General features: G+C 38.0%; 3 protein-coding genes and 2 long non-coding RNA genes across 8 annotated transcripts; 2 read left to right on the top strand and 3 right to left on the bottom strand.

The window, feature by feature from the left end:
• Positions 1-5546: 5546 nt before the first annotated feature.
• On the top strand, positions 5547-137332 carry CTXN3 (cortexin 3). 2 transcript variants are annotated; one of them, XM_080372413.1, is made up of 3 exons: positions 5547-24565; positions 26822-42053; positions 133369-137332. In XM_080372413.1, the coding sequence occupies exon 2, from the start codon at positions 33313-33315 to the stop codon at positions 33784-33786; it is 474 nt and encodes a 157-aa protein (XP_080228539.1). In that variant the 5' UTR covers positions 5547-24565; positions 26822-33312; the 3' UTR covers positions 33787-42053; positions 133369-137332. The 2 variants fall into 2 exon arrangements, with proteins under 2 accessions (XP_080228539.1, XP_080228540.1); XM_080372414.1 differs by lacking the exon at positions 5547-24565 and having other exon boundaries at positions 26297-42053.
• Positions 137333-150636: 13304 nt separating this feature from the next.
• Positions 150637-181336, bottom strand: LOC308056681. Its single transcript, XR_013924914.1, has 3 exons — positions 176151-181336; positions 152490-172980; positions 150637-151944 (listed from the first exon to the last, which is right to left on the bottom strand). It is a non-coding gene; the product is annotated as an uncharacterized lncRNA (long non-coding RNA).
• Positions 181337-198375: 17039 nt separating this feature from the next.
• On the top strand, positions 198376-259398 carry SLC12A2 (solute carrier family 12 member 2). The gene is made up of 27 exons (XM_080372391.1): positions 198376-199068; positions 214935-215054; positions 217051-217126; positions 217629-217724; positions 219526-219665; positions 221194-221304; positions 224181-224289; positions 224716-224843; positions 224931-225015; positions 228965-229113; positions 234527-234634; positions 235584-235707; positions 237097-237198; positions 238409-238564; positions 239230-239329; positions 242443-242554; positions 244742-244882; positions 245066-245172; positions 247077-247156; positions 248515-248655; positions 249325-249372; positions 250921-251043; positions 251210-251321; positions 252377-252463; positions 254666-254801; positions 256259-256326; positions 257241-259398. The coding sequence occupies exons 1-27, from the start codon at positions 198511-198513 to the stop codon at positions 257374-257376; spliced, it is 3453 nt and encodes a 1150-aa protein (XP_080228517.1). The 5' UTR covers positions 198376-198510; the 3' UTR covers positions 257377-259398.
• A 476-nt stretch (positions 259399-259874) lies between these two features.
• On the bottom strand, positions 259875-277059 carry LOC308056680. Its single transcript, XR_013924913.1, has 2 exons — positions 262062-277059; positions 259875-261436 (listed from the first exon to the last, which is right to left on the bottom strand). It is a non-coding gene; the product is annotated as an uncharacterized lncRNA (long non-coding RNA).
• A 1437-nt stretch (positions 277060-278496) lies between these two features.
• Positions 278497-455937, bottom strand: FBN2 (fibrillin 2). 3 transcript variants are annotated; one of them, XM_080373133.1, is made up of 65 exons: positions 455624-455937; positions 454380-454462; positions 450600-450698; positions 449918-450013; positions 447431-447526; positions 414560-414757; positions 401449-401574; positions 391106-391231; positions 388940-389092; positions 387937-388170; positions 386944-387081; positions 379724-379843; positions 379043-379168; positions 378272-378394; positions 377083-377205; positions 371147-371299; positions 370191-370244; positions 365312-365437; positions 362203-362328; positions 353173-353292; positions 346646-346783; positions 345358-345408; positions 344757-344882; positions 341626-341853; positions 339005-339130; positions 336578-336706; positions 334364-334489; positions 333522-333647; positions 332591-332713; positions 332339-332464; positions 328244-328369; positions 327104-327226; positions 325568-325690; positions 323720-323845; positions 320899-321021; positions 320400-320522; positions 315671-315832; positions 314568-314636; positions 313769-313894; positions 312516-312641; positions 311811-311963; positions 307525-307593; positions 306863-306988; positions 305919-306044; positions 305380-305505; positions 303727-303843; positions 301714-301842; positions 301268-301387; positions 297868-297993; positions 297483-297635; positions 296856-296921; positions 296440-296565; positions 296214-296333; positions 294906-295028; positions 294355-294486; positions 292853-292978; positions 289936-290142; positions 289104-289229; positions 288389-288511; positions 288122-288238; positions 287351-287479; positions 285563-285682; positions 283676-283907; positions 282844-283003; positions 278497-280414 (listed from the first exon to the last, which is right to left on the bottom strand). In XM_080373133.1, the coding sequence occupies exons 1-65, from the start codon at positions 455845-455847 to the stop codon at positions 280040-280042; spliced, it is 8697 nt and encodes a 2898-aa protein (XP_080229259.1). In that variant the 5' UTR covers positions 455848-455937; the 3' UTR covers positions 278497-280039. The 3 variants fall into 3 exon arrangements, with proteins under 3 accessions (XP_080229259.1, XP_080229260.1, XP_080229261.1); XM_080373134.1 differs by having other exon boundaries at positions 388054-388170; XM_080373135.1 differs by lacking the exon at positions 282844-283003 and having other exon boundaries at positions 280248-280414.
• Positions 455938-537412: the final 81475 nt, after the last annotated feature.

Below are 537412 nucleotides of genomic sequence, written 5' to 3'. Positions count from 1 at the left end.
TTTTCATGTACTAGAATCAAAACAGATACAGCTTTAAAAAGGTTACAGGCAAATTTAAAATATTTTGTGTTGAGAAGGTGATTTCCAACTGTCTTTGCATTCTTCAAGCATGAGTGAATGTAGCCATGGACTTCCCTATAAAATAGGGAAGTACCTCATACAGTAGAGGAGAGAGTGTAAGTTCCAAGGTTATGTTGTATTAGTACAAAATTACAGACACTTCTGTGTTATGTCAGGGTTTTGTGGTATTAATCACAAAAACATGCTTCCTGTAAAAGCATATTCTGCAACAGGAGTGAGTGTGAATTGTGTTAATTTTTTTAAGATCTGGTGCTAGAAATTATGCCTCGAGACTTGCAAACTTCTTTTAATCTGTTTTTGCCAGTTCAGTGCAAACAGCATGTATTTGCTAAAGATCAAACTTAAAATTAACTCATGCAGTCGCTTTCTTGTGAACAATGCATTGCACCACTGAGTCAAATGCCTCTCACTTTTCTCTTGTATTTCATCAAAACTTCTCAAGGTTTTCACTTGAAAAGGCTTATAGTTTATGTGCATGTTCACGCCTTACATCTTGTGCAGTTGAGTCAATTCTGCTCTGAATGTTATAGGACTATTCCCTAATGGAAGCAAACACTAACAGGATACTAGAGGGAACTTGGGTGTTTCTTCATCTCAGGAACAAAAGAATATAGCTGTTGCCCTGTTTTTATGCTAAAAATGGAGTAATTATGTCTTCTGCTGAGAAAATGAGTAGATAAGAGGTACAGGCTTAATTAAACTCTCTTGACTGCCTGTATTTACCAACTTGGGATAGGCTGTGAGAAGAACGGTGCTAAACTGCAGTGAGGAGCACCCTGGTTTATTTTTCCCTCGAGTATCAAACAGGAGACTTGTTCTGTCTGCTTTTAGAATAGACCATACATGAATGGATAGTACTTAAGAATCATTTTCATGATCTAATTCTTCTAGTTGCAGGAACATCTATTGCAAATAAGTGATGATCGTTCCATAAGTTCTTGGAAAAGTGCAGGAAGTTGTATTTTGTGTAAGAAAGAGTATTTGGAATTCAGTAGTGGGATTCTGAAATAGCTATGCCATCCAACAAGAGGTAAAAAAAACCCTATCTTGCAGAGCAACAGGTTTAGAAAGTCATTCCGGACAGGTCAAATAGTTATCCTGCAGTCAGCAGTATACTTGAGATGTTGCTGTGGGATGAGGGAGTATATTTATACACTATGCAAGGCAGATACTGCAGTTTGGGTTTTGATAAAATGTATTCAAACCCAACCAAAATCAACGAACTTGTCTCTGAAGAGGAAAGGACAGGAGAATATTTGTTTTTAATGTAATGGAACCTACTGTAATCAATAATCACACTATTACGTGGGTTTTTTTCATCTGTAGATCGCAGTTTATTTATAAAAATGCATATCCCACTACTTAAAGGTTGTAAGCATGACAATGTAAGTTTTATAAACTCTCTCTGTCCTATGTAGATGCAGTCCTTTGTATCTGCAGAGCTTATTTTCTTGGACATTGCAACTCAGTAATACCAGAGATACAAAATTGGGGTTTAGATTCATAAAAAAGCTAAGAAAATTATAACTAGGGAGGAAGTATTTGGTTTCGGGTTTTTGAAGTGCTACAAATCCCAAGAATCTATGAGGGCAGGTTCTCTTACCACCAGTGATAGCCAAATTACTAAGTGAGCAACTTTGAACCACTGTAAATTTGGGAGTGAGCTCCCAATTTCTTCTTGCTTTCTGAGTTCGCAAGTGCAGGCAAGAAACAAAAGCCTGATGCCTGCAGATGCCATGGCTGACTTCAGGTGGATTTCAGACCTTGTTTCTAGTTCCCATCAGCTGTATAGGAGTCTACCTGTGGTGGGAAAAGTACTTTTGCCATAGCAAGCTATGGAAGACCTATCCCGTGACGAAGTGTGTAGCACGAAGCTGAGGAGGCACGGAGGGATATAAACCTAATTTAAGATGGTATACAGTAAAATGATAAGGTTGAGGCATTCAAACTGTATTTTGGGGACTCAGAGTGTGAAGTAAGGGTGGGTAGAAGTATGTGGATCAGAGCTGGTGCGAAATCCAGTCACTCAATGATGGTATGTGCCGCTGTATCGTATCTTGCCACTGTTAACTATCCAAAATAACTTCGGAAGCCACCGCATGAGCAACTTTGCTTTTCTTACTTATTCTTGAAGGACTATCTGATACTGGGATGGAAATGGTTGAACATATGCATTTACAAATTAGGTTGGTACACTGAAACAGAATGAAGACTAGCTGTTATTGGACACACATGAAGCAGTATTAGCAAAGTCCATACAATCCTTGCACCATGTGTGTGAATGCACAGTTTTGTGCAAAAGGAACAGAAACAGTGCTACCTATTTTTAGGTTCATTTCTAGTAGTAAAGTTCCTCCTAGTATGAAAGGGAAGGTTTTGTCATTTTGCCCATGAAAGACCTCTAACATTTTTGAGTGATCTATTTGATTTTCTTTGCTAATCTTAGTTACTTCTCACTGCAGCGTATTTATATTACCTACAATTTGTTCTTGTTTTCTTGATGCGGAAGCCCACCTCTCTGTCCCATTTCTGTTGAATGAAACATGACTGAATTTAGCCAAACTCTCGGTCCTTTGCTAGCTTAAATCAGTGTTGTTTTATCAATGTAAGTGTAAACAGCAGTTCATGCAGATTGAAGAAGTAGCCCCATGTTTTCATGATTTTGATCTGGCTTCATGTGAAGTCAACAGGTCATAAGGTACTTTTTCAGAGTTCTGCAGAACTGGATAATTCCATACCATTGCTCCCATACAATTAATTGAATGGAAGAAGATGCTCTCTTTGCAGTTTATTCTGACTTTTTGGCAAAACCAAAACAAAATGGGTTTGAATCCACAGATAAAAAACGTGATTGAGACTACAGGAACATAAGTTTGCAAATGTCTTATCATTTTAGGAAATTGTCACATGGAAGGGGGTGCATGCGTGTGTGTGTAGATTCCCTCAACCCTGGGTGTTTGATCTGTCTATCAGCACCCCAGGAAAGCTGAGACCCTTGTACCCGACCGGTCTGTCAGCGTCCCATTACAGAGACCCTTCACCGAACAGTCCTGCTGGATTGGAGGGTGATTTGACTGACTTGTTCATGTAACTTTGGGATGGAGGTGTGCGTCAGTATTGCAATGACATTATTTCATCTGAGGAAAGTAACTTCTCCACAATGTTTGGCTCAGCAACAGACATCTTATGGATTCTTCATGTGACAACTGCTGTGCAGCTTATCAGCTGTGTGGTGCCATCCAGTTCCCATTCCTGCAGGAGCACAGCAGAGCCCGGCCACGGGGTCTCCACTCCGCTCCAGCCTCCGTCGCTCCCATCAGCAGGTGCTGAGCTGGCAGGGTGTGCTGCTCAGGGAGCCGTGGGGATGTAGGCTCTGTGCATGCCAACCATCCTGAAGGCGATAGCTGTATTCTACCCTAGAACAGCTTTCTGTAATACTACACTTCTAGTAGGACCCAATTTTCTCTAATTCTCCCCCTCCTCAAGGTGATTTTCCCACAGAAATGAAGAGAGTTCATATGCTGCCCACCATGCTGTAGCCTCAGAAACAAATCTGGCTACTCATTGGCTGTGATCAAAACCACCCTTCTAGTTAGTGCTAGCTGAACTCGTCTGGCATTAAAAAGAAGAGCTGAATAGACACTGTTTTGTGAGAGACGATCTCTCCAGTCAGTGTTGACACATGTTTTCAGGATGAAGTTGAGCAGAACATCCTGCCTCTGCCAACACAGCATCCTTCTAACTGTGGAATTGCCTAATTACCTTTAAATTTAGTTTATAAAAGCAAGGCATATTTTTGCTGAAGTTTGAAGCCTTTCAAAGCACCTACTCAGAAAATTGCTACTTGTAGAGGAAATTCTGGCAAATTCCTCATATCTTAGTATGAATAAAACTCTTAAAATAATATAGGTTCAGTGCTTATTTTTTTATTTACTTAGGTTTGTACGGTGGGGAAAAAATTTCTTAATAAAGAATGTAATGGTGCAGTGCCACAGGCACTGTTAGGAAAACACTCAGAGGCAGAAAACCTAACAGTCTTCTGTAAGCAAACACAAACACCATATGGTTTTGCACGCTTTATGTAGGTATCTACATAAAAGTGACTGTTGCTTGCAAAAGAGAAGTGTTTCTGTCCATGTATTTTACAGTCATCCCGTTGTGTTCAAGTACCTGGAGACATTAGAGATTTTATTTTTTTATCTTTTACTTTGTTCAGTGAAGATGTAATGTTCGTGAGAGGTTGCCACTGAAAGAATCCAAATGTTTGACATTCCTCTAATGGGATGTGGGGCTGTTTGCTGAGCAAGCCAGATCACTGTACATGCAACAGCAATCCCTTCCAGTTTGACTGTGCGTGTTTTGGTAATGGCAGGTTCCCATGGAGCAAATGCTTGTGTTCACTTCCTTCCTTCTTTGCATGCGTTTAGCACTATTCATATGACAGCCTTGGTGCTGGGCTTCTGTATGAATTTTCGGGGTTGCCCATGCTGTGTAACTGGGCTGGAAGCATTCGGCATTTTAAATTTTGGAAGTGTAATCCCTTACTGCGTATTTCCTTCTGTATGAAGGGGAGATGAGCTACTCTGAAATCAGGCCTGTAATTATCCACTCCAGGAAAACCAATTCGAAGAAAGCAAGGGAAAACACAAGAGGTGCCAGACCCCTGTGTCGGGGTTTTCAGCCAGTGCAGCTGCATGTACCTGGTGTGTCTCTGCTGAACATGAATGCTTGCATAAACCTGCCATGGTCTGCTCCAGCCAAAGCCAAGGGCAGAAGGTTTTATAATGGCTTCTTCTGGGTGGATGTTGATTTTATTTTGCAAACACAGCTGATGAAAGCTTCAAAATAAAGATTACGTGAGGCATGTGATATATATGACTATTATGTGAATGCAGTCTTTGTGACTCCTAACTTTCTCGCACTAGTTGTGCTGTCTCAGAATGCAGCACTGCTGGTTTTGTTGTTTTTCAGGGTTGGTTCTGTTGTTTTTTTCTTTTAACCGGGACACTTCTATGGTTCTGTGTTCTATTTAGTTTCAAACTCTTGTTACCTGTATGAAAACATCTTCAACAAGCAGCAGAGCGCAAGGAAAAAATAATTGTGCTTCTGTAGTTTCCCAATTTGTATTATTTCAGCCGTACAAGTTTATCTTGCTGTTAACTTCTCCTCAACCTAGTCTGATTCACTGACGTTCCCTTAGCTCACCTCCATTTCTTCTTTTAATTCTCTTCACCTAGTTTAATTGGCTTTCTTCCATTTTCGGGGAAGTCCTGCTGCTGTGTGTCCTGCTTTTGGCTGGGATGGAGTTAACTTTCTTCCTAGTAGCTGGTGCAGCGCTGTGTTTTGGATCTGATGTGAGAACGACATTGACAGCACACTGATGGGTTTGGTTGTTGCTGGGTGATGTTTATACTCAGTCAAGGACTTCTCAGTTACTTGAGCCCCTCAGTGAGAGGGCTGGGGGGTGGGGGGGTGGGGGTGGGCACAGGAAGCTGGGAGGGGACACAGCCAGGACAGCTGGCCCAAACTAGCCAAAGGGGTATTCCATACCATGGGGCGTCGTGCTTGGTATATAAACTCAGAGGGTTAGCTGGAAGGATCGTTGCTGGCTGGGCATTGGTCAGCAGGTGGTGAGCAGCTGTACTGTGCATCACTTGTTTTCCTTTCTCCCTTTTCCTTTGTATTTTATCCTTTTCCCCACCTTTCCATTACAATTACAATTATTATTATTATTATTATTGTTGTTGTTGTTATTGTTATTGTTATTCTTACCTTTCTATTCTGTTTAAATTATTAAGTTGTTCTTATCTCAACCCTCGAATTTTACATTGCTTTCCGATTCTCCTCCCCACCCCTCTGGGTGAGCGGGGCGTGAGCGAGTGGCTGTGTGAGGCTTGGTTGCTGGCTGGGGTTCAACCATGACACCATGGTGGGCCTGTCATCCTCCCCCTGGATGCTGTTAGGGACCTGTGGATTGCTCCAGTCTTTGACGCTGTTTCAGCCTACCCTTAGTCTTTCAAGAACAACTCAAAATGTCAGTCAAAGCTCCATGTCTTTCAGCCCTCTACTTTTGCCTTCAGCATCTAGTGCCAGTGTACAACAGCGCCAGTGAGAAAGGCTGATCTGACAGTCACAGACAGAGGCTTACAGCTTCAGGTTGACCTGATGTTTTCCTGTGTGATTTTTTTTTGTTGTGCGCTTGAGGAAGTCTTCGTATATAGCCAGGAACTGCTGAGAGCGGGACATGCAGCTAAGGAGTAGTGATTTCACGAAAAGGGGAACAGTGTTGTTCATGCAATGGTCACCACAGCAGAGTATGCACAGGAGACAGTGTGAGGTTCTAGTCTAAAACACGTCTTTGATTTCAAAACATCATTTTTGGAAAGTTTCTACTATGTTCACATGTTTCCTGTTAGTCTTTGTCTGCCATGCTTCAAGCCTGCCAAATGATCCAGAAGGTAAAACCTGAGGACTTCCAGAGCAGTTGCATGTAAATCTTTGGCTGGATGGCTTTTGAACCATATTCGTTATTTCAGTTACCAAAAATCAGTTTTTCTGCTTATGTTTATGATATTTTCTGAATTATTTTGTATCATTCTTGAAAAGTAAGGTGGTAGAAAGGGTCAAATTGTGGTTTTGTTTTGCTGTCAAGTTACAGCTCCACTAAGCAGCCAGCAGAACTAACAGCTGTACATACTGTAGTATATGTCAGCTGCAGTCAAAGCAAATACCCTTTTGTGAACTGAATCCTGCCAAGTCCAAAAGTGTAAATGTGTTCAAAAAAGAGTAACGGAGAAGCACAAAATGCCATTAATCACAAAGGTGCCGACACAACTGTATCTCTAAATTACATCTGCTAGAAAACAGGAGGCTGTAGCACGAGAAGCATCACTGTGTGCTGAGTGATTCTTTCATTTTTTCTAAGAGCCTGCTCTTGACCAGTGTCAGAAATAAGATGTTTAGCTAGAGGGATCTTTGACCTGACCTGGCATGGCTATTGTGGTCTTATGTTGCAAGACAGCTGTTAACAAAATCCTCTTAAGACTCTCTAGAGGTTGAATAAGAAAATGGGTTTTCAAGTATTTCTTCATAAGTTTCTTAAAAACTAGAAATCAAATACTCATCCAGCCTATATTCTAGTTCTTATTCATGAGTGACTAAGAAGCTAATAGGTACTTGTTTTCTTCAACTTTACCACACTCCATAGAGCAATATCTCTATCTGCATGACCACAAACTCTGGTGTAGTGCCATTTATTTCTCTCCTTTCTTATGAAAATGCCTCCTAGCTTCTTCCTGGTTTTTTTTTTTTTTTTTTTTCCTCATGTTCACCCTTTTGCCTGCTAGTATCAAGTTGCCCACACCTGAAATATTTGGGTTTTATCGCTGCATACCAAATAGCCTGGTGCTTTCCATTCATGCCTTCTCATGCTTGTCTGATGAGATAGCAAAAAAGCAACTTAAGTAAAAGAAGAAATCTGCACCCCAAAACCTGTGCCCTAGTTTGTGCCTGATTCCTCTTGGATTTCAGATTCCTGCAGGGTTGCACTGTGGATGGAGATTCAGTGGTGGACTGGAAAGTAGCCTTGTTAGAGGAGGATCAAGGAAAGAAATGGTTCCCGTTTTCAGTGAGATTTTGGAGGATGAACTCCAGGAGGCAATCCTGCTCTATTCAGTTTTATTGTGGAGGGGAATAATTTGAGCCCATCTGTTGTACAGCAAATCCAGACCTTGATTTTCAGCAGTGCCAGTTCCCTAAACCAGCCAAAATTGCAGTCATTACAGACTTGTCTTGTACTGTCAGTTACTTGGGCAGTAAGCAGTGGGAAATGATGTCCAGGCCTAGTAAATTATCACTAAAATAAATATTTATGGAAATATATCCATCAGACAGGACTGCTAAAAGGTATTGGCAGGCATTCAGGATGTATCAGGATAAATAAAGCATAGTATAAAAAAAATTAGGATATATGCAGGGCTGATACTAAGCACAGGCAAGCGGTCTGAGTTTGGTGACTTGACAAGAGACTTAGTAGTGGAAGAAAGAAATGTGGAAGGGCTGAGGGAGGGCATGAAAAGGGGTCAAGTGACCTTGGATGTGAGAAACCGGCTCAGGGACAGACTAGGAGAAGAAGAGGAAAAGTATATATTGCCTACTCTTACTGCCACTGAAGTTTGGTAACACACCTCCCCTTGGCGTGTGTAGACTCAAACCCCCAGAACAGCTGTGGGAAACAGGGAGGCAGAGGGAGGAGGACAAATGACAGACGGCAGGACAACTAGTCAGGCGTCCCTCTCTGGGATGCTGGTGTGATGAGCGTTGCCATCGGTTTGTTGCAACATGGGACTGTGTAGCCTGAGGGTGGCATGGCAGCTGTCAGTTCCCTTCCTCTCTGGTCATACCACACAAGCCTGTTCATTTGTCAAGCTCAGCCCTAAAATAACATTTCAAGGCTTTCCTGGCCACAGAGCGGTCACATCAAAAGCACCTTTTTGTTTTGGCCCTCATGTGCCAGGCGTCATGAGGCAGCGCACAGTATGGCGTAAGCCAGCAATGCCTGTGAGTGTGCTAGGAGTTAAACATGCTTAGGGATGTGCTTGAGCCTCTTCCTTGATTCTCCTTATTTGTAATACAAATGTTGCTGAAAGACCAGTTTACTGATGCCTCTTTTAACAAAGAATCCACCTGATCTGTTCACTGACACAACACTGGGTACCTGGTAGTTACTGGCCTGGTTTAAACTGCCCCACCAAATGAAGAAGCTGTAGCTGCCCGACCTGTAGGAGCTTAGGCAAAACAGAGCAGGAATTGTGATCTCAACAAGAAATCTGATTGTTTCTGTTACTTTGTATATACACACACACATATACATATATATGATCATGTGTATGTGTAATAATTATTAAATATTTCACAGATTGCTTATAGTATGTAAAATATGTATGTGTAAAGAGGGGAAATCAACCTTCTGATCTGAATGCTTTACCTGTTTTTTCCTCTTAGACTATAAGAGCTGTGTGGAAGGGATTGCACTGTAAGCACAGTTCTAAACTATAACACAGAACCTTTCATAGTGCCTTGGGCTCCAGAAGAAGGAAGGTTTCTGCAGATGGGAAGAAGAGCTGACTTTGCTGTACTTTTCCTCTGTTAAACCAGACTAGCGTGGACATACAAACAGTGTTTTGGCCCTGCAAGAAAGACTGATCCTTGAAGTGTCCCACTGGTTTGATTAAGATGCTGCTAAATGGGATGATAACCTGTTTACGTGATTACTTCTGACACGAGAGATAGTTAATGCTTCCATATCTGAGGAGACATATAGTAAGACAAACATAGAGTTACTTCTTTTCTGCTTGTTTCTGTGCACGTTCCACAAAGTGGCCGTATGTGTTCAGGGAGCAGAAAGCTTTGCAGCAGGAATCTTGAGATTTCATTTTTCTCAAAATATGGATTTGATGCTAATTAATTATCTAGTTAATCTAAAGAACTCTTGCCAAAGTCACTGGCAAATTGTGGTTACTTTCTGTGCATTTGACACTTGATGAAACATAACCATTCATCTTCTTTGGTTTATATTTTCAAATTGAATGTTTCAGCCATAGTAATTAGGCAGACCACAGGTTGTCAGCTTGAATACAGTTAATGCATTGTTGCTGTTCTCAATAACGCATTCTGACAAGAAAACCCATCGTGGATCTGCTTTAAAGAAATACTGGTATGCTTCTTGTTTGAATTTTCATCTCCTTAGAAGACTTGCTATGCAAAAGCCAAATGCGTGTGTTCTCTGACAGGAAACACAAAGGCCAAAATGTAGTCAGTCCATAGCAGTACCTGACGTTTGCTCATAGGACACTTAACTGTCACCTGTTTTTCTAGCCCATTCACCTGAACATTCAAAACTTAAAACTTCTGACAATTTGCAAGTGGGCACAAACTATTTTACTCCTTTATTTCTGCTTCTTCACATGAATATTTCTTTAGGCCACCATCACTCTGGAGCCCACATAGGCTGAAATCCTGGCTCAGAAAAGTCAAAATGGCTGGTGACCACAATAAGACCAACACCCCCTCAAATTCTCTCTGAAAGTTAACCCCTTTTTTTTTCTGTGCATGTTGATGTAAGTGTGCATATATATATATATGTGTGTATATTTACATACTAATGAAAGATCTATTTTTTTTCCTTCTTGAGGAGGCAGTTTGTAGCCTTGTCGTTGAGGAAAACCACTGAAAAGTGTAGTACGCAGTAAAGTCTAGAGGCTGATGCTTTCACACCATGTCACACAGAGCAAAAGAGACTCCATCTTCGTTTAAGAAGGGGTTGTTATAGTTCAACCTAGGGGTGAAGATGTAGCAGCTAGCTGAACAGGTCTCTAGTGTCAAGGATGATCTTAATAGCCAAGGAAGATCTTATTGGCCAGGCATCTTATTAATGTAAATTTTTTCTTCCCCCAAAGTTGGTTTCATTATTGCAAATAGAAGTTTTAAAGTAAATGTACTGCTTTGACCTTAGGTCTTGGCTGGTGGTAAGGATAAATCTGGGAGATCTGCCATACACAAATATCCTTCCTGAGGATCTCTGTGTCTGCAGAACAAAAGCACTGGGCCTTTGGGCAAATGGTCCTCAATGCTTCTGGGCATCCAGATGGTAATGGTTCATGTGTCCAGATGATGGCACTGGAAGTCAGGGGACCACGGGGTCTAGTTCTGTGAGGAGTAAATTACTTGCATTAACTGGCTGTAGGGAGATAAGCTGTCTGCGATGTGACAAATAAATGTTAACCATGCTTTAAAAATCTGAGATCTTCCAGTCAGTCATGAATCTGAACAAAAGAGCTTAGTAACAGTAACAAAAAAGTACATTTAGCTTCTTTCAATGTTAGCAGTGCAGTAACTTCTGCCTAAAACTGATGTGTTTCAAAAATTGTTTCCCGCTGGATGTGTCGGTCCTGAGACAATACCTTGAAGACAGCCCAGTTATCTATGCTCTCTCCTGTGTCTTGGAACCAAGGTCAACTACTTGTAAAAAGTACTTTTACCTTTTGAGGGGAATGTAGTAAAATCCTATTTAATAAATATTTCTCTTAAATTGTTTGGAAATTCTCAGAGGGTGAGTTTTGGTCGAAAGAGACACAGAAGTACTTGAAAGTGTTTGGGCAGATAGTTTTAATCTGGCTGTGGGGGTCTTACAGGTAGAACTGGCTTTTAGCCAGTTTTGCTTTATAGCTAAACAAACCAAAAAAATGATTAAAAAATCAAACAGATCATACCCCCAAGATGTTATAACTTCCCATTAGCAGGGAAGATATGTCTCCAATTCTCTTATCCTTCCTTCTGTGAGGGAATCTTTTTCTGTAGATGTTTCTTTAATTGAAACATTTGGCGCTTTTCAAGGCCTCAAAGAAGTTTTTGCTTCTTTTTGCCGCCTTGGATTTTTTTTTTTTTGTTTTGTTTATTTTGGAGGGGATTTTGTAGCATGTATTTCCAAAGAAATCAAAATACACTGGATCAACAGCAGTAGACAGGTATTTTTTAAATTAAAGAGATTAATGAAAACCAGCTGGTTTTAATAGTTCTCTGTATCTCAGATTTAACGCACTCCCAAGTGCCACCTTGTAGATCTTTAGGTAATTTAAATGCATATAAAATTAGGGAATCTATGACAACTGAGTATTTAGCCCACTGTTTCAGACTTCTGGAGAAAATACTGGAAATAATGCTTACTTAGTGGAAGGTCTTAAATAGAGGCTTTAGCACATAAAAGTCATGCCCATTTCTTCCACTAACTATATTTATCGGTATCACTTCTCTTTTTTCCAACTCTGACTCCAAACTGCTGTGACAATGTCAGCCTCGCTAGGTTCAGTTCTTCTGCCAGTCAAATAATATGCAAAAAATTTGCAAACCTCATCCCTCTCTTATACAACACCTTTTTTCCTTAGATTTTGAACTAGATGGAGAAGAAAATATCATCAGCTTTCAGTATTTTCAGGGAATATGTATAGGAAAAGGCAGGTCTATTTAGTATCTCAGTGTTGTGGCTGTTTGCGAAGACATTTAGCTAGATAGAGTGTGCATTTAGCTTACAGATAGTCCATTCATTTCACTTAACTAGATGTATCTGGTAATGTTATTAAGAGCTTAGTCATCAGCCTAGGCGAATTATTTCTCTGTTAATCAAAAAGTAAATTTCAGGTTATTTTCTGTTGCTATTAATGCCATGCCTATTCCTGCTCAGGAATGTACACTTTGATACAAAACTTCCACTTCCTTCAGTGTGGGCTGGGACTCTTGGGAAGCAGCATAAAAGTGAGCATTTCAGACGCTATCTGTGGCATTTACTTCCATCCTGTCATTGCCGTGGAAATATAAGTTATGGTTAACAAACAGTCACAATACAGTCATTGAACAAGAGGAAACACCTGGATCCAAGCACAGCCAGCAAGGAAACACGTGGCTCTTGTCCATTCCAGACAAATGCTGGGAGGCTGCCTGATCCCTGAGCGGTTGTGAGGAAACCCTATTCCTAACACCATCCTTATGGGAAAAATGCCAGTGATCATGCATTGAGAAGGGATCTCTCCAGAGGGAGCACCATGCCCAACACACACAATTTCATTACATGCCAAACTGGAGGGTTTGTTTGTTATTATTTATAAAACTATTCATGTGTCCCTGGTGGCATACAGTGGAGGGGACCTGCAGGGAGGATGGGAGTCACATTCTACCCCAGTCAGTTTTTCATGTTGTCTTGAATAGGCACAAAACCCAGAGTCTGAAATCCACTACAGAGGCAAGTTTTGGGAGAAAAATACACTTCACAGCAATCTCCCAAAATAAAAGTAATCAAAATACATGAAGAGAGATTAATTTTGCTATAAATTTTCTATTCCAACAGAATTTTGTGCTATGAGTTAAATGATTCACTCTACTGCTGGTTATGTATCTATACTAAGAAATCTGTGTATGCCTTGTCACATACACTTTCAGCCCAGAAACCATTTTATGAAGAAGTCATCCTACCCCCTTTAGCACATTTCTTCAGTTTGTCATTAGAAATTGGTAACGTGGCTTCATATAAGTACTGGTAAGAAATGCTAAATAAGGAAGTAATAGTACTCCAATAATTTGAAATAGAGAAATATGAAGATTAAATAGTTCTAACAGAATCTTGAAACAAAAAGAACCAATATATCTAACCCAAAATATCTATATTTAACATGTTCACATTGCAGAATTTTTGATCTCTCATTCATTGATTACAATAATGAGTATAAAATTCAGATGCACTAATCAGCATCTCATCTTAAATTTTATGTTAGCTTGCTTTCAACATATTAAAATTATGACAATCTGAATTTCAACCAATTTCATAGGTAAAACTAGAATAATGAGACTAATCAGGTTATTATGCAGATGCGACTGTGGGATCTAGAGAGGTTGGCTCTCTCCTAATGCTAAAGTTCTGTTTACATTTCTATATTAAATTAGAACAATGTTTTCCTCCAGTCATCTGGTGTTTTTCCAGAGCTACATGGACTTTCTGAGGAAGTAGCAAACAATGAAAAATCAATATAGCAACCAACATGACTTATAGCATAGCCTTTTCTGATAGCTTGTTTAACATTTCCCCCCACAGATATCAGGAAGATTTAACTGGTTGATTTTATTGTTCAAGTAAGCATCTGAACTATCTTTTGATGTTGGGCTCACCCGTAACCAAAAAGGGCTTGTGGGACTCAGAGGCTCATCTGTGATCTCTAGAGATGGATAACCATATACAGGGGCACTGACTACCTAATTTAAATGCTTTAAGTAATTATCTGGAGTGCTTGTACTCATTCTGTAATCAGATACCTACTCCCAGGTCTTTCCTTTCACTTCTTAGCCAATTCTCAGCTTCCAGCAAGAGGTTTTTTATTTGTCCCTGTGTGCGTAGCAGGGGTCTCTGTTCTACAATTGAATCCCATTTCAGCTACTTGTGTCATCAAGTTTTCTCACTTCTTATAGGACATCATAGTCTCTCTTCACAAATATCTTTGTGCTCTGCCTCTCCTATTAGTTTTATTTTATAAGTGTATTTCAGATTTTTGTGTTCTTACTGTCTCTCGTATATGGACTGGAGAAGAAATGCTACTAGTACTATCATGCTCAGTTATTCCTAGGGCTAGTACCCAGGTTTATTCTTCATCAAACGTTATGCCACCTAAAGGCCATTGTACTTAAACTTGCCTTTGGAAAGGGCATAAGCTGAAAACAGGAAATAAATTTAGATTGTTCTTCTTTCAGATCCATCAGCTTAGTTTAAGTGACTGAAGGAGTCAGGTAGAATTCATCCATTGAGAAGATAAAGCTTAATACTATCCACCTCTCAGGAATCCAAACACAGAGCAACCTGTTGACCTTTGTTCTGTTGCCCTGCTTTTGTTGTTTTCCTCCAAGCAGAGAATGACTTCCCTTGGAGATAACCTGAATCTTCTTTGTCCATCCTCCACAACACACTTGTGTTTGACATATTCTTCCCTAGCACTGGGGCAGCACTGGGGCTTCAACATCATTTTTCAGAAAGCCATTCTGTGTTGAGATCTCTCTTGAGCCTTTGTCTGCCCAGTTCCCTTTTCTTGAGCCCTAATCCCTGTTTTGTCAAGATTTGCTTCCTTTCTTTTCTCCCTTGTTGCATAGCTATCTGTCAGTTGCTGCTACTGTCTTAGATGAGCAGCAAACCTGTTTCCTGGCTTTGCTTGTTCTTTTACTTTTCTTTGGCTTTGTGATCTGTTTTCTCTCAAAAGTTATTTTCTCTGTTATTGCTGTGCACTGAAACAACAGTTGTCTGCAGATGAGAGGATGCATCTGTAGTTAAGTTTCACCGTTTTCTTCATCACATCTTCAAGCCCATATCTAGTTTACTGTTCTCTCCAACTATATTTGAGGTCACACCTGAGCCTATGAGTTTCAACATGCTTATATGGAAAAGCAGTTTTATCAAGTACTTGCTTAAGGTTGACCTATGCCCTGCAGGATCTGTGTCCATTTACCTCTTTGGCTTGTGATGCCTTAGCAGTCCTTACTGGTTTTTGTCCCTAACTCCCAAGAAACTATGACATGTTCTGTAAAGATAGTACTCTTCTGGAAGTACATTTTCAAAACCATATTGGGTGAATCCAAAAGTATATTTATGACTTCTGGTCATAAGGACACTGGGAAAACAGAGAACATATCCACAGATACCCAGCAGATATCTTAGCAGAAAAAACACAGCCTTTCTTATTGGAGCATTAGAATTACATCTTACAGTCAGTCAGGCACAGATTCAGTGATTTATACTAAGTAGTACACAGTTCTTATTTAAATATTTGTGTGAAGCTTGTATTTGTACTATATAGGACATCTGATGTGGAATTCAGAGCACTTTCAAATAAACGTCTCTGAAGAAGTGGTGTAAGACAGTGTCTGTGTTTCTTGGTGGACAGGGACAGCAATGACAGTGATTTATGATACTGCTCTTCTGAAAAGCAGCTGAGCCCCAGAACTGCCAAATTAGATTAAGGTGCAAAGAGAAGCTCTCGAAATAACGTCATGTGGTTTCCCTCTGTGTGAGTCAGAACACCACTTGAGAGCCTCCAGCTACTCAAAAACTCACCTGCTTTTCCTTCGTAGCAAGCTAAGACAGCGCTGCCAAATCCAGCAATTTAATTATGGCTATTCGATCTTTTACTTAAAGCTCAGTTCCTACTGGCATGTCACCATGTGAGAACTTCAGGTTCCACTTGTAGAAAAATGAAAGTTCTAGCCATCAAAACGCAGAAATTAGCAGGGCAAGCAGGATCCAGATGCTCAGGATCCAACTGGCTCACAAAACGAAGGAGGAGGATGAGAAGCAGCATTCTTCATTGAATGTTAGACAAACATCTGCCAGAATAATTTGTGTAATTGGTGTTAGTGTTTTTGTTAGTGTAATTCGTTCTGCCTTAGGAGAATCTCATGCTGGTTTCAAATAAGAGGGCTGAAAAGACATCAGTTTCAAGATTTGTTTGTAATTACAGGAATAGGCTGTGAATGGGACAATGACATTTGCATCCCTATTTTTGTGTTTTACAGAAGATGTCGTTTTGGTATTTTTAGTGAAAAAGTGTGAAAGCTTTTTTGAAAATTTTCAGAGAAATTAATTTCACTAGAAAATACAGTTTCTGATGGATCAGAATTCCCTGCAGGAAACCAAGTTCTCCTGAAATAAAAGTAAATTCAGGGACATTTGATTTATTTATACACAATCTTAGAGTTTCTCATTATAAATACCTGTCAAAATAGATTCTCCTTCCCTTCTTACTGAAGAGGCCTTCACTCTGTAACATTTTGACAAGAACATGTGCAAAAAAAATAGTTCGTCTACCAAGAAACCTGCACAGCAGGTTTTTCCTGAACTGGAATTGAAAAACAATTAAAGAGAATGTCATAATATGCCCTGGCAATTGTGATAAGGAATTGGGTGAAATTTAAAAATGTTGAATTTAAAGCAAAGAGAAAGTATTTGTGTAAGCAGTTAGATTTCACTGAAATGAAAGACAATTAGGCAAGCAGCATGGCAGGATAAGCTACAGAAACAGATGATCTTGCAGCTGTTTCTAATACTTATGGTTATTGCAGCCATGGCAAAGCAAGGTTGTATTTCATGGTGTAAGGGCATTGCCTTGCTAAAAAGCAGAGAGTCTTAGTTCAGGGGAAGTGCAACCAGTGCAGTAACTGTACTGGCTTCCTCAGAGCTTTCCCTGAGAAATCTCAAATACCACTGCAAGGTCACCTGCAGTGTCAGTGCTGCAAAGGCATTAAATAAAAACCCGAAGATCTCTTGTTTGAAGGTGCATGAGGATTTTGCAGAATATATCATATGTCTTCCTGTTTGCTGGCAATAAAGGAGAGAACAAGAGTTATTGAATCAATATTACCCTTTTTCATCCCCACCTGATGTCCCACCAAACCAGATCAAAGTCACTTCAATAGGCAGCATGAGACAGATACTGTGATACCACTGCAAAGCCTGAGACACAAAAGCTTACAGTCTCCAGTTCTGTTAAGCCAGCTTCTTCCAGAAGTCTCACAATTGTTTCAATATTATTTTATCTTAGGTTTAAATGCAATTCATTAAATGTGGTTTTATCATCTGGAAATACTTAAGGACTACAAAGGTCTAAGGTAATCAGAAAGCTTTTTTGATAAAAGCTTGTGCATTATGGAGGCTCTGCTAATGAGGGCAATGAAACACGCTTCTGGTATCATTTTCGGTGTTCGTTGCGGGAAGCTTCAGTTAGAAATTGCCCCAGTACTTTCCTGCACTCTGCCTTTTACAAGGATGAAGGTCAAGGTGCTGGAAGTTGGCTTTCAAAATACTTTATCATGCAGTGGTTAAGACTAATCAGAACAATTTAAGTGTATTGAAAAGATTTTAAAAATACTGTGGACATTTTTGCAGCTGTATGATAGGTAATGAGATCTCCCAGAACATTGCTTGTTGCCCCTCTCTTTTTACCTTTTTTGTAAAAAATCTATAACATATCAGTTGTATCAAGTGAATCATAGAATCACAGAATAGCCCAGGCTGAAAGGGACCTCAAAAGCTCGTCTGGCCCAGCCTTCTGTAGGAAAGGGACCATTGATGAGATTATCCTGTCCAATCACATCTTTAAAACCTCCTGCAATGGGGACTCCACCACATCCCTGGGAATGTTGTTTCTGTGAGGTATTGTTCTCAATGTAAAAAATATCTTTGCTATTTCAAGATGAAATTTTTTTGCATTTCTTATTGCAAGTAATTTAAGAAGGATAGAGAGCATGAGGAAGACCTTTGGATACTCTTATTTTTTTTTAAATGTATTAAGCAACCTTCTGGGGATTTAGATTTAGCATATCATAATAAATTTTAAAACACCACGATCCCATTTTTCACTCTGCTGGTATGTGATGGAGAAGGCACCTCCAAAAACTGTGGCACTGGATCTTTCCCCTCAGTTTTGTACTTGTGACCTTACAGTAAGAACATCAGGAAAATGGAGCCTCTAGGAAAAGGTGAGTTTCCATTTTCTTATTCTGCATGATAGCAAACATAGACAGCTCCACCAGGGCCAGGTCACTTCACAGCTGGCAATGTGACTGCTGGTGCTGACAGGGGATGTACAAAGCGTGTTGAGAAGTATGGGTATGGATGTCTGGGAGTCTTGCAGTTTGCCATAAGGATTCTGCTCCTTTAACAGAAATGTCTTTGGTTTATGCCATGGTTACAACCTGAAAACCTTAATATACATCTGTGTTTGCACATATGCACACATCCTGTTAGCTGGTGCTTTCTTGTGGCTTCTTCCCCAGTATGTCGATACATGTAAGACTCCTGTCCCTTCCTTACAGTCATTAGACTCTTCTCTTGCTCTCACGTGTGCTTAACTGAAACCATGGTTTTGCAATTAACTGTCCTTCAAATCTCCTTCCTCCTCAGCCTTCTTTCCCTATCTCCTGCCACAGCTGCTTTTCAGCCCTCTTCACGCACGCAGCCTAACTGTGAGCTGCTGAAATCACCCTGGTCTATCATCAGCTCCCTTTCACCCTGGATCTATTACAGCCCTACTGCGTAGCTGGTCCTGGAGATAACCACAGGTGTGGCACACTCGTGGATCCTGCCATCTGTTTTAATCTCTTCCTTTGTCCATCTCTAAGGAGAGTGACTGCACATTTTCCTCCCCAGATTGGCAGGAAGGCTTAGGATTGCAGTTTCAAGCTGCAGCTAAGCCAATCTAATAATACGCTGCTGATGAAAGAGGCTGCTCCTCTGTCTTCAGGTTCTTCCCTCTGTGCCCATCTGTCTTGAGATGCTAACTGATCTGATGAGGACTTTTTTTTGTTTGTTTGTTTCATTTTTTATTCCCCATATGAATTTTCCAAACCTGATTTATGCTGTAGTTGCATAACAGCTGTGTCTGATGCAAAAGGAATGCTGGCAACCCTGAGGGCTGGAAGGTGGGGTGGTGGAGAGTTTGCCTCTTTTGGGGAGTAGCTTATACGCTGACTTTGCTGCAGTGTCAAAAGTCTCTCTTGAAGCAAGAAGTTGCAAGATAAATGGCTGGCTACAGATTTTCCCAGGAGAAAAGGTCATCAGTTCCTCGTGCCTGGTGGCTGCAGTGGAAGAAAGCACCAAGTGAGATATTGCAGGAGGAAGTGGACAAGAGGAGGCTTAACTTCCTTTCACTGCTGCCTGCCCAAAAGCCGTCTACAATAGATTAGATTCTGTTCGCGATTTTAGTAATTTTTCATAACTGCTTTGAAGCAAAAGAAAAAGGCTGAAAGAATAGCATTATTTGAGTTCATTGTTGATTTTTGAAATAAAGCTTTTAAAAACAGGAATGTCAATGGGGTTTATTGTTGTATTAGCAGTTATAATCTGATTTAAGGTTATAAATTTTTAGGTGTATTTCTGTTAGTAAATGACAGATTTGTTGACAGGAAAAAATGTAGTAGTACATAGGGAAGCTTTCATGCTTTTGAAATATCTTTTCCAATGTACACTTGAGGACTTGGCATACATTTCCCTTGCTTGTCACAGTTCAGGAGCATGCTTCCTTTGTACCTGAATCCTTCAGGCTAATTTTAATTAATGTGTTAAGGGCCTTTCAAAGGAAACTAATTTCATTTTTTACCAGATTTTAAATTAGAATTAAATAGGTTGCCCCAGTCATGAAAAATGTGACTGTATCATGAATGTAAATTAACTGCAAGGTTAAATATCTGTATTGTCTGTCTGTGTGTCTCTTTATATGGGCTCACATGCTTTTAACTTTAATTAAGAAGACTAATTTTATTTTTGGAGTATTATAAATACTGTGAGACAGGACAGTAAAAGGTAGCATTATGATATGCTAGTTATTATGGTATTTTGAAAAGAGAATTGCGTAACTAATCTTTAGTGACATGGAATCATTATTCCCACATGTGAAATATATTGTTTTCAGCCTTTGCGCAAGAAGTATCCTCTTACATTAAGTAACTGCTTTTATGAACATTTACTTAGATTGCCTGTTAATATATTCTGTTGTTTTCTGGTGCAAATACATAGTATTTGTGTATAACATTATATCAATGATAGCATTTAGCTGTGGGGAAGTAAGTTCCATTTTGACACTGTGACCTGTTGCACTACTGGGTGTGTAAAATATTCATTATGGAACTTCTGTGTTTGTTACTCAAAAAACAGTCAACTTTGGCATTTCTGGGTTAGCCAGCAGGATGACTTTCATTCCTTTAAGGTCCTAATATAATCAAAAGAGTGGATAAGAATGACTTGGGCGTTACCAGCTTCCTTGACTGGAATTCTGTAGCACATTGTATAGAAATTTTAACTGTATGGGTTTATTTAAGAGATCTACCTCTTCCTTTCATGACACACTCTCAAAGGATGACATCACTGTGAAAAGGGGCAGCTTTTGTAAAGGAAGGAGGATTCTTGTAAGAGAAAAACATACTCATGATCCCAAATTGCTCTAAAGGTCAACCATTATATCACTGGTACACTCAGCCTCTCTGCTGAGACAATCCTGTCTCGCTTCTCAGCAGAGCTCTCAGTTCTGCAAAGTTATTGAAAATCAGGACAAAATCAAACAGCAAGAAACCCAGCATCCTGCTCATTAAGCTCTCACATGTCTTTTCATACTCATTATTTCAAAGGTCTTTATGTTATGCTGAGGTTAGTTTTAAGGCAAGCTAGCTAATGTGGGAATGGAAATGTTAAGTAGCATTTATAATTTTTTAAACAATAAAATCTGTTCAGTGATGTTACTCTGTTGGTTTTTTTTTTAAAGACTTAGACATAAAATGTGCCTTGACTGACATTACTGAACTGCATTATACCAAATCACAATTCTTATTTAATGCAGTGATGTCTTTTGGATGGCATCTTAATTCAATCTCTTAATCAGCATTTTCACAGTAAAATTGCACATAGCTTGTTTAATGACTAATAAGCCTATGGATTAAAGATAGAACCATATGTACACTTTTATATATAAGGTATAAGTTTAAATCAATGTTTTTCCGGAGCTGCCAATCACAAAATACCTAGTAGTCTTTTACTTGCAGACACCATCTGAATTTTGCACAGCTGCCTGCATAAATCAACTATAGGAAGAGAAGTTTTTGCAAACCTTTATGTTTTGGCAGCAGAAGTGCTGTCATGCTATGTTAGGTGTCACTTCTCGGCTGCATTAAGACAAAATTGGGAAGTAGAGAAAACTGCAAAGGAAGTAAATTAACTTTGAAATCTTGGCTTTCATGATGAGTCATGTAAATGATGTTAGGGATTTTGCTCTTTTTTGGTATTGCTCCAGTGTACACTAAAGAATGCAAATGAAGTAAAAATAAGTCAATATTAGTGTGACGTAGATTGCAAACACAGCCTCTGAGGAACTAGGGAGCCATGAGTTAGTGCACTGAATACCATCTCTGGTTTAAGATGATGGCATATGGCACTTTATAGGTATCACACTGCACTCTGCAGTGGCTGATCCCCATTCGTGCCAGCCTTCAAAGGCACTCAGAGGTGAGTGACTCGATTTTCATTTTGTAGTAGTTTGAAGCAGGACAGGGTTTGCCAGCTTCTGTGGCAAAACCATAATGGAGATGCTTAGGAAGATGAAATGGGCACCACGGGGCACAGTTGCATGAAAGAAGCATACAAATAGGAAAGTGAGAGCTTGATTTCAAGCTATCTATATCATAGTGATGCTTTAGATACCTCCAAAGAAGGTGCTGTCACTCCAAAGTTAATCCCTGTTCCCCCTCCCTTTTTCAGATACAACCTTCCTCCCTGCCCAAACGTTTGCCGTTTTCACCTTGTTCTTAGCCAGATTTCAGAAGTGTCTGTAGATTAGGATTGTATAAACATGTCAACGTTGATCATCAGTATGTGCACGGTACTTACACTGAATGAAAAACTAGATCTCTCATGGCCTTCTTTGGCCAAGCCAGGATTCCAGGCTCACTGCTTCACACACTTGTTGATGCTAAAGATTACAGCAGTAGATGCAAACATGAGATAAACATTTATGTTAGGACAGGAGATCAGCAAAGCTACACAACCTTCAAAGTAAGTATCAGTTCTAATATGACTTTTCCTTCAGACATCTGGATATTTTACTACCTCCAACATTTTATCCTTCCCATTTTGCCCTGGCAATTGTAGATATTTGCCACCCAGGCTGAAACGCTCCACATTTTTATTGTGTTCAGTTTTACTTGGTCCCACACAAATATTTTTGATGTGCCAAACTGAACTTATGTGGGAGAGCTCAAGCAATTGCTATAGAAAACGCTGGCTAATATATGGATCACAGAGATTAAATTCCAGTGTAGAAGTGTGCTGAATAGACAAGGCAGGGAAACAGGTTTTGCCATGGCAGGTCTTGTGAGCAAACTCCAGATAGTTTTACTAATAAGAAGTTAGGAGTCGTTGCTTGCCTACTACCCTCAGAAAATGTCTAAACTATGTTGTTATTTTGAATGACCTATGCTAAGGAGGTTATTCATACAGCTTCACGTGCCTGCCAAAGAAAACTTCCCCGGGCATGCACAAAATGAGAAAAGCAATGGAGTTACCCTGAAAACAAAGCGCAGTTGACTCAGAGTGGGCAGGAATATAGCAACTGGGTTTATTTTGCAAAATGTCTTTTTTTGAGAGAGAGTGCTAGTGGTAGCACTGCAGGGCCCGGGAGAAAAAGTGGGGATGGGAACCTCTGTGTTCTCCAAGAGATGCCTGATCCAACTCTACACCTGCAGTCAGGTTGTTCACAGCACCTGCTGGAATTGGCTCATACTTCCAGCCAAATGCACATCACGGAGAAGGATGCCTCCAGATGTTAGTGGCAATTAAAGCCATATGCAGGGGAAAAGAAAGATCCAGTATGTTAAGTAACTGAACTGGTGACCTGTGGGCCAAACACACCTGCCCTACCCCCCTTTCCCAGGGAAGAAGAGAAAGGCTGGGCTGAGCTGTGCATGCTGTGAATCAGCCAAAATCTTTCTCCTTCCTTTATCTCCACCATCCCAATACAGAGTAGTGTCTTGGCATTGGCTAGGAGGGCTAGGGGGCTCAGTAAAAACATCTGGGAGAGCAGCCTCTGCAGAAAAAGCAAGTTTGCATGGTCCTTTCTCCTCCTTGTACGTATGGTGGTGGAGGACTTGCAAATGGGACACCTGCTACTGAGTATGTGGCATGTCACCGTTTGTACAACAGGTGAGAAGCAGCACTTCAGGGCTCCCTCCTCTGCCTCCCAAAAGTAAGTAACAGATCTGTGAGCAGACAAAAATAGAAGCACACTAAAATGTTGGCAGGAGTGTCTCTTGAGTTGCCGTGAATGTCTCAGGATTGCATTTATGGCTTTTAATCAAAATGTGGTTGTTTCCTGAAAGGCTGCCTTTATTTACACTTCTTGAAATGGATATTGATTTTGGAACTGAAGCACATTTAAATATTAAATATAATTATCTTCAAGTCTCCTTTTTCAGAAGGTTGTTAAGAGTAAAACACAACTTTATAGCAAAGCACATCATGGAAAATATCTTAATGATATTGGCTCAGAAAAACTTTCTTTGAAGTGCACTAAAGGAACTTTCTTATTAAATAGCTGGGGATGCAAATGCCATTACTAGTGCTGCAGGAAATTACCTGAAATACCAATGTATTTCTGATATTTATTTCAGAATTCTACATTATTTCCATTCAAAGGCATATGTGAAGCATACTATTCTCAAATCAAATAAGAATCTAGGAGTTTGCAGTCTCTGGGTTTGGAAGCCAGGATATGATGCCCTTATTGCAAGCTCTACAGGAACTGACCTTATAGCTCCTGTTAAACCCAAGCATAACACCCAAAATCTTTAGATACCTAAAGCAGCATTAAGGGGACTACAGGAACCTAACTCTGAAACTGAGATCCGAAACACTCCCTGGCTGATAACTACTTGAATTCACTATGCTGTCCTCTTGTCTTATCTCTCTGATTGACTTGGTCAGAGACATCCCAGAGCTTTTCTACTTAATTTTTAGTTCCTGCTCTAACCTTATTGGGACCAGATCCTAGCAAAAGCACCACATAGCCTCCTCTGGGGTCCAACTCACATGGCGTGGCAGCAGCGTTCAGCTTTTATACATTAACCAGGTGACTCCCAGGATTGGTTCTGTTTTGTTTTGTTTTGTTTTGTTTTAATCCAATGGCTACTTAATATAAAATGCATATGGAGTGGTAGGAGCAAACTTCTCATTCTGTGGGAGTTCCCTCATTGCTGGATTACAGATTCATACTCATACGATCTGTCTTCCTGTAAGAAATTAATCATTCCTGCTTTTCTTGCAGACTTGCTCAGTTTCTTGGAGCTGAGTGGATGACAACTTGTATCACAATGAGAATTGTTTAAAGGGAATTACGTGATGAAGTTTCTTCATAACAGAAAGGTACATGACACAAAGCACACCAGCTTGCCTAGATCACAAGAGTGATGGTACTGCAGAAATGTGCTACAAGTCTGTAAGAATTCATGTGATCTGAGAGTACTTAAATGCAAAATATAAAGCTTTTGTCTGATATGATGAAATACCTATGCAAGAAATCTTCTGGGAATGTAATTCAGCCTCTTTTGTCAAGTCCTGTCATGAATCTTCCAGACAAGGAGGAGTTACCAAACCTCGTCAATTATCTTCCAGAAGTTCCTTGCTGTAGCAATGGGGTGTATAAAGTCTAGCTTTGTGAAGTTCAAGCTCAGAAACTGGAAAATCCCCAAAGAATTAAAAAGAGAAATTATAAATTGTCTCTTTAAAGTCATAGAATAAGAGATGCTGATGAGACTAAGGGAAGCATAGGATGGGGCCTTAGGACACCCTTTTAAAAACTCATCTAGAAGAATAGATCCTGAGGGGTTCAGAGGGTGCAGATCACAGCATCAGACTGACCTGTGCCCAAGTGTGCAGTGGAGAACAAGGAGCTGAAAAACTCTTCCTGAAATGTTTTCCTGCAAAGACAGAGGTATCCCCTGATGTGAGCATAATACATTCATATGGCAGACTCCCCGCATGGTTTATACTGAGGTGTATACTTGTATAACTACTAAAAAGCAACATGTTAGCAACTGAAATAATAGTCGCCCTCACACAGAATATTTGTGTGTGTCAAGCCTAGGTCCCTGGATAGCCCTTCTTACCTGCTTACCTTGCAAAGAACAAGATGCTGATGGAGCCCTGCATGGAGGTTATTATGTGACAGCAAGAGAAGATGCTTTTTTCTTTGTTTATAGTTGTATAAAGCATGAAAAGCCAGACCAGGGGTCCTCAAACTATGGCCCATGGGCTAGATATGGCCCCCTAGGGTCCTCTATCCGGCCCCCGGTATTTACGGACCCCCCGCCGGGGCTGGGGGGGGAACCAAGCAGCCGCAGATGGCTGCCTGCCACTGCATCCGTGCCGGCCCCCTGGTTAAAAAGTGTGAGGACCCCTGAGCCAGACTGTAAGTGGGTTTAAAACAGACCACTCCCAGGGTGCATGGATGTCTCTGGTTGTCCACAAAATGACCATGTCTGCATTGTGGTGATCTGTGTGGCAGCTTTGGATCATCTCTGCAAGCGTATTTGGTCCCGTTACATGCACAGAACCACGGTCCCATGCTCCACAGCATTGACCCTGGCAACCACAATGTGGCTGGTTGTTTTAAAATAAAGGATGCTTCCAAGGGAAAATCCTCAAGGGGCAAAGAAATGAAGATCATTACTGTGAGCTTCAAAGCTATTGTCCATACCAGAAGCCTGAAGGAAATATGAAAGGAGAATAATATCCCATATTCTTTTATTGGTCCATGAAAATATGGGATATGTAAAAACTGATGTTCCCTGTCAAAAATCAAAAGACATTCTGTCACCCTAAAATGTTTTGGGGTCTGTGTTGTGTGTATGTGTGTGTGTGTCTGCTTGCTTTTAAGTAGAAAATCTCAGCAAAAAAAACCCCTTACATTTTTCAATCAGTCTGAACAACATTCTAAAACTGACTTAATTTTTCTCATGGGAAAAAGGAGCTTTCTCACTTCAGTTAGATATTTTCTTTCAAAATAAAAAGCAACGATATCAAGGGCAGCTTTAGTACATGGGAAGAAGTACAACTCCCAGGGCAAAAATCCCTAGATATATGTACAGACCATTGCAAAGTCCATTTATTATCTAAAGGAAGTACACCATTGGCATTGATACAATCCACTACATTTTAAGAAGTGTAAGGGATCGAGGTATTTGGCTGAAGATTACAAATTGTAATCAATATTAAGATTGATTGATAAAAGGAGTGTTAATTGGCATTAAAAAGACATTACTGACAACAATCAATAGAGAAGAAGGGAAAAGCACTAGGAAATCACAGGTCTGATTTTGCAAAGGTGTGGGAAACCCTGTGGGGTTTTTTTTGGTACACCTTTTGAATGTTAATGTTCTGCTCAAGGTGGTTTCAGACAGGCTGTGAGGCGACCGCTGTACTCAGCCAAGCAGAATCCATTAAAGAGTTGCTGAGGTAGAACTGAAATTACAGCCTTACTTTAAAAAAATGACAGTATTGTCAGCTAATTGCTTCTAACACACAAATAGGATTCTCATTAGAGTTTGTGGGGTTTTGTGTAAAATTCTGAACCTTCAAAAGGCAGCTTTTGAAGCTGGGTATTCACTGGTTCCTTGGCAGTCCCTGATGCTTTATGCTTAGAAATACAAGAAAAGTGCAGAAGAATGAAAACTAAAGATACTTGTAACTACCTGTAACTGCTGCAGTGGGAAATGGGTCAGGTTCCCTGTCGACTGGACAAAGGTATTTGTTTCACAGACATCGATTGTCTAATTTTGTTCATTTATTTAATAAAGTTATAAACTTCATGTTATATATGCCTGGCTAATACTGTCTATTATGTCCTACGTAGCCGGTCAGCAATAGTGACATTAGACTTTAAAGTAACAATGGTTAAATGAATGTATACTGATTATATTGTTGTGTATTTCCTGCTTATTCTGGAAAGTAAATTACAGTTCACCTTTTACTGATGCCAGAAAGGGAGTATAAAATTGATTTCTTATCATTTTGAGCTGCATATATTTTTTGGTAAAGATTTATGACTGTTAAGACAACAAATTTTCAACTTGCTGATTCATGTAGGATCCAGCCTATAAGGATATTAGCTGTATTATTTGCTTTAAAAGCTTTAGCATTTTTGGTTATTACTACCATATTTTTAAGATATTCACTGTGAAGAAGGGTTGCAATACTGATGCATGTGTATCTGTATACCGTCTTTTTAAAAGAAGAGTGTATACAGAGGAAGGAAAATACTCTCTTGGGTGCATATTTCAAACCATTGCACAGGTTCCTGGATGGTGTAAATATATTGATGTTTCACAGTTTCATACCTTCAGATCTTCACAAGTAGTATCTTGTAAAGCTAGCAATTACTTTAGCAAATGCAGTGAGTAATTCAAGCTTTTAGAATAACTTAAATCTTTTTGTATATAAATCATCCTCACACAGCTCATGTAGAGGAATTCAAATTATTATGTATATGCATTAACATGTTAAATATGAGCTTGCTTTTTAAACATTCCACGGTGCATTAAACAAAAGTGAGGTGCATGGAGAGGGTCCACAGAAAAAAGGACAGATCCTTCTCTAGCATCGTTTTATTGCCAAAAATTAACCTCATCAGCTTGCTGTAACAATGTCAACAACTGAATGGCACACCAAGGAGATCTTTTTACCCATAAAGACCTGTCCATAAAAGCTGTTGAGAGATGATGAGGGTATGTGCCTGCAAGGGAGAGGCAATGTCATCTTGATATCAAATTTGTAAGAAGAAAAGGATAATATATAGGTGAAAAGAATATTGTTGATGCATTGATTTAGACTGTGCAACAAACAAATAGTACAGAAAACAGTGTGAAGGGATGCAAGACACATTTGTCTACAAGAGAAAAGAACACATGTAATTTAATTTGTTAGCCTGGTAGTTTTTGTAATTAAGTTTTTTTATTAAAGGTAGATTTAAAATGCCAATCACAGCAACTGAGCTGTGAGTGTATGGAAATATCTTTGCTCTAATAGTTTGTGTACAGATGTTTGAGCCTGAAGAAACTTGCTGTGTGTTTTTGTAGCTAAGGAAGTGAGTAATCAGTAAAACTAGTATGGGTGGTATAGGAAAATCGTGCACATGGTCTTGGCACAGCTGTGTGCTTGTTACATTCCATGGGATATTTCATAATGGAAAACCAATTACTTCACTAATATAGGGTACCCTGCATGTCAGGCATACGTTGTGAAGCTACAGGACCTTACAGATTAGGCTAGTAAACCTTGAGTGAACAAGAAGGGCAAAATAAAGTCCCTGGCTGTTGACTAAAACCAGAGAGGATATTTTCTGTGTGTAAATGTCTTGATGTTTAATATTTTGATGTGTTTATTGCTTAATTGTAACTTTTATCAATCGAATTTTACAGGGCCAAAGGCAAGGTGGTAATTAAGTCAGAAGAACCTTATAGCTAGGTGCAGTAGCAGGGAGTTTAGCCTTGTGTCTAGCAGCAAGGCTGCAGGCCCCTGTGACTCAAAGGCTTTTCTGCTGGTCGGATTCATCCTTTGAACTTGCTTGTTTCAGAGGCATTTGTTTTATGTGGTTTACACAGAACATTGTGCAGTGAACCATTTGACAAGAAATAGCAATAAACAGATGCTGCCACTCTACATGGTGTTTTTTTGTTAAAGTTTTTAACTAAAATATTTGCTTTAAACCCATGCAAACATAGATTTTGTCAGAGTTCAGTCTGGATGCCTTCAATAGTCTCTGGAGTTACCAGTTCTTCAGTATTTTGAGAGATGAAGGGCCAGCAATGCTAATCTCTGTGTCCCTCCAATTTATTGGAAGAATTTACAGCAGCCGAAGGTTGGGTCCGGAGCTTCTGTGTGTCTGAGTATTTGTGCCATGTTACAGCTACATGGATGAGATGATACACAAGCTTATGAAGAGGTAGGATACAGAATCTGGCAAAACTGATAGAAGTAAGATGCAACTTGGCAAACTGGCATGTGATTTCCTACAGTCTCTTTGGCTGTGACTCCTCAACAACATACAAGTCCTTCATGGTAAGAATGTAAGCATATGGGACTTGTTACAAAATGCATTTATGTTGTATGTGGTAATAAAGAGGGGGCAGTTTCAACAACAGAACAAAGGAAAATTTAACTGTAAATATGTTGTTCCTAGAGGTGCAGATCTTAAAGCCATTCTTTCTGTTAATCCTGTTGTCCAAGTAAGAAGCCTTAAACTGTGAACTTTAAGGAAATCCTTTTAATGCACAGCAATTTTCAATTAAACTCAACTCAAAACAAATGAAATGCCGAAACCAGAGAAAGACTGATCAAAGGTGCTTTGAACATGTTTAACTGTTCAGAGTCCCTAGAACTTGTACCTTTCATACAAATGTGTAGATAGCTCTATCAACCAATTAATCCCATGACATTTTAACTTCCAGAATGTTAGTGGCTTGACCAGAAGAGTTACCTTTTGGTGACATTTGACCAGGCTCTATGCTCATAGTTCAGCTACTGGGCTGCAGGTGGGCACCTGACACTATATGAAGGCTTTTAAGGCTTAGGATGTGCCAATGACTAACCTGTCAATTTAATGCCACTTACGATAGGCAAGTTTTACCCTGTTTCTTTATTTCTTTATAAATTTTGTATCTCAGACCATAAACACCACTGCAGGGAGAGCTACAATTGAACTTCCTAATAGATGTGTGCACACTGGCAAGGAGAAATTATAATGACAACCTGATGTTGATAGAGTGATATGCAACTGTGTACTCATTAAACAAAGGATTAGACACATCTGCCAGGAACCTATTACAGAAATTAATTGAAGGGGGAACCTCTACATTAAAAAAAATAATCCAGGCTAGTCACGTCAGTGAAAGATAATCTATTTGTTCTATCAGTTATGATTTTATCTGAGATGGGGGGGGGGGGGGGAAGAAGCAGGTCTGCACCTAGAGGAATCTTCGTTAATTAACAAATTTTTACACAACCATGAGGCTTTTCCACACATGCTATAATGTAGCTTTGGTCTTAGTGATTGGAACAAACTGAAAAAAACCCCAATATTCGGGTTTTGTCATTATTATTATTACCTGGTTCCTACCACTTCCCTTGTAATGATCTGTATTTTTTATTTATTTGGTTTGGTTGCATGGATACCTTTACGCTGAAATGGGGATACCTATGTTGTGCATCATATTCATGCTTTCCTTTGTTGCCTTTTGGGATCTGCGTTAGAGGTGGATCTTCAAGCAGAATATCCCTCATGTCATGGGGAAGGGCCTTTTTGCCTCCCTTTGCAGATCCTTAGCACCCTACCCTCTTCATGTCTCCTGTCCTCCCTGTCAGCCTTTGATCAGTACCACCAAGGCAGGATGGAGTTCAAGCAGGCTGGAGGAACTCTTAGAAGGAGCGCAGAGGTTCTCATGCAATAAAATTCAGTTTAAGGGTATGTTGTCATGTACAGTCTGTATAGTCTCCTAGGAAAGGAATGTCTCCAGCTGGAAAGAGACTCAGGTGCCCGGTGCCAGCAGAGCTCTGCTAACACAACAGAAAGTGACAGGTAGGGAGAAAGATGTGGGGTTCGAGGACTCCCTTACACCAGTTGTTCCAGGTGAATGACCTGAGGCCAAGAGTGTGCAAGCCCACATTGCTGTGACCAAGGTGCTTCCAAGGCTAATTACTTGTGTCTATAGATATACTCAATGTCTTTATCTAGTTACCTTCTCCTTTCAAGTACCCATGTGCTTGTATCAGTGCGGATAGTTAAACATAATTTTTTTCACAAAGGAAATGGTTAATGATCTCATTTGAGTTTTAGCTTGTAGAAGAAGTGGTCCAAAGAGGGCAAAGCATGTGGTTATGCTAGATACCATGCCTTTCTGTAGAGACAAACTGCCTGCCCCAAAATGCTTGCAATCATTCGGTGTAATGAGCACACTCAGAAACCTGTCTGGAAGCCTAAAGCCTTGGAAATACATTCCGCTTTGCAATATAGTCTTAGTATTTTATGGCATATAATCTATAGCATAAAAATTAGGATTCTGAGTGTGGAAAGCTGCTAACTGTAAAATAATCAGACATCTTACCTGTTCCTAAAATCAGTCAGTAGTGCTCACTGTTACGAAAATTAACATCTAACTCTTCTCTATATTACCCACTTAGGTGTCTACTCTGATCCCAAAAGGAAAATAATGAACTGCCTTTGCTTATCACAAAGTCACTGCTTATACCTATCTTTCTAAAATGAAGTTTCTTCAACAGTGGGAAGTTACTGTATACAGAGTCCTTTGTCAATTCTAAGTCTGACATTTAAAACCAGCGTATCTAAATGATCTTTCCTGACAGTCATAGATTTTCCATCTTCTGCATTTTCTCCCATGGCTGCTAACTGTATTCAGACAATTCCTAGAAAAATATCAGGAAAGCATTTTGTAAAACACTCTGATCTATAAAAGCAAGCATAGTTACTGTATGGTGTGATTGCAGTTTTAGGAAAGACTGTTACGTGTGTAAATATGTTTGTAGCTGAGGGTATGTGCTTAAATAACATTAAAACCTGTGACATAATGCATGTGCTGAAGAGCTTTCTGAAGTCAGAATATTAGAGGCCTTTTAGAAGGGCCTTCACTGTACAGTTTATACATTTATAAATATGTATGTGTTTAAGTATGCTGTAATTTATACATAGATAAACTGTCTCAGTTTATAAATTTCTTCTTTTTTATAACAAGATTATTTATCACCAGAGTTCATTATTTCCTTCACCAGGTATCACCCCTGACCACCCCACCCCCCCCAAAAAAAAAATAATAAATCTGTCAGCTTTATGTTTCTCAAGTTTTAGCTCTCTCTATTAGACATTCTTCTGCATTTTCTATAGGCTAGTAGCTGAGGCACACTTTTAAAAGACTGGAAGTTAGCATTTTTGATCTTTATATCTTTTTCATTATAAATTAAATCAGGCAATAATAACCATACAGTTCCAATATATTTGTTCCTTTAATACTTTCTCTATTTTGTTTAAAGTACAGTTTTTAGGATAACCCTGGCAATATTTCATGTGCTTTCCTAATCCATTTATACTTACACTACTGTCACTGAGGCATGCTTATAAATCATTACTGGCTCCAATCGAGGGATGGAGTGGCTATAGTCATGTGCAAGTTTCACCTGCGCATGCTACATACTGCATTGTGTTCTTTTGTTTCCATTCCTTCCTCTTACCATTAGCACATGTTCAGTTGAGACAGCATTGTCCTTCAATCAGTTTTGAAGCCTTATTTCAGTGCTGCCAGTGTCCAGGCCTAAGCTGTGGCATCCAGCAGTGCTTCCCTCCCACTGGAAGGAAGATCCAGCGCGCAAGGGCGAGGGAAGCAATGCTAAGCAGGCACCCGGACAAACTGCGGAGGGAGCCGACGCGCGGGGTACGTGGCAGCACAGCATATGCTCTGCCGTCCAGAAACAGCCACCTTCAGTCCCAGATCCTGGCAATTCTCTTAATATGGCAGAGCTGGTGACATAAAAAACGTTTTCTTGCTCTGTTTGTAACCCTGACTCTAATTTTAAGTAAGAAGAGGAAACATCTGCCCTTGAGCTAAATTACTACTTGACTTACTTCAGGCTGCCTTCCTACATCTTCTGTAATTTCAAACACCAATTATTTATGCCTTTCATTCATAAATGCTGAAGTTACAGGCACTGAATTGTTGCTGCTTTCCGCCATGGGGACAGAGGGATTTTATTGGCCTGCAGCAGATCCTGGTCCATCCCACCTCGAAACATTTTTGGTTGTTACGTGTAAAACCATAATTACATTTGTTTTTCAAACTCCTCTCCCCCAACCTAAAGTAACATCAACTGCCATTTGTCTGTCCTGCAGGAAGACATGCAATTTGCCATTTCTGTGCACCACGCACTGGAGCAGTGTGATTGAACATCTCATTTTCTCCCTTGCAGGAAAGAAATGTTCTACCCCAGTCAAAATTATATGGTAGGTAGGGAGTGGTTACTGCCAGTTTAGGGTCTAGTGACATTTCGTACCAGTATCTGGATTCTGCACTGCCAATAGAGTGGTAAAAGATTTCTTACAGCTCTCATACATGATGCAGAGGCAAGTAGGCCCATTGTCCTGTTCTTTTCCATCTCTTTTTTCTCTGTTACGAGAAAGTTGTATTGAAGCAAACAAACAAAGGGGCTGTTCACAGTTAACATTGCTTCCCCCTTGCCCTACAGATAGCAAAGAGCATCTAAATGGTTTCTGCTTTGACCTCACCAAACTGATGATGAAAAGAAGGCAACTGTGGGATTATTCATTTCAGCTTCCTGGGATGATGGGTGGAGAGATACTCGCTGCCACTTTGCTGCCATCAGAGAACATGACATCAAATTCTAGCATGACCCTGGAACAGAAAACAACATTTGCCTTTGTGATTTTATTATTTATTTTCTTGGGAATCCTCATTGTTCGCTGCTTCCGAATTCTGCTTGACCCCTACCAGAGTATGCCAACCTCAACCTGGGCTGATGGACTTGATGGACTGGAGAAAGGCCAGTTTGACTATGCTCTTGCATAGAGACTGACAATTATGGAGGCTTGTTTAGCACTCTGATAGAGAAAGAAAAATCCTGGAATGACTATTTTGTTTCTGTTTTTTTTCAAATATTGTAGGAGTTGCAACATACAAATATGCATACAATGAACTTAATTTTACTTAAATACCAAAACAATGTAAATTTTTGAAAGTAAATTAGTGAATCTCCTCACTGGAAAAAGAAGAAGGTTGCATTAGCAGAACTTTTATTCAGATGCATTAGAACAGTATGTAGTGTATGTGATTTCTTATAACCAACTAAAAGTCACTAAAGCAAATTTTCTCTTGTGTAGCCTTTTTTATCATTACAAGAGTTGTGGAAGAAGGTGTCTTACAAATGAGGTAAAAATGTGGGTTTATGACCTGTATGTTGTAAATCAGATTTTCAAGCTCCACAAGAATCCTCTTACTCTATCTCCCATGCTCTCAAGACAATTGACGAAGTTTCCCATACCATAGATAAGATTGAAAAAGCTAGAAAGTGTCAGGAGAAAATAATTCCTCCATGTCTTCCCAGCTATTCAATGAGATGGTTTCTTAGCATTAAGCAGTGATTAAGCTACTTAATGCTAAAAACTTACTGACCGTAATCTTTGTTGTGAATACAATATGTGGTGATTTTGGCCCAACTTTGTCTTTTTGGGCCAAAACGGATTTCTATTAAGACAGGTTTCTGCATTGTTCTTACAACAGCTTATGCAAATATATTTCAGCCTTGCATGTATTTCAAATCCTGCATTACCAGTATTCAGCCTGTTTATTTGGCACGTAGGTCACACTGCATTGTTTTTGTTTCCTAATTGGACAACTGAAATATTGGTGCTAAGAATCAATAAATAACCACCACTCTTGTGACCTATAAATGTCTTTGAACATATTTGCATAATGAAAAGCCATTCCTAGAAGTCAATGTAAACAAAACCCTATCTGCATTTATCAGGGAGAGAAAGATTTAAAAGACTGCATAAAATTTAGCAGAACTGCTTGAAGTCCAAGTGGATGTTTGCAAGCATTGTTTAGCAGCATTGAAATACTATAGCGGTAACAACATTTGACATGCTGCCAAGAGGGAAAAGGCCATGCTCCTGCACACAGAAGAGTTTTGAAAAAGGTCCTGATGCTGCCAGGCTTAAACATTTTGAGGAGTGGGGAAGGGGAGGTGCATGCAGCCTGTTTCCAGACAAAGGTCTAGATTTAGCTATTTTACTTGTACTATAACAATGACAAGCAGTTGGGAAGTTTTCCTTTGTGCTTTGGCTTGCAGCCCATAAATGGAGAAACAAAGCCAGCCCCGTAGCTGGTACAGCTGTGGCTGTGCTGACTCATCGGAGCGGAGGCTCTGACCCTAGCTGCAGCACTCAGAGCTATTTATTTCCCTTTTGCTGCTTGTCCTGTCCATCAGCTAAAGGTTGCAGCTATTTGTGGCGGAGGCAGCGGAAGGGGGGGCGGCTCCGCACGATGGCTGACGGGTCACAGGAGGGCAGCCGGAGCCCCAAAGGCAGCTCCCTGGAGGGTTCACGGAGAGAAGCCAGGCTGTGACCTGCCTCCGCTGAAATACGAGCACAGCCTGGTGCAGGGGTGGTAACCTTCGAGATGGACAGGGGAGAAGGGGACTGGAACACGACTGTGTTCTCCAGGTGCCATGAGGTACTGGCTTTAGCTACACATGCCTCAGTGCCAGGACACGGAGATCAAAGCAAACTCAGACTTTCAGATAATTTCCCAGAGTTAGTGACAGCGTGGCACATTAGAAATGTTCCCGTTGCACCAGCGCTGTATAAAGCAACGTGTTGTCAATATTTATGAGGCAGCAGTAAACAGTGCTTCTCCTTCTGGCCTGGGATTTCTCTCCTGTGACAGGGTCTGTTTGTTTGAAGGCTCTCTAAATTTATTTTCTTTTGAAAGAAAACGACTTTTCCTCATAATTGCACCTAAAGAGGGAGGTGATGACTCTGGTCAAGGGAATGTAGCACAGTGTTCGAGTGAGGCAATTTGATTCTTGTGTGGAGTTTGAAAGCTGCTAACTGGGGACTATTTTGGAAACTTAGCCAGCCAGCATCTCTGGTATGTTTGCAAGAATTCCAAGAGATATTTTTGTAAACCTTTGGGATAAGCCAGTCTGTTAAGGGGAATTTAATATTGCTGGGCAGTCACTTTTAAGTCAGCCTGTCTGTGGATATTGCTAAATCGACTACAGCAAAGATAGGAAACACACCAGTTCCCCCACTGCGTCAGAGAATTTTTCCTTCGCACTCTTCAAAGTCTAACAGAAGTTTTCTGAAGACGTGCTGGCAATTCAGTTACGTGATAGCTCACTTTTCCTTTGCCAGGAGAAACCAGACTAGACTTTGAATGGACAGAGTAGTATTCCAGTCCACAAAGTACCCTCTGGCACATCACTATGCCTCACAAGAACATGTATTCACTGTGAAATTACCTGAAATATAAATGAGACTGCAAAGGGAGAGTCTGTGTTGTAATGCAGTCATGCTCAGGCAGCTTAGCAGCTCTGCATCACTCTTGTATAGGCTTTTGTTTATTATATCAGTTTCTGTAGAAAAGCCTGTGCAATCTTTAAAAACTCTTTTTAAAATAAATATTTCTTGATATAATTTAAGCAAATGTACTCTTATGTGCTGTGGAGAAAGGAGGAATATGTGTATTTTTTAAATCAATACCACATTTATGTTAGTTTGTTCAATCTAACTATAAGGAGTTTAAGTCGAAGGGCTACTGGGGAGAGGTAAAGCTGAATAAGGAGAGACAAAACCCTTTATTAGTAGATACCAGGGAGTAAAGATGATTTACTCCAATGAGGATTTCAAGACTTTTAAATGTCATTCATGACCCTTAAATGAAAGCACTGGCCTGACAGCATGGAGCTGAGACAGGAATCTGTTCTCAGCAACATCTGGGGTGCATGTGTACGAGAACTGCACGATGCTACTTCTTCACTGCAGCCAGAGGTTTGGGTGCAACTTATGCATACATGAACTACATTTAAAGGAGTCAGGATGTGTCAGGAATGATACATCCACAGAAATCCACAGCTCTGTGCATTCTGCAAGAGCCAGGGGTTACTGCTGGATATGTACATGTGTGTTTGTCCCACAGTGAAATGGACCTGCCATTGCCATGCAACCAGCAGGGTATGAGCTCTCTTTCAAAGGTAGGTGAAGCTGGGATCCAGCAGTACAGCTGTGCTTACTGGGAAAGAAAAAAAGCCCATCAACTGATTGATGCGGCTGGCAGCAGGGCAAACTTCTTCGCAACCAGACGTGGGGTTTATAGAATTGAATGGACTTCAAATTAAATTTTCCAACAAAAGAATTTTGTGTAAATAAGAGGAAATATGAATGCAAACTTCTTTTTACTTCTGCTGCTATGTTCTGCCTGCTATGTACTGTGAGCAAATGTGTAATGCCTGATTTTGACAAAGTAATCTGTGAAGCATAGTTTAGCCAGCTTTTGCCACACATGCCCCTAGAAGAAGACCTAGAGGTACCTGATGTGTGGCTCTTTGGCCCTGTGCACCTAATGAGATTGGTACACAGTGAATTGGCAGGTTTGGAGCCTAGCTTAGGAGTTGCAGCCTCTGTTCTGATCTGTAGACTATTTGGTAGGAACTTATACTCTGGTGCAAGGATCAACAAACTTCCCCATGTCAATGGCCAATGAGGAGCAGCCCACAGACCCCCAAGAGCTGCAGGAAAAAAGCTGAAAACCTTTGATCTACATCATGACTGGGTCTCTGGCCGTGACCTGAATTTTCTCCAACACAAAATCTCCTTTTTTTTTCCATCCTGGTTTATTGAAATATGCTTAATCTGTGAAACATAAAATGATGTAGTTTGCATGAAAATAAAGCTATTGGTTCCCACATCTCACATACTGCTTTCAGTGCTTCTGGATTTCCACAACAAAGTTTTGGACTTCTTTTTAACACATAGATTTGGTGTAATTTCTGCAGTATTGGTATGTGAGGCTGCCATGGCTCCCGTGCTTTTGTCAATGTCACTGTAAAAGCAGCTGACACGACATCAATTTTTCTTTCTTCCTTCTTGGCACACTAACTAATCCCCACCACGCCCTTAGGTGTCTGAATTGTTATATTCATTGTCTAGAAGGAGCAGCAATGAGTGAAAAGTCTTTTTCAAGACAGAGGTGACAAAGTCTTATTATCAGTGTTAAGGCAGGATCTACGAAGGCTTCTGTCCCACGCTGAAGTCACTGTAGAAAATGCATCCTTCACTTCTGATGTAACTGTGAAACATAGTAAGTCCTGTCACAATTTATTCTGCTTTGTATGAGCTCTTGTTTTTTACTCTGGGAAAACCAGTGGTGCAGTAGCTGTGCCTAACCTGTTACTTAGACCAGTGCAAGATCTCCAAGGGAGCTGGGGGGTCTGGTGCAGTGCTGCTGTCCCAGCAACTTAACAACCAGTACCTGATCTAGACCATACTTCCATCTTATGGATTTGATTTTCAGTAAGATTCTTTAATTTTATCTGCATTGTTTAATGTTTGCATCTTACATGTGGTATTAGAGTTTTAAATACAGAAAAGTGATACTGAAAATTACATCTAAGCAGACAACTGCTTTACACACAATGAAGTCAAGGCAAAAAAAAAAAATCAGATTTTTGATTGTTCCATATGAGGAAAAAAATTACAAAGGCCAGAAGCAGAACATTTAGGGATTACACTTTAGACTAAAGTATGTTCAATAACCCCTGGTCTGAGATAGGAGAAAGACTCATACATAATTCCAGCACCTCATCTTTGAAATTCTATGGCTGATGCTGGTGATCATTTCAGACTCCATAAATCGAAGTATACCTAAAGGTCTTCAATCTTGTGACATTAGTCACAATATCCTTGCAAGAGAAAAAGAAGCATATATATGAAGTTTTTGTAGAGGGTCACATTCTTAAGGGTTGATGCCCTATGGCTTTGGCTTGGTGTAATTGCCTTCAGCTGCGTTACTTTAGATTTACATTAGTGTAACTAAGAATTGAGCTCCACATTTCTAAATACATACATCTGCATCAAAGAATTGGTAGTGCTGTATTGACATTTAATACATGTGCATTCCATTATTTTTGTAATCAACCAGTTTTTAGGAGCAACACCATTAGCTGTTAAGCCTTAACAGGTCCTATAAATGCCATAACATTACTATGGTGACATTATGCTTTCACAGCCTTTCTAATGTGAGAAAACATATATGCATTCATGGTGTTTGACTGCTCGTTAAGGGGCCAGTCTCATAAGGCAGGCATTAAAGTTACCATTGATAGCACCATTTCTATTCTATCACTCTATTTTTTGTTAGGCTTTACAACTGGTTGAGATGTTTGTTTGTTTGGCTTTTTATTTTGCTTTTTTCAGTTGTTTATGCTTTGGATAATTTTGGGCAGTAACTTGAAAATTGCCCTGTTTCCTATACAATCATGATTTGAGGTTACTGGAATATCTTTACTAGATGTTTACTAGTGCTTTCTAATCAATTTGGATAGATGGAAAATATCTCACTTTTGTAAAGTTTAACCAGCTGTTAAAAAAAATAAATAAATCTTGCTGATACTTTCTGTATTTTGTCTTTTATGGCAAACAGCGGAGTGCAAAGAGTTTGATCATCAGAAAGGAGTGGCCATAAAACATTACTGTGTATATGGCAGTTGTGCAAAATGAGATGTCACTTCTGTTTACCATCTGGATTTCTTGGTGCCAGGAGAATGCATTACACATTGTTGCTTCTCTTTCTTAAAAATAATTGGCATAAGATCCTCTTTTTCTCTTCCTACCTTGTAATTTCAGATTTTTCTGCCTTAGGCTTTTTTCCCTGTAGTTCTCCATTTTGTTTGGGATTCCAAACAAAATGCCTGTCTGCTCATTGCCAAAGCTTTACTTCTCTCAGAAAAGGTGACTTCCAGGTGCATCAAGCAAGAAGGCATGCTGCAAGTGGGCAAGGTAACAAAATATACAGTGAAAGAATCGCAGCAATCAATCAGAACTTTAAAATGGTTGAACAATTGTGGTTTTTATCTGACTCTTCCATATCCCCATGACCTACCTGGTCAGGATTACTATTTTTAGTCATTGTAGCTTTTGCCAGTCACTTCCATTCATTATTGTTAACTTCAGAAGGTAACATGACTGGCTTGTGTACAAAAATGTAGTTTCTTTCCCTGAATACTGTAATATGTTGGCCCTACATATCTCACTACCAATTAGCGTAACACAGCGTGACGTTACCATATGATACAATGTTTGCAACTTTTCTGAAGCTTCTCTCTAGCCCACATAGAAAATGGGTGTTATTAAAGTAGAAGAATGCTTTTATACGCAATAATTAAAATCAAAGGTTTGAGGGACTGTTAGCTTTGTGGAATGTGGTTGATGGTAAATACTGGTTAGTTCATGTGTTTCTGGTTACATAGCAGCAGAGACCAAAATAATAAACAAAATCACATTTTGCTAAGTATATCCTGGAGATAAGGCATAGACAGAGAAAGTTCTTGCTTAAAACAAATAGATAATGTAGAAATACCATATAGAATGGTATATCAACACTAGGAACTCTCCAATGGGTTTAGAAAATAATTATTCACAACTGCAAAAAATTATCATCTCAGGTATACAAGTACTCCCTTCACTTCAGCGGGCTGAAATCAGCTTACATGCTTTGAAATGCTTCTTGATCTTTTCAAACTCTTTTTTATAAAACCTCAAATTTTCTGATTGCATAAATGCAGAAAAGAATCCAGTGCATTTACACAAAGAAAGACATGGTTAATTACATGCAACTAAACATGTGACAGTATTGCCTGAAGCAGTCACTGCTATGACATAATTTATAGAGCATGTTTTTCTAAGAAGATCATGAACAGCGTAAAATCCTAATACAAACAAGCACAATAGCTGCTATCTCAGTACAGTATGTCTACTTGACATCACTCCTCTACTCTTCATTGGGAGTTTATATCTATATTTGCATTACAGAGTCATAAATAGTATGATTATTGTGCTTGTAGTTTGTATAGGGGAACAAAACTGAACTCTGGAGTAACAAGCCTAAATATGGCTAGTAGACCAGCCACAGCACTAAAACCATCTTTTGGCTCAGCACTGAACAGATCCCGGATAACAGATTCAGCAGCACTTGCTAAGCACTTTGTCTACACTTGATACTGATAACCAAGTCAAAAAGTTTACAATTAAATGGGATAAACCTCACAAACATCCACATCACTCTGGACTGTAGCACTTATCATAGTCCATTTAACTCTCAGAGTAAAAAATCCCTATGCTTCTTCTACATGATAGTTGTATATTTGAATGGCTGTCATGACGTAAAAAACAAACAACAAAGAAAACCTGGAGAAGACTCATTCATTCTCTTTATAGAACAAAAGCATTGTCTGAGAAGTATGGAGTTACGCTAACGTGCAAAGGACACATCAACACCAGAGGCCAAGAAAGGATTTTTTTTATATATATACACATTAGTAGCAGCATTAGCACAAATTGTTGATAAACACACAGAGTCACAGAATCATGAAGGTTAAAAAGGTCAAGGGGAGTTCTGGTTATATGAGGCTGCTCAGGGCTGTGTCCAGCTGGGCTTTGAATACCTCCAAAGATGGAGATCCCACAGCTTCTCTGGGTAACCTGTTCCACTATTTGGTCATTCTCAGGTAACAAAAACCATCCTGTTGCAATTTCCCATGCTGAAACTTGTGCACATTGCCTCTCGCCCTTCTACTGTGCAGCTCCATCTTCTCTGCACCCTGCAGTGGGGTCAGGTCTAGGCAGCAGTAAGGTGTCACCTGAGCTTTCCCTCCTCCAGGCTGAACAAACTTGCTCCTTCAGCCTTTCCTCACACATGAAGTGCTCCAGCCCTCTGATCAGCTTGGAGTCCATGGACTTGATCCAGTATGGCCATGCCTGGGGAGCCCCAGACTGGACACAGTTCACCAGACGCGGTGTCCCTAGAGCAGAACGGAGAGGCAGCAGTGCCCTGGAGCCGGCTGCACCCTCAGCTGTGCAGCCCAGGGTGTGTTGGGCTGCCTTCGCCACAAGGGCACACTGCCGGCTTAGGTTGTTTTCCTCACAGCAACACCGTTCAGTAATTCCAAATGCATTTGCTCGCAGTGCAAGGATCAAACTGGAAGCTCAGCTGCCTGAATTCTGCTGTCATGGAGGTTATTTTCTGGGGATTTTGTTTCACACGGGCAAGATTAAATAGTAGGTGGATTTTTTACTTTTTTAATTATTATTTTCATCTGTAAGTCTTCAAATTAAAAATCCAGAGAGACAATTACAGGTAATCCAGTTTTCCTTATTTTCTCTTTGTGGACAAATACAGCAGGACTTATTTGATGATTTAGTAATGGCAATAGAAAAACAAGTCTATTTCCTTTTTATTCATAGCCCCTTCCAAATATTCCTTGCAGTCCCTACCCATTCAAAAAATCCCAGAAAGAAATCCAACAACAGAAAAAAACCCTTTTCTGAAATCAATTTCAATGGCCACTTGGGCATGCAAGGATACTTCTTGTCTTAGGATTTGTAGCTGAAAAAGGGAGGAGGACTGGTCTGCAGTTTAATTTATCTCCATAAAGCTGTTTGGTAAATCCTTTCAAGTAACTTGAGGATCTGTATTACTTACACTAATATAGTTCATTACCTCTTCCTATAGTCTTTGTAACACGCTTAGACCATTTTGTCGTAAACAACATTAAACTTATCAAATGCCAAGGTATTATGCAGCAACTGATGGCAGAACTCATCTTTTCTGCAACAGAACAGGAGAGCCTCCCATGCAATGATTTTATGAGTGTTGCTACGTACCTTTTCATTTCAGGAGCTAAATTTTCAGAGCAAGGAATATGACAAATCATTATTGCTGCTGAAATGCAAATCCACCTAAAAGTAATCATAAAGCTGTTTTCCCCACCCTGTCAAACACTTATTTCAAATGCTGGATATACCAGAAATTGTTTGGATAGGTTTTCTGGTTTTATTTTCTATGTACAGGATTTGGGCTTTCAGCATTTCCACTTCACTTATACTGTTTAGATTATATGCACCAAGGGAAACTGCCTTTCTGTTGTATATGAAGAAGTACAGCTACCATCTATAGTCTGAAAAAGAGATTTTCTAGAAAGATCTGAATGAGGCTAGGTCCACATTACCTCAGCTTCAAGAGAATTAATTTTTTTGCTCTACAGATCTACAAAATTCTTTTTTTTTTTTTCCCAGAGAAAACAAGACGATATATAAATATTTTATTGAAAATCTGTCATTTTCTGCTATTTTTCTTTCAAAAATGTGGGCTAGGAGGGGAAAAGGAAGAGGTGTGTATTTCTCAAATCATTCCCAAGTTGGAGAATAGGGCTGATGGGACATGTCTCAGTTAGGACTCACTTTCTCCCTCATTAGTTGTGAAAATCCATTATTTCTCTGAGAAAGGAATTTTGAAATCTGCAAGCTCTCCTCGGAAAAGAAAATTTCGTCTCTGTAGAATCATGGCACAGGAAGATCAATCAGTTAAGCAAATGCACTGCAGAGCAGAAGCTGCTAAGAGAGGGCAGCCTGCTCATGAGCTATGGACTGGTGAAGTAATTTTAAGTTTATTTTGTTAATTGCTATTATCAATATAGACCCCTGGACAACTTGCATTAAGTTCAAGTTCCAAAATCAAGACAAGTGTGTGAGATCTGTATTTTGACTTTGCTTAATAAAGGACTACATCTCATTTTCACTGGTACAGTTACATTATGGGTAAAGAATGTTCATGTAAGATCAGTTCTGCCTGTCTAAGGCTGAGTGTCTTCAGCTTCAGGCTGTATTGCACTGAATGCAAATTATAGTTTTAGAGGTTGAACTCCCATCCAGGAGTGCAGAGGTGGGAGCACTTACCATGAGATAGCTAGCTAGCAAACAAAATGCACATCCTGCCAGCTGACCCCTGCTTGCTCTGGGTTCAGGAGCAGAGCTGGACATGCCGGGAATTACAGACCTCAAAGTCAGCACATACAAAAGCTAAGAGGGCATCCAAAAGGGTACCATGTTTCTTTCAGATAGGATTGCCTGTCTTCTAAAAAGTCTTCAAGGGCTGCTCTTCGTAGTGACAAAATGTTTACAATGCAGAAGAGCTTTTTTACGGTCCAACTGTCAGTGTGTTTTCTATCAGGGTAATTGCAGGAGTGGCAGCACTGATACTCTGTTCTATTTGTTCATACATCTGTTCCTTTGAATTTTGTACAATAAACCAAAACTGGACTCCACAAATATCCTTCTGTGCCCAATGATAGAACTGAGGGCAGTACAAGCTGCTGGCCTGCATCAACAATTGGGAACATGGTAATTAAAATCAAGGTTTTGTAGAAATTGGAAACAGTTAAGCCTTATAGTTAAAAGCAAAAAATCCCATCTTCAACTTTCGATATCGGATCAAGCAAGTTCTTTCGCACATTGTAACTGTAAAGAAGCGTTTATTTGATTGCTTGTTTTTAGCAGCTCTATATAAATCATCTATGGATTTGGACATAGATCTACCAGAGTCTGATATCAATGTAGTATAAAGCGCCAACTTAAAGCAGAACGTATCAGAAGCAGCATGAATCAGGAAAAAAAATATTCAGGGAGACAAATGAATATTCTTCTGACATGCATGTACAAGCGAAAAAGACAGAGAAAAATACCGACTCTTGTGCCCTACACACAGTGGACATTACAGAGGTATAAAGGGGCAGGGAACAATACAATCTGACAGATCACAGAGAATTATAGGGGCATTTGACACAATACTCTAATTTGGAAAAAATGAACCAATTGCTTTTATCTGACCTAAGACTGCAGAGACTTACCAAGTTTGTAATACTAAATTTGATAGAAGCAGAAGATAAACTATAATTTTAAAAGCAGATATTTCTATTTTATTTTAAATTAATGGGATTATTCCAAATGCAGTGGAACCCATTTCAGGATATTAATTTGTATCTTTCACTTTGCCAGTAAAAATTATTCAGAAAAAACTAATCATTTGTGGAAATTGTTCCTGTTCTTGTCTAACACACCATAAGCAATTCAGTTCAGAGTACAGCTTGCTTTTCTTAACAATATTCTGAAACGTCACCCTTGTTTGTCATATCTGTTTGGCTGTGCTGAAGTGCAGTATACAATTAATTTCAAGCTAAACAATTTCTACTGTAATAACTCTGTCTGGAAACTGTATGGGGCATTCACAAGTATTCTATAGTATCAGCCACAATTAACCACTTCAGGTGGCTCAGACATGCTGGTCATAGCCTGAACATGAGGGATAGTATTCAGCTAGCCCTGGGGTTTGTGTTGATGGGCTTATCTGGCAGCAGGATAAAATCTGCTCCTTTGCCATAAAGCAGGCACTGCATTAGATGAGTCCATTTGATGATAGTTTGTAAATGAATTTATAGAAGACTTATAAGAAGACTAAACCAAAATTGGTCAAAGGCAATTTGGGACAGGAGGTTGCCTAGATGATGGAAAAAACAGACCTTTTTTTCACACTGTATCAACAATCCCTAATAATATTCCAAAAGCAGGTACTTGCACACTATAGACAAGGGAATATCCATCATATTTTGTGAGTACTTGAATGAACATTGATTTGATTTCTGTGTCTGAGGTCTTAAAAACTGAAGTGAAATAGTCATTACTAAAGTGCTTTTTTCCCCCAGTGAAGGTGTGATTAGTTTTGAGCATTACAAGAAATTTGCAGACATATTGCAGTCCTTACTATAATTTTCCTTTGACTATTAAACTTTTGCTAATGGCATTATTAGTAGTGTTCAGGCAGCTACTTTCACTTATTTTCTATACCCAGTAATTTACTTTTCCCTGCTTTTAAAAAGTTACAAATAATACAGGTCTTTTGACATTGATGATAACTTGGAAAGCAAATTTAATTTTTAATAAAAAAAAATAACAAACCCCTGGTGTACCTGATCCATTTAACTACTTCAAATGAATGTTGTCAATTAGTTTATGTATTTCCCCTTCACATTATAGTGATAATATTTCACATCTGCAACATATGTTTCTGGGTGTGTTAGATAGCTAAATTATAATTAGATAATGTAAACTTGAAATGGAAATGGACAAAGACCTCCATTTTTTATTTTTAATGTAGTTAATGTCTATCCTTAGAAAACTGGGTAAGAATCAGAAAATATAAGCACAAGCCTGTAAATTTGGTAAGTTGCCCAATTTTCAATCCTCACAGTGCTGGGTTTCAAAACTGGGTGATGTTTACAAATTATTTTCATTGTGGGACTGTATTTGGGAATGGGACAGACTTTGAAAAACTAAGTACATGCTCATAACAGATGTAAGGCTGCTGCAACTATACTCTGAGATCTCCAAGTTGACTCGTGAGGAGCTGCTCACTTCATGGTGTAAATGTCAAGGCTGCTCTGTGACTCTGTTATTTCATGACTGACTCCCTTTTTTCTTTCCCTGAGAGTAGCTTCCCTCTTCTTGCTAAATATGCAATAAAGTTCCCAAGTATGGGATTTTTTAGCAACTCTACTTTTATCCTTTGGAACTAGAAATAGTGTAAGATATATAATTGTGCTAGCACCTCTTTGCTTTTCTACAACAGTGTTTTGTTAGATACCTTTCCAGCCCCCTGTTTTGTGCTTACCACAGTTTGAGCTGGACCCGAGACAGAAAATACCAGTGATTTAAGACTTCCCTTGCATCTTGCTAATAGTGGGAACCAGCTGGTGTCTCCTTTGGTGCACAGAAGCGCAGCTATACTGCCTCAGTTTCTCTACAGCCCTATATAGCCCCAAGGAACAATTTTGTCTGCCAGAGGTAGCTGGAAAAGTGTGAGCAATACTGTGTCAGCTGCACCTCACTGCCAGGTACACACCTTCTTCTTGAGACTATGAGGAAAGTGGCTGGAGCCCATATGACTGCTTAATCCTCCCATGCCAAGGAAATGCCACAGTGAAGTGGTGAATCAAACATGCCAAGCCTGGACCAGGCCCAGGAGGCTCATGGCTGCTGGTAGAGTAGTGCTCCTCAGCATGCTCACTGCCAGTGAAAGGACAAGCTTGAAAACGTGGCCTGAAGAGTGGGAGAAAAGACTTGCAGGAGCAGGTTAGAATTACTCAGATGACAGGAGAGCAGGGCAGGCAGGAGGGAAGAGCAGGCGTGTTGCTCCTGGTGCTGACCTTTGGAGAAAGCAGCACAGCACTCTGCTGTGGAAAATAGCTTCTGTGCATTTGCTTCAGCAATGTCTTTGAACATTCATTTACTGCAACCTGAGTTCACACCAGACTCTTTATTGTCTTTGTAAGTTAAACTGAGGATAAGGTAAAATCAAATCCTTAGAGGGGAACCGTGACCTAAGGGACAAGGCAGCAGGCACCTGCTGCCACAGGTGGGTACATTGTCCAGGGATATGTTGTGTATATGCTATTATTAGATTTTTCTTTGTGTTCTCCTTGGTTTTCAGCCTCTCCTTACAAAATGTAAAATCAATGATGGTGCATCTGGACTGTAAATATGAAACATTTAATACATTTAGATAAAATTTCTTTGCCAGTCATTGACATTTATGAGAATAACTAAAGTTCAGTCTTTCCTGAGCAGAAGATTCCATATTCAAACCCAAATGGTTACATCAGCAGTACAATGATTTCAATAAAAACACTACATTTGGCTCCATTTATCATTCCCTTAAAGGCTGCAATAATGAATTAGAGAAAACAAAACAAAACAAAACAAAACAAGAAAGTTAGACATATCAGTGTAAACTAGTGTGATTATTTGCTAGGGTAACTATGACCTAAATTACTCTTGGCAGTAGTCTGGGTGTGAAAGGCATGTAGGAAAAAGTCTTTGGCTCATGCAGATTGGCTTGCCAGCCCTTCCTGGCAGTACTACTCATGCACTGATGGTAAAGGTGTCTGAATTCAGTGGAGTCAATTAGAGTAGTCCCTCCTGAACAGTTATGATAATCATGTTTGCAACACTTCAGAAACATGCATTTATATTAAACAATGAGATGCTGACCAGTTAGGCTCTGGTACAGATGCATGACAGGGTGTGAAACAGACTTCTAAGTGCTGACAGCAGGCTGATTAATTTGAAACCATACGTTTGCTGAGTGCAAAAGTTAACAAGCAGCAAGCACAGTGTTGCCACAGGTCACTCCTTGAGTGGATGGAGTATACTGGATCTCCCTGGAGAGGAACAGCCCTTTGCACAGTGTTGCTTTTAGGAAAAGGGTTAATTCCCTGGCACGGTCCCTTCTGAAGGCAAGTAAATCTGTCATGCAAGGTAAGCTGAACAGAACAAATGCTCCACTCATGATCCACAAAGCAATACTAGCAATTCCCGCAAGTGTACTGGGAACATGAGCATGAACAGGATGACACACTGGAGTGAGTAGTTTGTCTCTAACAAGTATGACTACAACATCTTGGAAAGTGATAGACAGAATCCAAAAAGACCACGTCATTATGGTCAGAAAAAATGCAACAGAAAGACAGGGAAACATAGCCAGATGGAAAGAAAAGGGAAATCAATCTTACAAATACTTACAGAGGTGTGCAACGGGACCAAACCTGACATGTACACACACACACAAAAAAAAAAAAAAAAAAAAAAAAAAAAGGTGAAGTAAAAGAGAGTATTCCTCAACACAAAGAAACCACAGGAAACCATGTGGTTATACTGAGAGATCAACCCCATCATTGCAAACCATTTACTTTTCATTAACAGAGATCTGTCAGTGCCTGACCACCATTTTAAGCTCCACCTGCTCTGGCAAAATGGAAGGTCAGCATCTGCAGTGGTGCTGGCTATTTCTGATGTTTACCAAAAACTGCATGGTGCTGAAGCAACAGAGATCTTGTACCGCTTTATGTAAAACTGTCCATTTTAGAAAGAACAAAGATTGTTTCCTGTTTCTTTGAATGTATCCTTTCAGAGGAGGAGCCATTGTTTCCTGTTTTTGTGTAACAGAAGAGTTTAAGCAAATGAAGAACTCTTTAGGATATATACTGGCTTTTTAAATGTAAATCAGTGAAGCTGCTAGATGTTCCTCAAACCACAAAAAGTTATCTGAAATGGGTGTTGTGAGTGTTGCCTTTATGGTAACACCTGCTGGCGCAGCCCAGCTGTTTGCAGTAGGTGATGGTTGAGAATGTGACAGGGGAAGTTGCACAAGAGTGCCTGTGTTCTGATACCTGTTAAGCTATTTAATAAAAGAGTTCTTTAATAAAAGAGGCTGTTAAGCATCTTTTATTAAAGACTTATCTTAAGGAAAAGGTCCAACTTGGAGTTCTCCATAGATGCCACCCAAAAACTTTGCTATCACAGCAGTAAGGACATTTTCATCACTGCTTAACCTTTCATCTGAAACAGTACAGCTTGGCAGCATCTGGTTAGAAAAGTGTTAGAAGACATGCTCAGCTGGCATGATGGGTTTCTAATCAGAAACCCTGTTCGGCTTCAGGGTAAAATACAGGTGGGAGGAAGGGGCAGAAGAGTGGAGATGTGTTGATGGGAGGGGCCAACTGGCTGACTGGTTGACACTGAGTAATGTTCCTTAGGGTTCCTAGTGTTGCTATGCAGTGGTGAGGGTTTGTAAGGACACCTCAGAGAAGGGAATAAGAAGGTGGTGTGTAGACTAGAGGGCATAAGAGTAATGGGGCTCACCTGTGCTGCAGCAAAAGGCCCTGGCTGACTGAAGTCTCTGACTTGCAGCGTTGTGGTTTTTCAGCTGGGTCAGCTGCAGATATACTTGATTCTTAGCAGAGCCGCTTTAGCCCTGGTAGGAGACAAGGCAGAATGGGTGACACAGGCTTCTATCTGAATGTAAACTGAAATCTCTGGTGTTCTGAGATATTGTGGTGGAAAAAATAGTCACTTCAACTACTTTTCTGTGAATCTCTTCAGGGTTGTGAGCTTTGCGACAAGGCAGATGGTAGAATGGAGTGAGAGAGACTCCTGCTTATGGTAGGGGTCAGTTGCCAGGATCTGCAAGTCCTCCAGGGGACAGCCTGTCAGCTCTCTGCCCACTGAGTTTACATTGATAAAGCAGAATAAATGTCTTACCCTGTCAAGCTGAGTGGCCCACAGACAGGATAAATACATCACCTGGAGATGGCATTGACTGCTCCTCCTGCCTACCCCACCCCCGCTTTTTTTTCTTTTATTTTTTCCCCTCCTCCTTCATTCCATATAGGGATTCACAAGAAGGAAAGAGGAAAGTGCTTATGGACATGGGGTTGTCCACTCAAAGTAGGCAGCTAATGAGAAAAAACTGTTGTTTTGGGATACTTTCTGTTTGTGGTGTGTGTGTGGGAATCTTCCTGAGAAATGCAGAACTACTCTATGGTTATTTGAACTTTTTTTTTTTTTTCATAGCATCATCAAAAGAGGTGTAGACTGCAGAAGAAATGACAGTCTCAGTTGTGCTGCAGCTTCAGGGTGATGAAAGTCCCAGCCGATGGTGTCTTGTGTTAGAGACTGGTCAAGGTGCAGCTCTTGGAAGAAAGGGTCTGTGGGACCTTCAGGTATGTCAGGGTTTGCATGAGGTTAGGGAGCTGTGAACACTGAGTGTATCAAGGTACATACCAAACTGAATGTATAGATGGTGTGGGATATGTTTCTTTAGGTAGAGCATTTTGGGTTTCATCTGGCTGGAGACCACAAACAGTGTCCTATACTCATGTACAGATGCTGGAGTGTGCCTGATTTTATGTACACATCTGTGTGTGCATGCATGTGTGTGTATATGTGTGTGTGTATGTATATGTGTACATACACACACATGCTGAGGTCATGCAGTCAAACAAGACTATAGCCTGCTGTAACAAACTCATACAAAATGTCTGCTGTGCTTTATCTACATCTAGGGCTAACATGCTGACTGCCTGACTGGGACTAGTACTTGGCTGTTCCTTTGCCTAAACATTTCAGGTTTGTTTGCCTCCTACTTCTGTGTGCCTCACAATTTACAAGTGGCTAAAATCCAGTTTCTCTGAGAACTTAGTCTCTTTGCAGACGTTCTCAATTATTTATGCCTTTCTTCAACAGTGAGTCTATTGTTCTTCCTCCTTGTCTGCAATGAATCTTTGTTTCCTCTATGTGAGGAGTATTCTCTGTTTTACAAGGATGCTCCATTTTTCGCAATAGCTGGTCTCAAATTACCAAAAAGCTAGACAGTTTCTGTAGGTGATGATTTAAAGAGATCTTTGTTGGAGCACATAACTATGATGCAGTGGGCACAGTAATAAACCTCACAGGAAAGAATTTACATGGGGGAAAAGAGTGGCTGATACCCCACTGAGCTGTGAACATTTGCTAACTAGATTATTCAGTGAAAATTATCCTTAAAGTAGACAGTGGTGCAAAACCTAGGTTTTTTTAGAGGTAGAATTGTGATGTGCATGGGTAGTGCCCCATGCTATTTTCTTCTTTTACCTGTCTGCAGTCTCCATTTTTGCTTATCCTCATAATTTTCTTCACAAGTGATTAGCTTTCCAGCTTTTAAAATTAATTTTAATTAACATTTTTCCTTTCTCTTTGCTTGCAACTTTCAAGCTTAGTTCAGCACAATGTTATTCTGGCCATGCTTAGTAGCAGGCAAACTTGTTATATATCATTTATGGTGCTTCCACTATGACTGTTACTTAGAAGTATCTGCTGAGGTTTTTACTTGATCCTGTTCAGCACTGATTTCTATGCTCTTCTCTGGTCCAGTTTAAATGTACTTTTCTCTTAGCTTGTGTATTACAACTTCTCTGATTTTTTTTCTTCTTGCTAAATAGTTCTTCTGTTCTGACTCCTCTCCTTCAGGTACTGTCTTGTTGCTTATCTTCAGACAACTTTCTTCAGCTGCTTTTTAGCTTTTATTATAATTACTATAAACTTTCCTGTTTGTGTTTAAAGTATTTGTGGAAATTTTCTACTCTTTTAACATTGAGTCCTTATCTACATAAACAATCCTTCCTTTTCGTATCTTCCTCAGATTGTAAACTGAGGGGGAAAGGATTTAACAGGGCATCCTTTTTTTTTTTTCAAAAGGATGTTAAAAACAAATAGGTAGAGATATCACATGTATGTTCCACTGGGCAATGTTGAAAGTCAGCTAAAGAGAACTTTAACCAAGGAAAATTAATAAAGATGGCAGAACATACAACAGGATGAAATAAATGAACACAAACAGTATTTTAAAACAAAACGTATCTTTCTCTCCACATACTTAGTTCGAATTAATGAACTGTTAGTAGCAGTTATCTAACCATTTTTAGCAGTGAGTGTTCTTCATGTTGGTCAAAGGAATATGCTGTATATGGGCCTTTTTCTGGGTATTACCTCTATCATCGAATCTCTACATAAAACTTACCAGACCATCCTTTTCCTGCAGTTCTTAATAAGTTAAGTGAACCTTGAATAGATAAAGCTAAAGGGGAAAATGTTCCTTCTGTCTACAGCCATCAAGAACAAGCAGAATTCTTGGCACATATATATACACGTATGCTTAATAATAGAATTCTTTTGCAGCTTGAAAGCAGTACAGTTGTCTAACAGACAAAATTGTTTCAATCTTAGTGTGGCTTACTCTCCATCTCAGAGTTCCAAGTTTGCTTATTTTGCCGTATAGATGGGCAAAACTGGTGTGAGTGAGGCTATATGTGCAATAAGTAACTACTGACCTTCCTCTATTACAAAGCACAAAACTGAAATGAAGAGCCAAAGTACCTTGCCAGTAAGTAACTAATCGTAAATCATGTTAAGATGCTTCTCTAGAGAATTTGAATAATTATTTCCAAGGGTGGGGTATGAATGGTCAAACAGTTTTAAATCCCTGCTCTGTTTGCAAACAATAAGTACCAGTTTTATATTAGAAGGTTTCTGTATATATGAGCTAGTCTAACAGGCCACATCATTTTCTAAGCCTTTCATTTTTTTACTTTCTAAAAGCAGCCATACTTGACTGTAAAACTATTCTTCCTGGGCTTTTTACCTGTTGACATCAGCATAATTTTTAGGTGATTTTTTTTAACCTTCTCAGCAGGTGGTTCACTGACTGCACATATATCACACAACAGATGACTGCATATCTGTAGGTCATCTGTTGGTGCTTTGAAAAGGTGTGTTTATAGTTTTCATAAATATACTTGCTAGTGGAAGAGCAATGTTATATGGAAGAACAAAGTTATACAGAAGAGCAATGAACCTCTAAAGCTGTATCTGAATGATAGTTGTATTATTAAGCAATGAAGAGTGCTGTACTAAATTTTTGTAGCTGCTATCAGTCACTTGGCACTTCTAATATTTTTACTTGAACTTTGTTCATATGTAAAACTTCACCCACTGGCAAAATTACTCTACCAAAATTGTTTTCTAAGGTTGAAAAGGCACTAATATTAATGTTGTGAAAACATAAGATAAATGCCTGCCCACTGCAAAAAAGAAGTTTTGCTGTTGTAAGTCGTTGTGTTTTAGCTACTTTAAACCTGATGTTGAAAAGTTTGTCACATAATGATATAATTACAAAAAAAGGAAGGAGGTGGTTGTTGCTTTTGTCCTTAGTAAGCAAAATAACAAGTCTCTTCTTTTGTATCGCTAGACCTCAATAGTTTTATTGCCATAGTTCCTTTATCATAATTTAGGAAAATCAGCTTTCAAAACAGACAATTAAATAGCTGTGCTTCTTTACCTATAATCTGGATAAAAATGCTAATTATTTTTAGCTAAGATTGTAGATTTGCTTCAACTGCAGTAAGAAGTCTGTTTGTTAGGAACCTTGGGATTCCTGTGTTTTAGGCAAGTCAGGAAGGCAACCTGTCTGAAAGAAATGCTGATCCAGACACTAACTGTTCAGGTAAATTATATAACTTGCTCAGGTTTCACATATCTCTGTTACTCAGACCTCTGCTTTAAAAATAAACTCCAGTCTGGTTGCCTTGAAGCTGGAGGGAGAAACTGTTAATTAGGGAGAACAATACGACAGAGCTTAATAATGTGTAAGACAATGAAACATTAGTTTCTTAAAATGCAGACAAAACCCCTGAAAAGTCAACCAAAAAGGGGTGGGAAAGGGTGGGAAACAAGGCAATGTTGTATTCTTAGAATTCGCTATGAAGACATGGAAAAATACCATGTTCAGCACACTTACTTGCCAGAAATCTCTCTTTAGACAGAGATGCAGAAAAAAAAAGTTGTCTGCTGAGCTAACACGTTGCTTAATCAAGGTTTCACAATCAGAATTACCCCTTGCCATTTGGAGAATTATTAAGTTTTGGCTGAACACATCTGACTATTGTAGAAATCTAAGCTAAGAAACCAAGCTTCGGCAATTATGTTTTCTGTTTCCCTTGATTTTTAAAATCAGTTTTAAATTTTCAGTGAAATTGAGAATGGGACTAACAATCTTGCAAGCAAGTTTACACAGAAACAGAAGGTAGAAAAGAGAAAAGGGAACTAATTAGGGTATCCTATATAACATCACATTAACTTCTTTCCTATGTGGTCAAACAGTAAGCTAAGAAGATTAATTACAAGTATGTAGATAATGTAGATCAACCCTCACTTACTGCCTTTTGCACCTGTGGAAGTGAGCTGGGTGGAGAAAAAAAGAAACAGAAAATGCTGATGGGCAATAGAAGAGCTAATAGTTGAAATTGCTGTGGTGCAAGTAAAAAGGAGAAGAAATTAAGACCTGTTTAGTTCTGCTGTCTGAAAGACAACTCTGTTGAAGCCAGTCCTCTGTGTGTAACAATAGTTACAGATGACTTTGCAGGTTTCAGCTCAAACTTGGCTGTTGGCTGCTAAGAGAGCTTTGAATCTCATTTTGGAGTCCTTTTGGCCAGTTGGTCTCGGTAAATTATGAACAGCCTATCTGATCTCAGCTGGAGCCTCCAAACTTCTTAGTAAGAATACAGGCAACAGTGGTGGGAAGGTGTATTCTTAGGAAACACCAAGCTCCACTCATGACAGAAATCCTAGCAATTGTCCTTTCTTTTCTAGGTTCTTTGAGAAAACATGCACTCTCCCTCTGAATCATAGGGGAGGAGAAGCAAAAAAATAGAGGCTTTGGATCAGCCTTACAGCTGTTGTGGGTAGAGCTCAGCAGTTTTTAACACCTTCCTCTACTTAAGAGTATGTTGAAAAGCTGTTTGCATTCTGGCTGCCAGAAAGAACTCAAACTGAGTTTCTGTCCCCTCTCACTCCTTTTGCAGTTGTTTACAGCTGACATAAGGACTCAGAAAGTTCCCTTGGCTGGCACATTTGAAGAACTATGCAGTTCTGGTTCTACAAAAAGAGAGAAAGCTGCAGGACTCCCAGTGTACTCTGCCCCAAAATTCATGCCTCACTGAATTCATGCAATCACACTTCTGAGTTTACATGTTGTGACTTCAACACAGATTTTTACATAACCCATTGATACCTCTACAGTAAAACTGATGAAGGTCAGAATTCCATCTGGAACCATCGACTACAGCAGCATATTGTACTAAGTTTATAGATGGCCTAGGGACTTTGGACTACCAGCAGTACTGACATCCTAGTCTATTTCCTAGAGCTTTTCCTCTTTAAGGAGGAAAAAGACAGTAGTTCACAGCTAGTCCAACTCTTGTTGCCAGTGCTCATAATGACAATCTCACTGTTTCAGGGCATGTGCCAAGGACAAATTTCCAATCTGATGCTATAGCATCTAATCATTGCTTTGCTTTCTTTGAAAGCAGATCTGTGCACTCAGTTTCACTTCACTATTACAGGTGAGTTAGAAAGTTCTTCAGTCCTGATTCTTATCTCACCTGTAACAGTGCAAACTAAGAGAAAGTCCATAGATGTAAATTTAATTCATTTATCAGAAAAAACCTCAAGGGTTTACAACTCTAAAGAACACCTGTTGGCAGACAAAACTGGATGAGTATAGGTATCATTCTTGAGACAGAACAGTCTGAGATTTAATGACTTGCTTAATGTTCTGGACTTAAAACTGCAGAGATTTAGAACAGATTCATTGTTCACAGCCATGCTTATGTCTCAGGGTGGCATCTCCTCTCAGAGGAACTGAGCTGGCAGCTACTCATGATGCCCTCACCAGCACCTGGTCCCAATCCTTTTGACTTATTTTTCTTCTTTTGGAATACTAAAAGTACAGCCTCCAAAGAAGACCATTTACTTACTTCTGCCATATTTACACTCATAAAAATGTTTTTTGGATTTTCCTGTATCATTTTAGATTTGGTTTCTTGAGACAAATTCTGCATGTCTTGACTTATGTTGTAGAGTGTAACAGGCATGTAAGCAGAATTTGAAAGTTTTCATCCCCTCTCAGCAGTCTATGAAATATTCTGTTTACTCCGAGCAAGCAAAACAATGCAGGTCTCATGGTATTGCTGTAGCTTTGCAGCAGTGTTTACTCTATTGATTCAGTCACTGCAAGGTTTGAAATAAATACTTTTATAAGCTGTAATATAATAGGGTTTATGGAGACTTCAGAGACTCTAAAGAATCTTGAAGGATGTTCGTAGGCTCAAAATTACATTTATAGTTACAACTTTGGGCTTAGAGTTTACCTCCTTGTCTTGTGTCATCCACAGATGGTGCCAGCATATCACAGATAACCATCTTGTGTCACAGCTGGGATCATTATTAGTTGTTGTCAGGTGGCTTTCTTCCCATCTCCCTTATAAGTGAAAGAGCATATCAGTGTGTTGTTCAGATACCATTCTCTTAATAGAGATTGATAAAAGGACTGTGAATAGCGGATGTTGCTTTGGGCATTTGGTACCTATTTTGGAGCACACATAGCCAGCATGGTAATCAGCTGAGCGGGAGACCACTAAACTGTTGTAAGAGGACATTCCTAAAGCAAAATCCCACCGCTCTTCCATATTGTGGCAGTAAAGCTATATGGTATCTAAAGATCATTTGGTATGACAGTAAACATACACCATTGTGGTCAAAACTCAAAGACAAGCTTGGACCAACACAATACAGCATAAAAGGTGCTAAAGGAAAGAAGGCCTAACAAATATTGAAAGCTCTGACTTCTGTAGCTGCTGCTGCACTGTGAAAATACGAATAATTTCTCACCAAAGAAGCCCATGAGAACTGGATTCTAGTATGATTTCCTCACTACATTCAGTGGGAAGAAACAATACTATTGCTGAGGACTTACAGTCTGAGGTTTTTTTTTTTCAAAAGATGTTCAGTGGTGCTCAGGTGTCATAAGTAGACATGAAAAACATTCTAAGGGCAATCTGAGCTTGCAGTCTGAAGTAGAAAAGTTGTGGCTTAATGGTCTCTAATGAGATTTTGGTAAGTTACTGCCTCACTTCAGCAGAGCATGAGGACATACTAAAGTCTTCTGTTGCAAGCAGGACAACTAAGTTTATAGCTACATCTTGTTGAACATCAAAAAGATTAGACAGTGATTTTGACTTATCTGAAGATATTGAGTGATGTTACTGACTTGATAATGAGTGAATGAACCCACATTAATTCTCTGTGCATTTTGAATCCATGTTATTGGATGCATGCCCCCCCACCCCTTTAAAGAACAGAAGCTTTATGCACTCTTACTGCTATAACCTTGTTTAACTTCAAAGCTATGGAATTTGTCAGTCTGTTTGTTTATTTATTAAATGTCCAAAAAAGTAATTTGTCAAATAGTCTTTTTACATGCTGTCACTTTAGATTCTTGACAGAAGATATGACAGTGTGGAAGGGCAGTTTATTATCTCACAATTTACCTTTGTTGGCAATATCAGTGTTGATCAGCCATATTTTATTTTGAAACCTGAGGTTTTTGCAAAGTATAATCAGTTTCAGAATGTTAGGTACTTATCACTCCTCTACAGTGTGAAATCTTACTTGACTTTTCAATAAACTCTACTTTTACCAATAACGTGAAATATGGAAATCAGTCGAGTTTTCTGGGGATTTGGAAGATTGTGATACCACACATAGAATTTTAAACTAAATGGATCCACAATGATAGATATGTACATGTCTTTGCAAACACAAGCTTTGAATTTACAGCTTGTGCTCAAATTTAATTGTACAGAAAGACATTCCTCTCCAAATTTGATTTCCATGTAGTCATTGTTTTGTTGAAAGTTGACTGTGAATCTCCAGTGACTTACAGCAAACATTGGCACTGTGCCCTAGTCCTCTATTGCAACGCTAATGCTAAGTTTTTGCTTTACCAGCTAATTGTGTCACATTTAACACAGGCATGGTAGGTAGCTCAACAAAAATGCTTTGCCCTAAGAGTTTACCCCTTTCATAAGGCCACTGTGGCACCCAGTAATATGTCTTTTCCTCAAAAGCAACTAAAAATTTTTCTTTTGTTAGGGTAGATTTTTTGCTTATAATTTGCCCCAGAAATGGGGGAATAAGCAACCTGAGGGATAGGTAAGATTTAGGACTGCAGGTTTCTTAGACTGTAGCCACACAATTTTAAAAAATGTCCTCAGGCAACACAGGTTTGAGATACTTATGAATGTTATGAAGAGGCTTTTCAAAGCAGAAAATACACAAAAATGCCACCCAGTGCTATACAAAATTAACATATCTACATTATTAGTATGAAAGAACTGATTCTTGTGATGAAAAATTTTCTGTTTTGGAAAAAATTACATTGCTTTCTCATTCTAAGATATTTTGAGAATTCATATGCTGCAGACCAGTAACGGAATCAAATAGAAAGACATATGGCTCTAATCAGCCAAAATGAGGCTGTAGTCATTAAATATTTAATCCTAAGTATGCTGTCACTGAAAGCAAAACAATGTAATACTGAAGCTGAATGTCTTCACCATCTTTGCCATCTATGAGTGAGTGTGGGTTGAGTCATGACAGTTCTTCTCATTGTTATGAAAGCTCAAAACATTTCTGAAGAAATATTTTTCTTCATGAAAACTGATGTTCCCTTAGTATCTCCTGTGGGGAAACAATCAATTCTGGCATACTTTTCCCATGTGTTAAATCTTAAATAAATTCTGTTTTGAAGTCAGTTTGGCAATTGTCATCTGCCTGACTTTCAGGGTGCCTGTTTGGACCTATATTTCTGACCCGTCATACGTTTTCTCCTAATAATTTTCTGTAGGACTTGCTCCACAGAGGTATTGTGCCTCTTGTAATACATAGTTTCTGCTCAACTTTTTAATTCAGTTCCATCATATAGAACAGAAGTTGTCTTTTATTATGCAGCTGAAACAAAAATACCTTTTCAATTGGCCTAGCTGTTGTTATCTTGTTCTTTGCAATGCATGAGAGATGGAGAGGAGCTGAGACATCTGGTAGATTGAAAGCCATAGCCTGAACCAATTCCTTCCTGCTTGTGAACAGATGGGAGGTAGTTTCTGCCTAGACTCATGGGGCAAAGATTCATGCAAGTTGCCTAGTATTAGCATGCTTCTTTTAAAATCTTACCACCCATTGTGGACAATTTGCAATGAGTGTAAACATTACACTATCCCGAGAAGAGAAATGAAGCAGACTGTTCACCTCCAAAAGCCACTTTGATTAGGATAATAAACAGTAGACATGGAAATAACGTATTTTTCTGTACAAAATATTGAGGCTACCAGAGCAATGCAAGACAGTTTTCTTGCTAAACGTTTAATTAAGAGCCTGAGCCCTGCTTTGTCTGTGTGACAGTTGCTGGCTCTCCTTAGGTGGCTTTTGGAGAGAGAAAATTTCCGTAAGACTCTAAAAGAGCAGTGATGTTGAAAGCAAGGGTGGCTTGTTAACTAGATGTGTCTGGTTGAAGTTACATGTGACAGCCCACGGGAGCTGCAGTTCCAGTGGGGACAGGGTATAGCTGTAAGGTCACCATGACACTAACAGCACAGACACCAAAAGCAAAGCACAGGCCACAGAGCAAGAGAAGGTGATTATAAAACGTTAAAGAGTTAAGTGATGATGCATCACCTCCTGTCATTTGCAGAAGGTTTCTCTTAATGTAGCTGGCATTCTAACAAGGCATTGTGCATGTATTGTGCTGCTGTCCATAACATCTGGTAGAGAAAATGGGGTTATGATATAAAAGGACATCCTTTTAGTTTCTTGTTACACAAGACCTGAGAGAGAAAGGGTTATTTTAGACACCTGTAAGGTGCACATAACGTGTTGTGCATAAAATCGGTTTCTGTTAAACTGTTGATGAGCTTTAATTCCATGGAGAATTGACACACTATGAGGATATGAGCACGAGTGAAACTGGTTTTCAAAGAATCCAGCTGTTTCACATATTCAGGATATCATTCTAATAAAACAGAAATTTTCAATGAATTTTTTGGTTTGAAGTTGTGAGAGAGCCAAAGACCATTGATTTAATTCCATTAAATACCTCATGTTTCTAGAAATAGGACATGAGGTTGGTCACCTAACTGAGAGCTTTATCCAAAACCCATCAAAGATGTTATAATGTTTCTCATTAACTTCACTGGTGGAAGACTTCTGTGGCTATAATGGCACTATTCTGGGACATAAAAGATTTATTATTAAAATGTATATGAAGAAAATGAAAGATTATTTATAATTATCCTTTCAAAACCTGAAATCATATGGGTCTTATGTTTTACAGAAGACAAGGAAAAACTCATTAAAATGGTTTCTATGTAAAATTCCAATTCACAGATTTGGTAAATGAATTTCAACTAGAAAAGGAAATTATTTTCATAGTGATAGTAAAATATAGAAAAAGAAATAAAAATCTCTATTGCAAGCAATACAGAAGAGCATTTTAAGATAACAAATGGAAAAACAAAAATACAGCTTTTCTGGCATGATCACTTCAACTTCTGTTTTGTTTTGCTGTGAATGTTACATAAGACTCTTTTTTAATGGTGGTATTAAAATGGGTGTACTAAGGTGCTCTCAGTATCAACAGGCCACATACCAATCCCACCTGGATCATTGTGAATCGCATGTTGCTTACAACTACAGGTAGATGTTCATTTCAAGCAGAAAATGTAAGATTTTTAGCCGTTTGCCTGCAGCTCTGTACTCACTGGTATAATATCAGGCAATTGTGATTTCAGTAAATGATTCTTCAGTTCCTGGCAGTCTTTTTGGCTAATTTTGGAGTATGCTACTTCTTTCCAGTTTGGTTGTTTTATAATACTCCAATTAGATCCATCTAACTGTCAGACTTCCAGCTTGTCTTGCCTTTCTGGTGCATGTGGAAGGCTCCGCCCTTGTAGATAAGAAATAAGCCATTTTTCAGAGGATCATTCACCACCCAACAGATGCTGCTTTCAGGTTTATACCTGTACGAATGGATTCCAACTCTAAATCCCTGAAATTTGGGTCAGCAGAGGCAGAGTTATAATGGGCTCCTGATCTTTCTTTTAATAGATGGAGGCATTTTATTTTTCTGAATTTCACAAGCTGCTTGTACCAGGGGAAAATCAAGAAACAGTAATTCACTAGGAAAACAACTTTTGTAGTACGAACCTTCATTTACATTACAGGTTTTCTGGAAAATGGGGATGTATCTATTTCATAAACAGTTTTAATTCAATCACTTCTTTATTTTTCAATTAATGATCCCAGAATTGATGTTCAGCAGAAGGTTTGGGTTTTCTTTATTTATTTTTGTGAGTAGTTATAAAATAATTACAAGGTAATTACACAGCATATCTTGTTTAGAAGCATATCTGAAAAGGTAACTTCTTAGTCTAAGGTTTAATTGCAGTTAATATGAACTTGTTAATTCAGAGAGGAGAAAGAACTTGGGGAGGAAGATTAGAATGTTTTTATGTATTTCAGTATCTTCTGAGAAATTAAGTATTTTCTCAGACACTCCAGTGGACAACCTCTGTCATGTTTACACTATGCACGACCAAACACAATATATATCTGAGCTCCTGTAGTATTAGCTTAAGGGACAGTTTTAAAATGTGTTTGGATTGGAAAAAAAACAGTGGAATATGGCTATGTGTTTGGGCATAAATATATATATTCACACATATAAACTATATTTTAAAAAACATAGCCCAGGTTTAGGGATAAATTGTGCCCTCACTGAAAGCAATGGAAATTTTCATACTGATTTCAAAGGAAGTAGAACCAAGTCCATCTAAATTAAGATTCAGCTGTGTAATGAGCAGTTTTTACAATAGAATACGTGGGAGTCTGTGGGGGTAAGCAACACAAAAACATTAACCAACTTGGAATGGTAAACAAGTGTGATTTTAATTATTAGTTTGTTGAGACTGTGGGTGGATTTTTTGGTCTTGCATTCCTCCTTTTCTGTTCAGGCATTAGCCAAATTTCAAAGAGACTATTGTTTAGGTTTATTTGTGATTCAGTTGCTGACGAAAGGAACTCTGTATTTCTCTATTTCTGTGCTTATTTACACTCTGTAAAAGCATATTTTCATCTTAGCTGTGGCATGCCAGGTCAGTTAAATAGGAATTTCAGGGGCTGCCTGGAGGTGGAAAGAATAATGACCAATCATCATGCCATGTCCCTTCCACTTGCTCTGGCAGCTAAATAGCACACTTTGTACTGTGCTGTCATTGGCAGCTACAAAGATGAAACCTCCTCCTCTCCCAAGCAACCCTTCCCCCAACATGGTTTAATTTTTTATTGCAAATAAAATCTTTGCCTAGAACTTCCAGTAGGCTTCCTGAAGTCCAGGTCTTACTCAGTTTCTTTACACAACCCAATGTAGTGACTAAATGACAGATACCGCTCTCTTTTGAAAAATCTGGTCATTTATTCCAAAACATAAACAGAAAGGTAAATATTTGGACAATCTAGTTCCAGGTTTGTAGAGTTGTTGTTTTAGAAGCTTTGATGGGCTTTATAGTTATCTAGATTTCAGGGAAAATACTAGGTGACCAAAATTCTTTAAGATTCTGTAGTTCAGCCCCATATTAATTTTAAGTACAATTCAGGTAAGCATCTTTGCCAATTCTTGCAGCTTTTCAATACATTATATTTAGTATGACAAGACATTGTGAAATTTCACCTCTTTAACCTGAGAAGGGAAGAGAATTATTTTCACTGCGTAGGCTACTACAACATCTGCCAAGTCTATTTGAGGAAAAGAAGAGACATCTGTGTTATGGGTCTTAAATAGATCTTGCTATTTACAAGCAAATGGACTCCTTCTCCTGTCCATCCATCCCTCCGTGTGGAGTGATACCTAGCTAAAAAGAAGCCCTTCACATGCAACATACCTTCTATTTTCATAGAGGTCTTTTGCAGTAGCTTAAGTAGCTTGCAAGTAATTTTCTTAGTGCCTCTTTCTTTATAGAAGGTTTTCCGTAATATAGGGTGTATGCTTCTGAGAGAAAAAAATGTTTACATCCCTTGGGTCAAGGAATGAAATGTCTGCAAGACGTTTCCAAGAGCTCACTGCTCTCCTGTTTTTGAAAGAGAAAATTGTGGCTAAACCTGGTCTGCCATCTTCCTTGCAGACTGCAAGTTATGGATAGATCCAGTACTGGGAATTTACTTTTAGATGAGTGCTAAGGACATTTTGGTGACAGAAGAGAGTTTGAGGATCAGTAAAGAGTTTGAGGATTAGGGATGATTTAGGTTTTACTTGGATGTATTTGTTTTCTGCTTTGTTTTCTATTGTCTTTCATTTTTCTGAAACCATTGTTTCATTTAAACTGTTGTAGATACTCCATGTATAGATTAAAAGGGGTAATAACCTGAAAATGCTTCATACCAGACAAGTGCATATACACAATATTATAAAGGTGTGTTTTTTTAAAAAAAACACCACACATTTAGAAGAGAGGAGGCATACTCTGCATTGACCACATACAAAAAGTAAAAATGTTAGCTTAAAGTGACTTGGTAATAAACTAATGCTGACTACCTGAAAGAAAACTGTAATTTAATGTGGAAGTGAAATAGGGAGAATCAGTTGCTATTCTTTCTAGTGTGGAATCTTTGCAAATTACCTGCTCACCTGCATCAAGATTGCCTGAGAAAATTCTTGTCGCCCTCAGCATTACTTTGATGGGGCTGTACATTTAGCCAATAGCTTGCAAATAAGAAAATCCCTGTATCCTACACAGTTCCCTTGACTCAGACGAGCACAAAAAGTACTCCTGAACTGCTAAGAGCTTAATTCAGAAAGCTCAAGGAATTGTGATAACTTGAAAAGTTTTTTTTTTTAAAAAGTACACCTCCAGCAAAAATTTCCCACTAATTTCAATTTACACATATGTTTAAGAATAGTTTAGGTATAATCCTGCTTATGAGCAGGGATAAAGTAAAAAGCTTCTCAAGTCCCTATCTTTCCCTGTGATTCTATTAGTCAAATTTTTATTTTTTCAGTTCAAATTAATCAATCTGTGTATTAAGATGCAACCAGCCCAAAACTTAAACAATCATTTCACTTCTGCTCAGGCTTCAGGGTGTTATTTGGCCAGGTCTTACAGGAAAATAACACAATGTACTAAAGCAGTTCAAGTATACATTTGTGCAAATTCAGGATTAATAGAGAAATATATTGAATTGTTTCAAGAAAATCTGAAAGAAAACATGTTTTAGCTTTCCTATTGGAGCCTAAGAAGAATTCAACAAAGCTCTTTTTCCAATGAAAGCATCATTCTTGCAGTAATTCTGTTGGGGGAAATAAGTAGAGGAGGGTACATATCAGAGGAAAAATTCTGAATACTCCTAAGATTGAGTAGTGTTCAACAAATTTTCCAATGTCTTGTTTAAATTAGCAACACTGTAAAGTCACTACTAAAATAACACAAACAAAAACCAAACCGAAAATCAGCATCTTAGGACCCTGCTGACTTTCTGTGAGCAGTGTCGTTGTTCTGCTCCTTTCTGAACTGGTGCTGCATTTAATTTTCTGCCACCACAACAACAACAAAATGTCTTAAGTAAGCCACAGGCAATCTACAGCATAGCTTTTGTAAGATTATAGTCTTTAGAAATTCTCAGTCAGGGAGTGCTTCATTAAGACAGAATAAATCAACAAAACCATTATTTTTGTAATGATTAGATTATAGATTGATAAGATTTGTGCTTGAAAAAGGAAGTAAGTTAAAACATGCGAGTCACTGCTGGAGTAGTGAACTGCTAACAAACACCCATGGGATGCAGTAATGTGTATGCTTAAAGGGTATTCTAAAGCTGCATGGTCCTTGTACACCCAGAAAACCATGGGAAACAATATTTCACGCACTCATGCCAGTACCATTCTATTGTCTTCAGATCTTCCCACAGTCCATGAACAGAGGAAAAATCCTCCAAAGTTTCAGGGTATTTTTCCCCAGTAGCCCACTAAAGCACTAAAAAAAATGTCCAAGGAAGACCTCTAAAGCTAAGGGAGGAAAAATCTTGAGAATAATTCCAAAATAAGTCTTCAAACCCATAGCCCCTCTGAAAGCTTCAGCTTTTCTGATTCACTGGACAGTGAAGACCTATACTCTGCAGGATAATTAGACCATGAAGACAAATTGTAGAGGCCTTTATGATTCAATTGACCCTTTGATTAATTTGGGATATTTTAAGTCTTTATCTGAGCCTGAAATTTTAGATCTGAGTACTTAATAATTCCTTTAACACTTGTTACTGCTTCATGCATAGACAAGTTCAGCTCAATTACTGTAGATGAATACGAAATGTACATGAATGTCATCTCAGTGTGCGACCACTCACCACCTTTTAATCTGATACATGACCTTTCTAATGATTCATAATTAGGAAATAGAGTACTAGATACCTGGAGTGATCAGGCTACTGAACGAAGGGGAAAATCTTGCTAGAGACTCTTTCTTTGGACTGTGAATGCTGCTTAGCATATAATGGCAATAAGTGGTTATACCTCTCATTTGACCTAAACCGAATCAGCTTGATATTAGCTAAGACAACCAATCTGGAGACGTGGAGGAGTTGTACTGTGGTAAGATTCATCCTAACCTGCTGCTACAATAATTGAGTTTTTCAGGGCTGAACAGAGATCGGTAGGATTGCTTCTTATTTTGGAAGTGTATATTACATAAAGGTGAAATATTTTCATAAATTTCCAAAGGGCTTAAGCTGAATTTTGTTCTTGAATAGTCAATTGGCTATTGCAGGTAGATCTAATAGGTAGTCTTAAACTTTTACACTGGAAGGTCATATGCTAAATCAAAGTTTGTAATAGTTGGTACATTTGCTCTGGTAATATTTGAGATTTTATAAAACCATGGACATTTCAGAGAATAGTATGAGCAAATTTTGATAGCCAGTAAAAATTGTGTATATCAGCCAAAAATTTCTTCAAATACATTTAACTTGCCTAGCATACTAAACCAACTTCTCTTTAAGCAAAGGGATCTCATGGGATGGATAAACAGATTTGCTGCATTTCTGGGCCTCATGCTCTGTTCACTAATATAAGCAACGGAATTGGTATTCAACTTGTAAAGGCAAGTTCCCTCAGTTAAAACCATGTAGTACTGGCAAAACATCTTTGTCCTTATGAATCAGTCTGCCCTTCTCTGACATGGATAGTAAAAGTCAAGGCCAGTGATCATTCTACAGCAATTAGTGTGAAGGAGACAAAAATAACAGGACATATGTGCAGTATATGACATTTGAGACTTCTGAAAAGTCACTTGTCTTACTTCACACTTCACAGCCTGTAACTTACTTAAGAACCACCTTCTGGCATATCTTCTGTGCTTTCTCACAATTTGAAAGTGAACACTTTCTTTTAAGGACAGTTATTGCTCACATCCTCCATGTTCCTGTCTGAAATAATGTTCTGCCTTGTAAACAATCTACAGAAACAAATTGTTCTCATGGGAAAAAGTCAAATTGGACAGCTTTGTGACAACCAGACCCCTGGAGGTTATGGGAAATCTAGCTATTAGTATGTTAGTAATGTTTTAGAGCTAGCTACTTGCTGCTGTAGAGCTGACATAGCTCTACCGAGTCCCAGAGAACAGAACTGATTGCATAGCTAAAATTCTTACCTTTAATTTTGCTTAGATTGTAATGTCCTGTTTTAATCAGCTTTTGGCCTATAATGTGTCATTTAGATCAGTGGAAGAACTTCTATTTTGCTGTTTGCTACGTGTAGAATCTGTATGTGTTGAAGACCAGCATTTTCTTATTTCTACTCTTTATAACCCCTACATTCTACTTCACATAGTGTTAAAGTGGTGGTTGGAACTCCTTGTGCAAAATTTACTTCTTATTGAGAGAGGAAGGAAACGTGGGAGCATCAAATACCTTGGTTTTCATCAAGACATGTCTTTGCCTTCTGCATTTAATCACCAGATACAGTCAAGTGTCAGGCCCAGCCTACCTGCTGTAACTGCCATACATAACCCAGGACTGGGTTGGTGTAGAAATTTTGATTTTTTTTGTTTTGTTTTGTGAAGTGGCTGGTTTTCAAAGGTTTTCTTTGTTTTACCAGTAGAGATACTAGTAATTAGTTGTGACACAACATTTCAGAATGGCTTTCAGATTCTTTCCCCCATGTTTCCTGACTCTCCCAATTTTGTGTGGTCCACTTGTGTGGTCTTCCATCACTGCATTTTCTGTAGTTTTGCTCTATTCCATCCTGCTTATCAGAGGAAATACTGGCCCGGAGTACACTAATGATTTGACACACTACAAAGGCAGTAAAAGTCTTTATTAAGGGCAAAATATCTCTGATTCCCATTACCTACTTAGAATCAAATGTAGCACACCAATAAAGTGGTGTCTAGTTTTATCTAGATGTTAGTGAATATGTGGTACATCTCACACTTCACTCCATGGCACCAGAATTATGTGTGTAACCCTGAACAGGAGAAGGCTTTTTTTGACAGAAAAAAAAATGTGTATAGCTTTTCTGGGATTTACTCTGTTTTCTGTTGAATTTTGAATTTATTTTCAAGTATTTTCACTCACTGTTTTCATTATAACACTTGAGTTTGCAGTTTGGACAATAAAATTTACTTTGAAGCCTGAAATTCAAGAAAAGGGAGAAAATTCCTGTAAAAAAATAATCTTCAGAGAAATGCCCCAGCAAGTTCCGAGATTAGTGCATATACAGAAAATGTTGTGTTTATGTAGTTCAGGTTAACTGTTTGAAGGTCAATGAAAATAAACACACATGAAAAAGAATGGAGGGAAATCTAAACCCTTTTGCAATGAGAGTTACTTGTTTAAAAGTGTCAACAGAAATGGAAGAGTGCTAGCTCATTGCCCTACTTTTCTGGACACCTGAAGATATAAGCCCCAATTACTTTCCATAATTAAAGTAGGATGAACTTTCTGTCAGGTCAACTGTCTCTCATCAGGAATGAAGGGGGGAAAAATTGCTATATCTGATTGTAAACTTTGGTTTCTTTGATTTTCTTTCCTTGTATTATTCTTCTTTCTCTTGTATATCTTTCCCTGTAAACTACCTGCTTATTCACTATTGCTTTGAAATCTTGACGTTAAAAAAAAAAAAAAAAGTTACGTTGGATATGCTTTATTTCATGCTGTTCTTTTAACTAAGGAACATTTTTACAGATATGAAGTTCAAACGTAGCATAATCTACCATGCAAAAAGAATAAATCAACAAATAATTTAACAGTGCAAGTTAAGCTTTTACAGTGAAGTTCTGGGTATGTTAATATAATATAAACATTGCTTCCGTAAATGATACTAAAATAACACAATGAGTAAATGAAATACTCTTTTCCCCATAAAAATAAGATATTAAAAGAGATCTGATCTTTGCCCTAATTAGTTATGAATGTTTGCTATAACTAATTATAAAAATGTCCTTAACTATATTATTTCAGTCAACAATGCTAAACTCTAGTGTGTTTTAGAAACTGAAGTCGAGAGTAATACAGTCACGTGAATAAAATTGAAATCCAGCTAAATCTAGGAAATCTAAGCAAAATAATTTAGTTTGCATCTTAAAAAGGGATTGTAAAACCAGTGGAAAAAATCCTTCTTACATAGAGATGCTAAATACAACCAGGCAACCAAGAAAAACAAACTTTATTTGTCTAGAGGACTAGCAGAATTCATTCAAAGCCTGTGGAAGGTATATAAAGCATTTCACTTAAATTTATGGGCTTTGAACCAGGGCTGTTATAAACTATTTCTCCTTTGTCATTCAGTCTGAATGCTATTTTTGTATACTACTGGAGAATGCAATTTTTTTTGTCCTGCTTTAAATTCTCTGACAAAAATACTCAGAAACTCACCATTGCAGGCACAGTGTGATGGATGCTGTAAACAGCTAGTTTTGTGTTTAATGTTATGCAAGGTAATGTGTTAAATACTTGCACACAGCTTAGAACATGTGGGTTTTCAAAACTATGTTACTGTTCCATCATGCTCAAGTACATCACATAGTGGCAGAGGTTTGAGGCTACAGAGTCACCATATGTGCATCCTCCTTTTTGTCTAGGTGGTAGTATAGTAATATTATTTCTTGTGTAGACCTGCCATACAGCAGGCTGTACCTAGACACTTGCTCAGCTTAAATTTTAGTGAATTGAACTGGTGGAATTACAGTACAAAAGTCCCAAACATGGCAAATACAGGAAATTAGTCCATCCCTAAATCACTGAGTTTCAGCTACTAAAGAATTTCTTCTGTGTACAGGGGTGTGCAGACAGATTTTTGATGTTTGAAAGATATTTCTTTTGTTGTCCCTGTTGGCATATGCAGAAGGAATGGATTGTTTACATTTTAAAGAATATCCATCAGTTGTGTTTCTTTGCAGTTGACACAGCTATGTACTACAGTTGAAGTCTGTATCTACTTAAGGATATTCCAGTACTTCTAGATCAGGTCAAACTTCCTCCTTCATAGTTCATACTACTTACCAAAATATAATCCTATCATGTTTTCTAAAAGTTACAAAGAGTCATTAGTTTCTGTGAAGCAAAGCTAACTTCCAACTCATTGGATTCTTTAAGGAATGTCATATATATCTGACTTGCAAATATGGAAAAAATGTGCAAGTGGAATAATAAGTAAGTATAAAACTTCATTATCTCACATTACATTAGCTGTTCATTTGCAGTTTAGTTTGCCAGGAACATTTTCTCAGAAAGTAATGACTTGATTTTCTAGTTCCAGCCAAACTCTTAATCATTTAAGAATAGTAGCAGAGGAAAGAGGGATTTAATGAAGAAGGTATTTTTAATTCCATCATCTGAATAAATATTAATTTTTTTTTTCCTCCTGCTTTGGACACTTTTTTTATGAGATGCTTGAAAGAGGTGGATCTGCTCTAAAAATAAGGTACTTGTTCCCATTGTTAGACCAAAATGCAAGCATACACAAAGACATGATGAAACATGTCCCTGTCATATGATCCTCTGAACTAGATTCTCGATGCGTTTGTGTATGCTGATATGTTACTAGCTGCCTGCATTTTGGTTGTGCAATGAGAGCAATGGAAGAATTCTATGACTGGGAAAGACACGAGCAGGGATTAATATGTCAGAAATATGTCTAAGTCCTGATTCTGGCTGCCTGTGAGCATCTGAGTGACCTGAGAAAAGAAAAGGGCAAGTATGGGGTTGGGGAACAGGTTCTGCCAGATTAGATATGGGACAGAAGTTGGCCACTGTCCTTTTATAGCATTTTTTTTTTTACATTTCTGCTTTTAAGCATTTGTCAATACCATAATATTTATTAGAAGGTATCTGATATACTATTAAATGTAGTCTAACATATTATTCATAGTTGTCCAAATACAATTTATCTGATAAAGACATAATAATTCTTGATGTGTCTTTTAAAACACAGACTAGAAAAAAGGTGGATGTTTGTATAATTTTCAGTGGAATTACACAAAAAAAAGAGTAAGATGAGAAAAAAGCAAAAAGAAAGGATGACACAAAATACATGTCAGGAAATTTAAAGAACTAGATGAGACATTCAAGACTGTTACAGACAACCCAGGAAAGACAGAGAGATATTCCAGTAGACTGAAGAAGGACAAACAGTACCTTATGAGACAGGGGGAATTTTCTTGAGATTTACAAGCCCATGAGCTTAGTTATCCAGAAATATCCTGGAAAGATATAGATCAGCTTGCAAGCATTTAGGGAATAATAAAGATATAAAAGATAGAAAGCTTCCTTGTATCAAAGAAAAAAAAATCATATCCCGTGCTTGCTAGTCAGCATAGCTACCAAAAAGGATGGGAGAAAGTCTGACTTGATTTCTGTAAGACTTTTAACAGTTCTGTGTGACATTTTCCTGAAAAACTGAGGAGATAAGGGTTCATGAAATTACAAAAAGACAGAACTACACCTGATTGTAAAAGAGCACTTAAGCAAAATTTTAATAATTTTCTGTCAGACCGGGGACATCTCAGGTTTTTGGGGGTATATAGAAGATCTGGGGACAGTCTGGTCAATTGGAAGACAATCTGGACTTTTCCAGGTCTCGCTCACAGTGTTACTAACTGCTGTAATAACAGAGTTATGACTTATAATCTATGAGCAACAATGAGCTATGTGGACTCACAAGCACAGTGTAAGTAAGTCAGAGATTGATGACAAATTACTCTAAAATCAGATAGGTGAAATTCATAAAAGGTGAGCTGCATACACATAACGTACAATATTATACTTAGGAAGCACCCTTGCAACCCAAAAAAGAACTACCCAGGTAGGAGTGCTGTAGGAAAGAATTTGTAGACTGTTGTGGATTACAAACAAAATGCGAGTAAAGATGTTAAGTGTTACTTAAGAAAAGAACACATCTCCTATGTATTAATGGTATTGCTACATGAAAGATGTGAAGGGTTACAATGCTTTCTTCTGGCAATGCCTTGCATAGGTAGAATGTCCAGTTTAAGATATCTACCATTGCCACTAGAAATAAGATTCTTAGAGTGAACATAAGTAGCAAGATAGGAAAAGATCTTTATCTGAATATCTTATTATCAGAGTATCTGTCTGAAAAATAAATACCACCAGTATAAGCATCTTTATACCACATTTCTTTTGTCCTTTTCTTCTGAGGGTATAATTCTGCATGATATGACGGTAGTTTATGTCCCTAGTTTCCAAATATAGAAATTTTCTATTTGGCTGTATAAAAAGAACTCTTGTTTGACACACAGATTTTATCACCAAAAAATCTACTTTATTATTAGTAAGAAATTTAGCAACAGTCCCAAGACAATATATGTCTAAATCTTAACAGAAACACTGTCAATAGTGAATTGTTCTTCATTAACAATGCAGTTATATTAATGCAACATGTTCCATCTCTATATTATACAGCACTTGTTACTTTATTAAACTACTTTGTAATATTAAGTTGAACAGCTTCAAAAATTTAAAGTACCAGCATCGAGAGTTTTAAGCATATTCTGTCAACATCTTTATCAGCCAAACCATGGAATTGTCAAAAAAACTTGCTTTTTTTTCCTGTTTAAGGGCTTGTAGCAGGGAAAAGAGCCTTTAAGTGCACTGTAGATAACAGTTAATATGGTAGACAAGATAGCAGTATGAGTAAGCTTTTGGAGTGGGGACAAGGGAGGGTGAGAGAGACAGTAGTGGAGAACTCCAAAGAGGAAGAATAATGAGGAATGATACAAAGGACTTTTAGTTTATTTGCTGAGAAAGTTACATGGGTTAATGGAGGAGATTTGAGGATCCCTAACTTTTTGTTTGAAATGAGAGTTCTCACTCCCAATGAAAGCCCTCTTTGCCACAGTACAGACAAGACAGTTCTGGTTCTTTGTTTCTGGTTGATTTCTAGTTCTTTCTTTTCTTCTGTACATGGCTCATATTTTTTCCAAATTATCTTACGCCTTATGAATGCATACTTTCTATTTTTTCCTCTTTTTTTTTCTTCATATGATCTAATCCATCTCTCCTTCACTGTCTCCTACCAAGCATGAGTAATCTCACTCTTTGTAATTTTTTACATCTATGATAATGATATTTGCCCTCTGATAACATTGAAGTATATTTCTCCATACAGAGTTAACTATCCCAGCTGTGTGTAAAATATGAGTAGGAGGACAGCAATGTTGGGAAAATATTATACCCAACAATTTAATCTGAATCCTGTGAATCCTTTGATTTTGTCCATAAATCTGGAATGAGATTAAATTTATTCCACTCTGCACATGGTTTCTTCACTGAAGCATGGAGTTTGTCTATGTGTCCTTCAAAGGCAGCTGAATTCCTTCCAACTCAGCTGATGCCCAGATCTATAAAATTTCTTTCATGTGAAAGTACATTCCACTTTCTTGTCTGCTTTGCCCAAAGTACTGATGTCAGTAGCATTCCTGTTTCTGCTGGACATAGCAGCTTTGAAGACCAGGACTGAAAATATGAAATTTTCCTTACAAAGAAACTGAAGTACTCCAAGCAGAGACACACTGAAAAGTACAGAACCAAACTGGGCTCTTTTATTGAACTTGAATTTGATTGTCTGGTGAAGTTTTCCAAGATCTTCTTCAGCACCAAAATTGGGAGATACATGACAAAATCTTGACAGCATAGCTACTGATGTGTGGGGTCCATGACAGCATTTCTGTGTGGTCGCTACAAAATGGAATGAAAAGTTATTCACCAGATTCTTCTCATGCCCAAACAGAAATGTTAGACTTCATACTGATAAATACTTTTCTCCAAATCATTCTACCTGAGGCCACAGAATGATCTGTAATTTTAGCACTCAACAATTCTTCTCATTATTATCCAAGAATGGTTTCAATGCAGACAGGTTTTCAAGGCAGAAATTTAAAACAAAATTATGGAGCTTAAAGAGTTATTTGGCAATTACCCAAAATAAGGTGGAACGTGTTCACAGGCTTCCTTTTCTTGTTTTTACTTCAGACTCTGCTCCCCTGACTGTACCATGAAACAGTGTCAAGGAACACAAACTGCATAAAGCAGAACTTGGAAAAATTTAAATAAGGATGGATTTAAAGTTTAATCAAATTCTCTCAGTAATCACCCACTGCTGACAGATCTGCAGTCAGTGAAAGATCTGTTTTATCTTTCTGCTAATGCAGATTAGTCCGTTCTAATCTCTTTCAAGCATTTTGATCAGTACTGTGCTCTGGGGCTTTCAGCCTATGCCTTATTTTGCCACTACAGATTAAAACATTGCTGACTGTGAATTTACTTCAGGTTTGTATATCCATATTTCATTTAATTCACTCTTTGTTCTAACGGTATGCACCATAGTCATTACATTCTAAGTACTATACTACTGGCCTAAGTCTAGCCTGAATGCCATAGAGAGAATCAGAAATGCTTCTTTTCAGCATAAGTGCTGTCTTAAAAGGACTAAAAAGACTTTCACTGTTATGAACTTTCAGCTGGCCAGTCTGCATGGCACTGATAGTCTTGAAATCCTTTAGTGATGTAAGGTCTATTAGGGAGTGTTTTCAGTAGTTTTAAAGCTTTCTATGTTTTTTGTTTGGCTTATGTACATCTTTTCAAATACAGCTTTGTTGATTTGCCAGCTCTGGAGTATTACTTCTGTCCAGCACTGATAGAAAGATATATGTCCTGTATTTGTTAAATATATTTGATGAATGAGAGATCTGAATAATTAAGGGCTTGACCTGAACATTTTAAAATTTGGATGTTTCGAACTCTAAACTGACTTTTGAGTCAGTGAGAACATATTTCTAGCTAGTTGGTGAATTTAAATTTTGAAAAGTTTATTCTTTGATTTTATTAATATATATACTTAAAAAACTGAGGCAATTTATTCATATCCATATTCAAAAATTTAGCTGTGAAAACATCAGTCTTTTGGTTTATCTCAATTTTAAAGAAAAATGAAGTTAATGGATATTGTGTATTCCTATTGAGGGCTGGAATATCTCTTTCCTGTGAAAGACAGGAAAAAAAGGCCAAGACAATTGCAGTTGCTCATCCTGGAGAAGAGAAGGCTCTAGGGAGTTCTTATTGTGTATATAAAGTATATAAAGTATATAAAGAAGGCTTATGAGAAAGATGGAGAAGGACTTTTTACCAAGGTCTGTAGTAAAGAGAACAAGGGACAATGGTTTTAAGTTGAAAGAGAGTAGATTTAGACCAGGCATAAGGAGGACATTTTTTATGATAAGGATGGTGAGACACCGAACAGGTTGTCCAGAGAAGATGTAGGTGCCCCAGCCCTGAAAGTGTCGAGGTCAAGTTAGATGGAGCTTTGAGTAACCTGGTCTAGTGGAAGTCGTCTCTTGCCAGGGCAGTGGGGTTGGAACAGATCTTTGAAGGTCCCTTCCAATGCAAAACATTCTATAATTCCATGATTCTATCCCCTAGTGAGCTATGAAATTCTCATTTCAAATGTCTTCTGCATATTACTGAGTTATTTTTAATGCATAACCCTTACATTTATCTAAATGTAAGAAAATCAACTTTTACACAATGTAGTTAGCAATAAAACAGCAAATAATAGAAAATGATTGCATGTGTTCCCAGAAGATAGTTCTGTGATATTTAGTGTTGTAACTATTTCAAAAACTTCCGTGTTGTTTATATTCCTTCAGAAATATATTCTATGAGTATACCTTAGTTATTTCTAGGAAAAAGATGTGGGCTCATACACAGTATTTATATCCAGGAGGCATTTTGAAGATTTTAAAAAAATCCAGTATCTAAAACTTTAGCTTCATTGAAGAAAGAAACTTCAGATACTGACATGTGGCAAACTGGTAGCTAGGGTTCTTTAGATATGTTTTTGGCTAGATGAGTTTTCTGTTCATGGGTCTGACATTGGCCTTGGCTTGGAAACTGATTCTGTCTAGGACTGGTGCCTTTCACTGTGAGTCCTTGATAGCAGTGCTGATTTCTTTGCATTTAGCAGATGTAGGGGAGACAGCTAAAGCTAGATGTGGCAATTCTCCCCAGTCTCAATGGAAGAAGAGCAGCTCCTGGCTTTCCTAGAAACTGGAATTCTGTCTGAGTATAGTGAGACTCCCAACGCATAACTGACTGTAAGACTGCCTGAGAGAACTAGAGGAACATTCTCATTTTTCTATTAAGGTCTTTTAGGTTAGCATAAATTTTCAGGAACCTTACTTTCAAGGTTGTCTTTTCAGAAATAGAGTCTATTGTAAAACCTTCCAGATTGCCATGTTTACCTTTGTCATATAGTGTTTGGACACTCTTGTGCTTTTGAAAGCAGTATGTTATTAAGACATAAGAAGTCCCAATCTATCAAACCAGTGTTAGGAAAACAATTTTGATGTTAACTTCAGAGGAGAGATTTGCTGGGTTGGACATAAATGGAGATTTGCTGGGTTGGACATAAATACAGCAGCCTTTCCCAGAACTGCTGGCATCTGTTAATTTACACTGACAGGAGATTACAAATTTTAGACTGTGAGTGAATTTCATTTTGTTTGCTTCTTAATCAGATTGTAGTAATTGGGGTCAACAGCACTGCTTTCTTACAAGCTGTCACCACAATTACCTAACATTTGGTATTCTGAACAGTGAAGTAGCAAACATTGTGCATATTTGCAGTACTATCTGAGTAAAAAGACAGGTCTTATATGACTGTGATTGCAAATACATATGTGACATAGCACTTCTTACTCAAATCTGATATTTTCCTTATGTGCTACTGTTTAGAAAACAAGCCTAACATTTCAAATAAGCAATGTCTTGCTGAACTAATAATATGCATGGTCTGTGCTGCAGAACATAGCAGGACTTGGCATATAAGGCAGAAAATGTTTCAACAGTTTAATAGTTTAGAAAGGTTTGCTTTGCCTGCTAACATGTAACCAAAATAACAGCCACATCTGGTGTCAAGTTCATATGACTTTTCCAAAGAAATCAAGTAACTTAGGTCTACTAATCTGCTACTGGTCTACTTATTCAGTGAAGAATTATTCAATAGGGCCTGAAATTTTTCAGTGAAGGGTTTCTAAAAAACAGCAGCTGAATCTTCCCTTCTGAAAATGCTGAAAAATTGAAAATCTGTTTTGGTGGTCGATCAATTACAAACCCTCATTCAAAAATAATCAAATCTTTTACATTACTAACTTTATAACAGAAAAGAAAAAAATATACAATAGTGTGCTATCCCTTTTCCTAAAGGAAGTGTGCCCTCTGAATTCTTGATTATACAAACTAGTTGAACAGCAGTTTGCTCCCCTTCTCCTATTCTAGTAATGCAGCTGTTCCAAAATGTGAGTATCAAATCCCAGGCTCCATTATTTATCTTGCTGGATGGCAAAGGATCAAAGAAGCTGCATCCGACCCAGTGCTATGGGCTGTCATGTGTCCAGACCAGGCAGCTGCTTTTCTTCTTCCATGGTTTTGGTCTTACAGAATGAATCATAGAATCACAGTGTTGTCTAAACTCCCAAATTATTGAACTCTGATTTAGTGCTAAACTCTGATTTAGTGTTTAGCTACATGTTAAACACTTATCTGCACGAAGTTTAGGTCAAACTGACCCTCTAGAGTTGTCAAAACTGATGAATGAAGGGACTTCTAATTAAAGGACTCAGCCGAAGGCCGTGAGGATGTGAAGATGTGAGGATGAAGGATGTGAGACAACAGATCATGAAAAGAACACCATTATCTAAGAAAGAAGCCTTCAAGTGAGGAAATTCTGGCTGCAAGAGGAGACAGGCTGATAAAGTGTTGGCAATCCACATACATCAACAGAAAATTAGTTGAAAGTAGAACAAAGGTAATTGTTGTAGTGGGAGATTGTGACCTCTGACTCAAATAGCCCCCACAAAAGATAGCAAAACCTGGCTTGGGGAGTGTGCGTAGTTAATAAAGAACTTCAGTAGTGCTATCTGAGGATGCATACTAATTTGCATTAGAAGCAAGAAACTTGTAAGCAATCCTGTGTGTAAATGATAATGAATATGTAATGTACTAGGAATATGCAAACACTTTATTGTGTATAATGTGTACCCTTAAGTAGCTTGGTGTGCATGTTAGGAGGAAAATTTCCCCATGCACCCAGTGCTGCAATAAGCCGATGTCAGTTTTCTAAACTGTCATTTGGTTTAGAGAGTTTTCCTGGTTATGATTTTTGTGACAATAGAATCATTTAAGTTGGAAAAGACCTTGAAGATCTTCAAGTCCAACCATTGGCTTGGATATAGTAGCTGAGACCAAAGAACGATCTGCAGCATTTTCTAAATGTCTAGCAAATAAATATACTTTGGATTGAATAATTAATAACCTGGAGTATGAATCAGCGCCAAAGAGGATTTTTATGAAACAAAAATCACACTGTTGCAAGAAGCTGTATCCTTCTTTCAAAAACCTCTACAAAATTGTAAAGTTTGAGAGAAAAAAGAAAAGCAGAAATGAAAGCTGTCATTCTTATAGAACAAGTGAAAGAATGTTCACCACATTTATTTTAATAAGGTGAAAGATAAAGGATACCTACCTGGACTTAAATATTCAACTTCTATTAATTTTTAATGTTTAATTAGGACAGAGTTTCTTTAACTGCTGCAGAGATGGCATTACCCTTAATCAAGTAGAGTCACCTTAAGCATTTTACATGAAGTGATTTTTTTTTCCTAAGTAGCATTAATTTGGTTGTTTGTTTCCTTTTAAATCATTATCATTACTTTATAATTATAAAACCCACCTTTTACTTTATGAATTACAGCATCTGTGTGTAGGTATACTGTTGTATGATAGATGTATAGATGTCTGTATATTCTTTGTGTAAGCTAGGCTGTATATTATATAGGGTCATCTGCTCAAAAAGCTAAGGAAGAAGTCTTTCAAGAGAATATATTTTGAAAAGAAAAAGCAAATCACCACTGGGTGCCACTGTTCTTCCTTGCCAGCTATCTTGTCTGTCACTGCAGAATGATTTTAGCTGCAAGGACATGATCCAAAGCCCATTCAGCCAGTGGCAAATCTCACAAAGAGTTCAACAGCACGTGATGGGAATCTAAAGGAACATGGCCTTTCAACAGGGATGTGCCTGTTGCATAACTATTATACAATATGGTAGTTGCTTGTGCAACAAGAATCTCTGGAATTTTATTCCACTGCTCTTCGTGGTTTTTGACAGTAGCAGCTTCCAAGACATAAGTTGGCAGGCATTTGGTATATAAAAAATTCAAGTACTGATCCTGAATTCCTGAGAAGGCAATGATAAACGTGCTGCTTAGTTCAGCAGAATCATGGGCAGACTCTTAGAAACCAGATCTTCATATGTGTAGTGAAGCTGTAGAGTCTCCTTTCACCCAGAAGGATGTACATGTCAAAGCATCCACAAGAAGCTGTAATTCTGTTTTCTATTTCTTCTAAGCTGCATTATTCGCCATGCAGTAACACTACCCTCCTCCACAAGGAGGAGGCACAGTGGCTGCAATTTAGTGATGCTGGCATCATTCTTCTCTTGGCTTCATTCTCCAATGGTAATACTGTTGATTTATGAAAGACTTAAAGTACTTAGATAAGCTATTTCCTGGCTCTGTGCCTTCCCTTTCTCTGTCTCCATAGAGCCCCAAGTCGTGAAAAGGAAAGGGAGACCATTGTCCTAAGGTTTTCAAATCAGGTTAATGCTAAATGCCTTTGGCATTTAAGAGATCTTTTCTGGATCCATATGTTATACAATGTTATCTAAATGGTACAGCAAAGCTAGAAATACAATGTTTAGAAGTACCTTAAGCAACGAAGGAATGTAAGGCCAGACTTGTAAAGATTTTTGAATGTCTGAGAATCCAAACAGTACAATTTTTAAATGCTTTAAGGTCAGTAGGAGGTAGATACACCTAGAACTTCCTGGGCAATAGCATTTCTAGCATTTGTGGAACCTGTGTCTAAAGGAATTACCTTTACTGAACTAGATATATAAACATCTACAACAGGTGCAGGAAGGTGTCTTCACTTTAGAATGGGGTTCAAAGAAGTCAGTAGAGTGGAAGGTTGCTTATATTCAGCTTTGGGAAAATAGTGACAAAAGCTCTCAGCTCTCAAAAGTAGGTGGGTGCCTCAACCTTCTCAAGAATATCTGTGTATATGAAGCAAGGTATTATTCTTATAGAGCAAGTGTTCTTATTGATGGGCTACATTTCAGCACCTAACTGAATAAAGGGTTGCATAAAGGGTTGAAAAAGAACTTCCATATTCTCCTCTGTCCTGTCTCTCTTTCTCACTGAGGTTTAGATCCCACAGTCTGGTGACACTGGATGTTTGGGAAGTTTTGCACATTCCTGCCAAAAACACAGGGACACTAGAGTTAAAAGGCAAGCATAAGGGATGTCAAAATTCTCAGTGGCATTTTAATGTTTTACATATGGATAGCTATTCCATTCCATTGCATTCCTTTTTTAAAAAGTAAGATACTTTTTGAACCTTTAGTACAGAAAATACGGTTTAGGCTTTCAAGGATTAGATGAAAAAAAATAAAAATTTATGTATAACTCCTACTGAAATCCATGTCTGGGGAGTTTTTAGTGATTGGAGTCTATGTGTTTAATAATTTTTTGTGAAAGGGAATGCAGTTTGGCATTTCTGAAAATACCTTCTATGTACTTGCTCCTATCTTTCCCAGGACAGAGTACCTCCTCAGTATTGTCTGCATGTTAAGGGTTTAGATAATTTCAAATACAATTTAGATATAATTCCTCTGTTTCTCATTGCCTCCTTTTTGTTATTCTTCATTTATTCCATCATGACGTGTATAGGAGCCAAGTTACTCCTTGCACTACAACACTAGCTGAAGACTTGGCTGTATTAATGTCAAGTTAGCCTGATACCATTTACAAGAGTCCTTATCTCTTCTCTTGAATGGAATAAAAGATGCAGTTATGCAAAACTGATTCACTTAAAATATGGGGAGAAAGCAGCAATTGTAAGGCAAAAAAGAAAGGATTGTTCTAGTTTATAGAGTGAAAAAACTCGGATGAAATCATACATAATAAGACTCATGTAAATAAGGTTAAGTGTTTCATAGGCTGTTTATTTTCTAAGACTAAGCTATACTAGTGAGAAGGGGACAAAAACGATGATTATTTCAAAAAGCAGTAAAACACTCCTTACAAAAACTGTATTTCTATGCTTAAAATTTCTGAGTGGCACAGGAACAAAGTGGCCGTTTCTTGAATTTTATTGTAATAACCTGTAACCTAATTTCAGATACACAGATCATTTGGTTAAATATTTTATTTAAATATAGATATTGTGCCTGCATTTTCATAATAAAACATTCCTTTGTTTAGGTGGGTAAATGTATAGTTTGACATAGTTGTTTGGGTGGTTTTTAATTTTATAAAAGATCTGTGAGTGATTTAATCTGAAAAGATATTTGTTGAGTATTAATGTATTCAAATATAAAACATTTCCAGTTGGAGCCAGATAGAACCACTTGTCTTCACCTTGCAATCCTTGGTGTCACTTGAACTGCTCATGTGACAACATTCTGATATGGAAAGAGACAATAGGCGTTGTTGGCCTAGCATATTAATAAATGAGAGCCACAGTGTGTGCAAACAAAGGCTGCTTCCTGGAACATTGTGTCACAAGATTCGCATGGTCAGTCCTCATGGCTTTACTCTGAGGAGAATCTCTGTTGATATCAATGACCTTGATTCTCCTCACATTAATTTTATACCACTGTAGAGACATTACATAGCCCCAAATTCTGATCTCAGTTTTGTTAGTGTAATTCAGATCAGAAATTACTTACTGATCTGAAGAGTTATATCCAGTGTTACCCTTGGGCTCTCTAAAACGGCTCACGTGAACAGGGAAAATAGGCCCAGCTGCAACTGGGATCTTTGCAGAGCTGTAATTAGATAGTAAAATCTGTGTGAGTCACCATACAAGTGGTGAGAGAAGAGCTCTTGAGGATTTTAAGCAAGTGTCCTGTTTTTCCACTGAGCAGGAAATGAATGTAAAGAATAAGTACTATATGACTGTGTCTATGAGGTTTATAACCCATGTGCTTTTTCTCTAAACTCAGAATTAAGTTACACTAAAGGAGAGTATTTTGCTTTCTTGCTGATGTGCTTTTGAGTGGCCTTCTTGCCACAAAGACTTACTTTTTGGATTGCTAAGTAATAGAAGAGAAAAGGCTATCACATAAAAGACAGACAACCAGAAGCAGGACAATTATCTTAGAAACAACAGGCAATCTGAGGTTTAACTTACACTTTTTTAACTTAACTGATATTTTTTTTAACTTAACTGGTACTTTTTACTTTCTGAACATTTGTAATATCCATTTTCTAGGCTGCTAATACACACACACACATGTGTAATTCCTCCAAAAAAATTGTTGAAAGAAAGGTCTTCGACAGCATGCCTATTACCTAAGAAAACTTGCTATAATCTGGTTAACCAGGTTTTATTCATATTGGGGGGTTAGACTAGACAATCTTTGAAGGTCCCTTCCAACCCAAATGATTCTGAAATTGGGGTGAGGTGGGGGTGGTGGAGGTGGCATACAATACTATATTGAAAGCATCTTTTAAACCCCTCTATATTTTTCTCCTCTCCATTACTCATCCATACAGCTTGCCTCCCTGTTATAGCACTACCCCATAACTTCCTTACATTATTTGTATATGAATCTAGTATAGAGTGCAGCATTGCCTCTTGAGACATTTCCTACTTAAAAGCACTTTAGTGAGAAAAGTAGCTGGAGCCAAATCTTGATGGACAACCTGAGAAGAAAAACAAAGGGAATACCTCTTTGGGAGTCCATTTTACTAGGAAGAAGGAAACTTGGAATAAACCACATCCTAGTCCTGAAATCATTCTGGGGTTTTCTACTCATAAAACTCTGCCAAATATATAGTAGAAGTTGTAAATAAAGTACATGATGCTATTGTAGACAGCTGGTACTGACTGAACAGTGTTTGTTAATTAATACATTTGCAGTCCATTCACTCTTAGTTAACACTAAAGTTTATGACAATATCCAGACAAAAGTTTCTTTTTTTTTTAAAACATGTCACTAATAATTCACCACTGGTTGAGGCAAGAGAATAAAAAGAGTATGAAGAAAAAGTTCTTACCAAGATTCTTATCTTCCTTCAGAATGACTAAATACCATAGGTTTCTGTAATCTACTTTGTCTCCAGCTTCTGTCTTTAACGGACCTGAGCAGACTGTTCAAGTTTCAAGAAATTCTGCTGTTCTTGAGAGCCTCAGAAAGTATCCAAGAAGGTTTGTTTTCTTTTGGCCTTTGAACGCTGTCAAACAGACAAGATTAACACTGAAAGAAGTAGCAATGGAATCTTCCTTATCTCTGATTTTATCATTAATTTGGTATGCCTGTGTATGCATCAGACTCCTGAAGACTTATCCAAGACCCTGGTACAGGGTAACAGATACAACACAGTAATATCGACAAGTGCAAATGTATGTAATTCATTAAAGGTTATCAGTATGCCCACATATGCATGTATTATCAGTACTCTACCTATAACCCATGTTTATCCAGTTCTGCTTGTCTACTGTGCTTCCTTCAACAGAAGACTATATCCTTGGAAAAGTTTCAGTTTATTGCTAATACAAATGAATACAAGCACAAAGAAAGGAGAAAAGTGCGCATTCACTAATAACTTGAGAACTGTCTAATTTATGAGTTATGTTATGATTTTTTCCTCTGAATTATGTTGACTCTTCTCTGTGTCATTGCAACAAAGATGAAATTCTAGGTCAAGTCCACATTAACACTTGAGTAGAATCACTCCTCTCTCCTCTTTTGCTGATCTGAATTCATGATATAGTTTTAGTTTTTAAGAAAATAAAGATAACTATAACAAAGACAAGTTTATCTCCGCATTTCAACCAGACTATGTCTCCCAGACAGCAGCAACTGTAAATCTCTGTCACAAATCTTCCCAGCTGATTATGGAATCCCTGTAAATACAGACCAACCAGATTTTTAATTAAGTGCTGAAAGCCTAACACATAGTGCCATGTTCCTATCCTGCTGAACTAACCCTCACTAGGGAGATTGCTGAGGATTCCTTGGACACTTCAGATTGTGTAATAGCTCCAGAATACTTGATATAAACAAAGATTTGTGTTTGGCTGTGATGGTACCTTATTTAGGCCAGTGCCCATTTCGACTGTTTTTTTCTCTATTTCTTTGTGAGTTCAGGCCTATAAAAGCAATACAGTATTTCAGCTGGTGCATTTCTAGGGGATTATTGTACTTGATGGGTGGTTAAACATCATTCGATGCATGCAATGATTGCCCAAATATGCACTGCCTATTGTGTTTTAGTGTTTAAATAGAACACTGGATCTAATGAGGCTAAGTTTGTTTGAAGTAAGGTAGTCTTAGCAGCAGTGTTTATATGTGAAAGTGCATAAATACTATTTCTGTAGAGCAAAGTGAAATTCCTTCTCTACAGCTAGTTCTGCGTGAACATGTGCTTAAGTTTTCTGTCATACCCAGCTGATCACAGGATCACAAAATCATAATTATTAGTGACAGAGAAACCTATTAGGTAAGTCCCGTGGGGACCAGCATAGCATCACTGACACAGTAATCTCTCATAATAAATGTAGTCACCCAGCTAATGTAAGTAATTGGAACTTTCTATCTCTATATCCAGTTAATTCTGCCTGAACGCAGGCTTAAGTTTTGTGTTATACCCAGATGATCAGAGAATCCCAAAATCAGAATTATTAGTGATAGAAAACCCTGTTATGTAAGTCTCCCAGGGAGCAGCATGGCATCACTGACACAGTAATCTCTTATGATAAATGCAGTTATACAGCTAATTTTAGTAACTGGGACTTTCTTCAAACAAATACAATACTTCTGAGGCCATTTGTATCTGATGTCACTACAAAAGAATTGTTCTGCAGCACGACTTCAGCTTTGTTACTGAGGAAGGAACGCGAACACTGGTACAGCAGTGCTGTATTTGGAGCAGCATATTGGCTTAAAGAGAATGGCAAAGATATAACAAATCAGCTTTTGTTCTTGTTTTTCCAGGCAGGATGTTTGCCTCTGCTAACTAATTACATAACTGATGGCTTTGCTTAGTGTTAAATGTCATGCTCTTGGTGGTGTGAATGGTGCACACAGATACGCTTGTGCCTTCAACACACAATATAGTTTGTGTTTCTTTCTCTTTTCCCATGGATTTTCAGGGTCAGATAAATAATTTATGTCATCTCCCATCTGAAACTTTTCAAAGAGATTTGTAGGCTGTGCCTTCATTGGAAACTAATCCTAGGTAAAATGGCTGCCAGTTAGTCTATATGTAGCAATTCAACATACAGCAATAAAACTACACATAAATATGAGTAAGCTGGTGTCATGCCCCATGTACACATTGGCCTGTCTTCAGCTATGATCAGTAGAACAAGCAGCTTATCTCAGGATTTCTAAAACAATAAATCATTGTATTATTCCACACATTTCTGCAGATGATGGACTAGCCTGCCTGCCAAATCAAGAGATTAAAGAAACAAATGGTCTAGAGCAGAATGGCTCTGCTCTCAATAACCAAAGGTATCTGAACCCCTGCTGTGAAATGCCAGTGCCCCATGGCCCAGGTCAGTTTGGCTGGGAACCACAAGAGCAATGGGGTCTTGCTTCTCCAGTACAGAGGGTGGCAAGAGGTAGATACAGGAAGGCATGACTAAATAGCTGTTTTCTTTCTCTTCTTGCTGAAAGGTGCCTGGCTGGAGACCATTAAACAAAAGGCTAAAGCTGACCCTCAGTCTGCATTTTGACTGAAAATCTGGTGCAACCATGTTCTGTTGGATGCTTACCATGGGGATCTTTCTTCCTTAAAAAACTGACAGCTGTTAAAATTTTAGGCGGCAATTATCTGAGTGCCTCTGCCAAATGACTGCTATTAACGGACCTCTGTCTGCTTGGTCTTTCTGGTACCGACTGTGAAAGAGATTCCTGTGTTACAAGGAGAGGCAAGGGAAAACCTCTTCTTGACTGAAGATGTGTAACAAACGTTTGAAGGTGTGCACATTGACCAGACTGTCAGGAAAAGGCACACCTGTATGGTGGCACCTGAACCCTTACTGTTATTCTTGGCCTTTTTGTCACCTCTGTGCATTGCCAGCTGGTTTGCTTGATCCTGTTACCAGTTCCTACTACTCTGACACAGCACTGTACAGGTTAGAGTTTCACTGTGAGAGATTAAAGCCCTCATATCAGGCCAGTGCTGAACCTAGACTCTGATACAATCCTCCTTTAGATGTGAAAAAACAGATTAATCACTTTTTATTGAGGATGAAATATGTGTTCTGTTTTACTTAATACCAGAGAGAACAGTGCAAGCAGAGAAACTGACAGCTGGAGATGGGACTGAAAATGTTGAAGTCCTGTATGAAGTCCAGGTCTCTGCTGGCAAGGCACAGTGGGTCACAGTACAGCAATAAGGGAGGAATATGTGTTTGGGAGCATGTACTTGGACACGCTTATGGAAGGGTTGGGAGGAAAATCAGGTTTTGTGATTGCAGTGTCTGCACATTTTCACAGCAACTCTCTTTTGTTATCAATATTCAGGAAAGGTAATTTGAGGTCTGACCTAGACCTCAGGGCATGGTGGCTAGGCTGACGCAGATCATTTTAAGTAAAAGGCTGCAGTAAAGACAGAATTATAAAAATACCAATCCATCCTTACAACACCTGCAAGAATTAATTGTTACTTCACTGTCTGCAGCCAGCTGTTGCCTAATCTCAGATTCATGTACGCTACATGATAGCAACTGAAACATGCTAATAGAACTAGTAGGGTAATTTTAGCTGGTAGAATGCAATAGGATGAAGCCAGAACACTAGAACTTATGTACACATACCTAACAGCGCTGAAAACCAACAACAGTGAGACCTTAAATGTCCACAAATAATAAGGACCTTAGGTTTTTGTTGGTCTGAAAATGATCTAAAGCCTAACATTCTATAACGCTTAATAAATAGTGATTTAGCATCAATTTCCACATAAATACCACTTTTTTACTTGTACTGGCTAACTTCCATCACACACAACTATTTTTAGGGTATTGCACTCCAGATGTGTTAACACATACACACGGCCTAAATTTGGACTGAAATGCAAGCCACAGACATGTGAGTCATAGAGTGGAATGACCAAAAAAATAAAAATAATCATACAGGCACCTACCTGATTCATACAGATGAGTTTTAGCAAGTAAGTCAAACTTCTTTAGTAGCCTATAAAATAAATAAATAAATAAATAAAAGCTGATTATATAAAAAAAGGTTTATGAATTTTAAGAAAACAAGAAATCTGAATACATATTTTCTAGATTATAAAACTGACTATTCCCCTGAAAAACTGATTAATACAAACTCACCTAACTCCTAACGTTAGTTGCCTGAAAGATAGATATGAAAGTCCATATTATCTATGTAGGCTCCATCTCCAGTCAATGGAAAGGTATAGATGGAAACACAGGTCTGTTCATCTTGCTCTTTTAGTGTCTAGGAACTGGCATTGCTGATTGCAGAGACAGAATCTGATTTTTAAACCAGGTGGTAACTGCTCATATGGCACAAGTTAAGTGAGAATAATCTAGTGCTCAGATTTCAAAACTAGGGTGATAGCAGAAGACACAGAAATACTGTTAATTTTAATACCTACAATAAGAAGATACAGGATGAGGATATCTAGTATTTTATAACCTGCAAAAAACCCACATACAGTATTTCAGGAAGAGTATGCAGGTTTATACAGTAATCAGCTACACACTGGAGGAATGTTTCTATGGTTAGGCTGATACAAAGTAAACATAATGTATGATAAAGATCTGTATCATTGAACCTTCTTCTACTGGCAATATTAATGCTTTTGAGCATTGGCAGTATGCTGGAGAGTATCATGTAAATTTGCCACAGTCACTATTAAAAAATACTTTGCCAAAAATTTTTTCCATAATTAGAACCCTATAGAGATTTCCATTCATAAAAGATAACATTTCAAACACAGAAGAGTACTAAGCTACTCTCCATCATCTTTGAAATGTCATGGAGAACAGCAGAGGTGCCTAAGGACTGGAGGAAAGCCAGTGTCACTCCAGTCTTCAAAAAGGACAAGGAGGAGGACCCAGGAAACTACAGGCTGGTCAGCCTCACCTCCATCCTTGGAAAGGTGATGACCTGGATGTCATGTCTAAGCACATAGAGGAAAAGGTGGTTATCAGAAGTAGTCAACATGGATTCACCAAGGGGAAGTCATGCCTGATGAATCTAATAGCCTTCTATGATGGAACGACTGGCTGGGTAGAGGAGGAGAGAGCCCTGGATGTTGTCTACCTTGACTTCAGCAAGGATTTCCACACTGTCTCCCATAACATCCTCATAGGTAAGCTCAGGCAGTGTGGGTTGGGTGGGTGGACAGTGAGATGGATTGAGAACTGGCTGAATGGCAGAGCTCAGAGGGCTGTGATCAGCAGTGCAGAGTCCAGATGGGGGCCTGTAGCTAGCGGTGTTCCCAAGAGGTCAGTAGTGGATCCAGTCTTGTTCAACTTATTCATCAATGACCTGGATGAAGGGACAGAGTATATCCTCAGCAAGTTTGTGGATGATATAGACCTGGGAGTGGCTGACACACCAGAAGGCTGCACTGCCATTCAGTGAGACCTGGACAGGCCAGAGAGCTGGGTAAAGAGGAACTTCATGAAGTTCAACAAAGACAAGTGTAATGTCCCACATTTAGGGAGGAACAAACCCATGTACCACTACAGGCTAGGAGGTGACCTGCTGGAAGGCAGCTCTGCAGAGAAGGACCTGGCAGTGCTGGTGGACAGCAAGTTGCCCATGGGCCAGCAGTATGTCCATGTGGCCAAGAAGGCCAGTGGAGTCCTGGGGTGCGTTAGGAAAAGCACAACCAGCAGGTCAAGAGAGGTTATCCTCCACTCTGCCCTGGTGAGGTCCCATCAGGAGTGCTGTGACCAGTTCTGGGCTCCCCAGGTCAAGAGAGACAGGGAGCTACTGCAGAGGGTCCAGAGGAGGGCTGTGAAGATGATGAGGGGACTGGAGCATCTCCCTTGTGAGGAAAGGCTGAGAGAGCTGGGCCTGTGTAGCCTGGAGAAGGGAAGACTGAGAGGGGATCTTACCAATGTCTGTCTACAAATATCTTCAGGGCAGGTGTAAATAAAGAGAATGGGGCCAGGCTTTTTTTCAGTGACAGGACAAGGGGCAACAGGCACAGACTGAAACACACTAAGTTCCTTCTGAAAATGAAGAAAATTTTCTTAACTTTAAGGGTGACAAAGCACTGGAACAGGCTGACCAGAGAGGTTGTGGAGTCTCCTTCTAGGACATATTCGAAACCAGCGTCGATGCAATCCTGTGCAACCTTCTCTAGGTGAACCCGCTTTAGCAGGGGATTCAACTAGATGATCTCTAGTTCTTCCAACCCTGACCATTCTGTGCTTTTGTGATTCTGTGAAGATACTACCATGAAAAAAAAACATTTAGCAAAGAGAGCTGTGAGGAAGTTAAAATGAAAAGTTAACAGGCAGCCAAAGCCTTTTATTTAACATAAAACAAATAACATATACTATAATAAAAAGGACTTTTATTTGAAAATAATCCTGGTGGAGATATACAGAAGATCTTGTCTTCACAATGTCTTGAAACATTGGGTTCTAGATCCTGACATTTGGGATATCTGATGTGGACATCCAAGTGGAATGACTAAAAATGTTATTGTGCTTATCAAAGGCATAACTCAAAGGCTAGAAGCTACTAAAATTATTTCCGCAATGACTGTCTGGCTTGTTTAAGCCCTAGCCAAAACACAGCCAATATTTGGTTATGAGCAGAATTAATGGAAACTGCGCCTAGCATGACAGCTTTTGATCAGATTGTACTTTTATCTTTTTTATATCAAAGCATTTTAATCTAAACCCCATAGGAAATAAAAGCAGCTTGCTGAGGAAAGGAAGTGGGGAGGAAGACAAGGGGGAGTAAGGGAAATAAATGAGTTTTTGCTATTTTCCTAAATTAAATGTAAAACCTAAATGAGTTTGACCAACTTTACATACTTCTGGGTCTGGAAATACCTGTTCTATGCAGGGGTTCAGCCGGTATTTTAAAAATTCTTTTATTAGTTACACTGCCAAAAGCACAGGTAGTTACTAGTGTAACTCAACCCTGGACAGGGTTTATGAAATCTGTGTAGTTTAGCTGAGGCTTGTATTTGTCTCAAAAGTCACCTGCTCCCTCCCTGTGGTGTAACATCCCCCAGACTTGTCTGGAGCCTTCTTTTTATCTGACTTTAAAGACAGTACAGATCACATTTTTGTCTGCCAACAAGTGAAGAAAATGATCAAAACTGGTTTATGAAATAAAAGAAAACTTGATACACTAATGTTCTTCTTTGTTCTTTAATGATTTGGTCCTTCTTCAGTACCTGAGGACATCCACAGTCCTATATCACTCTGCAGATCACAGGGGCTAATAAATATTTTACAGTTTATCACATTAGCCTGTAGTAACATCTTCAAAATTAAATGAAAAATGCAGCTATGAGAAAGCACTCTCTGTCTCTCATTTCTGAGTAACTTAATGTTTCGTGAGCTAAAAAATAGAATCTTTTTTATTTGTTTATCACTTTGCAGGTAAATTATTCCAATTATTCTCCATTCAGAAACTTTTTGAATAGAGATGACATTGATATGCTTGCCTTCTTATAGCACAGAGATTGATTTTAAGCTAAGGAAACATGGAAATTTAATCCAAAATGGTGGATGAGATTTTGTGAATTAAAACTCAATTCCAGGAGGCAAATAAACTCTTTAAGTATTAAACTTTATTAAATGTGGCTAAAATCCTCTTACAACAAGGGCAGCTCAATTTTGCCAGTTTTTCAGTAGCTCTAAACCAAGTTCTTCTTGGTTTGTCCCACTAACAGATAAATCAAAATTTCTTTAAAAAAAAAAAATTCTGTCGAAATCAACCCCTCTGAAGTTTGTTTTGCCCATGAATGTTTTGAAAAATGAAAAGGACAATTTAAAAATTAAATGAATTATTATAACTTATAATTAGATGACATCAAATTGGGGTTGCTCATCAATACTCAAGGGCAGGGCCACCACCTAGAGAGACCTAAACAAGCTGGAGGAATGGGCTGACAGAAACATCACAAAATTTAGCAAGAACAGATGCACAGTCCCAACCTGGGACTGAATAACCCCTTGCAATGATACAGGTTGGGGACTGTCAGACTGGGGAGCAGCTTTGATGGAAAGGCCCTGGGGGTCTGGGCAGACAGCAAGTTGAGCATGAGCCAGCAGTGTGCTGGTTGTATGAACAGGAACATGGCCAGTCAATTAATGGAGGACACTCCTTGTCTATTCAGCCCTCATTAGACCACACTGAGATACTGTGTTTTTTGAGCCCCCAGTATGGGGAAGGCATAAACAAACTGCAGCAAGTTTGGCAGAGGACACTGAGGCTGGAGCACTTGTCCTGTGAATAGAAGCTGAGGGACTGGAGCTGATTCATCCTGGGGAAGGGCTGGCTTGAGGAGCACCTAAATGAAACCTTGGGTGCCTGTGAGAGGCTATTGGAGAAACAGAGCTGGGAATTTCTTAGTGGGGCATTGTGGGAGGGTGAAGGACAAGGAAGGTGAAGGTTAGCTCTAAGAATGCCCTTCCTCAGAAGACCAGGCAAGCAGCAGCACAGGTTGCCCAGGGGGATTGTTCCAGTTCCCTCCCTCCTCAGTGGGTTATGTTTCCAAGCTGGATGAAACCCTGAGCAACCTGGTCTGACCATGGCTGTGAGCAGCATATTGGACCAGAGACCTCTGAAGCTTCCTCCCATCCTGAATTATCTTATTAGCCTCTTATCCTGTGGCCCTATAATGATTTTATTTGTTAAAAACAGAAATATTCCTAAATAAACAAAATTCTAAATATATGTAACCATTATATATATATATATATATTTATATATATATATATTTTATATATATATATTTATATATATTTAATATCTCACAAGCCTTGTAATAGAATATCCTATGCCACATTTGTGATGTCCTTGTTGATCATGCTTAATATCCCAGTTCATGTATCTGGAGTGATATATGAAAGTAGCTCGGTACTGACTGTGCAGGCTAAGAAACCCAAGGCTGTGCTCTTGTTTTCTCTCTCCATCCCTCCTCCGATGTGAAAGTTTTATTAACTGTCCAACCTCCTGCTGTTAGTTTATATGCACCAAAACAGTTTTTATTGCAAGCCCCATGTAAAAGGAAAATCACATTCACTGCAGCTTTTTCTGGTTCATCAGTCAAATCTGAGCCAAAGGAGCATGTTGCCTTTTCTGGCCCTGCTGTGTTCAGTGACACTGGGCTGCCATTAATCAAAATGGGCTGTCAGAACAAACTTGCAGACTTCAGAGAAAACCACTCTTGCAGCTGACACAGCTTGACCACGTGCCTTACTAGGGAGCTGTTAATGTACTATGGGAAACTGTTAATAAAAAGCCTAAGAATCTGAAGCACTGAGTGGTCACGCAGTCAGTCACACCGCTAGTGGCAAGCTTAGCTACCAAACCTGAAATTCTCTAGTACAAACCAGTTTTCATTTAATATTCAGTTTTCATGAAAACATGATATCTGATTTCTGCACGTTGCTCAGGGGAACAGAAAACCTGCAACACCCATCTTACAGCAAAAGCAGTTACACATCTCAGGACTTGAGCTGCAAACCCAGAAAGTTTCCAAAGGAGCAAATAGTGGAAATTTTTAAAAAGCCAAATGAGCATGTGCAAGACCTCTCTCAGATCTCCCCTCTCCACCAGACAGTGTGAGGGCTCCTCCCCCACCTAAGGTCACAGGTGGGGTGCCAGCCTTCCTGTGGCAATGCCAGAGCTGGTGGTGGCACGTTTGCTCTGGCCTCCGGCTTCCTGCCAGGTAACCCAGCCCACCCACACATGAGATACAGGACAAAGCCCTGCCTGACATGAGGCCAGAAAGCCGGCATGGTCTTGTGAATCTCACAAAGATGCTCTGACAGATTTTACAGGCAGGTGACACTGAAGGTGCCTGAAGTTGCTGTAGCATTCTCAGAGATGGACGTCTCAGTGCCCAGACATGCCTTCCTCCAAACAGCTCCTTGCAAATCACCACCATGGAGCCACCACTGCATGCCATGGCAGTGGGGTCAGCAGGGAAGAGCTGGGGACATTTGCTCCTGCTGGGTGCTTCCCTCATCTCAGCATTGCTGTCATTCCCTTGGTGCTGCAGTTTCCACAGGAGTTACCAGCTGTGAAAGGCAGTATCTGTTTTATTTTATTTGTTTGTTGTGTGCAGCATGTTGTGTTCCTATGCAAGGGTGCAATTTGGCAGCAGAAGGGGCCACAGGCTCCGTTTGTCCTTGCTGGGAAGGATGGGAGGCTCCCAACATAGGCTGGGGCTGACCCTCCACAGGGGAACTTTCTGGAAGGTGGTGGCAGGTGGAGGGGAGCCATGTGAGTAAATGACGAAGTGTGGAGTGAATCCTCAGGGACAGCCAAGCTTGCAAGCCCATGGGAAAGAGGAGGAAGCGTGTACACTGCCAGGCACCCCAGATGGGAGAGAAGGTGGCCATGGGCACCTGGCTGTGGCAGCACTGAATCTGCCACAACCCATCCACCCCCTGAATTGCTGGGCTGAGTGGAGCCAGCCAGGAGGAAAGGACATGACCCCAAAGGCATAGTGAGAGAGTCTGTTTACAGTTCTTTTACTTCTGTTTCTGTTCACCAGCCTGCGTGTGGGGTGGGGCGGGTGAGTGCTCCCCCACAGGGGAGGTGGGGCACTCCGGCATGGGGCCAGGGCCTGGCGCCTTCCTCCTCAGTTTGGCCTTGGCTGAAAATGAGAATCATCCCAAGGTACAAAAGGCTACAGTGAAAGCCAGTGTCCTCTAATCAACACTAAATCTGCCATCAATCAACCGGTTATGTGTACAGCATGTTCTCCTTGAAATAAAGAAGGCCATATTTAGGAATTGTGTGGAGTTACCATCCCGTGACAAATGGTGGAAATTTACATGAATACCCAAGAACATATTTAAAAAGTTTCACACCTTTGTGTGAGGAGTATCAGTGAGGACAGGCATCCTGCTCATCACCAACAGCAGCATCTCTAGGCCAAAATCTGTACTAGGATGATCTGAATAAAAATTAACAAACACAAAGCCAAGCCTAAGGTTAAGCTGAAAAAAATAGCATATGGGAACCCAAGCAAGGGAGGCTTAACATGGAGAAAATTATATTTGTTTGTGGTTGTTTTGTTCAGTACAGACAGCAGACAGCAGAGCACTGGGAACGGATCCTTTTGCAGCTGCACAAACTCTCAAACCCTGCAGATGAGCAGAAGGATCTGTGCTTATACCTCAGCTGACAGCAAGTTTTGTGAGGTAATGGGAGAGCTGCTTGTACAACCCACTAAAACAATTGCTGCCATATTTAACTTCAAATAGATGCCCAGTGACACTGTGTAGGTGCAAGCAATTAGCATATTCTCTGCAAGGTGTGAATTGCTCCTATCTCCAATGGCTGTAAAACAGTGTGCAGGAGAACTTACTTGAAAATCAGGTTTTTATGAGATGTGCAATAGCATTGGGGAGGGGGGGGAGTCAATTAAATTCAAATGTTTAGCAATTCAAATAAACTGAATTTTTAATGAAGGTATATGTGGGCAAAGAGGGTGCCAATTATATTAGCTCTTTGTACAGAACAGCCTTATTTCCTGTTTGGAGTAATGAGGAGTGATTTAAATGGATTTTAAAAGAAAATAAGTATCCTGAACGCAGTTCTCCATTTTTTCTCTCCTTTTAAAAAATGCTTTGCAGAAACTTAATATATCAATTATACTTTTAGCCTGCCAGTTGTAATAAGACAGAGCTATAAAATCAAGTGTCACAAAGAGTATTGGAAATAGTTACTATTAAGGCAGAATCTTTGGAACAGTAATCTATGCCAGAAAGTAAGTTATGTTTCAAGATAGCTTAAAAGAACCAAGATCTCAAGTTTTAAAAACCTCAATAACTGTGAACAAACCTCATCTGTGGTAGCTAAAGTAAAATAAAGAGATTTGTGCCAAATCCTTTTTGCCTAAGTTACATGTGTTCGTTTAAGGACAGTATTGCAAAACCTAAATATTTGTCTTCCATGAGACTAGCTATGTGATACTTCCTGCAGAACATTTCCACAATGAATCTAAAGATCCGGTATTGACTGGAAAACGGTCTGACATTAATCCAAAGCATGCAGCTTTTTCACTCAGAAAAATACTTCTAAAATGTTAAAGTAGTATTTCATAGCTGCAGATGCAAATATTTACTGAAGTTCCAAGGAAGACTAAATTTAACACTAAGAAAAAAGAAAAAAAAGAAACCATACTTTCAAGCAGGACTCACAATCTGGGAAAGATCAGCAGACCACATTTGAGAACAGATTAATTTATCCTTAGCTAATTACCCTATAAGGTTCATCTGAGATGTCAGCACCACTAACAGTCAAGACATATCACCATGGATTTTTCTGTCTGATTGATAAACTCATTCACTAAACACGTTGATTTCTGGTTCTGCATACAATAAAATCTAGCAAGTCAATAGTGCTGTTACTTCTCATCTCATTCAGATAATTTTCCGCCTTTTTGTAATCACTTATAATTTTTAGCCTCCTCTTTTTGCATCTTTCTTTCTAGTTTGAAGAGAAGTCTGGCAATTAAGACAAGTATGCACTGGTTCTTGCTCTGTTGCCTATTATTTGTATAGTTTTAGCAACTCTGACTTCAGTTTATCCATCTGTAAAACTGGAATAGTATTAAAAAATCTCTAGGGTTCTTTTAAAGTGTAAAGTCATTCTCATAGTGAAACCTACACACAGTGCAAAATGTTCTTGAACATCATAAAACTATGATATTCAAGAAATAGTTTGTATTCATTTAATTGTAGAGTGCCATGTCAAGCGTAAAATTTAATTCTGATTTGAAATATGTACAGACATCAGTCATCACTTAGCAAGAAGCAAGTACCGGTTTTGTCTTTTCAGTATATAAAGAGATTGAAAGAACTCAAAATTTCATGAGATCTTCAAACTCTTCTCATGAAATTTTGAGTTCTTTCAATCTCTTTATATACTGAAACATATGAACATTTATTACCTAATAATGTTCATATAAATATGAAAAATATTGGTCATTAAAGCTGCTATAACTAAAGTAGACCTTTTTTGACATAACTATGAATAAATGACACTTTGCTAAAACTACTGCTTGCTGCAGAATCAGAGCTTGTTTTCATTGACACTGATCATTACTGACATTGTCACCAGTCATTACTGCTGACATTAACAAGAACAAGATCACACCCTTTATACTGAAAACTCAACAGTATGCTGAATCTTAGTCAAAATATGGGGACAGCTTGTTATCAACTGAGGTAGACAATTAAAGTTTAACTTGGACATTATTTCCTAAAAAAGCAGTCCTTAAATTCAGAGCAACATAAAGCCTTTTCAGTTTAAGTTCTGGTTTTGTTAAGGAATAAGGTAAAAATGAAAACCAATTTCTTTAAAGCCTGATATAAAATATATCTTGCTACCTGCAGAATAATAATAGGCAGTGTACTCTCTTTTCAGGAGTGTAATAAAACTAGAAAACAAACATGCTTCTCACTGTGAGCAAAGAAAGAAGTACTGTTCATTAGATTACAGCAAAAAGGAAACTTTAGAGAACTGGCTTAATCATGGCAGTTGAAGAGTCTGAGAAAAGGTATAGGAACATGACTTCCATTAACTGGTGTCATGACTAGGACTACACATACAAAATCATATGCACATGAGAGAGTGTGAGAAAGAAATGTTTGTTTACTACATCAACCTTTGCCTGTGAAGGAGATAGAAATTTTTTCCATGTCATTAAAAGCATTTCAGTGGTTAGAAAAGTATTTCCTCCAACACTTTGTCCTTTCTTTATTTCCTTTTTTTTTTGAACACAACTTTCTAATAGCGAGAAATGTAGTATGACATGAGATTGGAAGAAATCTCAAGAGATGTTATGTTGTCATTAAGTTTCTGGCCCATCGTCACTCCTTAGCTTTCAACAAATGCAAGTTCAATATGTCAGGAGGACACGGGATATTAAATCTAACAGTGCAAAGTCTTTCAAACATACCCTATTGGAAAACTATAACACTGTAGATTTCATAGGTCATATATTTCTCAAAACTGGCATAAAAGAATTGGGGGGAAAAATTGTATATTCAACTGACTACATTCACTGGAATATGACATTTGAAGAAAACCAGCTAATTACTGTGAGGTGAAGCCTGCTCAGGCTACATCATGTTAAGCTTGGAGGAATGCCACAGAAATCACTCTAATAACTGAAGAGTCATATGGTGTGGAAAAGACTGGAATTTGGTACATGAAGTCCTTTTTTTTGCTTTTCTGCAGGGACACCTATTTATAGCCCCATTTTCATCCACGAATTTTGGGTATCATTTTAGGCTTTAATACTACTTAGTAAATATCTTTCCCCTGAGCAACACAGAATTGTCTCCAAAGCTGAAAACAAGAAGAAATGTATAGAAAAAAATAGCTAGGGTCATCTGTAGTCCTATTTTCAAATATTCTGAGTTTTATGCATGAGCAGTTGGCAGTTCAGGAGGAAAAAAACCCACAAAAGCCCCACAAAACCAAACCCTGTCTTCCTTGCCTCTAAGTTACAGCTAAATCCTCAGGAAGCAAAGTGGCTTTTCATAACTATATTGAGTTAAAAAAAAAAAAAAAAAAAAAAAAAAAAAAAAAAGAACAGAACAAAGACCAAGAAGCACATACATCTTACACACATATAGAAGGAACCCCTTCCTCACCAGATAGATCACACAGAAGTACTGGAAATTTCACAACAAGGAAGATTATGTACAATAAAAGGGTGGCAATAATCATACTATGTGCTGTTACTCACTTCTTGGTCTGAAAACAACCTTAACAGCTTGCATCTGAAAGTGCAAACCATTGAGTGTTGCAGATATTTCTGAAACTGTAGGCTGAAGCTATTGGACTTCCTTATATCACAGCAACTTCATCATCTTCATTACTTGTCTGGGAGTATTTTTCACATGTGATATTAAGTTTGCTTTGCACAGAGAAAATACTACACTCAAAACCTGGATTGGGGCTGGGGGGTTTAGGTTGCCAAACTAGCAGGGCCAATGCCACCTTTAGAGGATGATCTCCTTAGTAATGTCCAAGCATATTCTCCCAACAAGGAAAAAGTCAAACTTGCGCACTTCCTCCTCCCTGCCATCATTTGTATCATTAGGTCATTGCTGTATGTTTTACGCAACTGCATGATACGTGTAATTCAGTGTGATGTTTTTTCAACTTCCCCACTGACAAAATATATATAGCAGAAAGAAGCTGGACTTTTAAAATAGTCTTAATACAAATTTACTTTCCTTGAAATATTGCTTATTCTGGAAATGTTAATTGCTCTGTAAGTGTTCTAATGATAAGGTCATGAGCATACATCCTGTTTTCCTGCTTTGACAAAGTTTTTTACATATGTGACTTAAAACTAATGAAATGCCCAAATCTTAACAAGTAGATTCTCATTCATACTTTCTTTGTGCTGTCTTTGATTTACTACACCATCTTCAATCATTACACAGTTTTATATGATAGGTTCCAAAGCACTAGCGCTTTTTTCTTTTGTTCCATATGTTGTAGTAGTTGTTCATATGAGAACTCAAGAAAAAAATTTTGACGGTCGTTCATTCCTGTTATATTCTTGTTTCTATTTCGTGCCACATTTGAATCAGTGTTCGAATACCTCCATTAGACAATACTTAACCCCATCAATAGTTGATACAGTCAAGTATTCCACCTGTAATATGTAGCAGAATATCTGATTATAGGCATACAGTTGTTAAGAATAATATAGTTTTATGTTTTGAATTTCTAATGGATATAAATGCTAAAAAGTATGTTTCCTTTTAATACATTAAATTCCTTGGTGTCAGAAAACTGAAACTGTAAATCTCTGCAATTCTTTAACTGTTTATCTCCATGTGGTATGGGGAATTAACATGATGAGTTAGAGATCTGCACGCAGTTGCAGATCTGCGATCTTGTTGCGGTCGTGGAGGCATTGTGGATGGCCCCCATGACTGGAGTATTGCAGTGGAGGGATACAGGCTCTTTAGGAAGTACAGGAAGGGAAGGGAAGGGAGATTTGACCTTTATGTGAGTGTACACCTGGAGTTTATGGAATTCTGCGTGGGTATGGAAAAGGAGCTGGTGCAGAGTTTATGGGTTAGGATTTAAGAGAAGACAAGCAAAGGTGACAGTATAGTGTCTGCTATAGGCCACCCAGCCAGAAAGAAGTGGATGAGGCCCTCTACAGATGGATAGCAACAGCCTCACATTCACAGGCCCTGGTCCTCATGGGGACTTCAACAACCCCCATATCTGCTGGAGGGATAATACAGCAGGACATAAGCAAATTAGGAGGTTCCTGGAGTGCATTGATGATAACTTCCTCCTCCAACTAATTAAGGACCCAAAAAAGAGACATGCTCTGCTGGACCTCATACTCACCAGCAAGGAGAGGCTTGTTGGGGCTGTGACGATCAAAGGCAGCCTTGGCTGAAGTGTCTATGTGATGGTAGAGTTCAGGGCTCAGAGAGGAGGGAGTGAGTAGGACAAAAAACAATATCACAACCCTGGACTTCAGGAGAGTACACTTCAGCCTCTTTAGAGATCTGCTTGGAAGAGACCATGTGGGATAAGGCCCTAGAAGGAAGAAGAGCCCAAGAAAGCTGGTTAATGTTCAAGGATTAACTCATCCAATCTCAAGAGAACTCCATCCCAACAAATAAAAAGTCAGGCAAAAATGTCAGAAGTCCTGTGTGGATGAAAAGTAGGTCCTGGCCAAACTCAGAAAGGGGAAGTCCTGCTTGACCAACTTGATAAAATTGTATGATAAAGTGACTGGTCTGGTAGATGAGGGGAGAAGATTTCATTAAAGCTTTTAATGCTGTCCCCCATAAGATTCCCATAGACAATCTATTGACGTACAGGCTGGATGAGCTGGTGATGAGGTGGATGGAAAGCTGGCTGAATGACTGGGCCCAGAGAGTGGTGGTCAGCAGCACAAAGTCTCGTTGTAGGCCAGTAACTAGCAGTATACCCCAGGGGTCAATACTGGGTCCAGGCCTGCTTGGCATCCTCCTTAACAAGCTGGATGATGGGGAAGAGTGTATCCTCAGCAAGTTTATATATCATATCAAAGTAAGAGAAGTGGCTGATGTGTCTGAAGGTCATGCTGCCACCCAGAAGGGCCTTGACAGGATGGAGAAATCAGTTGACAGAAACCTCATGAATGTCAACAAAGAGACGTGCAAAGTCCTGCACCTGGAGAAGAACACCCCATGCACCAACATATGCTGGGGGGGGGGGCAACTGGAAAGCAGCTTGACAGAAAAGGGTCTGGAGTCCTGGTGGACACCAGATTGAACATGGGCAAGCAATGTGCCCCTGCTGCAAAGAAGAACGGTATCCTTAGTTGCATTAAACAAAGTACTGCCCTCAGGTTAAGGGAGCTGATCCTTCCCCTTTATTCAGCTCTGGTGAGGCCACACCTGGAGTGCTGCATCGAGTTCTGGGATCCCCAGTACAAGAGAGACATGGACATATTGAGGAGAGTTCAAAAAAGGGTCACAAGGGTAATTAAAGGACAGGAGTAACTCACATATGAGGAAAGGCTAAGCAAGCTGTGGCTGTTTAGCCTGGAGAAGAGAAGACTCAGGGTATTCCTATTAATGTATATAAATACCTGAAGTTAGGGTTCAAAGAAGACAGAGCCAGGTTCATTCCAGTGGTGCCCAGTGACAGGACCAGAGGCAATGGGCACCAAGTGAAACACAGAAGGTTCCATTTGAACATTTGGAAACACTTTTTTACTCTGAGGGTGTCCAAAGACTGGAATAGGTTGCCCAGCGATGTTGTGGATTTTCCACCCTTAGAGATATTCAGTAACCATCTAGATACAGTCCTGGACAAGTTCCAACATCTACAGTTCTGTGATTCTTAACCAGTACAATTTCTTAACTGATTTTAATGAGCAGTTAAAAAATATTCTGTATTACAGACTGTACCTTGATTGCTGCCAGCAGCAATGCTGATAGCAGAAGAATGACTATCAGAATTAGAATTTAGGTTTGGGGCCATAGTGTAAACAGTGGAGCAGTAATAAAGAGAACCCCCTAGATGTACCCATCTACACTACACATAGGTCTGTTTCATGAGTGGGTCTAATACGCATAATCCCTGGATTCTTTTCAGAGGGACCTAAACTGTAAGCTGTGCTCAAGATGCACCCCAGCCTCTAACTGAGACATACAGATGCAAAGCAACAGCTGTGGAACTTTGTGCAGCTTTGGGCTATGTGTGCAATGTGAATGTTAAGTTCAGAGGGGTAGAGTAAATTTAGTCTAAAGTTTGGGGAGCTTGACCACATGTTGATGTTGGAGGTCTCAGCAGCAACACCTTTGAGTTACAGCTTAACTCCTGTTGCACCAAGTTACTTGCTCACTTAGACATAGTAGAAATTTAAAAAGTTATGGCTAATGTCTTTAGTGCTATGGTAATATCACCCTTAAAAAACATACCAGAGTTGTCGCTGGGATTAAAAGTCACTGGTTTGGCTCAAATTATAGTGAGTTTTTTGTGACATTTCAAAACAGATTAGGAAAGCTTTTGCTTTAATGTTGCCGGAGGATAGCAGTGGCAGTTTCCTTAAAAGCAGTATAGCATTGTTTCATGGCATTATAGGACAATAATAGCATTTAGTTAGCCTCTGGAACCATCATCCATTCTGTTGACATTATCTTTTGGCTATCTATAATCAATTTAAAAATAAATAATCAAACAACAGTGTTATATAACGTGCACTTTATAACACTATTGTCTTGTTATTAAAGTTCTCAGCTGACCTTGTATGTGTAAGCAGTTACTTTAAAGCTGGTCTAGAGAGAGCTCTCAGATGAAGCTTTCATCAAATTCTCAGGGGCTATGTTTTCATTGCTCTGTTAATTTAGCTGATCTCTCGCTGAGCTTGGACATTTGTGGTCTGCCACATAGCAAAGCTGTATGGAAGTCACTGTATCCTCCAGGGGATTGTCATCACTCTGGTAGGACAAAAAATGGCTGCACTCTAGCCTATCACAGGTTCATCTACCCCATGTTCTGTGCTCAGTAGTCACAACAGTATAAAGGCATTTTGTACACACTTCTCTTTATTTCCAAGCTAGCAGCCATAGCCAGTTCAGGTGTCATTGGTTCAGATGCACCATAAAAGGTGCTGTCTTTCCATTTAATAGTCCTTGATAGATATTTCCTGTCAATTTGTCTAATCTCTTATAGACTAATTTTTTTAGAGGGAGATGTACAATATCCTGTGGCAATAAATTCCACAGCTTAACTGTATGCTATCTAAAAAATCCACCTGCTTCTTTTTAATGAAGTATTTAATAATCGTATTTAATATATATTCACTCTTGTATTATGAAAGACAGTAAATAATTATCCTTTATTTGAAAGACAGTAAATAATTATCCTTTATTTGCTATTTATGTTTAATGCATGGATTTGTAGTCCTTAATTGTATGCCTCCTCAGTCATTTGTTTTCCAAGCTGAGGTATCTACATCAGAAAACTATTGCATACCTTTGGTCATTCTTTTGCCTAGTTCTCCATAAGCTTTGGTTCTAATACTAATTTGTTTCATCCTTTTCAGGTGAGTAACATCTTAAAATCATAAGAAATGCACACAATATTCAAACATTAGGTACTGCATTATATTTGTTAAAACAGTGAGATTTTCTGTCCTGTCCCTTGCTTTGTTGTTCTATTACCAAGAACTGACATAATGTTTTCACAGAAACAGATGAACTATCATAAACTTAAAATCCCAATCCTGACTGTTATTACTTAACTTGCAGTCACTTACTGTACATGTAAATTTAGGATTATTTTTTTCCCATTACTCACTTTGCTTTTATTCTACATCACATTTCCTCTGCTATTTTATTGCCCAGTCACCCTTTTCCTTCTCTACTTCCTTATAGCTTAATTTACTGTCCTGAATAACCATAGTTTGAAGAGAAAACTTTGTCACTTCAGTATCACTGGTTTACTCAGATTATTTATTAACGTGCTGAACAGTCTGTCCCATGTCATCAGGACATACTCCTTTTCTTCATCAGAGTATGAACTATCTGTAACTCTTTACCACTTTATTGTGGGATACTTCTCTGTTGTCATGAACTCAGCAGGGGAAGGTACAGGAAGCCTCTCAGCACTGAGAAATTTACATGACAATGTCATTGCAAACTGAGCGGGTACCAAATGTAGTGAAAGTTGCATTTGGTCCAAACCTGACATTTCTTCTTGGTTTAAATACTCCTTGTAATGCCCCTGAATTGCAAAGGAAGTTCTACAAAAGCTGAAGCCTTATCTAGCCACCACAACCTGTCATGCTATCAGTATAATGACTCTGGGAATCAACTCTGTCTATAAAAGACTGGCATATTTCGAACGATCTCAGGCATTAAAGTGTTTGGTACAAAACACACTTTGAAGTTTAATCATGACCATAAACACTTACGGCTTTCTTTACTGTACAAGTGTTCAAAGATTGTGTGTTGTGTACACAGTGCAATGGCACTGTATGAAAGGCCTGGGAATTTTTTCCCACATGTTTTTATCTCATCTATATTCTCTAAAGATTTTCTGCCTTAACAGGGTATACTGTTTTATTTTTCACTGCCCTAGCCTTCACCTGTATTTGGCAATCCCTAGGTAGAAAACTAGAAATACTTCAAACTTAGTGTTCCCTCCTTCAAAAAGATGGGAGAATTTTGACACTTAATTTCACAGAATCAAAGTTCACTGAGTCCTTAAAAATTTTTAAGAGTGTAACTTTGGATCTTGCTAGTAAAAGATAAAAACAAACCCCTTAAACCAAATGGCAGCCTCAAATATATGACACTTAAAATTACAGCATATGTTTTGGTGCTGAGCAGTAGATTTTAGTTTCTTCATTTGAGGCACCCAAATATAAAAATCTAGCACTTATTCTGCCATTTGAACACCTTATATCTTAGCCTCTGCATTTTGATAATAATTTTGAGTTTGCATTTTTTGTCTTAGGGTGTAGAATGATGCATATCTGTAGTTATCATATTATCATAATTGCAATAAAAGTCTAGCTATTAATTTTTTTTAATATACAGGAAGTTAGAATTGGAAAATTAAATTATTTTGTAATCTACAGTTACAATGTTTTTGTTAGCTAAAATTTAGTATCAAGACAGAGGGCAAACTGACTGACTATATGGCGGCACACCAGCTAAAAATAATGAATTTTTATTTCCGTTATATTCCATATTTTGTTTCTCTTTCTGTACTGTTGTACACACACTGAACTGTTCTGTAACATGCATGACTACTTCAATGAAATCAACAAATATTGCAGAAATTTTAAACTAAACTTATGGGTTGATAAGGCCAAGACATTGAATACGTTGTATAATATAATTGTAGCACACATTTTTTTAATTCTATCATATAGAAAACCCTAAATGAAAGGCATTTAAGTCTTCATGGCAGGAATTTTTAATATAAACTGTAATGCTTGTCTCTGTTTTCCTCCTGAAAGGCAGGTAGCTACCTCCTTTCATTTCCATTGGGTATTCATCCAGAAGATTAATGAAAGTATTCCATTCTGAGATGTAAAGGTAAGACATTTTTCACAAAATTTCTCACTTCAGAGACAGAAAGATGTTCTGACTGAGAAGAATGACATTTTGATATGCTTGTAGATTGTGCCTGTATGATCTTTTGTCACATCTGAAATTCCTTTGAGGTCCCGAAGGCAAATTCCATTTCTGTCTTACAAGGAAATGAACTTCACAGTTTTCACTGAATGTTCAATAAGAACTGTAATAGAATTCCCAGAGTTGTGCTGGTCTGGAGCAGAATGGTATCAAAACTGTCTTCTGAAAAATTCCCCAAATGGATTTTCTGTGTGGCTATTGCTCTCGTGGTACACTGCAATGCCTTTTTGGCTTAACTATCATTGTGTGCCACAGTACATTTTAGAAAAGGTAGATCACGGATATTGTCCATAAAAGAGAAGAATATGAAAATATAGCATTCAAACTAATTTTTGTTGGAAGCAATGTAGAAACTCATGCAGAGACAGAATGTCAAACTAAAACAAAGCATTTTTGTTTCATCAAACTTCCAGATTAGCAAACATGACTTTTATCTGTTTCAAAAAGCCCTAAACTCCACTGTTGCTGCTGCTCCATCATTTCCATCCTGTCAGGTGTTAAGCTTAGGCTTCCAGAATCAACTTTCAGAGAAACAAGTCTCTGCATCCAGAAGTCCTTCTCACTTTTCTGTATGATCTCTAGAGACCTGGATACTGTTTCATGACTCTATAAATAACAATCTGTTTTGCATGCATTAAATTTATTAGCAATGCATGTGAAAATTTATATGCTAATAAAATGCAGATCTCAGGCTTTTAGCAACCTGCTGTGCTCAACCCCTCTTCTATGAAGGTTAAGTTTCTCTGCTGTGCTGCTTTGTATTTCTTCTGGATTGGTGGCAAGGAAGGGGACTTTTAGTCCCTAATTCATGTAGCAGTATCTGAAATCATTGCCATTCGTTTTTGTTTCAAAAATGAAAACCACATCCTTTTGTTTCTTTTAGCACATTTATGTACAATAGATTTTAGATTTGTTTTCACACTGTAATGCTTTGCATATACAGTATTTATGCACTTCTAAAAAAAAGTTTAAAAGAGCCTTTGCTCTTTTTTAAAGGGTGTGGCTAGTGCAAGTAACCCACTGCTGATCTTGTAACTTTATGGAGCAGACAAGGTTTTTAACACCTAATGCTGGAAGCCCTGATGGACAGAATTGCCTATCTCACCAGTATCCAAAGAGGAATTCCTCAGAAAGTCAGGAAATGGCCTGAAATTTTGAACATTAATTTATAAACTGGATTCAGTGGCAGCCAAAGGAAACCTGCCCAGCAGGAAGTAAATATTGTGCAGTTGACTACATGGGAAGAAGGGGAATGCTTCTCTTAGAACAGAGGGCCATTGAAACTGTGCCAGTTAGAAGGCTGGCTTTTGCATTATGTTGTGTGTCTTAGTATAAGTTTGGAGGGTGCTGAATGCAGGATTGTATGTAAAGAATGCAAATACAAGCTTTTCTCAGATAAAAACTAATTTAGGTTGGACCAGCCACCCTGAAAAAGACTTTTTGTACAGATGAAATTTGTAAATTTTACTTCTGTAATTTAAGTAGGGAGTAGTAAGTGATTTTGGTTCTAGATTTTTCTAGTACCATAGCCATCACCAAGGTTAAAAACTGTTGCTTCAATGTGCTATGATGGTAATAAGAAGAATAAAGACCAATGTGGATATTCAAACTGGGTTTTCAAACTGCTTTAATTATCAGCCTGCTCTCATCAGGAGCACTCAGAAGGTGGCAGTCAGAGCTGTTGCTTTACTCTCAAAAGCCATGCTTGAGGGAGAGAAAACTCCATAACCACTTTATGCTTTTCTTATTTCACTTTAAACACATTTAGAACAAAAGTAAAGCAAACAAATTACCTCCAAAACACAAATCTAACAAGGTAGGGAATGAATGCATCCTGCAATGAAGTTTATATGTGTGGGATTATCCTTCCATCCATCTTTTCCTGTCAGGCATGAAGCAGCTATATTGTTAAGCATGAAAAACACAAAGAAAAATACTGGCATATTCCTTGGTAAAAGATCCAGACAATTATCTTCCTTACTGAAAAGCTCTTAATTTAATTTTTTTTTTCAAATTGCTTTGGTCTACAGTGCAGCTCTTTCTTACCTTCTATCTTTTTTTATCATTAGGCCATGCTGGGAGAGACCGAGGCACCCATTTTCTCTTAAATGGTGTCTGCAAAGGGCTGTTATGCAGAACTGAAGTGAGCCTTACATTTGCTATTGCTTGGTAAGGTTTGTATGGCAGACTGTTGTGCAGTTAGTAAATTAGTGTTTATTTCTGGTTCTTTGCTCATTTCTCCAGGCAAGTTTGAGTTTTTTTTTAAATCATTGAAGTCATCTGGTTTAATTAGTACAGTGCTAATACCCTGTCTTGCCAGAAAAAAACAGTCATGCAGAAGTGCTCATGAGATGATTTGATTAAGCATGTGGAGTGCTGCATATAATTAATACTTTTCTATTGCCACTGGTCATTAAGTGTATGAGACAAATAGACATTTATAGTGCACCAGGCCACTTTCTGTTGGACTGACAATATATGCAAATACTATCAAAATAGATAAATCCTGTCTTGCCTCCAAAATATACATGCTTCTACTAGAAGGGAAGCCTATGTAATTGATCAGCATATTTTTAGCAAATGTTCTTATGATGACAGATTTTATATAAATTACTAAAATCCGCTGTAATTTTTCTAGAGATAAAGCATTGCCACTTTTACCTTGATGTAGCTAGGCAATTTCAACATTATATACAACACAATATCCACTTCAAATGTTGGAACTGGACTAACTATGTTGGGCCAAAAACTACAGCCTTACCTCCACAAACTTTTTACAGAAGATTGCTCATGTAGCAGTGTTCCTGCCATAGAAGTACCTCTTTGGGAGGAAAAGCAAAGTTTCAGCTTGTAGTAAGCTTGTAGGAGAAAGAAGTATGGGATGCAATTTAGCATTAGGCTTTCTGGTTTCAGGTTTTGGATGTGTACTACCCTTGTGTCTCACACATCCCCTTTTATGCTAGGGTTTACTTAAGAAATTCTATTTTCAGATGTGGAACTGTACCCCATTACTTGTTAAATATGAAGAGCTACGATGCTGTAACAAGGAAATTCCAAAGAGTCTGGTTTGGCTGTCAGGGTGTTGCCAAGCCATTTCTGTGTTCCTTGAAGATAGAGGCATGCTATTGTAAAACACTCATATTACGCATACTTGTAACACTGCTGACATTTAATTTAAAACAACACTTTTGTTAACAGTCTGGAGGGGCTGTGTAGCACACAGCTTTCCCCAGCCCTCAGCCCTTCATCATTTGACACAGAGTATTGCAAATGCATCTTAAGCACTGCAATAATATGTCTACTAGCGAGCGGGTGCTTGAGGCACTGAACTATGAAAATTTGAAGGCTTCAGAGTTACTCCAGACCGCTACCGCTCTAGAAAATTTTGCATAGCTGTAAATTACACAAAAGCCAAACGTGAGTTATCAGATTATATAGTTTTCTGTAATGCTTTTACATCACTATGATGTCTGCAACATATGGTATAGATGCCCATGCTTTACTAAGATGATTCTTTTACAATTCTTTTGCAAATACTGGTCAGAGAAGTTTTGCTTTGTTGAAGAGAGGGAAACTGTGGGAAGTCACTGAAAATCCGTTGCTCAGAATGATCTGTCCTGCATCATTACTGCATATTTGGCTGAGTGAAAGCAGAGTCTTAGTACTGTATTATACAGCCAGTGAGACCAGTTAGCCCGGTCTGCAATGCCACTTTACCTGGATATGAGATTTTTATTTGACAGTGGAAAGCCAAAAGGGCAGGATCTCTGACAGTATCAATGGAATGAAAACTTTATTCCCATAGCCTCTCATTGAACCACAGATTACAATGACTATTGTTATCGTTAACCAGCACCACAGCTGAGCAAACAGTGAACAAAGTGAATAGTAGGAAATCTTTATCAAGCAACAGTTTTAACCACTGTTTGATTCTGTCAGTGTAAGGAAGGAAGATGGTGGAAGAGAACAGTTGGACACCTATAGTTGCCACATAATTTGAAACAAAATTAGTCTCTGCAGATATAGCGATGCCTGCACTATTAAGTCTACTTCTCTGGGACTGCATATAGGATATATATTTATGTATGTAAATTTGGGAACTTCACCTATGGCCGGGGCAAGCCAGACTTTGCAATGAAAAGCCTGAACTAAGTGGCATGTGATAGGAAGAAGACTGTAGAACAGCATGGTGAAGTACTTGTGACCTTTACAGGTTATTACTTTTGCATAGCCTGCTTGATCCTTTTTTATACCCACCCCCACCCCCCCAAAATAATAATGAAATCAAGCCAACCACAGTTAATTACTAACTGTAAGGGCAGCTAAAAAATATTTATATTTGTATCACTAAACATAAGGGGATTCTGAGTTCTCAAAGTTAACTTTGTGGGTGCAAGTAATTATTCCAAATTGTAGCAAGAAAAGTCAGAGCTAATATGTCATTTAAGTTAGTTAATATGCATAGTGTGTGTGTGGGCAACTGCTTCCTGGTGGTAGCAAGGGTGCTTTGCTGGATGATCCTACCTCTCAGTCAGGTTCTTGCAGTGTTCCTATGATATCTGACCTTCATTCTTTCTTCCTAAGCCTGACCCCAGCATTGCTTTTCCTGTAAAGCTTCTCCTTGGCAGATACTCAACAGTATTGACAGAATGTCTGGAACAAATTAACAGCAACAAAACCATAGGAGCCAGCCTGAATTGATGAAGTAGTGTAACAGCACATGTGAAAAATCTGTAGGATTTTAGGAAAGTTCTTGATCCTTTGAAATCATTAAGACTCTTCTGCGGATTTCACTGGGAGATGATTTGCCACCAGGAAGAGATCATTAGCAATGACTATTTTCTTTTTTTAAATTTGCCCAGTTATTGAATCCTGGACACCAGGATTCCTCTCCCCTTTTATGCTCCCATTTTTTCTTGATAGGCCTGGTTAGGCCAACTTTCTTCTGTAAGTTCTATTGTATAATTATTATATACTGGATTTTTTTTGTTATCCCTTTTCAGCATAGAGGACCATAACTTTGGGAATTCTTTGCTAAAGATTTTTTGTTTTCTATTCCCAACAAACAAGGATTAAGTAGACTTTGAACATGACTTTGTATCACAGTTAAAAATGTATGGGAGCTTGAGTAGGGTTTTTTAATAGTGTTATATTAAATATTACTTAGATTGAAACCTTCTACTGGAAGCACAAGTATGTCTATTCAACTTATAAATATCTTCTGGTATGTAGTTTAAGTACAAGACTGCCATGACTTTTCCATTGTTGACTAAAGTGCGAGGTTAGCATTTTTACTGTTTGAGACAATCATAACTTTTTTTGTCAACACAACAAAGAACCAACATCTTCTTTACTCCATCAAAGTGCTTACGCATTTATGTCATCTGAAGAATGCAAGTTCCATCAAATTAAATTATTTACATTCTTAAAGTGCTACACATGCTAAAGTGCTTTACTGGATTGTGTTGTGGTAATTACTTCTGATCTGCTAATTTAAAGGAAGAAGGAAAGTTCATTACCCATCCATTCCAGAAAAGTAACCAATAAGCTACCAGCACTCTTGCTTTTGAATGTCTTTCTGTTTTCTTCTGCTCCTGTTAGAAACAAGAAGTTATTTAGTCTCAAATAAATCAGAAATATATCACATCAAAGCCCTTCTTGTCTTGTGTTGTGACATCAGACTTATTCCATGTCACAAATTGTTACGTGTCCTTATCTGCAGCAGTGCTTAGTATTATGGAAAAGATTCAAACTTATAGGAATAGTCACTATTAAAGGAATGTGCAAAAACATTGTGAAGGAAATGGGTACAATGGTAGTTTCTGTACCCTCTGCTCAATTCACTGTAACACAGTCTGATTAAAGTGGAATTAAATGTGGAGACAGTAGTGCCCTTATGGAAGGTTTGAGGAAGTTGTTCCATACTTACATGCTTAAGGGGTTTGTTAAATAAGATTAATAATGCTTTATGTTTTCCTGCTAATCCCAGACCATTATAAGATGGTTCTTTGCCACAATAGAACATTGTAGTCCTCCACTACTCTGTATCATACTGTATATTAAGACCTATCACATCAAAACAAAGCCAAATGAAATGACAGTTTTTAATTAGCCATATTAACAGTCAAGTCTGAGCGTCACAGGCAGGCCACCTCAGATGTGAATTCAGCACAGTAGTTTAGTTTGTATTTATCATTCTGATGAGGGACTAGACTTTCATTCTTTGAGCCTTAACCAATTTTAGAAGAGCATGTAGATGGCAAAGGGTTACAAAGACAATTGATATATAACCCTTCTGCTCCTGAAAATGTAATCGCTGCAAAAGAATTAGGTGGGGCTAGAAGAACTTGTTTGACTGCAAGGTATCATCAACACTGCTTGACTTGTTACTTCCCATGCTGGACCCAGACAAGCAGAAGTAGATCAGATCTTTCATTAGAACAGGAATGTACACAAATATGCAACAACCTTTGTCAATGACCTGACCTTTTCAGGTTAGTTTCTCTTTTCAGCTGAAAAGGCACTAGATGTTTTTAACCTATACATTAATTTAATTGTGCCTTTATATACTCATAGAGGGTCTTCATATACTTTGTGGTAAATGTGGTGTTCTAGCAATGGCTGTGAGTATGGGGCAGTTTGAGTGAAAAAGGGAAACAAAAACCCCACAACTCTGAGGTTGGTCACAGTTTGTTATGTACAGAAGAGATAAATTTATAGTAATTTCCTTTCCTTCTTACTGCTACAAAATATATATAAACAACAAGCAATAATTATAGATTTAACCATAGGTAAATTGGTTCTGCTTATTTCCCCTGACTCTTTAACATTCACTCAATTATTTGGTAATATTTTGTTCAGCAAAGAGGTTCAATGGTTCTTTGTTGTCTAACAGATTCAACCCTCAAGCCCCAGACTGTACATACCTCATGCATACTTGTCCTTCTATCTTAACAGTTGGAGTTTTTGACATGATGACCCCTCTAAGAGGGTTTCAGGTAACTTGTGCTACATTCATACCCCTCAAGTAGTACGCAGAATGCTACCCAAGCCATTATGAGGCTACTGATGAAGGGCTACCTATCTCTCAGAAAGAAACACTAACCCTCTCATCGGCATGACAGGCTTTAAAAGTGAAACTTGTCATGATGCCACAGTTAGGACCTGGAATGATTGACTTGCATATTAGATACTTTAAAGTAACATCCAAAAAATTTTGCTAAGGTGGTAATAAGTGTTCTTTGCTATTTGTAGACTCTAACTGTTTAAATCACAAAAGAAAAGAGCAGCTGAGTGCTACACTATGGAGGTCTTGATTCTCATTCACTACCTTTTGGGGCACACATATTTCCATAATGAATCAGTAGGAATTTTCCTATATGTAAAGAGTTGTAGAAGTGTCCCAAATTAGTTAACATTGCAGCACAGTAGATCAATTGTCAGAAAAAGAAGAAATGTTAACTATACGACTATTTGCAAAAGGTATTGAGTATTTCCATATTAGATATTACCTGGTTTTGTACAAATTTTGCTATCAGTTACATTCCCACCCAATTACTGCTTAATGGTTGCCCAAACAAATTGGTTTCTCCAAAAGTGTATATTTTCTCCATGGGGAAACATCTAAAGCTGATGCCAAGTTCAATATGCTGCATGGTTCACCCTTCGGTTTGCTTCTTCATTCTCTCTCTTTCTTTACTTCTGCAAACGAAACAGCTGTTCTAAGACTGCATTAAATTAACCTGTGCAAACAGCTTTATGTATTGTATCAGTAAAGTGGGAAAATGAGATAAATTTCTGAGAAAACACATACTTATAAGTGCCACTGGCCAAAGAGACCCCTAACCATTGCAACACAAATGTCTTAGTCCACACTGTGTTCCAGCTTTAAGCAAGATGCCTGCTGAAAGGCCTTCCAACATTGTATAGGAAAGACCCTTGGTCTGAGTCAATGGTCTGTCAAAGTACTCAAAGGATCATCCAACCTAGACTCTGCTGAACTGGCAATAAGTTCTTGGAATGGACATTTTACAGACCAGTCCTCTACAATTCAGAGTAAAGAAGCAATTAGTCAAGTTGAAACAGCTCATTTTGTATAATGAAAGAAGGTTGTGCAGATGACTGGAAGTAAACGTGTGTTTTTTCATTCACCTTGATTCAAATATGTATACATATTGTGCTGGCTTTGGCTTGGGCAGAGTTAATTTTCTTCATGGAAGCTGGTATGGGGCTGTGTTTCAGATTTGTGCTGGAAACGTGCTGATAACACAGGGATGTTCAGTCACTGCTGAGCAGCGCTTACACAGAGTCAGGGCCTTTTCTGCCCCTCGCCCCACCCCACCAGCGAGCGGGCTGGGGGTGCACAGGAACCTGGGAGGGGACACAGCCGGGACAGCTGACCCCAACTGACCAAGGGGATATGCCATACTGTATGGTGTCATGCTCAGCTTTAAAACCAGCGGGGAGGCTGGTGGGGGAGCTGCCTAGGCATCAGTCTGTTCGTGGTCAGCAACTGTTTTGATCTGTGTTACTTGTCTTTCTTGGGGTTTATTTTTCTCTCTTTTTGGTTTTGCGTCATCACACCCCACCCACGCCCCTTTTCCTTACAATTTATTATTACTATTGTAATTGTTATTATTATTTCTTTTTTAATTATTAAATTGTTTTTAGCACAACCCATGAGTTTTCTGTTTCACCTTTCCAATTCTCTCCCCCATCCCACAGAGAGGGGAGTGAGTGAACAGCTGTGTGGTGCTTAGCTGCCCGCTGGGGTTAAGCCATGACACATGTTTAAGCGTGCTCTCATTCATTTCACGAGGTTACAAATCTGTCTAAAATCATACATGCACTAATCAAGCAAAAGCAGTTTGGATTAATAAACTGCTGATTTCAAGATTTGGCCATACTTAAGAACTTAAAGGAACACACATTTCTATCACTAGTCCCCTTTTGACAAGCTTATGCAGGTCTGAACACGTGGACACATTTCTGGGTTATTTGTCTTCAATGCAAAAGTGAAGACAGCTGTTACAGTGTCCCCAAACCATGTGTCACAGCTGCTGTGTTTTCGCCTCATGGAATATCACACGTGGTTCAATGTTCATGCTGTAGGAGTTTTTTTGCTTCAGAAATACTACATTTTCCTGGTTTTGTTTTGTTTTGTTTTGTTTTTTGTTTTGTTTTGTTTTGTTTTGTTTTGTTTTGTTTTGTTTTGTTTTGTTTTGTTTTTACTGAAGAGATGGAAGAAAGGCAATATTATAATGGGCTGAAACTAGAGCTCCATACTTGATGAGGACTCTCTCACAGTTTCTCCCAGTACAGAGGGTCTCTCTAAGTATTGAGTTTCCCATGTGGGTGTCATGACTGGAACAGGTTTCAAAGCACTGAATATTACTTGTCTAAACTGGGTCTTTCCATCTGTGCATTCAGCTAATTCCTACTCCACTTCATAGCTGCTTGCCTCTGTAATGCTGCTACTCAGCCTACTTTTTTGGTAGTTCTGAAACTTCCAAAATGAGTCTTCAGTCCAGTCCTGTTTACTTTTTCTACTGTATCAAGGCCTGGCAGCTTCCTGTCATGCTTCAAAACTTGATAGTGTTGTACGCAAAGAAATTTCTAAACAGATAGCTCTTCTGCTGTAATTACTGTACTGAATGGCAGTTCCTCCAACAAGCTTCTGATTTTGTAGGAAAGTAAAGTCATGACTTCATAGCACTGTTATGGAAAAGAAAACTAACAGATTTGCCCTCTCAGAAAAGGGGGATGGGAAAGAATCTTTCACATTTTTTGTGTATCATAAAAACTTCAACTTTGACATATGTATACCATTTTATTTTGCATGGTTGACGTTTGAGCCAAAAATGTGTGCCTGTGAGAGAAAAAGGAATGTCTTCTTTTAGTGAGATGGGCTTTTGCAGGGTGAACACAAAATTGCTGCTCTTTTTGTATTTAATGTGTTGGGCAGCCAGCAGCCAAGCCAGTGTTCCCGTGTATTTTTCTTTATTGTTTTGTACACTGTTATGCCGGCAGTGATTCTGAAGGCTGACTGAGTCAGCAGGTGCCACAGATAGAGAATAATGGTGGAAAAGAGAAGAAAGGGCTCAAGAGCTGCTAGACATGATGTTATCTTTTTACACTCCTTGGGATGGATTAAAAAGAAATTGTATCTTTCTTCCCCCTGCTTATCAGAGGGTCTTTTTTGCTTTTGTTAAGTATACCTTCAGAAGTCTCAGAAAAGACTTTTTCTGAATGGAACACTGACTTTGGAAAACAAATGGGACTATCAATAAAAATGTTTGCATTTTTGAGCTATATTTATGTTTCCTATTGTGCTAAATTCTTACCTAATAAAATAGTTACAAAAATACAGTATACTCAAAGATACTCTTGAATCAAATTGCATATGTAAATACACAGTACTGTTCTTCATTCTTGCTCACTTTTGCTTACCTTACTTACATTAGAATCTAACCAAACTCATCAGATAACTTACAAGGACAAGACAAATAGAAAGCAGGGTACATGGTTTAGGTTTTAGGTTTGGGTTTTACCTGAAAACTAATAGCATTACTGTTGAGGTAAAATGATTTATTTTTTTTAACCTTTTTCAATTTAGATTAACAGCAGGCATTTTGAATTCAGGCTTCTTTGAATCATTTCTTAACTACTCTAAAACACTTTAAAACGAACAATGAAAAAATTAAAACAAAGCAGTCAAAGCAGGAATTTGAATGGACTAGATATTTCCCACACCATTCCCATATGTTTCACTTTAAATTTTTACTTACTATGTAAAAGGCAAGTAGAATTTCTAGCATGTAATATAATTCTCAGTGAAGAGGAAAACATTGAACAGATACTTGTTTTTAATGTGACAGTTTTAACACATATGACTTTTCTGCTTATGTTATTTCTTTTTCATCCGACACTTTTATATAAAGTCTACCTCACTTAAACAACACAGTAATTAATATCCTATGTTAATTAGATATTAATTGAAATACGCGTTCTGAATCATCTTCACAGTGTTAACAGCAATAGCTTTTCTTTTTATGTTTAGGTTTTTTTTTTTTTTTTTCCTCACAAAAAGTCCTACAAAGTCAGTGTACAACTCCAGCGTTCTGGAAATCTTTACATTCTACCGTAATTTTTCTAGTGCATCTAAACAATACCTCTGGCACAGAAGTTACATAAAGAGTGAGGTGGAAGAGTGAACAAGACTTAGTTGGGAAATTTCTTGAATAGCACAGGGACAAGTTCTAATAAAACAATTGTGAACTATTCTAAAGGATTTCCTTGTCATAGCAAACCTCTTTGAATGTAAAAAGAACAAAGGAAGCCAAGAAAATTTCTTCTCAGGTAGAAAGACAAAATGACCTCACAGTAATTCTGTAGTTTGGACAATGAAAGAGCTCCCAATTCTCTCTCATATGCACACTCTCTACAAGTGGGCTTTTGCTAACTATAATCTGGTTTGATGTTGATTTACCACAGAAACTTATACCACTAAATAAGGATTTGATGCACCCAGTTTCCAGTAAATTGCATCTTCCTTTGGATGACAGCTTATATTTGGGTAAAACCTCATATAGCTGAAGAATATCAACATTTTAAATTAGACTTTAAAATATTAAAAAGGACATTTACATATTTGATTCCTGTAATTTTCAAAAATAGACCAACCTAACTTTAAAATTTGTAGTACTCTAAGACCCCCTTTTAACAAATGAGGGAAAGCCCCCTTATTGTTGTGGGTCATCAGGCTAAAAATGTAGGGATTGGGGTTTGGCCTTATTTTCTTATTTCCAGCCTGAAACAGTGCTGGCCCTTTGAGAATATTCCACAAAAAGACTTAATTTGTCAGAAACTGGCTTTGAATATTTAAGAATATGATTAGTTTTGAGGGTTTAATCCACAAAACAGGTGAAAGAAATAATACTGTTCTTAGCTAAGGCTTCATCTTTTTGGCATGCTTAATATAATACCTATGACAGGTCTTGATAGCCAAGTGGAAGCAAACTTTATTTAAAAAAAAAAAAGAGAAAACAAAACCCTTGTGTGTTTCTGTGAATGAAACTTAAGCTGATATGGGAAAGGACTCAACTGTACTTGTGATGTTTGCTTTGGCTACTATTACAGAAAATATTCCAGTGGTGAAATCAAAGGTTAAATGCAAGTGGCAGGAAGTTATAAAGGTGAATTGCATAAGATGTTGCTGAATAACAAGAGTTTACAATTCTAGCTATTGCTTCAGTTCAGAGTGTTTTGGTGTGTTGTACAATAGTAATAGGTAAAAGACAGATTTTAGAATTTGATGTGAGAAGTTTTTCAGATTGAAATGGTACACATTTACAGAAGTAAGTTTCATTTAGAAGTATAGATGAAGGCATTTCATCAGTTTGAACAACATAGTATTATATGTTGCTTTTCTAGACTAGTGTTCCTTTTGAGTTCCACATGTTCAAGCAGTTTGGGAAACAAATGAAAGAACTATGGCTAGTACACCTTGTTGCAACTGTAGAATGAAATAGCTAAGCAAATTATTGACACTACTCTATCCCTGTAGTTTACATAGTGAATACGTAGCAATGCTGCTTCTTCATAGTCTTCTGTCCAAAACAGTCCAGAGTTTAGTCAACACTAACTTAATTATTGCATTTTTGAAATATGAAATGTGCTATGAATATATTCTGAATCTTTGATTTTATTAAATAATGTGAGTACAGGTAGGAGGCTTTTCTTCCAACATTGGCAACCCATACGCAGAGCACCTGCTGAGCTAAGATACTTGATTTTTAATGTGTCCTTGTTAAGATTTTTCAAATTAAGTGCATGCAGATAAATTTCTTTTTTTTTCTGACATGAGGCATGTAACATTCAGAACTGTGGCCCAGTGTATGGGAAGAGGAAAGGAACAGGGATAATCCAATCACACAACTTCGGAAAGGGCTGAAGTGCCAGGTTGTAGCATAGCATTGGCATTTCAAGAATATAGTTTACCTTTAATACAGTATAATGTAGTGCTGTTTTGTGACATAACTGCTACAGGTAACTCATCTCAGGGTGGGTTAGTGAATCACTGACCAGGCTGCATTGTATGAGCCCTGTAGAAAGGAGGCCATCCCTTATTTCTGGAGATGACTGAGCTAGCTATGAGCACTGCTAAGCTGAAAAGCCACCTGAGACTCACTTCAGCCTGTGAGATATATTAAGCTTGCATGACAAAGTATTTTTATAAATAAATTACATTCAGAGGTCACCATGTTAAAAGGAATGTGTTCCTATGTTATTAAATGCAAAATTGCATTTTATGACATGTATGACAGTTATTTAAAGCTTAAAAGAGTGAAGGAAGATTTTCCGCTGAAAATGGTAGAAGGAACCCTAATAAGCAAATTCAGCTAATTCACTAGTCACCTGTAAAAATAAATAAATAAACAAATAAACAAAGAATCACTCTGCACTAGTCACTATTAAAGGTGAGGGTACCATTTTAAGTATCTAATAACTTTTAGCATTTGGTTTAATTCCGACTATCCCAGGCAGCTTTTCTTCATTGTATTTAACACATTTTTAACAATAAGATTTTGCAGATCTTTCAGAAAAATAGAGCTGGATTGTAAAATTGAGATCAATTAGATGTAACTTTGCAGAAATAACATTTCCTATGGCATTTTTCTTTCAAATTCTAGGCCCATTTGGTTTAATACTTTTCCTAGAGGCAAATATGGATCTTAGCACAGCCATTTTATAATCAACCAATGAAAATTTTAAGAAGTTCATACAGAAGTAATTGTAAATAGATACAATAAAAGCTGTCAAGATGTGATTGTCTTGCAAATGTTAACTCAAGTGCATCATAATTTTAAATATCCTTTGATGCATTCCTTTATATAAATTTCACATGGGCTGAATGAATTTGAGATTCTTGTCAGTTCTAGTGATGATATTAGCATAGCTACACTTACAGGAATTTCAATTTCATTCAGCAAGCTCAGATTCTAGAAAGGGCATTTAATTTAGAAATTATATAGTGGACAAAATTTAATTTAGAATACCACATTTTTCTCCTGATAAGATTATTTCCTATTCATTCCTTAAAAACAAACAAACAAACAAACAAACAAAAAAAAAAAAAACCACAAAAAGAACAGTTGTGAATTGTTGTACAGAATTTAAACACATATATTCCTGTATCAAAGCATAACTGCCTGGAAACTGAGTACTGAAAGAAGGCCTGTAACACCAGACATTTTGTAACTAATGAAAGATACAATTACGTATTTCTCAAGACCCAATCGTTGTCTATTTTTTTTCCAGCTTACATATTCTATATGTGCAATTCATTATGATAAATAGGCTCAGCTTTGTTCAGAATTGGTTTTGTCAACAGCCAGTAACAAGAAGAGTTGATTAATAAGTACTGACCATAAAGTACTTCACTTATGTAGCAAAGAGCAGCATATGAAAATATAATTTAGCTAGTCAAAAAGAAACTGGTATTTGTCATAATATATGTTTGGTATATGAATTATATCTAAAATATTTTATTGTGTATTATAATTACAATGTTTAGGATTTTATTGTATTTTATTCCATTATTCACTAACAACCTCCTTTTAGGTTTTTTTGTGAAATAACAGCCCCCTTTTTAAAGGTGAAGCTGTGAAACTACACATTTTCTTCATTTACCTCCCCAGGCAGTGCCAGGGAGAATAGCTTTCAAGCTGTTCATTAAATGGAGTCCGCTTATTACTAACTCTAGTTTGGACCACAGCAACATAGATAATTAATTTTAAGCAGCACCTAGCAACATAATGTTTAGAACTACTGGCTATATTCCTCCTGTGTTTACAGGAAGAGTCAAAAAAAAGAACTGAAAATGGATTTTACGTCTGCAGTATTTGTGCTACATTCTACTTCAGCTTTTTGATGAGCACAAGAGTTTATTTTACTAACTTTAAATGCAGGTCTGATAGGCCATTCATCAAATAGAAATTCTGCATGGCTGTGTCCCTGTTTCTTACTACTTTGTGTACTGTTAATCATAGAGAAGTTGTAGTCATATTTCTGCATTTCAGATCATCCATCAACTGGACACTCCAATTGAATTTCCTTGAACCCATTTAAAATACCACCAACTCCAGGGTCTTTTTTATTTTCTAGGTTGCTCCAAGGCATTACAAGTTCTAAAAATTACTTCTTCTGTAGTACTTTCTAGATCAGGAAATCTCATTTGTACTTAAGCACTAAACCTGCTTCTTGGAGCTAGGCTGTTACAGAGCAGCTCTCTAACCGAGACTCCCAAACCTGAAGGATCAGGAAGATCCCTGTAGTAGACCCACTGTTTCTGGGAATAGAACAGGAGCAATTTTCTATAAAAAAATAACATCTGCCCCATTCGTAGGATGATTTGGAGAAAATGTGATAGAATTTGCTTCTTCAAGCATCTATTTCTGCAAGATATTCTACCAAAAAGGTGCACAGGATTTAAGCTTGTTTTGATGACTAATAATAGAAAAGGATAATTCTGAATTTTAAAGGCTATTCTCTTAACTCAGTTATGGTACCTACATAGAGACCTAGGTGTTTGATAAAAGAAATCAGAAATCATAAATCACATAGAGGAATTGGCTTGTATAGAATTATTGGTTTTCTTTGCTTGCCTGCTATCAGTGAGCCTGGAGTGAAAAAAAAGATAAGGAATTGCCAGCCATGCAGGTCTGGGGCCGGAATCATCCCAAGTATAATACAAAATAATTCAAGACAGAGGACCAGCCAGAAGACTCAGGGGCAGAGGAGGAAAAGGTGCTATAAATGCAGGCCTGGGATAGAAGCCCCCAGATGACATTTTAGAGGAAAACTAATCAGTATACAAAGTCTACAGGGGACTGAAGGAAACAGCAGCAAAATTTAAAACAGCGTTAAAGGTATGTGAAGAAGGAAGACCAGGAATTTGTATTTGATGAGCAAAATAAGACATGTCCAGTCCTTGACTGGAATTCAGCATTCCTCTCCAGGTGTAATGTTCTCTGATATTGTTGCCTGAGGCTGTATTATATGGGATTTATAAAGCAGCTAAAAATTCTACCATACTACCATATTAAGTTCAAATTTAACTGACAACTGACAGCTAAGAATCGCCTGCTTGTTGTGTTTCTGCCCTTTATTTAAACTTTCCCAGTTTAAATCTATTTTAAAAAAATGTTATTTTTACATACTCTATGTAGTCCTGTTGATAACTGATATGATTTTTCCACAGTGGAATTCCCCTTCAATTCAGATGAAGAACATTTCCCATTTTCCACCTACGGATTTCCTGATTATCTGGTGATTCCATACATACAAGTAAAAGCAGAAATTGGGAGTGTTTTATTCTGGGCATGAAGCCAGTGTGCTTTTCCAAATTTAGACAGTAACTTTTTGGCTTCTGTTCTGTTCTGATTATCGCTGGGGCACTAGTGGTAAGAGTCATCAATATTGCCTAACTATGTGCATCATAACAGTGAGACTTAGATTCAGTGAGAATTCATGGAGGTTTTACAAAACTTGTTTCTGATTTGTCAGAAGTGATGATGGATTGAAATTGTTTTTCACTCATGAATAACAGTTTTGGTGAGTTGTGAATTGTTCATTTGGGCAAATATGAAGTGGAGCACCCTACTGGAGAGGTTATGTACATGTCCATGTTAAAAACATAGAATGGCTTGCATCCGTATGCAATCCTGTAATTAAAGACTGACTTGGTACGTTTCCAAGTAGTAGGAAACATTCACTTCTACATTTGCTGACCTATAGCATTTAAATGAAATCTTACTGCTGTAGTGTTAATATTATGGACTTTTTCCTAGAAAAACTCATGCTGTTGAGAGGTGCTAAAGCCACCATGTTTCTGTTGAATACATTTGTTGTTAATGTACATGACTAGACAATGTTATATATATATACCAAAAGTCCTTTTAGAAAGATTTTTATTTTCAGAATGCAGCAATTTGATATAAAGAATCAATTTCATAGTTCAGAAGCCAGTTTTACATCATTCAAAGCAACCAGTTTGTTTCCACGTATGACAAAAACACATCTTTGACAAAAGGTGAATCATCACTGAAAACCATTCAAGACCTTATTCTTAAGAATTTTGTTAATAATTACCAGAAGGAACAAAGGTCTATGGAATAAAAATTAGTGATGTCAATCTCATTAATATAGCAGGATGAATGTGAATTACAATGAAAAATTTTAAAACAGCAGTGCTTTTACTACATATATAAAAATATATTTATTTATAAGGTATATGTAAGATATCTGGCAGGCCTTGAAACTGTGCAGATTTTGTCCAAGGCTTTCTTCATCTCTGAAGATCAGTGTTGTATCTCACCTGATGCCCTATAAACATGGATGTGTGTGCTTTTCCATCTTGTCACTTTAGTGTTCAGTTCATGCCTTTCTTACTTTTTTAAGAAACTGCAATGTGCCAGAAAAGTAAGAACATAGTTTCACTGGCACAACTCAAGCAGGAAACTGACCTTACTATTCTGTAGCTAAAGAAACTAAAGACTCTATGATGGAAAGCAAACCCCGACAGACCAATATAATCGTAGTAACAGTAGCACAGAAAGATCTAATTTTAAGTAACATTAAGAATAAAATAAACCAACTATAGAAAGGAGCTTACATTTAGATTATGATCTGTCCATAAAGGACCCCACTAAAAGCCATGCTGAATGTCACTAATAATTCTTGGTAGTGGAAGACATCATTGTACATCAGGACACAATGACAAAAGGTTGCCAAAGTAGAACTGGAGCTCTGAGAGTTGGTCATCTTTGCAGCCAAAAGACAGGAATGGAATGGCCGACTTGGAGGTGGAGTGCCTTCAAGAATAGGCTAGCTGGTGCACAGAGCAATGAGGAGTATGCCAGCACTTGCAAGGTAATATGGAGGGTGTCAGCAGCTGAAGTGAGAGGAAGATGGCTATGCACAAGGCAACCATAACCAGAAAATAAGCTAAAAAGAAACTGTGCTTGTCACAGTGGCTTGGACAAGGTGACAAAGTTTGCTGAACATTAACAGATCTGCTATCCATATTAAATGGTTGAAGCCTTTCTATTAGTGACAGCTAAACAAGAGACACTGTTTTGTTGATGTATTGCAAAGATTGTCTCAAAAGAGGCTTTCTTACAAAATCAAAGGAAACAGATCACTTGGAAAACCTTTCATTCTGAAAGAGTAGGGCAAAATGCATTCCTAATATTCACAACAAATGCTATAGCAAGAGTAAAGTAAGCATTAGATGATACATGTAGAACAAAAAAATATATTTCACAGTATTAAATGAATTGTTCAGAATATTTCACTTCAATTTATAAACATTCTACACTACACACGGTTGGGAAGCAGTTTATGATATGGCTGTGCTCTAATCTTGCACATGTTGATGGAACCAAAGCCTGTAATACCTACATTCAGTAATTGCATTAAAGCCCAGATTAATTCACTACCAACCCATTCACCATGACATGAAACAGGAGCAACTTTGCAAATATCACAGGGGCTGAATCTAATTATGCAGCAGATGATTTGGACTTCTGGCTTTTACGTGGTTCACTGAGGTTCCACACCATGGTTGTGTTTGTCCGCATGAGAATGCACTATAATTTGCCAGCCAAGAGAACAAAGCATGTGGCATAAAAGTGCTGGGACTCCACTATTCTTACTTTCATGTTTTACAGACTATGTAAAACTCCTATTGAGCAGATTTTCCAAAATATGTTTAAAGCATTTAATAGGTGTATCCTTTATCAACAAAGTGTAAAGCTAATTTTTTTGTGGCAATGACTAAGTGACAGACTACACAGATACTTAGGGCTTGATTCAATTGCCTTAGCAAAACTCTCTCGTTTAATTTCAGACACTGGAGAGTTTGCACAGGCCTGTCAGATATGATACCCCAAGAAAATAAGGAAGACTCAGGACTTTATGGATTTGCATATGAATGCCATGTGGGAAATCCTAGGGCATCTCAAATGTCACTAAGATGCCTGTGTTTAGGCAACTGAATCAATCTTTCTATGTTCATATATTCCTTTGACACTGGTGATCACTGGCAGCATATGAAATAATTCATTTTTACCCCTTTTGTTGGTATGGACACAATCTTACCTCGTTACAGTAGTTCTTTGTGTTAACTTCATTAAGCTTTCAACACTACCTTTGAAAACCAGGAAAATTCCAAAACAAATTGTATAAGAGCTTAGATAACAATGATTTCAAAAGAGAGCATTAATCAAGACCTAGCCCCTGGTGCCTGAATAACTTTCAAAAGGAGACAAGTTCAGTTTGTTTGCTTTTTTTTTTTTTTTTAATCAGCTCAGACTGTCCAAATTGAAATAAATCCTGGGGCAAAATAAGCTTAAAAAAATTTGAAGATGAGTTTTTAAAAAGAAAAGGAACAAAGCAAAGCAAAGAAGGTCTGTCATACTCAGTCAAAAATACTAAGGCAGCCCACACTAATCTCATCCTAGCTTTACAGTGCTGTAATGACATTGACTTCAAGAGGATTATCTTGATGCAGCTGAGAGCAGAACTTGTCCAGCACATGGTAATGGGAAAACCACCAAATTTACTTCAGAGAGATTTTTAAAATATGAAATTTTATAATAACCTAATGTCAATCGTTGGAGATACATTGTTGGAAATTTTCTTGAAACTTTTGGTATTTAGAAACTTATTGTCCTTTTTGCCATTTTTGTGACTGAAGTTCTGTTTATGACATGACAGTTGTTTTGGCAGCATCTCAGTATGATATCACCAAAAGATGACCAACTTCTGAACTAGGGAATAAACACCTAGAAAGGTTTGAATAAAATCTGATTAGATTGAAATATTGTTTAGTATAGGTAAACATATTTTTGCAGAACAGATGTTATCAATGAGTCTGTAAACAGGCATTAATAATTGAATTTATTCCTGCTTATCTGTTTATCTTTTACTATGCAAAGAGGTGTTTTTTCTGAGTATTATATTAACTATTTGATTGAAAATATGTGTTGTCATTACCTTCACAAAAAGCTATAGGTGTCAGCAGGATTTCTGTATATTCATGTGGCAAAAAATAATGTGCTGTAGCAGCATGCTGTACAGAATAACTCTACAACAGAGTAATTCACCTTTTTTGCCAACAGGGGCCACTTTCTATATACAGACATTTATGCGGGAAACTGATTATTATTTTAGATTCTTTACCTGGGTTGCCTGGTAAAATGGAACGAAAGACATTGATTAAAAATCTAAATTCTTCATTCAGTATTGGAATTATCAAAGTCAAGAAAATCTTTGTAAATGTCTGCCAGTAACTTGGTGCTATACTTTATTAGCTACTATACTATAGGGTGCAGTCTGAGAATTTATATATAAAAAATAAAAATATATATAATATTTTGACAATGTAATACACACATTTAAAAAGAATCTCAAATTTTCACTGATACTTACAAACCATAGACAGGGCTCTTTCTCTACCAGAAACACAAATCCATTTTTTTTTTTTTTGAGACCTAACATTATATTGGTTCTGCCTTCTTTTTTTTTTTTCCCTGAAAACTATTATTGTATATAATAATTTTATATTTATTAATATTGCCCCATTCTATTAGGAGAGAACTTAAAGTAAAGCATCCAACTACAGTGACAACAGAAAGTGATTCCAATGAACTATGAACTCCAATTTATACATAGATTCACCCAGCAAAAGCAGAACCCAACTGGCTCTTGATATGGCAACACAAGAAACTGTGCCCCAGGCAGCAGAATCTGCATCCCCATTATTTAGGTTCTGACTTTTCCCAGGTGATTTGCTCTTTATATGGAACCTGTCTTCTTAGCAGTTCTCCGCTTATAGCAATTTCATTATGATCTGATTGCACAGATAGGGAGAAAAAACAGGCAGACAACTTCTCTGTCACGTTTGTTCATTGGTAGCCTGCAAGCTTACAGCTGAGAGTCATTTGTAGCTGCCTGCTTTCCCAACTAGCTTCAGAACGCAGACTTACTTTTTTTACAGTTACATGAACACAGTTTTTCATATATGTGATTTTTTCACTAATCCCTTTCTGCTCTGAGCGTCTCTCCCATGTTTTGCTTTTATTATTTCACAAGAGGTTTGCCCTCAAGAGAAGTAAATTGACGGAAAACAGATCAACTGAAAATAGATGTATGAAAACTCAGTTTGTTGCTTGCCCTTGTGAAGGTCAGTGAGAATCATAGTGCCTGGGAGAGCAGATTCCCAGGCAGGCGATTGGGTGACATTTCCTCTGTGCACTTCTTTCCCACAGTTTATCGAGCTCATGAAATCACTGGGAATATTGCAGCTATCTCCTCTGTGTCTTAGGTCAAGTCCTCCAAGTCTCAAAAGAAAACCATTTCTGGCTGGTACAGGTTATTTCAACAGAACACTTGCGTCCCTTATGAACTGGGAGAGCTGTTTTATTGATTCATACATCATGATCCAGCAAACATGTGACAGTGGCAATGCGCCAGGAAGATTTTCAGAAGCACCTGCTGCTCCTGCCACTTTTTTTGAGCTTGTGACCTCAGCTGTGACAAGGAGACAGCTGAGTGCTTCCTTGTCTGTTTATACCTACCATTTCTTCTACCTTCATTACAGTTTGTTCTTAGATAATGTAAAAACCTATGAAATCTTCATGATTTAGAATCTGCATTCATTGTGGTTTTCCTTCAATTTTTGCAGTACTGCTCTAGCATCAGTAGAGCATTAGCCATGTTGGGCAGCCTGTCATTTTTTTACTATTTGGATCTGCAGAAGATTGGCAAATCTGACAAGAACAGTATCAGTAATCCACAGGCACTTTTCTCTTCCTCTTCTCAGCGCTGCTGCTTGGACAGAATCAGGAGAATTTCAGAAGGTCCCTACAAGGGGTTTTTCATGTAACTTTAATGTAGCCACAGAGACTGGAGGGAAAAAAAGGAAGAAATCAAGGCAGGAGAATTATGTTTACCCTCAAATACAGATGTGTTTATTGCAAATGCATGTTTGTGGTGTTAGTTTGCACTAATGGATTTTTTTTCATTACAGAGGAAAGAGAACTCTTTTTTGACACAAATGAAACATTTGGTTTGAATAACATCTATTTAGTAATATAGCTATTTCAGCCATGATGCTGTAAAAATACGAGGCAGAGCAAAATTTCTAGGTAAGGTAGTATCTTTTATTAGATCAGCTAGTTAGTACAGTTAAAAAAAGTAGTCAAACTTGCAGGCACACAAGCCTTTCTCCAGATTTGAAACTGCAGTCTTGAGTTCTTTCCTCCGTGTAGTATTCAAGAACTGCTCTTTAGCCACACTGATGTAGTCCTTGAATTTTAGAATATTTGTATTTCTCCTACCTCTGCTATTTAATTTCTGTTCAGTGACTGGTTCTGAAGGGCAATATAGGTTTCCTTTCTGAATGACAGATTTTAGTATGTTATATAGCCAAAATAAAATCCAGAAGTGGCATTATATCCCCTTGAAGATACTCAGTCCAATTTTTGTTTGCTGAATTTTTTCTTGGGACTTCTAAAGAATTGAATGGTGTTAGAAATGGCTTCCTCTCAAGTACAGGGTGTACTTTTAACAAGTTCAGGAAGAAAATCCTCAGCTCTTAGTTTTTTGATATATTATGTAGATATTTTTCTGGACAGAAAATTCACATTTGTGGAGACAGACTGTTCATCTCAGAATGGTGGGGGTTTTGAATAGACTACTAATATAGGCAAACGGAATGGTTCCTTCAGCCCCTGAACTAGACTGCTGGATGGTGCTGTGACCTTCTCCACTGCAACATCCCACCCTCCTCCTCCTCTCCCCTGCCCCACCCCCCACCCACAACAATTTGCTTTTTGCTGAGGCAATCTGTTTTATCTTATAGCTGTTTTAAGGCAGAAATTCTCCACACTAGCTCAAAAATCTCCAAAGTAATAGTTATGCTGTTACAATACTATCCACTCAACTGCAATTGAACTTGGAGAACAAGAGAGGGGACAATGACACACAAGATTCTTGAGCTTGCTCTTCTTTAGATTCTCTTAAAGTAGAATAAAAGTTATAGGTCTGCTTTTTGTTGTTTGTTTGTTTGCTTTTTTTTTTTTTTTTTGTAAAGGAAACTTAATTGCTTGTTCTTGTTTTTCCTATTTTTGTAAGCACTCTCCCAGAGGAAACGCGTGGGTTGTATCAAACTCCATCTGCCCCAGCTGTGATAACTGTCTTACAGACACTCCTGGCACAGAAAAAGAGTTAGGGACTAAGACCGTAGGGAATGTGTCTGAAATGCTGCCAATTTAGCCAGTTGCCTCCTACTCCTGAATTAAACTGCACTCTTATCAATCAAGGAGCTGGATAGTATGGTAGCACAGTAAAATGTGATCTGGAAAAGAACTGTTACCATGGTAAAAAACTGGTGAATCTTCATTAGAGTATTTTTTTTGCACAGGGCAGCAATTCTTTTTGCTTAATTTATAGTGATGCTTTTACAGAGGGACAGAGGGACTAATGGCAGCTTTTGAGTCATCTGATCTAGTCCTGCAAAGCAGTAATTCTCAAGCCCTGAAGAAAGGTAAAAGTGCTGAACTCCAAGGCTTGGCTATTGGTTCCCAACAGAAGGTGGGATAAGTAGTAGGGAAGAGAGCTGTTTTCTTCAGCTGGAAAGATGGTTCTGAATCTGGAAGACAGAAGACAAAGCCTCCTCCTTTCAAAAATGTATTTTATTTGAAGAAAAAAACCAAAAACAAAACCAAAAAAAACCCTCTCCATATTTATTAGTGAAAAAATGTTTCAAAAATCCAAAAAGTGTCCAAGTGCTTACTACTGTAAGCTCCAGGGAAGTAACCTGGGGCTTTGAAATACTCTACTCAAGAAATCCAAAATTATGATTAATTGTATTTATTGTCTTTATTTTTTGATGCTGAAAAGGAACTAGAATGTAGCTGCTTCACAGAAGTCTGAAGTCCATAATTTGGGTAGGTATTGCAGAGATTTGGAGTCTTAGTTGAAAAACATTCAAACATTTGAGAGCTGAGATAGAAACTTGATAAAGATAGCAGCCTGTAAGATTTCCAGGATTTCCTTTGTTCAGCTGAAGCAGGAAAGACAGTTTTTTCATGTCTGTTTCCATTTTCCCAAAAAGAATAGGAAATGAAGTTACCATTCTTTTCTTTGAGTTTTAAATTAGCTGTATCCTTTGAAATAGTTCATGTTCAGGTTGGCTTTCATTTCCAAAGATCTGCTATTCCTTTGCATATTCTATTCAAACCTAGAAGATATTCTGAACAATGTAAATATACAATCAGAAAAAAGGTTTATCTTCACTAGGTAGATTATACCATCACTTGAAACTAAGTTCTCTTTCAGAGAAGATAAAAAAAGGAAAATAGTATTAAAGCCTGCTTTAACTTGCACTATAATAAATCGTAATAAAACTTATTATTGCAAGGTAATGAAGCATTCTATTGGAAAGAAAGAGGAAAGGAGATAATCTTGAGTGTAAAATCGGAACAAGAGGAAATTGGTAGAAATTCCTCAATTCTGTTTATCATCTAAGCAGGGAATCAAGAATTTTTGTGCTAGGACATTTTGGATCTACAAGTGCCACGTGAAAATCTTGACATTTTTTCTGATTTAAATAGAAGAACTGTAGGACTTTGCATGTGATTTAGGGCTCTGGGCATCTCCCTGCTCATTTTGGTGAAGAACAGACTGATAGTCATAACTCTTTTAAGCTAAACTAGGTTGTAGCTGAAGTAGTTAAAGTTGTACCTGTTTACAACGATGTGGTTCTTGGCCTGTTATAACCATACCAAATAATAAGGGGAAAGCTGACAGAATCATGCATATTAACCTCTGGTATCTGGTACCTACCAGGAACAATGCATAAAACCCCTATAAGATTGCCAGAGATAGTCAACCCAAATTATTTCCTTTATTACATGAAAAAAACAAGTTTCTTTTATAGAAGAAATAAGCTGATTATGAGAAAAATTATGGGGGTTTTCAGTCCAAATAGACCGAAAGAATTGTCTATCCAAGTTTCAACATCTCAGCACTAAAATAGACAATGAAATAAACATGTGAATTGCATTGGGTTTGTTTTAATTAAACAGACATCTAACTAAAGAAGCCTTAACATAGGCTTCTATTTTGGTAGGACAATGACCTAAAAAGAATCACAGCGTAAGCAGTGTGAGCTTTAAACTTATATTTGTGGACTGTAATGAAACAATATGAACTCAGAAATCTTATCTCCCAAGCGCTGGGCTCACTATAGGGTTTAGGACCAACTTAAACGAAGTTGTGAAGTACAGACACTAAAGAAGAGGTGGTCATATTACCCTAATTGTAAGTTTTCAGTTCATATCTGAAATTCAGTGCTTATTTTGGATGGCAAAAGCTGTCAGTGATTAGCTGAGCCAGTCACCCAATTTTGAGGCACTGACAATGCTGTGAAAGGGTTAAATGTGTTTTCCTGTCTGAAAAAAATTGATGAGGCCTCACCCAATCCAAATATAAAGGAGATATGAGTAAAAAGGTGAGAAGAAGAACCTTGGTGTAGTTTAAGCAGGCCTGAGACAAGAGCCCTAGGGGCGTTTAGGTCTGCCATATGTTAATTGGTTTTTGAACAAAGACAAGCCCCAGGGAAGGGCAAATTTTTGCCTGTAAGACAGTCATTATGAAGTGTGACTTAGGAAGACATGTATCTATTTCCTCTTGATTTTAGTAGCATTTAAACAAGTGCTTGAATGTTTTCTTTATGGTGATAATTTTCTAAAGCAGGCGCTTTTCTTCCTAAACTTTAGGAACAGATGGGGAAAAAGGTAACAAGTACATTTTTGATGGAAAACATTAGCTTATCAGAAAACAGAACGCAGACTTCCTCCTGGTATTTTATTAATATTTGCTCCAAGAACCCTGGGTTGCATTTTTTTTAAGATTGCCTTAGCCTTGGCCTTGAGAAGCAGTAACATTTGCTGGAGTTATGACTAGGTTGTTTACTGAGCTCAGAAGCACTGAGGAAAACGGTTCTGACCAACGTGGCAGTCAATGAGAAAGTTTATAGAGCAGGAGGCAGTCTGGGGTGAGTAGACGACATGGGCATAATCTGCTCATACTGAAGAACATACTGAAGAACATAACGAAACCATGGAAAGATATATCTACTCAAGGTTTTCCATTAACAGGAAAAACATTTTTCTCAAGAAAAATTTCTTCATGTTTAATACTTATTTTGTCAGTCTGTCAAAAGTCTTCAGGCAAGCCTGATTACTGCTGAATGTCATAAAGAAATACTGCTTGCTGCTGTGAAAATACAGAGTTAATAAGCTCTTGAAATTTTTCTGTCTCCTGGACCTGCTGAGTGAACTTGAAGGTACTGCAGATATACTGTACCTGAGGTGTCCAACTCATGACTGGAGTTAGGAAAAATAACAGTCTTCTCAGCAAAAATACTAATTCTCAGGGTAAAAGTTCTCAAAACAGCAGAGATTTAATTAATGACTGTTTGTTCAAACAGTCCTGGGAACTGATTTTTATATGTGAATGAAAAAATCAGATGGCAGCAGATGAGAGTAAATAAATATAAATGCTCTCAAAACATAGCTGGAAATTATATTTTTCCATATTATGATTGAAAGTGTTTAAAAAGCACTACTGATGATGATGATGATGATGGTGGTGGTCACTCTTGATAAAGTGATAATGTATTATTATTTTTTTATCAAGGTTCACATTAGCAGGTTACATTTTTAAACTAGAATCTTTATACACAATTCAGGAAAATATAATCAAAAAAAGATCTACACTAATAAAAACATCTAGGCTTTTAGATGTGGATATCACAGACAAACTCTCATGTTGGTTACAGAAACATTTCAGGAAGAACTCAACTACAAAAGAATATGGTGACTGTAGGCTTCCTTTTTCTTTCCGAGTTGCTGGAGGAGTAGGGACCACTGCCCTATGATTAAATGCATTAAATAGCACTTGGTTTCTTTTAGAATCGAAGAGGAGGTTGAAAAAAAGCTATACATAAGTAGTTTAAATTAAATGTAAAAAATGTCAGGGAAAACTGTTTTTTTATATACATGAAAAAAGTATCCTGTATTGTGGTAGCTAGTAACACATGAATCAATAATTTCTAAAGCTCTGACATTTGAACAAAAAGATGATCCTATTTTGAAGAGTCAGATCCTGAAGTTTTTACTCAGCTTTCCATAGAAATAAGTATGTATTGACATCTTGGCATACCAAAGGGGTAAAAAGTGGGGGGAGGAAGGGGGCAGAGGGAGAGTAAAGGGAGAGAGGTAGGAGAGGAGAGGAGAGGAGAGGAGAGGAGAGGAGAGGAGAGGAGAGGAGAGGAGAGGAGAGGAGAGGAGAGGAGAGGAGAGGAGAGGAGAGGAGAGGAGAGGAGAGGAGAGGAGAGGAGAGGAGAGGAGAGGAGAGGAGAGGAGAGGAGAGGAGAGGAGAGGAGAGGAGAGGAGAGGAGAGGAGAGGAGAGGAGAGGAGAGGAGAGGGGAGGAGAGGAGAGGGGAGGAGAGGAGAGGGGAGGAGAGGAGAGGGGAGGAGAGGAGAGGAGAGGAGAGGAGAGGAGAGATCAAGATTTGGGGTGAAATTGCATACGTCTGGTCCTGACATGTTGAAGAATAGAACCTTATTCACTTTGGGTATCCTGTAAAGTTATCAAGTACAATGAAGAGCTATTAAGTGAAACTACGTGTTAAGTGCTTTTAAAGAAGAGACAGAAGTCATTAGTCTTTGCTTTACTTCATTGTGGTTTCCCAAATTGACACAAGAGCCTATGTGAGTGGAAGGACAATTGGTAGTTTCTGCAGAATACAAACTTTCCCTAAGAAAAGAAAAATAGAGAGCACAATAGTGAGGAAGTTTTTATCTCCAGTGATTTACAGAAAACATGACAGAGGGAAATGCAAAAGCCCATGTCCTTGGATTTGGATCTTAGTAAGTATGATATAAAGATTTTTATAAACAAACAAACAACAATTTATTTTCCATTTCCTCAAACAGTGTTTATGAAGTCCTCTTTCATCTGTTTACGTGGACACACCATGACTCCAACCTCAAACAACATTCCCTGAATTTATGAGATTATATACTTTCAAAACATTCATCATACTCGGCCATGAGAACTGCAAATGTTGTATGAGGTGTATGACACAAGATTAAGTTATCACATTTCATAACATAACTTTTGTATATATGAAAACCCTTTATCTTAGAAAGGAAAAAGTGATAAGATTAAATGTCCTTCACAGAGGTCTAGGAAAGATGTTTTTTTCTGAGCTTATGCAGTACTCCAGGACTTGGCCTTTGTGGCCTTAGGTATTCAGACAGTAATCCTTTCTCTTTGGTTTAACTATTTAACAGAAAAGTTCAAAACAATAACTGAACAAAGGTATTTAGTTGTTGTATTCTCTAATATATGCAAGGAACGATCAATTTCAGAGTTCACAGAAAAGGTCGAGGGACATTATAACTAACACAGATGTTTGGTTGATCAATGACATGGTAGATAGTGATGTGATTTGCAGCACACAATACTTGTTCATTAAATTAAAGCAGTGCATGGTGTATGTTGATGCAGATTTTTAGTGAAGTTACCTCAAATTGTGTTGTTTCAAAAATTACTAAATTTAAAAGGAAAAGAGTATCTTCTTTCAGAATAAAACTGTTATTGTTCTGGTTGTTTTTTCAGATGGCTGAAGCATGTTGTGGCATAGTTACTCTTACCACAGGAATGGGTTGTCTATTCTATGGACTACAGGCCTCTAGATTTTCATCATAAAGGTAATGAAAACTATGCCTAGAATTTTACATTAGGAATGCTTGTTCACATCAGTTAAACTGTTTCATCACAATCTACACTGTGTAACTGTGATTGGAAAAGACACTCTTACAGGCTTATTCTTACTTCTGATTTTCTAACCACTATACCATCACATATATGGATTATACATATTTTTATGTAAACATACAGGTGTATATATATACCTAACCATACAGGTATATACATGAAAAAAATGTACTTACACAAGTATATAACTAATATATTGTAAGTTGTATTTATATTATATATAATATGTATATTTTAAAATTACACATGCACACATACATATGTAATATTTTCAAATGGAAGAACCTAATCCAGTTGCCTTTACTTAAATAAAACTTGCTTTTATTCTAAGTACAGAAGGGTTTTTTTTCCCCAAGTGAAGACTGAAAAATCTCTGAGTTGCACGGATAATAAATATTTATTAAATGTGAATGTTAAGAGCAAGACGCAATGCTTAGAGCATCCATAGTTCTAATATTCAAGGTGTTATTGAATCACTAAATGCAGCAAATACAGGACCACCACTGCAAACTATCAGACTGGATTTTTGGAGGGTGTTTATTTCAGGAATTCTTATATAGTAAAAAAGGCTTATGAATGGAATGGGAAGACTATCTGGAATAGATTGTGCAAGGTTGTGAAAATCAAAGTTTCTTTGTCATTATTTCGACTTTACCCCTATTTATACCTCCATTTTCCTTTTTTGCAGATCCTTGACTAAGACTGACGGGTGAATATGTAAACCACATGACAATGCAGTCACAGTGCCACCCAAGAAACCTCCACAAAAATTTCAAGTGCTCTCCCCTCCTTGTAGCTTGTTGGCAGCCTTTTAGGAATTGAACCCATTTGTGAGCACAACCTCTTTCCATCCCAAGAAACTGCTGCCCTTTGTTTATTTTGTAGAATGATGCAACTGATTGAAAATTTTCCTATTCCAGGTTTATACATGCTAAATACCTTACTTACTTTGTTCTTTAAAAGTAATGCATTATTCATAATGATGCTTTCAAATCTGCTTTAATCTGCATTTATGTGATGAAGTATATGCAGCTGTGAACAATCTTTCATTTAGCTTCAAATTAATCTGGCATTAAGCAATAGTTTACAGGGGTTTATTAACACAAGTTACAGATGATTTTGATGAAGATAATCTCTGTTAACAGCTAGTCTGTTTATTGCACAGTATTTTTTCCTCCTATAGTATGCTGTTTTCTTCTTCCTTTGCACCAGGTGCAGTAAATTGAATAGAGTACTTGCATGTGCTACAGATAGAAAAAGACCCTGTTTGTCTGTCTTTATTACTGTCTTCTTCCCTAGCAAGTACTACCTTATGTAAACACATGTATGATCTAGTTACAGTCTTCCACTGTGAGCTTTGCAGCATGGATTATCTATATTGCTTCTTCATGTCGTTCTAGTGCAATGTGAGACTAATTTATGGCTGAAGACTCTTGGTGTAACTATACACTAGAATTCAAGGGGGTATATTTTGTTTGTTTTGTTTTTGAAAAATAGTGGGAATAGCAAACCAATATCCCATTAATGTAAAATATTCCTTGGTTCTGAAGAAAGAAGAAAGCATCTGAGCTCCAGAAAGAATTCTATTAGAATTTTATTTTTAAAAATGCATTAATATACATAGAATAATACTGGTATAGCAGTATATTATGGTGCAATCAAAGGTTTTCATCTGAAAGAGGGGAAATCCTTTAAAGGCTAAAATCACTTCATAAGATGATGCTCCATCTTATTGAATGTTATACTATTTGATAACGAATTATAATCTTCTTTCCCCAGATCTGTGTGCATATTAGAAATTATGGATTTTATGGCTCAGCCATGCATGAATGCAAGGACATGCATGAAAAACATTTTAACCATTCATGTTCAGAAGACAGAGTATGCATTTTGAGGAAATATCTTAGCTTCCCCTCTCTCCTTCTAACCTCTTGCTGATACTGAACTTTTTGTGCTATGTTTCCAGTAAAAATACTGCTATAAAATGTTCCTTGCCAAACCCCTAAAATAACACCCTTGTCTTCAGCATTTTAACTTTGTCTCTATTGTTACTTTGAAAAATGAACATTCTCATTTAACTGGACTGATAATTGCATGCATTATATGCATATTTTTTACCAGTAATGTTCTTTTTGTTATGATTGAATTAAAATCTTCTGTTAATTTTTCACAGTTTCTCAGGGGAAAATGATTTGAGATTTGTTTTTGAAAATTTCCACTGCCTGTGAAAATATCCAAGTATCAAACTGGAAAAGTTCATGTTGGGAAATGCTTGGCTAGTGCCTGAGTTGTAGCTTAGGGTAACCATGCTGTCTTTTCTGTGAATCAGGCTTCTCAACCTGGCTTCACTGTTTATGATATCTGGTGACCTTGAGACCACCAGAATCTTCTCCCCAAGAAGGAAAACTGCTGTGAAGATTCATAGATGAAACACAAGTTGTCTTTAGGAAAAAAGTGGGAATGTTCAAACTCTGAACTACAAATACCATGTAGAACACTGTAAGGCTTCCAAACTGAAAAATATTGATTTGGAGTTTTTCACCCTGAACTGTGAGAAGAGAAACAGAGAAGGAGAGAGGCACACCCTTCCCCACTCCCAACAGATCATCTCAGAGATAATATTATCACATTTTCTTTCCAGCAGCCCTGCTAAAACAGGGCAGTCTTTGAAGAATGAATTAAAGTCTCTTAATTTTGGTCTGTCACCTCCAGAACAGTCTGGTAATTCCAACCAGTTGCATTCTACAACCATCAGTGTAAAAGTTAGTCCTACATCTTTGGAAGAACATGCCGATCCCTGTTCCACTGCTTAGTCTATTCGAGAAGAGAGATATTTATTTGTCCTCTCAAGGGTCAAACAGAGTAAAGCATGAGCAGGTGAAGGGTACTGGAGAGACAACTAACAAACTTTTGATTCATAAACCAAACCTATGTAAGATAGGTTAAAAGGAAATAATGCAGACAGAAAAACCAAGCCTATTTTTTCAGACTTTTCAAAGCAGAACTCAGTAGTGAACGCTACCAAGTCATATCCTGTGTTTCTGTGACTAGGACTTAATCATGACATCAAAGTTATATTAGATCTCTAATCTGCGTACACGGATGTGCCTGGGTTGAACACTCATGTATGGTTTCAGCCCTTCTCATACCTCGTAAATTCATATGAGGAAGAGCCAGGAACTCTGATTTATGCTCTTTGAATTTTCTGCTCTAGGGGGTCTTCACAAGGGCTAGGACCCATTTCAGTTCTGAGCTGGAGACGAATTATTGTTCGGGTATTCCATGGCTGAGTAAAGGAAACTATACCCCAACTTGTTACTAGAGCCATTCAGTTAGCTAAAGATGGACTGGCCACATGGCACTCAGGCATGACACAGCCTGCATTATGCTGTACGCATGCAAATGAAAGAGCAGTTCTTGTCTGTGAGATCTAGTTGCTCCACACTGCTCATTCTTCATTAGTTTTGCTTTGCTTTGCTTTCACCATCAGCTGGATTTGTTATTCACAGCGGCTGACCCTACACACACACCTGAGAAACTGCAGTGAAAAAAGGGGGGTAGTTCAGTTACAAGCACAGATTACATCTAGGCATTCGTGTTTAGAAATTATTGCCTCTTCAGCATTTTAGAGAGATTCATCACTGTTGCTTTCTGATGGACCTGATATAGTTAATTTCCAATGTACAGAGTAGTGATTCCATTTGGAAGCACCACTGCACGACAATTAATTAGAGTAAGGCTTATATTTTTCAAGTGCCTGGTTTTGTCCACCTGAGTGCAATTATCAATATTATTATTATTATTATTTAATTTTAATTTATATTTTAATTTTAATTTATTTTTTTATTTTTTGTATTTTCAGCTGAAAAGTTTTGTCTTCCATGAAATGGGAGACAAAAGTTCCTGGTAACGTACCATCTCTTGTTCTGTGTGCAACAATTTTATCTGATCTTCTAAACTATGTCTCAGAAGCAATAGTGAGTAAAGTACAGCTCTGTCTGGACTACAGTGATAATGATCTCTTCTTGCAAAGGTATCTCTTGCAAGGCAGCTGCTGTCCTTCACTGTGAAATCTGCCATAGTCTCCTCTCCAACTATGTCCACTCTATGATTAATATTTGGTGCCTGGCCATAGATCCTACACTGTGAACATATACGCTTCTTCCTGTCTTTGTTTTGTTTTAACATACCTTGGTTAGTACTAGCTAAAATATTAGTTTCCTTTTGTACAGCTTCTTGTGCTATTTACCTTAGAATCTGCTTGTAATTTAACACTTCCTTTTCCTTACTTTTTTAGAAAAAAATTGTCCATATGTTTCTTTTCTCTGTTTCCTTCTTTATACAACCTGTCTGCTGGACTGGGAACAGGAATAGAATACACTGGACTTGGTTTTGGAGCTTGCTTCCATTTCCAGTCAGTCGCTTATTAAATTAAATTAAATAATATTTTTACTCTTTTATCATTATAGATCCCTGTTTCATACCACTCTTAATGGCTGTTATCCCAGCCAGTTTTTCTTTTCAGTGACTTTTCTATCAACAAAAGGAATATACAGTGGAAGTCCAGTACAGCCATTATCATACAGCAGCAGGCAGTTGCTACTGAGGGGTTAAAACCTGCCCACTATCACTTTACATTCTGTGTTTTCACTGAAGTCCCTGTTCTCTGTGGTTAAATGCCACATGAAAATGTAAACTTTCTCATATATGTTCATAGTTATGAAAGAGAAGTCTGAAACGTGACGCATTATTGTAGAAGATAGTCAGAGAAGTCAGAAAAGAAGTATAAAGATTTCAATTTTTTGTATTTTTATTTTTTGAGAACCCAGTGTTTCTAAAAGTAATTGACAATACTGTGTCCTTGACAGAGGTCTCTGGAGGTCAGATAGCAACCAGCACAGCAAATGGCTGTCTGTGACCATTTGTGACGCTGACGCCAGTGGACTTCAAAGAATAAAATATCAAGGTATGTAAATAAATCATAGGAGGCAAAGGTTTAGATTAAAAAAACAAACAAACAACAAAAAAAAAACCACTCACAAAACTAAAGCCTTTCCCTTTTGAGTAACAGGGCCCTTTCACACTTCATCCTCCTTAATTCATGGTTAAAAGAGCAGCTGGGCCTCAGAAACATATCATGTACTCTCCTTCCCTTCCCTTGTTCTTTATTAATGAAAATATTTACATAAAAAGGAATCCTTGTTTCCTAACAGTTCATCCGCCTCTCCTGTTTATTCTCTACCTGGTGTCATAGCTCACTGAGTTTTGGCAGCGTAATAATTTCCATAGCAGTCCTGCTGTGATGTCACAAACAGAGGAGTAGGATTTCAGATTTTTAATAAGTAGAAAAAGAAAGATGAATACATAAACAAAGACTGTCTTCAAGGAAGTAGCCTTAGTAGTGCACAATAAGGAAAGAAAAATAGGGGAAATCTCTAATACCTAGGCAGAACTATATAAGAACAGTACAGCTTTTTCAGACTTTTCCACACACACCCAAATGGACCGTAGGAATGTCATTGTCTTTAGTCTTCATCCTCTGTTAGGAAGCTGGTTCTGTATTTTTTGGGCAGAAGAAAGCCCTTGGAAAAGTTACAGACTTTAATGAATTAGATTTTAATGACATTTTTGTAAGGCTAAATGGCAGGATCCCACCTTAAATACGGGGCTGGATTGCCAAAATAAATAGTGCAGAGAGAATTCCTCTCAGCTGGAGACACAGCAAGGTGGGTTTGAGGTGAACTTGGGGGAGCCAGACAGTGCTGCTGCTCAGCATGTTTAGGGCTTGGGGCTGTGAAAAAAACATCAGATGTGGTTCTAAGGAGGCCATCATTTACAGTCATCTTTAAGGTTATTCTAACCTGCATTGTGGATCACATATTTCTCTAAAACAGATAGGTGGGTTAGACAAATTGGGTGGGTTAGTCAAGCACATAAATAATTGAGCTTGTAAGATTTTAATTAAAAGCGCTATGAAGCCTATGCAAACGATTAGAGTTTGAAACCGTGAATACAAACCTCCAGGCGTAGCTTTCGTACCTCAGATGTGGGTTAAAAAAAATCACCAGGGGCCAGATTGTGCCATCAGTATTCCTAGGGGGTAGTTGTTTATTTTCCAAGTAATCCCTCTGAAACTGAGCATATTTAGAACAGCAAAATCTGTTCTAAATAGCTACCGGCAACTGACCAGGTGGCAAATAAGAATCTTCTGAAAAATTATGCTTCCATATTTTTTTCATAACTGTGTTACAAATAAAATAAAACTTCAAGTGAGGTGTATTTTTACTATTGCCAGAATAATACGTCATTGTTAGCTATCCCAGTGATAGCATTTCACACAACTTCATAAATGGGATGATACAACTATAGCCCTTGGGAAATTAGTATTTGTTCCTGACTGAAGCTGTAACTTGCCTGAGAGAGAAACATGCTGAAATAAGAAGCTAAACATGAGCCAGTTTTAAGACCTGTGAAAAATAACATGTTGTTTTCCATAGAACATGAACAATAACATGTTCCACTGCACTTTTATAGATAGAGCAGGAACAGAATTTTTGAGCTTTTTGAAAAACAGTAAACAGTTTTAAAAGTCTGGTATTACACATAGTGTATTTGATTTTCCAACAGCGACAAAGTCTTATAGGAAATACTTCTTACCAAAGCACTGAATGGCATACTCCAGATGTATGTACACTTAAGATGTTCTGAGACTGATTGTTTTCTTGTGTACATTGGAGTAGAAAAAATTTACCAATCATCTGCTCTAAGGGAAAACCAGGTCCTTGGTACTTAGTGCTTTGCTGTGTGTATGCAGTGTCTTATACAAGTTCAGTAGTTAGAGCAAGGTATAAGATCAGTGCACTCTGCTACTATGACTACCCTCCATAGTTATGGTCGGTCTTGTGTCAGAAACAAAGCAGAAGCATGTTGTGCTGCAGTATGTAGCTGGATGTAAGAGCTTCCAGGAACTCCTTCTTGTATTCTTCCGCATCACTGAGCCAAAGTTGTTTGCCTACCTGTATGGCTTCTTTCTTATTTACATTTTAGAATACAAGATGTACATGCTGGATAACCTATCTGCTGTTAAAGGAATGAGTCCTAATTCACAAAAATAGAAGTTAGCCCTTGAGTGGACTGGGTAAACAGTTTGCTATCATTTTGGTTTTCACTACTGCATTTGCTTTTCATGTACATGGACAAATTACTAATACTGTGATGTGTCTACTTATGCATGCCTGTAGCCAAGTTATTGTGTAATTTGCCCATACAATGGTTTTGTCTGCATATACAACCGTTAAAATTATATTTGCAAATTAAGTATGTATTCACGTAAGCATGTGGGATAACTGTATACACATTTTTTTCACTATTTAGAATATAAATTTTATTCCAGTGAACTTTTATCTTATTCATTTATCCACCCAATTTGCATAAGTCTTCCTTCTGGCTGAGAGTTACTGTAGCCTGCAAATTACTTTGTTCTTATCTACACTAGAAAATAATTTTGCTGGCATTTTTACAGCTCTATCTATACCAAGTTGTATGATCTGGTAATGTCAAAATAGTCACACCTTCTCTTCATTACACTTCCTATTCTCAATGGTTAGAGTGCAAAGCCCTCCACAGAGATATTCCCTCTAGCTGTTTAGCTTTGGCAGCATAGTCTAATCAACCAAACATTTCCACAGCTTTTGGGGTAGTTTTCTGGATGATGCTGAATTCTGTGTTACTGTGGGTGAATTTATAGGAGTTAACACTACTAGTTCAAAGCTAGCCTATCTTCCCCTACTTTGTGCTAGTCATGATCACTTAGATGTACACAAAGACAGCAAGGGAAGAAAAAAAATGGACAATTAAATGCCATTGGGGCATTTGGGGACTTGTTTGGGGTTTTTTTTCTGGGGTGGGGTCTTGGTTTTTTGTTTGTTTGTTTTTTCCTTTTCTTCTTTTATAAGAAACGCATGTGCATTTCTTGATAAAGATGTGTCAAAGGCAAGGAAAAAAAATGATAGCTGAGGCAAATGTTTAAGTAACATTAAATTTCTTGCTGTGTCAGACTGGAAGAATCTATAACTTGTAGATCCATTACATAGTGGCAGGTGGTGGCATGTTGTAGCCGCTGGTATGTGGCCTTTAGCCATGAGGCAAACCCCTCCGTACATTTATCTACAATCAAGCTGTGCACCATCAGTTTCCCATACCAGCTCCTCTATATGTCTGTTCCGTATACATAAGCAGTCTTACTGCTTAACATTTTCTGCTCAAGGAGGAGTAGACAAAGACAGGATGAAGTAGGGACTGCAAGCTCAGCAGAAAGGGAAAAGTTACCGAGGTACGTGTACAACAAGTAGATGATCGAGGGTTATGAGACACATCCCAGATTGGGTGAAGCTAGAAAGGGACAAGAGCTTGACAGTGTAAGATGCAAATGACAACAAGTGGGCATAGTATTGGAGTTGGGGAGACTGAGGTTGCATAAAAAATGGGTATGAGAAATTAAATTTAACATATATACCTTTCTGTGTACTTGTGTTAACTAGTGCACTTTCAGGGATTGCAGGTACATGACCATCACTCATAGCATATAATCAAAGTATGCTATTGAAGCCCTGGTATAATACTCTGTGAGGTTCTTTCATTGAAGAAAATTTGTTGAAGAAGTTTGGAATTATTTGTTCACAGTAACCAAATTGTCTGTCAGCAGTAAATAGTTCAAAGTCTTCAGCCTTTCAGAAACAAACTCGGGAAACAGGATACGTGATTTAGTGTGCTGAGTAGGGAGAAACACTACATTTATTTAGACAACATGAAAAATAACAGGAAAGTAAATTTCTCATAGTGCCAAGAATCCCAAAGGATTTAAAACAGGGATTGTCTTTCCTCAGTAACATGTCTGCAGGTGCGGGTGGAAATCTCTTTGAGTAGTAGTCACAGAGTAAATTTTTCTTAACTATGGACAATGCAAGAATATTTGTTTTGAAAGTCAGAGAGTCTCTGATATGATTTTAGGGTAGTCCCGGTTTGGGTTAGATTAGATAGCCCGCTACCATCTATTCCTGCTTTAGCCAGTTTCCTTTAACTGTGTATTCCTGAAAGGCTGGACTTCAAAACTACTGCTTATGTCTCAGTAGGGGTGAGGGGCTATGTAGGACACAAAATCAGCTTAACTGACCTTTGTAGATGTGAAGTGACGTGTTGCAGGTTTGGGTGCTAATGACATCTGAGCAGAGAAAGCAGCTGCTGCAAGCTGCACTTCAAGCCTGAAGCTGCACAGGGCGTTACGGGAATCAGTGCTCCCCAGAGGTGAGATGCATACAGATCCACCATCTTCCCGTTTGCTGTGGAAAGAGGGAGTGCCATAGAAAATCCCCTGTCAGTTCTGCTGCTTTCTGTTGGTTCTTTATCTGAGCTTCGGAACAATATTATTCGAAGAAAAAGGCAGGGTTTAGCCCAGTGGAATTCCAGAAACTTACTATGTATAGTCCCTCCCAAAAATCTTGAATATTGAGGATGTCCCTGCTCAGACTGGACCGATTTCACAGACTTCAGAGGACTTTTCTGAAGAGGGAGACTTCTTTTTGAACCATTGCCATAACATAATATTGCCTCCAATGCATTACTGCTGCTGATTCCTGATGTAGCTGCATTACAGTGGTCCTGTTTGCAAAATTTTAAAACTCTTTTGGGATAAAATAGCTACACCTATATTAAAACACATATATTTATAAATCCCACAGCTTTGTAATGTTATACACCCATTAAACTGGATTTTGCCTGCAGCTTCCACTGAGCAAGCAAACTGCGAAGTGTGTAGGCAGGACGGTTCAGAGAGCAGGAGTCTTTTCTGGAAGGCAGAATTGAGTTGTTACATTTGGCAAAGCTGGAGGTTCTTTATTTTCTGACGGAATAGTTAATCCCTGGACAACCAGAAGAGATGGATTTAGGCTATGCATTCCTATAACAGCCTGTCTGACAGCTTGTTTTGGAACATCGTCTTATCTTTTTATGATTTACAAGGATTAATGAGAATAAAAAACCCTAGAGTAACAGTATCTGAGAACTCAGACTTTAAAGGATCTGAAAGAAGAGAACTTATCTGTCGAGGAGATAGTGATGCTGTGGATTTCTGGCATTGCTATATGTTTTCATCAGGCAGCTCCTCCTCTTTCACCTTCATGAAGTCACATATTGTGACTGTGCTGGAAATGCAGTTCCTGTTCTGTAATGGATGGGTTGCTTTCATGTCTTGCTTCTCTTTCATTATTCTTCTATTGCATGAATCACTATTACCATGTTTGTTCTGAGCGAAATTGTTTAGGGAAAAAAAGTATTTGGGTCTATAAATCAGAAGAATCTGGAGCTTTATGGTGCCAGGTCTACTCTTTTTTATTTTAAGAGGAGAAACTTTATTTGAAATTAAGATGAATGAGAGAAAATCCGGGATCTTACATTTTTAGAACTTGCTGAGGTCCTTTCATGGACAGCAAGCTAGTTTCTAGGAAATGCAACCATTATATTTTTTTCCAGTTGTTATCAAGTGTATTGTAACTGATCATCCAATTTATTCTGTTTACCACAGGAAATAAAGAGCCCTTCATTTGCAGATTCAAGCTTTCCTGAACAACTGTTGTTTGGATGAACTATAGATCAAGATAGAACCACTGTGAGGTGTTTGATAAAATATTTTCATTGGTTTCAGTGGAAGTTTAAGTGAGGCACTAGAGGACAATTCCTGAAGAGTTTTTAGCACAAGTTCTGCCTGATTTTCTTTCTGTTTCAGAGAATGTTCAGAACCTAAACTGGTTTGGACTGTAGCTCATGGTCCTGGTCATAAGAGTAAGTAAAATATATCCTTGCCTCTCAGTTTGCCACATCATGTTTAGAGGCATTTTTTAAAAAGTGATATAGCTAGCCATCTTTCTGTATTTGTAGTCTGATCTGGCAGAGGAGAGTCATTAAGCCACTGTGTAGACTCTTTAAGTCTCTTGTAGCATCAAATGTTGAGCAAGCAAGAGCTAGCAAAGAAATGTGCATTTCTACACATACGTTACCTTCAATGAAGCCAAGATAATTAATTGATCTTAGCATATCTAATATATCCAATATGGCAATATGGTAAAACCAGTAAATGCTGTCCTAACTGTGGAAATAGCAGTGATCATAAATGTATTTATTTAGTTTTTAATTTTAAAAGTTGTTTTTTTTTTTTTTCACAAATTAGCACTCCACATATTTTTTGCTTTGAGAGAACACTGCATGAAATTTAGTTTTATATTTTAGTTCTCCTGTAAGCCGTATCATATTTTTTTTAATAGCATCAAGTAAATTTGTAGTTACCTTATTATATGTTCTATTAAAATCAAAGATAAATAGCAATATGTGAGCTAAATATTTTTATGGCAATATTTTCTGGCATTTGCTTTAGTGCAGACAATATAATTTTTCAGCATTGTGGTGAAGAATAAGAATTAGAAAACAAATTGAGATTGTTTTCATTGGTCATGATGAAAGGAAAATATAAATAAAATAGTAGTTATGTCTAACAAAAACATCAGACTATAGAAATAACTGCTCAATTTGTCATATATGTTTACTTTTCAATTATTAATTGTGGAAGACATAGCTTTTTTAGAGCTTGTGGAAAAGGTATTCTTCTGCAGTCTTCTGAGCATACTTGCTAAACTTAAGGGATTGCTAAAGCTGGTAAATCTTCTACTGACTAATTTAAGAAGCTTCACGTACACTTACAGTTAATTTGATTGTCTTCACTATTATTTAACTAACCCATCCAAACATCATCAAGTTCTGTGTAGTGACAGAGCTAAACATGATTCCAGTCCTTCAGAACTTGCAGTTTTACAAAGATACAAATTTAACAGCTGAGCCAAAATATGATGCATCCGTCCAAATCTTGCCTGGTGAGCTCAGGGGTAATATTTAGTTTAGCAGAAATGAAGCCTGTTGTTACTGATAAGAGAGACATTGTATTCTTCACAGAGAGAGCACAGGCAGTTTAGAGCCTCTCAGAGGTTTTTGAAAGTCATTCTGCTATGCTCAGGCATGCAGCTGATCTGAAATTTATATCATTGGATCTCTGGCTAGTGGAGTAATGTATGTAAGATACAGTGCTCCAATGTCAGATGCTGTGAGGGGCATATTAAAGATACTGGAAAATTTGGAGATCAGAATTTTAGGGGTTTTTTTTATTTATTTCTGCGGTTGGCAAGCCTGCTATTTTAATGTACTCTAATTGTTCCTCTGTTACTATGCACTTGTGTAAACACAATAAAATGCAATTATGAAATGTGTAACATGTAAAAAATTATTCAAATATGTGCACTGATTCATAACACACAACTGTCTCCTACACACAGAAGATAAAACAGACTATTAAGAAAAGCCAAAAATCCTTATTCATATTCCATTATTTCTCTTTCCTGTAGAAAGTTTTATGTGGATCTGTTCAGACTGAGGCATTCTATGTAATTGGATTGTTTTTCTTATGTAGGTAAGCACAATGAAGTTTATTAAGATCTACTTATATGATTAGAATGTTAGTGCACTTTGGTGACTTACCCATATATTCGAATAGCATACAGTTAAGCAGTTCACAATGTGGTCAACAGAAAAAAAACTAAAGCCTTGAGTAACAAGAAATGTTGTGTTATGGAAATGAGTCATTTTATCAAAAGGAACAAGCAGGAATACTAGACCTTTAAGGCTAGTCTTATTTTTAAGAGGTCGGGTGTCTATATCAGTCATTTACTTCAGAGTTGCCTACAGTAATGAAATTTTGAAAGCATTTATTACAAAACTGATGTGGAGACGCTGCAGAAGTTAGGCATGAATTAATCTAGAAAAAAATGCAAATTACCGCTGTGTGCATGCTGCTACTTTCTTGAGCGAGCTCTGATGGGGGACTGAACACTTCCTTAACACTGCCAGCAACCTAAATGAAACTTCACATATTGCTTTATCATCAATAGAAGACATGCAAGGGTTTTCCACATACTGCTATATTTCTTTAGTGCAATACGCTGTCAGAAGCTGCCTACTTTCAAATCTAGTACATGCAGTAATACCTGCAGAAAACTGACGTGGCTCCACTGCAAAAGGAAAAAAAGTTAAAGCAGTGGAAGCAAGTCTGCTTAAATGTATGAGTAGTGTGGATGCTAGTTTTTCAAGTTTCTTGCCAGTGTACAAGCCAAGCTTCCCAGAAATATAAAGCCCAGCAGTAGTGAATACATGGTCTCATGAACAAGGACTTGTTTTAAACATTGGGCAGAAATATTTTTCATAGTGCTAAGCCTGCAGCTTTCACTGATTGATGTGTCACAAGGAAGGATTCCTACCAAAAATAATTATGGTGGATTATTGTCATCTTCCTCTGAAGAATATTCAGATTGATGGTATCAGAGAACAAATAATGCTTCTATAATATCCATGAAGAACAAGATACCAAATCCACCACAGCATCAGGAAGAGAATTCCTTACATTGACCTAATTTCTTTTTGCTCACGTTTGCACAGTAATACTCTAATTGAAAATTTATTTCGTATCTTGGAACTCCCAGATGCTCTAATAATGCAAGTAACTATATTAGGAAGGAATATCCACAGTAAAAATTCTCTAATTTGCTTTAAAAAAGTGGGAAAGGGCTCAGAGGCTGTTAAGCAGCTTTACCAGACAAAACCACTTTTCTGTATGTGACCAAAAGATTTTTACTCTTTTTCATGATAATTAGTACTTGTTTGATAGTGATCATATTCAGTTTTCTCTTAATAGGGAGGGTTATCCATACTAAAGAAAAATATGCAATGTCAAAGACACTCAAAATGTAGAATGACTTGTGAACAGTGACACATGAAAAATTGGACATGCACTGGTAATGTGTACTTTCCCCCAGAAAACAAACTGTGTCCTGAGCTGCATAAAAAGAAGCATGGCCAGCAGGTCAAGGGAGCTGATTCTGCCTCTCTACTACCTCTGGTGAGACCCCACCTGGAGTACTGCATCCAGGTGTCAGGTCCCCAGTAAAAGAAAGGCATGAACATGTTGGAGCAGATCCAGAGGAGGGCCACAAAAAAGACTGGGGGTGTGGAACACCTCTCCAATGAAGAAAGGCTGAGAGAGTGGTGGTTGTTCAGCCTGAAGAAAAGAAAGCTGTGGGGACAACTTGCTACAGCCCTTCAATACTTAAAGGCTTATAAGAAAGATGGGGATAGACATTTTACCAAGGCCTGTAGTGACAGAACATGGGGCAATGTTTTTAAACTGAAAAAGGGTAGATTTAAACTGGATATAAGGAAGATTTTTTTTACAATAAGAGTGTAAGAGTTGCCCAGAGAAGTTGTGGATGCCCATCGTTGGATGTGTTCAGTGTTAGGTTGGAGGGGCCTCTGAGCAACCTGATCTAATTGAAGATATCCCTGCCCATGATGGGGGTTGGACTAGATGATCTCTAAAGGCCCCTTCTAACCCAAGCCATTCAATAGCTCTATTCTACGATGGCTGTCTGTTTCGTCATTCACAAGTTTACAACCCACTTCAGTTGTGATTTCCTGTTTGTTCCCCATAACTTTGGCCTTGGAAATGGACCTAACCCGAAAAGTGTCAGATGAATTAGTGCTGCTGAGTAACAAGATGACTTGCCAGACAATGCTGCATAAAGGTGCTTTCCTTATTTATATATTATAATAATCCCTTTATTATATATCCTTATTTAATTAATTGATTGTCTGAATAAAGAGAAGACTGAAGCAATTAAGTCTAATGTACAGAATTGAACAACATGAACATTGAGTACATGTTTTCAATGTAAAATATCAAAACTTCACCTGAAGATTCCTCGCCTATTAACAAAGTGGATCACAAATCTCAAAAAAAAAAATGCTTATTGTCCTTTTTTTCTTGACCTCAGTGAATGTTAAATTGCATGGTTGAAATAAAACATAGTTTTGGCTTTGTGTTTAAGATTTTACTGAAACGTGACATAACTCAAACCGTTTGCTTTTGTATTTGCTGCTTAGAGGAAAAATGGCAGGCAAAGTTGAAAATTTCTAGAAGCTTTTTTTACTGCATAAGTAAACAGGAAATGTTTGCTACATAGGGCCAGGTATATTTACCATTAAAGTTCAGTGCATATGGTGGGAAGGACACAGATTTGCAACACAGAGAAAGCCAGCTCCTTCTGGCAGTATCTGGAGCTTTCTCAGTGCAGAGTTTATATCATTGACCTTTATTTATGTAAAGTTTGTTTTCTTGTACACTGTGTGGTGAAATGTTCAGCATTTCTTATTTGAAGCCTGCTTCAAATAGTGTTAGAAATAATAGTTCACATAAACAGATAAATTGCACAAGCTATGTGGATTTTATCAAGCTTGAGTTTCCCACTGAAGATGATTTTTCAAGTGCAACGGTAGATATTTTTTCAGCTGGTATTGTTAAAAACAAAGAGTTAGTGAACCACCTTGTCAAATGATAAACTGAAGCTTACGCTAATTGAACTGTAAAAGTAATTGCGTGTAGAAATATAAGAAGAAAGTATCTGGTACTCTGAGGAAAAATACTCTACTATTTCTATAGAATGTTCTTGAAGATATTGTCCCTGGTTTCCATGTGACTATCCTAGTAGTCTGTGAATTCCAAAAAAGAGTAGTGCTCTGGATTGTTTTGTTGTTGTTGGGATTTCCTGGTTCTAGCCACCCCAAGCATTTGCATTTCTGCTATAGCTGAGTCAAAGCTGTGAATAGACCAAATGTACTAACAGTTTATGGATTGTACAGTTCTGTTGTGGCTAACATAAACTGCAATTTCACATTTATTTGGGGGGTTCATAGGACATGTAAATGTAGCACTAACTAGTTCCACCAGCTTCACAGCATTCTTATGCCCAGAAACCAGCACAAGGCTGCCCTAATGAGCCACAGAATCAGAACTGGTTTCTTCACTTTTCTTCAGGTAAGGAATGAAATATTTATATTTTTTTAAAGAAGCAGGGAAGTACAAAATCTAGAAATCCCAAGTCCAAACCAATAAAAAACCTCGCAAACTTGCTATGATAACCCAAGGGACCATTTTTCAAGGTGATTCAGATGTTTCATGGCCTGGGGGCAGAAAAATATTGTGTTACTCCCATTGTTTTAGGTATTTAACACCCTTTAAAAAACTGACCTCCAGTCATTTGTACTGTACTTGGCTATCAGAACACTTCTACATTATTTTTCAATCTACATTTTTTTCTGAAGTTCTTAGGATACACAATTGCTGTGAATCCTGTACTTGCCACGTTTCATATGTTTTTCTTCCTGCTGTCTTCCCTGTTCTCTTCTACATTCATTTTAAGGAACTGTGGAAAGGAGTAATTTTCCACAGTATGGAAAAAAAGTTGGATACTGGATTTTTAGATCTTTGCGTTTGTCATTGTTTAAGAAGCTAGTAAATCATCAAATATTCAAAGTCATTCTATGGTAAACCCCAGAGATTCTTCAAGTTCTACTCCAAATTCCTTTCTGTCATTGTCATCATAGTTGTTAGCTGTTTGCAGTAGTGATAGCAATCTGTCTTCACATACTTGGTAGCAAAATATTCAGTGGTAAAAAATTCAGATAAAAGGGAATTAGAACTCTCCAGATACAGCTGGTGTAAATTTAACTTCAAAAATTTTCCTGCAGGAACCTACACTTGTCAGGGTTGTAACTCTTTAACCTGTTTTTTTAATTTTCTAACATGAAAACCAAAGTGACTAGATGAAAAGGAAATTTCTCACTTATGCCAAGTGAGAACAAAATTGAACAAAACTTTTTTTAAAAAAACTTATTTTAAAGGAAAGCATGACAGAAGAGCTCTGTAGAGATCTCAGACCAGTGAGGGAGAGAGACACTAGGCTTTCTTTGATTCTGTTGTCACCTACTCAAGTTTCACTGCAGCATGAGAAAATAAAGCAACTGCAACAAACTGGAGTAAAGTGAAAAGAAGATGCAGCAGCTGGCAGCAGATTTACTGATTGCTAAAATCTCTTAAAAGTATTTATCAAGAATACCAAACAGCAAGAATATCAGGATAAATCTCATGGAAACTCCTGAGAACTGGAACCTTCTTAGTTGCAATGTGATTTTAAATGAGCTAATGTCCATAGAGTTGTCAGAAGCAAAATGTATAATAGTATGTTTCCCAGCAATAAATAGATTTATTCCTGCTTTGTTATATCATTTAGAAATAGAAACCCAACAAATTTCAAAGCCAAATCATAAAAAGGAGCCTTAATGATAAGTTTAATCATGTAATTAGCAAAGGTATGAATAACCTTGGATGAATGGTATCGGTTAAACTGGAAAGAATGCGGCAGTTACACTCATTAGAGAAAGAGCTGAAAAATAAACAGAAATACTAGAGTTCAAAGTTACTAAGCAACTATGCTTAAAGGAATAGATGACAAACTATGCATTTCTCCTTGGAAGCCCTAGTTATTGAACTGACTGCAAAATTATTGCTAAGCGATAAATTAGCTTGGGAAGTTTCTTTAGATATTCTCTCAATGTTGTTGTTAATGCTTTTTTTTTTGCTTTTATCCCCCAACCTCCCCCCCACCCCCCACCCCCCACCCCTACCCCCCTGGAACACATTTCATTAACAGTAAATGTTTGTAACACAAAAAATGACAACCTAGGCAAATTGGTGGGATAATTTCAGTTAAGTCGTCAAATTTCCTAAGGATGTTAAGATTACAAAACTACATAAGAAAGCAAAAGATCCATACTTTCTCTTATGTCTGTAGTTGACTAAAATCCACAATGGAAACACCAATTAATGTCCCACCTTGATCAGACAGCATAGTGGGAGTAATTCTTGGAGAGAGAAGGTTTCATTTGTCAATAAAACTAGGACCATACTGTCTGACCCCTGTGCAGAATGCCAATGAGCTGACCAACAGCCTTACGAATGTTATGGGTTGGTCAGAGTTGCACTCTAAGCACTTTTCTTCTTCGTCTTCAGATGATTAAATCCCACAGGCTGGGGAGAGGTAGTCCTGACCACAGTTCATTGGCACCTCAAGGCAGAGGACAGGGGAGGCATGTTACTCCTTGCAAAGCAAGGTCTTTTTGTATATGTCAGCCTCTCAGGGAAGACTTTTGTTTTTCATATGATCTATTGTTCAGTGGCACAGTACAAAACATACTAAAATATGAAATCATATTCATGCTCCTCAATCTGTAAGGATAGCTTGTGCCTTCACAGATAGCAGTCCCTTTTCACAACAGTTTAAACGTAGTCTTTCTGCTACAAAGATTCCAGATGATGTAGAGTCTCTCCTACAGACTCTACAGTCTCTCCTAAAGTCTGTCCTAGAGACTAATATACACTCTATCCTAACTACCACTCATTATTATATTTATGTCTTTTCTCTGAGTCTATAGCTTCTTTAAGAACTGTAACTTCTCATTTAATGAACTATTTAATCACAGTATGATGAAGAATGTTTAGGTAGACTTTGTATCATTTTAGGGCATAGAAAGTGAGCTGTATGAAGAAGGACATTCAGACGTATCAAACCACTGAATGGATCCCATTTGCATGGCAGTTCATTTTTCTCACATGGAAAGAGATGGTACATACATGATGTCCATTGGCCTCTCTGCACTTTGAGGCTTCTGATACCGATTATAATCAAGCTCAATGTGGTAGAAAAAATACCAATTTTCCACTAAAGAAATCTGCTGTGACAGAAACTACAGAAACTTCTTTGGTAAACAAATAATAGCAATTTTGATCTAGTATCTAAATAAAAATAAAAACTGGAAAATATTTTTTAAATTCCCAAAGGCCTATTTTCATATTTTAAATGTAAGGCTTTTTTTTTCCCAAAAAAACCCCCCAATTATTTGCTTTTGAAATCTCTCACTCTATTTCAAAAGGATTTGAATTCCAAATGAATTATTTCACATTTATTAAAGTAAAATACTTATTTTGGTCCCGTTTGGTCTTACCAAATATGTGAAATTATTAAAACCAACTTTCTGATGAGGCATAACTAAGCTTCTGTTAGAAAATACAAATTCATAAACTATTAGCAAGATTTATATTCTTGCATAAAATTGAGTAACTTCAGTTAGTCACAGAACAAACACCCTGTATTCATCTAAGAATTCAGTAAATTCACAGGAAAGTAAAAGCTATTACAGAGTCAGCAAGTCTCCTGGAGTGATAAAGCATTTTCAAAGCCGCTGTCGTCAAGTCATATGCACATACTCATACTAATGAAAGGCTATAACCTCCAACTTCATTTGATGGCTCTTATGTTGATTTCACTGGGAGCCTTGAGTAACTATGACCCAAAGTTTACATTTCTAAGTACTTCACAAAGACAAGCAAGCATTAAGATTCTTATTTGACAGATACAAAAGATTATGACTTGAGTAAGGTTACACAGGCAGACAGGCAATTATGAAGCTGGGGAAAGAGCCCCTTGCAGACGTTCTCTGAAAGCCCTGTCTTCTGTATTCCCCATCAGAAATTTTTCAACTATAGGAGAGCTGAGGAACTGTTCAGAACAGCCTCTATGTACTTTTTGTACAGCATACCCACAACAATTCCAAAGTGCAGTGTTTTGATTTTTTAGAATGACTGGTTTATTGCTAGTTATCACCCAGGTCCTGATGAAGCAAACTGCTTAAGCATTATTGTTAAACTCTTTGACTTCAATGAGCTTTGAGTCAGTTGCTTTTTTGTATGCATACCCTTTATTGTGAGTGTTTTCTGATGCAAAACGGAGTCTAAGCTGGTTGCATTGCCTACTTGCATACAAATTCTGCAGTTGTTTTTTTCTTTATGGTTAGCTACCAAATTCAGAAGCATGGCACTTGTTCAGAGTGTCAAAGCAGCATCATATCACACTGCTTATTCACTAGCATGCCATGTACACAATATAACATACATGATAATGTGATCCTGTGAGGAATTTGCTACACTTAAACTTCTTTGAATCTAAAGACATCGAAATCTCTTTAAAGCAGTTATATGATAGAAACATTTTGCTTAAATGCAAAAATGTTCATACTGTTAAAGTTATTCCTCTGGTTTAAAAACAAAATGTATGAGTTGGTGACTGTAATTGCTTCTGCAGTACAGTTTAGTGCTTTAAGAAAACTTCAGCAGGGTAAGCTAAACATTTAGTTAACATATACAGTTAATAAAAACACAAAATGAATCTCTCCATTTTTACTGTTCCTATAGAAAACACAAACTTCGACCAAGAAGGACATTTAGATAATATCTTTTAAAAGTATTCACAAGGAACTCAGCTTAAAAGTCAATCTGAGCACTTCTGCAGGTCTATCACTATTTTAGTTCACAGGTATAAACAGCTGAACACATGATATAAGGTTTTCTCTATTTAGGATGAACAATCATTCTGATTGCACTCTACTCAATAATTTTTTTAATATCCTTTTATAGTTCCTTTTTTATATCTCTTTGCCTTAGAAATGTTTATTGTGAGATGAGATCATCCCAATCACCCATATATACAGACATGCTAATGACTCGTTTCAACACTTGAAGAAAGAAAACCTCAAATTAAAACATTGCACAAACCGAAAAGCCTTTGGCAGTGGGTCTTAACTACAGCAATGTAGCTATTAGTACCCTCTTTTTTAGGAAAAAATGCTTTTAATTAATACTTGGCTTATTATATCTTTCACATTAATTTCATTCCAAGTTGTTTACAAGGGAGTGAGAGTGAGATTGAAAGTGAGGGCAAGAGTGAGAGTGAGAATGAGAGTGTTTTATCAGTGACCTGGGAAATAAATTAGACTACTCATGACAACTGTTTCTCTTGAATTAAACATAATAAAAAAGCAACATTTCACAAAGATGTAACCAAATAAACAGTATGCAGAGAGGATATATGGGAAAGGCAGTTGAGACACACAAGAAATAGTGATGGTCTATGACTCCCTGAAACTTAGAAGCTATTGTCTGAGTTGAAAAATGAGCACTGTCATTAATATTAAAGTCGTAAAACAGGTTGTCAGATATGTGTGAGGGCTATGGAGAAAGTAAATGATTAAGCTTTTCCTAAGCCTTGAATAAAAAAAATGTTCATTTTTAAAGAATATGTCACTGAAAAGATATGTTTGTACAAGCATGCAAATAACCTTGCACTTCGTTGTTTTGGTTCTTTCCAAAGGAAAGTATGAGTATAACCAGTTGTGAGAAAAGAGAAGCAACACAGAAAGGAGGGACGTAGTAATTGCTTTGATTTCTAAAAATGAACTGTTTGTATACAAAACACCAGATTCATATTGCCAGATTTCTGCTCATCACTGATAGTATGGATTATTTTACTACATTATTTATTCATAAGTATGTATTTCTATTAATGGAAATGGGGCCTGATCCTAGGACTTTTGAAACTGATGCAAAGTTTTCCCTTTTTTGTGTTGCATTCACCGGATCCATCTCATGGAGAATAAAAGAGCCAATACTTGTATACGTGGAACGTGGTAACAGTTACTGGGAGGGAGTTTTGTATGGGTTTTTTGTGGTGGTGGTGGTGGTGGTGATGAGGTCCAGTTTGCTGCACAGAGGACACAGGGCTTCAGAAGGAGTTCTCATAAACTGGCTGGAACAGGGAAGGGCCTTGAAGCCTTAATTGCCCTGACCAGCCTCACCAGGCAGCCAGCCACCAGACTGCACTCACTGGCCCAGGACCTCCATTTGAGCTCAGTTCCAAGCACCCTGCTCCTTGCCTGACCTGTGCTCAGGTGTTCCTGTACTTGCAGACTGGACTTGCCAGGCTGATGTTGTCTTGCAGTTGTCTGATGACAGCTAGATTCTTGGTGGTCCCTGTTGTTGTAAGCAGCTCGCCCTGCTCACCTTGCTCAGGTACAGTCCAACTGTGGCTTTTTACAGTGGGTACCTGTGGCTCCCACCTCACTGTCTGTTGTGGAGCTACCCCACACTTGCTGTTCCCTGAGAGGAAAGTCAGTGTGTAAATCTACAGTGCAGGACAGTTGACTACGAATCTTTACAGCATACCTTATGACAAAAAAAGTAGTTATGAACATAGTAACAGTATCATGTATTTGTTGGTTGTTATGTCACTTGTAAGGGTTTATCCATGTGCCTTTGGAAGGCTATGACAGTGAAAAGGAGACTGCCACCAGAAGTCTCCTTTACCAGAAGAAGTGGGATGAAGGCTCAGGAGTCAGTCTTCATGCCCCTGTATGCCCGTTATACCGTGTGGCATACCGATGCTCACTCAGAAGAAACAAGTCTCAATGACCTGGCTTGGAAATGGCACAGAAAAAGGGTTGTATTTTTAAGGTGCCTTAATCTTCTTTGGTTAAAGGGGGTGGATCTTAACTCTTTAGTCTCCCTTTGAAGTTACAGGTCATGAGAGGACTGCAGAAGGATGCAGTAGCCATGTTAGATAACAGAAAAAAGAGAGACTTCATCTCAAAGGAGGGAGCTTTCAGCTTAGTCTAAGAAAAGATACAGAAACGGAGGTGCTAAACAGAGAAGGAGCTGCAAAACAGCATTTTTTAAACAGAGGTAATGTTTTCTTCAAATCTTGCCTACTATTAAAGCTCACTGAGAAGTGTGACAAAAGAGCTAGCGTCTAACTTGCACAGGTATGCTGGAATGAAAAACAGCAATACTGGGACCTCTCATACAAACTGCCTCAGTGTATGTGAAATACAGAAAAGCAAGCCTTCACACAAATTGCAGGGACTTGTTTGACAGCTGGAGAGAAAAAGGGTCTTGAATACAGGCTCTCTCCCAGACCATTTACAACTTGTTTTAGGGGCTCACGTGCTCTTCTGGATGCAAGTTTTTGCAGTAATTTTCTGTAAGTGTAGTCTCCTCACTGTATGTGCAAGAGTAGGCACCTCCTGCAGAACTGCCAATGGAATAGCCAATGCAGTAGCTCAAACTGACAGAACTTCAGCAAGCTTTATTGCTGTTTTTCCTTTAAGGCAATTATCACCTAAGTATGTTACAGTTTTGTTATTAAATCACTGAAATAACTCAAGATGTAGATAGCAGCCTCAGTGGGACTTTCAAAAGCTGACATTTATCTTTAAATAAATTAGCTGTGCAGAGTTTTTAGCAAGTTCTGCACAGGCATATAATCTTTAGATGCCCTAATACCTTTAAATACCAGCACCTTGAAAATATCAACACAGGCATTCAGGGACATCCTTCCAGTAAGTAATAAGCCCTCTTTGTAGAACAAAACTAATTTCTTTCTTTTTTTATTTTATTGCACATCCTTACTAATTTAAACAAAGGGGTCATTTCAAGCTTTACAGTGGGGAAAACAAAGAGGTTGGTATGAGTGCTACAACCTCCTAGAAAAAAGTGTGTGTTTCAGAGGTGGTTTAACATCTAAGTACTTAAGCATTGCTATCACATACAAACAAAATGTGTACACTTTCATATCGTCAAATTAAAACAGTATCACAATATATGGAGAATATATTACAGAATTATATTTAAATTTTGACTCTTGTAAGAAGAAAAGCTCAGATTGACATTTTTCCCCAATATGTTTCATAACTGTAGGATGGAATGTTAACTAGCTAAACCGCTCCAATCAAGTGAGAACTTTATTCCTGCTTGCTGTCTTTGTGAGTCTGCAATAATCTTGCAGTTCTCAGGACATCTTGTCTCTCTGTTAACTTCTCCCCACATGAAGTCCAAAAAATTACAGGTCTGCTATATTTTGTGTTTTAAACCTGCAAGCACTAACGGAATATCAACAGCATTTGGGATGAATTATCATTTCCCGCTTCATCCATAGCACACTTGAAATCATTTACACTTCAGTCACCAGTGTTACACAGTTCAATCACACACAGCAGTCAGTAAAGACACTCCCCTCCTGGCTACATGTCTTACAAAGCAATAGGTCCCTCTTCCTTGTCTTTTTTTTCTTTGCCAAAAACGCGGGAATTTCCTTGCAGCTTCCATTCTCAAAAGACCACTCACCCCCAGGGGCTGAGAACAGTTACCACATACTCACTGTGCATTTCCCAATAAGGAATGAAGGCAAATTCTTTGACCTCTCATTTAGCTTTCACAGTGGTTTTGTTCCACTGACAATGCATAGTCCTGCCTAGCTAGGTTCTGCAAGACTGGCTGTAAAACCAGTTTTAAGGGCGAACATTTACAAGTGGCATTGCTTACTCACTCCTTAACCTCTCAGTCAGTCAGAACCCAGGAACCAAGTATCATAGCTATGAGTTTAAAAATGAACAATTGGGATTATTAGCCTGCTCCCCCCACCACAAATCTTCTGCTCCTTGCTTTCATGGAAAGAATTATAGTGGGATGGTGTGAAGCCAGCAGCTACCACACAATAAATTCTGTACATAGCTCTTAGTGCTCTGTATTGAAAAGCAGCAGGACAAGAAAAGGTTCACATAATCCAAGCAAAGATGATCGGTGAGCAGGAGTGGTGTGGAGGTGGGAACACTTACACTGAAGCACCTCACTTTGGAAAAGGCTGAAAGGGACCCAGACGGTGGTCCGTATAAATCACTAGGTACAGGGAAAAGTTGAACAGGCAATGACTGTTGATTGTGTCTTCAAATACAAGAATTAGGAAACACCTAATAAAACTAGGGTCTGGCAGGTTCTGCTGAAACAAAAGGGAGGGAGGCTGAGTAACTTCTTGCCTCAGAAGTGGGGAAAGATGAAGATTTTCATGTATTTCAAAAGTGACCATACAAACTTAATGGATGAAAAATCCAGCAAGGGCTATTAAATATATTGTAGGAGTCCTTGGAGTGGCAGTTACTGGAAGTTGTACCTTTTAGGGGAAGTATTATTACAGAGTGAGGTTAGTGTTCTCTGTTCTTATTTTAGGCATCCAATGTTGTTGGCCATTTCCTGGACACTCTTCACTGCTTCAGTTGTTCTTTTGTGCCTCTCCGCAGATTTTGAAAAGACAACACTGACACTGCTTGTTTCTGTCATTTTTTTTAAGTTCTGCAAGTATCACTACACCTGCCACAGTCACTGCAGCACTCTGTCACTGGAAGGATACTGAACATCAAACTCTTTTCCGAAAAGAAAGGATTCGCAATAGTGCAGGTTTGATTCATTCCAGCCTTTTGGCAATAGTTATCCTTATCCCTCAGGATAACTGAGAAGTCCCCATTTCTCTCCTCCATTTTTCTACACTGCAGTGATACTCTAAATTCAACTGCTTTATCCTAATCTAGCAAAACCAGTGAGGCAAGCCCCACAGACAAGAACTGTCAGTTATGCAATGCCTTCCCTTCTCAATAAACCAAGCTGAATTTCTTTAGCACATTTACTCTTACAGATTTTAGAGATTATTTAAAAGATTCCATGCAAGTATCCATTTCTTTGTACATATTACATAGTGGGTTTTCTCCCTTTTGCAGGTAGAGTGCAGCCAGAACTCGGCTCCTTGCTTCTTGCTAGCACCTTCTCCTACTCACAGGCTTGAGGGCTGCTGCCTGAGAGGCTACCATAGAATTCTGTCCAATTGAACTTGGTATTTATTGAGATCCTACTAATTTATTCTGCCAAGAAGTTTAAGCTGGTAGCTTTACGATGAGCTAGGAGGAGAGCTGTGTGACGGAGCAACTGTAAGTAGAAAATTCTGCTGTTTCTGGTACTGACTTCAGCTGCATGCTCACATGAAGCCCTGGATCCAATGGAAAGAGGAAAGCCCCAAGAGCTGGATTAAACAGGGCCACAGCTGCCAAAATAAGCATGTCAGGTAGCTTACATGGTGGAGCCTTAAGCATTTCCCATACACACCCAGCAAAAACTAGTGAGTGTAAAGCCACAGAGGAGACACACAGATTCCTTCCGAGCTTCCCTGCAAAAGGCTAGTGGGAAGTTCCTGAAAATGTGTCTGAGGTGACTGGAGATGGTCTAGGTATTTCAAGGACAACATGCACATGCCAACGTCTGTGCTAACCTGTGGTATGTGCAGTATTGTAGCTTATCTATACATCGACCTGAAAATATTGTTGCCTAAATGCTTTGATCTTTTGGAACACAATTGAATACTATTCTGCAGCTCCCCAATTGCTATTTTCCAATTTTTCATATTTTCTTTGGCATTTATGAACATTGTAATCAAGCTGATCACATCATATTTGTGTTTTTTGTAGATCCTGAGGATATGAGGAAAACATACACCAGCTAACTGACTTAGAAGAGTGAGACATTCACTTTACCTGACAGGGGAAATCAGAAAAGCCGCCTCAAATATCTTTGGTTTTGAGAGGGATGGGTTATTTTTCCACATTCCTGTAAGCAGAGAGAGTAGCACTCCTCTTACGCATTTAATAAATGGTGCACAAAGAAATTTCCAAAAGTCAGACTAAGAACAAGCTCCAAAGTTTTAATTTTGGCTTGACAACCCTGCTCAAACTAACAGGAAACATGGAAAAACACACATAGATTACTCTGTCCTTTTGATAAATATAAGTAAATGTAGTAAAAATTCCCCACTATTTATAGATGCAGTTCTATGATTCCAAAAGTAGCTGCAAGCAGAGCCTCTAGAGCAGGCATATTCCCTACAGGACTGAAGCAAAATTCATAAGGTGTGATCACAAAATTTTGTTGTGCCTCAGAATAACTCCCTTTACTGCAGAACTCTTTTTTTCAGCCTTGCTCTGTTACTGAGACACCCTTCTCCTAACACATTGTGGGAAGAATCCTTTCAGTTGCTACCATGGTTACAAGATATAAGCCAAGGTCATTGTTTGTTATGATAGTAGCTGTGCTGAGCTTAGGTTTGGGGTTTTTTTTTTTGTTTGTTTTTTTGTTGTTGTTGTTTGGTTTTTTAAGTCAACAGCTGCTGCATGTCAGTGAAATTAAATCATGTTTGTAGCAGATATAAAGTATAGGGGGGTTCTAATTCAGGTGCGTCATGCTGATATTTCTATCTTCTCTGGGGTTAAATCTCTGATTTCATTATCACCATACTTTAAACACACCTCTAATTGTCCTGCACCATTAAAAGGATATCAGAATGGGAAACTTCAGATGTATAATTTGAACTACACTGCTAGTTACGGAAGAGAGTTAAGTCTGCATGCCTGCAAACTTTGCCTTGTTTTAGAGATGCATTTTCTAAAATTAATGACATTGCTGGCAGTCTGTACTTGGGCTTTATTTAAGTAGTATTATCCCCAGAATTAATCAGATTTATCTGATTTATTCTGGGTGCATTTGGTATCAGTCATTCAGAAGCAATTTCCAAAATGAGATCAACACAGAGACATGGTGTAAAAAAGAAGGACCCTTCTCTTTTTAACTGTAAAGTTGATTTGGATTTTTTTTGTTGATATTTCCAATTTAAACAAGTTACTTACAAGTATCTGGACTGTAAGAGTATCTATCATGTACTTTAAATGAGGCCTCTACACTAAGGACCACATCCATATATTCAGTTAAACCATAGCATAAGATGCAATGATTTATCCTATGGTCCAATGCTACTTTTTTGTTTTTCAGCCCCAACAACAGAGGTAAACCCAATTCCTAGTAAGTTAAAGCAGATCCAGCTTGCTTTATTGTATATGAACTGAGATTACTTCCTCAAGTATTTCTCAAGTGACTTAATGCTTATATTGGTTAATATTCCTGCTGCAGTTTAGCAAGGGTTTTGATACAGAGCAGAAGCCAAGGCAGTAAATGTGATATGTTGTGAAACTGGATAAGACACTGCCTCCTTTGGTGTAGTCTTTCCTAAATACAACAAACAGAACTAAAATATAAAAAGCACAGCAGGTAATATTTTGCATTTTATTTACTTTCTAACAGCTGCTTTTCATGTGTAACTTTCCAGAATATGTAATGATAGTTCTGACAGGTATTTATCACAAAAGATAAATATTGCCAGCATGTGTATTCCTCTGCAGACAATTTTCCATAATTCTGCATTCTCCTTTAAAAATGGTGTAAAACAAAATACTCTGCATCTCTAGATCAAATATGATTAGTCTCTAATCATCCACTTCCTTAAAAAAAATTATATATATACACACATATAATCAAAACTGTCCTTGTCCTTCATTTCATTTGGACATTCATGTAATACATGTTCTTAAATGCATCCATGACCTTAGTTAAACCTTAGGCTCTTATTTTCCATAATTTCCTTTCTGAAAGTGTTGACAGTAAGCCAAGTGAGCAGAGAGAATCCCTACCTTGATATATACTAAGCAGTTCATTAAGTACATCACTTCTACAGGACTAAATTATTCAGTTTCAGAAAAGTATATGGAATAGAATACTTCAGAATCTCTAAATATTAACTATCTCTTTACTCTCAAGCCTTAGCATATTGAAATATTTCTGAATGTAAACAGACTGAAGATTTGTTAGTAGGGAGAATACTGGATGACAAATTCTTGGGTAAAAGTATTTACAGGAAGATAGGAAATGAGTCAGAAAACTCCGGAAAAAATAGCTATCTTACAAGATCTGAAAAAATGTCCAAAACTTTTTTCTTTTGGTTTGTGTTTTTTTTTTTTTCCATTTTTTTCCCCCCAGCTGTAGAAAGGAAGGGGAAATGTACCAACAGGAGTTATAAATCACAAATTCCTAACTTCCTTCTTAGCTGCATACCAGCTTTGTCAGACTTCTAGTGCTAGGCACCAAAAATGGGTAAAACAGGCATTGTTTGGCTTTATTCTGTGTATTAAAGACTCCTTGATGCAGACACTGAATAGACCTTGAATAAGTAATTTTCTCTGCTTCTGAAATTCTTTGGAAATATCAATAGCACCACACAGAAAAGATTTCTGAAAGCTGCTTCAGGAGCTTTTGATATGCTATGCAGAATGCATTTTCATGCTAAGCAGAATAGCAGAATAGTTGGTAAGTAGTGACTACAGTTTTACATGCTAGAAGGAATCCAAAACGTTCATGAAAATAATATTTACTTATTTCTAGGTTTTATCTTGGTAAATAAAACGCAGAAAATGAGGACAGTTAAAAGAATATGAGCAAGTTTGAACACGAGAAAAAAGTCAAATTTAAATTCTTCCACTTGCTCTAAGAAAGGTATCGAGACATGCAAGCACTGCAAGCACTAAGTAACATTGTTTAAACTTTGGTGCTTCAAAGAACTGACTTTCTAGTTGAGGGCAGGAAGATAATATCATCCAGTACTTTCTGTTGAGATGACTTGCCATTCACATGTGGCAGTGCAAGAGAAGGATGTCTTCCTGCATTCTCAACTCTCTCCCTCTCCTTGGTATCCAAGAGTTACTAAAGCGTTTGTGAGACTCATGTTAAGATGAGTTGAAAAAGTTGCTTTCTAGTCAGAGATTTGAGGTGGATGAAGGATAGGGGAACACTGCAAATACCTTTGATGATGCATTTTTATTTTGCATATATATTTAAGATATAAGTTTGCAGACACCAAGTTGGGTGGGAGTGTTGATTTGCTTGAGGGCAGGCAGGCTCTGCAGAGGGATCTGGAAAGGCTGGACTGATGGGCTGAGGCCAACGGTATGAGGTTCAACAAGAAGTGCTGGGTCCTGCACTTGGGTCAGAGCAACCCCACACAGCGCTGCAGGCTCGGGGAACAGTGGCTGGAAAGCGCCCGGTGGGAGAGACCTGGGGGTGCTGGTCAACACCCAGCTGAACATGAGCCAGCAGTGTGCCCAGGTGGCCAAGAAGCCCAACAGCATCCTGGCTTGTACCAGAAACAGTGTGGCCAGCAGGATTAATGAAGTGATCATCCCCCCGTGCTTGGCACTGGTGAGGCCGCACCTCAAATCCTGTGTTCACTTTCTGGCCCCTCACTGCAAGAAAGACACTGAGGTGCTGGAGTGTGTCCAGAGAAGGGCAACGGAGCTGGTGAAGGGTCTGGAGAACAAGTCTTATGAGGAGCAGCTGGGCGAACTGGGGTTGTTCAGTCTGGAGAGGAGGAGGCTCAGGGGGGACCTTACTGCTCTCTACAGCTCCCTGAGAGGAGGCTGTGGGCAGGTGGGGGTCGGTCTCTTCTCCCAGATAACAGGTGACAGGACAAGAGGAAATGGTCTCAAGTTGTACCAGGGGAGGTTTAGATTGGATAATAGGATGAAAGGGTCATTAAGCATGGGATCAGGCTGCCCAAGGGAGATGGCTGAGGCACCATCCCTGGAGGTATTTAAAAAACATGGCACGTAGTGACATGGTTTAGTGATGGACTTAGTCCTGCGTTAATGGTTGGACTTCATGATCTTAAAGATCTTTTCCAGCCTCAGTGATTTTATGATTCTATGAACATGAATACAGAGAGAAAGGGCTTCTTTTTCCAGATAGCATAATTAAGTAAAAAAAACCCTACATTTGTTCCTGTGGGCAAGTTTTATTGGCATAGTGGCAGTAGAGTCATTACTGTCCTACAGAAAAGTTGATCAGTTCCTCTGTGTGGAGGAGCTTCCATATTGCAGAGAGCAGCTGCTTTTAAGGCCTTTTCTCAGATTTGGAAGATAGAAGGGGCATGGATCTTTTTCAACTATTGTAATTTGCTTTAAAAACAAGTTCTTCAAGAGTAATTAGATCCAGTCTGACATCTATATTTCTATTTTAGCAGGTCAGCTCATAGTTCCACAGTCCACAAATGCATTCAATTAAATCAGCTGGGGAACATCTCTTTCTCCTAGCCCCAAGAGAGCACCTATATCCACGCTTCTAAACCATTATTCTCGAGAAAGCAATCTCTTTGAAAAGGTGATGATTCCCTGACCACTCCATTATAAGAAGAAACGGAGAGAAACAGCCTGACTGTAGGTTAAATGACACAGATTGAGAATGAATTGAGATACATTTGGAAAAAGAAGTACATGTTAATCAAATCTCAGTTATAGAGGCCTTTTTCCCCAGAGTACCTATAACTTATTTTTATTGTAATCCTCAAGAACACATATTTCAGCTGTAAAAAAACCAGCCCAAATAGCAGTCCAGGTTCTAAAGAACAATAGATGCTTATATGCAAAAAACCCCGAAGCATACACAGATGAGTAATGAAGTTTGGTTGTGTTTTTTGTTTTTTTTTTTTTTTTTAGCACAGGCCTGCTTAGGATAAATTACTAAGATTATATGTGCTGCTTCTCCCCAAAAGCAGCATCAATAATTGAGTTGCATGCATATTTAAATCCAGAGCTGCTCTTGCCTAAAAATATCTCCAGCTTTCTTCCATTTGTGACAGTCCCAGACTGTGATTTGACAAAACAAGCAGAAAATTACCTAACTGATTCTCTGTACTCTTCTTAGTTTAATTCAGTCTTTCCAAAACTGCTTAAAGGTATTTCAGGTATGCAACCTATACCTAAGACAGTCTGTGTTCCCTTAGAAATATTACCAATTGAAAATAAATACATTGAGTATTTTTATATCAGAACAGCTCAATCCCTTCTTTTATAGTTTCCAGAATGGGGGATGATCACAAAATGAATAGCCAGTCAGTATTGTTATGTTATCATTTGGTGTGAAACCTTGTGCACGATTTTCTGCCCATCACTGAAATTATATTGTACATACAGAAAAGATTAATTTCCTCCTAGATTCTCCTCTGGTAGTCTCATGATTTTAAAACTTCCTTTAATGTGATTTAATAACTTTCCAAGGTCCTTTCTCTATTTGCTCTTGCAAGTTTTTAATCTGACTATTTCATCTTTGGATACTTGTTACCATTGATGACTTGCCTCTTGGTTGCTTAATAACATCCTGTGAAGTTAGCTGGCAATTTTCCTAACTAGGGAGGGAGAAGAGGGTAGGAAAACATTAAACTTAAAATTAACTCAGAATTGACAGCTTTATAACACTTAACAGGGATTTATTTTTTTTTCCAGACTGTTTGGCATGCAATACATTACCGGGAAGTCAAACTCAATTCTACTGCAGATCAGACCCTATGTGTTTTAACTTTAGCTCCCAGAATGCAAGAAATGCATAGCATCTGGGAAAATTTGACTTGGTCAGCATTGCATACCATCTTATCATTCAGAGGGACATTCAAGTACCATGAATATGAAACTATTGGGGTTTTTTCCTGGATTTTCTTTTTGCTTGGTTTTTTACCTGTCTTCGATTATGCACAGTAATTTACACAGTGAGACTCTATATATTTCTTATAGCTTGAAAGACTGACACAACAATATGATACTAGCAATGTAATGTATGCATTATGGATTCTGGCACAGACTTACTATTTGTTGAATAAAAGTTTCAGATGTTGGAGTTTTTAGCTTTGGATAAAGTTTAGAAATCAGTTCTGCTATTAGGCTAGTTATTAAATATTGGAATGCATATGAAAACTGACAATCCAATGACTGCCTATGCATTACTAGCAGTGCATACTACTTTGATAACTGGGTTTGAATACACTTACCTAACCATTCACCTCTCATTCTGTAATGTACGATTCCTAAATACTGAAAACTATTTAATGTGTATTTGTATGTACATCTAGACACAAATGCAGTTCTATGGAACCAAAGTCCTGGTTTCTGAAATATCTGTTTAAACTTAGTATTTCACAAACACTTGCTAAAATTAATGTAATGGATTATGCTGTTCTTTTGGCTGTTTAGCTGAAACAACAGTAGGTCTCATTAGTTAATTAATGAGAAAGAAAACAATCAGTTAATTAACAAATAAATTTATGAGTTTAGTTATAATAAGGTTCTCTTACCACCATGTGAACTTTCAAGCTACAGGATTGAGCTAAGTGGATACAGCTTTCACTTTAAAGGTCAGGTACTGTTGAAATTTTTCTTCCACAGAGAAGAGAATTTATTTTATCCTCTGAATTCTCACTGGGCTGAAACTTGACAATCAAATCCAGTTCAAATCTCTGATTTTTATGTCCCGTTGGTCTAATATGTATGCCTTTTTAGTTGTCGATTCGTGAAAACCTACAGAATTTCAGAATCATTTCTCTAAAGCTCCTTTGAAATTGGGTAATTTCTATGTATAATCACATTTCCGTTTTAATTGCTACAGGTGCCGGCCTTCTCTTTCCACCTTTGAATCAAGAGCATGTTCTGTTTTACAAGTTTAATTTAAAAGCCAGAAAACCATTTAAGATAGCTGATCATCCCAACAAATGCATACAGCTTAAAGACGGTGGTAGTAAGGAAGAGGGAGAGAGAGCTGTGTGGTGGTTTTAGTTATATAAATAAACACTAGTACAGTTTCTTGATTCATCTTTGCATATAGTGGAGCAGGTTTTAATACTATAGCAATATCTGAGGACTTCGAGCAGGACTGAGTTCCTATTCTGTTACACATTGTGCAGGGAAAGTCTGTCCACTGGAAAATGGTCTAACCTGAGGCAATAGTAGAATCCTGAAAAGAAGATAAGAAGTCATAGAAAAATTGTGATATCTAATTGTTATATAGCCAGCTGGCGATTACCTTAATGTGTTTATATACTTCTGATTAGCTTAATTTTTATTTATTGCACCTGTGAATATATAATAACCATGTCTGTGCAGACTTTGCCAATATGATAACACGCACAGAAGCCCAGACGGTCCCATCTATATTGCAGAACTGTTACAGACCTTCTCTTGTCAGCAACGACTCTCAAAGAAACACAGATAACTAATTAAAAGATTCTTATCCATGCTTGTTACAAAAAAGCTTGAAAACATTGAGGGCAGCTTTAAAAGCTTATCTTAATAACAGTAGTACTGCATTATTTCTGCAACATGCATTAACAGTTAACTCCCACATTACTGCAGCAGGTTGACTGGAACACGACAGTTTCGCTTCTTATACAATGTAAACCAGGCAAAGCTGTGCAGCTGGTAAAAATTATAAAAAATAGAAGAAGTGAAAATCCCTTAGGTTCTCTTTGGCCTTCTATCCATTTAAGGAGAAAGTAAGTCTGTCAGCATGAATTTTCCACAAAATTAAGATGGCAAAATAAAAAGAAACCATGATTCAAAAAAGATGTTGCTTCATACATTATTATGCTTTCATTTTCTTTCAGGACTACAAGGCATTGGGCTTCTGGAATTAAGATAATCTTGACACAAAAAAGAAAACCGGATATTCTTCTCGACCCCCTGCACAGGAAGTTATTAGAATGGTATTCTTTTTCAAAGACTAAACACTGGGCTAACTATGCCCCAGATTAGCACAGCAAATAATCTGTTCTGGTTGAAAGTGTTGGGCTTTAGCCTGTAAATAACCAAGCACGTTTTCAACACACAAGAATCTTGAATTGCATTAATTAATTCATGAGACATCACAGTTGAAGAAAATGTGTCCTGTTGATTAAGTTCTTGGATGGGAATCAATGGCTTCATTGCTTGGATGTATTAACTTTCTAAATATCCTCACTGTGGGTTTCATTACAGAGAACACAGTAGATTGTACATGGCTGAGTGAGATACACCCAGGAAGCCAGTCACTTAGAATTAATACACAGTCCTCCATGAATCAAGCTGTCCTGCTGGTGTTCTGCAGAAAGGGAGAGAAGGACGTACTTGAAGGTCCTGATTCACAGCTGACATTCAATCTGAGTTCTCTTTCATGTAGCATGAAATGAATATGACAGGCTGGGTGTTTGGTTTTAGAATACATGATACTGTGATAAATTGACAGGCAAGGTGATCAGACCCAGGGGAGGAAGTAAGCACATGAGGTTTTGGTAGTTTTAGGGAAATCAGATGGTTTGACAAAAACTTTTTTCACAGACAAACGGGAAATTTTTGAAACTTAACTAGAAATCTGTTGTCAGGTATATTTTCTTTCTCTTTTCTTCTTTCTGTCTCATCTTATTGTTTGATATCCTGTTGTCTCCATGCTGCAAGGGCCTAATTATGCTTGGCAAATAATATGCCATTTTCTACTGTTTTTCTAGCAAGACCTTAAAATCCTTAAAACAGGTAGGAGTCACCTTCCCAGTAACATATACTACTGAGAAAACTAGGAATTCATAGGAAATCGCTGCTATGCTGGTACATGGTGCACTACTCACATGTTTCTGTAGACTGGAATTCAACTTTTGATATAAGTCCTAAGTGAATATGAATGAAACATACTCAAAGTACTTAATAAATCTCAGAGCTGTAACTGGACATGCTTAGCAATTTCCCATCAGTAACTCCCAGTGAAAAGTGTGGACAGCTACCCAGAATGAAGCTGACCTCCGAGAACCTTACGGACATTTGGTGTAAATGACTTACAGCTGTAGCAGATGTCAAATCATTCTAAAAAAAAGCATCATTTAGTTTTCTGGATCAAAGCCGAAGAACCCTATGCTCTGCTACATATTTACTGTGCTTTGTAACATTGCTTTAGCTGATTTTTGTAGCGTCAGGAAGCAGTTTTATTTGTGTGTTTTCCCTGTGCATACCATGGATGATAAACCCTTCACTTGAAATCATCTGTTAGCTAATCTGTACAGTACCCAAGAAGGTAAGCTTTATAGCTATACTGCTTACTGCTCCCTCATTAAGTACTACTGACTGCCAGTCTAGCTTGTCACTAAAGGAATTTGAGTTGTTTAAATGTCATGAAGTTTGGATTTGTTTTGTTAATAATCAGAGGGTACCACGCATTCAAATAAAATATTGGAACTCTGGTAAAATTGTCGCATCTAAACTTATCACCCCTGTACCAATTTTCATGTGTTGTTTCTGGTTCTGAACTCTGAAAAATATGTGCTCTTATGGTACCTAACAGACAATGGAGCCTCACAGCAGCTTATGAACTGCTGGATTCTTTTAAAAATTACACTGGCAAATATTTAAGCATGGAAAGTGCCCTTTTTAGAAACTTGTTTGTCCGCCTACTAGGTTCTCATAATCTCTCTTTTAATTGCTGTACATTTATTGGATTCTGACAGAAAGTTGCAAAACACGCCTCTGATGATTGCATACATACAAACACATTTAGATAGCACTTGCCTTAAGCAATCAGTGCTGTGAAAGCAATCCTTATGTAAAAGAGGTGAAAAAACCCTGTAAACTGAAAAAGAGACAATGTTCTGTCATCTTCAGAAACTCAAAGTCAGTCAAACACCAGCCAAGCATTCTAAAATAGTGGGAAAAACCCAAGCATTATACACCAGCATTCCATTATCTTTCACAAATTGTTCTTGCAGCTTTGGACTCATGCAACAAGAAGACATGAGACATCAGTCTTATTCCTAAGTGTAACAATAAAATCATATGCCACTTGGAACATGTAATTTATTTTCTCTGTTTTATATGCAGGATAAATGTCTCTTCATGCATTAAAATGCTCTGAAATAATATGGAGCAGCACTGTGTCAGTGAAAAACTTTATTGGAATAATACATAATCATACGGGTCTAAAGATAAATGAGAAGTCAAGTATGTAAGGGTAGGTTTCTCTCCTACATTTTATTTAGCCAGCTGGAAAAAGATTTGCACAGAATGTTCTATCATCTGAACAGTTGACTTGATTGGCTTAACAGGTCAGCATTTACCTTCTTCCACAAGAAGATCAGAAGCATTCACATATCACCTTGCAGTAATTGTTAGTATTGGCACCTGATTCTCTCTTGCTCTAACAGTAGAATGTGTGAAAGAGGTGCAAGTTTTCCAAGAGGAAAAGATAGAGGGGAAGGAGTACAACATAAATTATAATTTTAGAGTAAAGGGAGTGAAAGCCACTAATATGATTAAAACAAAGAATTCCTTGACAAAAGAAAGTTCAGTGATCCGTTTCTATCAGAAGTATTAATTATGACAATGGTGTGGCTCAAACAGAGCACCTCCAGTGCACGGCAGATGCTGCTTGCAAAATCCATTAAATAACAATATGAGAAAGTGTGAGACTGGCTACACAGTAATTTGAACACATGTGCCTTCTCTCCACATGCTGGCACTGCCGCTTGCTCGAATTTAGTAATGCAGAAGATTAAAGATGCCAGTTACATATAAGGGTTAAGAACTCCAAAAGGATTTATGATCTCTGTGCAGTCTCCAGGGAGAATAAGTAGACTGTTCCCTGCCAAAACACTCCTAAGCTGCCCTGCAGTGAGGAACATTACAGGAAAAGCACCAGAGTTAGACGGGGGAAGGGGAATAGTGAAGAAAGAGAAATGCAGCTGTCAGCATCTTCCCTGCTATGTCTATTCTCCATTCTTACCTCAGTGTACTTTCTCTTTTCTTTCAAGAAATGTATTGTAAAATTGACTTAAATTTAGTGTGAAGTTAATTCGATTTAGGGAGTATCAGAAACTTCCACAAAACAATGAAGTTAAAGAACTTAGAAATAATGAACTACTAATAATAGTGAACTACTAGTGAAGGTTGCTCTTCCCTCAGTTTGTGTGCCCATTGCCAGGCATCTAGCCTAAGCCCATACTCAGAGTTTACAAGTTAACTGATGGCTGAGACAATTTTTTGTCACTCTAGTGCTCTCCTGGAGAATAGCGCTTATTAGACTGTAATTACAGATAACCATCTTTTCCGTCTGAAAACCTGGGAATGCAATTTGGTTTCAGATGCTGTCATTTAAGTATTACCTAAAGGAAAAGCTTCTGCAATTTTAACATCCAGTCTCTTGTCAAAACATAATTGTATCATCTGCCTCCCCTCCAGCCCCCGTAACTTCTGTTAAAGTTTACCAGTCAGCAGAGGTCTTTCAATAACCAATTTCTCAAAGTCTTTGCAAACGGATTGTTAAGAGGACTGAAACCACAGCTGAGGAAAAAAACCTGTGATTTTACTACAGATCTGCAGTTGAGACAAACTGTTTATGTGCCCCAGCTGTGTGAAGCCTCCAGCTGGAAGAATACTTATCTTTTTAAACACCAAAATTAAGCATCAACCACAGTTCATTCATCCTATTGCTTGCTGAGCAGTTTGATTTTCTACAGCTGCCTTCAGATTGTGGCAAAAGTAATGGTGATGGTACAGGTTTACAAAAACTTAAGTAACCCATATGATTATTTGTGTGAAACAGGTAATTTGGTTTAGCTCTTTAAAAACTGTCCAGTTGGCCTCGAAACTGCCGTATAAGAGTACATTCAGTAGGGGTCAACCCAACCTTGAATGCGAAGGGGCTGTTTATCATTACACAGCTCTTACCCATCAGTGCTGCAGAAGCAGTGTTTTGTCAGTCCCAGAAAGAGAGGAAAACAAGCCAAAGGGAGGGTTTCACTGTCTGGCGCAGGGAAGGGCCATGACGTCTTCACCTGAATAGCCTTTTCAAGCATAACACTGCCTGTCCTCACTTGTGTAGCAATTTATATCTTGTTTGCATAAGGCGTGTGAATGAGATGCATCTTTCCTGTGAAACGGGAGCATTTCTGAACAGTTATGTAATAAAGGTACTGGTGTGTCTGTCCGCATGCAGCGTGCCACAGGAAAAGGGGAATAGTGTCTGAAACTGGAGGAAACGTGAAAAGGCTTAAAACTCTTCCACAACCCCGGATTAAATTTCTGTGCATCTTTGGTCAGTACTGTTCCACTTTGTAAAACACTGGCAATAGGTAGTGCAGTCTGGTGCAAGTTATGCACAACAACCCAACTGTGACTTTGAATATGCTGTGCAGCCCTGAGTACTGCTAAAACTGGGTAAGCAGGGGAATAATTCAATACCTCTGTATATCGGATGGGCTCAAAACCACACCTTAGTATATCTGTGAAGTAATTTTCTAGTAATTTCTTTGGGTGTTTTAAGCACATGTGCATCCATGCATAACAATTCATAAACGGGGATGGGGGGGAACAACCACAGATTACCTAGATTCAGTTCTACCTGAACTGCGTAGTTTGGCACAGTTTGGGTTAAAATGGCTGTCCAAATTACTCATTGAACCTGGATCATTACATTGGAAAAGAATTCTTCTGGAAGAAAAGTAATGAGTGGAAGGTACAATCTAGTTAGACCCAGGATGCTGATACTGGTTCCAAGCAAATAGGCGGTTTCTTTCTGGAACACATGTATTTTTGGATAGCACCAAGACAGTGCCATAAGGAACTGTAGGAGGACAGCAGATTACAAGCCAGGATCTCAGAGAAAGTCAGAGGCAGGAAACAAGCAGAATAAGTCGTGGGGAGTCTGTCTAGATCCAAAAACCTCTCTGAAATGTCTCTAAAGTTGGGAACTGAGAAGATACAGAAAAAGGGAGACAAGCTAATATATTTTCAAATGATATGATGCTTTTGTTGTTATCCTCAACCCTTCTGTGCCAGAGATAACAGCTTCATAAATTTTATGACTGTTTCTGTCAGCAAATGAATTGAAGCAGTACTGCAGCATCCCTTTTTTCTTTTAGTTCCAGTGCTGAGCCCCAGTGTCAGTCCTGTCACTCTTTGACACCTGACTTGGCTCCTCTTCAAGAAAAGGCAGGATTTTTCAGCCTTGCCTGAATCCCTTTCCAGCATGGCTCCACCTCCATGTGGGCCAGAAGTCCAAGGCAGATAGCTGATAGCAGTTGACTGCATCGTGTCTCTAGCCATTGACTGAAAACACATAAAATTCAAACCAAGAATGAATATATGAAATACAGTAAAGCAATCACAAAATTATGATTAATACAGTTCTTTCCAGCACTTCACTGTTAGGCATTGAAATTAGGGTATTTGTTAAAGAAAACTGGAAAAGAATCTTAATATCCTTTCCTTCCTCAAGGATAGTGTCAGGGGTTTTTAATTTATTGCTTTAGTTCCATAGTCTCATAATCAGGTGACAGTAATTTCCCTGTATTCCCTGCCAAATGCTTCTATGGTTTTCCTGCTCTGGAGTATGTAATTTCTTGGGATTTCTTCCAACAAATTTTACCTCTTTGAAAGTTAGCTGTCTTGTATAAATTAATCATCTAGGTGATTTCTCTAATGGAAAGACAGGCACTTCCCATCTATCTTAGATTTCTGTCTTAAAGCAGAATGAATCATCCACTGGAGGTCCTTATCTCTCTCCATTAGCATAGTGTGAGAATAGACAAGTAATTTAAACTTGATGTTTAAATTTAGATGGCTAAAGTTAGGCGTGATAAATCCCACCCTTCGAGACTTCAGCAGCAGCTTAAGTTACACTTCGCTCCCTCTTATTTCCAAATAAGAATGGTTTAGGAGTATTTCTAATTGCTGATGCCATACGCTTCCTGCAGATGATCCCAAAGCAATCAGATGTGAAACTAGTTTATAAATATTTGTTGAGAACAGGAAAAGCAACCCAAATTTTCTTGTTCCTCAGAAGATTTTAATGGCATTCATTGACAGATGGGAAATTTGTTATGGATTTGGAGCAATTTCTTGTAACAGAGGAAGATACTTTAATCTTCATTGGCATTGTTTTGTAGGTCGAATCTTTTAAGCCAATTTAGCATACCTGATTGCTGTGTTACAGAACAGGCCACGTTTTCAAGCTGCAGCTATTGAGTGTATAGTAGTTTAGTGTTGAAGAAGTATGTGGTTAGAGTTTTGGTTAGAACTCAGTTTTGCTGAATTATGGGAGGGTGAGCCTAAATTATAAACTTATTATCATATAGTATTGTCAGCAATTCAAATAAATCAGTCTGTTAAGTGAATAGCTTTTGTGACTTCCCAAAAAAACCATTGTGGCCAAACACTGCTTCTTAAAGGTATTTATCATTGATTACACCAACGTCCAGAAGATATTCAGAACACACTAACTGACTTGATGATTTTTTTCTGGATTTTTCTGCCTATATCATCAAGAGTTAGAGAGGGGAATACAACACTTTTATTAATTAAAGCTCTGTTTAATGGTGGTGCTCATTTTTAGATGCATGCCATTTAATTTTCCTATGTTGAGTTCTGGTATTCCTACTGAAGTGCACAGGAACCTCGATCATCACAGGAAAATCAGTTCTTAGAAATCTTTAATTGACTTTGCAGGATCAGGGGGTGCTTTTGAAAGATCTGATATGAACGATTAGCCTCAAAACCAGCAGTAAATCTAGGAACAAAGCCTACTACTTCTCGATCTTCTATTTCTTTTTTTTTTCTTTTTTTTCCTGGTTTCTGGAATTAGCTTTCTACCACAAAATTGGAGCAATTATAATTACAAAACACCAACATCTTGTGCCTTAAATGCAGTGTGTATTCAAGGGAGTCCTAGATGCACAGATGAAATTCATAGAGACATCCACAGATCCGTGTAATCCTTGGTTTTCTTTACCTCTATAGTTCACACATTTTGGTTTTTTTTGTAAATCATTAACTTAAGAATTAATTTCTTACCAATAATGAAAAAAGCAAACGTTACTTGATCATGACTTTGACTCATGACCTTGCTCAGGCAACAAATCAAGAGCTGAGGGCTACGTAACTAAAATACATAGACTCAAAATAAAAAAAAAAGCTTCACAGAGCTATCATTTCTCTTTAGAAAATGTGTGGCAGGTAAAATGAACAAGGAAGAGCCTCAACAGTGAGTTCTGCAGTATGGTCTTTCAGTTCATCAAAAAGCATGTGCTTGACACAGGTTTCCCCTCTTTTTACAAGGCAAGAGCAAGAGAAAGTCTGATTCCCTGAGCTTAGCTGATCCAGAGAATGCAGCAATGTTTTTGTTCTTGCAGCTGGGAGAATGTTACCATCACTTGCTCCCTGAAAGTGCACTTAGTGAGAAGCACTGTAACATTTAGGAAATGTCTTTTTTTCTGAGTTTTGATTGTTTATATTACTTCAGAGCTATCTGTCATCTTGCTAAGTGATTTCATCTGAGAAACTTGCAACAAGTTAAAGTTAAGTGTCAAAGAATGCAAACAATAAGACAGACAGTGTAGAAATTTAATATTTACTCAGTGTTTTAAAATAGAACTTCTGTTCCAACATACACAGGGTTCAGATGCCACAGAAAAGGCAGAGCCCTCATCTGAGAATCAGCACACCATGCAGCTGTTCTACCCTGTGTCTTTGCCCCTTCTGCTTTTCAGATATAACGAGATTTCACAAGCAATTGCGGTTTCAGGTTAATTTACACATTGCCTTACACTTGTTAGAGTCATTTTTTTTTTTTTTTCTGGAATATTATTGAGACGAAAGATAACTGGAGGATGTGTGTAACATCAAACACTTGCAGATTTGTGTAAAGTTAAACAGTTTCTTGTTTATATTTCCCATGACTGACTGACAGAATTTGGAAACAGGCCCAAATCAATACAGTTAAATAGATGTGTTGTGTAAATATGGCCACATCCCAAAGAGAAGCATTAAGAAGCATTGGACACTAGGCTTTTGCTGATGTTTTGTATATCAGTACATCCTGTAGAAAGAAAAGATAATTATACGTGTGGCCATGTTTATGGCTTGTTTTTCAGAAATGAGAATACTAACACCTACAAGGTTTCTCGTTAATCTACTGGAATACATATTTAGACCTTTGCTTTTAGGCTTTCATTATTCAAAATCTTGGCTACAGGTATTCAGACACTGTTTTCTAAATCCATGCCTTTAGGTTGATTTAAAGAATCAGTCACCAATATTCGAGTGAGCGGAGGTTATCTTTATTCGGCAGCGCTGGGTGCATGGGGGATCGCTCCACCAAAGTCATGCACACCAAGGGGACTTTTCAGTCCCCCCTTTATACAAGCTGCTCATACCTATTCATTAACTTTCCAGGAAATTGTTTACATATTCATTACAATTCTGAGAATTCATTTACGTACCTCATGCCTGCGCAATGTCCTTGAGGAGTTGTCTCTACGCAGACTCTGTTCCTTAGCGGCCAAGTTTAAAGCCTCCATCTTCACCATGTTGCATGTACGACAGGAATCTAAGACCAAATGTCCCTTCTAAAGATAACCAACCCAAGGACTTAGCAGTCTGTGCATCCGTCATGTGGCAATAAGGGTCCTTGGACATTTCCTGACTTTTAGCTAAACATAGGTGCATCATCCTTTAGATAAGTGGTACAGCATTCACTATTCAAGGTTCCAGGCTGCAGTTCAGAATAAGGACAGGCCAAAGCCTGCACCACGGACTCCAGGCAGTCCCACAGGCACTGGTGTTTGTGTTTCTCTGGGAGCTGAGGTTCCTACACGCTACTTGGGACAGCTGGTTCTCAAAGGAATGGCCATTCAGAAGATAAATCAAACATGAGCTTGAAAGAAAAGCTTGAGGGGAAAGGGGGTAGCTTATGACTAATCTTATTCAGCCAGTTTATAGGCATGTCTCTTTCCCAAGATACTGAGCCTTCAGTCCTTTCCTGGTGGCAGTAATTATTCAAGAAGCTTAGTTTGCACCTGCTAAACCCCTGTACCTATCATTTACTCATGCTGGCTTCCTCCCATGTATTCCTTGAGTTCTAAGTGTTTTCTGCATGACTGAGTCCTCTGCTGTCTCTCACCTATTAGGGACCTGTCTTCTGTCATGATACTGTTAAGTAATAGTTATCAGGCATGTTGTAAAGGTGCCAATGATAAGGAAAGGCTGCCTGGGGCTCATGTTGTGAACAGTTCACCTGTGGCACCCATAACAGTCTATCTCACATGACCATATATGCTAGAATTAAAGCTCCTGGGTAGTCCTAATCCTGTGCCAAGAACTAGGTTATCATGAGACCCAGCAGCACCAGCAGCCACATCCAGTCCACCAACATTCAAATGAAATCCAGTGGAAGCCCCTGTCACCTGCCTTTAAACTCCCAGAGCTCTTCCCTTTGCCCCCCCCACCCCCCCACTCCCATGTTTTCTGGTGTCCAACCTTTGTGAACATTTTGATGGATGGCTCATAGGAAGATTGGCTTAAATAACTAAATTTTCAGCCTAACTAAATAATCCACTTCAGGGGTCTTGGGACATTTTGGACTTTGGTTCTGCATAACATTTTAGCCCTGGGGAGGCACACAATGCTTTCTAAATATGAAAAGGTAGAAAACCAAATGGCAGCAGACAGTCATCTGAGTAATTCTGAGGTTTTGTGCTGGGTCAAGATGGGAACGAAACCTGAAACCGCTATCACGACTTGCATGCCAGCCGCTCTTCATTTTTCTATTAATTGTGTTTGTTCCAGTAATGACTAAAGAGTAAACAAGAACAGGGTCTCACTTATCATTGTACAAAGTTAAATATGTATAAATGAGTATTGTCACTTCTTTTAGTGCTTCAAATCTAAAGTGCTCTGAGGTACATGTTGTCCTGCTTGCAGACAGCCAGTCAGTAAGATGTACAAGTATTTGGTGACATGCAAAACTGCCATTCTGGTAACATTTTACCTCTTAAACATGGAGTGCACCCCCAGTAAGTTTGCAGGCAACACAAGGCTGGGTGGGAGTGTTGATTTGCTTGAGGGCAGGCAGGCTCTGCAGAGGGATCTGGAAAGGCTGGACTGATGGGCTGAGGCCAACGGTATGAGGTTCAACAAGTAGAAGTGCTGGGTCCTGCACTTGGGTCAGAACAACCCCACACAGCGCTGCAGGCTCGGGGAACAGTGGCTGGAAAGCGCCCGGTGGGAGAGACCTGGGGGTGCTGGTCAACACCCAGCTGAACATGAGCCAGCAGTGTGCCCAGGTGGCCAAGAAGCCCAACAGCATCCTGGCTTGTACCAGAAACGGTGTGGCCAGCAGGGCTAGGGAAGTGATGGTCCCCCTGTGCTTGGCACTGGTGAGGCCGCACCTCAAATCCTGTGTTCACTTTCTGGCCCCTCACTGCAAGAAAGACACCGAGGTGCTGGAGTGTGTCCAGAGAAGGGCAACGGAGCTGGTGAAGGGTCTGGAGAACAAGTCTTATGAGGAGCAGCTGGGCGAACTGGGGTTGTTCAGTCTGGAGAGGAGGAGGCTCAGGGGGGACCTTACTGCTCTCTACAGCTCCCTGAGAGGAGGCTGTGGGCAGGTGGGGGTCGGTCTCTTCTCCCAGATAACAGGTGACAGGACAAGAGGAAATGGTCTCAAGTTGTACCAGGGGAGGTTTAGATTGGATAATAGGAAAAATTTCTTCACTGAAAGGGTCATCAAGCATGGGATCAGGCTGTCCAAGGGAGGTGGTGGAATCAACATCCCTGGAGGTGTTTAGAAACACATGGATGTGGTGCTTAGAGACATAGTTTAGCGATGGATTTGTCAGTCCTGCGTTAATGGTTGGACTTCATGATCTCAAAGTTTTTTTCCAACCTTAATGATGCTGTGAGTCTATGATTAGGCTGAAGCAGCTTATCAGTGTCTAAACCTGCATATCTCCAATAAGAAAGATCTCGTTAATGTGTAAGGAAAATGATTGTGACAAACTCTAAGTGACTAGAATCACTTTATTCAACATAAATCAACATAATCCAAGTAAATCTGAAGTTTAAAAATGCTTAGCAGCACCCGGTGTGATGTGATTCTCCAGCTCCATCTTGTTCATATTAACACCTGATTGATCCTCCTGGGAAGGGTCCCTGTAACAGGAAAAAACCCACCCACTTTCTTCTGCTCAGGTAAATTTTCAGAATATGTGCTTCTGCTTCTGCTTCACCTATTAGTTTGTAGGGCTGTTGTAAACATTTGGGATGCCCATGCACATGTAGCGAGAATGGACTCACGGTGCTTGAAAAGCAAAGACAGTTGCACAGGTACAGAAATGTTGATACTGACAATGGCTGCAAGGGAACCATCTGTCCAAGGATGCCAGGTTCTAAGGGCCATTTTATTGTTGATATCACTATCAAAATACAAGTGTTGCTCCCAACTCCCCTACTATCGGATGTCTTCAGAGGAGTTTAGTGCCCTCAGTATTACTACACATAAAACTTCAAAAGGAACATGCTTTTGTCTCCCTCTGTAAATGTTTAATTACAGTCTAACAGCATAATGTCCAGTTGACAGAAGCATGCACACATCCTGATGTCTACATTTCCATTAGGTTAGAGTCTCATATTTTATGAATGCTATGTTAGAAGACATTTAAACATCTTGTATCACAGGAAGATCACTGTACAGCATATTAGGTATTTTCACAAAGATGTGCAAAAATCCACACAATTACAACAATATTTTAGTGTCTGATAATTAAAATGCAATTTTGTAACAATATAAATATATTGCTAAGGTATGAAAAATACAAAAAATCAAACTCTCAAAACTCAGTAAATAACTTCATAGAAATTGGACATACAGAAAAGATACTCCTGCATTATAAAATGTAATAAAGCACAGAAACACTTATACTGCATTTTCCTTAGACAATGTAACTCTAAGCTTTGCTGAAATACATAAGATTTTATGTATTTCGTAATGACAAGACAGGTCAAGCAAATTGTTCATATTTGGGTCACAATACAACAAATCTAACCCATTATTCAAAACACAGCAGAATGCCTACACCACCTTAACAATTCTGCTTGACAAATATTTTTAAGTGGTTTGTTTGGATGTGTGATAGTTTGTTCCATTTTAAACATTTTTAGGAGAAAACAAGTAAACTCAGCACTCCAGAGTTGAAAAGACATGTGAAAGTACTTAACAGCTCATGAACATGGGGAAAAGATGGAACTGTTCCTATAGAAAGCCACTTAGTCTCCTTTGCAACAAAATGCTTTAGCATAAATGGCATTTTATCACCAACTAATTCTATTCCTGCTCACCAAAACATCTATCCAGTTTTAAAAGAATTTAAATATGTATAAAAATTTTAAGTTTAAATGTTTTGCTCAAAGTAACTCTTCTTCTGACACAGAATTTTACATCACTTGAATGGAAATGCCATAAATCAAACAGAAGCAGATGTCTTCTTTGACTCTGGGGATTTTTTTGATAGATCACTTTTAAATTAACTTAACTTTACTCATAGAGCACTTAGTTTGATGTTACTCTACTGAAATTGATCAGTTTTGCCATCAGTTACTCATGAGGGTTAGATTTATATTTTAAATTAAAAAAAAAGAATAAAAAATATATTGCTGTTCACAGAGTACTACACTAAAAAAACAGGGTTTGTCTGATGTAGATTTCTAACTTTTAATGATGTAGATGACAATGTTTTAATCTAATTTTCACCAAAACTTAATAAGCAGCACATTTCAGATGCCAAGTAAAATCCCTAAAGTCCAAGTTATCAAAGTACTTCATAGCCCTAACAATACCCTTCTGGCATTAACGACCTAAAATGCAAATGACATCTGCTGGCTATTTTTTAATTATGCTTTTGAATTGCTTATGGCTACATTAGAGGATATATTCCAGGCTTTAATTTCTATTAATGGATTCCTGCTTTGGAAAGCATAAAAAACACTCTGTCCTATCTAGCCTCTTTATACCTAAGACAGAAAGTTCCCTTCTTTTAGATCATTTACTCAATAAAATACAACAAAGTGCTGATCTCTTGTAATATATATGGAATATCCATGTGAGTGCATAATGTGTAGTCCTCGAAGTTTTGTGAAACCACTTGTGAGCACTCAGAAGATGTGGAAGACTAATTAATTTCAGACAGCAGCTGTATTTAATGCCTTCATAGACTTCAGTGTGCTGTAATCCTTCAGGAGCAGGTTAGGTTCAGTTCAAAGGGACATTTATTGTAGTTATCTAAATGTCTTGAGATTAGACTAGACTGTAAATAACATAAAATGAGCTTTCTTACTAGGCATCTATTTATTTCTCTTTTGATCACTCGGAAACAATTCAAGTACAATCAGAGTCTGAGCCAAAACCTGGAACTGTAGAGCTATAATGTTTACACAATGTTTTGATAACGATTATTGAATTTCAGAAAGTTCTGATAGAAGCTCAGGTCTGCTTTTGTTTTACCTCTTCAGCTTTACTGAACTGACTGAAACATAAGAAGTACCGAAGGTACATAAATTTTTCCCCCAGTTTTATGGCCACTAAGAATATAACAGCTAGTCCATATTACATGAGCTCAAATATTCTGTCCCACCACCAATGTTAAGTCCTCATCTCTTTCTACACCCAGGACAAGAAAAAAAGATGATGAAGTACCTACTTCCCTATGAGTGTTTCCATTAGAAAATGTGAGACATTTTGAAAAGTAAGAAGATGTAGATGACAGCAACAATGATTTAATCCTGAAAATGGTGTGGAATGATCTCTTCAGGAGATGGTATATAAAACCAGTTATTTTAAAAAATATAGTGTTTATTTATAAAGTATTATAATTATGGTGTAAGTAATACTGTTAAATTAATTTTTCTTTTTGTGTAACCAGGAGATAGTCTCTTAAGAAGTCTTATCCTGCTTTTCCAAAAATGTCCTTGAAAAGTATATACTGACTGCAGACATAAACATTTACATGTTGCAACTCGTGGTACAGATTTTTAAAAATTCCATAAAAACATATTACGTATGTATTGACAAGTTGGATAAGAATGTAAAGACTGATCCAGGAACATGTATCTGCTACTTTTGACACGGAATAAGCCCGACATTACACCTGCCCTGGCTAGGTAAGAGATTGTCTAGATATGAAAAGGCGTAACAAACACCAACAAAGAAGCTTTCATGTGAGAAGCCGAAGAACTATGTGGTGTGAGGGTAGGGCAGATAGAAATGTCTGCTCAAATGAGCTTTCCAAGGGCAGAGCATCAAAGCTAGTTAAACACCAGTAGAGAGAGAGCTGGTGGGAAGTCTACCATTGCTGGTTTTATTAGTAGGTTAGACAAACATACATCATGAATGTCATTGGTGCGGTTGATTTGTCTTACTTCAAAGCAAGAACTACATACCTTCTCAAAATCTATTTTTTTTCCTCCTCACCCTGCCTGTTATTGTTCTCATCATCTTAGTGCATAGCATTTTTTTCTTGGTCAAATCTGCTTCTCTAGGTCATCTTCAGCCATTGGAACTCAGGGCTGTAATAACTCTACTGCTTTCTTTCAAGACAAAATCAAGAAGAAACCAGGACACACTGAATCCAGAGGCAAAGGTTTTATTCACCAGTGGTAGAATCTGATGGAAACCAGCTCTCGTCTCACAAACAAGGTGACAAAAACCTGCCCTCTCCTATCCTGGCCTGACTGTGTCTGCAGTCCTGAGTCTCCATGCAAGCACCAACACATCTCCTGGGTTTCTGTGCCAGCCACCTAATTCTACAAGCTTTAAGAACTGAGCTGGCCTATCTGTTCTCCATAGCTAGCGGAAGGAGTTAGGACCCTCCAGTGGGCGATTATACCATGGATAGGCCAGTTGCTTTCCCCACCAATTTCAGGCTGACTCTGGGAAGACAAGGCACCTCAGCTGAATGGATTCATTCACTTCATGTGAACTGAGGCTTCTGTGCAGTAAAATAAATTAATTTCCTCAGAGAACGGGATTGCAAAACTAAAGGGATCTTGAAGTTAACCTTTAACATGAATGGCTAATCCAGTGTTTTGTATACAGAGGATAAGCAAGTTCCTAGCGTTCCCATAAGAAGAGGAGAAGAAGGTGCTTTGGCACAGTCAGGATGTAGGATGTTGGCAGCAGGAGGCAGTTCAGATGGGAGCTCTGGAAGATGCTGTTCTGTTGCTGTCTTTGGGCAATTTCCACTTGGACTAGTTCTGCAATGCAGACTTTCCACAAGGAGAAATGAGGAATAAAAGCAGTAAATTTATACACAGAGCCTGGCTCTTTGTCTGCTAGAAGTTATTTTTATGCTGGTGACTTTGTAAGGTTGGTGGTGGGGAGCAAAGAAAGACCTGGCTCTTACTGACTGTTGGGAGGGAGAGAGAGGAAGCAAAAGAAGAAAGGGAACAGCCTTACCCGACCAAAAAAGAGTGGGGACAGGGACAGGAAAGAATTTTCCCCACAAAGTTCCCAAGCAGAATACCACCGAGGAAGCATCTGTTTGATTTAGTTCCCTGAAAGTCATTTGCACCCTGGAATCTTTGGCAATAATTTGACATACAAGGTAGTTACACCTGTATTTACCAGGCATGAAATACCAAAGTACAGCATTTCTTTTGTGAAGAAGATAACAAATGACTGAGATCCGATTAGCTTGACAGTTTACAATATTTTGGGCAGACTTGTGTACCTATGTAATTTTCTAATACTATAATACCTAAATCAAAGTAACTGTCATATTTAACTAAATAATACCTACTTTCCTGCATAATAAATATTTTTTTTTCAGTTTGCATTTCTGGCAAAGTTTTAATGTAAAAGCGCTGATCTTCCTGATCTGTAAATCTTCCTGATTTAACCATAATGCCTATGAATTAATGGGCTATATTCAGTTAATCTATTGTTATGATGAACCTCTGAAGCTATTTCTGAAAAATCACTATTTTGAAGAAATGCTAGTTCATATTTAGAAAATAAATCTTAAGAAAATAAAGCTGACATAGAGATATCAACTTACAGACCCATGAACCAGGTTCGGAACAAGGCAAATGGGTATCTACTACCTAACCACTCTCCAAACCTGACAAGAATTTGAATACAGGTTATAATATTTCACAGAGAGGGCAGGACTAAAATAAACAGATAAATAATAATTCTTGACCTTGGGTGTTGGTTTTTTTAAAATAATACATTAGCCAAGGATTTCAGCATTATTCAGTTTTTATCAATTAGATTTTTAAAAACAGCACAACATACATGTAAATTAGAACTGAAACAATCTCACCACAGAATAAAGGAAAAATTAGCCAGCAGAATCTGTTTTATCTCAGTATTGTCTTTTTCCCAATATTTGCAGAATGGCTCCACTGCTAAAAAAGTAGTTCTGAAATTTGACCCATGTCCAAGTCAGAATGAAGGTGAAGAAACCAGGAGTGCCTTCAACTATGTGTGTAAATTGTTTACTGTTCAATATGACATTAATGTTCAGTATGATATTAGCCATATAATTTTGGTACATCCAGATCGTACAGAAGGAGGGATGCTAACAGCTGTAAAAGTTTAAAATGTATTATGTACCATAACTTTTTTTCCTGGATTTCTAAACTTTCTGCCTTTGGCCCTGACCTTTCTTTCCTGTGCATATTGGATAAACAAAAAATAAAATTTGTTCTGCAGAGATCTCAGTGAATTGTATTTGTATTTGTAAGTCGGTTATCTTAAAGGAATTTTCATTCCTCCACAAAAAGAATATTATTTATGAAAAGAGTCATTTTTTCCCCAGAAATGTAAGGACTTCACCATGCAAAGTATTCACAACTAACACAACATTTTAAATGTAAAGTTGTTTTTTAATTTCATTGTCTTCAGTGGTAAAATCATTAAATTATAGAATCTTTCAAACTCACTCTGGTTTCTTTGAGAAAAATCGTTTCTTTTCTTTGGGAACAAGCTGATTTATTGGGGGAAGGAGGGGGGGTTAACTGAAAAAATATTAATGAAATATCACAAGAAATGTGGTTGAAGAGAAGATGTGAATGCATGCAAAATGATTAGATTATGACATCAAAATTGTAGTTTTCATAGAGCACTGCTGAGTTTTCAGACAATCTTATTAAAGAAGGCCTTTCTAGTGTCCTCTGTGTATTTAATAATGCCTACACTTTAGTGCTAAGATACTATGGTAATATTTCATAAATTGACAAGACCATTTAATTTTATATAGTTGCCAAATACCTGAGATGTCTACACTTCATCAGCCTATTTACAGTGGATCAAGGAAAGAGTAGAGTGACAAGGAAAGAGTAGATCTGCCTTCTAAAATGTCATATTCAAGCATTTACCTATTTGATTTGGTAAAAGAAGAAAACCTGCTCTCCTGTTGGAACATGAAAATTGGTAAATGAATATTTTACTTAAATAGAAATAATTTTTCAAATTAGAAAAGTAATGGTGGCACCCATGTTCTAACAAGTAGGAATTTTGGAAAAAAAAAAAGTCTAATATTATATGAAGTGTATATTCCCTTGCATGCTGAGTATTTCCTGCAATAGCTGCAATTAAAATTTAAAATCTGCCAAGAGTTTCCCCCAAATAACAAGCAGAATATTTCTTTATATTTCCTTATATTATTCCTATACATTTCCTTATATTTAACATAACCCTGTCTGAATCTCAAAAGAATATTTTATGGAGTTCACTGTCTGTGGCACACAACTAGGCTCAGTTAATAGAAAAATAAATGCAAGGAAATTCACTTTAAGTGTCATTACTCAACTTTATTTCCAGTTTCTACTAAATACATCTCCGTACAAAAAAAAAAGCAACTAAATAATCTCTGTGAAAACATTCAAACATGTCTGGTGAGAGGTGAAATATTTTAGTCCGGAACTCTAAACATCCCTGTTAGCTTCCATTTTTTTAACCTTTTTTCCCATGTACCAAACTGCAAGATTATGTTTAATGCGGGATTCCTTTTAGCAATCTATCTGTTTGGCATGGCTCTTAAACAAACTGCTTGACTTTAGTGGACCTGGACAAGTTTAATGCTAAATTAAATTTAAATAAATAAATATACTCCTCAGTGCCTTACTGAATTGCAAGGGAGATAAACACATGCTTACATTATTTGCTAAATTGGGTGTCTAGTTATGGATATAATATAGTTATTCAATTGAACAGCTATATTATACATCCTTTTGTTTCAATACAGTACAGGTCATTAAGCAGTTTTTAAGATTCAGCGGCTTAGAGAAGTACTGAAAACTGTAATCTGTTATCTGATACCTTTCAGTCTGCTAAGGCCGAAGCTGTATTACTGGACAAAGGCCAAGAGGAAAGACAGAAGCAAAACAATATAAGAAATATAAAACAGAATACTAGCAACAGCTTGAGGAGAAACAACCGATCGGGATTCAAAATTTCACTTGTAAATGAGACAAGACAGTGACAGAATGGAGGCAAATTCTCTTATAAGGTGTCTTCGCTATGGCAGGTAGCTGGTCACACAAGGAACAACTCTGTCAGGTTTGTCATTACTGGGTCAACCAAGAGGACAAAAGTAATGAAGAATCAGTTATCCCTTCCATTACAAAACAAAACAAAAATATTCTTTTGAGAGATCATGCCACACAGGGATAGGAGGAAAATTTACTTCTTGCTGACAGAGTAAAGAAGTAAGAAATCCTGAGCAAGGCAAAAAGACAGATTTAGATGTTTTTACATTTTGACATTCTAGTTGAAAAGGATAACCAGATCTCACAATTAGAGGATGTACAGAGACAGCCGCAGGAAAGTATTTCTATTGCACTTCCTTCCAGCCCATTCTTAAAGATTAAGGAGTGCCTATGATATTAATTCCCTTTGACATAAATGGGTGATGACAATAGACTGCAATGTGTGGGGGTGATGTTTGCCATATGTTTTTTGACACAGTTTGAAGTCGCTATTTTTGAAACTGGATAAAATAAATTTTACAATATGACATGTGGGATGGAAATGAGCTATAGTTACAGCAGAAGTTCTCCTCAGTCTAAATGAACCGTTTACAGGATGTTTTGAAAATATGAACTGGTTAGCCAATCAAAGCAGCAGCAAGCTGATATCTGTTTTGCCGGAGTTTTATGTACCTTTCATTAAGGAGGAAGAAAATCAAAAGAGTAGATTGTCTTTTAAACATTTCTACCAGAACTTGCATCAGATTTTGTGCTGCCACTTTATAGTTTTCTGGAATTTGTAAAGGTACCTGATGACCATTTTTGCCACTAGGTGCCTCAGAATAGGGTTGTTTTCCTAGGAGCAAAAGCAGTATATGAAGTCAGATAATGCAAATATCATTTGGAAACCTAGTCTCTAACAGTGACCAGTGTCAGAAGCAAGCATGAGGAAATTCAGGGTGGGAATTAATACAACGATATGAGGAGAAATTCATTCTAAGCCTTGTTAGAGTTCACATATACTTTAACAGAAACAGATTAAAGTCTTTAAAATTATCTTCTGCCTCAAAACTGCTGAAGTTTTTATTGGTCGTTCAAATGGCTAGTAATTTCTTCCCACTCACCTAAGTCTACAGTATCTGTGTCAATATGCTAATTATGCTGTAATTACTTTTTAAATTAATTGATTGTCCAATTCTGGTACAAAGGTAGACTGTAGCTCCCCATTTTCTCTCTTCCATGGCGTTCCTGCATTTTGCACACATCTGCTAAGCTCCTTTCTATTTGACCTAACAGCCACAGCCTTTCAGTCTCTCATTTCCCCAATTGTAAGTACTTTTATTCCTCTAGAACTGGAAACCTTTGTCTATTACTGTTTTGGGTTGTTTTTTTTATGCACACTAATCAATTAGAACCATCTGTATGATTTCAAATGGAGATGAGTGACTGATTGAATATTATTGTAACAATGTTCTGTTGTTTTATCCCTTTTTAACTGCTGCAGCATCATGTTAGGGGTTTTCATTAAGCTATGTTGACATAATTTTGGTTTTTTTTCTTTGAATCCTTTGTGTTTACTTAGAAGTACCATGTACATGCTATATTTTCCAGTGAATTTTCATCAACATTAAATTTTCTTAGCTTTCCCAGGGACCATTCATTCAGGTCACTCTAACTTACCCTAGGGAAACAGTTCAAAAACATTTTTAAGAATAAGAAGGAAAGTATTTGGATTCTACCCTATATAAAGACATGGGGCTACTTTTTAAATAAAACTTTGGTGTAATGATTTCCAGAGGTTAGTGATAAACTCTTTGAACGGATGCAGGTGAGTCACTATCTAAGCATTTAAAGACTTCAACAGCACATACAAAAATACCCTGAGAAAAAAAAAACACTTGACCACAATATTTAGCATTGTTCAGGAATACAATAAATTATACAGCAACTTATCCTGCCAGCATATCTTAAAAAGCTACACAAAGGACCTACAACTAATATCTGTAATGCATCTGTAGTTCCAAGATAAGTTCTAAGACTGAAAGCAAGGGAAAAACAAATGCATTACTACAAACCTGTGTTTTCAGCTCCCACTACTTATAAGATTACAATGGATTTGACTGCCTTTGCTATTAGTAATTTCCCCAATGAATCTGTGGGTGGAACAAAAATGTGAAAATGAAAACTGAGAGGTTTTTTATGTTCAAAATATCCGCCTCCACTCACATACAGTAGATTTGATTCAAGCTGTCATGGTTCCATGCCTCAGTTTTCCCATTTTAAGATTGTTCAAGTCAGAATATGCTCTTTTACGCCTATTACGCTTCTTCTCCCAGCTTATTCTCTTGTGTTCCCACATTCATTTCCTGTCCTCAGGATGAAAGGAGAGAAATCATTATCAAAACTGCTTATGAGCAAGCTTACTCGATTCCCTCCCACTGACTGCACTCCTAGGTGCTATCACTCTGAAGGCTGTGCACAGGCTGGGACACAAGTACCCACCCTGTGCAGCCATCTTCAGCGGTTCAGTAATGGTCTATCTTCATTGACCAGTCTCACAGTATCTTACCCTCTGATGCTTACCAAACATCAGAAGCATCACAATTACATACCATACCTCCTCAAGTATCTGGATATGAATTAATGCTAAATAAGTAAGAGACAATATTAGTGACACGCGATGGAAGTAGTGTCATCTACATTTCCCATAGCCTTAACTTCCTAAACGTGTAAATTTAATCTCATAAAATAACATGAAGAAATATATAATGACTGGATAAATAATATTTCATGCTGCTGGCATACGGGAGACATTTAGTTCATCATATCAGAGGAGGGTATAAAGCGTTACATTGAAGCAATTAGACATCTCCCTCCCGTCTGAACTACTCAATTTTAAGTGGTCATTTTACTCTGCTTTGTCAAATACCTTTATGGCACCTATTAGTGAAAGCCTGGAGCAAAATTCTGCTTAGATTTCTAACCATCTTAAACAGCATCCTAGAATTAATTAGTATCCATCTTCCTGGCACATATTTGGTAGTAGAACGGAATGAAAAATTCTTGCAGGAACACATAGCACACATTAATCTCTTTGGCAGTTCCTACTCTGGTTCCTACTCTTGGTCAAATGCATGTTAGAACCTCTGTTGATGAGTGGTAGATATCAAATCTAACTCAATTTCACTTAACTTCTATACAGTTGCCATATAAGACTTGGCAAGTTTAAGCTGCTGGGGTGCTACATGTAAGCAGTCCACTGATTCAACATGAATATAATGCAAAGAAAGTATAATTAAGATATGACTTGGATCAAGTAACATCAGGCAATAACCATGAAAAACACCTTAAGAAACACACAAGCTAGTAGTTACACTTTACAGACAAATTGTGACAGTTTGGAACATGAGAGGTAATAAAAGAAGTTGAACAGCCATGGTCAAAAAATAAGTCTACATAAATGTTGGAAGAAGGGTTCGCCGGAGTCAAGAAGACGCTCAATATGAGTTATGCATCTTGCTCAACTTTATTAGTTTCTAACACTACTTATATAGAACCGATACACATGCATATTCATAAAGCAGAAATATAATTGGTTAGTAGTCTCTAAACATGTGCGGTTCTCACACCCCTAATTATCATGACTAAAATAAGCATTCTATCCATGTAGCTAATTGTGTTGCTGTGCTTCAGCCTTGCAGTTTGTTACTCCCTATTTTCCCATACCGGTCCCCGTCTTTCTTGGCCCTGCACCTGCTTTCCCAGCAGCTGTAGCTTGTTACAGCCACAGCCTGTTGGCACAACGTAATGACTTGGTCTCTGGATTCAAGAACAGCTCCAGGCCACCTTTCTTGTTAACTTCAGCACAGCAACTTCAGTACAATTCTGATTACAGGCCTATTCTAATACCAGGCCTGGACTGTGCAGATCTTCAGAGGTTCTAAGGCCATGCTTCTGCAGCCATTCTTCTACACATAAATATGTCAGCATCACTTGGACTACACAGGCTGTGAATGCAAAATGTCACCCTGTTAATTTCTATACTTTCCATTAGTGCTGGATTATTGTTTGCAAGTATTGGCTATACTTGGTTATATATATAACAAGTAAAATCCAAGTATTCCAAAGTAATTGGAATACTAGAATTTTCTCGGTTTCCCTTTTTTTTGAGAAAACTGTATTATAATCACCCAGATGTATTACAGTTGATCAGTATCTAAATCATGTATTTGACTCATTTTTCATCTGACAAAAATCAAATTATTTTGGACTGAGGGGGGTTGTGCTCAGGGCTGGATGACACATAGTGGCTGCAGAGGAAAAGCAGCTTGGGATCCCATAGGATTTTTTATGAGAACTTTGGGGAGAAACCAAAGGTGTGAAAATGGAGTTGAGGTGATCTGGGGAGGAACAAGGGGAAAGGAGGCAAAAAGGGCTTGTGGCAGGTAATTAGTTGGCTGGGGTACACTTGTCAGCCATGCCCTGTGGCCAGCCAGCACAGCCAGTCCAAGCTGCTTGCCACAGTCCCTCCTCACTCTGTCACTGACGGGTGTGTGTGTGGGTGGGTGGGTGGGTGGGTGTGGGTGTGGGTGTGTGCGCACGCGCGCGCACAGGTGCACACGTGTATACATGTGTGCATGTAATTGTCTGTCACAACAGCTAGCATGGGGCTGCAGCCTCAGGAGTTGTATGTCCTGGTGTCAGTAACTGGGAAGACTGGGATTCAGGGGCAGCTGGTCAGGCTGAGGGTCTGAGCTGGCTGCCAGGTGGATCTACCTTGTCCATATGTGTGTGTGTATTTTGTCACTTGTGGAGCCCCATCCTGCTCTGCTGGAGAGGGGAGCAGGACAAGGCCCTTGGTGCTGCCTGTGTCCATGTGAGTGCTCTGAGTGTCTGTTTGATCCATGTGTCCAGACATAAGTATAGGTATGTACGTGGTGTATATGTGTGCTCTGTGTGTGTCTGCCTGCTGGGAATGCATCTCCAGCTTCCCTGGTGGTTGGACCCAGGAACGTGGAGCTGAGCAGCATCACCTCTCCCAGGCTCTTGGATTTGTCAGGATATATTTGCTCACATACTTTGTTGCCTACACTTTTTTAGAACTTCTGTCACTTCACCAACCAGTTGCTACAGTAAGTACAAACTGTGCTGGGATATTTCTCAGAAATGTTAGATGGCTTTCCATAAGAAAAACTAAAAAAAATTAATAATATCTAAAACAGTATATTGTAATAAGGCAGAGCAAAATGTAAAAGTTTCCCTAACACTGAATGAAGTAGGCAAGTTGAAAAAAAACTAAAGGAGGACTGCAGCATAAGTGATTGTAACTCCACTCAACTTTGATAATTAGGGTTTATAGAGCATGAAAGAAAAAAAAAAAGAAAAATAATTTTATGGACTGACTGTCATAATACAATGGGAATTAAAAGAAAAGGACTGAAAATTAATTGTAAGAGTAGAATGTGGCTAGCTTGCTTGAGCTTCCAGAAACATAGACATCTTGTCTGTGGTTACTGGTGGGCTGCTGGCCAATCCACTTCCTTAAGCTTCTTCATATAGTGGATGTCTGCTCCAAAGGACATCCATTTCAGAAGCTAATAAATAGGATACAAAGATAAGAAAGTTGTTTTATCTTCAAGAAACATGATTAAGTAACCAAAGAAAAAAATATCACTTTAAAAAGTAAAAATTAGGAACAAAAACACTTAGATGCACCCCTGAAGGGTGAAGCAGTTCCTCATCCCTGTATTCTGGTTATCTCATGTTTATATATGGAGAATGATCTCCAGAAGTGTGATATTTGAGATGACTTCTTGCACACAGTTCTAGAGAGCAAGTAGATGAACTGAAGAAAGAACTGAATCATGCAAAATGGGCTTAGTTCACACAAGGTGTCAGGAAGAAGGTACCAGAACAGGTTCCTAGCTCATCGAGAAATGAAAGAGGAGGACCTCTGGTCAGCAAGACTGTGTGAGCTCTGTACTGAGCTACTTGGCTGCAATCTGCATGCAAGGTTTGGAATCCAAATCTGTACCCTGTGGTCTGGACTGAATAGCTACTGAGCATTCAGGCTGTCCACTTTATGTTTCAGCAACACCTCAGTGCTATCCTACAGCTTTGTCTATTATAAAATTCTTTAGAGACTGAGACATGTAGAAATGACTAAAATGAGAAACATAACAAAAAAAATTTGTGAAGAGTACCATTTTGCTTTGACGATACATTGGACTGCATAAAAAGCCTGTTTGTTTGTTTGTTTGTTTACACTTCCAGAATTGTTGCAATATGTTCATCTATATTATCAAGTTATTATTGAGGTAACTGCTTACAACCACTACAGTTTAAGATAACCAACTCCATCTCTCCTTTGAATAATTTCTTCTTCCTACCGTGTGTACATATACACTGCAATTTTCAAATCCTGGGCAAAAAAAGGAATGAGTCAGACGTTAAGTGCTCTGAATGATATATGATAATTAAAGTCCATAATTATAAGGTCTTCGCATTTAATCTCACTTGTCACATGTAGACCTTGGCAATGGTTTCTAGAGCCTGTCGGGCTTTGTTGGTCTCGACTGAACTGAGACAGGCACAAGATGAAAGGCAGTCTCTTGGATACAGAGACAACCAGAATTTTAAAGATAAACCAGCACCCTAAAATGAGACAGGAAAACTAACAAACTCAGGGCAGGGAGCAGGTGCTGATGTCTTTCCTCCAGTTACCAAAAAAGCACAGCATCTTGCAAAATTCTCCATTTTTGGATGGATGTGACATATACCTTCAATCTCACTCCTAAGTAAATGCATGGCTAACATGAGCATTAACAATTTAAATCCTTCGAAGAAGCTATCTAAAACCTATTTTGCATGTCAGCCATCGAACAGTGAATATTAGAAATACTCACATACTAGAAGTCATTAGAGTCAATATAGAGGTACTCTTGTTAACACTAGGTCAATGAAAAAAAACGCAGTGTTGTGTTAGAGCAGTGGAATACTGAGGACACACATGAACACACCAAAAGCATCATTGGAACAAGAAAGGCCCCTGTAACAGACTGTTCCACCACCACGTCCAGCTGCCAGCAAAAGGGTTTCATTTCTGAGTGTCTTAATCATAGGATTTTTCTGGCAGCTTTTCAGAAGTGTTGCTCCCATTACCTTTCTTTCTTGTAAGCTAGGATTAGTATAATATAAATACAGGTAAGCTGTCACATGACAATACAGTATTTGTTAGGGCTTCATCCAGATTTGTGGGAAAAGAAAGGCAGTAATACTTAAACACTGATTTGGAAAGACACGTGTATTAATTATAAAGGACACAATAAACAGCACAGTACTAGAATACAAATATTAACTGTGCCTCTATTTGTTATGAAACAGGAAGGAAAAAAGAAGGAAGGAAAGAATATAAGAGAAGAAACAAAAAAAGGAAAAGAAGAAGAATCAGACAGTGTGCTGATTGGGAAAATGTGACATGGGATTGTGATACAGAAACATTTTTAGATGCTAACGACAACTGTATCAAGGAGCAACTAGGTAGGTAGTACACAAGAGCAGAAATACCTCTCATTATGGTTCAGACAGCACACATACAGGACTTATTCCCAAATTTTAGCCCTGAAGGACTGCATTGCAACTGCGACTATAGCTTGTCCTGCAGAAACAAAAAGTTTGCAACTCCCCCAAAATCACCAGACCTATGCTCAACAGAAGAAAAACCCAACAAAAAGCAACTGTACAAAATGAGGAAGCTAGTCAAAGACAAAGCTGGAGAGGAGACCGAAAAGAGTTATGTTCTTACATGTGCTGATTGCTGAAAAATATCATTTTGGAGAGACAGAGCAAATTTATACTACCAATCAAGAATTACCTGAGAAAAGTTAAGAGGCAGCTGACACAACTAAACAACAGGAATAAGGCAAGTTACTAGAAGAAAAAAGTAATTCTTTGAAAAGCTAAAGCTGTGTCCTAATACATTAAACCCAAAACAGATCATAAACATGAGATGACTGCCTGAATAGAACATGCAGAAAAGAATTAAAAATTAGTAACAAATCATCCTGTACATTTATCTGGAACAGAAAGCCTGTCAAAGAGTCTGAGGCCAATGAATATTGAAGATATACAAAGAGCACTCAGAGAAGATTAGGCCCTATCAGGCGAAGTAAGTTCTTATCATCTGCCTGCACTGTGGAAGAGGCAGATGTTCCTCTGCTGGAGCCCTTCTTCGCAAGGCATGAATAGGAGGGATCTGCCTGAACAGCAACAAGACAACAGGTCCAAATGGCACTCAGCCCTAATGTCTAGAGGAACTCAAGGACAAAATTGCTGAATTATTAACTCTGACGCACAGTGTCTTAAAACCAGCTTTGTGCCTCAGGACACGAACCTTGGAAATTAGATAGTTATTTTTAATAATTTGATGGGAGATCTGTGGCTCTACAGGCCTGTAAGTCTGATGTCTGTCATCAAATCACAAGAAACTCTTAACAAAGCATAGAATCAGTGGGCTCATAGGAAAATATGATTTTTGGAGTGTGAGCACAGCTCTTGTACATTGGAAGTATACCAGGAGTTTTCTGAAGGCCTTCACAAGCTAGTAAGTAAGATTTAGTTGAAACTATTTACATGGTCTTCTGAAACACTTTTGAAAAGATCTCCTGCCAAAGGCTTTTAAGGAAACTAAGGATTTCATTTTGTTTTGTTTACTAATGACACCTTGACCCTACTGTGTTAATGTTTTAAGCAATGGTATGTCAGAAACCATTTAATTAAGAGCTTAAAGTATTTTTTTTTTCTTCAAAGTGTACTTTTTAGTATCAATGGCATTTTACTTGGCATTTAATGGGAGTCTGTGTACCTTTTATTCTCCTTCATTGTTACAGATTTTCTCACACTTCTCACAAGCCATGTGAAGTCCCAGGACATGTATGAAGACTTGGTCCATTTTTCTCTTACCCTTATCATTTTCCCATACAGTGGTCTTTCTTCATCTCCTTGATCCTTTTGGTTTTGAGAGGCCTGCATTTTCTTCATCCATCTTATTCTTATTCTTGAATGCTCTATTTCTTTGTGTTTCATGGAGACTGTGGTAGCATCCTCAATTCTTTGCTTTCTTCAAGGCCAGTATTTAGCAGTATCTCACATTACACTAGATGGATGCACATCACAAAACCTATTTGCTATGAATGCTACGTCTTGTCTTTTTCTTTCATTTCCGTAAGGTTCTCCCTTGTGTGGAATCATGTGCCCCTACTCTCTTTCCACTAGGATGATGTGCTCTTCCCTCTTAAGGCTTTTCTGGCCCATTTTCTTCCCACTAGCATACTCTTCCCACCCAGTTCCTTCTTTTAAAAAGGAGTCTCTTCTGGAAGCCTGCAGTGTAAGGGCTCTATGTGCCACCTGTTTCGCTCAGACTGGTGCTTTGTCCTCCCTCAGTATGAACGAGGCCAATCTGATCACTGATTCTGGGGATGCAGAATTGCAGCATAGGTTAAATGGCTGAGCATTGCATTACAATAATACAAAGATGAATGAGGAATAGACATCAGGCAGGCTGTGGGCCTTGTAGATGTAGCCAATACATATCTAGCCATACATATACAATGCTGTTTGATTTAAAATAGCTGAACAGCATGATACAATCCCATCATCAACAACTGTAACATGAGTATGGGATTTCACAAGCTGCTTCCTCCTCTTTCCTGTTATTACTTATTATACAGGAAACTGTCAGAAAAAACACCATTTCCAAATCTAAATTGCTTCCAAACACCTTACCATATGATCATGCAATATTTATGTCTGCTTATGCAAAATGTAAAGTAGAGGGCTTTCTTTGCACATCATCTGCTTTCTAGTGCTTTTTGCTTTGGATTCCGAACTAAAATCTTTTATCCTGACTTGTTCTCTTTATCATTCCCTGTCAAGTCCTTGCTGCCTGACAAACGTAAAAAATTCACCATGGTTTAATCTTTTATTTTGCAGTTCAATCACAGATTTTTGTTTATTCTTTACACTCTGAAAATTTGCTGAATCCTGTCTTTTTTAATCTGTTACTCTTGGGAGTTTTGCAGTCCATCAAGGAATTTATCCCGCCATTCTGAAGTGTATGATTTTGTTCTTTTTTCTAGAACAGTGTTTGAACAGGAAAGGATTCAGTGTACCCATCTTTTCAATATACTGAAGTGTCCTCAGCTCTCTTAGTCATGTACGCGTCCCTAAAATTGAAATACTTCTTCCTATAAGTAAAGAAAAAGCAAGCATTTGTTTTGTAACTCCAGTCCTTTTCTATTGGATTATGTCACCAAGTTTGTTGTTAATTTAAATAAAATAGTAAAGATGTGGTGAGCTAGAAAACGGATGTTGGCACTCAGCATTTGTTAGACTGGGGAAAAATACACAAAACTGTGTACCATTAGAAAAGAAGATATGGAAAGAAGAATTACCAACCAAAATGTTTTTGAAATGAAGAGGTGCCATTGCTTGAAAGGCCTAAATTAAGTGAATGTTTGATGATTTTTAGCAACTGAATAGGGTAAAATTGTTTAGGCACCTGTTGCTCAACTCCTGCTGTTCTGTGAGCTACTACCTTCAAGTATAAAGACAGTGAAAATACATGATGAATAACTGTCGGTGGATCCCTGCCTAACTTCTTACTATGGAAGCAGAAGGATTTTCCTTAAATCTGAGTTTTTTTTCACAGCCTCAGAGTTAACCTCACATGCTTTAATGGATTATCCAGACACTCTGACTCCACTAAGAGAGGATAGGCAGAACAACTGCATTTTTAAAATTGAAGCATCAACTATGTATACCTTTGGAGAAAGACTACAATTTAAGAGAACAGGGGCGAGCGGTTGCAACACAGTACACAGAAAAAGCCTTATTACTGACAGAGCTGTATTATTCGAGGAGAAAGTGAGTTTTACAGCACACTCAGAAGACATCTGGAGGCTGGAAGGCGAAAACAGCCCTCAAACGACCACCTATTTCCGCTCTCCTCATTTAATCCCCATTCAAGGTACCCGTGGGCAAACAGCCCGGTGCATCCCCAGCACGTACTGGTCCCCGCTCGCTCGCCAGCACACATCTTAACAGCACTCAACGCGTCCCAGCCGGACATCCGGACCCCTTACACCCGGACAACGAGCGGCGAGGATCGACACGAGGCGGCTCAAAGCGGGATGGGGGGGTTCTGCAGGGCTCCGGGCCGGCGGGCGGGACAGAGCCAGCGCCAGCGGCCCCCGGGCTCCCCGGGCCTCGGAGCCCCGCGGCCGCCCAGCCTCCATCCCGCGGACGGCCCCTCACCCGCGGAGCGCCTCGGACAGCAACCGAGGACTAGGAGGACAGCGGGCGCCGCCTCGCCCGCCGTGCGCAGCGCGCCGACCCTGCTGCCGCAACGCCGCAGGCGGGCGGGGGTGCTCGGGCCCCTCCGCGGGGTGCGGGCGGGGACGGAGGGCGCGCGAGCAGCCACACCGCCCGCGGGGCCGCGCAGCCCGCGCATCCCCCGCCGCCGGCGCTCCTCTCGCGAGATGTGGGGGCGGCCGGCGGGCTCGCAGGTTTCGACTGGCGGGCGAGCGCCGGGGCCCCGCGGCCCCCCGCCCCTCGGCGGATGCGGCAGCCATAGTGCGGGCGGGGAGGAGCCGCCGCCGCCCTCCCCCTCGCGAGCGCCGCCGGTGGGGCGGAGAGGCGCTCCCGCCGCCGCAGCAGCCGAGAGCGGGCGGAGCCTGGGGACCCAGGCGGCGGCGGTGGGGGTGCCCCGCATCTCGCCTCCGCCCGAGCGGGCGCGGCGGACCGGCGCTGGCTGGCCCGCGTTCAAGTTCCCGCCTCCGCCGAGCGGGGATCAGGTGGAGCGGCAGCGGCGCAGGGTACCGGGGGCCGCTTCCTTCCCGCCCACGCCGCCCCACGCCGGCCGCGGGCTCCGCGCCGCACCCTCTTGCTCGAGCCCTGGTGGGCTTGCCCGGCGCGGCCGCTCCTCCCCGCGTGGCGCTGTCAGAGCGGCGGGTGGCTCCTTCGTGTAGCGGGCGCGCTGCGGGGGAAGGCGTGCGGGGGCGGGAAGGCGGCGGGGGCGGAGGGAGAGCGCGGCCGGTGCGGGGCGAGAGGGGCGGCGGCGGCGGGGCCAGGTCCCGCTGAGGGGGCGCGCGGGGGGGCGGTGGCCCCAACGGCATCATCACCTGGCGCTGCGGCGGCGGGGCGGGGCGGGGCGCGCGCGGCGCTTGCGGCGGGCTGCAGCCCCGGGCGCTGGTTGGCGGTTTAAAGCAGCGGAGCCGCCGCGAGGGGCGTTCAGAGCAGCCCGCGCCGCCGCGCCTAGTGCTCGGTCGCTGAGGGGCAGGCATGGAGGACAAGCAGCAGCCGCCGGCTGGCCTCGCCGCGTCTGCGGGCGAGGAACGGCGCTCGGAGGACGGCAGACATGCGGTGGGTGGCGGAGCCCTGGGCAAGTCGGTGGGGCCCACGCCGAGCCAGAGCCGGTTCCAGGTGGACCTGGTGGCCGAGGGCGCCGGCCGCCCGGCCGAGGAGCCCCGTAAGGCGAGCGGGGAAGGCAGCGCGGCGGGGAAGGGCAGTGAGGAAGCCAAGGGCAGGTTTCGGGTGAACTTCGTGGACCCGTCCGCTGGCGACGAGAGCCCCGGCGAGCCGGGGGGCGGCAGCTCGGAAGGCGGCAATGTCAGCTTCCAGAACGGCGGCGACACGGTGCTGAGCGAAGGCAGCCTCCACTCCGGCGGGCACCACCACTACTACTACGACACTCACACCAACACCTACTACCTGCGCACCTTCGGCCACAACACCATGGACGCCGTGCCCCGCATCGACCACTACCGCCACACGGCCGCCGACCTGGGCGAGAAACTCATTCGGCCCAGCCTGGCCGAGCTGCACGATGAGCTGGACAAGGTGAGCGGCCGCCACGTACCTCCCCCCGCCTCCCCGGGCGGCCTTCGCGCCGGGCGGCCCTGGCCCCTGCCTTGTGCCGCCGCCGGGGCCGCGCTCGGCGCCTCCGCGCCTCAGGGCTGGTGGGCAGCGCTGGGAGGGAAGAAGCTAAGAGCTCGCTGAGCCTCGAGGAGGCGCACGCAGTGCTAATGCATCGGGTCAGTAGCGTCTTTATCTTTTTTTTTTATTAATTTTTTTTTTTATGGCGCAGTGGGGTGGCCCTGTCCATCTTCCCCAGATACTGTGGTGAGAGGTAGCTACAGCTGTAGGTCTGCGGGGCAAATGTTTTCTCCGTAGCCGAGAGGGATCTGTTACAGACGCCGCAGTTTTCCATTTACGGTCCATATCGCCTTCCAACAGATAGGGAATTCGGGGCCTCCGAGAGGTATTAGTAGGGGAAGGGGAATACAAACGTTTGCAGGAGATGCTAGAAAAAAAAAAAAGGATGTCCACGCTTCTAGTAATGACGAGAGGTTTGTTCACTAACTAGCTGAAAACGCATGCAGCTCCGTGCGCACGCAGTGCTGAAGCAAACTAGCCTCTGGCGTGATGCTGAAGGCTGCACAGATACAGCTGAGGCTCCTTCTCCTTAAGGAGCCTTTTTAGTCGTGCTGAGTAGCCCTGCGGGTGAGGGCGTCATGATCAAGGCTTCAAAAAATTTGAAGCTGTGTCTGTCAAGCTTTTTCTGTTTTGGCGTAGTTACCATGTTATTGGAGACGAGTTGCCGTGAAAGGTTGTTTGCATTGTAGGCCGCCTTTCTTAAAAGTCAAGCTTTAGCTGAGCCTGGAATTAATTTGATGTATTTTTTTAGATCGTGATTAAACTATCACGACTAAACTGATGCCAGATCAAACTATTGTAATGCTGCTTTCTTGCAGTTGTGGTAATTGCTTCGTGGTATTTGGCTGTGCTCCAAGAAGTCCGTGTTCTAGTGGGTTTTCCTGCTAGATTTAGCGAAATAAAGGAGCACGTGGGCTACATATTAATGAAGTGAAGAATATTCTGTTTCCAGAACTTCTTTCATCTCACCTTTCACTCCTTGTAGGTGGAGTTCAGTGAGAAAATTGATGTTCTTTTGAGACTGTCCTGTTTAATGCCATTATTAGGCAGCTCAGCGCCTCTGTACTGTGGAGTTTTTTGGGTAGTGTGGTGATTCTTTTAAGTTTTTTTTTTTTTCTTTTGAAACTGACTTCATCTGTTCTGATACAAATCATTGTTCGGTGTGCTATAGAGATGCTTACTTGCAACATCTAAGATTAGATACCAAAATAATTACTAACCGTAAGAGCAGATCACTCTTGCCTGTCAGGTCCTTTCCTGATCTAGTTGAATGATGTTCTGTAGTATGAATCTGTATTATTCCTAATCCATCTGATAAGGAATGGAAGTTGGCAATTACTGTCTTGTGCGTGCTATAAATAAACCATGTAATATATGGGAAAATACACTGTTGGGGTTTGGTTTTTTTGGGCTTTTTTCTTCTCCCTATTTTCTAACTCTTGGTCCATGATGGGGTGACCAGGTTGTTAGATACTCCGTTGTGTAAGCAGAACATTATTTGAATTTCTAAGTCTGGCAGATAGGTTTTCGGTGTGTTTATATTGCAGCAGTTGAGAAAGCTCTTTATGACGCCATTAAGACAGTTCAGTGTGGAGTCTAACTTATTTTGGAACTATAGTTTCTAAAAGTGTAATTTCCTCATAAAGAAGGAATGTATGGCAAGCAATTTTCTTTTAGCTTGTGGCATAGAAGAGCTGTAGGTGACCTAGTTAAAGGATTATTATCAGAACAGTTTCATTGTGAGCATTAATTAACTCAAATGATCAATTTCTCAAATGTCATAAATTTGTTCTGCAGTGTGTATAGGTGTCTACATTAATTATCTTTTTAAAGTCATGTCCTGTCTGCTGTGTTGTCCTTACCACCACCCCCCAAAAAAAGGGTGGGAGATACAATATGCAATTTCAGTTACATTTGATACTATACTTAAGTATTAATCTCTAAAACTGTAATGGTATATACTTCAGAAGTTAAGTTGAAGTTCTGCATAGTAAATCATCTGTTCTGTCGCAGGATGTTTAACTTCCAAAGTAATTAATGTGTTGGCAAGCATTTAGGCTTATATGAACAAGGAAAACAATGATTTTCACTTCAGATTTAGCAAAACAGTTTGCAAGATAAACTTGAGAACAAAGATATTTTTAATAAGGGTGTGTTGTGCATACTAATAGCATCGGATACCTACCTTTTTTTTTTCAGTCTCTGGAGTATAAAATGTACCACGTCTGTGATTATGTACTTGATTTCTCACACAGAGTGCTGATAACTTTTAAATCATGATGGTGCCATACTTTCATATGGAAGATGTTCACAAACTTACTATGCTTTTTTCACTGTGTTTCAGGGAGCTTATTGTCTCAGTTCCCAGAGAGTCAGCAGGAACTGAAGGCAGACAGTAATTATCTCTAGTGTTGAATAATACTATGCATTAAAGTATTTCACTGATTTTTTTTAAGAACTAGAAAAGTTAAGCTTGCCCTTTAGCTAGCTTTCTTCTAACTTGTACAGCATCTATGTCAAAGATGTAGTAGGGCAGCTGGTATAAACATCCTAGTGCAAATTTTATGTAATTGGTACTATGTAAAGACCTATTGTTATGCCCCTGCTTCTTGACCCAGCACATCAAATTTGACAGTTACTTGGTGTAAGACTGATCCAAAAATGTGTTCACCATCAGTGTGGTTCACTGTATTGAATGTAATAATTTCATCTCATGGTTAGTTTGTGCTGCTTTTTTTCCCTTTTAAAAGGTAAATAAATGTTGTGAGGCAGTGTTACAGTAATGTTGATGCTAGTGCCAATTATAGACCATATTTTTTCCTTAGTTTTGTTTACAAGATTCATATGCCTAACTCCTCTACTAATACTGTTCTCACAGAAAAGCACTGTTGGAAGGAGGTGTGCTGTTCGAAGAAGGTGCACATGCATGTGCAGAAGGTCTGCCTTTTGACAAGAGTTTGCCTTGTTGTCCTGGTAGGATGGGTGTCTTCACCACCTCAGGTTTCATGTGGTTGTTCCAGCAGTGGCTTTTCTAGTAGAAAAGAAAGGGATTGTTCTTGAAACTGGTTGTGGAAACATAGCTGGGTGATTCTTAGTAGTCTGAAGTGGATGAATTGCATACTGCTGATCTTCATCTGTCATGTTAAATTTCAAGTGGCGAATCTTGCCTTCATATAGCATTGGCTGCAGATAGTCAAAGTGATCAATCGGTTGCTTACCTAATTGGTGTGCATTAACTTTACCCAGCTTCAGAGGGATGACAGAGGGAATTTGGTGATGCTATTACAATTGTTAATCTTGTAGGTTAGGTGATGTTTTGCAGGAGCATTACTCTCCAGAGATGTAGTGGTGAGAAGATAGTTATTAATAAAGAAGTGGGAGGGGAAACAGCATACCACAGTGTTTGGGTTTTTGTTGCAGTGGTGACCTCTGACCTCTGGAGGGGGGGGAACCCTGCCTTCAGAGAGTAGGAAGATTAAAAGTGTCCTAGCTTTTCTTATTTTTTTTTCTATCTTACAGTTTAGGAATGTATGTTTTGCCTAGGTTAGCTACATCTGCAAGTAAAGCTATAGCCTGTAAAAGACATTGTATTTGTCTTCATGTGTTCCTCAATGTGTGCTATAATGTGTGGACTTTATGGTTCTGGAAGGTGAGTATTTTTAAAGTATTCAGAACTGGACTGTGTTTTAGTAATCTACCACTATCCATTAACTTAAAATTTTTCTGTATAGCATTGCTTTAATCGGGGAGCTTATTTTTATGGAAGAATAAACTTCACAGTATGAGATTCTGATTTGAGATGTCCTTTGTGCAGTCATTTACGGCTGTGATGAACAGCTGTTGTGTGAACCATGCCCTCTACTGGTAGCTTTGTTCTGTTGTTTGTTAAATACAGAGTACTCGTTGATTCCCTTGACAGACTAGGAGGTAGTGATCTCGGAGGAAGGTCTTTACACCACCCTCACCCTCCCAGCCCAAATTAAAAAACAAAGCAAAAAAAACCCCGGAGGCAGTTAAAAGACAAGTGTGCTGTGCTTCCTCCCACATAGAAATCTATGCAGTTCTCTGAATGTGGAGACAGCAGTAAGAAGGAAGGCCTTATGAATAGTCTCAATGCAGGATTCAAGAGGTTTTGTTTGTTTTTACTTGAGTTGAGTGATTTTTGTAAACTACCTTTTTGGCTTTGATTTGTATTTTCTTGAACATTGCAGTTGTTCCTGTTACGTGATAAAATGTTTAACTTAAGCACAGTGACAAGGCTGAGCTGGCACTGCTTTTTAACAAAGAATGCATTGTCTCTTAAACAACTGCTGCACCTCTAACATTTGAGGTTTTATTTGGTTTGTGTTTTTTTTTTTTTTCTTTTCTAGTTCTTGGTTTGTGTCTGCTTAGCCTGTAAAGAAAAGAGCTCAGCTAAAGATGATTCTAGGCTAGCAAGTTAGCTGACCATGTTATGTAAGATTTGCTTTATGAACTCCTTCCTCCCCTCTGCTGGAAGACTGAGACCCTCTTGCATATAGTTGATTATTATACTACCTTGCTGAATCTTGCTTACAGTCAGGAGGTCTCTTAGTTCTTGAGTTAGTGTGTTTTAATTTGGATATCTGCTTTTCCTTTTTGCTCTCTTTTATGTTTGTAAGCAGAACTTGAATTTTCTTTCTGAACTTTGTTGTACTAAATTAAAACAAAAGAAACTCTTCTAGCCTTGGTCTCTGTGTTCTTGGACATCCTAGAAGCCTTTGCTTTGTAACTGTTCTCATTTGTCACTTTTGAAAAACAGTCATCTCAATGCACCTGTACTCAGATGAGGCTTTACTAGCATCATGCAGAATGATCTTTTTACACTTTTTCAGTCTCTGTGGAGAGTCCTCACTTTGCTTATTCTGACACCCAACTTAATTACCTCCATCTTCATCTAGGGGAAAAAAACTGTACTGCTGTATTTACAGAAATAAATCATACTAGACCTCCAGAATTTGTATTTTGTAAGGACCATGTGTATTTTGTAATTTTACATTGCTTGGTGTGTGAATCTCTCTTATCTGATCTTTGTGGTAAGTCTTTAGTCCAAAACACCTGTGAATACCAGAACTCGTGGAACTGTCTCCAGCAAACTGCAAATACTGTTCTTAGTACTTAGGTTTTGCTTTGTTCCATGGAAATTACTTGAGTGCTGTTAACAGTTTAACAGCACAGGTGTGGGCTGCTGCTGACAGGGGTAAATTTTTGTGCTGTCTCTTATGGTGATGTTTGTCTTCTTGGGTTGGATGTGGGAACAGACCTGATTCACAGAAGTCAAACACTGCCCCCACCTGCAAGGTCTTGCACTGGTGAGTGTGGTCCCTTATCCAATACACCAGTGGTCTCCACAGTCTTTTGACTGCACACTCATATCAGTAAAAATTTCTGAGTGTACACCCTTAATATACATTTATTTACTTATAAATTAATACTACTGTACTGTTACGTATGATACAAAATAAAAATTAAAGGATGAGATGAAGATGAAATACTTTTGTACTTTATTGATGTTACACAAAATAGTTTCTTCCCAAACTTACAGTGGATTTTTGTGTACCCCTTGGAGTCTGCTGCAATGCACTGTGAACCCCTTGAGTGCCTACATCAGAAGCAAAGGCATTGTAATTTGCCAGAAGAGAACAGCTAGGAAGGGAAGGAAGGAGGGAGTGCCTGTTTAGAAGAGCTTGTGGGTTTTTTAGGAGCTGGTACATTGTCAGTATCAACGACTAGTTCAAGACCAGAACCTGAAAGCATAGCAGTAACTCAATAAGTTCTCTCTAGCTGGGCAGCTTATCTTTCGCCATAAGCTATTTCAGAACCAGTTAAAGAAGAAGGTGCAGAATGAATCTTCAGATAGAAATTTTCCATTTTGGTAGTGTATTTGATTGGACCTCAAATAACTTCTGTTCTTGCAGAGGAGGAGGTTGACAAGATCAGTATCTTGGGAGTAATTCAAACCAGCATACTGCATTTTCTGTTGCATTCTTAAGATTTTTTCCTGGAAAAAAACCATATAATGTTCATACATGAAGAACTGCCAACCCATTCCCCACCCCCTTTCTTGGTATAGGTAATAATAGTCACAATTTGCTCACTTATAAGACTTTTTTTAAAAGAATTGACATACCTTCCAAAATAATGAAAGGCATATGGTTCTATCTAGTTCTTGCAGCTTGAGTGCATGGAATGTCTTTGATTTATTTCTACACTTGAGCATGCTGCTGAGGTCTGATAATCTTACAGAAATTTCTTGTTATGTATAAAAACTACCTAAGATGTGTTATCTGTGTCTAATCAAGTGAACTGAGTTAAAGATATGGTGATTAAAAAAAGTTTTAAATTCCATTTTAACAAGGAAGCTTTTCTCTTGCATCTTCATTTTGCTAGTTAGCTTTCTTCAAACGAACTGCTTCTATTTCAGATTACACAGTTGTTTTTTTTTAATTCGAAGAGAATAGCAAAGTCTGTTTCAGCAGTGAATAGACTGATGCTAGGTTAATTTTTCAACTTAGTCCAAGGGTTTAGTCCTAAGATTGTTCTGAGTGATACTGCTCTTGAGGTGGAAGCATTTTGGCAACTCTAGCTTTAATGTACAAGTAAGTGCTGTGCTGCGTGAATGTACCAGCTCTGATCAGAGCTCAGGGGCTGTACCTGTAGTTTCATGGCATGATGTTAAATATCAAGAGTACTTAATTGATATTTAAGATTTATTTCGGTGGGCTGTTTAGTCTATTGTGAGACAGTAGGTTAAATGTAATTTTTCATGAACTTCCTACAGTTAGAACTAGGCTTCTAATTGAAATGAAAAGTTTTATGAAGGGTAGGGCTGCGTAGTATGGTACACTTGCTCCCCATCCTCCACCTCTTGAATAGAAAGTGCAGCATTCTGTTTTGCAGAAGTAGATGGAAGTATTCTTGCTCTTAACACCTTTCAGCTTTCATGTTAATCTTTTTTTCAGGTACAGCATAGAAGACAACTTGGGAATTTGCTGTTTTAAACAAAGTTCTTGAGCAAGACTGAAATTAATTCTTTTTTGTACTTACATACAGAACATCATATTTCTTGGACTATTCCTGAATATGCAAAACTGCTATGCAAGGTGTTTGCTAATAGGATTTAATTCAGCTCTTATGCCGTCAAATGCTCCATCTGCTTAATTCTAGAGAAGAAAATTTTATTAAACAGTTAAAAGGTCTCTAACCATTAGAGATGCATCAGGGTTATGTTTTTCAAGTAATCAAGTGAAAACTACCGGAGTTCCAAGCCTGGGTCTGTTTTCTTTAGAAGTGTGATTTCTCTTCTTATGCCGATGAATATCAAGAGGAATATGACAAGTCTGTGTGCAGTAATGAATAACTAAGTTGGTAACTATTCACAGTACAATGGTTCTTCTGGAAAGGATGAAATACATTGTTGCAGTAGGGAAACTAGTAGTTTGATTCCAGAGAAGGCAAGAGAGGAGTGACCCAACAAAAGCAGAACTGAGGTGTAGTCTTGAGGTGTGAAGCAGATAATGTATATTTCTTCCTCTTGAGCTGTATGGATTGGTTGTGCCTATGCTTGTGCAGGAAGCCATGCCTCCTTTTTTGTGACTAGAAGGTAATGGTGCAATTTCCTGTTAAGTAGAAGTGGAGAGATTGGTGAAGGAAGTTTTTGGTTGTTGTGTTGTGGGTTTTGTTTGTGTTTTGTTTTTTTGGGTTTTTTTTGTGGTGTGTTTTTTTTTTTTTTTTTTTTTTTTTTTTTTTTTTTTATGGTGGCAGACCATATTACTGTTCCTTGACAGGAAGGTCTCACTTTGCCTACAATATTTCTGGGAGTGCAGAACATAAGCATTCTGGGTCTGCCATGGTGCAACCACACTGCATAGCTGCTGAACAGAGGTCTTCTCATTTGTCTGTAATTCCCATGATCAGCTTGCCCAGAGTGTTTGTATTGTCCTGTGTTTGTAGAGGGATGTATGAATCAAGATGTGAAGATAGAGGAAGTTTTCTTTATCTTAATACTTCTGCAGAATGCTTGTTTAAGTAATGTATTTTTTTTTCTCCATACAAAAACTTTATGACAGATAGGATACTGCTGTTGCATAGCTGCAGATGTCAAAAATACTTAGCTGCCATGTCACTTGTAAAAACTACTTGAAAGGATTCCATCTGGTCACACCATACTGGCTGCAGGCTTTCAAATCTCAGCCTTTGCATGGTTATCTAGACTTCAGTGCTTTCCTCTGGAACTTTTCTTATGTAAATATGGCTAGTCCTTCTCTGTTAGGAATGCAAATATCAGAATCTGAACTTCCTGTGCTGATGTTAGGACACCTAGATCAAATGGTGTTGACACTGTCATGGTTTCGATTAGTAATCTACCTTGAGAGAGACCTTATTCTGACAGGATGCTTAGGAAAGCATTGAAACTTTTCATTTGCTTGTAAAGGGCTGTAAACTCAAAACACCTGGTGATGCAGTAGAGAAAGCAGGTAGAGGAAGGCATGACATCCCGCTCAGAATATTACACGATGTTCTGATGCCTGGATTTCTTCAGTGACATAAGTTGGTGGCTCTGGAATACTGCTATGACAAACAAGTTCACAAAGATCACTGTTTTCACAAATTGAAGCACACTTTATGGGCAGTTTTGCTGTTGCTGCATATTTGAATTGATACCAGATCTTTTCCTTCAAGCAATCCCAGACTGCAGTTTGTATCTATCACATAGTCCATAGCCTCCATGTGCTTAGTAAGCTTAGGGATCAGTAAAAAAACCTGTATGTGACATGTTAAGCAGTGGTGAGCTTTATAAACAAGGTTGCTGTCTATTTTGCATAAGTATACCACAGTGCAAGAACTCCTGAACTGAAATCAATTTCCTGTTTCTTAATTTAACAACCTTGTTAGCCTGGTTAGTGCATCATACTACTTCTAAGAGTTGGGGGGAAGAATGGATGAAAAGTTTGAAAGAATTAAAGTAAAAAGGGCTTTTAAAATCAGAATGTATAAATACACACGCAAAATACTGCTTAATATTTCTCTGTTAAAAGCACTATTGAGTTGCAAGACAATGAAATACAAGCTGATGGCAGAGACGTAGCTGGCTAATTCTTCAGTTGACATGTTAATTGTAACTATAAATTTCTTTTGTTTAAAATTGTTCTGCTGTAATCAAAATACAACATACTTTAATTTCAGCTTAAGATAACATTAACATTCAGTGTTTCATGCAATCTCTTTTAAAATCTCTGGAAGTGCCTGCCAAAAGCATTTGTCGCTATATTTTAAAATTTGTAATTGTAGATAAGGTAGTATAGCCAAACCACTTAAGTTTTGGTCTCTTGGCTGCAAACCTCAAAAGGCTTTCCTTTGAGGTGATTAACCAATGGTTGAAGTTTGTTCATGTTTGATTCCAAGGAATCCTGAACTTTAAGAACAGGTCATGTTTTATCTGGGTAATATGCGTCCTGTTGCTATATGTAAGTTCTGGGTGCCATTTAAGAAGTTAGTAGGGTGGGTTTTTTAGATTTGTGGCTGCAGTATCTTTTCAGTCCTATATAGTAGCAGCATTTTACATGTGCCTCAAACAAGGGGTGGGAATTAAAAATTCTATTAGCAAATTTGCTAATTCGTTCCTGGTTTAAAACCAAGCAGTAAACTACCTAAGATGGCTGCTGAATTTTCTGAACTGCTGTCAACAACTAGTCATTGCACAGTGACTAGCAGTGTTTCCTGAAGGTGTGTGGTTTTAAAGTTTGTTTTTTAAAGAAGGTACTAAGAAAGTGTTCAGGCAGATGGACATGTCTTGAACATGTCTTCTGCTATGTTTTCTTTTGCATGTGCTACCTGACTGGGTATTTCCCATTGGCAGCAATACTAATAACTTAAGTTTCCCATTTAACTCCTGAAGAACCAGAATCTGTTTTGCTAACTTGGCAAATCTATTTTTAACTAAAGAATTACCAAAATTTTGTAAACTATTCTAAGTGTCTGTGGAAGCTACTTTTCAGTAGCAATCTTTAAGTGAAGGGTAACTGTTCACTTGGATTATCACCCTGTTTGCAGTACTGAAGATTTAGACTATTGCATCTGTTGGTAAGGTGTAAAATGGTGATGTAATTAAGATGTAGAACTCTTTAAGAATTTGCACTTCCACTGTGCTCTCAGCAGGAGGGCTATTATGATGCATTAATCGAGAGCTGGGCACACTAGTTCTTAGATAACCATATCGCCATCCTTATCGCAGCAGAGGAGTGGTGAGGAAGAACTGGAACTACATGCAATATTAAGTTCATATCTACTAGAGATCTGATTTTTTTCTCTTGGTTTACTCATTACATAACTATTTTTCTGGGTTTATAATACTTTCTCTTCAACTGTTAACTGTGTAAAAAGGTGATAGTTTTCTCAGACTGTTTAGGGTAGGCCAGAAAAAAGAATTCTTCTAAGAGTAGTGACAGAATTAGACAGCATATGGGTTTTTCCCTTATTACTTTGCTTTTATAGGCATTGAGTTTCAGTTCTGTTATTTCCATTTCCTAGGTCTAACAAGATTTTTGTGCATTGTTTGATAGGTCTAAGTAGAAAATAGCCTTTCTTAAGAAGTAACTGTTTCACTAGATTTTGGATATTAATATTTACTGTATATTCTGGGGTTTTAATGGGAAGGAGGCTTAGGTAAATTCATTGTGGCATAAATGAAAGTAATGCGGGTATCTGAACAAAGCTTTAGGGTTAACACTTCTGGAACAGATCAGTATGAAGCAGAAAATTGCTATTTGTCAACATTGGTATTGCTAGTGTCGCTAGCTCACAAAACAGACTGTCCATGCCAGTACTGACTGTTGAGAGAGTGCTATGTAGAGTAAGATATCTTGAAAGTAATTACCAACAATATGCACTCCCTTCTGAAGCTGTTTACTTCCCTTAAAAAAAACGCTTGGAAACTCTCAGACCTGGCAGAGGTGTTTTTCAAACTTGGTATTAAAAACTCCCTGATTTGTTGTTAGTTTACAGGGCAAAGTTAACAACAGAATCTCAGCCATTTTGAACAGTGGTTGATTGGAAAAATGGTTACAAACAGCAGTCAGTGTCACCGGATCAGGTCAAAGACTGGTAAGAACTTATTTCAGTATTTAAATATGCAAGAAGAAAAATACTTTATACTCTCAGACAACCAAATTTGAGACTTCTCTTGAAGAGTTAATCGCAGGACTCCATGTCTGTGGACAGCAATGTGCTTAAAAACGTTCTATAAAGATTGAGACATTTTGGAAAGGAAACACAGTGCTCTTGGTTTCTTTCATCGCTGGTTAGATAAAAGCATTAAAGCATAAACCCTTAGGCACAAACTGGGAATTTTATGACTGCAAATGTTAGCATACTGCAAAAGCAGTGTTTAATGAACAGATATTTGATAAAGTTTAGTGTCCTACAGTCGACGTTTAATAGCTGGATTATTCTTTGCAGTATAGTATCACACTTAAATGTATTTTTACCACTACAAACTGTTTGCAGAAGTTCTCACTGTTGCATCAGAGGTAAACACCTATGTTGGCAGAATTATTCTGTCTGGTTATGCTATGCATACAGTATATCTAGCACTTAAACCTTTTAATCAGATCATTAGAAATGTCACAGGTGAGGTGGAAGAATCCAAAAGTTCCCTCCAGAGGGAACGTGGAAGACTTGCTCATCAGAGTAATGGCATTTGGAAGGGCTAGCTTAAGAAATTAGTTACTGTTTGGGACAGGTCAAATTGGGCAGACCGCTGTGGTCAGCCTGAAGAAGAACCACTTAGTCTTAGATAAAAACTTGGTGGTTAACCTGTCCTTTACTGGGGGCTTCCATGTTGTGATACTTGAAAAGAAGCAACAGCAGAATTCATGTGTTTATTCTGGTACCACCTCATACAGTTCTACAGAGCTGAAGTATGTTGCCTTTAAGATGGGATCTAGGTAAGTTCACCACAATGTGCTGCATGACATACACCGCTATCAAGAACTCTGAGTAAAGCTAAATAGCAGTTTTACCAATGAGAAACTTTTCCATGCACCAGTGTATTTCAAGCCGTGTGTGAAAAATCTCAGATCTCTTTGGGCTAATAAGTCTTTTCTCATTACTAATCCACTTCTAATAAATGTGGAGGCTATTCACAATTGCCACAAATAACTTATTGTTGTGATCCAGTACTGGAGATGAAATAGTAGATTATCTGTACTCAGTGCATTGTGATACAGCAATGGAAATTTCTGTGTAGGAGCAGAATTTAACTGTTGCTGGCCAAATTTCTATATGGGTTTATGATAGAATTGTCAACATGTAAATGTATTTTATTTTTCCTTTTAACAGTGGAAGTCAACATAACTGTGAGTGTTCTTTGGACTGATTAGATAAAAGACACTATTTTGGTTAAGAAGTTGTGTTAATAAGAACATTTCTGATCTGAAATGCTAAAACCTTCTCATTTCTTTCTCCTTTTGTTACACCCCCTCCAAATCCACAGTGTTAGTGTGTTCTACTGTTTAAGAAGGTCGTACCGAATTTGTTGTAAAATAGTGCTAGTGCTTTTTTTCCCATTCAGTATGTGACTTAAGTAGAAGCATTGTTTCCTCATGAGCACAAGCATGAAAAATAATATGCATAGTTAATTTACAGCTGAGAACATGGTGCTTTCTTAATCTTGCATTAAAGGGTTGAACTTGGAGTCTGGTGCAGTGGAAATCTTTTGTGCCCACACTTTGTAATATATGTTCTCACTGGGTGCTTTATTGGGCACCCAGTAGCACTGATAACCAGCAATAACCTTTCAGTTATTACATTTTGCATGTGCTTCATTAATATTTTCCTTAGAAATATTGCGTAGTGTGGAGAGACAAGTCATACAGAACAAAACTTTCTTGTGTTTGTAGTGTGCATATCTTGGAGCTGATCTGGTAACTGATAACAGCTTGCAGCTGATATTTTGAGTTATCTCCTTCCCAGAAAACAACAGGCTGAGATATGGGCTTGTTTGAGCACTATAATAACATGCATAGCTATCACATGATGGTTGAGGTTGAAAGTGACCTCTGGAGGTCATCTTGTCAATGTGTGCAGGTTCTACCAATACCTGGCCAGCCCTCGTCATAAACTGAAGAATATAGTTCTCTCTTACACTGGATGCTAGGATATTTTCCACCTTCTTGTAAAACTTAAACGTGCAATAAATGAAAACTTAAGACTTGTTTTTTTAAAAAAATTAAGCATTGTGACTCAGTATTACAGGTTTCACTGCTTTAGTTGCATATAGTGTTTCAATATTATAGGACGTGAAGATGCTGCTTTCTTCTAGCCCTTTCTTGATCCTCCCTGACCAGTCTTTTCAGAGAACAGTTTTACTGTTTCTTATTAGACATGACGTGCCTTTTTGTAATACCAGAAGATGTTACCAAATTGGCAGTTTTCCTGGCCAAAGCATAAAAACTGCTTAGATAATATAAATGTGAATCCCTTTATTTCATACTGTAGAATTGTTTGTTGCAAATATAATTCAATGCTTTTCTGTTGGAAATAAGAATGGATTTTTATATGAAGGAATAATAACAGTTACACTCTTGCATGCTTGACTGGAGGCTTTGTTGTCATGGTTGTGAACATGTTCATTTATCTGTCCTTTGTTTAAATGTATTTTTTTTCCTTTTTCTTTTTTCCTCTTCTTTTTCCAATTCTGAAGGGGTGGGGAAGAAGCAGTGAGAAACTTCTGCAAAGTACTGCTCGACACAGCAGAATCTCTGGTGAGGGAGACGTTAATACCTAGAAAGAGTTTTGACATTTATTCCTGCATTTCTAGGAAAGTCATCTGAAGGGCAAGTACTCAAGGGTATAGGAGCAGGACAGTATGTGGGCCTGTTCTTTGCTGTTGTGAGCTTCAGGTGTGTCCCGGGTTGGGTGAGGAGCCTGATCAGATGGCTTTCCATTTCCTCAATGACTGCTTATGCAGGTCAGCATAGGCTCAGCAAATGAGTGGCTTGTAGCTGTATATATGCAATTAAAAATAGTTTATTATTGTTCTACTTCTTGACATAAGAGATGCTAGAGATAATTCTGTGTAAACTCTTAAATGTAGAAGCATGTTAATTCTCCTTTTGGTCCTCACTGTTCTTACCACTCTAAATAGATAACACACCACTACTTCCTTGATTTAATTTAAGCCTGAGTGCCTGAATGCAGGTAGTCAGCAAATCAATAGATTGATCAGGTCAAGGGCTGTGCAAATCTTCCAACAAGTTACAGGCATTAGTTCTATTTAGAAGAACTGCAGTTCAGTAAACTGAGTCATTCCCAATTGATGTTTCTTTTTGTCCTCTTGTTTAATGTATACAATACATTATATATATATATATATAAACACATATAAAAATACATATATACATGTAACATACATTTTTTTTTAATTCTTTCTGGAGACGAGAAAACCTACTACTTAAAGATGTCTGTTAAAGATAATGATCTGGAAAGTGATCATGATTCTGCCTGCTGGTGGAAAGCTTACACCATAGGGGATCTCCAGATGTGTTGCAAGTACACCTGTTATTATGAGTGTTTCATAATGTAGAATCGGTGAGAGAAGCATGGGCATCAATCTGTACTAATGATCTTTGGATAAGGTTGACAGTGTTTTATTATTTTTTTCATTTGATTGGTATGTTTTCTGCTGATTGCAAGGGGATATGGATGAAACACTTTGTAAGTGACAGTTCTGTAAATTTTTCCTCTGGACTTTGTGCTGATGGTCAAGCACAAATACTGCTTGAGCTGTTTTGTTGAATAGTATTCTTTGAATGGTATTCAGGGTCTTTCTAGTATATTCAGTCTTTTTGCCTTGGATGACATATTCTGCTTAGAGTGCTTCCTGCAGGTTTCTTACAGCAAATGTAGGAAATATTTGAGTTAAATGTTCAGGTGTTTGCCTGGCTTGGCAAAACAAAACTGCCTCTTGGAAAAGCAAGCATGCAACAAATATTTGTATATACACGTGTATTTTTAATATGTATAAAAACTTAAGATTTCTGCATTGTAAGGCTCAGAGTTGAATTGTAAAGAAAAGCCACAAGATGGTCTTAGTCCATGGGAGTGATGTTTTTTGCATCTGTCATCTTTCCCTTTTAAACAAGGAAGAATGTCTGGGAAGAGACTTTTCTTGCTTTCTTCTCCCTCCAATGCCACTCTCCCACCTTTGTTTTTAACAGCATCACCTTACAATGAATAGTAGAATAGTTTACAGGGAAGTGAATAATTTATTTCTTGAAAAATTGATCAAATGGCAGCTAAGTCTGAACAACAGAAAATGCTATAGTTGAGACCAGTAACTTGTGGTAGAACAGTATAGGCTTTCAGATTAAGAAGGAAAACTTCCTGTGCTGTAGAAGTTGCTGCATTTGAAATCTCACAGCTCTTTTTCTAAAAAACCAGGTGTTTGTTTCTTTGGGCTGCGGGACTGATTCTTAAAAATATTTATTATTCTGAGTGCTAACAGTTTACTCTAACTGAAGCAGAATACCTAAATTGTCTGCGTAAATTGGTTTTTTATTGCTTAAAATCTGAGAAATGTGCCTCATGCAAGAAACATAAAGGAAAAGCTTAAAACATCTGTCATGTCATTCTTTAACTTTTCTGTTTGCACGAGTAGACAGGTTTTTTTTGCAACATAAGTATCAAAGACCCTTTCTACTCTGTTAATCACAGAAAAGATAATTTAAAATTATATGTTCTTTTTTTCCAAGGAGCCCTTTGAAGATGGCTATGTGAATGGTGATGAAGGCACACCAGCTGGGGAAGCAGCTGTAACTTACATACCTGATAGCAAAGGAGTGGTCAAATTTGGCTGGATAAAAGGTGTATTGGTAAGTCTGATGTATTGTACTTCAGTTTCTTACAGATACGATCTTTCTAATAATCCCTTTTGAGAGGGATTGTGATAGTGCTGTATAAGTAAAAGTTATATGCACAAGAGATGTGAAAAATGCAATGATTTTAGGAAGGATTGCTCTTACTTGTACTGAACTCTAAGGAAGTAATTACTTCAGGACTTCAGGTTTTGAAGGGATCATGGTTTCTTAGCACAGGATTTATAGTTTCAAAGTTACATAATTTCCAAGAAGGAAAAAGATCATGAAAGTGTTCATATGTAGTAGAAAAACTACATATGAATCTGAAGTGACAAAGACAAATGCAAATGGAGAGGATACACTTCATGTGTGTTTTCTTTGGATCTGTAGAGTTTGGGACAGGAGTGTTGAAAAACTTGATATTTATTTTTTAGAGAAGCGGAAAACAGTGTGTTGAGGAGAGTGCCTACCTGTATATGGCAAAACTTATCCAGGATTAAATACTTAAGTTTTGTGGAATCTGTTACAAAAAGTCACATTCTTGTAAGCTTTGGAAGCCTCAACACGAAATACAATATAGTCATGGTGGAAAATACTGACTCTGTCCCTATTTGGAGTAGTGAAATATAAAGGTGACCTGAATTTTATTACAGGTGCATATTAATTCATTTTCAGTATTTTGGCAAAGGGAAGCCATGATTAATACTTAAATTCTTGTTATCACTTTGGAAATTATACTAGTGGCTACAAATGCAACAATAGGTTAAAAGATGCACTTGAGCATTCAAAATGCCTAACGTTACTTCAGCAGGGTTCCACTATGTATTAGCCGACTTCCTTACAACTCTGGAAGTAGCCATATCCTTTCCCTTGGGAGAAGGAAAGTGCCTGTGGTAGCTGTGAAACGGGTATTACAGACATCTGTTGATGTACCCCAACCAAGGACAGAGTTGTTTATTTTTAAAGCAGGTGTAAAGCTGACTTTGAATTTCTCTAAACCCAAATTCTGTGTTGGACTATTTTTGTAAGCAACAATTCTAAGTATTAAAGAGTTATGGAATAAATGTTGCTGACCACTTTCTTCTAAAGTCTATTTAAAAGTTTCAAGGTGGATGATCTCCTTTTTAGTGGTTTGAAAGTTGCAGTTAGTACTTCCTAGTAGGCATAAACCACTGGGTGAGTATTTTCATCTCGGGTGATTTACACTTTGCAAAAGAATTTTAAGTCTCTGAAAACTTTTTACTTTTGTGGTTTGGTGGTCCTTGTCTCCTTTCTAGTCCTAATGACCAGCTAAATGTTTTGTAGAAGTGGTACCATACTCTTTAGGTAAGGACGTCCTAACACCTGCTGTTAGACTGTCTAAATTCTGTACAATGCAAACTCCATTTTATTGGGAACTAAGAGTTTAAAATACAAGGATTAAAAAAGAAAAAAAAACCTCACCCCTACCTACCCCACCCCCCCATCCTGTTGGTGTGCAGTTGTGTTGTAAGATAGAAAAGTTCTAGGACTGGGAAGTTGTGGGGTGTTTTGTCTTGTTGGGAGTGTGGTTTTTTTTCAAATAATTAAATTATTTAGTATGTTACTGCTTTAGTGCATTTTTGTGGGAGAGATTCATGGGAGCTCTGAACTCAGTTGTAGACCTCAGATTCATTGTAGACCTCAAACCTTGTTTTTAGTCATGTGTTCTGCAGTACAGATTTTGCATCTGAAAGGTTGGTGTCTAAATTTTTATTGTTTGGTTAAGACATACTACATAAGTCAGATACTGAAGTTCTGTAAGTTTATGCTCAAGGTACTTCAAGGTTTTATTCATATTTAGATTTCCTTTTATTCTTTTAATCGAACCTAAACTTGTCTAATTAGAAAAATGTATTCTTGTAAAATAATTTGAAAAGTAGCGAACAAAGACTGCAAGATAATTTCAACAACATTAAAAACTGAAATGAATTAGTGGAAATAACTGCAAGTGTAAGACCTAACCTATGTAAAATTTCTGTTTTATTTCTAGGTAAGATGTATGTTAAATATTTGGGGTGTGATGCTTTTCATCAGACTGTCATGGATTGTTGGACAAGCTGGGATTGGTATGTGTACTAATGGTATAATTTTATTTCAGTGACTTTTAAATGTCATCCAAAAGAGGTGTTGATCCTGAGCTTATACTTTAAGTGGGGGTAGAAAATGACCTTAATATTACCAGTTTTTAAGGTAAGCTACCCTTTCCAAAACTTTAAGCAGTAAGTTACGTAGACTTTTTCATTTAGCTGTAAGGTATGTAATTTAACATTGATGTTAGTAAGTCTTCAGTGAACTGTAGAGAGAAACTTTTGAACTCTGGTTATTAAAATCCGCATATAGACTGTGTAGCATATAAACAGTTTTCTTCAAAGGCTTAACTTACTATTAGACTACAGGAAATCTCTTTATCTGCAAAAGGCATGTGTTTCCTTGAAGCTCTAGGATACAGTTTTGTCCTGGCTGATTAAAGAGAACATTTATCCAGTTTTGTGAATTTGTTGTATTTGCAAGACTCATTCTTGTACATTTTAATACTTCCACCTTTTTTCCCCTCTTTTTTTTCAAAAGGTCTGTCTGTCTTGGTTATTGGAATGGCCACTGTTGTGACAACTATTACAGGACTGTCTACTTCAGCAATAGCAACAAATGGGTTTGTAAGAGGAGGTAAACCTACTTCCATAAAGCTTTCATCACTCTGAAGCATACACCTTAAGGATGGAACCTCTTCATTTTTTTTTTTTTTTACATTTTTTTTAGCATCAGGGAAAAAAGTATGGATGAAATGTAGGGAAGAGTTTTCTGAGAAGCAGTGTCTTCCCTATGTTCCATATTTGACTAAGCAGCCGTGTAATTAGTGAAAAGTAAATAATTAGCCTGCTAATTTGATTTGACTACTGACTTGCTTTTCCACTGTGGAAAAAACATTATCTAGTCTTAATTTCCAGAATACAGATGTTTTGAGACACGCATACCCAGGAGTGAATAGGGTCGTAATATTCTCCTGCATTTGCACAGGTTGGTTAAGAGCGTGCATGTGTGCTTGTATGTGTTCATGTCCTGAAGTAAAACTTGATAATGAAAAAATACACCCTGTAAAGGATAAGCTATATCTTATGACAGCATACAGAAGGACATGTTCTATTGTTGTTTTTTTCACACAAGAAATTCTCCACACTCATGATTATCTCCAGTTCTTGAGGGTGATAGTTTTCATTTGCTTTCATGGTTTATGTGCTGTTATCAGCCATTCCTGCAAAATAAGTGTTGGTGCCTTTGTCATGCTCAAACTGCTTCAATGACATTTATGAGACTAGTAGTAGTAGAAAATGTGGTGGAATTAAAATAGCAGCTTAAAAAGTTCTCTTGATGAAGAATGAAGAGAAACCCCTCACTATTGCTAAGTAAACATCCAATGAGAAGGTTCGGCTATGACTCTTAGCATTATGTCAAGCTTACTTTCTAGATGCCCTTTCTTTTTCTAAATTGCATTATACATATTGTATTTTCCTGCTCTTATGAGAGGTTTTCTTTGAGTCACTCTTGCAAAATAATACTTAATTAGAAAATTTGAATTGCTGAATGGATAAAACTTTAGAATAAAACCATAGTTGTTCCTATGAAAATCTTGCATTACAGTAATATTCTTCTTATGTTAACATTCTCATTTGCATAGTATGTCAGAGCTGGGTACTTACATACGTTTTGCACAAAAACTGTAATGCAGTAATTTAAGGATTTTGTGTTGCAAATTTTTAATGTGCACTAAATTATTTCAGATGGAGCTGGAGGACTTGTTTCTTCTAGAAAGCCTAGTCTTTAACTGGAAGAGTGTGCCTTTGCTACTTTTAAAAATTTTACTCTTCTCTAATGCTACAGATACTCAGTTTTCAAATTGTCATATGTGGAGTTTGAGGTCTTGTATCTGTCAAGCTCAAAATTAAAAAGAGTAGGCTCTGAAAAATAGAGTGATTGTTTTGAGAGTCCCACAGGGAACAGAAAATTCCCTTAACAACAGAACTTTAAGAAATGGGTTGTGGAGCTTCAGAACTTGAATGAGTTTATTACAGTCTGTTACGCCCATTTCTTGAGCTATAGCTAATGAAAACGTGTAATAGTAGAACTATGCACAAATGCTTTGAGTAGTTTGAAATAAGAAAAAAAACCCAGTAATACTGGTGCTTGTATTTTACAATTTGTTTTTTAACCATAGGTTGCATAGCTAAGTAATATGATGTGGTACATGTGTCAGGTGATTATTTCCAACTGGTGTATTTTCTTAAAAACTTGAAACATATTGCTGAAACTTCAGCATGCCTGTCCCTCAAATACTGAGTTTTTGGTTATTTTCTAATACATTAGGGAAGATAGACGCAAGAATGAATAGCGTTTTGTTTGTGTAAACTTTAAATTGCTGATTATTATTCTTAGGCTGTATTGTGTAGTAGTGTTTTTTCTTTTGTTTCAGGAGGAGCATATTACTTAATTTCCAGAAGTCTGGGCCCAGAGTTTGGTGGTGCCATAGGTCTAATTTTTGCATTTGCCAATGCCGTTGCAGTAGCAATGTATGTTGTTGGCTTTGCAGAGACAGTTGTGGAGCTGCTCAAGGTATATGGATGATAGTGGTTATATTAATTATACTGTCCTTTATGCAAGTTTGAGCTGTCATATCTAATAGTGTGTTGGGTTGGAGGGGACCTATAAAGGTCATCTATGCCCAACAATGAGCAAGGACATCCTCAACTAGATGAGGTTGCTCAAAGCCCCATCTAACCTGACCTTGAATGTCTCTAGGGATGGGGCATCTACAACATCCCAGGGCAACCTGTTCCAGTGTTTCATCACCCTCAGTGTAAAAAAAAATTTTTTCTTACATCTAATCTGACTCTCCCCTCTTCAGTTTAGAGCCATTATCCTCATCCTGTTGCTGCAAGCCCTGTCAAAAAGTCTGCCCCCATCTTTAAGCCCCCTGTAAGTACTGAAAAGCTGCAGTAAGGGCTCCCTTGACTCTTGCCTTCTCCAGACTGAACAACCAGAACTCTCTGTCTGTCCTTATAAGGGTTCCATCTGTCTGATTTTTTTTTTGTGGCTGCTCCAGCAGCTCCTTGTCTGTCTTATACTTGGGACCCAAGACCTGGATGCAGTACTCCAGGTAGGGCTCACCAGAGCACAGTAAAGGGGCAGAATCGCCTCCCTGAAACTGCTGGCCATACTTCTTTTGGTGCAGTCCGGGATACAGTTAGTGTTCTGGGCTGCAGGTGGACATTGTCAGTTCTTGTCCAGCTTTTCATCCACCACTACCCCCAAACCCATTTGGCAGGGCTGCTCTCAATCCCTTCATCCCCCGGCCTGCATTGATACAGGAGGTTGCTCTGACCAGTTCAAAGACATGGAATGAGAGACAAGGTTACTACTGATATATCAGTAAAATGCTACTGTGATTCGGTAGCTTTCTGGTAAAAAACAAAGTGGCATTGGTTCAAGTGGAAACTTCCCACACTGGTTATCTCCCTGAACAAATAAAATGTGTAATTTCTGGTAAAGTCCAAGCTAGCTGCTGAGAAGTCTCGCAGTAGAGATACATGACACAGAATTGTAACTTGTTGATGCTGAGATTCTTCTTAGCAAATTGTTCCTTATAAGTGACAGTTGTTTATATTAAAGCTTATGTTCAAAGGAATTCTGCTTATTAAAAACAATTCCTTATACTCAATCAAATACTGTTTGTCTGTGGGATTTTTTTAATAAATGTAATATTGAGAACAGTAAAACCACACTTTTTGTAGATGGGAAGAAGAGTAACAGTGAACAAGTGTAACACATGTATAGGTCCGAAGTGGTAGCAGTTGCCTTGCTGATTAATTATTTCTCTGGCAGTTGAAGACAGACGATCCTGTCTGGAGATGGGCTGTGAATAGGAATGATCATTTCCCTTTAGATCTGAGTAGAATCCTTCCATTAAGATATGGTGATTTAAAAGAAGGCAGAAAACAAATTACTTGTGCCCATACAGGAATTTAAAATGAGTAAATTTGTGGTATAGAGGTTAACTCTGTTAATAAATTACAGTCAATAAAATGCTGTCTGCAGTAGAGAATATAAATAATTGATAAAATACATGACTTTTTTTTGATAGGAAAACGGCACATTGATGGTTGATGAAATGAATGATATCAGAATCATCGGGGCTATCACAGTAGTTATATTGCTGGGCATTTCCGTTGCTGGAATGGAATGGGAAGCAAAAGTAAGGAACTTGCCTTCTTTTATTTTCTGTTTCATAATTCTGATTCCATTTTCTACCTCAGCTGTTTTATTATTTATTTAATGAACTCAGTATTGCATGTATGGTAGAAGTCAGTCAGTGGGCAGTTCTTATGTAATATCTCTCTGTCTAGCACTAGCATGTGCAGGTCTGGACAACATTTCAGACCTTAAATTGCATTTCTCCACTGGAAGCTTAAGCATCTATGAACTTAAACATCATGAAACTGTCAAGTACGTTAGTGGTATTACCCTCCTCTGGGCAACTACAGCACAAGAAAAAGTAAGAGCATTAACATGGGAATTTTCACTCACTGGGAGCTTCATATGAGCTCCATGGATGGAAAATACAGGGCTGGAGCTGAAGCCAATTTAAAGTTGTGTAGTTTCTGCTAACTCAAAACCAATGTTCTTACTTTCCCTTCCACTCTCTTCTGGTGTTATTTTCACTTGGAAACAGATTGAGGACAGCTGTGAACATGGGTGGTGATGAGTAGAAGGGGGAACCTACTTTACTCATTTTGCTATGGCTGCAGGATCTTAGGTCAATTCTGAATGTGGAAACACACACATAGATCCAAGGATACCTTAATACAGAGGTTGCCTTACTAGTTTTCTGCTCTGCGTTACTAGGCAGTGTAGTCTTTTACTGAATATGTGTCTAGTGTGCTCAAAAATAGAGAAGAGCCTCATTTGGTCTCCCTTCACATTTGATACTTGGTTCACTGTAGCTTCTTTTTTTATGCAGTGAGAGGCAACTGAAGGCACTTTTTCATGAAAGTGTTGTAGCAGTTTCTTATGCTCCTGCATCAAGATGATGATGTTACTCATAATTGACATGAGAGAGGGGTTTGCCTCATCATTGTTTTCAGCCCTAGATACAGGGGTTGTAGAAAAAGGAAGTGAAGATCAAGTGCATTACTTGAATCTACCACAGGAAGAAAAGAATCTACAGGAATTTACTTTGGCATGTACTTTTAAATCAAACAGCACACTTAAGGAAAAATATTTTTACTTTGCTCAGGAAGTCCCTCACTGTCTGAAACTTCAGTTTGTAATGGTATCTTTTGAACAGTACTGTCCTTCTTTAATCTCAACTGTTTAGTTTTTCCTTGGAATGAAGCAGTTATTAACCCTCTGGCTGCTGTCACTGAAAGTCACAAGAAATATCTTGCTTTTGCTCTTGTAGCATGAGCAATTGTATAAGGATAGCTTGCATAGAAATCCCTTTGTTTAATGTTTCTCTATCGGACCTGAACTGTGGTATCACTGCAGTGATATACTCTACTAGGAAGTAAGGTATCTTTCAAAAATCCTGTGCTCAATACAAAAGCATCAAGGCTTGTTGGCTTTGTTTCTGCATTGTGGAAGAAGGCAGGTAGGAGCAATGGTAAGCAACTGAACCTGTTGAACAAGCACTGCATGTAGGTTAACATGCAGCTTAGCATAGCAAACACTTTAATCAAGAAGGAAGTATTAGTATCTGTGATGTTCTGTGTCTTCCCCATGACTTACAAGAATGCCTTGGAAAACAGGACAAGGGGATCTATAATAATACCTTTGAAATAGATCTAAAACATCTTAAGAGAGAATGGGATTCTGAGGAAGCCTACTTAAAAAATGGCTTTTCAGAGTTTGTGCTGTTTTACCACTCAACTCCTTGTGTTGAAGTCTTAAAAGCCCGTCCTTTCAGACTTTTGAATTTAAGGAAGATACTCAGAAAATTCTCGTAGCTTCAGGGAGAAGCCTAGGTTTCTTACTGGATAAATCCACTTGTGGCAATTGCTCTGTGATAACTTCACGTTGAAGTCTCTGGGCTTACTGAAGACTTCTGTAAGTACCTAGCTGCATCCTTACACCTCTCATCTATTTTCCAGGCTTAGCAAAGGAGTAATCTAAATATGATGCACGAACTAGTCTCTTCAGGTAGTCTTCTGACTCTGCTCTTGGCTGTCGTGCCCTGTCTATCACTGTTGGTACCCCGTTATCTTCTGAGGCAGTGTGTTTCCAGTTTCAGTTCAGTCAGCAAGGCTATAGTGTTACTCCATTTTAAGTTCTGATCTAAGGCCTGGGAAAAAAATCACATTGTGAATAGCTTCCCCCAAGCCACTGGCATATGCTTTTATAAGGAATCAAGTAACACAAAAGATAACGGGGCAGTGTGATTGCTTATATAAATATAAAATCTGAACCATCTCTTCAATACCTAGATTTATCTTTGCTTACACTTTGGAGGTGTTGGATGGTTTAAAGTTCAAAGTGTCTGGTTTATAATGGTTTTATTGAACAATGGCTAAAAATCTGTTGTAATGAAAAAGTATCAAGAGAACTAGAAATTAACAAGTAACTGTGGTATTGAATATGTGCAATTGAATTTCATACGTAAGGGTTGAGAATATGAGAATGTAACAAAATAATCTAGTCCACTGCCTCAAATAGCAAACGAAAGCAGTTTGACTCAAAGAAAGTGTTATGAGCATGGTTAATAAGAGAATACTCCTAGCATCTGTGTGCATTTAGCTCTTGTGGACTTCTTCAGTCTACTCATAGCCATTACTTCTGGAAGGCTTATAGGGGAAAAAATGGTTGATTTAAGTATTTTTTCTTTAGAAGTATAACTCTGAGGGGTGCAGTAATAAATTCTCTTTTGAATGGACATTAAATTTACAAATTATTGCTAGTTCTTTATTAAAAATTCTGGTACATGTTCTTTCCAGCTTGCGTAATTATTTGTGGAAAACCAACTGAGAAGAGTGAGCTGGATTTGGAATCAAATATTTACATTTTAGAACATATCATTGAAGCTTGAATCTGAAAAAGAGCAAGTTTTCCTATCTGACTGCAATCATTATCTTTCAGGCACAGATAGTCTTACTGGTGATCCTCATAGTTGCTATTGGAGACTTCGTTATAGGAACATTTATTCCTTTGGATAGCAAGAAGCCTAAAGGTTTCTTTGGTTATAAAGGTATGTTGGAACAGTTAGTTCTGTAAACTGTCTTTGCAAAGAGGAGACATGCTGTCGTAATTATGATAAACATCTAAAATAGCTTATAGTCCTATTTAACTATAGAGACTTTTTTCCCTGATTCTTTCAGAATTCTGCAGTTTTGCTCCTTAAAGCTGTTGGGCCAAAACTTGGTCCAGCCTGCTTATATATTGATTATATTAATTTAAAAAAATGAGATGAAACTTTTTCTGGTTTAAAGGTTATTTAAGTTTACTGTGTTGACTTTTATTTTGAGTCAGTGATGAATTAAGACTTAAATATTCTACACTTAAGAAGGTCATACAGCTGTGAGTTTCAGCTTTTTCAAGGAGGTAATAATGGCTGGAGTGGGCTAGTACTGTACTTTCTATATGAATATTGATAGACTTAAATCTTTTTCTACAGCTGAAATATTTATGGAGAATTTTGGACCAGATTTTCGACATGGAGAAACTTTCTTTTCTGTATTTGCTATTTTCTTCCCTGCTGCAACTGGCATACTTGCTGGTGCAAATATCTCAGGTGATCTTGCGGTGAGTAGTGAATTGGCAAATGTTGCTCATAAACACTGAGTATACATTTGTCTGCATCACTATCCACTGATGTGATTTTTCTTCCAGGATCCTCAGTCAGCCATACCTAAAGGAACGCTGTTGGCCATCTTAATAACTACACTGGTTTATGCAGGAATTGCAGTATCTGTAGGTAAATAAAAGTTTTTAACTTTATCCTTTCACATTCATTCTGAGCGTGTGTTTTGATAGGGTTTATGTAACTTGTTATGTAAAATCATTATGTAATTGACTTTCATGCATGAGAAAGTAATAGCCAGAGGTTTCTAATTTTTATTGTTGGAAGTTCAGTTTTCAGCTGGTATTATAATTTCCCAAAATGAGTGGTGTTTTTCTGAGACTAGTGACTGCTTTAGACTAAAGATGACAAAAGACTTCATACGGATGTTTCGTCATTTGTTGCAGTTACTTATGTTAAAAGATGTACAATTTAGCAGTACGCTAATTCCTGGATTAATAAAACATGTTTTCATAAAATAATTAAGGAACAAATACTTGTATTGTTTTGAAGATGGTGGTAGTCAGCTACTTACCTGAAGTGAATTGTGGGATGATCAAACAGCTCTTTGGTGAGGATGCACAAGCAGTAATTCCCAGGAGAGGGAGTAGTGCCTTCATCTGGCCAGCCCACTTATAGAAGCATCATGTTCAGAAATTTCTGTAATTTTATTTTCATGTGGAAAGAGGAGAAACGATCATAGTTTCTCATAGCATCAGTCTTGCATAACCTCTTTTCCTAGTCTTCCTCTGTAGAAGCTGCCTTGGGGTTTGATGCTGTCTATATCAGTTTTATTCTAGAGCACCAATGGTCAACCAGATTTTTTCCACCTATAAAACAACTCTATTAACCTTAAGAAAGTAAGATTGTTATTGTCTCGCATATTTCTTGCCTGTGATTGGAAATGTTTTTATTAGTGTCAGTAAATTAATTTCTGACAGCAGTAGTCAGTGTTCTTATATGAAAGACTTTGCCTTATCTTAGCTGTGCTGCCTTTTGAATGAAATTCTCATTTATAAGAGTACCATTGATCTGACCACTAATGATACTTCTTTTCCAAAGATACCAGTCTTGCTAGTCTGCCTGTGTTGGCTAACATTGTACTGTAGCTCTGCCAAACAGTTGGCTCTAATGATTGTGCTTTATGCAGCATAATGACCTACACTTAATTAGATTGACTGCATAGACCTCTGCTACCAAATTTGAATACTTTAGAACTTGAACCCACATGACAGCACAATGTTCATTAGTACTGATTTCTTAATGGACATCTTTGATCATTGTTCAAACATGAAAAACCTCATTTTTCATATTGAAAAAGGAACAGTTTGCAAAATCAGCTGACCGTGAAAGTGTTTGATGCATCAGGAATGTCCTATCTTGGTTGCCTCCTATAACTTACACTTAGACTTAAAGGTCAGTTCTGTTGCAGAAGTCAGAGATTATGACATGTGTGGAATTCAGCTTTAAGGCATTGTATCAGGAATCAGACAAACACACACTTTTATTCTTTTACAATGGGGAATAGTATGTGGGTAAGTTTCCAGAGTAGTGATAAGCAAGGCATTAAAACTTTGATGGGGCTAGTAGATGTCACTGAGTAGTATGTCTGAAGGGGAAGATGATGTTCTGAACTTACGTCAGTAATTGCACTCTGTAGTAAGAGGGTTAAACAGAGTAGAGAAGGCTTGGAAGATTGCTTAGAAAATTGCTAGTCCTACTGTTAGAGCTAGGCAGCCTATTTCAAAAAGGTAACAGCTATGAGGAAGATGTGTCCAATTTCATATTTTAGCAAGGAACTAAGGGAGGTGTGCAGGTGGCAGGATGAACACTGCATAAGCAACTTTTATATCTAAATTCTTGAAATACAGATATCAAAGAACAAAACTTACTGCTTTATAAACAAGTGAAGCTCTAATAAAAAACCCCAGACTTCTGAGAAGGGTTAAGACATACTTTCTTTATGCAAGGAAGTAAAACTAATGAGAGCCTAACTGTAGCTGCTTGTAGCACCAGTGAAATTCAGCACTCTCAACTGCAATCTGAAGGATTCAGGATGGTAGTGTCTCTGGAATTCTTGCTGGTTGCATGTAGTTACGTGATAACTTGATACAGATAATCTCTTAACCACCTCAGGCCTATAGCATGACAAAACTTTATTCGACTTTGGCAGGAACAGGCTTATAAGTGTCTGTGAAAAGGTGAAATCATGTTTTTACAGGAAAGAAGACCTGGAGGTTCTTAGGGAAAATGTTGCCAGAATATGATAATTACAAATAAACAAAACTTTTCTGAATGAGGGTTAAATAAAATGTCTAGATTTTTACTTGCATCTAAGAATCTTCTGCCGAGAATGGAGCCTGCGCAGCTGGCTTCTGTTCTGCATTCTGTCGTAGTAAGCCTTACTATTAAATTTGTTCATAGTGCCATTGTCCCTTTCTGTCATGCTTTGTGTGTGAAAGGCCTGCTAGCCAGTTAAATCTAAACTATGAAAAAGGGAATGAGGAAGAGGAGGGCTGTGATAGTACACTGTAGCTGCTTAATGGGTTGCTCAACTTAATGGGTCTGCCACTGCAATCTATTACCAACAAAATGTTATCTAAAAATAGTTCAACTAGTAAGTATGTTGTCACATCCATTATATACTGCTTCGATGGCTAGGGCAAATACTTGGCATAGTGAAGGAGAAATTTTTTCTCATACGGACCTTTTAATCCCATTTAAAACAGACCAATCCAGCCCCTCCACATACATACAAGAAAAGGTTAAGGCAGGCAATCGGTATAGTAAACTCTCTCTGAAATTTAACCAATTGGGCCTAATAAGTAGCTGAAAAATAAATCTGAGAAGTGGAAGAATTAAGTAATGTCCACCTACCAGGACTGGGTGGTATTGCAGATTAAGTTCTGATGGCTCAGAAGCAACTTAAATATGGTATAGTTATTTAGGTATTCATTTTCCCAATTACATAGGTAACAGGGGTTGCTACTGGAGAAACTGAAACTTAAGCTTGCAGCACACCCAAACCCTCCTTGTTATTTCGCAAGTAAGTTAGGTCCTCAGCAGTCACATGGTTCTGTTCCCAGGACCTCCTTGTCTTTCAGGTTCCTAAACTAAGGAAATTCTATTGACTATTGCTCTGTAGACTTTTCTCCACTTTTTTAGTTCCTGTTCCTGCAAATATTTGCTTGTGTCCAAACAATTTGAGTACCTCAACTATTAAACCATAGAATGTTAAATAATACTTCATTTGTTTGTCCTTTATGAGACAAAAGACCATGTAATTAGAAGATTTGCAGGCTTTTTAGTACTTGGTTTTTAGTAGTACTTAAGGTCTAAAATGCTGTCTTCAGTGACCTCTTGACCAGTAAAATTAGAAATAATCATAAACTGCTGTCTTCAATTCATTTAAGTGATAAACTTAATTATATGTGGTAGAAATGGGACCATGTGTCATTGTTTTTTGCCAAGAAACCAACTTAAAATACCAGAGTCATGTAGGAGGTGGCTTGTTTAAGCATTGAGAAATGGCTTGCAACAGGTTTTCATGACAAACTACTTGATTTTTTTTTTTTTGAATGTCTGAGCCATGTTGACTGGAAAAGAAGTAACTGCAATGCTGTGCAAACCTGTCTACATACATCTGTACATACACAACAAAAATGCATTCCTCTAGGAAGACTGACAGAGAGAAACTATGAAATCAAGTGATGGTGCATAATACTGACTTCAGTTAAAGAGCTATGTGGAAACTCATGATTCAGACAAATGTTGAACTGGAATTGTGCTGTTAAAACTTTTGTGAGTCTATTGACATTGTTTTCCTCTGTGCTAAAACTTTCCTTTTATTAGACTCAGATTTTTTTCAAAAACTGAAGATCTCAGGCAAGAGAGCAGTTAGTTGGCTTGTTTGTAATCTTCATGGTGAAGATGTGCTTAATACTGCAATGTATTAAAAATGTAAATGCTGTATGTTAATGTTGCTCTGTGAAAATATGTTTACATAAAAAGGGAATTGAGCTTAACACGTGTCCTTATGTTTAGTTGAGTCTGTTAATGTCTTTTTTGTTATTGTCTGCTCTAGGTTCCTGTGTTGTTCGAGATGCCACGGGGAATGTTAATAACACTATTGTCACTGAGCTGACAAATTGTACTTCTGCAGCTTGCAAATTAAACTATGATTTTTCATCCTGTCAGACAGGGTGTCACTATGGGCTGATGAACAATTTCCAGGTATAAAAATTTCTCCTAAAGCTGTTCATTTGGCTTTTGTGTTTGTTCTTTTTTTGAATTGCATATTAAGAAAAATCATAGGCTAAAAAAGCCATACATAAATACAAGGTTTAGCTGGATTAGTTAAGCAGTACATCCTAGCTAGTATGTAGAAGAACAATGTAACTGTTAAAATTTTTGGGGTGTTTTTACAGAGGTGGTATAAATATTTGCTGTTCTTCTGAGTAAACTGCTTAGGTTAGGTGGTAGAACTGTAACTTTCCCTCTAGATACCAGAATGTCACTATTCAGTGATGTGGATAGATGTACTCAGTGTTCCATAGTCATGCACTGTAATCATAGGTAGCCTCTGTCAATAACTTGTTCCTTAATTTCTTAAGTTTCTTAGAAAATATGCTGACACTTAAAGAATGTTTTATATATTTGTCACAGTATCCTCCTTAATGGTAAGAACATTGTGAATTTTCATAAACTCTGTCTGTATTTAAAAATCCCTATAGAAGTAATGAGAATTCAGTCTTTAACTTACATCTTGATTATCTGTCCAGTGTCCATGAGTTATTGGTAAAGGTATGAAAGAAACCAGGAAAAACACACTTTTTGCCAGTTGAGTTAAACTTGCTTTGTGGTAGTCCATCTTTGCCCTAAATTTTTCTAATAGGTGTACAGAAAATTGGCTAGAGGTTAAGCTGAAACCCACTGATAAAAAAAGGTGTCTGGCTTGTGAGTTTTGATCAGAAGTACCTGTGGTGCATGTACGGCTGACAGCTTCACTTGCAAAGCTGGCTGTATCATGGTTTAACCCCACCTGGCTGGCCACTGAGCCCCTCACAGCTGCTCAGTCACTCCGCTGCCCCTTGTGGGGTAAGGGAGTGAATTGCAAGTGTGAAAGAACTTGTGCACTGAGATAAAGACGGTTTGATAGGTAGAGCAAATGCCGTGCACACAAGGAAAGCAAACCAAGGAATTATTTTACCACTTTCTACCGGCAGGCAGGTGTTCAGCCATCTCCAGGAAAGCAGGGTTCCCTGACACATCATGGTTATTCAGGAAGACAAATGCCATCACTCTAAACGTCACCCTTCCTTCCACCCCCAACTGTGTATGCTGATTGTGGTGTCATACAGTATGGACTATCAGTTGGGGTCAGCTGTCCCAGCTGTGTCCCCTCCCAGGTTCCTGTGCACCCCCAGCCCGCTCGCTGGTGGGGTGGGGCGAGGGGCAGAAAAGGCCCTGACTCTGTGTAAGCGCTGCTCAGCAGTGACTGAACATCCCTGTGTTATCAGCACGTTTCCAGCACAAATCCGAAACACAGCCCCATACCAGCTTCTATGAAGAAAATTAACTCTGCCCCAGGCAAAACCAGCACAGGGTGGAAGATCTGTTATGTGCGTGCTGAAATAATGTTGCAGTGCAGACCACTATTAGAGTAAAATATGTTTTTATAGTGGAATAACTTGAGTATATGTGGTGTTACTTTGTTCTGGTTTTGAAAAATCTGTATTTAGAAACACTTCAGAATTGCTCTTACAGGAATAATTATTCTGTAAAGTGTGATGACTTTCCTGATTTGTTTTAAGCTTGAAGGAATCCAGTATATTATCAAACATATAGCTGAGAATAGAACTGGTTTCCTCTGACTGTATCTTTTTTTTTCTTTTAAGTCATAACTTTAGTAAGGTTGCTTACCATAAATGTTGCTTGTACTTCTAAGTTAGTCAGTAATTTTCTAGCTTTTTACCATTTGGTCTAAAGAGTGCTTCTATCTCCCAAATTATTTTTGCTTCTGTCTTTGGAAAAACTAGTGGGTTTCAAATAAGAAATGTCACTTCCAAGGCCAGGGGCTGCACAGAGAATGCAGTGCCCCATATGCCCCACTCTTTGTTGAGGTTTTGAAAATGTTGTCATGGAGACTGCACAGCATCTCTGGGCAACCTGCTGCAGTGCTTAGCCACCTTCTCTGTGGAATTTCACTTGTTTGGTGTTTTTTTTTTTTTCTGTCATCCTCACAGCTTTTGCTGTGCATTTCTGCGAAGAGTCCAATTCTGCCTTTTGAAAAGTTGTCAGAAGGAAATAGTTTGCATGAGAGGCTGTCTACCTATAGATACACTGTTTTACACTTTCTAACTGAACCTGCGCTCAATAGCTCTGGATGGTATCTGTAAAGAGACTTTTTTTTTTCCTTAATATGCAAGTCACAGTGCAGGGGGAGTTGTGCTCCAAACTTGCATACCTCTTAAGCTCTTCAAACAAAAAGAACTTCTTTCTGTAGGTTTAATAACTTCACTCGCATAAATTAATCCCTAAAGTGAGCAAATATTGTTGTATTTGCCTTATAGCTTGTGAACATGCAGGTTCTGAGGCTGAAGGTGCCAGTTTACTTGTGTGCACAGCCTGATTTTATCACTGGTACGCTTTGTGCTGCACTCGATTCTTCTGGCAAAGTGTTGATTTGGGGTTAGTGTTTAGGCAGCTCAGGTTTTGAATTTGGGCAGCAAATGGGCAACTTGTAGTACAATTTAACTGTGGAAAGTTTAGATGATGCTAAGAAACTTAAAATGAGAACAGTTGGTAAGACAGACTTAGTCAGAATTGCATAGAAAGATCATCTTTAGTTTGTGTTGCAGTCTATGTAAGTGAATTACAGGTACTCACAGGCTTTGGACATTTTTCTGCTCAGTGTCAATGACATTTCTGTGCCCAGGCTGTCACCTGGTAGAAGAGTGAGTTCAGAAACTTGTTTTGGTCTCTGTAACCTCAGCCTGGAACTTCCGTGGAATAAGTTACAGCTTTGGGTAATTCAGATGCAGAATTTTATCAACTTCGGGTGAAAGTAGCATGAAACTCCATTCCAGAAACAGCGCAAAAGTTCTGCTAAAACATTCCTCCTACGAAGGAAGGCAGCTGTAAAACATTTGAAGAAAGTTAGGAGAAGGTGGAGTTGAACAATGCTTTGTCCGTATTCATTACAAAAAATTAACTTTAAAGAAACTGGTGCTTGTTTTCATGTGGCATTTTTTTCTTCTCCGCAATGGCTGGACCAAAGAACTGAAACTGTAGTCAAAGTTACAAGACTGCGTTATCCCGTATGTTTGAAATTTAAGAAACTGTCTAAACAGTAAATGCCAAGATGAGTCCCTTATTGACAGTAACTATATATCTGTCCCACCACACCAGTGGCAACGGGTCTATTTTTACTAGGTATGTGTTGTCCTAATTCTGTGTGTTCTTTCAAGGATGAAAATTGCAGTGCTATAGCTGAGTGCATACGTGGGCTGCTTGCTTGTGTGGTCATGAGGTTTGGATTATGGTGTGTGTGTGTGTGTTAGGTGGGGAGGGAGGGGTGTTTAACACCATAGCATACTAGTTCTTCTGGAACTGGTTCCACTTTTGTTCCCCTAGCTTAGAATAAGCTTCCTAATGTCTCTTGTATTATTAGTAGCTTTTAAAATAGGCAAGTATTATCTGCATATATCTTACTTAGATTTCTTTCAAATTTATAAAGCAGATGTAATACTCAAAAATAGTGTAAATAAATGGAGGCAATGAACAGGACCTGGACTTGGAAAAAAATGTGAAATCTGACTAGATTGTTAAGAGCTAAATTGCAGGTAACTGATGCAAGTGTACTAAAGTGGAGGCCTCAGAATAAGTGTTTTAAATCAGATGGGAAGGAAAGTGATAGACTTGTGCATAGATCCTGTCTATAAGAAGCCCTTTCAAGGAAGATTGATCAAGCCATCCTCGCAAGGAAGAAAATTTTCATACTGCTTCTACAAAGATTATTCTATACTTGCTTATTGCATTGCTGTAGCAAAGGCTTCTTTCTAAAATATTTGTCAGTAAAGCATTTATGCCCTTAACTTCTCTTCTAGAACTACTATGTAGCGTTGTTATGAACTGGCGTTTACAACTAACTTTTTCTGTTGATTATAAAACTAACTTAAACCTGAGTGTAGGAGGAATAGCTTAGTGTGTATGTCATTAGTTTTATTCATCTATGAGTAAAGGCCTGTCCTACTTTTTTTGGTTGTCAACTACGAATATGTCTCGGGAAATTCTCTCATTCATTACAGTACTATGACAGCTACTTCACTTGCATCTTATGCACCTGCAGTCATTTAATTGCTCTTTTTAAGCATGGCATGCCTTGAACTGACCAATGAAACCTGACGTAGTGTAGAGATTCAGTTGACTAAGAGAGCCAGCAGTCTTTGTTAGTGTGATCTGGAGAAGAATGCTAATTTTAGCCCTAGCAATATGAGTAAAACTTGTATATTGTTTCTGAGAGCATATCCTGTCTAGTAGGACTGCTTTAGAGAGATTTTACTTCAGGTGACAGTAACTTGAAAACTAAACACTTCTGCATGATCTTTTTTGCCTTCCCTCAGTCCCTTTCATGATAACTGTAGGTGAGGTTATCAGGATAAAAGAGCGAAGTAATCAGTGCAAACGATGCAGAACCTCATTCTGACACGTTGTGCTTGAAAGGCACCATGCTGAATTTGGTTCACTGACTAAACCCAAGCTTTTTCAAGGTGGTATCACATTCTTAAACACAAGGTGCCTTTAAACAGCTTAGGCTTTTGTTTCATAAAGGAAAGTACTCTATTAAACCATGATTGTTTCTTAAATACATAGATAGTTCTGCATCTTAATTCACTTGACGCATGCAAAGCTCATGCAGCTGTGGTATGGAAGCAATCAGTAGAATGGTATAAGAGGGTCTTTAGGCTGCATGGCAATTAGACAGAAACTGCTGTTCTAATTTGGAATTTATTTAATGTCCTACCAATATTGTTCTTTTACATTTAACTTACTGAGCATTTATTTTGTTAGTCATCCAGTCTACCAAGAATTGCATATTGTATTCCACTCACCAGGGTTACAAAGGCATCCTAAGATGTGATCTTGGAGAGATAGGAAGCAAGTTTCTCCTGGCCTTGTGGTTTTGCATGTAAAACAAATGTAACTTAAAGTGATGGAGATGTTGAGAAAGATAATCAGTTTTCCCAAGATGTTCCCTGATTTCAGTTGTTTTGTCACTTGGGCTTTCTGAGACTTTGTTATTCAGCAGTAGGCTAGTTCAAAATAGGTAACAAATTCCAATGTATTTTTCTTCCATAATTTATTTTAAATCCTCTTATGAACCCATGGAGACTTTTGCTATTGGTTGTTTTGACCAGAGAATTACATGGTTGGACTATGTATTGTGTGGAAAACTACCTTCTCTTGTTCTGAAATGAGGATCCATTCATATCCCCTGCTTGGTGGTCCTTTGTTCATTCATTGATAGGAATGTGTGATACTCAAACAGCTTTTAAGTGAGGGCTACATAGTATTTACTTTTTCTGTAGTTATTGTTGCCAGCCGTTTACTTTCATATTGTTTTAAACAAATATTTTGCTTCCAGGTGATGAGCATGGTGTCGGGATTTGCACCACTGATATCTGCAGGTATTTTTTCAGCCACCCTGTCGTCTGCATTAGCGTCCCTTGTGAGTGCACCCAAGATTTTCCAGGTAAGTAGGGAAGCAAACCCATTATCTTTTAAAGAAAAAATTTTATTAACTTTTGAATCAGAATTTTTGGAAGGGGACTCTGACATACTGCCATCATGGTTCATAATACTTGACATACCAGTTGCTTAGAATGGGAAAACTGTGTTACTGTTACTAAACATAGCTAGACTATAATTTGTTCCAGACTTCATGTTTCTTGTTAGTTTAGAGATTAGTTGTAAATGTAACTAACATTACAGGAATCTACAAACTCCTTTTAGATGTTGTTTGTTGTCAGTAACAGTGGAGCACATTACAAAGAGAATAGATTAGTTCACTTCTCAAACTAATCATAGAAGAGGACAGAATGAAGTAGAACCTGTAATTGTGGAATCTTAATCCTCAAAGAATACAGTATTGAAATAATTGTGTACCAGTTCTCACTTAAATAATTTAGATTGATTTTGTTGGTGTTCCTGAATGTATTTTGCTTTACCTTCTTTCAACCATTTAATCTCATTTTTTCTCTTACAAGTTCTCTTAATTGGGTAAGGCCTCAGTGTCCTCTAATGACCTTCTTTCCCAAAAGTTCAGTGGGCTGTCAAACATAGAATGGATTTTGTTGCAGAATAGAAGCACAAGTATTGATGCAGAGAACTAGTGGATGCATAGGGCAAACTTTCCACTTCCTGAGAAAACATTGCCTCTAAAGAAGGACCCTTTGTAACTGTAAGACACATGTAGTCAATTACTTACAGAAGAGCAAAGCTTGTTCTTACAGGTAGAAATTACTAAAGGATAGAATATTGGAAATGCAAAATGTCAACTTGCAAAGACAATTGAAGATAGCATTAGTACATGGTGGCTATAAACATCCTTTCAGGAAGATAATACGCAGTGGAGGACTGCATTAGAAAGGATACATTTTGAACAAAATGCATGCTGACTCTTGAATTCTATTTTTTCTTAGGCTTTGTGCAAGGACAACATTTATCCAGGATTTCAGATGTTTGCTAAAGGCTATGGGAAGAACAATGAACCACTGAGAGGATATCTTCTAACATTTTTAATCGCTCTTGGATTCATACTAATTGGTTGGTTTGAAATTATAATAAATCTCAATATTCTTTTGTTCTTTACAAAGCATTCAATTCTATATCATGCCTTGATAACAGTGTCCTAGAGGTGTAATGCACAGCTTAATTCCAAGCCAGCATTCTAAACCTGTTTATTTTGAGGGTTACTTTCTCCTATCTTCTAGATGTAACTGTCTAGAACTATGATAAATTTCAATTGAACTGTAGCAATACTGCACTTTTCTTAATAACCATAGGTACCTGTCTTTGAATACCACTAATCCATAAAAATACATCTTTTGCTTGAGGCTGACAGATGTTATATCTTGTAAATATGAAAGTTTATTTCAGATTTCTAATAATTACAGCTTCAGTAAGTGGCAAACTTGCATGAACAATACTTTTTGAAGTGTGTTTTTCTGTTAGGTTACAAACAGTAGAGGTGAGTGCTGATGCTGCGATTGCTAAAGGTAAAGATAGTCTAGGTAGAATTACGTGTGTTTTGTGTAGGTGGCAAACTAATTGTGCTGTGTCCATGCATGGGTCCTGTGCCACTGCCTTTAAACTTCTTTTCCCAGTTTGCTCTTTCATCCTTCCCCCAAGTCTGCGTAAGGCACAGGTATACCCATGATGCTGCAGTAGGGACATGCTGACTAGCAAACTTTATTACAACAAGTAGAAATGCAGAGTCTGCATTTTGATACCTGGGTTTTGGTGCCGAGAGTACACATAAACAATTTGTACCATACTGCCTCAAGGAAAGGAGACCATCAGGTTCTTCCATTTGTTTCACTAAAAAGGATGTACTTGTCACTGTTATGATGGTATTGGTCTTTAATAATGCACTATACTAGCACTACTGCTGTGACTTTTCGTTTAAAATATGGGCAGATGAACATCTTTGTGACATTGCTCACACTAACTTTGTCTGCTGTTGCCATTCACTGTAGCTGGTTGTCTCTTAAACTTTTAGTATCTTGTTCTTTGCTGTTTGAGAATTGAGCTGGAGACATACTGCAGACATATTAATGCTCAGACTACTGTTTCTGGTGTTCAGAACCCAGTGTATTGGTGCAGTATTTGATCAAGCCATGGTGGAGAAAGAAGTTTTCTCAATGAAATATTTTGAGAAAGTATGTAGTGCTTGGAAAGTGACAGTCCTGGAACACTTGGTAGTATGGAGAAATGTTTATATTTTTAAAACTAGAAGTTACATTTCCTGACAACTAAAATATAACTTGGTAATTAAGGGACCATTAAGATGATAGTGCTGTCCGTTGAACAGGAAGAACAAACTTTTTGTAGAGTACATCAGAAAATAGTTGTAGCAGATTTTTTTTTTACTATGGAATCCACAACATTGGATGATAACTTTCATAACAGCCTACTTTGTTTTTTGTTTTACAGCTGAACTGAACGTTATTGCTCCAATTATTTCTAACTTCTTCTTGGCCTCATATGCCTTGATTAATTTCTCTGTATTCCATGCCTCTCTTGCAAAATCTCCAGGTAGGAACTACATTTTGGGGGTGAGTTTAACCTGCAATTTCTTTATGCATAAATACAATTTAAAAGGTATTAATATAAATTATTTTTTAGTTTAATTTAGTTACTAAATACCTGTTTGACTATCATGGTGCATCCGAATTAAAAGTGTAATATGGTGTGTACTTGGGCCTTCTGAAATTTTCAGGACTGAGTGACCCAGCAAAGCTTGGGAGCTACTAACTTTGTCATCTTTGCTGAGGGAACACAAGATAATTCAGCATTTATTCAGGAACTCTTTAAGAAAGCTTTCTTGCTAATTCAGTATCTAGCATTCAGGAACCACCCTTTTGTCATGTTTGGATTTCTCTGATAATTTTTTATCTTCTAGTTCAGAAGAAACTGGAATTACAGGTGGTATTGCAACGTTTTTATAGCCTTTGATGTGGGAGGCTAGTTAGATTATAAGAACAAGCCAAAACCAAGTACTTGCAGAACAGATATATATCATATCCAGTCCACTATGCATTTGTACTGAAGTAATACCCTTAAAAGCTTATTAAGTTGCTGAACTGGTAGGTACCATTTTGTTAGAGCATGTGCATAACTGTTTACACAACAGTCCTATGTTTAATACTCTTGTGAATCTTCTGTGTGCTAGTGGGAGTGTGTGTGGGTATTTACCTGACTTTTGACAAATTTGTGGCAAACAAGGATGTGAAACAGTGACATTTTGACATATTCAGGTTCTACTGTTTTTCCTTTTAATGTGGTGAAAATTTCTGTCCATGTGAAAATGTCTAGTTGTGTATTTTTACTAGTTAATAGTGCGTGAGAGAGTCACAAGCTGATGATTTGTTATGCTACTTTTGAAAGCAAAAATCAATTGTCAGGCAAGCTATTGCCAAAGATTCATGTAGCCTGATTCAATAGACATACTGGCACAAGCATGCTCAAACTTCCCCTCTGAGATAACTTTTAGAGGGCAAAATTAGGAACATTTACATATCTGTGTAAGAAAGGTACAAATTCATTTGAATATTGTTGGAAAATTGAAAGCATAAATGTGCCAAAGACACTATTTTGTACGTTACCGAAACTGTCACACATTCACGTGAAAGGTGATGCAGAACACTAGGGAAGGAAAAAAAGGGGTAGCACCTTCCTTTGCTTGAAGTAATGGTTAAATTACTTTACCCCCTCTTTTCTATTCTCCAAATTATATTTTGATTAGGTTGGCGGCCTGCTTTCAAATACTACAATATGTGGATTTCTCTTGTTGGAGCTGTTCTGTGCTGCATTGTGATGTTTGTCATTAATTGGTGGGCAGCACTTCTAACATATGTCATCGTCCTTGGACTCTACATTTATGTCACTTACAAGAAACCAGGTATGTTTAGGGGCTTCTTTTGGTTGTGGTGGGGGGAAGAGGGATATAGAAGAAGGAAAAAAGTGATAGCCTTTAGGAAAAAAAAAAGATGACTTATTTCTGTTTGGCTGACCAGTTCAAACTTCTGTTTCAGGCTTTTTAATTGTAGTGAAATGTAATTATGCCTGTACAGTCACCGATGTTGTTCCCTCTCCTCCCAAATTATTAAGATACATGCCTTGCATTTAGACATAAGCATTTGAATGAAAATTGCAGGAAAAGTTGTATACAGAAAGACTTTAGGCAATGTTTTGAGACTTCTTTTTCCTTTGCTGTAGTAAGAAAACAACTAAACGTGGCATTTTTTTCCTGAAGTGTTATATTTTTTTACTCTGAAGTTGTCACAATCTTTGAAAAGTTGGGGAAAAACCCCTCAATTCTTTCTTCCTGTAATTGTAAAGTATCAAACTTGTAATTTGTTTGCTAAAACTTACATAGAAATGTTACCTTTAAACAGAATTGCCTATTTAGCTGTAGGGTTTGGTGGCTAGTACTGCGTAGAGTGTACCAAGATGTAGCTTAAATGTCTTTGTTTTCAGTTGGTCTTTGACATTCTGTTTTCCATCATGTAATTTTATGATGAACAGCTTTAAATAAAGTAACTGGAATTTCAAATCTTCCAACAGATGTGAACTGGGGATCCTCAACGCAAGCTTTGACTTACTTGAATGCGCTACAGCATTCTATTCGGCTCTCGGGAGTGGAAGATCACGTGAAAAACTTTAGGTAACAGTTAATATTAAAGACATAGGAGATTACTTACATGTATTCAGTAGGGTACTGTCACAATGATTGTTATCACTGTTTCCATTAAATGCCTGTTCATCTGCTGTGGGTTATAAGAACTTTGAATTTCATCACAGTGGACATCCTCTGGACTTAATGTACGTTAAGTATTTTATTTCTGATTAAGAGTGCACTTTAGAAGCAAGTCTATGGGTGATGCCTGCTTATCATTAGATGTGTCATCGTTTGCATTGTGAACTGTGAATTGCATTACTTTTTGAAATTGAATTGGAACATTAGCTCCAAACTGCTAATGAGCATTCAGTCCACATTCTTGGGATAAAACTGATCTAACCTAAAATCCTCAAGATTTTAGGTGGATGTTGTTCTCAACACCAGCTATTTAACATTAGACATATTCTGTCATAGCACTTCTGTAACAGCAGACAGGCTACATAGTTGTGTGGAAAACAATCGAAGAAGAGAACTGATATGTTGTCTGCTCAGAAGGCTCCTACTCAAGGAAGCAGTTTTTGATCTTGCAGATAGAAAACTTCTCTAGAATAAGCTGTTACAGAAGAAGGATGTTTCAATAAATTTTAACAAAAATTACTGACTTAAAAGTAATTCCTCCAAATAAATAATCAGAGATTGAATATTACCCTACCATATGGTCTTGTGCAATCCCACAGATCCAGCTGCAAAGTGAGATCGAACTTTGATGTTACATCAGATTGCTCAGGGCTATATCCAGTCAAGTTTTGTGTATTTCCAGGGGTGGAGGTTCAGTTGACCTGTCTCTTGAAATAGGGCAGTTACCTCCTACATTCTGTCTATGCCCAGCAAAGGATTTATAGTGTTGACACTTGGTCTAGCAAATCTCCATCATCCCTTGCAGCTGCAGCTGTCAGAAGTATATTATTCTCTTATGCTCAGCATATTAGCAAGAGAATCTAGCTATTAAAATCTTCTGTTGAACATTGAGAAACTTTGCATACTTAGGGCAGGAATTAATGAGTGAGTTTGGGGAGAGATTCTTGATACAGGTGCCATTCACTGAGGTTAAGTCCAGGATGCAGAACATGGCAACAAAACAGTTTTTCACTTTAAAGATCTATGGTATTTCCTGTCAATTGGGAAAATGCTCCCAATTCTGACACAGCCTCTCCTGCAAGTGACTAAATTTTCTTGATATACAGGATAAGTACTTACAATGTCTGTTGAATACATACAGATAGTTGAAATTAGATGTGTCAACTGATCATGATAGGTACCGGCACAATCTCAAAGAATGACTGCAAAACTAAATTAAAACTATATTAATATGAATATTAATGGACTTTCCACTTCCAAACTGAAAGGAGGTGGCTGTTTTAGGTATAAACCACAAAACCTGAAGTTTAATTATGAAATAGCTCTTCTTTCGGAAGCCCAAAGTCCTAATGTGATATTAAAATCCCTGATTTATTTACAAACATTGTATTACCTGTTACATCAAGCTGCATTGTTAACATGAAGAAACAGTCTTACGTTCAGAAACTTTTTTGTTGCTCAGTTATCAAGAGCGGCAATGTTCAGACTTGCTGGCATTAAATAATGTGCAATACCTATCTGTGATTAGCATTGCAACCTTTACTTTTGTCAGCTGTATTTTGGGTTGCAAACTTTGATGTAGAAAAAAGCTTTATAGGAAAATTCTTACCAAATACAACTTTCTGCTTGTGCTAATACGGTAAATAAATGCTCTGCTGATACATAGGTATTTAGGATTCCATTAGAGTACTTCAGCTGTTACGTTTGGGAAGCTACAATATAGCTTTCTGAGTTTCAAGCTTTTAAAATAGTTTTCCTAAGGAAATACAGATCTTAATGTAAGGCAGTTTTTAAGCACAGTGGCTTTAGGAGAGCTATTTTGCTCCTGACACTGGTTTCTAAGCTAGGGCAAAAAAATTGAGTTCTAGAGATACATTCTAAACTAGAGGAGTTCAGTAATTATTTCTGAGTTTGCAGATGACACCAAGCTGGGTGGGAATGCTAATCTTGAGGGTAGGAAGGCTCTGCAGAGGGTTTTGCACAGGCTGGATCTATGGGCCGAGGCCAGCTGTCCGAGGTTCAAGGCTTAGTGCTGGGTCCTGCACTTGGGCCACAGCAACCCCATGCACCGCTACAGTAATCCTGTAGAGTGGCTGGAAAGCTGCCCCGCAGAAAGGGACCTGGGGGTATTGGTTGATGGCCAGCTGAACATGAGCCAGCAGCGTGCCCAGGTGGCCAAGAAGGCCAACAGCATCCTGGCTTGTACCAGAAACGGTGTGGCCAGCAGGGCTAGGGAAGTGATGGTCCCCCTGTGCTTGGCACTGGTGAGGCTGCTCCTTAAATCCCGTGTTCAGTTTTGGGTCCTTTACATCAAGAGGAATGTAGAATGCTGGAGCGTGTCCAGAGAAGGGCAATGGAGCTGGTGAAGGGTCTAGAGAACAAGTCTTATGAGAAGTGGCTGTGGGAACTCAATGTGATTCTAATATGGAAGGTGAACTGCAGCTGCTGTGGAGATAGACAGGTGATTTCAGGTGATTCATATGAAATGAAAAATTATCTCCTGAAATGGATTCTGAAGTCTGGATACTTCATCTTTTAAAATTGATTAGGAAGTTGTCTAGAATAACTTACTTGCCGTTGTTTGGCTTCACCTTCTGATTTTACAGTAATGTAAAAATAAAAAGGCATGCAATACCAGTTTTTCTGTTGGGCACAGAAGAATCTAATCTAGAAGGTGCAAAGGGTTGTGACTTACAAATGGGCGAAGAAAATAATTCCTCTGACCTAGTCTTGTCTAAAATATGTTTCTGATCTTTTTAAATGTGTAAACCTTCAGATTTTAAAAGGTTACTAAGTTTGGAACAAATTAGTCGTAGGTCTCATGACAATTGTGGAAAAACTGATCTTTTCTTAATTTAACACAGTCCTGTAAAAGTAGAGGAGAGTACTGTCTCTCCAGTGATGATTATGTTCTTATGGCCAGTATTTGGAAGAAACTTGTGTTTATGAAAAAAACCCCACAACTCCAGATGAAATTAATTCCAACCTTTTTTTTTCTCCTCATCTATTCGCAATTCTAGACCTCAGTGCTTAATTATGACAGGTGCTCCAAGTGCACGTCCAGCTTTGCTTCACCTTGTCCATGCTTTCACCAAGAATGTGGGCTTGATGATATGTGGCCATGTACATATGGTAAGTGTGTTCTGTCTTTAATGTTACCTTGGGTTTTTTGTTTGGTTTTGTGTTTTGGTGGTTTTTAACCTATTTATTTTGTTTGCGTTTCTTGTTTGTGTATGGGTATCTTGGTGGGTTTGGTGGGGTTTTTGTGTTGTTTTTTTTAAAATGAAAGAAATCATTAGACATTGAGGAGTGCAAAAAACCAGAGATTTACTGGTAGGATCCATTCATGTATGGGTCATAACTATTCCAGTTGGGTATACTACAGTAGAAATGTTGCAAAATTAGTACCTTTGATCCTTTGATCATTGATGCTTAAAAGCTGAGGAAGCTTTATAGGAGTAAAGTGAACACTGGATTATAGCCTGAGCCTCTTCCTGTCCTTGGGTCATGCAGTCTCATGGACTCTTATGCTTTGGACAGAGCACTTGGTCAAAATAATGTGCAGTATACAGCTAGATTTCCTGCCATGCCAGTGTTACTGTTCCAGGGAGATTGATTCCTCTGCAGATTTCTTACAAAGCCTGGGCTGAAGTAAACCACCTTGAGCAGTAAATTTGCTGTCAATGTTGGCAATAGTTAAAAATTGCTCTTAAACTTTCATGTAGTCTTTTATTCCTTCAGTTATCAGAGTAATTTCATCAGCAGGCGAAACAGTAATGTGAGCAGGTATTTTCTTTCCTATTCCCTTTCTGCTCAGCCCTTAGTATTTCACTGACTTTCCCTGTTTTTTGTCAGGATATGAGGTGTGCATTTTTGGGGGTGTTGAGCATGTGTGTGAGGGCTGTTCTTTCTGCAAGGACATAATTTAGCAGTTCTTCCTTTTTGTTTTTAATTAAAGTAGTATCTTCTACAGCAGACCTGTAGAGGTTTTGGGGTGGGGGGAAGGAAGCAAGCTTCAAGTAACTGTTCTTCAAAATCAAACTTGTCATGAGTTGTGTTAATTGTGATATAAGTTGGCTGCCATACCATATTCTGTACTAAAACTTCAGTTAGTTATGGAGAGGCTATTGCATCTTGGGTAAACGTTGGTGAATATGTTTCAGCATATTGGGATCATATAGCTTAGCTTCCAGAATTTTTCAATGACATCACTAAGAACATATAAGCAAGTTTAACTTGTAAGTACAAATTTATTACTCTTATAAATATATTTAAATTTGCCACATGTACTACTATATGACTTGCTTCTCATCTAATGAACACGTAGAGCAGATCAAGTTAATGCAATCCACAGAACATGCAGTTTATTAAGCAAATTGGCCAGTTTTAGCTTCAGAAACTGTAATTGTTTATACAAACTTAAAACTTCAGTGAGTGCAAAGGACAAACTGTGTAATAGTAAGTGAGGGAAGATATGGCAGATGGAATTACCAGCTTTCAAAAGCAGGACTGTACTGAAAAGAATAAGGTAGTGTCATCCTTCCTGTAGAAAAGCAATTCTGATTAGAGATATTCAGGGAACATACCCTACCTCTGTTTAAAATTGCTTTCCTACAAGAAGGATGCCACTACCTTGTTCTTCACTAACTCTGACCATTTTGTCAGTCTGTATCCTTTTGCAAAAACAGGACTACCGTGTCCTTGAATATACTTTGTTCTGAGGTATATATATACCTCTGCATTTTGATATCTAGGGGGAACACAACAATTTGTCCTGATGGAAATAATAAAAAGAAAGTATATGAAGAGGAGATGACTTTGACTGCAACATAAAACTGCAGAAGTAACATTGCTGTGATAAAGGCTTTCTGATGAGAATTACATACAGAGGCACACTTGTACAGCTTGAAACAAATATACACATAAAGCTTAATATGAAGTCATCCTGTATCTGTGTATGTTTCATTACACAGCCCTTTCCTTTTAAAACTGCTTTATTCTTTGGATAACTTGTGCCACCTGCTGGGGAAGTGATGGGATGTGCTTTGCAGGAACAAAGTTGCTAAAGCTTGAGCAGCCCTCTTCCTAAAAATCAGAATCTGGTCCACTCCTTGTTGCTGATAATGCCTTGTATTTTGTTTTAGGTTTTGTTTTTTGGGGTTTTTTTGATAGCATGGAAGCATGTTTGGAGATTTGTCTTGAATTGGATTCTAGCAGTGAAATATTAAAAAAGGGGGGTGTGTGTGTGGAGATTGGCTTTATTACTCTTACTACTGATAATTCTTGTTCCCTCTTCCCTTTATTTCCTTATTTTGAAAGGGCCCCCGGAGACAAGCCATGAAGGAACTGTCAACTGATTTGGCTAAATACCAGCGATGGCTCATTAAAAACAAGATGAAGGCTTTCTATGCGCCAGTACATGCCGAGGACTTGAGGGATGGAGGACAATACTTAATGCAGGTACACCTTTCTTTATTACTTTTCTAATGAAAGTAGTGAATGTGAACATCAAAATTGGAAGTTTTAATTCTTAATTCTTAAAACTTTGACTAAAACCACTTGTTTTCTGCTATAAGAAAACAATAGAACCTTTAGTTGTTTCAATAACACGTTTTTTAAAACTATTATTTTTCTTTTCCTTAGGCTGCTGGTCTGGGCAGAATGAAACCTAACACCCTTGTTGTTGGATTTAAGAAAAACTGGAGACAAAGTGACATGAGAGATGTTGAAACTTATATCAATTTATTCCAGTAAGTAGAAAACAGAGGTGAACCTCTTCTGTTTCATTTCAGTACATTTGGTACTAAGTCAAGGTGATCTTAGTTGTGTGAGGCCTCTTCCAGGTAGACTCAGATTTTCCATGCTGCTGATCCAGCAGTCTTCAATATCTTGTTTTTTTTCTGGTATGGAAATGAATAAGCAAGTCTTCATAGTTTAAACAGATTAGACTTCTATACAATGACAACTTCTGCAACTAGAAAGAGTTGTGGCAGTGGTCTGAGTTTGAGTTACTGTCTGCAGAGATGGAGCCTAGTGTTTTATGCGCCAGTCTGCTGAATTCTGTAAAGCACATGTTTTATTGAAAGCAGGGTTTTTCAATACTACTTCTGTTCAGATTAAGTGTAGCTAGCAGTGAATGAATCCACTCTTAAACCATTTCTTGCTCTCTTATACAAAAAATACTTCAAGACACACAGCACTGACACCCTAAGTAATTATGGTGGCCAAAAAGAGATGGGAAAGGAAATCCCGGTATAACTTGACAGTACTGAAAGGCAGACCAATTCTAGCTGAAAAATTTGCTAGAATAACTTGTGCTACTTAACAAGAAAACCAAAACTTGCTCCTTGCGTGTAAACAGAAGATTTTTTGTTTTCCATAAGTGTTGCTTGTCCCACTTTATTTGTGCTTCTCATTTACTGTGCATTTAAAAGAGAGAGAATGGGGGATTACAGGCAGAGACTAGAAGAGGAAAAAAATCATACCCTCCCACTCTCTCAGTTCATGAAGAGAAAAGACAGAACACCAAATGCAATAAAAAATGAAGAAACGTGTTGGGTTAGTTCTTAGTTTTTTCTTTTTCTCAGATTGTGTTTTGGAATGCCTTGTGCTGGAAGACCTGTCAAGGCCATTAAGTTACATCCTGAAAGAGAAGTGTCAGGAGGTAATAGCTGCAGGTCAAGTGTATTTCTGAAAAATCTTTAGGAAATTGAAAGTTTCTGAAGCACACAATAGAAATCTAATCTGTACAACTTTAACAAACTAATAAATTTAAAAAGTTTGCTGATGGATAAAACATTTTCTTAAATCAACCTCAATTATCTTTATGACAGAATATGTTGATACAGTGAATATTTCTAATCATCTTTCTGTGTCTAAAGAGAGAAATCTTGAGAAATTCCTGTCTATGGAAATTACATGGGAGGGAGTTCTCTAAATATATGGTTGCTTGTAGTGAGATATTTATACTTAAAGGACTGATTATTAATGGCTAATGCAAACTGTATGGTATAATTAAATTCACGTTTTTCTGTCTTATATCTTGGGGATTTTCCTGTCTTTCATTTTACTCCACTTTTATGTAGCAATTCAGGTTTTTTGCTTGTTTCTACAATAATGTTGTTTTCCCCCTTTAATTTTTAAAGGAGCAAGTTCCTTCCTGATCAAATAGAGTGGGAATATGCAAGTTATACTTAACTTACAGCTAATTTGATTCTGATTCACAACTTCATAGACGTTGTTAACTACCCGAATGTTTTGGAACGATGTCAAGCTCAAATCAAGTAGTCTACTCAAAAAAACCAACCCTTTATTGATGGGGGAGATAAATTTAGATTTCTGAGTGTATCTTGTCATCTTCTATACAGGACTGGACAAACGTGTTTATGTTGCTTTTATTTTATTGCTGTGTACATAGCGGGGGGAGAGGGAGGAGAAGGAAAATGTGTCTTTTCTATGTGTTTCTTTTCAGGGTATGGTGTTAATTTCAGTTTCAATTCCAAATTATCAACGGCATCAGTGAATTGAACACAAATGTATAATTTGTGAATTTAAATAGCAGTGTTTAATCTCTGGAATTCCTCAAAGAGGGTGTGTAAAGAGGTCCTTGGGGAAGGAAAAGTTATAACATTTCATTTTTGTTTCTTTCGTTTAGTGATGCCTTTGACATTCAGTATGGTGTAGTTGTTATCCGCTTAAAGGAGGGTCTCGACATTTCTCACCTTCAGGGCCAAGGTAAGACTTTGTTCATGTGGTTATTAGCTGTTCTAATTCCCTTCTAATACTGCTTTTTGAAAATACTAACTGAAGATAAGTTATTTTTAAAAAAACAAACCAAAACACCACTCTTCCAGAACAAAAATCACTGAAATTGTCAAGTCTGAAACATAAAATAAGAATAACCCACGTTCAGCAGCAGAGCTTGGTTTTCTGGGTGCTTAAATTTTCTGTGTTGGTGCACTGTATATAGTTGCTTCCAAGGATTTACTATTTTTACTGAAACTAATAAATTAGAGGCTGCCAAATTGGTATGAAGTATTTGGCCAGTCTAGAAATTATGAAAATCACAACAGAAGTTGTATGCTCCAAGAATGCTGTGCATCTGGCGTGGGTAGCCAACCTCTATACACGCTAGTTTAACTACTATTGTTGAGATCTCTAAAGTTTGGAAAGGTTTTCTGTTTTCAATGTAGAGGACTCTGGTATGCTTTGTAGGTAGTGGTCTTAAGCCTAATGGTATAATTTTAATTAAACTTCAAGCAGAATAATGAAGAAAGCCTGTGAGCTTTAGTGGCAACTGTCTACTGAATTGGTAACATCTGATTTGTTTGTAGCTTGCTCCATACAACATTGCTACAGTGAGGAAGAACGGTTGTGACATAAGCTCTGTAGGAGGGGGCATCCTCCTGAAAGATGGGAGGATTGTTCCTTCACTGGAAACATATGAATGTCATAAGATTTAGAGAGGCAGAGAGCCTGTGACTGTGTAGAGCAAAGGGTTTATGAGAAACAGCAAGGAATGAACCTGCAGTGTGAAAACAACATAGTTGAGAAGGCTGGGAGATAAAACAACAAGATGTCAGAAGAGTCTTAGCATCTACTAGGGTCTGTGAGTTTGCTTTAACCCTGACAGCTACCAAGTAGCTCCACTGAAGCCACCTGGAAAGAAAATTTGGCTGAGACACATACTTGGTCTGGGCCTTGTCTAAGGCTCATCTTCCTCTTGGAGTTGGAGTAGAAATGAAAAATGTTTTATCAAGTAAATTTTTTTTCCCCTGGTCGTATTTCCTTAGTATTGGCTACCTCTGTGTTATGTTTAGCTTGTGGCAATTCAATCAAATCCAAAATCTGGCAAGAAAGTAGCAGGAAATTACAGCTCTGCTCAGAGTTGGAGCCTCTCTGTACTCTCAAGGAGTGCCTATAAGATTTTTTTGTTGTTTTTGCCTTTTTTTTTTACCCCCCTCTCTCTTTGCCATAGCATAACAGTTGCAGTAGTGTTTAACCAACTGTGAACAGTCTCAGTATAGTCACATACCTCTAGCAGTATCATTTGGAACAATTGGTTTACAATGTGTTTTTTTGCTTTCTTAAAGAAGAGTTACTGTCATCCCAGGAAAAATCTCCATGTACCAAGGATGTCATAGTAAAAGTGGATTATAGCAAGAAGGCTGAGATAGACACTTCTATAGCTTTTACTCCATCATCTAGTGAGAGACCTCCCACTCTACATAAAGGTAACTTGCTAGTTAGAGATAAAATTTGAGGTTTTTACTCCTTCAATCTTCTCATGCCCTCCTCAGTTCCCCTTTCCCCTCACCAAGGGAAACTTGTTGAGGGGAAATTACTTAAGGGATTCTTTTGTCTGTGAACAGAAGTCTGTCATGCTTTTCCAGCCATTGATGTCTAATCACTTAAGTACTTTGGTTAAAAGCTTACCAGTATTAAAAATAGATCTTTAACATCTGGTCCCCTAAATAAAATGTGTTAGACAATGAATTGTGAATGAGTTTCACATGCATTAAAAATTGCTTGAGAATTGTGCCACCCATCTATATAATTAAGTGTGATTCGAAGGCTGCTAAATTTATGAAGGGCTTTTTACCTCAGACTAGTATATTAATGCACAGATGCAAATCATTCAGGACAATAACAAACTTTCCTCTTCTTTTTAGAGTAAAAGCTTGAAGTGACTTAATAGTTAAGTAAGCAATGTGATTTTTTTTATAAAGTAAAAATAAATCTCAGGATCTTATAGACTGCATTTGTGTGTTTTTCTTTGTATCAAAATCCATTTCATTCTACATCTTTATTTTCTATTTTTTTACTATACACTAGTAGTGTGTTTTCATTAACATCATAGAAAAAATTAATCTTTTTATTTTGTATCTTTAAAATTTTTCCAGAGGAGGACGAGGATGGAAAGGCTTCAGCACAACCACTGTTGAAAAAAGGCAGGCATTTTCCACCTTTTTGTGTTAAATCATTCTTTTGCATTGTTAATTTCAGTTTTCCTTTTGTACTTCTTTCCACACATCAAAGAGGGAGAGAGAGGGAGGAATATATCAACCATGCAGTGTTAACTAGTTTTTTCATACTTGCTTTAGAATGTGCTTCATCTTTACGGATCAGGCTATGGAAAATGCAACTTTGGAAATTCCCAGAACAAGTTGCTACTTGTTGTGCATGTGTTTAAGATACAAATGTTAGATATATTTTTTCTCATATTTTTTTTAACTTTTGTTCTTAAGTAATGTTAGAAACACATTCAGGAGTTTGCTTATTTCTCTGTTTCTCAGGAATTGTGACTGGGTCCTTACTTGATTTAGGAATAAAGGAAATACTATCTAATGGTATAGTAGAAGTGCTCTATCAGTCTATTCAGTAGCTCTTCTAAAGAAGTCTTTGTTGCCTGTTACTTGGAATTGTTCAATAGTTTGCAAAGTAAGGCATAATACAGCCATTCATTAAGATTTAACATCTGAAATAATGCAAAGTAGTCATTCAGGTAAACAGCGTTTTGAGAGAGGAATTGAGCAGGTTTTACTTCCTGTTTTATTTCAGATGACTTTTGAGTTAGGCAAATATTTTTGCCTTAACTAAGATTTATCTAACTCTTCTGACACTGTCTTCATAATTTCAACAGCTAGAAACTGTTGTTTTTAATAATGGAAAGTGAGATTGCATCTTGAAGCACAAGATGACAGTTTGGAAGAAGTCCCAGTATGCAGTAAAGTAGTACATTAATGTAAATCAGGCACAGATGTTCTCTATATTTAAAAATTCCTAATAAAATAAGAACTGAGATGAATATCAAACTCCTGGCTTGTGTTCAAACTGAGGTTTTAAGTAAGGGAAAGGGCTGAGGTTTTTCTATAGTTGTAAAAAATATATTTACCTGTATTAATCTAATTGAAAATGCCATTGTTGTCTTGCTCTCAGTAATTTTGTTATGCAGAATAGCCCTATACTGTGCTTCAGAGCCTTGCACAGAAAAAACAGTACTTGTTGCAAAAGACAGAATTTCAATATGCAGAACCAGCTTTTATTTTCACTACATGCTTAAAGAAAAATTGATTTAAGGAAGGAAGTAAATGCCATCTCCTAAGCTCTTTTCTTGTCAATTACTATATACATGTTTCCAGGAAAGTTCTGTTATTTGCAAGAGGTAGCAACAGTGCATGGTCTGATGCTCTAAAGCTAGTTAAATTGTCCGGGCAAATGAGTGTATAAAGATTGTACAGAACCTTTATTTATCAAATGTCTGCTAAATGATGTTGAGATTTAAATCTAATTGCTGAAGTTATGAGTTTGCGGAATCCCTAAATATAGCTCAATTTATATCTGTTCAATCAAAATTTGTAATTGGGTTCAGGGGGGAGAAATTATTTAAATGTAGAGAAAAAAATAGTATTTAGAAATACTAGGAAGTTGACTTGATGAATTTCAAGATGACTAAGCAAAACCCTTCAAAAACGATATTTCATCATACTTTTTTTCAGATTCAAAGAGAGCATCTTCTCCTTTAAACTTGGCTGACCAAAGACTTCTTGATGCTAGTACTCAGTTTCAGAAGAAACAAGGCAAAAGCAATATTGATGTTTGGTGGCTCTTCGATGATGGAGGTAATGTGCTTTATACTTTAAAAACAAATGTTGAAAAAAATTATTGATGTGATTTTTAATTGTTATCTTCTGGTCAGTTCACATATAGGCTACAAATCTGTACTGTTAAACTTTTAACATGATGCTGTGTTTTCTGAATCATTCCCAAATTCTGGTCAAAACGCAGGTTTGACACTGTTGATTCCTTATCTTCTTACAACCAAAAAGAAGTGGAAAGAATGTAAGATCAGAGTGTTCATTGGTGGAAAAATAAACAGGATTGATCATGACAGAAGAGCGTAAGTTTACCTTTAAATATTCCATTTCAAATGCTGATAGAGCGTGTTACACAGATTGCTTTCTCTTTCTAGTAGTCTTCTTTCAATTTTTCTTTGGTTGGGATGTAATCATACTCTATTCTCTTTCTTCAAAAAGTTCCATTTCATAGAATCACAGAATGGTCAGGGTTGGAAGGGACCTCTGGACATCATCTAGTCTGACCCCCTGCTAAAGCAGGTTTGTCTGGAGCAGGTTGCACAGTCACATCCAGGCTGGTTTTGAGTATCTCAAGAGCAGGAGACTCCACAGCCTCTCTGGGGCAGCCTGTTCCAGTGCTCTGCCACCCTCAAAGTACAGAAGTATTTCTGTTGCCCTTTGTCCTGTCACTGGGCACCACTGAAAAGAGCCTGGCCCCATCTCCTGACACCTGCCCTGAAGATATTTGTATGCATTGATAAGATCCCCTCTGTCTTCCCTTCTCCAGGCTACACAGGCCCAGCTCTCTCAGCCTTTCCTCACAAGGGAGATGCTCCAGTCCCCTCATAATCTTCACAGCCCTCCTCTGGACCCTCTGCAGTAGCTCCCTGTCTCTCTTGACCTGGGGAGCCCAGCACTGGGCACAGCACTCCTGATGGGACCTCACCAGGGCAAAGCTGAGGGGAAGGATCGCCTCCCTCTGCCTGCTGTCCATATTCTTCCTAATGCACCTCAGGATCCCATTGGCCTTCTTGCCCACAAGGGCAAACTTAGTTTGTTTTGGATGAGATACCTCAAGTTAAACTAATTCTTCTGTACTGTTGTTTGATACTTAACATTTTCTTTTTCGAATATTTCCTGAGGTTGTCTTTAAGGGAGAGAGCTCTTCTCTTAGTTTTATGGTCTTAATTCCCCCAGCCCACAAGTATGTTGTTGATTTATAACTATATACCTGGTTCCTTTGATTATTGACACACACAACACCCATTATATTTCAGATGCTTTTCTCTTAAACTAGTGTTTTTATTACCATCTGTTTATGCTGTGGAATAATTAAAAATCTGATCATGCATAAAGCCTTGGGTTTTTCCTGATGCAGGATGGCTACTTTGCTCAGCAAATTTCGGATAGACTTCTTGGACATTATGGTTCTTGGGGATATTAATACTAAGCCAAAGAAAGAAAAGTAAGTCTCAAAAATACCCAGCTTGTTTTTGAGTTGAGTTCTTGATGCTTTTCATCAATTTAGAATACCTCATTCTTTCCTGCGTAACAGTTTTGATAAGAGTAGTTCTTATGACATCCAGTGTTTCATAAAAATGCATGAAATAAACTAAGGAATAACTCCTACATCCAAGAACATAGAATTTTGTATTTTTTGAATCTCTGGTCCTTAGAATGTAATAATAAATTTAGAAAAATGCAATTAAAAAACCCTATTTGATGGAGCAATCTTCTTTAAAAAGAGAAATGCTCACAAAAATATGTTACTTGGAATCTTAGTTTAATGTAACAAAGCTTGCTCTTCAAATAGCCTGATCTTTTTTTTTTGTAATTGCTTGGACTTTTAATTTACACTGGAATGATCATGCACGTGATGTCTTCTGATTTTCAAGTTTAAAGTATATTAATTGTAGATGGCTTTCAGTACAAATTTATAACAGAATGCGTAAGTTCTAAAAATATCATCCTCCTTCCCCTTCAGGTGTTCTTGAGAACGTTAAGGTTGTAAAAATATCTTTTACATAGATATGCATGTATCTGAATAATTTGACATGTTAAGCAAATTAGGAAATAATGGTTTACAACTTCTTGCACATTCTTTTATACCCTGCTTTTTTAATCACCTTTTCTTAGATGTAAAGAATATACCAAGCAACTAAAACAGTAGGGTGCTTCTGGTGCTCTGATACTTCTGGATGTCTTTGCTCCTGGGAGCCTGCTACTGTAAAATGTGTAAACTCAGAGGTAGCACACCTTTATGCATAAAAAGTTGAGATTGTAGAATTAGGTGGAGTTATTTTTATTTCATAAAGTGATCCAGAAGTTAGTTTTTCTGAGAGCATTTTTCTGATCTCTATGGATACAGTCTCCATAAAATATCCAAAAGCTTCCTAAGATACAATTGGCATTAAAAATACCTGTAAACTAAGTTGAGGAAGTTCATTTTATTTTTCACGGCTGCTGTGCTGTATAACAGAATATTGTTAAAACGTCTTTTTTTTTTTTAAAAGCCAAAAGATAGCAGATGGCATTTGATTTTTCGCTTGTGATGAAGGTGAAGTCATTGTGTCAAATTACTTTAGTGAAGACTGCCATGGGGAGAAAAAAAGATGGTTTTTTAGTAGGTTTCCTGGAGGAAGAGGAACCACCTCAGTTAGAAAATGGGCATGGGTGAATGTTTATATGGAAGCCACACATTACATATACTGATATGGCTATATATCCTAAGGGGTATTCCTTAATGTTTGTTAAATTTAACACACTGTAATTTGCAACCACAGAAGATTGGCAATACTTTTTGTCATCTTTGTAAAAAAACCACTTGCATAGCATAAAAATGCAGTTATTTCATGGGATGCAAGGCATACATTTCAGTATATTCTGCTAAAAACCTAGTTTATTTTTCTCACATCTCACATGCTGGAGCTATTCAAAGACAAGTTACTTTCATAACTTGTGGCAACCTTTGTTTGCTGTTCAGATATGCTTATGTGGGTAGAGAAAGTAGGGTAATGTTAAGTTGTTCTTTCTGGTAGAAATGAATGCCTCTGGTCTTCAGAAGGTTTTCTTTCAAAATTCTTGCTAGAGTTCAAGTAAATTCAAAGTAACACTTCATCTTCTAAGGAGTGCAACAGGAAGACTAAACAAGATGGCTATGTATTTGCATTTGAATGTGGCTTTCAGATTGTACTGGAAAGATTAAAAAGAAGCAAAATAAAAATATCAAAGCCAAAATCCTAATGGCACTAGTATGAGATTTGATAGATATTTTTTTGTGACACAAACTTGTTTTTCAAATTTAATTCTGAAGAAGCTATTGGTAGTAGCTGTACATTTTTCAAGGTAGTACTCTTCAACTTTCAAAATTCAAGTAAAAGGCTAGTAACAGTTTTTTGGTCTTTTTTTTTTTTTTTTTTTAAAACTTGCTAAAACTATATTTAGTTGCATGGTGAATGGTGAGGGCTCCTGTAGATGTTCCTAGTTGTTTGCTGAATTACAGTGTTTGCATATATAAATAGCTGATGTGGTGTTCTAACTGCAATTGGTAGTGAAAAAATTTCAGTTCACTTATTTTTAAACAGCAATAAAATTTACTTTCTGATACCATATAGATACATATAGACTCATACCTTTTTTAATATGGCTGTTCATTTAATCATTCCAGTATTGCAGCTTTTGAAGAAATGATAGAGCCCTTCCGACTTCATGAAGATGATAAAGAACAAGAAATTGCAGATAAAATGAAGGAGGATGAACCATGGAGGATAACAGATAATGAACTTGAGCTTTACAAAACAAAGGTTCTGTATTCTTTAGTCTAAATGTTAAAACTTTTTTCTCCTACTTCATCTGTGGATGTGATATCACAGAGTTCATTCTTACTATTCTTTGTCATCTGTAGCTGATTTTATGCATAGCTGATGGAAAGCAACATTTAAAACCATTTAGATGGTTTACCAAAAAAAGCAATAAATGTTTCTGCATTGGTGGGGGCTAAGCTGCTTTCCTACAGTATTTCAGCAGTTACTTTACAATAATACAGTCTATACTAATTTAATTTTTTTTGATCAAACTAATATTTTTTTGCTTTGTTATAAACCCCCCCCACCCCCCCCAAAAAAAAAACCCCAACAAACAACAATAAAGCACACCACATGTGATTGTGGTGTTAAGGAGCAGTTAAAGGTTTCACACTTTTTCCAAGCAGTAGAGACTTCAGAGATACTCCTCAAGTGCTTCTGTGGAGGAGGCTCAGGTATCTAAAGAAAGACTGGTTAAAGTTTGTCACGTGAAATTCTTCAAGATGGTCCTGAGTATATTCCACCCATATCTTCTTTTTCCTGCCTGGGTTTTTAGAACTCCTGTGAGGACTTGCAGTAGAAAAGAAATGGGAATGATAGGTCACTCTGCATTGGGGGGTGGTGGTGGGGGCAGGGAAGGCAGGAGTCAGTCTACCAGGTAGGTACAAACTGACTGGCAGTTGCTGCAGAAATCTCGTAACTGCCTATTACCAAGGGGTGGGAGGGCAAGATTTTATGAAGTACAGTTACTTTATAGTTAGTTAATGAACTGCTTGATGCCTTGCTGTGTTCATGTCTACAAACACCACCAAAACTCATTTCAGTGAGGTAACTGAAATGATTTATTCTTTTGTCTACTGATAACTGGTTTCTACAGACAGTAGCCCACAGGCTAACTAGATTTCAGCTCATCTGAGAACAGCACAACTCTAAGAAATGGTTAACTCAAAATGTTTGCTAGAAATCTAGTTGATGTAAGGGAACTGAAAATTAATGAGGAAGCTACTTCAGATGTTAAGATGGCATAGGATAGTAAAAAAAGAGGCCCATTATTGAGATAAGCTTACCAAATGAAGATGTGGCTTCAGTTCTGTAAGACTTGTTCACTATAAGCTTATAGAATATATAGTTAAAAGAACCCTGAGGAGAGCATAAGGGGCTCTTGTTTCCAGGAGCCATGGAGGATGGTATAATTATTAGAGGAGCTAGCTTAAATTTGGCTTCCATAGTACTTGGTTTATTTGCACATTTTAGACTTACTGCTTCCTCCTCTCCCAGTCTCGCATGTATAGGTATTTCAGAAAAGTGAACAAGTTGCTAAACCAAGGTGGAAGTACATGGTTTCTGTAAATGACTCATACCAATTGATCATAACTGTTTTTCATTTTTCATGAATAAATGAACATTTTGTAGTTTTATGTAAAAGATCTTCCTAAGAAGTTTCATTTTCATTACAGACCTATCGCCAGATTAGGCTAAATGAGTTGCTGAAAGAACATTCAAGTACCGCTAACATAATTGTCATGTAAGTAAATTACTATACTGTTAGCCTTACTGATATGGAACTGTTTAATTTGAAATATAGATATATGTAAATACACGTTAGGAAAAAGCCTGTGCCTTGGCATTAAAGAATAGAAATACTCAAGGAGGTTTCAGTGCTGTGAGTATTTATTAGAAGTATGGAGCTACTATACTGATGAACAAAAATGGCCTGTGTATTTTTTTGTTTCTCATCTACTGCTTTAGGCGATTACCTCCACATTTGTAGTGCAGCTCAGGATTCTCACATTCTTTCCACTCCTGTGTGCCAACTATTCCCCTCTCTTTCAGGTCCTTCCTTTCAGTTCTTTTTCCAGGAAATCTCTCTAGATAAAGTTAAGTCATCATCCTGCTGATGGATTTCCATGGAATTACTTCTGGTATAAACAGGCAGAATACACATTGCAGGTTTCTTTGCTGTGTTTTCCTTAAAGGCCTGCTTCAGAGCTCCATGGAGAAGTACTACAAGTGAAGTTTGAGTAGGGTAAATAGTAGTTTTTTCAAAAGAAAAGAGTATGGCATGTTTTGGAAGGACTCTGAGAAGGAATATTAGACTGCACCAATCTGGCATTGTCAGAAAAAGCTGTGGTTTAAAATCTTGAAGAGGCTCTCAAGAAACTGTCTTCAAATGAGGAGAATTCTACTTGAAACTACCTGAATGCAAAATGGTGGTAAGAGGCCAGAAATGAGGGGTAAACAGATAAAAAGGCCTGTGGTGCTTAAGGTACAAACTCTCGTTAAGTGAATTCTGAGGAAATAACCAAGAACTAGAAAGGTTAAGAAAGATAACTTGTATCTACCTTTTTGCAGAGTTGTTCTTTCATATTTCTATGATAAGACTTGTACTCCAGCAGGTTTTTCTAATTGTTGAATGCTGTTTTTCCTTGTGAATTGTAGGAGTTTGCCAGTTGCACGAAAAGGTGCAGTTTCTAGTGCACTATACATGGCCTGGTTAGAAGCGCTTTCTAAAGACCTGCCACCAATTCTCCTTGTTCGTGGGAATCATCAGAGTGTTCTTACCTTCTATTCCTAAGAGTACTGCACATTGGACAGCTATGATGAAATGGTACTTCAGTGCCCAGGGGAGAGCGACTGACAGTTGATATATTAACATCACAAAGGCAAAAAGTGACTTCTTTCACTATTTCACTGACTTGAAAGCACACAAGGAAAGTCACTGTATTTCTAAAGTTGTGACATCTTCAGTTTTATTCTATATTTTCTGTAATTTAATCTTGCTTAATGGGGGAGGATTCCTTGTTAGACTGAAGAGAGAGGCTTTTTGTTTGCTATTTGAATAGCAGCAATAAAATGTTTTATTTTTAATCAATGAAAGGATTATAGATTTATAAAAGCCTTTTAGCCTTGAGGTGCCTTCTGAAATTAACCAAATCTCATCCATACATCCTGTTTTGTAAATTTATATAGAATGTCAAAATCTGCCTTCAACTAAGAGTTTAGATCAGACTTCCTTTAGTTTCTAGTATCTTCCATGTTACAATAAAAATGAATGCTGCTTTTCAGTCTTCTTCCATTGAGCTATTAGGTCTTAGTACTGTATGTTTTCTATTGTCAGAAAGATTTTGGCTTTTTATTATTGTATCTGTTAGATTTAAAGGTGAGAATTGGGGCAGGTCAGTTGAACTAAAACAAACTCCTGATGTTATTGTCAAGACTTTGTGCTACCAAGTTTTGTAACAGTTAAAATAAAACTAACTCTACTAGCAGAGAGCATCCTTTTCTCAAATTTGACAATGTATACTACTTTGACACTAGTCCAAAATAAACAGCTAACATTAGCTACCTTGGTGAAGGATACTGGTTAATCTTTGTTCTGTAACTGTAATATGAAACTAAATTCATCTTACTGGCTGAGGCTTTTTGTCTTACTACGAATTAGAAGAAAAGAAAAGGACCTGTCCTAGTTCTTAGCCTATTATGTTTTGGTGTCACTTTCACTTTACTTTGAAACAAAACTCAGCTTAAAGGCTTGAATGGGGATAATACAAGCAATGTGATGCTATCTAACAGAAAACAGTAAACACTATGTGGAATCTTGCTATCCAATATAAAGTGTAAAAGCTACAGTTCTCTTGCATTTTTCAACAAATGGTTAAAAGGACCACTGGTTACCAGGGGAGATGTTTTTAGGTCAATTCATTCAGTTGTCAGAAAATACAGTTAGTCTTATTAAATAATACTCAGGTTTGATTGTCTATCAATTTAGATCTATTCCATACATCCTGCTTTATATATTTTCTATGTTCAATAAAGAAACTGCCAATCTTGTGTGCCCTTTCATTGCATATTTTGAAAACTTCATAATGCAGTCTATTATGAACACCCACACAAGAAATTTCACTTGAGCCTTTGTATAGAAGGCTAGTAATGTGAACTGTTTTTAGGTAATCCTTTCTATCCAAAATATACTAGGAATTTAAAAAACATGTCACAAGTTTTTGATACTTGCATTGGACATGCTACTGGATCAGTTTATCAGCAGTTGCGTGACTTTCATTTATGCATGTGCAGAAAAAGGGTATTTTTATGCCAAATGCAAGATCAAATTGAAATGTAAGTGTTCACTTTTGAAGAACGAAGCGTAATCGTGTGGCAAGGTAGAGGTTCAAGTTGTCATTAAAGGTAAAAACATTCTACACAGTGCAGTACACACTGCTGCCAAGTTCCTGGTAAACTGCAAAAAATCTTTTTGCTGTTTTTGTCTGTTGGATTTGAGACTATGAATAATTTCACTTCAAAAATAAGAAAAAAAACATGCATGTTTTGCTGCTGTGAGATAACTGATGCCAGCATGAACCCAGCTTCTTATGATAAACTTAAGACAGTTTGCAGTAAAAGCACTGTTTCTTTCCAGGCAAGAGGGTGGGGATCAAAATTACCAACATATCTATTACAGGTTTTACAGTGTTTTCTAGGGTGTAAGGAAGTCGCATTGTGAATATGGAATCATTGCCATGTTTATTCTTTGTGGGTTACATTCTTTTGAACAGATGGACAGTAAGGCATGGACTTAGTGCTGCTATGTTTTTTTTTTTTTTAAAAAAAGTAAAATGTGCGCAGGTACACTTATTTAAAAGGTGTTTTGCCCATTCAGGAAACCATTGCTTGTGATCTGTAACACAGAAACCAAATGAAGTGTGTGTATACATGCATATATGTGTATAAAATTATATAAAATATATCTAAATATGCATATGGGGATAGTTAAGGTAATGTGTGTGAAATAACGTAGGATGCTTTTCACATGCACTCTCAGAAGTCCGCTAACGCCAGACACGAGGTGAAGTTTCAAGATTTTTGCTACACTAAAATTTCAACAGTTAATGGTAATTGTTTGCAGCAGATGTCAGTTAGTGGCAGCCACTCCAACTTCTGCTTTGATTTTGACACCAAATTTAGTTTTGCTCCAATCATGATTAATTACTTGAAAAATGAAATCACTTACATGTGGCAATTCATACCTTCTATAGACTAGGTTTCTTTGTATGGATTTAGAAAGACAGTAATAGCTGGAGGAAATCAACTATTTATTTGTTCACTTGTATTTAGGTTTCCTTTTACATACATTCTTTTATATGCTTTTTCTGACATTGCGTATTTAAAAATAACAATTTAAAGATCTGAGCGTTAGTGGGTAATGGCCCACTTGGTTCGAAGATGTGAGATTTGACATTGTACTGTAACTGTCACACACAAATGCTTTTCTAATGTTTTAATGTAATTATTGCAGTTAATACTTTGTACCAGGGGGATGTCACTGCAATAAAAGGAAGTGAATTCAATACAACTGCTTGTCTATCAAAGCCTTTTTTTTTTATTGGTGGGAGATAGGGAATAATAATTCTAGTTTAATGGGTTAATGCTGAAAATAGTTCCTGATACGTGAATATGCTTATTGCATGTATCTAACACTGTCCTTTATTGTGGAATTTGCTTAGGACCATGAGTTGTGAAGGTGTCTGGTGTAAGTGTGTTTTTCTTCGGGGAATGTTTACTGCTACTGGGTTAGAACAGTGGTGATTGCATAACAAAAATAAACCTTGTTTTGCTCTCTAACATTTGTCATGACTTGCCATGCAACGCAGACCAATTCCTGATATGTTTAAGCTGGAATATTAGTATCTGAAAACTTGTTCCAGTTACACAAGTTGTTGTATTTCTGAATACAATCAAGAACTTTCTAACTCCTCTTTTTCCCCTCAAAGTAGTAGTTCAGTGTGATGTGAAGAAATATATTGGGAAAATAACTTCTGAAAAGACTTGACTGCAAATGCAGGACACATTTGGCCTTAACTCCTCTAATGTACACTTAACTAGAAACTGGTTGAAAAAAATCTAAGTTGAAGAGCATAATGAGAAACAACAAGTTTTCTCATACTAAACAATACTAAAAGCCACTGAAGAACTTTTTAACCTCATTAATTTTGGTGTTTTCTAAGCACCCGGCTGAATATTGTTGTTTGAAAATCAACATTTAATAAAATCAGACCCTCACTATATATTTTTTAATTTACTACACACTTCCGTGCATCTAAATCTAGGCCTTGAGAGTGATCAGTTTAGAGCCCAGTGGAATGGGAAGGCTTTGTTAAAGGTAAACTGCCAACTTCTATGGCATTGGCTCTAACCCATTTCAGTATATAAAGCTGCAGAGGAGAAGGTATGCAGCAGTTTTTCTAGATCCTTCTAGTTGCTGGACAAGTAGTTGATCCAAATAATGACACAGTACCGTTGGCTGAATTCACAGGTGAGTAAATTCATGTATGCTTTTGAACCTAAAAAAAATGAAAATTGGATCAAGGTTGATCTCATGACTGAGCTACACAATCACTAAATGTTCACACTGCACAGTAACCTGTTTTGGTTTTGTTTTGAAACAGGAAAGCTGGACTCGCTTCACCTTAGCGAATGTTCTTCATTGCTGTAGTTATGCTTCTTGTATAACCTCTGTGGGATCCTGTAGATCTTGTGGGTTTATGTTCACCAGGAGTGGGAGGTTAGGCTTCAGGTCTGTGAGACTGTAGAGGCATTGGATGGTGTTCTGCTCCAATACCCCAGTGCCTTGCTTCCCTCTGCAGGGTGAAAAACAAGTGCTTACTGATGCATCACCGAATCTTGCTACTCAGCCTCCCAATAGCACGGTGTGGAAAAGCTTTTCAGAGTTGAGACTATGGGTAGGTTGATGGAGGCTGATGCCTGCATTTAGAAGAGGGAGAAAGAAGCTGGTAACAATCATCGGTGTAACTTTTGAACTGGAGGAGTAAATGCTGAAGCAGCAGCATGCCCCTCTGATCAGCACGGAAGACCTTTCTTTCAAAACATAAAGCACTTCATATGCACCTCTGAGCATCTGACAATGACAAAAGAAACTGTACTCTACCCTGTGGGCTGTAAACATCAAACTTGCTGATGAGGTGCACAACCAGAAGTTATCTGTGTGGCCAGGCATGAGTCAAGCCCATGCCGACTGCTTACATCCACGTTCGTACGTACGGGTGTGAGTAGTTACAGAATGGAGAGAAGGAACCGAAGAACAGCTGCTTTGCTGGTCCTGCCCTTGATCTGCTCGCTCTGTTCCAGCATGGCTTTGTAGCTCCAGGTACCGGCTCCCCACCCCGCCCTCGGCCAACCTGCCTCCCTGCACGGCCTGTGCGCGCCCAGGAGTGCCATCACCACGGCCTGCGCAGCCGCGCTTACCTGCGCGTCACAATGCAGTGCGGAGACGGCGAATGGAATCGTGCAGGATTTAAAATGTCACGCAATGCTGAATTTTACCTTTTTAACCATCCTCTACCCGAAGAACCCCATTCCCCATCCCACCGCCCTTCGGGCCGCGCTGCTAAAGCCCCGCCCCCGCCTCTCCCGGCAGCCCCGCGCCCCTATTGGCTGTGGGCGACTCTCCTCGTCCTCTTATTGGCTGCTGCCAGAGGCGGGCCGCTGGTCCTGTCTCTCAGGTCGGCCGTTAGGCCGCCGGCCCCGGGCCTCCTGCGGGGGCGGACGGTGGCAGCGGCAGCCGGCCAGCGGGCGGGGCGGGGCCCGAGGGGGCGGGGCGGGGCCTCCGCCATCAGCCGCTCTTGCGGACTTGCCGTCAGTCAGCCCTTTGTAAGTGCGCCCTGGTGCGTGGTCATGCGTGGCGTTGTGTGTTGGAACTGCTTTTCATTCGTTTCCGTGAAGTGTTACAAAATACGCTTTTAATAAGAATCTAATAGCAGTAGCACCTGGGCGTGAGAAGGGCTCGGAGCTCTGCACCCACTGTGTGGGGACTGGGGAAAGCAGGCCCTGACGGGCTGTAGCCAAAGCAGATTCTAGTGAGAGGTTCTAGCTCTAGGTACCTTGTCTTCATAGCCCCTCAGTTCCCGTCCACAGTAATAATCACAAAATCCTGCTAATAAAACATTAATTGTAGTGAAAGGAATAGGAAATACCGTCTCCTTACAGTTCCCTAGGCATTCAGGCTAGGCTGGGAGCGCCAGGTGGCAGTACCGGCTGCCAGCATTTAGACTCGGACTCGGGTTGGAAAGGACCCCGAGATAACCCAGCCCAGCCGTTACCCCGGCAGAGCCAAGGCCACCGCTGAACCCTGTCCCCAGGTGTCTGCAGGTCTTTTAAAAACCTCCAGGGATGGTGATTCCACCACTGCCTCGGGCAGCCTCTTCCAATACTTTACAGCCCTTTCAGTGAAGAAATTGTTACCAATATCCCATCTAAACCCTCCCTGACACAACTTGAGGCTGTTTCCCCTCATCCTAGTGTTTGTTACCTGGGAGAAGAGACTGACACCCACCTTGCTACAGCCTCTTTCAGGTGGCCGTAGAGAGCCGTAAGGTCCCCCCGAGCCTCCTTTCCTCCAGGCTAAACAACCCCAGTTCCCTCAGCTGTTCCTCATAAGACTTGTGCTCCAGACCCTTCACCAGCTCCGTTGCCCTTCTCTGGACACACTCCAGCACCTCTACTTCCCTCCCCTGGTACAACTTGAGGCTGTTTCCTCTTGTCCTATCGCTTGTGATCTGGGAGAAGAGACCTACCACAACCTGCCTACAATCTCCCCCCCGAGTCTCCTCTTCTCCAGACTAAACTACCCCAGTTCCCACAGCCACTCCACCTAAGATTTGCTCTCCGGACCCTTCAACAGCGTTGCTGCCCTTCTCTGGACATGCTCCAGCATTCTACATTCCTCTTGATGTAAAGGACCCAAAACTGAACACGGGATTTAAGGAGCAGCCTCACCAGTGCCAAGCACAGGGGGACCATCACTTCCCTAGCCCTGCTGGCCACACCGTTTCTGGTACAAGCCAGGATGCTGTTGGCCTTCTTGGCCACCTGGGCACGCTGCTGGCTCATGTTCAGCTGGCCATCAACCAATACCCCCAGGTCCTTTTCTGCGGGGCAGCTTTCCAGCCACTCTACAGGATTACTGTAGCGGTGCATGGGGTTGCTGTGGCCCAAGTGCAGGACCCAGCACTAAGCCTTGAACCTCGGACAGCTGGCCTCGGCCCATAGATCCAGCCTGTGCAAAACCCTCTGCAGAGCCTTCCTACCCTCAAGATTAGCATTCCCACCCAGCTTGGTGTTGCTTGCAAATTTATTGAGGGTGCACTCCATCACCTCATCCAAATAATTGATAAAGCTATTAAATGGAACTGGCCCAGTGCTGAGCCCTGGGGAACAGGAGTTGTGACTGACTGGCTGCCAGCTGGATGTAACTCCATTCACCATCACTCTTCAGGCTTGGTCATTTAGCCACTTTTTTTGACAATGAAAAGTACACCTGTCCAAGCCATGAGCAGCCAGTTACTCCAGGAGAATGCTGTGGAAGATGGTGTCAAAGGCTGGTCACCTTGTCATAGAAAGAGATCAGGTTAGTCAAGCAGGACCTGCTCTTCCTAAACCCATGCTGGCTGGGTCTGATCACCTGGTTGTCCTGGTTGCCACGTGATGGCACTCAAGATGCTCTGCTCCATAACAACACCAAGGTCAGACTGACAGGCCAGTAATTCCCTAAATCCTCCTTCCAGCCCTTCTTGTAGCTGGGCATCACTTTGGCTAACCTCCAGTCAACTGGGACCTCTCTAGTTAGCCAGAACTGTTGATAAATGATGGAAAGGGGCATGGTGAGCACTTCTGCCAGCTCCCTCAGTACCCTCAGGTGGATCCCGTCCAGCCCCATAGACTGATGTTTAAGTGGTGCAGCAGGTCACTGACCATTTCCCCTTGGATTATGGGGGCTTTATTCTGTTCCTTGTCCCTGTGTTTCAGCTCAGGGGGCTGGATACCTGGAGAACAACTGGTCTTACCATTAAGGACTGGTAAAATCTTCCCATTTCAGGTAATGCCTGAAACTGCACTCTCAAATATGGTCTTGCACTGTTCTTTTGGTTTCATGAGCTAAAGAACAGTGCTTTTAATAAACTTAACACATATCAGCATAACAGTATTATTTTGCATTTTTTCCATAATTTTGACTGTGGATAGGAGAAAAGTTAAATATTAATTCCCCCCTCCCCCTCCCCCTTTGTTGGAAAAATTAGCTGGTTTTGTTCTTAAGGATGCAGAAATCTCCATGCAGATGCTGCTTGTTGACTTCAAACCGCCTTTATACCTCTCAGTAACCATAATTTCATAAAACACCGGGTGATGCTTGCTTTTTTCAGTATCTGTTTCCAGTTGTGTTAGCCTTAGAGAGCAGCCAGGTACATGCTGCAGTCAGAAAGAGAAGAGAGACCTTAGAAAACAAAACAGACTGACATCTAGTTCCAGAGTGATCCGTAACATTACAACAAGGTATTTTTGCTTCATAAGTAACAAACAAGAGAAATGTCCACCACCTTCTACAAGTACAGAGAGAGGGGCAAGATGATAAAGCTTTACATCACTCCAAAATATCCAGGTACTAGCTATCTGCAGTGTTGGAGGAAACGCAATAGTGTAGCACTAGGCATTTCCAAGCTTATAAAGCTTGAGAATAACTATTACCACTCTGTTGGTGTGTTTTGCAACTATTAACTACATCTTGGAACATGTCTTTGGAATTAAATTTTTCTCTGCAAAACAGATGGTAAAAATGGATTCACAAGCAAAGGATTTCCACAGGCTCTGGCTGAAAATCAGAGAGCTGTGATTAGTCTTGAAACATGCTCACTCCGAGTCCTGTATGGTCGTTCATTCTTTCAGACCAGGCTGCCTGGCTGTTTGGTTGAACCACAGTGTTGTGAATTATAGGGAGTCTTGAATAGTTCCATCGTACTACCGTTAACAATTACATAGATTAACAATTAGAACAGTACTAAAAAAAATTATACATGAAGCAGGAGATGGGATGTATGTATGAAAGAATATGCCAGATAATCAAATGTTAGCTTGGGTGTTTTGTAAGTATTATAGTCATTTTAGTGCAACTCATCTCTGATGAGCAGTGGGGGTAAAGAAAAAAAATCAAAACTGCAAAAATATAAGCACAAAGTTAAGCATGTTGCTTGTAGTAAAACATAGTAGTTTAAGCACCAGTAACGCAGAAATCACGGCAGATCAAAGCACAGTGCCTGCCAAGAGGAACTTGCACCTCAAAGGAAATGACACTTTAAGGAGTCAACCAACAACAGCCATTCACAGTATTAACACATGAAATCAAGGCTAACCACAGAATAGTGTTGCCTTTCACATGGGATTTTGGCTAACCTCATATAGAATTTCATTTTACTTTTGATTGCACAGTTGAGTGTTGTTACTTTAAGAGTTTTCATTGTCACTAAAATCTTCCTGTATTCTTCAACCAGCAACAGTAATATTTCAGACATGGTAGAATGTCATGGGAAAACACAAGCTTTGGCAAATACATGCCAAATCTTATTAAGCACTCTTTATCTTTTATTTTTTAATTTTAACTATATTGCAGGGTTTGGGGTTTGCTGTTTTCTTGTTCTTACCATGATTGTAAGCATCTAGAAAAATGAGGCTTGATTCTCAGCAAGGACCCGGGAGTCACCATAATGTAAATAATTCCAACGGATAAAAAAAAAAAGGACTTTATGTTTACTTGTCAACTCTGGGAACAAAGCATCCTCTCTAGCCAGAAAACAGATCTGACTTTTTCCATCCTGTACTATTGGCCAACCCTGAAACTCTTAGGTTGTTCTAGAAAACTCATTCTGTTCCAGGCAGAAAACATATGCCAGCATTAATTTATGATTTGGAGTCTGTCTTTGCAAATGTATTTGTGTGCCGTCCTCCAAATGCATCATAATCAAGAAATTTTCACTTTCCCAGGATTAGGCAAGATTAGTAATAAAAAGCAACTTCTCCTACTGTAACTTTGATTATAGGTAGGTCACCTCTAAGTAAAGGGCAACAGGTTCTGAGCTTGTAGTTCTGTCCTTGTTCTGGCAGTCATTAACTGTATTCTATGGTGGCTTTTATGCCAGGAAGTGACTTCGTGGCAGATTTGGGATTCAGATCAAATCCTGATTTCTAGGATTTGCTGTGAATACTAGGAATACTCTCTCTTCCCTTTAATGGCAAAGAGTTTTAAGTGAATCTGTTGTAATTACTTCTGACTTTAAACATTCCTGTTTTGTGGGATAATTAATTGTTACTACTGAAAAAAAAATATAAATCAAATACATAACACAGCTTTTTCCTTCAGTCCATAAACATAAGGTAAGATCCAAGCTATCTACTTCTTGGCTTCTCTACAATACATGTATGGATCTTTGAAATTAGTTTGTGGTATATGGAGCTGGAAGGAATGACAAGGTTCTTCCTAAGACTTAAGATTTTCATGGTGGCTGTAGTAATGGTGGGGGTGGTCAGGTCATGTCGTTTGACAGATCTTTGAAGTTTGTATTGTTCATTCTCCAGGTGAGCCACTAGTGAGCCGTTTTATTATAGATAAGGTACAATTTCTTTTTCTTAACTTTAAAAAACATTAGAAAAAATCTTTTACTCTCCCACCTGCCTTCCTGGCTCTGCTTTAGTAAGAGAGATGCAAACTTAAGAAATGGTAAGTGCATTTTTGGCTCTTGCTGTTTTTTTTGAGAACTGTTTAAAAAACAAAGCTCCAAGTTCTTTTCCAGAACTGAGTATCACGTAGAAAGTTTTAGGGTACCTGGTTGTATTTTGGGGATTTTCATACTTGTAAAATATATCATTTTGGAAGAGACCTGTGGAGGTCATCAAGCACAGCCCTCTTCTCAAAGCAGCTCTACATACATCAGGTTGCTCAAGGCCTTGTCAGATTGAGTTTTTAATATCTCCAAGGCTCTCTGGGTATCTGTTCTAGTGTTCAAATTACAAGTTTTCATCGTAAGGATGGTCAAATCAGACTTTCCCATGTTGCAGCTTTTCTGTTGCCTCTCATCTTGTTGTCCACCAGGGAGAATGCACCTCCACTAGGTTATTGAAGACATGGAAAAGGTCTCCCCACTGCTTTCTTGTCTTAAGATGAAAAAATTCAGTTTTCTGAATCTTCTCTTACGTGTTGCATGCTTTAGCGCAGTAACCAGTCATCTGGGTAACTATGCTGGACTTGTTTATTTCCTTAGTATTTTGCTGCAAGTGAACTGAAGCCCATTTGACTGTTCTAAATATCTCTCACTAGCTTCACTTCCAACTGAGCTTCAGATTTCCAAACTTCATCCTTGTACACTTGGTCAATGTACTGGTGTTGTTCATGGACATCCAGTCCCTGCATCCCTTCTCTGTACTGGTGTTTGATTGCATGCCATTGTTTCATCTGTGCTGGCCTTCTGCCATACTTGCTCAATTTCCTGCACATCTGATTGGAAGGTTCTTGTGCTTTTAAGAGGTGGTTGTTGAAGTTCAGCTGGCTTTTCTTGGTCTCTTTGCCCTGCAAGCCATCTCCTGTGGGAACATGCTGCACAGATCTTAAAAGAAGCCATAGACTGTCCTCCTGTAGTCCAGGGCTGTAATTCTACCTTTTGTCTTGCTTACTTCTCTCGGGATTTTAGACTCCACTCTTTGTCATAGTTGCTGCATCCAGGACTGATGTGGACCTTTATACCCCTAGCCAATTCTCTCTTTTGAGAAAACAGACTCAGCAGAGAGTTTGTCCTAGGTGGCTTTTTGAGCAATTGCATCAAAAAATTATCACAAAGAGACTCAAGAAATCTCTTTAATTGCTTTCCCAGCTGTATTGCCCCTCCAACAGATACTGGTGTCTTTCAAATACTCTGTAAGTACCAGAGCCTGTGATCAGGTGACTTCTTGCAGTTGTCCATTTTGAGTATATTCTGAGACGTTTACATATATATTCTTAGGAGAATAGAAAGAAATATAAGGTCACTTGCAAAAATGTAAGAGACATCCCATGTCCCAGCTTAATTGTTGGGAGAGTCTGCCACTACATCAGCTGTGAAATAGTATGTCGAAGCCAACTGGCAGGAGATGAATCCATGTGAATGAGATCCTGTGGTTCTGAGTTGTGTTTTGGAGATGACATCATAAGTGTAAGGGAATTTTAAAGAATGGGATTTTAAATGGAAACTATTAACTGGCATATTCAAATCACCCAAGGATGAAAGAAAGATGGATTATAGAGGTTAGTGGAGTGCATGTTTTGGGTGTGAGAAGAAAACTGGAAACTCAGAGGACACAAGGGATAGACTGAGAAGATGCATGAGCCATGAAATAGAATTAGGGTTAAATAGATGAGGAGGATGCCGAGAAGAGGAGTAAGGCCATATCTTTGTCACCAGGTTTTCTCTCACTTTTCTGGAAAGAAATAAAGGTTTGTGTAGAAAGTTAAGTTGATATAAAAAGGCATTGGAGAAGTGCTACAGGATACCTGGAAATGCAGATGCGGCGTGTTACTCAAATGAGGGTGTACCTGAAGAGGAAAACTTAGTTATGGAAGTAATCAGCTTAATATTTTGAATTATTTTTCTTGTTATTCCCATTTTCTATCAGATCTGGTGTGTAGAGTGTGTGAAGGCCTTCTGTGCATACTAATATCTTTTTTGTAAAAGCATAGTGTACTGTGGAAGTGCTTAAAGCATTTTGTTATTTTTTCTTACTTCTTTTCATCTTATTTCTTCATAATTAACCATGTAGTTGTGAAATACTTGATATTACTTGCATAATTTAAAATTTTGGATTTTGACAGCTTATGTGGACCATATTCTAGACTCTGCTTCCTCTTGCTTTTGAACAAATCTTGGGGTTTGTCTTCGTCACTTTAGAATATTGTTCTTGGTTGCTTTCATAACTAGCTTTCATCCTTGTTTGCTTGTTTGATGTAGACTGCATTCTACGTCTGAATTCCTAGTTCTGTGATATGCTACTACAGTAGCATGTGACAGTCTGTATATTTATGAGGACTGATGATGAACGTACTGCCTTGGGAGATGAGAGTTACGAATGTTATGGAGAAAAATTTGGGTGAAATCATGACACTAGGAAATTGAGAGGCAACCTTTTTTAAAAAAACAATGGCTGAAAGAGAAAAATTAAGAAAATCAGAGTGATTAATTAGGTAGAAACATTAAACAAAAGCAAAACTGAGCAGCTTTCCTAACCAGCTGGTGGTTATTTCACAAAAAATGTTATATAGTATTAACTGATGCTGTTAGTCTGAAAAGAGAGAAAGGACTGAGATAATTAAGAGTGGTTCCTTCTCATATCTGGAAGACATTTCTATTATATTAATTTTGGAAAGTATTGTCTGAGCAATAGAGAAGATAAATCTGGCACTGTGGCTGTAATGTTTTTGCATGTTCTGTGGAAAATATGACCCAATTTTCTGTGGAAGACAGTCTTGAAACTTTAGAAACTTTAAAAAAATATACTGCCTTCCCCAAAGGATGAATTTGATGTTTTTCTTTTTTTCTTTTTTTTTTTTTTTTATTAACCATACCAAGTTATATACATACTTGAGGCCCATCTCACATTCTCTTTGCCACCTTTTGTCTTGCAAGCAGCAAAGTTTTGGTCGGCTTTTAATGTAACTTTATAGGAATGAGAGCTTTTCAATTATTTGCTTTGCTGGTGCTCAGTTCAATCATTGGTTACTGTGGCTTGTTTTTGTTGGCTGTTTCCTCTGGACTGTGCTTTCCTTAAGAACACATGTCTTGATGAAGGGTAGCTTAGTTTTGCTTTCACTGAAAGAAACTGAGGAACATGCAGGAGTAGACAGGACATTAAATACAAACACAAATACACAAAAGCCAGTCCAGTCCAGTCCATTTAAAAAGGAAAGGATAGAGTGGGAAGACACTGATGTGCTTTCCAGCATGTTGTATTCATATCAGTAGTGTGACTGAGTAATGCTGTCACATTCTGTTCCACGTTGCATGAAGCCAATGTTGCTTCTTTTCTTAGGACAGGAGGCTAAACTGAGGAAGTGGTGGATGTAACTCACTCCATTCATAAGGAAACAAGACTCATCTGTGGTTAGCTCTGTATTCCACAAACTCTTGTATTTTGAAGTGGACACATTTATAAAATTTACATCTGTGTTTTCAGCAGCTGAGAAATGACTTAGAACTATCAAATTTCCTTTCAAACAGTTGTCTTCTACTTTTATCTTGGCTTTAAAACTGGATTCCAGGACAGCTACCGCTTAGCCAGAAAACAGCTGTTTTGAGACTGAATGGTTCCTATTATTCTGAGGGATACTTAGAAGTCGTGTTTCTTTGCATCATATGGTAAGCAGGCAAAGGAATTTGAGTCCATTTAATTAACAGCATGTCTGGTATACTTGGTATTTTCCATGGAGTGATATTAATAGATGGGCTACTTTAGGAGCTATCCCAATGAAGCTCAGCTCTGATTCAAGAGCAGCTATTTAAAACAATCTCTGTGTGCTTGATCAGTGTAACAATAGTATACACTGTAAAGATTTCACTGTGTTTTAGGCATATGGAAATTAAAGGCTTAAAATGCTGTGCATTATGTCTCAAAGAATACAATGGATGATTCAGAAAAGGCCTTTTGTACAAAGTTTAGAAGCCTGTTAAGAAACACAATGCACTTTCCAGAGATGGGGCTGCCATTGGCTAAACTGCCTGGTGAAATTAGTCTTAATAATTAAGAGACATAGAGCTGAGCTGTCTCAGTACTGAGTTTGGCCTTTTACTACTACAAGTAGTAGTTGTTTCTTTGTTTTTAATTTGTCTTTTCTAAGCTGTGTGCACTGATTTATAAATTTAGTGACAGGCATTTCAACGCAAATCTTGATTCTTAACCATCAATTTTCAGTCTCTCAGCTAACAAACATCAGATCTTCTCAGGTTTTTCTATTTCATTTTTCATTTATAACTTAAAATTTTTCATTTATAACTTATAACTGGAAGACTAAAAAAGCCACAAACCCTTTTTGACATTTAATTGAATTAAATTCCTTTAGATAATTTCTTAGCAGTGTCTTACATTATTAACTTTGTGCGTGGCTGGATGATAATTTGGCAAAATGTTCATTGGTCCAGAAACAGATAACTTGTGGCCATTTAGTAATACATTTTCTAAATCATATTTTCTAAATGAAGTTAGATCAACTGTCAGTTGTTAGACCAAAGCAGTGCTGATAACACAGGGGTGTTCAGTCACTGCTGAGCAGCGCTTACACAGAGTCAGGGCCTTTTCTGCCCCTCGCCCCACCCCACCAGCGAGCGGGCTGGGGGTGCACAGGAACCTGGAAGGGGACACAGCCGGGACAGCTGACCCCAACTGATAGTCCATACTGTATGACACCACAATCAGCATATACAGTTGGGGGTGGAAGGAAGGGTGACGTTCAGAGTGATGGCATTTGTCTTCCTAAATAACCATGATGTGTCAGGGAACCCTGCTTTCCTGGAGATGGCTGAACACCTGCCTGCCGGTGGGAAGTAGTAAATTCTTTGGTTTGCTTTGCTTGTTTGTGTGGCTTTTACCTTATTTATCAAACTGTCTTTATCTCAGTGCACAAATTTTCTCACTTCCGCATTCCTGATTCTACTTTCATACCACAGGAGGGGAACAAGTGAGTCACTGTGTGGGGTTTAGTCGGTGGATGGGGTTAAACCATGACATGAAGAAATGGAAACTTTGTGGCTCTTGTAGGCTTGCTGAAAAATAACAAAAGATTAACTAAAAGAAACTGAAAATTTAACTGAAGGTAATATGAAGATGCTTTTTTCCCCTGAAAATATCAGGATCATGCTATTAGTAGAGCTGGAGTTTTCCTACAGATTTATTAGTTACATGTACTATTATAGTTCAACTATCCAGGTGAACAAATTTTGATTTAGTAAAAGTCTTCCTTGAAAGAAGTAATCTTAATATGTTTAGTGACCTAGTCTATAGGAGGTCTTATCTGAAACTTAGAAGGGGATTTGAGAAGGCGTACTGAAGAGAAATAAAAGCTGCAGCAAACTCATGAGTGAATTTATTGCATTCTTCAGCTGCATATTTGAATCACTGCCATGAAAATAAGGCATCCAGCAACACTGTGCCAAAAAATAACAGTCATTTTACAGTAAAATGGCCTTCAAAATGTGACACAGAAATTGTTAACTTAGTGTTTGCATAATTTATGAGTAATTTAGTTGGGAAAAAAAAGGAACTGTGTGACTGCCAGATAGTGTGGGACTGAAGAGTTTGCTTCATTACTGAAGCTGAAGGTTGTGGCTACCCATAAAACTAGGACCTGGAAACAAGTGCAGCTCGGATGCTGAGGGTGCAAGAGCAGGCTAGGGCTATGCATTAGGCTGTGCTGAGTCAGTAAAGTTGAGAGAGATACTGGCAATGGCAATGTAAGTTTTGAGAGCTTAAACATATAATATGAAGGGTTTATGTTATTAAAAGCCAGTTTGGAAGTGGTAGGCATTGTTGGATTTTACCAGTTCATCTTAAAAATTCCCAGGTCTGATCACTTCATCATGAGTTAATTATGCATATACCCAGGTAAATATGCATGCACAAAATAGTAATGTAAACTTCCTGCCTTGTTATAGCATACCAGATGTGTCATATTTGTACTGAACAACTTTTCCTTATTATGTTAAATGTTTACAGGTGACTCAGTCTGTAGCTCATCTGTGTTTGCCAGTGCTGAGTGGCAGTTGTACTGCATACATTTTTTCATTGTTTCCTATCTCAGGTGCTCATAATTGCCTTTATTTCTGATTGCTAAGAAATTAGGGCTCTTGGAAATGTTACATGAGTTGGGGAGAACACTGCAATTACTTTTTAAACTTGGGGGTGAACTACTTTGCAGGCTTTCTATTAAATTGGTAACTTTTTAATTGGTTATTTCTTGCCTACTTTCAGCCTTCTGCTAGATGATTTTCTGGAACAGACAAACCAGTGAAACTTGTGCCTTTTGGCAAAATGGTTTATCTGTTGCTTTTTCCTTAAAACTAAAGTTTTTCAAAAAAAATTGAATGTGCACTTGAGGGTTATGACCTGGTGGTTATTTGACACAAACCACCCCCCACACACACCACACACAGCCCCCCTTTTGTTTTCTTTGTCAATGATGAATACAGGTCTAAAAGCAAATGGTAGAGAGAATAACTATGAATTTCCATAAGCTATCTCCACATGAAGAACAGTAAGACAGAAAGTTATGGCAATTATTTTATGGAATCAGAGATCCAGGTTTAGGCCTTTGTATTTGCATCACTTAGAAATAGAATGCATTATTTTTGCTAAATAAATATACTGGGGTTGGGGTCCTCTTCTTGAATGCATGTGTATTCTTCAGCTTCAAACCACAAGCCTTGAGAACACATTTGGTATTTAGCTGTCAGTTTGGTGATATGGCCTGAAGTTAGAAATCTTTCAAAAATTCCGGTGTAGCAGAACCAGTAATTCATCAGTTCTCTTCACTGCAGTGAAGAGGGAGTGTCTGTGTAGCTATGTGCATATATATGTTCTCGTGGTGGGTTTTTTTGTCGTTTTTTAGTAGTCTTGCCCCAGGACAAATGTTGGTGGCAACTGACAGGGTTTTGTTGGGTCTACATTGGACGAGAAATGCTATAGGATGAAGTATAAAAACATCAGCTATTTAAGTATATAAGCACTATAGAAATAGCAGAATCAGATAAAACTACAGTAACATAATAGTGCCAGCAGTAAAAAGAAAGATGACATGTTACTGTTCAATGAAACTTAATAGAAGTATTTCACATTTACTTTATGTAAGAACATCTTTAGACATAGGGTTTTAAAATGTACTGTGGACTGAAAGACTGCTTCAGTGCTGCTCTCTTTTATATTTTCTGGTTCAGATAGAGTAGGAACCTAGTGCTTCAGTCTAGCGGTTTTCTTGTCTGGACTTTGACAGTCTTAGCTTTCCATGTGCTTTAATACTACTGCTGCTAAAACAGTGAGAATGGTTGTGCTTTTAAATATGTGAGTGTTTTTGCCTTAAGTTACTTTATAGATCTATGTACGCTTCCCTGTTTTAATGCATCAGCATATTGAATTGCTATTCATAGGACTGACTGGAGTTTAAACCCTTGAGGAAGAGTCCTGTGTTTCTCATTCATGACTGGTAATGTTCATTCTGTCACTTTGTCATTTCCTCATAGTGTTGCAGCAGTGATTTCCCAGATTAGTTAGATTTGAGCAAGCTCTGGGTCCTTTTGTTTAGGATACATGGTAGTACAGTGTAGATACACGTTCATGCATGGAAATGCTGCTGATCTCCTGCTTTGGCCTTGGAGTTCAGAATTCTAAACCTCGAAATCCCTGTTTTGCATGAAAGTGATGGCATACCACCAACTGTTTCTGCTGACATTCCTTGTGTCTCAAGATCTGGTTTTTGCCACAGGTGGAAACACCTCATTCTTGACAAGCCCAAGCAGCGAGGAGGCCTTGCTTGTATAGAATCATGTCCAGATACATAGGTTAAACATTTCTGTGAACACCCATGCTGACATACAATTGGCATTCTTGAAACAAGCTTCACAGACCACATGAGAAGTGACCTCCTTCATCAGTTCTGTAAGACTATGGCAGCAAAGTACTTACTTCCTATCTCTGCTATAGCAATTTGATGTCAAATACATAAGCAGTTGCACTAGGCACTACAGTTTTATTTTAGATATATAATGTTGTACTTCTGCTCTCGTGTTTTCCTGCTCTCCTGCTTTAAGAAGTGTGAATGTAGAGTTGTGGGCCTTCATCCCCTCAAAGTCCATAAATCAGCTCTTTTCTGTGATTTAAGGCACGTCTGCTGAACAGCGCTGGTTAGTTCAGGTGCTTAGGTTACAGTTGTAACACACGGGAAGAATTAATAGGCACATTTAGGGCAGTAAGATTTTTGCTGTATTTAGTTTTGCAGTGCATTGTCACTGCTGAATTCTGTGCATTTAGCACAAAGGCAGGCTCTTCAGCTGTCAGTGTGCAGACCATATCGATTACAGCAAATTTTAACTAGTCATTCCAAGTCAGTCTAATAGAATCCCATAGAAAAGCAGTCCTTTATAGAATGCTGGCTGGAGAGCCTGGCTTATGAAAAACTGTTATCAGCCCATTCTTTCAGACAAGGAACATGAAGGAACTGGGTGGTGTTTGAATTGCTGTAGCGTTACTGCTGGTTAAAGAGGTGTGGCTATGGAGAAAGGACACAATGTGCTAAGAAATAATTACTGGATGCTTGGACGCAGCAATACTCCCAGCAATGCTGTCTTGTCTATTGAATTGGAGCCATGCTTGCAGATGAAGGAGCCCTAAAAGGTCTGTACACTCTTCTTTGACTCTGACACGTACAAAGAGGTCAAAAACTCTGGAGCATTTGAGGACAGGAAAGGAGGCAAGCGTTCTTTGAGGGGCCTGGTAATATTGTGGGGTTACAGTAAACATGCCAAACCTTAGTGCTGGCATGTTGGAAAAGCAAATGTTTAGATCAAGGGCTGAGGGGCCGAGTCCTTGCAGTAAAGCTGAAAAACTGGAAGTCTTTCCTCAAAAAGAAATTTTAGGTTATCAATTATTTATGCATACGTATTTTAGAATTATTGTAATGACGAAGTATCACAGACTTGCTAGAATAGCTGGAGTGTACTGGCAAAGTCCTCGCTGCCTAGGGCTAGCTCAGACACTACCTTCACTCACTACAGCCTTGCTTCAGATTGCCAAGAGGTTTATACTGCAGCCTCTTAAATAGACAATTTTCATTTTACTGTTGGCAACAGATTTTGGTGTTTTGTAGCTTTCTGGAACACTGGTCTTTCTGTGCATGTGTAGTCAGCTTTCTCATTAAATGTTTAGAAATAAAAAGGTTATAGGCTATTAAAGGCTAGAGTTTGAAGAAATGGGTATGCAAATATACACTGTGACAGGATGGGTGGAAAGGAAGTGGCTCTGTTTTGGATTTCTTGCTTGTGGTTTTTTTTTGGTTTTTTTTTTTTTTTTTTTTTTTTTAAACCAGGATATTTTTTCATCTGAATTTGAAGGTGGGGGTGACTTCTTTCTGGGTATTGTGCATAAATGACTCGTGCATTTTTAGGTGGCAGAGGGTAATGCTGCCTTTCTAGTAAAGGAATGAGGTATTTTTTCTACTTTGTACTTGACTGTATGATTAGTTAACACAGATGTTATCTGATGATAGCTCCTTGGTTATAAAAAAGGCTTTAAGCAATAATCTCTGTTGACTGATAAAATCTTCCAGAACTTGCAGCCTTAGAGGAGTCATTTGTAAGTGCATTGCTACTATTTTCCCTTCTTGAGAATAGAAAGCAAAGGATAATGCTCTACTGGGTTCAGTCCGTTGGCTTTTCTTCCAGTGTGTGTTTCCTGGAAATCTCCCATTTTGGACAGAGTAGCCTTCTTAGAAATTAGCTGTTAGAGTTGTTAAAACTTGAGTCAGTGCCATACTGGATATATTTATTAGAGCTCTAGAGATCTTTTCATTTCTGTAAATGTCAGTCATCTTACCCAGAAGCAGCTTTGAATCATAATGAAACTTGCACGACCATAATCTGAAGGTGATGTCCGTTAAGTCTAGTTCCAAGCAATTTCATATTGTCTTGTTTAAACTGATGCATTGTTAAGTGTTAGATAAATCTGAATACATGTGTAGATTTCAAGGAATACTCAAGGCAAATTAACTCCCATGAAATAAATTGGTAATTATTATAACAATTACAACGCCGTAATTTCTCATTATTTTCTTTCTTTAGTGAAATTAGATGTATGATTCCTTTAAAAACTTGTATTTCTTTTATTACTTTATGAATATTTTAGCAGAGAGGGATAGTAAGGTAGCAGAGCATGTTAGTCTGGATGTTTCAAAGCACAGGGAAGAGCAATTTTATGCTGAAAAAACTCACACTATGGAAACTCACTGTTACTGCATCCAGTAATTAGAACCTTAGACCTGCAACTTGGCTTTTAATGTAATTAGCTCGTGAAGTGCCATTCCTCTAGAAGAACAGCAATAGAATATGTAGGGGTAATTCTGCTGGTGCAGACTGTCTTATATTCAGAAACTAAAGAGTATATCTTAAACAAACATTTTGCATCTTAATTCAGTGCTTAATCCAATCTGATTTCCCTTTCTCTGGCTATTACTGCTGTGACAAAAACATGAAGTAAGTATTTGCTATTAAAAGTAATCACCAGTTTAACTTTGAATGGAATAAAGGGAAGTTTATGTAATGAGGTCTTGTGGAAACCTTGCATACTTTATGAAAAAAGCTTTTTTTGCACTGTTGTGCTTGACTGTGTACCTAATGAAGGGGATTTAAGAAAGGGACTGCCAGCAAGCAGAATACCTTCTGATAGTCTTATGAAATTTTTTTTGCTATTCAGGTAGGATGGAGGTTTTATACTTCTACACTTAAAATGTATGGGGATATTTTGTTATGAGCTGAATTATCAAACTTAAATTGTGATGGTCCTTCAGCCCTCATTACACGGATAAGCACAAACTTCTGCAAGGCCAGCACACTTGAACATAATATGTGACAGATTTTGAGGGAGTTGAGGCAGAGTTTTAACTTTGTAAGGACAGTTTAATTCCTGTGGTTCTGTTCTGTCATAATGGAGAAACTAAAGGTCGATAAATGCTGTATAATCCTAAACGTGAGTGAAGAAGAGTTTACATCGAAATAGCTTTTTTCTGCTCTGAATCCTACGGATTTACAAGTAGGTGCTTATTTTGTGTAAAAACCAGACATTTCAAAGAAAAAACTACCCCAAAATAAGCTTTATTGTAAGAAAAGTGTTGTCTTACTGATACAGACCTGCAAACAAAACTTTTTTTCTTACAAACTTTTGATTAAAAATGTACAGTTTCTTTTTCTTTTCAAAATCCCCAAAGTCAACAAAAGAAAAGAAAAATCACCGAGTATAACTTGATATAATCTTTGGTCAGCACTGATATGCAACTGAAACAATCCTGGAGTCAGCATGTGCTTTGGCTATTTTCACATATGAGATTCTGTTACATGACGTTACAGGCACCAGCTGTCAAGTAAAGCACCACTGAGACATAAACTTAACACATAATGGTATGACATTTTTTAAAAAATTACTAAACTAAATGTCAACTCATTGTACAAACATCTTTCTTACAAAATAAGCTATGATAAAATGAGGCATATGGTGTATAACTACAGTATTAATGAAACTTATAACAAATGGATTTCAAATACACTTTTCCTTGTCTGCGCTGCATAATTAGTTTGCACATATGGCAGTCCTGATACAGCTCTCAGTTTTAAGTAAATGCACCATTAATTCAAGCCAGCACCAAACAGTATGGAACATCATGTGTTCCCTTCAGAGAGACGTTTTCTTCAGCTGCCTACATTAATGCAGATTTGTAGAGCACCCTTTCTGAGAATGAGGTGTGGTTGCATGTGTGGTTCCTTGAGGTTACTGGAAGGAAGTACAGTACAGTTTGGTTCTGCAATGCTAATGGTATTAAAAGCAGTCAAGGTATTTTGCTACAGTGGTTGTGCATCTTCCATTATTTGATGTGGCTGATTCAGAATACAATCCTATTGAGCTGCTGTGAAATATGATCTCCGCAGAGACTGATATTGCAATTCTTACCCTTTAAAACTTTTTTTTTTCTTTTGAATACTCAAAAGCTTTGCAAGAGCACTTTAGAATATCCAGAAGATGTACTACAGTGCTCTTTCAGCCCTGATACATTTAAAAATTACTTATATACCATTTGGATGACTGGCCCAAATACAAAAGGAAACATCTTTCAATTTTTTTTTCATTAAGAAAGTACCTCTAAAATGTTATAGCTCAAATTTATAAATGTAAAGAAAACCAAGCAAGTTTCCCTTTTTGTTTACATAATTTGTTATTTTCTCCATATATTACTGCATTAAAAATAAATAAACTATACTTTTTTTTTTAATTAGGAACTATAGCAAAATACCCAAAGTGTTACAGACTGCTAACAGGAAAAAAAAAAGCTCACATCTTTGTGCCATTAGTGCCATGTGATGACTTCTTGAACTTTAGCTTTTTAATATACTTCAATTTGAGGTTATATAACAGATACAGTAACCATGATCACCAATGTAATCAAAGTTTTGGCAGTGGCAAGGGTGGTTCTGCAGTCTCGGCAGGATGGAAAGAAAGAGGTCTTCCCCTCTTCCTTCCTCCCCCAAAAGTCAGTGACTGTTTCAAAGCCTTTGAAAAGCAGGTATGCTCAGGTGGGTAGAATAAGTGAACAGAAGTGACTGAAGAACTGGACTCAGTCTGGAGGACAGCTAGTAGAGGTCTATCCACAGCCTCATTCTGAGAGCTTCCCCAAGCTCTCCCAGGAGGTAGTTGTCCTCATTGCTGTCTTCCAGCTTCTTTAGCTCCTTTTTCTTGTATAGAGGAATGCTTGTGATTTCCAGTGTGTGAGTTCCAGGCACCGACTTTTTCTTAACTGTGTGCAAATAACTCAGTCCATCCCTCTGATGGATTTGAAAGATGCCATCATCATTGCCACGTGAGATGATGTAGCGCACGTGGTTGGTAAGGGGCTCAATGGCTGGGATGAGTTCTAGGATGTGCTCCTTATTGTCAAGCCTGGAAACGTTGACTCTCATCTTCAAAGGACTATCCATGTCTAGACTTTCCAAGCTAATCTGCTCAATCTGAAGTAAAGGAGGAAAGATTGTTTAAAGCAGGAAAGAAACAGATACTCACTTGCACTGACAGAAGAAGAATAGGTGATTATTAACAGTTTCTGCATTTGTCAAAATCTAGCTGTGAAAGAATTGTAAATCCTTTCCATCTGGGAGAACTGCTTGATTCCATATAACACTGTAAATCTTAAAGGCTTCTCACACAGGCTTAACAGGATAACTAAAGTTACAACATCAGGTCTACAGAGGGTGTTCAGATTTCAGATTTGTTTCAGAATCTATTCAGCTTCATGCGTGCAAGAAGTCCATGTAAAGAAGAGACCTATGTTTACTACTGCACTAAAGGCTGTATGCGAGGCACAGTCTTGTTCTTATGATGCATATCGGTGAGCAACATTACAGAAACACATACCACAACAGTGTATGGGAATTCCCTGAAACTTCTGGTATAATTGTTTTAATGAATGCAGGCTCAGCATTTGGTGATAAGGAAGCACAGTGATTATGAGGGAAACTGAAGTAAGGAGAGAACTGCTGCATTGTTAGCTGCCTACAGAAAGGGCTAGTATGTCACATTGTCCAGTTAAATCCTATCTGGACCACTGAAAGGAATGTGGAAAAAAGTTCTAGCATTGTTTTTCTGACAAATCAGTTGCATGTTCCTTTTTAATTTGAGCTTCAGTATAGTTATGCTGCTGGTGTGAATCTGTCCAGAGGTGTTAGCTCTGAACACGCTTGGGGGCTGGGGGTCAGAATGAGTGCATTCCCAGGAAAAGCATCTGACAAGCAAACACTTTTGAAAGTGATTTTGCAAAAACATATACACTGTAGTCTTCTTTAGGAAACCTGATACTAAGTGAGGTACCTAGCCTACATGTCAAGATCATTTCACGCTTGTAAGGATAGCAAAGGATTTCTTTCTCCGAGGGGATTCCAATCACACGTGAATACATATGTGTACTAATATGTAATGTAATAAAAAACACTTGGTGAAAACAAGGAAAATTTGTGGACAGGAGCAAGTACTATAGTGTTTTAAATACGGCACCCCACAGACACCATTAGTAATGACAATATTTATTTTTTCACATAGTTTTATGGATATGAAACCTTTCACTTTTACTGCTCAGGTAGTTGTAGTATTAAAACCTGAAAAGGTTAATGCTATTAAAAAATGGAATAACAAGATACAACAATTATGAACCAGATATGAAATTAACTGTGCAAAAGAAAAAATGCTTTCTGGAACATCCATGTACTTCTGTGGTGGGTTGACCACAGAGTTCAGACTGGAACAGGTCAAGTGGGAGTGGTGGTGGGGATGGAAAAGGGTTGCTGGGGAAGTGTGGATGTGTGTGGGGGAAATCAAACATTTAGATTTTAAGTGCAAACACTGCATCCTTTAGAGCAGAAATTACAGATTTACTGGCTTCTTTAGAAACTTTGCCAATACAAGAACTGGTTTTGATGGCGTTATGTGAAGGTGTGTGTACTAGGACTGGAGCTTCTGGATTGTTTTATGCCTCTATCCTTTTAGAAAGGAGACTTGTTTCCCTGTTCTTTCAATGTAATTTTTGTGGCTAGCACACCTTACCATTTTAGTTGAGGGTTTGCATTTTGCCTGTTCACATGACACAAATCTTGTACCACTGAAGGAAAATCTGTGTGTCGCTGCCTCTAAACTGAGTCAGTTTCCCATTACTGCAGATTTCAAAATCAGACCTAATGCTACAAGACAACATCCTACCATACAGATAATGTGGACTACAGATATACAGGTATACTCTTCTAACTTTTGAAAAAAACATCTAAAAGGTTTAAATAGTAGGACTGTCCTTTCATGAGTATCACATAACTCATTTTTATAAGCCTACAAAATGCAGTGAGAAAAATACCGGGTCTGAAGTCTAGTTCTCTAATACCCTCAGCAATTCTGCAAATATTGGACTATAGTGTATCAGCTAGGTTATGGGCGCTAGTCCCCCACAACTGTGAGCAATCATGGGATAGACACTTAAGACTAAAATGATCTGCAAGAAGATCTATTCAGCTGTCCCAGACCATAAAACGCTATCCGATCTCTTCCTGACTGCAGAACAGGTTGCAGACATGACTGGTTTCCTAGCTCTCTTTAACTAGCAGGAAAATTACTTCTCTGAATATTATTTTGAGGAATTAGAACACATCTCACACTACAAAGGACTCTTCACAAGCCTTAGAAACTTGATCCATTCATAGTTGTTGATGTCCTTCTGATTGCCGTATCGTTCCTGCCAACAGGACCCAAGTGTAAATACCACTGAGGTGGGGGAAAAAAGATTTTCGCTGCTGAATGTGGACTGTTAAAAAGTTCCTTCCATTTACTGATAGTGATGAGTATCGTATCTCTGAAAAATAACTCAAAGTACATTATAGTGCTTATTTATCCTGGTACGTACAGTGTCATTAGCACTTCTCTTCCTCCTGTTGTCTTTTTCGGGATAGCCATTGATTTTACACTCGTAACATGCTTCAGGGGACAAAGCACTCTCTTCATCAGCATGTCCATCCAGTGGCAGGTACTGGCCTTTGTTAAATCCCATCCCTGAGACACAGTGGCTATTGAATAAAAACATCTGTTTTAGTTACTTCTTGCAGTTTTATGAACTGTCCTGTTAAATGGAAAGCGAGCGTATGTAATCTGTATCACAGTGTCTGCACCCCCTGCCTTTCCCTTCCCTCAGCAGGAGGTCTGTGCATTAATTTTCTTTGCACTACTGTGGCATACTGAATGAAATACAGTCTTTGGCTGAAGGCCTGTAGGTTTTTCTGATTTTCATTTACAAGTTTTACAAACAAACAGAACAACACCAGCCTGCCCTGAACTCTGGAACTACAGAACTTAGCCATTGTCATGTACCAGAACAATGTTAATTTGTGTTTAATTTTCTGGGTTGATCAGTGTGGTGTAAAACCCTTAATTATCTCAGTACCTATCCTTCTGCAGTAACAGTCCTCACTGAGCCGGTTTGTGAAGGCCTTCTTGTGCTGATACTGGGGGAGAAAGCAGAACCAATTGTTTAATGCTGCTTATATACTAAATTTAAAATTAGCGTCATGCTGGATGTACAGACATGCCTTTTTTTCTAGGATATTTTGTTCAAAGGGAGTAGAAAAGATGACTTAGTAGCCTGTCCTTAGTTTGCACCTCTGTTGTTCAGTCTGGCTTGTGTCCAGCCTTTTTACAGCCTTCTGAATGTCTATGATGAATGACCTTGTGGAGATACTCACCCTTGTCCAACTCTGTAATAGCCAGGTGGACAGCCACAAAGATAGCCACCTTCAGTGTTGGAACAACCATAATTGCAGGGGTTCTTGGCAGAAGAACACTCATTCACATCATGGCATGCACTGGAGAATTGGTCATAAGAAAATCCAGATGGACAGGCACACTTGTAACTTCCGAGTGTGTTGTAGCAAGAAGCAGAGCCACACATGTTAGGATTGGAGCATTCATTTTCATCTAGTAAGCAAAACAAAGTATATTGATACCTTCTTATCTGATAGACATCAGGTAAGCATGATGTAGCTGACAAGTCAGAGTAGCTGCAAGTCCTAGGGCTCTGCTGCATCCTTGACCTCAGTAACCTATAGACTTGTTCTCTGAAGAAAAAGTATACTGGCAAAGGCCCACAGAGGACAAATGAGCTGGAATTCCAGTAATACTCCAACCGTGATAGTATTCTTGGGTGCCTAGTGATGGGGCAGTTAGCACACACTTGTAGTGGAAACCTGCAGGCTCTGTGAGGGGGAAGACAATCTAAATAGCCAACCAAAATGAAAGAGAAAAGGAAGTACTGTCTTCACTGTGTGGATGTTGAACTAATATACAGAGAAGACGACTCCTCCAGTCACTGTGACTGATTTGGTTCCAGGCTATACTGTGAAAAATGACTGAGGAAAGTAGCTTGTTGTATGGAAGATCATGCTTTTGGTAGTTGGCATGTGTTGCGTATTTTATTTCTCTTACCAAGGTACCATTTCCCTGTAGGTGTTTTCCTCCCCAATACCATTAGCACATGCTTCACCATTCTTGTCTGCAGTTACCAGCAGACACAAACACATTCTTTTGAGGACTATCTGTAATATTCAGAGACTGTTGCTGGTTTGGAGTTTTGTGGGAGTTGTTCATTGTGTATTCCCACACTGGTCCTTTGCTTTCTTTGCTGTAGAGCAGTATTAAGGAAGGAGTGATGATGGTGGTTGGGACTTCAGAAAAATTGCCTGGTGTGCTACTTAATGTGAAATAGGTATAATAAACTAATTTATATTTCCAGTATCAGGACAGTAAAATCAGCCTATAAGAAATGTATGGCAGTCCTCACAGCCATCCTCTGATTACGACACCATTGACAGAGAACCGTGAAAGCAAACTTGAAAAGGTAAATAAGTTCTTGCAGTGCTTTGTGAACAGTACAGGATGGGGTTATTCAGGTGTGTATTGGTTTTTATTAAAAAAAATAATAATGAATTCCCCATTTCATTTGCTATGGGAGTTAGCTTAGTTCATGAAACACAGAAAATAAATGATGGATTGATTGAACTAAACCTACAATAAAACTCCTGAGCTGATTAATTTGTCCCTGTCCCCTTCCCAAAGAAGTAATGTTGGCCTCAAGACTGTATTTTGGAAGTAAGAAACCCTTAATGGTTTTGCTGGTATTTTTTCTCCCCATTCACCATAGATGCTATTCTGTAGTATTCTCAAATTGCTAATAATGGTGAGTGATTCCTACTGATGAAAGGTAGGAATTTTTCTCCCCCCACCACCCCCCAGCAAAGGTATTTACACTGATGCTTTCAGGAATTCAATGATCATCTTTCCACCTTTCTAAGACTGGCATTTTTCCAAGGAGAAGGGAGTCAAAATTTAGGCCTTACTGTAAAAACTCCTTCTCACACAGAGTTTCAACAGGGTGTGTGTGTTTTCTTCTTACCTCATGTCACTTTTTTGTGTTGGGAGTAATTAAGTGTATGGAAGGAGAGGGAGAGAGGAAAAAAACATTTGTGTCTGCATACCCTTTGTCCTGCTCATTCTTGTTCTCACCTGGCTGTTGTCACTATGAACACTATGACACCTTTGCTATTTAATGTATTGGGTGCAGTTTGTTTCCTTACCGACACATTGATTCCACTGGTAATGCTGAATATACCCTTGTGGGCATCCACATCTATATCCACCCAGGATGTTCTGACAGCCATGCTGGCACCTATGGTTTCCATCACATTCGTCCACATCTTTGCAATTGGGAGAGAAGTAGAACATGAAAGAACACGTGATTACACATGTTGCCAAATGCGTTACTCACTTCGATCACAAACATTGAAACACCAGTGTTTATGACAGAGTACTGCTATAGAATGGAAGCACCATTCAGGTTGGTCTTTTGGAAAGCCTGAAAGTCAATAAATGTAGTGTTCTTTCTATCTATCAATAATCCGATCGGAGCTTTTCAGCCTTTGCATTATTCAGATTTGGAGAAGAAACATTGTTTCTGGTAATCCCACACGATGTTGCTTTGATGTAACATTTAGAATCTGAATGTTTTTTTTATTTCAGTTTTCAAACCAACTATGTTGGACTACACTTTCAGTTTCCTGGAACATACTGAAGTGTTTGAATATGAGCAGTACATATCAAATTTGGATGTAAGCTTTTACCTTTGCAAAAAGAATCTGAAAAGTCTCTGAGGTATGTGTAAATGAAGGAGAAAGCCACAAATCAAAACCAAAATGTAAAAACTCAGTCATCTGAAATAGAGTCTGCTGTTAGAAATAAGTAGATTGTAAGTAGCCTATTCTGTCAGGTACAGTATGCAGTTCTAGTAGAAAATAAAAAATCATGCATGATATCACAGATTCTAAGTTACACTCCAGTTGTCCACAATTTGAAACAATGGAACTGTGATGTTCCAAAGCCTGAGGTGCAGAAAACCATCATGCAAGGAACTGAAAGGGAACTGTCATTTTATCACTAATGGCATATAGAGCAGTTCTGATATGCAAGTTGTGTACATATCTTGTAAATGCTTTGATATGCATAATTTAGCGTTTTGTTTCGTAGGAGCTCGGTAAAGTACACAATAACCATATATCTAATTTATGAGGAAAAAAGTAATCTGACAGAAGATAATGCTTTCTAAAACTTTTGGCTGCATATGTTCTGAACTGTTACTCTAGAAATAGGCTCCAAATAGCAACTCCTGTTTTAAACACTGTATCAAGGTAGTTGACATTTTGAGATGTCATAAATTTGTGCATGTATACCCCTGCATTTCTAATTCTCAGCAGCCAGATGGCCTAGTACTACCTTTTAATTTCTTCATTGCTCAATCATCTGTTTGCACACTGAAGAATCTGGAGCTTTCAAATAGAGATTTCATGACTGGGGGTCCCTTTTGGGCCAACAGAGAGAGATGAATCTTAACAACATAATTTGTATTTTAACTGTAGTGAATTACCCTTCTGAATGTGTATCTCTACGGTAGAGTTCTTAAAGTAAGGAATTCGGAATCCAATCTTAGATCCCTCAGGTGGGGGATTACAACTAGTTAAAACAAAAAATTGTAAAGAGATTCTGTTTAGACTGCATGAAAATGAAAAAGAAGAAACAACTAGACTTTTAGAAGCATAAATCTATGTGAAGTTGAAATGGCAGCCTGGAAATAGTTGTTCAGTAGTTCAGCTAAAAAGCAACTTCTTAAGCTAATTTGTGTAAAAATTACTCAGGCAGTATGTTCTTAACATACAATTATGCTTAAAGTTACTCGTATACATTCCTGTTTCTATTTGGTATTTACTTTTTCTACAGCTGGTGCTCTGTTTTATCCGTCTTTGACAACACAAGATTCACTAGATGCAGAAGTAAGGATTTGCACCACAATGAAATTGACATTCACTAGTTACCTTCACAGTTTAATCCAGTAGAATCCAGAGAAAATCCCCTTTGACATTCACAGGTAAAACTTCCAGGTGTGTTTTGGCAAACTCCTTTTGATCCACAAAGTGATGGCTGAGAACCACATTCATTATTATCTTAAAAATGCAGAAGAAGAGAAGCTTGGTGTACCTTGTGGCATGATTTTAGACACATTCATATAACATTTCTTAACGGGTTAAAATCCACAGAGGTGCAACAATTTACTTTGAAAATGTAGCTTTTCACATGTAAATGTCAGGTGACCTGATGATTCATGCAAAGCTATAAGTAATTATTAAATTGGAAATGCAAGCTGTAATTTAGTTGTAAGTGCAAAAGACCAGATATGTAATTGCTGACAGTGAAAAATACCACACTTCTGCATTAGCTGCATAAAATAGTTTCAGTTAGCAACATTCATACATTCTAAGATCCAAAGACATCTGTATCTGTTAAAAAAAATACAGTCTGTTTTTGTTTAACTACATTTACAATCAGATTTTGATACTTTACCTCTTTGTCTCCATGTGGTTATACTTAGAATGTAATAACATGTATTAAAGATGTACGGCTGTTTACTCAGCAAGAAAATACAAATGGCAGAGAGACTGATTTTTCTTTAGCTATAATTAATGCTTTTCAAAGTCTTTTTTCTGGACTCCTGACATTATTGCTGTGTATTGTTACTGTTTATAAAGAGAGAAAGAAATAAGCAAGAATTGAGAATGTTCTTATAGAAAAACTGATGTTTTTCCTACCAATACAAGCTGTGTGGTGTTGTGTAAAACCAGGTGGACATTTGCATGTGAAGCCTCCAAGGGTGTTGACACAGAGGAACTGGCAATTGTGTTGTTTGGTTTGACATTCGTCAAGATCTGAAAGTAAGAGATGCTTTTGTCTTAAGAAAAGTCAGCAAAAAAAAAGTACATTTAGTCTAACTTGATAAAAATATCACACTTCAAAACTACTTTCTTTTATGTCAAGGTGCAACGAAATTAAAAATTACTGTGTATAACTTTCTTTACCTTTACATGTCTTTCCATCTTCTTGAAGGATGTAGCCTCGAGGACATGAGCACTGATAGCTCCCTTCTGAGTTCTTGCAGATAAAATTGCACGGTTTAGGAGACTGGGAGCACTCATCAAGATCTACAGAGAGAAAATGTTAAGTATTTGTTTTATTGATTTCTTTGTCTTTGAAGGGTGTTTTCTAAACAGCACTATATTTAACAGAAACATGTTTGTAGAAAAAGCCCCCAATTTACATTTCTTCAGAGTTCCTTTTTTTTCTCTGTGGATTGTTGCTATGAAGTTTCTATGGGGTTTCACTACAGTGACAAACTGAGTATCTTGAAAGAGTAACATACTAGAGTGACAGCAGCATTAGTATTTTCATCTAAGGACCAAGTATTTACTTTTGGGCATACTATGGTGTACTTATATATGTTAACAAATGGGGAAGTGGGAAAATATAGACCACAAAGTAATAAGCTGGTTTCTCAGTCAAAATGGTTACACAACTGAAACATATTTCGGTTCTTATTCTGCTGCAGGAATATTGCCAGTACAGCTTATTTCCCAGTTTTCCAAAATGAAATACCAAAATGGAAGTGCATATTAGGAAAAGAAAGATAGAAAAGATGGAAAAGAGATAAAGAGAAAAAACTGCTTCGATACAAAGGTTTACAGAGGTTGATATGTCAATAAAAAAATAACTGATTATTAAGATACTGAATCTTACCAATACAAGATGTGCCACTTATGTCAGTGGTATAGCCAACTTTGCAAAAACATCGGAAGGAGCCCATAGTGTTTATACACTGTCCATTTCTACATAGGTTTGGCATGACCTTACACTCATCAATATCTGTACAGAAGATATTAAATATGTCACTTTTTAGTGTTAAATTTGACTTTTTTCTTCTCTTCTATTTTTTCACAGTTCCTCATCATCACACTTATCATAGGAACTTTACCCTTTCTCTTTAAAAATGGATCTGAATTCAAAGTCAAACTTCTTTCAGATTTCCATTATTGGTTTTTTGTATCAAGACCTTCCTGCTATTTCATTAGGTACTCATGTTACAGTTTTGTGAGGTCAAAATAAATAAAAAAAACCCATAGAAGTTTTTTACATGATGTCATATAAGATGATGTCAAAATTTTTTCACCACAGTGCAAAAACGTATGTTCGCTTCTGCTTCTGTGTGGAAATAGTAACTACTTCTACAGAAAAGCATTCACTGGGACTGTTGTTAGAACAACTGTTGTTGCCTTTGCCATGTATGCAACTTCTCAGCATACAAAAGCTTTGGGATCATTTCTAGCTTTTAGTTACTGGTTAGTACCTCCTGTTTTAGATCCCAGCCCTGAAAATTCTGCAGAGCTCTGTGTATTCTGGTTGCAGCTACTGTTTAAAGGTGTTTTTAATTTCTGGTCTCTCAAGAGCATTTGAAAAAGCAAACTTTTTTCACAGGCATTCTTCAAAGAAACTTCAAAGAAAATTCTTCATTTTCTTAGACATGTGAGCATATTCTTTTCCCCTTTTGTTCCTTTTTTACCCCTGCAAATACCTCTTCCATCTGTAGTATAGCCTGGTCCGTGTGGACAGAGCTTCTTGTATTGAGTGGTTCCGGGAAGCGGGCAGAGCTCACACTGGTTACCCCAGCCTCGGCTTCCATCACAGCAGCACTCAGATTTAGTGACAAGATTCCGGCTGCTTGAAGCCATCTGACACATTGTCTGTAAAACTTCAGCAAAGCAAAACCCTTGGCGATTATCTGTAAGGAAGAAGTGGAAAGATCAAGACAGAGTAGGAGAGAAAGATCTGATCTGTTAAGCGTCTGATGTATTATTCTGGCGTTCTGTCAACACATGCAAACACTAGATTATTAGCAGCTAGTCTGTGAAGTCTATTTTGACTTAGACTTTCAGATTTGTTGTGCCTTCTGATAATTTGCTGCTGTACCAAGTGTATTCCAGACACCCCTAAAGTTCAGTACCTGCACGGGTTGGGTAAGAGTTTTACTTCTAAGAAAGCTGCCCCCTGGGGTGTACCCGCTGAGCTTGCTTAATAGTGAAACAGGGCCAAACTGAGCTTCCACTTAGGCTGCCTATGTTTGGCTTGCACTTGACAAGTTGGAGTGGTGTTAGAAGTTTGTTTTACTGGCCAAAATATCATGATTGATCATCTGTAATTACACTGATGTGTTTTAAATGACAAAGCCCTTAGCACTTAAAAGTGTCTATGAAACTCAGTACTTTTTCAGTGGTACTCCTATTTTTTGTTGGGCAATAAACCCAGTATAATTTATATGGCCTTAGGGTTGGTCTGTCCCTTTCTAATTCTACTTCTTTAATTTGTAAGGTTAATACCTGTCAATCATAAAAGAGGAACAAAATCTCAGAGTCATTAAGCTCCTGCAAGTTTTCTTCAAACTGGCAGCTGAGGAGAGCAGAGATGGCAGCTTCCAGTACTAATGGAAACTAAATTCTGCAGAGATATATTCTAAATAGTCTATGTCACCTGTCTTGTTAATTAAAATGGAGACATTGCCAACTATGGTCTAGAAAGACACATGTTTTCAAATGATCAATATTTTTTTCTCTTAAAGCAAAAAGTTAAAATCCTTCAGATCCCTCAGCATGTGTATATGTATCAACACCCATCTGACCTTCTCTTTCACAACTATGAATAGAACCTGTACATTTCTTACATGAATCAGGTAAAATGCAGACTTTGGCTTTAGGCAGAATGTACTCTGCGTGCTTGGTAACATAACTGTTTACATCAAATAAATCTGTCCTTACTGACAGGCTGTAGAGTTGTGTGGAGAGGAACCTCATGAAGTTCCACAAAGGCAAGTGTAAGGTCCTGCACCTGGGGACCAACAAACCCATGCACCAGCACAGGCTGGGGGTGACCTGCTGGGGGGGCAGCTCTGCAGAGGACTTGGGAGTGCTGGTGGACAGCAAGTTGCCCAGGAGCCAGCAGTGTGCCCTGGTGGCCAAGAAAGCCAGTGAGATCCTGGGGTGCATTAGGTTGTCCTCCCCCTCTGCTCTGCCCTGGTGAGGTCCCATCAGGAGTGCTGTGCCCAGTGCTGGGCTCCCCAGGTCAAGAGAGACAGGGAGCTACTGCAGAGGGTCCAGAGGAGGGCTGTGAAGATGATGAGGGGACTGGAGCATCTCCCTTGTGAGGAAAGGCTGAGAGAGCTGGGCCTGTGTAGCCTGGAGAAGGGAAGACAGAGGGGATCTTACCAATGTCTGTCTACAAATATCTTCAGGGCAGGTGTCAGGAGGATGAGGCCAGGCTCTTTTCAGTGGTGCCCAGTGATAGCACAAGGGGCAATGGGCACAAACTGAAACACAGGAAGTTTCATCTGAATATGAAGAAAAACTTTTTTACTTTGAGGGCGACAGAGCCCTGGAACAGGCTGCCCAGAGAGATTGTAGAGTCTCCTTCTCTGGACATATTCAAAACCTGCCTGGACAAGATCCTGCACAACCTGCTCTAGGTGAACCTGCTTTAGCTGGGGGTTGGGCTAGATCGTCTCCAGAGAGAGATCTTCTTCTTCCAAACCTGACCATTCTGTGCTTCTGTGATTTTGTGAAAGTCAGTTGCGTGAGGCAGCATGTTTGCTGCAGTGATTTGCAAGACTCAGCAGATTTCTGTTCTCCTAGAAAGTTATATATAATATACAAAATAAATACATATATACAATATACAAAGTACATAATATACAGGTATTTTTGATGCAAGAATACTAATAAATACTCATATAGTTTTATTATTGTAAAACACTTTATATAGATATATACTTAAACATTGACCATGAAAAGGTAAATTTTGCAGTTTTCTTTGATTTCTAAAAAGGGAACAATTAATACTGTAGTGCAAATGACAAGACTGAACATACTGAAAAGGAAATATGAGGTTGATGAATATATCCCCCTTCATCAGCATTTGAAATGAAGGCATGCCTCAAAACTTTTTAATACATCTTGCAGTTTTTTGTATTTTGCATTCATAATCTCTGTCTGAATTAAAGGTACAGAAAATTCAGATGCCCAGCTGCAGTACTGTGGTGCTTAAGATTGCACTCTGAATGTACAAACAATTTTGCTCTGCATCCTAGTTTTTGATCTAAGGTAACTAATTACTGATTCTTCTTTACAAATACCTGTATTTTGTCTGGATAGTGTTGCTCAGCACCATATATCCTTCAATGTCCTTTGGAAATAAGACACTTCTATGTGAGGCCCCTGATTGCTACTCAGCTGACATTCTCAAGATGCTCCCCATTCCTATAATTATTTAATATCATATGATTGTTTAATTAACAAAATCATTATTAGATTTCTGTAAACATGAGAGTTATATGGCCTTACTGTTGGCCTGTCCACGTAAGACAGGTACTCAGAAGCCTAATTTACACTCTGCATCTTTTATACTTCAATGCAAGATTAAATGTATATGAAAGAGGCATTTACCGAGACACTCAATGCCTGATGGACTTGACAGAAATCCTTCATTACATTCACATCGGTAGCTCCCAATAACGTTCATGCAACGACCATTTTCGCAGATACCTGGCTTGGTGCGGCATTCATTTTCATCTTTACAAAAATATAATAAAAAAATCAAATAAATTATTACAAGAAAATATATCAGAATCATAGAATGCAGTAATTATTCCGCAGTAATATTTGCAAAATATGTGCAAGAGGAGGAAAATCAGCAAATAATTAAGCCTGGAAAGGGTGTTCCCAAAAAAACCTATCCTATTCCATTCCTTATGCACTACATCCTAGGATGAAAGCTTTAATTCTTGCATGTTCTGTGGAACTTATAACTAGAAGCAGAAAACACTTGCAGCAGAAGCTCTAGTTGTAACTTTTTCCTGGCAAGTAAGATTTAAATAAAATTGGAATACATGCACAATTTGAGTAACAAATTTTCACTTTGTAATCACTAACTAAGAGTCTCTAATACAGTTTGACCTCTCCTTAATCAGTCATATTTCAGTCTGCATGTAATTTCCCTCAAACAGCTTATAGTCTGTGTTTTCTTTCCTAGTAATGGCACAGATACTGTAAGCTATTGTTCATCTTTATAGATGCCTAAAGTAAAACCTCAGAAAAACCTCAGGTGATTTAGAGGCAGCACAACATGGCAAAAATGGCAGAATTCTTGTTAATACAGATAATTTTCCCTGAAAAAAATCATAGAGTTCTGTAAAGGACAGTACTCATTCTCTTCCTGAAGGAATATTGTTTTAAAATATTTTCATTTAAAGCATTCACTGACATTAATGTTTAGATTTTTTTGGGGGGGTTTATCTCTGAGCCAATGACAGCCTCAGCTACTTCTGTTCACAAAGAAGTCTGGAATTTCTTGGGGTTTTTATGCACCACAAGAAAGTACAATCTGCCAAAATGTAGCCACCATTTCCCCCTCAACTAACTGAGAAAATGATGGAAGAAAACTGTTTGCTTACAGGATGGAGAATTATTTTGAACTATGGCAGTTTCCACATCTTTTGCTTTCCATGGCTTTTATATGCTGTTTCAGAATCTTACAGTTTTAACTCTTTAAGAAACTGCCACATTATTTATAAACAGTGTTAATGCTAAAGGAAATGTAACTTTTTATTTATGATAATTTTGCTTCCTACTCATCAAATGAGGTCTCTTTTGTCTGGCAACTTAATTTTTTAAATCTAACACATTTGAAAAACTTTCTGATTTTGTTGTACAACAAAAGAAACAAAACCAGAGGTTTTCTTCTGAAATACTTATTAGTCATTTAGAACTACTGTCAGATAAGGTCAAACCTTGAAACAAAAAAAGAAAGTTTAAGATGTTGCACATCATTAGCTGTCCTGAGTGTGCTTTATGAATTGCTATTTTCTGTTTTTCTATATCCATATACAGAGGATTTTTCATTTGCTTGCTTCTTTGTATTCAGTAGATGTCCTCTTTCTAAGCTTTACCTGTGCAGCCTTCTCCATCAGGTCTATGGGTCATTCCAGGAGGACAAATGCACATGAAGGTACCAATCAAATTTTTGCACATCATGCCTCTTGATTCACAGTCATGGAGTCCTTCAGCACACTCATCTAGATCTGGAAAAAAAAGTGTATGTATTATTTCCAGTAGTTTCAGTTACTGAAAGCAATTAGCACTTTCTCAAGAAAAAGGACATACGGACTTCCCTAACTAACAAGCACTGAAGAAAAATCTAAGAACTATGTTTAATTGCAGTAATTTTAATCTTTATGAACTGTATCATCTTGTCATGCTAACGATGAACTTCACCATTGTGACCTTCTTGGCTTTACAATCCCCATCAAGGGGTATACTTGATAGTAAAACCACTAGATACTGGTTCTACATGAGTTCTGAAAGAGTAAATTATCATCTGCTGGGCTGTTTGCTACATTCCACTGAGAGTATAATGCAAGGTGCACAGAAATATTTGGATTATGCTTTAGCCAGTACAGGTTGATGGAAGTTGGGGAGAAGTTTATACATAAGTCATTACCTTTGCACATCTTTTGGTCTTCCCTTAGTTCATAGCCAACTGGACATGTACATTCATAGAAACCGTAAGTATTGATACAACGAAAAGCACACAGCAAGGGATTCTGAGCACACTCGTTTATATCTGAATAGAAAGGAACAAAATAATTATTCTCCACAAAGTTTTTAAAAAAATCACCAAGAAGGTTTTCTAACACCTACGCTTCTCTTGTCAGCTAAAAAGTATCAGAAATTAATAATGCAAACCAAAAACTTGTGGATGCTTGGTTTTGAGTAGCCAGAGAAAACTGAACAAAGCTTTGCTTAAAAATAATAGCGTAATAAATATGGAACTCCTTGAGCTTAGAATGACAAGTTGGGACATGCCTATTTCAGATTTTTATTATATGATCATTTTTTAATGTATTTTTGTGTGATGAGAGTAGCCAGCTTTTTTCCCAACTGAAAAAAATTTTAAAAAATCTTGCTTCAAAAAGCAAATAATTGTGATTCAAAAAGTACAAAATTTGTAAGAAGGATACTGATCATCCACTGAAAGCAGAATGGTTGTACACTGCTCCCACACTATGAAAAATCAGAGGTACTTAATGAAAGTAATAGGGTATTAGTTTAAAACAGATGAATGAAAATACTTCTCCGAGTACTGACAGTAGTGACATTCTGGATCTTGCTGCCACAGGAGGCTGTGCAGACAGATGGTATCAGCAGATTCAAGACTGTACTGGCCAGACTCTTAGACAACAGGTCTTTAAGTTGATACTAAACCCACTCTGCAGGGAGGCATCCCCCAGTTCACATCGTATTTTCCCTATATCCTTAGCTATTGTATTAAAGGAGTGAACTGCAGAAAGTTCACCCTAAAACAGTATTTCAACTGTAAAGGATGAAATAACAGACTAGATGGAGCAGTGGTCTGACTTCAGGGTAATAAATATTTTTTTTTTTTCAGGTAAAAAAATAAAAACTGCTCTGCCTCAGTTATGACAAGTGGTATGCAATTCAGGCATTTTTGCCATGGTTAGTTATACCATTTATGAGGATAGTCTAGTCTCAACAGTTACTCTCTTCATCTTTTCCAAAAAAGACCTGAAAAATGTAACTTACCACAACATGCAGTTTGGGAAATACTGTGATAAACTAAAAATACTGCTTAAGTCAAGTCAGGACTTCTTTTTCAATGACATATTTCAAGCAGAGAAACTTGTTTTCCTCCTAGCTATTACAGCATCACAGGTCTGGTTAATAAAATAATTTGAATACTGAGGACTGAACAAAAACTGAAGGAAAAAAAATAAAGAGGACAGGTTACCTTCACAATTCATCATTGGGCCTGGCTCAAATCCTTCATGGCAGTTGCACTCAAAACTGCCAACCGCATTAGTGCACGTACCGTTTCCACACGGGTTGCCAATTGAACATTCATCAGTATCTGTATATAATGAATAAATGCAAACTGAAGAGAAGTGGGACACATCTCAAATTGTGTTTTAAATTCCAGTGTTAATATTCTTAGAGTTTATGAAATATATACATACCAATGCAGTGTACTCCAGTATAATCTAAGTTGTATCCCATGGGGCACTCACAGCGGAATGATCCATCAGTATTGATGCAGTGACCGTTTGCGCAAATCCCTGGGCTTTCAAGGCATTCATTAACATCTAAAAAGCAGAAAGATATTAGCAACCACTTAGCTGATTCATTTCTGTATCAGGTTTTAAAAAAGCATTTAAAAAAACACCTGAGCACCTTATTCTGTTTGTCTCTAGCCACGCAATTTTAAAGATAATCTTTTAACTCTCATTTCATAATGGTCCACATTTATTAAAGGTCAGCCTCTTGTCACCTGGGGCTGTGGGGAATTAGCCATCACATACTATAATATCCAAGTCTAGTTTTAAGTACAAATAGTTTCTGTTTTGTTTAAATTCTCAGGCAAAAGTTTACATACCTTCACGTGTATCATCAATTCCAGGAATGGTTCCATGACCATATGGACAGAGATCCTGAAAAGCAGCTGTAGAGGTATGTTTATTTAAAAAAAAGAGTGAGAGACAGAGAACCATGACAGACAGTTAAAGCCATCCAAAAATCTTCTATATCACACTTTTCATAACTGTCAACTGTTTAAATCACGGTCTTTATGCTGTCTGGCCAAATACAAAAGTAAAACTGTCTCTAGGTCAGGGAAGCAGCTCTAGAACTCATTGAGCTTCAATGTGGTGGTTCTTGGTGCCTTCCCCTTTCTGTACTTGGAGAAAACCAAGAACTGAAAACTGTTGATTACTTCAGGGATTCTTGGCGCTATCCCATTTTGCTCTTCTTTTTTGCCTAAAGCAGACTAGATCTACAGATGGAGGCTACTAGTTCATCTCTCTATACAGCACAACTGACAACTCAGATTTGCTGTGGTTTCGTCTATTTAATTATATTAATTTTGTTGAACTGAAAATGGTTCTAGAAAAGCCTGTTAAGAAAGAATGCCAAAAAGATCTCTAATGTTCAAAAAGTTACAACACAATTGTGCTTTTCCTTTTCTCCCACCTAAAAAGGCTTTATTTTAAATCTTGGTGTGTACCTTCTTCTTCCTTTGGACAGAGCTCACAAGGATCACCCCATCCTTCTCCTGGCATTTTGCTGCAGCAACACTTTGCCTTTGTGGTGTTGAAAGCCTTTGGCACTGAGCATTTCCCATTCTCAAAGTTAGTAAAACAGAAGCTCTGGCGAGTATCTAAAAAAGAAAATACAGTTGCTTGTAGCTAACTTCCTTCCTGGTTAGATCTTAACTGTCTAGCCCTGAAAGGAGTAATATAAGGTCTTTGTTTTTCATACTATTTTGAAAGCACTTTCCAGCACTCGTAAGGACACAGTTTGGAAGGACCTGCAGAGGTCCCTTTTTACTCATTCTAGAGAGTATCTTATGTGTCAGAAAAAATTATTACATTCCTTAATCATTAACTTACCAAAACATCTCCGTCCATTATCAGACAGCACAAAACCTGTAGGACAGATGCACTGAAAACCTCCTGGAGTATTTGTACAAGAGCCAAAGAGACAGGTGTTGGGATCCTCATTACACTCATTAATATCTGTAAATTAATGGAGAAAAGGTTCACCATAATGCCACTGGCTATGAATTCTTTCGTAAAGAAAGATTGTTAATTTATTTATTTATTTAACTTCAGCAGGAAGTGCTCCTCCAATAAGGCATGCAAGAGACAAAGAAGCCTGAAGGTTCCACCAACTCTTTCAAATTGGAGAGTTTCACTGGTATGCACTTTCCTTTCCAAATCCCATTCTCTGTTCTTTGTCATATTTATAATATAAACATCAAATAAAAACTTTCAGGCTGAAAACAGAGGAGAGCATATATTTCTGAAAAGAAAAATATTTTTCTCTAAACATAAAACATCCAAAAATGAATTGTTAAAAATTTGTATATTGGGGATTCCATGTCATTAAAGGTGGGCTTTTTTCATACTGATTGACTTCGTTCCTGAACTATAGCTAGTTATTAGCAGCGAGAGACCTATGATTATATTTATATATTCAGATTTGTATTTACTAGTCTTCCACAGGCATTCTTGATATGTTATTTAATTTTTTTTCCTGCTCAATTGCATAATTTAAGATATATTGTTCTGACTATAAAACTGTGAGATTTATTTTGTTAAAATTGAGTTCTTTTTATAAGTATCAAAAACGTTAAGATGAGAGTACTTAACATAAACATTAAGTGCCTATAAAATTCTGCAGCTAAAACAGTACCAGGCTGCATATCCTGCATCTACATAGACAACAGACAGAGTAAGAAAAGTAATACATTAATAGACCTTTAATTTTTCATATCTGTTATTTAAAACTGTATTTTAATTTTATTCTGCAAATACTGACAGAAGATATAAGCCTCCTTGCTAAAGTAACTTGCAGAGTTAATTGTAATTTAATAGATTCTGAAAGTGTATTCTAATAAACCTCAAAAATTATACCTTCAGAACAACCCCTCCCGAGTCTTTTACTAAGGGTTTTTGAAAGAACCATCAAAGAGATCTATGGCTGTATAAGCACTTTACATTAATATCCATATTGATCTTAACATGTATGCAGGAACAGGTATTCTTCACGGATGCTGCGTCACCAAATTTCTCTGATACTGGTTGGACTCCCTACTATACTGAATCTTAGAAAACTAACCTGTATTAACCAGTAAGGAAAAATGGAAATATATCACAAGGAAAATAAAAGCAGAGTGATGGAGGAATAGATTCTTTGATGTTACTTCTGAAAAATATTACCTTGAGTCCCATTTTCAGAAGTTACTATTAGGTATAGCACATGAACAAACCACTGTACCACAATCTGGCATTATGACTAAACTCTGCTGTAGCTTCCCATGGACAGGCTACTACTATGTGAAGCATTTTATGTCAGTTTGTTTCAGTGAAAAAAGTAATTAATTTCCCAGTTAGTGTGGCAGTTGCTAATATACAAAGCTCAGCAGTTCAGCTGCATTAATGGGATGGAAAAAATGCTCTTTAGAAGTACTGATTATTACTGTAATGAATGGCTTGGAACTACTGTAAGAAACTATTTTTGTGGCCATAATTAACAGGTGACTAGCCAGACTGTGGAAGTAAATGAATCCTTTCCCCTTCATTCCCTTAAAATTGAAAGAAATACATTAAATAGCTAGATGAAAACAGAATTTTTCTGTGGCTCTCATTTTCCTGCCTATAATCACTCTGAGCTCAAAAAGTAATCTAGCCATTGCCCACCTTCATGCTACAGACAGAAGTAATGAATTCTTATAAAGTTTGCATTTTAGATCAATAGAAAGTAATGGGAAATGTATGTTGCAAGAACTGTCATAATATTAATCAAAGTATTAGTATAATCACATGTGATTATCTAGGCATTTCCTAGGTACTTTAGCTGAAAACTTTCTGGACACATGGCAGAATGAAAAAAAGAATGCAATTAAGTGCCTTTTACTCAGTTCAGGTAAAAATCTGTTCAGGCAGTCACTGATGCTGTCAAAAACATCCAAAAAGATTCTGTGAGGATACTAAAGTGTCCATAACCTGTGATATTGCTGGAAAACCAAAAGCTTTCATTTTAAATTCATGATTTTACAACTGCAGATGATTTGAATTCATCTCAAACATAACTGCTAATATGGGAACAGCAGCTGCCAAAAGAAACCAGGAAGTTGGCAGGCAAACTGAATATGGTGGCATGATACAGAAGGATGAGAGAACTCTAGGGCATAGAAAATAAATCCTGTTGTTCAAGACAAATATTCAAAATAGTTCCTGTGATCCAGTTCCTGCACCCATAAAGATTTAGGTGGCTCTAGGCCAAATCTTTACGTCCTCACCAGCGTTTTCTTCAGTCCACACAAGCACAACTGCTCATTTATTATTGGGAGTTATTTGGATGTATGCATGTCTGGGGTGTCACACCAGCTAACTTCAATCATTTATGCCGAAAACCAGGTTTCTTAATATATTCACAGTGGACAGAGAGGTGCTTACTCCGTCTCTTACCATGCAGAAACCTAAGGCTTCTAGGTTATCTGCCTAAAACTAGCTGTGTGCAGCTTCCTTGCCAGGTGCCCCATGTAGTTAATTTAAATGCCCAATAAATTCACAATAGTCCTGTGCTTTGCTCTGCTGGAAAAGGGAGTTGTAACTTGGATTTATTTCTCATTCTCTGCCACACCAAATCTTCAGTCATTGTGTGACATTCAGCTCCTGAATGGTATTCAAGCCTTTAAATGAGGCTTGAATGAACAAACAAGAACATGCAGACTGATGAAAGGCCTGGTGTAGCCTCTTCCTGTGAATGTCAGCATAGAAGAGCCATTATACAAAATACAAAATCAGAAACCAGTTCTTACAAGAAACCAGTTTAAGCAATTGTTCCCATAAGCTCCATAATTTTATCAAGATTTTAAAATGTCATAGCCCTCTGAAACCAGAGGCTTAGTTCATGCATTAATTGCCAGTAATTACCTTCCCGTAAACACTATATGAATCCAGTACACAGATTTTTTAAAATAAATGATAATTTTTTTAAAAAAGGGAATGAAAGATAAAATACCATTTTTTTAACAAGTATTTTTGTTTGCATTAATGATGATGTTAATGTACAAAATACAGGGCAATACAGTACAAAATATCTTGCCTTCCATTTTTAAAACATCCTCCTGAAGACTTTTCCTACCTATTCCCTGTCACCATGATTTTAAGTTGGGCAACATTCACAAACATGAGGGTGTACAACAACTTTCCACCAAATCAGAACCAGACACTTTTTCTAATTTTTAAATTGTTCAGAAGCAACAATTACAACTTGCCTTACCAATACAACTTTCACTTTTTACTTCATATCCTGGTGGACAGATGCATCTGAATGATCCTTCCAAATTTTGACAGGTACCAGGATAGCATGAACCGGGTAGTGCCACACACTCATTAGTATCTTTGGAGAGTAGATGGAAGCAAGAAAGGATTAGAAACATGTAATTCTTATAGTAACAAAACAGGCTTATTCATGAAAAAGACTGTAGGATACTTTTAAAATTTTCTTTTATAAGGCATTTAAACGCTAGAATATAAACAATTATTCCTAAGCTCAGTTACTTCTACTGTGTTTTCATTAAAGTCACTGTGTTTGTTTTTGTTTTTTTGTGGTTTTTTTTTGTACTTAGGCACTCATACTGCGGTGCTTTCCCCTAGATGAGATCTAACAGTTTGATTGTTTCAGCTCATCAGTACTTCAACATCTCCATGTGGTATCATACATACCAATGCAATTCTTGCCATCTAGAGTAAGTTCATATCCTTCATTACATAAACATTTGAAGGAACCAATTTCATTGAAGCACTGTCCATTTCTGCACACCTGACCAAAGAAAGAACTGCATTCATCGATATCTGTAAAAAAAAAAAACAAAATAAAACCCCCAAAGTGAGAGCTGAGCCCCAACGTAGCATACACAGTATGTTATAAACACACTCAAGCTGCAATATATATTTCTGTGGAAAAGGTAAATGCAGCAACATGGGAACAGCTGGAAGCTAGTAGAAAGTAACTCTCATTCAAGTGCATTAAGGTATATGTTCTATTTAAACAACACTTTTTTTATAGGGTATTATAATTTTCAGACTTGCAGCATTACCTCAGCTACTGCATCTGGAGACATTCAATTACTGCCAAGTGATGGTATAATACTAAGTCCAGACATGGAAAAGAAAATGTTCTGAATTTTATCTGGATCTATATGCACTCAAGTTTCCTCCTAAAACCTGCCTTGTCATTTTCAAATTTTAGAATATGTCATTTGCTTTCCACAGGATAATTTTCTCCTTCACAACAGTTCTGAAAATGAGGCTTGAAAATGCTTATTAATTTGTAGAGTTACTTCAAAAATGCAGACTTAAAGGAGCACTGCATAAGGAAAAATATAGATGAGAAAGTGTCAGTATAAATGAAAAGGAGATTGGATAAGCATCTTCAGAACAACTTACACATCACTGTTTCACAAAACCTGAATTTGAGTGATGAAGATTAACTTTAGTTTTACTGAAGAGGTTTTAAGTCTTCTTCAGAAACACTAAGTACCAGCTCCTGAAAAAGATCTACCTCCTGCTTCAGCCAGTAGCTGTGCCTGTGTTACTAGTTTATTCCATAGTGCATTTCTTCTGTGTTACAGTTCTACAAGCAGAAATACCAGAAGTTGTCTTGGAATGGCTGGGATAGTTTGGAATAAAGCCCCAAGGCTTTCCAAGCTGTGAAGAGGAGTGCTAACAAAAGGCCAACTCTCTGAGTCAGCTTGGGCTTCTTGGCCTCCTTGAAGGCAGAGCCTGGAGAAGTGGTGCTGGATGCTCCTGGCAGTAGATTGGCAGCTATATGGCCAAAGCAAAGAACCTCCTTGGCAAAAATAGTGCCATTCTTTGGCAGCAGACTCTTCTTACTTGAACAAGTTTTTAATTTTCTCTTTCCTGTAGGAGGAGAGGATTTAAAATACTTATTTAAGATGTTTTAGTTCTCTTCTGAACCAGAAAGCAACCCATAGACTCGGTCCCGTCTTCCTTCTGTAGCAGGAAGGAATGTAAAGTCTTCGGCTCCTTTGGCTTACATTGCACAAAGGAGAGGATCTCCAGAGACTTATGATCCTGTTCTTCAGCCCAGGAAAATTTTAATTGCTTTATCACAAGTATCCAGGAATTTAAATTGTCCAAACCCGTCAGATGTTCTGGTGTCCTCTGCATTAGAGAACAGGAAATCACAATGCCTGTATAAACTCTGTATAAGCAGAGTTTGTCTTGGGAGTGCAGATCTGGTAGATTAGTTGTACTGGCTTTCTTACTGTTGGTCTGCTTTCTCTTTCACACTGTGTGCAAGTGTCAAGTAATACGAGGAAATAAAGAACTGATTTAAATTCATGAGACAACACTGGTAGCGTGATATTATATATACTTATCCTGAGTGGTGCCTATGGACTGTGCTAGTAGTCAAGGACGTGTGCTGTAATTACCCAGGGGATCTAATGGAGGTGAGGGCTGCATTGTCAGTGAACTGTAAGGTTGCCCCAGTGGTCCAGAGATTAAGTTTTCGTTATCTCAAGCTGGCCAGTAAAAATTATTTTTAATTAATTTAAAAAATGATAGTAGGTCTGGTAACAGTACCAGTTACTGCACTCAGTTAACTTTCTTAGCACCCTGACCTGTCTTCTGTTTGAGTTTTAAATGTCTACCATCCTCCTTGGCATAGCAAACCAGAAGCAATGAAAATAAAGTTTGGATTACATCACCTACCCATACAATCATTATTATGAGTTAATTCAAATCCTGGGTAACACAGGCAGTTATATGATCCAACTGTGTTTTTACAAGTTCCATTTCCACATGGATGGCGTTCACATTCATCAACATCTGCAAAGAGAAACAAAACTGTATGTGGGAACAGATTCTCCCAGGTATGTGTTCACCTATGATCTGTACAAAGTGACAATATTCTAACCCTCAGTCTCTCTCTTCATTTGTCATGTTTTTAATTTATACTACTGATTTTTACAGCTTCTGGGTACACATAGGAAAATGTTACATGATGCATTTTTATATGTATTTTAAAATAAGATATACAGTTACATGCAAAGACAAAAGTAAATGCATGTGCAGTATCTCAAAGCTTTCTGTCTTTCTATTTTCCATACTGACATTTCTTAATTTCTTAATGTGCACTAACGCTCAGAACTTAGTACAAAGGATCGAGTGTCACAGCCCTGGAACTATCTCTAATTTTATGAACATATTTTACTCTTAAAGCCCATGAAAACATGTTGAAATGTTCTATAAATGTGTTTTGTGTCATTGTTCACAGGTCAATTTACATATGTAAATATGTCACTACTACATCCAGAATTATAAAGACTGCTTACAAACTCATCAAAACATCCATTTTCAAAAGGCATTAAAATTTAGTGTTTCCTGCTGTGTGCTTCAGTAACAGTAATTTCTGGAGTTTCATGGGGATCTGGAAGATATTTAGATCTTGTTCTCCTAGTTCTTGTGGACTTTCTGTAACATTTTATTCACTTACAGAAGGTAAACCTCTTGTCATACAGATCATTTCCATAACCCGTTATTGTCTAGATCTGAATTTTGTACTAAAATTTTTTAGAAATGTAGAGTTATTTAAGTTAGTGTTCTGAGTAACCAGGCTCTCAAAATTTTGCATTGTTAACACAAGTCACTTTCCCAGACAGCCTCCTCAGATGTTTGACAAATGTGATTTAGTCCAAATACGAGAAGACTCAAGGCATAGTATTTATGTATATTTATGTAATACAGTGTGAATAGGTTTCAAATGTCTGTTTGAAGGTGAAATTGGAACACACTAGAAGACACTGAACTTCTTTATAGTTTTGAACTGGCATTTAGATGATCATTATTTAAAAAATCAAAATATTTTTTTATTAATAATTATGAGAAAAACACTCTACTTTTGCATTCTTATTTCTTATCTCTACCACGTCATCATTTCAATACAAAATTAGTATAGATTTTTTAGATTAAACGTGGGATTCTGGTTTTTAAATGAAACATAAACTCAATAAATTTATAAATAATTGAAAAATCTGTGTTTTTAAATCTCCAAACTCTATCACTCTGTGATATCTCCTATAAACTTCTCTGTCAAATAAGCCACTATGACAGATTTTTGTGAAAATGGGGTTAATATATTTTTCTGTGAGAGTCTAAGAATAAACACTATAATATTTTTTTTTCTTAAACTAATATATCCCCTCCAAGGACAACTTCACATACTTTATCCACAAAACTCCAGAAACTTATGAATCAGTCTTTTAATGTCACTATAATCTCCTCAGAAATTTAGACTCATCTACTCCCCCTTTAAAAAAACCAAAACCCAAACAAACCACACACAAAAGCATTTTCTTTCCATACCCATGCACATAGTCTGGTCTGGGGATGCCTTAAAACCATTGTGACATATGCACTGGTAACTTCCTTGCATGTCCACACATACACCATGACTGCAAACATTAGGAATTTCCAGACATTCATTGCGATCTATAACAAAAATATAAACCAGATGGTACACATTATTAACTTTTACTATTCATTCATTTTACACAAACATGTTTTTACAATCCGTTATTATTATTAAAACCAGGCTCAAAATTATCCATAACTAAACCTGAATCATATAAAACTTCATTTTATTGGAACTTCTTGCCTATACAACTCGAGGTTGAAACTACTGTTAGGATTCGGTTGATTCATTGAGAGTGTTCTTTAAAAATTCTGCTCTGTATTTTCTTCCCTTCTACAAAGAAACAGAGCTATAAAGTTAAAACTGTTATGCAAAACAGCAGAATACACAAGGTAACAACATAAATGCTTTTACCCTTTGAGAGAATCACACACATACCATTGATTAGGTACAGATTCAAACAGACAAGAAAAGTCAAACAATTTCTTACCAACACAGGCACCATTCGGTGAAAGTTTAAAACCAGGAGCACATTCACAGCGGTAACTACCAGGGCTGTTGATACAGTCTGCATTTCTCTGACAGAGACTGTCTCCATTGCTGCACTCATCAATATCTGAAATACCAAAAGTCATGGTTCAGACATCAGAAACCATGAGATAGTTACTTCTGCCTAGAATTTAGACTATCATCTGTCTTGTGCAAGATGAGTATTTTGTTCTCAACAGAACTGACCTTCAGCCTTCTGTGCCATAAATGCAAATGAAAAGCAAAATCAATACAATGTCATCCATAACATGCTTTTTGGATAAAGGAGGATCCTATGTATCCAACTTACATTGAAGTGGCTTTGCAATTTTAAATATCTGCCTGAAGAAATTAGTTTTCATGTTAAAAAAACATTCTTCTTTGCCTTTGAACTGAAATAGTAATTGGCACAGTTTGTTAGTTTTTTAAGGTGCACTTGCCAGCAAAAGACCCTTGAATAGCAACGACAAAACTCCATTGATTTTAGGACACACAAAATTTCACCATTAGATATGGTGATATGCTATGAATATCTGTACCTATAAAACTGTAGAAGAACAGACAGAAGACTTAAAAAATCAAGGGAATTTTTCTTCGAGAATTTTTAAGAACAATAATTAAATTTCCTTGCTAAAATAAAATAAAATAAAATAAGAGCATTTAATTTACTTCCTATTTAGGAGTCAATGAATTGCTTAACACAAAACTATTACAAATTTCACTAAGTGCATGCGCATATGTATTAAACACAAACATGTCCAAGCTGATTTATATACTTGAGCCCTACAAACAAGCTCACAGTCTGTCTCTTGGATTTTGAGAAACATGGGAATTAAATGTTCCCTTTTGCTTTAAGACAAGCATGCTTATGGGAGCTAAGTAGAAAATAACGTCGTTTCAAATCACCTTCACAGACCAAGAGCAGGTCATTGTAGCTGAATCCAGTGGGGCACTCACAGCGGAAGCTGCCAATCTGATTGATGCAAACACCATTTGCACAGATTCCTGGGATTTCCTTACATTCATCAATGTCTGAAAGTGAGATCAGCTAGTCAAAGTACAGTACTTCATGCCTTTTCATACTGCTTGTATTCTCAATTTCACTGTGCTTAAAACTGAGTTGAGAGGTTCCTTCTAATTTACAGAAATTGTATACAGGATATAAATCTAAACATACACCCATTATGAGAGAAAATAAACCATGTGAAGTTCAGGAAGTGGTCAAAACAGAGTAATACTAAGTATTAGACAAGATGCAGAACTGTTACAAAAGTGCAGATAAGACCCACAACATTTTTAAAGCCAAACTCTTTCGTCTTACCTATTAACACTCAAAACCATGAACTAGGATGCAGGGTAAGCAAAAGATTGTAACAGAATATAGAAATAAAGAAATACAGATGAGAAATATTTTACTCAAAACTTGGTCTCACAACTTCTGCCACCATTGTAACTCTAGAATGAAATTAGAGTTTTACTATATTAAATGTTCATTTTAGTACCATCATGCAGCTGCAACAACCTTATACAAAACAATTTTTGGTTAAAGTAAGTTTAGTGACACTTACCAACAGCTTTCCCAGTATGAATGTCAAAAGTGAAGCCAGGAATATTCCCACATATGTTCTTGAATTCAGCTACAGCAAAACAGAGAACAATGCATTTTTAGTGAATATTTCAAATCTCCCCAAAATTACTTCTAGTCGTCTCAGCTTTTCAAGAGTTGATGTATGCCAAATCCACTCAGAAGAGCCATTGCCTCTTGTACCAATTGTATTGAAAATTCAGATTGCCAATAAATAAATGCAAATTGAAACACTAACTCACACTTTGCTTTTCTCACATCTTTGCAGACTTTCATGCTTGAGTAAATGTGTAGTTTGAAAGAGCAACACTTCAGTATTTGTTTTACCTAGACCTTCTTAACTTACCTTTTAAGGTTTATTCCTGCTTTCTAGACATCTGTAGAGAGAATCTGCAGCAACAGTTTCAGACAGCAGAAATAAACATAACTTACCAGCACCTAGCCTTATTTGATGATACTGTGTTCTTTTCTGAAGAAAGTACTGTACTTTAGTTGCACTAGTCTGTAGAGCAGAATGGACACTCTACTCTAAAAAGAGATGCTCCAAAAAAGAGCATTAGTTTAATATGCTCATTTTATATTGTTTTCCAGAGCATCTTCAGGATTGGAAAAGCACAGTATAAAATCAATAAACCTATGGTTTTCCAGGCAAGGTGTATGAATTTGAGTGGATTTGCAACATATAGAAAAATGTTGCATATTTCATGTCATACATACATGTTGAATGTTACGTATTTCACATATTACATATGACAAAACATAGAGTTTCTAGCATGGAATCCATTAATTACTCTAGGATAATAATTCACCTCTAAACCTGAAATGCAGACAAATTATTAGGCATCTCTCCTAGCACCAGAAAAAAGGAAAGGAGACCCTTCTATTTTCCTGTGAATAATGATCTTTAATCTAGAGCAGTAATAGTTGATTTCTCTACTGGCCATAGTGTGAATTTCTTGATCATCTACATTTTAATGGCAGATCTTCAGCAGCTTATAATTTTGTAAGGTTTAACCCCTGGGGTTACAACTTGAATAATTCTTGTGTCCATTACACCAAACATTCATATGTATTACAATTTCAGCAAATGTAGTTGGTCATTGCTCAGAATGAGATTTGGCAAAATATTTTTCTCACATTCAAACATTCTTTTTTTATTTCTTGTAGAAGCCAAATAGGATCCAGTATACCTGAACTTCAGCATTTTCTTCTCTCTTATGTCCTGTTGTTTAATGACTGCTTAATGCCTACTGCGGTTATTCTTGCAGTACAGGATACTGGGCCATAGAGATCCCTGCCATGGTGTTTTCCCATTTAGCAGTTTTCTGCTTTTTCATACGAACATGTATAAGATTTGAGGGTTAGGAAACAATTCTTTTCTGCATGGAGCTTAATGCCATTTATAAACACACATACTAGATAAAAAAGAGGACCTTGCGTTCACTGCCCTGTCTCCATGGGCAATGACAACACCTACTCCTCATAAAACCTAAAACATCAGGTCTGGGAGGATGAAGAAGAGGCTCTGAGTGTTGCAAGCCTTCTTACATTTTGTGTTATGCTACCTATGTGTTCCATACAATCCATTTAATAGTTTTTCCATAGTTATTTTCTATTTGTACTGTGTAGAAAAAGAGCATATGATTTGGTAAGGACTGTATGATAATGCATTTATACACAACGCCAAATTATCCATGCACAAACACACCAAAGATTTACTTTCTGAAAGCTTGACTTTGTATCAGTGAGTTAAAAAGTAATTCAAAACCCCACATACTTATCACTATATTATTTTTTAGGACAAAAAGATCTATCACGTAACAGAAAAAAAACCCTCTGAGGTCAAGCACTCTTGAATTGATCAAACCATGGAAGAGTTCTGTAAATATTTGGTTACCTCTTAGCAGTGAAGCAGCTTTTTACACTTCTTTGGGTGAAAACCCAACCAAACAAGAATGGTTATTTCTGATGAAAGTCTGTATGGTAATGGTATAATATATGGTATGTATAATGTATAAAACGAAGCAATACAGTCTTTACTACCTAAAGTCATCAAATAGAGATTGATTGTTAAGCATAAATATATAAAACGAAGAAAGAGCTCTGTTCTCAAAGGAAAAAAAATGCAAATGCGTTGGCATGTGAAGTTCATTTAGAGGAACAATACAATTCTCATCAGAGCAGAATAATGCTCTTAATGAGCTACTGGGCTTAGTCTAGGAAACTGGTTAAGGTCAGTGTATCATAACCCCTGTCTGTGATGTGTAGCCCCCACCCAGACTTCAGAACAACTGATTATACCACATAAGTGCAGCTATTCAACCATTTACACTTGGAATTTGTGTTTGATCCATCACGCAATCTCTTTTCATGGTGAAAAAGTTCAACCATGTCTCCAAATACAGTAAAGGCATTTAGAAGGGCTAACAAGGCAATATTGAAATATTTCAGGAAATACTTTAACCCCATAACTGCTTGCAGACTAAGTGGAGTTGTCTTTAACAGATCTTTAAAAGCTGCAGAAGTTTTTGAGAACTTCAGTCTTATGAATTTAAAATAATTCTTTCTTCCACCCAAGAATACTAGTTGCATGAATCCCTACTAGTACTTTGCTGTATTTTTCTCATCATGTTGTCATCATAATGACAATTTTATGGCATTGAGATAAATGGTTATGGGAAATAATTTTATGAGCAATCTGTGATAGCAAACATATTTCCCATCTCCCATTCCTGACTGCTAGGAACATCCCTTCATTTCCCCTCCTCCTACTTAAGAAAGAAAAGGAAGAGGTTGTTTTTTCTTTTCAGTCCCATTTTCCTCCTCTTTACTGCTGGGGGGGGGGGGGGGGAAGTCTTTCCTAAATGATCTGCTTTTTCTCTTATGACACCAGGATAAACCACTTGGAATGAAAGTCATACATTCTTTACACTAACATCACAAATGATGTAGCACCAGAGGTATGGGTTTAGTGGCAGTAAACTTGCGGCAAAGTCAATGAACAATAAAATGTGTTTGTACTAAACAGGCATCTGAGGTTTTTAGTTTTGTTTAGGCACCTTTACTTTTTTTACAGATGTAAGAATCTTTTTAATGAAGGCCAGGTGCTACTGTCAGGTTTCCAAGTTGGTGATTTTCCCACCAATCAGTTTTTGGAGTGGAGCTTTCACGAGTGTTTTATTCCAGGCAAGGAACTCCATAAAGACTATCTGAAAAAGAACTATACCTTATTTTCACCTCCCTTTAAAAAAGGAAGTTTTTACAATGCTCTGCTTATTGAGCTTTTGCAAGTTCATCACTTTCAACAGAGAAAATGTAAAAGCAACCAAGATGATCATGTGTAGATACAAGTGAAAAAATTTAGAAAGGCAATGCACTCAGTAATGAAACACAGTCTTTTTGTTCTGACAGATTAGAACTACCAGGATAAATGTATCCCCAACTAAGCAGTAACCAAATTATACTATCCTAAATTAATTATCCTGGAAGACAGACCAGGTAGCCAGCATCTTTAACCTCAGTGTTATTGCCCAATGCTTGCTTTTCCAGAAACTTCAAAGTGACAGCTTTAGAGATGGGAGTTCTGTAATCATGCATTCAGAAAACTTGCTTATGCCTACTGCACCACCCTGGTTGGTCTTACCTATGCAAACATAGATATTTTGACATAAAGTGAAATAACTGAAAGTAATTCTATATCCATACAAGGCATCTGAAAGCCTTGGCATTTCTTAGAAAGAAAGAATGAACAAGTCATTTCATAGAGCTCCATTGCCAAAAAAAATAATTACATCTACCTACAGACAACTATCTTACAAACATCAGTTTAGCTATACAGGGCTGACATACTCCTGATGCTGATGGGAAAGTCAGTCTGTAATTTCCAGGCCTTTTTATCCATCTCAGCAACACGTGACAGTGGTTTGTCCCCTTGCCCTTCCCTTCAGGGGCAGCTGAGAGGGGAAATACACATGTTCTTCCTGAATTATTTTTTACATTTGGGGGAATGATTGGTGCCTTCAAATTATACAAGCTGTATCTTTCCACTCAATATGGAGTGATACTTCTTCAACTTAAAAATATGGAAGAAATATCTATTCTTATTTAGCAGACTAAGACTTAATGCAGCCAGTGACAGGATGGCAGGGTATTGTCACTCTGCTTTGGGAGTACAGCAAAGGTTTTTTGGGGGCTGAAATTTAGCTAATAGGTCAAAGGAGCAGAGGAGTAAAGAAAGTAACAACGTGGGTTGATTAGAGTAGGCTTTACCTGTTCCTGGAGTTGGACATGGTTCACAAGGTTTGTTCCAGGCTTTCCCAACATTATATGTGCAGCAACACATTCTTTTGGTCACATTGAAGGGCAGTTCATTCTCACAGGAGGTTCCATTATAGCTTCTGTAGCAAAAGCTTTTTCTCATGTCTAGATGTGAGAAAAGAATCACTTACCAAGTAATCAACAAACTAACTAAAAAAATAATAATTAAATATCAACCCTCTATCAATCTAGACAGTGTTTCATTAACTCTGGCTTCTGCATGGATGACTTAAAAATAATTTAAAGATTGAAGCAGCCTACAGTCTCTGTTTTAGACTCACCTGAAAGGTGACATATTTTCAGTTTTCATTCAAAGACACAAAGCAAAAAAAGGACAATTCCCAAGAAATCAGAAACACACTGTAGATGCTCATCAGACCCATTTGTATAGTAAAATCTACTACTTGGAATGACTAGTGAAAATAAAAAAAAAGATTTCTGAGTTCTGTTAAGGAATAACAGTACTTGAACACTGCATGTCAGTCATTGGGATCTCTTTCCTGGCTACATGACCTAACTGTCTGGTAGTTAAAGGTAGGAAAAAAAACTATACAAGGCTAAATTTAGAACTGGCTTCATTGAAAAGGAAATTTTAAGAGTCTGCTCTAAAGCAGTCTGATACTCAGACAGTTCTAGTAAAGATGACATTTTGCATACCCATGCAGTTATGTCCTCCGTTCACCTGCATATATTCAGGTGGGCAAATGCAGGTGTAGTTCCCCAAGGTATTGTAGCAAGTGCCAGGACCACAGACACCAGGAAGTGCAACACACTCGTCGATATCTAGAGACCACGTGAGAACACTATAATTAACAAGGGAAAAGAGGACCAAGTCCTAGCAAATGTTTCTGAGAAATATGACTAAAATAAACCATGCTAAGTTAACAAAAAAGTTTCATTTAAATGCTAGCTTGGACAGTATGGTTCAGATTTGCATTAAATAGCTATTGTAATAGTTGCTGAAAAGTCATAGTGTTAACCTTTATTAAGCCCAGCCAGTGAAGTGCAAGAGAATACCCTAAATGAATTCAAAGTTGAGGAATCTATCACTGAAACTAAACTAGACCACCTTGTGCCCCATTGGCTCCACAAAAAACATTCCCACCCTCTTCTCAAGGAATGTTACTGTCACTTATCAGTGTTCACTACTCCACTGAGAAATGACCTTTCAGGTACTCTATTTAGAAACAGGCAAGCTGAACAGTAATCACAGTCTTGCTGCTTTAATCTTACAATTACATACAATTACATACAGTTAATCATACAATTTTAATTTCATACCCAGTTTGGTCAGTTTTCTTCCCCAAGCTTAGTAGAGCCTCAGGATTCACAGGCTCTGTTTTGAAAGGTGACAATTTTTTTTTTTCTCACAAACTCAATGAAGAAGGGGAAGCTGACTTTAAAACACTCCAAATTAGGAGAAACCATGAAAGATTCTTTACCTTTTTGGGTCTATTTACAATAAATATTTGGTGCTAACACTTACGACAAATCTCAAACACAGCAGGAAGACTAATATTACTTTTACTTCATGTTGCATAAATTAAACTGCTACTCTGAAACACTGTGAGGAGGACACCTTCTCTCACTTAAAATACAGGGAGCCTAGTGAAACTAGCAAGAGATACAAGGGGCTGAAGTGAGAACCCACAAATCATGAATAACCACTTTAGTTTACAGAGTACATATAGCTGAGATATCTCACGTAGAAATAAATGTTAGTACACTCAAGTGCTGCTTTTCAAGTTTTGTATTAATGATATCACTGGTGCCAAAGATAATGACTTTAGAGAAGATGTTAGGTAATGATTTGGATACCATATTAACTTCTGGATTTAAGGCTAAAAATGGTTAAGTGTTTTTCACAATAACTGCACTGTTATAGAGAAGGAGGTTTCAAGGGACTCAACCTTCACAGATTCTTGTCTCCTCACTGAGGTAGTAGCCTTTAGGACATTCACACTGGAAGCTGCCAAAAGTATTGATGCAATTTCCACCTTGGCAGAGACCTGGCAGTTCCTGACATTCATCAATGTCTGAAAACAGAGAACAAACCCCACCATATTTTCATTCCAGAATGAAAAGAAACAAAATACTTTAAGTACTCCCCTGAAATTTTACCAACTAGTAGTTTTTAACTGTTGTGTGGATTTCTTAGAATTATTATTTTTTTATTTATTCTAAATTGCACTTCATTAAAGCATGGATGAGATGCTCATTCTCTCCCGTTCAAATAGCTCTTCAGGAGCACATAAATGTACAGAAAGCACAGCTTAGTGAGACCATGGAGTTCAACTTCCATTACTGTTTACAGGAATTTGGAATCTAATTCCTCATTCCTGCACACTTGTTGGAACCAGGGTTTCTTTGTCCAATGAGTATTTCCTGAAACTTACACCTTCCACTGATAAGCTGTAATTTTCATAAAAGACTTATCCTTCAGGGGCCAGTTTCAAAGGCCAGTTGAAGTAAGGAGACACACAAAATGTATGCATCAGCTTATTTTCCTACTGAAATATTGTTTGACTTCTTCAATATTCTTTTACAGTATGCCTTTTCATCATGTTGTTGTCCAGTTCATATTAGCAGAGGGTTTTGCTTTGCACTAAATGTAATGATTTCTGCAAAATATAGTTCCTGTATACATCTCTTCAAAGATGACACTTTTTTTTTATTGCCAGCCATCACAGTCATTTACAATAAACTCACCTTCTAAAATAATAGTGATGGGATTTGGTCTGAATCCTTCTCCCCCTGGACAGAGAGTATTATATTCCGCTAAAGTAAAGTACAAGAGAAAGCATGTCAGTTATACGAGGAATAAAATGCTAACAACAGAAACATAAAATTTCATTTGTGTTTTTAATGAGTCTTCCTCCCTACACTCATTGGTTTTCTACTCTTCTTGACCTATTCACAGTGTATAAAGCAAGTGCATTAAATTAGTAGAAAATCAAGCTAAAACTAAGAGTTCTGCTTAAAACATTACTATAACCTCAGATACTCTTAAGTCAGGCACCATATTGTTTTCTTCGTACTGTCCCTTTATAAAGGCACATATTTTCCATTTTGACTAGTTCTCTGATATGAAATGTCAGTATACCACTGATAGATATGTGTTAAACTTAATATTCATACTATTATGAGACTGTTAAGAAAAACATGCTTGACATTTCTGTTGCACTATTCAAAGAACTTCAAAGCTCTCCAAAATTTTCAAGCCTCATCATGTAACAGTTTTGAAAGTACTCAAGAATGATTTAGAAATAATTAACCGACAGTCACTAACACTCTCCTTTGACAGCTACTGCAGCTCTCCAAATTTCAGTTCTAAGTATTATTAATATCTTTATTTCCCTATCAACACGGAGTGCTGGATAAAAATTCCTAGTAGATGCATCCAATCCATTCCATTCTTAAGACACACAAGCATATCTGCAATTAATTTAATATTTTTTTAATGGAAGAAAAGTAAAAGCAAAACAAAACAGTGCCCAAAACTACCCAAAGTACATGGGCCTGGTCCAGTGGGAAGTGACTCTGAAAGTTACCACTGATTTATTAGTGTGAGAATAGGTACCAAGTCAGACACAGAAGTCTAAAGGCCAGGTCCACACCTTTGTATCACCCCTTTGGCAGTAGCAGGGAGACTTTCTTCTGTAACTGTGCCAGAACACTGCCTCATGAAGAAAATCATTTTCTTAAATGATAAAAGTATAGTAATACAGTAAAAGATTTCAAATATTTTTCCATCCCTTGTTAGCATCTTCTATATTAACAGGCAGGGGAAGAATAAGAGAACATTTCCTTACTGCTGTTTACACGGGGACATGTCTCACAGGGGTTTCCCCACGCCTTGCCCAGAGAGCAGCAGCATGAGGAACGACTGACTGCAACCCCAATTTCAGTGTTGCAGGACAGGCTCCCGTCACCTCGTGGTCCATGCTTCAGGTAGCAATTGCCAACACGGTTATCTGTGTATAAAGCACATATGACTACAGCTGCACACAATGATCCAGACAAAGGAACAGCAGGCGTTCATTTCAACATTTCATATCTAGAAGCAGGAATTCAGATAACATTGTACTTTTGAAATCATTGGCAAGCGCAAAACACTCATAGTTATGACGTTAAGAGATAGCAGGGAAAAAGTGTAGCTTTAGCTTCCTAAGTACACAGAGATGACTAAAACATTTACATGTCTTCCAAAGTCACACCATACTCTAATGTAGCATATATGCTATTCCCAGTCTTTTACTTCAGAGAATATCAGAAAACTTGCTGCAGTTCGCGGTTCATATTTTTTCTCCATATTCTGATTGTGACTAAGTTATGACTCTTTCTTGTGGAATTAGAAGTTACGTATTTTTCCATGGAATCACAGAACAACATCATGTTATTGCAAAAATTCTTTCACTGGCAAAGAAATTCGCCAAAAATTATTAATATTGAAACAAATAATCTCGATGTGCAGTAGGTTTGAGGAAAAGTAGTTTATTACTTTGCTCAAACTCTAACAACGATTTAGAGAACCGCTGTCATCAGTAGAATGAGCAAGGAATCGAAGAGAAATAAAGCTATGAGTTTTCTTACTACTGCACATACTGTCTCTTCTTTATAAATGGGAAGGAACCAACAGCGAGTCATAAGGAATGACAGGATAGTCAATTATAACATTTCTTATTACAGCCAAATAAGATGAATATTGATTTCCTCAAGACTAGCATTATAATTCTAAAGATCATCTCTGTAAATTAACTTGCTGTCAAAGGTTATCTCTAAAGAAGCACAGAAACCCACTCAAAATTTTTTGGATAAATTCATTGTATAAAGGTTGCAGTATCTTTTTGCATTTTTACTATTTCTGTTACTAGTATGATTAGAGGAACTTATTAATTAATTTTTTAATGATTTCCCAGATGTGTATTTTACCAAGCAATACCACGTTTTTAATTTACTGCTTGCAGCAAGTGCCAGGTGCTACAGCCTTAGCAATTTACATGGAGTAAAATGAACACAGTATGATAAATATGGGTAGTTCATACTTTCAGAATTTCCAGAGTTTACCAAATGTCTTGCTAAGACATGGGTTTTCAAATTATCCTGAGGTTTGGGACATATCAATAAAAGAAGCTTGAATGCAACTTTCTGAATTGTTAGGAACTACTTGTTCTGGAGTTCCTCAAGTTAGTTAAATATGTATAATATAAAAACACAACTTTGCATTAATTTTTGGAGTCAATTTTCTTTTTTAAAGGGTCTTAACATCCACCATGAGAAAACCTCCAAGCTTTCCAAAGGATTTAAATTTATTTAAGCACTAATGGGTGAATCTTTCTGCAAAATTTAGGAGCATACTACAGCAGAGTATGTGAAAAAGGAGGGTGTTCTGGGCCCCACATATCCTACAACAACTGTCACTATCTCACCATAAACACACACACTGTTGTAAAGCTAAAATACTCTGTTAAGAATTGAATGGCAGAGACATATGTATTCTGTATGTCTCAGCCTCTGATGTACAGAGAAAACACTTCAAGCACGGTAATTTTATCTCCCTGGAGGCAAAATTTATCTGAGATCACTGATCAGCATATGTTAAGAGTGGAAACCTTTCTTTTTTTTTTTTTTTTTTTTTTTTTACTGCTTTTTTAAGAGGGCAAATCCTATTGTTCTCATTGTGGACTTGAGCTAAAACAACCCAAACATGGTTATTCTGAGTATACCTATCTCCTCCTTTTCTCAGATTAATTTCATGCTTCTCTCCATTCATGGCAGCATGAAACATCTGCCTTTTTAAGAGAAATCAAGAAGAGATTTGGCTTCATTCTCCTTGGGGAAAGTGAAAAACAATGGCCATTTTGGAAGACAGCTTCAGCCCCAGACCTCAGGCCCATTAAGAACAATAGCAGATAATAGACCTTGGAATGAAGGCAGAGCCTGGAATTCTCTAGCACAATATCGATACTGAGTCCATGGAGAGATTTAGGTTTTGGCTTATTCCTCACATGAACTGTCTTGACACGGCACCATGTTCCTCATTGCCAAGGATAATATTTGTTTCTCCTGAATGCAACTGGAATTTAAATTCCTCCACCTTTTTTTTTCTCAAGAGTGCAAAAGATAGTGCTGTTGAAGAGAACCAGAATCTCCTGTCCTTTGACAAGAAGTTTCTGGAATGTTTTTCAGCACATCTCGTGCAGTCCAGAAGCATAAAACTTTCCTTTTTCTTGCTGAGGTGTACTAGCCTCTGTGGGTTTGGGATTTTTTCCAAATGACTACAAGCTTAGAGTGAAAACGGGGTAATATTTTACCATGTGCCAGTGACACAAACATCACTGCAAGTGAAGCTGTAATTTGGAATTGCAGTCCTGAGACTATAAAGGATTACAAGCAAATTGAACTTCAGTTCTTCCCTCTTTGGACTGCATGAGTCCATGAAGTAGACATACCCAAAGCATGCAAAATCTAGAACCAGAACTAGTATAGTTGCATTGGAATGGCAGCTCTCTTTGTTTCCACTTCCCATGCAAAATCATTTATTAGAACCGCTGTTGAAAGAAAAAAAGTTCAAAACCTAACAATGCCTATAATCATTAAAAATAGTGTAACTGTTTCTAGTTGCACATGGTACCCCATCTCTTCAAGAGCTTCTAAAAATCGGCACACTAAAGTATCATTTCATTCATGGATTACGGCTTTATTTCAATTATCTTATTCTGATGATATTTCATGGGAAGCAGAGGCATTGATTGACCCTGTCAAAAACCAAAAGCTGAATGTTCACAGTGTTTTTTGCACTTTATGGAACCAGGCTGCAGAGAGATGGAAAGTGTACAGCTGAGGCTTGCAGCTCCTCCCACAGAAAGGTTAGTGGATTACAGTTCTGCCACTGTTCAGAACTGAACTTGAAAAAAACCCAAATCACAACCAAACCCCCGTGTTTGCTCAGGGAACTCAGTCTTTGGTGTCTCTTTTCTGTACAATCAGTCACTGAGAAACTAAAGATGCTTCTTACACAAAGGAAAGGGAGCGTCTTTGTACCAGAGAGAGGGACAGCCCTAGTAGTATTTCCTCAGAATAGAAATAGGGAAGAGTCAGGTAGTTTTTCTACCACTTTCTTAGTCAACACTTTTTCTTCAGAGAGGGAGGGCTCGATCTCTCACTTGGGACTCTATAGAGTTGCTGGATTTACTCTTGAGCAGTCTCCCTTCTGTGGCAGAGGTTTCCTTGAGGAAACATGGGATCTCTGCCAAAAATGTCATTGGGACAACTGGTCCCAAAGTAGACTGCCAACTCAAACTCCCATTTTTTAGTGAAACATAAATCAGCTAGCAGTACAATAATTCACTCTCATAAGCTTCTTCAGACATCACTTATTCTTTGGTCATAATTCAAGGCTTGCAGGGCTGATCAGGCACAGCATTTGGTTGCAGGAAAGAATGAGGATTGTGGTAGTTATATGCTGCAGAAGGGGAGCCAAAAAGGCAGGATTTCATTGCTTCAACTGAATCTTCAGATGAGGCAAAGCTAAAAGTTTAAGTCAAGACTGCACCTGTAGAAGAAAAGCGTTAAGGCAGGAATGGTCAGAAGAGTCCATGGGAGACAAAAATCCAATTTCCAATACAATAGAAATAGATTACATAAATTCACTTTACTTTTAAAAATATTAGCTTAAATCGGCCAAGACTGTGCACATACGAAAGTCTCAAGCAAGACTTGTTTCTAGCATCCAGAGAAGCAACAGAGAATATTCATAACCAGAATATGGAGAAACATGGAAAAAATTAACAGTAAAATTTATTCTGAAGGAAATCTGCAATTGTTTCAAAATTATTTGCTTAGCAAATATTAATTTGCCATCACACTGTAGTACTATTATCAAGATTTAGAAAATGGTTAAGAGTTATAACTAGCAATTCAGGAGAAGTTGAGTCTTCCCAGGGTAATAAAATAAAAAGATTGTTTTCCAAATAAAAAGTCAGAAGGCTTTCCCAGGATCACACACAAATCCTTATGGCTGAACCTCAGCCTCTCTTTCAACTTCCTCTTCCGCAAACTCCCCTAGACTGCTAGTATATACTCTAACCACATGACAGTCCTGTATCATGTAGCAAGGGGAAAAGGTAACGAACACTCACTTTTAGTCTGTATAAGCCAGACAGAATTACAGCAACTACAGTGAAATGTGTCTTTTACTTTGTTTCCAGCCAAATGAGTACCACAATCAGTTTTAATTCCACTTTAGACAAGCTAAAATACAAATCAGTCCAAGACACACCTAGGATTAAAACATTCAGTTTTTTAAATGAGAATTGTTGACTGTCAGGAGAATGGAAATGCAGGTAATAAAGGTGTATTTAAAAGAAACTATAAACACCATTATTCAGTTAAAAAAATTAACTTCATCTCTCGAAAGCTATGTAACAGGATATACAGCACGTAGAAGTATAGTTTTTCCTTGTTGCTACCCTTACCTGCATCAAAACAGTCACTTTGGCTGTGATTTCTAAAGTAATACTTCAGGCAGCTTTCACTTACCCACACAACCCACTCCAGTAGGATTCAGCTGGAAGTCTGGAGGGCAATTACACTCATACCTTCCAGGAGTATTTATACAGAGACCATTAACACAATTAATGGGATCGGCACATTCATCAATATCTAAAATAGAAAGATCACATTTCTAAATCTGCTCACTGGACAGAAAAGAACAATTTTACTTTTTAAAACAAAATGGGCAAGAAAATTTCAAATGCAAGTGAATTTTAGCTGAAATTGAACAAAAGCACTATTAATAATTCATCAGGCATTCAGGAATAACCTTTGTACAGTTGCATATTTAAGAAGCCAGTCTGTTTGTTCAATTTTTAACAGCAATGCCAAAGCATGCAATTCTACACATTGCCTGTTTAATGGGGAAAAATGCACTCTCATTGTAAAAGAATAGAATACATGTTTTGTGAACTCATCTTTAAATTAACTTGATATAATTAAAAAAAAAGTGTGTCTTGACATATTTCTGAACAGAAGAATATACCTGTACAGTTTCCCCCAGTTCGATCTAGTTCATAGCCATCATCACAGATACAATGAAACATTCCTGGTAGATTATTACAGGTACCAAATACACATATGTTCTGGAAGGAGCATTCATCAATATCTGAAGGAATATATTAAGAAGAGAAAGTTACATATCTTTGTACATTAATATTGTACTACTAAAAGGATATGAAGACACATGTAACTTCAAAAATTTAAAACAGCAACACTGAGTGACCACTTTTGGCTTCATGTAGAACACTATAGCTAGGGGGTTGTGCAGCATTCTCCAGTAAGCTGCTTTTTACTTATTTCTGTTTTACCTTGTGTGAAGTAAAAATAGCAAAACTGACTTCTCAGGACTCAAAATGAAAATTCAGTCAAAAAACCCCAGTAAGTTCCTTTCAAAATACGCTTCATTAAACAGAATGAAGTGTCACACCGAACAGAGGTGTCAGTCATTTCCTAGCTCATAGCCTTCCACATTTCTTACTAATGGCAAGCAAGATTTTCGAAATACCATTGTCAGGGAAAAAGGTATACTAAGAAGAAAGAGAGGCAGTAGGTGTTGACACTTATTTGTATCTCCTTGGAGAAAGGATAGAGAGAAAAGGAATATAGGAAGTAAGAATTAACTATGATTTTCTCAAGCCTATGTTAAACGTTACATAGTAACTACATAAAGGTGAGCCCAAATGCTTGTAAAGGACTGCCTGCGCGCTTATGTAAAGTGAATATGAAATAGCCGAATATGAAAGTCGCAGACAGAAAATTAGATGACTTTGTGAACTACGGTACTAGAAAAGGAGTTAAATATTAACAGCACACAGTGCAAAGTAATGGTTCTAGACATAAACTACAAAGGATATCTGAGTTGAAGGTAAGTGAGGTAAGAGGGAAAAAACCCTCCATGTACTGTCTAATAGCAAGACTTCTAAGTTGCCAAAATGAAGCAGCTGTGCAAAAGGCTAATGCAACTCTAGGATGTACTAGTGAGCTATTTTTAGCAGAGACAGCGAAGCATTAATACTGTTTATGATGCACAGCTAAATTTTCATGTAAAATTCTGCATACAGTGCTCTGTTCAAGATGAACTAAAATTGGATGGGATGTAAAAAAGTGTATTAAAGTGGTTATGGTAATGAAATAATCTGTTTTGGACTTGGCTTCTCTGCCTTAGCCAAAACTTGAGAAGTGATATAACGCTTCTTTATGGGAACATATGAAAAGGGGTAACTTTTGAGGGGGAGAGAGAAATAAATTTTTAAGGGAAAATGAAATTTAAGATAAAGGTCTAATATCCAACAGTTCTGAGTAAATTTAAACTGGAAATCAAAGGAAGGTTTCTAAGTACCTTGGAGTACAGCCACAGAATGACCTCCAAACCAGATCATAAATATAACCTCGTGTTCAGATGAAGCCTTATAAAGTTATGGAAAAGACTGTATCATTGAGAAGCTAATGTACTGACATCTCAAGGGATTTATGAAGAAATTGGATTAATTATTTGTATTACAATTATTGTACTAAATCCAGGCTTTGGATTTTCTCCCTGGATTGCAGAAATCAGCCAAGGAGTCACTTTACCATAGGAGAAATTAATGTATCAACTTAAAAAAAGAAGGTAACTTTTTTTAAGTATTCAGCACTTCAATCCTTAGTTCTCCAACACCATACTTAATTTATGGAATGCTTTCAGATCCTCTGTTGGAATTGCAGTAATATACCAATTTACCAAGTATTATTCCAAAATTCTTTGATTTATTTTTCAGAACATCAGTGTGGACCAATTGAAAAGTAAAATGTTGGTGACCTGCTGTCCCAAGAAGTAGAATCATATTGTTTTTCAAAATATTGCTTGGCTAATACCTATTTGGGTTTTTTTATTAGTACATTGGCATGACTATAGTATGACTAACTAATTGAGCTGCACTAAGAAATTCAGTAAGGTTGATTGACAATACTTGTTCTTGATATACTTGATATAACCAAAAGAGTTGCATGGCTAATCTTTCAGAAACAGCTGCAACTTTTCTACAGCTTGAATTGTGATTCATATATGTACACCTGAATGTTCGAATGTGCTGTTACAGACTGAATTTTAGAGACTATATTTTGGAATCTGTTTTTAATGTCTCATCAGGGATTTTCATTTCCTAAGATGTTATGAGGCTTCCACCATTAAATATAAAATAAGAAGTTCTGGAGCACCAGCTAAAGACTTTACAGTTCTCTTTTATTAAACAAACAAACAAAAGACATAAGAACACAACAGGGAATAGACGCTTAATTGGACTGGCAAGATAATTCTTCAGATGATCTGGTACAATATTGTGAGTGAAAAGGTGATGATAAAAAATTTCCAGTATGCATTTTTTAGGAGTGTTACAAACTTTGTCAAATATAGCAATGAAATACTTCAATTTTCTTGAAAACATTCATTTTAAAATGAAGTCACCTAATGCACTTTGTGTCTTCTATATAAACACACTAAATAAAACAGTGACGCACATAGGGGTTCCCACATACTATTCACTAGAGACAAAGAGAAGACCAATAATTTAAAAAAAAATATTACTGAGCCAAATCTCTGCTCTGGGATTTTTGGACCAGGGCCAGCAAAACTTCATAAAAAGACGAATGCTACTTTCAATGTCATTCACATAGCAAAATACTACTTGGTTGAAGAAATTATTTACATGTGAAGCAGGCATTGAATATTCTGATTCCAGGCTGAGGTCCTTCCAGCACTTCTTGCTGTTTGATTTATAGCAGCCAATCCAAATTCAGAAAATGAACTTGAAGTATCAGTGGCTTACCTTGGCATGACTTGCTATCCAAGGCAGGAGTGAATCCCATCTCACACTCACAACGGTAGGCACCAGGGACATTCAAACACTGTCCATTTTCACACAGATTAACATTTTCTGCACACTCATCAACATCTGTGGGAGACAGAAAATTTCTTTGAAACTGCATGTTTCACTAGGAAAATACAAATAATATTGTCCTGACATTCAGAGTAACAGTTTGTTGAGTACTGATGATATAAAAGGTGAAGTAAATTGCTGAAGGTGAAGTAAATTGAAAGAATGCAGAAAAGGAAACATAATGTAATTTCCAAAATTATTCCTTTTACCTTGCCGTGATTCCCTACGCATTGTCTTTTATTAACTCTTCTTTTTTTTTAAAAAAAAAATAATCCAATGTTTTCAGTTTCAGTATTATTAGCTTTGACATATACGTTGAATACTGTGCTTACAAAGTCAAAACTTTGTCTCCTGGTATATACTGCTATGCTACTTTGACATAAAACACATTCAAAATGCAACTTTTCTTAAGTGAATCTTAAGTGAATTTCATCTGCATTTTAGAAAACATTCTTTGAGGATTATGAACATTATAACTACCATTTGCACACTATTCATTCTATACGAATATGCACTATATTCATTCAGAAGCAGCTGCTTCTGAAATATATTGCACTAGAAGAATAGTGGCAATTCTTCTAGTATGCTCCCAAAGTTATATATATTTTTTACAAGGTATAAAAGAGTGAAAAAGGCAGGCATTCACTACTGCAGTCATCATATGGACTCATAATTTTGTCAGATATGCTCATGATTGTAAAAAAAAAATCTATATATTTTCATTTTATTAGTCAGTCCCTAGTACCCCATCTTATTTTTCAAAAATAGAAGATCTGAAACATAGTGTGTTGATAACAGGGATGCAAGTTCTTGTTCATTAATGACAAAACCTGCAAGACAAACAAATAACATTTGAAGATCCCCATTCTGAAATAAAAAACCTTACAGTACTAGTCAGAAGGCTGTCTTGTTAAGTTGTAGATTAATTTTGATTTAAATGTAGCCAGTTAGCTAATAATTAATTCATTCATATTAGTTCCTAGGTATTTTACCATCATTAGGATGCAATCCTTCAAATCTTCAAACCTGCTGACCACATACAGGACGTGTCAGAAGTCAAGAGCAGAGATATTGTACCATCTCCACTCGGTAAGTGATAAAAACACAGTAACTCATTACTTGGCCATTAATGTTTAATACAAAATCTTTATACTTTATATAATACTTTACATGTCAGTTGATTTTGAATCACTTGCTGTGTGCTAATTTAATAGTGAGTATTTAACAACAAATTTAAATGCAGAGATCATGGACGATATTTTTCAATGGTAATTTGTTTGTTTTTTTTTTTAAAAGTCTTACGTTAATGATTAAATCCTGTTCAACCAACACAGTGAGGGGAAAACAGATAATGCCTTCCCTGCAGGAGACAGACCTGGCCCACAAAACAGGAACGATAACAGAATGCTGGTGTTTTGTGCTCTTGACTAGACAGCCTGGTTCTGCAAGCAGCACACGCACATTCAAAAAATTGGCATGAAGGGGACGAGGACAAGGAAAAAAGCAGCAGAAAAGGACTTCACCCAACAAATAGGCCCAGTGGCTCCAGTTTGGCACACACACCAAAAGAACAACCAGTTGCCTCTGCACTCATTTCTTCAGCAGGTGGAAAGACTCCTGATCTTCAAAGACATGTCTACATCTATGATCTTGCACTTTCAGCTTAGGACTAATTTGCAAAGCTTCCATACAACAGAAACAACCAGTGACAAGTCAGCTTTCACAGAAACTTCTTACCAGAACAGGTAAATCCATCCCCAGTGAATCCCTCCGCGCAGGCACAGCGGTATGACCCTGGGGTGTTCACACACTGAGCGTTCATGCTGCACTGGTGGGTCCCATTGGAGCATTCATCAAGATCTGCACATCAGGGGCATAAGAGTGCCAGCATTAAGAGCAGTTAGTATACTCAGCTTGCAATTAACTGTCAAGCTAACAAGCACAACTGCAAAGATGATTCGTGTCTCCATAAATATTCAAAGTTCACATTAGAAGACACAGGGCTAACCTATAGTGATTCAATTTTAATAATTCTTCCTTTTAAATTAAAATGCATGGGATTGGGCAAAATGTTTCCAAGCAACAGATAGAATTCAGCTGACCTGCAACTTGAATTGTGATATCCTGTTAACTCAAATTCAAAATGAGTTAAAAAAAAATGAAACCAAAGTAATACAGTGAGGTGAAAATCTGCCATATATTGGAGACTCTTCTTAAGTAACAAGAATGTGACAACATTGTAACCCCATGAAAGTTAATGCAAGCTTCCTTATTTACCTGGATGACAACTTAGATGGCGGAAAAAAAAAAAAAAAAAGAAGAGAAAAGAAAAAGAGAACTTCCTTCCCCTCAAGGGCATGTTTGATGGGAATGTCCGTACGGGTCCATGACATAGGACTCACACTAGCTGACTAGTTGACTAGCTGACAGAACCTTCTCACCTACCTGCAGAGTGCTCTCCTATACCCAGGAGCTATTCAAACTATGAGGATGCTGCCAGAATTTTTTTCAAAAGTTTTGTCTTTCAGATGGGACTTAGTAGAATCTCACATATTTTTAATTAAATGAGAGTAATAAAGACTAGGGGGCCTTCCTCTTTTTGTCAGATATGGCTTAAAATCTGATCTGCAGTAAAACCTTGCAATATGGTACTTTTTCTTTCACATATTACACCAATAAAGCCTAATTTTTAAACAAGGCTCCTCTTCTATAGAACCCAAAATGTTCTGAAGAGAAGGTAAATATTACTATCTTTTACACACCAAACTAAAAAACAAAGGCAAGGGGACACAATGCTACTCTAGCAGTCCAGTAAAAGTAGAATCAAGTTTCCCACACCTCAAGTCCTATCTGCTTTATATTACAGCATATAAACTAGATACACTACAGGACATTAAAAAAAAATGGTACTAAGTAACAGAAATAATAATCTTACTGGCAGGAAATCAAAATTCAATTTTATTTTTGACTTATTTTTATTTTGCACATTCTAGCAGTTTTATGTAAACTTTGTGAAATACAGTTAATACAGGAAAATATTACACAGAAAAGCTACTGAGATAAAACCAGTTTTTTTCTCAGAAAACCAAACCCCTGAAACATACAAATCTTGCATGCCCATCAATCCACAGAGAGCAGCAAATTGAAGAGCAATACTTGGTTTCTAAATGAGTAATCAAACAGTCACATTACATGCTTTTAGTAAAAAAAAAAAAGGCAAAAAAAAAAACCCACAAAGAAAAAAGAGAAAATATTTATTTTCTGTATACTTACCAATACATTTAATGCCATTTCCAACCCATCCTTCTCTGCAGCTACATTTAAAACTTCCTGGTACATTGACACATGAGGCATGCATGTCACAGTTGTGAGCACCAATTTCACACTCATCCACATCTACAAGCATAAAACCCCAACCTATTAGTATTTACAGCAGAAGCAATGGAATATTACAATTTTTTTTCCTTTTACATATTGCTTATTTCCACTGTGCAGGCTTGCAGTCCTTTAAAAAATAAATGTTCACGACTACAGAATAATTCAAGCAAGTTACTTTGTATTATACATTAATAAAAATAGTAACAATTGTGTTTTCATTTTGTTCTTTGTTTGCAAACATGGCAAAATCGATTTTCTTTCCTACAACTGCTTTTTAGTTTGAAATTAAAGCCATTTATTTTTACATGTATAAAAATGGGATGAGATCTTTGGGTACATAGGCATGTTTCAGCTATAAAGATGATTAGTCCAAGATTTCAGTAATTCTAGAACAAATTCCTAAAGGCCAAATTCTAGGAGAAATTCTCTCAACTTCTGCAAAAGAATAATTTTGGATGAATTAAGCTTCCTGAACGCAGTGGACCCACCTTGCAGAAGACAAGGTACTGCTTTACTATCACAAGAACTCGTAAAGTTTGAAACTGACTGACTATAACTCTTTAAAATTCTTTAGCATGGGTTAAAAGACATATACTTTCCTCTTTACATCATCACATTCTTTCATTCTTTCCTTTTACTTTTTTTTTTTTTTCTTTTGTCATGCTCTTAGATGATGGGGGCATTTCCTGCAGCTTTAGTTGACAGATTAGTGCATACTTTAAATATGTATGACAAATGGGTACCGATTAATACAGATGCAGCTGTGCCCTCCCAAGCTATGTTGGTAATACAGATATTCCCCCCATCTATACTGATAAAAGCCTTGCCTTTAAAATTACAGTTATGTAAGGTGCCTCTCATATCACATTGATACTGGTCGAGGAATGTACCTTTTCAAACTCTGGATACATGCTGACAAACATAAAATACTTACTCTTATATTCTCACCTGTGTGTGAACACATGCATTCATTTTACCTGAAAGCCAACCAAGCTATATGCACACCATGACATATACGCTGGAAATTTGCTTTACCTGTGCATCCAGTGGTTCCTTTCTTGACTGAATATCCTAACTGACAGTGACAAATGAAGGAACCTTTAGTGTTTTCACACTCCCCAAACATACAGATGTTGGAATTCAAATCACATTCATTCACATCTGTAGAGTGCAGATAAATTCATTATTAGTTGAGCAATACTGTCATTTAACAGCATACTTTGTCTTTTTGGAATATTTTAATTCAGGGGAAAATATCAGCAGCATGGTCCACCAGTAAAACGTGGCATTTATTAATCTTCATCATAATGTATTTCAGCTATTCCATTCTGTATTCTTTTAATTCCCTAAAAACAGGTAAGGATGAATGCGTAGTCCAAGCACCACAGCATTTTTTGATTTGTTTAGAATGCTGATTATTGGAATCTGAAGTCACCTACTTACAAGAATCATTTTAAAGCACTTTAAAAAACATGTTCTTGATCATAATATAGCTATAATTTTCTTCCAAAGAAGAATTTATACAGTAAATTGATTGCTTTTCCAGTACTGATATTACCTACAGTTTCAATCTGCACATTTTCATCACTAAAATTGAATAATGATCTGTACAAGTATGTCAATACCTCTGAGTAGCATTTTTCAAAATCATAAAAAATAATAAATTCAATCAGTTTTTTTAATAGAATTCAACTTAGGAAAGACAATCAATCCTATGAAACACATTCTTTCATTCTTTCCTTTTACTTATGAAAGAACAAAACTTGTATAAGGACAAACTAAAATTGGGGACCTTTCAAGCAGGTAACTGAGGAGTTTCTGAGTTTCTGTTCTCAATCATAATGCTGGGGGGTCATATGGCCCAACAACTTTTCAAATACCTTGTCAATATTCCCATTTGTCCCTTGAAATTATATTACCTAACAGTACTACACTATCACTTTAAAGAAAGTCACTGTACTGTGGACAAAAAAGCATTTTTGTTATTTGTAGCTGTCCTTTTGAGTGAAGTAAGATGTCATGTAATGCAGCCAAAGCAGAGGCCTGCATCACATATAAATTAAAAGTGTATTAATTGGGATGTAATTAATATTAGCTTGCCTTAAACCCCAATATAAGCATGCTGAAACAGTGTAACTAGCAATAGCATGTAAGTTTTATTTAATACTGTGATGGCATAGACAGACACAGTTTTGCATAAAGATGTGATCAAGGAGACTGCCAAAAGAACAAAGAAAGATGGGTGTATCTGCATGCAGGACACATCAAAGTCATAGAAGTTGCCAGACACAGGACAATATAAGTGCAAGTGACTGCGGGTAGAGAAGAAAACCTTACAGGCAGACCAGGAGAATGGCAAGACAAGAAAACAAGATAAGCCCTACAAGAAAGGACCCTTGATTTTGTGAGGAAGGCAATAGCAAAAAAATACAAGCATGAAAGACTGAAGAAGAAAAAAGAAAAAAGACAGACCCACTTCAGTTCCAGCTTTTCTTGTAGGCAAGTGCCCAAGTAATCAAGTACCACCTTGACCTTTGTGACTAAGCAACACCAAGGGCTGGAAGCCAGTCAATGCATACAACCCGTAACAGCTCTATGATATTGTATACTTGCATATAATCCAGAATGCAATTGTTAAAAAATGACAGTTTTGTATATGCAGTGATAACGATCAATATTGCATAAGAACTGATTAGCAAATGTGTTGTTATTAAATGAGTTTAGTAAAATTTAGGTTTTCATTTTAATGCAGGGCTGATTCTGTCAGTCTTCTAAATACTCTCATTACAGCAACCTTTATTTATCTGGTATGTTCAGTTGTCACACTATGAGGCAAAGGAAAGCTGTCATGCTTTAAGACTCCTCAGTTGCAGGAGCTGCAGACTTAACTTTCTAGGTTCTGCTTGCTGAGAAACACCCAGAACATAAGAATTGACCTGCTTCTCCCAAAATCTCACTGGAAAAGCCTGAACTATGATCCACGTCAAACAGGGAACTCTTAACACTACAAGCAAACTTCAAACTCCTTTGCTCAGCAGCTCATGGCTATGAGTAGCTCTGGCACAGCCTTCCATGTAGGTTTTGGAGAATGCCTATGGATCACTGGCAGCTTTTTAGTATAGACCTTCATCTATCACTCTGTTATGCCATTAGAAAATGGGTAGCTAGGAAGTAATATTTATTAATGATCTCAAGTGTGTATGTGTGTGTGGTGGGGTGAATTCCTTGCTGACAAGAAACAAAATGAAAGAAGCTGAAAGAATCTTCAAGACATTTCAAGAGAGGAAGAAAAACCAAAATGCCTACCACAGCTGAGACTAAGTAGGAATGAAAGAAGAGGTCAATAACCATTGTCCTAATGGTGTTGCTGAAAGCCAATTTGGGAGAGGGCAGAGAGCAGAGACATTAAGAGGAAGCCTTCAAGAAGAAATACTTCCAAAAGTTAGAGCTATCTCTGGCACAAACAAAGGCACAAAGCTGCCATAAAGTTAACATTCAAGAAGTCAGGCTGCAGGTGGAGCTGGGAAAGACACTTGCAGAAAGAACAAGTGATAAGCCACAACCAGAAAAGTTTTCCCACAATCATATAAAAGTCACAAGACGAAACAGGACATCAGGACTGTAGATGTGCTCTTGTGCCAGATTCTTTCCCCAGACACCTCAACAATGTGACTTCTCAGCACTTGCTGCCTTGATGCAGACTGAAGTCTCAAGCAAGAGGTAAGTTTGCTACTGATGTTGCCTTGTTTTTCCCAATTTCATTGAGCGTTGCATACATGATAAAAATTTTTCATTAGTAAGAAAACGTCTGTTAAAGAATAATGTACTCGAACTGTGTTTTAAACTCTTATACTGCATGCTAAATCTTGAATATAGGCTGTCAACTATAATACAAGCCTTTAACATTATTCCAGAATTTACCTCATCTGAAAGCTACACAGCTGATAGTTAAAGATCTGGTTATAAAACATAATCTTATTATGAGTTAAACATATGTCAACTTTTTGACTTTATTCAAATAGCTCCAATTTTACACCAGTTAAACAGCAAGATCATCTAATTTAACACACTGTCAAACAAATACAACATATTGAAAATACTTCTGCTGAAAAAAAACCCTGGGTACTTTTTTGAAAGTAGTGTTAGCTCCTGTAAGGAACTGCAGTTAACCCAGAGGCTTCTGGAAAAAGTGGATAATGCTGTTAGTAAGGAAAGCAATTACATACATGGCAGAAATTCACACTTTCTCACTGTACGTTTCTAACCTTAATATCAGATACTGTTTCCCTAGAGAAGAACATTCAAGAGCCGGTGTGTATAAAATGAACAGAAGTATTCTGATTTTACAGCTACTAATGTGGCTAGTAAGAAAAAAAATTTGAAAAGATCAGTTCTAAACTTTCAAGTTGGTTGTGCAAACATGGAGTATGTGAAAACAAGAATCTGGAATAACATCAAAGTGATGGTGAAAAGAAAATCTTCAATACAACTCTAACTATGGAATAAAGGAGACAAAACCAACTCAGGACAGCTTTGCTCAGGATTACTTACAACTAGTTCCTTGTCTATGTGAGTGTGCACACATATAAATTGAAGGTTTGTTTTACAGATGCCCACAAAATATAAAAAGATGAAGATAAACCCCACCTTAAACTATGAAATGTATGGAACTTTATATTAAATGTAAAAGATAAGAACTTCATATAAACACCAAGATAGATAAAACAGATTAGGTTAGTTTGAGGAGATACTTTCATTTTAATTTCCTTTATAAATCACTTATGATAACGTCGTGTAGTTGAGGGAATAAACAAAAACATTTATAAGAAACAGAAGAAAATTCTGGGTCACTCAAATTCTCTCTTCTCTATAGAGGTGCTTGAGAGGAATCATATTACAATTAAATCACTCTTATTTTTGGAAGTATGTGATTTGATTCATCTTTATGGAGTTTTCAAATTTTTTTCTACCTTTCCTGACATGTACAGTGATAAAGAAGAAAGATCTACAGATTACATTTTTTAGTAATTTATTTTCAATACCCACTTTCAAGGATTCAGCAGAACATCCTAAAACATCAGCTGAAGAATTTTTAGACTTACATTGAATTTGGTGCATACAGTTACCTACCAATACAAGTTTTCATGTCCATAGAAGCCATAAATCCATCATAACAGAGACAGCGATATTCCCCTGGAATATTAGTACATTGCCCACCATCACAGATATCTTGATTGTTTTCACATTCATCAATATCTGGGGGGGGGGGGGAAAAGAGGCAGATAATAATTCTATCACTCAGGTATGGATTGGCTAAAAGAACACCATGTTCATATTGTCTGAAAGGTACAATGCAGGAACTTTTAAGATACTAAAACCAACCTGCACATGTCCTGACATCTGGCATTAGAGCATAGCCGTCACTGCAGCTGCATTCATAGCTGCCTTCTGAGTTAGTGCAGTGGGTGTCACAGCCTCCATTCATTATGATACATTCATCAATATCTGAAGAAGCAAAATTATTAGTACTAAGTTTACATTTATAAGGAAAAGTCATCTTCTCTTGCCGTTTTACTTAGGAGATGAAACATATTATAATTGATATGATTCTGTATTTTTATTCTCACTCTACTGTCTCTCATTTATATTTTGTTCAACTTTTTTCTCTTTCAACTGCATTTGCATTTGTGGGAGCAAGTGGCTACTTGTAATTGTTGCTTTTGTTCACATGTATTACTAGAGATGTAAAGCAAAATGCAAAACACAATATGTGGAAAGGAAATAAAGAAAAGCCCTCAGAAACTTAGGTTTCATTAAAGCTTGAAATGTAGCAGAAATCAATATTTTTGCACAAAATAAACAAACCCAAGAAATAAAGCAAGTCGCAATCCTCTGTTCTCCTTACCAATGTGATGAGAACTACATAATTCAGTATTACTATAGTGAAGGGTTTAAAACATGTATACAATAAGGAGAAAAAGTGAAAAGAGAAATTATGAATACATGGGACTGTTTTCGCTTGATCAAGATATCAAGCAATATTTTCTGGTTGTTAGCTTAAACCTCTGATTTTAAAGTAGCAATAAGAATAGTTTTTATCAAAGTATTCCACAGAGTTCAGTACAGCAACTATATTTTTAATTCTTCTTTATATTTCTAAGGTAAAAGAAGGGTCCATGATAGTTCATGACATGCCTAATAGCAGATGAGAAGATGGCCCTGCTCAGTTTCAAAAGGGAAGTATAAGATTAAATAAAAAGAGAGATAAAACAATATATGCTGAAGCACAAATACATAGGTGAAGGTAACTTGCCTATGCAGCCTTGTCTGTCAGGTGTGGCCTGGTACCCAGAGTTACAGGAACACTGGTATGTTCCAATCATGTTCACACACTTGCCATGTCTGCAGAGATTGTCACTTAACGAGCACTCATTTACATCTGGGAAAGAATCATTAATACTTGTTATTCAGAATAGCAGACTCTTAACTGATGAAACGCCAGGGAAAGAGGGTGAAGGCAATATTTTAAACTGGTGGCGTCCAAGCTCTTTTGGTTTATTTCTTATTCCTAGCACATTCCGGTTCAGGGTATGGAGACCTGAACAGTATGTTTAAGCCACTGTCCAAAGGTTTATCTTCTTTGTTTCTGGTCTGTGAATGTTAACTGCACAGTCTGCTGGTTTTAACTAACTTGTGAAGCAACTATGCAGCAAACACAGAAATCAAAGAGATAATATACATTATGGGTTTTGCATTTTTTTCACCATTTTGGCAAATTATGTGCAAAAAGAAGAGCTGCATTTCAGTAAGGGACAATACTTTCTTGTGACTATAGGAATTAAGTTCACTTTGTGCTTCCATGTATTTTAACTTTAAAGTTGCCACCATGAGTGGTACAGTCCTTTAAGTTGCTAAATAAACCATAAAAGGCCTGGTAAAATACTCATCTTTGAAGTCAACAGTGTAAAGGGCACTAGAGATTTTACGAGAATATGTTACAAGGTTTTAATTTGAAGATACTCATATAAAGGAGGAGTATGAACTTGTAGAAGATATTCTTAAGACCCCGCCCTTGCCAGAGATAAGAATTTTTTGTAGCACAGATGACCACTGTTCTTAGAAAGCTGAAGACTACTATTCTGAGTTGAAACTCACCTATGCATTCCTCACGTGATGGTGACAGGTCATGTCCCAAAGGACAATCACACTGAAAACTCCCCACGGTGTTCACACATGTGCCACCTCTACACAGCAGAGGGTTGCGCTCACATTCATCAATATCTGTGAAGAAACCATAATAAATAAACATAAAATCATTACTAAGGAGCAACAAAGAAAAAAGCAATTCTGAGTATCTGTAAGTGACAAAATCTGGAGGACAGGAGTAAAAGGCTTGTTTCATCGAAGCATTGCTGCTCCCTTCCGCATACTATACATTATTAACTCTAAAAATGGGTATTTTTCCCCTTAAGAAAACCAGAAATTCATCATTCAAAATTAAGTATTCTAGCAGACACAGCACACAAAAGACAGCAACTGCTTGGATGGTTGCCATTCAGAACAATGCATTAATGTGATAACATTTTCAGAAAAGTGCTTCTTAATGCAACCAGACACGCATTTATGTATGCATTGGCATTGAAATTGTTGTCTGTGGATGCTATTAACAGGGATGTGTGTGTAAACTTTTAACTAAATAGCTATTCGGTTTGATGACTCCTGTGTGTGTTGTGTGGCTGAGAAATATGCTTGCTACAGCTTGCAACGGCAGACAGTATTCGACTCACGGACTTGATAAAACCAGCTAATACTGTAGATGTGTATGAAAAGAAATATGGCCAAAAGATATTCAGGACTGCAGGATGTACTCACTCTTTTGGACTCCAAGGAGCCATTATGGCTACCTATCCTTGGAACTACAGACTTCTCTTCAGCTAGGAAGACTCCTTTTATCTTTCATTAGCCTGAGAATCTAGCCAAGATACCATGCAGTTGTGAAAGTTTTTCAAATGAGGGGAGAAATTGCCTGATAGAATCCAACATCTCTTTTTGCTTGGACAGTCACTGAAGTTTCAAAATGAACATTATGCCCTTCCTTTCTTAGTTCCTGCAAAGGCCCTCAGGAAGTCATTTCTCTTCTTAGCTCCACACTCTCTGCTTATTTATGTGACATTTTGCTTCCTTGGCTCTGGCTTATGGATAAGTATCTCCACCATACAGTACTGATTCTCTGCATTTGTACTCTGTCTCTCATGGAGTCTATTCAGCTTCTACAATTTGGCTTATTATGTTCACCTGTGATTTAGAAGATATTTTTGCTGACTTTGGGAGTCTAAAATCATCACAACCTGCAGGAAATTGAGTAAAGATGACAGGAGTCTTGCAAGGCCTCCTGGCACACAGAGGCATAGCACCACTTATTTGAGTTCAATTACAAGCACAAAAGCTCCTGACAAAACTCAAACACAAAAAGGAAGTATAAAATAGGCAAAAGCAGGGACAGGTGATGCAGGAGAAATACAGAGGCACTGGCTGCAGGGAGGGGGTTACAAAAGCCAAAGCCACCAGGAGTTGATCCTGGAAAGGGATGTGAAGGGTATAACAGCAGCAGAAAAAAAAGAAAGGGGTGGGTGGGTGGGAATGGGGGAAAGGAATTGCTGACAAAGGCCATGAAAAAGACCCATGAGTGCTGAGAGGAAGCTGGCCAATGTAGTTTCAAAGCCATTCCTAACCAACTTTGAAAGATCATGGAAATCAGGGAAGGACCTACAGGGTGGGAGGATAGGAAATGTCAAACCAATCTTCAAGAAGGGCAAGAAGAAGAACCCATTCAGCCTCATCAAGACAAAAATCTCCGACTTTTAATTTTCATTATATATTTCATGAAGTATTCCACAATACTAACTCAAGATTTTTTAAGGTGGCTAGTAACTTTTGATGTCTCCATATCTATTCTTAGCCAGATTAAAGAGACGTGATTTTTCAGGAAATGGTCTCAGAACTTCTTGAATCCTAGAAAAATCACAGAAAAGTGAATCATACTACTTTTGAAACTCCAGCCTTCCATTCCTAACTTTACCAAATGTTTGGATACCTCATTACCCATTTTTAAACTACATGAATTAATAGTTGCTGCCATTGGAAAATATCTATACAGAAATGTGTAAATAATTAGGAAAATGAACAAGTAAAGCTATATGCATAGTTCAGTTACCTGTCCTATAAATTGTATATCTGTCTCATTTGTGCAAGAAGTCACCATAACTACACATATGAAGTCTTCAGTGGAGCAGAGCTAGTATAGTAGAGCATATAGTCAGGCTTTATACAGTAAATGGACAGACTCCAGGTCATCCTGGCAACACTTACCCATACAGTTCTTCATCATCATAAATCCACTTTCGTAACCATCAAAGCACTCACACTCAAAGCTTCCAGGAGTGTTGACGCAAGTACCACTTCCACATAAGTCTGGGGAGATCCGGCACTCATCAATGTCTATTTTATAGTAATGGAGAGGTAGAAAAATCAAATAGAGTTTAAGATTATCTGGCTTTTCACTGAAGTGAACACTTGGTCACTATAAATTTACAGAAAAAAATATATAGTATACATATCAACAGAGAAAAAAGAAATTAATATTTAAAGGAATATCTGATTAGGTGAAACAGTGTGCGAAAGATTTATGATGCAATGCCTTCAGAGCTCTCAACTATAAACTATGTAACAAGTAGGCTTCCACTAAGTGTAATTTAAAGTTAGATTTCTAAGGAAATTACTAACTGTAACAAATTCTGAGTTGTTATTATTACAGAGGTACCAACTGACTCTGTGACTACAGGGCCATTAATATTAAATTGCTTATTATGAAGACATTTATCCAGTAAAGCATTATAAGCTTACATGTACCCCTTCAATTAAGAATTAAAGTAGCTCCATTGAAAGCTAGTTTTACAGTTCACTGGTTATCTTATTAGTTAAGTTTGAATGAAACTTACTTTGAAATCTATAGCAGGTTTGTAGAAGGTAAAAGAAGAAGGAAGAGCTCTTTGTAAGACACGCTCGTAGTAAGGCAGGAAACTAAAGAGGAATTTGTAATATGAATATGATCCAGTGAAACAGGTCAGTGTTGAAGGAGAAGGCTGGAAAGAAGAACTGGATAGCCTATTATTTACTAACTCCTTACATCTTTCCAGACTTCTCTCTTCACTACTCTACTGCCCATCCAGTGGTTTTTGGGGTGAACTAGGGTTCAGTGTTTCATGTTCTCCATTATATCATCTACTTTCTTCATTCACTACTGTATCGTTAATTTTTACATATTAAAAAATCATGAAGTCTTTACAGGCAATAAAAGTAACAGAATATTTGAACCAATGAAGACATTTGTCCAGGATAGGGCATAGGATTGATTCTGTCATCCAAGAAGTCAAAGGAGCAAGGAATCAGAGAAAAGCATCAACACGTTTGCAGTAAGTTGGTGAGATGAGCCGTAGACTCATTTGTGTAAGTGGTTGAGGAAAACTTGCTAAATACAGGCTTAACTATAGAAACCACTAAAGATTTAAAACAGTTCTTTTTTCACCACATGCAAGAGGCTCTTCTGCCTCTGTGTCAGCCCCTATGGCCAGTTTTCTGCTGGGTGGTAATAGTTCCATCCTCACACGCAGTTGTGTGGAGAGTGGGCCTTGGATCTTACAGGGTAACTGGCCCCTGGCATGCTTTATAAAATATTTTGTTGCTGATTTAGAACAAAAAAAATCTTCCACTTAATAAAACTTAGTGCTCTACAGGTGCTCAGTGGAACATTTTCATCGCAACAAACTTTCAATAAAAAAATAGAACCAAAATAATCTTTTGCAGAGAGAAGTTTTCTGACCTATTCTTGTTAGTTTAGAAATAAAGTTTTTTAAATGCATTTCTCATCAATGCAATCACTATAAAAACAAGGAAATTACCAGTTAGGGCAACATTAACATCCAGACCAACTTCAGTTAACGTGCCTTACCACCCACACTTCCTATTACTCAGACTCACTCATAGACGCCTCTGTGGTATAACAAAACCTCCTTCATTTTCAGCACAAAGCCACCCACAATGCAGGCATCCAGGTTCCCATAACCAGGAAACTATTAAGTTTATCTTCTGTTTCAGTTTTTCCAGGAAGTAAATAACAAAATATTAAACGTCTAAACTAAGTGCAGGTTTCTTCTTAAGTTAACATTGCACTGATGTCAGAATTGCAGAGGTGCTTCTTTGTGTGCTTGGCTATCTAACTGAAAATTACTTTGCAGTGTAGTGTCTAAGTTCATTTGGTAATGCAATGACCAGAGAGTAAGGAATGTAAAATAAGCTAATCTGTTTGTTAAAACATTGAACTTGTCTTCAATTGATGTTTCAGGTTGTATTGATAGAACATAATCTGAACATCTTTAACACCAATTTAAAAAAATCCTAATGTACATGTGCAAGAAGAGTGTTACATTTATTAAATAATAACTTTTTGAAAGAGAAGAAGAAGCCATTCTGTCCAAAGATTAAGCTCAGAAACTAGAGGAAATGAATGACAGTAAGTTTCCAGATCGCCATGGTAAGCAATAAGTGCAAGTTACTTTAAAATGCCTCAGGGACGTGGTAGAGTCCCCATCACTGGACGCTTTCAAGATGGACAGGGTGCTAGACAATCTTATCAAGGCTTCCTTTCCCACAAGGTTAGAGCAGATGACCTTTTGAGCTCCCTTTCCACCTGGACTATTCCATGATTCTAGGAAAAATTGGTGAAAAAGCAAGACTTACCTGTACAGTTTCTTTCCTCCATATCTAAAGTAAACCCATTGTTACACCTACATTTGAAACTTCCAACTGTGTTTCTGCATTTACCATTCATGCACATACCAGGGAACACTTTACATTCATTGATATCTATGAAATAAAAACAAAAGAGCATTCATAAGCATAAGTATATAATTAACATGAATTTCCTGTTCCTCCTTACCGGTTGTAATTGGGCATAAAAGGCAGGGTTTGGGTTGCAGGGGACTGGAGAGATGGCTTCCTGCACAGGTTAGGAGAATGGAAAAATGAAATCGAGGAGGCAAGCAGGAGGGGACGTTGTTGGAGACATGACTAGAGATGCACTCTTGGAAGTCAGAGCTCCATGTTCAAGAAGGAACCCTTGAGGGCCAGCCACCCCTGGAAGATCTATGTCAGGGCAGGGACACCCCTGAGGGCCTGCAGCCTGTGGAAGACCCATGCCAGAACAGGGACATGGCTGAGGGACTGTGGACCCAAGCAGGGGCAGGAACATCCTGAGGGACAACAGCCCATGGAGGATGCATGCTGGAGCTGAGACACTCCTGCTGGTGTAGACAGATCCCTAAGGGACCATGACCTGTGGGTAATCCATGCTGGGGCACGGTCACCATCCAGGGACTACAGTACGAGTGACCTGCACTGGGGCTGGGGCACCTTGATGGAACGTGGGCTGCGGACAACCCATGCTGGAGCAGGAACATCTCTGAAGGAATCTGTCCCATGGAGAAGCCCATGCCAGGGCACAGGAAATTAGTAACAAGCAAGGAGCAATGAAAGACTAAGCAACAAGGGGTGACAGAGAAACCATTGCTGCCAGCTGCCTCATCCATGAACTAGGGAAGCTGGACACTAGGAATGGTGGAGGAAAGGTGCTGTGCTGAAGCTGAGCCTGGGGCAGGGGAGAGAAGATGTCTCCCTATCTGTTGAATTGTTTATGCTTTCTTTGCTTCTCCATACCGAAACCAGTAATTATAAGTTATGTTAATCAGCAATCAACCAAATTCAGTGGAATTTCCCAAATTCAGACTCTTTAGTCCATGATGCCAATATGTGTATTGTGCTCTGTTTTGCTTTCTAACAGTATGAATATTTATGGTATTCCTGAGCCAGCCTGTAAAAGATGTAACTATTACCTGGTTGCCTGTTTGTAACTATTACCTGGTTGCCTGTTTGTTTGTTTGCTTGTTTTAATTGAGATTGACAGAGTGACGTCTGGAGCTCATTTTAGAAAAGGGTAATTCTCTTTTTGCTGAGTATCTAATGAAACGTTTCCTCTCTTCTAATGTGTTTTGCTAGACAGCAAGCAGCGTAACACAGGCTGTTAATCTTGCACAGGACCAATAACGGTTTTTCATGTGTCAGTCTCTCCATATGCACCCCTACCCCTAGCATTTACCAACCTGAATGAGATTTTCTTATGCTCTATGATTTCCTGGATGAATGTCCTTATCCAAGATTCATCTTTGATGAAACAAACTTCCATTTCCTATGTATTAGTGTGAATGGAAGAAAAGTGTGGTCCAAATACAAAAGCAGAAACAAGAAGCAAAACCTTACAAAAATCTTGGGGTGGACAAGGTTATATTATTACTAAATAACTAAGATTTTATTACTCCTAATTAAATAAATATAAATAAAATTAAACAATTGTATTATTATTATTAAATACCTATTTTTTTGGTAAATCATCACCGAACATTGAGAGCTTTGCCTGAGAATAGTAATTCCTAAAAATCAGAACTTGTTTATGGTGAAGCAGAGGTCCAATCCATTAGTTTTCTCAAGCTACTCAATATATTTCAAGACAAATGCTTCAGAATATGTAATTTAAAAATAATTAAAATAATAAAATATTTCTGGATCACCTCAGCTTCTGCACACAGAAATTTAGTTTTTCTTCTGATATACCAGTCACTTAACATATTTTAGATCTGGTTTCTTAACATTTCCCAGCATCCTCAGTTAGTTGATGGTGGTTTGTTTTGGTTTCTTTGGGTTTTTTTTTCCTCTACAGGAGGTGAAGCTAGTAAAAATTGCACAAAAGGCTTTTATTTACTTCCTTATCACTGCAACTTCTCATTATCATTGCCCTCGTAATTTTAATGCAAGAGACACCCTTCCCTTTTAATCACTTATTAATTCTGCAAACAATAGAAAGAATGCATTCTTCTTCAGTCTCACTTTCTGAGAACCCTGGTCAAATTTTAGTATATTTTAACTTTACATCTTAACTTCCTGACCTTATGGAAATTCACCTGACTCTCAGTTCACTCTTTGCAAAGCACTACCTTTAAAAAAGGTGCTCCTTTTCTGTTATTCTCACCATTTAGAGCTCCCTTTCCTTCAGTCCTGTCATAGCCATTTCTTTTTTCTCCTTACCAAATTCAGACTTTGCACATTTTCCTTTTAGGTCCCCACAACAATCTTGAGCACCATGCAAACAAATCTTCCCACCTGGAAGGTCAGCTCTTTCAGAAAAACATCTTTGTAACTTCTCTCATCTCAAGCATGTAACAAACACAGACACAAATCCTGGCATTGTTTTAGAACATTCACCCAGGTGCACCTATAATTAACTTTTAAATCCAAGAATGAGCCCTTACCTTTATAAAATGGCCTGCCAGTTAGAATATCTCCCCTGTTGGAAAACCCAGGACCTCTGGGGCACAGAGCCTCATATTCCTTTGTGCCAGGCTTGGGACACTCCTCGCAGTCGGAGCCCCAGGCAGCACCCACAGCACAGCAGCAGGCATCCATACGGAACTTGCCAGGCACAGACTGAATGCACTCATCTTCATCCCATTTCAGGTAGCATTGCTCCATGCGAATATCTGCTCATTTTACAAAAACAAATAGGCATTTTACCCTCTGCTAAAGTTTTCTGTTTTTCAGAAGCACCTATTTCTAAGGCACGAGTATGGGTGACGCTCAGTTTCTGGAAGACTGATTTCTCCTCAAGACTCTACACTTGTGCACAATGCTTAACCATTTGAAGTTGCTAATATTGCATTATACTTAAGTTTCTGGATCTCTGTTGTACCACATAAAAGCAGAAGCATTTATTTTGTTGTCTTCCAATATCAAAATACATGACAACTCTGACATAACGCTGCTTTTTAGGTTTCTATGTGTATTTGATAGGACAGACACATGCATTTCCTTACTGCATCCACTATTCTCATTTACAAATTGACCTGCATTCATGGCAAAAAAAAAATAAAATATCCCACCTATGTTTATATTATTAAATTAATTTAATAATACAAGGAATACAGAAAAAAATTCTTGCTAGCCAACATTAGGCTTACTTTAATACCAGTTAGCAGGAGAAAACAATATGGTTACCAGAAAAAAATAATTATTATACTCAAGGGTCCCATTTGCAAAAAAACAGGTCATCCAAAATATAGATCAACCAAGTATGCAGGCAAAATCTGTACTTGTGTAGCCAGCTGGCAGAAGTACCACACACTGGTCTGTACATGGAAGAAATCAGCTTTGCTTTATCTCACATACAGTAAAAAATAACAACAAAAAAACATTTGAAAGCATCAGTATATTTGACACTTTTCACGTATTTGCATTTCACTAATAAAAAAGTTTAATTTTTTAATTAAAAAAATAGTATTAATTAAAACACAAAATTGTATAAAATTTAGGATTTTAAGCCTCTTCATGCTAATTTCTACAACATAGGAGCATTTCTATTCCCAAATTCCAAAAATCTGGCAAATACTACCAATAATAGCAAATGGACAGTAAAAACTATGGCAGTATGAGATAAGATGTCCATGATACTCCACAGAAAAATTTATTGGTAGCTTAATGTTCTCCAGGAAAATAGAGTTATTTTCATTGTGTAAGGAAGGTCACAAGGACACATCATGTTTCACATGATATACTGGACTGGAAGTTAGGCTTTAACAAATTTAACAGAACTCTTAAATGCTTAGCACAAAAAGCTTTGGAGAAGATGCAAAATCTAAAAATAACCCAGATGAGTTGATGAACTGTTTTCCATACAAGCCCTCCAAAGTTGTGCAGACTTATAAATTTCCCTATGCACATCTGAAGTTAAACAGTTTAGAAGCAAGTATAAGAAATGGAAATTGTTCAAAGAATACTCATGGTTTCCTGTAAACTATTCCACATCAAGATAATATTTATTTTCATTTCCAGAAGTTCAGCAAACATACTGCTAAAAAGTATTTGTGTGCACTAAAATAACTGTAGTGGCTTTCAGAAATACATTTAATGTATTTCAGAAATACATTACATAGTGCAAAGTGCTTGTATAGCATAGGAGAAGACAAGTATCTTGTAATAGAAAAGGTCGTTTTCTCATTAAAATAAGAAAAGGTAACATGGTTTTGAGAGTAAAGGAATCCTGTGTCTTGCTTGAAAATGGCTTTTTTGTTCCAACTTTTCATTATATCTATCAACCACATTTAAATTCACACCTGTCCACATCAAATTTGTCATTGAGAAGTAATACAGGGTTGATGGCTACAGATGCCAGTGAGTGGTGACAGACTTACTGTTTGTGGGGGTTGGGGGATGGCGGAATACCAAGTAAAATGTAACATGCAAAACTGCGTAAGATACACATAATCATAATGGATATGTGTGTCCCAGCAGACTTAGTTGTGAATCGTTCCTTTTTTTTCTGAGACTTTGATACTGATTATATACATGTGCTTAATTTCAAAATTCTGCTTATTTTAAAAAATATTTCTAGAATTACACTCATCTAAAAACCCCATAGCCTGGTAACTGTTTGTAACAGCTATTGGTAAGGCATAATGCAATTAAAGCAAAAGTGTTTGCTTAAATTTCAATCTGCTTGAGGAAAGCAAATACTGTTGAAATAAAAAAAAAAAAAAAGGTTTAGAGTGCAAAAATCTGAAGCAAGGGCTGACAATATTTTCCTTCTGCTGCAGTGTTTTCTTAAAAGAAATCAATGCTGTCAGTAATTGTATTTTTACAGTCCTTAGAACTCATAAGAAAAATTAATATGGATTCCAGAAACTATTCTAAACACCCAGTATCCTGACTTCATCTTTTTTTCATCTCTGACCATTGATTTCTAAAGATGGATATTAGTCCTCCTACAGGATACTTCTGTTTTCTTGCACTTACACTGGGGCTCAGTATGTTTTCTATCTGAAGTCTTTCCTAGAAAAATAAATGTCTTTTCATGGACATCATGTTTTGTCAGCAGAAGATACCAACCCGTACAACAAAGATAAGGTCTTATTTTTATCTACACTTGTTTTGATCACTCTCAGGGAGACTAATTTGCACCAGCATATTCATGCTACAAGGTAGCATCTGAGTTTCACGAAATGCCCAGACAGCAATACAGAAGAGCACTGCACACACTCCATTACAAGCTGCTGGCTGACCAGCTGACTGCTCAACACCTAGCTCCCAGTGAGCCAGACATCTGTGCTCATGAACGGGAGCCAGAGCAAGGGCAGCACTCCAGCAAAGCCTGTTGATTGCACTATGGGCAAAGCAAGTCTTAGCACAAGCATTCACATTGCCCCAAGGAATCAACAGCTCTTCCCTGAACTGGCATAGGTGCTTGGTATCTAAGCAGGCATAAACTAAAACATATGCTTAACAAACTGAATTCAGAAACAAACGAAATGTACTTTCACATGCCTTTGTGAATAATTTTGGACAAGTGTTGACAGAGCCAAAAAGCTGGAATAGTTGAGGGCACTCTTACCTAAACACACTCGTCCTGTTCCATCCAGTGTCAGTCCTTCAGGGCACTCGCAGTGGAATGAGCCTCTGCTGTTAACACACCGCCCGTTGGGACAAACCCCCGGGAAAACATCACATTCATTTACATCTGTTGGGGAAATGGAGAGTTGACTGACATACTAACTGTAAGGAGACAGCTACAGCTTTACTGAGAATTTAAGCTACATGAAAGAGAGAGGCTTTCATCCATACTGCGTTAGGGTGTGAACACTGTTCTGAAAAAGCATGTGGCCAATCTCAAGGGACTCTTGCAAGATCCTCAAGTCATAGGGCACTAAGATGCCACATTCTTGTCTCTAAGACAAGATGATGCACATGGCTGAAAGAAAGGAAAAACTAAAGGGATTAAATGTATTTTGAAGGAACAGTTCCATTCTTTTTGTATCATTTTGCAGTTCTCCAATAGCATAACAAAAAACCTTCCCAACAGTCAGCAACTGTTTTTGAAGGTGTTCATCTAAGCTCAATATTATTATCTTGATAAAACCAAAAACATAATAAATTCCCTTTAATTTCATTTTCAAAGGAAAAAAAGTGACATCTTGAGTAAGAAGAAACTTCACCTTCACAGGTAACACCCTTCACTCTTGCAAATCCTCTTGAGCAAGCTGTGTCTGGAATTAAGCCAGAAAGATACATCACTGCTTTAGAATGACAGAAATATAGGAGTAAATAGTTTAAAAAATAAATGTATCTTTGGAATTCTCTAATAATTTGACTGTGTAAGGTGGTGAGTGCTCTAGCCTCAAATCAAGAAAAGTACTGACTCATACATGTTAATTAAATGAATAGTTGAGGAAATTAAATCTTAGACAATTACTTTCTCATGTGCTTTCCTTAATAGAGAACAGAATGTTTAGCATCTAAACATATCAATCTCTGCACTCAGATGCAGCTGAAAGATAAATTTCCTGTAGAGCTGCCTGAAGATGCCAGTTATCACTAAAAGTTTTTTTTTTTTCCACTGCAGCTTAATAAAGGATCTGAGCAATGACATTAGTTTAGGATATGCATGGAAAATGTAACATGATGCCGTGACGTGAAAGCTTGCCGAAATTTAACTAGTTAGAGAATAGCAAATTAAATAGCCAAACGGACCCAGTTTGAGCTAATTAACTCTCTAGTTTTCTAGATTGAACAGGTTTTTTATTAGTTTTACCAGTCTAATGTGACCATGCTGCTTAATGGAGTCCAAAGTAGTATCTTTGATGCTTCACTGCACAGTTAAGAGCCATTTTGGGTGATTTTTGCACCATATCTGTTAGATGGGATACATGTGCCGACAGTTATCGTTCCACTTAAAAATGAAAGGCTAAAATGTCCTGACACTGGTTCAGCTGCAACTTTATGGGGAGAATGTGGCACAGCATGTTTTCCACAAACTAGAGCACACAGTTAGTATTCCTGCTTCTGACTTCTAGACTTGTAATCTAACTTCAGCCCTGTAATCTAATAGTAGTACTATTCTGCAATCAATAACTATACACAAGCTATGAGTTCAAAAATGGCTGGAAAAAGTGTTAACAGCCTGCGACATAAAAAGCCTTCCAGACTTTTACAGGTATTTCACTTTATTATTGCAGTCCTTACTTCCCTATCTCAATGCACAATCCATGTGGAGATGAAATATGTAATTATTGAAAGATTTATATACACGTTATTTCCTGGTAGCTTTCAACATTATTAGAATGATCTCTGATGTTGGTGATTACACGTGATACTAAATAAGACAACTTCATTTCATAGTTTTCTGTGTTGTCTGCTTGTTTGTTTTCTGTATAGAAAATGACGAGAATCTGTCTCGTGGTACTTCCTCTCTTCTCCCAAAAGATGCAGGATATGACAGCATACCCAATTCACATCGCTCACATGGGCTGCCCCAAGCTGCTCCTAAGGTAGCACAGCACTCAGATTTCAGTGTAGCACCATTGATGTTGACTTCACAGCGACTGTCTTGGACATTAAGCCAGCAAGTCCCCTTCAGGCTATCTGCAGTGGAATAGAAAACAACATGAAACTGTCACAGCAAAACCAGCCAGCATGCAATGTTCTTGCCAACAAGTAGAAAGCATGCCAAGGGAGTGCAGGCTCTCTTTTAGAAGAAAACTTTCTATCAGAGTCATTTTGTACACGTTTTAGCTCAGAAGTGGTGGAAAGGAATAGCACTGTCACTAAAAGTGAGCAACAGCACACTGCTTGTGGCATTTTATAGTCCAGGTCCGACAGCTAGCAGTGGTCCTCCAGATATTTACTTTATCTAGTGACTGACCAGTCTAAAATACACATTACAACAAAAGCAGAGGTTGTGATCTCTGGGTCATAGAATCATTTAGGTTGGAACTGACCTTTGAGATCAAGTCCAACCGTTAACCTAACACTGCCAAGTCCATCACTAAACCATGCCCCTAAGCACCCACATCTACATGTTTTTTAAATACCTCCAGGGACAGTGATTCCACCTCTTCCCTGGGCAGCCTGTTCCAATGCTTGACCACCCTTTTGGGGAAGCTGTTTTTCCTAATACTCAATCTAAACCTCCCCTGGTACAACTTGAGGCTGTTTCCTCTTGTCCTATCGCTTGTGATCTGGGAGAAGAGACCTACCACAACCTGCCTACAATCTCCCCCCGAGTCTCCTCTTCTCCAGACTAAACTACCCCAGTTTCCACAGCCACTCCACCTAAGATTTGCTCTCCGGACCCTTCAACAGCGTTGCTGCCCTTCTCTGGACATGCTCCAGCATTCTATATTCCTCTTGATGTAAAGGACCCAAAACTGAACACGGGATTTGAGGTGCAGCTTCACCAGTGCTGAGTACAGGGCAACAGTCACTTCCCCAGTCCTGCTGGCCACACTGTTTCTGGTACAAGCCAGGATGCTGTTGGCCTTCTTGGCCATCTGGACACACTGCTGGCTCACGTTCAGCCGGCTGTCAGCCAGCACCCCCAGGTCCTTTCCCACCAGGCAGCTTTCCAGCCACTGTTCCCCGAGCCTGTAGCACTGCCTGGGGTTGTTGGGGACCCAGCACTTGTTAAACCTCATACCACTGGCCTCAGCCCATCAATCCAGCGTGCAGGTCACTCTGCAGAGCCTTCCTACCCTCAAGCAGATCAGCACTCCCACCCACCTTTGTGTCATCTGCAGACCTACTGAGCACGTACTCAATCCCCTTGTCCACATCGTTCATAAAGATATTAAACAGGACTGGCCCCAGTACTGAGCCCTGGGGAACACCACTTGTGACCAACTGCCAGCTGAGTGTAACCCCATTCACTATCACTCCTCAGGCTTGGTCACCCAGCCAGCTTTTAACCCAGCACAGAGTACAACCTTCCAAGCCATAAGCAGCCAGTTTCTCCAGGAGAATGCTGTGGGAGACCGTGTCAAAGGCTTTACTAAGGCCCAGGTAGCCAACATCCACAGCCTCTCCCTCATGCACTAGGTGGGTCATCTTCTTGTAGAAGGCGATCAGGTTAATCAAGCAGGACCTGCCCTTCATAAGCCCATGTTGGCTGGGCCTGATCACCCCATTGTCCTGCACTGCCATGTGATGAGACTCAGGATGATCTGCTCCATAACCTTCCCCAGCACTGGGGTCAGACTGACAGGCCTGTAGCTCACCAGATCCTCCTTCCTGCCCTTCTTGTAGATGGGCATCACACTGGCTACCCTCCAGTCTTCTGGGACCTCTCCAGCTAGCCAGGACTGTGGATAAATGATGGAGAGTGGCTTGGCCAGCTCCTCTGCCAGCACCCTCGGTTCCCTCAGTACCCTCCAGCTCAGTGCTCTTGCCTCTGTCTCCCTTGGTGAACCTTCAGGGTTGCAGGAAGGAAAAAAAAAGGTAAAAATGTGTGGGATAGGGCTGTGCTATATTCTTTTAGGGGTCTGGTTCTGCTGGTGCATTAGCCAGCCCTGGGGCTCAGCCACAGCACAGCCAGCCCTGAATCACAAACTGGATTGCCGGGCTAGGAACTCTGAACAGCTCAGGGCAAACCCATTCCAGTAAGTGTCCAGCCATGTCAGGCCACCCCTCCTGACGGCTGCCCAGGCTAGGCAGCCACTGAGCACAGCCACAAGCATTGTTTCTGCTGCCTGAACTCCTCTGAAATTCTTTTAGGTACCCAAATGTTCAAGTCTTAAAATCTGCTTTCAGTGACCAAGGCATTTTTTAAAATGTTAGATCCTTAATCAGTCATGTTCTTTAGAAGTTGTACCTACAGTACCTTTGCTCAGTGTCTTTACAATGTTACACTCAAACGGTATAAAATTTTTGAAGGAGACAACCATCTTTGTGATTAGATAGCAAAAGCAGCCTGTAAAGATCTAACCCAGATTGGGAAGTCAAACTGAGTGGAGTTTAAATGCATGTCTATACTCTGAGCTCAAAGCTAAGCAAGTGGCCCAGATTAATTTAATGAGATGACTAATGAAAGAGGAATAGGATTTGGCTTTAAGATTTATGTATATTATATGTACAAAAAGCCAGACTACCTACTATTGGTGTTTTTGATCAGTATTACCAGTATCTCATGTTTAGGAGCAATACGCTTAAGATAGAATCACTTCAACTTACTTTCTTCAAACAACGTCAACTTTTTTACAAAACTGCCATGTTGTAAAATTATTTAGACCACAGAAAGCCCAATCCTCCTCTGTAAAGTAACAGGGAAAAAAAAAAAAATTGGCCCAAGACTGGAATCATCCCTAAAAACTGGGCAACGTACTTCATTAAATGTAAAACAGATTATGTTAATTATATAGATTGGTCACAAATGTGTGGGGCAGAGCACCACACTTAAAGTGAACAATTGAACAAGGGGTATAGAAGAGTGGAAAATGCACCTCTTCCACACCTTGATCAGTCTTTAGCTAGTCAAGACTTGGGTTAACATAACAAGACCAAAGATGAAACCTGGACAGTCATTAGTGGGTCAGGTCTTTAGCCAGTCATGGGATGAGCATGTTCCTGGTTGTTCCATGGTCCAAATTCAGGGACCAGCTTAGGCAAAGGGAATAGGTTCTTTAGCTACTCTTTTATGCCATATCCAGCTTGCTGTTCATGTATTGATATCTCTGCATTACGTTATCAAAACGTAAGTGCTTCCATTGCTTTATTCACTAGAAGTTTCTTGAGCGCAATATTATTTCTCTTTAGAAGCCAACTTTACATGATGGAAAAAGCAAACTAATGTCTCAAAAATTAAGTTATACAAATCAGCAGGTGACTTTCCTCACACCAGCTGCATCTACATTATCCTGCCAAAATCTGCTTGTCTTATCTTTTTTTCAGGCTATCAGTTAATTTCCTTTATTTTACATAATCTCCATTGTCCAGATGAAATCTAAAATGGGCAGTCACTGTGATGTTTGCTTTGGTGAAAAAGTTATTATCCAGCATCAAAGCATTCTTTCTGTTGCTTGCATCTCTTTGATTCTGACTTGGAGAAGAATATAGGCATACTACAGGCAGATGGCAGCCTACTTATTGTGCACTGTATGAATTCCACATAAGCAGACTAGTCAAGTTTTAGTCAAGACATGCAGAGGAACAATGTATTAAATACATATTTCAAAAAATATGAATGGCAGTATCTTTACTGTATAAGCAATTCCCAAAATATTAGTGCAACACTTCTACCATCAACAGATGTATTTCAAAAACAATGCCACTTTTTTCATCTAAGAGTTCAGCCTCAATGTTGCAAGCACTGTCAGTGTGCAAGCAAAATAAATGCAAAATATGTCAACACGTTTTCAGAATGGTTTTATTGTAACTGCAGAACTAACAACCCTCATTTTCTGGAGTTTTGAGCTTAAATTTGAGCACAAATACTGTGAATTGAATTCTGTCTGTAATTTGAGCACATAATTTTTTTTCTACTTAGGAAAGCTCACAGAAAGAGACAAATGGCTCTCATCTATGCTCGATTTCTAGAGGTAATACAGATACAAATGGATCAAGCCACCTGGGCAGTGCAAGAAAAGGAACCGGAGGAATTGAGACTGAAGTCTCCACAAACTGAGTAAAGAACACGTACCAGCCATATAGCTTCTCCATGTAAGATCAGTATAATGTTCCATACATGACCAGAGTCCACAAGACAGTGAAAATCAGCGGTAAGACCAAGTAGAAACAAACATATTGGAGCAATAATTTTTTAAAATAAAATTAACGGAGATGTTATGTTAACCCTTTCTTATTCTAATATTGTTGTCATGTGCTTTTACTTGAAATTTTTGTGCCATATTTAAGTTCAGTAACTTCTATCATCATCATGAAAGAAAGAAAAACTTTGTCTTATAATGTAGGACTGATTCTGGTTCTGACATGAGAGCAAACTTGAAAGAACCCCCCCCAAAAAATCTAGAGAGGTGTCAGAGTCTGACATTACCTTACTTTGATGATTCTTATGAAGAATACAACACATTCCCAAACCACAATACTATTTTAGCTACACATTTATGTTTCAGCATATGCTTTTCCTATCTGATGCTAGAGGAATGCTTTACAGGAGCAATCCACTTAAAAAATCAGGGTAAATACATTTAATATACAAGTCTTTAACTGCAGTGGTAACAGAAAAAAACCGACTTGCTCTACTATACAAATTGAAAATGGCACATATTTGACAAGGGTATTTGCAAGTTTTTCACACAGTAAACTACTTGTAACTTCTTCCAACCCCTTACTCACCTTTCAGTAATCCAGTCTGCCTTCCTCTCATCACTACCAATTCTAATAGAAATTTGCCAGGGAAGGAAAACATCCAACCGGGTTCTAACAGTATAGGTCTGTATGTCTCACATTAACTGTACTTCTGACCCTTCTTTCCTAACATAGTGTCACCTGTAGTACAGAAAACTAATCAGGTGTTTTTGTTGTTTAAATTTTATGTTACGTATCATTAATATTCAGGCCAAATGAGACCTCATACTGTAAACATTCCAATAGAAACCGTTTGCAAAGTAAAGCCAGAACTTTGCTATAATTAGGCCCTTAGTGAATTTGTAGCACTTTTGGATATGAAAACACAAGATTAAAAATAAGCAGTACAAAACCCCATTGGTTAGTGTGGTCATATCAATAAATCAGCACCATGTAAAAAAGAACAAAAACAATACTAAACCTTACTGTCCAGTGATGCTACAAGAAAATTTAAGAGAAGGCTTAGGCACAAAAGTAACATTCACTTAGAAAAACTTATTAGGGCATAGACATACTCCATCATTATATGGAAACTTGAGTCTCTGCATTCAGTTTCCTATCTTTAGAAAATCTTGGCAAGGCAAGAAAGTTGAATCAAGAACACAAGAAAAATCCATTTTAAAATAAAGGGAACATTTAAAATTAGCATCATCCAGTTATTAATGACACTCCAATCCAATTTATCTTACATCTCTTACAATGAATTCAATTATGTTAGACAAGTAAGATGAAACAACGGCAGCTTGTGGTCACCCGAGAAGTACAGATGTCTCCAATCCTTAGACTAGACTTTACTTGGAAAGGCAAGAAAAAAAATACATTAATCAATGACTTACCAAGATAATGCCAATGACATCTTGCAGACAACTGTTGCAGCTAGGACCAATAAAATCTGTGCAGTGCTCTGCTTTTTTTCAATGCAACAGAATCCTCAAAGGATGCTAACATTATTTATTTTTATACATATCTATATATTTATATATATATACACATATATATGTGTGTGTGTGTATCTATGCATCTGCTCCAGGGATCCTGACAAACTCGTGTCTGTCTTACTCACTTTTACCAGCCTCCTACAAACCAGGTAAACTGTAAGATTGTACTATAATGTAAAAAACATTAACATTTCCTTACGTTAATGACTTAGGAAAGTCAGTCTTCACAGTTTATGAAGAATGTCCTGAGCCCTAGAAGCCACGTGCTTTCTTACCACTATTTGAGCAGATGTTCCTCCAGTTTTACTTGCTTTCTTGTCTCAGATTTGAAACTGGCCAAAGAACTGAGTGGGCATTTCTGCTTTAGTTTCTCAACTACCAAACTAATCACCTATAACTTTACTCATATCCTCATTCTCGCAAAGGACAAAATAATTCTTATTACAATAAGACAACCCCACTCTCTCATATCAATCAGTACATGCATTTCACCACTTTCACCGTAGTCTGGACATCCTCATAAATTAGGTTTCTTTCAGTTTGCTCCTGATCCCACAGAAGCAAATTAGTATGTGTTTGTTTGGTCTTACCTACAGAACTAGATGTATCACCTGCTATCACGGGGGAACTACCCAAATATGGTTTGGTGGGGTTTTTTTTTGCTTAATTAATCTATGTAATCAATATTTTTCAAGTTAGTAAGAAAAAGGTAAAATAATAGGAGGAAATACCCACCAATACATATCAGTCCTGTAGAGTCCAACTTGCTGCCAGGTGAACATTCACAGCTGAAATATCCAAGATTGTTTCTGCAGGCACCATTGACACATGGGCTGCTTTCACATTCATTTACATCTATAATCCAGAAACAAAAGACACTGTTAGAATTACAATGTGCTTCTGAAAAGCATTATACAGTATAAATGCTACTGTGGACCATGATTTGCCAAGATTGCCAGGTGTATTTGTCCCACCCTGTTCCTCTCAGCGTGACAGTCAGAAAATACAGGGACAGACAGACAGCATGTACGTGCATGTGTATAGGAGCACATATATTGAAAGTGTTAATTAAATGGCTCATTTTCACAAAGATATTAATTTCCAACAACTTGGACTATAATTTTTTCCAGCAACAATTATTACTGTCCTGTGAGAAAACAAAACTCTTTCTTTATACAGTGCAATGCATTCACAGCCACAACATGCAATAGACAAACAAAGGCCTTATTGTTTCTGTCATTTATGGCTCCATAGGGCTTTAGAAGAATTAAGAAAACCCTGTCAGAAGCAAAATATTACAATGCTGGCTGTGATTCTCTAGTTCTGGAAAGCATTCAAGAAACAGGAGTGGAAACTAGAATACTGCAAATGGTACTTCTGTCTAGCCCCTAACTACTTCTATTTATTGCCCCTCTGTTTTTTAAGCCTGCTCACATGTAAGAATAGGACTCCTGCAGACACTATTATTTTCTGATTGTTATTTTTAAAGTTAAATCAGTGTTAAGATTAAAACAATACTAGTAATTTCTTTCAAAGAACAATTGCAGATGCATATCCAACATTTCTTCCTGAATGCAACCAATTTAATTTTTTTATTTGAGTCCTGAATCAAGCCATACATTCTAATCCAACCAGAAAGTTCCTTTGCTGGGCCAGAAACAAACCTGTTTAGTGCTTGCTCATGTTTGCTAGTAGCGCTTGAAGAATAATGTCTTATCCATAAACTAAAATAGCCTGATTTAATTATAAGCTAATGCAACATCTAGTTAAGCTCTGGAAACATTAATAGCATCAAGAGATCATTTTCAAGATAAAGTAAGATATCTCCCTTATCTTTTAGAAGTCATGAAAAAAGTACCATTCGCTATTTTGTATGTTATGATGCATCAAGCCTTAATTTTACTAGAAATGTATTCTTTCATGATCTTCTGGGGTTGTAGAAAGGAATACATGTTTAGAATACTCCTTGAATTATGTATATGTTATTTGAAAAAGAAGGAACAAAAAGAGATGGAAAATGCTCAGATCACAGTAAACTTGGGAAACTGGGACCTCTTATGCCAAAAGCAAGCACTTAATTTAAAAGCTGGTTTTAACAATCCTTTTACTAAATAGAATTACCTACAAACAGGACTTGTCCTTGAATGCCAGTAATTTTTTGGATAGTGACTGAGCCTTAAATGTGTGAAGTCTGCTCTTCAACTTGTGGATTACCCTGCTTACAGATCCGTCATACACAGATGCAGAGATACAAAACCTAGGAGGCCTTACTGGGTCAAGACAGTGTGTTACATGAATACCTGCGCACAGTTTCAATGGCAGGCTGTACTGGGCTAACTGCCTTGGCAGCCCCCAAGCTGGTAAGCCTCATCCTACTATGAGCTGGTAGCCCCCCAGGTCATTAAGCAGAGCTTGTACATGTCTCCGTGAACAGCCTGCTTAGACACAGTCGGTCGGTCGTGTTGTCTCAGGTTCTGTCCTGAGCCAGCTTACTGTGGAGAGCAGCAGGTAGGGCCAGGCTGGGGCTGGCACTGCTCATGTAGTGACTGACTGCTCTGGGAAGTGCAGTTCAGAGGTAACCGAGTAGATCTAGAAAGCCAGTGAGTTCTGAAAGAGCAAGCTCTAAGTTCTTCTGTATCCAAGCTGGCAATCTGGAGGGTTCACCAACATTTATCTGCTCTGCATCCCTTTTCCTGCCTGTAAATACATTTCACACTTAATTACCTCAGGTTTTATTATCCAAGGTATGCTCCCTGCCTCCCTTGCCTCATGCTCTCTCCGCAGCCATCAGTCCCTGGTAGTGGAGAGCAGTCTCTGCAGCTTTTGCAGAGAAACCAAATACCCGGTTCCCACAATTAGAAACAGATCATACTGAGACAAAGAATCTTAAATATGCACTATATGTCAAATAATTCTCCATATAGAAATGCTCTTGGAAAAAGACACACTTTTTCTTCCTTTCTATCTGCCATCATACCTTCAGCAGTTTGGCTAGCTTTAAAAAAAAAAGAGAAAAATTGAGAAGACAGGTCAAATTAGCTGAATTTAAGCTACATATAGTTTCTTTCTATCAAAGGCATCAAATATTCACAATCTCCTAAAGCCCAAAACCAAATGGTCAGCCAATGAAGCTAGCTGGTAGCAAAACAAGGAAAGAAATGGTTCTTTACATGACAGGCAGAGAAATTGTAAATCCTTGCCCTAGGATGCTGAAAGCTTGCATTAATCAATGGCGGTCTGGAAAAGTTTATGGAAAATACAGTAATCAAGGCATGTATAAGGTAAAGATCCTGCTTCTGGTGTCAGAAGTCCCTGAACCACAACTGTTGGGGATTCAGAGTATTTTTGGAAACTCATATTGTATGCTTGATCTGTTGTGGGTCAGAGGGATATCTGATCAGTCTCTGCATTTATGCCTTTGCTTTTAGGAGACATGGTTCTCTGTCCAGTCAGTTGCAAGCACTCTTCACTACTTTTAGCTAGTTTTAGAAACAACTTCAGAGAAGTTCCCATGAGGGACCAGGGATAATCTGTGCCACAGAGTATTTGGGGCTTTCAGACACTGAAAATAAGTCTCCACTGAGCACATAAAAAATGAGACAACTTGGCCACGTCCAAGCACATCTTCAGAGCAAAGGCACTATCCTGACACAAAAACCACTCAAGACATTTCAAGCTGCAACAGCATATAGGAGCAACAGCTTTTTTAAAAAAAGTCACAAGGTCTGCATTTTTCTAAATACACCAATCGACATCATCCTGGAAATGACCAAGACATCGTGTCTGAATTTTTTAAAGGCAAAATTAAAACCCAGTCTGACTTAGCCAGCCAGTAAAGCAAGTTATAGGTCAAGCGCCTGAAGTCTGCTGAAGATATTTATAGCTGAAACCGGGTGATTTTCATGTCACATGTTTTTAACAGCTGGCAGCCCAACAACACACAGGTCCACACATACAGAACCAATGTGCAAGACAAAACACTGTAATAAGCAGATAGTTACTACTATCCAAAGCATCATTTCAAACATATTCAGAATATTTAAAAGGTCATGAAACTCAAAATACTTCACACACCTAATATTAGATGTAATATTAGGTTATCATGTCTATCTTTAATTCTCCCTGATATTTAGCAGGTGAGGTTTACAAGAATTTTTCTTCCAGGAAAACACATCTTGTATTTCGGGTTTTCAGAGCTAACAAGAAACCCAAACCTAACAAAACACAGTTGAGGGCCACACCTGGAAGTCAGTGTCCCCAAAAGAATAAGGAAGTGGAGATGGAGGGGCCAGAGCAGCTAAAGTTGAACACCTTATGAATGAAGCAGCTCTCATGATTTCATGGGCTATGTTCTTCATTCTCTACCCAAAGACAGTGAAAGGAGAGAAAAAGACTCAAACTGAGCACACGGGTTAGCAAAAATGAGGAAGAACAGAAAGATGAAAAGTCGCTGTCAGAGCTGACCACTTTCTAGCCTGGGAGAACTGCCTGTCCATTTCAAGCCAAAGTCAGATGACCTAGTCTAAATCCTCAGACAAGTTTGCATCAAATGTGTTGCTTGGCAAAACAGCTGACTCAACCCGCCAGGTTGCTGCGGTCTGCTCCCCTTTCACCCTTCCTCCTTTTTCTCTCAGTCTCAGTTTCTACCCTTCCCAAATGCCAGTGCCTGCCCCTCACTGATCCCACAGTCACTTTCCATCTCCTGGGATGAGAATGGCAGAAGCTGGTCACCAAGACCAGTGGTGAGTGAAGATGTGTCACAGAACCAGACTCCTCCTCATTCCACTTTGCCCTGATGCAGATGAAGGAATACGCATCCCATTTCTCTCTATGGAGTAGAAAGATGGAAAGCAGCTTTCACGAAGGGTTAGGGTACAAATATCTGGAGGCATTAACTTCTAGTTGTTTCTGAAATTATTTTGTTACTATGCTTCCAATGTCCCAAAAACCAGTTTGTTACTTTATGCATTTGACATACTTCAGCATTATACTAGGGAAAGAAGAAAAATAAACAAAGAAACAAACCCCAAAACAAACAAAAAAATCAAGTCTCAAAGCTTTTGGGTATTAACAGTTTTATAATATTGCATGGACTACTCCCTAAAACCACCATTTAGGGAAAAAAAAATTGAAGGATGGATGCACTTCAGGATTAGTGCTCTGCTGAATCATGTGAAAAAGCATCATACGCACAATGCAAACAAACTACAAAAATTGTTTCTATACACTTTCTTATAAGAATATTAAATAGTAATTTTAACAAGAGTGAGCAAGAAAACAAATTTATTTTAATATTGGTTTATATTTTAAAATAAAAGCCACTATATTTGAAAACGTTTATCAGAGTTTTTTTTTTAAAACTACATTTTTTCTTAAGTGAGTGTACATTGTCAATGTCAGAGAAACAAAAATTGAAACAGTCCACTGTAAATTCGTGGAAATTAACTTCAAAGCACATCTGGTTTACATTTAACTAGTTATGTCACTGGAAACACAATCCAAACCACAGAGCTTGCTGTAAAAATTTCAACTTTCACAGACTCTGGAGCCTCAAACAACTCCCCTGCTCCCCACAACAAACTGATAAAAAATTTAATTGAATTATAAACAAAAACAGCGAGTGGTTTTGTTGTTTCTTCACAGTAACTGATAAGAGTTATATTAATTAAAAGTATACTGGTGAGTAACAAGCATCAGAGCATTTTCAGAGCACCAACACAGAGCTTCTGGCTACAGAAGTTTTTTACAACTAGTGAACTTGCAACTCCACGCTGAATTACGTAGTGTTTCTTTGAAAACAGAATTTGGGCAGAAAGAGATTAATTTACTCCTCTGTTGCTAATCCACTCAACATTGGAAAAAAATTAATACATTTAATGGGTTATACAGACAGTTTTATACTAAAGTCCTCTTGATCAGCTTTTTTACCTGATTGGCTAAATTTAAACATCAATTTAACTATAAGATTCATATTAAAGATGAGATGACAGATCCTTCATGACCTATGTATGTAAGTTAATGTAGATAAGATTGAAAGAAACTGGCAATCCTTCAGATTCTGCTGTACAGTCAATAAAAAATGTGAAGTATTTTAGGGTGATTACACTAAACTATGTTCAGAAACAGAATACTCTTACAAATCTGAAGTTTTAGTTAATGATCTTTTGCTTGGTGGTTTGTGGGTTTTTTTCCAAATGAGCAAAGAGGACTTTTTTTTTCTTCTACTGACAAAAAGTTTTATTATTTTAAATAATAATGTAGCAATCATGCCCAATCACAAGCTCATTGCTCAGAGTTCAGCAGACATGGATTATGACATACAGCCAAGAGAGGCACACCCACTGTTATTCTACAAAGATGGCAAAATATCCTCCTTTTCAGTAACAAGCTAAACCTGCTGGCCACCATGAAAAGGAGGTGAGACACGGACAGATCTATTCTTTTACAGAATTTTTTTGACTATCAAATAATACTCTTTCATCAGTCTTTGCAGGAGCCACAGTACAAATATTGCAAACATATACAGATGCATGTACTTTTATGAAGATCTAAAAAAAAAGAAAAGTTAAAAAAAGAAAATGAAAGTAAACGCATTAATTAAAATCTCACCTAACCCACCAACAGAAATCCAAACAACCTTACTTAATGAGCTTGAATAACCATCTCAGTATTTTTTCACAAGAGACCAGATTTTAATTTACATAAAATCCTGTTTAAATCAAGTGTGTGTGCATTTTCTACCTCATGTTCAGGTTGGCTCGAGTTATGAAATATCTCAGTTCTTGTATTACTAGGTGGCTGTAGGAGGCTCTACAATGTGTTAGTTTGAATAAATCATACTGGTTCTTTATTCATGTTTTTAGAATTGATTTGTAAAATGATAATCTGGAAAATGCACCTAATTCCCCTAGAGAAAACTTGAAAGCCGTCACATTCCTCAGAAAAATGCACTAAGGTGCTATGAAGAGAGGAAATGCCTACCATTTGGATTTCTGCTAGTTCTTCTCTTTGTATACTTTCCTGTTAATTCTGTTTTACCTTAAATGTAACTTTTTTCTTATGCTATGGTTTTGCAGTCAATATCAGCTGGCAATGCTATCTAAAAAAGTCACCCTGTCCTCAACAAACGATCAATTCAAATGAACTAGTAAATTAATTTCCCCCAGAATAACTCTCCCTCATGCTCTTCTCCACTTACACCCCCCTTACAAAAAAACTAAGATAAAGGACTCCCAGATTTGGTTCGCTATATTATGATCCCTAAACTTCTAGCACAGCAGAAAACACACTACAATAACGATAAGGATTTCTGGAAGACAGAAAAGATCGCTTCTTTCCTAAAGCTGTGGTGGCTCGATGTAACCATGTTGTTGTTGTTGTTGTCAAATCCTTATCTTGAGCCTTTATATTAACGTTACTATTATTACCATTAAAAAAAAAAATATTACATTTTATATTTGGAAGTCCAGAGACATTTTATTTCAATAATTTTGGCTAGGCTGTTTGCATTCTGGCATCTCATTCATCTACCTTTTGGTCAGTGTTACGCTTTGAAGTTGATGGTCTCCTCATATCAGTAATACACATCTCCCTTTACCGTACTATTCCAGTTTTTCTGTCTAGAAGGTTCCTTAAGAAACATGCACATTAAAGACACATGGTAAGCTATTTTCACAGCTAGAAATAATTCAGTACATGGAAACTAAACATATAGACAGAAACTGAAGAGTAAATTTCTCCTGAACATTGTGGATAGATACCAGGCATCGAGACAGCTTAGCAGAGAGAGCACAATAAATCCATGGGGTACTCTGAACAAGTGCTACTGATTTGTAACACACAGGGAAAGCAGAAATTTTAACTTTTAAAAGGGGCCTCTGAAACACACATACACTAAACAAAAAAGAACATTTCTTTTGAACAGCAAGAGTGAAGAGGTGAATGATTTGATACTGCCAGAATTTAAACCACTTCATGAGATGTTTTGAATGTAAACACATGTTCACTTTCCAAACAGCTGGAGGCATTCAAAACACAACTGCCCACCCCACAATGCTTGCTTCCACTCCTCTTGAAAACTGTCAAAGAGCACGAATGCTCCCCACCTGCTTCAGTGCAAAGTTAGCCTGTTCAGCGTATGCTGCTAAGGTAATGCTGTAAGTTACCCTGTCTGATCTTACACAGCAAGGATGGTTTAAAGTGCTTCCACTTTCCTTTCTATATGTTTGCTTAGTTGTATGGCGGTAACTTGTGTCTGATCAGTAACAACAAGCGGCTGAGTACAATAATGGCTTCCAGGGCTTCAGATAAATCTGGACAGTGACATTGGTTCACATAACAAGTATTCCATAACAAAGCATTATAGCTTCCCCATCACTCACAAAATTGGAAGGCTATTTACTGTAAAAGTTTTCTAATGACAACAAATATTGACATTTACATATCATGGAACCAAATAAAAACTAATGGAAAAGACGAGTAAAATTCTACTACTCAATATTCATTAAAAACTGAGACAAAAGGTAATGCTTCTATTTTGACTTTTTTTTTGTACAGCTCTGCTTAATTTTTCTTTTCTAATTAAAACTTCTCATTATTTTCTGCTATGTAACATTTTCATTGCTCTAACATCTGTGCTCATTCATAATATAAGAAAGCAATTTTGATTATACTCTAAAAATAAAAGACAATGTTATTATCAACAGGCAGGAGCATCCAGATCTTGCAATTCAAACACCACATAAAGCATCACAAATACATGAATTTGATCTAGAAATAACTATTGTCACCGACTTAAGGGAGAAAAGAAAGAAGAGACTGTGATCAAAACTAACACATTTCCCTAAATAACAGATTCAGTGTCTTCGCTACATGGTCAAATGCAAGCATATATTCCCCTTTATTCAAGCTTAAAAATGTTTTATCTAAGGAAAGGCAAATATTTTCATATAGAAAAGAACCGATGTCCTGGTTTCAGCTGGGACAGAGTTAACTTTCTTCTCAGTAGCTGGTGCAGCGCTGTGTTTTAGATTTGGTGTGAGAACAACGCTGACAGCACACTGATGGGTTTGGTTGTTGCTGGGTGATGTTTATACCAAGTCAAGGGCTTTTCAGTTTCTCAGGCCCTGCCAGCGAGAGGGCTGGAGGGGCACAGGACATATGGAGGGGACACAGCCAGGACAGCTGGCCTGAACTAGCCAATGGGATATTCCATACCATATGATGTCATGCTGAGTATATAAACTGGGGGAAGAAGTAGGAAGTGGGGGGATGCTCAGAGTGTCTTCCCAATTTGTCTTCCCAAGTAACTGCTATGTGTGATGGAGCCCGGCTTTCCTGGAGATAGCTGAACACCTGCCTGCCCACGGGAAGTTGTCAATTAATTCCTTGGGTTTTGCTTTGCTTGTGTGCGCGGCTTTTGCTTTACCTATTAAACTGTCTTTATCTCAACACCTGAATTTTCTCACTTTTTCTCTTCCAATCCTGTCCCCCATCCCACTGTGGGGTGAATGAGTGAGCGGCTGTGTGGTGCTAGTTACTGGCCGGGGTTAAACCATGACAACTGTCTACTTGCAAATAAATTCAATGATAAGACCCCACACTAAAAGGTACTGAGAGAAATTGCAATCAGAATGCAATGATGGATGCAGTATCTTAGTTCTGTCTTTCCCTCTGTTATTTTCACTACTCGGAATCTTTTGTGATCATTTAGCTTTAGTATTATATGATAAACAATAAAATTAACACAACTTGCAGATTTTTCACCTTCACACGTGTCTGTCTCAGTGCTGAATACATAACCCTTTGGACAGGTGCAGCTGTAACTGCCAGGGCTGTTTCGACAGAGCCCGTTGTCACACAGCAGCCCGTTCATTGAGCATTCATCAATGTCTGCAAAAAGAGGAGTTAGACATACCAATGAGTGCAAATGCCATGAGATGCCTTCACCTCCACAAGCAGCCCTTGTTGCTTTCTACAGCAACAATTATATTGCCAGATATGCAATTTTCTACAACAGAGACTGAGCAAGGAAAAATGCCAATTTTCTAGTTTCAAAAATCTAATACATTTTCAGATTCTTATTACTAAAAATTCTGTTCTGCTTTTAAAGTTTTTTGTTAGCAGGCTCTAAAATAGTTCATAGTCTTAAAATAATATTTATGTTTTCCTGGAATGACCTGGGAGCCTTTGTCAACTGTATGACTATATTACCATGACAACTTCACAAAGGTCTATTTGCTTTAAAACCAGCATTTTAATTTTATTTTTTTAAAACACACAAATCACAGTATGTTAATATTACCATTCTAATCCTGTTAGGTGGCCAAAAATCGATTTTGTTATCCATGAAGTGAGTATGTTTGTTAAAATCTAAATTGTGCAGTTCATGTATGGCAGACATCTTAACAGCACATGTATGTGTCTTCCCTCCAGAGGTATACTGTATTAAAAAAGCCCCCTATGATTAATACTAGGATATCAAGCACACTGAATAGGAAAACCCCATAAATTACCATCACTCCCTGAACTGCTCTTACACCAACTGCATATAATGCTAATAATAATAATAAAAAATCCATCTTCCTCATTGCCCTATTGTTTATTTTTAAAAATAAAAAATAATTTTAAGATACTTTCTTTTAAAGCCCATCACATGTCACAAATACTTAAACTTATAGAAGAACACTGACAGAATAAGCTATGATAAACCTGACACTTCATCCTGCTTCAGGGTTTCTCCTATATTTTGACTGCTTGACTTCCCAAACTTAATGTTGCAAATGAAATCTTAAACCAACTAGATTTTTCAGAGACTTTAAATTTAAAAACAAAGAAGAAAAACAACAATGCAATATAATTACAATCTGGAGGCTGCTGTAGTTTCCCAACTACATTAGATTTTGCAAGACATACTTAAAAATTCCTTTAGTATTCAGACAATAAAGTCTACATTTCCCCAGAAGACAAACCCGAGGCTGAAGTCTGGCAGCTGTAAAGAAGCTCTTCTGAACTAACCTGTACTTAATCTAACCTCATCTGATTTTAACTAAGTAGAGAAGGATGGATTTGGAATTTGACATTTTCAAGAGCAACAGATTTTACTTTTAAGCTTGTCGTCATACAACCCTTTAACCCAAACTAGCAGTGCTATGAATGTATTACTTTAGAATCTCACAGAGCAACTTCAGATTTGGACTGTAATCTATTGTGATATGCGCTGTAAAAACACAGAACAATATAGTTCATGCTTTAAAAACACTTCAAACTGACAAAAATACTGTCTGCATTCTAATAACCATTTTTATTTCCTGGCAGCTCATAATCTGTATCACTAATTAAAATAATTCAAGCCTTTATTTGAGTGTTCATAATGAAATTCTCTTGTGCAAAAATTCTCCTAAGAATAAATGCATCGCCACAGTCAGTATGTTGTACTTCTATTTAAATAATTAAACAGACATATACCTATGCTAGCACTTACATAATCCCAAGTGTAACTAGATAAATAAAATTCCTTGCCATAAAATCCATTTGGAAAAAGAATATTATGTGAAGTATTTAAAAAACCTACCAATAGATTTCTGCAGCAGTGCCTTTCCTGCCAATGTATTTAGGGTCTTTAGAAAGTAATTAGCTGTAAAATTCCTTAAGTGAAGCAGATGAAAAGAAACACTTCTATAACTTTGTGTTCGCTTTGCATCACTAGGTAGGAATGTTTGGTATTAATATTCTACCAGTTATATACTCCAGGTTTTCCCTACCAAAAATGGTGGGATTTTGTTGACCACAAATACCGTTGATAGGTCAGTAAACCTTTAAGCGTAGAGAACAGTAATTTCCCAGAATAAACACATCAGAAAGTAGGACAGTACTTATAACTCTAATGTTTTAGATGTCCACTAGCTTTTAACACAAACATCATCTTTCTGTTTAAAATTACAGGACTATAACAGGACTATAAGTGATATATTGTATGATGTCCCTGTGGTATAATACACTGGGTTTGGATGCAAAACTCCCCAAAAGAAAATAAAAAATAACACTGAATTTCACGTGCAGCCATGAATAATAAAATCAATTAGACAGAGAGTGAAATGTGTAACATAGGTATCTTCTGTTGGGTATTCCTAAACACTTGCAGCAAATGTATCTAGATACTCAACAACAGCCTGGTATAAACCCAAACCAAACTAGAAATGATAATTAGAAGTTTCTGAAGTGAATCATCCCCATACACTGGTGACCCAAAATTCTGAAGAATAGAAGAATAGCTGTTACACTTCAGCCCACTGTTCAGACATGATTTGTGTAATCCTAAGAGTGGGTCACTGATTCCCTCATGAGCTGAAGCTTTCAGAAATTAGAGGACTAACCGTGCAGCAATCCATTCTGCTGCACTTGTGTAACTTGGGGACATGACGAATTATTGCATACTGCCGAGACTGTGTACATAGGCCACCAGTTATCATTCGTTATAATAATGACAACCATCTGCTACATTTTATTATGCATAATCGTGACCTTCAGCTCTTGGCAAATTATCATCCAGCCTTGAAAGGAACACCTTTTAGGTGGTCTTGCCAAATGTTATGCATTAAAATATAACACAAACTGATCCATGCTTTTCAGGAAATTAATTCCTAACTTGCAATGATATCTCCTGCTTACACTTCCCGAACCTCCTGCCAAATAATGGAAAAATATACCACTAAGAATATTTGCTGTGCAGTGACTGAGAAAAACAGTTTCATTAGAGATTTTTTGCATTTAAGCTTTAAGAAGTAGATGTCTTGCAACCTAATTCTATCAGTTCGAATTAGCATCAATATAGTGATTAATTATTCAACAATGATAAAAAATTTGAGCAACTTACCCACACAATTCCTCCCAGAAGGATCGGGCTCATAGCCACTGTTACAGTTACAGCGATAGCTGCCACGTAAGTTTTCACAAATTCCATTGGAGCAAATATCAGGATCCAATGCGCACTCATTAATATCTATATTAACACAACACAGAAGATAATCAGGTACTGAGAGACATGAAATACCTGATCCTTTGATAGACATGGACAATATCTGACTCACTGGATGTTGGGGCTGTCATTCAGAGCAAGGGTATAGCAAGGGGGCAGCCAGAAGGCTGAAAGAATTTATTATTCCCCTTTATTTGACACTAGAGAGGCCAAACCTGCAATACTGTGTGCAGTTTTGGGCCACTTCATGAGGTTCACATGGGCCCACGCTTCAAGTCTGTCAAGGTCCCTCTGGATGGTATCTCTTGCTTCTAATGAATCAACTGCACCACTCAGCTTGGTGTCATCTGCAAGCTTACTGAGGGTGCACTCAATCCCACTATCTATATTATTGATGAAGACATTAAACAATATTGGTCCCCGTATAGACCCCTGAGGGACACCACTTGTTACTGGTTTCCTCTTGGCCGCTGAGTCATTGACTATAACTCTTCACATGACCATCCAGCCAATTCCTTATCTATCCAACAGTCCACCCACCAAATTTATCTATTTCCAATTTAGTGGAGAGAGAAGAATGTTGTGAGGGACTGTATCAAAGGTCTTACAGATGTCAAGGTAGATGACAGTAGTTTGCCCCTTGTCCACTCCAGTGCAGTCACTCCACTGTACATTTGTCTTTAGTGAAGCCATGTTGGCTGTCTCTAATCACCTCTGTCTTCCATGTTTTGACATAACTTCCTGGAGGATATGGTCCATGATCTTATTGTGCACCAAGGTGAGGTTGACTGGTTTGTAGTTCGTATCATCATCCTCTTTATCTTTTTTTTTTTTTTTTTAAATGGGTGTAATATTCCCTTTTCTGCACCCACTGGGGACTTTGCCTGACTGCTGTTTTGCAAATATGATGGTGAATGGCTTAGCAACTACATTCACCAGGACCCTGGGATGCATCTCATCACATCCCATGGATTTGTGTATGTTCAGGTTCCTTGGGTGGTCTTGAACCTGATCTTCTCCCATGGTGGGAGGGCCTTTGTTCTCCCCATCCCTGCCTTGATGTTTAGAGACTTGAGAGATACAGGAGAAGTGATTAACAGTGAAAGGAAAAAAACCCTGCTGAGTACCTCAGCCTTCTCCATGTCAGTTGTCACTAGTTCTCCTGTCTTATTTAGTGTGTTTGTGTGTGTCTGTGTACATGTTCTTGACATCTTCCCTTTCCAACTAACGTACCTGTAGAAGCCTGTCGTATTCTTTGCATTCCTTGCCAAACTCAGCTCCAACTGTATCCTCGGTTTCTTGATTCCATGCTTATACATCTAGGCAGCGTCCCTGTATTCTTCCCAGGATACACGTCCCTGGTTGAACTGCCTATGGATTTCCTTCTTATGCTGTAGTTTGACCAGGACGTCTTTACTTAGCCATACTGGTCTCCTGCCTTCCTTGCCAAATTTCTCACACGTGAATAGAGAGCTTTCAATCTCAGGAAAATGTCCTTAAAACCTGCCAGTTCTGTTCTGCTCCTTTATGCCCACAGGGGCAGTTTCCCAGAGGGTCCCATCCACTATTTCCTTAAACAACTGAAAGTTGTCTTAAAATTCACTGGCTTTACTCTTCACCTGGCCCATATCCCTTAAGATCATGAGTTCCACCAGGGCAAGATCACTACAGAACAGGGTGCCATCAGTCTTGACCTCACTAATTAGTTCATCTGTATTGGTAAGCAACAGTTACAGTAATGCTTCTCCTCTGGTTAGGCTGTCTATCACCTGGATTAAGAAATTATCCTCAGTGTACTACAAGAGTCTCCTGGACTACATTCAGTTTGTTGTGCTGCTTTTCCAAAAGGGTGATTAATGTCCCTTAGCAGAATCAGTCCCTGATGTATGAGAACAGGCTAAGGGAACTGGACTTGTTCAGCCAGCAAAAGGAAAGATGACAGAGACATCCAATAGCAGTTCTCTGATTTTAAGCGATGATTACTGAGAAGATGGAGATAGACTCTTATTTGAGGTACACAATGACAGGGCAAGAAAAAACAGGTACAAGTTACAACAGGGAAAATTTTAACACCAGGAAAACAATTCTCCCTCATTAGAGTGGTTGAGCACGAGCGCAAGCTGCCCAGAGAGGCTATGGGAACTCCATCCTGTGAGATTTTCCAAACTCCACTAGGCAAGGCCTTGAGAAACCTGATTCAACTTTGAAGTTACCCCTGCTCTGAGCAGAAGGTTAGGCTGGATGATGTCCAGATATTCTTTCCAACCTAAATCAATAGGGAACTATGTGTTTGTAATGCTGCAAAATATCTAGCCTGTGCACTTAGTGCCTGTGAATTAAGGATCTAGGTAAGAAGTTATAAATTACTAGGTGACACAAATACTTTTCTTAATACAGAACTAACGCATAGGTCAATATCACAAAATACTCAGTCTTACAGGAATTATAGCACTTGTTGGAAATTTAAATTTTTTCTTGGATTAACAGAATAGGATGATGAATGAGATATATTCCCTGAATATACAGTCCCATATTGAATTTCTGCTGTTGGAAAATGCCAAAATATTCATATGAACTATAAGAACAGGAACAGGCTAGTTTTAATATTTTTTTGCCTCTGAGGAAAAGAGGGTTTTTCAATATTAAGTTATTTCTTCTCATACGGTAAGTCCATTACTTTAAAATAGTTCCCTTTCCAAACTCTGAAAGAACAGCAGGGGTGCTGGCCTAGCTGTGACTTCATAAAAAGCTTGTTTTATACTTGTCCTGCTCAATTTTTTTATAAAGGACATTTTCTTTTATAAAGGACAACCAAAGTGCAGTTTAGATCATGAATTACGTATACTCAGATACACATTTGGAAAAATCATGCTATCCCTGGATGAAACTCAAAGCTATGAGACATCTGAAAATTTTGTAAGACTTTTTTTTTGGTAAGAAAATATGAATTTGCATAATACTTCAGCTCTACGTTTTCTTCTGAGAAAAAGTTTTCTGTCATTTAGTAAACTTGTTCATATCTTTGGGACAAGCCATGCAATTTCATTAATATCCCTCTCCTTATCAACTTAATGATTTCAGAACATCCAGCCCTTCTTGTTATTTTTTATATTATACAAGAATGTAAAATCTCTGTCCTCACTATGTCCAGATTTCTCCCAGATGAAGACATGAATGTTTTGCACTTGTTAATCACAAGCTGAAAGAGAGGAGTAGGGATGTGGTGATGGACTGCTGTCTAATTAACAAGCTATGTATCAACTAAAAGTAAAACAAAATCTCTATGACAAGAGCTTCACTAATAAAGTATATTCCCACTCATTCTTGAAAATGAGAATGCATGAGGAACACAACGGAATTTTTGTTAGGGGTTGAAAGTGGGATCAGAATTCCTCTCCTTTAGGAAATGGAATTGGCAAACAAAGTCCCTTGCTATAAGCATGATAGGAGCAGCAGCAAGAAAATTGTCTGCAAGGTGTCTGCTAGCTGTCCAGAAAATACTAGGGTTTTCTTTGAAGCCTAAACAAAAAGGGACTTCAGCTGAAAAATGAACCCCTGAGAGATTATAGTCTTTACCATGCCGCTGGTATAGACCACAACTGGTTTTACATTTTCAGTGAGAAGTTGTATTTTCTGTGTATGCAAAAGAACATAGAACCTCTCTACCAGACTACAGGCAAATTCTTATGGTAGGATGCTGTTTGTACAATAGTGTTATTGTCCATTGCCATTATTTCTTCATGAGATTTAGAGATTCATCAAATAGAACTTTCTTTTAGAAAAGAAAGCCGAGAGAATTTACAAACTCTAAGGATTTCAAATTGCTTGTAAGTTTGGCAACACGTTAAGCAATGAGCTCATAGAGAAGAAAAAACTATGCATATATACTTACAGTACTGAACAGACACAGAATTTCTTTTATTATAGTACTATTTTTAAAAGTTATGTAGGCTGTTACTAAGTATAATGATGAGAGGGTCTCATGCTGTTCCTGCTGAACTGAATAGGAGCTTTAATGCTGACAAGGATAAAAGCTATACAAATGAAATGCCTGGAAATACGTATCTGCTTTAATTTGGCTGCAACTTTATTAACTCATCAGGGAACTATCTAGCAGCAAATCATAATACTGTGTTCCACCATTCCTTCTTCAACCTACTCTACTTATTTGGCAGCTGCAGCATGTATCACCCCTACTTCAGGCCTGGCTCAGCTATTATTTTTAAAATCCCTCTCTCTGTGGTACTAGAAAAAGGAGCTGGAGCTTTACAATTCCCAGTACTAAATGCAAGCACTCATTTCAGGACTTTTTTTAGGAGGATTTTTTTAGTCAGCTCCCTTCCAACTCTGAGTCACCAGAGAAATGATCCCTCCATGGAAGCAGTCCATGTAGTGAACACTGGACCTGGAGTGAAACCTGCTCTATTACTACCCCAGCTGATTGAAAATCAGCTACAAAAGCAAGTGGCTCCTGTCATTCCCCAAATGAGGGAGAACAGTATGATGACTATTCTAAAAAATAAAAATGAATTCCAGGTCAAACCTTTAAAATGGATTACTTTTTTTTCGCTTGTCAGGGTCAGTCAAAATCCAAGGTAGAGGATTAATTCTGGCCTCTTCTTTAGACAACACTGAATTATTGTACTTTGATAATGAAAATACTAAAATCAACATATTAATCTTGAGGCAAAAACCTCCACTCTAGTATGTTACAGAAAAATACAATTCTATTTTTTTAACCTTGAATCATATGCATTAAAGAAAATGTGCAACGTACCTCGTCCATCCACAGTAATACCTATCCCACTGCTACAAAGGCCATGGAATTCAGCTACTCAATTCAAGCAAGAGATGGTGGAGAAAAAAGAAAATGTTACTTCCAGTGTTTCACTTTCTTTAATCCTAAATCAAATCCACTTGCTTTTTTCAAAATGCTTTTCCTACAATGTAACTAATAAAATGCCAATGTTCACATGAAATAACTATTTATAGATAATAAAGCTAAATACCTTAAGCAGCATTATACCCTGAACTTTCACATATATAAAAAAATGAAATTTGATAGCAAGAATTAAAACGCTCAAGTGATTTTGTTACGCTTTTTGACAGTATTGTCTCCTTAAGTTACTGCTTGCAACCATAATGCCAGCTTTATTTAATTTCTTCTAAATAGTTTTCTGCTATCTCAGAAAATGACACTGAATGGAAATACTGTCCAAGATACATCATCTCAATTCTATATTCAAGAGATTATTTTTTTAATCAACCCCCATGTTTACCAGAGAACTGATTCTTGTAAAATAAAATACAAATTTCTAAAATTAATGTGGGCTGCTCTTTTAAACTGGATTGGTTTAACTAGGAAATCTACAGATTCATCAGAGCACTCTGCTTGTCTCTTCAAAGTATTATTACTTAAAGCAAACACTTCATTCAGGGACTCAAGTTCATCCATAGCATACTCATGTTCTTCATCTTGAATTTTATCACAGTCTGTCCAGCTCTGGAACTAGGTTCACCCCAAATGTTAAAATGCATAAAAACACAAACACTCAACATAAAATACCAGAGAGATTTTCTTTGAAGGACAAGCCACTTCCAGAAGCAGTGTACAATTCCATTAAGTACCCTATTCAGTGCACTTTAAGGCATGAAGTACATGAACAACCTGATCTGAATGAGAATTTTTAAGTCTGTATGTCCACTGTAGTATTCAAAGAAACAAAATTTTACCTGAGTTTTTAGCTGGGCAGGGGTGACATGGCTCTCCAAAACCATAGTCAGGATTGGCACAGCAACATTCAGACTTTGTCACAGCACCAGGGAAAGGACGCACACATGCTCCTTTTTTGATGCCTCCATAGCATGTGCTACGCATATGAGTATCTATGAAAGGGCAAACAAAGAAATAATTTATTTCCTTAGGCTGACTGTGAAATGCATGCATACTCTCTCAACAAGAGGTAAAATAAAAAGAAATTGTTTAACAAAATGGTTACATTGGCTACACCTCCACTGCTCAGCTACAATAAACCTGATGGCATCAAGGGCAATTCTACACAGCACTTTAAAACCACCTGAAGCAGCATATTGTGAGCAAATTTAAAAGCATTCCATATTACCCAGCAAAGATCACCCACTCATCAGAGCAGCTTTGTAAATCTGTCAACATGTATGTCAGTAAGAAACACAGAAAGCTTGAATCACCATGTGGTGATGAATTTTTGCCTTTGAGAAGTACTACAACCATAACCTGGACATGCAGATCTCCTGTTTACTTCCAAAATGGTTCTTTATGTAGGATAACTCACCAGCAGGCCAGTGCTGGCAATATGGGAGTCTACCTTTTTCCAAAAAGAAGAGCATAGCCTCCTACTGAATTTACAAATTCTGAGCAGAAGTGCAATTTCAGCATATTGTTCAGACCAGTGTTTACATGATATGGCTGCCTTAATAGATTAATATGTAAACTGGCACCAGTGCTGGCTTAGGTTTAGGATATCAAAGAGGTCCCAATACCTAGCTAGGAAGAGCAATTTAGCAATTCTTCCACATGACTAGATAGTGGGGAAAGTGGCACTACTGCCTAAAGCATAAGAAAGTTCTGGAGGTTTGTGATTGAAAAGCCACTATGGAAATTAAAGCGCCATACCTGGGGAGGGGGATGAAAATGATGGCCAGGACAAACCACCACTTATTACACAAAGAAACCAGATAATACCTGGAAGGTCTCCAACCATAAAAATCACGCCATAAAGGACAGCAGAAAAATTATGCACATCTCCCAAGAGGTGCAGCTCCCAAGGCAGGCCTTCAGCCCTACCTTTGCAGCTATAACCATCTGCTATGCTTATGCAGGAACTACGAGAATGTATCTTAGATCACTTTTTATGTGTTTTTTTTATTTGTTGTTGTTGTTTTGGTTTTTCAGTCAGGCTTAGATGCCTTTTTCATATCTGCTTGTAAGATAATATTGGAAATCTTCTAACAGGCAAGTGGGTGGACAGTCCATCTAAAAGTGTGGTTGAGAACTGCAGGATACAGGTAGAGCAAATAGCCTTTAGTTTTGGCTCTTACACTTCTACAGACACTTATTGAAGCTACAGAAACACTTTTTGTTTCAGGCATCTTTATGGAACAGGCCAGCACATGGCTTTAATTCATGCTCCTTGTCCATCTTCTAGTAAAACTACCATACACTTGGCCTCAACATGAACTTGGGTGCACTCAGAAACCGAGTAGGGTCTAAGGGAATCCGGTTAGTTATCTACTTAAAAGATGACCTCAAAACAACGAAGAAAAGTTGCACGAAAAATCTTACAGTGGATGTTGAATACCCTGTGCCAATCCATATAAGAACTGGCAATTCCTTATGTGTTCTGCCTGTTCTTCAAGTGTTGTAAGACGGCTCTGATAAAACAGGATTGCCTGCACATAAATGTTTTTCTTGCTTTTGGTATCCCATGGAACAGATAGTTCTGGAGCACAGTTAAATGTGGCCCAGATTTCAGGGCTTATTCCTTGCCAAGAGTCAAGGTGAAGCCAGCACAATTTGCTTGCATTTGACAGCAGGAAAAGATTATTATGCTTGACAACAATCAGGAATTTTTGCACAAGAAATGTCTGTTCATGTACTCTGCGAAATAGCTAGTTGCATCACATCCTCTCCCCGCACATCCAACAAGTCCAGATGCCACTCTGCCATGCTCTGCCATGAGTAAAGGGGCTTCGATCATTGCCCTGTCACAGAAGTGAAAGCTTCCCTCTAGTTAGGTGTCTGGGAGAGAATGAAGAAGCAATTCAAGGGAAGGAAATAGCAACGAGGGAAATTTCAGGGGGAGAAAAGATTGGGAAGTGTGAAAAAATGCACTGTAGGAAGGTCTTCAAAGATGTGAAATGTGGGCAGTAGCTGGAGGAAGCTACAGATGTACTGAGCAACTGCTCTTGCATAAGAAGAAAGCAGGTGCTTTACTACAGAAAGCAGTGTTTCCACAGGGAATCTGGGGAGGATTGCCTAACTAGTTATCGAACAGTCTTATCCACACAGTGATTCACAAAGCCTGTGCAGGATGAGGAACCAAGCTGGATCCCCCAGAAGCAAAACAGCAAACGTATGACAGGAAGAATGTCCTCCATGAGCTGTGCTTCCCATGCTGATAACAAGGATAGAAGGACAAGAACTGCTTTAACCATGGTTCCGTTGCTGTTGGCAATGGCACCTCACCAAGCTTAGGTTCCCAATGTCACAACAGCTCTGAGCATGCACCTTACTGATGGAACCTGCCCTGCTCCCCATATATAATTTGATCAGCCTTTGGCTACTAATTGCAGAACACTGGAGAACTTATTTTATGCCCTTAGATCAGAGTTTAGCATCGGTACTGCTGTAACTGTGCACTTGTTTATAGGAAACCACTGTTGCCCAGATAATAGCATTTCTAGACTCTTAAAATTTTGTGGCGTAGCCCTTCCAACCTTCCAACATCTGCAAATGTTATCACCATCACAATTATGGTCAAGGTTGGTTGAAAAGATTGATTGACCAATTCTCAGTGCAAGTCACTGCACCCTCCAGGTTCTTCCGAAGATCAAATCATGCAATGTTCATGACAGGCACTCTGAGGTATGATTCTGCAGTATAACCAGGGTGAAATAAAACTTAACTATTTTGCTCTGGATGACTATAGCTTTGGGCAGAGATGTGAACCGCAGACTGAATTATAAGTGTCTCAACACTGCACAAAGCCATAGCCATAGCTTAGTACAAGTACAAGTTCTGAGGTGATACACAAACACACACAGAGAGCCAGCTGAGGTATCTGAGCATGGAGCTGCAGTTAGAAGTATAGCTAAACCTGAAATGCCTGCAAACACCAGTTTGGCTCTGAGTATTTATCCCGCATTTGTCCCCCTTGATGCATTTTTTCATTCCAAACCTGTATAACATTTTCTGATTGACCCTGCCATACTTATTAATACTAAATAAAAAAGCAATTTATTCTATGAATGGTCCCACCAGAATCAATGGCACTATTCAGAAGTAAAATAGAGCTCAAAGTAAGAGTGACAGAATTTGATTGCAGGCTCTTTGATTTTGCATTTTTGCTAATTACCTAGCACATTTGTGGGAATACTGTTGAAAGGAAGCCACATGTAACTTACCAACTTTCAGACTACAAATATTCTAGCAGCTGGAGTGTCTGAAAAGTATTATTTAGTTCATGTACGATATGGGACAGAATAGCCAGACAGTGAATTCCTGTAGTTAACACAGCATGTCTATGTATATATAAACACACATACATATATATATACACACACACAAAAAATTCTAAACAGCAGATTGCCTTAGAAATTCTATCAAAAGGTCATGTATAAGGATATTTTTGATATCCAATATTTGAAATTTCTTATGTTACTTTATGCCTGGAATAATTACATCATCTTTTTAAAATGAATTTTCCAAATAAATTGTGATTCTGCTTTATGATTTTTGTCATATTAAGGGTATTTCCTGTTGAAAATCTAAGCATTTATGGCAAAACTTAAAGCTATGTGACATGTGAAGCTGAACTTTTTCAAATAAAAAATAGTGTTCACAGCTGATGGCCAACTTGTGAAGCCTTTAGCTGCTAGAACTATGGTAGCATTAGGTGAAGGAAAGCACAGAAAATAGAGCGCTGCATTGATTCTTTGCAGCTGTATCACTGACAGGGGTAATGATGAGGCCAACTTGGACCACAAAAAAGGTACTGAACAGCTTGTACTCAAATCTGGTTTTGCTGCTGTGTCACTAAGCAGTGAAGTTCCTATATTAAAAACAGTATACCAAGCCTATTCTCATTGTTTTATCTTTTCATTGCTTTTCTCCAAATGTTTAATAAACCACAAGAAAACAATTTGGCTACCATATAGGAGAGAGTAAACCTTGCTTTTGTTGGTTTAATCTTTAGTATAATTTTGCTAACTAAATATCTCATTTATTCAAAACAACAAATATTTGGGTTTCAGTTGAGAGACTGAGAAGGTGTTTTGTCTTTTTATTAGCCTATTTTTAAAGCCATTCTGGGTTTTTACTGTGCATTTTTAAACTGAAGTGGTAACAGAAAGGGCCAACTTGTGCAGGCACTTGACAGGAATGCTTGCACTAGATTTCATTTTAAAGGATAATGAACTTCTGCGTAGTTTAAAATCTTATTTAAAATGAATTGATAATAGTAATGTAAGGATGTAGTACCTCACATCCTTTCAGTACGAGATAAACATCAAAACATTGTGATGAAATCTGTCTTTCCTTTATCTGGACACAGGCAGATAAGACATAGGTATATGCACCCATCAGCAAAAACAGTCATAGTGCTGATTAATAGATATGACTATTGCAGAGCTAAGCCAATGGTCACCTCCTTGCATTTACTGCTTCATGAACTTGTCAAAGATCATGACATAACCAGCTGTCCCGATCTAACACCAGCTCCAATGGCAGTCCAGTAACCAGAAGCACCTAGCACACAAGGTCATGTACCAAAGTGAAGCTAATGTGTTGTGATGCTGCCAGAGGTGTGCTTTTCACTCAAGGAGGCCCCTTTCCATGCACATTAGCCTGCTGAAGCTCAATGTCAAGCCCACCCACTAAGTGAACCTAGGGACACAAAATATGCCTCATGATAAGATACATTCATGAGCTATGGAATAAGAAAGAAGATACATAACTGATGCTTCAAAATTCAGAAGGGAAGGATGGCATCTCATGCAGATTAAATCGGTTTAAGGAACTTTGCAGTATCACAGTCCCTAGTGCATGTAGTCCTACCACTCTCAGAAATTTTTATGAAATGTATATTCCTCTCCAACATCTTCATCAGCAATCAGCAGAAAATAAGGTAATAATACGTCTTGCTGTCTACCCCTTTTTATTCTTCATCAGGTTGAAAATGCTCCATTTTCCTCCAATGAGCTCCCTGAACCAGTGCTAGAGCTCCTGGTAGAGTTGGGTGAAGAATCTATTAACTGTCAAACAGTAACATTTGAGGGGATAAGACTGCAGTTCATATTGTATGACGAAAGATTATTCATCAGCAGACTACAAAGGGCATGCCGAAAACAAAAAAGAGATGCCAGGAAGAATAAATACTGTAAATTTAGTTTATAGGAGTAACCGGTAAACAAAAGGTGGTGCCACTCTGATTCCACAGAGGAATTTAAGCTTATTGTCTTTTAACACTAGGTTTATGGGATAGCATAATGCAAGATTTCCTAATAATTCTTAATAATGATATTTGAGTTCACAGAAACAAGTGTATCTAGTTTTCACTATTTCACCTCCTAGAGCTTCTTTTTTAACACTGTGGTACAGGCAGAATAAAATGTTTTCAGATTAGAGAAAGAAATGAAAAGGGGAGTGCAAAATTACAAAGTGTCGCAACCAAGATATGTCTTAGTGATTCGGATTCATAACTGAATATAAATATATATACACACATGCACATATATTAACACAAACACATAGCGAAACAAAAGACAAATAGTCTGGATTTATTCTAGAACAGATCCTCTGTGGTTTGATGTCAACATTATCTAGAAGGATACCACTTGATGTATTTCTTTAATATGACAACCTGATAATTCCACTTGCTTTTTGATGAAAAAAATTAAAATATCTCACTTACCTACACACACGCGACCATCAACTCCAACAGCCAAGCCAGGTGGACACTCACACCGGAAGGAACCTTCAGTATTTATACAATGACCATTCATGCAAATTCCTGATGTCAGACATTCATCAATATCTAACAGGAGGCAACACAAAACAATCAATTTGCTGTTTTTAGGCGAGATTACAATTAATATTTTTAAAACATTACCAAATTACTTTATGATAGCAGATGAATCATCAACATATCCTTGTTTTATTTCTAGTAAAAATGTCATCTTGGAATTACAGTAAATAATCAAAATTCCATCTACACATTATTAAAAAAAAACCCAAAACCCAAACCAAACTAAAAATCACGCAAACCAGAAAAAACATAGGATTAGAGACACTTCAGATTCTACACTAAGAAAAATAACTGATAAATTCTCCCCTTTGTCCATCCCATGATATTAAACTTTGTTTTAAAGTATGGTTAAGGAAGCACTAATCACAGAAGATCCACTTGATGGTAAATTTTAATTACAAACTTTTCATTGGTCATCAATTTCTACCTAAGTCAACAGCCAAGCTGCATCTACATTAAGAAAACCAAAATTAATAGAAAGGTTTCAACATCAAATCAGAAAACTAACAGTTTGGATGATTTTGCACTTACTAGAAACGACTGAAATTCAAACTTCTGCAGCAACAGGTTATCTTCCATTAATTTACTTAAAACAGAAGCTAAACCAGACTCTATTCTTAAAACGTTTAATATTTCAATTACATCACTTATAAAAGTTTGTAATGCTATGTGGCAAATACAATGTCTTAAGTGTTATGCACTCTGAATTGCCAAAATAGTTATGTGGAAAACATACTGTGTGTGTTCATCAGTGTAAAATCTTTTCAACCTTTTAAACAACCCATATTACTTCTCGCTTTAGCATTTCATGAAGGGGCTGCATATTCTGCTGCATTTAAAATGCTCCAAGAATATTCAAAAGCTAATTTATCATTTGTTGTAGCTTTCGCAGTACTATTAAATAATTTAGTTATTTATTTTTGTACATTAAACTTATTTTTATTCTAGGCAGCTTAAGGAATTGACTGTAATGAGTTATTAAGGTATTAGTATATTAAAGCCATGTGACGAGATTGCCATTCTTGCACTTTCAATCAAGATTGTCTTAATGCGTTAGCCCTCAGTTCTACATTACCAGTACAGTAACGCCCATTTGGAGCCAGAACAAATCCTGGTTTGCAGATGCATTTAAAACTTCCATCTTCATTTATGCACATCCCATTTAAACACATGTTTGTAGTGGCACACTCATCATGGTCTGCAAAATATTGCAAAGAAAACTGCTTATAGTTCCTCACCTTCCAGAAAATGACACAGTAAAAATAAACGATCACATCTGATGTGACATACTCCTTCATTTGAAGATTAAATTCTACTCATAAGTCTGATGAAGTATCTGAAGAGTTTTCACTGTATAGACAAAGCGGCAATTTTTTTCCCCGCTGTGATCAGTTACTTTGTGTGTTTCAGCAGACTGTGTATGGAAGAACAGGGTGTCACTTCTTTCTTACATGAAAGGATAAAAAGTTTCAATCACCTGATAGAATTAAGAGCTTGTTTATCTAGGAAGATTTTTTTGACACAGTGCAGTCAAAATTAAAACCAGTTTTTTCTTCAGCAGTGCTAATACATGGAGCACTTGCAATAAAGCTTTAGGGAAAAATGTTATTCAATATTATCTTGAGAAAAGATGCAGCTTCAAAACCAAAAATTACCTCAATTTTTCTTTTTAAAACCATGCATTTCCATATTATAACTATTTGAATGCAAGGGCTCTGAGTTCACCTCAGGTCATACCTGATTTTAAAAAGGAATCCTTAATTGTAACCTTAATTGTAATATGAAGTACTGTGATTTCTAGAGTCACCACGCTGATGCTTGGCCAATTATTTGGAAGAGTTCTTACCCACACAATTTTTTCCATCTGTAGTCAGTTCAAACCCAGCATTGCATATACACTGGAAGCTTCCATCAGTGTTTACACACCTGCCATTTTTACAAAGAACACCATTCTGGATACACTCATCTATATCTAAGGCAAAAAATAAAAATAAAAATCACACAATCAGAGAAATACTATAAGGTAAAGTATCGTGACAATTACTGCTTTGAAAAATACTGTCATGTTATTTAAATATTACTTAGAAAAAAAAATTCCATAGATGGTTACGTATTTATTCTCATTGTATCAGAGATAGGAAAAATACTACTTCACACTTGTACAGTATGTGCTACATTCTGTGATGCTCAGCAATTACTTTATGAATACCTTTAAAAACCTACTCACATATTCATCTGCATACATATACACCTGTCATACTAATCATCTGTTTCCTGAAATTTTTGTAGAATTCCTGGTTGCAGAATTCCCTAGACAAGTGACAGATAATACAGAATAATGGATAAACGTTGAAAGACAACAGCAGAATAAATGGCATGGTAGCCCAGAAGTAGAGCTCCAATCAATATAAAAATTTTTGGGATTTACCAAAATCGTACTGCTAACTATTTTTTGAACTCCAATAGCGTCTGACATAAGGGGTCAGAACATCTGCAATGTCAGTAAATGTGAAGCAAATTTTCTTACCAATGCAAGCCTGCTTGGTAGGAGTTCTCTGGAAACCTGTGTGACACTTGCAGTAATAGGAACCGGGTGTGTTGACACAGTCTCCATTAGAGCATGGGTTTGATGTGCATTCGTCAACATCTGTTGGCAGCACAGAGAAGCATTAGTGACTTCACAATGTATACATTTTTTTCAAGACTAGAAATTTCTAAGTAAAAAAGATGGTAGCTAACAATTGAATGCTAAATACTAAAACTTGTTGTTGGTGCAAAATCATTAAGGGGTGAAATGCTACCACATCATTTATACACCTGTTGAAAGACAAAATAAAAAATATGTGTGAGGATTTTGAGACATGGGATTTGACAGTTGCCTAGTGAAAGAGAACACCACTTTATTCAACACAGTTTCAATTAACTGAATGACCCTTCATTCTTCTTCAGAATAAAACTAATATAAATCAAAATTGGCATTTTAAAATCATAGATAATCATGTCATCCAATCCCCCAACCCCCCATTACATTACAGGTTTATATTGTAGAAATGTGAGGAGGGGCCAGCAAAAGGGACTTTTAATGAGACACCAGTCTGCACATCACATCTCAATTATTTATGCCCCATTGCATCCTCAACCCCATTCTTTGCATTTGAGTAATGCCCCTAACCTAGCCTTTCTCTATGAAGTACCTTACTCTCCTTTCCAAAGGCTTTTGGTATTTGGGTGCAACCAAACACACTTTAACCACCTTAAATCTTGGGTAACTGTTTGGAAATAACTCCTTGACATAGGGCTCTGAAAACTTTAAGTCTTTTCAAGAACCATTCCTAAATTTGAACCCCAGCGGTTACCAATGAGTCAGCTATTCCCAGCTCTGAAGTAACACTGTTCTTCCCCATTACGCTCCTCTAATCCCTCCCAGGATCCTTGTCCTCTGTGATCCAGGGAGTGGAGCAAGCGCATCCCTCTGCTCTGCCAGGCAGGACTGCTGGCTCAGTATCTCCTGCAGCTACCAGAGTGTGGCCTGAGCAGCTCTTCTCTACTACAGCTAAATTTATGGGTTACAAAGTGAATAGACCCCTTGACGAAATCCTGCTTTCTTCATCAATTAGCTTTGCCAATTTTACTTTTTTCCTTCCAGCTATGCCCTCCATTTCACTTACAGGTCTGAAATTACACATCTTTGCATTTAGGTAGGCTTTAACACTACAGAGCCAATGGTGATTTGCAGTTTTTTGGTATCTGGCTGTAAGCTGCCATAGGAAGCTGGAACTAAGTCACTGCTGATCAGCTCTTAGTAACAACGATTTTTGCAAGCATTTTGCAGTATATACTACTAGAAATACCAGGAAAAAAACAGGGTAATTTTGCTGATCATTTGTACCCACCCTCTGTCAGTTCTAGTTCTAAAACTTAGCTCATTACATCTTGGAAATAATGGGATGGAATGAGAAATAAAACTTTTAAGAACATTTATACATTAAATAAGTGTGCACTTCTAGACAGTATTGCATCATGAATGACCTGATTTTAAGAAATGGCAAAAGGCTACTTTTGTTCTAATTCAACCAAAAACAAGACCATACATTTCAGAGGATTTACTGTGTTAGTGCATACACAATTAAAATCAATAGCATCAATATACATATCAAACAGATCTGAGTTTACCCAAATCGCTGAGTTAATGAGCTGGTTTACAGCACTCTAGGTGTCTAGATACAATCAGATTGTTTAGAATAAAGAATTAAACAAATGAAGGCAAAGCAAATGGAAGAATCAAATACCTCTTCTCAGCATATTTAGTTCATTCACATTTGCATAGCAACTGATAGCACCGCTCCAGTAAACCCACAAGAATGAAGCAAGATAAAGAAAAGAAAAATTCAAAGTGTTAAATACAATGAAGAAAACAGTAAGCGTATCTTTATACTGCAGTAGACTTCTATGTAATTATAGTAGTTTCCTGCTCTCATGCTTTTGTATGGTGCCTGGCTGTTGGGATGCTCTTTCTCATGAGTGCTAGATTGGGTATTTTTTCCTCAGTGCTCAGCTGATACGGAGGGTCAAGTAGGATCACACATAATTGCTTCACAACAAAGTCCTCAGCTACCAACAAAATGTTAAACACTAAATCACATTTTCACATGAATATTTTGTCAAATGTCTTAATTCAAATGACTTTACTGTATATTTATCTTGTTTTAGCATAGGGGAGGACAGAGGGAACTAGATATGGCACTCATCTATTTTTGTTTAGTTTTCCTACACAGAATGACATTTATGACTTACTTCATTACAGGCTTCAACTTGCTGCATCTGTTAAAGAAAACATATTCATTCTAGAAATGGATCTCACTGTAAATTAATTTATAAATTGTACAGCAGGAATGAAGTGTTCCTCTATGAAATAGCTGACTTAAGCTTAGAAAATCCTTCCAAAGCCATGTGCATCAGATGATTTCCATATAAAATATGCATCTTAAGATGCTCTTATTTTTATAAGCTCTTGATAAAAGAGGGAAATGGCAAATATATGTTAATATAAAGAAGTTTCTGGCTTTGAGTTTGCATTGCAAGCATGCATATTCCAGCAGTATAAACAGGAAACATCTGAGACAGAGATATTTAACTCTTTTATTCTACCTCCCAGTACACCCTTCTTCAGTATCAAATATTTCTCTTTCAACATTTGCATCCCACTTATTTCCACGTTTCAGTTTTTATCTCTAACACTTGAGAGAATTTCACTAGACACAGTATGAAACTTACAAAGCCCCCTTAAGACTTACTGCAGTAAGTCTGAAGATATATTACAAAATCTAAAATATGGAGATTTGTATTCACAAAACAACTACAATTCTTCACAGCACAGCTACAGGCTTGCTGCCACTTTCAAAGTCTCCACAGTTTTATCCATACTCTTTATAAACAGAATGAAATAAGGAAAGGTAATAATATTACAGCTGTCTATCAGTTTGGGAAAAAGAACTGACTCTTCAGTGCCAGATCACTTTAGGACACTTACGGTCCTTGACCCATCAGGCATGTTCCACCACGAGAGCAGCATAATACAAGTTTAGGTCAGACAGCAGTATGTAATGCCATTATTTTTTTATTTGGCAGGATATTTTTTACGTAAGGCTTTTATTTAACTCTATACAAAAATATGTAATGATTTCTGGCTTCTTAATTTATTGCTTGGGTAGGAGGCAGCCAGATAGATAGAGCAGTATGGAAAGAGTGTTCGTTTATATACCATTAACCTCACCCCATACACTGAAATGTAACTGTTCCCAATACCCCAAGACTGTTCTTTCAGTAATGAGAGGACTATCCAAGCTAGATCCAAGCAAGCCTTTAATTTCATCTAGCATGCATCAGTACATACAGAAATTCCATGCAGTTAAGTTCCTGCCTACATTTCTAAGCCAACTTTCTGTGTGATTTATAGCAACTACCATTCATAATTCACCAATTCAGTGTGGCACTTGAGATACTCTGGCTACTTCTTTATAACGTAACTAGAAAATAACAGTGGAACAAAGCTGTGTTATTTAAGATAGATATTCATAAAGTACTGTATCTTATAAAAAGTCTTCTGAATAGAAGCAGCTATGCAGTAGGCAAAACACTGAAGAGTTAAAATAATTAGTAACGACTGATGTGTTTCATACAGGGAAAAAAGAAAAATTACAAACTTGCTGGAAGCCATTATTGGTGGTTTTTCCCCTGCTTTCAACCTAGGACATTACTGTAGCTGGGACAGCATCTTCTGCTTTTGTTAAAACAGCTGAAATTTTTGTTTTGAACCCAGTGCATCCAAAATTGCTCTGGTTTTCAAACTGTTGTTTCATGCTGAGGTGTGCATTACGAAGTCAGGACTGATTTTGCTAAGTGAGTAAAACTTTTTCCTGGCACATAATTGTGTGTTTAAATTAAACCAGGTCACCAATATTAATTTTTCAATGCATCTATCAATCTATTCTCACAGTTTCCAGGCACTTTATTTTCAAACTGAAAACCAGATAAAGCTTCACTATTATCACAAGCCTAGGCTGAAAGGTGAGTAGCAAGGCTGGTGGCTTACATGGTGACCCTGCAGCAGAGAAAGAGACAGAATGCCAGCCAGCTGTTAAGAACACATAGCTTTCTGTCAGTCAATTTCAGAACCCAGACATGCAAATCTGATGGGCCTTTGAAGCCACAGATGGTTGTCCTGCTTCATTTTTTCATGCATGATTTCTTAAATGAGAACTGAAAAAAAAAAGTTTAAATTAAACCCATGTAACTTCACCTGTTGCAGCCTGAGTATAATGGTGCGCGAAGAGAGAGCAAATGAAGCATTTCACAATAGGCTCAACCACAGAGTTTAAATCCTGTTCTGGAATAATCCCAAAAGCCACTCAGACAAAGTTAGCACCTGGCCATTTAGGCTGGGAAGCAAAGGCACTGAACCATTTCTTTTGTGCCAGTGTTACTGAAACTGGTGTTCACTAAAAGCAGAAGTCTAAAAGGTCACCCAAGCCCTGGTAAGGCCTTCAGTTTATCTAAATATGTAAAATTTCCTAGTATTATTAATTCCTGGTATCTAGTCTGACCTCTTATTTCAGAGTTAACTTTACCACTTGCATCAAGATTTGCTTTGGTTTGATTTTGTTTTCCACAACTCATTTTTTCCTACGCTCTTAGCTTGCATATGCCATGTTATCAATATGCATTTGATTTATAATTAAATGCTTGTAATAGTATCAAACCACACTAATTTTTACCTAGGTGTTGCCATTTATTTTTCATGCTTCACAAATTAAAAAAAGAGCTTTGTTAGTTTAACAGCATTCAAATCTCATATGACATAGTAAACTGATGCTGAATCACATAGCACCTTTATGCTGTCTGCTGATATGAAGGACAAAATAGCTCAGTCGAATTTGTCTTTCCTTAACAGGAAATTATTTTAGGAACCACTGACACTGTGCCTTTCCATGGCATAGAGGATCATTTTTTACAGCGATGTGCTTTTTCAGTGTATTTCCTCATGCAGAATATTTATTTATAAGCATGAGCAAGAATTTATCATAATCATGCTCTAGTACGATGTTATTTATCACTGCTTTTTAATTATTCAAACACAGGACGGTTGCCTCAGAAAGGACAGTTTAGAAAGGCCTTTCACTTTTTTCAGTTGCTAGCTTTGTAACAACCATATATTCAGATTTTTATCATTTCTCATCTTTATTCCTTCATTTGAACTTAGAAAGCAAAAATAATAAAAATGTAATAAATACATTGTGTTATCGAGTAGATAATAAACATCTGTGTGCTTCAAATGGTATATTCAGCTTGCCCCCCAAGTAACAAAGAATATGAATAAAAGCTGTGAACTAGATTTTATCAAGAAATACTAGTTCAATACACCAGCTTTCAGAAGATGCTCAGCACATTTCAAGACAGTTCTTCAAGAGTCAAGGTTCACCATAGTTAAATATATTGTTGATTTCAGTAACGCAAAATTTAGTGCTGTGAATAAAAGTGCCAAGGCTCTCCATACACTATAAAGAAAAAAAGAGCCATGCAAGACAGATTTATAGTAAAACTCCCACTCCCCACTTACAATGTACATATAGCTCCTAAGGCCCAGGGATGCAGCAGGAAACTAAGCCTCTTGAATTTCCCAGCCAGAGATCAGAGATACATAAAACTCTCACCCAAACAAAAAAAGCTGGAAAAGCTGGGCTTGCTCTATGATAGAGGAAAACTTGGAAGAACTGCAGCAGTCTTCAAGTACACAAAAGTGCAAAGAGAGAGGTACTGAGCTGCTTTTCTTACATACTGTGGATAAGACAAGAAACAATGAGCAGAATTTATTTTTTTTTTTTTCAAAACAGTGATTATATTTGATTAGATGTTCTGAAAACTTTCTGGAAGTTCAACTATTGGAGCACTGTAACTGCCTGGGGAAGTGGTGGGATCTTCATCAACTGAGATTTCTTAAGAAGAGAGTGTACAAACAGTTGTCAGGAACGATGTAGCTGTACCTGACACTTCTGGTAAAAGAGACGGCCTAGCTAAGGGATTTTGCAAACTTTCAGGTGCAGTATATCAAGTCAATATGTGAAAGGAAAAGAGGTTAAACATGGTAAGAAACGGGGAAATCAAAGGAAAGTTGTCACATATTACTATTCCGGGGACATATATATATGTATATCTATATATACATTCAAGGCAGGTCCTGGTACTCATCAGCTTCTGGTTGACACCCACTCTGCTCATGTACAACAAAATCTGGCTATACTGTTCTCACTTGCATACTGTAAACTGCATAGTCTTGGATCTGAAGGATTCACATAGTTGCAATTTTCTGTGTTACTTTGTTTCTATATTTTCCTCTAATCTACAGGCACGCTAAAAATTCATTCTGAAAGCACAGCTTCAGTGAAAAAAGCCTATGACTAACAAGCACTTGTAAAATATTTTTCACTCATGGTTCTCAAATCTCTTTATAAAGAATCAAGAAGCAAATGTTCAATCAGAAATATAACCAGAATTTTCTGTTTAGGAACCTGTATATTTACTAAGCTGTATCCTGCATACAGGATTCTTCTCCACACAACTACCCTACAAGGACACCCACATTTTTTTGTTCCCTGAAACACCCGATAAGCCTTTGACACTGCAAGAGTGAAGTCCACAGTAACTGAATATAGTGCAGAATAACAAATCCAGATTGCTTTAAAAAGTTAGCATTCAATATATTCATATAAAATGCAAATAAAACAAAAAGTTAATTAATGCATTTTTAAATTATTTGATATCTTTCAAACTGTGAATCTTCCTTATGAGTAGGTAAAACATAAATTCTACTTTTATCTTGAACATAACTTAACACTAACTCCTGTCACAAAAACGGAGCTACGTGAGCATCACACAAGAGAGCATAGAACTGAACTTTACTGCATGTGAAGGTAAAAATGTACAATACCCATCAAGTATAGGAATACTCAATACAATTTTTGCAATTAAAGATTTCTTTTTTTTTAAGGAAACAGATATGTCTCAGGAAGATTTTAAACCATTCTAGTAATTCAGTAATATGGTCTTTGCACTCTCCTTCACAAGAGCAATATTTTTAAGATTAATAAGTGTGTGATGGGAAAAGAATAAGCTTTTTTTTAAAAAAATATTTTAAGCAAAAAAAATTAGCTTTTTAACAGTGAAAAATGGATTTTAGAAATGTGCACGTACCAATACAATCCCCATTTGCATCCTGTTTATATCCCATGTTGCACTCACATCGGTAACTCGAAAGGGTTGGTATACAACGTCCATTTAAACAAAGGTTGGGATGGTGCTTACAGACATCTATTGTTTGATTGAGTATTGCTAATAAAAAAAAAACAGAAAATGAGATAAATATTTGTATTTTCAAACAAATGTAAATATGAAGATTATACTTGGCTTCAGAAAGTATGTTATCAGGTGCATAAACATATTCACCAAATCAAGTATTTCTTCCAAGTAGTACCTGTTGATGTGACGGTAAACTAATAAAAACAAGTATCTCTCAGAAACAAAAACCACATTAGACAGCCGTAATTATGATTTCCATTTACATGTACAGCCTGATGAGATTGTCAGTGGTCTCATGAATATACCACAATACGGATGAAAGTTGAAGCACTCTCTTCCTATGTATTTACTATTTTTAGTGACCTGTCTTAATAATACTCCTTGCATTTTATTAACTTTATGGTTCTGATCCTAGAGGTGTCTTACTTATTATAAGCAACTTCACATATATGAGACTTCCCTCTGAATACTACTCATCTTGAGCTTTCAGTCAAGGCAGTGTTCCTGCAGAACAGATATATTTTACATTTGGAAGAACAACGAAAAAGTTTATTTTAAACCTTGGCGATGTTTTGAAAACACTTAAAGACATTTTGAGTTTTATTAGTGCTGACCAAGACCAATTAGCAGACAGCACAGGCTCAAGGACTCTATAACTGAAGCGAAAAACAAAATCTCTACATCTGAACTGTTGTTAAAAACAGGACTCCTGAACTTCCTAAGGTATCAACTGAAGTCTCTTAAATGTGCTTGAATGCAAAGGCATTTTTGTGTCTTAAGAATACCGTACCATTTCCAGACGAAAAATTAGGCAGAAAAAAAGGAAATCAATAGAAGAAATTAAAAAAGAAAAAGAAAGAAACAAGCCACAACAATGCAAGTACGTACTTAGCCCTGTAATTATTGGGCCACTTCCAGCAGGGCTTTGACCACCTGTCCCTACCCCTGCTCCACCTACACCTGGGGAGAAACCATTGCTTCCAGGGATAGGAATGATTCCTGCACCTCCTGGGCCATAGCCATTGCCATTGCCACTGGGAAGGAACCCGTTTCCTCCTGTCCCACCACCTCTGGAACCACCTCCAGCAGGAACGCCATCCACACAGAGTCTGCGGTGTTCATCTGTTAACAGCAATGCACAGAGAAGCGTGAAGTAAATCAACCCTTCAGAGTCAGCTTATAAGGAAGATACAGATCTTTGTATGCTACAAAAACCAGAACACCAACTCCTTGTTTCTTTGATGTTATGTGTTCCTTCTCCTACTCCTAATCTCAGGCAGATCCCATGATTGTGACAGGTGTTATTTAAGGAAGGACACTAAAAATAATAAAAGGAAATATTGTAATTTAAAACTATTTGTTGAAATCTTTTTGTTGATATGTTGCCAGCAGCACTGTAACTCCCTTGTCAGTCAGAGATCTTGATACAGATAAACTGTAAATACATCTCACTAGGGATGTGGACTATTATTCTGTGTGCAGAGTTGAAAGAAAAAATGAAATACTGATGCATTTCTAGTTCAAAGTAACCCAAAATTTAATGGAACAAGAGAGCAGCTGTTCCTTTAAATCAAAATGAACTAAGGACCCTCAGAGTCATTTCCTCTTCAAGCTTGACCACAAAATCTTTCCCATTTCCCAAGAACTATTTCCAAAGTCAACAAAAGGACGCTAAAGAAACTAGTCCCAAACAATCATGGACCAGAAAAAAATGGTTCACAGATGGTAACATCAGTATTAAAAACACAAGAATGAATAATAATGTAATTCCTGACTTTCTTTTTCCATTTAGCCTACATTTTAAACTAGTTTTAAATATTCCAGTGACCTCCATCCCAACTAGAATGGACAGTAAGGAGAAAACAAACCAACCAACCAACCAGCCACTCACCAGATCCTCTGACAGGACACATCTCTGGAACAGATCCGACGGCCCAGCACCGGCCAGACTCACAGCAGCATTGCCTTTTGGTGAACCTACCAGGAAGCTCCTGTGCACAGCGGCCATTCACTATGTTGGAGAAACACATACTTGCCCTCTGATCTGGTAGTTAATTTAAAAAGAAAACCACAATTAGTCACATGAACTCTCATGATTTCTTTCCCTTATTCAATTCATGTAAGGACTGAAATGATAAAAAAGTTGTATTACGAAAAACCCAAAACTAAACCCCCAAATACCCCAAAACACCCCCAATAATTATCTCAGGTGGTAAGTACCAACACATTGCACATTTGGTTTACTGCAGGATCACATTATTTCAGTGACACTAGGATTGTATAAACACTAGTCTTGCATTAATCCAACATGCAATCTTAAAAGTCTGATCAAGCTAATGGGAAATATGGATGACACAAAAGATACAAAGCAAGTACAAATAGAAACTAGATACAAATATATAAAAATCAAGACATTCCATGTAACAACATCAACATCAGTACATTCATTTAATGAATTTTTTCTTGGTGTAGATGCATCTGACTGAAGAAATGTTATCCAGGCTGCTCTGCTCAGCAGACTGAATGTACAACAGTATTTTTAGCAGTGCCATGTGAAAACTACTCAATATAAATACGTCAGTGTTTATTATATTTTAGTTCCTTCGAGGACACATCCTATATCTTTTGTTGTCATATTCCTGAATGATGCCTAGGAGAAAAGCTTAATTAGTTTTGAAAGACACAGTACCAATTACAGTAACTGAGCCGATTCTGATACGTTGGTTTAAAGTGAGTATTCTGTCTTAAACTGGGAGGAACAAAATTATTTATATTAATACAGATTACATTCTTCACTTTTCTTCTAAGTAAAGGTGAAATTATATTTCTAGAGTACACAAATTATACTCCAATACCATACACATTTGAAAGCACAAGAACTTCCAGGCACATTTTCATTTAAGGGAAGGAGGTTCTGTGACATAAGGGCTTGCCTTAGCAGACCACGGCATGTGATCTGTGTGCAATTGGTTCTGGGGGCTGATTTTAGAAACCAGATTGTAAAACATGCCAAAATGCACAGAAATTTTGATCATACTGGAAATCACAGGTTCTCAGTATTCATGAGGCCAGATGCAATATACTTGAAGTTTGGCACTCCTCAAATGAACCTGTATAGCAAAAGCTGGCTACACTGTGCAAAAAATTATCCATGTGAAATCACTTGTAGGTCTTGTGTTGCTACTGGCTTACAGCATTTATCTGTAATTCAGGAAGCCCTTCAGAATTCCCGTCCCTTTCCCAACATGAGAACAAAGTGCTTTGCGCTGTCTGAAAAAAACCACATGAGAACTAGAAAAGACACTATTATTAGCAATTGTTAATGGTATGCAGTATTTTTAGTTCATTTATCAGAATAGTTTGTACCACATATTTGACACATGCAGCTGCACGAAAGAACTTACCACATGCAAAAATGAGATACATCTTTTTCATAATACAGAAACAGGTTTTAAAAAAACTGTCCTGTAAAAGCTGCAATCTACTGAAATTTAATATTTGGTTTGTTTTATTGTCTGCTCCAGCCAAATTACTGGCACCTCGGCATACACTATTTAATACCTTCTGAGTTCATATATGTGCCTTGTATTGGTCTCTAAAGGTTAAATTAACCTATGTAAGATGAAACTTGAAATATCAAGGAAGGACAGATGTTTGCTCCTTTAGAACCAAAGTGAGCTTAGCTTTTGGTTTCATCAGATGCAGGTTAGACAAAGAAATATAATTAACATTTCATATGTTTGCCAAGACAACAGGGAGAATTAATTGATATTTTCCTAAGAAGATCCAGATCTCAGGTAGGAGTTCTCAGGCTATAATACAGTCGACACAGAGGGATCTACTATCCACATAAACATGGTTGCAACGGCAATCATCATCATCAGAGCATGTTATTAATTTTAAGTAGCTGGATCAGAGATACTGATGAGTTAGCATTTAGTGAGGTCCTGGGGCAGGGGAGAAGTACTAGATGGTTGGGACAGATGCTGCTGCTGCTATGTATAAAATCCCTTAATAATCCTGAGAGCTCTAAAACCCTACAGGGTGGAATACCTACCAATACAGCGGGAGCCATCCATGGATGTGACATAACCCCGTGGGCAGATGCAGAAATAGCTTCCTACAGTGTTAGAGCATGCACCACCTTCACAGATTCCTGGGATGATGCTGCATTCATCAATATCTATCCAAAAAGGAAAGGGCATAGGATAATTATCAGAGTACTCGAACGTATTGCATTAAAAAGAGGGAAAGAGCTTTTCTGAAATGAAGCTGTTATTCAGCTCAGATTGAATAACATATTGCTGGTGTTTACATACTACAAATAATTTTATTTGCCGTCTAAAGGAGGCTTTCCTTATACATTCAAGGGGTGCGCCACTTCAAGTTGCATAGTACATTAGAGTCTGGGATTTCCTCTAAATGATACATACTGAATGCCATCTCTAGGAAGCACAGAACAGCTATAATGCAATACCAAAATACACATCCTGCTTTGAGTTGAAGGAGGGAGGATGGTACAGCAGCCAAGCATGATAAGTCTGGGCTCTGTGACCACAGAAATATTGCTTATCAGATCTGACTGCTTTCTGGCCTTCTAATACTCCAACTGTAAGCAAGAATTTTGGCTGAGCTCTTCAAATGCAACCAAATGTTCTATTTTCCCTTTTTTCCCCCAGATATTTATAATCCATTCAAAAGTTTCTGCTAACTAAACACAGTGGTCTCATCTGAACACTGAAACTATTTCGTATGTAAATACATACAAAGTGAGATGCCATCAAGCTGACGAACTGGCTGCTGTATGTAACAGTGCTAGGGCACTTGACATCAGGACTAAGAGCACTCTGTGCTGTCCCAGCAGAAACAGAAAGCAAAATGAGGAGCAGAGATAGTAAGAAGCAATGGGAAGAAATAGTCTGAACATGTTGTTAGAGATGTGAAGCACAGCAGATCAAACTGGAATGGAAGAAATACAGGTGGGAAGAACAGCATGAGAGTAAAAACTGTCATGACCATTTATACAAACAAGCGACTTCAAGTAACCGCTCTGTTCTACAAATGTGACAATCTTCAGACAAATGAATATTTTTAGGGTCACTTTAATAACCTAACTTTGCTTTTAACTGACCTCTGTCTATTAGCTTTTCAAGTGGCTTTCAGTGAATGTGAACTGTGGCCCAGGTTTAACACGGGAGGCATTCTGAAAAAACACAGGAACACATGAGCCAACTTTCTAACTAGCTTGAGATGAGTTATGTTTTCCAGTTGGAATTATATGATACCACAGGTTTTGCATGCCTTGATAGCAAAGGTAGTTCTACATACAAGACTTTGGTTTAGCTTGTTTGTAAAAATCTGGATGCAGTATTTATTTCAATTAGCTTTCATATTGGGAAACAAAAAACAAACCAAAAAAGTCAGACTGTTGAACTCAGATTGTCTCATGTCAAATAATGCAGGAGAAGCATCAGAAAGAGCATATGACAGAAGTTATCTTGTGATAACACTGTGAAGTTCTTCACTTTCCTTGTGAGAAAGCCTTAGCACCCCACAGACCATTCCTTGCACTTTTACACAGACCTATCATTTCCTTGGAGCTGTCACTCTAGAAATTCTCTTGAGATGAATGACTACTTGAGAAATAAACTTTAGCAGGTGTTATTTCTTGGGAGGCTTTTATGTGATAAATACTTTGCTCCCTCCCTTGCTACATTCTTCACACTGAAAACTCAAAGAAAAGGAAGAGTGCCAAAACTGCTGGCACCCACTGCAATTATATTAAAAAGGTTAGTTCCCCACTATGGGAAGGTCCACACATGAAGAACTCCCTTTAGATATGAATCTATGTGGGACATTCAAGTACTGAAAGGAAAATTAAGTTCTGCTACAAGGCCATGAAGAATATGAAACCTGTTCTTTGTAAAGTGAAGGTATGAATAAAACACCCCCTCTCCCACTGGCATGTCGTTTGAAGTGTCACTGTAGAAAAAAAAAAATTATCTTACAGGTAATTTGTCTTCAAACTTCCTAACTTGTCCATATATGGCCTTTTGGGTTTTTTTACACTGTGGAGCAGAATCAGGGGAAGTGAAAATTTTGTCTTTCTAATAGGGCTATTTAAGCATTTCAGAGCACCCAAAGAGTTAAAATTTTACAGTAAACCAGTTACAGAATGATGACAACTATTCCCTACATTTTAGACATCTACTCAAATATGTACAAAAGAAAGCATCATTTTTCCTAAATCAAGACTTCTAAGAAATAATGCTTTCACTTAAGACTTCGTAGTTACCCACTTAAGAGATTCCAGAATTCCAAATGATGGTATAAATCAAAACCAAATAATTCCCCAGGAAATCTCTGAAATCTTGCATTAATTTACTATATTAAAAACAATATATATAATGTGGTGAACTGCTTACCATCTGATTTAATCCAATGAAATGAAACCATGTGTGTAAATCAAAACAGAACTGGAACCGACTGCATGCCTTGTTGAGAAGTTTCATGCAGTACAGGTCTTTCACAACACGTAAGTCTTTTAAACATTAATACTGTCTTCTGTATACACACACAGTCTGAAACATCGGGTCAGACAGAGGGGCAAGAAAATGGGTCAAAATGAGGACTCTGCAGGAAGAACTTACTTTCTCTGGAAAGTGACAACCTTGCCATTGCGGTCACTGGATGCTTGTGCAAGAAAACTCCCTTATTTTACCATCCCTTGAAGTACACCTTCGATCTCAAGGAAAATACTACCCTTTTTCATCACTGCTTTAGTGGTTCTAAAAATAAATTCCAAGACTAATTCTAAAGTTTAGAGGCACTTAAACTTTGATAAAGATAATACCAGCACGGTGATCACAATTTAGCAGCAGGGAAATACTGTCTGAAGATACAAATGATGTACACATGAATGGGATGGCGCAAAGCTGGTAGCAACTACCATCAGTGATATATGAGCAAGTTAAATTTAACAATCCCTATGCCAGGAACACACATTTTCAAAATATCTATTTCATTCAGTCACTCTCATAGAGTGGGTCTTAAATTTGGTATGTTTCATGGCATCCATTTTTTTTGGTTTTTTTTTGATAACTAAGGTACCACACCACCAACAAACACAAGAAAAATGAATCTATAAAAATCTGACTACTAAAACCAGCAGGGACTTGAAAACTCAAGAGTTTTCCCTTAATTTTCATTGTTTGGCACATGTACCTGCTACTTTAAAGGCATAACATAACACCTGATCTACCAAAGGAAACCAAATTCCGAACTAGTGGGTCATACAGTACAAAGCCCTTTTGAGGTAATGAGTAGGTGGCTTTGTAGCCTGGCAAGTGAAAGGCATAGGAAGGAAGTAGTTAGCCACTTCTGCAAAGCTGCAGGACATAGACCACCCTTCTCACCTGCCTACAAGCACAGGGTTTTAACACTGTCTAGGGCTTTTGTCCAAGAATGACAGGGAGCTGGGACGGGAGGAAGTACCTTCCTGAAACCTGGGCAGTGACCAGAATGGAAGGAAGACTCCACAGTCTTCTCCATGTGGAGAGAAATACATTTTTTTTTGACCAATTAATATGGAGAACCCTTGTGGAAGAATAATTTTCTTACTTACTGGAGCAGTACCAAGTCAGTGGATTATTTTGTCACTATTTTTTAACCTAAATCTCTGTTTCTCCTTCCCCCTCCCTGGTTTTGCATGTGCAATTCCTTCAACAAGATCTCTGTTACCTTTGACTGGAAATTCTGAGACTTTACCTCAGGAAGAACTATTTTTAGGATGGCTGATTGAAAAAGTTACTCAATTTCCTCCCTTCCCCCCCTCCAAAATACATAAATTAACAGTCTCAGGGAAAATTCTCCAAAGATAGTAAGCAGAGATGCTGTCTTAAAGGTGAAAAAGAGTGGTTGCAATATTGCACACAAGATGAGAAAGACAGTCTCAATATGAGAACCGATTTAAATGTGCGGCATAAACTTTGCAGGTGTGAGCATTAATAGGTGAGCTTCTGCCAAAAACACCCAGCCTGGCTACCTGTCATCCAGAATTCATGACTTTTACTGCCACAGTAAGCAGGATTTTATGAATAACTGAATTAAAAGTACTAGAAAAGGGGCCCTCAACTGCTGAGTTCTGAAAAAGGGTTCCTTGAAAACAAGTTTAGTCTATAGTAATACGTGGTAGTATCAAATCTGAATAACACACAATGTAATGGAATTATACATTAAAGCAAGAAAACCAGAAATAAAACTGTTCCTTTTAAAAGGTTCTTTGCATTGTGATGGCACATTAAAAAAAAAAAAAAAAAAAAAAAAAAGGAAAACAACCAAACAAAACAACAAAAAAAACTAGTTAGCCTGTGACATGTAGTCCTAGCCCTTTGATGTCAACAGTACAGCAACATACCTTTTTGGAAAAGCATCAGAGGCATCCCACCTCCAACAGTACCTTTGACTCTAAAGAGTGTCATAGCTAACTACATTTAGTCAAGTCATGTATCTTCAATTTGAGAAGTGTAAGTAGAACACATTAAATCCCTGAAGTACTAATAAGTAGTAGTCCACCTCTTAAGTAAACCAGCAAGCACAACTAAAAGCTTATTCCTCCTCTGAGTTTATTTAGGTACAATCCAACCTTGAACAACCCATAGTTAGGTTAATTCTGGAGGATAACATCCTAAAAATGAACAGAATTTAATTTCTAAAAAGACTATGAAAACTCAATATATTGTAGATCAAAACTTTGAGGCCAAAGAAGAGAAGGGTTTGGAGTTTTCTTTTGTTTAGTTAAGACATCACTAATGCTCCAGATACCTGGAATTTGATACAACCCCTGTAATGGCCTTTTCCAAATTATTTTATCTCTGTGCCCATTCCTTGAATACTTCCATGACTTGCCCAGTAGTGGAAGAATTTGTCCTGACTACTGTTGAACGTCTATAAATCAGGAATATAGAAAACCTTATGAATAAAATTAGTAACCCTGAACTAGACTAATTTAAAAGGTCATATTTTCTCAAATAGCCTAAGCTACCTAGTTACACTTCCACACATGAGGGCATACACACAGAGTTGTTATGTGCTTTGGAAACCCTTTAAACCTTCTTTCCTGATAAACAACTGCCATTAATTTCTGAATGGTCAATGTCAGTAAACTGTAATCTCAGGTTCAAAATAAATCCAGTAAGAGGAATATATGCCTTTTTTACTGAAAGGAACATAGGAATACAATGCAAGCAAATAGCCCAGCACAACAATGTTTATTGCTTAGTGTAGTTCTAGCAAAATCCATTATGGCACAAAAAGTCTAACATGAACATTCCTACTTATTCTAACAATAGCTATTATTTCCAGGAGGAACAAAAAGAGAAAAAAACCTAACCCACAAAATACATCTGGATATTTAAGGGCAAAGAATGTGGCAGGAGAACTCAAATCCCTCTCTCTTAAGTAGAAGACTTGCTGTTAAATAAAGAAGGTCTGAATAGTCAGTGTAATATTCCAGCCCCTGCCTCTGAACACTGAAACCTTGTCTGCTTATTGACTCCAACTTGGATTTTGTCCTTTGTAGCCAGCAAATAATATTTTATCTGGTTTTCCATACTTAAAGAAGGGAAAGGAGCAAGCAGAATACTCCATACCACATCACTTGTATATAGTGTTTTAAATAAAAAAAACTAACTAAAACAAGGCAGTTGCTAGCCAATAATTTCTCTGTGTACAGGCTCTAACTCATAGGAGACCAGTTTCTTACATACTTCTCAATGGCCCAAGCCATATACATAAATGATGTAACTTCACTCACATGACCAATTCCACTAATTGAAAGTGCAACCGTTTTAAAAACTGGCTATAGTTTTATCCTATAAATCTCACACTGAGAGATTATGAACTCTCAAAGCCTTTATTAATAAAAAAAAAAAATAGAAAAAAAAAAAGCCTGAATAAAACTATGGCTTGGCTTTCATTATCTGCTCTGTTCTTGGAATAATGTAAGCACAGTATGCTGGTATAATTTTGGCATTACTATCCTCTGTGAAGCATGGGGCAATGGACAAGTAACAGTTTCATAATGTTGGGGGTTTTCCCCAGAAAAACTGGGCACTGCAGGTTGTTATTTTCATAATTCCCTGTGGGGAATTATGTGACTAGGGAAGCTAGTGGGGTAGCTCTGACCAGGGACTAATTAGTACCTAACTTCTCCACATCAGAAGTGGCAGGGGCTTAGAAGAAACAAAGCCAGAGCGTATGACCTGTTCTGCAGTAGGCTGCCAACAAAGCAGGAAATTAAAAACCATTGATTACTGAACTATGAAATAACAGCAAATATTTCAGACTGCAGGTGATGTTTGATTGCTATTATGCACAGTCCCATAATCATCACAGACTTTTAAGCATATATATGTTAAAAATACCTTCATGTTTTCCTGTGGATACTATCAGGAAGAACTGTTGAATAACATTTTTAACAATCAAAGCAGAGCTTTAGATAGGTTAACAAAGCAGAATGCAAAGAATACTTTAATTACTGTTTTCAGAAGGAAAGAAACATACCATTGAATAAGTTCTCTTTTTGGCATCAAAGCTGAAGTGCAGATGCCAGGCAGAAACACAACGTCTAAAAAATTACCTGCATTTTTTGGATCTCTATGAAAACATCTATTTGATGGATTTTCTGCATCCTTGCCTGACAGGAGGTATTAGGTCTCCTTCACACAGAGTTCTTCTTGAGTTAGCAGCACCAGTAAAGCATGAGCACTGCCATGGGCAGATTACAGACATCACAACAGGAGCTTCATTTATTGAACTGAGACAGTAATCCGCCATAACAGATACCTAAATGCTGTCTTTGCTCTGATGGTAGATTTATCACAGTAGAAATGCCTTTTTTTAGGACCAACACCTGAACAGCTGGCTTGGGCTACAAAAGCACTACTCTGGCTGTACAAGTCTCATAGAATAATAATAAATACACCATGATTGAAAGAATCAAAAAAACAAGCGCAGTTCTAACAAAAAAGGATAAGTAACTATTAATCAAAAAACTATTAAAGTTACTCTCTAACATTAAATTAATAATTGCATTTAATACTATAAAAAGTTTTAAACACTCTCAAGTTGAAAAGGTCCCGTCAAAGTAAACAGATGTAATTCAGAGTATCAATCTGAATAAAAGTCTTCCAATGAAATGTCTTGCAGCTGACAACACAAATGCAAGATAAGTAACAACAAAGCATACACTTCAAATCTCTACATTGCCTACACAATCAAATACACTACAGGTTTCTTTAGCATTTATAACTGGTTTTGTTTCAGCTTTGAAATCATGAGTTGATCATAGCTCTAGCGTTTTCAAATCTACTTTTTCTTGTGAGGCATCACAGTCACGTTCAACATTTGCAAATTGTTTCCTGTTAGTTGCTTATATTTAATGCACAATTACAAGAGAATGTTTCTGAATTTTGTGTACTTTATGTTGCAATGCTCAGTAAACTTAAGCTTGTATTCTACTGAAAGATAAACTGTACTGCCAGAATTTTTCAAAATCATAACTGTACTTATTGTTAGGTATCACACATAACATAAAATGATAGTAAAACCAGCCAGTTATACAAAGAAAACTGCAAGCAATAGATGCTTACTCATTTCCTAAATGTTGTGGAACCACTGCAGAATTACATTGCTTAGAAGCCAACAACAGCACTCAGATACTACAAAACTAATCATGTCAGGTATGTGTCAGGTTTCAGGTGGGTATAGGCAGCTAACTTCACTGTGCCTGTGCTCTGAGCTGGTAGGATACAAGTTAGATCTGGTGTACAATTTATATATCCGTATCACTACAGCACCATGTCTGACCTGACAGTAGTGCCAGACAATTTTATATAAAAAATTAATGTAGTCATAAACTACATTGCATGTAGTTTACCTTTCCAAACGATTTGAGTCCATTATCAGAACAAAGCAAGTAATGGTGGATTATTATCACGTATCTTCTATATATTACCATACACTTTGTGTAATGATTTATCTACTACTAATGCCCCTGCACCCCTTGCAACTACTGCTCAATAAAGAAAAAAAAAAGGAAGTTATAATTTTAAAATTCAGTGATCAAGCAGCTGGCAATTCCAACAGCAGTTGGGGTTTTTGCAGTCAGCACTGAATGGAAAGGGATGCTTCATCCTTTGGGTCTCTTTTCACATAGGTGAGAGGAGGAAGAAGCCAAGTAAAGGGCCACAAGCTGGTAAGCATGATGTCCTTCTCTAAAAACAGCAGGAGTGGTGGACACATGCTTCAGTTACTTCCTTTCCACTTATTCCAACATAGGCAAGCCCAAAGGAGACGTCTTGGGAAGGGAAAACAAAGCAACTGCCGTCTTCCTTTTCTTCTAATTACAATTCTCCTTCCTACATGCTGATGCGTCATTGAGGGCCTACAAAATCTCTTGTATCCTACCCAGCCACTCCTTGCTGTTTGCCTCCCTGGTAAAAAAAATCCCACTGCCTCTTGCCTATGATTACATTCCCTTTCTATCTCCCCCCCAAAAAAAATTACAGTCTCTACTAGTATGTGCTGCCCACTTTATGTTTAGCCCTGTTTCTTACAGGTTGCCATGCAGTACAGGGTAGATGAAATGCCATGGATTTAATTTTCCCGAGGAAAGTGACTCTGACAACAAATTTCCCTTTCAGTCATCTTCTTTTGTAGGACTCCTCACTCCACTTGGTGCTTTCTGATTTCTCCCTCAATCTTGCAGAAGGCTGTGGAGACGGCGCCCTGCTGTTCTACTGCTCTACAACTCTTCTATTGCCCTATTGTATTCAGGGTATGGAGAGATTCTTTTTCCCAGTGTCTCAGCAAGGCTCCTGATGTTCCCTTACTTCTAAAATGGTTCAAATGGACCTGCTTTCCCTGTGAAAATGATCGCTTTCTGCAGAAATCTAAACCCCTGTGTGTATGCTGGACACCTACCAGCACACTCTTACACGGTTAGGTAGATATATGCACAGATGTGCACAGACACATACACAAGCTGCTTCTGCTTCTTAACAGTGAGAAAAGCTGTATTTCTATGGCTGCTGCTCTATTTCTTGAAAACTGTTTCTTGGGAGGTTTTAACAAGATATAGCCAAGTTTCCCCTACAAAAACTCTTTATAGGAATATCACTGTGTACTGAGCAGAAATTGAAAGTAATCAACATAAAAAAATGTGGAGGACAGGACCAGAGAAAAATAACTTTGGCTATTTTTTTTATGTACTATTTGATATTACTTGCAACAACACCAGATGCAACATTTTCACTTATAAAACATGATTTTCAAACTGACTGTAGTACTCAGTTTTTCTGTGAATTCTTTATGGTAGGCAAAAACTAAGGAAACCTCTGAGACAACTTCCGAAACTGGCTACAAACCGTGTATTTGTTTGTAATGGAATACTGAGTATAATATAATTTGGTAATATACTTAGATTGCCACCTATCCACAAGCCAAAGCCTTGAATAAGCAGTCCTCTGATCTAACTTGAAAGTGAAGGTACCCCCACTGGCTGGGACAAAGTTTGAGAGTTCTGATTTGTTTCAAAGGCATAGCAAATTCATTTAAATCAGTAAAGTCTTCATCAAACTCAAAAAACTTCAGCAGTTTTATTTTGCATTACTTTAGACTATACAGAATTGCTGTACTTAATTGTATCAACATGTTTACTGAATAAACATGGTCTGTGTTTATTAAACTATGCTTATTAAACAAGGTGTAATTGATTTTTCATCAAAAAAGGAGGACATTTCCTATGTATTTTTCACGTACTCTTCAACACAAATTGTATCATAGAATCACAGAATCACAGAATGGTTTGGGTTGGAAATTACCTTAAAGATCACCTAGTTCCAACCCCCCTGCCATGGGCAGGGACACCTTCCACTAGTCCAGGCTGCACAAAGTCCCATCCAACCTGGCCTTGTACTTAGCAGTAATTCCTTACATCCATTACCAAAACTGCCACATTGGCTTTTCATGCTGTGGTCAGGAGGCTGAAAATACCTACCTGTACTAGCATATTTTCGACATTTTTGAGAAAAAAACTAAATCCTAATAACTCAGTTGGATTTATACACTACTCACAGATGCACCCTTTATCAATAGTGCTGAATTTTGAAGCAGGATAAACACTGTCTTTAGCCACAGAAGTCAAGACAGAAAAAAGCATCTAACACAAATTAAGAACAGCAAAGCAGAAACAAATGATGCTGCGAAGAAACCAAAAGCACAGTACAACGATGTTGCGACTGTTCAGATCTGACATTGCAACTTCTTAGAACCTTTTCAAAGTGCTCCAATGTTTTACTTAACCATTTTTTAGGTATGTTCTCTGACAACATCACTTACCATCACATTTTTGAGTTGCCTCATTCTGTTTGTGACCAGCAGGACACCTGCATTCATATGAACCGACTGTATTTATACAGTTTCCTCCTTGGCAGACTCCAGGGATAGCCTGGCATTCATCAACATCTACAAAAGCAAAAAAGAAGGATTACTTGACATAAGAGACAAAATTCCGTCATGGATTTTGCTGGTAGACAGAGACCTCAGAAATTATTCTTTAAAATAACCACAGCAAATCCCAGCACATTTCTCCACTTTAGTGCCAATGTAAGACATCACAACAACAGCAGTAACATGACTCAGACTTTAATGTGTGTTGTATTCGTCACATGTATTGACTTCTGACTTGCGTAGCTTTAAATATTTAAGAAGTGTACTTAAGTCATATCTGTACAACTTATTGTTGGTATCCCATGCTCTTGGATTGTTCCTTATATATATGGCCATTAAAAAATGCAGGTTCTTATTTTGAAAGGATCTCTACCTGTACATATGGACTACCCTCCTGTCCACCTTAAGTAAATGTGATAATTCTTGCAGGATATTCTTTCTGGACAGAAGTCAAACACTCAAGTCAATAGAAAATAGGTGCTATTCAGCCAGGGTAAATTGTATGGCAAGTGATCTGCATAACTTTATTTACTGAAGTAATAAGTAGGGCTAGAAATTCATAGATTGCTTTAGGCTGGACCTGTCAATGTTAAATAAATAGTCTTAGAAAATATACTGCCATTTTTGCTTTACATATTACTTTCAGTAACTTCCTGTTCTATTTTATTATGTACTATTTGCAGTTCAAATTGTGTTGGGTTTTTTGTTCTCCACTCTCATTTGTTTATACATAAAACAACCTGTATTTCTGCAGGTTTTTATACTAAACTATCACATGACTCAACACATATGTGCAAATGGGCAGTTAGAGTAATAACCAAGGATCATAGAGGCCTCTGTGAAATTGCCAGTGTTAAAGCAGACTGAAATTCTTTGTACACATGGGAAGGGAGAACAGGCTCTAGGCTAGTGCATGATATACATATTATACATGGGTATTTAGATGCTTAATAGCCCTTTTTAGAAGTTCAGTTAATCTATACCTATCAGAGAGTTCAGAATCAAGCTACTCTATTAATACACTGATGAGTATTCCTTCACAATGAAATTTCACGTGCATCCAAATGTTCAGAGGAGAGAAGGCTTGGAAGTTTTGTTGTGAAACCTACAGAAGCTGTTCTGTGAGACTTCAGGTAATATTTCTTCTCAAATAGTTTGTCCTTTCACAGAAGAGGCAGAAATCAACTGATTTTGTTAGTTCTCCACACTGTGAAATAGATATATAGGAAACTGTCCTTTGCAGGTTGCAGAAAAGGAAGCCACATAGTTTCCAAAACTCTTCTTGGATTGCAGATAAGTACAGAATTCAATTATAAAGCAATACACTGCGTATTTAAAAAAGAAAAAAAACAACACAATTTCATTTTAGTCCTTTCTCCATTAAGATTAAAATACGTTTTTTTTTTTAGCTGTATTGCTAAAGCACTTAGGAAAAGTATTTTTCATCTTTTTCCCCCTAGATTTTTCATTACTGCCAAATAAACAAAGAATTTTAAGCATTACCCTATTTTCCATTTTCAGTCAGTTTTCCTATTAGCTTGCATGCATTATTAAATTAAGCAGCTGGTAAACTATATTTAAGATGTGGAAGAAAGCATCTCTTTCCTTCTCACATTCCTGTTTGTTTTCTTTCTCCTTGCCTTTTCCCTTTTACAACCAGCTCTTTGCCACTATGAATGCAAAGAACAGCGAGATACATATGGGATAGGAGAAATGTATTAATAGTGGAATACAGTACTCCTTTTCAGAAAGATGTTCATTATCTCAAAGCCCTTACAAGACACTGAAATTCCACCTGACTTTGTGGATTATAGTACTTCCTCAGTTTTTGCTACTCCTGGTGTCTGCTATAAATAAAATGTACGACATATGCCTTGACCATTTACCTGCTTTTTTGTTTAAGTGGGTATAATTGCTTACAGTCAAGGAAGAAGGCAATTTCTTTTTAATTATTTAAAAAAAAAAAAAAACAAAAACAAAAACCAACACAAAAAAACCACAACACTGGACTTGGGTTTAGGTACATTTGTAGAAGTTTTCATTTCATACCTGAATCTGTGCTGATTTTGTCAGCACAGTATTGCATCCAAATGCAACAGTTAGATTGTAAATGGATTAAGGACTTTTATCAGAGGCATAAACTTTCTGCAAGCTTTTTTCTTCTAAGTAACTAGTGTTTGGTGCAATCTAGTTTACCTGGGATTAAAACTTTTCAGCTCTGAAGTACTTTACAGAATTTGGACATGATTTAGCAACATCTAGACAGAAGATGGGTTCCATCATTTATTCACACCAGCCCACCCAGTAGCTCTCTTCTGAGTAAAATTAATATGGTGCTTGGCTTTTGACCCTTGGCTTCAAAATGTATTCATCACATGCAGTACTAATGCTTATTTAAATATAAGCCAACTAAGTCAGCAGATCAATGGTTAAAAATAACCACTGTGTATCTTTCACAGTTTAGTAAGTCAAAGATGTCAAGTAATAGTAAATTAACAGCAGTAGCAGCAGGAAATGAATAATTTCCAGAAACAGAAAAGGTATCACTGAAGCCTTGAAGTGAACAAAATTTTAAGATCTATTGATTCCATTAATTTATTTCAAATCCAATCCTACGGTTTTAAAAGGACAAAAATGTCAAGCTCTGCTGAAGCCTGAAAAGCTGATCCCAATTACACAACATAGTGAAGTGTTTATTCAGTGAAGAAAACACAAACAGTATCACTATGAAAGGCAAGATCCTGCAAATCTTTGAATCGCACTATCTTGTTTTTCTGTACTAATATCACTCTTAACTTGTGGGAGTTTATATGACAAATATTCCAAGTTATATTTAAATTTAAAGAGAATAAGTATATTTAACTTCAATGTTAGCTTAAAAACATATATACATGCTACAGGCCTGATAATTTATTTGGTCACTATCACCTTTCGGTGAAAACCAAAGTTTATTTTAATGGATCATAAGTGCTTTGGAACTGAGAAAAGTCAGAAAGGACAAAAATGTTTTCTTAACAGGGGATATTTTATGCATTACTTCTTAAATACATTTTAAGACAAAAGAATATTTTTTTCTGAAAATACAATTTGAGATGAAGCATATTTTTGTTGACTTTTTTTATGTTTGACAGTTAGGCTAAGCCACACAGAAGTTTTAGCATTATTAATTATCCGTTTGCTCACACTTTCAACCCCTGACCACATTAACACAATAAACTTCTTGCCATAAACAAAAAATTAGATGAATAACTCTTTAGATAGAGTTCTGTACACAGAGGTTCAATATGCTATGGATTAGGTAGAATGTTTCCATGTGTTCATAGGCTTGATAATATCTGGCAAGAGAAGAAAGTTTCTTTGCTTTTGCAGAGTTTTCTCTGCAAAACGCCTGCGGGATTTGCACAGCTAACTTTAAACATGTACCTTTGAAAACACAGCCAAATCCAGCTTCCCTTTCTGATGAGTGGACTGTTTCTCAAAAACCTGAAGAACCAAAAAGCTCAGGAAAAATAAATCCTCTCAGAGTTTATACACAAATTTTGGACAGTGCACTTATTTACAATGGTAGTAATAACAATTACCCAAATACAAATTTTCTTTTTAATTCTACTTATGTGTATGGGGGGGTTCTTTGCAATGGATTTGCCATGTGGAAACTTAAAAGTAAAGGTCACCAATACAATGGAAAACTCTTTGTTCTTCCTCTGCATCCTAGATAACAGAAATACTATGAATACAGAGATACAAGAGAAATAACACTAAGCCTTTTTTTTTTTTCCTGTTGTAATACTTATTTTTATGATGGGATCCTAGATGGCACTGTTAAAAATGTCAGTAAGCCTGGCACAGTAATTCCAAACAGTAGATTATAATCTACCACTCTTCATTGTGAATTTGAACCTTCATGTGTCTTCTCTCTTTTGTCCAGTCCACACCTTTAATATTCAGTACAGTACACTCCTACTACAGAACACATTTTTGGGATATTATCTCCTGTTATGGCTGTATATACTTAATGTCAGCAACGGTAGGAGGAAGAAGAAACTCTGTATTTTCAAAAGCTGTTTAGCCGACTGTTTCTCTCTCCTTAGTGCAAAAAATTAACTGTCTGAAGGGAAAGGGTGTAGCTGAGAAATGGTCTGTTGAGGAATGCAGGGAGGAACTGAAAAAACTTCCAACACAGGATTTCTGCCATTATGCTATTGCTAAGGCTGTGTAGCGATGGCAATAAAGTACTTTCAAGTGGAACATTTAAGTTTCTCCTGCCTGAATTCTTGGGATGAGGGATGTCTGAACAGCTATGATTCCTGTTTTAGCAATGACTGAATAGAAACTGTTGGGAAAAATAAAAAAAAAAAACCAACGCAACAACAAAACCAAACAATTTGAATTTTGATTGGTTTTGCTTCTCTGATTTTTTAAAAGCTGATCAAGGTAATCATGAAATTACAATACTACCATAATGTTCTATACAAGCACACTACTCAGAGAACATAATTAATCCTGAAAAGGTGCTAAAGAGCCATTTAATATACACTAAGATTGCAATATGCACATCCTGTGAAGAGTAGGAGTAACTTCATATGCAGTAGTCAAATCCTGTCACACTCTGGCGTAATGCACACTGACTCCCACACATATGAAAATTATGATGTATTTTCCAATACAAAGGTGCAAGTCCTACCAATTTCGACTTGTTCAACTCCTGAACTAGGCTATCTGCTGATGTAAGCACTCATTTCAAAAATGCCAAGTGATCCACATACGAACCACCACTAGTGAGTCTGGTCTAATTGATATGTGACAAAGATACAGTTTTATTGAATACCAAGGAGGTTTGTGTTCCTTTAATAAAAGTCTCTGCAAATCTGATGTCAGCAGCAGAAAGAAAAGTATTGAAAACCATTAGCCATATCCCTGTATTTGTTTCTAAAACCCTCAGAGAGAATGTTTAACATCAGTTTCATCTGAACTTCCTATTTCATGAAGTGAAGCCTCCTCAGATAGGTGTTAACCATGCTTGCAGAACAACTGTTTCCTGAATTGCTAACACTCCTCTCTTGTTAAAATTTCTGCAGCATCCCCCAGAGCTCCCTCTTGACCCCTTGTATTTTCTTCTTCACAGTTTACCTCTGTGCAGTCATACCTGCTACCACTATTGCACCTTCTATCTATGCACAACTCACTGCCCTACCACCCTTTACTCCTATTTGGATTAAACTCTCCATTCACCTTTCTCTGCCAGGATGAATTTTGCACAGAAATTATAAGACTTGATTACATTCCTTGCAGTATTGCGGTGTAGTAGCATGTCCTTCAGTCCCAATTTGTCTGTCCAGCATACCCCTTGGCTCCATCCTAGAGTTTCTACTTTAACCAACTGTTGGAGGGTTTTCTGACCCTCTGTGAACAACACTGCTGTATCGCTTTTTTCTACAATTTTCATACCTAGCTGTAGCAAAAGCCTGCAGCTTATTTCTATGGACTATGTACCCTAACATGGAGTTTGGAAAGAGAAACAGTGTCTCCACAGTGTCAAGTGACACATCCAGTTCCTTCCTCCAGCAGAGTGGTCTGGTAATTCAGGAAAGAGTAGACAACATGCAATCAACTTTCAAACACCACAGAACTTAGGTCAGGAGGAACTACTAGTACTCAGAGCTTAAAAGGACCTGTCTTGACTGTTGGAAGTAAAGGCAATGATTTTGTGGAACAAAGAAACTCGTCATCTTGTTTTATCCACACAGAAAATCTGACTTTTATTCACTTGTTTGTACCCTACCATCATCTTGTAACATCACATGCTAACTCCTGCTGACATAAATAGAATCAGATCTTCCTATATAGTAATAATATGTCAAAAATGTAGCAAGAACTAGGCTGTTCAAGCTTCCTTTGTTCATCGATCACAAAAAGTAGACCACTCCTTTATTTCTGTGATTCTTAGTGGAATTCAGCAATGATGTTAACGGTGGAATTTAATTTGTCACACACAATAAGCTGGCAGAAAATGAAAACACAGGATTGTGGGCACAGGTGCTAAAGAGCTCTAGTGATCTCTCACATAATTCAAATGAAGCCCCAAAAGCTATGCCAGGATCAGTTTGGCAGAGTTGTTTTAAGAAATCATTCTATCTGGCCAACATCTTTGTCATACAAAGGAGTTTGACTTAGAGATTGTAACCAACGTGCCTGCTTTCAGTATGCTCTTTCTGTTTATGATATGGTTATGAAAAGAATGTCTAAAATATACTAACCACTTCAAGATGACTAGTAAAACATAAGCTGTTATATGCAGAGGCCTATTTCTGATGTATAAGGAAAAATGCAATCAAATATTTCTCTTTCATATAATTTGGATGCTTCAAGCAGTGTAAGCACAAGAAAAAACAGGAAAGCAAATATTTGAAACTAAGAAAAATGAAAGGATTTATTGTTACTTAAAACTAATCTAAGTATTTTAAATAAAATAGATGCCTCTGCTAAGATAATGCTGTGAGGAGTTTCACGGAAGTGAATTTGATCTAACAGCTTCAGTTGTAGTTTCAGGTCAACCATACTACTGTGAGAAAGAAAACTGCATCTTTCAACCTCTTGATTTTCTCCCCATTTTGCAACACCCGTTCATAGTGGATTATTATAAAGAACACCTACAGAGGAGGCCTGAAGCAGAAATCCAGCCAAACAACTGACTTAGCCAGATTTGACAATTTTAAGCCACTGAGCTACGATGCAGCGCAGGGGAAAGTAGCACTAACGCTGCAATACAGGGAGCCACAAAGAAGACTGAAAGAAAAGGAACAGGGAAATACAAGTGAGAAAAGGACAACATTATCTAGCCCCTTTTGAAGCAGTAAAACACTGAGATCTTTTACAACACCATGAGCAACAGAAGTTGCCTGAATGAGGATGTTTTTCACAGAATCACAGACTGGCTGAGGTTGCAAGGTGCCTCTGAAGGTCATCTGGTCCAACCAGCTTGTTCCTGCAGGGACATCTAGAGCAGTTTGCTAAGAATCATGTCCAGACAGCTTCTGAATGTCTCCAAGGTCAGAGACCCCAAAAGCTCCCTGGGCAACCTGTGCCCAGTGCTTGGCCACCTTCATGGTAAGAAAATGTTTTGTGATGTGGAGGATGATTTTCCTGTATTTCAGTTTGCGTCCACTGCCTCTGGTCCTGTCACTGGGCACCACTTCGAAAGAGACTGGCTCTGTCCTCTTTGCACCCTCCCTTCAGGTATTTGTATATACTGATGAGATCCCCCTTGGGTCTTCTCTTCTCCAGGCTGGAGAGTCCCAGCTCACTCAGCCTTTCCTTAGAGAGATGCTCCAGTCCCTTCACTACCTTTGTGGCCCTTTGTTGGGACTCTCTCCAGTAGCTCCATCACTCTCTTGTTCTGGAGAGCCCAGAACTCAACACAGCACTCCCAAATGTGGCCTCACCTGTGCTGAGGAGAGGGAGAGGTTCACCAACCTTGACCTGCTGGCAATACCTTTTCTTCCACAGCCCAGGATACCATTAACCTTCTTTGCTGCAGGGGCACATTGCTGGTTCATGTTCAACTTGGTGTCCACCAGGACTCCCAGCTCTTTTTCTGCAGTGTTGCTTTCAAGATCATAAGCACCCAGCAATACTGGTGCCTGAGTCTGCTCTTCCCCAGGTGCAGGACTTTGCACTTCTTTTTGAACTTCATGAGGTTCCTGTCACTCCAACTCTCCAGCCTGTGGACATCTCTCTGCACGGCAGCATAACCCTCTGGTGTATCAGCTGTTCCCCCCAGTTGTCTGAAAGCTCATTAAGGGCACACTCTGCTCCATCATCCAGCTCATTAATAAGGATGCTAAACAAGACTGGATCCAGTTTTGACCCCAGGGGTATATTGCTAGTCACTGACCTCCAACTAGGCTTTGTGCTGCCTCGCACCACCCTCTGGGCCCAGCTGTTCCACCAGCTCACCACCTGCTCACCCAGCCTGTACATCTTATGGAGACAGTGTTAAAGCCCTTCTTCTGAACTGTGTAACAAAACTTCTTGCTAACATATATGTACGCACAAACAAATTCTGCTAGTGTATGATTTTTATTATTTTGTAAATGGAGAATTAAAGTAGCAAGTCCTCCAGCACTACAGGGAGTCACCTACATAAAAATTCAGAGCAGATGATTCAAGTCAACTTTATGACTTTGCTAAGAGGGATCCTAATACTGTCACAGAGACCTGCTTGTGCATGCAATTACTGCAGCATCCTGTCTGTACTGTCTCACATGGATTTTGGAAGATGTAAGCTATGTATACAAAGAGAAAGAACAGTACATAAGATACTCTGTGAAGTCCGAAAACAAACAAAATAAAAAAAATATCTGTCACCGAAAATTATGTGAACTTCTGTTTATCCCCAGATTGACTGGGGACTGATTGATCGAAAAGGATTTTGCTCTCTTTGTTATTTTATTTCATTATACAGCTTACAATCAAAACTCACAGAACTGTGTTGATTTACAGCATCCAATTTCAGCCCAAATCCTAACTTTACACTGGACTATTGAAAGATAGAAAGCTCTGCAGGGAGGTGACCCAGACTGAGGGCCATGCTTTGCTGGGGGTCCAGCCCCCCCACCCTCAGGGCCTGAGCCATCCCAGCAGCAGCACAGTGGCACTGCTGGGCAGTGAGCACAGCCCCACAAGGAAAGGTGCCTGAATCGCTCCTCAAGAGCGCAATTCAAGCACTCCTGAGGTGCTGATCTCCCCTCACTGGGCATGTTGGGTGAGGATACTTTCCTGGGAACTAAGTGATACGTATTAGGTAGATGATAAGGACATTTGGAACAGGAGCAGAAAAGCCCCCACTTGCAGGGCAGTGTAATTGTTATCCATCACTAAGTGCCTTAAGCTCGCTTTGTAGCTCCAACTCAGAACCTCATTCCTTCAAGTGTAGATAGCAGCAGAGGGCCTGACCACAACACAAAATGGTGCAATGAGTGGGGTCCAAGGATAAAGGGCAGAGGGTTCTTTGGGTAAGCATGGGATCCCCCAACCAACCCCATTCTGACAATACTTGGGTCTGAGACCACTGGTCTGAGCGGGACCAGGTGAAAAGCCACAGGGACCTGACACACGGAAGTTAAAGATGGAAAGCATAAAGACATCATCTGTAAGATGTTGGGCATACCCCCAAAACCCCCTCCATAAAGTTGGAAGACAAAAAGAGGGAACTTCTTGCTCAAATTGAAACGTTACACGATAAGGTGCAAAGGCAAGAGATGCAGCTGATGATGCAAGGTCTAACTTTACAGAAACAGAGAAAACAAGAAGAGATTAGAAGATAAAGTAGTACACATGGTCAGTGCTAACTCGGAGAAACAGGGCAGGACTGTGGATGCCCTTAAAATGTGGGCCATGGCACAAGATCCTGAGCACTGGGATGGGGACATTTGGAACAACCACAGTGAGGAGCTAGGTGACTGGCCAGACAGTGGTGATGATTCTTCAGCATTATCAAACATGAGATGAGTGGGGGCACAGACAGGAGACCTGCTCACAATGTAGTTAAGATCACTGTCTTTCCACCCCTTGATCTGGCCAAGTTACAGAGGGAGGCTGGTAAATGGCCTGATGAGTCTGCTATCAAGTGGGTCAAATGAGTTCTTGAGATGGGAGATGGCTGAATAGTGAATAGTTTTTGAACAAGAGGAAGCTCAGAAGGGAGGCTGGGGACCTGGTGTCTTTCTCAGTGCAAGTCCAGGAGTGCTATGTTCCCTGACTGCCCAAGCTGTCTGTTGGGCAGGGAGTGTCCCTAAACTGAAGTGAGGAGAACAACCACGTCTTTGCACTCGCTTTGCTCAGGAAGTGGCTAGCAGACGAGTGCAGCTGGCTGTTGAACAGTTTGTTCATCAAAGGGGACTCAATAATGACAGGAAGCTTCAGGTTCACCATTGTATCTGATCCTCAGTTTCAATAAACTAGAACCGCTCACACAATGGTTGGAACCCAGACTTAAATTAGTCTTAATTATTCAAAGAGTAGGGGGCCAGCCTCTCAGTGTGTGCAATGCCTGGGTGGTGGTGCACCCTCCTGATGAAGGGACATCGCCAACTTAAAGTTGCTTTTCTTCCTGACCTAAAACAAGCACTACAGTTCCACAAGCCTGACTGGTGAAGCCATTTGTGGACAGCCCTGGCCAAAACAAATTTCCACTATACGGCAGACATGTTCAACCGACTGGCAAGGCTTTTCTGCTTGGACTGCCCTTGCCAAACCTGTCAACTCCCCCAGAGGCACCTCAAGAATTGCTGACTGCAGAAGCAGTATCTTTTATTCACTACATTGAGGGGTTTAAACAAGGTTTCCTTTTAAACATGCATAGCAACATCTGGAGCATTCAGACTCCTGAGAGCAGGACTAAAAATTCCCCACCAGTGGGTCCAGGGGTAACCATCCGGCCTTTCCGCACTGAGACCATTTTCTTTTCTATTCTTCCAGAATATCATGGATCAATTCATGACTCTGAACAGCATGATTTGGTTCACCTGTATGGTGCATGTTTGTTGTATTCCACTGAAGCCCCGTTGCCAGCTGGGTGCTGTTACTGACTTACTGGAGGGAGAGGAGAGTTTTGCTCCTAGTGACTCTATCAGTACGGGTCTCTGTAGGTTTTGAATTTTTGGTGCAGCTGTTCAGCATGCAGCACCATACCTTTAAGACGGAGGCAGCAAATGACACTACCCACTGTGGCTGGCTAGACTAGGTCTGTTCTGGAAGGTCTCGGTGTAGGGTAGCTGCTGGTAGCATGTGGTCAAGCAGTTGCGTTTTGAGTAGCATCACAGGTGCCTGAACCAGGCCAATATGAAGTGGTTTGGCCTCTTTTTCCTGATAGCCGTAAGTACAGCTCCACAGACAGAAGCTTCCACTCAGGGAGGGCTTAAAAGTAATGTAGCCTTGCAAAAGGTAACAGAATTTGTGTGAGACGTGGGCATTAATGACAGTCCATTTTCTGTCTGTATTGCCACCCTGACACCAGCTGAAAGCCCACCTTTACACCTGTATGGCTCAGGACTTGACATATCAAAATTAATAGCAAAAATTTTGAAAACACCAGTTCTCCTCAATACCACTGAAGGTGTCCAGGTGTGTTGTATACCTCTAGCTTCAGACCCTCTGCGTTTGAGCCTACACAACAGTGAAAGCTGCCTGGAAGGGGTAGACAGGTGGACCACCAACACCACCACCCATACATGTGGCTGGGATTGGACCACCCCAAGCAGTGGATTTTATTTAATTCATTTTAATGCATCAAAGCCTAACATCTGTATTTCCTGTACAGTGCAAGACTGTGATATGACAGACCTGGGCAAAACACGCAACAGTACTCTATGGGACTTTGGTTCAATTTAGAAGCAGTCAAACTGACTCTCACACTCACTTCAAATTCCTTGGTTTCAAATACAGGTGTTTCCTGATACATTCACTTAAGAGGAAAGTAAAAGTGGGCCTATACAGTGAATTACTGTAACATCCAAAAGTTTCAAGTCATCGACCCACCTCAAGAGAAGTTGGCCCTCTGGTCTCATACTAACTATATACATTAAGCTTTGTTCATGTGGGAAAAGAATGCTTCTACGGTTGTACAGACACCCTCAGGTATGGTATGGCTGTATAGTAATTGATATACCTTTTCCAGCTTTAATTGGTGGAAAAATGAAAACTGCGAAAATGCCTATCAGCCAGTCACCAGCATCCTAGGTACCATTTTGTTTTGCCCTAAGAAATGGATGCCCCATATGTTGCACCACTTAACTGGGCATTACTATCAGGTAAAGTGAGAAACACTTACTTGGGAAGAAATCAGTGCGGGTCAACGGCTGAAATCTATTATGGGATGGGCGGCCTACTGGTTTATTCCAGACAGCAACATTAAGACCAACATTATCATCAGAGATACTCCTGTCCAACTGGGACATGCAGCTAACAGCACAACACACAATTGCAAGCCACTGCCAGGATGATACTAGAGAACAGACTGGTACTAGACGCCCTCTTGCTCAAACAAGGTGAAGTGTGCACACTCATCACTCCAACAACAGTCTGTTGTACCTTGGACTCTGAACCTTATTCCTTCAAGGTGTAGATAGCACTGTACAGTCTGACCAAAGCACCTACTTGGCTTCCATCGCTTCTTGGGAAGGTTCTGAGACAACACAGCCTGCAAACTGACCATGTGCACCAGCCTGTAGCAGAACAGTATAATCTCCTTTGGAAGTTCTAGTGTTCTCTGTTATTCCATTCTTTATGCAATAAAATATACTTGTTCTAAAATTTAGCCAGGCAGCTACAGCAGAACAGATACATATCTTTCAGGATAGGTGGGCTGTTGTAACAACAGAAAGGAAGAGCAGCAAGTCTCTTAACATCAGGGAAAAATACTGGATAAGGCAAGAACGTGTTCGCATTTCTTGAACATTTTATGAATCTAGACATAGAAGACTGCAGTCCTTCCTTACTCATGCTTTCTAACCCTGCACAAATAAAACAAACAGCATCGAGAAGGTTCACAATATGCTTTATCTAAATTAGGGTTTTAAAAAAAAAGTCTATATAATAACTCCCAACCACCTCAGAAAGTAAGCAACTCAGTAGCAAGAAATAGTGAATTTTTCACTAGAATGAATTAAGTATATATTAGTTAAGGGCTAATAAGCCAGTTGCCTGATAGGTGCTCTACTGCAGTGTCTGACGGCTGTGCTCAACAGACATTCTGACCTTTTCATGCTCTGTATTTTTGGCTCCTTGATTGGCATCTGTTTTTTTCCAGGCACTTGAGTCTTGTTATCTATGTACACTAGCTAAAATCTGGAAGCAGCAAAACATATCCAAATTTTATCAAAAGTAAAGACACAGAACAGACACAAGGAAAACAGTGGTTTTGTCTTAAATGGACTGCAAGGTTTTCAAGATGCATATCAGGAACACAACAGTCATGCACAATTTAAAGTAAAGGGCTTACCTTGACATGCTCCAGTGCGAATATTAGGGATGAAGCCACGACGGCATGGCTGAGGCTGAGCAGGGCACATTTCACAGGGGTGACCCCATGCACGCCCAATCGTTGCACAACAGAGAGTCTTTGTGCAAACAATTCCAGTTAGCTGGCCCTGACACATCTGGTTGTTAACTTGCATGAAACATGGGCCTGTTCTGTAGTCTGGAAAAAACACAAGATCACTGTATTATACAAGACAGTGTACTAGTAACTATAGAAGGAATAATTTTTTAATCCAGCAGATACCTATGTTAATACAATTCTGAGTGAACGTGGAAATTTATGTTACTGATTACAGAAATAGCATGACACCTTCCACTGACGGTAATGACTTTCGCAAAGTTATCTTATCTTTCAATTTATTTCTGATAGATGCAAGTAATGAAAGGCAGCTGAACCCAAAACTGATTGACAATGTGTCCAATAAAATCCATAAGTGAAAGAGTTTTACAAGAAAGCAGTCAAAAGAGCAGATCAAATTAAGCAAACAATGACTGGGAATGGGCTTTCTTGTTCCTAAGTTACTTTATGGCAGGTAGCTACAGACCACAGCAGCCACACATTTGTTCACTCCACATTGATCAAGGCCCATGCCAGCGACTGTCACAGAATCAACATTTCTGCTGGAATGCTTAGTGCAAAACAGTACTACCTATGGAGGACTAGTTGGTAAACCACCATTTATTTCAGAGGAATAACATGAGATAATACAACCTATCCAAGCTATGTTGAGTGCACTGAATATAGCATACAAACTATATGAAAATATACCTTTCAGTCAAATTCCTGTAAATAGTTAACTCATTATGGTTCAACCTGTATAAAGAGAAAGATTTTTTGACCTTATGAGGCAACACAAACTGGGAACAACAATTAACTGAAACTCTCTAGGAACAAATGAGAAACAGATGCTTGCTCTAAGCCAGATTTCATATCCTTATGGAAACTTTAAGAGGGGAAAAAAAAAAAAGGAAAAAAAGAAGAAAATGCAAAGCTTTCACTCAGACTCAGTCATGTGAAAGAAGGCATAACAGGGGGGTTATGGCTGCTCTCCCTGCTATCCTGTTCTATTCTCCTTTTTTTTCCTACAGAAAACAGACTCCAATACTGATGTGAGTTACACGCTGTCTTCCACACACTTTCATTAGTGTGCAATTGGTCTCACAACCAAGCTACAAATGGGACAATTGATGCTTCTAGAATTTGATACTTCCACCCTGAAGAATAAAAATAAGAGCTTTGACATGCTTGGAAAGGAAGAAAATGGTCTTCCCAGTGAGAGCTCATATTAAGTTTTCTTTGCACTGACACAAGGCTGTTAAAGTGAAAGCTAGCTGAAATAGAAATAGATGTTCTGCTCCCTGTCTTTGATAAGGTTCATTCAGGTATCAGTCTGTGAAAGACTTTTGCACAGTTATTTATACACATGGGCAGTTAATTTCAACTAGGCTGTTCACTTAAAATTAAGCAAGAACCTAAGTATCCACAACAAAAATGCCTAACAATAAAAGAATGTTAAAAGTTCTTAAATACTTGGTAAGGACTATAAATCTTAATCTTCTTGATTCTCATTAGAAAATATTTTTCAGAGTTATACCTTTGAGTTTCCCCTGTGTCCATCAAGCCACAAAAATAGTACTTTTAGTACAATAGGTACATTATAAAAAAAGAAAATCCTGTCCGTTAGAAAAAGGCTTCAGTGATCTTTCGTCCAACATACTGGAAGACAAGCAGCTTTACAATGGTCTCAGTTTACTTGCATCCAAGGCCCTTGCCAAATTGGAGAGAGCTGAATTTTTAACACAAAATTCAGATCCTGATGGCTGATAGCAGAAGACAGTGATCTCATTAAGCTATAGATTCATATGAGAATGACAAATATTTGAAACACAAACTCCAACCATCAAAGATTTAAATTCCAGCAACTCACTATAATCTTGTCTGGAATTTAGTTAAGGGGTAAAGGTAAGGAAAAGACTCCATCACAGATTATGACAGAACACTTCTTTCACACAGTTCACTCAGGTGTTACAGGAATACATGACAGACCGTATTTGACCTGCAGATCATCAACAGAGGTCAGCCTGTTATCAGAAGAAAAAGAGAACTACTCAGAATTTAAGAACTGAAATAAAGAATTAAATTCTGACTCCAGTGAAAACAAATGGGAATTTAGCTGTTGAATTCAATGGCAACACTATTTCGTTCTTGGAAAACAGTATTGCACTCCTTAGTGAATAGCTTTGTGATTTATTGCATAATATTATCTGTAAAAGCATTCTCTATGTCACAGAGCAAAAGTAATGAGCTTCAAATGCATGGAAAAAGTTGCTTCTACTGCTCAATGAGCAGACTCCCTGTCATGTTAAGAAGGGGGGATTCCTTGATCCCTTTATATTTGATCAGCCTGTCAGTTTCCTAAGAAACATGAGACCCTTGTGTCCAACCAGCCTGTCCACTACCTGCACTTTGACAGCCCACAGTATTGGAGGGTGATCCAACCGATCTATTCAGGGACCTTGCTGACAGCGTCACCAAGTCAAATCCCTTACAACAACTACTCTAATCTCCAGAGAGTTACATAAAATGAACTTCAGCTGAAGAATTTTATTATACAAAATACAAGTTTGTGACAGAATAAGGTTCGAGGATTGACGATGATAATACACTGACTGCAAAACAAGCTTAAAACAACATGCTTAGTAACAGCTGTCACGAGTTGGTCACAGAATAAAGCTCTTGCCCAACAGGCATCCCTGTGGGGCGGAAGACAGGTTTAGCTAGTCGATTGATCCCAGAAGTTATGATGGAGTCTTCCCAAACTTCTCCTCTCCTTTGCTCACTTTTTAACCTTCATAGTACATTGCATATTCGTTATCATACACAGGACTGGTTCTTACTTCTAATGTAAATTAATGTGCATCCTCCAATAGCAGTACTTAAGTTCTTTACTAACTACGCATGCTCCCCAAGTGGGATTTTGCCCTCTTTTGGGGTGGCTACTTGAGTTGGAGATGTCACAATCTCCCACTACCACAATTATGTCTCTACTATTTTCAACTAATTTTCCGTTGATGACAGTGGACTGCAACACCTTATCAGCTTGTCTCTAATAGCCAGAACTTTCCTCACTTGAAGGCTTCTTTCTGTGTAACTTAGATAATGGTGCTCTTTTCACCATCTGTTCTTTGTCACTTATCCTTCCTAAGGCTGACTCCCTTGATTAGAAGTCCCTTCATTTGTAATAACTTTAGAGAGTGGGTCAGCTCAGACTAACTTTGTGCAGAGATTTGTTTAACATACAGTTAAACACTAAATCAGAGTGTGGTAATTCAGTTTAGACAATTACCCCCCTCTTTTGAACTTATTTCAGTCACAGACTAGTCCATTTTCTTTATTTGGAGCTTGAGTGACTATTCATATGTATTTTTGTTACTGACTGATATCACCTGCCCAGTGAGGTGTGGCAGTACCTTAGAGGTGGGTAACTTTGGGATGGAGGTGTGCGTCAGTATTGCAATGACATTATTTCATCTGAGGAAAGTAACTTCTCCACAATGTTTGGCTCAGCAACAGACATCTTATGGATTCTTCATGTGACAACTGCTGTGCAGTTTATCAGCTGTGTGGTGTCATCCAGTTCCCATTCCTGCAGGAGCACAGCAGAGCCCGGCCACGGGGTCTCCACTTCACTCCAGCCTCCGTCGCTCCCATCAGCAGGTGCTGAGCTGGCAGGGTGTGCTGCTCAGGGAGCCGTGGGGATGTAGACTCTGTGCATGCCAACCATCCTGAAGGCGATAGCTGTATTCTACCCTAGAACAGCTTTCCGTAATACTATGCTTCTATTAGGTCCCACTTTTCTCTAACTCCCTCCACAAAGCAGTATTCCCACACTCCCATTCTAAGGTCAACTAATTTATATTCACTGCTAACATGACAGTAATACAAATGATTAAAAAGAGTCCACTCATCAGTGGATGAAGTAGAAATAATAGGCAGATACTGGGGAAAGTCTGTGGCCTGTTCTATGTACTGAGAGCTGATTGTTTGACTGCATCTGCACATTGCAGAATTTTTGCTCAAATGATGATTGCAGTCAGATCAATAAAGCTTGAGTCTTTCCTGAAAATTAAGATTGATTTTAGACTCCTCATGAATGAGATTCTCAAAATCATGAAGCTGAAAATGACAAAAGGATGTGGCTGAAAATGATAAAAAGGTGTGTGTGGATAAACCTGAAAAGATCATTCATAAGTCACTAGCAATATTGAGAATCCTATTATAAAACATAATCCCTATCAGAAGAACGTAAGATTTCCAATAGTGCAAGAGAGCCTGTCTCTGGATCCATACAGATCTGTATGGGAATTCCAAATCCTATTCTACTTCTGAAGTTGTATTTTGTATCAGCCCAGGTAGGCATGGATCTATTCCTGGAGAGCTACTCAGCACACAAACCCTCTGCAGAACTTAGGTGTGATGACTAGTCATGCATTCCTTACTCCGTGCACTCCAATGGGTCCACTTCTTCATGGGGGAATGCACCGTATAATGAAATCAAATAGTGATTTATTATGCATCTCTAGAACTTCCAAAGCTTGCATTCACCTGATAATTTTGACATCTCTGCTCAGTTTGGAATTCCTATTCAGATTCTGCTGGATAGTATTACAGTTTTATAGCATCTGTCCTTCAAGCTACACTTCTTATAGGACCAGTCTTTGGATAATGGGAAGCAATTAGCGTAGGAGTAGAAATATAGATTATGTATTTTTCTGTTTAATGGTTGGTGATCCACAGGAATATTTTGGCCAAAGACCTTCCATGTTAAGAAGCTTGGAATTCAACCAGACAAGATTAAACTTGGAACTTAAACTTCAGTTGTGAATTGTATTCAAGTTCCATTACATTCCCATAAGACATAAGATGATTGTGTAGATACTCTGTCATCCCTAGTAATGAAAAGATCAGTTTGGAGGGTGTGTTTGAAAGAAAGATTAGAGAATATAACCAGACTACAAAGATTGTACAAGAGAGTATGAATGAGTTAGATACAGGACAGAGTGATACCAATATATCCATTGTTTAATATATCCTACGTATATCTACATATATCTACAAAGTAAGAAACATGCTCTGGAAATCCATATGTATGTCGCCACCCATGCTTTAATACGCGGCAAACAATAAGATCAGGTTCCATAACCAAGCAACTTCCAGCAGAAAAACCCTGCAGGAGGGCATCTAAAAATCTGACTACTGCAACTTAGAAAAGCAGAAGAACAAACTAAACTACTATTAAACTTTCAGGTAGACTTACAAATAAAAATAAATTCAACCCAAAACGCTGAGATCCTGAATGATACTGACATGTAAGAATGAATAATGACATATAAGGAACAGATCCTTAGCTCCTAAGAGAATGTGTGGCTCATATAACCTTGGGTTACAGAAGTAGAAACCTAGCAGCAAACCATTTCCAGATAGCAACAGGGAAGTAACATCTCCGCACCTGGCAAGAGTGGCTCTTGGCACAGCTATGGCAACTGCATTTCAAACAGGATGCTGGAAAACTGGAAGAACTACGCAAAGAGTCAGAAGAACAATTTAAGATTTCAGAAACATGCTTTATAGTAATATTAATATTTTTAAATAATGTTGTAATTAAAATTATTATCCATAACAATTATATCCATTTAAAAAATCTTTATCCATTCACTATCAGTTTATCCAAAATTAAGTCTAAAGGTAAAGAGTCTGAGTAGTGGCTGGTCTTCTATCCCAAGAGGAAAATGTAAGATTTTACAATATGAAGTATAGTACAGTACAGCTGTTGATACAAAGGTCTCTAGTCACATAGTATATATTTGTAAATATGGGAAGCAAACATACTAAAACTAGATGCCATTCTGAAGATACTTTGTAGTTTCAAGTGAAGCTGTGGATTCGATTCAGAAATTACCATGTGAGACTCTATACTCTGTTTTATACAGTCAGTCAGTTTATTTAACATAATGGTTCATCTGACTTAAAAATCCCTGAGCTTATGAAACAATCAATTTTTCCATATTGGTTTTCTTGTCTTATTGTTAGGTGTTTCTTCATTTGCTCCTTTCCCAGCATTGCTGCCGTAATAATTTTGCCAGAAAGAACAAATATTACAACATACGTTATAAATCATTTTTTGCTTAGAAAGGGTAACTGCTTTGATGAAAGAAAGTGATTTTCAGCACATATGTGTTACACATTTTAATGTTAGAAAATTATATTTAATATGAAACATGACATGAAGAATGACAGTTCTTGGGATCTTTTTCATTAATTCGTTTTCAAAAAAATGTCCATTCTAACTCTACCTGTAACTTAAAAAAAAAAGCTATTTGACGGGGAGCCTTCAACAAGTATTAGAAACATAAGAATTCATGTTGGGTATGGTCCAACATCCACGGATATGTTTTTCTTCCTGTACTTTCGACCAAAACCGGATGATTCCAATGCAGGTGTAAAAAGCTTGCTGAAAGTAGACATGCGATTATCAGTCTGCCACATTAGGTTTCCTGCTGGTGTCTAACAGCCACTAGCTCAAAACCTGAAACACACAATGTTTAACATCCCAACTACTATTTTGTTGTCATTCAGGACAAAACGTTGAAATATTTTGGCCACAGCCTTAGTGTCCACAGTTTCATACTGTGTTAACTAACTACTAATGCCCACAAAAATTTTACCTCTTCTCAGGTAATTAAAAAGAGAAAAAGGGAGATATGAAGAAAAAGTTAAAAGGCACCTAGACACATTGAATGTCCATTGCAAGCTATCTGGAAGAATATGAAAACTTCCAAGTTCCTTTTCATGGTAAAGCACAGACTGAAATTTTAACTGAAGTCTCCCAACACCAAAATATTGTTGTAAAGCCCAACAGTACTATTACTAGTGGAATGGAAGTCTCCTGCACCTACCTAAAGCCTACATAAAAGCTCCAGAAGGAATAAAGGACAGAGACTGCTGTGCTGGAACAGCCTGTTATCACAAATCCTGTATTTGAGGTCTGTGAGTGCTAGAAAGATTAGCAGGAAGGAACTGTGAACTCTCCTTCGTCATTTTTGTTTAAACAAAACTCCATACAACCATAACTAAGTAAGGAAGCAATGTGTCTGAAAGTACATATTTTTAACCGTAAACTATTTGGAATATTGATACTTCTATAACTAAAAATAAAATACTGAAAACATTCTGTATGCTGATCAATATCAATCATGTGAGGCGTGAGTAAAGGAGGAGGTCTGAGATACGCCTTCCCATGTCTGCCAATTAAAGAACAAAACCTAATACTTGATAAATCTGCTTCACTTCCCTACAAAGCAAATTAGCCTTTTATAAAGACTTCTTATAGAACCTCTCTCCCATAAGTTTGATATAGGAAATATTAATGAAGGGATGAGAAAATAAGTCGTTTTAACTTCTACTACCTCCCTTGCAGGCTCAAGTATAGTAAACAGCTTATTATCATTATCATTATTATTAATGATACCTCAAAAATCCACTTCATACATCAGCATTATCAGAGCAACAACCTAATACATTGGACCTGAATGCTGGAAAGTAGTGCCTGCTGTTACGGTTAGCAGGAACTTTATTCACTTCCAAAAGAAAAATTAGTACAGTGGATTAAAGTCCAAGAGACTGGACTCCATGTCAGGGAACCTTCAGAGTGGAGAGATTACATCTGTATTGGCAAAGGTCTGAAGTTACATTCACCTTGCTAGTAACACGATGGAGAAGCAATTGTCTTTATTACACCTCTGATAGGAAGCTGTGGTGTATTTTCCAATAATTTCCACTAACATTCACAGGTCTCCAGAAACCTGAAATCTATTTCTGCTGCATGTTGCAGCACTTTCTCCTAGATTACTAATGAGATTTTTCAAACTGTATATGACTTTCCCCCTTTGCAATGTGAAATCTAAATGTTTTGATAATTGAGAGTATAATTGAGCTCCATCTTCCTGCACTGGGAAATCCCACAATGTTTGATTCCTACCATAATATTAGCAGGATTGGAAAAGCAAGGCAGACCCCATTTACCTACTAATTCTGCATAAATGACAGTGTTGCCCACATGTTGTATTTAAAAAAAATGGGAGATTGGGGCTTTCCTTGATTAACTTTTCATATGAGTATGAATACTTAAATTCAGACCACAAATCTGAAATGTATGATATGCAAATATTTTTATTCTTGTTCAGCTCCAACATCTGCAGATCATAAGTCACAGCATGCAAAAAGATACTTAAACATTACAAAGGTACCTATGTTTGTTTTATTAAAGATTGTCTAAAATTGGTTTTCCTTCAATATTTTAATCATCCTAATATGGAAAATTGTTCTTTTTGCAGTAGTACTTAGCTGCCAACACTGAGGGTTCACTATAAGGGAGGTGTCAAAGGTGAACAAGATGAATTGTACTGATTCAGGCTTGATATAAATAAAAAGCATTTTTTTCAAAGGTGACATCCAACAAGTTATGGAAAAAAAGATTGTTGGCTAAAAATGAGAGCTAGTCTCTTGGAAAATGAAAGAGACTTGGCAGAGCTACTAATTTCTCTCAGAAAAAATAGTCTATGGGCAGTACAGCTATTTAAACTAAGAAGTTCACAAAAACCAAAGCCTGAATAGTATAAAGTCTGAGCCTCCTTCCCCTGACTATTTTTTTTTTTTAAGACAGCTTGTGTGTCAAGTCCTTAATTAACTATTTAAATATTAAGTTTATGATTAAGGTAAACAATGAACATCAAAGTCTTTTAAACATTTTAAACTGTGAATAACTCAAAAGTTGAGACACATCCCAAGAAGGCTCTTTAGTCATTGTCTGAAGGAATGATTTTTATAAAATTTATGTTGATATGTAAGACTGAAGAACAGCAGTTTAGTCAAAAAATGTTTCAAACAATTTCTTACAGCTGACAGCTTTCATTTCAGGTTGAATTTTTACTACCGTTCTACTGGTCCCGTATGACCATTTCTGACCAGCTCCTGTGATGCAATACTTTCCATCATAGAAACACCTGTGATTGATTAGGCAACTGAATATACCATGGCAATTAAAAAGGGAGTGGAGGGCAGCTCTAAATGAAAGAAGAAAAAAAAGCATGTTTAATGCAGCAGACTATGTGGGCTTTGTAGCTTTTAGCAAAATTCCAGTTTCCACCAGTACTGCTGTCATGTCCATTCTAAGCACATACTCATTTTTCTCTTGCTGGAAGAGTGAAAACAACTTTTTTCCAAAAACAACATTCCAGGGTCTGCACACCCATTTTGATATAATTGATATTAAGTCAGTTTAAAGCAGATAAAGTATTAGTATAGTATTATCTGCAGATCTTAAAATTTATTTTAATTAAAAATTATTCATTCTTACACACCTAAGTACATGGAAAAGGATGGCAAAGCACCATATAATCAACAACATTTCTGAAATAAAATGCAATTTTCTCAAATCAACCTGAACATTGAAGAAAATGCTTCAAATATTTTAAGACAAAAAACATTTTGTAAAATATACACACACCAAAAGTAGAGAAAGACAGAAACATGAAAATGCTTTACTTTTGTCACTTGTCAAATTTAGTTGCTTTCAGAAGCAAAGTATTTCCATACACTTACAAATTTCTTGGAAGAAACTGTTGCCATACGCAATAATCAAGAGCACATTGAATCCAGGCTTGCAAAATACATATGCTGACTGCTACAAAGTTTCAAGTGTAGAATAAAAGCTGGGAAATAAATATGCCTGAACCTTGGCTCCAGCAAGGTCTCCAATTTTGGCTTGTTCGGAGCTTCTTGTAAATGTATATATTTATTTATACTGCCACAAGCCTGCTACTATATAAAGTTTGCATTTGAGTTTGGATACTGGACTATAATAAAATACCTCTATGGGCAAATACCTAACGCACAAGCTGACACACCACAAAACATGAATCAGCAGTTATGACAAGAAGTTACAGGCTGAACTACCCCTGTGCAAAGCGTACATGGAGGTAAGAAACCACAAGAACAATGTTTTGCAAGATTCAGCAGTTCATACCTACTGTCCTATTATTAGCTTCTTACATCTTTGCTGAGATGTCAACAAAAATCAAAGCAGTGAAATAACTCTTATCATACTGCTTACTGCTCTTTCCTCCTGTTTCTCCTTTGAGTTACAGGAATTCCCACCATACTGGCATTCTGGTCCACAACTAGGCTCCTTCAGAACTACAGCACAACAGATAATGCCCATCCCAAAAGCCCCAAGCCCCAAACCTCAAAACTTTAATGGAAAAGAAGCCAGAGGTTTTCCTCTCCACCATACAGTCACGGTTAAGACCTAAGGCCACCAAACACCAGTAGACCAGAGTGAAGCCAAAGCCATTCAAATCCTCATAGAGAGAGCACACTGTACTACCAACAAGGGTTTGCAGGTAGAACAGGGAAGTGCAGAAATATTGCCCATTACAGCCTGACAGCTGGATGTCTGATTTTCAAAGACAGAAAGGACTGTTCAAAGGTCTGCTGAAACTCCGTACCCTGCACAAAACCTTGTATTCAGATTCCATTGACAAGATTTCCCCCTATGATGAAAAGATCAACCTCAAAGGAACAGCATCCCTTGTCAGCAAAGAGAAAATTCAAAGAAACAGGTCTGTAGATGTGATAAACTTTTAAGAGTATTGAAGAGTAGTGTAAACAGCACCACGCAGACTCCCCAACCCACCGTCACCCCCCCTGCTTTGGAGTTCAGTGCCATTACTCATGCCAGAAACCAATCCCAGTAATCAATGTGAGGCATTTTGTACTGGTTAAGACTACCAACACGGAGAAGGGCTCGCAGAACAAGTCCACTGCAAATACTTAATTATTCTCAGAAACTCTGATCTTGCCATGGTATGCTGGGACATATTTCAGTTAGCCAAATGCAAAAAAAGCTGTTAGGACAATGTAAAGGTCAAATGTACCATTTTCTACAGCTGTAAAACTTTAAAGTAGCTAAATGTAACTTAAACTTCTGTGGTAACCCTCTGGCAAACTGCATGCTGCTTTGTGAGGTCAAAAATAAGAAGGAATACATAAAAGCAGATGATGTTTACATGTTAGTCCCCAGCTGGCCACAACTCCAGAGTCAGAATAAAGTTAGGTGCCATAACGCATGATGGAACCTCTGCTGAAGTTAGGTAAAAGTGAATGACTGCAGCCGTGGAGTCTCTCCCGTTTAACTGTATCCTTCTTAACAGACCTTTTGAAAGGGCCTTCAGAATGCATCCATACATACTCCAAAAAAGAGGAGGGAAACTATTTCATAATCAATTCCTGTGTAAATTAAGAAAAACATGCAAAAAGTCTCAGCAGATCAGAAACCCTGTTGAAACCATGGACATGCAGCTCAATGTAATGTTTTAATTGTTAGCGTAAGTAGGAAAAACAACTGTTTTCCACATTGGTCTTGGGGGGGGGGGAGAAAAATCGTATTTAGCTTGCAAGAAACATTTCCCCAGATGACTGTCTATATCCTGATACTTGAGTTGATAATAAACAAAACCCCAGCCTGTTACTACTTACTATACAGTTCTTTCTGCAGAGAGGCAGAAGCATAGCTGCCTCTTCTTCAGATCTCTGGGATTTTGTTCAACAACAACAACAAAAAAAGAGCTTTAGAGATCTGGCTTATGCAATATTTTCAGTGGGACACTATAAAGTTGGGTATCTTTTAACAATCAAAATATAGGACAGAAGTTAATTCAGAGGATTCATCTCTTCTCTCAATAAAGAAACAACTTACTGCTGTTTCTTATATACCAAGCTATTACTCTGAGGTGAAACAAACCAGCTTACTTTTGGCACTCCAGTATTTTTCAAGCCTGGATTCAATGTGCTCTTGATTGGCTTCAGCAAACTCTATCCCTGATAATACCTGCATTACTCTTTTCCATATCATTTTATTAAAGTAACTATACTTTTAAGATATTGCATAACTAATGCTTATGAAGACAGATATGGTTGAAAATTTAAAGCAGATCTTTAAAGACTTTTAAATCTTCGTATTTCATTATTTTTTTAAATTGAACAATAGTTTAAAATTAAACATCTTATTTGATACATAATTGCCGTGACATATTTCATTCTCAAAATCACTAAAACTTTAATTCTAGAATTTGGTATGCTTTTTACCAGCTACATGAATCTTACTCTTTGACTGTTTTGAGCTGAGTAACAGAAACACCTTCTAGCCTTTGTCTACCCCCACAGGTTACTGCATGGAGCTCTGGGCCCCCCAACATAAGAAGGACATGGTCTTGTTGGAATTAGTCCAGAGGAGTAGGATGTGGGATGGAGCACCTCTCGTATGAAGACAGGGTGGGAAAGTTGGAGTTGTTCAGCCTGGAGAAGAGAAGGCTCTGGGGAGACCTTACAGCACCCTTCCAGGAGCCTTGTAAGAAAGCTGGAGAGGGACCTTTTACAAGGGCATGTAGCAACTGGATGACTGTAATGGCTTTACACTGAAAGAGTGTAGATCTAGATTAGATACAAAGAAGAACTTCTTCATTATGAGGGTGGCGAGACACCAGAACACGTTGCCCAGAGAAGCTGTGAATGCCCTATCCCTGGAAGTGTTCAAGGCCAGGCTGGACGGGGCTTTGAGCAAACAGGTCCAGTGGCAGGTGGGTTGCAACTAGATGATCTTTAAAGTCCCTTCTTCCAACTCAAACCATTCTATGATTCTATGATCTTTCAGTTCTTATAGACCAGTTCAGCGCTACAGCGTTTAGGTACCAAAACCAGAAGATCTATATTTAAATGCAAACAGTAGTCCTAAACCTGAATTCTATTCTTAATCAAAACTCCCAGTAGCTTCTCTGGGATTCCTGCCAGACCTAGTGCAGGACTGAACTCAAAAAGTCTGATTTCATTGGCTTCAGCTGCTCCCTGGGAATCTGCAAAGACTCTGTCAGCAGAAGAGAGAGTGATGACCACAGCATGCCATCAGCCTTGTGAAGGGCACTGCATGAGGGGGAAGGACATACACAGGGAAAGACAACGAGGTCATGGCAAAGAAGGAAGGACATACACACTACACATTTCACCCTCACCAGAAACAAATGAGAAAGATACTTAGAAGTCAATACTTCTGAAGACCTGCCAGCAGCTCAAAACCCATGTATTTTGTAAAATCTGATATTGAACACAAAATCTGTCAGGGAGCTGGTAGCAGAACAGACATAGCAAAAAAAAAATCACATATGCAAAAAACACAGGTGGAGAAAACAGAAGAAAATTATTTCCAAATACCTGGCATCTGTCTGACACCCAATCATAAAGCCACACAGAATTCTGTCATCCACGCTCGCCCTCCTAGCTCAGCATTTAGGTGGTTAAAACTCCTTTTGTATTAATCAAAACAAATGCAAAGTTTACAGTGAATGACTATGCCCTTTAAGGGAAAAATAAACAAGCAAACAAAAAATCTTCCCGTTTCTTATTTTTCAAAGTCGTTTCCATGAGAAGAACAGTTCAGGTGTTACTGAACGCTGTATCTATACTTTTCCTCTTCTACTTCTCCCTCAACCATTGAGCCCCAGTACAATGTTACAAAAGAGGACACAAAGGAATATTCAAAGCTCTCTTTCCACTCTCTCAAGTCTAATTTGGGACCTCTGTGTGCACAGAACATGCATGCACACACCCAAGGTAAACAACAATTCAACAATTGCTTTGTATGATGACCTTCTTCAGAGGCTTTGCAGGAGTAAGTTAGATCATTCTATGTGACAGCAGTGACATAAAATATGTAATTATTTATATAAAGTATGCAGAAATATAAACAAATATAAAAATAAATTTATATATTTATATTAAAATCATATAAAAATTTATGTTGTATAATTATATATATTAAAATTTGGCAATAATTATATAACTACCAAACTAACCCCACTAAAAACACCCAGAGCAATGATGTAACTAACACTACCAATACACCTCACAGGCTTGAACAGTTCAATAGAATTCTCTTTAAGACCACCAATGACATGTAAAAATCTTTTTTTAATTTATATTTCCTATTTCTCTTTCAAAGGATAATTTTTAACATACTAGACTGAGAACAAACAGTGCAGATTACTGGAAACTTGCTAGCAATATCAGGGCAGGGGGAGAAAAGAGAGAGGGAGAGAGCAACCTCCAAAGCCTACTGAAAGTATGAAGTCATTTGAAATATTAATTGCCTGTGTTGTAATAATAAAGGCTTATGTTTACTTTTTTCTGTCAAATATTTTCTTCATCTACGATCCTTTCTGCTGTGAAGCTATCTCAGCTTAACAATTCATTAATGTAGCACAGTTCAAAATTTCCTGCCATTAAAACCACCTATGACTACAAACTATCAAGTCCTTCCTTAGAGCTAAAAAATTCAAAGGACAAACACTAATCCTTCACACTACTTCAATTTTTATGAGATTTCCATCTCTTCTTTTTTCCAGCATTTAAAAGTGAAGTAGCAGTGCTGATAAGGATGGGTTAACTCTTTAACTTTTCTGACCAGAAAAGTATCTTTTAAGAATTTGTACCATTTTCACTTTTTTAGTTTAGATACATAGTTTTATCTAAAATGTATACAGAAATGTAAGCTCTTTTTAATAGATAAAATTGCAACAGCTGAAGAAAAATAAAAATTACCACACCTGAAAAGATTCAGGATTTGTCTGGTTTGTTTAATTACGTAAACCAGCCTAGTGAGAGGCATTTTTCCCTCCAGCCCTTCCTTCAGAAAGGCTCTCCTTCAGTGTGCTTAAACTGTGTCTGTATGTCACTGTATTTTCAGATGTTACTAGATACCAACACAGAAGCAAAAGCATATCCCATATGCATTCAAGGGCTTTTCCTTTCCTCCTTGGGACGCCTTAGTTAACCCGGATGAAATGAATAAAAATCTTTCCACTAGATTTCAATAAAGCTGGATTTGTTACAAGTTTCTGTGTTAGGTTTCTTCTACTTCTTTTATAGACAGTCCCCACCCCTTCCTCTCCTAATCCATTCTATGCATTTTCCTGTATTCGATTTTTGCTTCTTAAGGTGTAAAGTGTAAGGGCAGGCAGAGTGAAAACCATCACACAGCTGTATTTTTAAACTACCCACAAAATCCTAGCAGTATATGAAAGTATAAAAACCAAAAAACACTGCTCGTTATGGTGTTAACATTTTAGAAACAGACATGCATCACAAGTAGCCATGCTTATTGTTCAGTTCCTTAAAATTTTGAACCTTACGTGTTTGATTTAGACAGTAGGCAGAGTAGCTTCAGGCAAAGAAGTGGCAATAGACAGAAGGGAATTGTAAATGGAAGTAACAGGATTAAACCTTTGGAGTCTAATGGCATTAATGGAAAGGAAATTTACTGAAATACAATTACACCAGAAGAAAACTGTTCTACGTCTTTAAAAGCTACTGTCTTAGAAAATGAAGCAAAAGGAAGCTCTTTGGTTAGAAAGGTTTTTGCTTAAAAAATACAAAGATCTGTATTTAAGTAACTTTTATATTGTTTTATATTGTAAGATACTCATCAAATTATACAAGTTTTCATCTTCTAAGATATGCTAACAGTAATGAAGTGAAATGATTCTCCAGGCAGAAGAGAACAAGGAACTCCAGTTACTTTTAGTGCCACACTCAAACTGTGTTTTGGATACCTTGTCAGGAGGAGGTAAAAATATAGGTTTACTCTGCTCATTATGCTGGCCCATCTGTGAGCAACCGTACGTCTCTCAAAGTTAAAACAGCATTAATCATCCTCCCTATACTGGTTAATGAGTGAGAATGATTGCTCCAGCAACTGTCAGAAATCACAGACATCACTTCCTAAAGCCCCTTCTTCATCCTCGAGCAAAACGCCTTTTCAACGGGAAAGACAGGGTTATACAGGAGCACCACCAGTCAATTTGCAGTAATAAAGAGTAACTGCAGCTTGCTGTGAAAATTCTTCCTCTGGCAGAATCCTGACCTTGGGGAGCCTGAGGGCTCTGCAATGGTACAAAGTGGCACAGCTCAGTCTGCACTTACAATAAGCAAATAAAAGGGTCCAAAAAGAGGACTGAAAACAGAAACGTTAATTCCTGTTCTACATGTGAGAGTGAAAATTTATGTTATTACTCTGAAATTAATTTTTTTTCAGTAAAAAATTTTGCATTACCCACCTTAACCCTAATATGGAGAGAGAACATCTTTTCACAAACATGCTTAAATTGTCACATTTGCATACAGCAGTAAAATAACCAAAGGAATCCCGTACCTAATGAATGCAAGATTAGATTCCAAATTGTACCATTTCAGACTTAATTTTGTGACACTGGTCTCCAACTTTAAACCAGCCAGGATTTAAAAAAAAAATAATTGTTTCTTAGGAAAGAAAACATCTTACAGTTTCAAATGATATAATTTCTCTACTGGAAAATGCCTCTTCCATTGTTAGATTTTATTATTTTCACATGTTTTTGGTTTAGCTAGGAGGCTTTGCTTAAAATTTCCATTTACTGTAGATATTGAAGATTTAGCTTGCATTCTACAAATACTCAGAAGCAGTGAAAGTTTCTGGGCACCAGATTACTAAGTGTGAGGTAGGTACATGATGTTTCTGGTAGTACAATATCTAAAATGTCACTTTACAGTGTAATCCATCAGCTAAACTAGTTGAAATGAGGTCAAAAAATTAACATGGATTCTCCTTTTATATTTTTCCTGTCATCTATGCTACAAGACACAAAGGCTGAAACAATCTGAAAACACTGTATCTAGTATCTAAACCAGGTTTTAAGTTTTAGATGCAAAGAAGAGACACAAGTCAAGGTGTTGAAGCAGATGAAGAGCAAAATTTTACCTCACATGTGAAGGTCACTTACTGTCAGTTCTAACAAGAAATCTGCAGCTTCTAAGAGAGTTAGCCACTGAGGAATGGTACAGCCACTCTGGAAATACACACACTGAAATTATAGGGAGGATAAGGGAAACAGTCTACTGTGTCTCACCCCATCATGAGAGGGGAGGAATTAGGGAGGAAGCGCAGAGCAGAAAGGAAGAAGCAGGCTACAGGGCTGGATATCATAACAGTAGGGAGATGTGTCTTTTTAGGCATTGGCAGGGAATTGTTTCTCTGAAGGCTGAGATTTATAGCTATAGAGAAAGACAACAAAAAGACTCCTGCCTGAGAAAAAGTTTAATCTGGCAATTTTAAGGTGTGAAGAGTAGGTCTTGACATCAGCTATAAACATATTTTTCCTTGATGAGTTGCACTTATTGAAAGTACAATGAAATGGAAGTATTTTGCGAGCCTGTTAGTTATATTAAATAGCCTAGTTTCCAAGAAGCACATGGAGCTTCTAATAAAGTCAGTAAGAGAAATGTTGCTCATCACCTTTGAAAAAACAGAACACTTCATCTTACCTGATGGCTTGAAGGCTAAGAATCAGTATAATGCGAGAAAGATGCAAAATAGCTTTTCTTGGTAGACAATGATAGCTCCTGTAATGCTGTACTCCATTATAACGGTATTACACACCTACCTCCCAAGAGGGAAAAAATCAAGCAGCGAAGAGACTATGCATGGTCATCAGATCTCAAAATTTTCTGTTCCTCCTCAGCCCTGATTAGGTGTAGATGACCATGTATATTAAGCCACGGACTGGAATAAAGAAATCTTTTGCCATCATCCATTTGTTTAGGACACATAATGTATGCCACACCCTACTTGAAAATCAGCTCAAACCTCACATAAAAAGCTGCACACATGTGAGAAAAGTCTGCATTGTGTCTTAACCTGTACAGGCACGATACAAACCACAGGAAATGTCTTCTGAAATTTGAAGGTGGCAAAGCATCCACAACAGTGGTTTGCCCAATAATTAGCCGCTTACAGTTGAGTATTTTAAGCGGCTACTTATTGGGCAAATTTTTTCAAAAAACAAATTTCATACCACAATGGTGAGACACACAAACACACTAAAAAGATAGAAAGATTGTCACAGTACCACAAAGCCCCATGCTGAGCTGAATGTCCTTAATGGAGCACACAGAGCAGCTGAAGATTCAGAGAGCAGCAGGCAGATCTGTGCCACTACTCTCTAGTACTATTCCCTTTATAGGGATTAGCTATTCTTTCTGTTTCATCTTGTATCTAGAATTAGTAATAACTGATCTTAGTGATATCCCTCCTGCTTTTTTTTTTTTTTAAATTTATCCAAAACCTTTGTTGCACTGCTTTTAACACCTCAGCAAGTTTAGCAGCATGTCAAGATGTCTAACCAATACCTTACTACAGCCTTTGCAAATGTGCTGATAGTGCTACAGCGTGTATAGCTCCACTCCTGTGAACTGACAATGTGTTGAAACTTCACTATGAACTGACCTTAAGCGCTAATGTCTTCATTTTCCATGAGGACCACCAAAAGCTGTTTGTCAATCCCTATCTGATGCAAAATTTACTGTTTACCCATGCTGCTTTTATTCTATTCAATTTCATTCCACTGTTTTAAACAGGTCATTGCTTCATAAGGAATACTTCAACTCTTACTTTATTTCTTATCTCCATTGATTTTCCTTCCTGTTCTTTTGGACTTTTCATGTCTTGAATACTTTGTATATCACTGGGTATTAGATGACTAATTTAAGGTCATGATTAAATAAAGAAAAATCTGTAAGAGTCATCTAAAAAAAGGTCAGCAACAGGCTTTTACAAACCAGTGTTCCTAAGGAGATACTTGCCTGAAAACATAATTTTTTCTACTTTACTAGACCATGAAAAGTTATAACTATATTAGAAACATATTTAATATTGATCCAATAGCACTTAATTTAAACATCAATTACAATTAAATCACATTTTATTGTTATCATCTCGTTTAATACTAATAAGGTATTTTAGATTTCTGCTAGTGCTTTGCTTTCTGTTGAATGGAAGGATCGATATCTGCCATCTATGTCTACATCACACCATTTTGGTATACCAAACATGACGAAATTAATTCTCCTTTGACTGTTTTTCATATTATGATTATTCCTACGACTACATGAATTATTAACTGAGTCCTTTCAAAGAATTTTAGTCTTAGTATACATATACACATTGATTTGTTCTTGTTATGCTATGCAGCTGGTTATATGGTATTGTTTCTGTTTTACAGGTTAGATGACTCAAACGTTTTTGAACAGAAAAAAGAAAGAAAAACTGTAACTTTCTAGTTTTAAAAACTACATTCTGTAAATATCAGGAGTCATTTGCAAACACACACGAACCACATCACAGCAGCCCCAATGAGTGTATAAGAACAACATAAAAAAAATTCACTCTAAAGAAAATATGTTTGTTTCTATTCAAACAACTCTATTGAATTATTCACACATTTCTTATACTGATATAAGGCCACACTGGCATTATGGCCACACATAAAAACGTGACAAACATTCACCCAGGGAAAAGAGCATCACACCATTTTGTTATGCTAAAAGAAGGCGGTGGCTTATGATGCTTCAGGGTAGTTATTTATCAATATCTAAAGCCACAGATAAAATGTGTTGACACCATACTAAACAGGTCATAGAATAGTCAAGTATTTAATTATGTAAGTTGAGCAATCTATAATAAATATTCAACAGATCATTTAGACATATTATGAAAAGTTCCTGGGTATGGCAAAACCCAGAAGGGGCTCTGGGGGCTCTAAAAGTTAAAGGACAGAAAATAGGCCCAACATCGTCTCATGTAGCCTTGAAAAATTGTAATCATGTCCCATTATTGCACTGTCAGAACAGCAGCTTTTCTCACTGATTTCTTACCTGTTGTTATAAAAGAACTCTGATGAACTACCATGTGGTAGAAACTGGAATAATAAAGCTTACACACACAGTTTCCCTCCAGTGATTCATTTTGCATAAAAATGTATGACAAATCATACACACAATGCTATTGGATTTGTAGTCATGACACCAGCTGGAACTGTGAATCCAAGACACAGTGGAATCATACCAAACTGCCATGCACAACTTGACTGAGATCCATCCTACAGTGATGGCATTATGCTTAATTTAAGTTTGCTGTATCAATAATTAATTTTTTAATCTAATTGATATGAATCTCAAAAATTAACGTGAATTTCAATTAAAGTTGAATTCTGGAAAAATCCTACCCATTCCTTTATTTTCTTAAACAAAAAGACCACTATAAATCTATATCACCTGAGAAACCTTTTGGAGGTGTACTGGGTCTTGCTGGGATGGAGTTAAATTTTCTTCACAACAACTGGCAGAAGCGCTGTGTTTTGGATTTGTGACTAAGACAGTGTTGGGAACACACCAGTGTTTCGGCCATAGATGAGCACTGCTTGTACAGTGTCAAGGTTTTCTGTCTTTATTCTTTTCCCACTCTGTCTTCCCCAGTGAGTAGGCTGGGGGTGGTCAAGAGTCTGGGAATGGCCCTGAACTGACCAGAGGGATATTCCATATCGTATGACTTCATGCTCAGGGCAAAAAAATAAATATAAAAATAAAAAAATAAAATAAAATCTGGAGGAAAGGGGAAGGATTTTGGTTACGGTTTCTGTCTTTCCAAGTAACTGTTACACATGCTGAGACTTTGCTTTTCAGAAATGGCTTAATAGCTGCCTGCTGATACGAAGTAGTCAATAAATTCCTTATTTTCCTTCACGTGCATGCACGATTGTGCTTCACCTATCGCACTTTCTTTACCTTGACCCATGAGTTTCCAGTTTCTCTCCCCCATACCACCGTGAGGGTGTGAGCAAGCAGCCGGGTGGGGGCTTACCTGGCAGCCAGGCTCAACCGACCTCAGCACCTTTTTGCTTTGCTGTAATCACTTGTATATGCCAAGGCTTCAGTCTGAGGTACTGGACCTTTGGACTGACAGATCTCTGTTCAGTTCCCATATTTGCAACACTATATTTTTGTGGATGCTGCCAGCATGCAGGTCAATGAATAAGGACAGGAAACAAAACTGTTTTTTGATTCACCCAATCAAAATCTTCATAAAACTTAAGATTGGAAAACTGGAAATCTTGTTCTTACATTTTCATACTGTACTCTTAAGGACAGTTAAAAGCTTTCCATTTAATGACTTCTTTTCAGAATTCAGTATTAATAACAAAAAATACATCACATAGAACAACTGGAGGAAGTGGAACATTCCTAAGAAGATATTGGTTTCTATACAAAGAATCCATGACCACAGTTTTAAAAATATAAGATTAATGTAAGCCAATGAAGCAGATTAAGTCAGGGGTAGAAGTAAGACACAGACTCCACAGAGCCAGAGCATGACTTCAAGTTTACATAAATTCATGTATCTTCACATTAAGAAAAAAAAAAAAAAAAGGCATGAAATTGCAGAATTCCTGTAGTTTACATTTCTAAATCTATGCCCACACCAATCTGAATTTAAAAAGCATTCAGAGTCAAAAAGTGTGCCACAAGCCTCCTTTTATCAACAGCTAGGTTTTAATTGATGTAGGAATACTGATAAGCATAGCCTTGTGGAATTATCATTGTGGCTGTTGTAAAAGAAAAGCAAACGCTATATACTCAGCATAGTTCCTTAATCAATCAACATAACTATTAGGTGGAAGGAGATACAGTCTCCTGGGATAACCAAAGGACCTCAACAGTAGGCTTTTCAAGAAAACAAGGCATGAAATAAGAGGGAAGTTCCTTATGCGGGTAAGAAACAAAATGGGGAGAATGTGAATAATTTTCACACTGGAAGGAATGCTGGGACCCACACTGATTCACATATTCTTAAGTGATCTCAGGAATGAGGAAAGGGACAAAGAAAGCTGGTCACAAGAACCACCAAAAAATGAACGACAAGGTGTTAAAACTATTACAATGCCACTTGCTCAGAAAAATCTTGAGCCACAAAATTATCTGACCCTGGGAAAAAAATTGGGGAATTGCCATTTCTTCTGTTAAACTGGCTACTGGCAGCAATGGGATCCTAGGGCAGGCTGCCCCTTCGGTCTGATTTTGTATGACAACTCTCCCATATGCTGTGACTTCCTCTCCAGGAATTTTCAAGAGCTTCTTTCCATCTAATGTTCTTGGATAATACAAACCTATACAATATGAGAAATGCTTCAAATTATACTCGGCAGGATGACTTTGTGGGTAGAGTTTTTCAAGTTTTGCACAAGTACTTATAAGTAATATAGAAATCCAACATAATTTCAAATGCTCGTAAACATTATAGAAGTAAACAACTTTCAAAGTTGCTGAATTCCACGGAGGACCTCTCAAGCCTCCTCCAACACAGTATTCTTAATTGTCTACTTTGTCCTAATACATTCTACAGTCACAAAAGCAAAGATATTTTTTTTTCTTCATTTTTACAGTTCTTCAGAACTGGGTTCTTCTCTCAGGTTTTTCTACTTTTTTCCAATTTTAAAATTTGCCTACAATGCCTACACAAACAATACAAAACATCAGCACTTGCTGAATCTGACAGTTTTTCTATTTGATTATTTCAGGAGGTTTTGTACCTTTGTTAAAGACAATCCCTGTTAACAAATGTCTTAATTTCATTGTGATCGCTAACTTACCTAGATGCTCTGCAAGTAGCTCCAGATATTTTCCTGGATACATTACAAATTATTTAGTTTAATAAAATTAATGATTTTTCTGAAGAAATCACTTTTTCTTCTGAAACGCTAACAATTAAAATAAAAGAAAAGGTCCTATTCTAATGCATCTGACAAAGAGGAATATTCTCAGTGAGGAAGGAAAGAGATATGATTAGACAAAACTTGCCAGAGACAACATCTTCCCCCTCCTTTGCCACATGTTCCCCACTCACGATTTTGGTCCATTGCTCTATATTATCAGAACTTTTTCCTTTTCAGTGAACAATCTCTAGATGTAGAACATAACCCAATTTAAGCCCTACCTGACATACAAAAATACAGTATTTTATACTCTCCTGGACTCGTTCCTGCTTTAACTAATAGAAAATACTAGTTTTCAAGCATAGATTTTGCCATAAGTATGGAGTACATCAACTCTGCTAGTTCTTTCTTTCATTTGACAGTACAGAACAGTGTAGCTACACTGGTTGCCTTTTAAACCCTGACTTGAAGCGAAGAAGCTTTCCCTATGCCCAAACTGCAGGGAGAGCTCCATTTTACTCTGATGAAAATCCTCAGGTCCTTGGAAGAGGTTATCCAAATCTGTATTTTCATCTTCCTTTTGTACACCTAATTTAAAGGCATAAAATTTCTGCTTTTATTTCTAACACAAAGTGCAATAACCCCAGAGCTACAACACTTTACTACTTACCTGTCTTATGCCTGAACTAACTGAAAAGCTCTAAAGATTACAAGTGTTTAAAAACCAGCTGGAACAAAAGTTACAAGGCTGCTTCACTGAAGGACTTTTACCTTTTTCTTTTTCTGGTGCTTACTGTCTGTGGATAAAAAGGTAGTGTCATTCAAATTTCAGGGCTTTTTTTTTTCTTTTTGGCTTTTTTTTTTCTCCCCAGTTCAACTCTGAAGGAACTTGTAATTGCTCTATACTCCTCAAGATAGTTTCTCAGGGCTTTTAGAACTGGGAGGTGGGCAGAAGCTACTCCTGATAAATTGTGCTGTTCAGAAGTCACTCAGAACTAAGGATGCCCATGGACATCAGCTTCCTGCAATATGGGATTTCTCCACAAAAGGAAAGGAAGGAAGCGATTCTCCACTCCCACTCTATCCTTTTAAAAGGTACAGGTCCCTGCGACTGTTGGCTCCCCGTGAAGGTCTGTAGTCAGTTTAAGCATCCTTCCCTCTCCTCGTTTGTAGTAACAGGCCACAGGAACTCTCCACACCGGAGATCGTAATTAATCGGTTGATTTGTACAATGGTGTTTTGATCCCTGACATGGACTTTCGCTCTTACCAAAATGATTGTGTTGTCATTGTGGCTGTGAACTGTAGGTTCAGACACACAAACTCTGCTACCATGACCATTTTCTGTCCAAAACAGCATAACCAACTTTGGTCTTCTGCATTCAGAGACAACCTATATTAAGTTCACTATGAGAATCATTCAAGTAACTTAGAAGTATACGCTATATATCATTAGTATTCTATCATGAAGTGACTTTGTTTGCTGTACCCATCACTAGGTATTTATCTAACAGATTGACTGTCCGTAATGCAGCCAGAGGAAAAGTGGCAAGAGGAAGGAATACTAATCATCACATAGTGAAGTACACAAAGAAAGGAAAAGAGGGAAGCAACAGAAGAGTACTGACTGGGATTAAAGTACTTTCTTAATCATTGGCAATGGCACATTCAGCATTATCCATGTCTTTTTATTAAATTGCAAAAAGTTAAACCTTGTGCACAGCTAGAAGAGAGACTTTCAGATATCTGCTAACAACAAATAAACATACACTCTCTTTTGTAGGGCTTTCAATGCTTTAGATATTTATTTTTCAGCTTGTGAAAGGCGAGGGAAGGGAAGTCTGAAAATCTTGTTTATTGGACATAATGATGGATGACCAAACTAGCTAATGTAGTGCCTGTAATCCTAGCAGCTACTGATTTCTAAAAGCATGAAAGCAGCTTTCTGAATTTGCCCTTCAGAACTACGGCCATCCTTCAAAGACTGATGTATGCAAATACCTGCAGGTCTGAACCTGCAGAAGGAAAAGTTGTTCCCTGAACAGGGACAGTACTTAACTGTATGCATTATAGACATCTGATGACACCTCTAGTCTCAAAAAAGCAATAAAAAAAAAATTAGCAGCTTCTTCTAACACAGATAATCTGACATATTTTCCTGAATCAGGTACTAACCTGTCAGATACATGTTTACTTCTTATTGCTGCAGGTATTTGCAACCCTTAGCTCTCTCCAAAGGAAATTAGAGGTGTGCTTTTTTATTTTAAACTGAAGTTTTTTAAAAAATAATGCAACCACTGCAGCATTTTGCTTATAATTAACTTTTCACTATGTGTGGAAAAAAGCTGACAGAAACGTTTTTTAACAGAAAATTAGAAAATAAAGTAGGAAATCATGGTGAAGATTGAAAATTTAAGGATGATTCACATTTTGTACAGCTTTAAACTACTGCTAACTCATTTTTAGTTAAATTGATTAAACATCATTGACTTTAGTTAGACTTGAAGTTGATGATGTAACCCTTGCGTTTACCCCAGCAGTGATGAATACCCACTGTGAACTAGATCATGTAGTTAAGAGTATGCTGCAGTGAACTGATATTTCTTTCTCTTCACTCAACAGGCACTGAATAACTCCTTTACGAACTTTCAGCAAATATCTCCAGACCATGCGCTCCACTTCCAATGGCTAAAAGCAGACTGAAAATGAACTAAACTGGTGTCTAGCAGGTAAATATTTCACTTAGTGTACACTGAAAAAAACCAAGACACCAGAACACATGGCCCTGTGGCAGAAAGAAACATGGTTGATATTTGAGAGTAGCGTTTAGTAATTATTTTTTGTTTAATCTTATTCCTTTCCTTTTTCCTGCTTTCTCCTAAAATATCCTGCATTTTCATTTATAGTCACTCCTAGGGCATGCAAAATACAAAAGTCTTACACCACCTTGATAAAACAGGCAGGATGACTCCCCTAGCTAAAATCTCAGACTGAAACTCAGGATATTTAGTTGATTGCTAAGTTTGCTGAAGCTTCCCTGCCCAGCCTTCAACAAGTAACAACCTCAGGTGCCTCAGCCTGTCTTGCGGGCACAGAAGAGAGTAATAATACTTTCTTTGTCCAGTTAGCTCTTCAGAGCAGGGACCTGCCTATGCATACACACACACACATCCTAGCCCACATAAAGAACCTCTATTTGAGTTCAGGATAACAGTAGCCACTCTAAAGCAAAACCTAGAAAAATTTAAAAGTTACATTCCCACAACTCCTACAAAAAGAGAAGAGCTCAATGATCAAAAGAGCATTTTTGGTGTTAAGCACCTGAACAAAGTTTACAGTCATTGGGGGACAGCTAAAACAAAACAAGCAACTTGAGAAAAAGTACAGGTCCGTTTATAACCACTCATACAGCAGCATGCCACGTCTGGCAGACAGGAAAACCTCTCGAGCATAACCTGCCACAGTCTACACAGCAAGAAGTTCTGCAGTTTATGAGATTACAGGGGTAACACCAACTACACAAGATCTGATTACATGCCCCAAAAGTTTTCACTTCTTCTCGTGGAACTGCTACCATCAACAGATACGGAAAAGCTGTGTAAAGATAAAATTCTTTTGAATGTCTGTCAGAGGAAGGAGTAGTTTCTTAAAGAATTTCATTTCCTCCTTGCTTCATTTGCACCTGACCACTGTCACTTAAGCACACTCAAGCATCTTCAGCAGTACTACAGACTAAATATGAATTGTATGTTTTCTTTATAATAAAAATATGTTTGAGAAGTTTTGTCCTATATTAAATTGCATCAATTTGCTATACAAGCTTCATCTTATTCGTATGTATTATCAAAAAATATCTTTATAACTTTCAAGTGGTGATCAGTGTCTTCATCACAGCTCTTCAGTTTTGTTTTCTTTGTTCTTTATCCTTTTGCCTCAGTTACGCTATGCTATTAACACTTTTACCAAGAATGCTTTTTGCTCCCTCCTGCCCCTTTCTCTGTGCTGTTGATTGACTTCTTCACTCTCTTCCCAGCTTGAAGAAAACCTTTTTTTATTTTTTTTTCTCTTTTTTCCCCCTTTTTCTTCTTAGACACAGGAACATCAAATTACTTTCCAATCAGAGAAGGTCAGACAAAGGCAACTGATCTCAAATATAATGTTTAGATGTATGCTCTCCTACCCCACAAATTGAACATCTATTTTAGTTACATCCTCTGCCTCAAACCTTTTTCACCATCCTCTGCAACATCCTGTTCTTAACTGCAGGGACACAACACTTACCCTGCTGCTGCCCCTCCTAGAACTTTTCAATTGCATGGGCCAAGTTCTTGTAGGTATTGTAGAACTGGCGTAAAAATTGCTGCCTGGCTAGAGAGGAGGGCTTCTACTAACTACCTGGCTGTATCTATGCAGACTCTTCCCTATTAACCCACTAAGAACCTGCAGGGAGGCAGCTGCCCCAGTCACTGATTTACTCCATCTGTCATGAAGTATGGGCTCTCAACAACTTTAATAGACAGAAATTTCAAAATTCAGACAGTCAGAGAAAGTGTCCAGGCACTTTTACTGGGAATACCAAGTACAATAAACACACTGGACTAAAACACCCGAGCAGCAATTTTCCCAAGAACAACCCAAAAGTTCCCCTGTTTCAGAAGTCCCCATGCTATATTAAACTATTACATCTGTACATTTTTCCTCTTTTCTCACCTGCCCAAGCATGATACCTTTATCTGAAATCTGCTCCCTTCTTCAAAAGGATATTCTTCCCAAGCTATGCATTTCTACGCAGTCCAAACCTTTTTGCTTCCCATTGTAAGCCACTCACATACACAGTAAGTGAGCACTGTTCTTTCTCCTACATGGGATGGAGGCAAACTTAGATCAGTGACAGGATTCTTCCTTCCACTGGTTCTTCATGCCTTTAGCCCACAATAAAGAAGGAAGAAAATAACATCGCTTTTCCACAGCTACCTACCTCTACAGATAATTAAAAAACTGCACACACCATGTGTCACAATACAAATATCATTCACCCAGACAATCTTGAGAAACCAAAGAAACTGCTCATGCTAGAAAACCTGCTCTTTTGTGTACAACTGAGGATGAGACCTCCTAATCTATCTGTTTCTTTATTTTCATTTCTTTATTTTCACAAGGAAAAATTCAACAGCAAAATTTTGACATCTGTTTTTTTCTTTAAAAAGAAAAAAAAACCACAACAAAACAAACAAAAGCAAATACTTGAATCTTCTGTGTTTACAAATCAAAGACAAGAAGCTGACCAAATGAACACTTTGATAGGAAATAGAAAAGCTCATTGTATATATCCAAAAGAGTAAAGCCCAAGCTCCCAAACAGGTTCTGCTTTCTTGTTAACCCAGCAGCAAGTCTCAAGTTAAATACTGTCATCATTCCAGTCATTAGTTACTGCTCAGCCTCCTGTCTCCAGTCCGGAAATTAGTCTGCTCAGAGCCCAGATAGCTGAACAAGCAGTCACGTTTTATCATATAACTGAGGCTGGGAGGCCAGTCTGAAGGAAAGCTACATATGTTCTATATTAGGAAGAAAATACCTAATTTAAAAGAACTTAATTTACAGAACAATAAAATGTATGCATTTAAAACACAGCGATGTAAGAAAATAACAAAACAAAGTCTCTTATAACTCCGACGTGATTTGCAAAGGAAGTTCACGTAACCTTAAATTATAAAATGTTAGTTAAAAGAGTTATGAACTGTTGCTAAACTCAGATTTAAATTAAACTACAGAGGCATTTCTTGCTGTAAAGTATTACAGGCAACCATTGCAACCAAGAGATGAAGAAATCATTGCCTTTTGCATTTTGTTGGAAAGCATAAACTTCTTATTAGGTTAAAAGCATAAATTACGAATAAGTACTGAACAGAATAGGCATTTAAAGTATCCTTCACAGTACTCCAGCTCATGTAAAGCATTAAAAAAATTAACATTCACAGTTACTATAGTAGAGACCTTTTACAGTTATTACCAAGATATACTACAGGAGTCATCTTTCTTTAGCTGAATAATATACAATAAATTAGTTAACTTATTTTTTTGAATATGAGAAAGTCTAGGCAACACCAAGATAAGAATCTAGGTGAAATTTTACTTAGTCCTTTCCACTGCTGGAAAAGTATATTATATTATAATAGATATGCAAATTATATAGCAATTATATATATTACATATATGTTATATTTTTGTGACAGTGACAGAAGCAGATTTGTCTTACTATTCCCAATTTCAAGTAAGGAAATGTAAATTTTTGATTATAATAACTCAGTTTCCAAATAACCATGCAATGTAGCTTAAATCTTTTATAACAATAGCATTCTACATGTAGAATTGAAAGGCTAAGACTTCGAAGGACAGCTAAGAAATATGGATGCCAAAATACTGGTGTTTCGGTGTTTCATTCCTTTACATGGCTTGAATTCTGCAGCTTAAAGTTTTACAATGAATTATAAGAAAGCAAACTTCAATGCTTTCATCACCACAAAAGTTGTTACAATACCCATATGTACTAGAATCTTTTAAACAAGTCAACTTATTTCAAGTATAAGCATAGTTATTAAAAAATCTGAACCATCATCACAGCTGGAGTCTGTCATACGTACTATGACTCTACAGTTCTGAATCTAGCTAGGCAATGGAAACAAGTCTTAACCAGCAACAATTTCTTCTGTCAGGCACAAAAAGCAGGTTTACCAAGTTCTCTTGCAATAAATAAATAAAAAAAAATATATGAATGCAATCGATTTATAAAAATTGCAATATTACAATTCTATCATGTTGTAGTACTGCAATAATTATCATCCATCTTGGATATAGAACTTTGACTGCTGAATTTGGACAAATGTAAGCTCCCTCTGAATTAAGGCTTAAACTATAAAGCAGCCTAATGCTGTCCAATCCCTTGAAAATCCATTCTAAACTGACAGATTTGGTAGTGTCTTATTTTTGCTAGAAGGTAGTTGTACATTCTACAAATAAATGTTCCTGGAAATGGCTGCAAATATTAACAGAGTTTTTTAACAGAATAATGCTTCCTATTTCCCCACTAGCCAAAATATAAAAGATTTGAGTTCTTGCACTTGGTTTGTAAGAAGGAACTACAGAGAACGGGCTGGATGTAACTTGCAACAGCAAAACCCTAAACCACCAGCAATGAATAACAGTGTGTAAATCTGGTTTTAAGAACAGAAGTGACAAGCAATTAGAGACAAAGAAACAAAGTCATCCTTTACATTTCTCTGTTGCTTGTGACATCTAGTGGGTATACAAAACAGCCTGGAATAGCAAATAGAAGCTCCTGATATTTCAGTATTTGGTTTGGTTATTTCTTTCATCTACATGGAAATTACCTCCATTTCATAGTGAACAAGCGTAGTAAAATGGTGCAAGGTATTTTCACAGTTTATAAAAAGCTTGGAGCACTTCAGACCTGAATTTAAAACACAGAATTCCACAGGACTCCCTTCAGAAGCCATTTCTAAACACATGAACGACAAAAGGTGTTTGGAAGCAGCCAGCATGGTTTTGCCAAGGGTAAGTGACATCACCACTTTCAACCCTGAGGTCACTGGAGCCGAGGACAAGGACATGGCAGTGGATGTTGCTTTACTTGAGAAGGCTTTTGAAACAGGCTCCCACCGAGAGACTGTAATTGGTGAGATAGAGACTAAGTAAACCATGTATAAGGCGAGTGGAAAATGGGCTGGACTGCTGGCTCTAACAGTTGTAATCAGCAAAGTCCAGCTTGTAGCCAGGAAACTAGCACGGTCCTTCACGGATGAGTACTTGGGCAAATAACAGTTTAATGTCTTCATTAACAACCTGGGTGGTGGCACAAGAGCACACTCTCATCAAGATTGCACATTACACCAAATTTAGGGCACGAGACAAGAGACAATATGCTGGAGGGTGATCTGGATGGTTTAGAAAAAACGGGCGTATTCACATGAAGTTCAGCAAAAGCAAAGGAAGTCTCACATCTGGGATGAAATAATCTGATGGAACAACAGAGTGTTGAGGCTAACTGCCTGTAACACAGCTCTTGAGGAAAGGATAATGGGGGTCCTACTAGAGAACAACCTGGACTTGGAGCAGCAGCATACCCTTGCAGCAGAGAAGGCCAGCTGCATGGGCTGCAACAGGATGAGCACAGCATCCAGTCCAGGCAAGTGGCTTTTCAGCTCCATTTGGCACTTGTAGAACTGCATCAGAGTATTGTGTCCAGTTTTGGATTCCCAATACAAGGAAGAACTGGACATATAGAAGAAAATCTAGACAAGGGTCACCAAACTGGTCAGGGAGCTGGAGAGCTTGCCCTGTGTGGAAAGGCTGAGGGACCCGAGTTCAGCCAGCCTTAAGAAGAGAAGGTTTCAAGGGGACTATTGCTGCCTGTAACTACAGAGGCAGTATTGTTGCCTATAACTGTTCAGAATGAGATATAATCATAAAATATAAATAATACAATATTATTTATAATAATAATATATTATAAATAATATATAATAAAATATAAAATACAATGAAATTGAAGCTGGACTCTTCTTCCAGGTTCACAGCCATCAGACAAGGCAACAAACACAAGTCAGAACATGCAAGACTGCAATTAGATATTAGGAATATTTTTTGTGGTTTGTTTGTTTATTTGTTTTACATGAGGATGATCAAATACTGGAATAGGTTGTCCAGGGATGTTGTGGAATCTCCATCCTTGAAGGTGTTCAAAACCTGAGTGGACATAGACCCCAGCAGCCTTATCTGATTACACTTGCTTCAGGCAGGTACTGGACTAGATGGCCTGTGGAGATCCCTTCTGATTTAATTTTTTTTTATCAATCTAAGAAGTCTACTTCTGCACTGAGTGGGTGTCTTGTCCACTGCTAATGAGAATTAAATATATGACTTTCTATTTTCCGTTAATGCAAATGAATCCATCCCCCTTTTTAGTACTGACAACATTTTGAATATTTTAAAGGAATAATACAACAATACATATTAGTATTCAGCGTTTCACACTATGATTGCTCAGTTCTTCAGTACCCTTTTTGATGAGAACATGTATTTGCAAACACACCAACTGGGAGAAAGCCCAAGAATAATATTCCTGCTAACCTCTTCAGCATCACCTTTGATTATTCTTACAAACTTCATGTTAAAAGATGTACAACATTATTGTTTTGATAAGCAGTCGTCACGATAGCTACTCATTAAAAATCCATTCTAAATAGACAGAGATTTGGGTTACACTTACCAGTTTGATGCATATAAAATACATTCTAAAATTAGATCTAATGTTGAACATTTCTACATTACTATATTTCCATAGTCTTTATTTCAGAATACAAACAATGCTCTGATTTACTAAAAAGCATAAACTATAGATTTCTGAGAGTGGAAGCAGGTTTATTCTAAATCATGATATGTAGATTCAGTGCCTTAATTCTTTGTGTGCTAACCACATAGTGTAACATTAAAAATGTTTTGTTCAGCTCCATTGAATCTGACTTCGTCGGTATCTCTAAACCCATAAAAGGCAGCTTAGGATTTTTCCATAAAATTTTATAATAAAATCCTAGATTAGTCCCCATTTCATGAAAGCACAATTAGTTAAGATACGTTTAAGATGTTTTCTTGTATAAGCATGGTTTCAGGAACTGATCTCAGTATCATGGTAACTGGTTATTTTTTCGCTCCATCTCACTTTCTCCTGTAGGACAGAACTAACCAGAGCAAGGAACTTCCCAAGTTCCTCTTGTGAAAGAGGTGTTACACAGAAAAAGAATCCTTCAGTTAGTTACACCATCAGCAATTTTGCTATCAAGTTATTTCACATAGCTGAGAGCAAAAGAAAGATCAAATTTGAACTGTTACATGAACAAAATAAGCAGCCTAAATGAGCTGAAATTCGTACTAATTGTGACAGTTTTGTACTTGCCAATATGAAATGTGGCTACCGGACTAAAAATGAAGACAGTTTCTAAAATTACAAATAATACATGGTTTACTGGAAGCTTACTGGCTCAGCCAGAAAATACACAGCATAAGATATATACATACTGCATTGTTGCATATAACTTTTCATAATTTCCTTCCTTATTTCTTTCTTTTACCTCTTTCACACTGAGGGCCAGTAAATCCATAGACACATGCACAGCGATTAGGTCCAATACACCGTCCTCCATTCTGGCAGCCATTTTCACAGACAGCTTTAATTAAAAAAAAAAATATTAAAATGTTATAGTAATGATATTTCAAAGATTATCATATGTGGTATTCAAAAATATTTTTTTTCCTCTCAACTGATCTAAATCTTTCTGGACCTGAAGATCAAACTGATCTCCTTCCTACCCATCATCACCAACAGTAATGACTGTTCAACTCAAATTCCATTAGCACCTGTTTGATGCTAATTGCAAGCATCTGATTAATTAATCACATTTAGCACAGATCAGCAGATGTTTAACTGATTTTTAAACAGTTGTGCAGCTCTAGTCGCCAATTTCAAGAATTTATAACCATCACCAAACTTAGCAGATAAAAACTCGTCTATTTTGAGATTTTCTGAGTGTATTAAGTTGTACTATTCATTCACAACAGCAGTAAACCTTTCAAGAAGGGAGGCCTGGGAAGTCAAAGAGACAGGTAATTCACCTCTCAGAGTTGATACTGGCAGGAGAAGTGATGTTTAGAGCAAGGGAAAATAATTATCATTTTAACTTGTCTGTAAGTACCTTCGAAAAACTGTTTCCTAAAAGATCCCAACAAGAAATAAAACAATTTTGGGGGAGTATAAATCCACAGTACATATAGATGGAGAAGATATTTTACAGTTGAAGAACTTCAAAGCACCCATTCATGTAATTTATCAATGGTGTGAGTAAAGAACAAAACATGCTGTCAAAGCACTGAAATCTTCTCAATTTGGAAGGAAGACGGTTCTTCAGCAAAGTTGAAAAATGCCATTAAAAGAGTGCTTTAACTAACTAATCCGGTCTGTTTTCAGGCTTATTGCTTCCAGGACACACAGCCTTGTTCAGAATTCACACATGTTCCAAATCAATGTATTTCACCATAAAGGAGAGCCCCACCATTTTTAAGTGGCTCTGAACAAGAGCAAAGGGACTTTGGTCTAGAAGTCTCCAGACTTCTACACAGGTCTCCCCAGTCTGAAGGCGGCATTTTTAACATACTTGAATATCCAGTGCAAAAGAACCTCAGTGACCTAGAGAAGGTAAGTATTTCAAACTGACTGGAAAAAATATACACATCAACTATATCACAATGGGGAACATAAAATACATGGTTATGTGGAAATGTGATGAAGCCCTACTTCTTATCAAGAGCTATAAAACTGAATTACTTTTTACTGATAAGGTGTATCTTATGCATAAAATGAAGATACTTCTCTGCATGTGTCACCTTACTGAATTAAAGGACAATGACACTTTAGCAAGACAATTAACTTCATTGTATTTAAGACACATTTCTAAATATATATAGTAAATAAATTAAGTAAAAAGGATAATGACAATTTTACATTTTTCAGACATTCATTCCATATTGTGTCTAGAAGAAAAATACTCAATCTTACTTCAAATTTTAACTGTACAATAAGGCAAATTTCAAGTTTGTTCAAATTTCCTGGATTGCTTTAGAGTCACTGCCTGAAAATCCAGTCCCCTTTTCATTTATTCACTGGAATATGGCCTGTGTGAGAGCATTCAGGTGTTGACCCAATTCTTTAAAAGTACCAGCAAGGGGCTAGCAACTCTTAGCAATATTTACATTTTAGGATTAAAATTATTACCTAAAATTTTAGAGAATTTTATCTAGGTAGAAATAAAGCAAGAGCAAGACTGCTCTCCATCATTTGCAAAAATTATCAAGACAAAGGGATTCAGTGTAACTGAATAGTCTAACTGTTCAGTTAACTGCTCTTTGCATGGCTGCTTTTTATTTGTCTCCAGTTCCTTCAGACTAACTTCAGCAAATAATTTCTCAGGTAATTAGTAGCCAGCTGGCTTCAGAATACACTTTGAGTCTTTCTTCATCCCTGCAGCCCTTAGTGATTTCTGTTTGCTGCATTTGTACAGCTTGTAAACACTACTGTGATAGGTAGAGCTGTGCAAATAGTTGACTTTCTAGCCTGTCTGCCAAACTGAAAAGGTATTCAAAAACTTGAACTATATTTAATATTTTTCCTTAGTCAAGTAGAAAACAGGAAAATGTGCTTTAACAGCAGTTAGGCTCTTGTTCTTAGATGGATAAACTTCATAAAATAGAATGAAAAATTAGTGATCACCTGGTAAGAGAAGGAGAATGGGATGTATACTGCTACTGTTCCCAAAGGATCTTCCAAAACTGTTTGGTGAATTCAATCCCTACTCAGATTTTTAGAGAATTATAAATGCACTTCAAGCATGAAGTGACTTTCAGGTAAACACTATACCCCCAAAAAAGCACTAAATTTGTCACAGACTTCTCGTTATATTTCAGCATGTTGGCTTTTTTTATCTTCCTACTCTACCTGCAGTGAAAGAGCTAACTTGCAGGACTTATGCAGATTTACTTTTAAATGCAACAGAGCAGTTACTTACGCTGCCCGCAGTAAGTTCCAACGTAGCCCTTCTGGCACTGGCACCGGTCATCCGTGCATGTGCCACCGTTCATGCAACTAATGCTGCACTTTTGTACTGCAGCGGAGCCCAGGCAGAGAGATACCAGTATTAGGCAGAGATACCACATTAGGAAGCAAATGTGAATGACAACAGAGGCATCTAAAAGTAGACATGAGCTTTGTACAATATGTCATGTATTTAAATGTACACTCAGGTAATTTGTAACCAAAGCCGTCCACACTGTAGCTATTAGTCAGCCATTATTTTAAAAGGAAGAGTGTTTTTTTTTTAAAAAAGAGGGTTTTTTAGTTTTCCATGCCTATATTTAGCAACTTGGAACTTTTAATTCTCTTGGAGGCTGTACAATCTTCATTTCTTAGGAAAATGGACTTGATGAAAATGTTAATAACATGCAAATTTGTATTTAAACTTGCTTATCTCTTTAAACACTTTTTTTTCCAATTTTTCACAGAGTAAACATACATGCATAGTGTATCAAACTTTATCAAAAACCAGAGATATGCCAAAGCGTTACATGCATATATGCAGTAATGACAAGTTCTTTTTAAAGAATTTACACAGTAGTTATTTTTGACTTGACAGTCAAAAAGAATTACCTAAAATGAAATCTGTAATGAAAACAAATATAGAAAGTCCTTACTAGATTTTGATCCACAAGTAGGTAATATCTGTCCACTTGCACAAGTGCACATGTTAGGACGGGAACAAAATCCATCACCACAGCTATTTCTACAAATTGCTGAGGAAAAACACAAAAAGACAGTGATTAATAGTAACCTTAGTCTTAAACTAGAGGAAAAAGTCCTAAGTATGTTAACAGCTTCTTTTAGAAAACACAACCAAAACAAAACAAAAAGAACACTTGAATGCCTATTTCAATGGGAGAGTTTATACACATGCAAAAGTAATTGTAAGTTAAATAAAGCAAACTAATTTTTGGTGTAATCAATATCTCTGACAAATTTAAAGGCAAAGAGAATCATATTGGCATATTCAAACATTGGTCTGACCACTGAAACCAGATAATCAAGTCTTTCCCTAATTAGAACTACCAGCCTATTACATGAGTAATGTAAAATTATTAAAATTACATATTGTAGACCACAAGACCAGTAAGTTGACCAAGAATCCAAGATATGAATGAATAGAAACAATATAGATCATAATGTCAATTGATGGTATAGCTCCTCTCTTATAATTGCTATTTTAGAGGCATTTTAGGGTCTCTTTTTTTCTAAGATTATCCATCCTTCACACAAACCCATTTTTTGAGAAGTCCATGTCCAAATGATGGGCTTTAGAGATTTTGTGTAGCTTCCCTAAACACAGTTTTCTGTACTCAAATATTTCTCCATCGTCATTTAGAAACTAACTTTATAAAAATTTCAGGGAAGGCTGTCCACACCGTATTATGGATCCATAACATGCACGCTGTTGTGCTATCCCCCTGATGCATCTAAATCGTGCCTTCCCTTCTCACTCACCCGCCAAGGGAGCTCTATTGCACGAAGGAACAAGTGAACAAGGAAAGAGTTAAAGGTTAAATCCAGATTCTAAAGGAGATCCAAATGAATACATCTAAATAATCTGCTGGATTAGCAAATGCGCCAAAAGAGACCATGAAACATTAAGAGCCAGTACCCAGTACGACACAGGAGGACTTAAAAAACCACTATTGTGTGAGAGACAGCTTGTAAAGCAAAAAAACCCAACAACCAAGAATCACAGGATCTTTGTAAATAACTCTGGGGTTTTGAAAGAATCAAAAAATCTGGAAGCATATCTCCATTGAAGGACTACAAAAGGAACAAATACTTTGACAGATAATTTGTCAAGACTATACCAACAACCTAAAAAAACCCTGCCTATGTATATTAAAAGGAAAGGAAAAAAAACCCCACACCTGGCCATATACATTTTAAAAAAAGGAAGCAGAGATAAGGCCTTTCCCACAATGCTTGTGCTCTACCTCTGATTTAGAAAAAAAATGCATAAACGAGACATAACTCCTACAAGGAAGCAAATAATTTTCTTGCCCCATTATAGAATTTAAATATGACCCCTGATAAATTAACATGCTCTCTTTCAACTTTTCTCCACCAAATCAGAAGCTCTGTACTGATGCCAACTCAGACCAAACCAGAACAGATCTTCTAAACCCGCATACTCCTTGACATACTCCAATAAAGGCCACATTGCCTTTGGAGGGGAGTAGACAAAGCCACACCAGGGGTCCACTGACACCACTCTTTGGGCATCGAAGAGATGCAATGTGGATCATCCACAATTACCATTACATTCTTCTACAGCCATGCCCTAAACATGAAGGCATGAGAGGTGAAAGAGTTTGTGGGATTTTGCTATTTAGTTGAAATTAGAGACATACCACTGACTGATACAAAATATTTTTTTCCATTAGCAGGCGTAAAAGTGAGAAACAGGACTCAGATTTAGTGCACTTGACAAACACATAACAGGACTGTTTTCCTTGTATGAGTGTTCAGTCCATCTTCATACAACATAGATCAATGTCCTGGTTAAGCGAGGTCTACATTTAGACCATTTTGTTAATTATCTGTTCCATTTTGTTAATTATCTGTTAGGGAATAATTTTTTATCAACTTAAAGCCCTATAGCCAAAAGCATATTCTAAATGTGCTTTAGTCAGAGCAGTTTATTTTATTTAAAGAGAAAATAAACCCAACCAGACCCTTGTTTTTTAGGTAACAGATCACTTTTAATCATAAGTATGTCACAAACCACCAACAACCATCACCACATTATCAAATGAAAACATTGCAAAGTCAGCAAAGTCAGACCAGTTTCCTGTTGACCCACCACTACTAGATCATTGATCTCTCTTCATGAAGTAATACTTTAAAATCACCAGTTACAATCTGCACTAAATATAATCAATGCATCTCCAACAAGAAGTTTGCTACTTTGTCCATCATCCTGTGAGGAAGGCTTCATCTAGCTAAATAGCTCTAGCCAGAAGGATCATCATCTCAACAAATGTTTAATAGGAGCATAGCAATCTGTGCAAACCAAAAATACAAACAAAAAAGGGTCACAGCCAATCTTACAGATGGTCTGGCAAAATCATTCACCCTTCAAACACGTTAGGGAGCTGCAATTAAGCTTCAGTAAGTAAACAGGAGCTAAAAGATATCCTTTGTGCACATAAATTGAAAGTAAATCAGAGATAGCCAGCTGAACCTGAAAACCTACCAACAGCAACTCCAGTCTGCATTTAAGTAAGCCAATATTATGAGATAATAAATGTGATCTGAGTATTTTGAGGAGCTCCTCTTATCACACAGTGGTACTGATACCAGCATCTTCCTCTGAATGACATGTTTATTAAACTTTGCAAGGAAATGCTAGGTCAACCTTAGATAAAAATCTGTGATACACATGGCACCTTCATAAGAATTACTAGCAAGGCAAATTTATTCATGTAAAATGACTATGAACAGGTTAACAGTCCTGAATCATAAGGCAGCAGCCCAAAAAGTCACCTTTATGGCCACATACCATGGCTTACTGCCCATTCCTTCACTAGTTCTATATGTCTGTAGTTTGTTGGAGTATTACAGAGACCTTCATTGCTTATGTACAGGGAAATATGTTCTTGAACCTGAGCACACTTATTAGCAAGAGAGATGATGACAGGCTAGGATGAATGGGAACAGACTCATGTTAAGAATCAAGAACTCTAACAAGCATGTGTCTAATAGCTTTTGTCTAACAGACAGAAAACATAATTCTCTACTTCCTTTCTAGGTAGGCAACATTCCCTAACCAGAGCATTGAGCAGATTTCCCCCCCCCTCCAGCTGTTGGATGGGTTTTTTTGCCAAGCCATGTCAACAGCCACATCTGTCAGCACAGTACCTATTATGACCAAGCAGTAATTCCAGTCTACATCCTTTATAGCTGTTAAAACACAACTAAAAGCGACAAGCAAGTGAATAAGCACTCCAGATGTAAAGTTTTCCATTTGATTCCAATTCCAAGCCTAGCACAGAAGTTTCACAAAAATTAAGATCTGATTTGCTTTATATAAAGACCTTTTGGCTTTTTTTTTCCTGTTACTATAGTGGATTATTTGATTTCTGGAAGGTTTTTTCCTTCTTCCTTCATTGTCGTGTTCTTTTGTAAAAACCAAGGGCAGACATGCCTCTTAGGAGCACACCAAGGAAAATAACAGCAATTGGCTGATCTTTTGATTGCAACAAAAGTAGACTTGTAAATCCATATTTTTCTCTTCTCTTCAGAAATAAGGCAAAAGACAGAACTGAATTCTCTTTTCTCATATTGAATGGGGCATGATATTGAATGTCATTAAACAACTCACAAAGAATATTTATTTTTATTATTACCCCTAGGGCAGTAGAAACTTGAAGTCAGACACTTACGAACAATGCACTGATTTCCTCCAGGGAGCGTTTTCCATCCAGGGCAACAGTACGAATGGAATCTAGAGCCACACACATTTGGCCTGTCACACAGACAAACAAATAAAAGTATATACAACAATATAAAACAATGTAAATTGTATCCAAATTTTTATGTACACACAGGGGAAGAAACCAGCTGCATGAAATAAAAACAAAGTGTATAGCAAAGCTATCTACAAAAAAAATCCTCCCTAAAGGAATAAAATCTTCCTCCGCTATAAGAAGTTCCAAGACATTTTTTTTTATATTAGTTCAACCGGTTAGTACAAAGAGGAGAGGCAAGCTAGGCAGCAGCAGGCCACATTCATCCCTGGTAGAATTATTTAGGATTTGCAAGGGATGAGTTTGGCTCTTCATTCATACACAGTCTTAGAAACCTTGCTATAAAAACTGGCTTCATGCTGCCATCTGACACAAGACAGACACAATGACTGATCATAAAGACTAACAAGCTAATTCAAATTACCAAGAGCTTCCCGAAACACCAGGAAAAACAGATTTTGCTTAGTTTCCCTGCAGAAACCAAACTAAAGCAAATGTCCAAGCATCTTAATATTGTAACATGCTCGAGTAAAAAGCCCAGCGTTGTACATCCGTTAGTTGTAACGCAGCCCCACACAATGTCTGCTTTTAATATAACCGCAGTAATTAAAGACCTCATTTCACAGCCGAGGACAAAATACCCAGTTCAATTGAGCGCAATCCCTCCGTTGCGGAACGGGGCGGGAAGGCAAGATGCACCGAAGGCAAACGCAAGGACCATAGTCTGGGGTCTGAGGCGGAGGACTGCTGCGGGGAGGCATCGGCTGGCTGCGGGGCGGCCTCCGCGGCGCTGACCGCGGGGGCCGGCGGGGGCCGGGAAGGGCTGTCGGGCGGGCGGCGGCGGGGAGGCCCGAGCGCGGCGCGGCGCGTCCCTGGCCGCGGAGAGTGTTCCTACCTGCGGAGCCCGTCCCTACCCGCGGAGCACATCCCTGCCCGCGGAGCACATCCCTGCCCGCGGAGCACATCTCTTCCCGCGGAACACATCCCTGCCCGCGGAGCACATCCCTGCCCGCGGAGCACATCCCTGCTCGCGGAACACATCCCTGCCCGCGGAGCACGTCCCTGCCCGCGGAGCACGTCCCTGCCCGCGGAGCACATCCCTGCCCGCGGAGCACGTCCTGCCCGCGGAGCACGTCCCTGCCCGCGGAGCACGTCCCTACCCGCGGAGCGCGTCCTGCTGTCCTCGCCTGCGGACCCGGCCGGCGGCGGCGGCGCTGCCGGCCCCGTCCTCCCGGTACGCGGCTCCAGGGTAGATGCCGCCCGCTGCTCCGGCGGGGCGGACCGGCGGCGGCTTTTGTTGCCCGGCTGCTCCCTGAGCCCAGAGCGCCAGGCAGCCCAGGCACAGGATGCAGGGCTGCACCCAGAGCCACCGCCGTCTCCCCATCCTGCGGTTGCCCCGGTGGGAAACGGCGGGGGCGGGCGGGGAGCCGGGGAGAGGTGTGCCTGTCCCGCACCGCCGTCAGGGGCACGGCCCCGCTCCTCGCTGGGGGAAGGCTTCAGCGACGGAAACTCTTTCTTCTCTCCTCCCCAGCCTGCCCTGCCGCCGCGGCCGTCAGCGGGACGCGGTGATACCAGCGGCGGGGTCCACGTTGCATCACCCCCCTCCTCTCTCTCCAAAGAGAGGGGGAAAAGGAGGGAAAAAGAGAAGTCGAGTTGCTTGGGTTTTTCTCCCCCTCCCTCCTTAAAAGGAAATCCAACAGAACCACGTTGAACTTCCCTAGAAAAAACGAACACAAGATGATAATTAGGAATAAGCGCGTCCAAACAAATGTGCCGAGGCGGACAGTGAGGCGAGCACAAGCCCCCGTGCGGCGCAAGGGACGATGTTACAGCTGGCGGGCGGTGCGGGAGAGGCCGGGAGGCGGGGGCGGGGCCGCTGCTCCCGGCCGGTGTGCGGCCGCCCGGGGGGGAGGGGTCGAGCGGCTCCGCGGGCGCGGGATTGATGCGGGATCGATGCGGGATGCGGATCGCGCCGCTGGCACAGCGGAGCCCAGCGGGCCGGGCCGAGCCAGGGGAGCGGGCGCCGCTGCCGCCGCACACGTGGGGCTGCGGCGGGGGCCGGGAAGAGGGAGCGGCGGGGGAGGGGAGCGAGAGGGCGGGCGGGCGGCTGCCGGAGAGCCGCGGGGACGCGGAGCACACGGAGGGCGGGCGCTGCAGGTAGAGCTGGCTTAACGGGGAAGTTTGCGCTTTCCTTCGGCGTCCCCTCCCAAGTCCCTGAGAACTGCACCATGAAATGTACGTGGTCCCGCCTTTGCGGGGAGACTGATCGGTAAAACCCCTCCGTAGAAAAGCATCCGGGGTCCAAAGGAGAGGTCCAGGGCCAGGCTTCAGGACGAGGCCCGGCAGGATCAGGCCTGAGGGTGGCCCTTCCACCCGGCCCCGCAGGCAGACGGGGGCGGCAGCCGCGCACCCATCCCGCACCCCGCCGGAGCGGACGCGGGGCCTCGGCGGGGTCGGCCGGGAGCGCCAGGCAAGGGCGCCTGGCGTGGGCACTCGTTCCCGCCTGGTTCAGCCGCCTGTATCGGTGGTTTTGCCAGCAAGCTGACAAATTTCTTCAAAACACTTCAAAAAGCACCAAGAGCTAAGAGCCTTTGAACTATATGAGTTTGTGGTTGCCTTCGGGAGTCGTTTTTTGAGGTTCACACGCTAAAGTTTTACTTGTTTTCCTCTCCCTGTTTTTCTCTACATAAGCATCTTAAAATGAATGCAAAAAACCCTGCCAGCTTGGCTAATTTCGTAATTACTCTTAAGGCCATAACCATGCCTTTACCTAGATGTGCTGAACAGTTAGCCATCAGGAAAAAGGAAACAAAAGCAGTGAAGGCATGTCCTTGCTGAAAATCCCTGAGTGCTTCCTTTGGGTCGTTCTGATAACAACAGGACACAATCTGGTTTTGTCATCTGAGAAGATTTATTGCTTTGAATTACAGCTGTACGGTTGAGCACCTCACCGTACATACCATGGCATCCTTTGGCAACAAGGAAAGTTGTTGGGTTTTTTTCCTTTTAAAACAAAACAGAAAACATGTAGCAGCTTCTTTTAGCTCCGTGTGCCTATTACCTGTCATTTCTAAATCTAGAATGAGATGCAGGAGTCATGTCTTGTTATCTCTGCAACAAAACCCACTAGCTAAGAAGCCAGGAAGCTATTCCCTTATTCAAGTCACTGGCTACTTTCACAGTCCAGTGGCTGCATTTACAGATCTATATTCTGACTCACCAGAAGCTAATTTTGTTTAAGTTGGGAAGGTTAGCAAAAGTGACTTCGCATGGGAGGAACTGAATCTTTAAAGGTAAAGCCTGGAGAAATTTAGGGAAACTAAGGGAAGCATTTAATGAAAGAACTATTTAATGAAGACAACTAGGTAGAAGAGTCCAAGGAAACTCATGAATATAGGTGAGGTTTGGAGCTTCTTCAAAACAGGAACTGTTAAACCCGTCATGAATGAGATGCACGTAGCAAAGCCAGGGGGAGAGAAGGATTCCATGCCTGCTTGCTTGAATAACTATCTCAAGAAAAAATGTGAAGAATAAGCAGGCAACCTACAAAGAATAAAAAGGAAAGAACTGATCTGAGATAAGCTTAGGGCCTTGGATATCAGGAAGCACAGAGATAAAGAAGTAATTCCCAGAAGTCAGACAGAGCTACGTCTTGAAAAGGACAACACAAGAAAATATTAAGGAAAAAAAATATCAGTGAAACAACAAAAAAGGTGAACCAGTTACACAGCAGGGGTGGGCTAGATATTCGGGGGAAAAAAAGTTAAGCTTTAAAGCCAAGATATATATACTACTTACTGTTTGTTTGGGTTTTTTTCGTCATAGATATTAGGCACAGGAACAAAAGCAAATGGTCGGCAGCCACCAGTGATTTGTTAAGTGATTTCTAAGACCCACAGATCCCATCGCAGTCATACCAGAAGAGGGCTAGGTAGCACCTTTCTAGAATTTTGAAAGGAACTAGCACACAAAACTACAAAGCATTCAATAGCAAGGACTCTTAATTCTGATAAGATTGTGGTATACATGGTCCATGTAAATATGCATACAGATTAAGTACTTTCCAGCAAAGCTGTCTTAGAAAGGGAAGCATTAATACCTCTTATGGTTACAAGACACTGATCAGACATAATCTGAAATGATGATTATATTCTGATCATTCACGGTATAAAAAGATGTGTTAAAATTAGAATATCTGCACTTAAACGCCACTAGTATGGTCAATGGGAAGACAACCACTGCTAAAGGGTTTGTAACAGCAGTTATCTTAAAAACAGTGAAGGAAAAGAGAGGAAAAAATACATGAAGTGATAATAATTCAAATCAGTGCTACAATTAGAATAGTTTCTTCGATAAAACGGGAATACAGGTCTTCATTAGAAGTAGAACTTAAAATTGTTAAGTACATTTGGGATGAAACTAGATTTCTTTAGGAAAGATGTTGTAGGCTTTGTCTCCCAAATCTTAAAAAATGTTTGAAATGGATAATCCTAGAGGTTCCCTCCCATCATAATCCCTAGCTGTTATAAAATAGAATAGCTTCTTTCACAGAAGATGCCCTGATATATTGACATCATGTGACTGATGCAGGAGGTTGAATGTCCACTTTGCTCTAGCTGAATTTCTGCTTCAAGTCTGACCAATTCTGATAAAAATAGTTCAAAATGTTGTATATAGTGGATGTTCAGGAAACATGTAAGTGCATATTTACATACAGAAAATATTCCCAGAGAAAAACTTGTAATGTGTGTTATTTTTGAAGCCACAGTTTTCCCACATGGTTGACTTTTTCTTCCAAAACAAGGGTGGGAGTTATTTTAAGTAAAGGCACTCCTACTATTTTGGTGTTTGGAAACAAAAATGTGGGCTATCACTATGCTAAAGTGTGATCCAATTAAACTACAGTTTGTAGATGTAAATAATTTCTTTTAGTCCTAAATTTATGTCTCTCAATGGCCACACTTGATTGTCAATTAAAAATATTTTCAGTTATTCATTAACCTGAATCATTAAAGGCACCCAATGCCTTTCAGATATTAAAAATACAAATGACAACAGAATGTCAGGATTTTTAAAAAACAGTTTTTTTTCTCCTTAATGCTTCTATCCAAACTGCTGTCATGTTGTTTTTCTTCCACGGTAATAAGAGGAGTTGAGTCTATTGTAGACTGGTCCTGTCCTGCAGAAAGTTTTCTGTTAAAGTTAATGAAAGAGATTGCAGTGTTGGGCCCATCTGTTGGCCCGAAGCCATAGATTTGAAAACATAAGTCACATAAATTACAACACATACTTGACATAAAAATATATACTGACCTTAAAGTGTTTTGCAAAAGGGTAAAGCTTTTTTTTGTTTCTTTTGGGTTTTTTGTTTGGGATTATGTTCTTGTTGTTGTTGTTTTGTTTCATAGCTAAGACGCTACAGTAAAACTGACATAATTACAAATGTGTGAATTTGTGCTTCTGTCCATTTCAGGAGCATGGCCCTATCTTTTCAGTGTTAAGTGCCAGACACCAGTTTTATGAACCTAGTATATAGTACGGTACAGTCACCAGCTCACAGATCTAAGCACTTGCATTATACAGGTTCAGGATGCAGTTTGCTGGTCCTTCCAAAGGGTTATACTGGTAGCAAGGGATGTATCTGAGTGCCTGGCCATACCAAGTACAGCAGGAAGCATTCAGGTTTTGAGCATCATGAACAGTATCTCCTGCTTCTTTCATGGAAGAAGTGCTTGAACAATTCTTTTAAGGTGGTCTGGTTTTATTCTAGATAAAACATGATTCAAATGATAAGAATTGGTTGAAAGGGACCAGAATAAACAACAACAAAAAATATAGTCATTCAACAATGTCCAAATATTCTGGTTTTTCCTTCTCCTTTTCTAATTACATCGCAAGTTCCACCTACACATCTGAACTCTTCTGTAAAAACAAGTTTCTTACTCTTTACACATATGCATATTTTCAATATTATTTTGGTATACCTTATTTCAGCAAAAGGGCAAATGCTCTCATCTGACTTCTTACCACCATTATTTTGGACCATTCCAAGCATAAACATTTTTTTAAATGTGGCAGAGCACACTGAGAAACAGGAAAAATACTGGAAGATGTTAAATTGTGAAGTTATGTTGAATGGAATACCTGTGAAGTTATCCAGATTTGGCTGGGATTGAGTTAATTTTCTTCTTAGTAGTTGGTACAATGCTGTGGGTTTGGATTTAGTATAAGAACAACGTTGATAATGCATGGATGGTTTAGTTGTTCCTAAGTCATGCTTACTCTAAATCAGACTTTTCAGTTTCCCCAGCTCTGCCAGTGAGCAGGTGCACCAGCAGCCGGGAGGGAGCAGAGCCGGGACAGCTGACCTGAACTAGCCAGAGGAATGTTCCATACTGCAGAACATCATGCTCGTTATATGAACTGTGGGGACTTCTCTGTTGTTTTTCTCTGACTAAAAGAGCATGCATCTTTTTTGAGATATTTCCATACCTTCACTCATTCTTGTGGCCTGGATTCGTTCTACTGGGCTGACCTCCTTCTTCAAGTGAGGTGCTCAAAGCTCAAGACTCAGCTCTAGCTGAGACTGTACCCAAGCTGGTCAGAGAGGAGGGAGTAATTAACTTACTTTACAGCCTAAAATCAGTATTATATATAGATTACAGGGTGCTTGTGTTTTTCAAAACCATACTGATGTAAGTACTCACTTTAGCTTATAGTATTCTATAATATTCCAGTCTTTTTCTACAAAAGTGCTACCTAAACAGTAAAACTCTTGCATTTCTATTTATTGAGCTGCACGCTTCTTTTTCTTACCTTTTCTTTTTTCCTTTTGCCATTTACTTGACTTATCAAACCACTTTGAATTCTAATCCTATCCTCCAGTGTAGTTGTGCTCCCTCCAGGTTGACATTAGTCTGAAAATGGAATAAATTTTCTGCCCTCTGCTCTTTAAAAAAGCACATTGAAAGTAATGGGTCCAAGGCTGTGTGAAACTGACACATAGTACTTGCTTCCTCCTTGCCAATAAGCTGTTGATAACTGCTGTAATAAATACGTTTTCCTTAACAAATTATATATTCACTGTGTAATTTAATCTTGACTGTGATTTCTTGACTGTGATTCCTTGCCTGCTTAGGAGAACATCAGTTGAGAATCTTTCAAAAGCATTACTAAAATCAGGCTTACAAAATCTGTGGGTTTTTGGTCTATCCATCTGCCCTGTTATCTGCCCGTGTCCTTGCTTTTAACAAGCCTCTCTTGGTTGTTTTTGATGTTCTTGTTTTCACAGGGAAACTGGAATTATTTGTTTTTCAGCACTTTTTCAGGCAAGAAAATTAGATTAGTTGGCCTAACTTAATTTTTCCTCTTTAAATATGTGCGCTGATTTGGTATATGCCCATAATTTGGTAAACAACAAATACAAACTAGTAAGCAAAAAGAGAGAAAATCAATTTATTCCAACTCTGTATTTATTCTCAATAAAAAAGAAGTAAGTAAGTAGTAATGCTCTCTTCCATGTCTGTGCTTGTCTGTAAAATTTCAATGCATATAAACCATATTACAACCACTGAAGAAGTAATTCTGAGTCACACTTCTAATTCACTTATAGTTGCTCTACAGTTAGGACCTCAGATATCATTCTTCAAAATAAAGTTCCTAACCTATACGACGCATAGATCAATCATCCTGCAGAGCAGCAGGCTTATCATATACAAAATCCAAAATTATTTTAGCAGTGGTTTCAAAGTAATGCTTTCACTGCAGATGATAAAAAGCCAGTATATGTTAACTGTGGCATATTGAAAAGAAGAAATGAAGTAATTTATTAAGGCTTGTAAAATAAAAACAGGAAGATACTTCATACATAAGACAATTTGAAAAAAGAAAAAAATCCATCACGGTACTTACACAGTATATCACACATATAATGAGAATTGTTCTATACAATTAACTAAAAAATATTTCAGTGCTACAAAACTTCAGCTACAAAAAGACAGCCTAGTTTTGAATGTCAGGTTCTTGAGAAAATGAGTCATAAATTTAAAATGGCACCAACTTTACCTTTATGATTCATATGAAAATGTAAACAAAGCAGGATATCTTAGCACATCCTTCTAGGACTTATGTGACTATTTTGCCTGTAAAACCTCCTATTACTTGGTGATTTTTTAATTTATTTTTTTTTTAGCATGGGAGGGGTAGGTTGGACCACTCTGTACTGATTTTTCTTTTATTTGAGAAAAAAACAAACCTGAAATCTTCCGAATTTATGCATCTCAGCTACCAGAAATTAAATCCTATTTGAAGCTCCAAAATCTGTGATGAGAGGGAAGAAGCTGAGGGAGGGAAACCCCCAGAAATTAAGCACTTTCTCTCTTCTTCTTTTTTTTTTTTGGTTTTTTTTTTTTTTGTAGATGCAGAAAAGGTTCACCAGCTTCTGTGTGCAAGAATTAGCAACAGAAATAAGATCTGTATATATCACTTAAATGAAACAGGAGGTTGAAGCCATCCCTTCACAAAGCTCAAACACCTCAGTGTCTATTTTAAAATGAGTCAGGTTAAATAAAATGTAAAACACAACAGAGATTCTTGGATATCCTGTTTTGTCTATGAAAAAAACCTCAACATGTAGCTGCTGCAGTACTTCCCTGATTCCAGGAAGATGTCTATAGTTATAATTATTTTGATTTGTCTTCATTCATGAAACTCTGTCCTGAGGAGTCTGTAGGTGGAGCCCATAAAGGGGCTTAGTTATTCAAAAGAAGTTTCATCTGTCATTAAACCTTGGACTACTTGGCTTTAATTATTTAAATACATTGATGATTTTATTTTGATGTAAAACAGTTCTTTTATAGGTTCCTTTAAGCATTATTCTCTGTCTCAGCTTGTCTTTAACATCTTTAAAAAGAGAGGATTGAAGTATCCTAAATCTCAATGACATGACATGTTTGAATATACATACCTCTAGCTATTCATCTATCTAAGGCATACATAATATTTATTATGTAGTTATGTTAACAGTATCTCCACAATTACTCCATGCACTAAGGCCATTTTCTTAGTCTAAACCAGTGGCGATGTTCTAGTGTTGCTGCTGCAAGCACATGAGCGTTGCACCACAAGTTAGGAGTCTGAAAAGCTGGACATCGTACTTAACATGATCTGTTCTACATTTCAATGCTTCTGCACGCCTGCGTGAAGGTAAAGTTTTGAGTAAAGACAACAGGGATGAACTGGGAGGGTATTTAAGAGCTGCAGCCAAGTTTCAGTTCACCTGAATTCCACCATTCATGTAAATGGTGCAATTTTGTACTGACTGCTACTCTGGCTATATCACTGCTTAAAGCCTATGTTCTCTCATTATTCAATATTACTTCATCTGTGGAATCACAAGAATAAAGCAAACTTGACAGCACTCCCAAGAATCTCTGATAAGCCCCAAACTAAGCAGAAGTGTTATCTAAATAAAAAAAATTCTTAACAAGAAATAAATAAACAACATTTTCTGTTGTGTTTTGTTAGTGTTTTTCCTCTCTGATGGACATGAGATCATTGTTTTTATATACCAGAGCCAAACTATTTTTACCACATCCAAATAGCTTTATGGAATATGAGTACATGTAGACTTTGATTCTTTGCATGCTGTAAGACACATGCAAAAGTTAAGTTCCTGAATTATTATCATGGCATCTCCTTTATACAGACACATGCCTGTGAAGGGGAAAGCTGGTAAATTTTCACTTACCTGCAAATTGAAATAGATGGGTGCCAAATGTGCAGAAGCTTCAAAATCAGCATAATCTTGATATATAAAACTCTGATAATTATTCAGGGAATTTTAAAAAGATCCAGGCTCAAGAAAAGAAATAAATATGTAATATATTCTATTACAAATTTCTTTATATAGTATTATTTGGAATATTTATATATAATATATATTATCATTATCTAATGCTTCAAAAATCTGTGATGGCACTACATAAACTAAGAAAGTTCAAACTTTGCATTAACTTATTTCAGCAGCACTATGCCAGCGTATTGTAGTTATGCATGTTATATACAGCATGCCCTTTGTATAGACTAATGGAAGGAAAAAGAATAGCTCATACACCAATGTAAATTCCATAAGAAAACTGGCAGTCAGCAGAAATGTTTACAATGTGACTTTCCAAAGAGAAGGATTTTTCTGAGTATACTGATGATCTCAAATCCAATTGCAGTGCCTTCAAATTTAAGCATGCAGTTTGGTGTACAGTCTGTTACACACAGCCTCTGAAACAGATATCTAACGATGCAAGGGCTTAAAAATACTATGAAACTGTCTACTTTTATTTGCTTTAAAATATAATTTTAGTCTTTTTAAATATTAGACCCTAAGGTACAATCAGTCCTGATGTTTTTATTAGGTAAAACAAATCTGGACTGAAGATTATAGAACCTAGGTTCACAGTCACATGAATCTCAGTGTATTAGGGAGAGAAGCCATGCTAATTCCATACAGATGTGCTGTTGCATTCCTATAAATTTTCAGACTGAAAAGGAAATGCTAGTTACACCCCTTTCCCCTTCAGCCTACGGTAGAACATTTCACAGATTGCATATGTGTTTTGCATTCAGAGAAAAATAGTCATAGATCTCTTTGACCAGATACTCTGTTTTTAACTTGCCATTGACATTTTTAAATCAAAATCCTGTGTTTGCTGATTCAAACATCATACCTATGATATATATATGTAGATATAGAGATATATATAAACAATCTGGGAAACCTAGCCTTTGGGTCTCAGATTTTTTTCAACATGCACACAAAAACCCAGCAATATTCCCTTAGATGTTCTCCTTTGCTTAGGAAGATAGCACATCTATCTTTTTCTGTATGTGCAAAAATACAAATATGGTTTTATATTTGTAAAATGTAAATATTTTTTAGAAGGACTTGATATCAGCTTCCTAATTAGAGCTAAGCAAACTGAACAAATGAAATATGATAATGCTTACCCCAGCCTAGAAAGTACTTTGCACAGATTAAGAGCAAGGATCGTACAATAAGACTTCTAACACTACCGTGATAGAGTTTTTCAGCTAAAACCAAGCCATGTTTTCCACTGATTTCCATTGGCACAGACCTTAAAAAGACTTTCAGTAGTGGAATATATATATATCAATGTGACAGTAGAAAACATCCAATATCTGTCTTTCCAGCCTGAGATAATTCATCGACCCAGCCAGAGATGGGAATGATTAGAATGATAGAAGAAGGCCAGCATATGCAGGTTTGGGTGAACCTGTTATTTACTTTTCAAGCTGAAAAGTCACCTTTGCACATCACAGACAATTTATAAAGAAGGCAGATTTCAATGTAGTTTCTTGGTTCAAAACATTCATCCTTCCATGCTGTGTACTGGATCTCACCAGTGATGGCTATGCTTCACCAGCTGGAAATACGATTCCTGTTTGTAAACACAGTGTAGTAAAACTCTTAAGTTACCGGTCAAGGGACTCACAAAGGTCTGTTGCCAAAAAGAAGTGGGTTTTAACCAAAACAAAATTTGTACTTGAACTTGTGAGGATACTTCTGACCACTTAGGATGTGGTTGGGGTCAGGATGGACACCTACTCACACAGCAGATTCTCTTTGTTGTTATAGTCTAATGCACTGCCTAATAAAATAGCTTTTTTATTACATTGTAGTTTGGTCATCTTTTCTGAAACAATGCTGTTGTGAAAGCGCTTTCTAGAATATTCTTTTTAGCCAGGTAATGCCAAGGGCAGAAGGAAAACAACCTCTATGTTATATTCTCAAAGTTCAACAATTTACTAAACATCTTTTTTTCTCCCTGATCTGTTGGCTGATACCTGTTTATCAAGTTACTTAAGTGTCATTCAAGATCACTTTAATTGTAGAATAATTCTGCTACTACTTACAATTGTTACTGGTTTTTATATTATTACAGTGACATCTAGGGGCTTTATTAATGGATCAGGACTGTGTTCTGCAAGCGCAGGACAAACCCATGAATTAAAGTTTCTTGACAGCAAAAGATTACAATCATTATAAAAGAGGCAGGAATTATCGTGGAGAGAATGCACAGAAGAAATATTGGTAAGCTTGACAGGTGGATGCTTTATGCATGTGGCATAGCTATTTACTGAAAAACATAGAGAGATATGAATGAGGGAGGAAAAAAGGATATTGTACACATGTCTTCAGGATTTATTTTTCCAAAGAGTAAAAAGAGCAAGAAAGTTGGAGAAATAGATCAAGCTTTTAATGCCTGTGAAGGTTTGTTGCACAGGCCAGACAATAGCCTCTTGATCTCCAAAAGGGGTGACTGCAACAGTTCTGGAAAGTAAGATCATATAACCTGTATTTGATATAACAGAAGATGTGAAATCAGTGAAAGAATGGAAGGCATTTATTTTTGTATTAAAAATCTGGATATATATTGCACATCAAAGCACTAGACAAAAAGTGATCATTACTGGCATATGAGATGACAACCAGAACAAGACTTTGAGTCATACAGATGGAACATCATATGCAGTGCAAATGATGCAAGTTGCAAAAGTTGGTGAGAGTATGGGTCTGAATGACAGGCAGGATGGCAATCCTAGTAAAAACAGTTAGAGAAAGGAGGTGGGAAAAACATGCAGCTAAGTTTTATTTTCTCCTTGTGGATCTTACACTAACAGCCTGAATTCCAAGACAACAAATTAGACAAATAGTTCAGGCTTTCATTTATGAGGAAAAGACGTTGTTTAAATGAGGAGACTACAATGAAAAAGGAAACTATAGTTTCAGTTGTTTGGAAAAGTGAAAATCTATAAATATAGGACAGACGATGGAAAAATAAGAAACCCAGAAACAGAGTTCTGAGGTTTCTAAAGCTGGAGGCCTAAAAAGTGCATTTTATCTTATCTCATCTCCAATACCTTAATCTCAGAAATGTAAAGATTCATGTTCAGTAATCATTCCTCAAGTTAGGTTCAGATTTTTATTTTTATTTTTATACAATCTTCAGGCTGTAAGATGAAGCCTATCTATTTCCTATAGCCAATTCTCTTGACATGCAGCAAATTATTCTCAAGACTTGAATGCTTGTCACTTGCTTTATTTGCTATTTCAACATATTCTTAACTGCATCACTGTAACATCAAATTCTTTTGTCCCATTTTGACAACAGAATTAAGAAATTAACATTAGGAAAGACAGCTTACAATTGTTATTGAGAAGTTAATTTAGTCTATAAATGAGCCTCAGTAATAGAAGGTACGTTAAGGATAGTATGGGGTACAAATTTCTATTGTAAACTTAGCTATGTGACTTCAAAATTAGACACACCATTTAAAATAGTCCTTTATGCTGTCTCCAGTACCAGGGGACCAATTCATGGTACTAATCTTAGATACTTCTCATAGGAAAGTATGCCACTTGCCCAGCCACATCCTGCACTCTGTCTCGTTACTAGCTGTTGGAACACACATTTCGGCAAGAGCAGATTAATCCTCTCCATGTTTCAGAACCAGCATCGGTTATCTAGAAAAGTATCTCAGTAGAGAACTCAAAAGATAACAAGAAATAAAGAAACAAAACAGCTTTTTTTCCTGTTAATTTTCTTTCAAGATAGCAGTGGGTAGACACATTTTTCAAAAAGGTTTATATCCGCAGAATTGCATCCATAGTTGTCTTGGCATAAACAGTTGTTTTCCTATGTATGAAAGTATCAGGAAAATTTTAAAATATCACTTCATATACTTTCATTCTTCTTGGAAGGTTTATTCTTTAAACATTTCATTAAATGAGTAAAAGGGGATACATTTATTTCCTTTCTTTTTGTAACTGAAATGTAACATGTTCCTTTGGAAAATGTCATTAATCTAATTTCCAGATTTTCCTGGCATTTTAAAAATACAGTACCAGAACCTCCTGGATCATCTTAAATATGATGTACCTAAAATCTGTAATTTGAAACTTCAGCAAGTTTCTGCTTTACTTCACCAAGTAGCTAAATTGCTAATGTTAAAAAACCCAAACCAAACAGCCCTCGGTGTTAAAACACAGTTAGTTAGGTTGAATCAAATTTACACCGATTTCTAGAAAAAGATGTTAAAATGATCTACCATCAATAGTAGTAGTATAGATAGCACTGGTAATATTGACTGCACGAGACTTTTTGGTAGGATAGTGTTTTCATGCAGAATGCTGTCTCTTACTTTCAACTGTTTCTTTTAAATAAAGAAGAAAACAGAAATTGGACTTCCCAGTGTTAAAAGTCGATGTATTTCCCATTAAATGTTAAATACATTAAATCATCATTCACACAAAGAATATTACATTTATTTCTACATACCTCATCAAAATCAAAATTACTAACAATTTTAACTAGCTCAGAGCCTCACTCAGTTAAACTATCACAAATACAGTAAGCTCAACTTACTTTCATTGCTTTCCTTCAGACTTGCCAGCAGCATCCATACAAACAAGATATGGAGAAAGGAGAGGGAAAAGAAAGTACAAAACATGCTGAGAGAAATAAACAGACAATTAATTCATTTTTGCTTGAAAAAGACAATGCAGAGGAGCTATAGATATATTGCTTTGTCTAGAAAACAAAAACATTCTTCAATACAAGTTACTCAAGATTTAACCCTGGAAAAACTGACAGCAGAAATTGGCAAGTGTGATTGCATGGATCTACCTCTTACTAATGTTAATTGAATTAAATCTACAGTAAGTTAAGCAAAATCAATTTAATGCCTTTTTCACTTTCTGATGTAATGCAACTCAAATATAAACTTCCTCACCCACTTTTTCTAATATTATCATTCTTTATGGTATTAGCAAAATAACAATATAAACAAGGTAAAAAATCAAAAAAATAACCACTGCAAATTTAATTCCAACTACTGCAAAACAGTTTAGTCTTACTTACCTGTCAACATAAGAACACGTATGTATCTGATCTTCTCCTCAGTTTTCCCCTTGTGTAATACCATATTTTTAATGACAACATGGAATCGTTATTTCTAATTTAATATTTTGAATTCATAATTCCCTACTTTATATAGAGTATGAATTTACTTGTAAGGAAAATGTGGCACCTGAAAGCACAATAACAGTGAGGACACTGTTCATTGTGCGCAGAAAGAGGTAAAGATCAGGCCAGTAAAAGATATTTCTAATTCAGTTCCAATTCAGTATTTGAAAAAGTCTGGGCACCTCTTTTTGCCACCTTTATCATCCTAATCAAAATAAAATGGAAGAGAAAATTGGGTTAAAGTTCTCAATAAATGAGCCTTATATACACCAAAATGTCTTTTGTGTAGGTCAAGACAAACCAACTTAAAGTCTTTTAGGCTTATGAGTTGCAAGCTGAATAGTAATATGAGGGTAGAAAATGTCTTTATATTAATCCAGACAGTAGTCCTGAAAATTCTGACTGTAAAGAGAAAGACAAAAGTCAGTACTGACCTCTTAATGAAAAAGGCCTTTTCAGCAGCAGAACAAGACACAACAGGCATTAACAGAAGAGGTGGGCAGAAGCTACTCCTGATAAATTGTGCTGTTCAGAAGTCACTCAGAACTAAGGATGCCCATGGACATCGGCTTCCTGCAATATGGGATTTCTCCACAAAAGGAAAGGAAGGAAGCGATTCTCCACTCCCACTCTATCCTTTTAAAAGGTACAGGTCCCTGCGACTGTTGGCTCCCCGTGAAGGTCTGTAGTCAGTTTAAGCATCCTTCCCTCTCCTTGTTTGTAGTAACAGGCCACAGGAACTCTCCACACCGGAAATCGTAATTAATCGGTTGATTTGTACGATGGTGTTTTGATCCCTGACATGGACTTTCGCTCTTACCAAAATGATTGTGTTGTCATTGTGGCTGTGAACTGTAGGTTCAGACACACAAACTCTGCTACCATGACCATTTTCTGTCCAAAACAGCATAACCAACTTTGGTCTTCTGCATTTAGAGACAACCTATATTTAACTCATTGGGGAAATTATAATAGCAGGCTGTAAGAGCTTTCCAGATCACAGATTATTTGCATGCAGATTATTGGCATAATGATGCATTGATCCCTGACACGGATATAAGGACAAAATTTTTCCCATAAGAAACAGCCATGCAGTGGAGCATGTTGTTCAAAGAGGTTGTATAGGCTTCAAGACTGGAGCCTTCAAGCCTGGATGGGGGATGCCTTGAGCAAGCTGGTCTTGCCTCAGAGCTGACCCTGCTGGGGGTAGCATGCTGGACTAGTGACTGCCTGAGCTCCTGCCCAAGCTGAACTATTCTATGATTCTACAGGCATTACATAAAGAAACGATAGCTAGTTTTTATTAAAGTTTATAATTGTTGTTTTGGTTAATAATTTAAACTGCTAGATTTCGGGGTTTTTTCTGTGTCTTTGATTTAATTATTTTAACGGCACATTTTTTGTAGTATATTTTTGTACGCAGTGGACTCTTTTATACAGTTCAAGTGTGTTCAAAGCAATCTTTTCACCCGCTTAGTAGAAGTTTGTAGAGCTAACATAGCACTGAATTTGTTATACACAAATGCAAAGTTAATTTGGTGATTTTTACCTTTGATTGCTTCTATGGTGGAGGGGAATCTCCTTTTTGCAGTAAGATAGGCCGATCCCTTTTTTTACTTACCTGTAAATTACCTAACAATGACCTGGAATATTTTACAGGAAATAAACTTATTACTGGGGAAGTCAAGGTCCCTTTAACTCAGCAAGACTTTCCTAAGGACTACAAGGATACTGCTGGTCAACAGCTAGATGAATCCAGAAATGTATTTCAGCTGTGACAAAGAAATAACTTTATCAGACTTCTGAGGAAATACAAATCTGTTCATGTTCAAACCCTGCTTTTTATATGATGCACCTTTCACTCTTTACCTGTTCTCCTAGGACTTTGTCTATACTAAACTATTTTAGTAGTTATATTCTTTTATCATATTGAGATTTAATACATTTTCAAAAAATGCATTGACTTTCAGACTTAAGGCTATTCCTGAATTTCTACCTTTTTTTTGTCATTTTATGTAATATCTTTTTTTTTTAATCTTATTTTCCCATAATTAAGCACATCAAAACGTGCAGCTACACCAGATTAAAATTACTAAGGCAAAGACATTAAGTACAAAATATTAAGAGGATGAAGTAAATAACCCAAAGGACATAAACATCATCTCATGTATGGTTTAAATAAGCACATTACATCTTGCATTATCACCTCAAGAAAGGGAAGTTGTACTTTATAGCCTGGAATTTTTTCAATCCCATACTTGTAAGATTCTTTGAGTTAATTACAGGTATAATAAAACTTTCAGTCTCATTTAACACCTGATGCTCTTTTTAAAATGAAATTAGGCAGTACTATACCACAGGACTCCTCTGTCTTTCAGCTTTCTATTTGCTAGGCTGCTTAAATTGTAACATATGCCTTCAAGAGCCTCAGCTGGACCATTTAAACAGTGCTATAATCTCCCTGTCCTCACCACAATTTTGTATGTAGGCTCACGGAGAAATTTTATATGATTACCTCCCACAGTCTTTCTGATTCGTGGGGTATGATGGTGAGGAGGGAGTCTCCTTTTTATAGTGAGAAGTCTGCTATTGAATGGCCTTAGCTAAGACTAATCTGCAGGAGGGGGTTATCTATTATCCAACCGTGTTTTCATACTAGGTGCAAATTGCTTGCATTTATTTTGCATGCATTTTAAGTAACTTTGTATTATTGTGCTTACTATATTTTTGTATGTCAGTCTATTTTTCCTGTAGCTTCCAAAACCTCTTCACAATAATCTAATTTTCCAGGATTACTGCCACCAGTCTACATTCTTCTTGCTTAGTATCTTTAACAACCTTGGATGAAACCCATCTGGACCTAAAGATTTATTGGGTTTGAGTCATTGCAACTCATTTATCACTTCTGTCTTACTGACCTTGAAATCATCCAAGATAGTGACTGCACAGCCAGTTCAGATGAGATTTCATTACTGCACTCTGTCTCCAGTAACTGAATTCAGAAACTATGAATAACTGTCCTGAATACATAAACTTCAGTAGAGAAATATGCATACATAGTGGAGACTCTCACATCTTCAGTTTTACACAAGGCAGTTAACTGTGTGGGTGTGGGGAGGAAGGCATCTTTCTAGGCAGTAATTTCCAGTAGCAATAGGTTACTTGTTACATTAAATTAAACACACTTAAGTTTTTAGTGTCTTATACGTACTTAGGTGTAAAAGGTGCAGATAGTTTGATTTATCACCTGCTTTAGAAGGACAGCCCTTTATTAATTTGGTATTTCTGTTCTCCAGAATCCTACAATATGTTTTTCTTGAGGCTCAGTCAGCTAAAGTTTTGAAGAAATACAGAGTCAAAACATGAGAGACTGAACTTTTGTAAGCAGCTGAGGGTGGCAACTGGAAATGCTGCATTATGGTGTGAGCTAGAATGGTGCTGAGCACCTTCATTTCCCATGCCAGTCCTACACACTGCTGCTGTGACCTCTGACAGTGCAACCTTGTATTACACCTGGGCTATAAATTTACATGTTTAACAGTTTTGAAGTGTAGGAGCTATTTCCACAGGAGAGAACTTCAAGTTCAGTGTAGACTACAAAAATATTTGTACTGTGTATTACTGCATCGTTCCATGCTATTAATTTATGGTATCACATAATTTTTAACTGTGTTTGTAAAGGGTCAAGATGACAGATCTGGAGTTTGTAGTCCCTTATTAAGACCGTGCAATGGTAAAACCACCCAAGTTTCTGCATGCCAGCCTGCTCATATGCTCTTGTTCTGGAGGGCCCTGTTCTGTAATTGAGAAAGTAACTCCATTCCCTTAAAAAAAAAAAAAAAAAAAAAAAAAAAAAAAGAGTAATAATGGTAACAAGTAATAACAAAAAAAAAAAAGGGGGTAGGGGGGTGTGCCTGTTAGTGTAAAAAAAGATATTAAGTCCTCTATTCTTCTGCCAGTCTGGAATTGCACCTTCCTAAGTATTTTCTACTACTTTGTGAAGTTTGGTTTTCATGCCTGTATTTTCTGGTATTTCCACTGAGTCTGCAGACATGACTGTGGATTAATGCCAGATCTGGTGGTAGTTTTCTGTGTGATGTGAACAGTGGACTAGAACAGATTATACCAGGGAAAAAGTGTGATCTAATGACATAGGGTAATGTGTCCCCCATGACACACACAGCTATGAGATGGATAATATTACTGGCTTGGGCTTTCTGTGAGTTCTGTGAATTATAATTAAAACTCACACTGCATCCACTCCATAATCAACTTCACATCCTGCTAAGAAAGGGTTTTGTGTACTGAATTCAGCCTACCAAGGTATACAGCATTCAGTACTTCCTGGGAAAAGAACAGCTGGAACAGTTATGGTGAGATTGCAAATAGGTAAATCCAGTTTTTGTTTAAGATAGTGTTATTATAGTATTCTTAAGTGTTATCAAAACCTTGCTCTTCCTGTAGGAAGCATCAGTATCTGGAAAGCATAAAACCCCCAAAATATACTTTACCTACACTAGCCATAAAGAGGACAGTTCTCACCAGCACAATTCATTATCTGTACTTGCAAGACAGGTAGTGATGGAAAGTTATACATTACCCTTTTTATTGACACTCTAAAACATATGCCAGCAGTACTACAGTGATTTCTTTTTGATCCTTCCTAATGACATAAACTGAGAGATCATGACATTCATGTTTTAAAGGATATAGTCCAATGTAAACGTACAAAGCAAGGTGCCCTTCTGCTGCAAAGAACTAGAGGAATGTGTCTTTTTTTAGCAGAATAAAACAACCCAGAAATATAAGCAAGATCAGCCTTTCTGGGGGGTGGGGGTGGGGGGTGGGGGGTGAGAAATCAGGAGGAAAAGCAATTTCAAGTCTGTTTATGGAGAAGCTTTACAAGGTGGCACCAATTGAACAGAGTCACCAAATCTATCAGATTTTAAACCAGGCAGGTTTTCACTATTTTGCATTGAATATTTACAAAATACAGGCTTAAAAATGTAGAATTGTAGTGAAGTACACTTCCTCTTAAAGAACTTCTGTAAGAAAACTACTACGTCATGATTGGGATACCCTGTTTCCTTTTACTTCAGCTAGCACCCCAAATGGATGTAAAGGAGAAAAAAGACTAGAAACAGCGATAGTATAGATTATCTAGAACCCAGAGAAAGGAGAATGAAAATAAAATCAATGAAGGAAAACTAAACAAAAAGAATAAATCAAAGAAATTATTAATGAAGCAGATTAATGGAGGGGAAAAATATGATAACAGGTAATTCAACAAAGTAAAACATGCAAAATGTGACGGTTGAAAAAGTGGAATATATATATTTTTAAGACAGAATAAGAAATTTGTCATGTCTTGCTTAAGCAACAGCTATTGAAAAAGTATTGGGGTTTATGTCAACATTTTGAAGCTTGTTTGTATTTGTCATATATTTTTTAATTTCCTTCCTATTTCTCCACTCATTGCTTATTTTACATTAGCTATTATAGTATTTCCTGATTCGGAAGTTTGCTACCTTTATGTCCTTTCTTTGAAAGTTAGAGGAAACTTGGTTGACTGGACGTGGAAGAAGACAGGAGACACAGATAAGTTTTGTGGTCTTGATTAAATATTAAATTGCAATTATGGCCTTGAACGTCAGCATTCAAGAGGTTTTAGTGAATGGAGCTACATCTGCCTGGTGCCCAGTCACCAACAGTGTTCCTCAGGGCTCAGTTCTAGGCCCAGGTCTATTTTTGTTAATGATCTGGAGGCAGAAGTTGAATGCGTATTTGGTAAGTCAGCTGATGGTACAAAAATGGGAGTTGCTTTTGACTCTCTTTAGGGACAAGAGGCCTTGCAGAGGGATCTGGATAGATTGGAGCATTGGGCAGTCATCAATAGCACAAAATTTAACATGAAGAAGTGATGGCTTTTGCATCTTGAATGGAGGAACACCAGATACAAGTACAAATTGGGAGAGGATTGACTGGAGAGCAACCCTGCAGAAAGAGTTCTGTGGGTGCTGGTTGACACTAAGCTTGGTAAGTCAGCAGTGTGCCCTGGCACAAACCACACCCTGGGCAGCATCATACACCGTAGAACCAGCTGGTCAAAAGAAGTGCTTATCTCACTATTCAGCTGTGGTGTGGCCTCACCTCAAGTGCTGTGTGCAGTTCTGGGCCCCACAATTCAAAAAACATGTTAAGGAACCTGAATGCACCCAGAGAGGGGCAACAAAGCCAGTGGAAAATCTACAAAGAATGTCCCATGAGGAGCAGCTAAGGACCTTGCGTTTCTCTGGTTTGGAGAAAAGGGGGCTGAGGGCTGACCTTATCACTCTCCACAGCTTCCTGAGGAGGGGAAGTGGAGAGGCAGGTGATCTCCTTTCCCTGGGATCCAGTGATAGGACATGTGGGAATGGTTCAAAGTTCCACCAGAGATGGTTCAGACTTGACATTAGGACCCATTTCTTTACCAGGAGGGTGGTCAGACACTGGAACAGGCTTCCTGGAGAGGTGGTTGATGCCCCATGACTGTCAGGGTTTCAGAAGCATTTGGACAATGCCCTTAACAATAGGCTTTAACTTTTGGTCAGCCTTGAAGTGGTCAGACAGTTCAACTGGATGATCATTGTAGGATCCTCACTGGAATTGTTCTTTTCTTTCTTCCCTCGTCCCTCATCCCTTCCCTTCCCTTCCCTTCCCTTCCCTTCCCTTCCCTTCCCTTCCCTTCCCTTCCCTTCCCTTCCCTTCCCTTCCCTTCCCTTCCCTTCCCTTCCCTTCCCTTCCCTTCCCTTCCCTTCCCTTCCCTTCCCTTCCCTTCCCTTCCCTTCCCTTCCCTTCCCTTCCCTTCCCTTCCCTTCCCTTCCCTTCCCTTCCCTTCCCTTCCCTTCCCTTTTTTTTCCCCTCTGCCTGACAGTGCTGTGTGAAAAGAACTGGATATACTGCATGGCCAGAGCAGAGACCAGCCAGTTCTGATATGCTATAACCTTGGTACCTGCTCTTGAGGAATTACCTTTACAATCCTTTTGTCCTCTCAATTAATACATTTAAGGTCCAAGAAGAAATGCAGGAGAAAGCACACATTTTCAAAGGGTCCTACCAAATAAGTGAAGATACTCCGCAAGAGAAAAAGTTGCTTTCCTGGGTTCGATATGCCTTCACACCACTCATGAATTAGGCCTTACAAGTTTCATCAAGGACACCACCCAAATTAGACAGCTGGCAACATCTTAATGCATTCTACTTTATAGTTACAAATGAAATGGACTGTTAGTTAAGATTGTCAGTGGTTAAATAAGCCAAAGGTATCTGTAGATGGCAGAAAATGAAAATAAACTATTTCTCAATATTCTGTGGGAAAGAAGTATCAAAAAATATACAGAACACTTCATTGGGCTGCATATCAGTGATTGGTTTGGATGAATCCGTATATAAGCAAGGTATTAGCTCCCTAGAAAGTATTTTCGTTGACTCCATAATACTACTATTTATTTTCCAGAAATCCATTTATTCAAGCTCTCTTTACTCTTTTTTTTTCATGAATTTGACATTTAAATCCAACTGTAATAATAAATTATTTCTGTGTCGTTGTTGCAAGATATTTTTGAACTGATATTTGCTCTGGGTTAGGCCTGACAAATTTTTTTTACTGAACAGGTGCCCATGTAGTAAATGTATACCCTGATTATTCAGTTTGCACTCAAAATACTCCAGCATCTTAACTGACTGTGTTATAAAACCTGTTCTTAGTCCACTACTTTTTGAATAAGAAGCAACGTATTTTTCACTGATACATCACATGAACTCAGAAGGACCCAGTTTTCACCATCTAGGCTTTAAATGAAAGTTATATTTTTAACATCAGCTACAAGATCTTACGATATCCCTGAAAGGCATCTTCAGGTATTTTCAAAACCTGAACAATATTTATCAGCTTTTTGCAGTGAAAGAAGCAGTTTTAGCAGGCAGACTGAAACTTCTTCATCACTTTATGGAAGACAACCTATATGGAAGAGGTTTAAGACAATCCCTGAGACATCAAAGGGGAAGTCTGTGAAGTAGCGTTATGCAATCAGGAGAAGAGTCATAGGCCACTGGCTTGTAATGATGGAAAAATATAATTCATATGATAGTGAAACAACCAAGTTCAGGAATTTGCCACTCATCTGTTTAGAAGAAAGGTAGCAGAAGTTAATAAAATGCATGCAGTTAGCAATGTAGATTACATTCCCAATGGCTAGATTTAAAAGATATAGCACACATATAAAGTTTTCAAATTTATTTAGCTGTCAGCTACTGTCTTCAACATGTGTCCAGCAATTTTCCACAAAACTCCTCTTTCACTTGAAGAAGAAGAAGAGCTTAAAGGACTATGACAGATTCTGGGGAGGACTAATTTTTTGTTCATTTGTTCCAAACCAAAAACTCAGTTTCTGCCTTCTGGCAGGAAACAAAAACTCAGCTGGTATAAGTGTTTTATAAGCTAGTAAGTAGCAAAATACCATTTCTTCCTCCTATCTCTAAATAAATTCATTTAGGTCTCAAATGGTAAAAAATAAGATATGTAATATTTATTCCAAGATCCCTGTATTTTTATTGTAAATCAGTATGAAGTCTTCCATTTTTTTTCCTTCAGTTTCAATAAACCAGAAAACCAAATAAACCATAGAGGGACATACAAACCCACATTTTCCCCTCATGGGTAAAAATTCTGAAAATTTGACATGATTAAAAGAAATTAATGGATGCATTGTGCAATATAAGTGTTGTTCTTGCTGATGGCATTGAAATCAGCATTTCAAATATTCTAGAGTCAGCAACATTCAATACTTTTCAATGTGCTCACATATGCCAAGTGCATGGGAATTCACTGATAGGCATTGAGAAATACAGTGAACAAAGACAACTGGAACTTCTGGAATGGGTGAAATGCAAACTGTAGAGCAGATACTGAGGTCAGTTGTGCAACTGATTATGGATCTCTCATATATTGCCTAGTTAGGCAACTTCACAGTCATGTTAGGCTGGCATAAGGACTAGGACAGAAGGGAACAGATCAGCAGCAAAAGCTAACCAGAATCTACCAATAATTTGACCTTGCCACCTTCCCTAGTTTTTTTGTGCCTTCCTTCAAGCCCAGTATGAACGAGTGTCAGCTAAGCCTGTGTTCCACACCATGATTATTTCTGTTGTGTACCAAACAATTGTCTCTAGGCAATGGAAAGGAATACGGCTAAGAGTGTCCTGTGAACTTAGGGTGGTGCATCTTTCCATTTTTGCATTTCGTTATTACATTTTCATTAAAAAAAGAAAACTAAAGTTCTCCCCTCCATTTCATCTTGCTTGTACTTTGTCTTACCTTTGCAGTCATGTGAACAAACTGCTGCCTACAGCTGCCTGGCAGAATACCTCCTGAGCACAACAGAGCAACCAACAAGAGCTATTGCTCTGACAAGGCAGACGCTGTATGAAACTGAAAATTTTTTTGACAAAAATTATTAGCATTTTGTCCTGTGTATTATATGACAATTCTAGAGCAGGAAAGCGTGAATCCTAAAGAACAAGTTACAGCAACTGCTGAACCTGCAGCTGAGAGAATTATGAAAGTCAGGCAGGGAAAGAACTGCCTTCTGCTACACAAATCAGCATCTGGCTCATCAAGAACATGGACTGAAAGATGCATCTGGAAATCACGCTTCATTTCATGCCACTGAGCAAAACTCCTTAAGAATGCATTCCCCATTCCAGCTCATGTTTGGTGCCTGCTACTTCTTTGCCCCTGGTTACATGCTGTTTGGTCTGGATCGTCCAGTGAAAAGAGCTTGCGTGCATATGAAAAGCACAATTTATGTTGCTACAAGTTGCCAAAGAGCTATTTTTCCACTGACTTCTGTCTCATTTAATTGTTGAAGTACGTTTTCTGACATGATTGAATGTTATTCGGGAGAGAAATACATCACTTGCTTGGACACTTTTGGCTTTATTTTTTTTCTTTAATCTAAAATTAAAATCTGAAAAAAATCTAAAATCTTAATTATTTCATTCAGGCAAAGTCTTATAGTATTATTTTACTGCTAGTACAGCTTGTTTTTTTCATTTCTTTATTTTGGAACATATTCTGTCCATCCCTTTCATAGCTACAGAATGTGTGGGTGCAGAACATGAGCTGTTTTCCTAGCCTTCCACAGGACAGGCAGAAATTTAACTTAAGCACAAATTTATATATGATAATGTTGAGCAGAAATGGAGTGTTGGAGAAACTTGAAGAAGCAATGTAGCTCTTGTTCTCAATCTAAGATATGCTTGCACATTGCTTCAACCATAAAAGCTGAATATATGGTATTATCTAAATTGTAAGTGGAAGAAGATTTTAAATTTTATCGGTAAAGATTTTTGCACTGATTAAACTATGCAGTTAAAAAGCAGACTCCAGGTATAATATAGGAAGGATTAAAGCCTAATATGAAAAAAATTATGTATTCGTCTAGACTTGTGATTCCCATACCTGATCCATAAAGCCATGGTAACTACTTTGTGGCTGCCCTTCAGAGCTATTTGAAGGACTAAAATGCCTGGATTTTAATTACATTTTGTTGACTTTAGTTGCAGTATAAAGTTGGACAGTGATGCATGAAAAATACTGAGGTTTAAGAATGATATGGCTGCAAAGTATTTGGGAGCCACTGGTCCAAAAATTGAGTTAATTAGCCAGGCTAAATGAAATTCAAGTACCTTTGGCTATTAAATCTGAAAAGTGACTGTGTAGCTAATACTGCAACATTTTGATTCTTTAACATTGTAGTTTAACCCTAGCAGAGAGCTCAGCCCCACACAGCCACTCACTCACTTCCCCCCAGCGGGATGGGGGACAGAATTGAAGGGTAAAAGTGAGAAAACTTGTGGGTTGAGATAAAGAGAGTTTCATAGGCAAAGCAAAAGCTGTGCAAGTAAAAAAGGCAAAAAAAAGAAGGATTTGTTCACAACTTTCCATCGGCAGGCAGATGTTCAGCCATCTCCAGGAAAGCAGGGCTTCAACATGTATTACTTGGGAAGAGAAACACCTTAACTCTGAATGTCCCCCCCACTTTCTTCTTCTTCCCCCAGCTTCATATGCTAGGCATGATGTCATATGGTCTGACCCCTTTGGTCACTTGGGGTCAGCTGTCCTGACTGTGTCCCTTCCCAATGTCATTTGCCACCCACCCCCCACCCCCAGCTTACTCACTGGTAGAGCAGTGTGAGAAACAGGAAAGGCCTTGTCGCTGTGTAACCACTGCTCAGCGATAACTAAAACGTGGGTACTTACCAAGATTCTTTTGTTCACAAATCCCAGACATAGCACTATATGACCCACAATGAAGGAAATTATCCCAACCAAATCTAGTACGCATAATCTTCGCTATGTAAGAAGTGTATTGTTTGGAAGTTAGGGATTAGTTATTGAATAATGTTATTATAGCTGACAGATACAAAAGAATTGGATTCATTTAAGTCTTTAAGTTCTTTACTCTCTAAAAATTTGCTTTTATGCATAGGTAAAAAAGATCCAGGAAATCACTTACCTGTTTCCAACAGAGAAACCTGCATATACACAAGTGTTTATCATGTTAGTCTGTACCTGTGGGGAGGTGCTCTCTGCACAATAACAGACGATAGAATACTTGCACAGCCTCAGTTTTGTGTCATGCTATCTGTAGATGCTTTTGCCAAAATTTTTCAATAGAAAAATCCTTCTAAACCAAATGTCATCATGTACGTGGGTATCACAGACCAAAGTAATTCCACAACTTCAACTATTCTGGATAGATAATTTAAAGAGGCAGCTATCAAGTGGTGACAACATACAAACTCTTGTATCAAGAAAATTCCCTTCTGTACGCTCAATATTAGTGTGCTATATTTTATTAGCAGTACTCTATTGAAGCTTCAGATATGCATGAACACAGGAGTAAGACTTCCAAAAAATTCAAATTCTCAGCTAACAGTAACAAAGCTGGTAAAAAGAGTATTCTTACTTTCTTGTCTTACAGAAAATGTGATTGATATTTATGGATTATACCCAAATTTATTCTTAATGTACCTTCAAATAGTTCAGCAAAGGTTAAGATACCAAATTATATTTAACTGGATATAATGCAATTATATTTCTAGCATGTTTTTATCCCTCTGTACTTGTGAATAAGAAAGCTGACACTACCAAGGGCCCTGGCCATAGCGTATTGTATGTGGGAGGTATAACACCACATCAACACACAGAACTCTTAACAAAAAAGAAAGCAGAGACATTAAATGAGAGAAATACAGCCCTTCTTTAGTAGACAATATTTCAGTATTTCTAAATCAAGGTATGTGCATTCAGATTAATATTTTTAATAGAAAATCTCAATGTTATAAATAATAATAAAATATCTCCAAATAATTTTTAATTTTGTACACAAGTTTTGAAGGGAAAAGTTTTGAATAAGAATGCTTTACTGTTCCTGGGATCTGTCTATATTTCGCAGGACTGATCACTCAAAATATGCCAGTATTTGAAATCCCACGATTCCTCACAACATGTTTATTTACCTTGAAAAATATATTAATTTAAATATTTAAAGTTTTGCTTAAATATTGAAGATGTATCAAATTGCCATTAAAATCAGCATTTCAGAGATTAAATTAAAACAGGATTGCTGCTGGAGGCCTTTATTTCAGATCCTAAAGTCCAGTAAATGAAGTGAATATCACAGAAGCACAGAATGGTCAGGGTTGGAAGGAACCTCTGGAGATCATCTAGTCCAACCCCCTGCTAAAGCAGGTTGTCCTAAAACAGGTTGCACAGAATATCCATTATTGATAGAACACACAATTGTTTGTTTCTGACAAATCTGTGTCTCTTAAGAGAGAATACTTTATAACATATTCCCCCTCATATCACCATAACTCCAGTAAAGTATGGGGAACTGACTGTCCTAGTTTCAGCTGGGATAGAATTAATTTTCTTTCTAGTAGCTGGTACAGTTCTGTGGTTTGGATTTAGTATGAGAAGAATGTTGATAACACACTAATGTTATATAGTCATTGCTAAGTCGTGCTTACTCTAAATCAAGGACTTTTCAGTTTCCCATGCTCTGCCAGTGAGCAGGTGCACAAGCAGCTGGGAGGGGACACAGCCAGGACAGCTGACCTGAATTAGACAAAGGGATATTCCATACCACAGAGCATCATGATCACTACATAAACTCAGGGGACTTGGCTGAGGCCTGCTGATCACTGCATCAGTCAGCAGGTAGTGAGCAATTGTGTTGTGCATCTCTTGTTTGGGTTTTTCTCCCCCTGCCCCTGCTGCCTCAGCCCCAGGTTTTATTCTTCTCTCTCTCTCGCTCCTCTTCACTACAATTGTTGTTATTATATTTTATTCATGTATTTTTATTCATATATTTTATTGATGTATTATTATATTATTATTTTCTTATATTTCAATTATTAAATTGTTCTTATCTCAACCCATGTGTTTTACCTTTTTCCAGTTGTCCTCCCTATCCACCAGGAGTGCTGTGGGATGGTAGTGAGTAAGCAGCTGCGTAGTACTTAGTTGCAAGCTGAGGTTAAACCATGACACTAACATAAGAAATAATAGAGTGAGTCCCATCTGATCTTTGTTTAGGGTCTTTACCATTCATTACAGGTGACAAGGACTCTGCCTTCATCAAGCAATAGTCAACTTTACTCTTACTTACTTTACTGGCAGTCCTTACTCTATTGTAATTGCAAGACCCACACTTTTTCTTGCTCATAACTGGAATGAAAAATGTCTCATTGACGTTTTTCCCTTTCCTTTGGGCCAGGTGCTGGCATACTGACACAAGTTGACCTATAATCATATGAACAGTCATAATAATTTAACAGGATTACTCCTGGAGAATAATAGTTAGCATGAAGAAAAGTGGCAAGACATGAACCTTTCTGGATAATAACAGCCACCACTACCCTTTGATCTCAGCTATGCATCCCCTTCCTGTCCATTCCCCACACAAATATACCTTTTAACATCCATTTAAACCTTAAACATGGACAACTGTACGTAGCTTCCAGTTCCTCCCAGGAGAATTGCTAATCCAGAGCTAGAGGAGCTTGGATTCAGTTTCCTCTGCTCTTCTACAAAGGCAGTGGCATAACTAAGCTGAAGATGAGTTTTCATAGCTTGTTGCAGGATTTTCACGATTAACTCTTTCATAATTAACCGTTTGTTGGCCAAAGGAAAGGTGTCTTAAAGCAGTGTCAGCAGTACACTACCTTCAGATTTCCTTATTCAGACTTCTGCTGGAGTACTAAAGTGTGCCAAGAGCTACTAAATACAGCTGCTTAGTGACCTCAGAGCTGAAGTCTAGACATAAAACTAAGAAACATCTTTAAAGAAGTTCTTTTAACATCATCCAAACCAACACAGTTTAGTTGGGTACAAAATGCTTTAAGCCAAAATCTCACATTATGCAACTTTGCCCAAAACAGGTGCTTCAGTAATAGAGATATTCAAAGATGTTATTTTTTCTTTTCTTAAATTGAGTGAAACCAGTTTTCCATCTCTAAGTGTTGCTTAAATTCATATGAGTACATTAGCCAACAAAGAAAAGCAAAGCAATTATATGAATGAATGTTTCTGTAAAGCCTTTAATTCTGGCAAAAATAGTCACTGAATTTCCCAAGTGATTTCAACATGCCATAAAAATCAGGATCTCCTTAAACATGAGGTGACTGGTGAATGTGGTGAGCACCTCCTTAAGCATAGGGTGATTTGTGAGTGTGCTATCCCCTTCATGCATAGCTCCCCCCACCCCCATCTTCCTTTTTTTACCTCAGTTTGAGACTGGCACGAGCACTACTTTTGAATGAAGCAGACATTCCTTAGGATGTACTGCCAAAAATAATGGAAAGCTTGATACAATGGAATGGTATAAAATGGTACCTGAAATGCTTAGAAAACCATAAAACTTAATGTTGCACAGCACTAATAGTTAGTGCCAACTACTGCAGCTGCTAAGACGTACTTGAGGAATCTGAGAAGTTTTTTTCTTTTTTCTGTGGAGTCCCACAGACATCTGTCTTTAGGAAATGTTGTTTATAGCATCAACAGTCAACAGTTACAGCCTATGAAAGGAGCCTGGAATTGGCTTCTGTGCATTGACAAAGGAGTGAAAAAGATGACAAAGTGCTCCTAACAGATTCCCTCACAAGAGTGAGTTGTGGAATGAAGCACATCTTAAATGTTCTTCAGTAACTCTTCCAAGTATCATTCATAACCCTGTCTTTTTGCTAGCCATGATACTGCACAGCAGAAAGCAGAAGAGAACTACAACCCACACTGTGTAGCAGAGGTCTAAAATGCCACCCCACAGATACAGACTCCAAGACTTTCCTAACCACCTTTAGGCAGATCCTGCTAAAGCTGCACAACATGCAGCACTCCTTCCTTCTGGCCTCGCCATCACAGATGGACAAGAAGCCACAGGTCAGCTGGACATGAACTGCAGAGAATCTCCTGTTCCCATAATCAAAGCTGTTTGCGCACTGACTTGGAAATAGTCCTGTAGCTGACCTAACACAGTGCCAGAAAGTGTGACAGAAAGGCAGGTTTCCCCCATGCTGGATTTCCCTGGAGGATAAAAGCTAGAGAGTTTCTCTCTAGTTTTTTGGGTCAGTGCTTAAAGAGTCCCAGGAGGGCTTCACTGAGCACTGCTGAAGAGTAACGGGCTCACTTTTTCCTCACCTTGTATTGCAATTTAATGCCACTAGTCTCAAGACACAGAGATTAGATCTTTACAATCTTACATATAACATTTGAAGATAAACAATGAAATATTTGTAATTCCTCTGCAGCAGATGCTATTGTTAATGTAGACTGTCTGTGCCTATGATACTGTGGATTGACCCAGCAGTACTGTCAGAAATTCTGTGTAGCAGAAATAGAAGCAGCGAAGCTTTGTAGTACTTTTGACTCGCTTATCTCAAACTGCAGATTCTGATTTGGACTTGCAAAGAGTTTCAAGAAGATGTATCTGGGACTGAAACTGCAAAGTGTGTACCTCTTGAAACAAAGAATGGATAGTCAGGACCACATGAGAAAACAAGAAAACATATAATTGGGGAAACCAGAAGAGAGAGAAAGCAAGAAATCAACTATCTGAATGTATTGGGGACAGATGTCTTCTCCCTATCAAACAGTAATGTCATGCAGAGATGTCTGGATCCTAAATTAATTTTGGGAATATATTAAATTAATAATGGGTTGTATTTTTTTTTTTGGTGTATTTTCTCCCACTCTAATAATGTTTGTATGCAGCTTATAGTATTTAGCCCAAATAGAGAAGTCATCAGCCCTGAATTTTTATATACTCAGGGCAAAGAAAGATGCAAAGCAGATTTATAAGATATCAAGAAATTTACATTATCCTCCCCTTGGAAACAAGCCAATTTTCCAACCTGAAGGGTATATGTAGTATGTTAAGTTGCTCTTTCAAGATGATGAACAGCTTGACAAATTAAATTTATTGGCACATAAACTCTAAAGCAAAAACTTGCTATCATTGTAATAATGCCTTCAGTTATAATAAGAAAAATAGTTCAGGAGCTCAAACTAAACTCATAGAATTCTTGAATACTGTAGTGCAGAAATTTAGTAACTCCTCAGGTCTGATCATACCAAACATCCTTTCTGAGAAATTATTTCCATTCCCAGTAGTATTTGAAGCCCTAAGAGACTGCTTCCTTTTGGAACTAAAAAGTTGAATAATTTATATTGTATATGATTATGTTTTCTAAGAAAAGCCTTACTAACTTTTGAAACTCTCTGGAAAGCTAAAATCAATTCCATTAATGTTATTGGGCATGAAGCATTTGTGTTTATTATTACTTTCTAAGAAGTTATAGCTATTTATCCACAAGAGCAATGTGTACAACTTGCATGATTTTGAAATGCCTTACGTGTGTTCTGCCTCCTGTCATCTTTGTATAAGTATACTCTCTAACTTGCTTGATGGTGATGTTGTGGTGAAATTAACTTTTTTAAATTACTGAACAAAGAGAAGGCATATATATATATATATACACACATAGATATATACATATATATATATGAACTAATTATCCAGCTTTTCAAGAAACTACCCAAGTAATTTTACATATAAAGTGACAGAGCTGATGCCATGTTAAAGCAGCCAACTTTTAACAGACGTGTTTGGATCTCTTACAGATCTGAGAAAATAGCATCTGTAACTTTGAAGGGCTATTTACATGTACACTTCTAACGTTCACTCATGCAATTAAAGAATCATAGAATCACAGAAGATCTCAAGTTGGAAGGGACCCACAAAGGCCACTGATTCCAACTCCCTACTCCTTGCAGGACTACCTCGCACTAAACCAAACATCAGCACGCTCCCTGCCATCCTCAGGCCAGGCTGCCAGGCTGTACTGGCGTGGGGCCAGGGGTTCCACGATACTGTGCTACATGTCATTTACACACAAAGTTCAAGCCTGAGGTAGGGTGAGACAAGCAAATAGCCAGGCATACAGGATATTTTGCTATCTCTGAGAAAATAGTTTAATTCCAAGGTACAAAGTGACAACTACTTGTTGACAGTTTTCCACTGTTCAGAGCAAGTCAGAAGAAACAGACAATCAATATCCACACATTGTAGTGACATTATGCCACCAACTTTTGGCACTTACAAGACTGCCATAGCTTACTCTTTTTTGTAGTAGAGACAGTCCATATTTCAGCTACATAGCCTAGGCCCAAATATATATTTGAACTGGACTCTCAGTGAGCTGTACTCTTAATGCTGTGATTAGCACAAGTTTAGAACCTATTATTGCCAAAGTTTGAAAGTGTACTGCCTTTTTTCCATGTCCTAAGAGAAAATAAATTAAAATATATGTTACTTGGATGAAATTGCAGGCCTGTTATGAGGTACACACAATTTACTATACAGCTGTCACCTGCAATCTTACAGAAAATCGTTTGATCTTTTTTCTGTGTAGCTGTTTTACCTATTTTGTGCCCACTAAACCACCTCTAGGGTGATAGATAACAAGCTTCTAAACTCATAAATAGCTTAAATAGTTGTCATTTAAAAGAGACAACATGATATAATGTTTCCTTTGAAAAGCCAGAACAGGAAATTTTGCATCACCAGAATGCAAAGATTGCCAGGTCCCTTTCAGACACCTGTATAGCTACTTCTAAACATAAATGACTATTGATAGTCATTTTGCTCTGATTCATAAAAGAAGCAAATGATTTAGCATTTTTTTAAAAGAAGTCTTATGCTTTTCTATAAACTTGCAGTCATGGCAACTAAGGCACTTCCTTGGCAGGAAGGAAGGAAGGAAAATTACCATTGTATTCTATGTAGTTCGTTAAACTACACAGAATATTCCTGAACTAGTTTATTTCATAGAAAATTCTTCCACAAAGACCTTCAAAACAGGGTATGATTTCTTGCTTGTAAATTAGGCAATCACTTTAACCACAATCCAGTAAATGCGTCATGTGTTTCTCCATTTCCCTCAGAGACGCAAATGATGGGAATATAGAAGCTTTTCACTACACCAGCTATGATGGTTGCCTAATCTTATGTGGTCACATCAAATGAACACCCCTAAAATTTTGAGGCTACATTAATCTCTCGAGGCGACATTTCACGGAAAACTGTTCTATGGAGTTGCAAAACAAGTATGGTTATTTTTCATACTTCTCTTCTAGAAAGAAAAATTCCTTAATATCATAAAGGTCAACTTAAGGTATCGCTAAGGCCACTAGGAAAAGTCTGATTTATTGTATTACAACTCAACTGTTAGGTTTTGACATTGTTCTGAACTACAAGGTATTCCTGAGATGCTGCTACGTCCATTATCCAAGTCAATTTATCTCAGAATACCAGACCTCAGAAACTCAGGAGAATCAGCTTGCTGGGACCAGTCAATACAGCAGAGATATGGAGGTTGCAATGGCTGGGTTATACCCGCTTTGCCTCATTTTCATGCTAATAGGTCTATTTGCTTGTCCAAAAGGCACCCCCAAGGAAAAAGGCAGTACTGACCAGCAGCACAACTGGATTCAAATCTGTTTGTTTCTTTAATGTAAAAATCGCCAGCACAAAATCCTACATGTGACAGCTTGTGTAATAACATGAGAGAAAACATCCCTGGCAGAATGGATAAACATCATAATAATAGTGATTTAATTTTTAATTTTTGTCTTTGACAAGTCATTTACTATTGCTTCCAGCAGGACAGCTGTAGCAAGCTATAGAAACTTTACTTTTACTCCATATACAATAGTTACAGAGTGTATGAGAAGTTTCTTTTTCAAAATTATTGTTCGCTATTCCAGATGAAGAAATACGTTTCTTCTCCTCAAAAACAGATGAATTATTATTTTATGGTTAAACCTTGCTGGGTCAGCTAGATGGTACTGTTTTAATAATATGCTTCCAGACTGCTGTTTTTTACTTTTATATGGGAAGCACTTATTAATGCAGCTTCCCTGCAAAACAAACAAACAAACAAATAATCACACCACCACCAACCCCAAACCCCCAAAAACCCAAACATCAAGCATCTAGTAACTACATTCATTTATATTAATAACAAAAAAACCCAAACAAACAAACCAAAAAAGCCCACCGAATAAAATTCAACTACTCTTAACTTCAGTTTCACAGACAGACAGGAACTGCAAAATGACCAGGCATCAAGCAGCCTCTTTGATAATACAGAAACAAGTCATAGTAATTTTCACATACACATGAGAGAAAATAAAAGACTTTGCTCTTGATTTATATACTGTGGTCACCTTGAAGAAACAAACGATACTGCTTTTTCAATTAAAGCCTTGATTTGTTTGAATCAGTGTAGAGATTGCTCTTTCTTGTGCCAGGCAGCTGCACTACGCCCAGAAAAGGTAGTCATTCAGAAATGGTTGCCACCAAGCCCTTCAGCTCCAGAAAGTATTTTCCCTGCAGAGCAAGACAGAGGATTGTTAAACTTTTGATGCTGCAATAAAGCTGTCAAAGACTTCAGAATGATGTTGATGATATAATTTATAGTAGCATTACATTTATTGAAAGAAACTGTAATTGTAATTCTAAAACGCCAAGAAAATTATATAAATAGTTTTTCTATACAATTTATTAGTTATTATTATAGTTATTACTTTAAAAAGGAATTTTTAATAGTGCCTAGTAGCACAGAGGAGCATAAAGTCATTGTAACAGATCTGTTTGCTCAGTTTTCTTGTCCAAATACCCTCATGCTATGGCAAAGACTGAGGTAAAGACTCCACACACCCCACTGGAAGCCATTCCTGAGAAACAGAGGAGGGAAACAAGCTTCAAAGCCTCGGGCAGACAGTGCTGCCCACCTCTGGGCTTGCTGCATGGCCAGAGGCTGGTGTGTTTCACAGGAGAGGCAAATCCCCTTCTGATATCCCAATGTGGAGTCCTCCCCTCTTCCTACCACCCTGGATGCCCTTGCAGCTCATCTTTCAGCCATCTCATTACAGCATGGAAGAGAACTATGAAGCTCAGTACATGTTTCCAACTTTCACCTTCTGGGTTTTTAGTACATTCAGCTGCAAGTAATGCCATAGCACCCATTTTTTCCTGCTGAGCCCTACTAAAATTTAAATTTATCATGAAATCAAACGTTTTTAGTTCGTATAACTTGATTTTATTAAATTACAGTGCATTGGTAGGATATATAGCTACGTCTTAGAGGTGGTGGTGATTGTTTTCCAGTATGTGTCCTAATACTTAGCAAATTCTTGCTAACAGTGATCTTTAGTAATGTAAATACTGGAAGTAGTGGATGCTAATGTAAAAAGGTAGAGTGCACTTAGAGGAAAACCTGCTGTTCACAATCCAAAAGCACTAATTAAACAATAAGTCATTACACAATATCTGATGACCTGTTAAAATCTGGAAAAAAGAAAAAGATCAAAGAGATTTAACTTTCAATAAAGTAAGTGTTGCTACACTAGTTTGGCTGTCAAAACAATAAACTTCCTTGCTCGTAACTATGGAGGACTATCTATTTAGTTGTTCCTTTTTAGTATTCACTTTCCAACAGCTTGAATTTCTGGTTTACAAGTTCATTAGACCCTCTGGAAACCACAGCATACAGTTTGATTTGGGTTTACGTCACAGTAACAAAACACCGAGCCCGACTCTTTCTCAAAGAGACTTTATAGCCCGTGCTAAAACTTCATTAAGCCTTTGTATTCCCCAGGGTGTCCAGCTACACATTCTGCTGCAATAAAACAGTGATAATATTATATCACTAAATATTTTTTTATTACAGCAAAATATGTAACAGGATCTTTCACAAGAAATTAGTAATAAAACTTAATTTAGCATTATAAAACTTAAAATTATGAGTGTTCCTTCATTCTCAAGAGGCATAATAAAATTCCATACTGCACTAGACATTCAGAAACTCTGATCCTCTAACTACTTCAATTTATAACTTAGCAATTTGCTTTTTAGTCCAAGGGCACATTTACATCATGTGTAGCACAGTGCAGAGACCGAGTCAGCTCTGGCTTAGGTGACTGTGCACACAGCGCAGTATTGAATCATGCAAAGGCCAACTCACATAATGAAAGTGTGCAGTGATGCAATTAAACTGTACCTCATTCTTAAACAGACTTACATAGCTCTACTTCCAGCCTGAAATCACTAAAAAGCTGTTATGGCTAAAAATGTAATGTCATGCTACAAAATCAGCATAGACCCTCCCCTCACTTCCCCTCCACCTCCCTCCCCATCCCACCCCCACCTCCCCACCACCCCACCCCACCCCAGTTTTAAAAATATTCTTTGCAGACATAAAAATTACAGATTTCTAACTTTGGCGGTCCTCACTTCCTATTTTGAAGCAATTTTCCTTTCCTTATCTTTTCCCCCCAATAAGTCTGACACACACTGTTTCTGACTCCATTAAATATTTTAATATCTGTGGTAAAAACTGTCAGATCACTGTTGCTAACTTTCTATCTATTACACTACTCTATGTGTATATCTAAAAAAAAATTCTTAAATTTAAGAGAGACATTAAAGCTAACTCTCTGATATGAAGCCAAGCAACCATTGCCTGATCATTTTTCATTCAGCTGCCTAGAATAATTATTTTTGTATATTAACTACTAAAACAGTAGAATTCTTTCCCAACTCTGTGGCGTAGTATCCATTCCAAAGCCTGTCTTGGAGAGCAAAGCATCATTATTCTGTAGGTGAACAAGACGTCCTAGTGCTGCAAAGAGGTTGCATACAGTGAAATTAAACAGACACACTCTTGCATTGCTCTGGGAATTCTGTTACTCTCAGCATCATAAGAACACAGGCTGAGTTTGGTTTGAGCTAGTTTAGGGTTGAGATTAGCAGGTGGTCACAAAATGGATTTTGAGCTCTTATTCTAGAGTCAGAAGGAAAAAAATAAAGAGAGGGGTCATTTGTCCATTGGAAAAAACATTGTAATTGCCAGAAAGAGGATCTTGTAGTCTGTCAGGCTTGACAGGTTATCCACTAAAGTGTCTTCCAGTAGACTCTGCAATTGCAAAGGTATTTGGCGTGAGGAATACCAGCAGCAGTAACTGAACAGCTGGTCAAAGTCAGTGAAGGTTTTGTCTGTGTTGAACCTGTGTGAAGGGCCAGAGAGGGTACAGACAACAACTTGGGCCTTATCAAAAACAGGCAGCTGTTTGGTACAACTGGCAGAAACCGAATCATCATCTTTAGTATTCAAATTAGCAGAATGTCTTGTTTTTGCTGAAGAAACCCCAGTAGGCTGGCAGAAGTAAATAAATAAGTATTTTGTGGCTCTTAGCCTATCTCTATGAGCAAGATGATTCTGGCATTCAAATTACTCTAAGAGATTCGTGATAAGGATTGATAGAGCTACCAATTTGCATTTGAAAAGATTTTACCATAGGACTACTCTTTACTCTTTTAGGATGTCTCTTCCTCACTCCCAAAACCACATCTTTAAAATCTGTATTATTCTATTTTGAGGATCAAAAAGGATACCCAGATTTTACTGGTTTTGTTAAGGGAATTGTTTGATTGAACTCAGTCTAGCTACAGAAAACACCTGAAAATTTTCATCAAATACGTCTATCTACTAAGTATATTCGAAATTCTAGGAAGGAGGTGTGTGGTATATATCCATATATATTTTAAATACACATGGCCAAAAAGACCAAAAAGCTGCTTTATGTATACACAAAGTTCAGCTCAGCTCAGCCTTAGGTCAACAGCCGTGACTGATTCTTGCATAAAGTTCTGTGTGTGTTGGTTTGCTTTCCCATATTCTCCTGAAGTTAAAGTAAAACTGGAAAAGCACAATACAATAGAGTAAAATTAAAAAATTGAAATCGTTGTGATAAAAATCAGCCCAAAGAAATCTAATATAAAATTAAATTGCATAGTTAAGACATACTATGGCAAACATGTCACACTGTACAACAGAACGCGATCTGTTCCTTCTAGTATTTGACAAGCAATAAATACTGTCACTAATCATTCTGAAAATCAATATTCCTTTTTATAAAATATTCCAGCACTGAATAAATAAACCTGGAATTAATAAACTAAGAAAACCTAGAACTGATATTTGTTAGATATACATAAACTGATAGCACTCAAAATTTCAGTATAATTTGTAAAATACATAAAAAAACCCCACGAAAGAATCACTCATTGTAGTTTGCTTTCTTCCTACCAAGAAAATGTTGGAAACATTTTTCAAAACAGAAATGCAACAAAAATATGCAAGCCTAGGCTCTAATTCTCCAATACACTCCAGGCTGAGTTTCACTTGTTTCATGGAAACTTTGTCTTACTACAGAAATATGAAGAAACATCATGATTTTTAAGACCATTGTACAGAGAAACAGTAAAAGAATGAGTGGTGGTAGTGTGCCTGGTAGGCTTGGGTTTGTGTGTGGTGGCTATTGATTTTTGAGTTCAACAGGGTCTTCTTGTCTTATGGGCTTATTCCTGCTTTTGCACAGGAAGATCAATTTCACTGATTATCTGTAAGAGACAGTTAAGGCCTTGTTTTGCTGTTCATACAGGTCTCAATTTATGGGACAATTGATTGCACTACCTTCGCATGGTTAGGATACCACAGCCGTTGAACATAGTGTCACTGGGCAGGCATCACCTTCAATACTTGTTTGGCTGAAGGCTGTGGTTTTGGTAAACAGTCAGGCCTTGGACTTGCCAAGTTCCTTTTACAGATTTAAATCTTTCTGGTGGGAGCACATGGGTTGGGTTAACAGGGTTAGTTAAAATGTTAGGTCTTGTTAGGGTCGGGGCATTAGTTTGTATGTTGATAATGTTTGGATGTAAGCTTGTGCCTAAGAGGGAGCCGGCTCTCTAGTTACTCATTTTAGCATTGACTCTTCTATTGCTAATAGATTGGCTTGTTAGATTATAAGGGAGTTGTGTTGGTTTTGGATTTTTCTGTGTGGAGCTTTGACGCACTCTTTGTTGGTGGCTGCTTGAAGGCCTGCAGTACTAGAGAGGGCGGTTGAGTTATCTGCTACTGGAGGTTCTATTGTTTGTTAAAGGAGCTGTACCTCCTTTAAATTGCTTAGTTCACTTCATGTCGGTTGGGTTGGGGGTCCTTGAAGGAGAATTAAGAGTGAACTTATATTCATTGCACAGGCAACCAGCAGTCACACAGTCGATTGGCTTTTCACCTCTACTAACAAGTCGTCCCACTTTTCTGTAACAGTGACAGGTTTGCTCAGGGGTAGCTGCTTGTAAGTAGCTCACTTGGGTTTTGGGAGGGGCAAGCATAGGTTCACTTTGCTTGGTTGTTCTTAATAAACCATGATGCGAAAGGTACAAGGGTACATCTTTGCTATTTGTTGCTTGGGATTTCACTGTTATTTCATGTTTCCCTTGTGGTACAGAGCTCTATTGTGCCGGTAGGTCTTTTCTATTGTCTATACTAAGTTAAAAGATATTTTAGTTGGGTGGTGGGGTAGATTTTTAATTGGCTTTGGGGCATTGTGGTTAAGCTAGAGTGGGGCTCAGGGCAATCTGGTGTGTGGCAGGTATATCTTTCAGGTGTAAGCTGAATGATTTGTTTTTATAGCTACACTCTGGTATGCTAAGTACACCTTCCGGTACACTGACTTTGTTATGAATTACCTCATCTTCAGCTGGGGAGAGTATTAGTTATTGTGGTTGGTAGCTTGTGAGGAGGGTGATGGGCGGTATGTACATGCCTCAGGGCCGACTTACAGAGAGCTTTATTGTCTGGCTTTACTGCTAAATCCGCCTTCCAGGGGTGGTTTCATGCCCCCTTTCCTAAGTATTCTAGTCTAGAAAATGTAGCCCATTACTTCTGCTCCATGGGCTACACCTTGACCTATCGTGTTAGCTGAAGTAGACTATTGTGCTCACTGTAAGGCCCTCAGTTGGGGTGAGCTGGTGATGGCAGTATGTAGGCTGTTTTGGCAAAGAGTGGTCGGGTGTAGCATGGGTTGTCATTTACAGAACAGGCTCCTCTAGGTGGGTTTTGGGCACCACCAAGTTATAGTTTTAGTTTTAAGCTTTTGTGCTTATAGTCCTCAGGCAGATGCTTTGGTAGGGCAAGCATCAGGATTTCGGGCTAGACATAGTGGAGTATCTAATGCCAGTTTGTGTCCTAGCTTTCGTGGGGCTTGGTCAGTTGAGGGGCAGTTGCTGGGATCATTTTGAGGTTGGTTTTAGGGGCATCTTAGGCTTATGATAGCTCAGTTGCATTTTGATCCTAGTAGCTGTGATAAGCTCTGGTCCACTCTTTATGCCATGTGACTGTTGGCTTGGGTTTCTTGTGTGACCGCGGTGGCTGGCACAAATGATTTACCAACCCTGGGGTGTTGCTATAACTAAGTCAAACATGCACTTATTGCTTGATGTTAATTACTGCTGAGTACCTGTGGGGTTATGGCTGAGCAAGGCATTTTGGGCTACAGTCACAGTGAGTGAGCCTGATGCCTGCTCCTTTTGTCTTAGTAAGAGGTTCAGGGCATTTACACTGGGTCGCAGATACTTGCGTGTATATGTCTAGCAAAAACCAATGGTAAGATTAGGACTAAGTCTTTTGTCCCTGGGTTTGTGGGTTAAGCCGTCTTGCCATCTTCAGTGTCATGCTTTGTTGTAAGCTACAGGACTTTTGTTTTGTTGTTTCATTGTTTTGTTGTTTGCACGTTAGTGTTGGGAGGGGGTCTTATTTGGGAGTTGTGGTAGGTTTTGTGGTATAGTTTGTTAATGCAATTTTGGTGTTGAGAGCATGTGAGATGAAGTTTATGGTGAAAATTTGTAACATGTGGCAGTATAGTGGTTGAAAATGTGGGCAGGGTGGATGTAGTGTCAGTGTTGGGGCAGTTTTCTGAGTAAGTTGTTTCACTTGGTAATTCTTGGGTGTTGGTGGAGGTTATGTTGGTCATGTGATGCTGAGGTTATTGGGCTGTGTTTGGGTTAGTACAGGCTATTGGTGAAGGCCTTGTGGGGTTCTCGTGGTTGAAGTTTGTACAAGAGTTTTACAAGCTGTGGATCCTGGATAGACACCAGCAAGAATAGTCATGACTTATTTTGTGGGTTTTTTAGGGGTGTGTTTTGTCTTGGGGGCATTAGCAGTTGCGTCCAACCCATCTCCTTATTATGGGGTTGTTGAGCTGATGTTGGAGTCTGTTGCTGGGTGTGGGTGGTTGAAAAGTTTGGGAGTTTATTTTGTTGGTGTTGTTTATGCTTCACTTGGGGGGATTGTTAGTGGATTTTGTTTATTCTGTAGCGCTGGTGGAAGATCCTTCTCCTAAGGCTTGGGGGGATTGGCATGGGGTATGGTGTGGGGTTTACTTTGATGTTGGTTATGGGGGTTGTGGTTGGAGGTGGTGTTGGATGTTGGGGGACTGGGGTGAATACTGTTGATAGTGGGGGTGTGTTTTCTGTTCGTTTGGATTTTAGTGGTGTGGCTATATTTTATTTGTATGGTGTTGGAATGTTTTTAGTTGCAGGCTGGGGGTTGTTCCTCACTCTGTTGTGTTGGAGCTTGTATGGGGGTTGTCTCATGGGGTGATTGGGGCAATTTAGATACTTTTTGGGAAAAAAGACTCTCAGAAGATAGTTTAATAGAAAATGCCAGCTTTGGGAATTAGTGATGGAGGTTTGAGTCCTCTTTTTCTGAGGTTGGGAGGTAGGGGGAAGGGAATATTTTAGGATGTGGTTCAATGTAAAAAATGGTTAATGGAATGAGTGTCTATTAATGTGATTTCTGTGCTGAAAGTTTGTGAAATGGATGGAAAAAAATTGATGAAAAAATGTGATGAAAATGTGAATGTGGTGTGGTGATGGAATGGTTAAGATGTTACTGGTGGTGTTTAGAAAGGTAAAGGAAGTGAGAGAGTGGTAGATTATGTCCAATGAGCATTCATATATAGGGGTATATGTCAGTGACAGCAGAGGTAACATGCACTGAATGGAAAACAAACCGCATCAGTGTAAAGGTGATTCCCCAGATATGCAAACTGTCTCATTCAGCAGCTCCTGAGGACTAATAGCCGCTCGCCAACCATGTGATGCCCAGATCTTAGGTTGTGTTTACCCAGTGCACTGGAAGGGCAGCCTGAAGATGCCCCCACCCCAAAAAAAAGGAACCAAAAGTGTCAAAAAGAGAAAATGCTGCCATCATGGACAAAACAGTTGATAGCCTACCAGATGGCTCATTGAAAAACAAGGTTAAGGGAATAGACAAGTTATGGCCCTGACAGAGGAACCAGAGGCGCAAAAGAGCAAGTTGTGCTAGGGGTATAGGGGGAAAGAATGGTCCTGAAGCTAGTAAAGTAGAGCCTTATATGCAACAACAGATGTTGATTTCGTGTAAGAAGGATGATTAATAGATAACCTGAAACTTTGAGAAGTAGTTTAAGTACTATGGCCTGCTAGTATTCATGGTATGTGTTAAAGCACTGCCATATCCTAGGGAGAATTGTCGTGTATAAGGTTAAGGGATAAAAGATTTAGTCCAAGGGGAGAGGGTGTACATTCTGTGTATCATTGCTTAAATAATCCTAGAAAGTATAGATGGCTGTCAATAACGTTACACCCAAGTATACAGAGATGGGTTCAATACATGCATTAAATGTATTTACTACATTGAGTTGTAATGTAACGGGGTAAATATGTGCATGCAATATTATTAAAGGGTGTGGTGGTGGTGAATTTAATCAGATCTAGGGGGATTATAGGATAATTCAGGGCAAAAATGCAAGCCTGAGGCTGGCAGGAACTCCAAGAAGATGTGTGGTCTTCATTCTTTGGTTTACAAGACCAACGTTTTTATAAACTATTAGAGTGTTTTAGTAGTTAAGGATTTGGTTTTCTAAGGCCCTGCTAAGGGGGAGAAGGATTAGGAGGATTGTGAAATAGGTGAGGTAGGCTAGTTGACCGATGATGATGAATGGGTGTTCTACAGGTTGGCTGCCTACTCATGTTAGGATAAAGAGATTAGTGACTAGGAGTCAGAATAGTAGCTGGGATAGGGGGTGGAAGGTTATTATGCGTTGCTTAGATTTGTGGAGGAAGTGGTTTAAGAATAGGATTAGTACGGAGGTGGCTAGTGCTAGTTGTTGGGAGTTGAACGCAGGGTGGCACAGGTGAATAGGAAGTGCCATTCAGGCTTGATATGGGGGGGGGGGGTGACTAGTAGGTTTGATGGCATGAAGTTTTCTGTGTCCCCTAGGAGGTTGGGAGTGAATAGGGCTAAAGTTATTAGTGGAAGGTATATGAGTATGAACCCTAGAATGTCTTTTGAGGATAAGTAGGGGTGGAATGGGATTTTGTCACAGTTTGATGTAATTCCCAGGGGGTTGTTTGAGCCTGATTCGCGGAGGAAGGTGAGGTGGATTAGGGTGAGGCCTGCAATTAAAAACGGTAGGAGGAAGTATAGGGTGAAGAATCAGGTTCATGTTGGGTTGTCTACTGAAAAGCCCCCTCAGGCTCATTTGACAAGGATTTGTCCGATGTAGGAGATCGCTGAGAATAGGTTGGTGATGACTGTAGCCCTTCAGAACGACATTTGTCATCAAGGTAGGATGTAACCCACGAAGGCTGTTGCTATTAGAGTAAGTAGAAGAATGATGCCTGTGTTTCAAGTTTCCTTGTATAGGTAGGAGCTGTAGTAGATGCCCCCTCCGATGTGTAGGTAGATGCAGATGAAAAAGAGTGAGGCTCCGTTGGCATCTAGGTTGCAGACTAGTCAGCCATATTGTACGTGTCGGCATGTGTGGGTGACTGATGAGAAGGCTAGGGTTGTCTCTGCGGTGTAGTGTATGGCTAGTAATAGGTCTGTTAGGATTTGAGTGGCCAGGCAAATGCCCAGTAAGGATCCAAAGTTCAGGCAGAGACATTGGAGGGGGTGGGGAGGTCGATTAGGGAGTTACCGACTATTTTTAGTAGGGGGTGTGGCTTTTGGAGGGTGGGGGCCATTAGTGTGCTTCTTTTAGTATGTTAGTAAAATGATCAGGGTGGATAGGGTGAAGGATCCTAGGTGTGTTTTTATTAACCTGGTGTGTAGAGTTGTTGAGGTCTTTGTGGCAATCCATTGTAGGTCAGCAAGTCCTTCAGGGCCTATCTTTTTGTACCAATAAAGGTCAATTAGGTGGAGGGTGAATTTCTGTCTGCTGTTTAGTAGGCTTGTGGAGCTAAGACAGTGCATTAATAGATTGAAGTATCCCGGGTTGAGGGAGGAGTTTGGGTAAGTGTTTTGTTTGGGGTGAGTTAGAGTGTGTGTTATGCTTGAAAGTTCAAGTGCTAGAATGATGCCTAGAATTGTGACTAGGATGGCTGCAGTTTTTGTGACAACTGGCATAGTTATTGGTGGAGCTTTTGTGGGGATGATGTAAGATGTGATGAGTAGGACAGCTACAATGGTGCCTAGGGCTAGGTGTAGGATTGGGTTGGTGATTTGGGGGTTGTTTTTGTTAATTGGTGTTCTTGTGGGAATTCAGGTAAACCTGCTTGAACGAGCGTTGTTATGTGGAGGCTGTAGGTTGCTGTAAAGGCTGTGGCTAGAAGCGTTTGGGTTAGTGCTCAAGTGTTTAGGTAGGTGTTTAGGTTTTCAGTAGTGAGTTCTTTTGAGTAGAATCCTGCCAGGAAGGGTGTTCCTATTAGTGCTAGGTTGCCAATGGTTAATCAGGATGTGGTTGTCGGGTAGGCCACCTATTTTTCGAATGTCTTGTTCTCCATTTAGATTATGGATGATTGAGCCTGAGCAAAGGAACATGGCTTTGAAGAATGCATGTATTGAGATGTGGAGGAAAGCTAGTTGGGGGAGGTTTTAGATGGCGACTATTATTAGTCCTAGCTGGCTGGATGTGGAGAAGGCGATGATTTTATTTTATGTCATTTTGTGTTAGAGCACGTGACAGCGAATAGTGTGGATAGTATTCCTAAACATAGGCACAAAGTTAGGGCAGTTTGGTTGTGGGTAAGTATAGGATGGGTGTGGATGAGGATAAAAATTCCAGCTACTACTATGGTGCTGGAGTGGAGTAGGGTGAAGATGGGGTGGGGCCATCTATGGCTGCTGGGAGTCAGGGGTGTAGGCCGAACTGGTCTGATTTTCCTGTGGCTGCTAGGATTAGGATTAGGAGAAGGAGTGTTGGGCTGTGTGTGGGAGAAGGCTTGTTACATTTCTCAAGTGTTTAGGGTAGATGCGAGTCATGCTGTGCTTAGGATGAGACCAATGTCTCCAATTCAGTTATAGAGTACGACTTGAAGGGCGGCTGTATTGGTTTCTGCTCAACCATGTCATCAGCCAGTTAGGAGGAAAGACATAATTCCAACTCCTTCTCAGCCAATAAATAAATAAATAAAAATGTTGTTGGCGATGGTTAGGGTTAATAAGGCAATTAAGAATGTGGAGAGGTAGGAGAAGGATTTTGTGATATTTGGTTCTGAGGCTATTTATCATGTTGTGAACTGTAGGATAGGTCAAGTTACAAATAGTGCAATGGGGAAGAATATTATTGAGTATTGGTCAATTCTGAGGCTGATTGGGATTTTAAAGTTTGTGGTGAATTTTTATTCTTAGCAGGAGGTAATACTTTCTGTGCCTGAGTATATGAAGAGTGTTGTTGGTACTAAGCTGATTAGGAATGCTGTTTTAAAGGTGTGGGTGATAGTAGCTGGGGAGTTTTTAAGTTTTGTTGATAGAAGCGGTAGGAGTATGGGGGTGAGAATAACCGTGAGTGTAAGGAGTATGGAGGTGTTGAGGAGCAGTGAAGTCTCCATTGCTTTTTCTTGGATTTGCACCAAGGTAGGTGGTTCCTAAGACCAGTGGATTACTGCTATCCTTTAAAAGCAAGGGGTCTAAGGTTTTAAACTCAGATGAAAGAATTAGCAGTTCTTGTTGGTTGAACCTCCCCTTGGCAAGCAAGAAGGATTTACAGAAGGATCACAGTCTAACGTTTGGGTTTAAACTATGCTTGCATTAGGGGATTCCCAATATTATGCTTGGCTTTACGATAAGGAGGAGCAGGGTGGGGATGTGAAGGGCTATTAAGAGCTGCTCTTGTGTTTTTGGGCTTTGGAGGGTGGTGATGTTGGTGGGGGTGGTTCCTCGTTGGGTTGTGAGGAGTATGAATAGGGTGTATGAGGAAGTCAGTAGGACTGCAATTTCGATGAGAAGGATTGTTGGGGTGGATTAGTTGAAGAGTGCGATTATGATGGTTAGTTCTGCTGTTAGGTTTGTGAGGTTAGCTAGCAATCATCAAGTTGCTGCTAGGGGTAAAAGGGGTTGTAGGCCTAGTGTTAATAGCAGGATGCAGCTCTGTGTGTGTTCGTAGTTGGTATTGGCCAGGCAGAATAGTATTGAGGAGGTTAGGCTGTGGGAGATTATGAGGATTATTGCTCCTGAGAATGATCAGGGGGTCTGGATTATGTTTGCTGTGATAACAAGGCCTATGTGTTTTACAGATGAGTAGGCAATGAATGATTTTAAGTTGATTTGTTGTAGGCATATTGAGCTGGTCATTAGTGCCTCTCATAGTGCTAGAGCAATAAATGGGTAGTGGAGGTGGTTTAGGAGGTTTATTGGGAGGGTTACTCATATAATGCTGTACCCTCCTAATATAAGGAGGAGGGCTGCAAGTAGTATGGAGGCTGTGACTGGGGCCTCTACGTGGGCTTTGGGTAGTCATAGATGGAGGCCATACAGAGGTGCTTTCACTATGAAGGCTATTAGTAGGGCCAGGGTTGATAGGAGGCCTGTTCAGGAGTAGCTTAGGGTGGGATGATTTATTTTTATTGTTACGAGGTGGAGGGTGCCAGCTTGTGAGTGCAGGCTGAGGATTGTGACTAGCAGTGGTAGGGAGCTGATGAGGGTGTAGAGTAGTAGATAAATGCCTGCATTTAGGTGCTCTGGTTGGTTTCCTCAGCAGGTGATTAGGATTAGCGTTGGAATTAGGGTTGCCTCAAACGAAATGTAAAATAGGATTAGTTCTGTGGCTGAGAATGCTAGGATGATAAAGGGTTGGTGATGGTGAGGGTTAGGATGAAAATTCATTTTCGTGAGGCAAGTTTGTGTTGGAGGTGATTTTGAGAGGCTAAGATTATAAGGGGTAGGAATCAGCAGGTTAGGACAAGGAGAGGGGAGGGAATTTGGTCAGTGCCAGTTCATTGGGTTAAGGTTTTGTAGGGGTAGTAGGTTGGGAGGAGTCACTGTAGGCGGAGAAAGGCAATTAAGAGGCTGTGAGCTGTGGTATTGACTCATAAAAAAATTATTGGAGATAGGAGGGCTGTTGGGAGTAGTAGGAGGGTTGGGAGCAGTATTTTTAGCATTGTAGGAGGTTTAGGTTGTGTAGGTGGTTGGAGCCATGAGTGCATGTTGAGGCTACTAGTGCTGCTAGGCCTGTGCCAGCTTCACAGGCTGAAAAAGTCAGTATCAGCACGGGTATTAGAGTAAATGATGTTGTTTAGTTTTCAATGAGTAGGGTTGAGAGGGCAATGTATATGGATAGTATTATGCTCTCTAGGCACAGTAGGGCAGAAATTAGATGGGTGCGGTGGAAGGCTAGTCCGAGGCTGCTTAGGGCGAAGGCTGAATAGAAGCTTAGGTGTAAGAAGTGGCATAGAGAAAGTCATAGGGTGGGGCTATGATCTGTTGAGTTGAAAACAACTGTCCTGGTTAGACTAAATTTCTTTTTATTCTGCTCATTCTAGGCCTCCTTGTAGTCATTTGTAGACTAGAGTCCTAGTGTGAGTAGGAGAATGATTGTGAGGGCTCAGATTTGGGGGGGGGGGGGGGGGGCGGGGATTACAGTTGAGTGGCCCATGGAAGGGGAAGAAGGAGTGCAATTTCTAGGTCAAATGGTAGGAATAGTATTGCTACTGAGAAAGAATCGAATAGAAAATGGCAGTTGAGCTGAGCCTAGGGGGTCGAAGCCACATTCATATGGGGATAGTTTTTCTGACTCTGGGGTTATTTAGGCAAGTCAAAAGTTTAGGATGGCACTTAGGGCAAGGGATAAGGTGAGCATAAAGGTGATTATATTGATTGCTCTCCTCTGGGTTGTACCAGATTTTAGAGATTGGAAGTCAATTGTAATTAATATACTAGGACAGCAAGATCCTCATCAGTAAATAGTTACATAAAGGAAGAGTCAGATAACATCTACGAAGTGTCAGCATCAGGCTGCGGCTTCAAATCTGAAGTGATGGTTTGGTGTGAAGTGGAAGCTAATTAATCGTAAGAGGCAGATTGAGAGGAAGGAGGATCTGATGGTTACGTGGAGGCCGTGGAACCCTGTGGCGATGAAGAAGGTTGAGCCATATACACCATCAGCAATTAAGAATGGGACTTCATAGTATACTATGGCCTGGAGGGCTGCAAAGTAGATTCCTATCAGGACGGTTAGGCTGAAGGCTTGGATTGCTTATTTGAGGTTTCCTTCTGTGATACTGTGATGGGCTTATGTTAGGGTGACTCTGGATGCTAACAGGATAGCTGTGTTAAGTAGGGGTACTTCTAGGGGATTTATGGGTTTAATTCCTGTAGGGGGTCATTGTCCCCCCAGTTCTGGAGTAGGGGCTAGGCCAGAGTAAAAGAAGGCTCAAAAGAAGCCTAGGAAGAAGAACAATTCTGATGTGATAAATAGAATTATTCCTTATTATAGGCCTTTTTGTACTGTGGGTGTGCGGTGGCCTTGGAATGTGCTTTCTCAGACAATATCTCGTCATCATTGTATATAAGGAGGATCATGGAGAGTAGGCCTAGGGTTAGTAGTTGGGAAGAGTTGTAGTGAAATCATATGGCTAGTCCTGAGGTGGTGAGAAGGGCAGTGGCAGCTCTGGAGATTGGTCATGGGCTTGGGTCTACTATGTGGTAGGAGTGTGCTTGGTGGGCCATTAGATGTTTTCATGTAAGTGTAAGCTTAGTAGGAGGACAAAGACATATGTTTGGATTATGGCTACTGCCACTTCCAGGATGGTGAATAGGAGTAAAATTGATGTGGTTAGGGTGGATACTCTTGGCATTATAGGGAGCAGGGCCCTGGTAGCTGTGGGGATGGATTGAATAAGTAGGTGTCCTGCTGTGAGGTTTGCTGTGAGGTAGACTCCTAGGGCTAGTGGGAAGATGAGTAGGCTTGTAGTTCCGATTGTAATTAAAGCAGGGATTAGTGGGGTGGGGGTGCCTTTGGGCAGGAGGTGTCCTAGGAAGATTGTGGGCTGTAGTAACACTAGCAGTGACTAAGTTTGGATAGATAGCTGCTTATTACTTTTGCACATAACTTGTTGAATATGTAAGGTATGTGCACTGAGGACTATCATACTGTAATAGATTAAAGCAGAGGAAGATGAACAACACTGAAATAAGCTCTAGGAAATTTTGTAAAGCTGGATTAAGACTTTTTGTATTATTTACTTTGTAAATTCTTGTAATGTGTCTTATTTTCTGAAAAGCAATAAAGAATTATGAAATGGAGGCAGGCAGGGAGCGAGCAGGGGAGGGATGAGGATCTGGATGTGTGTTTACTGTCCACAGCCTACTTACAATACTAACTGAAACTGGTAACTCACCTTATGCATATAAAAATATATCATGTGTCCTTATGGGCTCTAAACCATCTACCTAATAATGTAGGAAACACCAGGTTATCCTTTAAGAAGCTTCATATATGAGGGTTTTCATGTGTATTGATAGTGATCATAATGTCAGAAAGGCAGGTGATATGCATGTCACCTCACTGTAACTGGTACATTTACAAAATTTGCTTACATAATGTGCTGACATTTCAAACTAGCTGCCAAATCCAGTTGTAAGCATTAAAAACTTTTGTGAAAGGTACCAGAATGTTGTTTTGTACCCCAAAATTGTCACTCGCTCTCAATTTACACCTTCTTTTTTTTTTTTTTCTGCTGCTGGCTTTGGTGACATTTTTTGATTGCAAGATGCAGGTGTTTTGCTCTTATAGACACGTATGACATTCATTTATATCTTCCAATATGTGCAAAGGCTTATCCATAATGTCCTTGTTCAAGTCATCTCATGTTTTAGTTGACCTAGAACATACCTACTGAGAAATCCAACTACTTTTATGAACAGAAAGTTTTTCACTGGGAAAAATCTTCCCATCGGTATTACTGCCGGGTCTTGTGAGAATATGTGAGAACAGCATACAGGCTTCATAATGACATAGGAACACCATGCCTGGTAGTAAAACCCATAGAAACTGACTGCAGTGATTAAGAATGTCCAAAGCTTTTTACTATAAGAGAAAGCTCATTGCTTGGAGCTTTGAAGATACTGTTACAATCCTGACAAAACCCTCTCAAACTCTGCCTATGGTTTCTTTTGGAAAGGTAGGCAAAAGGTGCCAGAAGTCATCCAGAATAATTAGCTCACGGTTCATTTGACAGTATTATTTCCAGAAGATAGTTAACTGGTGATTTCTTAAGAGAACGGGCAGTATTTCACACTTTTCTTTTTATAACAGTGAAAATATTAAAAGATTTAAACTAAAATAAAATCCCAGCATTTTGGGGGTGATGACTCATGACAATAAGAGTGTTATTTTGCTAGAACATTCCTAAAGGGACCTCATATTAGTCAACAGAAATATAAATCTTACAGGCTATCGGTATTAGTGGGGCACAATGTCACCTACATAGAGTACACAGGTAGTAAAAAAAATGCTCATATAAAAAGTGAAAAAACCTAATCAATCTTTTTGCATTTACTGTTTTATATATATACCAGCAGATAAAAGCATATATGAGTGTTATAATTTCATGGTCCATTACCCTATGCAACTTAAACTGGCTCTCCCCATTCTCTGAGGGAAAGCAGGGCTTTGAAGAGGCTGGGGGATGGGTCACGGCAATGGACACAACACACATGACCTCCTCCTGCAAAACATTTATCACTCACGGAAGCACCATTGTCATCAATATTCCCAAATATAGGAGTACATTAGCATTATTCTACACATACAACCTATTTCAGTGTTAAACATGCATAAAATTTAACACACTTGCTTCTTAGAATGTAATACAGGTCAGTAGATTGGCATTAAAAGTTGTTACTGGCTAATATCAAGAATATGTTTGGTGCTTTGGTAAGAGACATCCTCTAACTGAAATGGTCCCCATCCACTGAAGCTACACTACCTCACCTACTTCACTGTGACAGTGACAGTATTTGGAAGGAGCTGAAAATGCAGTGGGCATTGCACTCATGAGTAGTTTGCTATTCATACACTTTCATTGGTCTCAAACAGTATTTTTACACCTAAATGGAATTTCATATGGTTTGTCTCTTCTGTTATTCAGATACATCATCTAGTCTACCTTGCACTACCCCCAGGATTTAGAACACTTGGAATCCAAGCAGCTTGAAAAGGCGTTCAATATTTAATACTGGATAGGATCCCCAATTTTTAACATTTATTTAGAATTTGATTTCCTTAAAGGTAGACCTGTATATAAGGCTGTGAGAAATAAAGCACAACAAATTCTACTTGCAAAATTAAAACTGTACTTCTTAAAGATCTTTTTTTTTTTAGTAAGGGTACATTTGTTTAGATTAAAATGATAGATGTCATCCCAATTTGTTTCTGGAAGCTCTGATTACAGTTTATCAGTATTGCCTGAATTAAAAATACCAACATGACTTATACTTGTTTCCTAGCAGAAAATGTGAACTATCATTAATATCAGTTGCTAAGAACTTCTACCTCTTACTCTCTGGTAATATATTCTAGAAATGAAACTTTTAATTATTTTGCAAATTACAGTAAAGGTTTCCAAATCTCAGGGTACTTCTGCATAACAAAAAAAATTTTTAAGCATAAGCCCCACTTTATAACCCAGGACAAATTCAGTGTTAAAAGAGTATAGATTCAGCTTAAAGGAGGACATTTTAAAAAAATCAGTATTCCTCCATTTACAGTAATGAAAGTCAGAAAAAGGAAAGACTAAGCACCTTCTGAAATCAAAGAGCAGCTTGCAGGCTTTTTCTTGGAAGTGTGTGAAGACCTATCTTCTGGCTTTTTTTCCATTTCTGAAGTTCCTTTTCAAGACTACACCACCATTTATTGTGGCATAAATGGTTCAGTGTAACATGGAAATATGGAATGAACTATATTATGCTTTTTTGATAGGATTTTCATATAATATTTTCAGTGTTTGAGGTTCTCAGATAAGAGGTTCTCAAGAAGATGTGCACATAATATGATTTCATAGTCCATAAATTCAACAAAATAGCCTTGTTTATGTCTAAATAACATATAAACAATCTTGAAAATTTGATGTGTACTCCACAGTGGAAAAAATGACCAAAAAATGGTGTTGGGTAGACCATATGTAGCAGTGGCATATGTAGTCAGCTAATGGTATGGAAACGAGGAGTCAAATCTACAATTAGCAGTTAGGTTTGCACCATTACATTGCTCTACTTGTTCTCTAGAGACCATCGCGAAAGTAAAAAAATGTGGGAAACTTTGGGTTCTATTGTAGTTCTAAGTCTTTGTAAGAGTCATAATTTTCTGGCTTGAATACTTTTAAATAGCTTGGAATTTTAACAATAGTTTTCAGAGCACCCGAACTGTGAACATTATACCCTTAGGGTGTCAATTCTGACTCTAAAATTGCTTAAGCCTGTCAGTTCTCACAAACATGATTTTCTCCTTCCCTGCTTCTAGAATTTAGTACTTGCTTTTGCAGAAAAAATATACAGACCAGGTAAGCCAAACTAAATCAGACCTGTTATTAAGTTCAGTGGGAAACATGACTTCACTGAAAGAAGCACTTAGACCAGGTGGTATTTTCCATTGTTTTCTTCTACGCTGACATAATCAATGCATATCTTAGAGCGGATGTGAGAGTACGTGTCTACATAGGAAAATCATCACTGGCCCAGCACATCATATTCTGTATTAGCACTCCACCAGGTTTTATACATTGCAATAAAACAAAGTCTGAAAAGGAAAGTTCACAAAGCAGATGAATGCCACAGCGATTTACAGACACTTCTATCAGTCTGCTGTTGCATTTCACATGTCCCCTGTTGCCAAACTCATTCCTGCAGAAGTGCTCTACTCTGAAACACTGAATGCCACAGAAGACCTAGTTCAATTCTTTGCTACACTTGAGAAGATTGAACTCACATAGTACAGCATGATTAGGGTATTCACTGAGGAGGAAGAGATAATTTTAGACCCAACTCGGTCATTTACAAGTATCTAAGGAATGTTAGCGCCACACAATTAGTTACTGTGATAAGGATAAGAAAAAACTAATGGAATGTGAAACCTGAAAGGAGTACTCTCTCGCCACAAATTCTGCTTAATAGTCTTTTTATAATTCTTGATTAGTAATGAAGAATTGTTTTGAAGAATTCTGCATTCTGGTATTTCATCCCAAACTCTTGTAGTAATAAGTACTATTCATATACAAACTACTGCGCATAAAAAGTGTGGCAAAGTGATGTGTTCTACAAGTAAAAATTAAATAACAATTTAATAAGAAAAGGATTACATTAGGTGTTTTTTTGATTGTTTTAAATATTAGGTATTTTGGAAATACATTCCCAGAAAACTCCTCTCCTTTTTCCACAGTGATTCAAGCAAAATATTACAGTGGGGTTTTATTTTTTTTTTTACCAGTAGAAAATTATTCCTTGTGTCTAATCGAAGTCTTTCCAATTTAAGCTTATTTCTTTTTCTTTTTAGCTTGGCTAGTAGAATCATTTTTTGTCTTTTTTTTTTTTTTGCAGTCTTTTACATAGTCAGAGATGTATCTGACTCCTTTTTTCCTGATGCAAGGAGAGTATTTTCATTTAATCTTTTTAATCATAACTGAATTTAATTATCTTGCTAACATTTCATTCTACATTGTTGTTCTCATTCCAGGGGTTGCATTATACTCAGAGGGAAGCTAGTGAGCACAGTACTTCTTCCATATCCTAGGTCAGAAAACAAGACTATAATTCATACATAAGTAGCAACTTGTGGAAAAAATAGAGAAGCTCATAGTAAGAGGTATAGCGTTTTCTTTCCCAATCAAACTCTGGAATTTATGCATTGTTCAAGCATGACAATGTAGCTGCTACATCGTTGTGCATGCATAGCTTTGTTCTGAGTTGGCTGCAGAGACAATTCAGCTGCAGAGGAGGGAAAAACCCTTATATTTTCACAAGATTTTTATTACATACTGGTCACTCTCTACTACATTGCAGTCACCCTATAGAACCAAAAACAGCCAAGTCATTTCTTTCCCTACTTTTCCCTACACTTTTAGTAAATGTAATATTTCATTGTTTTCATTCACATTTTATGCAACTGTGTAGAAATTACGGTTAATTTAGAAAACACCCATCACTAGTTCTTGTTGCTAATTGAAGAGCTTGCCCTGTCAACAGATGCCTATCTTTTTTTTAAACAAAGAAAACATTGCTGTTGCTCCTTGAATAATCCCAACAACAAGATAACACTTCTAAACTACCTATTCTGCTCTAGGGCACTTGACATTCCAATGGGAAGAGCACAATGGTGCATACAGACCAGTTTCCCTATTGCCTTTTCAGCGTTGCTCTTAAGGTAAAGCCAAGCTCTGTTTCAAATAGAAACTGGAGTAATTTTAAGAGCTTCACTGGAGTTATTCCTAACTTACACATCTGTGACAAAGTACAATTTAATTTTTAGTCTTTAGTGACATTTTTAGTAGTTTGAGGTGTCACCAAGTAAATTCAAAATGGTGATGAACTCGTGCAAATGCTGCTCTGCAATTAAGAAGAATACACTAGATACTGCTTACTCAGAAACTTAGATAATGAAGAGATGGTAAATAAAACCACCACTCAATTCAGCATTTATATGTTTTCTAGGTGAGGAATTCTGACCTCTTACAACTGCCTTCTTTTCTCTAACACTTTGATTTTAATTTTGAATTTGTGATTGAACCAGAGATAAACCCACTCTAGAAGACAGATCCTCTAAAGAAACAAAATGTTGCATACTCGCTCTAAGGACAACTTGCCTACCTATGCTGTACCAGTGGGATGCTGGTAAAATGGTCTGAATAAATGACCAAAGAAGAGTGGATAAATTGGGATTGTTTGATAGTTTTCCCCTTCAGCTTTGGGGTCAACTAATTCCATTCCACTTGACACGAACTACAGCTTTTTAAGCAGTAGAAACTCTACCAATACTAAGACTTCTTACAAGTGGGAAGATCCTTCCAGTCTTAAAAACCCAAGATAATATTTATTATCACACAATTTTCACTATTGCATAAAAGCTAGGAAGATAAGGAAAACAATATGTGGGTTGGTAATGTTTTTTGTACTGCTAGAAATGCCCATTTTAAGCATAGAGTATTCTATTATAGCACTGTTGCCATCTATGGCTTTTTGTCTTTCTCATGAATAGAAATGTTTTCCTTAGGCCTAAAATAATTGTGGATTTTATTTATACAGTTATGTCAAACGTGGGGGGAATTCAGTACATATGACTGGACAAATTCTGGGTTTTATTGTAAACATGTTGAATGATCAGAAAAACCCAACACATAAAAATCCAGACAATAAAGTTTACCACTTAGCTACTGTTCTCATTTTGCTGAAAGGGGACAGATGATTAGCTCTGTTTGTTTGGGAAACCTTAGCCAAAAAAGGAAAACAAAATACACAAAAACCCCTTTCTTGCTTCTGCATGTAGGGAAGAGACCAAATTCTGATTTCATTTGGAGATTACTGAGTTCATTGGGGACTCTCTGATTTTTATTGAGACGACAAAGGTAAAATAAATTTTTGGGAATACTCTTTTTGCATTCCTTTCAAATCAGTGACACCCCACCCCCTCTGCATTTTAAACCTAAGGTTTTTTGTGTGACTCTGTAGCACTGACACTTTTGAGCTAGGAAGGGCTCTTTTAGCCAGAAGTTACACAGTTTGGGTGTAATTCTTTCCTTTTTTGTCATCTAAGGCATTTTCCTATGTTGTAATAATGGCTTTTATTTTATGGTAGTGTCAAAGACAAACATACAGAGGCATATGCAGCATTTAAAACAACACCTCAAAGTAAATGTGGTTTGGGAGCTAGTGGTACCAGTTCCTATTGCTTGCATCTATAGTACCTTATGCTTTTCTTTTTTTGTGGAACCCCAGCAGTCCTTCAATATGTTATTTAAGACTTGCATAGAAAGCAAAGCCTAGAAGGCTTGGGAGAATTATTTGTGTAAAGAAGTAGGGAAGCTAGAAAACCCTACACGTCCTACAGCTCCTTCACCAGTAACAAATATATGATGTATATTTTTAAAGAGTTGTGGGTTTTTTTAGAGAAAGATGGCTGGTTGCTTATAAAGTCCACAGTTTAGGTTCTCATTCCACTCTTCTGTCTCACAAGAAAGATGATTCTTAATGCTGATTCAAAGAACCTCAGAAAATAATATGTAGACACTGCCATTTCCAGTTATGAGGAAAGCAGCGTTTTAAATCGACTGACAAATATCTAAAAAGCCAAAGCTGACAGCAAGAAAACTCTTATTCTACCTAATTGTACAATTGCACTGAATTGTGTCCCTGACACAAGTTCATAGCTGTATTAGTCTTTAAAAACTTTGCTTAGTAAAACCTGACATTACACTGTGAATCTGTTTTTATACTTCCAAGGAAGAAATTAAAAGAAATTAATTAATAGCAATATAAATAGGAAATCCTTGCTTTATTGCAGAGTGAGTGAGGTGTCATTGTAAAGCACCACTTAGAAACATGTGGCTTTTTGTGGCACGCCTTCCTTAAAGACTTTGGGGGGGGGGGGGGGGGCGGGGCGGGGAGGGATAGGAAGAAGAAAAAAGAAAAGTGTACTTTTTGGACACCTACCAGAGTTCCCCAGAATTTTTTGTCCAGGCTTAGTGGTCTGTAGGTGGAAAATAGGTTCCAGCCTTTGCAGAGATTAACTGTGCTGTACTTCTGACATGGTCTGGACTGCAGAAAATACTGAAAGTAGTTTTGAGACCTTGTAAGAAAAAATGGCCCCCTCATGGAACTAAAGGAAAAGCTGAATAAACATTTTTATAGCAGAAACTGAATGGGAAGCAGCTCTCTGGTAAAAAGTGTAGCATTTACATTTAAGTGTTTCTCATATCAGTACAAACGTTCCTCCACAAAAAGAGATTTACCTCACAATTTACACAGGATATACTGCTTAAAAATTGAAGGATTTGACAGTCTCAGAAGCTTATAGCCGAAAGAAGGATAGCCCATAATTTGACTGTTTTCTGCAAACTCTGTGAGTGTCCTGGAATATTACAGCACTATATGTGTGTGTGTAAAGTCACTACTGGAAACCAAATACAGCCATCAAATTTTGAGAGTTTATCACCATCAGCTGCAACTGAGAGCTTTCAGAGACATTAGGCTGTCAAAAAAAGTGCTGGAGAAAAGAAAATGTTAGCTTCCAGCTACTAAGGCAGATTACACAGCACACAATGCAATAAAATACTCCAGGGGAAATCATTGTTTGATGGAAAAGTGTTACACAGCATTTCCTATGATATTCCATCAGTTGCAAATCAGTTTCAGAAAACAGATAATGTTTTATTTTGCCACTTTTGCATGCGGAGGGCATTAAGGCATTTCACAGAACTTAAAAGGCTTACGAAATATTTTTAATTTTGATTTCAGGTATGGCAAATGTGGCACTGCTAAGGGGGCTTTGCCACTGTCCTTCAGAAGAATGCGTATTTACTTTCATAGTCTTATGTAAACCTCTTGTTATACATGGTCAAGTTTGACATTCATTCTTCAGTTAAAGAAATAGTTTAATAAAATGTCTTTGCAGAACAAAGTATGGCAGAAGAAGAATAAAAATGATTTTTATACCTGGAGGTACCTTAATTTGAAGGGAAAAAAAAAAAAAAAGATATGAGATCAAGTATTTGAGAACTAACTGACATTATTTTTCAAGTTTAGCTACTTTTTCAGAAGAGTAAGTGGTTAATGTTTTGAAAGATCTGAGATTTAATAGTATAGTGTTTTTCCTACAGAGGCTTTAAAATAGGAGGTCATCCTTTATTTACCATCTTGAGAAGGCAGTTAATCAAAACACATGTCCACTACAGAAACCTATAAATGTCTTCTTATTTGGAAAACCAGGGAGGCTGGGCATAGGGAAGAGGTAAAGAACTGAAGGAAACTCTAGGAAAAGCTCAACTGAACTTGCTTTGCTCCTGGTACACCACAGTCTCAAGTCACCTTTTATCAGTAGTCAACCTGTTCAGAGAAATGGGCATGAGAGTTTGTCTGCTTCCTACAGTATCAGCCTCTCACACCGCTGTAGCCATGGACAGAAAGGCAGAGCTAAAGCAATGAGTTGCTTATACAGGAGGAAGCAATAGTCTAAGATACACAGATTCCAGCCAGTCTCGTAATACAGACAGTGTCTCATGAACCAAATGGGTTATGCACAGCTAGTTTGATTTTTGGTCACATGTATTTCCTCTTCCCTTGCCACCCTTCCTGCACACTACTTAAAACAGTACATAATACTCAAAGCTGTTGAATCTTACATTACCCTAAACATATAATGGACACAACCCTCAAATAAACCAGCAGTGTAATTTACAGCAAACTGTACCTACCCACCCTAGCTACCTTTTGTTGTTGTTGTTGTTTGGTTGTTTTTTGTTTTTTGGGGTTTTTTTTGTGGCACTTGAGGTGTCTGAGGAGGAATTTAGTGTTTCACTGCTCCTTAGGCTAATGGCATCCACCTGCCTAGCCTGTTGCCCAGCTGCTGCCTATCACCCTGGCCATCCTGCAGCCAGCAGGGCAGCTGTGCCTCCTTTCCTGATCTCCAGGCTTGTGCCCACACAACTTCAAGAGCAATTTTAAAGCACACACAAAAAATAAAAGACTGAAAATAGCCTATGGCTTTTGTTTCTCAAATAGTTTCATACTCTCAAGTGCTAACCCCTACAATAAGAAAACATAAATTGAGCCTGATGCATTGTGCCTTTTTGCTCTTGTCTATGCAGGCACTGTTCAGGGTGTGTAAGAGGTTTCCTGAATGCTCTTGCATGCTGTGTCAATTACTGCATGTTGCAGAAGGAACAGATTATAGAATCAGGGAGCACCAGCAAGATTTTTAATTTTAAAAAAATTGATAAATTAATAAACATTGCAGTTTCTCCTTTTGATTAAACTGCAGCTATCTGTTACTCACTGCACAGTAGGACCCCTACTGTCACAGTAACTGTCTGTTACTCACTACAGTAGAACAGTGTCAAAAGGGGAAACGAGTTTGAAACCTTGTCACGATGATGCAATAAAGAAGTTTCAAGAGAGTTCTTTCAAAGGAAAAGGACAAAAAACTACAGCAAGGAAGTGGAATTATTCCCTTGCTTCTCTTTTCATATAATGCTAAATTAGCAGAGCTAATTAAACCCAGAAGACAGACAACCCTAAATTGTGCTAGAAAAGGCAATTTTGAAAATTTTCATTTTCCTGAAGTCTTGGTTCCATTAGCCTGTTTAAGCTGTGCAATCCGGTACATGCTACACTTACCCAGATGATGAGTTCTCTCCTCTGTCAGTACACTAACGTGTGTGCCACCCACCAAAACCAAGCCATTTATTCAGCTTCTTGGACGCATTTCTAATGTCTCCATCTGAAATCATGGACACAAGCACTAATTTGCTGCAACTAGTGATATGGTGGGGTATGCACAGGGGCCTGCAGCATAGCGGACATAAGAAGCATATTGCCCTGTGCCTGCTGTTTTGCATAAATTGTCTGTCTGCAGGCTTTGTGAAATGGTTTCACATTGTCTTCCTACCTGTGCAAGAGATGTTAGTTAGTTACGTCACCCATTCCTGGATGGAGTCTGCAGACAGGTGGGAAACATGGAGCGCCCAGCAAACACATAGCTTAATGTGGGGAGAGGCTGACCAGCCTCCTGAGAAATAGATATACTCTTCCAAAAAGGTCAGAAAGCAATTGTCAGTATGCTGGGTTGTATTTACTACTTAATTTTGTAGTATCTGCATTATTAAAATACTGCAAAAGGGAAACAAACCACTTGCAGTTCTTATGCCAATCTTCTGGCACACTGGGACTTCTGCTTGAGCTTTTTGGAATGCCTGAATAGTAGCAGATAATAAAATTGCCAGAGTTTCCCTTCTCAGTCTCAAAGGATATGCTTAGCAACGCAGTGAGGGGGGACACAGCATTAAAAAGCAAGAGGGAAAGGACAACAGGCACTAATGACCACTCACTTGAGCTATTGCTGCTTAAGCTCCATGCCCATGAAGTAGATGGGGAGACCCTGGCTATTTTGCTGTAGCAACCAAGCTCTTTCAAATACTTCAGTATATAAACTGTAGAATTTATACTTCATTACTTTTGTATATGAATTCTTGTCTTTATTGATCAGAAAGAAAGGATACTGGCAGCATACTGTAAGTGTGCACTGTGCAATGTACCACATTACTTGATACTATTTGCCCCACAAATACAGAGCCTGCCAGCATTAGTTACAGCTCAACTACATCCTCATTCTTCTCTGAAAATCTGGCATAAGTGTTTGTGATATCACTGCACTAGAGCTTACCTAAATACAGTAATTCATCTGAAAGCTCTTTTGAGCAGAAGCAATTTCTCTATTTGATTAGAACAGTTCTTCTAGTATTATTTCAAGATCCTACCTTACACCGTGAATAATAGTGTTTAATGAAACATTTCACCTGTTGCTGCTGGTTCTTTTAGGTATTGGTCCTTTTTTCCTAACCTGTTTCCTGAAATCATCCCTAAATGGATCTACCACTTCCTTTAAATATATCTAAAAAGATCCATTAAGATGACCCGGAGAGGCAAATAAAGCAGACCTTGTAGCTTTGTGTAAAAAACAACTCCAGGTTACAATTTTTAGGTGTTGAATGTAGTTTATTTGACCTAATATCATTGCTAAACTATACATTGAGTCAGAACTTTGACAGGGTTCATTTTCCAAGAGCTGGGAATATGTTGCCATACTCAGAGAAACTAAGTTGTGGAGCCACATGATTTCCCATATTCCTCTACCTTTGGGGAACAAGGAAAAACAAAGAATTTGTGAGGATATAATCTCAATCTTTTAATCCCTGTGGAATATCCTCTAAATCCACAGAATAAGAAAGTAATGACTGCTTCATCTAACTAGTGTCATTTGAGTTACAGTTCCAAACAGCGCTGAAGGTCTAGGCAGCATTATTTCTTTTTTTGCTGCCTTGACGCCTTTTTCAATGCCCAGAGCCATACAGATGAGACACTGTTGGTGTCTTTCCAACAGCAGCATCTGGCTTTTTGGCAAACAGTTCCACTAACTGCTCTGACCTACTGACAGCTATGTCAGTACTATTCACTGCTAAAGAATACTGTGTAGGCTGGCTGGAGTACATATGGGTCATTCTTTTAATTCTGCCTCTTGGGAGTTATTTTTATGTCAGTAGCATTTGATTCTGAGGAATTTAACGTAATGACTTTGGTCTATCTGAAAAGAAAAAGGCAGTCATGTTTAATTCAATATTCTTACACTGTAAAGGTAGAAGGAAAAAAAAAACAAAAAAAAAGTACTACAAGTTTCTTTGGTACCACTTAAATGATAACATTCCTGGTTAGGATCAGCCATTATACCTCTGTTTCCATAAGACTAAAATTCTTGTGCTGTAGCTCAGTAAGAAGTAAAGAGCTTGCAGAATTACAAGTTTTGTCTAGTAAGCTTTCTTAAAGAAGTCAATAAAAATACTTCCTATACTTATTTAGTATAAGCAAGGACAATTAAAGGAAATACAGATAACTTTTTTATTTTTGAAATGGAAGGACAGTACACAGTTCTCTGACTTCAGGACAGCATTTGCTGGCATAGATAATGTTTACATTGCTCTGAAACCACCGGAACGTTCTTTTTGTTCCAGCTTGGTTCATATTTTTCATGTTCCTGCTGTTTGACTGCATGTGATGTCACCAGCATCTGGGAAAGTCAGAGGACCTCAACAGATAAGCATAGTATCTTTGATGAAAGCATTAGTGGCCAGTATGTCAGTGGCTTTTACCTGTCCTTTATGCTTTAATAAAAAAATATCTATTTAAAACCAGACATGTCTGTTCTTTCATTCACATTAATGCTATGGTTGTGCCTTACTGTTAGAAATGCTATTGCAAATGGACAAAATAATGGATGATACCATGTTTTAGTCTATATTATATATTGTATGCATTATCTCATGAAAACACAGAGCCATACCAGTTATTTAGAAAGGATCACTTGTCAGGATTCAGGAGTGGTAAAAATCACTAACTGGAGAAAAGTCGTACTTCATGTCCTGAAAGACTTTTTGGTCCATTTAGAAATCTAATCCTGTCTACTTCTTATTTGTTTTACAGTAGAGTGTGTTCAATTCTCTTTCATAGGGTCTAAAATAAGAAATTGAAAATAAAGTGATTTCAGTTCATCTAGAGAGGTGCCTCGGGATGTATGAATGCATATTCCAATTCTTCCCACAAATCAAAGAAGATATTGAAAAGTATGAGCACTGAAACTATTCAAACGAAGACCTGACATCTCAGTATAATTAAGGCAACTGTATTTCCTATATTTCCCACATGTGACATCTATCTCTAACCCAATCTGTTAAAGTGTAGAAGGGGGGAAAAAAGCTCTATGAAGAATATTAATCTGAATTTGTTACTGTTTTATTTTTTATGATGGTTTACAAATTTTTCACCACACATGCTGCCAAAAGTCTTGCATTTAATGAATGACCCAAATCTTTTCTCCATGTCCTGTAGTACTGTCTGTGATTAAATATTATAAATCCCTAATATCTGAACAAAGCCAAAGCAAATAAACTCTGTGACTTCATGACAAAATCTCTTCAAAATAGGTCTGGGAATTTTTTATTTTTGTTTAGTGAGGGTCCAAACACTATACTATGGCATCTACTCCATCAGACTGGTAAAGCAGTAATCATCTGTTTTTCTGTAATACCTGTGTATAGGGAAATAATTTAATAATTTAGAAGTCTATGCATTTATACTTTAAAATGTTCTAACAGAGGCTTTCTTTCCTTCCAATTTGACCACTTACCACTGCACTCATAAATAGAAAAAGATGCTATACTTCCTAAAGTTGCCCTAACTGCGGAAGTCCATTCTCTAATCAAAAGACCAAAAGAACATGGAATCTAAATCTTATAATGTCTTTAAATCCAAATAATTATTGAAGATAAGTAAAGGAACCAAGTTCCTCCCTTTGATATATATGGTATTATTTTATCACAAACCAAAATTTTTCATTGCTATTTGGGGTCATTTGTATTTATTTTGCAAAGATTTCACAGAATACCAAATCTAGATTTTTAATATACATTTGTTGAAGTTCTATTAGTGCAAATGAAAGCTAATGTGATACTTCACCAGATTTTATGGTGAACATTTTGTTTGTGAGTTGATGTTTCAGGAAGTGGTTATACTTATCATCCTAAAAGGAATTATTTCTTTCAGAAATAAAAAATCTGTGAGCACACATATGTGGAGTCACCACAACAAAATATGATAACTATACAGAAGTCAACATCCCAGATATCCAGAAACACTGCAGGTAAGAACATTGACTAGACCTACTGCTAAGGCAGATCTCACATCTGTAGTCCTCATTGTCAGTAAAGCATCAGTCAGTTTGCATAGTGATGGCGAGTCCTGTGGCCTTCTGGGCTCCTCTTTAAGCTTAGACAGGTATCTGATTATTAAATTTTTTAGCTTTTGCCTTCTTATATTTTTGTGAAGTCTTCTGTATTAAGACTGGCTTGTATGTAGATTTCTTAGGCTGGGCTTGTTAAAATGTAGTGTAGCTGCATTACTGCTAAAATTAACATCTTACTTTATGGCATCCACCTTCATAAAAATCAGAAAGTCATTGTTTGTGCTACAGAGCTTCAGAAGAGATTGCAATCCTGATATCCTTGAGCCAGCATGAAGGTTTTGATCAGGCTGATGAAGCTTTCTCTGTTTTCACAACGTATTCAAAATAACATATGGTGTAATTGCTGCTCAGAAACCACTGCCATTATTTTCCTTGCTTGGGTTACCAGACTCCTTTTTAAATATTCAGCTGTGCAATACATGTGTTATAATTAACTTTTACAGAGGGGAAGAAAAAGAGGGAGCGTTTGTACAAGGGTGCAGTGGTTTTAAGAATGGGACAGATCACAATGTTAGCTTTTTAGTTTGCTGTCAGTTTTCCTGCATGGAAAGTGTGGAAAGGGTAAAAAGGAATGTACTACATACAGACTGGTTTCTCAAAATTATTGCCTTCATGGGGTGGTGATTAGGTGTCTGATAAACTCTTAAAATTTCGAAACCTAGTTCTGAAATTTCACTTCAAAGTGAGTTTAATGGTAGGGAGTGGACCAAAAGAAGGTCTACATTTATTCATTAATCAGGTGTCAAAATTTTGATCTGTTCCACTATGAACATACCTGATCATGCATCAGAGAGTGATAATCTTTCATCATTGTTTACCTAGAGCACAGCTGAGTGTAGCAAATAGATAGTAACTTCAAAAGTCACTTAACTGAAAAAGCATTCAATTCCCCATTTGTTAGTCTGAGGTATTTAAAAAGTTGAATGCCAGATGTTGATACATCAACAAAATAAAAAATTTGATACAATGAAACTGAACTACATAAACATCTTTAAAAAATAAATGTTACATATGTTCTTCTGTAGATGCTGTAACCTGTTTTTCTAACCCCTGCCGTCACAAGGGTGTGCAGGTAACTTCTACAGTATGCAGAGAGCAGGCAAGTCAACCCATGCAGTCCCCATGGAGATCTCAAGCAGTCGGAAGAATATTTTGCTGAAAACTACTAGATTAATTTTACCCATGTGAATAAACACTATGATAAATACTACCTGAACTTATTTTAAAAGGGGTTTTGCACTCAGAGCTGCTTTAATATCTTGACATTCAGAACTTGACATTCAGAATTTACATTGTGAGACAGATTATCCTCTGAAAATCATGCATAGCTACTACTTTCTTCATAACATACCAAGAAGTTGGACAGATGATGCATCAACAAGGTAATAATTAAGTGCATCCCATACTGGGGGGAGATAGAATAGAAGGCGTCGAGAGGAACCATAAACTGTAGGGGTAGGATAAGAATATGATACTTCCCTGAAAGATCTTAAATGGTGTAAATGATGAAGGAAATGAATGGTGTAAACAATGAAAGAGAGAACACAGGAACTGTGCCACAAAATTCATTGAAAAAAGAACTTAATCTAAACACCAAGAAATATTGCCTGAGAAATCTACTAGTTGAATACTTTATTAAGGGAAATTCTTTTTATTGAGTATAGTAGACTGGAGCAAAGACTGACATGGTAGTGGAAAAGATGATATAACTCCTGTGATTCTGTGATTATTTTAACTGGAAGGTTTTTATTTTTGTTTTGTTAGGTCACCTTCCCTTCATGGTGAGGCCTTGAAAACCTTGTACAGCTGCAGTCTGACTTTCTCCTGTCTGGCACTCTGTGTAACTTAAGTATCACTTAACACATGGCACTTGGAACATGCAGTGTTGGGTAGCTGTTCTGTTCTTTTCAGCCACTACAACTCTACAAGCAGTACTGTGCTCCAACTTTAGTCCTGGACAAAAAAAAAAGAAAGAAACTGTACCTGTTTGCCACTTCATGTTAACCCCACTTTAAAACCTTGTCTAAAAATAAGTTGTGTTAATACTTTTGGTATCCCAGAGTGGGAATTAATTAAAATTTAGGGATGGCTTTTTAAGATTGGCCTCATTTTAGTGCTAGCCATCAGCTTCCCATTGGCTTTACAAAAAGACCACTGTATTGCTATTACACTAATAGTCAAGCAGTGGGATAGATTTTGAGAGCAACAGAGCAACAGAGTGAAGTCAACGCTGGGTGCTTTTAAAAGTCCTAGCCAGCAAGTTTTGCATGTCTAGTATGATATACAATACTAGCTGTATTGTTGCTATGTAGTGGGAGAAAATTATATATTATCTTGATCTCATGCATATGTTTCTGTTGAATTCTTTGGAGTGGATGCACAATGGTTTGTCACCAAAGGCTGAAAAGCACTATTAAATACAATGCTTACTACTGTGTTTGTTTGATTTCAGCTACATTGATGTTAGTTCTTCCATGAACAAGCCCTTGTTTTGGGCAGTTAGCAAAGAGTAAATACTAGAGACTTTTGTTAGAGCAACAACTTAATTTTTTGTTGGGTTTGTTCTCCATGACCAGCATCTTATTTTCCTAAGCCCTTCTTCATTCTCTTGCAACTTCCCTGATGCTGCACCTTGTCATTATGCTGGGTAGGTATGTGAACAGAAAGAGTCAAATGCACCAAGGATGTGTTTGTTCTCACGTATGAATGCAGCACACCAAAAAGCAAGCAGGTTTATCCTTTCTCAACATAACTACTATAACTGCTCTTGGAATTGTGAAATCAATTCAACATATACACAGGATGAAAACTACTAGAAAATCAAAGGGGTAAAATAAAAATGTCTTGAGAACTTAATTCTTGACTTGTGACAAAAGACACTAAACATTAACTAAGCAGAAAATATGGGAAGAGTCTGGAAATAGCTGAAGCATGTAAATATCACTACTGCCATATTTAAGGGCATAACTATAAGTAACAGGATGCAACTGAAAGGGGAGAGGTCTAGACTGAACTTCAGGAAGAGACCTGCTAGTGAGGAAGATGGGCAGAAAATCAAAGTCCTTTTATTTTCTAAGCTGTAGGATTTAAATAGGTATATAACACTTGCCTGCTCTGATTTAGGAAGGGTAGGCTGGCTTTGCCTCAACTACATATGTAAATAATTGTTTTGCTCTAGAAATAAAATTACATACTCTGCAATTTATTAATTTGTAGTTTTGTATGGGATATACTGTAAGTAGACCTTTATGTTAAAGACTTATTCCAGTGAGAGAATTGGTACATTTTATTGCTTTTATGACATACATTTTATGACTGTGTGTGCTTTGCCTTTCTGTTTTACATTTTTGAAGCCTTTCCATGTTTCATATGGACTGTGGGATAAAAGCAGAGATCATGTGCTCCATGCTTAGAACAAGAGATTCAAATTTATTATGAAAGCTCTGTTTGCTAACACTTTTATGTCATTTATGTATTGCACACAGAGTCTGTCAGGCTCTCCTCAGAGAACAATTATCAGACAGCAGAATAACACCATCACTAGTGCCAAAACAAAATGAATTTTAGTTGAAAAAGGATGATATACTGTTAAACCTGAGCCTTAGTGCATACTCCAAAACTGGAACAGACATTTCTGGGATTACTGAGATCTACCTAAATACACTGTTCTGTTGCACTCAACACTGCATTTAGATAACCTTCACCAACATGTGTAGAAAGCGTATACTATTATACATTTTCCTGACAAAGATCCCCCTTTCTTCACTCAAAGTTTGCTGACACACTGCTAGCTGTTGGATCTACTTTTGTATCTACTGAAGGTATCTGATAACAACTTACTGCTAGTAGGCTTAAATTAATCAGAAAAACTGCTGGGATTTAGAATCTGAGAAAGGCTGAAAGCAAACGCTGAATGAAAAAGATCTGAGGGACAGGTGATAGAGCTTAAGAGAAGGAAGTCTTTCCATCAGTGTTTGTTTAATGGAGAACCTATTACTAATACTAAAATGATAAATGAAATGAAAATTGCTAGCTGCTGAGGAATTTCTAAAGGATTCTTCTATTCAGACTTGCAAGCATAACAGCTGCTACAACTGTAAGCTATCAAAACTGAGGCATAATAGTGAAGATCTAATCTAGCTGATATTTTGTTATATAACTTTTTTTTTCTTTTTCTTTCTTTTTTTTTTTTTTTTTTTTTTTAAAGTAAAATGAACTAAAAATGAACTAGCTAAAGGGATGTTCCGTATCATGGAACATCATGCTCAGTATTTAAACTGGGAAGAGCTGGCAGAGAGCTGCTGATTGCTGTGCAGGACTGGCTGGGTGTTGGTCAGTGGGTGGTGAGCAATTGTATTGTGCATCAGTTTTGATTTTTTTTCTCTTGGCTTTTATTCCTGTCTCTCCCTCCCCTCTTCGTTACAATTATTATTGTTGTTGTTATTATTGTTGTTGTTGTTTCAGTTATTAAACTGTTCTTAAATCAACCCATGAGTTTTACCTTTTTCTGATTCTTCTCCTCATCCCACCAGAGGTGGGGGGAAGGAAGGGGAGTGAGCGAGTGGCTGTGTGGTAGTTAGTTGGTGGTGGAGTTAAACCAGGAAAATTATTTAAAACATTTTAAATTAATGTCAATATAACAGAAGAGTTACAATGGGTCTATTTTTCTAGTTGCAGAGAAATAAAGGGATTTTATGATCTTTCACAATTTGTGCAGTCTCCCATTATTTATCAAACAGCAGCAAGAAATGTTTCGGGGAGGATTAACTTGAGAAGTGAGGGCATATTTGCCAGTGGCATTTAATTTTACATTTAAGCACTCATTTCATGCTAATAAAAAGTTAAAAGCAATCCATCCCTGTGGATACAACTAACTTTCTATTAAATTGTGCAGAGATGGGATTCTATTATTAAAAAACAAAATTAAATGGATTTTGGCAATTCTTTTGATGATGAGATACAGATAATGTTGATTCATGTCTGTGACGGAGGCAGGACTAGGCAAGTCACCACAGCTATCCCTTTGCATTTTGACCCCCAATAGCTTAACTGTTTTAGTCTTCAACAGTCTGCCAGCTAAGCCAAACATTCTGGTGGTCCTGTGATACAGCCAGCCAAATGTATGCTGAGGCACATACAAGGACCATACAAACCATTTTTAACTTGTAAGATTAACTGGATTTGACATTTATTTCATTTTTCATCTTAGAACAATTTGAATTATTGGAGGTATTCTTTTGAAATTAGTAAAGCACGTTAATAGTATTGCACTATACTAAATGCAAGTTAAAGCCCAATTATATCATATACATACTCCAAAAAGATTTTTGAAACTCCCAAACAAAAGAAAACTACAGAGCTTTGAAGGAATTCCTACTTTATCTTCTTTTATTGTCTGGCCTGCTAACAACCAGGTTCCATAACAATACCCTGTAATCACATAGGAAAGTTTAAAATTGTGAATGATGATGGCTGTAGGTGCACAGAGGTGTTAACATCCTTTTTGATATAATTTACATTTACTTAGGTACAGATTTACATGGGTTTATTATCCATCAGTTTCAGATGTACTTACATTCTCCTGAAGGCAGAGGACAAGCAATCTATTGTTTACAGAAATTGTAGAACACAGGTAATTTTTTTAATTGCCTAACTTGTCATCAAATCATATGGTAAGATAAATTATTTTAGTATAATTTTAAAATTAAAGGCAAAATCTTTTAAGTAACACCTTCCTTCACAATAATCTGACACAGGTCTTTGTAATGAGAACATGCCATGCCCAACTCCATTCTTAAAGCACCTAAACATGCTCAGCAACTTCCAAAAAAACCATTAAGACTCCAGAAGTATGTTACATTTTTTTAATAGGGATACAGTGGCATTAAAAAGCATATATAGATCAAATTAAGAATAAATAGGATAGAAAATGTGTCTCTCATTCATACTGCTACCATGTAATGCTTGGATCCAAACAGTCTAGTAAACTGCCTAATCAAAATCCAAAAGCATTAAAACTAGACCCAGTTCTTGCCTGTTGACATATCACTGCTGCTGTGATCAGTTCCTTTATCTTATAAAGAACTGCCTCTTACTCTTCATCTTAAACAGTAACTTAAACAGTAATAGTGAGTGTCACTCATCACAAATCTAAAACAGCAGGTGGATTCTGAAAACGACTAGTTGCTATGATCAAAACATTTATCTGCTTTTTATAGTATAGAACAAAGCTTCCGGCTTTCAAGTAATTGCAAATATATTTTCCTTGGCAAACTGGAATGTTGGTATATCAAACCCATCCTTGTCAGAAGTCAATTGAAACATATTTGCTGTATTCTAGCAGTTTGAAGTACTGGACTACCTGTTTAATAAAAAGCATGTACAGGTTAGGAAGATTTAAATAGTTTTACAATGAAACCACAAAGCAAAAACATATTTTAACTGCTAGGCATTTTCAGGGAGTGTGTGTGAAGAATAGATGTTTGCCAGGACTATCTGGAAGAACACAAAAAAATACAGCACTCAGACTATTATTATCACTTAAAAGCAGACAATTTTTTATTCCTGGAAAGGTGTCTGAGAAGTTGATGAATAAGCACATCTAACAGCACCCGCCTTCTGCCAGCAGACAAGATTCCCCACAATAGCTTCAACTTTGTAAGATCAATGAAACCGACTAGTTTTAGCTATTATTCTCTTTACTCTGCCTTTAATAAATGTGAAAATGCTATGCTTTTCATCTTTCTCTTAAAATAGTTTTATTTCTTTATCACTATATTATTTATGTCCAAGTTGTATTCATCAATATGCAGGGCATATGGAAATCACTGTCTGATATTCTGTTTTCTCTCTTCAACTATACTCTCAATTTTTATTTTTCTTATATAAATCACAGCTTATTATAACCATTTTCATGCAAAAAAAAATATATTCTGATGTCACTGCAGTCTTACGTTTTTTGTAAGTACTCTAGAATTTTCTAATTAATCTTTCTATCCCTCATACACTAATTTTTAAGGAAAACTAACTGAACTGTTACAGAGCTCTGTCACTAACCTACAAGTAACCAGCGCCTGGATTTTCCTCATAGCTCAGCAGTTTGCAACCATCTTTCACAACTTGTCTAAATTGCTCTGTTTCCCTTTTGGCCTGAGGAAAGTAAATAGAAGTATGTCTGTATTTAATATTTCCTCCATTCAGAAATTCTCCAGATTCCATGAATGTGAGTTGATGTCTGTTGTCAGGGGCTAATTCTCTCAGGCTTTCTTCAAGGCTGAAAAGAATTAGCAAGAATTTGATTAGTCTTGTAGAAATATCTTGGGAAATAAAAATTAATTTGGGCCTTTTGCTGAGGTAATCAGTTCTCAGTGCTATTTATAAAGCAGTTTCCTGAACTTGCATATAAAGTAATTTGATAGATAACCACTACAGTGTTTTAATATATATTATAGAAGTGACATTGTATGTTGTTCTAAACTTGAAAGCCCATCCGTAAATATGAATGAAAATTTGAGTGATTGCTTACATGTGGGTCGTTTATGAGTATGACAATCCAGGCAGGTTTGTGGCTTTACAGGAAGAATAAAACACTACATGCCATGTCAGTCATACATTCTGCAGTCAATGAAAGCTACATGCTACAGATAAACAAGCTCAGCCTTTTCCAAATCGTTTTCCAACAAATCAGATTCACATTTCATGTAAGGGTGTATTGTAAGTGTACATCAACACTGTCCTGTTACGGTAGTACTCATTTCAGTATTACTTCCCAGACAGTTGTTATATTGAAAATGTACCTGAAGCATGGTTCCTTACTGTTTTCCTGCCTCTTTCCTGCCCACTGTCTCAAAATTCATAGATGACAGTGCATAAATCAGTACTGAAGGAAATATTTCTTGCCTGTATATGTTTGGCTAATAGCAGTGATATCTGTGAAGGATGTATTACAGTGGGTTAACTCCTTGGAACTACTTAGTTTTCCTAGATGTACAGAGTGCTTCACACTGAAATTTGTCTGCAGTTCTGACTGCAAAAGGGAGTAGGAAAGCCAGAGACTGCATTCTTAAGAAAACACTTTGTACTGTTTCAGAACAAAAAAGAAGTCTGTTCGCAAAAACTCAAGCTTATTGAAGCAATAAAATAGCTAAAAATAAGCTTTATGCAAACACCAAATTCATCCCCAGGAAATGGTCAGATTTCATGGACTGCTTTTCTGAGCATATGATACAATTATTTCTCTGAGATTACATGGACCCTATCATTTTTAAAATTTGAAATTACATCAGAACTTCTAGCAATCACTAACTACAGTGATTACTCATATCCCTTATATATGACAGAAAGTCAATCTCATCCTTCATGGGATGTGATACAATCCTCATATAATACCGAAGTCTAAGGTTGCTAACATTTTATTTCTGAAAAGCTCCAGAATCACTTTTCCATTTTTCAGTAGAGGATAGTTGCTATCTTTGTTACTTGATAGCAAGTATCTATAAATCTAATACACGTGATAAAATCAACTGGAGTTGACATTTCTTACAGGTGCCACACAGCAGCAGCTGTAATTCATTAAAGAAGATCAAAGTTGTGCCCTTAAGCCATCTTTATGCCTTAGTTATCCTGGATGTGTCAGTAGCTGAGCTAGTTTTCAACGGTTTTGTAACATGTGATGAATCATCAACATTGCAGCAGCCTCCTTCAGCTGCTCTATGGATATCAGAGCTACCTGGAATGTCTGCAGTGCTATATAATTTTGCAGCTTCTGATCCTGGCCATTCTAAACAAAAAGACTGCAATTTGTGTTAGTCCAGTATGGTTTCCCAGTTTGTCTGGTACAGCCACCTCCATAGGGGGACCTCAGCAGATGCTGTTGTATATCGTCAGTTACTCTGTCATTTGGTCTTTGGGATACATTTTCAATTTCTGATAGCTGACTATAGTTTCTGACTCATAGCTTGTTATGGCTTCTAGCCTGAGGACCATATGTCTGTTCCTAATTGTTTTGCAGGACTGAGTAAAAAGAAAGTGTACATACACTAAGCCAGAATTTTCTGGACAATACCAGATAGACGCCGCCATCTTATGGTGAGTGTTGGAGGCAGGATACCAGTCAGCCCAAACACTGGAACCTTCGACAGTCTGAACAAGTACATTCCTATCTTTTTGAGACACCTAATGGAATAATCTTTAATGCATATATAGATAAAAACTTTAATGGAAGTCAAATCCCCTTTAATGGCACCAGATAGGCATTTGGAATGCTGTCTGAATGCTGCAGCTTATCAGGTACGCGTTTTCATCCTGACTAATTTCCATGTGAATGACTTGGCATAACTGAGAAGCTAGATATATAACGTCCTATCATAACAGGTCAGAACAGTTTCAGCAGAACTGAAAATAAAATTTCTGGATGTAAATAAAAAATAATGTTTCTGCTGTGCATTAGGTAAAATATGTGCACACTCACTTTGACTTCTCAGGAATATCTTCCATTTTCTAGAAAAAAGAAATGGACTATGGCAGCATGTTCCCCCCTACTGCTCACACTGTGGCTCACACAATTTTCATTCTGCTTCTCTGCTGTGAAAGCCAGCACATGTGTGGCCACTCCTAGGGTGTGCTTGGCAAGCATCGGAGCACAGACGCCAAGCTCCGGAATGCAATTTTTCCAGCATCAATATATGGGACTGTAGCTGTCTTCCTGGCTGTATTTCTTTGTGCTGCTGGCTAGCTCCACATTTGGCTGCCAAAACTACTGAAGCAGCTGCCAACAGGACTGGTGTGAGGATTAGTATGGTTTAGCTGTCCTAAACTTCAGGATGCTGTGATCTTTCAATTTCCCTTTCACAAAGGAAAAAAAACCAAAACCCAAACATCTTTTTTATGATTAAGAACAAGATTCTAGAAGTATATATATATATATATTTTTTTTAGAGATCCTTTTAAAATTACTTTTGTGGTGAAGGAAGAGGAAGTGCCATATTTATCTGAACTGTTAGAACACACACAGCAAACAAACCCCTCTACAAATTCTGCCTATACTTTTTTAAGCACACCACAGATTTATCAGGTTCATTCCTTGACTTGCTCATAGTCAAACAGGACAACTGTATTGCTTTCTGCATTTATTCAACACTGTGTATCTTGAATATTTTTAAGTTAGTAACAGGCAAACCAACTTATTTATGTTTCAAAAAACAGCATGTAAGATCAAGTTCCATTGCTCACTTTATATCTGAAGCAAGAATACTGAGAAGAATACAAAAGAATTCTGAGGCAGGGACCTGCAAAAGGGAAAAGCGATTCTGGAGCTTTTCAGAAACAAAATGTTAGCAACCTTAGACTTCGGTATTATATGAGGATTGTATCACATCCCATGAAGGATGAGATTGACTTTCTGTCATATATAAGGGATATGAGTAATCACTGTAGTTAGTGATTGCTAGAAGTTCTGATGTAATTTCAAATTTTAAAAAAAATTGCATTCTGCAATGCAAAGTATTTGCATCTTGAAGAAATGTATTAATCCAGCCTTCCTCCTGAATGTTTTATATGCATCAGATAATGGTGACAGAGAAAGAATACCAAGATCTGCCCGAGCTGCTGGGTAAATGTCACAAACCCAAATGCAGGTTGAAGGTATTGAAATATACCAGTGACATGTATTTCTTTGCATATTGGCTGTATGACAGATGTACATCCTGCAAATGGGCCATTAAGCAACACTCCCCTCCTACATTTCGGAGGTCTGAGAAGCCTTTTCACCTTACTGAGCTGACTGAGATACTTGCAGCTTATTGAGACAAAAACCATTCTGATGTTCCTTTGGGGATGATGCAGTTCTGCACTGCCTGAATTAGGGCTATGCTTACAAGCCACAAGATCATCTGTCATGTGTTTACTCCAGCATCTCTAGTTTCCAGTTAAAAATTATCTTTGGAACTAATTTCCATAAGAACATCCATTGCTGAGTATAGGCATGAGCTGCAGAGGTGAATACCCTTGGCTCTCTCTTTGTGCTTTGAAAAGTTCTCACGCATTTGGTGGCTTCAGTCCTTCCTGGAGCACTGCCTGGGGTGGTGTTGCTCCATTCCCAATGTGAAACAGACTGTAATTTGCACAGACTGTTCCTCAATCTTTTTCAGAAGAATAAAAGTTGGGAAATGTTTCCATCAGTTAAGTGCCTGGAAAAAGTATGGGAAAAATATTAAGAAGCCCAAATGCTCAAAAAATGAAGAACAGGGAAAAAGATGGAGGAAATAGAAAAAAAAGGAAGTAACAGAAACTGGATCAGAGAGAACTGTGTTTAAAGACAACAAGGTTTAAACCTTGTGGTCTTATGTGCAAATCATACCACAGGAATATTTCCAAACTAGGGCCTGTACTTTGGGCCCTATAGACAGCTCTGGAATGATGTACTACTTGACAAGTGTTAGAGGGAAAAAACAGGGTTTTTCCAGAAGCAATGGCAAGGAAAGAACACTGAAAAGTACAAAAAACCCACCCTACAATTAAGACGGTATAAATCTTCACTCATTTGTTACTAAGATAAGAGATTGTTCCTAGGAGAAAGAACGGATCAAGTGGGATAATAATTTTAGAAAGGTCTTTTTATTCTTCTATATTCTTTTTGTTGTCTGGACAGTATAGGAAAAATAACGGAACCTTTTATTGATCAAAAGGTTTTAATACAGGAAACTGAATTAAAAAAAAAAATGTGTATGTGGTTCTTTGGGATGGGAGAGGTATACATTAATAGACTAAAAGAAAGCAAGAAGCTTTAAAAAATTGTGGCGACAGAGATGACATTTTACTTTACAGCACATTCGTTGTCGTGTCTGTGGCTGGGGGCAGGAAAAGTGTGTGTGTACTTCTGGGTAAACATCAAAAGTCTGAGAAATTCTGCTGGATGGTTCCAGAAGTTGCTTATCCAAACCCATCTGGTTTGGAGGGGATAGCTCTTCTTGCAGTTCATTTCTGTGTCTTGTTGTGGTCAAAAACAGGAAACAGAGAGGCAAAAGGAAAAAAAGAAAAATAAAAGATTACCAAATATTTTATTTTATATAGGTTAAGTTTTAATAGCCTTTGAGATTTTGTTTTGATTTGTCTGTTGAGGTAATGGTTCAACTCAGTTATTTCTCCAAGTTAGTCTGTTAAACCAAGACATAAACATACTCAGTATGCTAACTTGTGATGGGGTGTCTGCCTGGATAAAATATTGCACTATTTTTGGTCCAGAATGTTGGTAACTCACACAATGTAAGCAAAAGGTCACTGTAACTATTCTGCTAACCAGACATGTTTGACATATCTTTTCAGTAATTACAGTAAATTTTGAAGAAACTCATTTAGGACAAATGTCAACAAAATGTCGCCTAGCTGCAGGCTGTGAATCCTTCACAAAACTGTCAAAAATCTTTCCACAGAGATCAAATATCATCTCTCTGTGATCTGATGTAGGCTCCACAACCAAAAAGACCAAAAGAAAATGTACTAGAATTGTTTTTAAGGGCACACCTGAATTTAGCAAGTAATTCTTCATATCACAAACAGTATCTTTAGACATTTATGGATTTGCTGATATAAAATAAAAATATAACTACAAAATTAGTCCCGCTTTTTACTAGCACATGATAGATTGTGCTGCATTTGGTCTGAAATTAATAAGCAGGAATATAGTCTTATGAATTTTGAAATTTTAAATGCAGCTTTCCACAGTTACAGAAGTGAGTAAGCTTTTATTGTACAGCTCTAGAACTTTTGATGTGATTTTGCTTTTCTTTATTTTTCTACAAGATGGGATTTAAAACTACTTTTACAGTAAATTCAGTATTTGCGAAACAATCACATTTTTATTTTAGAAAAACACTTACACTGAAATGTGGGAAACCTGACTTTACTTTCTTCTAAAAGACAAAGTAGTCAAAGCTAGAGGTTAGAAGCAGGTCCTTGAACTGAAATATCAAACTTCCAAAAACTTTAATACAATCCTGCAAATAGAAAATAATTTGTAAACATTAGCAATGGGATAGGAAAATAACAACGGTTATATCAAATACATGAAAAAAGGCTCTAAAAATTTCCTGACCCTCTCACAGTTATAACAAGCAAAGGGAATATGGGAAAGGAGAGAAAAGAAAAAAAAAAAGAGAAGAAGGTGTACAAAAAATGGAATCAAACACAGGAAGGTCAGCCTTACTGACTTGATGTTCATACTTAGACAGTTACTCTAAAACGTGAGAAGACATACAGGAACAGCTTTGAGCATATTCTTCCATTTTGTCCAAGGAATAAGGGAAATTTAAAGAAAGAAAGGAGATTTCTCCAATGAACATGTCAAAGTCTTTCAAATTAGAGCCTAACAGGACATCTTAGTTCTGTTGTGAATTGGCTGAGAAATACACAAAATATCTTTCATTAGAACCCACTAGCTGATTAACTGACACAGGACTTCATTGTGCCAATAGATTTTAAGGTTGGAATTTTTTGCTACAACTCTAGTGAGCAGGCAGACACCTTGCTGTTTGCTTGGGCAATCTTAATGAATCCAGTGAGCATTTTGGAAATAATCATTTGGCATGCGTGCTGCAATGTGCCCATTTGTTGCTGGGTTTCATGTGCTGTAGGGTCTCTTCATAGAAGTCTAGGACCAGTGGTTATATTTAGTAGCTGTCAAGCCTTCTGATAATACATACTTCAACCTTTTTAAATAAGCCTGTGGCATTTTGAAATTATGTGGTAGTAGTATTGCTGAGTACGGCAGTCTTCACTGTATTAATATGAATTAACATATTTCAGATTCATTGGCAACAGTACAGACAAGCATGTTTGGATGAGTTAGAGGAATGGTGGGTAGCCGCTTGGTTTATTGCTGTGGTGCTACAACAGTTTTGTTTGAAAAGCAGGAGCTGAGAACTAGCCAATTAGCCAGTTTACATTAAATTTCCTCAGGCTGCTTAATTTATTTAAATGTGATACTGGTGGAATACACTGAAGATGACCAACAGTGATGTCAGAACTTCAAAGTAAGGAAGGCTTCTGTTGTAAAGCAGGGAATTAACTGTGTGAAGTTCATTTTTTGGAAAAGTTATGCAATTAACCTGTTTCATATCTTACCTTAAATCAGATGGGGCTCAGGTCGATGAAACCATCAGCAAATTGACAATGACTAAAGACCATGACAAAGAAAATCATTTCAAGCTGGGATAATACCAAGAGTAATTGAGAAAGCAGTGTGGATACTAGTAAATGACAATTACTAGTCTACCTTCAAAAGGACTGGCAAAGTCCATCCTCCTGACTCCTGAGACTAGGGAAAAAAAAATAAAATCTAAAGACAAAGGAGCAGGAGAAGGATGAGGGCTCTCAGTGCCCTCCCAAAGAGGAAGATGTGAGAGTGGCATGTTTAAGAAAGACACTAAAACTACAATAGGCCTAGAAATGGGTGAAGAGTTTGTTTTTGAACTGAAGTGCAGTACAAGACTAAAAGCTGGATGGTATAATGACAGATTTGTTTGTGCGTGTTATTTAGCATGCGCTAACAGCTGGACTCCAGTGTGAAATCTATGCCCTGCTGTCACCTTATTAGCTAGTCAGGCTTGCACAGGTACCCTAGTTCTTGGCACAGTCACACCTCCCTTCTGCTGCACAGATGCCCTCAGAAACCCAATCTCTAATCACAATAGTGTTTACTATCTGGATGCAAATCGCTCTGCAGTTGCACCCTGCAATACCAGTAGCGGCACCAGCATGGACAGTGTTTGGCTGACATGTTTCTTTGTGACTGCTGAATAGCAGATGTTGAAAAGCATCTCTGAGGACAGTCATGGAGAGAGGATTGGAAGGGGAAGATTTTGAGCTTGAGCTTCTATGCTGTAGAGCCCATTTTAAGCCCAGCAGGAAAGAGGGTTGATGCACCTTGGGCAAAGGAAATACACTTAGTCAGAACCATCACAGGTGAGTGTCAACCAGAAATAAAATCGCTGATGTTTCCAACAATGCAGTCCAAGGCAGTCCTGTTTGAGCCATTCAGAGGCTTAGGCTAGGGCTATGATACTTGAGTCCAAATAGACTGTGATTCAGTAAAAAATTTGATTAAAAGGGAATAGCTTTAGGGAATAGCTGTAGAATGCACTGCATTATGCAGGTTAATGGAACAGGAAAGAGGTGAAGCTTATGGTGGTCAAAGCAGCAACATAAGCTACAGATGAAAGGAACTGACTCAAGTGGAAATGAACACGGATGATGAAAGATGTTTATCTTGAACTACATTTTGACTGTGTATTGGTGATTCTATGCTGCACCAAATTGTTTTCAATCTTGGGCAAGTACTACTGTGCATGACAAAATGAAAGCATAAGGAAAATGTCATCATTCAATTTGCTGCCAACAGGTCAACTTTTGAAAAAGCATAAGGAATAATATATAATCTGCTGATACTCAAACAACTTGTCAAAGTTTCATGTTGTTTTGAATTCTGCTGAAACTGAATCCATTTACATCACACCTCAAAAATGCTTGCAGTGCTGGTAAGAAGAAGAAAATCAATATAAAGATTGTAAAGAAATATAGGTTTAAAATGAAGAAAAAACTTCCCTTTTATTGCTTTCAGTATTGTAATGTCAGAGAGATTGCTGCAAGATAGATGCCAGAGGCTGACAAAAGGAAATTCATTTACTCATAGTAACAGTGGTGACCATGTTATTCATGTTTGTGATAGGAGGGATACTGATTTGATTGGTTTTGATTTACTTGGATGTATATAAAATTTTAAATAATAAATTATTAATTATTTATTCCTGCTCTATACCAATGTGTAAATGTAGTAGTCTTCCCACTGATACTACAACTGATTCACAAAGCCTGTAACAACTTATATTTTCTGTCAAGAGTGTAAAGCAAGGTGGGCATTTACAATACACAATTCAGCCAAGTTTTACTTTTACTTTACTTTTACTTCAACTTATTTTAACTTGAAAGCATCTAAACACTGTGTAATTACTGTATAGTATGGCCCAAATAATCTGTGAATCAGTGATTGTGTAACATGCCACTAAGCATTACATATTTACATCCCTGAGTTGTGGAGAAAATAGAATACATTCTCCTTAAGCACCTACACAGTTTCTATTTAAAGGAAAATATAACCCTTTAATTGTTTTCACAAGAGAGCAACTGTCTGCTTTTAGTACTCAGTGTTCACAGGATATGTTCTAGGCCAAGTCAAAAACCTTAAATGAAAATTATATCTTTGGTATGAAAGGGTGGGGGTTAGTTTTGGGGTTTTTTTTTCTTTTGCTTTTGCTTTTTGTGGAGTGGTTTGGGATTTTTTTGGTAGTTCACACAAAAGTTTCTGTATATGAGAGAGCACTTTACATTGTAATTTTTTTTCCAAACTGCAGTCACACATAGCAAAACAAGTGTTAAATTCTGAAGGAGGAAAAGGTAGATGTTTCTCATAATGTTTTCTATTTCTAGAATGCTATAAATAAGCCTTAACTATCATGACCGCATCATTTTTTCTTCCTGGAGATTTCCCACAGTTAGAAAAAGGAGGACCCCTGCAGAATAATTCAGAATAATTTATACCTACACAATCATGGGTTCCCTGGGGCTTTTTCTACTTTTGTTTGCAAATGGAATAGTGAATTTTCAGAAACACAGATATTATTAACTAGTTCTTCAGGCAGTCAGATTATCAGGGAAAATATAGACAAAGGTAATAATTCATAACAAAAAGCTGGACAAGGACAGCAAACCTCATGACTTTATTTTCATAGCTCACACACAGAAGCAAGTTTCTCTCCCTTCTTTGCCTTCAAACCAGGAGGCAAAATCTGCTCCAGAATCAGTGCTAGAATATTTTCAGTTCAGGATGCAGATTTAGAACAAGGCAGGAGAGCCACATGCTCTTCAAAACAGTAGATCTGCATAGAAAAAATGGTCTTCATTTACTAGATGTCCCTGGAAAAGCTGAATGGCTGTTTCGTGTGAGCTTGAGAAGGAATCTAGCCAAAATCAAAGTATTCTCTAATAGTTTTGGAGCATGAAGTTCAGCCTGTTTCCTAATGTGTGTCCATGAAATGGACTTCATCTTGGAGTACTGACCATTGACATTACCACACAGATAAATACAAAGACAGAGAGATAAAACGAATTTTGGTTATAATCTGTAAGAATTATAGATTCTATAAGAATTACAGATCATAATAAGGAATGAAGGTTACAATAGATAAGTCTATAGTCTACAAGGGATGTAAGGTTTATAGATTGCAGATATTAAATATGGGTTTTGCACATAGTATGTGCACTTGAGGTTACGATATCTTCTGGTTTTTTTGATTGTTTTATTTTTTTCTAAATAGGTGAACAGACAGCTGAATACAGATGGCTGGTTGAGAGATGTGAGAATTATCTTGCCTTCCCATTTTCATATCTACTACAGCCAGCAGCAAAGAAAAAAAGAGAAAAAAACAGATGCCAGATGTTTGTTCTAGCATGCTGCTGTGAAGGAAACTGTGCAATGAATATTGACATTTTGGCATTCAGGACATTGCTCTGACTGGGGTCTAAGTGGTAGAATGTCAACATTCTTCATTACCTCGTAGTAAAATATTTGCTGTAAAGTGTAAATGAAGACTATAGAGCTTTGTCTTCACATTAGCTTGCCAAAACATCTGGATTTGTGTTTATATTGGTTGCCATCACAGGCTTATCCTTCAAAGCAATCTGCTTTTATTTTCTGTTTTCTAATGGAACCTCTCAAGCATACAATGCTTTTCTAAGTAAGGCAATAGGGAATAATCCTAAATATAAACTGAAAAAAATACTAGAACAAGGTCCAGCTAATCTGTAGAATGCTGATATGAAAGCTCGTGAAATATGGAATGATACGACACACACAAAATGTTTACGTTGTTGTCTATGGACAAAGAATTACATTGTTGTCTATGGACAAAGAATCTTTCAGCTGCAACTGTTGGACTCTGTAAATGAGAGTATCTATTTCCTTTATATCTAGTCAGTCAATATTAGTTCTCTAACCTAGACTGACTGATGGGAAAAACACACAAAAATGTCTCACACAGTTCACTAATGACACCATGTCTCCAGATCTCACAAGACCTTGGCGGCAGTTTTCAAACAGCAGTTCCTTTTTTACCCAATTGACAGTGCCCTGAAACAACAGTGAGAGTCTTCATGAAGCAATCAATTTGTAACAGATGCTCAGGACACCACAAACTACCAAGCTACCATCAGGAGATCAAAGGCTACCTCATAGTGATGTCCAAAAATACCTCAAAGCAGGTAATGTTCACTACGAGATCATTGTATCATGTACTACTGCACTTCAGCCTTGCTAAATGTCTTGGTTTTGGAGCCACTGTATATACATTGGACCACAATGGTTTAGCTTGACATGTACTACAACAAGCATAAACCACATTTTCCAGTGCACTGATATCCACCTACTGCTTTGATAAACCAAATCACATGGAACAAAATACAAAGCCACGTCACTGGGCTACTGTAAATAATGTAATGGAAGGAAATGGCCATGTTTCCAGACTACCAATTTAGACTGAATATGACCAAGATATTCAAGAAAACATACAAGGGTTTTCTTAAACAAATTTTAT

Source organism: Falco punctatus (genome assembly GCF_963210335.1).
Source record: "Falco punctatus genome assembly, chromosome: Z".
Classification (NCBI taxonomy): domain Eukaryota; kingdom Metazoa; phylum Chordata; class Aves; order Falconiformes; family Falconidae; genus Falco; species Falco punctatus.
This window is presented reverse-complemented; position numbering and strand designations above follow the sequence as displayed.

Coding starts and splice junctions, on each gene's coding strand:
- CTXN3 (XM_080372413.1), top strand. CDS start 33,313: ATGATGCAGAGGCAAGTAGGCCCATTGTCCTGTTCTTTTCCATCTCTT.
- SLC12A2 (XM_080372391.1), top strand. CDS start 198,511: ATGGAGGACAAGCAGCAGCCGCCGGCTGGCCTCGCCGCGTCTGCGGGC. Junction 215,055..217,050: donor GCTGGATAAAAGGTGTATTG/GTAAGTCTGATG, acceptor TTTTATTTCTAG/GTAAGATGTATGTTAAATAT. Junction 251,044..251,209: donor GTGGCTCTTCGATGATGGAG/GTAATGTGCTTT, acceptor GTCAAAACGCAG/GTTTGACACTGTTGATTCCT.
- FBN2 (XM_080373133.1), bottom strand. CDS start 455,847: ATGGGGAGACGGCGGTGGCTCTGGGTGCAGCCCTGCATCCTGTGCCTG. Junction 332,465..332,590: donor AGATGTCAGGACATGTGCAG/GTTGGTTTTAGT, acceptor CCCCCCCCCCAG/ATATTGATGAATGTGAAAAC. Junction 305,506..305,918: donor ACCGAATGGTGCCTGTGTTG/GTAAGAAATTGT, acceptor TTTTTGTTATAG/ATCGCAATGAATGTCTGGAA.